Source organism: Pelophylax lessonae (assembly GCF_965119305.1).
Source record: "Pelophylax lessonae genome assembly, chromosome: 1".
In the NCBI taxonomy this organism is placed as follows: Eukaryota; Metazoa; Chordata; class Amphibia; order Anura; family Ranidae; genus Pelophylax; species Pelophylax lessonae.
In genome coordinates, this window is record NC_138768.1 from 235,790,260 (window position 1) to 236,366,975 (window position 576,716).

At 42.8% G+C, this 576,716-nt stretch overlaps 2 protein-coding genes across 5 annotated transcripts; one reads left to right on the forward strand and one right to left on the reverse strand.

The window, feature by feature from the left end:
* Positions 1–20,094: 20,094 nt before the first annotated feature.
* On the forward strand, positions 20,095–256,371 carry DNAH10 (dynein axonemal heavy chain 10; the record flags this gene model as incomplete). The annotated part of the gene is made up of 79 exons (XM_082256636.1): positions 20,095–20,320; positions 24,856–24,975; positions 25,095–25,225; positions 30,446–30,554; positions 39,511–39,626; positions 42,360–42,585; positions 43,914–44,071; positions 47,323–47,547; positions 47,642–47,832; positions 50,617–50,815; positions 57,875–58,069; positions 58,181–58,351; positions 64,585–64,761; positions 66,963–67,136; positions 80,480–80,649; positions 86,355–86,506; positions 91,109–91,270; positions 91,689–91,896; positions 93,921–94,077; positions 95,447–95,923; positions 97,562–97,720; positions 103,468–103,584; positions 104,223–104,325; positions 106,211–106,389; positions 106,873–107,084; positions 107,258–107,414; positions 116,763–116,996; positions 117,259–117,381; positions 118,017–118,250; positions 125,158–125,381; positions 127,043–127,312; positions 127,407–127,590; positions 130,801–130,935; positions 137,098–137,250; positions 139,673–139,861; positions 142,238–142,384; positions 145,234–145,425; positions 147,282–147,400; positions 148,342–148,500; positions 148,864–148,999; positions 149,084–149,206; positions 153,962–154,096; positions 155,370–155,586; positions 155,678–155,797; positions 160,498–160,643; positions 161,421–161,573; positions 161,922–162,182; positions 163,289–163,461; positions 164,124–164,217; positions 166,457–166,624; positions 167,312–167,500; positions 167,588–167,759; positions 169,393–169,596; positions 172,642–172,722; positions 174,897–175,094; positions 178,833–178,994; positions 179,366–179,540; positions 197,150–197,331; positions 203,272–203,408; positions 208,677–208,894; positions 222,622–222,843; positions 224,278–224,425; positions 226,298–226,577; positions 227,306–227,535; positions 228,395–228,668; positions 229,548–229,652; positions 229,917–230,071; positions 230,378–230,532; positions 234,593–234,776; positions 238,691–238,891; positions 240,841–241,050; positions 242,385–242,480; positions 243,839–244,010; positions 248,753–248,884; positions 249,227–249,438; positions 249,662–249,829; positions 250,134–250,314; positions 252,723–252,868; positions 256,168–256,371. The coding sequence occupies 79 exons, from the start codon at positions 20,095–20,097 to the stop codon at positions 256,312–256,314; spliced, it is 13,896 nt and encodes a 4,631-aa protein (XP_082112762.1). The 3' UTR covers positions 256,315–256,371.
* Positions 256,372–265,965: 9,594 nt separating this feature from the next.
* CCDC92 (coiled-coil domain containing 92) lies at positions 265,966–366,411 on the reverse strand. 4 transcript variants are annotated; one of them, XM_082245684.1, is made up of 4 exons: positions 366,043–366,411; positions 294,708–294,872; positions 283,878–283,919; positions 265,966–267,325 (listed from the first exon to the last, which is right to left on the reverse strand). In XM_082245684.1, exons 2-4 carry the CDS (start codon positions 294,835–294,837, stop codon positions 266,553–266,555), a joined length of 945 nt encoding a protein of 314 aa, XP_082101810.1. In that variant the 5' UTR covers positions 294,838–294,872; positions 366,043–366,411; the 3' UTR covers positions 265,966–266,552. The 4 variants fall into 4 exon arrangements, with proteins under 4 accessions (XP_082101810.1, XP_082101807.1, XP_082101809.1 ...); XM_082245681.1 differs by having other exon boundaries at positions 294,708–294,875; XM_082245683.1 differs by lacking the exon at positions 366,043–366,411 and adding an exon at positions 312,671–312,930.
* Between the last annotated feature and the right edge of the window lie 210,305 nt (positions 366,412–576,716).

Below are 576,716 nucleotides of genomic sequence, written 5' to 3' on the forward strand. Positions count from 1 at the left end.
AGGAAATGGACACTCCAGAATTGTTGGTTTCCAGGCAGAAGTTGCAGGATGATTTATTTTGAGCGGGGCAGGTTTTAATGGCACAGGCAAGGGGAAAGTTTTTTACATTCTTTTGCTGGTATTTGTTTTGGCCATTTTCATATTCATAAAATGGTTTCTGTAATGTTTTAAGTTATCCCATTGGAGAGTGTCAAAAAAACAAAAAAAAAACTAACACATCCCTTCCTGCTGTATTCCAGTCTGGATTAATGTATTTTTAAGTGTTAACTGCCTAGAAATCCTTTGAAAAAAATCGAAACAAAAGGGTTAACACACTGTATAACTACTGTTAACGTGAGAAAGTAAGCATTATATTATGGTTAGTTTCTCCCACAGTTTCCTACCTCTCAGAAGTATTCTATGCTCACTGACCGATGAATTTAAGTGTGCTTCATACTTACAAACTGTATTATAAAAGCTTTGAAAGGTATCAAAATTTAAACAAAACTCTTAAATTTCTGATATTAAAAATGTCAGTGGTAAAATGTTAAGTATACTAATTCTTTAATAATTTAAGCTGAGAATGAGATATGAATGGTGTGTGTGTTATATATTTGTAAGAATGTTAAAAAGATGTAAAATAATTCAGATGTACAGTATTTTAAAATTTAAATCTTCTTACTAAGGTGGACAAATAATCAGATGTCTGCAAGTATGTATGTTGCTTGTGCAACATTTACATTTTTTGATGTTTGCATTCTTTTATTTGACTGAATTTTCTTCTTTTTTCCTTTTTGGAATTTTGTAAATGATATGTTACAAGGAATAAATACTTAATCAGTTTTGACACTTTAGATGTTTTTCTGTTATTTAAATTTGTGCCATTTGTTCAGAAAGCTAATCTGTAACATATAAGGTGGGGTGGTTAAGTTGTATACTGTAACATATAAGGTGGGGTGGTTAAGTTGTATACTATAATAAATTATATAGTATAAACAAGTATCGTGTTCTCATGATGAAGCAGTGAGATCCATTTTAACAAGTAACGTTTAAAGAAAGGTACTGGGAATAACTGGTAACAGTGGGTAGTGATGTCTTTTCCATACCCTTTTGAGGCCAGATGCACAGTTTTGTACTATCACTATGCCAAAACAGCGGTATGGATGTGATGGAGGAAGTTGTGTTCATCCGGTATCAGGATTTGCATTAACATAAAAACTATTTTGAACTCGAAAGATCACTGGAGTACCGATTCCGCAATCTCCTGAACTGGCTCTCCTGAACCAGAGGATCCCTAAAATCCATAAATCTACCCAAACCTTAATATTCTTTATTCTTTAGGGGGCCAAAATAACCATAGCTCGCCATTGGAAACAACCGTTCATTTCTCTCACCCAGGCCAAACGGAAAATCTCCTGGGTTATGACCCAAGAAAAATCGGCCAGTATTCTCCTTAACACCAAAGATAAATTTGAGGAGATCTGGCAAGCCTGGGCCCAATACATGAAGGTCAACTTATGATTCATGGGCTTCTAACCTCATTGCTTTTTTGCTTTCACACAAGGGTGGTATATTACCTTTTCACAGAATCCTATCTACATTTTTACAGAGTTTTCGGACTCCCCTCTTCTTCACCCCCCCCCCCCCCTGTTCTCGTTCTCTTTTCTTCATTTCATTTCTTTTCGCTCTCTCTAAACCCTTAAGATTGGTTATATCAGTTGTTATTTTGTTGTTTAACCATGGTATGGTAACATTTGAAAGGTCCTCCTCAGTTTCCAGGAGGTCTCCCAAACCATTTTAGTCAATCCTTTTTGGTCCACCGCTGGGTCGTTTTCTGCTTTTATAGTGCTCATGGGCCCATGCATGAACATGCCTTTATATGTGACTGTGCTTGGACACTGTTACACTGTTATACTCTATTACCTTGGCCTATTGCTTATAAGTATTTTGACTTGTTTACTTGTTTGTTTTCCTTTGAAACCAATAAAAAATTATTGAAAGTAAAAACTATTTTGAGATGCTGAGACTCCATAACGGCAACAGGCTGTCCCCGAGTTACAAACATCTCACTTATATACTTGACCCAAAACAACTTGATAAAAATAATGTTCTTTAGCAAGGAACATACATTCCACATGAATAATTATGCTTCCAAAATTAGTGCGTACTGTAAATTGCCTCCAGAATTGCTCCTGTTTTCTTCTTCCTAAAGGCTGCCATTTTGCTGGAAGCCAAGAGCACGTAAAGCGAAAACTAAACCCATCAATTTAACAGTTTAAAAAAAACAGTTAGATTCCTGGAATGCCAGGATTGTTAACTGTCACATTTGCTTCAACCAAACTGTCAAACCATCAAATGGCTGATGTCATAACTGATCACATGTGCAGATCAAACAGAAGCAGCTTGCTTGGCTGAAAAGGAAAGGAGGGTTTATTTCCACTTTAATTCCTGCTGTCAGCAGATCGGCCTCTACAAATTCAGCAGTGCCTAAAAATGCTTAAAAAATGGAGAGCAGCTGTGCATGGGCAGAGCAGGTTTAGACAGTGTACTACTGGATTTTAAGCAGTATAGACACTTGTTTGTAATGTTTTGCATAGCTACAGTTGTGTTCAAAATTATTCAACCCCCCAATGCTGTAAAGGGTTTTAGGGAATTTGGTGTAACCCAGAGAAAACGTTTGTATAGGGCGCTACCTGTTTGAGCAGTTATATAAAATAAATGAGGGGGTGTAAAGCCCCTGCACAGGCAAAGTGTGCACGAAAATGCTTGTGATGGGTGAAGTGCTAAACAAGCACGTGTAAGGAGTGGGTTGACAACCACTCCTTAGAGGGTAAGGTGCTCAGTGCAAGTAAAATATATATATATATATATATATAACCGCTCATAGACGCATAAATAAAAAGTGCACACAAAGTGTCATAAGGAATTTAATGCCTGATGGCAGTGCCAGTGAAAACATAAATAACATATTTAAACTAGTGATCAACAGTGTTAACAAAATGTCACTGACAAGTAAATAAAATCATATGAAACACACCAAGTGTATGGTATGTGTGACCATGAATAAGTGATATTAGGCAGTGAAAGTGAATAAAATAAAAGAAGTGGTAAAAAAATGCCACTTGTAGGTGACACTCTCACCCTATTACCCTCTTCTGGGCAAACAAATGTAGATAAACCACAGAGAGGGGTATTCCTCGATGGTACCAGGGGTCTCTTCAGATTCGAGTATGCTGCTGTAGGAGCTGCCTCCCTTCAAGGAGCGGATCTGTAGTACTCAAGTGGAAAAGAAAAGACCACGATTGCGTAGTATGTAGCAGGAATTGATGTAACAAGTAGCAAAAAACTCACTATTTCGGACCGATCACTTCAGCATAAGGACGCCAGGACGCTTTAGGGAATTTAGTGTACATTTGTAATTGTATTCAGAATGAAATCCTACAAGGACTTCTTAAAGAACCATATGCAACTAAAATGACATCAATTGGTTTTGTAATACAGTAGTAATTGTTTCTTTTGTGAATTCTTCATTGACACAATTATTCAACCCCTTAAAGACTACCACTCTGAAGAACAGAGGTTCATTGAAGTGTTTTCAATCAGGTATTGAAAACACCTGTGGATGTCAGGGAGCAGCAATAAAGCCTAATTAGGCAGCTTTAAAATGACTGTGATACTCGGCTCCTTCTAGACATTTACTGGTGTGGTTACAAACATGGTGAAGTCAAGAGAATGGTCCAGGAAGACAAGAGAAAAGGGTGATTACTCTTCACAGGAAGGGCAATGGCTATAAGAAGATTGCAAAGATGTTAAACATACCAAGAGACACCATAGGAAGCATCATTCGCAAATTCAAGGAAAAGGGCACTGTTGAAACGCTACCTGGTCGTGGCAGAAAGAAGATGCTGACTTCGACTGCTGTGCGCTACCTGAAGCGTCGAGTGGAGAAAAGTCCCCGTGTGACTGCTAAGGAACTGAGAAAAGATTTGTCAGATGTGGGTACTGAAGTTTCTGCTCAGACAATACGGCGCACACTGCGTAATGAAGGCCTCCATGCCAGAACTCCCAGGCGCACCCCCTTGCTGTCTCCAAAGAATAAGAAGAGTCGACTGCAGTTTGCCAAAAGTCATGTGGACAAACCACAGAAGTTTTGGGATAGTGTTCTGTGGACTGATGAAACAAAATTAGAACTGTTTGGGCCCATGGATCAACGCTATGTTTGGAGGAGGAAGAACAAGGCCTATGAAGAAAAGAACACCTTGCCTACTGTGAAGCATGGCGGGGGGTCAATCATGCTTTGGGGCTGTTTTGCTTCTGCAGGTACAGGGAAGCTTCAGCGTGTGCAAGGTACCATGAATTCTCTTCAGTACCAGGAGATATTGGATGACAATGTGATGCAGTCCGTCACAAACCTGAGGCTTGGGAGACGTTAGACCTTTCAACAGGACAATGATCCCAAGCATACCTCCAAGTCCACTAGAGCATGGTTGCAGATTAAAGGCTGGAACATTTTGGAGTGGCAATCACAGTCACCAGACTTAAATCCGATTGAGAACCTCTGGTGGGACTTAAAGAAAGCAGTTGCAGTGCACAAGCCTAAGAATGTGACTGAACTGGAGGCTTTTGCCCATGACGAATGGGCGAAGATACCCGTAGATCGCTGCAAGACACTTGTGTCAAGCTTTGCTTCACGGTTAAAAGCTGTTATAACTGTAAAAGGATGTTGTACTAAGTACTAAGATTGAATGTCACTTGGGGGTTGAATAAAACTGATAATGATGTGAGCACAGAAAAGACATTTGTGGTTATTTCATTATAAATGTTATGTTATATTTGTCTGACCTACACGTGCCTCTTTGATTTAGTTGTAAGCAGGATGACTGATCAAAATCAATGTCAAACTTGCCAAAACAATCAATTTCAGTGGGGGTTGAATAATTTTGAATACAACTGTATATCTGCAAAAGGTGACAGTCTGAAGTCATCTAGTAGGACTTAATTTTCTGACTAAAGTTCCACTTTAAGAATGGAGGCAGCGTGATGCCGCGCTGGTCCTGGAAACCGCCCGGCAGCCATCTTGCTGCGCACAGCATGCGGCCACCTACTGTCCGGCGGACACTGCATGGCCTGTTAACCCTTCCCTATGCAATATAAAACTTAAAAATAATTTTTTGGTTAGAGTTGCAGTTAAAAAATGTACCCATTTTAACTTTCATACAAATTCAACTTAACAACAAACCTACAGAACCTATCTTACTAACCCGAAGACTGCCTGTACGAAGTATGTGAGTATGCAAGATTACCCTCTTGTATGCTAAAACACCAAATAATCTTGATGATACAACACAATTTATATAGCATTGGTTCATTGAGTCAGTGGTGATTACAGTCTAATATCACAATTCTACCACAATTGCATACATTTGGGACATTGTTTCAGACATCTGTCTGCCTTTAAGTTTATGGGTGTTGGGGAGTGGGAAAGAGGATAAACCGTATCTCCCTCACAGAGAAATAATTCTATGTTTAACTAGTCTGTTGTTTTAATTTATATTTCTCATTCGTTCATCGATGGACACAGCGCTCCATAAATCATAACTAGTGGGTTGTATTGCCTCCTCCAGGAGTAGGACTAGGCAGAACAAAAAACACCTGGCTACGCCCATGGGCCATCCTCAGCTGGTATATAACCCCCCTCTCTGCTCTAGGTAATCAGTTTTAATCTGTCAAGTCAGGAGTAAGGACCTAGGCTCCCAGCTGGGATCTCTGGTCCTAGCAATTTTCTCCTTCCTTACATCTTTTGTTTTTTCTCTCGGGAGATCTACAATCAACTTCCAGGCTGGGCAACAGGCTGCATAATCTAGATCCAGTGGTCCACCCCCAGCCCAGCCAGCGAGCGCATGCAGACCGCATCTACGCGCTAGGTCGGCCGTGACATAGCCTCACAGACAGAGGCTGGCCCGCAAGTTAAAAGTCTTGCAGGGTCGCATACGACCGGGCTTGGGTCTAAATCACATCAGTCCCTTGGCCGACAGCTCCGCTACTTCGGTGGCAAGGAGTTCTGTCTGGAGTGTTACCCGCACCATGGAAGGGTAAGTACAGTCCCCCTTCTCCCCTTTTTGGGTTTTTTTCATTGGAGTGGACACGGGTAACCTCCAGGGACGGTCGGACCTGCCTGCAGTTTCCCTCCTCCCATCCTTTAATCCCTCACTGAGCTGGGCTTCGCCCACTCCCACTCCCCCCTGTATGGAACTAGTCTGGTAGGGGCCCCAGGGCAGAGAATGCAGCAGAGACCCCTGGGGTCTCCCCTGCTATCCCCACTCTAAGGGTCCTGGGATAGTGTGTGTCCCGCCCTGGTAGTCTGGAGGGGTCCCAGTGTATTTTTACTCAGGCATTCCTCCTGCCCTTTTGCCACAAGGACTCCACTACAAGACAGTCGACACCTGGGTTTCTGTGTACTCCTTCACGCACACGCTTACCGTATTTGCGCATCCTACTCTGGGAGAACCCTACAGGGGAATACCTTCACAGATAGCAATGTTAGAAACCGGGTGCCAGCAAAAGCTCGGGCAAACATTCTCTCTGCTGAAGGCATGCAAAACACTTATGCCACCCTTGCACCAAAGTAGTACCCTATTTTAACACTGGACTGACCCGACTCAAGCGCCATCTCGGGCACGCAACAAGCAACCTAACTATCTGCTTTAATACAGCCATCACTGTCGAGAACTTAAAAGTGCCATGCTCCTCCACCCCCGTCTCTGAAAGTGGAATGTCTCCTCCAGAGAACAAAGATATTGAGGGGAGAACCCAAATGCGGTATTAGAGGAGACCGCAGATGATTTTTCAATCAAAGCCTCACATACACCTGATGATATGGCTTAATGCAATATGCTTGCCAATGTATATATGCTCACTCTTGCTGTGTGCATAAGCCTTAGCATAGTTGCACTCTATTCTCTATTATTTATTCTCCTCCCTCTCACCATTTAACCCCCCTGAGATTCATTGCCGAACTCTTAATTTAAAAATTCTGTTGACAGAAAATTTGAGATGCTATTAAACGCTTTTTCTAACCTCACAGGTCCTGCTCTGCAACTGGCTATTGGTGCTATTTCTGATGCCAGACTGCAGCTAATTAGACTTGGACAATGAACAGCCAGCAGGATCCTGTATGCAGGACCAACCTTGGCAGAGCATTTGCAGACACTGTCCTCCATCTTTTTCTTTTGTGTAGAAGCCCTAGAAAAGTCCTGACATATCAAGAATGGTTCTCATTTATATCCATACACACAGAATTTTATGGCTAAAAGCCTGGACAGCTGAAGTTGCCTGCAAGCATTGCCTCAAATATTTATGCCCTTTGAAAGAAGATGGCTGTTTAGTGAGGTGCTTGACAAATCAATAAAAGCTGCCACAGGAAGAAAAGTCCTGCTCCCACAATGGAAGGTTCCAAAACCCCCCCTTCCTTGGGTGTTCTACCGCATCAAAAAAAATAAGGCCCCCTCGCTATCCTCAGGCTTCATCTTCAAAGCCAATAACTCATTCCATCCTTTGGGGCAAGCCTTGGAACACAAAACCTACAAAGTCCACTTCAAAACCCTCTAAAATGAAGAGAGTGCCCTCACGTCTAAGAGTGGGACATATGTTTGCCTATCTCTGAGTTACAGATATCCCAGACCTGTGGGTTCAACAGGTGGTTTCAAAGGGGTACAAGCCTGTTCATGGACTTACCCACTCAAAGGTTATTCAGTCATTATGGTCAGGACCCTCTTCAGGCCAACCCCTAGCCCTATGATACCGGTTTTGAGATCCCTAACCCTTGTCGAATTAGGGAGCATTTCTGAGACTTTGTCAATCCTGGGGACTTTCGAGAAAGCTTGGCTTTTAATGAATATTCTGGAACTCTAGGGGATTTGTTGTCCCTTCAACACCAGACTCCTCTAATTTGAAGATACCCATTGAGAATCAAGTCAGAAAGTTCCAGAGTTGTGGCCTACATTAATCATCAGGGAGACATCAGAATTCACAGCTCTCTGGGGGAAGCCTCTCTTGGGCTGAACTTCATGTTTGGGGCCTGATCTGCGATCAACATCTCATGCATGGAAAATGTTCAGATGAACTTTTTCAGTCATCAGTGTCTGGACCCAGGGGAATAAGTGGTCTATCCAGAGATCTTTCAAAACCTTTGCCACAGGTGGGGAATGCCAGATGTGGGCCTCCTGGTATCCATATTAAAGTAAAACTTGACAGGTTTGTCATTAGGTCCAGGTACCCTTGGGCCTTTGCAGTAAACACTCCGGAGATGCTGCAGGATCAACTCAACCCGGTCTTTGCCTTCCTAGCCCTCCAGGTTCTCCTTCACCTACTCTTCAGGATCGAGAAGGAGGGCATTGCAGTACTCCTCATCACACTGAATTGGCCCAGAAGGTTGTTTTACTCTGAAATACTGTATCTAAAATGTTCACCATTGCAGAAAAAGTTGCTGAGTTGTCGGTGCCCATGTAGTCAGTCTAGCGGTCCGAGGATTTGAAATCCCCGCTCTTTGTGCAGCAGTTCTGAGATGGACCAGACTGATCCATTGTACAATTGCTGACTAATGAGAATCACTCTGGTCCGTCCTGAAAGCGCTGCACAGAGAAGAGGTAGAGGCGTTGGCAGGGCCGGTTCTCCCGCTAGGTGAACTAGGCAGCCATCTAGGGCGCATAGCTGCTTAGGGGTTGCAGCCACGGCCGCTGGTTACCCTACTAGCCTGGCCCTACACTTCTGTGAAACCGGCTGTTAGCCGGTGTTATGTACTGGCACACAGAGTCCTGCCTGGCCGGTATGAGGTTTGTGGCCTTTTCCTGCCCTTCTCCTCTCAGCACCTGGTCCAACCACAAGTGATGTGCAGCTCCACGCGCCGCTACTTCTGAGCTTCCGCACATTGAGCTTGGCTCGTGGCAGTGGAGCAGAAGGCGGCGGGGAGGGAGCTGCTGGTGGCTGTGCTGCGGGACCTGGCTGCCCCTGGTGACCAGAGAACAGGTGGGTGAGCTGTGCGAGATGGTGCTGTGGCTGCTGGAAGGCAAGGTGAGGCTGATGCATGAAGAGCTGTGTGTGCGATGCGGAGTGAGCTGGGTATTATACTGCTCCCCCCTCTGACACACTGCTCCCCCACCCTGACACACTGCAAGCGATGAAAGCAGAGGGGGGGGGGGGGGGAGTATGGGGAATGCAGGGAGTGTGCTGTGAATATAGGGAAATTTTGAAGATTTATTTATTGGGGGGTCGCAAGTAGCTGGTCTTGCCTATGGCGCAGAATAGTCTAGTACCGGCAACGGGAGTTTGGGATTTCAAATCCCTGAACCGCTGGACTGGCTGCGTGGGCACACCTTGGGGCAGACCATCACACCTGGAAGGTCTACTTTGGTGCGAAATGGAGAAAGTACTCTGATGCATTTTGTCTTCCAGTCTGGTCTGGAGCAACATTTGACCTTGAGGACCACTGATGGACAAATCTCTGCCTTGGCTGTTCTGTTTGAGAGACCTTTGGCCTCTCATCCTTTAATTCTGCCTTTCTTCAGGGAGCAACTTATTCATTTCCCTTTTCCCTCTGGGATCTCAATCTATAGGGTTATTCCCTTGTCTGATCTTATGCGTAAGGTGACCCTTCTTGTGGCTATCACCTCTACTTGGATAGTCTTTGAGTTAGACTTTAGTGGTGTTGTCTAAGGTCTCCTTTCTTCTGAAGGTAGTCTTTGCCTTCCACGTTAATTAAGATATTGTCCTTTCCTTATGCTTTTCTATAAAGCATCCCAGGAAATTTTCCCTGCAGTGTCTGGGCATAGTGGGTGCTGTGAAAATGTACCTGTCTGTTAATGCTTTTTTTCTTTTTAAATCAGATTATCTGTTTTGGTGATTCCTGGGGGCTCCTGCAAGGGTCTCCCTGCAAATAGCTTCACCTTTGCTTGGTGGAAGTTATCGTCAAAGTCTGCAGTTTAAGATGTAGGGTTCCTCCCAACCTTTTTGGGACACACTCTAACAGATGCTTCATGAACCTTTTAGCATCAGGCATCTGTTTCTCAAATTTGCAAGCTTGCCACCTGGGCTTCTGTGGAAACGTTTAGGAGGGGACTCTACAAATTAAACTGGCATCAAAGGAGGTTTGAAAAGTACTACAAACTGCTCTTTACCTCTTGCACCCTTTTTGACCTGTGTATTATGTGAGCCTGTTGGCATTAGTTGCTGTGCTGCCCTGCCCACCCACTAATTTAACTGCTTTTGGATGTCCCAGTGATGACGTTTTATAGAAGCCTGTGTCCTTTACTCAAGGAAATGGATTTTACTGGTAAGGCAAAAATCCAGATTTTCCTATGGATACTTGAGTCACTGACCTGGATCCTGAAAAATCTGAATTCTGGATCTAATACTTAAGCTATGTTCACACTGCTGCGACATGAATGTAGTACAACTTCCGATCCAACTTTGCCCTGCATCTTCAGTCCAACTTTGATCCAACTTATTGTGACTTTTTACACTCTATGGCATTGAAGTCATATATGTCAATATGCTTTTTCAAAAGGAGAATATGTTTCTATTAAAAAAAAAAAAAGTCTTGTCATCTTTGGGCTCACACAAACATGCAGTGAACCACATTAAAGAGGTTGCAAACAACTAAAAAAAAAAAACCTGCAAGACAAAAGGCAGTGTGCATACTAGCACATTATGAAATATTCACCTTAAAATGAAGCCCTCTCAAGGGCACCCGGTAACCGCTGAGAGGGCTGACCTCTTCTCCCGTCCTTTCTTCTGGGATCCCAGGCTCCTGCGCTGTGAGTGCCCGGAGCTAGAGCTGCACGATTCTGGCCAAAATGACCATCACGATTTTTTAGCTTGGAATAAAGATCACGATTCTCTCACGATTCTCTGTGTAACAAAAAAAATTGGGATAACTTTACTGTTACGTTTTTTTTTTTATTCATTAAAGTCTATTAATTGCGTTTGAAAGACTGCTGCGCAAATACAGTGTGACATAAAATATTACAACAATCGCCATTTTATTCTGTAGGGTCTCTGCTAAAAAAATATATAAAATGTTTGGGGGTTCTAAGTACTTTTCTAGCAAAAAAAAATGATTTTAACTTGCAAACAACAACTGTCAGAAAAAGTTCTAGTCTTTAAGAGGTTAAACTTCCTTTCTCCCTGGCAGAGGGAAGGAAAAGATACAATGTAATCATTTTGTTTATAGTTACTGGTAGACTTAATGCTGATAGGCGTTTGCCGGGAGGCTTTTTTTTTTTTTTTTCACAGCTGTTCTCTCTGCAGCTATGCAAAGAATCGAGCATATGTCAGGTTTAGATCGTCAGGGGGGGTGAATCGAGATCGCGATTTTCATACGAATAATCGTGCAGCTCTACCCAGAGCTAGAAACTCTGAAGTTTCAGCATGCCATCATCATCATCAGCGCTAACATCAGTGGCTGCATACAGGGTGAATATCTCCTAAACCAGGGATATTCAAACTACGGCCCTCCATCTGTTGCGGAACTACACATCCCAGGAGGCATTGTAAAACTCTGACATTCATAGACTTGACTAGGCATGATGGGAATTGTAGTTCCTGAACAACTGGAGGGCCATAGTTTGAGGACCTCTGTCAGCTCACCAATTTTCCCAGAAGTCTGCCTAACATACAAGTCACATTTCTGGCATCCCCCTGCAACAAAAATGTTATTTTTGGTGAGATACTCCCAATAGGAACATGTCTAAAGGGGTGGCAGGCCCAGCAGCTTCCCTCATTAGTGCCCTGCAGCTGCCACAGCTGATAGATACTTATGAAACCCCTCCCATTTGACCCACTCAGCACAGAGGAACAAACAATGATTTCTTCAGAATAACAAAAGGTAGGAATCTGCAACAAAGTTTGTTAAAATCCTTGTAATGTACAGAGATCATCCACAGGGGAATGTTTTTTTTCCCCTCAACAAAAGTGGAGTTACGCTTTAAAGTGGAACTAAAGTTCCACTCTTACTCACTGTGGGCAGGCAAGCTCTTTATTGAAAAAGAGACGAACCGTATGTAGCACTGTTCCCGCAGGGCCTGCTGAATAATGACTTGACGGGCTCCCCTGATTACCAGCACCTTGAGATATAGTTTGTGGATCCCTTCCTTGCTCGTCACACAAACGGTTTAGGAGTGTTGGTTTTTTGGTGTATATTTGGAACTGGGATAGGAGAAGGGAATAGTGGGATACTCCAATTTGGACTATTCACATTAGTTGAGGACTTCTATCTTTAAGCCTTCTAGGTTGATTGGAAACAGCTAGGCTGATTAATCCACACTGCCACAAGTGTAGAAAGGGTTCGGTCTCTTGCGCTTTACTTCCTAGCAAAATGACTTGGTGGATGATAACTTATCTTCAGGACACTCTCACTAGCATCCCCTTTCAACCGACACCCTGTCCACTGACTATCGTAGGAGCATGGGTGGCCCCCCTCAGGTCAGGCTCCTTGACATGATTCTGTACTCACTGTACTGCAGAGACAGATCCTTCAGTGTCTCCCCTCTGTCAGCTCCGCTGGACCTCTGCGTTCAGTTCCTCACTGCTACTCTCCAGGCCCTCAGGATGACCCCCTGAGGCCGCATGGCACCTCTACAGTGGAGGAGGCAGCCCCCCTCTGGGACTCCGCTATCCAGAGAAAGAAAGACCTTGAGCACATGTGCTCCTGGCTTTTATACAGTATCCCATGCACCGAGGCACTTTAGCTCTGCAAAATCACCAGGGCTGTATCAAACACCTATGCACTCAATTGTCAGGTTTCCTCCCAATGTCCAATATGCCTCCCTATTGGACCAGTGTGAAACACTCTGCAGACAGAACAAGTTGCATCCTGAGCACAATGAGCAGACCTCACTAATCGATCCTGCTCTCTGGTAGGAAGAGAACAATATAGATTTACCTGTACCCCTTCTGGTAAGCAGACAGAGCTCAAAACTATACTTTCTCTTTAGCACCTACCTAGGAGAGTGCTTCACGTACAATGTCTGTACTGTAATAAATACACCTACCTGCCTGCTTTTTAGCATTCTTGGGCATGCAAACTGCACATTAGCAGATCAGTTTACAGTGCCTACACGATCCCTGTGTCCCGTTATGACGGGCTCCTTTCCATAGGCAGGAGTGACCTCATCCCATGCTGGACAATGAAGACAGCCGAGGACCGACACACAGAAAATGATGCTGTCGCCAGCGAGACATGGGGGCCATTGTAGGAAAGCTAATTACAGCTCCCTTTAGTTCTGGAAATAAAGTCTTGTTTTTAAAAAACATTGAGCAGGCAGGCTGTTTATTGCAATGTCTCTTCTGCAATAAAATAAACCTACCTACCTGCTGGCGGTCTTTCTTTAACTGTACGTTAAGCATGCTGTGCTTGTGTGCCAGGATGGCTAAACTTCTGCACATGTGTGGGAGTTACAACATTTATGAGCTGGCCAATCAAGATAGCTGAAGACCAGTGCCTGGAAAAAGCTGGGGAGAAGATGCTGGCACTTGTTGGGAACCTCATGGGCATGGACATTGAAGCTACGGTAAGTATCACTGACTTTAGCTCTGCTTAACACCATGTTCACACTGAATGCAGCTTTGAAATCGCTCTACTTCAGCGTAGTTTCCTGTTCGGTTTGCCGACATCTCTGTGACTTCATGCATAGATGTCTATGCAAGTCGCACATGAAATCGCCAAAAATAGTGCAGGAAGCTTTTTAAAAAAGGGGCAAGTCAGAGTCGCACCAATTTGAACAGTTCCATAGGCACAAAATAGGGCGTGACCTGTCATGCAATTTTAAACTGTCAAATCTCATGTCAAGTCATACTGGTGTGAACGGGGGCTTAACCTGGCTATACACTAGTAGATTTTCAAACTAATGTTCATAGGAATATCTATACGAAAACTTTCAGTACATTTGAGGATTTAATTAATGTCATTTGAAATTGCTTCACAATTGTGTTTGCTTTTAACATTCGATTTTGGAATAAATTAACTTTCCCAAATGAAAACAGCCACTGTTAGACTCGGTTCACACTGGGGCGGCACGACTCTGTACTACTTCGGGGGCGACTTGTGCATTCCCATGCACCACGACTTCGGAGCGACTTGCATGGACTTCACATAATGGAGGTCTATGCAAGTCGCTCCGAGGTCGCCCCGAAGTAGTACAGGACCCTTTTTCTAAGTCGGAGCGACTTGTATCGCTCCTATTAGAACGGGTCCTGTAGCACTGCATGGACCGCGAGGGAGCGCGACTTGTCAGGCTGACAAGTCGCGCTAGTGTGAATCGAGTCTTAGAAAGTTGTTATGTTTTTAATAAAAACATTTCCATCCTATTTCTTTGAATTTTCTCATCACTGTGGCCAAAAACAAATGTACAGTTAATCCCACTAACTAATAGAAAATAGACTGTATGTTCCTAAAACCGGGTTTCAAAGTGTATAACTAGCTTGAAGGATAAGTTCACTTAAAAAAATAAATAATAAATGCACATTTTTTTTTTTTGCAGGGTAAAAAAATGTGCATTTATTATTTTTTGTTGCAGGAGCCTGGAAAGCATTGCCCCCATGATCAGCAGACCACTGATGCCATGCAGGTCTCCTGTACACTGTCAGTGTATGGGCTTACCTGTACATCCTGTACGGGTAAGCTGGTACTCCTTGACAGGCAGACTCCATAAACTACCACAGCGCCGGGATAGTTCATTGAGAACTACAAGCCGCTAAGGATGTCTGGGTTTGTAGTTCATTCAGATACACAGAGTTGTGTGTATGAATAACACGGCTGTGTGGGCGGAGCCCCATACGGCTGCGCTGCTTTCAAATAGTGGCAGCTGGTAGAGGGGGGCAATGGGTGGCGGCTGCAGCACTGGGAACATTTTACATGTTCCACCCTGAAAACAGGTGGAACATGTAACATGTTCCCAAAAGTGAACTTCTCCTTAACCACTTCAATACCGGGCACTTTTCCCCCTTCCCGCCCAGGCCAATTTATAGCTTTTAACACTGTTGCATTTTGAATGACAATTGCACGGTCATGCAACACTGTACCTAAACCAAATTTTTGTCATTTTTTCCCCCACAAATAGAGCTTTCTTTTGGTGGTATTTGATCACCGCAAAGTTTTTTCTTTTTTGCTAAACCAATAAAAAAAGACAGAAAAGTTTGAAAAAAAAAAAAGTTTTTTTTGTTTATGTAATACAATTTTGTAAATAGATACGTTTTTCCTGCACTGATGAGGCCATGCTGACAGGCACTGATGAGGAGGCACTGATAGGTAGCACTGATATGCAGCATTGGTGGGCACTGATAGGTGGCACTTGGGGCACTTATAGGCAGCATTGATGGGCACTGATGGGCGCCACTGATAGGCAGCACTGATGGGCACTGATAGGTGGCACTGATAGTCGGCACTGATGGGCTGCACTGGTGGGCACTGATAGGTGGCACTGGTGGGAAATAATGGGCACTGGTGGGCAGCACTGATGGGGAGGGCACTGGCGGGCAGCACTTATGGGGAGGGCACTGGCGGGCTCCCTGAGCCCTGATTGCCATCCCTGGTGGCCATGGTAGGCATCCCTGGGGTCATGGGTGGGCATCCCTGGTGGTTCTAGTGGCACTCCCCCAAGGATCTGCACTGGTAATCAATGCTCTGATTACCAGTGCAGACCCCCCCCCCCCTGTCAGGAGAGCCGCAGATCGGCTCTCCTCTATTCGTGCCTGTCAGGCACGAACTGAAGAAAGCCGATCAACGGCACTTCCTATTTACTATGTGACAGCTGGTCAGTAGGCTCTTTACCGAGATCGGAGATGCGGTGTGTCAGAGTGACACATCTCAGCACCGATCGCGCTCTGCGCGCTCCCCATATGACGTTCGGTCAGGATATTGCAACCACCTTCCCACCGTCATTTGCCTATAGGGCGGGCAGGAAGTGGTTAAAGACTGGAGCTGACAAAATCTGACGCAGCTGTATTTGGCAGCCAATCAGCTTTTACCTTTTATTTTCAATGGGTAACTGAACAAGCTGAAGTTAGAAGCTGATTGGTTACTATGCACAGCTGATGCTCCAATTTTAGTAAATTCTCCTCTATAGTGTACAGAGACAGGGACTCTACCTATCTCTGTACACCATCTTAGAACAGTTTCTCCAGTTTTGTTATCAACTGAAGGTAATTCTTTTTGTAGAGGTACTATTTTTTTTTTGTGCATACAGGCGCCATTCATGCTAGGACGTGCATGTGCGTGCATGGGCTGTCCTGTATATGGGAAACAAGGAAAAAAAAAAGTGCCTGCACCATTTTCAAATTTGAGCTGCACCAAACTGAGTGGTAACATCCGTGTTGCCAACCTACTAGATTGAAGTTTACTGACACGACACCCAAAATTTACTGGCACAGCCAAGTTTTTACTGGCATATCCAAAAGTTACAAAATAACACTTTTAAGTACAAATTTAAGTATTTAGGCTACAAACAAGTACAATATGCAATTAGCAATATGATTTAAGGTAGATAATAAGGCAAAAACATTTCTTATTTTATTTTTCATATAGTAAGTAGGTAGCTCAGGAACAGAGGGCAACAAATTAGAACGGGCAGTCATAGAGACATGAAATTGACTCTCATAGTGACACTGACAGCAGTGTGCAGCAGCACAGATGATGATGACACCTCGCTGACACAACATCTCCCTTCCTAAGTCACAGTGACAGCCTCCCTCCACACCAGGTGCCCCCTTGAGTTCACTCCAGCCCAAACAGAACTGACAGTCCCTCTTGCCTTGCCCCCGTCCCGCAGACCCGCACACACGAGGCTCTGGCAGTCCATTTAGCTCCCTTGCACCATGACGACACACAAAACACTCAAGCACCACCTCTGCCAGCCTGCCTCCCGCCGAACACACTATAATAGCAGGCACTCAGATGCTTTGGACTAGAACTGACCATGCCGTGCGTAACAGCCATATTTTTTTACTGGCAAACCTTTCCTGTCACTGGCATTTACAGGCAGGAGAAAAGCGCCTGTTTTTTACTGGCTGTCAGTAAAAATACTGACGGTTGACAACACTGGGTAGCATAGGTCTTAGCGCATACGTTTGCAAGATGCAGGGTGTGCCATAAGAGTTACAGGTACCACTGCATGTCTGCAAAGGGGCAGCGCGTTTCTGTGTGTTGTAGGAAACTGTGATTATTTGCAGGCGTTTCTGAAATGCACTGGTGTGAATGAAACCTCAAAGTGAATGAGTTGCCTTAAAGCAGAGTTCCAGCCTGTATAAAAAAATAAAATAAATAAAAGTGAACAGCTACAAATCCTGTAGCTTTTGATTTTTAATGTAAGGACACTTACCTGTCCAGGAATCCTGCGATCTCGGCACCTCTAGCGGTTTCGTCCATTGGCTGTGGGTGCAGGTGCCGCTGTTGTGTCGATTAGTGACGCTCTGTAGATATGGGATGCTTACAAAGTGCCCATGCACGTGGGACATACAATCTTCCGCTATGCGTCCCATACCCTTGCTTTGCGACTGTGTTCTGTCGATAATGAAGGCTCTCAAAGGTGCATGTGCAGCTGCAAGCAGCTTTTAAATAAAATGAGTGAAATGTATACCAGAAGATTGTATGTCTCACACGCATGCGCAGTTTGCAAGCTTCCCTTATAGTAACTGGCATCACGCGATGTCAGCACCCACCCCTAGCCGTTTCATCCATCAGCTGTGGGTGCAGGTGCCGTTTTTATGTCGATAAGTGATATAGGACGCTCGCAAAGTGCGCATGCACATGGGACATACAATCTTCCGGTATGCGTCCCATACCCTTGCTTTGCGACGGACTTCTGTCTCACGCATGTGCAGCTACGAGTGGCATTTAAAAATAAAATCTGCTTTTTTTGTCGATTATAGGCTACGCGTAACAGTTATGAGCGGCCTATATTGACTAGGCAGCGGCTTTTCTTTAAATGCACATGTGTTATTCAAGAGCAAGTGTTTCATATCGAAAGAACACCTGTCGCAAACTGAGTGGAATGCATACCGGAAGATTGTATGTCTCACGCGCATGCGCAATTTGCGAACATCTCATACCTACAGAGCGTCCTTTATAGCACCAGCATCTTCACTAATGCCCCGTACACACGTGCAGATTGTCGGCCGCAAAGATTCGGCCGACGACCGATCGGCCGATTGTAGGCTTGTTAGTATGATGCTTCCGACAGCCGACAGCGCACTTTCGGCCGAACAGAATCTGTCGTGCAAGCATTAAAATTTTTGTATGCCGACACCAGAACGGCCGATTGTTCGCCAGTCAGTACAGATTTCGGCCGACAGACAGCAGATTAGCAAGACTGGGCATGCTCAGAAAAGAAAAAACACAGGGAAAGTTAACCATCACATGACATCACTTCTGCAGTCGGCTGTTGTTGTCCGAAAAAATTCGTGTGCAGTCTTTTGCACTTTTCAACAGACACGACAGCCCTCGGACAAAAGACGGCCGATCGTTCGGCCGATGATCGGTACGTGTGTACGAGGCATTAGGGAAACAGAAAGTGAAGCTTTCCAGCTTCACAGCTTGTTTCCTACTGTGAAAGTTGCGCTTTTCAGATTTGCCTCATCTTCTGGGACCTGTGTGTCTCCCAGAAGGCAGTATGGGGGGGCAGAAATTTCCTAGATCGCTGCAATAGTTGTGCAGGGCGATCTTACCCGAAAGTGGGACCAGGTACCTGGTTTTGACAGGTATGCGCCCCCCCAAAAAAAGGTGCCAAATGTGGCAGTGAACGGGGGGAAGGAAGCAAATAAGGACCCTTTCACACTTATGCAACCTAGCAACCTAAAAGCCGCATGATTTTACCTTGATTTTTTTTGCTGCGATTTTTCCCCCGATTTTAAATGGACTTGATGCAATGTCTATGGACCTTAACCACTTGCCAACCGCCGCAAGTACATATACAAGTGCAAGTGCAAGTACATAAGTGCGGTCAGCCCCCCCTTGGCAAAGTGACGTATCACTAACTGCCACGCCCCTTGACAGTTAGAAGCACGCCCCTAGGGACACACAACCCCTGGATCTCTAATAAAGTTAACCCCTTCCCTGCCAGTGTCATTTTTACAGTAACAGTGCATATGTATAGCACTGATTACTGTAGTAATGTCACTGGTACCCCCAAAAGTGTAAAAAATGTCAGTCAAGGGTCCGATCTGTCCGCCGCAATGTCGCAGTCCCGCAAAAAAAATTGCAGATTGCCGCCATTACTAGTTTAAAAAAAAACAATAAAAATGACAAAAATCTTTCCTGTAGTTAGTAAACGCAATAGCTTTTGCGCAAACCAATCAAAATATGCTTATTGCGATTTTTTTCACCAAAAATATGTAGCAAAAAACAAATTGGCCTAAAAATGTTAAAAAATTTTTACATTTTTTTTGGGGAATTTCATGTGAAAAATATTGTTATTTTTTCAAAATTGTCTGTTTGTGGGAAAAAAAGGACGTCAATTTTGTTTGGGTACAGCGTCGCACGACCACGCAATTGTCCGTTAAAGTCACGCAGTGCCAAATCGCAAAATAGGCCCTGGTCTTTGAGCAGCAAGAATCCCCCGGGGCTTAAGTGGTTAAAACGCATTAATCTGCCCAAAGTAGTGCAGGAACTACTTTGACGTTGTTGCGACTTATATGTCGCACAGATATGAACAGAACTCATTGGAAATTATGGAGTATGACTTGCATTGTGACTTTGAAGTCCCAAATGGCAAGACAAGTCGCACAAGTGTGAAAGGGGCAAACACTGAGCTTACACTTTTGGGTAGAGCGCAGCTTTAAGACAATCTGCAAAGAAAGCACACATAGTTGGGAATATAGCCTTATTAATGAAGTATAAACAGATAGTAGAAATAGGTCCCTGTAGATACCCCTTGAACAGGTCAGATTTGGTTTTGGTTTCTCCTTACAGAAGTAATGTAGGAGAGAGCAATGCAGCTCCTTCTGGGCGGAAGGATATGAAGGAATGATCACAACGGATGTGTCCGCCCTTCATGTGTCAGAATGTAGAGCCGGCAGCTTGGCGTTGCCATAACGACCAGACGCTAACAAGCTGGATAGAAGTTAGAGATGTCGCTGGACGATCCGCGCTTGGAATGGATTCGGGATCGGGTGTATTGCGGCTTCGGCCTGACAGACCCGGCGTGTTTCGAGGAACTCCTCAACCGGAACAACGGAGAGCAAGAGGAGAAACTGCTGCGCTTTCTCAATGAGAGTACCGACGAGGAGGGGACCTCTGCGCTGTTCTTCTTTAAAAGAATCCGGGAGGAAGAAGTGGAGGTGGAAATAGCTGTCGGTGAGAAATCTGCATGTTACAGATCATGTGTGTGTGCTGTGATTGCTGAGGTGACAGATCTCAGACAAGGAACAATGGCTTACAATGTTGCCTAGGACCTATTCTAGGTTCTGACACTTTTATGTTAATTAAGGCCCCTTTCACACTTGTGCAATGTCCTGCGACTTGGGACTGTCGCATGATAAGTCGTACTCCATGATTTCTAATGAGTACTGTTCATATCTGTGCGACTTCAAGTCACAACGAATTCAAAGTAGTCACTGCACTACTTTGGTGCGACTTGAGGTTCATAGACCTCAAGATTACAAAGGCATTGCTTCAAGGCACGGCAAAGTCGCGTAATTTCAGGTCGCACAAGTGTGAAAGGGGCCTTAAGGAGACGTTTGGGGTTGCAAAAATAAATAAACATCCAAATTCACCTCAATGCTGCAGCATTACTGTCCCCCACCAGCTGTAAGCCCGAGAACTGAGCGATCGCTTACTGGAGCGCCGGGCAGTGGAGGGGGTGGACGCAGCTGGCTCTCCAGCATACACTGAGAGGTGTAGCCTGCTGTTAATCAGGCACCTGGCTGGATCCCAATCCCAACAAAGTTGTTGGGATCCTTACGGATCCTGGAGCATCAGCTGATTTTGGGTCACAGGAGAGCACAGGTAAGTGCACCCCTTTGACCCAGAAGAGAAGCATGGCCAAAAAAGCTTTGGCCATACTTCTCTTTTAACAAAACTTTTTTAGAGTAAAGCCCCGTACACACGTACCGATTGTCAGCCATAAATATTCGGCCACTGAACGATCGGCCGATTGTCGGCTTGTTAGTATGATGCTTCCGACAACCGACAGCGACTTTTCGGTCGAACAGAATCGGGTGTGCAGGCTATAAAATTTTTGTTGGCCGTCACCAGAACGGCCGATTGTTCACCAGTCAGTACAGATTTCGGCTGACAAACAGCAGATTAGCAAGACTGGGCATGCTCAGAAAAGAAAAAACACACGGAAAGTTAACCATCACATGACATCACTTCTGCAGTCGGCTGTTGTTGGCCGACAAAATTTGTGTGCAGTCTTTTGCACTTTTCAACCGACAGGACAGCACCGGACAAAAGACGGCCGACATTCGGTACGTGTGTACGGGGCTTAAGTGTTGCAAAAAGCAGGCATAAAAGTTGGTACAGCATCATTCAACTCACTTCCTGTGAGCCCAGGGCGTTAACACGCGTTCCACCTCCCAGGGGCACGTCATCTCGCCTGTACATGTGTAACTGTTTGGTAGAGATGGGTTTAGGCGTGTTCGGAATCCTAGTCCCAACCCACCTGCCCAATCCCGTCACGTGACATCAGAAGGGGCGGTGCCACCGGATGACGTAGCCAGTTGGCCCCGCTCCTTGTCTATAAAAGAACTGTCAAAGCCGAAAAGCAGGCATACAGCGGGTAGCCTCTTAGGAGGCAAAGTGTTTACATTTTTCTATTTTTCGGGTCCACTGGGCGTCGTGGTTGACAATGGACTTACATTGAGGGATACTATTTTTTTTTTTTCTTTTTAATAAAGGACCTGTCAAAAACGGTTTCCTGTGGTTTTTACTTTTTTACACCTTTTTGCTGAATGGGTAGGGGGTACGATGTACCCAATGCCCATTCACATAGGGGAGGCCTTGTTAAAGCCCCCCGCCTGCAGACCCCCACAACCACAGCCCAGGGTTGTTGAAAAGAGGCCCTTGTCCCCATCAACATGGGAACAAGGTTCTTTGGGGGGCACCCTAAAGCACCCCCCCCCCGTGTTGAGGGCAAGCGGCCTGGTATGGTTCAGGAGGGGGGTTGTCCGTCCCCCCTCTATACTGGCCTGTCAGGCTCGATGCTCAGATAAGGGTCTGGTATGGATTTGGGGGACTCCATGCCATTTTTTTTTATTTTGGCATGGAGTTCCTCTTAAAATGTACACCACACCCAAAGGGCAGATTTGCTCCGCCGTGTGATCATGTGCAGAGCAGGGTGAGACAGTGGATTGCTGAGTTTAAAACAGAATAGGCAGTTATTTTTAATGTTTAACATAGCTATACCTGCAAAATGGGCCAGTCTGAAGTGATCTAGCGGCACTTAAAAAGAAATTTTACCCATAACCACTTGATACAAAAATGATGTTCTTTAGCGAGAAACACATATTCCACATTAATAATTATGCTACCAAAACTAGTGTGTGCTGTAAATTGCCATCAATGCTCCTGTTTATTCTTACTATAGGCTGCCATTTTTCTGAAGCGCAGAGCCCCTGAACAGCAGTAAATCATAAAGTGGAACAAATGTAAATGTTTCAAAAAACGGTCATATTTGCTTGTGTCCTCAGCCAAACTGACAAGCCATCAAATGGCTGGTATCACAACTGATCACATGTGCAGCACCATGGCAGTTTCAGATCAAACAGACAGAGCTCCCTTGGCCGTAAAGGATAGGAGGGTTTAATTTAGCTTTAAAGCTGTTAGCCGATTGAAATTTCACAGTGCCTAAAAATGCCTACATATGGAGAGCAACTGAGCATGTGCAGAGCAGGGTGAGACAGTATTTTACTGTATAAGCACTTAAATGTTTTCCATAGCTATACCTGCAAAAGGAGCCAGCCTGAAGTGATCTAGCAGGATTTAAAGTGGAGCTCCAGCCCCCCCCCCCCCCCCCACAAAAAATTCAAGGCAGCAGCTACAAATACTGTAATTGCTGACCTTTAATATTAAGACACTTACCTGTCCAAGGATTCCGCGATGTCGGCACCCCAGACGATTTTTTCAATCGACTCTGGGGTGCTGCCGCCACCATTCCTTGCAAGGAAAGTGAAGCCTTGTGACTTCACAGCCTGTACCCTAGTGCGCATGCGCGCTGCACTTTGTGAATGGCCCGGCGGCGGGGGAGGGAGGAGGGGGGGCCGAACTTCCGGGGGGGCCTTGCCGCAGCGATGTTACCTGGAACTGGGGATGGGTACCTGTCAAAAACAGGTACCCATTTCCCCCCCCGAAAGGTGACAAATGTTGCAGTGGAAGGGGGAGGAAGCAAACAAGGGGCGCTTCCCCTTTTGGGTGGAGCTCCACTTTAATTTTCTGACTAAAGTTCCACTTTAATTTTCTGACTAAAGGTCTACTTTAAGATCTGACCATGATGGATATCTAATTAGCTCTGGCTGAAAGAAAACAAGGGGGACATTACAGACAGTGCACAAAGGGCCTGTGCATTCCCTGCCCCTTTCCCCTGAGGCTGTGTTCACACGACTGCAATATAGGAATCAGCGCGATTCTAGTGCGGGTTCCTACATCACATCTCTCCCACAGGCAGTTCATACGGCCCTCTGCGAACCGATTGCGGGTGTCAATACAATGTTAATGACACCCCTAGATCAGTTCGCAGGTCGCAGTGCGAACTGTGAATTCGGACAGGAATCGGATCACATGGGTATGAACACCTATGCGATCCAATTCCAGTGCGGGAAAAAAAAAAGGATCCAGCACCATTTTTATGTGAATGGGATGCGGGTTAAGCCATACAAACTGTATAGCTGAATTCGCATCCCACAGACATTGCATGTGATCTGCACAATGCGGTGCAAATCACATGCAATGTCTGTGTTCGCAGTAGTGTGAACCCAGGCTGAAATTTGGCAATCTGAACATCTGCAGACCCCCCAATCTAATTGTGAAGCCTTCTGCCTTTTTGTGCAATTTTAATTTTTACTGTAAAGAAAGCTAGAGAGCACAGAACCACCCAGCTGCACGCTGCATTATGCTATTTAGGATCTGAGGAGAGAGTATAGCTGTAACTGGGGGCTTGTGTTGGGAATGACCATGCTGGAGCGCAATGCTGTCATTCACAAAAACAAAAGCTTACAACAACACACTACACTTGTCCAAGAGGGACTAGTGTAATAGTTGCAAGTGTGTATTGTTAATCAGTTTGTGTTTCTGTGAATGACAGCAGTGCTCTCCAGTGTGATTATTCACAACACAAGCTGCTGGCAGCTTCGAGGGTGGGTCTGTGATCACTAGCTTCCTTTACAGTAAAAATTAAGATTACAGAGGGGACAGAAGGCTTTACAATTACATAGGAGGGCTGCAGAATGAAGAAAAAAGGTGGCTTCAGTGCTGCCTGTAGTTCTCCCCGAGGAACACCCATAAATTGGGCTTCAGCCTGGTGTAGAGCTATAACCAGCACTGACTCAAAAGTGTAAAATGAATTAAAAACCACCACAGATATAGTAATGAGACCAAGTTCTATGTGCACTGGGTCCTATTGGGAACTCAACATAAGTTTTAAAATTCTAGAGATACTTCCTTCTTATAGAGAACCTGTCACCAACTTTAAAAAATTGCAGGTTAAAGCACAAGGAAATCATGTATTGCAGTCTCTGGGGTTTAGGATGTCTACACAAGGGGACTTTTGCAGTTTAATACACTAAATGCACATATAAACTTATGGGAAGACTGTTGTTGAAATAAATGGTCGGGCAACAGGATCTTTTTAACGCTAACTAAAAACACTGAAAAATGTTTGGTTGCCCTTTTAGAACCTGAAGAACTCCTGAATGTAAATAGTGTTCCACACGAGGAGGAAACTGACCGTGATGATGCAGAGGAGCTCAGTGAGCACTCTGAGAAGACAAGCTCTTCAGAACAACCTAGTGACAGTAAGTTTTCATATGGTTTTAATCTACATCTTCTCATTTGCCTCTGAAGAACTTTGGTAAATGTAACTGTGAAGTCAAATTATTTTTATCCTATCTGAGTTATTGTGTTTACTGAACAGAAAAAGACGTCACATCAACTGAAGATACTGTCACTCCGCATGCAGAAGCAGATGGAAAAATAGACCTGGATGCCGCCTCATTGTTCAATCACGAAGTTCATGAGGAGGAACTCGCCCCTGTTCCACTTACTGTAAGTTTGTACCACCGCTGAGTAATCAGGATTTACAAAGTCAGGAATTATGAATACAAGGCTTCCTCTGAATGGCTAGGGTCATGATCTTTACCTCTGCCAATCAGAGGAAGCTTTGTATTTCTTCATTAAAAAATCGCTTCCTATAAAAGGGATGAGCAGAGTTCAGCCTGACTCGCTTTTGTTCCGGGAACAAGACGGGAAGTCCCTGTACTATTGCTGAAACACAGTGTTTCTTACTGTATGTAGCTGATGCATGTATTAGTGAAGGAAATCTTTTTTTTTTTTTTTTGGACCATCTTAGTCCAAAGGAACCATTTAAAGTTAAATCAAGCCTTGATTTAGGTTTTAACAAAATTGTTTTTGATGCTGCCCCATTGGAGAGATTTTCTTTCTCTTTCTGACCATCTGGACAGACAATGAAGGGAAATCTTCCCACTGGAAACTCACATAGCATACCGGGCATTTGTGGCTTTTCCACCATAGACTTTAAGGAGATACTGTCTACCCACAGGCTAGTAGTAATAAAGTGCTGTCTGCCAGCTTGGTGAACAGGATGGAAGACCCACTTAAGCCAACTTACAAAACAATACATTGACGTGGTTGTCCACTGATCTTAAAGTGGAACAAAACCCACCGGTTTAACTCTTTCTCATTAATGTCAGGGTCTTTTCACATGAGAGTGCTCCATTCAGCAGAGTATCTGTAAGAAGATCCCCTGCTGAATCAGAGCTGAATGGGACAAATGTCAGTGTTGTGACAATCATGCTCATTCAGTTTTTTTGTCCACATTTTGACAGTGGACTGTTACAGGAAAACTAAACGAAGGCCAGTGTGTAACACAGTCAGCTGCATACATGGTCAGCGATTCTTGGTCTTACACAGCAGGTTTGGAGACTCAGCGGGGAGCACGGGATTTATTGTATCCTGTACCAAAATATAACCAGACACCTGGGCCCCAGCAATTTGGGCTCAGATCTGTGTTGAACTCGAGGGGAAATATAACAGACCTGTGCTCAAAGAAAGGAGTCAGAGATTGACTTCAGTGATAGACATGGAGGAACTTATGGCTGTAGAGTCTCATTAGAAGGAGATTAGAACTGCTGGGACATATAATTCAGAACCTGTGTGTGCTGCAGTTGGGGCTGCTAGAACGTATATTTCCTTTTTAGCTGTGAGCTTCTGTCTGGACACCGAGGCATCCCCTCCTCCCTTCTCTGTGGGCCCTTTGCTGCCCATGACCTGTGTGGATCCAAAGCTGCAGCCAGGCATCGATATGTTTGCCTCTGCACACTTTGACCCATGAGTCTACTCCTGGTGCCACTTTGCCCTCCTTACCTTTTGCCCCTGCATGTGCTACTTTCTACTTGGTTTATGTGACGTTGAGGTCAGGTAACATCGGACTGCCACCTCTCGCTGTATCCAGCAATTCACCTCCAGAAGAATTCTTTAAGCCACTCACTCTGCAGATCATCCTTCCTGAATCCAGCCAGTATTTCAGTAATCACAAGAGAAAAAAAAGGTCCTATGTGCTGCACATCACTTGAAGACCCTGTGGAAATGTGAAATGACAGCCCGAGCTCCAGCCAAGCCACACCTCCAACATGTTTCACTCCACCCCCAGAGCTTAATCATAGGGGCCCCCATGATTAAGCTCTGGGGGCGGAGTGAAATGCATTGGGGGCGTGGCTTGGCTGGAGCCCAAGCTGAGGCTGTCATTTGACATAGCAACAGGGTCTTCTAGTGATGTGCAGCACATAGGACCTTTTTGTCTCTTGAACATTGAAGCAGGTGAGCTCTGTCCTTGCCAACACTCCTAGCGGTGTACTACAGGAGAGGACCCGGCTGGAGCCTTGAACCTAATCACATCGGGTCCTGTGTGATTCACCTTCAAAAGGTTCAGAAGCTAGAAGGCATATTGAGAGGAGGTTTAATTAAGAGGGAAGATATGACAGCGACGTTTGTCACTATGCACTGGGGTTTGCTTTTATTTTGCTATGCCTGTTTGATTTAAAACCTCTGATGAAACTAAAGCTTTGTTTAAACATATAAGTTTAAATGTTATTAGTTACAGTATGTTGGTGTAGGCTTTTTTGCACAACAGGACTTTGTGCGCCACAGCTGTTTTAAGTAATGAAGGATAAGGAGAGACAAAAGGAAATTACCAAGATAGGGATTTCTTTTTTTTCCACCCTAAGGTTATGTTTACACTTGCGGCAAGGGGTGGTAAAAACTTCCAACACATTCAACTGAATGGGCCTGCACTGCACGGTTTTTAGGGGTGAAAACAAACAGTAAGGAGGCAACAAAACGTCTCCTCGCTGCCTGTCAAATACCCTTTGAAAAGCGATCCACTGCAGATCCCTCTTCAGAGAGCACTGCTTGCATAAATGAGTCTTAAGAGAACTAAGTAAAGCATTATGAGAAAAGTAGTGAAGTCTAACATCAGAAAGAAAGAGAAAAAAGAAATGGGGACGACCAGTTGAAAAGAAATAGGAAACAAATACAGTAAAAAAAAAAAAAAAAAATTAACCGAGGTGCAGTTTTTGGGAAAAGAGATAATACATGATGGCTCAAATAACTTTTACATAGTTAGTGAAGTTGAAAAAAGTCCATCCGGCTAAACCAAAAAAAAAAAGACAAGAAGAGAAAATAAATTACTTTTTGCAGTCTGTATTTAGAAATACTGACCATACTCTAAATAAAATAAGGTGAACTGAATATCATTTTCCAACAGGACTTTTTCAAGACTATGCATTTTTTAAAAAACAATCAGTCATGGAAGGCATTTTATAATTAAATACAGGTTAAATGAAATCATAATTTGTTTTTATCCAAGTCGTTTTAATGACTGTTTTATGAATTTTATTATTTCAGGTACTGTACTTATATAGCGCTGTCAATGTATGCAGCGCTTTACATGTACATTACACATTCACATCAGTCCCTGCCCTCAAGGAGCTTACAATCTAAGGTCCCTAACTCACATTCATACATACATAGTAGGGCCAATTTTTTATTTTTTTTTTATACAGGATCCAATTAACCTACCAGCATGTCTTTGGAGTGTGGGAGGAAACCGGAGTACCCGGAGGAAACCCACGCAGGCACAGGGAGAACATGCAAACTCCAGGCAGGTAGTGTCGTGGTTGGGATTCGAACCACTGACCCTCTTGCTGCTAGGTGAAAGTGCTAACACTTACACCACTGTGCCGCCCTATACTTCAATTAACAAACAACACCTAGAAAATCACTTACAATCGCGCTGCAGTACGTCCATTCACCCATTGTATAGCAGTACTGGGTTTTCCATCCAAAAACTGCAGCTCTGCATTGAAACCAATCAGCTACCAGTTTTTTTTTTTTTTTTGTCAAAGCTTAATTTAACAAGCTGAAGTTAGAAGCTGATTGGCTACCATGCACAGATGCACCATACTTTGCACTCTTCAGTTTTAGTATATCAACCCCATTATGTTATAAACCCCAGAGACTTTTCTAGCACTGTATTAAAGTTTTCTATTTACTAGTGTAAAAGATGTTAAGTAGGTTAAGATGAAAACAACAGATATAAAATGTTCAAAGTGTTTGTAACCTTTAAAAAAATGTCACTGCGACTATGTGACTTAGGGCTGTACTCACTTTTGTTGCCAGCGGTTTAGACATTAATGGCTGCGTGTTGAGTTATTTTGAGGGGACAGCAAATTTACACTGTTATACAAGCTGTACACTCACTAGTTTACATTGTAGCAATGTGTCATTTGTTCAGTGTTGTCACATAAAAAGATATAATAAAATATTTACAAAAATGTGAGGGGTGTACTCACTTTTGTGAGATACTGTATATTAGGGATGCACCGATCTGACTTTTTTGATCCCGATCCTGATCCCGATCTTTTGCTTTGTGAAATCGCCGATCCCGAGTCCGATCCAGAAGTACTGTTTTGTGAGCTTATAACAAAAAAATACTCCCGGATCGGTATCGGCAGATACCGTATAACAATTTTGCATTCAAAATCTAAAATGTCATGGGTTTAGTCTTTAAGAGGTTAAACTTCCCTCCTCCGGCAGACGGAACGAAAAGATACATTGTAATCATTGTGTTTACTTAACTGGGAGAGTTGAAAGGCATTTGCAGGAGGCTCTTTTTTTTTTCTTTAACAGCTGTTCTCTGCTCCCTCACATGCTATGTAAAGAGCAAAACCGGATCGGCCCGTGGATCTCTTAATTTTACAGATCCCCGATCCAGCTATTTTGCCCATATCGGGGCCGATATCCGATCCAAATATCGGATCGTTGCATCCCTACTGTATATACTCATACATATTGCAGCACCACTGTGATGTGGGTGGTGTTAATTAGTGACCTAGACCACTCTATAAAAATACATTGATGGGTTATGATTGTAAAAGCAAGTAATTGATCAAATGGTAGTAATAGCATAGCATTGAAAAGGGCTCTACGCGTTTCGTGTGTTCTTTCCACTCATCAGGATGCAGGGTACATATGCTTGTGTCTGCAAAAAAGTGCACATATATGTAGTCTGATGTTTAATACAAAGAAAGAGAGGAGAAGGAAGAAAAAAGGGGGGAGAGAATCCCCCCCCCCCCCGGGTTACTCATAGGTCAGCTAAAGGTTCCAAATGGGGTGCTGGAAGCCGAAGACATGGTGGGTGACTCCTCTCCAGTGGGAAGGTGAATGGACTACCATGGGAGTGGGGTCCCCATTGGAAATCAAAAATGGTGCAATGTGTGTCTCAAAGAACACTTTGTGGAGAGTAATAAAAAATATATATATATATATATATCAATGTAAATTGTGCATGTCTAATGATATAGTGAGGACTGAAGCCCAAAAGCATGGTGTCAGTAAGAGTAAACCCAGGTGAGAAGTCGAAGTAGATAATGACATAAAAAATGGAAACATGTAGCTCTCACCAAAGGGATGAATGATGGGAAAAAAACACCAAGAAAGACCAGTGAAAACAAAACAGCCACAATGTACAATGTAACCAAGTGATACCTGGATCCTAGGTAAGAGAGCATGATCCAAACAGGTGTGTGGTATAACAGACAGATAAAGAAACAGGAAGTGAGTGATCAACCGGGACGTGATATTTGTAGTGGGGTCATTTATTGAGATGAATCAGCCCTATAATGTTTTTGACAACATACACTGCTGAATTGTGTTTTCATGCTAGCATCTCAAATTTTGTCATTTCAGAAAATAATCCTGCAGAAGATTAATCACACAATTCTGTATGTTTCATTCAACTGCATTTCTGAAGAGTTTGCTGACTCCAGTACACTGTTTTTTCTTCGAGATACCCAAGGTAAGGCACTTTGTAAATATAAATGGTTTCCAATCTGGCCATTTGCAGGCCAGAAAAAAACATCATCTGCACTGCAGGGATCTGACTGTACCCCTTCAACCTCCACCCCTTGTATTGACATAAACATCATTGGATGGTCCTAGAAAAAGATTATTTTAACTATTTGTATTAATCTTTTCGAAAGTCCGATTGTGGCCAAATGTCCAACTGTCCCCAGTTGCCTGTGTCTATCTTTTGTGTTCTATTATATATTTAGCATTACCTTTCTAGTATTTGATAAGTTGTATAACCTATATTTTGTCTCTATGGGTATCCTAATGCAATATTGTGAATGTAGGGAGGTTTGATAACCACCAAACTTTGTGGAGAGAATGGAGAAGTTGTTTTGAACACAGTGCTACCACCATTCCTCCAAAATTCCCACAACCGTGACAAAAAAGGGTAGCTTTATATCTCATGTCTGTGCCAGGCAGCCATCTAAGTGGACACCTTTGACAACAAACATATTCAGCTTAAGACACCTTAAACAAACACAGGTACAAAAAAACACACTAAAACACATCAGGATAGAAGCAAAGCAGGAAGTCAATGCAGCCTGGTCATAAATACTCAGTCTGTTTTTTTTTTTTTTTGTTTTTTTTTTTTTACCAGAGCAAGCTCTATACATATTATATCTTTTCTTTTTTGATGGAGTTACTTTCATAAAATTTTGTTAAACTATTGTATGAGAAGATGGCAATCAACTAGACACCAAGCCTATGCCTGAAATTTCAGCAGGCTAATCAAACACATTATATCTCCAAAGTGAGGTGTGAGATGCACATGTAGCACCCTCTTAGATAGGGGCTAGTGAGAGAGTATAGTTTTTTGCTCTGTCTGCCTATCTGGAACAGCAGGCAAATCTACAGTGCGAAAGTATTCGGCCTCCTTGAACTTTTCGACCTTTTGCCACATTTCAGGCTTCAAACATAAAGATATAAAACTATAATTTTTTGTGAAGAATCAACAACAAGTGGGACACAATCATGAAGTGGAATGAAATTCATTGGATATTTTAAACTTTTTTAACAAATAAAAAACTGAAAATTTGGGCGTGTGAAATTATTCTGGGGGTTGGGAGGTGTTGGTATGGGGCGCTACCACCTTGTACAACAAATCAATATGTTGTATGTGATCCCAAGTAAAAGTGCACAGTGCTTATTAGCAAATTATGATATTAAAGTGCTGCGTGCTTAACGAAATGAATGTGCAGCTAATGCAAACACACAAGGTGGTACTCTCAACACCGTGGTGCCGAGTAGATTGTACCGCCTATGTGTCAATCATCGGATGGGAACGACCATTAGTCAGTGATAAGTGCAAAAAGTGCAAAGGTGCAAATGAGTGAATAAACAATATATTAAAACTTTTATTGTGACATCCCCTTGCGGAGGAAACTAACATCCGTGATAAGTGTCATAAAATCAATAAAATACAGTAAAATAGAGTGGTGGGTGGATTGCGCCTTTGGGCGCGTGCTAAGAGTGAGGAGTGCTAATACCGGAGGTAAAGCACTTACCAAAAACCTCTCCCTTATTCAACTTTCAACTTGGTTTAACTGTTTCTCCCTTCTCCCGTTGCCTGCAAGATCTTTGCTATTGGTTGTTCCACCTGTATCGTTGCGCTTGCATCTAGGGAGTCAGTGTACAAAAGACCAAGAGAGCTTCCATTGCGTAGTATAGTACAGCATTGAGGGAAATAAAGTAGCGACTCACTCTTAGGAAGTTCACCGTCAGCTTGTTCAAAATTATTCAGCCCCTTTACTTTCAGTGCAGCAAACTCTCTCCAGAAGTTCAGTGAGGATCTCTGAATGATCCAATGTTGACCTAAATGACTAATGATGATAAATAGAATCCACCTGTGTGTAATCAATTCTCCGTATAAATGCACCTGCACTGTGATAGTCTCAGAGATCTATTTAAAGCGCAGAGAGCATCATGAAGAACAAGGAACACACCAGGCAGGTCCAAGATACTGTTGTGGAGAAGTTTAAAGCTGGATTTGGATACAAAAAGATTTCCCAAGCTTTAAACATCCCAAGGAGCGCTGTGCAAGTGATAATATTGTAATGGAATGAGTATCAGACCACTGCAAATCTACAAAGACCTGGCCGTCCCTCTAAACTTTCAGCTCCTACAAGGAGAAGACTGATCAGAGATGCAGCCAAGAGGCCCATGATCACTCTGCATGAACTGCAGAGATCTACAGCTGAGGTGGGAGACTCTGTCCATAGGACAACAATCAGTCGTATACTACACAAATCTGGCCTTTAAGGAAGAGTGGCAAGAAGAAAGCCATTTCTTAAAGATATCCATAAAAAGTGTTGTTTAAAGTTTGCCACAAGCCACCTGGGAGACACACCAAACATGTGGAAGAAGGTGCTCTGGTCAGATGAAACCAAAATGAAACTTTTTGGCAACAATGCAAAACGTTATGTTTGGCGTAAAAGCAACACAGCTCATCACTCTGAACACACCATCCCCACTGTCAAACATGGTGGTGGCAGCATCATGGTTTGGGCCTGCTTTTCTTCAGCAGGGACAGAGAAGATGGTTAAAATTGATGGGAAGATGGATGGAGCCAAATACAGGACCATTCTGGAAGAAAACCTGATTGAGTCTGCAAAAGACCTGAGACTGGGATAGAGATTTGTCTTCCAACAAGACAATGATCCAAAACATAAAGCAAAAATCTACAATGGAATGGTTCACAAATAAACATATCCAGGTGTTAAAATGGCCAAGTCAAAGTCCAGACCTGAATCCAATTGAGAATCTGTGGAAAGAACTGAAAACTGCTGGTCACAAACACTCTCCATCCAACCTCACTGAGCTCGAGGAGTTTTGCAAGGAGGAATGGGCAAAAATTCAGTATCTCAATGTGCAAAACTGATAGAGACATACCCCAAGCGACTTACAGCTGTAATCTCAGCAAAAGGTGGCGCTACAAAGTATTAACTTAAGGGGGCTGAATAATTTTGCACGCCCAATTTTTCAGTTTTATTATTTGTTAAAAAAGTTTGAAATATACAATAAATTTCGTTCCACTTCATGATTGTGTCCCACTTGTTGCTGGTTCTTCACAAAAAATTACAGTTTTATATTTTTATGTTTGAAGCCTGAAATGTGGCAAAAGGTCGCAAAGTTCAAGAGGGCCGAATACTTTCGCAAGGCACTGTATATTGCTTTCTGCCTACCAGAGAGCAGGATCTGTGAGTGAGGTCTGCTCATTGTGCTCAGTATGTGATTCATTGAGTCTAGAGAGTGTTTCACACTGGTCCAATAGGGAGGCATGTTGGACAGTGGGAGGAAACCTGATCAATGGATTCATAGGCTTTGATACAGTCCTGGTGATTGGCAGAGACAGGCGGTCTTGGTGCATTCTGGGATACTGTATAAAAGCCAGGAGCACATGTGCTGCGGGGTCTTTGGCTGGTGAGCAGACTCCCGGAGGGAGGGTGGAGGCTGCCTCCTCCTCTGTAGCAGTGGCACGTGGCATCAGGAGATCGTCCTGAAGGCCAGAGGAATGGAGCTGAACCCAGAGGTCCAGGAGAGCTGACTGAGGGGGAGACACTGGAGACCCTAGAAAAACAGTATCGTGAGTACACGGGATTGTGTCAAAGGGCCTGACCTGAGGAGGGCCACCCCGGAGTAGATAGTCAGTTGACGGGTGTCAGTGGTCAAGAAAGAGGATACTAGGAGAGTGTCCTGAAGGTAACTTTAGTTCATCAAGTCATCTGCAATGAGACTTAACCCTAAATCCATCTAAGTGGCAAGGTGGATCAACAGCCTGGCTGTATCAACAGATCGATGTCCTAAAAACTTTGTGCATTGTTAATCTGGAATATCCCACTATTCCCTTCTCCCATCCCTAATTTATAAAATAAAACACAAAACAACTACATATCCCTGAGCTGATTATTGACTGAGCCAAGAAGTAAAGTGATAGACTGTGAATGTCGGAGTTGTTAATGGTAACCCAGGGGGACCCAAAAGAGTGAAATTCAGCAGCCCTCAAGGAGGCAGTGCTACACACATAATATCCATATCATATTTGCTATCTCACAAATCATACTTGCATTCTGTTCAATAATATGTTGGTTGTAGGATTGTAAAACCTTGTCAGATGGAAAAATAGACGTTTGTAGAAAAATAGTCACTAAGGCTATGTCTGCTGAGCATTAGGCTGCATTCACACTTGAGCGTAGCGTTTTTTTACCGCGATTTTACCGCGATTTTACCGCGATTTTAACGCGATTTTTTCAGGCGTTTTTCATTGACATCTATCAAAAACGCTGGTAATCAGCCCAAAAAGAAGCTCATGTACTTTTTTTAGCTACAGGCGTTTTGCAAAACGCTCAGATGTGAACAGGGGCCATTTAAATGAATGGGGTTTTACTTGTTGGGCGTTTTGGAAGCGTTTCTTTTGAGCGTTTTTGGAGCTGAAAACGCCCAGGTGTGAATGGAGCCTTATAGTTAAATACTCCAGCAAACTTGTCAACACACCCCTCAGACCCTTTGATTGGGTATCAATAGATGTGGGACACCCTCCCAATGGGAAACAACATGCTGTTGCATTTGGAATTTAAACTACTATGGATACTGAGAGAGTCACCTTTCTGGCAGCCAATGACACTTACACATCAGTCTGAACTTACTCTACAAACGATTTGAACTCTGCACTGAACCAAAAACCAGGCAAACTTTCTTTAGACTCGGTTCACATTATTGCGGGCCATGTGTTTTCCGGTTGTGGGTGTGGAAATTTGCATTGATACCCGCTGCCACCCACAGCCGAATCGCACTATTCTTGTGAGATACGCAGGGCTGCCATTCATTCTGAATGGCACCCCCATGCATCTCAGCCCGCAGCACAATCGCGGGTTCGGGAACTGCAGGAAAACCGCATGGTCTTCCCTACAGCTTCATTTTTTAAAAGGTGCATGCATCTTTTTTATGCGGTTCACGCAGCACAGCAGCCCATTCAAATGAATAGGCTGCCATGCCGAGGCAAACGTGGGACTCACGGCCCGCACTAGTGTAAACCGAGCCTTAAAGTAGTTCTCATGTCTAAGCCTTCTTTGCCCTAATGCATTATATGCATTAAGGTTAAAAAAAAACACTACACTATCTGTTTTAGCAGCCCCTGTCCCTAAACACTTACCTTACTCCAATTCAGAAATGTCTGATCTGCCACCCTGCTTTTCTCTTTTCCTCTTCTCACAGGCAGCAGTGGGAGCCATAGGCCCCTGATGCTGTCAGTCAAATCCCAGGAAGATGAAGCAGGGGGGCGTGGCTCAGCCACTCTGTGTATGTCTATGTATGCACACAGCCCTGCTTAGGAGCGTGCCCACAGTGTGGTGCTCCTTCAGCGCAGCTTGCTGAAGGTGCACTTGCAGGAAGAAGTAGAGGAGAGTGCAGGGACTCCTGAAATGGAGGTAAGGGATCACGCTCTGTGCAATACCACTAGACAGAGCAGACATGTATAACAAATTTTTTTATATTTTAAACTAAAAAAATATAGTTTACAATCACTTTAAGAATTTTTCACTTTTAATTCTGTTTATTTAACTTTTTTTTTCTGTAAAGATTTTCTTGCATGATTTTTCTTTTCACAAACTGGTATTAGAAAATGGTAGGCTGACTCTCTGTTTGCTTTTATTAGAAATTAAATATTAGGGGCTGTCATATTATAAATTCCTGTTACTTTCCTTTATAAGCATGGGAGTGAGCATTACAGATTTCTTTTTTCTTTTGAAAAGTCTGAAACTACAAGAGCAGATGCTGTGAATTTGAATGCCATTTGTTTGCATTAAAACATGTGGTGGTGGATACTTAAAGTGTGTCTAAAGGGTTAACTGCAAGGTTAATCTCTCCATAATGATCACTCTCATTCTGCTGGTGCTTTAATTTTTGTCCCAGAACAAGAAAATCTCTACACAGAGGGAGACTTAAGCCCTGTACACACGATCAGATTATCAAACTATCTGTCGTCCGTTTTTTGTGGCATGCTAGTCTGATGTGGAAAGTGAAGAGGTTATTTTCATACGAATTTTCCCATACGACAGAATTCTACTTCAGAAGTGATGTCATGTGTTGGATTGCTTTGTATGTAGTCTTTCTCTCTGAGCATGCCTAGTCTTGCTCTTAAGATTTTTTTCAGTCGAAAGCTGTACTAATGAGACAAAAATCGGGCGTTGTGTGGGCCTTTGACGGGTCGTCCGTCAAAACAACGTCCGATTTTCGTCTCATTAGTACAGCTTTCGACTGAAAAAAATCTTAAGAGCAAGACTAGGCATGCTCAGAGAGAAAGAACACAAACAAAGCAATCCAACTCATGACATCACTTCTGAAGTAGAATTCTGTCGTACGGGAAAATTCGTATGAAAATAACCTCTTCACTTTCCACATCAGACTAGCATGCCACAAAAAGCGAACGACAGAATTCTACTTCAGAAGTGATGTCATGTGTTGGATTGTTTTGTATGTGTTCTTTTGTCTCTGAGCATGCCTAGTCTTGCTCCTAAGATTTTTTTCCGTCGACATCTGTACTAATGAGACGAAAATCTCATTAGCAATCTTTTGTTGGTAGATTTCCTTTAGACTAAAGCCTTGTACACACGCAACGATTGTTGGCCGTGAATTTTCGGCCAACGTCCGATCGGCCGATTGTCGGCTTGTTAGTATGATGATTCCGACAACCGACTGCGACTTTTCGGCCGAACAAAATCTGGTGTGCATGCTATAAAATTTTTGTTGGCCGTCAACAGAACTGCCGATTTTCCATCAGTCAGTACAGATTTCGGCAGACAAAAATCAGATGAGCAAGACTGGGCATGCTCAGAGAAGAAAAAACACACCAAAAGTAAACCAGCACATGACATCACTTCTGAAGTTGGTTGTTGTTGGCCGAGAAAATCCGTGTGCAGTCTAGAGCACATTTCAACCAACACAACAACACTGGACAAAAGACGGCCGATCGGTCGGCCGATAATCGTTGCGTGTGTACGAGGCTTTACCTTCAACAATGTAGTGCAAGGGCCTGCCTGATTGCATACAAATTGTAAGTGTTTAGATTTGACCTCATATTTATATGGTTTTGGTAAATCTGAAGGAAAAAATCTAAAGAAAATTGTATAGTGTATATGGCCCATTAGTGTGTAATCGCCAACAGTGGAGTCTGAGAGTGTAACTGTCCTCAAGATATGATATGGAACCAATACATATTTATATCTTTATGCCTTAGAATTTGAAACCGATAACTAGTTTACTGGCTTTTATGAAAGACAGACAAAATGCACACAAACATTTCTGAAGAATTGTTTACTAAGCACAGAATGATTCTATTCTCTGATTTTCTGTGGTCTTGATAATACTGTATACTGTTTTTCACACCTGTGTGAACTGTGCACCCCCAATAGCAAGCAATTGTGCTGCAAGTTTGAAAATGACTTGCTAAGCTATTGCTAGACCTGCCAAGCTTCACAAGTGTGTTGCACAATTGCAGTAAGTCCACATTGCATGACTCCAGATCAACTTTCTTTGCAAACATTCTGCAAGTCTGCTGCAAGTTCTGGTTCAGTTATGTTGTGCAATGGTCATCCCACCACAGGGGTCACTGTGGCTGAATTTTCACACTGTAGACTTGCAGAGCTCTTGCTGTAGATACACCACTGCAACTTTGTTTTGCTAGAGACTTCCCATCCAAAGTTGCTACAAATTGGAAAAGTGTTAACTAGAACTTGTGCTTCAAGTGTTCTGCAAGTATACAACTTGCCAGTGAAAATGTGCAGCAAGTTAACAGACTTACAATTCAACATTTTTTGGCATATTATCCTTGCTATCTGGGTCATACAACACTGTGCCCAAATTATTTTTTTTTATCATTTTTTAACTCGATAGAGCTTTCTTTTGGTAAAATATATTCGCCACATGTTTTTCTTAGTTCCTGTAAAATTTTGCAAATAAATAATCTTTCTTCATAAATTTAGGCCAAAATGTATTTTGCTACATTTCTTTGCTAAAAATAAAGAAAATTAGTGTATATTATTTACTCTGTGTGAAAGCTATAGAGTCTGCAAACTATGGTGTGCATATATAATATATATGAAAATTGATCAGTCCTAAAAGTACTGACTGCCTGTCTCATTTCCTGAGGTCCTAAAATGCCAGGAAAGTACAAATACCTCCCAAAATCACCCCTTTTTGGAAAGTAGATGCCCCAATGAGTTTTTTAAAGGTTGTAATTTTTTGTCACAATTGTTTTTTTCCCATGTTTTTTTTTTATACATACTGTCACCAGAGCAAATACAGTGTCATCATATCACTGGTGTGGTGGTGATCAGGGACATAAACTGGTGACAGTATGTAAAGAAAAAAATATATTTTTGTAAACCCTTTTTAACATTTTAGTTTTCACTATGATTGCTTATTACAATGATGATCACTGTTAAAAGCAATCAATTTTATGAATGGCATCCATTCATGTGCCATCGTGTACTACTGTGATAGCTATGATTGGCCACATTAATCACATGGTACAGGTCCTCTGTGATTAGCCCTTGTACCATGTGATTCCTGTGATCAATTACAGATATCACAATAGTACACAATGAATGGCTATGAATGAAAGCCATTGTGTACAACTGACATGTGTGTGACATGTGCAATCACATAGTAGTAGGGCCAACCCAGTATGACATTTTGGTGGACACAGTGGGGGACAGCTTGAGCTGCTGCCTGCCCAAGGCGTGTGAGTGGGAGGACATCACATGATGTCCACCCGGGATAATGGTGCTCCCGTCTGGCCCAATTACTATAAATGGCCAGGCGGGAGGTGGTTAAATGTACATAGGTTACATTAGTTCTTGATGTGTATTCCAGTTGATTTATTTTGTATAATGTTCTTTTATGTACAGAAACAATCCCAGAGCCAAATGATATGCAGGAGGCCAATGATGTCATGCCAAGGTTTCTGGAGTATGGAATGTTAAATGGACATCCCCTGGTGATGCTCAAACAAGTCATTTCACAGGTATTTTTTTTTTTTTTTGAATCTAAGGTTTTACTGATTTAGCTAATAGGTAAATATAATTAACTCTTTGTTCCCTGTTACCCGTAGAAATGGAAAGATTTGGTGTTTTTTGCATAGAGCTTTTGCTGTAAAATCTTCGTGTGCGATAGCCAGTGCTGACATAAGATATAAAAGCTTGTTCTTGCTCATTAGAAAACTTTAGTCGAATGGCTAAACACACACATTTAAATGCATATGAGAGCTCTTATACCAGCTAAATGATCTGTTTTTTTCTGTCCATTACACAACCTTGCCATAGAGCACAGTCTTGCCTGGCTGCACACTAATGATCTTTTTGTCAGTCCGCTCTGTTCTCCTATGAGCATGCTGCTTCCCCTGCAGCACACCTGATTAGCTCTTTGTGCTGCTTCTCCCTCCTCTTTTCTGAGATTTACTACAGTTGAGTGGGAGAGGCTGATACCAAGTCAAATTCAGGTATAAAAAATGCTTGAATTAAAAAAATAATACATTGTATTGTGTATTAACAATTCATATGTGCCTTTTTTATAGCTGCTTGAAGTTCAGCTTTAAAGTAAACCTTTTCATCTCCCAACAACCCAGTACTTTCACAATCAGATATTTCCTCCAAATATTCTGCCTAAACAGAATAAGCAGTGCTGTTACTGATACGCAAATTGTTACCTTTTTGTAAAAAACAACAGTTAGGTTGCCACCTGCATTTTAAATCACACTTTCTGACCACCGATCTATGCCTGCTTCCCTGCAGAGACCAGTGACATGTGACCATCACAAAAGTGCAGACGTGTCTCTAACATTATGGGATGTGTTTGGCAGTACACTCATACTCCGTTGCCCAGTTAAATGTGTACAGTAATAGAAAACAATAGGTTTTAAGTAAGGCTCGGTTCACACTACTGCGGCCTGAAAGTCGCACGACTTACAGTGTGACTTTGCCAGTCCACTTCCTGGCGATTTGCTGGTGACTTGAGTAGTACTTTGATGTAACTTTGAAGCAACTTTGTCATGTGCAGATATGCAGAGATAACCGCATACAGGAAAATGCCCCTGCACTGCCTGGGTAATCTTCCTGTAAAGTCAGATCCAAATCACATCAGTATAGATGAGGATCCAACTTGGAGGCGACTTCCATTAAAGTTTATGGGAAAAGGGAGTTTGTTGGGCGCTTAAGGTGGGAGGTAGGTCTCCTATTCAAAAGTCTTGATGGGAGAAGACAATCGGGACATAAACCGGAATTCTGCGATGCACAATGACTCTATGTTGATACCCAGGGCAGCTCTAACAGGTGAAGCAAAATCCCGCTGACAATAGAAGAAGAAATAGGTGACACTGAGTGTGGCAACATGACTTTATTGTACAATGATAGAATAAACTCACATGAAATCACATAAAAGCCGGTGCGTGTCCTTCAAGCACTTCCTGACCAGCAGCCGGGAGATGACGCGGTGGGAAGAAGACCAATGGAAGGAACAGGATGGAACTGAGGCAGTGGTGAACCGCAAGCCTCACGGATGGACCGCATGGACATGATGACGTAACGCGTTTCGGAGCATGTGTACACCGCTCCTTCATCAGACGGATAAAGATCATGAGTTGATATGAATGTTTCCCCCTGGTGCACAGTGAGCTGCTGTTTAAACAGGCAGGGAGCCTGTATATCCCAACCTGGCAAATCTATAGCAAGGAGGCTGAAAATCTTGTGTTGTGTTCTATGTGATAGTGAGAATCTGTATATGTGAAACCTCCTGTACAAGAACTTTTCTTTTAATACTTTATCTTTTTAAAATGGGCAAAAAAGCCCCTAAAATGCAAGTTGTCAAGCCGACTTTGGAAAGCCCTGCACTTGAAGCTAACAAGTTTTCTCTTTGGCCATATCCCATGTCTCTGGCCAAGAGGGTTACAGTGTTTGCAAATCCAATGTCTGACAAGAAGTCATTCTATTTCATTCTACTGCACTGTTGGAACACTGGAATTGTATCAGTTTCAATACTCTGCCTCTAATGACATCACATATTGTGTTAGGCCACAGATTATCAGGATGGAGTCTCAGCAGTGCTAGTATAGCTACTATTACCTATAATTAAGTGAATGTTAATTTGACACTTGCCATTTGACAAACTGGTAAAAACTGCTTCTAAGGGAACTGCACATTCGGATAATACAATGCTTGCTATGCAGTGTATAGTATATGTGTACTAGTTGTATTGTCTTTGGGTGGTAATTTGGTTTCTTAAACTAAGAATGTCTGTGCTTACCCTAAAGTATAATTGCAGACAAAGCTTTGTTTTTGTACTTTTGGTTGGAGCCAAGATGGAGTTAAAACCTTTATTTTTAGTTTTATGTGGGTAACATACAACTGAGATGATCTAGGATTCTCAGATTTTGGCAATCGCAGTTTTTTATTTCTGTGTGTACTCCCATTGGAGTGATGTCTTAGTGAAGAATGCCAGTGGGACAGAAAGTGAGGGGAAATCTGTTACAAGAAGGACACCGGCGGCAAAAATAAAAAACTTGATTGATCTGGCTTCTACTGTATTTCTTGGCACTCTGCTCAAAACTAAAAGTAAGATAGTTCATAAATTCCTTAAAGAAAGGTGTAGTTTAGAAATGTTTTTTTATAGGGAACACCTGATGGCCCATTTGCATTGTTTCCAATATCTCATTAGCAGTGACATACTGCCTGTATTACTAGGTAACAGTTTATTTTGTTTTTAGGTCTATATGCCTCTGTTGGCTTTTAATCAGCATAAAAATAAAGACATCACCCTTCAAGGTGATCACGGGCAATCTGGGCCTTCACAAGACTCAAATGACAAAGATTCCACACAGCATGGAGAGCCCAATGGAGAGTTCATAAGTGTTCAGCTAATTCGGGATGAATTTTTAATGAATATGCAAAAATTCCTTAATCATATTCAGCAAACAATGCAGCAGCTGGAAGGTGAGTGTTTCATTATGTTTTTCAATACAGTTAGGACCCAAACTATCATGGACATTCACAAAATAAATGAATTATTCAAAATGAAAATTATTAAGATAATTTTACAGTCATCATTCATTTCTTGAAAAGGATACACTGTGCTTGTCTCCAATCTAATAGGGTGGGGCAAGTGGTAGAAAAGGTAATAACTCTGAGGGATGAGCTGATGTAAGTATTCAAAGTTCAGTTGTTAGGTGGAGACAGGATGGACTTTCCTGAAGAGATGAGTTTTCAAGGATTGTCTAATTATAGACAGAGTAGGAGATGGCCGGACAGAGTGAGGTAGAGAGTTCCAGGGGATAGGAAAGTCTCTGTAGAAGTCCTATAGACAAGCATGGGAGGAGGAGACAAGGGATCTAGATAGCAGAAGATCTTGGTAGTTGTGGAAAGGATGGTTTGGGTTAAATTTGGAATCAAGATTGGTGTTGTAGCTTGAGGGCAGAGTTGTGGATGGATCACCGGTCAATTGGAAACCAGAGGAGGGATTGGCAGAGAGGGATGGCAGACACTGAGCGGTTGGTAAGGTAGATAAGTCTGGCAGCACCCTGAAAAATTTATCTTTTTGTCTGTAATTTCTCGTTACTGTACATATTACCTGTGCAATTACTAGTATATGTACATGTCTAGGCACTTTCGCAGCCTCAGGCCTCATAGTTGTATATCTGTAGTGTGTCTCTAATTAAAAGTCTCAGGGGATTTGAAGTGTGATTTGATGATGTCACTACTGTGCTTCTCACTTTTTCTTGCTGTTTGCTTACTGGAGACTCTGACATGCAAATGCAAAGCCCTGCCTCTACTAACATGACCTCTTCCACACAGAGACAGTGTGCAGAACAAGGAATTGTAAGTCAGTAATGGGGAAAGGCTGCAGGTAGACCACTGCCAATACTGGCAACCAGTCCTTTGCTTTTTGCTTGCATTTTTAGGCACAACTTCCACAGTTCATTTAAGGAGCAGTCTCTTACAGCTGTGCATGAGAAAAAACCTCTTTAAAGCTGACAGGCTACTATGATTCTGGTACAAGAAAATGTAAAAGGAAACCAAAACTAAGATTTCTATGCCTCTGTTGTGAACTTGAATTTTTCTACCATGCCCATAGCTATGGATGTAAATAAGAGATTTTTTAAAGTGCTTTTGTTGCCTGTTCAGAATATGTACATCGTTTAGTGCATGTAGCCTGGGCACAGGTTCAGTTTAATAGAACCTTTCTTATAAAAGGTATTCCTGCTATTCAATACAAATTAACAAAGTCGGTTACCATTCACCCTCTGTTTCCATCTCACATTTAGGAGAAATAAAACTAGCAATGCCGGATGTAAATATTGATGTTGAAACGAATGCTCTGGCAGCTGATAAAACTGCTGTAGAAAAACTTGAACTGTGTGTTATGAACTGGCAGACACAAATGTCCGCAGCTCTTGCAGAACTACTACAGAAGCAGCCTCAGGTATTTTATTTATGTGTAGATACATGTCTTTTCATTCTATGGGCTACTGGGTAGTAACATAATAAATTAATATTCAGCCACAAAGCGTACTTTTTTTCAGACTTCTATGTAGTAGGGTTGGGGTGGGACAGTTGGAGGTGCCATATAAAAATTTTAGTAGTGTGTAATTATCTAGCGGACACAAATGTCTGCAGTTCTGACTGTTGTAGAAGAAACCTCAGATGTACAGTAAATACAGTTTGTCTTATCATACTGTGAACTAGGGATGAATTAACATGACGAATTACCATGCAATGTGTGTAGTACTGTATACATGTGGCACTGCGTTTTAATAAGTTTGATGAACTTGGTCAACAGTCCCTTCCAGCAACTCTAAAATATCAGACACAGTCTTTGTTTTGCTATACATTTGCTATAATGGCCAAATAGCAGGTATAGCAGTACTGAAATCTGTGTTCCTGTCTTTCCAACAATGCCATATGAAAGAAAAATGTTCTCGTGTATTATTGCTTATACATGTTGATACAATGAAGGTTTTTTAGCTGTTTTTTTGTGATAATGTTTATTAGCATTTTTTGCAATGTTTTATGGAAACCTGTGTTATTTGCATAAAATGCTCACTAAGCAACATAGAAAGCACAACGTACTGTAAGGCATATAGTGGGGAATTCAATAAAGTCCTAATAGCATTTTCCTGGTGGTATGATCCTTTACAATGGCTCACACAAGAATAAAATAAACCTCACAGTAGGTTATGGTAGCTTTACTGACATGTGCAGTAGATTCACAGTGCATGTCTCAGATTCATGTACATGTGTACCACTGCACCAACCAGAGGCACATCAGAATTCTAAAAAGAGTGTTATGGACAGTCTTTATCAATTCCCCTAACAGTGTTCTCATACCGTCACTAGACATATGCCGGTTTTCGGTAATTCGATATATCGCGGTATTGCATAGCCACAGTATTGTTATTGTGGCATTTTTAAAATACCGAGTTTCTCTGCTCCTGGGTCTGACTTGTGAATTGATACATTTCATTGAGCTGGATGACTCATTCACTCACACAGCTAACGCCTTTCAGCATTAAGTCTCCCAGTAACTATAAACAAAAATGATTACATTGTATCTTTTCCTTCCCTCTGCCAGGGAGAAAGGAAGTTTAACCTCTTAAAGACTGGATCTTTTTCTGACACTTGTTGCTTGCAAGTTAAAATCAGTTTTTTTTTGCTAGAAAAGTACTTAGAACCCCCAAAAATTTTATATATTTTTTTAGCAGAGACCCTACAGAAAAAAATGGCGATTGTTGTAATATTTTATGTCACACTGTATTTGCGCAGCAGTCTTTCAAACGCAATTAATACACTTTAATGAATAAAAAAAAAAAAAAAAAAAAAAAACGTAACAGTAAAGTTATCCCAATTTTTTTTTTTTTGTTACACAGAGAATCGTGAGAGAATCGTGATCTTTATTCCAAGCTAAAAAATCGTGATTCTCCTTTTGGCCAGAATCGTGCAGCTCTAATATATATATATATATATATATATATATATATATATATATATATATATATATTATATATATACACACACACACACGCATAGCAGCCCACATTACATTATTATATAGCCATCAAGCAGTGTCTGGCCTACCTGGTGATGACTGGGCTCTGGCAAGCTTTCTGCATTTTTTGTATACGTGGGCACGGCATTTAAAAACAGTTTGCGTGTGCAGCAACGGCAGGTAAGTCGCATGGTGCAAAAGAAGGATGGATTTCATGGCCACTGCATTTTTTTAAATTCTGCATGCACCTTTTTTCAGCTGAAAACGCAGGCATAGCAGCTCATGCCCATTCACATCAATGGGCTGCTATGCCTGTGCAAATGTGGGCCCCCAACCCGCATACATGTGAACCAGGCCTAAAGCAATAGTAAAGTCATTAATAGATAAAAACACCGGTCCTCCTGCAGGTTTAACCAATTAATGACTTTACTATTGCTTTAGGCCTGGTTCACATGTATGCGGGTTGGGGGCCCACATTTGCACAGGCATAGCAGCCCATTGATGTGAATGGGCTTGAGCTGCTATGCCTGCGTTTTCAGCTGAAAAAGGTGCATGCAGAATTTAAAAAAATGCAGTGGCCATGAAATCCATCCTTCTTTTGCACCATGCGACTTACCTGCCGTTGCTGCACACGCAAACTGTTTTTAAATGCCGTGCCCACGTATACAAAATATGCAGAAAGCTTGCCAGAGCAGGAACTGCAGGTTAGTCGCATGGTGCAAAAGCAGGATGGATTTCAAGGCCACTGAATTTAAAAAAAATGCTGCATGCACCTTTTTTCTGCGGAAAATGAGGGCATAGCAGCCCGTTCAAATCAATGGGCTGCTATGCCTGTGCAAATGTGGGCCGCTAACCCACATACATGTGAACCGCCAACCCGCATACATGTGAACCTCCAACCCGCATACATGTGAACCACCAACCCGCATACATGTGAACCACCAACCCGCATACATGTGAACCAGGCCTAAAGCAATAGTAAAGTAATTTATAAACAACACCTCCTTCAGGTTTAACCACTTCTTGACCACAAGGATTTGCCCTCTTAATGACCAGGCCATCGGATCGGAGCCGAGCGCCAGGACCAGTTATCACCAGTTAGGCCAGACACTGCTTGATGACCTATTTTAGGCCTGGTTCACAGAGTCTGTACTGACTGACTATATAATAATGTGCATAAGTGAACCAAAGCCCCTAAATTCAGCAATGAAATTGAAGTGAGGTGGAAATTTAATAATTTAAATTTAATAATAGAATACCGTGATAATACCGTATACCGTGGCAAAACCTTAATCAATTAATCGCAGCATGAAAATCTGATACCGTCACAAGCCTAACCGTCACTGTACCCCCATCACCTCAATTACCTGATCTTCTGCTTGGGACTAGAGAAAAACTTTACATTTCTGAGTGTCTGGCCCAAATATACTCTTTCCCACTTTTCAAAACATACAATACACAAAATCCCATCAATGCTTCGAGGTACAAAGATTTGAATTGTGAGAAAAAGATATTGGCTCTTGTGTAAAAGTGCCCAAAAGGAAGGTGCTTGTTGCTTGGACAAACTCCACAATCTGTTTGTAACTAATTATTTGTTAATAATAGATTATGATCAGAATGCAAATGCTTTCTTTCAGACACTTTTATAAAGAGTAAACTAGTAAATAAATATTGTAAACTACTTTTAGGGTAAAGGTCCATTGGCGGAAATAGATTTCTGGCGTGAGCGCAATGCAACCCTAAGTGCACTCAGCGAACAAATTAAACTTCCTACTGTGAAGAAGGTCCTGGACGTATGCTCCATTGTAAACCCTGGGTTAGTTCAAAATCTGGACCTGGCTGAGCTAATGAAGTACCATGTAGAAGCAGCTGATAACGTTAGATTTCTCACCACTCTGGAACGACATTTGAAGGCAAGTCCATTTTTGTTGAGTAACTTTAGGAGCAAATGACCCATAATCTGCAAACCACATACAAACTACTTATGTTTTGTAACTTCTATCGTAGAACATAACACATGGTACAGGTTTTAATGTGGTTTTGGAAACTATTCCACCTATGATGAAAGCACTGAGAATGGTGTGGATCATTTCCCGGCATTACAACAAGGATGAAAGAATGGTCCCTTTGATGGAAAGAATTGCATGGGAAATTGCAGAAAGAGTATGCCGAGTTCTTAATATTCGCACATTATTTAGGTAAGTTGTTGATCAATATTAGATAGAAACATAATAATAATAATAATATTACTTTATATAATCGCAATCTATATTGTAAAAAAAAAAAAGAAAAAAAAATCCTTCAATGACCCTGTTAAAGTTGACAGAGTTAGTACCATTAAAGTCTCCAGACTGCTTTTCATAGTTTACATGCCTTATCTTAGCATTCTGCAGTGGAAATAAATAACAACATGCATGTTTTCCTAAATCTAATAGTTTGTGCAATATATCCTTCTTAAACTTCCCATCAGCACTGGCTGTGCCAGAGATAGAAGGGTGTGGGGTGGAGGTGTCTGACGCTTCCACCTACTATACAGAAGTGCCGGAGGTGAGTTACAAAGCTACAGCTCCCAGAATAATTTGTGATTTCTTGTTAGAGTGGGGCATCTTTTAGGGAATGGTCATTTCAGCCCTGTGGGCATGATATGTTAATATGCAGCAGAGGAGGCAGTGGGTTTAAGTGTTTGTAATACACATGCTTGGCTGCTGGAAACGGAAAATTCACACATGTATTGCAATATTAATAATAAAGCTAAGTGAGCTACTAAACTCATTTTAGCAATTTTAAACTCAAGTGGATATCCACTGTATATCTATATATTCTTAACTGTTATTTATCCTGTATGTATGTATGTATATATATATATATATATATATATATATATATATATATATATAAAACTAGGGGAATTAAAAAACAGTGCCTATGATACTTTAGAATTCCACTGTGCGGTGTTGGTGTTAAATGTTGGTGTGGGCAACAGTTTCTTGTACCTGATGGAAACAGGCACATTTTTTTGAGGCAAGCAATCACATTGAGTTTCAATTAGGCCACAATTTCCATACAGAAACTCCATCCTCAATGCAGCTAAGTTCATTCCCCGCCACTGCAGCTGTCACATAAGCAGTGCAGTGGCCAAGGGTGTTTGGAGCAGCGTAGGTAGTCTGATGGAGAGTCAGAGACTCTGCTTACCCATCAAGTCCACTTCCCTTACGATTGACAGCAGGTAGTGGATGGATCCATAGCCAATAGACAGCCTGTGTTAGGCTATAGAATCTGCCCATTGCCTGCTGTCAATCACAAGGAGTAAGCAGACCTGAATCAAAACTAGGATCTCAGCTTCCCCATCAGGCGCTGTCCACTGTCCGCTTCACTGGTTGCTAGGAGGCTGGGGGCTGTGAAGCCAACAGTGTTCTTAACCTGTGACTAATGGGGGGGGGGGGTAGTGGCAGCAAACATGCCATCCTGCTACATGCTGTACAGAGACAGTCACTCAAATGGGTTCACAGTAGCGAGTTGCACTGATACGTGCTTGACTGCAGTGAGAAAAAAAAGAAGAGTTTCAGAGTGAAGTTCTACTTTTTTTTTTAGCGCAACAGAATGCCTATAATGCTAAGGGATTAAAGGGTTAAGGGTTGTTCAGGAAGTGCACACAATCACTGTCAGCCTCTCTGCTAGTATAACCTGTAGTAAATACCGCATGCCATATTTTAAAATTCATCTTCTAAATACCTTATTTATTCTCCCTGATCAGCGGTCACGTGACCGTCCATTGCTCTCTCCACCCTATGCCTACACTACAGTGGGAGGGGCTGATATCTCCCTCTGACCTCTGCTGGGTGGTCACGTGACCTCCCTCTATAGTGTATACATCAGGGGAAGAGATCGACGGGCGGTCACGTGACCGCTGATCGGGGAGAATAAATAAGGTATTTAGAAGATGGATTTTAAAAAACAACATGCAGTATACATATACTACAGGTTATACTAGCAGTGGGGCTGGCAGTGATTGTGAGCAGTAATGCTTGCACTTCTCGGAGCGGTGGTACAAGGGGAGGGGAGGGGCGGCTTACACACAGAGCTGACAGACAGGGAGGGAGGGAGGAGAGGACAGAGGAGAGACAAGGGAGCTGCAGATGACGGAGGCATGTAAACTGACCACGGTGTCAGATCTCAGCAGCCATGATTAACCGTGGTCAGTTTACAGAAGGGAGGGCAGAAACTGGAAGGGTCAGCCAGGTTTTTTATATGATACAGGGGGCCAAATTACACAGCACAAGCATTGTGCTGTTATTCATGCTTTAAGGGAAGAGGATCCCTTTTTTTTTTTTTGTAACAAACGCTTTAAGTGTAAATTCATATAAATGTTTGAATATGAGCATATTAACTTTTACTTGAAAGTCTGTGTTGGTTGTAGAGTTTCCAGCTGAGTGTTGGCGCAGTTCCATTTGTTTCAGTGAAATTACATTTATTTTTCTTGCATTTTCCTCAACCTATAGGCTTCAATAAATTAAGCACAACACCCGTGGCATCTATGTAGGAATACACCATTCCTTGCTGGTGTATGGTGTCCTTTTTTCCCTTTTTAAATAGGAAAGCTTTCAGCTTTTAAATGTAGGTTTTGTATCTTTATATTCTTGGCCTTGTGTTTTGCACAGATAAAGTCCCTCTTGCTACCTTTCAATCAACAAAAACGCACATCCAGTGTGGAAAACTATCACTTTGTCTGCTGTCTGTCACTCTGTAGTCAGTCAGTGTACAAATCTGTCTCATTTACACTGCTTAGTCTCTGCTGCTTCTCATATCATGGTCAGCCAATGTACAAATTCATCATATTCTTATTACAATGAGCAGAGTGATAACTAGGGAGGGAATTATTCCTTTTGCAGCAGCAGATCGATGTTATTACTATGTTTAAAAAAAAAAAAAAAGTGAAATAGTACTTTTTTTTTATAATCTAAATATGAGAAAATGTATTATAGAGAAAACAAAGAAGTTGCAAAGGAGAAAACACTAGAGGCTAAACGCACCCTTGAGTTGTGGAAAAGTTGCTACCTTGAAGTTCGTGCCAAGATTGAGGCCTCTGGAAGGGATCAGCGATGGGAGTTTGACAGAAAACGCCTTTTTGAGAAAACTGACTATTTAGCATCTATATGCCAGGATCTCTTCAATATAATGCAGGTACTTCTATTATTTAATTTATTAATATATATTAAGCAACACTGTGTTGTCAGCAGCAGGTAGGTAAACTCCTGTTAAATAAATCTTATCTTATAAAGTGCACAGCTCTCGCCATCTGTTTGTGTCTCTAGTAATAACATTGTTCTCTGCACTTAACTAAACTAACTGTTAACTAAAATCACCTCCTGGATAATAAATTGCTCTCTCACTACAGGCCTACTCAGTAGAATCCTTGATCTGTGCATCCATACTCTGTCAGTGCAACCACAATCTCAGTAGCACACCCTCTCTCAGGCTCTCTCTTTGGTCATGGACTGAAAGTCCCTTAGCAGGAATTCCCTGCAAGTGGTATTAAGCAAACACAGTGCAGACCAGAGTGTATAGAAATGATATGTTTGAATATATTTACATTTAGAATACAACTAAAAGTATCACATCTAAATCCTGGTCCAAAGGCTTCTTCAGAGGACACAGACATACACGTAGTTATCACTTACAGTATTTACTCCTACCATACACTCCTTCCCTAAAGACACTTTATTTCATAGACGTGACACTAATGGTATATTATGCATAGAGTACAATACCAGCTATATATGGTTTCTAACATATAAAATCAACTAACACCTCTAAAGCAAAATTTGTGATTGTAAAACAATTATAAATGATCTCTCAAGGAACAATTTAAGTCTATGTTGATCGTTACCCCTTTTGGGTGTAAAGTGCCTATTTTAAAAATCCATTCAATTTTTTTTGACAATTTTCTTATGCTTTTACCTCTCTCCCTCCAGTCACGGTGGGCTTTCTCTACAGTATTTATTTATAGACCCCCTCAGATTGGGAACTATTGTTAAATATTCAGAAACACTATGGATGGGGTCTAGGTGAAAAAATGCTGTACAAATGTGTCAAACATTCTCAATGAAAGATCACCATATTTTCTCTAATATGTATATTAGGGATCGGCCGATTATCGGAGGTATTCATTAGAAGTAGAAAACTGCACTCCGACTTGAAGATGAATAAAAATATATTTGTTGAAGAGTTCAAAAATCCATAGTTGACAAAAATATCAGAGACACGGGACAAGACATAGTTGACGCGTTTCACGAAATTAAATTCGCTTAATCATAACTATTAGTTATGATTAAGCAAATTTAATTTCGTGAAACATGCAGCAACAATTTTATTCAAATCAGGATTTCTTCTGCAAATAGGCTGACCTGGCACTGGCAGGCAAAGTACTAGACTAGTACTATGCCTGGCTGCCAGTTCCAGGCCAGCCTATTTGCAAAAGAAATCCTGATTTGAATTAAATTGTTGCTGCCAGTGCCATCCTATTTGCAGAAGAAATCCTGATTTCTTTGAATAAAATTGTTGCTGCCAGTGCCAGCCCAGCCTATCTGCAAAATAAATCCCTAAGTAGAAGTCTCTCCTCTCTCCAGTCCTCCACTTACCTTAAGTGTGCTGTGCGGTGTGGCTGCAGAGTGTTCCCGCTGGACATAGTACAGGAGATGGTCAGAGACTGCAAACATGATACAAGAGATGGTCAGAGACTACGAACCCGATACAAGAGACGGTCAAAGACTACAGACATGATACAGAAGATAGTCATAGACTGAGGACATGAAACAGGAGATGGTCAGAGACTGAGGACATGATACAGGAGATGGTCAGAGACTGCGGACATAGTACAGGAGATGGTCAGAGACTGCAAACATGATACAAGAGATGGTCAGAGACTACGGACCTGATACAAGAGATGGTCAGAGACTACAGACATGATACAGAAGATAGTCAGAGACTGAGGACATGATACAGGAGATGGTCAGAGACTGAGGACATGATACAGGAGATGGTCAGAGACTGAGGACATGATACAGGAGATGGTCAGAGACTGAGGACATGATACAGGAGATGGTCAGAGACTGAGGACATGATACAGGAGATGGTCAGAGCCTGCAGACATAGTACAGGAGATGGTCAAGAGACTGCGGATGTGATACAAGAGAAGGTCAGAGACTGCAGATATGATAGAAGATAGAAGGACACTAGGGGGGCCGGAGAGCACAGGGAAAGCAGAGAGCACTGGAGGAGCTGAAGGGCAAGGGGGGGGGGGACTGGAGAGAATTAAGGGGGGTTTGGAAAGCATTGCAGGGGGCTTGGAAGACGCAGGGTGTGGATAGCACTGGGCGGGGGGGGGCAGGGAAAACCAGGGGGATGGAGAGCATGGGTGGAGGGGGGGGACTGGAAATCACTTAGGGGGGAGCCAGGGAGCACAGGGGGGTGGAGAGCACTAGGGGAGCCAGAGAGCATAGGGGGAGATGAAAAGCACTGTGGGGACTTGAAGAGCACGGGGGGGCTAAAGAGCACAGGGGGGGCTAAAGAGCACGGGGGGGGGGGGTTAAGAGCACTGGGGGGGGGGTAAGGGCACTATGGGGGGTTAAGAGCACTGGTGGCTAAGAGCACTGGGGGGGGGGGTTAAGAGCAATAGGGGAGGGTTAAGAGCACGGGGGGGTCTAAGATCACTGGGGGGGGTTAAGAGCAGGGGGGGTTGTTAAGAGCACTGGGGGGTGTTAAGAGAAAGGAGGGTGTTAAGAGCAGGGTGGGTGTTAAGAGCACTGGGGGGTGTTAAGAGCACTGGGGGGGGTGTTAAGAGAAGGGGGGTGTAAAGAGCACTGGGGGTGGGTGTTAAGAGCAGGGGAGGTTTTAAGAGCACTGGGGGGATGTTAAGAGCAGGGGGGGTTCTAAGAGCACTGGGGGTGGTGTTAAGAGCAGGGGGGTGGTGTTAAGAGCAAGGAGGGTGTTAAGAGCACCGAGGGGGTGTTAAGAGCACGGGGGGGGTGTTAAGAGCAGGGAGGGTGTTAAGAGCAGGGGGGTGTTAAGAGCAGGGGGGGTGTTAAGAGCACTGGGGGGTGTTAAGAGCACTGGGGAGGAGGTGTTAAGAGCAGGGGGGTTTTAAGAGCACTGGGGGGGTGTTAAGAGTGGGGGGGTGTTAAGAGCACTGAGGGGGGGTGTTAAGAGCACTGAGGGGTGGGGGCTGGAGAGCACTAGGGGGCCAGCAACTTGTATAGGAGGGGGATGGGACAGCTGCATATAGATGATTTGATCTTTACATATTCCTCCTGCAGCCGCTGAATGACTGCAGGAGGGAGAGGAGAATCAGCTATTCAACGGCTGCAGGAGGAATACGGAAAGATGAATTCCTATATATGCAGCTGTCCCATCTCCTCTCCTATCCAGTCACACACACACACACAGGAGGCTGCTCATCTTCTTCCCGCCGGCCGCCGCCCCCGCGAGCAGCACGGACTGAAGGAGCTGCCGCTGCAGCTGCCTTTACACTGATATGCGGGTACACCCGGGGCGGGCCGCCCCCCCCCCGCTGGTACGCCACTGCTCACACACCCCCCCCTGAGCAGGAGGCTGATTGGCTGCGGTGGCGGCCACAGTGAGCAGTGACTGAGGGAACTTCTTTGTGATGAGCGAGCCGCGGCCCATCAGGAATATGCCCGTTCTGCCCTATGGCTTACACATTTGTACAGCTATAATTTTAAATATGGACCCCTATGTGTGGTAATCAATTTCTAAAGTTGTGAACATGCTTTATAGGAGTCTTTAAACTTTTGTACAGTTCTACTAATATACTGGAGCCCACAAGGACATTCCAGTTCCAGTGTTATAAACTTCACAAACCCTTTTTTCTACATGGAAAGAAACCTTGAAGGTATTTTTATTTTGGTGGATTTTTGAATCATTAGCAATACTGTGAAACAACCTGTCTCTAAAATTGGGTGCCCTTCTAAAGAAGCATTTTGGTTGCTCATGGTGAATTTCACATGATGAATTACTACGGACATGATCAAGTTTTTCATAATCTTTTCTAGTTTTAAAGACTTGGTGCACTGCTCTTTTTTAGGCCTACTACTTTGGTATGGGGTAGAAATAAAATATATGGTGGTTTTGTTGGAAATAACTTTAACAAACCAGGCTGGCCTTATTTAACAGCTAATTTTGCGATAGTATCACTTTTTAATGTTAAAGTGGCATTAAACCTAAAAATAAAAAAACACTGACGGGCAAGGTTTTTTTTTTTTTTTTTTTTTTTTTTTTAGCAGAAGAGACCCTATTGGTCTCCTCTGCCATAAATGCATCTTCCTGCCTGTCAGTCGAAATATATAATGAGCTGAGCAGCAGTATGTTACGGCACCTGCTCTGTGCCATGGTAATGTGACTTCTGTGTGCATGCTTGAGAGTGATGTTATCATGGCCCAGCCATTCAAGCAACCAAATAAAGTGAACCCAGGGGAAAGACAAGGTGAAAATGGAAGCACCCTCACACTAAAAGTGCAGCACTGGAGGACATTCTTTGAGAGGTAAGTCTGTCATAGTTTGCAATTATGTGGTGCATACTAGCACATTATGGCAAAAAGCTGCAGGGCGGCAGCATTAAAAAAATGTAATGAGTTACTATTACAGCTTTAAAGCTTATCTTAACCCAAAAGAACAAATATAGGAGGAATGGAGAGGTTCCCATAGCAGATACTACGGGAGACAGAAATGGTTGTTCGGCTCTTGTGAGTAAAGAGGATTGAGAGAGTATAACTCAGTAAAAGGTTAATGTAGGGGAGGTACATATGTGTGGAGCATATCTCAGCTGATCATTTTCCTTGACGAAAGGGTAGATTAGTTTACTTTTTTATTTTTTATTTTATTTTCCCTTTGTGAACCAGCCGTAAGTCTGTTATTTCTCAACTTTCCTTGATAAACCAAGTTGTCCAGCATAAGTGGCAGTTAGAGGGTTGAGACAAACCCTGTCAAACTCTGACAAGGGTGCTGACAATGGTCAGCTGTTGTTTATTTATATAAAACCTTTATGCAAAAAGAAAAAAAAATGTAACTGCTGTACCTAAAGTTTCTAGGCCATCTAACACTACCTTCTTCCAGGATTGACAATGATTTCTATCAAAAGGTGTGAGTGGAGACACCCTTAAACAGGAAGTGTATTACTGGCCATGTCACCAGGTGAAAATAAATGAAAAAAGGCCAAAAAAAGAAAATAACTGCAGCTCCACTATTAAGGATTAGTGAGCTGCAAAATACAGTAAAACCTTGGATTGCGAGCATAAATTTGTTCCGGAAACATGCTTGTATTCCAAAGCACTCATATTAAAGCAAATTTTCCTATAATAAATAATGGAAACTCAGATGATTCGTTCCACAACTAATTATTCATAAGTCCTTCAGTTTATAGTTCATATAAGAATATTATAGCAATGTGATAGTTTGTGTAACCATAAAATGTTCATCCACAAGAGGATTAGAAGCAATATCCAGCAGGAGCTACAGAAAGAGAAGAGGGGCGCCACTAAGTGTAGCAATATGTTTACATTTAATGAAGGTTTAACATTTAACAACTCAAATGGTTGATGATTAAACAGGGCACACCTAAGAATGCAAGAATCCAGGGTAAAGCTGCCCACATAGACCATTCTCTGCACCGCCATCAGTCTGCAGTCCTGACTGGGAAGACTACCCTGCAGTAAAGCGATCTGAAAGTTAGACTTTAAGTGCTCGTAGAGTGCAGTATTGAAGGGATGACGTCGATGGCGGTGTGGAGGACGGTCTATGTGGACAGCTTTACCCTGCATGCCTGCATACTTAGATGTGCCTGTTTTAATCATCAACCCTGTTAGTTGCTAAATGTTAAACCTTCATATTGCTACACTTTAGAGGCACCTCTCTTCTCTTTTATACTCCATTGTGACGTGACACAACTTGTATATCAAGACATCGCATGTTTATCAAGTCAAAATTTATAAAAAAATATTTAGCTTGTCTTAAAAAGGTTTCAAACCAAGGTACTCTCAATCCAAGGTTTTACTGTATTACATTTTTGTTTTTGGCTTTAGATACGCTTTAAGGGCATACTGCACCTTTCAGGTAAATGAAGGGCTGTCAAACTGGTCAGTGAAATCAATTGTATAAACAGTAAAACAATAAAAAGAAAAGCATAGATATAATCTTAGATGTACCCCTTCCCCAATTCAAGATGTATTGGTCAATTTTGACAACAATAGTTTTTAAAGACAAACAGGGTTTGTGTATTGGAGCAGAACAACCCACGTCTAATATGGGTAAGCATTTTGGTGTGTTTATCTAGTGCCTTGTTGTGCTGCATAATCTTTTTCTACATGGAACATGAAAAGGACTATTGTGTTTTGTTACCTCTGAGAGCTGTTTCCACTTTGGTACTGAGCTGCTTAAATGGGAAAACTATATATTTTAGAAAAGTATAATCTTCTAAAGTGTTTAATGCTTGCACATATAAGTTTCTACAATGCAGCAAGCGGTATCTGGCATTGTGCATACTTTGGAAGAATAAGCACTCATAACGGTGCAAAAGAAACCATAAATTATAACGTTATATTTACAGGACTGAGGATTTTTTATGCCCTACATCCATCAAATAGGTGAAATCAGATTCTAAGAATAAAAAGGATTTATGTGAAATCAGCAACAATATCATGTCTTTGGGAGCACATGTGGGCACCCCTATCTTAGAGATTAAAGTAAAAGCAATTTGATTGATTTATTTACCTGGACAATTTTTAGGGTGGCTTAATTCATATGTATAGTCCAGCTGCCTGAAACATAAGAACCAGGCAGCTCTATGAACTACAGCATTATGCTGAGCAAGAGATGCTTAATTATGCATGTAAAGAAATTACGATTATTGGCAGCTTTTCTCGTGGGAGAACAATGAAAATCGAGGCATATTTTTAACTTGCATGATTGATGGTCCCTACACCAGCAGAAAGGGGGGATCATACACATTAGATTGAAAACAAATAAAATAATATAAAAGTGGCTATAAAATTCTGGAATTGTAATTTTTCTCTAGCAGACTATGTTGTTAGGCTGTTGAAGACTAGCCTCAGAAGAAAACATCAGTTTTCTCTCCAACAAATACTATGGTGTTGAGTTAAATGGGGTTACATGATATGTTAATGATAAAATATGGTTAGATTTTTTTTTTTTTTTTTATCACACGCACAGGTTTTAGAAGAGTTCTACAACATTTTTGGTGCAGAGTTAAAAGCAGTCACTGGAGATCCCAAGCGTATAGATGACGTCTTGAACAGAGTTGATGGTCTTATCAAACCAATGGAAAACATAACATTTGATCCTTTCAGTATCACACATGCCCACCAGTGGAAGCTTGTTATTGATGACTTTAAAAATGAAGTCCAGGTATGTAAAATCTCTTATGTAGAGAACTTTAATTTAATTGGCTTAAAATAGGACTTCGTGAAATTACTGCTTTGTCAAGACCTGATGCTGACATGCCACCTTTATGTACAGGCTATTGAAGGTGAAGCCATCAGCTTCATTGATGAATCATTCAAAACACTTCGTTCAGCTGAAGCCGCTTTTGACATGTTACTAAAATTTAAACACATCCGATCACGAGAAGCCATCAACAAGCAGATGATGATGAAGTTTAACGCGATCCTGGAGCAGTATTGTAAAGAGGTATGATACAATCCATGCCATAACAAATGATTGCTTTAATCGTAAAGGTTTCCATATGTGCTACATGCTGTTTTGAAATTAGCTAATTATATACAGTTGTCACATATACCTGTTAATAAGCTGCTAATTTTTGCACTTGTGCAATGGTATACTGACAACCCTACAAATACATCTTGCGTAGGTATGACTTCTTAAGAGAAGCAGTTGTGACTTCCTTAGGAAATGTTTGAGTGACAATCCTAACAGTCACGTCAGTGTAAAATGAAGAAGCGACTTTTGTTATGCGAAATTAGCAACATTTCTATGGGTATATTGCTCTACCCCATAACTTGTCATAAGTGATAACTTTTTAATAAAAATGTATTTAATAAAAAATAAAATCCAATCCGTATGCTTGTCAGTTGTACAATTTGATGACTATTTGATTGCCCTCAATTAGTTTGTGTGCAGGTGAAACTATGATACAGGTGCGCTGCTCTAAACAAATGAATATGTGTGAGTTGCAGCTCCCACTAGGTGCAAGCACTCATAAACCTTGCCAAAACTGATGAATAAAAATGGTGCGCTACTCAAATGTTATACATGATTAGTAATATATAAATATAAATTAAGTGAATAAAGTGACTATGAATGTAACATATGACAGCTGTGATAAAACCCAAACCAATAATATGATAGGTGACGTGATCAAAATATGTAAAATAAATATATAGGGATAAAAATATGTAGAAATAGGGTGAGATAAAGTCTATAGTCCAAAATTGTGCAATAGGTGAGTTTCTTTCAACCAATGATAGTGCAAAGTTATGCAAACTTAATATATTAATACAGCCGAAATGTGCCATATCCTTTTCACCAGAGGTTCCTCAACCAACCCTGTGTGCAGTGGCCGCTCACCCGCAGCACACATTAAGTGTGCAGTCAGTATGGTCAATCTGAGGGTCTTCCTAAAATTCCTTTGTCCTCCTATGGGCATCTTTTAAGGTGCATCAGTGCATTATGGCTCCATAATACATAGAGGAAAAAGAGTGCCTCATAGTGTAGAAAGTAAGTAAGTTTATTGAATATGCATCTGTTTCAGACTATGGCACTCACATTTAGTAGATGCAGAACAGGCAATTGCTGATTTTCTTGCTTCGTGTGCCGACTCCCGGGCTACACGGCTGACTTGTATTGCGAGCGAAGGGTTATCAGCTGGGGCTGACGTCACTGGCTCCTCCTACGCATTGCGTCACTGGTCATGTGAATTCATCCAGGATGAAGTCACGTGACCAGTGACGCAATGCATTGGAGGAGCAAGTGCACCTTAAAGGAGCCCATAGGAGGACAAAAGAATTTTTGAAAGACCCTCAGATTGACCATACTGACTGCACACTTAATGTGTGCTGCAGGTGAGCGGCCACAGCACACATGGGTTGGTTGCGGAACCTCTGGTGAAAAGGATTTGGCACATTTCCACTGTCTTGATATATTAAGTTTGCCTAACTTTGCACTGTCATCAGTTGAAGGAAATTCACCTAGTGCACAATTTAGGACTATAGACTTTATCTCACCCTATTTCTCCATATTTTTATCCCTATATATTTATTTTTTATATTTTGATCACGTTACCTATCATATTATTGGTTTGGGTTTCAATTTATCACAGCTGTCATATGTCACATTTATAGTAACTTCATTCACTTCATTTATATTTATATATTACTTATGTATAACATTTGAGAAGCGCACCACTTTTATGATAGTTTGTGTACAGATCTAAAGCCTTATTCACCCATTCCCCACGCTGGAAATGTTGGGAAATCTCACCATGTGGGGGCACAGACAAAAACTTATTTTTAGAAGAGCAGGAAAGGGTTAGAACTTTCCACAATGTTTTTTATTGCTTTAGTATAGGGCATATAACATAAAAAATGCTTGCTGTACCACAACAACATAGAAAATTGTATTCACTTTTTTCATTTAGAAAAAGGTAAAATTATCTGAACACACCTAAACCCCCCGAATATTATTCTTCTAAGTGGTTAGACAAAAACCATTATACCCAGTGGTCCCAAACATAATGTTTAAAAAGGCACGAACTTTAACTAACTAAAGTTTTTGGCAGCACCAAGGCACCACATTGAATATAATCCAAAAAAATTTCACATTATGTAACTTGCTGCAGGCATTGCAGCATAATAATCACAACTTTAAAGTGTTGGTAAGTACATTTAAACTGCTACTTAATAAATATATAAATCTTTTGTTGTATGAGACAAGCAAAGCATAATAATGAGACAGACTGTCAGAGTTTATATTCGGCAGATACAGATGTACTGCCTGTGGTCATATTATGTAAAGTCACAAAGGCATCCAATCATGAAAGTAAAGAAGAAATGTTCTATCACTGCTCAGAAAGTGACCACACATCAAGTATAGATAATACCCGATATATGTCAACAACATTTATTTTTTTTATCAAATCCAGTGAAAACAATAGGTACAAATTCAGTTAGTTTGGTAAAAAGTAATATACCAATTTGTCTGAAATTTCGAAAGCAAGAAAGAACTCACACATATATCTATCTATATAAATAAATAAATAAATAAATAAATATATATACATGCACAAACAGGTCAGGACTGCACACACCCAGTATGTACCTCGATTCTACAGGAGCAGGCAGTGGAGATCACCCAGGCTCCAGTATATAGAAAAACAAAATAGATCCAATCTGCAGCACCTTGCATATTTAATAGGAGAGTAAAAAACTCATAAAGGAGGCATCAAAAAAAAATCTCTTTTATGAGTTTTTTTACTCTCTTAATAAATATACAAGGTGCTGCAGATTGGATCTATTTTGTCTGTGTGTGTGTGTGTATGTATATGTATATATATATATATATATATATACAGTAAAACCTTGGTTTGAGAGTAACTTGGTTTAAGAGCGCTTTGCAAGACAAGCAAAATTTTCAAATAAATTTTGACTTGGTTTACAAGCGATGTCTTGATATACAAGTAGCCTCAAGTCACAGCTGAGTATAAAAGAGAAGAGAGGCGCCTCTAAGTGTAGCAATATGGTTACATTTAATGAAGGTACAACATTTAGCAACTCACATGGTTGATGATTGGAACAGGCACATCTAAGTATGCAGGCATCCAGGCTAAAGCTGTCCACATAGACCATCCTCTGCACCGCCATCTACGTCATCCCTTCCATGCTGCCCCTCACTTTTAGATCCCTTTACTGCAGTGGTCTTCCCGGTCAGGATTACAGACTGGCAGCCGGCGGTGCAGAAGATAGTCCATGTGGACAGCTTTACCCCGGATGCCTGCATACTTAGATGTGCCTATTTTATTCATCAACCATGTGAGTTGCTAAATGTTGTACCTTCATTAAATGGAACCATATTGCTACACTTAGAGGCGCCTTTCTTCTCTTTGATACTCTGTAGCTCCTACTGGATTTTGCTTCTTATCCCCTTGTGGAAGTGGCTATTTGTGGATGGACATTTTATGGTTATATAACCTATCGCAATGCTATAATCTTTTTATATGGACTATAAACTGAAGGACTTATGAATAAATGGTTGTGGAACGAATCATCTGAGTTTCCATTATTTCTTATGGGGAAATTTGCTTTGATATAAGAGTGCTTTGGATTACAAGCATGCTTCCGGAACGAATTATGCTCGCAATCCAAGGTTTTACTGTATATATATATATATATATATAATGTGTGTGTGTGTGTGTATGTGTGTATGTATATATATATATATATATATATATATATATATATATATATATATATATATATGTGTGTGTGTGTGTGTATATATCCATTTAGACTGTCACAGTTCTTATTCTTATGTGTGCAGGAAATGGATATATATATGTTTTTGTAAATATCCGTTTAAACTGTCACAGTTCTTATATGTGCAGGAAACTAAAATCAGATGTCACAGACAATGTATGATGATGACTAAGCGCTAGCATCTACCTCTTTGTCCCCTACTTCATCTGTCAACCACTTGTCATATGAAGCTTCAATAAAATGATTTTTGGAAGTGCAACCGTCCAGAATTTTTTCCTCATGATATACAGCATGCAAGCTGTGCTGGCACCTGACTAGTGTGTGTGGGCATTAACTAGAGACTCACTCACCTGGAGCGGCTTTTTTTGTTTCATCGATCACAGACAATGTAGTGTCCAATAAGTTAGTTCAATATTCTGAACTGTAATTTAGCCTTATTGGAACTGACCTTTTGTTCACTACATTGTCTGTGACATCTGTTTTCAGCTTCCATCACATATAAGAACTACTGCAGTTCAGTGAGGATACATATGCAAATTTTAGACTTGCTTGTCAAATCTCAGACAAATTGGTATACACTTTGTTGCCAACCTATCTGGATTTGTACCTAGTGTTTTCACTGGATTTGATAAAAACGTAACAATGTTGTCATAATCCAGATACATCTATTTTTGATGTGTGGTTGCTTTCTCAGTTGGGGACAAATATATACATTTTGAACATTCATGACTTGATGCCTTTGATACTTTTTGCATAATGTGACAGCATGCAGTACATCTATAGCAGGGGTATTGAATTAAATCCACATAGATTCAGTCAGTAAAATTGTATTCCTGCAGAGGTCCAAATGGTATGTTTGATTCCTAATGGCACCTCCGTGCATCGGCAGACACAGCATGTTTTCACGAGCGCCAAACTGCATGGTGCCGCAGCACCATGCGGTTTGTGTGGCGCAATTTAAAATGGGGCCAGGGACTTTTATTTCTGCGTTTCTGCATGTTAGGCAGCCCATTGAAATGAATGATCTGCTTATACACACAACACAGGTTGCAATAATGTAAATGTAACCTCAGATCCTTCATCCTTCACATCACAATCCCATTACTACATCAGTATTCTCCATCCCCCTGCACATCCCCCTGCACATCACCCTTACTTCACATGACCCTCCCCCCTTCACATTCCTGTTCTCAGCCCCCCCTCCCCCTTCACATTCATTTCCTGGCTCCCCTTTATATCACCCACCCATTCCTTTACATTTTAGTCCTCAGCCCCCTTTCATACAGTATCACCCCCTTTACATTTCTGTCCTTAGCCCCCTTCATATCACCCCCACTCCTTTACATTCCTGTCCTCAGCCCCCCCCACCTTTATATCACCCACCTCCTCCGTCAGACTCCTGTCCTGAGCCCCCTCTTTATATCACCTCTGTCTTCCTCCCAATCCTTCACAGCTGTGGCATAGACCTCTCCCCTGTTCTGCCTTACAAAGGGCTGAGGGCAGAAGACACAGTAGGTCTAGAGCTGACATCAGGAGGCAGGACAGTTCTGAATAGAGTACCGGAACTGCACATCTTCTCCTGTTAATCAGCTTGTGATTGGTTGTTAGGACCATCCTGTGCTTAACTCGAAAAGTTAACCTGGCAGCTCCTGCCCTCCTCCAGAACTCTCTTGCCTCCAGATGGCAGCTTGTGGAGATGTCATCAGTGGCAACGGCTGAGGGGGAGAACAGGCTCCTAAAAGGCAGGACCGTGGCGGTCCGGCTGGACAGTGGCTCTATCCATCATTTAGTGATGCCTGACCTACAGTATATCTGCAGAATGAACCCTCCAACAATGTGTTTCATTATTATACTTTATTTTGTTTGTCTAACGTAACAAAAGATTTATATGTTTATTTAGTAGCAGTTTTCATGTAATTACCAACATTTTCAAGTTGTGATGACTATACAGCGTTGCTAAAAGCATTTCTGCCAAAAGCTTCACTTAAAATTAATGCCTTTTGAACAGTTTTAATTACTGTGATTGGCTATCATGTTATAGAGTCACTACATTGGATATAAAATGAAAAAAATGGTCTAATGGTTTTCGTCTGACCACTTAGGGTGTTTTATGTTTGTAGCCTTCTTTTTAAGTGTTTTTATGCAACAACAAACAGGAGCATTGCAGCATGCTAAAATAAATGTATATGTTTGTATTATTTTGACCAGGGGTGATATCACTATTGATACTCTTTATGCCAAGAGTATTCAAATTCAAATAAAGTATTTGACTTTTTTTTATTTTGGTTTTTACACTTTTTAATTCATTTATTTCTGCTGATTGTTATTTCAGGATTTTTTGTTTGCACCATGTGATTAAGGGTGAATGAGCACAAAATGTAACAGTATAGTTTATTTCACAGAGTTAAATTGTCTCTTTATTTTGCTTTGCAGGTGGATATAGTGAACAACCTATTTATGAAAAACCAGGATAATCCTCCTCTGTACAAAAATCATCCTCCAGTGGCTGGGTCTATATACTGGGAGAGATCACTTTTCTACCGAATCAAGCATACAATCATTAGATTCCTGGAAATGGAAGAGATGTTATCTTCAGAGCGTGGAAAGATGGTAAGATTTTGATGTTCACATACACTAATGAAAAGGGTTCTTTTAAATGGTAAGTTCTTATGTACGGTGCCCTAAAGTGGACCTATCATTCAGAATTTCAAAATCTCCCATGAAAATTGGCCGATTGTTGAAATGCAATTTTCTTTGTCATCCATTGAGGCACACAAGAATGTAATAAATTATAAGCATTTATTTTATTCAGCCACTTTCAGAAGTACACTAGCAAGCAAAAAAACATTCAGCCTGACCTTGTGTAACCCTGCTTTCAACCATCATGCTTCATATTTTTGCTAGTATGCTAGGAGGTTGAATGCATATTGCTTTGCATGGCTAAGAAAAGGTCTATCATATTACCTTTTTAAACCCTAGCTTAGGCTACTCTGGTGTATTTTTCTGTGATTTCAATGAAGACTTCAAAAAGTCACCTGAAGCTAGTCACTACACAGCAACTACCTGGATGGGTGTATCTTCAACAACAGGCTTGGAAGCCATACCTTGACTCTGCTGGACTGAAGACTGCTTTCTGCAGGTTTAGCCTGAAATGTGCTTTTCAGGTACTGATCTCTGCATTGTGGCCCTTTCCAGACCTGTATGTACTGTGTTAGCAGCAGTGGCCCTTTCCAGACATTTATATGTTATGTTAGTTAGCCACAAAGGTTCAGAGGACAGTCCCTGGGTGACCTCAGCCCATACTTCTATGATATTGACAGGGGTGATTTCTTTATATCCTTAGATGGACCTGATGTCTGCAACATAGATCCCTATATTACTGTAGGGTTGTCCTCAATAGAGTCTAATACAGCTCTGAATTGTGAAGCTGAGACTTTCCATATGTCCTTAATAGCTTTTATATCCACTATGCATTTGCTTGGAGGGGGTTGTAAGCACATCCGGAACTTTCCACAACAGAATGCAATTCCAGCTATACTGTGCAACCTCCTCTAAGTGTGCCTGATGCCCATTATTAACATTTCTGATTCAGATCCAGACTTCTTGCAAAGCCTGTATTTCAACAAGTTCCATATGAATCAACTTTACACGGAATCCCTGATACTCTAATTGATATAGTCTGTTCTAATTTGCAGTTGGAGGATCAACCTGCTGTTCTAGGCTTGGGATCTTTTAGACCTGTTGCTCCAAAGGCCTTCCCATTGGTCTTTTTTTTTAGGCATACCTTGTCTGTGCAACCTTTCTTTCCCTGCAGTCAGGGGTTAGTTATCCTAGGCTTTGGCCTTCACCCCAGTAAACATCCTTTTTGCTGACCGCCTTAGCTCTTGGTCTAAAATGTTTCTCCTTTTTCAGGTGGCCCATTGTTTCACATGTTTTCTGTATTGTGCATGATTGATTATCTACCACATTGTCTGGTAGCAATGTCATTTTTTCAGGTAGCAAATTTCCCATAGCTGTTTTTGGCTAGAACGCCAGGTTGATCCTCGGTGTATTTTCTCCGTTGTGGCAATTTCAATATTTGCTTTTGTCCATTTTTATCTAGCCTTTGTTCAGGCGTTGATCAGGCTGCTTCAGATACTCCTTGTAGTAATATTTCCACATCCATTGCCCGTCAATATGATACTTATATGATGTGCAATCTTTGTTACCCACTACACTATGCTAATATCCTGGGCCTTGGTCATGCTCTGCCACAGGGTGACATGATATATCACCATATATTCTGTTGCACCTCTAGAGAAGACAAGCAGCATTTCTTGTTGTAACCCTGCTTTCTCTAGTCTCCTAAGATAGTATAATCACTGCTACTCCTTTCCTACCAAACCTGATACATTAGCAGGGCATGAAAGTTCATTTGTAAATAATGTGGCCAAAAACTACCCACTATCTCAACCTCTTCTATAATCACCAGGGTATGACCCCCAATCCTCTTTCTTTTAAAGTCTGAGGTAATTTCCTTTGTTTTATTCACATTTAACTACACATCATTTTCTTTGCACCATCACCAAAAAAAAAAGATCTATTAGTGGGGAAATTTGCACTGGATGATGACATAGGAGAGAATATGAGCAACAATTAATAACAGAATCTGCAGCTAAATATCATATTTTATGCTTGAGACGGAGACAGCTCAATAGTTCATACACAGCTCTGTATTTTTCACTGATGTCGGGCTGATAAGTGGTCAAGTAGACAACATTATATCTTACTGAGTCTTCCACTTTAACATGTTTCCTGCATTTGGTTTTTAGGCAAAGGCAAAATATTTGGAAGTTGCCAGAAAAATGAAGGAGTATGAAGACCAGAAATATGAAGCCTGGAAAGAAAGCACAGATCAGATTCTGCCATCATTGCTGAAAAGAAATTTGCTCGTTAACACTAATACACAGAATGTTATTAACCAGGCAAGCTTTTCTACTGATCTGGTAAATAGAGAATACTTGACATGAAAGTCATTTTTCTTGCACAACTACCTCATCTCATCATCTCATCTGATTTAACATTCTGCTAAAGGATAGTTAGGCTCCGCTCACATACTGGTATCCCAGATCGCGGGCAGAACGCCCATGCGATTCCCGTGACTTGCAATGGCACAACAAATGCAGGGCGATTTTGCCACAATTGTCACCCGACGAATAGCGATAAAATTACACAAACAGAATTGCAGCACGCCTGTCGCCCAAAAGAAGTTCTTGTATTCTTTTTGAGTGACAGGCATCCCGCGATTCTGTTTGTGCGATTTTACCGTGATTCGTCAGGCGACAATCGCTGCAAAATCATACCGCGTTTGGGGTGCCGTTGCAAGTCACGGGAATCGCATGCGCATCCTGCGATTTGCAATTAATCGGGATTGCAAGCAGAATTGCAAATATGTGAAGGGAGCCTAATTAATTTATTTTGCTTTCATTACTGCCATTAATTTACACCTGTGCACAAATATGTGAATGCAATGTTACTATCACTTTTATAATGAATTATGCAGTACTGGAAATAATTGCTTGATTCATTGTATAACGAATAGTTGGAAGCAATCTTATGATATCAATGACAGGTATATGCAGACATGAGTACAGTACAGTAGATATCATTTGATGGCAAGGGTAGATTTAGCTTAGTGTTATAGTGTTTTAATATTTAGTGTTATAATATTTATATTTGGAAAAACAAACTTTGGAGACCTTTGTTTCACTTTTGTATATTTTCTGGCAAGCTAACTCGTATATAGTTTTTTTTTTTTTTTACCTTGGGGATTACTTTGGTTGATATATGCACCAAAATCTGCATTTTTGTTCTTAAAGTATATATATATATATATATATATATATATACACACACACACTATATTACTAAAAGTATTTGGATGCCTGCCTTTACACGCACATGAACTTTAATGGCATCCCAGTCTTAGTCTGTAGGGTTCAATATTTAATTGGCCCACCCTATGCATCTATAACAGCTTCAACTCTTCTGGGAAGGCTGTCCACGAGATTTAGGCTGGATACACACTATACAACTTTTGTTGTTAGATTTAATTTAGATTTACCTTCAACTATGTAGTGCAAGGGCCTGCCTGATTGCATACAAATTAAAAGTGTTTAGGTTTGACTTCATATTATATGATATAAAGTAAATAACCGCGCTAAGCCAAAGAAAAAGCAGCAGCTGTAGTGGGAGTCACTAAGTAGAAGATGTAAAGGGAGAGCTGCGCTAAATTGATGGAAAACCAGAGTCACCCAGTATGCTGGTGACTCTGGTTTCATATTATATGATTTTAGTAAATCTAAAGGAAAAAATCTAAAGAAAATCAGCTTTAGGAGTGCGTCTATGAGAGTGTTTGATTATTCTTCCAATAGCGCATTCATGAGTTCAGACACTGATGTGGATAAGAAGACCTGGCTTGCACTGTCCTCTCTAATTCATCCCAAAGGTGATTTATCAGGTTGAGGTCAGGACTCTGTGCAGGCCAGTCATGTTCCTCCGCCCCAAACTCGCTCATCCATGTCTTTATGGACCTTGCTTTGTGCACTGGTCCAAATTATTTGGTGGAGGGGGGATTATGGTGTGGAGTCGTTTTTCAGAGGTTACGCTTGGCCCCTTAGTTCCAGTGAAGGGAACATTTAAGGCGTCAGCATACCAAGACAGTTTGGACAATTTATTTTACAAATTAATTTCTGAAGAGAAAATCAGTCAGACAGATTAGGTGAACAATAAGATTGTTACATCATATATGGCGTAAACAAAAAAATCCAGACAAAGGGATAAAACAAGAAAATTCCAAGAAAGTCCATAAGTCCTTAGTTGCGAGAATTTGAGGTTCCCAATTGTATCGCGTGATGAGCTGAAATAAAGACACCCAGGCATAATGTTGAAGATCACGAAACATTTAAGCATGTGAACAGTGGATGTCTATATAGGTAAGTATACAATATATCATCAGAAGGATGTGAACACTGTAACTATCCTCACCCAAACCATGCCCGCACAGCCTGGTGGGCATAGAGAATAAATATACATGAAAAGAAAAACTAGGGCGAAAACATGGAAATAGAAAGAAAAGCAGGAGAAGAGCCCGGAGGAAAAGAAGGAGAAGAGGAGTCCTACAGGGTGTGCGTCAAGGAGTTATTAAATTTAAATATGTTTATTGTCAAATCTGGAAAGTTGGGTATATGCGATCCATGATTCCCAGACCCTGAGAAATTTTGTCATGTGTGTCTAAAGCAAAAGTCGTCACATTTTGAACAATTTCATGCTCCCAAATTTGTGAGAACAGTTTGGGAGTAGCCCCTTCCTGTTCCAACATGGCTACGCATCAGTGCACAAAGCAAGATCCATAAAGACAAGGATGAGTGAGTTTGGGATGGAAGAACTTGACTGGCCTGCACAGAGTGCTGACCTCAACCTGACAGAACACCTTTGGAATGAATTAGAGCAGAGACTGCGAGCCAGGGCCTTCTCGTCCAACGTCAGTGCCTGACCTCACAAATGTGCTTCTGTAAGAATGGCCAAACATTCCTATAGACACACTCCTAAACCTTTTTGACAACCTTCTCTGAAGAGTTGAACCCTCCGCACGAAGACTGAGATGCCATTAAAGTTCATGTGCGTATAAAGGCAGGTGTCCCAATACTTTTGGTAATATAGTATATGTGTGTGTGTGTGTGTATGTATGTGTGTGTGTGTGTATTAAAAAAGAAAAGCGCACACATGCAAAAGAAATGACTATCAAATATGAAGACAATCCATAAATAAAAAGGGGGATTTGGTCCCACCATATGACCATATCGTGCTCAAGCCCACCACTACGTCAAAGTACCCCATTATCAGTGGGTCCTACACTATCCATAAAAAAAGGATGAATCCAGCCTCTCTAACCCTTGGAGACAACACTCCTTGCTGGGAGAGATGTGCTAATGCACTACAAGGGACTCCTCCTATATCTACTTGATAGTGGACTCTGATAGAGTACAGGTGTGTGTGTGGGGGGGGGGGGGGGGTGCTCAACCTCAGAAGTCTGGTCAGACCGAATACATAATAAACAAGCAAAAAGTTGGGGGAGCAAACCCTGAACATGTATTTCTAAAGCTGGTGCAGCTATGAACCAAGTGACATGTATATTAAAAAAGAATAGCGCACACATGCAAAAGAAATGACTATCAAATATGAAGACAATCCATAAATAAAAATGGGGATTTATATTAAAAAAGAATAGCGCACACATGCGTGTGTGTGTGTGTGTGTGTGTGTGTATATATATATATATATATATATATATATATATATATATATATATATATATAAGATCTCCTAAAACTGAGTACACCCCTCACATTTTTGTAAATATTTTATTCTATCTTTTCATGTGACAACACTGAAGAAATGACACAATGACACTTTGCTACAATGTAAAGTAGTGAGTGTACAGCTTGTATAACAGTGTAAATTTGCTGTCCCCTAAAAAATAACTCAACACACAGCCATTAATGTCTAAACCTCTGGCAACAAAAGTGAGTACACCCCTAACTGAAAATGTCCAAATTGGGCCCAATTAGCCATTTTCCCTCCCGGTGTCATGTGCCTCGTTTAGTGCCACAAGGTCTCAGGTGTGAAAGGGGAGCAGGTGTGGTCAATTTGGTGTTATCGCTCTCACTCTCTCATACTGGTCACTGGAAGTTCAACATGACACCTCATGGCAATTGTTCAACATGGCACCTCATGTGACTTTTGTTAGTGTTACATATCTGATTAATTGCTAATAACCCTGGCTGGATCAATAGCTGAGCTGATGGAGCACTAGGACAGAGAGTGTACTATGGGCAGCATGTGCCTAGGAGATGAGACAGACACCTACATACATATCATCGCATGCTTTGTAATCAGCAGCTTATAGTGCTGGATCCTCCTGGAAGAAGATCCATGAGAGCAGCAGTGCCATGCAGGTCCCCTGTACACAACACACACAATGGACAGGATCACACACCCACCACTTCCAATAACCATGTCACTGCTAAGTTCTAACAGACCCAGATCTGTGGAAAAAGTGCAAAAAAGAGTGTCGATCATGTCTACATAAAATCCCTTATTGTGAGAAGTGCACAGCAAGTACCATCACTATGCTCAGGCCTGGTAATTGACCGCTCAGGCACACAGTATTTCAACAAGGGAGTGTTTATCCCATACCGGAGTATAGGTTTTTCGGCTTCAGTAAGGGTGCATAATGAAGGTAAGGGCACTCTGGTCTGGACTTACCTCACAAACGGTGATCGGCTGCGTGACGTGGCGTGCTGCTGGCCTGCTGCTCTGAGACTCGAGTAGGCCCGGGGCGGCGGCGGGGGTTGCGGGAGTCGGACACTGTCTGAGTCTGAGACTGTCAAGTTGTCTGGCACTGCAGTGGCTGGCTGTGGACTGGACTGGAGTGCGGAGTTGCGGAAGTTTACTTCTCTTCTCTTCTGGTTCTTCTCCTGAGTCCTGATGCGCGGCTGAGCGGCTCTCCTCTGGCAGGAAGGTGTCGGACGGAGTGACGCCGGGACGCAGTGAATGGCGCACGCACCACCCCCACGTGCCATGTCACAGGTCCCGGGATGTCCTCCAGTGTGATTGGTCCAGGCTGGAGTCTGGACCAATCACAGGCAGAACATCACAAAAGTGGGGAGTGTCGGGGTGCAGTGCTCTGCGCCCGATGACCCCCAGAAGGCCGCCAATCTGCGCCTCTGCCCACCGCACGTGCAGTGGAAAACCCCCCCCCCCCCCCCCCCCCACCCCCATACCCACCACTAGGTCCGGCGCCACTAGTGAGCTAAAATTTTAATTTTTTTTTTTAATCTTTTTTTTTTCTCCTTTTTTTGGGGGGGCTGCGCCCCTGTGCACCCTGTGGACAGGCCGCCACTGTTGCCAAGACCCTGAAACTGAGCTGCAGCCTGGTGGCCAAGACCATACAGTGGTTTAACAGGACAGGTTCCACTCAGAATAGGCCTTGCCATAGTCAAGTAAGGAAGTTGAGTGCATGTGCTCAGTGTCATATCCAGAGGTTGTCTTTGGGAAATAGATGTATGAGTGCTGCCAGCACTGCGGCAGAGGTTGACGAGGTTGAAGGGGTGGGGGTCAGCCTGTCAGTGATCAGACCATACACCGCACACTGCATCAAATTGGTCTTCATGGCTGTCGTCCCAAAAGGAAGCCTCTTCTGAAGATGATGCACAAGAAAGCCTGCAAGCAGTTTGTTGAAGACAAGCAGATAAAGGACATGGATTAGTAGAACCATGTCCTGTGGTCTGATGAGACCAAGACTAACCTATTTGGTTCAGATGGTGTCAATCGTGTTTGGCGGCAACCAGGTGAGGAGTACAAAGACAAGGGTGTCTTGCCTGCAGTCAAGAATGGTCGTGGAATTCTTATGGTCTGGGGCTGCATGAGTGCTGCTGGAACTGTTTAACTACAGTTCATTGATGGAACCATAAATGCCAACATGTACTGCAACATACTAAAGCAGAGCATGATCCCCCCATGTACTGCAACATACTAAAGCAGAGCATGATCCCCCCCCCCCTTCTGAGACTGTGCCGCAGGGCAGTATTCCAACATAATGACCCCAAACACACCTTCAAGGCCACTGCCTTGGTAAAGAAGCTGAGGGTAAAGGGGATGGACTGGCCAAGCATGTCTCCAGACCTAAACCCTATTGAGCATCTGTGGGGCATCCTCAAACGGAAGGTGGAGGAGTGCAAGGTCTCTAACATCCACCAGCTCCGTGATATCATCATGGAGGAGTGGAAAAGGACTCCAGTGGCAACCTGTGAAGCTCTGGTACTCTCCATGCCCAAGAGTATTAAGGCAGTACTGGAAAATATTGGTGGACACACAAAATGACACTTTGGGCCCAATTTGGACATTTTCACTTAGGGGTGTACTCACTTTTGTTGTCAGTGGTTTAGACGTTAATGGCTGTGTGTTGAGTTATTTTTTTAGGGGACAGCAAATTTACATTGTTAAACAAGCTGTGCACTCACTACTCTACATTGTAGCAAAGTGTAATTTCTTCAGTGTTGTCACATGAAAAGATATAATAAAATACTTACAAAAATGTGAGGGGTGCACTCACTTTTTTGAGATACTGTGTGTGTGTGTGTATATATATATATAAAATCTTTTTTCATTTTTTATAAGTGATCACATAACCTCTGTTCTCAGCTGCATAGGCAGGTTAGAGAGCTGGGGGGAGAAGATACAGCAGTACACTGAACTTCTCAGTGAATGGTTGTGCAGGGGGGTTGTCAGCACCAGTCTGATCATTAGAGAAGAGCAGGCTGAGTTCCTAGCACAGCCAGAACACTGACCACACTGTGCCTAATGTGGTCAGTTTTTAATAGGAAAGCAGAGGGACTGGCAGGAATACCAGGTATTTCACACAAAGGAAGCAATACAAAGAACAGGATACTTTTTCATACAAATACTTGGTACAGCAGCCACATATCAGGAATATGAAATGTTGGGTTTACATATTCTAACTGCCGAAGTCAATACAAAGTCAAATGAAGGTGTGAAGCTGGTCTTCTAGGCTGAACAAAAAAAAAAAATGAATAGATTTCTCTATACACCCTAAACAGCACAAGTGGACAAATCTTCTGCTGTGGCTATTGTATTCTGACAGCAAACACCACCAGCTGTCCGATTACTCGAACGTTGACTGCATCTGATTGTATGCAGATACTTTTCATCTGACAATTTTCTCCCTGGTTCCTTCGGATGTCAGGTTGAGTGATACCATCAAGGCCACCCTCTTATATCGTTTTCACCCATTCAATATAACCCAGGTTAAATTTATGACATTTTATGGCCTGCCTAATGCTCCATTAATGGATTCTCCATGCTGTATAGCAAGCATTGTCAACTAGCGTTCCTCTGGCTAGGGTGGCTAGGGGTTCGTGGAGCTTTGGCCTCCTATCTGACGATGCTTGCAAAGCTCCAGGTCCAATGCCACTCAGTAGAAACAGCAGCCTGGCTTCAAGGGTGTCATTCTAGCTATCCTGTAGGGGGAAGGGGGGGGGCATTTTTCCCACTAACTATCACCAATGTAAGGGGGATTTTCCCAAAGACCCCCTGATAGACTGGTCTTACCAAGGGTTTCCCTGAGACCTGAAATTATTTCAAGGATCCCTCTGGGATAAAAAGATTGAGAAAGGCTGCTGTGGAATAAATACCAATTGAGAAGCCTAGCTTTGAGAGGATGACTATCACGGGGAATTCTCTTTACTAGACTGGGCAAAAGAAAAGCTAGATTGTGATTCAACTGCTTGTTGACCAGCAAAGGATGAAATATAAGACTGGATTGCTCTGGCCTGCAATTCTACTGTGTAGGATGAACTGACTGGATCTGGATGGTAGACTTCCCTGTGGCAGCCTGTCAATGATGTGCTAGCAGCTGACAAAATTGATTTTTTAATACAGACTTACCTGTAAAATCCATTTCTTGAAGTACATCACGGGACACAGAGCCATAAATCATAACATATGGGTTATATAGCCACCTTTAGGTGAAGGACACTGGCAACCATTCAGAATTGATTCCCCCTTATATAACTCCTCCCACACAGGAAGTACCTCAGTTTTGTAGCAAGCAATAAAGACCCCATAGAAGAGGGGAGGGACCTCTGTGTCCTGTGATGTACTTCAAGAAATGGATTTTACAGGTAAGTCTGTATTAAAAAAAACATTTTTCTTTTCGTACATCACGGGACACAGAGCCATGAGTCATAACATATGGGATGTCCCAAAGCAATGCATCTGAGGGGAGGGGGACACCAAAAAATACCGCCAACTGTCCCCGAAAAAGGATTATACCGCTGCCTGCAGAACACTGCGGCCAAAGGCAGATTTCTCCTGGATCCCAACATCCACTCGATAGAAACAAGTGAACGTATGCACCGATGACCAGGTCGCGGCCTTGCAAATCTGAGCCATAGAGGCTTGATGGTGATGTCCCCAAGAGGCACCTACTCCTACTCCAGGTAGAATGTGCCTTTACAGGAAAAGGTGGAACCTTTCCTACTAAACCATATGCCTGGATAATAATCTGGCGAATCCAACAAGAAATCGTAGATTTAGATGCCGCCAACCCCTTTCTGGGCCCTTCTGGCAGCACAAACAAGCTTCTCGGTCTTACAAATCCAAGCTGTTTTGTGTAAGTAAAAATTAAGTGCACGCATTAGATCAAGAGAATGTAATAACTTTTCCTCCTCTGAGTGAGGATTTGGAAAAAAGGAAGGTAGTGGAATGTCCTGATTCAAATGAAAGGCGGACACCACCTTGGGCAAAAAACCTGGGTGTGGATGTAGAATCACCCTATCTTGATGAAATTTCAAGAACGGCCCTTTACAAGAAAGAGCTGCTACTGCCGGTACTCTTCTAGCTGAAGTTTTAGCAATCAAAAAGACCAGTTTTCTGGTCAAAAGAACCAGGGCAACTTGCCCTAGGGGCAAAACTGCCAATACCAAATTCAAGTCCCAAGGACACAATGGTGGCTTTACAGGCAGAAGAAAATGTAACATTCCCCAGATGAAGGTCTGAACCAACGAATGGGAAGCGATCGGTTCCTGGAAGAAAACCAATAAGGCTGAAATCTGCCCCTTGATAGTGCTCAAGGCTAACTTCATGTCTACTCCTGCTTGAAGAAAAGCTAGAATTCCCCCGATGATATATTTGCGGGGATGCCATTTCTTGGCTTCACATCAGGCAATGTAGGATTTCCAGACCCTGTAATAAATGTTTCTAGAAACTGGTTTTCTAGCATTTATCAGTGTATGAACTGCAGGGCCAGATACACCCCGCTCCTTCAAAATTAAGGCTTCAATAGCCAAGCCGTCAAATTTAGAGACTGTACAGCTGGGTGGAATATCGGACCTTGAGAGAGTAGGTCCGGACGCAGTGGAAGAGCCCAAGGCTTCGTCACTGCCAACCTCTGGATTTGTGCAAACCAAACCCTCCTCCGCCATGCCGGAGCTACCAGAATTACTGGTTTTCCCTCTAGCTGGATCCTGCACAATAGACGCGGTATCAGCTGCACCGGAGGAAAGGCATACATCAGGGAATACTCCTCCCAAGGAGTCACCAAAGCATCCACTCCGACTGTGAGTGGATCCCTGGTCCTGGACACAAATCTCTTCAACTTGTTGTTGAACCTGGATGTCAAAAACCTTGGGGTGTAAGGACCATTCCCCTGGAAACATTTGTTGATGACTCAAAAAGTCTGCCTGCCAGTTCTCTATTCCCGGAATATAAACTGCTGTCAGGCGTGGCACAAACTTCTCTGCCCAAGACAGGATAAAATCCACCTTTTTCTAGGCTAACCGACTCTTTGTGCCTCCTTGATGATTGATATAAGCCACAGCTGTGGCATTGTCAGATTGTACCCTGACAGGGTGACCCCAAAACCTCCAAGTCACTGGAAGTAAGGATTTCCCTTTCTCCAGATTTCTAGTCAACAACCACCAATTTAGACTCTTGACGTACTCTTGGTACCAGAGACATGGATCGGTCCAGAGACTGAACCTTTCTGGTCCAGGTAGACAGAATGTTGATCTGTAAGGGTCTGACATGGAATTGAGCATAGGGTATTGCCTCGAATGCGGACACCATTTTCCCCAATAACTTCATGCAAAGATGTAAAGAAGGATATCTCAGCCTTACCACAGACCGACCCAGATCCATTAGGTCTGTGACCTTTCTTGCCAGCAAGAATATCTTTGCCTGTGCTGTATTCACAGAAGACCCAGATATTCCAGACGCTGGACTGGCTGTAATGCTGATTTTACCAAGCTCAGTATCCAACCTAGATGTTCTGGGAACTGCACTGTCTGGTGGAAATTTTGGCTTAGAGCCAAAGCCGATTAATCTATTAGTAGTAGATCATCCAGATAACCTGTGATAGATGTCCCTCAGGACCTTAGAACAGTCAATACAGGAGGTAGGATCTTTGTGAACATTCTTGGAGCTGTGGCTAACCCGAAGGGCAGGGCCACAAACTGAAAATTACGGTTCTCTATGTCAAAGCATAGGAACCTTTGATGAGCCTGGAATATAGGCACGTGAAGATATGCATCCTTGATGTCTATGGATGCTAGAAATTCCTCTCTCTGCAGGGAGGCTACGACTGAACAAATTGACTTCATACGGAAAGTAAGAATGTTCAGAAAATGGTTTAAAGCTTTGAGTGCCAAAATAGGTCTCACATCCCCGTTTGGTTTGGGGACTACGTACAGGTTTGAGTAAAACCCCTTGAACTTTTTGTTCTCTGGAACCTCTATTATCACTTTTTGAACCTTCAGCTGGTCTAATGCCAGAAAGAGAGACCTTCTTTTTAGGGGGTCTGTTGGTATACTTGACCTTATAAACCGGGGGTACGGGAACACCTGAAATTCCAGTTTGTATCTCTTTGAAATGATGAAGATAACCCAGTTGTCTTGGATCAATTCCACCCAAACTTTTGAGAACTACCGCAGCCTTCTCCCCACCCACGTGAGTGGGGGCGCCCCTTCACAGAGAGGGCTTAGCGGAAGACTTGACTGGTTTCTGGGCCCAGGGCTTTTTCTGACCCTGCCCTGTAGGCTTGGTTCCGGATCCAGATGCTTGAGGCCATCGCCACGGTCTAGAATTAGAAGCACTGGTAGTATGAGTGCTGGGGATTGTGAAAGAAAGACGCTTGCTCTTCCTTTTTATGTGTAGCAACTTGAGATTTTTTGGATTTACTTATCCAGATCATCACCAAAAAGGCGTTCTCTCTGAAAAGGGAAGCCAGACAGTAACTTTTTACATCGTAATTCCGTAGACCAATTCTTTAACTAAAGGATTCTGCGCATATGCACTGAAATCAGAGCACATCTTGACATTTGCCTTATGAAGTCTGTAAGAGCTTCCACTGCAAAATATAAAGTGCGAGGTAGATCTGACAGATCTTCCATAGACTCTCCTTGAGAAGGAACTGTCTTGGACACTCGTTTTAAATGGTCTTTTAAAGACTGACAAAGTCTTATGGCTGCTACTGCTGGTTGTATCGCAGAACCTGCGACCGCAAAAGAGGCTTTCAATAAAGATTCCAAATTTTTATCTGCTGGATCCTTTAAAACTTGGAAAAAATCCACAGGACAGGTTAAACTTTTGTTAACCACAGAAATAAAAGCATCCAGAGTTGGTATATTCCATTTCATAGTAAACGTTTCCTCTATAGGATACAATAATGAAATCCTTTTGGGAGGATAAAAATCCTATCAGGATGGTCCCAATACATTTCTTGCTCCAGAGCGGAAGTATGGGAAACTTCTGAGGACTATGAGTAGGGTGCAATGAGCCTAGAGAGGAAATAAGAGACTTCAGCTGTCTCTAGGGGAGAGAATTTATATCCAGACTGGACCATTTAGGTAAGAGACTGAATAAACAATCTCTGGGTTTGAGAGGCTGTCAGAGACTCCTCTGACCCTGACTCCCCAGAAGTGAAAACCTTAGCTTGACCTACTATAGGGTTATCATCAGCTACTTCTTCTACATCCTCTGTCCAATCCTGAACCAAATTCAAGGGATGGCTCAGGTGAGGGGGATCTATCACATTTCTTCTTCTTAGTGAGTAGTAATCACAGTGCCCCTTCCAACTGTGCCCCCCCAGCCCTCTTTAGGGCAGACATTGCTTATATAGCAAGACAAACTTGAGGTACTAATTTTAGTGTACCCAAGGTTTGTGCCAAGCTTATACAGCTTATCGCACACAGCACTGATTATCCCAAGATACAAGACCTGTTTGTGCCAGTAAACATACACCCACAGTGACTCACGCAACCCAGCTGCTGCTGCTCTGTGTACCCTTCAGCCTCAGCAGAGGCTAGCGCGTTAAAAACTGTTCTTTCTAAATTGCGCCCATTTATGCTGTACTGTGCATGCGTGGCGTGCTATGTGGCATCCACGTGCATGCCAATTGCAATCAAACACATCCTCCATGCGGCATACGCCTGTACTTAAAGGCGAATAGGCCTCCGCCACAGACACGCTATCAGGGGAGGAGACGAACATGCGGGTGCTTATGTGCCAAAGCAAAAACAACAACCACATGGGATGAGAGCAGCTTAGGCTGAATTTTGTTTGTCACAGCTGACACCTTTCAGGAGATCAGCCCAGGGAAAGAAAACAGTGTGATAACAATAGGCAAAGAAATAATGTTTAAACAAACTTTACATCATACCACAACTGCACAAGCTCATATAATCACAATTCATATAAATGGCACATTTAATCCCGAAGTAAAAGCTAGAGCTTTCAACAAGATGTATTTTGCATAGCTTAACATCCACAGTCTCATGCACACATTGGTTTGTCACAGCTGATACCTCTCAAGTAATCAGCACAGGGTGAAAATAGTGTGTCAGAAAAACAAGCACAGAAACAATGCTTAAAAAGATGTATTTTGCCTAGGCTTAACATCCATAGTCTTATGCAGAGACTCACATGGCACTCGGTCTCTAGTATCTTTTTAAAGGGAACAGTGCATTAAATATTTACAATCTGCAATTATGCCAGCAACTTTTACCTTCAAGGTTTGCTGTATGTGTAAATATTTTAAATTGGACTCATCAGTCCTGCTGCAGGATTCTGTTTTGAAACAGGAATCCAATCTTCACCCATCACGGTGAGCTTTGTCTTAGCGACCTTCAAGGAGTGGGTCCACTTGTTTTAGAAGGGCCACGGCCTTGGACCTGTAGAGCACTCTGCACAGAGCGCCTTTGGGGTTTGGTATTCCAAGGGTCGCGATCCCAGGGTCCAGCACCTAAAAAGGACAGTATTACAGGCAAAACCTTGTATCTGCTTCCCGAGGCTCAAGTACCATCTTTTTAGTCCTTTAACTGTTTAGGATGGATCTGATAGCTAACCCCTTAGATTCAGTGATCTTTGATCGGGGTATGTAGCATAATCTTTTGTCTTTGTTTGAAGAGAAAATGTGGAGAAACTCTCCACAGTGGCCATCACCTTTAGACACTGGCGAAAAAACTGATGTACTTCCTTTGTGGGAGGGTTTTATAGGGGGGGGGGCATCAATTCTGGTTGGTTGCCAGTGTCCTTCACCTAAAGGTGGCTATATAACCCATATTTTATGATTTATGGCTCTGTGTCCCGTGATGTATGAAAATAAATAAACTTTTTGTTATGTACGTTCTCTATATTTGATTTCTGGTAGTTTTAATTTTTTATGTTATGCCTAGAAAGTAATAATTATATGTTTTATATATCTTTTCAGGATGTGGACCAGCTCAAGACTGACACTGATTATAAAAATGTTCGTTATGCTGTGAACTTTGCCCCTGAACTCCTAGAAATAATAACCGAAACAAAACACATGGAACAGCTGGGATTTGTTGTTGGTGAATTACCTAGAAATGTTGCACTACAAGAAGACAAGTTTTTAAGGTTATCTCTATGTACTGTCTTATAACCTCATTTTGGCTTTTATTTACACTAGATAATGGAACATTAAAAGATAGTATAGCCTAAGCAGTCATACTACTTTCTTTGAAAAAAACAAAAACAAAATGCAGTAATCACTTGGCACAAAAACAAGGAGAAAATAGAAAATAACTGATGCCCAAATGAGTGATTCTTCAAATTACCATATACCTGTGTGTGTGTGTATGTGTATATATATATATATATAATATATATATGTATGTGTGTGTGTGTGTATATATATATATATATATATATATATATATATATATAATTAGTGATCGACCAATATCGGTTTTTCATTGCCAATACCGATACCGATATTTTGGCCATTGCATATCGGTATCGGCCGATATGGGCCGATATTTTTGTACATTTAAAAACATTTTTTTTTTAATTTTTATCACTTGACAGGTACTCTTGTGGAGGGACCTGGGGGTCTAAAAGACCCCAAACCGCAAGTTTGGCTGTTTTGAATGCTGTCATTTTTGTTAATCTGGCGCCAGTACCCAGGAAGTGATGTCATGACATCACTTCATTGCTTATATCTTTAATTTGTACATGTGAGTGGCATATCCAATAACATTTGTAAACCGAATTATGCTATGTGACATCATTTTACCCTCAAACGAGTAATATTTGGCCAGTTCCGGGGGCCGATACAGATATAACGGCAAAAGTCAATATCCGCCCTCGATATATCGGCCTTGCCGATAATCGGTCGATCCCTAATATATTTACACACACATATATATTGTAAGTGGGGAACAGTTAGCAGGTACAGAGCTCCCTGGGATACGTAGTCTCTCAATCACAGATACCAAATCCAAAAAGGTAGTGACAAAACACTACAGTGTTTATTTGTGTTATTACTTGTCAGCTTCCACACAACTTCCAGCTTAGTTTTTACCAACCTCTTGCTCTCACAGACAGGAGTTGTCTGATTCCCAGGCCAAGAGCACTGGCTGTCTGTCTCAGGTGAACATAAATTGGCCTGGGGGGGAGGAGCAACATCCAAACTGGATCGGGGATCAGAGATCCCTAAATGTGTATGAGAGAAGCTTGGAAATGTATAAACCCTGAACAGGACTTTTCCGTCTCTCTCTGGGACACTCTGCTACAATATATATGTTATCATTGGAAGAACCATTCAGATTTGCACCTGCAGATGATAAGATCAGTATTTTCAAAGTAGGGTTGACATTGACTCTTCTTACTACTTCCTATGCGCTTCTTTACCAGTATTAGAAAGTATTCAGCACATTTCTCCATGTTACATCATGAGATGTGGTTTTATAGTTAAGAAGAATGTAACTGATAAGAAGGCAGCACAAGCAGAGAACGACAGAAGAAGTTGACATGTTTTCTGTCAGGATCAATAGGTATTTTTTTTGTGCATAACAGAGAGTGGAAGGGTTCTGTAGTCCTCATAGATAACTAAAAACAAATTCAATTATAAGATTTAAGCACAGGGGGTTATTGGCTGATCTGATTTCTTGTAGGATCAGTAGGTTTTTATTTACACTTCTCAAACAGATATAACAAAATGCATTCAATTAGTTATGTAACAGACTAAAAGAAAACCAATAAAATAAGTTAATTTTATAGACCAAAAACCAAATAATATTTACACCAATCGAATGTCTCAATCTGTTATCACTGCCGACTGGCCCTACAATTCTTGTAAATTCTCGATGATTAAGCCCCCTGACTAGGCGAAGCAGGTTAGATGGGGTTCTAACCAAGCAATTTATTGTTAAAGTTTAAATACACTTTAATTCCTGCTAAGTTGATGAGTATTTATTTCCCTCCTTCTGAGGGACATAGGACGTCTTTCCCCTTCAGGTTATACTGCTACCTACAGTAGGATTGGACACTGGCAAACGAAAAAACTGTAGGCCAGTCAAGGATAACCCTTCAAAATTTTTTCCTCATTCAAGACTTTTTGATTGCAGCTATCTGATGCAGCCATCCTAAACCTAGCTTTTGAAGTGCTACGTCCAGACCCCACTAGACTGGATGTTGTCAGGCTACCTTTTAAATTTCCTTTGTGTAAGGTTTTTTCAGAGTCTGTTCAAATAACAAGTTGGCCTCAGAGTGCTTTTCAGGTCCAGAACTGTTGGTATTGTCTCGGTGCTTGCCCTGTCTCACTTTGTGGGTTGGCTGATCTAGCTGAACACTGGTTACCACATTTGCTTGGATTCCTGGATCCTGCTTTCCACCAGTGTCTATTGTGGAAGCGGTTAAAACTGAGGGACTATCTGAGCACTGACATTATCTACTGTGTGACGTACTCTGTGTTGCCTTTTCAGCTAGTCAGCATCAAGAAAGCATCTCAACACTGCTGCTTTTGCAAAAAAAAAGGACCATGTAAAACTCCAATCTATGTTTTGATCCTGCTTCTCGCCTAAGGTGACGACAGGTGACCCTCATCTGCTGTCAGCTGTTTGAGTGTCTTAAGTACTTGAGGTCTTGACTTGTGCGCCCTTAGCCTGCCTGAGTCAAAAAATGTCTTTCTAGAAAAAGGGGGGGGGGGGTTAGGGCAGTCCCACTGTACTGAATGCCCCCAGCTTTCATTCTACAAACAGCTCCAATGTTGCTTGCAGCACACCCATTGATGCAGCCAACATATGTTGTAAATAATAATGTGACCCACTAATCCTAGAGCTTATCCCATCTTTGGAAGCTTACATTGCTCCGATGGGTGTGACTGGCTCTTCTTCCATCTTGTCTGTGGTCTTTACTACAATCATGCAAGATTTATGGCTGAATCGACCCAGTTATTTATTGACTGTGGCCACAGAGACCACAAGCGCACCTTCCTCTGTAGATTCTGTATTTGATCTGCCTGTAGCCTTAGTGGCCCCTGAGCCATCAGACACTGAGTCTTTTCAAGCTTTACCAAAGAAGCTTACCTCCAAGGAGTTGCAGTCTTCTGTTATTACTCTCAAATTAAAAGAAACCATGTTGGCTTTTATTGATGTGGTGCACACTTCTCTGAAACTAGATGATGAGCTTGCTGCTTCTACCAGTGCCAGTCCCAGTTTGGGTGCTTTAGAGCCCTTAACTACTAAGAGATTCTGGCGTACCTGCTGTTCCAAGTCTTCCTCTACAGAGCTTGAAAACACACTGCCAAGATGTTTGCTTCCCCATGCAACTTTTAGCCTTGTATCCATTTCAAAAAGACTTTGTTAAAATGTGGTCAGTCCCCACTGTGTATCCATATCTAGCCAAGCACCATTCTGGTAGAGGGTGAGCCTGTCTTTAAGAACCCAAATGATAAGCAGATAGAAGCCCTCTCTAGAGCTCTGATCTTGCTGACAGACCCTGCCCTTTATCCTGTGTTGGCTCTAAATTTGCTTTGGCAAACTCTGGTTGACTGGTCACAGTCTGTTACAAAGGTTCTATTCACTACTGTGGTTGATTTCTTAATCATAAAATGTCAGGAACTAATGACTATAGCTTTATACTATAATTTTTAAAGGATTGTTGGAGGTTTCTTGTCTTATCTCCTTATTGGTTAGTACACATGTGGAGGACTGCAGAACCTATGTCTAAAAATCACCTGCTTTACATGGCCTTCGAAGGATGACATCTCTGCGGATCTACACTGGAAACTGTTGTCAAGAACACTGTTAGCAAGAGCAGCCATAGAAGCCCAAGGTATAGGCCAGGAAGGCTCATCCCACAATGGAGGTTAAGAAACATATTTTTCTTTATAGCACTCCTACAACCTCCAGGTCAAAACCACAAGCTTGGCTCCCAGTCCAGCCACAGGGATTGGGGATCAAAGTCTGTGAAACTCTCAGAAAAATCTTGATCCACATGAAGGAGCATCCCCTGTTTTCAAAGAGAGGTGACATTTGTTAGCCGGAAACATGGCTAGCTTGCATTTGTTGCAGTAGGTAATTTTCAGGGGCTACAAGCTAGGGTTTCGCTCCCAGACCCCCTTGATTTTATTTCTTAATGCTTCCTTGGGCACCACGCAGATTAGCAGATCTCCATGTAGCTCTCTCAAGGCTTTTGGTTCAAGGTGTCATTTCCCCATTAAGTGTGGCAGACCAGTTTCAGGGGTTTTACTCTAACCTGTTCAAAGTTTGCAAACCCAAAGGGGCATCTGCCCAATCTTGGATCTCAAAGCACTGAGTATCTTCATTTGAGTCCAGAAATACCAAATGGAATCCACCAAGTCTGTCATCAACTCTCTTCAACACAGAGAAACTTCCTGGCCAATGTGCACATCAAGAACGTGTACCTGCATGTCCACATGTTTTTAAGTACACCAACAATTCATATGCTTTGCTGTGAGTTCCTTCAGAAATTGCCACTGGAACTGAGTATCTGGGTTCTCGAAAATGTTCCCCCTCAGGAGAATTGGCAAACTCTCAGATTTCATGTCCAACTCTCTGCTTTTGCATGAAGGTCCTGAGTCCTGTATTATAGGTAGGGGAGGCTGAATGTGGACCTCCTGGTCTCTAGGTTCCACAACAAACAAGACAAGTTTTTCTCCAGGTACAAGGATACTCTAGCTGAAACAGTGGATTCTTTGATGGCTCTGTGGGATCCGTACACTTTGATCTGTGGCTTTCCTCCTTTGAATCTTCTCTCTCATCTGCTTGGCAGGATTGAGATGGAAGGTATTCTCGTGATCCTCATTACTCTAGATTGGTTTAAGTGTATGTGGTACTTTTATATTGTTAGACTCACAGATGCTTCATGTGCTTCAAATTTCTCCAATCTTCTGAACCGAACTGCCATTCTGCTTTATGGTTGTTGGCTTTAACAGCATGGCTATTAAAGCTCAGGTATTGAGTGACAGGGGCATCTTGGAATTGGTGGTCCCCACAATGTTAAATGCTATTCTACTTCTCACAAAGTCTATTTTTAGACTTGGATTCACACTCGGTGTGAGTCTTGGGTCTTTCATCCAAGGAAATTCTCAGTGGGTTTGGATCAGAGTTTTTCTCTCAGTGCTCTCAATGACCGGGTTTCTGCTTTTGCTATTTTGTTTCACAGACTGTCCTCCTCTCATTCCTTGATTAAGAACTTGTTCAGATAGTTTCCCATGTCGCTCCCGTTTGTTCAATGGATGTAAATGTGGTTCTCTTCTCACTTCAAAAAATACCATTTGAACACACTAGAGAGGTACCTCAGATGATGGTGAGGCCTAGGTTTTCCTTCTTACCTAAAGTAAGACTTTGCCTTTCACCTAAACCAACACTCTGTCTACCTGCAGTTCACCCCAAAAATGTTTGTGCTATTGTCACAATATGTTATGTGCTGGAGGAACTTATCTATTAGCCGATACTTCTTTCAGGAAGGTTGATTCCCATTTTTAATTCTGGATAGACCCCTGGAAGGTTCATTGGCGTCTCGTTCTACCATTTCTCGTGACTCATACAGACCTCTGATCCAAAGGATCAGTCCTGTCAGGGTACATTCTATTGTTGATTGGTTCTGGGGCTTTTTGACATCAGGCTAATGTTTTTCTGTTTTTCAAAACTGCCACCTTGTTTTTTGTTAACATGTTCTCTAAGTTCCATCAGGTGGACATTAAGGCCTTATCTAATGAAAACTAAATGTGCTTGTTTATTTAATGTAATACAAGAGACATTTATTCCCGAAGTCTGTTCATAAGATCTGTTATGACTATGTGAACCTGTTTTTAGGTACATTGATGACATGAAACAAATATTGTCTTCTTATGAGAAATTGATGGCATCTCTGAATGAAGCTGAAACACAACTGCTTGACTCTCAAATCAGAGAACTACTAAAAGTGTTCCGATCTGGATACAGAAGGCTAAATTGGAACTCCTTAGGTAAGAATGTTGCATCAATAGAGAAGTTACTTGTTTTTTTGTTCAATACTACAATTTCTTCCAACTTTACAAAGAGTAAATGAAATGGAAGCAGTTTAAAGTGTATCTAAAGCCAAAAAATTGTTTTTGTTTTAAAAAAAGTTGGAAAGGGTTTGAACCTTTGTCAGGATTGTATTAATGTCTGTAACCAGACTATAAATAGGTGAAAGAAATTTCAAAGTTTGAGTTCCCATTGGAAAGGAATAGAATGAAAGCTTGTCCCAAAACAGCTAAGAGAGAATGTCAATTTCCTTGGTGAAATCTCCTCTCCTTTCCTGTTCTATCTCAATTAAGGAGTTGGAGAAAAATCTCCCCAAAGAAACACCATAAAAAATTTCTGACCGGTTATTTTTACAATTTCAAACTCTCTTTAATACTATAAAATTTGTTTTGACTTTGACGCTAGCTATAGGCAGGATGAATATGGTAAAGTTAACATGTTATCAAAATTTTATTGAACAAGAACAACATTGCAACATGCTAGGTAGAAGAACAACAACAAGTGTAAAACAATAAACTGAATTATAGTGGTTTAAAAGATGTTACGTTTTTAGAAAAAATAAAAAAGGAACATTTTTTTGCAGGTAAAAAAATGTGCATTTATTTATTTATTTTTTTAGAGCCACGCTGAGAGGAGGCGAGAATGAACTACCACGCCGCTCCACAGTGCCATGGTGGTTCATTGAAAACTAAAAACTGACAGCCACAAAGGTTGCTGGACCTTGTAGTTTTTCATTCACAGGACATTGAATGAAGGACACGGTCGGTCAGAGCCTTGCTCGGCCAGGGGCGGATCCAGAGTCGAGTCTCAGGAGGAGCACTGCCAGAAAATAAGGTGTTGCTTACAGAACCAATCCCTAGAAATGTAATACTGTCAGATAGTGTCACTATTCTTCCCTCTTATGCGGCTGGGAGGAAGTGACCTATTAAAATGATGCCACTTCCTTTCCGCAAGGAGGAGGTAGGGAAGAATAGTGAGACCTGCCAACCACAGTGATGAAAGTGTTAAGGCCAGCAGTGACAGTGGTGGCTGTCCTAACACTTTTATCAACTTTATGGGAGATCTTTGTAATCTCCCTGCGGGTCTCCAGATGCGCTACAGCAACGGTTCCCTACCTTTTTGGCACCGGGGACTGACTGCGGCTTTTCGTAGGCAATTTGTCGGGGCAATGGCTGGTGTTGGCACTTCAATTATCACGGCACCATGGGTGATATGGTGTCAGGATGACTGAAGCGCTTTATTCCTCTTATTACATTGTAATATACAATGAAATAGTTCAACTCGCCATAGTGCAGAATCAGTGGGAGCCCTGAGCGTCACACATGCCATTGTCACCTGCCACTAGATGCTGCTTGTCTCTTGCCATGTCACCTGTTTTCAAATGCAGCTTGTCACATGCCACGTCACCTGCCACCAAATGCAGCTTGTCACTTGCCACGTCACCTGCCTTCAGATGCAGCTTGCCACTTTCCACGTCACCTGCCACCAGATGCAGCTTGTCACATCCCACATTACTTGCCACCAGATGTTGATTGTCATTTGCCATGTCGTCTGCTACCAGATGTAGCTTGGCACTTGCCACGTCACCTGCCTTCAGATGCAGCTTGTCACTTGCTACATCACCTGCCACCAGATGCAGCTTGTTACTTGCCACATCACTTGCCACCTAGAGGGGATTGTCACTTTTCACGTCGCCTGCCCCAAGATGCGGATTGTCTAATGCCACAAGATGCGAATTGTTACTTGCCAGTGGCTGTGTCCCAGAGTGAGGGTGGGCAGTGAGAGATAATTTAATCTCTCTGCTGCCCACGACTGCACAGTAAGGGTGGTGTTCTGTCAGAAGCTGAACTGCAGTGATGCAAGGTGGGCGGAGAGAGATTATGTCATCACCACCCACCCGCTCACTGGCCTGGCCGCCTGCTCACCCACTGGCATGCTCCCAGGCTTGCCCGACTGCTCACCCACTGGCCGGCTCACTACTTTCTCGGGGAGGTGGGGGGGGGACCCTGGTTCCGCACCTGTGCTCGGCCACTTTTATTTTAAATTGGGACAACTAGCAAGGGGGGGGACGGGAAGAAACGATCAGGGAGGTGCGGGGGCTGGTCTGTTTGTAACATGTTAAACCTGAATATGGGTGTAACATGTTACGGAAGGTGAACTTATCCTTTAAGGATTTTCTAGCTTGGCTATCTGCAGATGATCTTTTTTAGTAAGTCTATCAGTACAAATAATTATAAAGAACACAGAATAATTACATTTACTAAAAGCAAATGGGCTGTTCACTTTGCAGTGTTATTTTCACTTTGCAAGATAGTTTACCCTTAGCTTAGTGAGGTGAAGTTCTGCTGACTTCCTTCATTGAATCATATGCAAGCAAAATGAATGTGTTTTTTATTTCCTTGCATGTAATTGGGTATTCTTATCAATATATATTTTTACCACACTGACTGAGCTAAAAGAAAATACCGTTGCAAAGTGAACAACCTTTTTGTCTTTAATAAATCAACCTCAAAATCTGCTACTACTCTGAGAAAAAAAAGCTCACATAGAACAACCTGTTACCTTAAAATTGTAAAAGTCACAAATGTAAAATATATGTTCCTGTTCACTTTCGATCATCTTAATGAAAAGTGTCAAATATTTAACAAATATATTCTAAAAAAAAAAAAAAAAAGGTGTCTATTTCTAGCCAAGTGGACATTTTAATAACCACATTTTTGTGAAGTAACACATAGCAACTAGATTTTACCATTCATCAGTGAGGAGTAACCATGACACTTAAAGATGATTGGTTGGGTTATTGCACTTTATACATTAGGTTACTTTGACCCGAAGAAACTATCAAAAGTTTCTTCGGGTCTAGTGCTCTTCTTTATTGGTCAATGTAGAAGATTTTTAGCATGAATGAGCTACTAAAGGTAATCTTGACCAGTCTAGTAATCAAACAGCACAGCCAGGTTTTAGACTGACATTTTCTTACAGTCTACATTGCAGTTGAACTATATGGCCTAAACCTAGGCTGGAGTATAGCCTGTTATTGTACAATGAAGGGGCAGCAGTGATATGATTAAGCCTTCAATCTGCTCTCTACTCCAACTTTACTCTGGCTTTCCTTATATGAATATTTGTTCGGAGTCAGTGACTTCGAATATTTCAGCCAGTAGTTTAGCACAGCAGCCAGATGGAAGTTAGCAGTGACATTAGTTCAATGTTTAACAAAGCTTATGGTCTGTGAGGGATATTATAAGCATATTCTAGAAATCCTGATCCAATTGCTGTAGTCACCCAGCCATCATCTTATGCCTCCACCCAGGGCTGCTGTTAGAAATCATGGCGAGCCCTGTACAGCCTACCAGAAGTTTCCTCCCCCAAAATATCAAAAGAATATTTTCATTAAAAATACACTAAAATTATTATTAGTGGACTTGAATCTAGCATAGATTACAAAATTCCTGGTAAATCTAAAAGATAAAACTGTACAGTATTAAGGTTAATAAATAAATTTCTTTGTGTAAATGAGGTCTTGGGGCTTATTTACATTGGTGCTGTGGCCTGTACAGTGTGAATCAGTGTTTTTTTTTTTCAATGCGGCTATTGCTGTGTGGAGGCAGCCTATATTATGCTTTGGAGATACACCAGCTGTACGAACAAAGTACGAGGTCCTAATTTGACAGCTTGTGGGTGCAGTCGTATGGCCCCGAACACAGACAGTGCGCGAGTGTGTGACACTTACCCACACCTGAACACTTATCAATTTAGGACCTGTGGCTGTGTTCATACTGCCGCTGCATCCTCGTAGAGTGACAGGCGGCTCCAGCCATGCAAACTGCTCATTCACACTGTATGGGCCAGAGAACCCATTTTAATGAGCCCTTCATTTTTTTTTTTTTTTCATTTTTTTTACAATTTGACAGCTGTAAAATTATAGTAAACACAATTTACTATGCTTCAGATATGAATGTACACAGTTAGTGATTGATCACTAGTGTTCATTTACTAAAGGAAGGGGCCAGTAAATGACACATTGACCAGCCCCTTCCTCCACTCTCCATTTGAATATCCCCCTGTGTGGCTGCAGCAGCCGGCAGGAAAGGAAAGCTGGCAGCGATGCAGGGGGGAATCAGATGTGGGCAGAACAGGGAGGTGATTGCTAGCGCGAGGGGGAGGGGGGGGACTACAGGAACCAGGCCCTGTGTGTCTCTCCCTCCAGCAGCTGAAAGCCAGCGGCGGGAGGGAGAGCGGGAGAAACCGGCTTTCAGCTGCTGCAAAGAGCCTCACAGGGCATTATTGCTGTAATTGTCTAGGTAACGATCGCCCTCCCTGTCATGCCCACATCTGATTCTCCCTGCTGCCCAGGTCCCCCTTTGTGCCTAGGCCAGGGAACAGGTGGTACCCTCTTATCGGTGGCCCTGCCTTTACCCCAACTTTCCTCGCCTCTTTCTTTTTCTCAGGACATCCTTGGATAAACTTATTATACAAAAACAGTGTTATCTCACAAAAACTTATTTTTTCAATTTGTTTCAAAATGTTTTATTTATTATGAAGCTCTATCTTTCCTTTAGGTATTGCAGAGTATATAACTAGATGCAGCCAGGCTTTGTCAAAGTTTGAATCGCTGGTGCATAAAATTCAGAAGAATGCAAATGACATTGAAGGCAAGCTGTTAGCTATCGAATCAGCAAATCTTTTTAAATTTTTGACAAAAAAGTCTACAGACCTTCCAGGTAATTTAGCATGAAAATTCTGTATTGGGAAAAATAATTTGACTGTACATGCTAGAGTGTCTATACAAAGGGTCAAAATGTTACACAATGCCGGTGGTTCTGCTAAATTTATTCCACAGTTTTACCGTGTCTTGAATGGAAAATACTCACTACAGATATCTAAGCATCAAACAATTGCCTGGAAAATGTTGGCTTTATCACCGTGGTTCTGCGATTAAACAGGGGTCTGTTACAGGAAAGGTCCAACATATGACTTTTCTAACAGTAGTAAGATTTAAATACCACTTCTTTTCACATATGATTTAATGTATAACATTTTTTCGATTCATTTAAGTACCACTTCTTTTCACATATGATTTAATGTATAACATTTTTTAGATTCAGGCTTTATAACTATAATTTTTTATCTGCTTTGTAGGTATAAAGGAATTCTTTGAATACATAGAAATTGAGCGGGCTAAGGATGTTGAAATTATGGTCAGAAAATATGTTGCAATTGCTTCCATTCTTACAAAAATTGAAGGTCTAGTGGTGAATACTAACACTGGCAAAAATCCAAAAATGGCCCCATATTATGCGTACTGGGAAGGCAAAGTTTACAACACATTAACAAAGATGGTTTTAAAGTAAGTGTAATGCTTGTTTAATGGAAAATTGCAACTTTTACTCAATTAGTCTGCACAGATCAAAGGAAGGCGATTTTGTGAGCTGGTAGTAGCATGTAGAATCCGTGCATCAAATTCCTAATCAATATTAGTAGGACTTCCTAATTTAGGCTAGCTAACACATCAAAGATATCACTGATTTCAGAGATGGTTAAGAGAACCAGTCACCAATGGGTGTTTGCAGAGGCGTAACTAGAACCTTCAGGGCCCTGATGCAAGAAACCATGAAGGGCCCCCCAGACCCCTGGCCGGGGCCCTTACCTTCAAGCCCAGGGCTCTTCCCACTAATCCTGGGGCTCTTTACACTCGTTGCATGGCCTTTTATTCAGGTCCCGCAGCAGGATTCTTTCACAAGTTCTGCAGTGGGCCCCCTTCCTGCAATCTTGTGGGCCCACTTCCTGCAATCTTGGGGCTTCCCCACAGTGGTGCAATGCCAGGGTCCGGTCGCAAGTGTGACCTTTGCGATCCTGGAAGTTCACCCACTGGTTTGCTACCGGGCCCCCTGGAGCATGGGGCCCGGTAGCGATTGCAACCCCTACAACCCCTGTAGTTACGCCCCTGGGTGTTTGTAATAATCTCTATTTCTACTTTTAAATTGTTATAATATTGCAGTCTTACCTCTTAGGGACTGCTTGTATTTCTTTTTTTTGTTTTTTAACAAGTTTTCTTGTAGCAGGCTGTAAAGCTCTTAATTCTCCTCTAACAATAGTGATTGGTGATACATGCTAACAAAGCGTATTCGCTATAGTAAATGTGGGTTCACAGTTCCTACGGTTGTCAAACAAGGCTTATTTTGACCCTTATTTGTGCTAGATTTTATATGCAGTCATTCTGCCTCCCCACTTTTGGGTTTATCCCCACTTTTGGGTTTATCTGACCTACATTGATCCAGTCTCTGTGTAAAAGTAAAAACTGCCAATCCTCTCATCCAGTATTTCAGTATCTCAGTTGTTAACCACCAGTAATACACTCACATTTAGCCATTTAATTAAAGGCATCTCACCAATCTTCAGTAGGTTTCTATCATTGGTAGAGGTCCCAGTGGACTGTCTGATGTCACCACATAAAACCTGTGGATGTTGCCTTACACCTAAAACTCCAACACATTTGGAAAAAGGTGTTCTCCTTCATGGGGAGTACATTACTTGGTCAGGTTGTAAATGCCACATTTTAACTGACATTTTTATTTTTTTTTCTCTACCTTTCATTCAAATGGATGAAAGTGCATTTAACTGGAAACTGTACCAAAGATCCTGCAAACAGGATTATTTTCAACGCACTGCTCTAAAACACTAAGGTGTAAATATAGCTTTGCTCTGAGTGAAAGGCGTGTAGGAATGTGTTCTCCAGTTTTATAAGTTGGCACTTATGGACAATAAAATCAAAAAACGTCACGCAACTTTTTTTGATTCTATTTTGTTATTGTGTTATCACACTGTCAAATTGCTGCTTTAATTAATTTCTAGTCGAAACGAGCGCGGTTTATGTGTGCACGTATGGACAGTACCAGGTTAGTTGTTGTTGTTTTGTACTTGTGAATATAAAAATATATACCTTTTTTATGTTAATGATCTTATGTAGCTTTATGAATGAGCCTGGGAGACTATAAATGTTTTGGGAGACTGAACTTAAAATATTGAAATCCAGAGAAAGGTGGTAATATGTGTTGGAGATGAGTATGTGTGATACTGATCTTTCTACTTGTTGGTTATCCCATGGTTTAATACTTTAATATTGCCAGATGTGATACTACTCATTAGAGAGCCTTTGAAAGCCTAAATAGGGGCAGAGAAGCAGACTCTATAGCAAAACCCATCATAATGTTAAATATTTCAGTCTCTGTAAATATATGGAGTATTTTACCTGCATATTTGTGAATGGTATTAGTAGTTCCTTTCCATAAAGTTACTTGTGGTTTCTTTATGCTGTTTTACTGTAGTATACTCTTTTGAATACACTTTAACATTTTATATTGTTTTCTCCAGAAATTTCCAAGCCTTTAATGCTGCTATTATTGGGAAAACTCCACTCTTTCAAGTTGAAACAATTCTCTCTGCACCAGAAATTATATTGCATCCTAATTTCAATGAAATTTTTAAGCTGATTGCTCAGTGCTACAAAGGATGTCTGGAGACCACAAAGGTAGACCAAACCAAAAAAGAGGTTTATTCCCTGTTAACTAATTGTGTATAGGGTCAAATAACCTTTTCTCCTGTGTAGCCTGTAACATTTTCTCTACTCTTGTTTATAAATTCCTCTAGTGAGATAATAGAATATCTTATTATGTCCAGGACTATGATATATAACATTTTTTTTCGTCAGGTATGGTAAATATGATGGATTTAAAATACAAATTTTAAATTAAATTTAATTTAAAAAAAACTAATTAGCATTTTCCAGACAAGGGGTACAGCTTCAGGTTCAATGTCCACTAAGCTATCATTAACTGCCGTGCTGAAAAAAAGAAAAAGATTTACACACAACTCAATGAGTCAGAGGTGTGACTCATTCCCCCTACCTTTCAAACATGTCCCATAGTCTAGTCACATCTTTAACAATCCACAGTCATTTATAACAGTTGGAAATATGCATGTTATATTACAAAAAAGAACAATGGCAGATTATAAGTAGAATTCTCATATAAGGCCAATGGGTACCAGCAGGGGTAATCAAGATTTATCATAAAGCAATATGCAGTTACATAGTATATAACTGTTAATGCTCTATACCCAAGTAGATATAGTAATTCTGGACACTTCGATACAGTAAGACAATAACAAAAGAAAAGGAAAGAAAATAAATATAATAAAGCCCCAATATAGGGTAGGGGAAACAATTTGACTTAGGAGGTTAAGGTTACTCTAGTAGAAAAGAACCTGATGGACTAGTATAGGCTATACATTAAAAGTAGGAAGTGGTGCATGGTCAAACCAAAATGGCGAAGCAAGCAATGGAAGAGTGAAACAGAGATCAGGGGCTGGAGCCGCTTGGGTCCTCAATTTCTAAGGCGTAAAACATCCAGCCGGACCAAATATCCCCATTCCTTTCTGGTCTGTTCATAAGAGGCCATACAGGGACAGCTTCTGTTTTACTCTCTCTTTAAAGAACCGAGGGTTAGCAGTTTAATGGATGCACCCTGTATTAATTGTGTATTTGTAAGTTATAGATTTTATATAGATGGTAAAAAGAACACAGAACACCTGTTTAAAATGGTACCATCTTGAAAGTTTCAATAAAAATTTACCCAAAGCAAGTATATTTTTATCTTTAAAAGTAGATTCTTGTTATAGATTGCTACCCTCTTATGGAAAACACCCGAGAGGCAAGGAAGAAGATCATGTGATTGTTTTTTGGGGTCCATTTTGTAATGCAAGAAAAGCTGATTTTGTTTTAACTTGTTTTGGCTTCATTTTTTTATCATTTTAGTTTTTGCTGGACTTCTGCTTAAAAAAAGTAGATGCACATGAGTAAGTTACAATATTTTCTAACAGCAACATACTCTGCTTTTTAGAATTTTGTACGCTGGATGCATGGAACATGCATTCTCTGCCCTCCCCAAAAAGCAGAAGAGGATGAGCCTATTGTCTACAGTTTCTACAGTGAAATATTTCAGATCCCTCAAATCATAGAACAAGCAGTCATGATCAGTCAGAACATGCACAAGCTGCTCACTTCCCTCACCAAGTACCTGAACAGATGGAAGAGATACCGGCCTTTGTGGAAGTTGGATAAAGCCATTGTCCTGGAGAAATTTGCTGCCAAAAAGCCCTCCTGCGTTATTTATGATGAAAAATTGCAGTTTTACAGCAGGCTAGCTCTAGAGGTTACCCAGCAGCCTTTATTTAAAGATGAACAATGTATTAGACTTTATCTGGGTCCTTTAGCATACACAGTGCAGGAAAATGCAAGGACATGGGTAAATTCCCTAGGTCACCTGCTTAATGAGTCTGCACGGGAGGAACTCTACAGCCTCAGGGATGAGCTGGAGGTATGTTTTGTAGACAATAATGTACTATCTTATACACAGGTACATAGTTGCACCATTCAGGACCTACTTATAAATGCTTTAAGTTAATCTGTACTAAATAAATATGAAAGCTGCCATGCTGAGTTGTCACTATCTTCAATACTTTCTAAACCACTTTCCAAGCTCCAGCATGTGTAAAGTAGATCAGTAATCTCAGAGTAAAGTCAGGGTTCCCTGCATGCTTAAGTCCTGAAGTACTGAAGTTGTTGGATTAACATGACAGCCAGCCAGTAACCTGCACCTGCAGAAGAAGACTAATGGTCACTAATGTTAGCTTGCATAGTTCTGTAGTGGAGCTTTTAAAAGGGTTAATTCACCTTTACCCAAAAACTGCCTATGCAGGTAAGGGGCACGTATAGTTAAAAGTCAACTGTTCATCTCTGACAAAAGTTGAATAATGCTCTTGCTTTAAATGTAGGCCATTTACATACCTCATAAAGCCTGACAGAAATACTTCTAGGACGTTGCTAGAGAGGCCTACTGTTCAGCTCTGACAAAAATTTAATAATGCTCTTGCTATAAGTGTACGCCATTTACGTACCTCATGAAGCCTGACTGAAATACTTCTAGGATGTTGCCTAGCTATTATTGCAATGTCCTGGAAGTCCTGAAAGTATTCCAATCAGGCTTCAGGAGGTATGTAAATTGCCTACAACTATAGTAAGGGCAATATTCATCTTTAGTCAAAGCTGCACAGTTTGTTTCTAACTGCAGACACTCCTTATCTGCATAAGCAGTTTTTTGAAAAAGGTGAACTAACCCTTTGAAGCCTTATGTTTAAAAAAGCATCTTCAGAGTTTTTTTTTATAATTACCAGTATGCTTTTGGGTGTAGATGTTTAGAAAACTGGTCACGCATGGAGCATTGATACTTTGTGTTGAGAAATGTAATTCAATTGATCTGCTGATAGAACAATGATAAGAAAAAAACAACGTTGCTTTTTTTATGTAGCACGTACACAGTGAACATGGAACAGTATTGTTCGTGCTGGGTACAAATGAAACTGTTTGAGGGTTTGCTTGTTTCTATAGGATTCATAAGGGCTCTTTCACACGGTCCGCCTCCGTAGGCGGATGCAGATGGCAGAGGGTGTCAGCGGACATGTCACCGCTGACATCCGCTGCTCCATAGGGCTGAATGGGCATCCGATCAGATCCGCCTAAAAAACTGACAGGCGGATCTGATCGGAACACCCGTGTGAAAGAGCCCTTAGAAGTCTTTGTGTTTGCTACCTCTTTGCTTAGATACTGTTTTAAGTTCTGTAGCCTATAGGCGTTTGGGTCCCTTATCACAGGATCCCATTGTTATCTTAAATCCCAAGTGTCATTTAGCTGATCTTATTCTAAAAGCATGAGGCCTAAAAGACAAGAGGATTAATATGGGCTGTGAAATAAAAAGATGTTAGCTGCTTTTTCTGTTTTATGACCTGTATTGTGTTTTGTTTGGTTCTTTTGAGTACTACAGTAGTTTTGCTTAGTTCCCGAATTATACAATATTAAAAAAAAAAAAACATTATGATTCAGATTGCATTTCCATTAGAAAATAAGGTTTATGTTTCAATTTCCGTTTATTTCCTATGATTTTTTTTTTGTATTGTAGAAACTATCCTTAAATTTAATGCAAACTCCAGAAACGCTTGAAGATCTCAAGTTTGTCCTTGCCACCATTGCAGATATAAGAGATATGTCTTTAGTGGCAGAAATGCGATATCGAGACATCCAAGAGAGGTATAGAACTCTGGCCATGTATAATATTGAGGTGAGTAAAGTCTGCAGTAATATATAAACCTGTCTAGCATGGTGCATTTTAAAACAAATGTGTTTTTCTTTTACTATAAGCACCCACACTTAACACTTAAAGTGGTTGTAAAGGCAGGAAGGTTTTTTTTATCTTATTACATTCTATGATAAGATAAAAAGCCTTCTGTGTGCAGCAGCCCCCCTTAGCCCCCCTAATATTTACCTGAGGTGCCTCTCTGTCCAGCGATGTCCACAAGTCCCTCAACCTTCCGGGACTCTCCCTTCTGATTGGCTGAGGTACAGCCGCAGCGCCATTGGCTCCCGCAACTATCAATTAAAGTTAGTGAGCCAATCAGGAGAGAGAGGGGCCGGGGAACAACAGCAGCTCCGTGTCTGAAGGGACACATGGAGCTGGAACTCGGCTCGGTTGCCCCCATAGCAAGCTGCTTGCTGTGGGGGCACACAATAGGAGGGAGGGGCCAGTAGCAGGAACAAGGGACCCGAGAAGAGGAGGATCCAGGCTGCTCTGTGCAAAACCAACTGCACATAGGAGGTAAGTATAACATGTTTGTTATTTCGAAAAAAAAAAAAAAAAACAAGACTTTACAATCACTTTACAGTATATCTAAACCTAAAAACAAAAATATAATATATTACTGCTTCACAGTCCTCAGACATCATGGACTCAAGAGTTTTCTTCATTTCTCCTTATTTTCACCTGGTAATTCTGCAAATAACATATTTCCTGTCCCTGGGTATCTACTCTCGCTCCTCCACTCTATCTGTGGAGGGAGCAATGGTTACCTCCCAGGCTGGTCTTCAAACATGCTCCTCTAGCTTTTGTTCAACTCAATTACATGGAGTCTGATTGGATTAGTAGTTTATAGACAAGAAAAAGATAAGGCTGCTTTTATTTCATCTCACAGAAAGTGACAAGGACACTGCATTTCTACCAAATGTTCTTAGACTGAAAAATGAAACTTAATACAGCCATCTGATTAGGATTTGTAAGTGGAAAGAAGCTTTTTTTTGAGTTTAGATATTCTTTAAATAGACACACTTTTCTTTTTATTAAATAAAGAGATGCTGTCACTTTGTCCCTTCAGGGCAATGTGACAGTGTCTGTGTAAAAGCCCCTGATACTCACCTCTCCAGTGATCTCCCATTCTCCTTCCTCCATTGCAGCTGGCACAAAACAGCCAGTGATTCCAAGTATGGGGTGAATATGTGCATTCTCCCACAATGTAGTACACAGGCCATAGAACTGTCACATGACAAGAGGATGATGTCACTGATCCTTCTAGGCTCAAACACTGGCTATGTAGTGGCATCTTTGACAGAGAAAGGAGCAGCAGAGGATCAGTGAAGACCAGTTGGTCAGGGAACTGTACTTGGAAACTCTCTTTACCCTGAATAATCAAGGTGACAGTGTCTCTTTTGATGCCCCCCCTTCCTTTCCCTCGTTTTGCTATATATTTTTTTCTGTGATGCGATAATTTTTTTTTCCCACTTGCATTCAAATATACACAAAATTAGATTTTAGATTTGATTTTGTTAAACTTAGATTTTAAGATTTTTTCCTTTGCTTGTGTTACTCCAGTTGTTCTCCATTTGTTAATGGCTTTTCTTTCTTACATAATTTTCCAGCTGATTACCTAGGCCAGGGGTGTCAAACTCCATTTCATTGCGTCACTATTATGGTTGCCCTCAGAGGGCCAGTTCTATCTGTAGCCCACCACTATCAGAAGTCAGAGCCCCCACCCTCCCTTAAATCACAGTGCATCCCCTTTGCCATGTGCTGCTGCTGGGTAGAAGCTGGAGGCAGAGCTGGGAAGCAGCAGGGTCTGGAGAAAGGCTGGAGTCAGCTGCCGGAGTCTGCTGAATGCTGAGACCAGTGGAGGCGGAGAGGAAGTGGTTCTGCGGCAGAGGATCTGTAGGAGGAGTTGTGACCTCCTCTCTGCTGCCAACTGCTGGGTTGGGGGGGGGGTCCTCTCTGCAGCTTCAGGGGGAAGCACAGGATCTGGCAGAGGAATTCTGTCCTCTCTGCTGTCGTCTGCTGAGACTAGGTGGGGGCAGAGATGAGGGAGATGCAGCAGCTGCAGGAGAGGTGCAAGGGCCACATGAAATGGCCTGGAGGGCCAGATTCGGCCCGCGGGCCTTTGTGTTTGACACCTGTGACCTAGGCTAATGTTTTATGGCCTCTTTGTGTTCAAAAATGTTGTAACTTTCTGTTAGCCATTGCTTGCCTGCTACTCATTGCAATATAACATCATTAAAGGGAAAGTACAGCCAAAGCTCATTTTGCTGTACTTCTCCTGTGGATCACAGGAGTGCAGTTAGTTTTGCACGGCTGTGACCTGTTTATGGCTGACAGTGGGCTAAAGCCCACCATCGACTGATGTTACAGAGCCAGTCCAGGCTTTGGAAAGGTCAGGACCATATGGTCTGGATCTGCCCACATGCCTGGACCGGCATCTGGCTCCCCGCCCCTCTACAGCCCAGTGCTCGAATGAGCATGGGGGACAGAACAGAGAGCCAGTGACTGACAGTCACCAGCTCTCTGCTCACGGAGCTCTGAGAATCGAGCGATCGGCAGTTTTTTCTCGCTCGGTTCTCAGTGTTAGAGTCGGTGGGGGACAGATGCAGCATCCACCTAGGTAAGTATGATTACCAAAAAAAAAGAAAAATCCCATACTTCTCTTTTACCATCTATCAATAGATCATCTACTTTGTCAGGTTCTTTTGTAGTATCATGACCGAAGACTGTATATGGCATGTATAGTATATGGATTAGAGCTGGCAGATTGAAATAACCTTCATGTCTATAAAAGGATACATTTTACATTGATACATTTCACATTACATTTAGGTCCCTTTCACACATGCAGACTGTTCGTTTGTTATTTCAAAGAAAAAACGGAGGAAGTTTACATTGATTTGTCATCAGTTTTTCATCCTTTGTTAATCCGTTTTTACATCCACCAGCTAGAGTCCTTAACCACCTGAGTCTCTGAGCCATTTTTCATGCAGAAATGGACCGTTTGTCAATCTACATCCGTTTTTCATCCGATCTGTTTTTTTCAGCAGAAAAATAGGGTTTTGATCTGTTCCAAAAAACAGATGTTGAGAGAAGCGGATGTAAGCAGATGTAAATGAATGACCATTCATTTAAATCTGTTTTTCCATAGCGATGCATTGATGTTCGTTTTTCCTTGTCAAATTTGTTTATTGTTTTGAATAAAAAAAAAAGGAGAACACTCTGAATTTTACATGGATTGTTGTACATATTCAAAGGGTAACAAACAAATTACTTCAATTGGAAAGAGACAAATAAAGATTCAAATGCAAAATCGCACTATATTAGCATCAAATAGACCATCAAATGTAAAAAATGTCATATAACTGAAAAGATAGAGAAAGGTAGATCGTTGACTGTCGGTTTAAAAACAAAGTGATTAATAAATCAGTAAAGCAAAAGTACATTTCAATGGGTCTGAAGAACAACCCTGTGAGTACCATATAAGAACTGATAAAAGGGAAAGAGTCATGAAAAAGGAGTAAGAGAATAGAAGAAGTAAAGAAAATGGAAAAAATACAGTGTGAGTTAAGGGTAAATTTGATAGAGGTAGTGCAGCTTCAACTGAATGAAGGGTGATGAAAGGGTAAATGAAGTATTGTTGCAATGGTAAAGTGTCGTCAAAGTCTGGATATTGTTTAACTCTAGGTAAACAAAGTTTTTTTAAATTTTCAGATCCGATCACTCTCAATTGCTTTCATTTTAGCATGAACAAGGGCTCTATTGGTTCTGTGAATGGTTTCGGCTACAATCAGATTTTGAGTTTTCCATGCCTTAGCTATGGTTTGTTTTGCAACTGTTAGGAGCTGTAAAAGAAGGCGAAATTGATTCCGTGCAATTCCGTCTGGTTTTAGATTCAAAAGAGCTATAGCAGGATTAGGTTGTATGTACGTTTCGAACATTTTAGAAGCTAAATCAAAAGCTTCCTTCCAAAATGTTTGGGCTATTGGACAATCCCACCATATATGGAGTTGGGTGCCAGGATCTGAACAGCCGCGAAAACAAGCTGCAGGGTAATCGGTAGTGTATTTCACTATCCTAGCAGTAACTAAATACCAACGAGAAAGAACCCTATAATTTATTTCCACAGCAAAAACATTAGGAAGTAGATTTAGTGGCTAACCATATACTGGACCATTCAGTATCATCAAATAAGCGGCTTAGATCTTGTTCTCATTTAGAAACATAGGGAGACCTCTGAGAATGACAACGCGACATCTGAGAATGACAGAACAGAGTACCTAATTGTAGGTATGGTTAGAAAAAATGTTTAATCTGTAAATAGCGGAATAGTTCCGATTGTGGAAGTCCATACATTTTACATAGAGTAGGAAAGAAGTGTAAAGAAGATGTTGATACAAATTTATATAATCTAAATAGATTAGCTGCACTCCACGCATTAAAGGAATTAGGGGAAATCCAGGCAGGGTAAAAGGCAGGGTTTGTAATAAATGAAGGTTTTTAATAAAAGAAAGAGGTGGTATATGGGGCAATTGAAGGCCGAGAGTGGTTTTAAATCTTTCTCCTATGGATTGCGGATAGAGGTAAGATCAACTGGATTTAACCATAACACATTAGCTACTGAGATAGGGTCACAGTTGACAGACTCAATTGCTACCCATAGCGGAACTTCCTTTACTGCATGGTATTTAGGTAAATGTGCAAGGGGAGCTGCATGATAATAGGCAGAAATATTAGGGAGACCCAAGCCTCCACGTTGTTCAACAGATGGATGAAAACTGGACAAATGGTCCGCACGTGTGAAAGGGGCCTTATACTAAATATTAAATAATTGCTCTTATTTGAGATTTGCTAATACCATCAGTTTACCTTCACCAAGGCTGATAAACTTTGAAGCCCTTGTTTTTCCTGATATCCTGTAAAGGATATCATGTATTAGTGTGTTTTTGCTGTTGTTTTTTTTTTCTTATTTATGCATTTAGATAACATAGAATAAAATGTTATATATTTATATTTAGAGTGGTTGAAGTAGTAAGTTTGAAGCCCTGTTATCTATTGTTCCCATGCTATAGAATAAAATAAGTAAAAAATGCAGAGGTTCTAATCTTTTCATATTCTAGTAAAATGTATTTATTTTGTTTGTCTCCTCCGGAGAGAATTGCTGCTGTCACTCTGACTCCCTGTCACCAGTAAAGGAAATTAAAGGAAATCTCCCAAACTGAGAACACACATAGGAGATGATTTACTAAAACTGGAGAGTGCAAAATCTGGTGCAGCTCTGCATTGAAACCAATCAGCTTTCAGGTTTTATTGTCAAAGCTTAATTGAACAAGCTGAAATAAGCTGGTTGGCTACCATGCAGAGCTGCACCAGATTTTGTACACTCCAGTATTCGTAAATCAAGCCCATAGCAACAAACCTGACTCTTTTATACTCTATCACAAACAAAAAAAAAAAACTTTTGTTGAAAGAGCTTTTAGTTCAACTCCTGCATCTTTTGATAGATGAATGTTTAGCGCTAAAGTTGTCATCTTCCATTAAAGCACCTGTACTCTCACTTCCCAAAGGATTTGTTAACATATTTAAATTGGCCTTGTTTTCTCCTTTCTGTAAGACCTTTTGTGATATTTATTAAAATATTATGGAATTTCCATTCTGAATTGTTGAAACATCTGAAATACAAAGTACAAAATCTATATAATCATCATTTTGTGTAATGCTTTACTTAGTTTGAGGAAGAAGAGAAAATTTTGGCAGAGAAAATAACGCAAATTTGGGAAGATTTGTTCCAGGAATCAAAGCGGGTGGATCACAGCCTTGGAAGAGTAAAAAAGACATTTACTCAGGTGTGTACTAACCCTGTGCTTCAGTACTGCATATTGTTCTAATTGTTCTATTGCATGTAGTCACATTATGCATACCAGTGTATATTATAAGAACCCATTCACAGCACAATGCCATGTATATCAAAGTATTCCTGTGTGAGAGTACATTGCGTTTGGCAGCTCATTTAGTTTTGAGGTCCTGGTCTTTTTTTTTTTTAAATGCATTTGCTTCTCTGTGTTGTGAACTGTTAACTGGCTGTGGTTTAAATGATACAGTTCATTGCTGTGCATTTACTGTGGATTGTCATGTGATACTATGCTTTTTGTGTGCTGAATGAACCCTTAGTCTTGATGCATTCGCAAAGAAACATAGAAGACTAATGGCAGATAAAGACCTACTGCTCCATTGATTTTTGCCTTTTTTTTAGCTTTTTGTTTTTTAGACCAAACATGTATAAACACACTATTGATTGACTCACAACCACTATGGGAAGTCCGTTCAAAGCACCCAAAACCATTTCAATAAAATAATATTTTTGAACCTTCTCTTAGACTATCTTTTTACTAGCTTGATCTTTTTCCCCCATGTTCTTGAACTCCCCCTCATACTGAAAATTTTGCCTTCTTAAAGATTATTTACACCCTTTTTCATTTAATAGATAACAAAAGATCAGATTGAGGAGTACAAGAAAGAGTTGGCACAGTTTTCAGAACTCTTCCGCACAGAAGGACCTGGAGTAGTGGGAGATGACCTTGAAAAAGGTACAAAAAAAAACATCCAGCAGCTTATTATTTTGTTTTTTTTACAAACAAGGTTGCTCTTTATTGAAAAAAAACAGAAGTAAACAACAGTATACAACAGAAGTGTAGCCAGTGTACAACATCATAAATCAGGGGGAGAGTAGGTGCACTGGGAGCACTAGTACAATCACATTGGGGGAACTCAGCGTGAGCACAAAGTAGAGAACTTCAGTAAAGAAAGTTACAACCCATAGAAATACAAACAGTGCAGGTAAACATCAATATGCAACAGGAGTTAATCTGTGCCATCCACCCATGGCTGCCTTATTTTCTCATACTTTTGGGAGCAATTTCTATTGATATAGGTGATTTGTACATTGGGAGAGCCCCGTTCACCAGGGCCTCCCACGCGGCCAGCGTGGGGGGGGGGGGAGGGGGAGCCCCAGCGAAGGACAATTTCCTTCCTAGCATAATATAGCAACAAAGAAATCAACAAACGAGAATACTTAGAGCGCCTAACCTTATCAGGAATGCCCAAGAGTGCCAGCTCTGGGGTGCGTGTAACAGAGAGGTGAAGTCGAGTGTTCAGGATGTCAAACACCGCCCCCCAGAACTCTGCCACCCGTGGGCATGTCCAAAACATGTGGAAATATGAACCCTCAGCAGTAAGACATTTAGGGCACTCTGCCGACCTCGCAGGGTACATTCTGTGCAGTCTCAGTGGAGTGAAATAAACCCTATGCAGAAACTTGGTCTGAATGAGCTTGTCCCGAGAAGCAATCACCAGTCTGGAGCCATTCCCCAAACAGTCGTCCCATTTCTCCCTATCCAAGTTAGGCATGTCCGAAGACCACCTCTGCCAAAGACGCTCCAATGCCGGGGAGTCTGTAGCTAACAGAGTAGCGTAGAGGGAAAAGAGAGGCTTGGGCAATTCAGTTTGTGCCAACACATCCTCCAGATGGTCAGTCTGCAGGACCGGGTGACCGGGATCTGAGCACAAATCGCATGGCGCAACTGGAGATAACGGAAACCTATCCAACGGGGCAGGGCGAATGACCCTCTCAAGTCCGGGAGCATGCAAAGCGTGCCAAGGGGCATAATGCAGCTTATTATTTTAATAAACTAGATTAGTGGTCAAGGTTGTTATAGTTACTGTGACTCTTTGCAACATTTACTCTCCCGAGTTTTATTAAAATTTGCTATAAAGCTTTGATGTGATGAAGAGTCGTCTCTTGTGCTTGTTACACAACTTTGAATGCATTGCATGAAGTATTTGTTGTAAGAAAAACATTTTATGTATTCAAGAACAAAACTTATTAAAAATGATTTAGCATGACTGCTGACCACTAGAATGCAGACCTTGCATCAAAATGCAAAGTCTGCTTAACTTTTGAACCCCAAAGTCCCCAATCTATGGAAAAAAAATCTGCGTTACCTGTTAAAAAATTATGATACAATGGGAGACAAAGCAAAAAATTTACTAAGCTTACACCGGATATTTCGCTTGGGTTTCCTTGTCACGTTACAGGCCCTCTAGTGGGATCCCGGGGAAGATGAAGATCCAAAGCCTTGCAAGAAGATGCTCCAGCAGTGTGCAGCAGCTTCTCATGAGATTTAAAATCCTCAGCTTCATATCTGGGAGATTTCCCTCTCATGCTTGGTTCTGATAGCTTCATACATTCCTACAGCAAAAAAATATGCCAATGCAGGTCGTTTGGGCTCACAGCAGAGCTTTGGCTGCTGTGGTAACAACAACGCTGTGGGCAGATCTCTCTGCTGGGTTCACCAATGCCTGGGGCTAAGTTCCTATTCATTCTATCCAATACAACAAAATTGTTTTGGAAGATGTTTCTTTTAATACACTTCTAAAAGAAATAATAAATGTATCTTATCTGATCATTTACAGGTCTGCAAGTCCTTATTGCATATGAAAAAGAGCTAGTTAAATATGAAAAGAGCCGCCAGGAGTTGGCTAATGCAGAAAAACTTTTTGATCTTCCGATTACCATGTACCCAGAACTTTTACAAGTGCAAAAAGAAATGAAAGGTTTGCGGCAGATATATGACATTTATAGCGCGCAAAAGGTATGTCAAAACATGTTTCTTATCAATAGTAACTATGGTATACAGTAACAGTGGTATACAGTAATTTATGAGAGCCTAATTTCTTAAAGCTACTATACAGTATGTGTTACAGGAAACTTGCCATAGTCACTTAAATACAATTTGGATGCTGTTAAAGAGTCAATGAACTGTGCATGCATTAGTGCATTGCAGTGCTATTCATTTTCAATAGCACCCTAAAGCACTAAGGTAACACACCTCCGACGCATATATGTTACAGCACACCATCATACATGGTAATGCACTGCTGTCCATTCTCATGTGCTGCATCAGAAAAAAAGAACAGACAAGTCTGAATGAGCCCAATAGTTTATCATTTCCTCCAGTAAAGCTTGTACTAATGGGGAATTTGGCTGTTGTGAACCAACATTTGGCTCCTTATAATTTTTTAATGATATTTGAGATATGAGTTGTTCACTGTCGGATTTGTTACTTCTCTCTTAGCTTGCCAAAGAGGAATGGTCCCAGACATTGTGGGCAAATTTAAATGTTCAGATTCTTCAAGATGGCATTGATGGCTTCCTCAAGACTTTCAGAAAGCTTTCTAAAGAAATCCGCAGTCTGCCTGTGGCCTTTTACCTAGAATCCAAGATGAAGGAGTTCAAAGACTCTATACCCTTGCTTCTTGATCTAAAGAATGAAGCCCTAAGAGACAGGTTTGTGCTTTTAAAAATGCTTCAATTTATCATTTAAAAATGTATTAATGGACATTTTTGTGTACATTACAATTTATTTAGCAGGAGATCAGCAAATGTTTATGTGCATAGTGAATGCCATTCATTAATTCATCAATTCACATAGCTCAAGTTAAAAAAAACATATTTTGTAGACACTGGAAAGAGTTGATGACCAAGACGGGGACAAATTTTGAAATGAACCCTGACACTTTTACCTTGGAAAACATGTTTGCGATGGAGCTGCACAAGTATGCTGATGTCATCAGTGATATTGTAGCATCAGCCGTTAAAGAACTCAGCATTGAGAAGGTAAGGACTCGTTACAAACATATTTCTTATCCATTTAGAATTAATAAAGGTACATTATATTCTTTTATTCAATTCATCAAAGCTCTGTCAGTGGTATATTTGGACACACCACAACCACTCTGAACCATGCAAAATATTGCATTTGATTTTCTTTTTAAGCAGCCACAGAGAGTAGAGTAGAGAAGCCTGCCTTCTGACAACGCTGGCCTACTGTAGAACAGTGGTCTCCAAACTGCGGCCCTTTGCTTGCCTTTATCTGGCCCTTGGAGCACTTTTCCTCCCACTGATACAAGACACTATTCCTTCCAATTCATCAACAACAGGATACTATTTCTCCTATTCACTCACAATGATGGGGCACTATTCCTCAAACTGATACCAATAATTGGCTGGTATTCCTCCAACTAACACCAAGAATGGGTAACTATTTCTCCAGCTGACACCAACAATGGGTTACTATTCCTCCCACTAACACAAACAATGGGGCACTTTAGCTTCCTCTAACACCAACAATGGGTCACTGATCCTCCCACTTACACCATTGATGGGGGCACTATTCCTCCCTCTGACACCAAAGATGCATTGTTTACTCCCACTGCCACCAGGACAATTGTTCTATGTGTGGAAACAGTGATCTGACTAGAACTAAAGCTTGCCGATCTGCATGGAGATTTTCTGATTGCAGAGATATAGGTCTATATAGGCCTTTGCACACACTTTGTTTTGATGCACCTGAATTATATTTAGCTCATTTAAACCAAAATGTTATTTGGGGTTTAAACTGTGCTAGCTGCCATTCCACTGTCCAATGAGACGACTGCCTCAAGTCACCAGTAAGAGCATTCTTGTCGGCGAGGGAGATACCGGTTAGTAAAGCTGATCAATGAAGTAATCAAAAGTAAGATCCAAATAACGACGTGAAACCATTTCAGAGAGGGGCACATGATAGACTCTACTGGTTTATAAAGTGTGACAGACCGCCTGGCACCCAGCCTGGGTGCCTCTGCCAAGATACAGCTTCCTCCACTCTGGAACCGGGAACCAGGTATTATAGCTGAGAAATACACCCAAGAAATAGACTACACTAGCTTAGATGCAAACTGGAACTAACTTTGTTTTTACCTCACTCAGAATATATACCACACAAGAAAAGGTAAAAGCGTAAACACATTATCCTAAACAATGCAAACTGTAAACAGGAATATCATTAGCACATCTAAGGAACAGCCAACATAAACAGTAATTACATTTTTTTTTTTAATCAGAAAAGTTTTATTGAAAGTATACAAGGTACAAAAAAACAAGTATAAAATGCCGAATCCAATATATCAGAAAATGTGGCCACCTACAACTTACAGTCCAAAGATGACAGTTACAAAGTCATGTTGCATCCTTATCCTGTCATGTTTAACATATCCGAACCCCATAAACCACACCATTCTGCACATATGAGAGGATCCGGAAGTTCAAGGGACCTATCGATAAATGTACATCCCACACACGTCTCTCTTATAGTCCCAAGAGTCTCCCAGGGTGCACTCACCCAATGGGACACTGCAAAGTTCCCATCAGGACAAGCTCCCTGGGGGACATCCCAGGGGGGTATCAAGCCATGGATACCACAGTTTTTCAAATGTATTTAACCGGCCCCTATGTTAATAGATTTATCTCTCCTGGAGGAGTGTATTACCCTTATGAGTCACCCATGTTTTAACTGATGAGGGGTTCACAGAATTCCAACCAAGGAGAATAACCTTCCTAGCTTGTAATAAGACCCTAGAAATTCCAAGCAACAGTGAACAGGATTCAAGGGAACAGGAACTTGAAAAATTCTATTGAGTATGGAAAGAACCTCCATATAAATGGTGGAGCATCGCCAGTGGAGATGAATAAGGTCCCCTGACATCCGTTTGCATTTACCACACAGCGGGGTAACCTGCCCATCCAATGAAGTTTCATTGGGGTAAAGTGCACGCTGAGTAGAATGTACAGTTTGGATACCTTCTGAGATACATTGAGTGAGCATGTATTAGCCGATTGAAAGGCTTCTTCCCACTGATCACCTGTTAAAGTGCCCAGTTCCCCATCTCACTGAGAAATTGCCCTAGTAGGGTAGGCCTCCAGATACACCGTCAGGATCATGTGATAACATTGAGAGATAAAACCCTTCATTTCTGACACATTATGGAGTAGGTGAAAGATAGGGGTGGGTGAAAGTACCCATTCTGTCGTCCCACCCTGAGTCTTAACCACGTGGGCTAACTGTAGATAATAATTTAACATATAGGGTGGTAAGGCAAATTTACTTTTGAGATCAGGAAAAAAAAATCAACCTCCCATTCTGAAAGACCTGTGAGAGAAGATTTACCCCCAAGGCCACCTGGGCCCCTGCTGGATTTTAACCAGCTCAGTGTAGGGTTTTTTTTTATCTCAGATCAGACTATATGTAGTATAACTTGTGACTCGTTGCAATTGTTTACATTTATTCCAGATTTTCTGGAGTAATGCATATGTAGGCTTTTTTTTGGGAGTTTATGGAATGATTGTGCCTCTAGGCCCTCTGAAATAGAATTAGCGCCAGTGCCAGTAAGCAAAATGTAAGCAGAGGGGCTTTCAGGGGCAGGGGACATGGAGCCTATTAGATGTTGAAGTTGGGCAGCTATATAATAGATCCAGGGATTTGGGAGTGCCAAGCCCTCAGTGGCGTAGCGTGGGTTGTCAGCACCCGGGGCAAGGCAAGTAATTTGCGCCCCCTACACAAACCTACTAGACCACTACACAGACCTACCCCCCCCCCATACACTGACACCTACACTAACCCCCCTTCACTTACCCCCACTACACTGACACATACACTGACCTCCCATACACTGACCCCTACACTGACTCCCCCTTACATTTCTATACACTGACCCCCCCATACACTAACACCCCCTACACTGACACCTATACAGACCCCCCTACACTGACCCCCCCCATACACTGACAGCTACACTGACACCTATACTGGCCCCCTTACATTCCCACATACACTGACCCCCAATACACTGACCCCTACACTGACTCCCCCCTACATTTTCACATACACTGACCCCCTACACTGACCCCTACACTAATAGCTATACTGACCCCCCCTACACTGACCTCCCCCATACACTGACACCTATACTGACCCCCCTACACTGACCGCCACATACACTGACACCTATACTGACCCCCCTACATTTCCACATACACTGACCCCCCTACACTGATCCCCCCCATACACTGACACCTATGCTGACCCCCCTACACTGACACACCCTCCTCTACACTCCCCCTCTGACCCCCCCCATACACTGACACCCCCCGTACACTGACAGCTACACTGACACCTATACTGACCCCCTTAGATTCCCACATACACTGACCCCTACACTGACTCCCCCCTACATTTCCACATGCACTGACCCCCACTACACTGACCCCTACACTAATAGCTATACTGACCCCCCCATACACTGACACCTATACTGACCCACCTATACTGACCTTCCCCATACACTGACACCTATACTGACCCCCCTACACTGACCGCCACATACACTGACACCCCTACATTTCCACATACATTGACCCCCCCTACACTGATCCCCCCCCATACACTGACACCTACACTGACACCTATGCTGACCCCCCCCACACTTCCCTGGGCCCTGGGGGCAGGCAAGACATCACTTACCTTGTTCTGTGCCAATGCACTGGCGACTCGAGGAGGGGAGAGACAGCATGTCGGTGGCCGGACAGCAGGGGGAGACTCCGGAAGCGGTGCTCCACATGCAGCGAGCCACAGACTGGCATCTTCATCCATGACCAGCCCCGCCCCCTGGCCGCATGACACCTTCAGCGGTCCGCCGCTCGTCTTGCACAAATCGGCCACTGAGCCAAGAGGTGGAGTGCGGGCGGGCGCCGGGCGGGCAACTTCAGAATAAAGGGACACTTTGATCCCGCTGATTGCGGGCGTGGGATGCGCCCCCCTAAATGTTGCGCCCGGTGCCACTGGCCCCCCCTGCACCCCCCACGCTACGCCACTGCAAGCCCTCTCAATCTTTAGGGAACTAAAGCTGCTTCAGTTTTACCTTAGGCGAATGGGCACCTCAGAGCAGCATCCTAAAAAGGGAGTTAACCACCTGGGAACATTTTCAAACGGGCGACCACGGGGGAATTGTGAACGACATATAAAAGCTGGGGCATAACTATAATTTTAATTAAGTTTTTTTTCCCGACCAGAGACATTTTAAGTTTGTTCCAAATAATAATTTTGTCCTGAAACGGGGTCATCAGAGGTTACCAATGGAATAGATCAGGGGAGTGCAACTAAATGTCCAGGTGCGACAACCAACATCATCAACGCGGACTTAGTCCAATTGATACTAAGACCAGAGTACTGCCTAAAATCCGAGATGATGGACATAACCCTGGTTAGGGAAGAGGAAGTGTCCCCCAAGAACAGCAACATGTCAACGGCGTACAGCATTATCTTCTCACGCAGCTCGCCATATTTACATAGTTAGTGAGGTTGAAAAAAGTCACCAGTCCATCCAGTTCAACCTATGATGTGTGTGTATGTGTTTGTATCAATAGTACATTGTATATCCCTCTATGTTGTGGTCGTTAAGGGTCCCATCTAAAAGTTTTTTTAAACTATCGACGCTCCCTGGTAATACCACTGCTTGTGGAAGAGAATTCCACTGCTGTAACAGTTAAGAACCCTTTACGCAGTTTAAGGTTAAACCGCTTTCCTTCCTAACTTCTGCCCAGTCTATATCTGGATAATTAAAATCCCCTAATTATAATGACATTTCCCATCCATGCCGCCAATCCAAGCTGTGATAGGAGGTCCGCCTCCCCCTCCTCCCTCTGGCTGGGGAGCCTATAGCATACACCCAGTATTACTTTCCCCTTAGTTTCCTCCCTTTGAAGCTCTACACATAAAGATTCCACCTCCTCCCTAGCTCCAATAGTGATATCGTCCCTCATATTCACTTGCACATCATTTTTGATATACAGGCATACCCCTCCCCCTATCTCTGTGATAAAGGGAATACCCCTGAATGGTTGCCAGCCAATCATGAGAACTGTCAAACCAAGTCTCTGAAATTCCCACAAAATCAAAACCCTTTTCATACATTAGCAGCTCCATCTTTTTAGCCATACTTCTAGCATTGGTATACAAACCTCGTACTTTTGTCCAGTCGCATACTATATCCTTGTTAGATTCTATGAGGTTGTCTTAAACCCCCTCTAACTTTTCAGCCATCTTCTATCCCAATAGGGCTGCACCCTCCCCATTTAGGTGCAGTCCGTTCCTGCCAAAGAGCCGGTAACCGACTGAGAAGTCGGCCCTGTTCTCCAGGAACCCGAACCCCTCCTTTCTACACCAGCTCCTCATCCATTTTTACCTTCTCTAATATCTCGCTGCCTCTCTGGCGTGGCTCAAGGTACCGGTAGTATTTCTGAGAATACTACCTTGGAGGTCCTACTCCTTATTTTCGCTTCTAAGTCCCTGAAATCGTTTTTTGGACTCTCCATCTTTCTCTAACTTTGTCATTGGTACCCACGTGTTCCATTATAGCTGGGTCCTCCCCAGCCCCACTCAATAATCTGCCCACCAGATCATGATGTGCCAAACCTGAGCGCCTGGTAAACAACATACTGTTCGGTGCTTATGGTCTTTTTGGCAGATTGCCCTCTCTGTCCTTCTAATAATTGAGTCCCCTACCACCAGAATCTGTCTTTCCCACCCTACCCTTCCTACATGTTACTCAACTACTCTTCTCTGGTGCCTGCACCTACAGGGAGTGCAGAATTATTAGGCAAATTTGTATTTTTGAGGATTAATTTTATTATTGAACAACAACCATGTTCTTAATGAACCCAAAAAACTCATTAATATCAAAGCTGACTATTTTTGGAAGTAGTTTTTAGTTTGTTTTTAGTTTTAGCTATTTTAGGGGGATATCTGTGTGTGCAGGTGACTATTACTGTGCATAATTATTAGGCAACTCAACAAAAATCAAAGATACAGTATACCCATTTCAATTATTTATTTTTACCAGTGAAACCAATATAACATCTCAACATTCACAAATATACATTTCTGACATTCAAAAACAAAACAAAATCAAATCAGTGACCAATATAGCCACCTTTCTTTGCAAGGACAGTCAAAAGCCTGCCATCCATGGATTCTGTCAGTGTTTTGATCTGTTCACCATCAACATTGCGTGCAGCAGCAACCACAGCCTCCCAGACACTGTTCAGAGAGGTGTACTGTTTTCCCTCCTTGTAAATCTCACATTTGATGATGGACCACAGGTTCTCAATGGGGTTCAGATCAGGTGAACAAGGAGGCCATGTCATTAGCTTTTCTTCTTTTATACCCTTTCTTGCCAGCCACGCTGTGGAGTACTTGGACGCGTGTGATGGAGCATTGTCCTGCATGAAAATCATGTTTTTCTTGAAGGATGCAGACTTCTTCCTGTACCACTGCTTGAAGAAGGTGTCTTCCAGAAACTGGCAGTAGGACTGGGAGTTGAGCTTGACTCCATCCTCAACCCGAAAAGGCCCCACAAGCTCATCTTTGATGATACCAGCCCAAACCAGTACTCCACCTCCACCTTGCTGGCGTCTGAGTCAGACTGGAGCTCTCTGCCCTTTACCAATCCAGCCACGGGCCCATCCATCTGGCCCATCAAGACTCACTCTCATTACATCAGTCCATAAAACCTTTGAAAAATCAGTCTTGAGATATTTCTTGGCCCAGTCTTGACGTTTCAGCTTGTGTGTCTTGTTCAGTGGTGGTCGTCTTTCAGCCTTTCTTACCTTGGCCATGTCTCTGAGTATTGCACACCTTGTGCTTTTGGGCACTCCAGTGATGTTGCAGCTCTGAAATATGGCCAAACTGATGGCAAGTGGCATCTTGGCAGCTGCACGCTTGACTTTTCTCAGTTCATGGGCTGTTATTTTGCGCCTTGGTTTTTCCACACGCTTGTTGCGACCCTGTTGACTATTTTGAATGAAATGCTTGATTGTTCGATTATCACGCTTCAGAAGCTTTGCAATTTTAAGAGTGCTGCATCCCTCTGCAAGATATCTCACTATTTTTGACTTTTCTGAGCCTGTCAAGTCCTTCTTTTGACCCATTTTGCCCAAGGAAAGGAAGTTGCCTAATAATTATGCACACCTGATATAGGGTGTTGATGTCATTAGACCACACCCCTTCTCATTACAGAGATGCACATCACCTAATATGCTTAATTGGTAGTAGGCTTTCGAGCCTATACAGCTTGGAGTAAGACAACATGCATAAAGAGGATGATGTGGTCAAAATACTCATTTGCCTAATAATTCTGCACTCCCTGTATGTATCTCCACCCGCCTCTGTGCTGGCCCCTGCGGCACCTGCCGGGTACGTTCCCAACTCTCCTTTAGTATGGAGATTATTCTCACTGTTGCTATTTGCTTCAGGACCTGGGCTTCCAGGGAAGCAATGTATTTACATTTTGTGCAGCAGTATTCGCCCTCGATCATATGATCGAGGAACGCTTACCTGCCACAAGATGTGCACCGTGTTGCATCTCCACACCCGCTGGGCATTATACCCACTAAATTAAATGGGGGTACTCCTAGGGGATTAGGAATTTTATTCTGTCTAAATTAACTGTTAACTAGCTTCCTGACTCTAATTTCTCAGCACACAGTAACACGGTTACTCCCAGTCACTCAGCAATACTTGGTTACTCCCAGTTACCCAACAGTACTCAGTCTCTCTGCAGTACTCAGTCACTCTGCAGGACTCAGTCACTCTGCAGGATTCAGTCACTCTGCAGGACTCAGTCACTCTGCAGGACTCAGTCACTCTGCAGGACTCAGTCACTCTGCAGGACTCAGTTACTCCGCAGTACTCAGTTACTCCACAGTACTCAGTTACTCACAGTACTCAGTTACTCACAATACTTAGTTACTCACACTACACCCTCCTCAGCCAGCATCCCCGCTACACTCAGACAGCTTGTCACAGTCAGTCAATGTTTTCTATTAGTTGTTTCTCCCCTGTACTGTCTCCTGTAGGGCTTTTCAGCTTCTTCACTCTCCCTTAGTCAACCTATCTATCCCTGCTCTGCCTGTAGTCTGCCTGTCACACTCCCACACACTCCCCCTCCGGTATGTGTATATGTAGAGACACTCACCAGCCGCCTCTCCCGGTCAGCCTGTCACCTCCCGGTCCAGCTTCGGCTCCTCTGTCAGAGTCTGTCATACTTAGTGGGGATGACACTGTCCACAGTCACTCCCGCTCCTCCCGATGTTCCGCTCCGCCGCCGCTCTTGCTCTCCAGGCTTCTTTCTGTCTCAGTAGGTCTGCAACTCCCATGCTCCCTCACTCCTCACACCCTCTGAGGGGAACGCTGAACTCCACGCCTCTTTTCCTGCAATGTGCAGCACAGCATCACCTGCTGACTAACATTGCTTAAACCCGGTTATTGTTATAGTGCTAAAGCAAAGAGCAGGGGCGACAGGGGGAAACCCTGCCTAGCTCCCCTACCCAGCGCAAAAGCAGGTGAAATCCTATTTGAGACTCTAATGGCTAAACATTAATTTAATTAAACAGTAAGCTAATTAACAACTAGTCACCTAGACAAGCCTAGGTAACTCAGGCCAGTGCCCACCCAGACAGTTCGGCAGAAGTATTCAAGAAGACCCAGGGCTGTCCAAATTTCATTAACTAACTTTCTTTTCACATACATCTTCTCACTGAGTTTTAAGTTGTCAGAGACCATTCCTTGACTGTTAAATGTGGTAATGTCATCTGGTATTATATAACAGGACATCTTCCTGAATGCTTGTAGCTACCTCAAATGCCAGAGCCCATAGTCAGTAGGCAAAAGGCTACTCTGCAGATCCCTCCAAAAGCCCCTATCGCTATTGGGTCTGTCACATAAAGATTATAGCATGCTTCTGCTCATACACAGGACTTTTAAACATTCAAAGTGTACACTTTAAAATGTCTTCATTTTTTTTCAGTTGCCCTTATGTTTGTTAGGAGCAGTTTTAGAAAGAGTCGAGAATCTGTGAGGCTGCCACTGCATGTAAACCATTTCTTTGGTCACTCTTGACACTCATTGCTGTTCAGTGGGATTCCAGTGCTGATCTGAACTTTGCAACAAAGCTCTCATTGGAACATTTTTCTAGTTCTTCCACATACTGTAATTGGTGCAACATATAAAAGTTTTGTAATACTACCTCTTGTGAAAGTATAAGAAAATGGTCAGCAATTCATTTAAATAAATATACTTTTTGTTTATACCAGGGTGTAAAGGAAATTGTAGATACATGGGAAAATATGAAGTTTACCGTACAGAGGTATATTAAGGGCACTCAAGACCGTGGCAGCATTCTAGGATCTGTTGATGACATTCTGCAGATTCTTGATGACAATGCTATGAACTTGCAAAGTATCTCCGGCAGTCGCTTTGTTGGTCCTTTCTTAAACACTGTACAACTGTGGGAAAAAACACTCTCGTTGATTGGAGAAGTCATTGCGGTAAGTAACATTATTGCTTTTATTATGCTTTGTACTCTATTGAGTAGCCTAAAAAAGAGAACAGTGAAGTGCAGAAGACATTATCAACCACTTAGAGCATTTTTTTTTTTTTTTATCAGACTGACTGGACTAAACTTTTAGTCATAATAAAATGCAGCACTTCATTAGTATTTGTATGGTTTCACTGTGATACCTATATAATAGCTCTATGCTGTCAAATGCAACATTAAATCTACACATTGGCTTTGTGTCTCTCCTACAGGTTTGGATGGTTGTACAGCGGAAGTGGATGTATTTAGAGAGTATATTTATTGGAGGAGATATTCGATCACAGTTGCCAGAGGAGGCAAAAAAATTTGACACAATTGACAAAATATTTAAGCGAGTAAGTAGTCATGACTTTAAAGCGGTGGTAAACCGCATCTTAGAAAAAAATAAAAATAATCCCCTGCAAAGCAATGTTATAATGTGCTAATATGCATTGAATACTAGCACATAATGCGAGACTTACCTTAAAACGAAGCACTCCAGCAGCAGGCGCTGACAGGGCTTCCATCTTCATCCAGTCTTCCTTCCGACTTTGCGGCCTCCGGCTACATAAGTGGCCAGGGCCGTGATGATGTCACTCCCATGCATGCGCGGGAGCCCTCGTTTACAGCACGAGCCCTGAAGGTCCGGCATGGTATGCCGGATCTTCAGAGATCATATGCTGATGACGCCACAGGCTGCATGCAGTGTGAATATCTCCTAAGCGGTGTACCTAATATAGGCTTTCCTGTAGGTACAAGTGAAAAAACTGAGTTTACAACTGCTTTAAATAGTCAGTTGATGAAATGGGGAAAGGGTAAAGGCAAATTATAACCCATGTAACAAATAAAGTATTTTTATTTAAGAGCATCCGAATTGCCAGCCTTCCTGATTAAAAAATTATAAACAGAATAAACTTCAGCTTTAATTCACAGAATGCAAGAGTATGTTTATGATTTATTTTTTACTGATTGACTGATTTATCATTTACAGATAATGTCAGAAACTGTAAAAGACCCAGTTATAAAGCGATGCTGCCAGGCAGCAAACCGGCTGTTTGACTTACAGAATCTAAGTGAGGATCTTGAGAAATGTCAGAAGAGCTTGAATGATTACCTAGACTCTAAGAGAAATGCATTCCCTCGATTCTTCTTCATATCGGATGATGAGCTTCTCAGCATTCTTGGCAGCAGTGATCCCACTTGTGTACAGGAGCACATTATCAAGGTGAACAGTTAAGGGTTTTGGACAAGATATAATGTCTGGCAAAGACTGAAAATTAGAATTATACTGTATAGTTGCAATAACCGATACATTTGTGTCCTACTGTACATTAGGCGGGTAATCTGGGGCCAATATAACCCCAGAATTCGCCGACTACAGTCCCCAGTTTCCAGCTTTAAGCATGTTTACTTGATTTAATTCTTAAAAGCATATTAACCCTTTTTTTGACCCAGAGGTCAGTGAAGTGCAGTTGCATTTTAGAGTATTTGCAAACTAATGGTGTGAATGAGCCATTTTTCCAACATGTTGCCTTGTTGTTAGCAGATAAACTCAGCTGTCACTGATAGCGTCAGTCCCCACTAACAATCAGGAACCACGCAGAGAAGTTCCCAACCATGTCATCACTATATCAGCTGCAACACAGTGAAACACATTTATCTATCTTCTAGTGAGGGGCACAGCTTGGCATAAGCAATCCAAGGTTATAATGCTGTCAAAGGGAGAAATGGGTGCTAGGCACACAGAAAACTGAAGGCCCATCTGCTAGAGGCTATAACCCTCCCACCTACTCAGTTTTGCTTAGTGCCCTTTAGAGAAAGGATGTCTCTTTCTTTTCTATTATCAACAACTACTGGTAGATTCAGGCCAGATATTGGAAATCTTAGAAGGCTTTCCAGTTAGTCAACCAGCGCACGTTTTCCTGGTTCATTAAAGCGGTGATAAACCTCAGCATTTAAAAAAAAAAAAATCCCCTACAGCTCATACTAGCACATTATGAAATACTTACCGTAAAACAAAGCCCTCCAGGGGTGCACTGTCACTGCTGACAGGGCTTCCATCTTCCTCCGGTCTTTCTTCCGGGTTCCGGCAATATGAGTGGTCGGGGCTGCGATGACACCCTCGGCTCTGGCATGGAGCTCTGAATGTCCAGCATGGTATGCTGAAACTGTGCATGCGCCTGTGATGTCACCGGCGACTGATGTGATGTCACTGTACTACCTACAGGTAAGTCTTATAGGCTTACCTGTAGGTACAAGTTCAAAAAATGAATTTACTACTGCTTTAAGTATACTGGTGTTCTCTCTGTAAAAAACAAGGTATGGAGAGAACAAGAATCCCCCAGAGAAGGAGTCAACTAAGGACACCGTTATGCAAATTAAACAAAAATAAACTTTATTAGGCAAGGTAGCAAAATCAGTGTAATAAGGTGTGACATAACATAAGTAAAATCAGATTAAAAACACAATATCATCCAAATGAAAAACATCAACCCGGGTTGGATAAATAAGCTTCCAAAGATAATTAGATGGTAGTATTGATGATAATAATCATAATAATGATGATGATGATGAGGGAAATCAGGTTACATAAACCAGGAGGGTGAATAAGATCAAGCAATCCCAGGGTCAAAGAATCGATCACAAAAGTACTGCCCATATACAGTTCAGCCGATGTAGTTCCTCAAGTGAGAGCTCACCACCACGGGTGAATGGATATGAGTAATATAGGGTCCTATATGAAGAACCTGGAATCAACAAGAGCCGAGTAGTTGGTAACTGAATGGCAGGCAGATGCGATTTGCTGATGTACACAAACTCTCAGGTAAACCCAGCGTTGTGTGGATAATGAGTTCTCTCAAACCACATCAAATAAAGAGACTGTTATAGGAGAGATAGTGACTTACCATCCTGGAATGTAAACCATGAAAGTCTTCACGGGAGATGTTGACCCAAATGACCTGTAGACGGTGCACTCCGGCAGAGGCGTTCCCCGTGTCTGGCTCCCCTCTTCACGCTTCCCTATGGCGGGAACAGGAACGTCAATGGCAGCCCGATGTCACTCCGGACATAGGGGGCGGGGGAACGAATAAGATCCAGCCGTACGGTGCCCGATGGTCACGATGGTCAAAATTAAATTGGAGACAAGCTGATGACGTCTACGCTGACATGTTTCACTGGTGCCAAGCCAGTTTCCTCACTGCTCTGTTTTTTACAGTACTGCTCTGTCAACGGCCACCTGTTGTGAATCTGGATTTCACCAATTTTTTGGTGCTCCCGTTCACTGGGGCCTTTGGGTATATGCTCCACTTGTGGTATTCTCTCTGTGACAGCCCTGCATTTGGCAGTGACAACCCGTCTGTGTTTCAGTTAGCACAGGACTTTGCTTTTAAGGTCAATCCAGTGTATCTGCAGCTTCCTTGCTGAGTTATCAGGACCAGAGCTATGGCAGTTTTTATCTGTCCCCCTTTCTAAAGACTCTGTTCTTGTGAGTGACTAGGCAGGTCTCTGTCGTTGTTTGGGATTTTTTTCATTAAATGTACCAGAAGTTTTTTTTCTGTGTGTTTCTGCCACAGAAGCAACTGTAATGGCTGGGCACTATAGAAGAGGACAGAAAACTTTTCTGGACTTGTTTATTGTACTGGGGACTACTCCTCTTATCTCGTTCTAGTCTGATGTGCGTTTTTTCAGAATTCTGGCAGTCAGACACTGTTTATGCCTGAGCAACTTTTTTAAACTCCCCCTTTCATCCTTGGGTGCTTATTCCTCTTCCTGCCTAACAACAGAGATGTTTTATTATGCAAGGATTTATGACTCGAATAGGGAAATTTGTTTCTCCCCCTGAAAGTAAGAGTTTAAAATGAAGGGTTTATCATGAAACATAGAAGACTTATTTTCACTGGTGTAAGTCTCTTTTTTCCCAGTTAGGGGTAGAACAGTATTTGGCCCTTAGTAATATCAACGTTCAGGTGTCTGCACTGTCTGGTCTTTTCCTGATCGAATAGTACTGGACAAATTGTTCTTCAAATCATTGCAACTAGGTTATATGCAGCTACCTTCAGGTGACTGGACACTGGCAAAAAATAGAGTTTTACAGGGATATCCCCATATATAACATCTCTCATTCCCATCTAGCTTTAGTTTTTTTTACTAGTGTCCTTAGATATCTTCTCCTACTGAGAGAAGCACATCTTCTTACTATGTAAGGTTTTTTTTCCCTCTCTCCTGATGATTTTTTCTGAGGTTGATTTCTTACATAATCAATCCTTTATCATTTAGCTGCACTATAGACACTGTTGCTTTTTTGCAGCTCTAGTATTGGTAGACTCTTCAGCAGAACCTTAGGGGATTACATACTCAGATCCCTCATTGTGAAAGATGAGGGGTCTGCCTGTAATGTTGCTATGCACTGAATTCTGGCACATAGTGCAGCTTATAGAGTTAGCCGTAGGGTTCTGTACAGGTCCAATACAGAAGTCTGCCGGACGCCTAGCATGTAAAAGACAATTGATGTGGTGAGTTTAATGCAGAATGCCCTTTAACATTCAGTTTTGGAGTGCCTAGCACGTTTTTTCCGATAGGAGGTGAGTACACTGAATTAGCCCAGAAAAAAGGATATTGTAACATGCTCAAGCTCTGGGCAGATATACCATAGGCTCTTACATATCGTCCATATGTTTTTCCCCTAGGGCCAGTGTTCCTTCCTGCAATTCAGTTTCTGGCTTTAATGGCATAGCTGTTAATGCAGTGGTTCTGAGGGACAGGGGCCTTGCAGATTCTTTCATCCATACCCTCTTGAAGGCTAAGAAGTCAAATCTACCATTGCACCTGGGGGACATAACTGACACTCACAGCTTGGTGTGAGTCAAGGATGTTTCATCTGATTTGCACCAAAAACTGAGTTCCTTTAAAGGACAAATCTCGGCCTTGGCTGAAATATTTTGCCTCTTTTTCTATAGTTAAGGCTTTTGTCCGGGGAGTAGCTAACATCTTTTTCCCTGATTTTTCCCTTGTATCCCCTTAGGTGGTCAATCTGGTCTTCTCGGTTGCCCGTTGAGACTATCAGCAATATTACTTTGTCTGACCTTACAAGTCAGGTGACCTTTATTGTGCCTATCACTTCTGTAAGGAGAGTCTCTGAGTTGGCAGACTTATCCTGTAAGGAAACGTTCTAAAGCTGGCCATACTCTAGTAGAATGAACATTCGTACGAAAATTCTCAGAACATACGATGACTTGACTAATGTCATTTGAAAGTACGTTTGATAAAAAAAACCTTGAAAACCACCATGCACAGCTGCACCAGATGTTGCACTCCACTCTCCAATTTTAGTATACCAACCCCTTTGTGTTGCACAAGGCCTCTTTGCTCCCAAAGGTGATATCTACCTTCCTCCTTCTTTCCTTATGTCCATTTCCTAAGCCCCTAAGGAAATTTCTCTCCACATTCTGAATATGGAGATAGTGTAATATATATATATATATATATATATATATATATATATATATATATATATATATATATATATATATACACACAGTATATACATACAGTATCTCTCAAACATGGGTACACCCCTCACTTTTTTGTATATATTTTATTATACCTTTTCATGTGACAACACTGAAGAAATTACACTTTGCTACAATGTAAAGTAGTGAGTGTACAGCTTGTATAACAGTGTAAATTTGCTGTCCCCTCAAAATAACTCAACACACAACCATTAATGTCTAAACCGCTGGCTACAAAAGTGAGAACAACCCTAAGTGCAAATGTCCAAACTGGGCCCAAAGTGTCAATATTTTGTGTGTCCACAATTATTCTCTAGCACTGCATTAACCCTCTTGGGCATGGAGTTCACCAGAGCTTCATAGGTTGCCACTGGAGTCCTCTTCCACTCCTCCATGACGACCTCACAGAGCTGCTGGATGTTTGAGACCTTGTGCTCCTCCACCTTCCGTTTGAGGATGTCCCATAGATGCTCTATAGGGTTTAGGTCTGAAGACATGCTTTGCCAGTCCATCACCTTTACTCTCAGCTTCTTTAGCAAGGCAGTTATCGTCTTGGAGGTGTGTTTGGATCGTTATCATGTTGGAATACTGCCCTGCAGGGAGGGGTTCATGGTTCCCTCAATGAACTTTAGCTCCCCAGTGCCAGCAGCAATCATGCAGCCCCAGACCATGACACTTCCACCACCATGCTTGACTATAGACAAGACACCCCTTCGTACCCCTCACCTGGTTGCCGCCACACCATCTGAACCAAATAAGTTTATCTTGGTCTCATCAGACCACAGGACATGGTTCCAGTAATACATGTCCTTAGTCTGCTTGTCTTCAGCAAACTGTTTGCGGGCTTTCTTGTGCATCATCTTTAGAAGAGGCTTCCTTCTGGGACGACAGCCACGCAGACCAATTTAATGCAGTGTACGGCGTATGGTCTGAGCACTGACAGGCTGACCCCCCACCCCTTCAACCTTTGCAGCAATGCTGGCAGCACTCATATGTCTATTTCCCAAAGACAACCTCTGGATATGACGCTGAGCATGTGCACTCAACTTTGGTCGACCATGGCGAGGCCTGTTCTGAGTGGAACCTGTCCTGTTAAATCACTGTATGGTCTTGGCCACTGTGCTGCAGCTCAGTTTCAGGGTCTTGGCAATCTTCTTATAGCCTAGGCCAGCTTTATGTAGAGCAACAATTCTTTTTTTCAGATCCGCAGAGAGTTCTTTGCCATGAGGTGCCATGTTGAACTTCCAGTGACTATTATGAGAGAGTGAGAGCGATAACACCAAATTTACGACCCCTGCTCCCCATTCACACCTAAGACCTTGTAACACTAACAAGTCACATGACACACTCACTACTTTACATTGTAGCAAAGTGTCATTTCTTCAGTGTTGTCACTTGAAAAGGTATAATAAAATATTTACAAAAATGTGAGGGGTGTATTCACTTTTGTAAGATACTGTTTATATATATATATATATATATATATATATATATATATATATATATATATATATATATGTGTGTCTGATATATCAGCCACATTTTCTACAAGGCCATCTTTATAGAATAGTGAAGTGATTTTTTAAATAGATTTTGTTGACCATTTTCCCCTTAGATTAAATATGGCAAGATTGAGTGGAGAATTGCAGCAGAACAAAAATGATAAAAACTATTTTTTTGGTGAAAAAATGTGGAAATAGTAATTTAGATGTTTATATTTGGCCCTTTAGAGTCAATGCCATTGACTAATTTGTATGGTCTAACACATTGAAGTGGTATTAAAACACGCTTTGTGATTTTTACCTACAGTTAACCCTATAATAAGGCATAGCTGTAGGTAAAATGAAGATCTCCTAAATGAGCACCATTTAGGAGATATTCACCCTGCATGGAGCCAGTGACATCACCGGCACTTTGAAGGTCCGGCATACCTTGCTGGAACTTTAGAGCTTCTTGCCGGAACTGAGGGCTTCTGCACATGTGTGGGAGTGACGTCATTGCGGCTCCGGCCAATCACACAGCGTGTGAACCCAGAAGGAAGACCAGGGGAAGATGTCAGCCCTCTCAGCATTGACAGCACTGCCCTGGAGAGGTTTGTTCTAAGGTAAGTTTTTCATAATGTGCTAGTATGCGAAGCATACTAGCACATTATGCAGTTGTCTTACAGGAGTTTTTTTTTTTTTTTTAAACCAGCCGCGGTTTACAACCACTTTAAAAGGAGATCTATGGTCACAGCATATATCTGTATTTTATAACATCAACAGCGTAATAGCAATACAAGCAATAATTACTGTATATTTGGAAATCCAATATAAGCTTACTTGAAAAATCTCCTTTCATGCATTCTGTGACACAGCAGTGCCTACTGAGAAGGCATAGTGAATTTGTGTCACAGACTTCAAGGACGTAAATGTGTGGCGATCTACACAAAGTAAGTTTACAAACCGTCTGATTGTTCACAATTCATGGTAATAGGCCAGGAATAATTGAAATACATTTTACATTTTGACAAGAGGTACACTTTAGGTTATAGTGGAATGCACACTTTGGTTTGGGACAGAAAGTGTCTAAATGCTGTGGGAATAAACCGTTATCATTTACCTATTTATTCTTTGTTTGCAGATGTATGATAACATTGCATCTCTGAAATTTCAAGATGGAGACAGTGGCGAAATGATGGCAACAGGCATGATCTCAGCTGAACGAGAAGTGATGGCATTCCGCCAGGCCATAGCAGCTGAAGGTCGTGTGGAGGATTGGATGACTGCTGTATTGCAGGAAATGAGGAGAACCAACAGACTCATTACAAAGGAGGCTATATTTAGATACTGTGAGAATAAGAGCAGGTACTCCACAGTCATATTCATTAATACTTGTCTACATGGATGAGCCTTCCTGTCATCTTTCGTTAGAATCCATAAAAGAATACCATAAAAGATATGCTTTTTTTAAAAAAAAAAAGTATATTCCTTGTTAATTTAAATATATAACAGCATACAAAATAGATGCTATTTTTAATTATTTACCTAATGCTTCTATGTAGTTATGATAAAATTAGGCTTCTCTAGTGTATATTTGACAGATCATGTGTACTGGCTAATCAAAATACAACTAGAGTTGTTGCACATAGCAACAAATAAGATTTCATATTTCATCTCCTGCATCTTTACAAAAACAAGCTAATGTTAAGCTGGTTGCCATAAACCGGTGATGGCGAACCTTGGCACCCCAGATGTTTTGGAACTACATTTCCCATGATTCTCAACTACACTGCAGAGTGCATGAGCATGATGGGAAATGTAGTTCCAAAACCTCTGGGGTGCCAAGGTTCACCATCACTGCCATAAACAGTCCTGCTGATGTAAAGAGAAAGCATGCTTCTCAGACTGTGCCTCGGGACCAGTGTTACTGCTTGTCCCATCACAGAATCATGCTACTGTATTGCCAATGTGGCAACCAGGGGCGTAACTACAGGGGTTGCAGGGGTTGCGATTGCTACCGGGCCCCATGCTCCAGGGGGCCCAGTAGCAAACCAGTGGGTGAACTTCCAGGATTGCAAAAGTCACACTTGCGACCGAGCCCTGGCATTGCACCACTGTGGGGAGGCCCAAAGATTGCAGGAAGGGAGCCCACTGCAGAACTTGTGAAAGGATCCTGCTGCGGGACCGTAATAAAAGGCCATACAACGAGAGTAAAGAGCCCCAGGATTAGTGGGAAGAGCCCTGGGCTTGAAGGGAAGGGCCCCGGCCAGGGATCTGGGGGGGCCCTTCATGGTTTCTTGCATCGGGGCCCTGAAGGCTCTAGTTACGCCTCTGGTGGCAACCCTGCTATTGATTTTATTATGGTGAAAGCAATGCTAAAGTTATATAAACAGCCAACTAAGAAGCACCTTTTCATAAATCCATATCTTCTACACTAAGGCCAAACTGTGCACTAGCATTCCATTGCTCCTGTCCCCAAGGCCCACTGTGCTCCACCTTTCCTGCCCCCATGGTTAGCTGTGTACTGCATTCTGTTGCCATGCTATTGGGCATCAGCATACTACACCTCCTGTCCCCAACCCCTCTTGTGCACGAACATTCCACATCTCCAGATCCTGAAGCTAAATGTGCCCATGGCATTTCATATCTTCTGCCCTCAAGGCCTGCTGTACACTGGCATTCCACATTTTCTGTCTCCAAGGACTTATGTGCATTATGTGCATGTCCATTGTCTGCCCCAAAGGTTCACTGTGTAGCACAAATACAGAACTCATGTCCTCAAGGCTCCCTGTTTATTCCACATCTTCTGTGTAAGTGTGTAAAATAATCCACAAGAAATTAGGGAAATGGGAAACATTTGTCTGCACCACATTCACCTACACAAATGAGCAAGTGTGTTGTTTATGTACCATGTCCCCAATCCCTACCTGTTGGAGGGATTTGGATAGATGGGGGAGCTGTGTGGTGGCAGCCAATGATATTTTTTTTTTATATCTAACTACTCTTACATTGTATTGATTTTTTAGGGTAGACTGGATGCTTTTGTACCAGGGCATGGTTGTTCTGGCTTCTAATCAGGTTTGGTGGACATGGGAAGTGGAGGATGTGTTCCAAAAAGTGAAGAAAGGGGAGAAACAAGCACTAAAAAACTATGCAAAGAAAATGCACCAACAGATTGATGAGCTGGTCACCCGCATCACTACACCGCTCAGTAAAAATGACAGGAAGAAGTACAATACTGTTCTAATCATTGATGTGCATGCCAGAGACATTGTGGATATATTTGTCAGAGACAGGTACGCAAGTGGAAAATGAATTGTAAAATGACTCTGTAAATTTAAAATATTGTTTAGTAATATTAAATAATCAGTTCAAATACTTCTTTACCAGTATCATGGATGCTCGGGAATTTGAATGGGAAAGCCAACTACGTTTTTACTGGGACAGAGAACCCGATGAACTTAATGTCCGACAGTGCACAGGAACCTTTGCCTATGGCTATGAATACATGGGACTTAATGGGAGGCTAGTCATCACCCCACTTACTGACAGGATTTACCTCACCCTTACCCAGGTGCTCTACAGTTTATCTCTGACAGCTTGTGTGCTATATTCGTATGTACTATATGTATCAGATCATATAACATTGTTACATACTATAATTTTGTAAGACATTTGCTATCCACGTACTTTTAGGAACATTTTTCATTTGATCCATATATGAAGGTCAGTAACATGTCTCGATAGTATAGAATTTGATGACTCAAGTGTCTGAAAGAACTGTATTGCCCCTAACAACCATTCAGCTGCCCCTTTAATTTTTCTACTCTAAACTATGAGCAGTTATTTTAAGCAATGCATATGATTCTATCACAAGGGCATAGTGTCTTTGTAGATAACAGCAGATGTTTTGACTAGCAGTTTAATGGTTACATTCACGAATACTGGAAACCAGGCACTTTTTAGCCAAAAAATTTGGAGTGTTGAGTACCAGTGTGAGTATTTTAGTTCTTGATATATTTCCATAGACTTGTATCAGAGAACTGAATTTACTACAATGCTTATATCAGGCTAATATCAGCGGGATAGTATAATTTTATTTAATATAGTATATGTACAATAATTATGTATAATAATTATTTATGGGTGTAAAGTTAGCAGTTAGGTATGTGTATACCTATATATGGGGGGGTGGGGGGTGGAATGAGTTTTGAGGTAAATGGTTAGCTTTAGGGTTTACGCTATGTTGAGATTTAGGGTTTTAGCTGGTTACATGGCTCATATTTTTTAGTCGAAAAATCAAAGGAGCTGGGTGTAAAATTGTAAAACGGGGACTGCATTTATCAGGGGAGATTGCAGAACAGTGTGCAGTGTGGATGGAAGAATCTGTTAGATTTGTCTTGCGAAGCCTGTATTTATGTGTTTATGGTTAGCATTAGGCAATACCTGTCATGAGAAAGTTATATAGGCTGTCATTGTTTAATACCCGTATGAGAATGTTAATTCCCTGAATGTCAAAGTCAATGCTTTGGTTTTAATGCTTTCTAAATTACAGCCCTGGAACAAGTATGGAGATTAGAAATTCCAACACTTATTAAAGCCAGACACAGCCAGAAAACTAGAATTTTCAGAAGGATGCTAACAATGTAACTGCTGTACTTCCCTCATAACAGCCTAAAGGTTGGGCATAGGGGTTGGGCTGAGGTTAAGTAATGTGAAATTTAGGCTGTTAGGGGCTAATTGAGATTAATGCTCGGTTCACACTGGGTCAACTTGTCAGACAACCTAGTCGCCTGAGAAGTCGCAATCCATTCGTGCAATAGAACCGTTCTAATCAGAGCGACTCAAGTCCGACTTAGAAAAAGGTTCCCGCACTACTTGGGGTGACTTCGAAGCGGCTTGCATTGACTTCTATTATAGAAGTCACTTGCAAGCCATGCTGAAGTCGCACTGTAGGGGGTGGTTTCAGAGTCGGGCGACTTTGAAGCCGCCCCAGTGTGAACCAAGCCTAACTGTGCATAACATACAAATATTTATTTAGCAATGAAATACACTATATTACCAAAAGTATTGGGATGCCTGCCTTTACATGCACATGAATTTTAATGGCATCCCAGTCTTAATCCGTAGGGTTGAATATTAAGTTGGCCCACCCTTTGCAGCTATAACAGCTTCAACTCTTCTGCGAAGGCTGTCCACAAGGTGTAGGAGTGTGTCTATGGGAATGTTTCACCATTCTTCCAGAAGCGCATTTGTGAGGTCAGGCACTGATGTTGAATGAGAAGGCCTGGCTCGCAGTCTTTGCTGTAATTCATCCCAAAGGTGTTCTATCTGGTTGACGTCAGGCTCTTTGCAAGTCAAGTTCCTCCACCCCAAACTCACTCAGCCATGTACATCCATGGACCTTGCTTTGTGCCTTAGTGCGCAGTCATGTTGGAACAGGAAGGGGCCATCCCCAAACTGTTCTCACAAAGTTGGGAGCATGAAATTGTCCAAAATGTCTTGGTATGCTGACACCTTAAGAGTTCTCTTTACTGGAACAAAGGGGCCAAGCCCAACCTCTGAAAAACAACTGCACACCATAATCCCCCCTCCATCAAATGATTTGGACCAGTACACAAAGCAAGGACCATAAAGATATGGATGAGCGAGTTTGGAGTGGAGGAACTTGACTGACCTGCACAGGGTCCTAACCTCAACCCTATAGAACACCTCTGAGATGAATTAGAGCTGAGACTGCGAGCCAGGTCTTCTCCTCATCCACATCAGGACCTGACCTCACAAATGCGCTTCTGGAAGAATGGTCAAACATTCCCATAGGCGCACTCCTTAAGCTTATGGACGGCCTTCCCAGAAGAGTTGAAGCTGTTATAGCTGCAAAGGGTGGGCCAACTCAATATTGAACCCTACGGACTAAGACTGGGATGTCATTGTAAAGTTCACGTGCGTGTGAAGGCAGGTGACCCAATACTTTTGGTAATATAGTGTATATTGATTAGACTTGGCAATTCAATGCCTCCCACTCTCATGGTTTACACTTTTGTGAAATATCCTGCTGTTTGGATCAGAGGTTTTCACTATGCATCCCCATAGGAATTAATGATGGCCGTTAGCATTTGAAAAGGAAACACAGATAACCTCCAATAGTACAGTAACCAAATATATTGATATTTATTTAAAAATATGCTCCAAATTCACTCACATTGTACAAAATAAAAACTTGCATTTAGTTAAAATAGTGTGCTGTGACATCAGGTGTTTCGCATTCAAGTGATAGACCGCAAATGTCTCACCTCCGGACACTATGGACTCTGGTGAGTGTGTTATCTGCTGTCTAGAGGAATCACCGGTGCACGTGAGGTAGTGTGTGGCAGATATAACAGGAGAAGATGTGAACACTATTTCTCACTTTTTTTTTTTTTTTCTTTTTCATTTTTTTTTTTGGCATTTGTGCGTTAATTTTGTTTAAACTTTATCACAGCGCTATCATTTGGAATGATAATTGATCTTTACACTTTAAACTTCTAGTATCATATTTGTATTGTTGGCAGCAAAGTGGATTTATATTAAGAATATATACTTCACCTCCATAGCACGGAGGTTTGCTTTGCATAATTTTTCAGCATAGTCTTGCTGTTCTTTACAAAAAGATTCTAAAGAACAGCAGAGATTCTAGCCAAAAAAAAAGATTTCCATTATTCTTCTATAACTGGGTACTTACAAATATATGATGTAAAGTAACTCCAATGGTATTTAGTAGTTACCTAATGTCTTCCTTTTCTAGGCACTGTCCATGTATTTAGGTGGGGCACCTGCTGGACCAGCTGGAACTGGTAAAACAGAAACGACAAAAGATCTGGCTAAAGCTCTAGGATTGCTGTGTGTGGTAACAAACTGTGGGGAAGGCATGGACTACAAGGTATAACTATGACTTTCTAGTCTGCATGTCTTGTGCAATCATACTATATATTATAACAAGCTTAACAGACCAACAGATTCAATGCCTTGAAAAAGTATTCATACCCCTTGAAATTTTCCACTATTTGTCATGTTCTAATCAAAAACTTAAATGTATTTTATTGTGATTTTATGTGATAGACTAACACAAGGTGGCACATAATTGTGAAGTGGGAGGAAAATGAAAAATGGTTTTCAAATTTTTTTACAAATATATGAAAAGTGTGACGTGCATTTGTATTCACGCCCTTTACTCTGATACCCCGACTAAAATCAGTGGAACCAATTGCCTTCAGAAGTCACCTAATTAGTAAAGAGTGCACCTGTGTGTAATTTCATCTAAGTATAAATACAGCTGTTCTGTGAAGCCCTCAGAGTTTTGTTAGCGAACCTTAGTGAACAAACAGCATCATGAAAGCCAAGAACACACCAGACAGGCCAGGGATACAGTTGTGGAGAAGTTTAAAGCAGGGTTAGGTTAAAAAAAAATCTCAAACTTTGAACATCTCACAGAGCACTGTTCAATCCATAATCCGAAAATGGAAAGAGTATGGCACAACTGCAAACAGGGCAGCCTTACACAGTTTTAAGCCTGGGCCCCCCAGGCCCGCCCACTGGCCGTCCCACTGAGTCCATCAACTGGCCATCCCATCATGTTGTCGTCCCCCAGCCCCATGTCCTCCTCCTCCTTCGGTACCATGTCCTCCTCTATCCCATGTCCTCCTCTTCCTCCTTCTCTTCCTCTAGTCCCGTGTCCTCCAGCTCCTCCTCCAGCCCAATGTCCTCCTCCAGTCCCATGTCCTCCTCCAGTCCCATGTTCTCCTCCAGTCCCATGCCCTCCTCTATCCTATGTCCTCATCCATCCCATGTCCTTCTCCATCCCATGTCCTTCTCCATCCCATGCCCTTCTCCATCCCATGCCCTTCTCCATCCCATGTCCTTCTCTATCCCCTGTGCTCCTCCACTCCCATGTCCTCCTTCATCCCATGTCCTCCTCCTCCTCCAGTCCCATGTCGTCCTCCTCCTCCTCCAGGCCCATGTCCTCCTTCTCTTCCTTCTCTAGTCCCATGGCTTAATACATCCGATGCCCTCCTCCTCCTCCAGTCCAATGCCCTCCTCCTCCTCAGGTTCCATGTCTTCCTCCTCTTTCAGTCCCATGTCCTCCACCTCCATCTCCTCCTCCATCCAGGGCCGGAGTGGCCTACCGGGATACCGTGGAATTTCCTGGAAGGCTAGCAAGTCCCCATTCCCTGGGGCTGGCTGAACATCAATTGCACCTGTGGAAAAAAATGGCGGTGGCTGGCCCGGGATGTACACTGCGCATGCGCTTCCGCTGCTCAGGAAAGCCCGTACACGCTCAGCTTCTCGGGCAGACGGCGCATGCGCAGTGACGTGATGGCGCTGGGCAGGGGCCATTTTTAAATGTAAGGCATCTCACCAATGGGTAAGTGAGAGTCCTCCACAGCCCCTGCGGGCATGGTACATCTCCTGTACACAGCCTCTGATATGTCCTCCTGTACCATGTCTGCAGCCTCTGACATCTCCTGTACCATGCCCACACAGCCTATGACCACCTCCTATACCACGTACATACTTTAACCACTTTTAATCGGAATTTGCGCATATATATATATATATACAATCCTAGTGTCACCCCATATATTGATATTAGTCAGTAATGCAGAGAAGAGCAGCACAGTGTCGGGCCTCAAAACCCCTTCTCCCCCCCACCACCACCAACCCGGTACTTGCCATGCATGGCGACCTCCCTCCCGCTGTCCTTCCCGCCATCCACATTGGAACCTCACCAACAGCAGTGCCGTTCCAGAGGCAGGGCCTCACTGCAAGCTGGAGAAAAGGGGAGGGCAGGGCCTACAGCTGTGTGTGAGGGCTAGTGAAGAGCAGGACCGCCCACATAGTGCCAGTCTGCCAGGGAACGGTGTAGCTTACAATTGAATGCGGGGACAGATGGCAACCCTACCCTGGCTGGGGCCCATCCGGATTCCTGGGCCCCCTACATGTGTATGGGCTGTACCCCCCTGATGGCGGCCCTGACTGCAAACCTACAAAGACAGGGCCGCCCACCTAAATTAACAAGCCAGGCAAAGAGAGCATTAATCAGAGAAGCAGCCAGGGGTCCATGGTAACTCTGGAAGATCTGCAGAGATCCACAGCTCAGGTGGAAGAAGCTGTCCACAGGACAACTATTAGTAGTGCACTCCACAAATCTGTCCATTATGGAAGAGTGGCAAGAAGAAAGCCATTGTTCAAAGAAAGCCATAAGAAATCCCATTTGCAGTTTGTGAAAAGCCATATGGGGAACACCGCAAACACGTGGAAGAAGGTGCTCTGGTCAGTGAAGACTTAAAATGAACTTGGATCACTGGAGCCAAATACAGGGCAATCTTAGAAGAAAACCTGTTAGAGTCTTCAAAAGACTTGAGACTGGGGTGGAGGTTCATATTTCAGCAAGATAACGGCCCTAACTATACAGCCAGAGCTACATTGGAATGGTTTAGATCAAAGCATATTCATGTGTCAGAATAGCCCAGTTAAAGTCCAGACCTAAATCCACTGGAGAATCTGGGGCAAGACTGCTGTTCACAGGCGCCCTCCATCCAATCTGACAAGGCTTGAGCTATTTTGCAGAGAAAACTGTTTATCATTTTCCTTCCACTTCACAATTATGTGCCACTTTGTGTTGGTCTATCACATAGAATCCTAATAAAATACATTTACATTTTTGGTTGTAGCATGACAAAATGTGGAACATTTCAAGGGGTATGAATACTTTTTCATGGCTCTGTATATAGCTGAACACCTGATAGACCTTTTCTGTCTGTTGTATAAGGATGTATCTAGGCCAGTGTTTCTCAACCTTTTTCAGTCAAGGCACCCTATAAAATTATGCATGTCTCGAGGCACCCCATTCTAAAATGTAAAAGAAACAAAAAGTTTTACATAATGTAGACGCATCGAAACATGGAGGACACCCAACATTCGAGATGATTTATTTTATACACCTTTGCACACTGGTACTGACTAGTATTCCAGTGTTTCTCCTCTCCCTCAGTTTCACTCCCTCATTCAGCTAATGTGACCCCAGTGCAGACAGAGAAGGGCAAACAAGGACATCCTCAGGTTCTCAATGTCTTGTCAATTTATGAGCTCATCATTTATGAGAATCCTAGCAGCTGGCTTGCACGGTGCCCAAGGTTGCAATGCTGCACAAACTAAAACACATGGCTTTGTGTAACAAAAAAATGCAGGCAAGATTCACCTGCAAGCTTGCTGACAATTTTGGGCAATTTGAGGCAATGTTTTTGCATTTTGCCGAAACACCCCTAATGATCCCTGAAGGCACCTTGGGGGTGCCATGGCACACTGGTTGAAAAAGGCTGATCAACAGTAGCATTTGACAAATGATTACAGTACAGCTAATGTACATACAGTATATTTCTACCTCCGATATACTAGTTTTATGCCTCATGCACACTGGAAGTTATCAAAACGTCAGTAGAATGCTGTAGAAGGAGTTTTTCAGCTTTTTTGCAGTAGCGCTTATTTAGCGTTTTTCAGCATTTTTTAGCTTTTTTTAAGCAAAACTATATTCCCACATAAGCTTATGGCTCAAAAATGTTGATAAACGCCTAATAGCTGCGCTTTTCTGCATTTTTTGGCATTTTTACAGCTGAAAAACGCCTCTTAACCACTTGCCGACCGCCGCACGACTATCTACGTCGGCGGTCAGCCCCTCACAGGCAAACTAACGTAGGGCTACGTTGTTTGCTTGTGAGGGTCTAGGGAGCGAGCGCGCGCCCCCCGGGGCGCGCCCCCGCTCCCGCGTGGTCACGGACCCCCCCGCGCGTGTGACCAGCGGACCCGATGTCCGCCGGTCACTCGGCGATCGGCGGGGGAGAGGGAGAATGTCAGGCAGCTTGTGTAAACAAACTGCCTGTCATTCTCCTCGCTGCAAAGACACTGATAAAACGGATCTGGTATGTAGATCCGTTGATCAGTGTCCTTACAGCTAGAGCCACAGCCAATCACAGTAGAAACCACGCCCCTAGGGACACACACAGCCCCTCCCTTCCAAATAAAGTTAACCCCTTCACTACCAGTGTATTTTTACAGTAACAGTGCATATGTATAGCACTGATTACTGTAGAAATGTCACTGGTAACCCCAAAAGTGTCAAAAATGTCAGTCAAGGGTCCGATCTGTCCGCCGCAATGTCGCAGTACCGCAAAAAAAATCGCAGATCGCCGCCATTACGCGTTAAAAAAAAAAACAACAAAAATGACAAAAATCTTTCCCTTTGTTAGTAAACGCGATAACTTTTGCGCAAACCAATCAAAATACGCTTTTTGCGATTTTTTTTACCAAACATAGGTAGCATAAAATAAATTGGCCGAAAATTTTTAAAAATTTTGATTTTTACATTTTTTTTGGGGGGAATTTCATATAAAAAAATGTGAAAAATATTGCTATTTTTGCAAAATTGACGCTCTTTTTTTGTTTATAGCGCGTGATCAAAAAATCGCACAGGTGATCAAATACCACCAAAAGAAAGCTCTGTTTGTGGGAAAAAAAGGACGTCAAATTCGTTTAGGTACAGCGTCGCACGACCGCGCAATTGTGCGTTAAATTCACGCAGTGCCGAATCGCAAAATACCCCCTGGTCGGAATGGGGGTAAAATCTTCCGGGGCTTAAGTGGTTAAAACCCACTAGTTCTGTTTTGTGTTTTTTTTTACAGCAAAAGAAACGCCCCTGCCAAAAACTGCTGATAACAGCCTTTGTATGCATGGACACATAGGATAACATCCTGGGGAGTTTACTGGCTGTAGAAAAAACATCTGACGCCAAAAACAGCAGCTGCAAAAATGTCCAGTGTGCATGAGGCCTTATAGTTGCAGTTGGTTCAGTGGTGATGGGACATTTACAATGGAATTTAGAAGACAGAGTCTTCCTGTGAGTGAGATGCAGGCCTCACATTTGGCAGCTTTACCAAATCCTGCTCCAAATGCATACGGTTAATGATATATATATGTATACACTCACCGGCCACTTTACTAGGTACACCTGTTCAATTGCTTGGTAACACAAATTGTTAATCAACCAATCACATGGCAGCAGCTCAATGCATATAGGCATCTAGATGTGGTGAAGATGACTTGCTGAAGTTCAAACCAAGCATCAGAATTGTTAAGAAAGGGGATTTAAATGACTTTGAACATGGCATGTTTGTTGATGCCAGATGTGCTGGCCTGAGTATTTCAAAAACTGCTGACCTACTGGTATTTTCATGCACAACCATCTCTAGGGTTTACAGGAAAAAAAAAAAGAGAAAAGATCCAGTGAGTGGCAGTTGTGTGGACGAAAATGGCAGAGGAGAATGGGCTCGAGATGATAGAAAGGCAACAGTAACTCAAATAAGCACTAGTTACAACCTAGGTATGCAGAAGACAATCTCTAAATGCACAACACATCGAACATTGAAGCAAATAGGCTACAGCAGCAGAAGACCACACCAGCTGCCATTTCTGTAAGCTAAGAACAGAAAACTGAGGCTACAATTAGCACAGGCTCACCAAAATTGGATAATAGTAAATTGGAAAAACATTGCCTGGTTTGATGAGTCTCAACTTCAGCTGTGACACTCAGATGGTAGGTGTACCTAAGGTGTACCTAATAAAGTGGCCGGTGAGTCTGTGTATATTTATGTGTGTATATATATATATATATATATATATATATATATATATATATATATATATACTGTATATAAAACCTCAAAAACAATATAACATGCTTGACTTTTTGACATGGAATGTGATGTGTACAGCTTCTGGTTTTTGACTATCTGTGGTTATAATTTTTCATTATTTCTTTAGATCTCAGATTGTAATTCACCCTGATCATTAAGTTATCAACTATATTCAAGGATACTTGCACTACTGAACAGTGTGTACTTCACCAGAGCAGAAAAAAAAAATTTCCCTTATAAATAATTTATAATGCAACAATTTTTATCTACAGACTGTCAGTGTCTGTAGTCACAATGTGTACTGTACGTACTTACATCGATCTGCTTTTACTTGAAACTCGATATTATTTTTATAGGCTGTTGGTAAAATCTTTTCTGGCCTCGCTCAATGCGGTGCTTGGGGATGCTTTGATGAATTCAACCGAATTGATGCTTCAGTATTATCAGTCATTTCTTCTCAGATACAGACTATACGAAATGCCCTAATACACCACTTAAAGAAATTTCAGGTAAGTAAGTGCGCCTAAAAAGTAAAGTCACTTTTATGTGTGTGTCTGAGATCCCACATGGTGCTAAACTAGCAGCATTGCAGCTTCACATTGCTGATTAAATTGTTTTGAACATTTTCACTGACATTGTTGGTAGCATTGCCAATGCTCCCTGACATTTAAAGCATTTGTTAACCTTATTAAATTAAAAAAAAAAAAGTATCCTGCTCCTTTAAAGCATGTTATACACCACAGTGCTTATGCTGTGTAATTTGGCCCCCCATATAACATGAAATACCTGGCTATACCCTCTGCTGTAAACTGACCATGGTTTATCATGGCTGCTGAGCCCTGACACCGTGGTCACGTTACGTGCCTCCGTCATCTGCAGCTCTGCTCTCTATGGGCCCATTCACACAGGCTTTCTGATCAGGTCCGCCTGTCAGTTTTTCAGGCAAGCCTGATCGGATGCTCCATGCACCCCTATGAAGCAACAGATGTCAGCGGTGACATCTCTGCTGACACCCACTGCTATTCGATCCGATCCTGTCCCTGAAATCCAGACGGATGGAAACCCTATTTTCCATCCATCTGTTGGATCGGATCAGATAGGATTGGATGAAAATGGACGTTTTCATCTGATCTTCCATAGAGGAGATCGGGGATCTGACAGGTCCGTCTCTGCAAAGTAAGCGGAGACGAACCTGTCATCCGCCTGCTCAGCGGGGATTGGCGGATCGATCCTCACTGAGCAAAACGGAGTCTGCCGGGCGTAAAGCCAGTGTGGAAGGACCCTATCTCCTGTGTCTTCATCCCTTTTCCCCCTCCCTGCCTGTCAGCTCTTACCAATCCTGCCCCCCCTCCCCCCCGCTTCCTGCTGCCGAAATACCCTTTTAAACTACACACAATCCCCTCTATCATAAAGCCTCCTATGCTGCAGTTTACGTTCTTTTAAAAAAAAGATGCCTATTTCTACCTGAATTCACAGCGCCGATAAGTGGTCACGTGATTCCGCGGGGTTCCCCTCCTCCCCGGCTGACGTCTCGGCTCTCTCCTCCCCTCCTCCCGACTGACATCAGCGGTGAAATCTTGGCCCCTCCCACTCTAGCTGTCAGATTGGGAGAGGGAGCCTCATGAAGTCACGTGACCGCCAATCGGCGCTGTGATTTCAGGTAGAAGTAGGCATCTTTTTTTACAAAGAACTTACACTGCAGCATAGGGGGGCTTTATAACAAAGGGGATTGTGTGTAGTTTATAAAGTGGCTTAACAACCACTTTAAGAAGGTAAATGTGTGTGTTTGGAGGATGGGGTTATATGTGGTTCTTCACCTTGCATTTCCCCCATGTTTTGCAATATACAGCAGCAAAGTGAGTTGCAAACAGGTCAAGTTTAGCTGCATTATAAATCTGTAAAGTTACCCATACAAGTAAGATGATTAACCAGATCTGGTCGTGATCATTAGGTTTGTAGGTAATAGCAGACACTCTAGGTTTTTTGTTCTTTCAGTATAAGGTTGTATAATTTTGTTTGTGGGGTTCTTAGTGATGTCACCAGTATCCGAAGTGTCTGCTTACACTACTATATGTCATTAATATACACACAGTGGAACAAAATGTTATGAGAACTGAAGCTGTCCTACCCTTTTTTGCCAGGATTTTGGATACTGTTTTTGTAAGCATCTATTTAGCTTTCCCAGATTGGTTGTTCTCTCCCTGGTACATACAGCCATACACCCCTGACCTTAAAGCGGAGTTCCGGTCTATGTTGCAACTTTAGTGATTCCTGAAGTACTCGCTATGCTGATTAACAATTGGGCATTTTACATTTTTTTTCGGGGGTCCCTTACCTTATTTTCAGGGCATTTTTAATTGTACTTCCTCCTTCTCCCCCCTCTGTGGCCACAGCCACCGACATCCCTTCCTCCTTTGCATTGCATCCTGGGAGCGGTTTGTCATCACTCCCAGAAGGCTGGAATCAGGAATAACTCCCAGAACACTCCCTGGAATCAGGAAGAAGGACACAGCAGATTACACTGCGGCTTCAGATGCCCACGTCTAAGATGGCCGCACTCAGACAGCATTTTTAAAAGTAAGATTTTGACTAAAATCCAATACTGTACACCTCGTAAGTATGAGAATAGCGGTTCTGTAAAGGGCGATGGATTAGTATTATAGGGGTATTTTTAGTTTGGTATTTAGGTATTTGAGGCCGGAACTCTGCTTTAATTTTGTATTATCTAATCCTTAGCATTCTCTATCCCCTAGATTTCTTCCATGTAAGCCAAGAAGTAGGTGGTTCAAAATTTGATATAAATTAATATGTTTCAGGTTGAGAAGCCCTACATAATGGTATTGCTGTAATGTATCCTATTGTAAATATAGTGCTTGAATTCTATCAATATAAAACAGTTTTTTTTATATTTTATTAATGGTTGCTTTTTAGTTTGAAGGTCAAGAAATTGCCATGGATTCTCGAATGGGGATCTTTATTACAATGAATCCTGGATATGCTGGTCGCACAGAGTTGCCAGAATCAGTTAAGGCTCTTTTCAGGCCTGTGGTGGTTATTGTACCAGATCTTCAGCAAATCTGTGAAATCATGCTCTTTTCAGAGGGCTTTCTAATGGCTAAGGTAAGTGTGCTCTTGGAAGTTACAGAAATGTTAAGATGCATCAATTTGGTAAAAAATTATTGTACGTTTCCTAAAAAATACACAAATCTTGAACATGATTAGAAATCATGTTCCAGTACAACACGGAACTGTCAGTTTGTTCTAGTGTACATGTAGTGTGGGGGATAAAACTTCCTAATAAATTAGTCCTCTTCGGGGCTTGCTGGAATCGTACAAATAAATTGCATATAAATATTGTGTAGTGTCTTCCAGCCAGCATGTGAAGTTCTATATTCCACATGTTGAATAAAGTGAGACAGCTGTCTGAAAGGGGACAATTCCTGCTGGGCTGTCTTTAGCTAACCTACAGTACCTTGGCACCGCTGTGTTGTGAACTAATGTTTATTTGTAAAATGCGGATTTTATATTAAAATACACACGTTAAAACCTATTAATTCCCTAGTCAATAAAAACAAATCTTTGAGGTTATGGAAGATCTAAACCATCTGACAGTTCTTTTAAATCTGGGGGATTTCATTGCGGGATCACTGAAGAAATGACACTTTGCTACAATGTAAAGTAGTGAGTGTGCAGCTTGTATAATAGTGTAAATTTGCTGTCCCCTTAAAATACCTCAACACACAGCCTTCAATGTCTAAACCGCTGGCAACAAAAGTGAGTACACCCCTAAGTAACAATGTTCAAATTGGGCCCAATTAGCCATTTTCCCTCCGCTATGTCATGTGACTCATTAGTGTTACAAGGTCTCAGATGTGAATGGGGAGCAGGTGTGTTAAATTTGGTGGTATCGCTCTCACTCTCTCATACTTGTCACTGGAAGTTCAACATGGCACCTCATGGCAAAGAACTCTCTGAGGATCAGAAAATAAGAATTGTTGCTCTACATAAAGATGGCAGAGGCTATAAGAAGAATGTTAAGACCCTGAAACTGAGCTACAGCACGGTGGCCAAGACCATACAGCGGTTTAACAGGACAGGTTTCACTAAGAACAGGCCTTGCCATGATCGACCAAAGAAGTTGACTGCACGCACTCAGCATCATATCCAGTGGTTGTCTTTGGGAAATAGACATATGAGTGCTGCCAGCATTGCTGCAGATGTTGAAGGGGTGGAGGGTCAGGCTGTCAGTGCTTAGACCATACGCCGCATCCTGCATCAAACTGGTCTGCATGGCTGTCGTCCCAGAAGGAAGCCTCTTCTAAAGATTCTGCACAAGAAAGCCCGCAAGCAGTTTGCTGAAGACAAGCAGACTAAGGACATGGATTACTGGAACCATGTCCTGTGGTCTGATGAGACCAAGATAAACTTGTTTGGTTTAGATGGTGTCAAGCGTGTGTGGCAGCAACCAGGTGAGGAGTACAAAGATAAGTGTATCTTGCCTACAGTTAAGCATAGTGGTGGGAGTGTCATGGTCTGGGGCTGCATTAGTGCTGCTGGCACTGGGGAGCTACAGTTCATTGAGGGAACCATAAATGCCAACCTTTACTGTGACATACTGAAGCAGAGCATGATCCCCTCCCTTCGGAGACTGGGCTGCAGGGCGGTATTCCAACATGATAACGACCCCAAACACACCTCCAAGATGACCACTGCCTTGTTAAAGAAGCTGAGGGTAAATGTGATGGACTGACCAAGCATGTCTCTAGACCTAAACCCTATTGAGCATCTGTGGTGCATCCTCAAATGGAAGGTGGAGGAGCGCAAGGTCTCTAACATCCACCAGCTTCGTGATGTCATCATGGAGGAGTGGAAGAGGACGCCAGTGGCAACCTGTGAAGCTCTGGTGAATTCCATGCCTAAGAGGGTTAAGGCAGTGCTGGAAAATAATGGAGGCCACACAAAATATTGACGCTTTGGGCCCAATTTAGACATTTTCACTTACAGGTGTACTCACTTTTGTTGCCAGCAGTTTAGACATTAATGGCTGTGTGTTGAGTTATTTTAAGGGGACAACACATTTACACTCACTACTTTTCACAGTAGCAAAGTGTCATTTCTTCTGTGTTGTCACATGAAAAGATATAAAAAAATATTTACAAAAATGTGAGGGGTGTACTCACTTTTGTGAGATACTGTATACAGTAAGAAGCCAGGGGCTGATTCAGCCCACCAGTCCCCAACTTCAGTTAAAATATCAGTTTTCGATGAACTGACTCTTTTTAAATGAAATGTGTGGTAGATAGAGATGGAAGAGTAATTGGTGTAGTTATCTTGTTATGGCTTACTGCAAATATATCACGTGTATAATTTGAGTTGACAATCCATTTGCAAGGATCCAGAGATCTACAGCTTTGCAAAACATGTATGAAAAGCTTTACTTTTTTAAAAAGAGGTACATCTGTAACATGTTATTTATTCTCATTTGTAACATTTTAGAATTTGGCAAAAAAGATGACTGTCTTGTATAAACTTGCCCGTGAACAACTGTCCAAGCAACATCATTATGATTTTGGGCTGCGTGCACTGAAGTCTGTCCTGGTGATGGCTGGAGAGCTAAAGAGAGGCTCACCGGACCTGCATGAGGTAAATATTGGGCTTTGTCAGAGTGGGTGTGACCATGTTGAACTGTACATAAAACTCTTTTGAGTTTATGGTCTTTATTGTTTTCTATGGCCCTTTGTGAAGTGTAAATGAGAAAACTGATTTCAGCGGAACTATGCAAAAATGTCCCGATGTAATGGGTACTAATGATCCCATCAGAGGAATTTAGGAGAGTGGTATCAATGTGGCCAGAGATGACACATTAAAAACTTTCAGCCAAGTTTGTGCTATTAAAGTTTTTTGACACCCTTATGCATTTTGCTACAGTGCCTTGAAAAAGTATTCATAACCCTTGAAATTTTCCACATTTTGTCATGTTACAATCAAAAATGTGAATGTATTTTATTGGGATTTTATATGATAGACCAACACAAAGTGGCACATAATTGTAAAGTGGAAGGAAAATGATAAATGGTTTTCAATATTTTTTACAATTAAATATCTGAAAATTGTGGCGTGCATTTGTATTCAGCCCCCTGAGTCAATACTTTGTAGAACCACCTTTCCCTGCAATTACAGCTGCAAGTCTTTTTTGGGGATGTCCCTACCAGCTTTGCACATCTAGAGAGTGAAGTTTTTCCCATTTTTCTTTGCAAAAAAGCTCATTGTTGCATAGGTTCTATGTAAATGTGCATACACCTTAATCATTGTAGTAGTATGTACTGTACATATACACATCTAGATCAATAACTCTCCCTAATTGGTCACTGTACCTAGCAAATGTATATTGGGCACAGCAAGATTGGATGAGTCAAAGAAGGCTGCTGTTTACTACCCATGTAGTGTTCAGGGTAAACAAAAGGCCAACCTTTGAAGTGGAACTAATTACAGTAACACCAACACAACACTCAATACTTTTAATATATTTCCTTCTAACTGAAATCTATTTCTAATTACAATATTATTTATAGCTGTTAACCACTTGCTGTCGCTGCACTGCCTATTTATGTCGGCAGTGTGGCTCTCCCAGGCATAATCACGTTAATAGGCGTCATCTGCCTGGGAGGCCACTAGGGGGCGAGTGTGCGCCGCCGGCGGCGCTTTCCGGCGGCGCCTTCCGGCCCCCGATTGTCAGCGGGGAAGCCAGTGCGGGTGTCAGGCGGCTCCGATTGCCGCCTGACACTGGCGATCTCTCCCCACTGACAGAGAAGGACGAACGCCTGATATAAACACGGGCGTCCATCCGTCCTCCCTGCAATGATGACAGAGATTATGCGATCCTGCTATATATGTCTCTATGATCATTTCAAATGCCCAACCCCCCCCCCCCCCAGTAAAATCACTCCCCTAGGCTTACATTTAACCCCTTGATCACCAATAGTATTAACCCCTTCCAGAATATGTGCAGCAGGTCACCCAGGGCCCGCTTCAAAACTACCAGAACAAGACAGAAATGTCTGGTAATTGGAGATGCAGAATATGTGACATCCTCTACCATTATATCAGAAGCCTAAATCCAGATTCCTGATATTTTTTGGAAAGGAACAACGTATGCATGAAGTACAAGATTCTGTCTATTTGCTCCTGTGACCATTGAAATTGCAAGTCCCGTAACAATTTCAACATAATCCCTTAGTGGAGAATAAATTGTAAATTAGGGAAACTGCCTTAGGGGACCTTGCTGTACACATACAGTTTCCAAAGGCATATCAGATATGGAGAAGTTTTCAGTCAGCAGTAACAAGTGACTAAAATGTGAAAGCTGGGCCTTTCCCCAAAAGCCGACATGAGCCAGGCAAGTATCAACCAGCAGATTGTTTCAAATAGATTGCTATCGGGACATTGTACAGTCCAGGGCTCAAAATAGCCCTGCTTGAAGTACATTTCGGATGGAAGGATCATATACTGCTGAAAAAAAGAAAAGGATGGATTACCTATTACTGAGAAAAAAGGTGAGGAAGAGAGAGAGATATTACTTTGTGGGACATATTTCCTGCAGTCCATGTAACCCCCACCAAGGTAGTGTGTAGAAGGAGATGGCCATGTAGGCTTGTTGAACATCACCCATTGTTTGATGGAGCTGTGACTGCACCAGTCTATCACTCTAGTAAGGTGGCATGTGGCCTCGGAGGGGAAACTCCTGTAAGGGAGTTCCTCCTTGCTGTTTTCAAAGTCAAAGTATAGAGCAGTGGAGGCGCAGCTTTTTATGTGCCCACAAAAAATGGATAAAGGTCTTGTAAGAGGTATAGAAGTCTTGGCAGGATATTAATCTTTAGAATTCTGCACCCTCAAAAGCCATGAGAATTGACTTTTGTGCCAGCAGTCATAGTCTATCTTTATTTGAGGAAGAGGTGGACGAAGAGCCTAGCAAGATCTCTAGGAATGCTAGATATTTATTGATGGTTTCTTTGTATTTCAATGGAAAGCTTTCCCATATCTGATAAACTATTGCCAGGGTAAAGTGCCACTTTCAGTGCCTCCAATATTTGACAGTTTATTTGGAAGTTAGAAAGAGCACTATAAAGCTCTAATTTCACCTGAAGATTGGGAAGAAAAACAGGCTGGTGACGACAAAGAACATATCATCTGCATAAGCCACAACCTTCTGCTGTCCTGCAGAATCTATGGTCAGGTTAGAAATATCTGGGTGCTCCCTGATGAAAAGGGTTCTATGGTAATAATGAACAAAAGGGCTAGATTGTGCAGCCTTACCTGGTACCATTCGTGATGTTGAAAAAGCAAGAAAGGACAACATTTAGGAAAAAAAAAACTCTTAAAGGTACTGATCCCTAAAATCTATTTCATAGTTCAATTTCTTTACTTGAATTACTTGCATTTAATATAATTTTTTTTGTAATTACACTTACCATTTGTGAATTCTTATGTTTTAGGATGTTGTACTAATGAGGGCTTTGAGAGATATGAATCTACCCAAGTTTGTGTTTGAAGATGTCCCCCTTTTCCTTGGTTTGATCTCTGATTTGTTTCCGGGATTGGACTGTCCCCGTGTTCGCTACCCCAACTTTAACGATGCAGTGGAAGAAGCTCTAAAAGACAACGATTATGTTCTGCTCCCTGTTCAAGTAAGCACATCCATCAAAGAATAATTATTCAACCAATTTTATTTTTACATTAGTGAATTAGTACTTGTTTGACTGTTAATATATTTCTAAGTAATACCATGAAAAATGTCAAGGAGGGATTATTAATGAAAGGTCTGACTAGGTAATGGTGTTATCTAAATTTATATTATAGCGTGTTGATATGGCTCAGACACTGCATCTCTTTAAATAAAGGTTTTCCTTTTTTTTTACTTTTTTTTTAACGAAGGACCAGTTCACTGTCCTTCACACTGTTTGGTAGCGGGACTGTGGCCAGTAGGAGTTAAAAAAAAAAATCCTAGCTTTGGAGGTCAGTGGGATTAAAAATACCCTAGTGTTAGTGGTTAGCTGGTGTAATAAAATGCCCCTACATTAGTGATCAATAGGACTAATAAATGCCAAAAGATTAGTGGGTGTTGCTATGGCTTAGTAAAGCTTTGTGTCACTGAAATGGACCAAAGGTTCTCCATGCAAATCCAGTGACTCAGCTAAAACCAACATCACTGCATCCTCCCTGTCACTTAGGGCATTCCTTTATCCTTTATTCCTTTGGGTGTAGAGAGGAGAACAAGAAGTTGTTACTAATTCTTAAAAACTAGAGTTTATTTGTTAAGCACTTTCTGAATCACAGACCCAGAACAATCATAATGCAAGTAAAGTTACAGTGAATTCAAAACGTATTCAAATTTGAATATCTGTTTTAGCCAAAAACGGAGGATCAGCATGGCAACCAGCCAGCAAGAGCAATATGAATGTTTCGTTAAAGCAGTAATAAACCCAAAAGAAAACAATAACTTTACTGTTGGTTATACATTTTTAGATGTGATGGTTGCATTAGTTTTCTTTTTTAAGCTTTCTTTCTTCTATTTTCATCTGGTGATTCAGCCAGTAAGTTTGTTGTTTTTCAAAAGAGCAAGCTCTCCTGTAGATGTATCAGTTACATGGATTAGACAAACCATTTAACACTGGCAGGGGTACTTACAGTGGTCAGCTTTTATTTGTTTATATAAAACCTTTATCCCAAAAGGCATAAAAAATGTGTGCTGTAACTGCTTATAAAGTGTTGGCTGGAGTTTGGCTTTAATTTATTAGTGTATTTAAGTCTGCTAGTACATCTAACACTTTCCCCAGATTAACAATATTGCTGTCCAAATGTGCCCTCTATGCTCATTCATTGGAAGTGGGGGGGGGGGGGTACTCTAATACAGGAGGTGTGTTACTGGTCAAGTAACCAGGTGAAAACAGAGGAAAAAAGCCTAAAAAAAGAAAACTAATGCATTCACTACACATAAGGATTGGTAAGCTGCAATGTATTACTTTTTGGGTTTAATACCACTTTAATGATACATTTCCTTTAGTGCCCATTAGGGTTTAGGCCTGTCTGTTCCAGTGCATTGAATAGGCTGCCAAAGCATTAGAAAGGACCAAAAAAAAAGGGCATGCACCATTTTTTCAACACAAAGTGCGTTACTGTGCCTTGGGCTGTACTGCAGCACATGTACATCGGTTGTGCATTACAAAATCTAGCAAAATAATTGGCACCGCAAGGTACTAACGGACATTACATGCATTAAAGAAAAGCCCATGGTTCTGCAACACACTGCACTGGAAAGGTCCGAATGGGGCCTTATTATGGAAGAGGCTGCAGCTCCTGCTGGATGTCTGTTCTGCCATGTTAAACAGAATAACATTAGTGCCTCTTGTTTACTATTCTGTCATATATTTTTGATTTGGTTTTAATAAAGGTATTTTATACTGTGAGGATTATATATGTGAATATATAATTATAATTTGTATACTAACTAACTGAAATGTTAAATATATGGAATGGTTTATAGGTGGATAAAGTTGTGCAGATGTATGAGACAATGCTTACCCGTCACACTACCATGGTAGTTGGACCCACCGGAGGGGGAAAGTCTGTCGTGATTAACACTTTGTGTCTGGCACAGACTAAGTAAGTACTGTTTAATAGGTACAATTAATATTTTTTTAAATGGACAGCTATGCAAAGTATGCAGTACATTGCTCATGCATTAGGCCAAACTTCAGACCTGGTAATAAGCAAAAATTTACTTTGATGCAAATAAAGCAGAACGTTGGTAAAAAAAAAAAAAAAAAAGGCATTGTTTAATTACAGGCTATTTTTTAACATGTTAAATGATGTGTTATGTACAGACATTCATTTGATACACCTGCTACATGCCATAGCCAGGTAGGTGACACACCTATTTTCTGCTTCCTATGTCACTGCTTAGCCTACAGCTTGCTTGTTGGGCAAATATTCAGCATAATCACCCCTGTCTAATTAGAAGGCTGGTGATAAAGGAAGCAGCACATCTATACAAAGATGTAGCAAAGATAAACCAGGATGTGGCAGTGTTATTTATGACTTTGCAGTGTGATAAAGCTATTGATAATACAAGAGCTTACACAATAAACATATATGTATTTAAATTGTGGATGTCATTGTTTACTCTGATACATGAGGATCAAAAACGGTACCTATGTATACATTATCATTTGCCCTATATCATATCACTGCGCACCATGGCATTCCTCTTGCTATCCTATACCTGGGCATAGAGAAATATTATTTATTGCTCCCTCTTTAATGTCAAAGTTTTCTATCCATCCCTACATAGCAGCTGAGAATACTCTGTGTAAAAATGCATTTTACCTACTTTCACTGTTCATTATTTATAGTTTCTGTTGATCTCAGTAAATGTTGCTTTATATACTATTGGGGCGGGAAATTACCTTACAGAACTTCCATGTACAAACAGTACCCAGACATCATTTCTGCTTTTGGAGATTTTATGTACCAATTTCTAATAGATTTCTAATGTCAGAGAAGAAAGATAGCAGCATTATAAATTACAATGTTGCCCTTTACAGGCTTGGCCTTATGACAAAGCTGTATACACTGAATCCTAAAGCCATGAGTGTCATCGAGCTGTATGGTATCCTGGACCCCACAACAAGAGACTGGACAGATGGTGTGCTTTCTAACATCTTCAGGGAAATCAACAAGCCAACTGATAAAAAAGAGAGAAGGTAAAAGGATGTTATTTCTTCTGATGTATACTAAACACAACATTGTCATAAACTGTTAAAGTTATAAAGGGTTACACACCACACACCATCACATCACACCATCACATTGATCTTTTACTGAATTCCACATAAGTTGCAGATTCACATAAGATCCATACGATTTGTATTCACTAATACTCCTGTTCTGAACTGTTAGCTGGCCAGCCTTATACTGCAAATAGCAGCAAATGTCGCCAATAAAAGTAACAAACACTGGCAATTGCAGGCAGGTGAATGTACCTGAAATAGAACAGTCCTTCTAAATAAATACAAACAACATGTTGTCTATGTGTGTACAGTAAAACCATACTTTGTCATGTACAGGTACATTTTGTTTGATGGAGATGTGGATGCACTATGGGTGGAAAACATGAATTCAGTGATGGATGACAACAAATTGTTGACCTTGGCAAATGGAGAGAGAATTAGACTTCAGCCACACTGTGCTTTATTATTCGAGGTCTGAGCTATTTTTATCTTTTTATTGATTTTTATTATCCACAGTCAAAGACATACTAGTACTGATAACTGTTGGTTTCCATAGGTTGGAGATTTGCAGTATGCATCACCTGCAACTGTATCCCGATGTGGAATGGTCTTTGTTGATCCTAAAAATCTTAAATACAGACCCTTCTGGCAGAAGTGGGTCAGCAACAGACAGAACAAGGTAAAGAAAGGATGTTATTTTAGATGATTTGATGAATTACCATGATCCTAAATACAGGTACAGTTATATTGTAGTGTAGGAACAATCAATCTGCAGTCCAATAACTTACACCCTCTACCATAGGAAAATAAGAAAATATTGCGCTCATGTCCAAATCCGAAAACAAATAGGAAAATACTTAAAACAAAGAGGTACAGTGGTGATCGAAAGTTTGGGCATCCCAGGTAAAAATTTGTATTAATGTGCATAAAGAAGCCATGGAAAGATGGAAAAAGCTCTAAAAGGCATCAAATTACAGACATTCTTATAATATGTCAACAAAAATTTGATTTTATTTCCATCATTTACACTTTCAAAATTACAGAAAACAAAAAAATGGTGTCTGCAAAAGTTTGGGCACCCTGCAGAGTTAATATCTTGTACTGCCAATATTGGCAAGTATCACAGCTTGTAAACACTTTTTTTAGCCAGCCAAGAGTCTTCAATTCTTGTTTGAGGTATCTTTGCCCATTCTTCCTTACAAAAGTCTTCCAGTTCTTTGAGATTTCTGTGCTGTCTGTCACACACTGCTCATTTAAGGTCTATCCATAAATTTTCAATTATGTTGAGGTCAGGAGATTGTGAAGGTGTGTTTAGGATCAATATCCATTTGTAGAAGCCATCCTCTCTTTAACTTCAGCTTTTTCACAGATGACATCAAGTTACCATCCAAAATTTGCTGAAATTTTATTGAATCCATTCTTCCTTCTACTCATGAGATGTTCCCTGTGCCACTGGCTGCAATACAACCCCAAAGCATGATTGATCCACCCCCATGCTTAACAGTTGGACAGAGGTTCTTTTCATTAAGTTCTGTGCCCCTTCTTCTCCAAACGTACCTTTGCTCATTCCGGCCAAAAAGTTTAATTTTAACCTCATCGGTCCACAGAACTTGTTTCCAAAATGCATCAGGCTTGTCTATATGTTCATTTGCAAAGTTCAAACGCTGATTTTTGTGGTGAGGACGTAGAAGAGCTTTTCTTCTGATGACTCTTCCATGAAGACCATATTTGTACAAGTATCTCTTTATAGTGGAATAGTGTACCACAACTCCAGTGTCTGCCAGATCTTTCTGGAGGGATCGTGCAGTCAAACGTGGGTTTTGAATTGTTTTTCTCTCAATCCTGCGAGCTGTTCTGTCTGATATTTTTCTTGGTCTTCCAGATCTTGCTTTAACTTCCACTGTTCCTGATGACTGCCATTTCTTAATTACATTCTGAACAGAGGATATTGACATATGAAAAAGCTTTGCTATCTTCTTATAGCCTTCTCCAGCTTTGTGAGCGTCAACTATTTTCAGTTTCAGTTTTCTAGACAACTGCTTAGAAGATCCCATGGTGCTGATTGTAGGGGCAAGGTCAGATGAGTCTGGGCATTTAAAACCTTGGAGATTGACATCACCTGGTCTTCCCAGACGATGATTGAGAACAATCCATGACACTGGAAGGTCTCAGCCTTGCAAACGGGGCAGTGCATGCTATAAATTCTGCAGGGTGCCCAAACTTTTGCAGACACCATTTTTACGTTTTCTGTAATTTTGAAAGTGTCAATGATGGAAATAAAATCTAACTTTTTTTTAAAATATTATAAGAATGTCTAATCTGTAATTTGATGCCTTTTGGAGATTTTTACATCTTTCCTTGGCTTCTTTATGAACATTAATACAAATTTTTACCTGGGGTGCCCAAACTTTCGATCACCACTGTAGCTGTTGATGGTTTGGGAGAGGCTCAGGCTGAGGATTCCTCTGCAGAGGGTTCAGACTCTGAGGAACCATTTTCAGCATCACACTCTCAGAGGCTACTGATTCAGTCCCTCACCAAAATGGTTGGGACAGGGTTTAAATTACCTCCTCTGGAAATGTCAGAAGCCTCCTTTTCTTCTTTGTGTTCTTTGTTCTCTCAGCAGAATTCCCAGGCTTTTGCTTTACACCCCCTGTTGGAACAGCTGGTGTATGAGGATTGAGATCATCCTGACAGGTTGTTCATGCCTCCAAAGAGATTTTCTTTGCTTTATCCTATGGAGAAGAAAATCAAGAGGAAGTGGTGTATGCCTTCGGTAGACGCTGCTATTTCTTCTGTGAACAATAATTTGACCTGTTGATAATGCCCAGGTTTTTAAGGATCCAGCAGATAAAAAGTTGGAATCCTTACTTAAAGCTTCCTTTGCTTTATTCCCCAATGTTTCTTTACCCAAGGGTAAGACAGGATCTGACCTGGTGGCTGGTCCTCAGCAACCTAAACAAGGGGAAATCTTTTCTGCCTGTGACCTGGAAGGTAATAACCACAGACGCCAGCCTTGTGGGCTGGGGAGCAGTCCTGGAGGAAATCTCTATCCAGGGAAGGTGGTCTCAGGTAGAAAAAGTTTTACCCATCAACATCTTGGAGGTCCGGGCAACCCGTTTGGCGCTGGTTTCTTTGACGACCAGACTGCGGGGGTGTCCTGTCAGGATTCAGTCCGACAATGCAACTCTGGTGGCTTATATCAACCATCAGGGGGGAACCAGAAGCCAATCAGTGCAGAAGGAGGTGAACCACATCCTGTCTTGGGCAAAGAGTCATGTTCCATGTTTGTCAGCGGTTTTCATCCCGGAGGTGGACAACTGGCAGGCAGACTTCCTAAGTCGCCAGCAGTTGTTTCGAGGGGAGTGGTCCCTGCATCCTGAGGACTTTCAACTGATCTGCCAACGTTGGGGTACTCCCGACGTAGATCTATTGGTGTCCAGGTTCAACAACAAGCTCGACAGGTTTGTTTCCAGAACCAGGGATCCAATCGCGATCGGGACGGATGCCTTAGTGATTCCCTAGTTTCGGTTCAACCTGATCTGTGGGTTCCCTCTGGTCCAGCTTTTGCTGTTGAGCAGAATTCAGGTGGAGGGGAAGCCAGTGATCTTAGTGGCTCCGGCTTTGCCCAGGAGACCTTGGTCTGCGGAAATCGTAAAATTAGCAGGAGGAGCCATGGTTGCTTTCATGTCATCCAGAGCTACTCTCCCAAGGTCCCATGTTCCACACTACTTTACGGTCACTGAATTTGACCGTTTGGCTATTGAGATCAGAATCTTAAGAGATCATGGGGTCTCTGGTACAGCTCTGGCTACGTTGATAAATGCCAGAAAACCTGTCTCTAGGAGACTCTATTATAGGGTCTGGAGATCCTACATTTCTTGGTGTGAATCCAAGAGATGGCATCCTCATAAGTATGTCATTGGAAGAATTCTTTCTTTTCTTCAAATAGGAGTGGAGTTGAAGCTGGCATTAGGAACCATTAAGGGGTAGATCTCTGCCCTGTCTATTTTCTTTCAGAAACCATTAGCAACGCACTCTTTGGTGCAGGCTTTTTTCAAGGCATGATTCGCACGGTTCCGCCAGTCAAGCCACCCCTATGTCCTCGGAATTTAAATCTTGTGCTCTCTGTGCTGCAAAAGAAATCTTTTGAGCCTTTCAGGAATATTCCCTTGGTTCTCTTAAAAAGGAAATTGGTCTTTTTGGTTGCCATAACCTCAGCCAGAAGGGTGTCGGAATTGGCGGCTCTTTCCTGCAAAGAGCCATTTTTGATGCTTCATCAGGACGGTGGTCTTACGCCCTTATCCGGCCTTTTTTCCTAAGGTAGTTTCCAGTTTTTATCTAAACCAAGATATTGTTCTACCTTCCTTTTTTCTGAGTCCTCAGACTACGAGGGAGAAATTGTTGCAGTCAAAGTCTGTTTAATAATGTCAGCACTAATTCGTAGTACTGATGCGTTCTTTATTCTGCCAGAAGGGCCTAAGAAAGGCCAAGCGGCAACTAGTTCCACTATTTCCAAGTGGATTCCTCAAGTCATTGCTCAGGCATATGGCTTAAAGGGTAAAGTTCCACCCTTTAGGTTAAAAGCTCACTCTACCAGGAGGGTAAGTGCTTCATGGACAGTGCATCATCCAGGTGTCTATGGCTCAGATTTGCAAAGCTGCTACCTGGTCTTCAATTCATACATTCACAAAGTTTTACCAAGTGGATATAAGAGGCAGAGAAGGGGCTCAATTTGGAAGTAGCATACTTCAGGCAGCAATATAAGCTCTTTCTTTGCCCAGGGGCAATTTTGGGGTTACTGTGTCCCCTCCCCTCATGGGCATTGCTTTAGCACATCCCACATAGTAATTTATTACTGGCTCGGTGTCCCGTGATGTACGATAAAGAAAATAGGATTTTTCCTTCAACTTACCTGTGAAATCCTTTTCTTGGAGTACATCATGGGACACAGAGGTCCCTCCCCTCTTTTCTGGGATCTTCATTGCTTGCTTTGAAAACTGAGGTTCTTCCTGTATGGGAGGGGTTATATGGGAGGAACTTCCTGTCTGTTGTTTGCCAGTGTCCAATCACCTAAAGGAAGCGTATAACCCAGATAGTCATTATTACCCGCTCAGTGTCCCGTGATATACACCAAGAAAAGGATTTTACAGGTAGGTTGAAGGAAAAATCCTATTTTTTGCTAGCACATCATTAATTAAAATGAGAATAGCTTAACCTTTTTAACTAATCTGCGAACTAGTGAATAGTTTGTATTCCTTTAGTATATTAACCCCAGTGTAGTATGGAGCCCTTTAATAACACAATACTTTGTGATTGTAGAAATTAACATGTTTTTTCCTTTGTTTTGAAAATTACAAGTTCTTGATTTATTATTTAGGGACTTACATTTTTTTAATGTGCTTACAAACACTTTCTTCTGATTTATTCATAGCAAGAGCAAGTGGAATTAAACCGTTTGTTTGAGAAATATGTCCCTCATTGTCTGGAAATGATTGTTGAAGGAATCCTTGATGGGAAACAAGGAGAAAAATTAAAAACAATTGTCCCTCAGACAGATCTAAACATGGTAATTATAAATGTTGCTTTTTTGGCACTTGATTCTTGAACCCCTGTTCAAGTTCATGTTCAGTCAGGAATGGTGCACATATCATTGTCTTGTTATAAATAAAATATATCTAGCTTAAAGTGGAAGGAAATTCTTATGCCTAAATACTCCTCTGCAATCATCAATGTACGCTAAAGTCAGTGTTATGACCCAAAAATGTATACCTTTATTTTGTGGTATTCCCGGCCTGTTACATACCTGCAGTCCCTCTCCTTTCTGATCGAAGGATAGCTAGTGAGTGTGTCTAGTAAGGTCTAGTGGTGTCACTTCCAGAGGCGACATGCCCTGCTCCTCTGTAGCCAGTGGGTGCGTACAGGATGATCGCAGACTCACCTGTCAGAGCTCTCTCATGGTTGGGGACACTTTTGTGTCCTTTTTCATGAGAAATTTAGGAAATAATACAAATAAATAAGAATTGCAGAAGGTTGGGTCCACATATGCAGCTTTGCAGGGCTTTAAATCAGAACTGGCTATGGGTTAAGGGAGCTAGATGCGGGGAGAGCTGTCAGTGTAGCCTGAAGTGCTTTGGGGTGTCAGCACAAATCACAATATACACAAATCACAGCCCGCTATGCCCACTCTACCTTATGATAAAGTTGTCCAATCCAGGGGAAGAAAGTAACGATTTGTAATATTTAGGCTTAGTGCAGAGAAAACTGTCACAGACAGGCTGGAGTCTCTGAGGAAGGAGAAAGCCAAGCAGCCAATTAAATCCTGCCTGCAGTGCAGAGTGCTACTGAAAAGGGAGTACAAAGCCACAGGTTGTGTACCTGCATGTACAAGGTCTGGTCCAGGAGTTGGATGACAAGAAGGCATTGAATCCTTACTGGGTGTGCCCTGGAGATTGAATGCAGAGAGAGCTGTCACCGAAGGGCTGGAGGAGTCCTTCTGTGACAGCTCTGTCTACATCCAATCCCCCTGGCCATAGCCTGCAAGAACTCACTGTAAAATGTAAAAAGTAGTACCAAAGTTTGTGTCATACAAAAACACAACATATACTGTATAAAAATACATATTCTGCATAAACCTTACATAAATTAAAAGTCAGAGACAAAAAAAGCTAGAGACAATAAATTGGCTCGGCAGGCTCTACTCCTATAAGTCAGTTGGTACAGTGGAAGTGCAGATCTAAACATAATATACATAATGCAGTTTCATTAACTTATGTAATATAACCTGAGCAAAAAATGAACTCATCAATTCATATGTTACACATTTTTGCTAAATGTTTCAGGTGACACAGCTGGCAATGATGCTGGATGCTTTAATAGAAAAGGAAATCGAGGATGTCAATGTGCTGGAATGCTACTTTATAGAAGCTTTGTATTGTTCATTGGGAGCCACATTACTTGAGGGTGGAAGAATTAAATTTGATGAGTATGTAAAGCGCTTAGCATCAATGACAACAGTTTATGATGAGAAGTCCCTGGCTGAGCCTGGAGAGCTTCCAGGTGAGTTTCAGCATACTGATCATTGCCACAAGTCAACTGTTCTCAATGAGCATAAAAAAAGGACATAAATTATCTAATCTCTTTTGTATAGGTCATCTGCCCACAATCTATGATTTTCATTTTGATGGTGAGAAAAAGAAATGGATACCTTGGAGCAAGCTGGTCCCAAAATATATCCATAAATCAGAGGAGAAATTTATTGATATTCTAGGTAGGTTGTATGCTCAGTAAGTGAATATTTAACACAATGGGTATGTCAGCCTTTTTATACCTGCTTGTAATGCTGCTCAGATACAATGTATTTTTTTTTTTTTTATGCAGTCTAGTTACTGTTGGTAAAAACATGTTTTCTTTTAAACACAACGTATCTTCTAAATGGTCTGGAGTTGTAAGTGGGGAACCCCAATACTCTGTCCTGTGACCCGTTCTGTTTAATTTGTTCATAAATTATATTAAGGTTAGTAAAAAAATAGTTTAATCTCATTGTTTGCTGATGATACCAAGCTTAGCAGAGTAATAACTTCCCAGCAGGATATAGAATCTTTACAGGAAGACCTTGATGAAATGAAGGGATGGGTAACTACATGGCAAACCAGGTTCAATATTGAAAAATGTAAGGTAATGCATTTGGGGACTAAAAAGTTTAATGCAAGTTACTCGCTATGGGGAAAACCTCTTGGGGAATCAAGGGTAAAAAAGGATCTGGGGCCTAGTAGATGACAGACTTAGCAATACAGGCAGTCCCCGGGTTACAAACAAGATAGGGTCTGTAGGTTTGTTCTTAAGTTGAACTTGTTTGTAAGTCGGAAGGGGTACATTTTAAGTGTAGCTCCAGCCAAAACAATAATTTTTAGGTTTTTTGGGTAGCATTGGGAAGGGTTAACACCCCTGTGAGGTTTGTTTTGCTGTCTGTGCCCCTGTTCAGAAGATGTTGCCTTACTTTCTGTCCCTGTGACAATTGGATTTGGAACATTTTTGGGTTGTTGTGGAAAAAGGATTGGTGATAAAGCTTCAGTGGAGACACCTTTTTCCCATGATAACTCTTCCAAGAGTGAATTTCCCTTCCTATGGGGAGATTCCCTCTCACTTCCTATTGTCTCCTTCTGTTTGTAAGTAGGAGTTGTTTGTAAGTCGGATGTTTGTAACCCGGGGACCGCCTGTAGCATGCAATGCCAAGCAGCAGCAAACAAGGCCAGCAGACTATTAGTATGGGTATCTACTCAGGAGATAAGACTATAATTCTACTACTCTACAAAACTCTGGTTCAGTTACATCTCGAGCATGCTGTCCAGTTTGGTCACTAATCCTCAGGATAGATGTGCTGAAACTGGAGGGAGTCCAGAGAAAGGCAGCAAAGCTAATAAGGGGGCTGGAGGAATTTAGTTATGAAGAGTGACTACAATCATTAAATTTATTCTCCCTGGAGAAGAGATGCCTAGGAGGAGATATGATTTCAATATACAAGTATCTAAATGGTGATTGTAGCATAGGGATTAACTATAACAAATATAGGAGCCCAAATGGAACCAAGCAATAGGCTTTTACATCCACCAGGACATCAATCCAGTGCCAAACTTAGTGATTGTAAAGTTTATTTTTTTTTTTTTAAACAATAAACATGTTATACTTACCTGCTCTGTGCAGTTGGTTTTGCACAGGGCAGCCTGAATCCTCCTCTTCTCAGGTCCCTTTTCGCTGCTCCTAGCCTCCCCCTCCTGTCAAGTGCCCCCACAGCAAGCGTCTTGCTATGGGGGCACTTGAGCCGAGCTGCAGCTCCATGTGTCCATTCAGACATGCAGCTGCGATTCAGCCCTGCTCCCTCTCCTGTCTTTGATTGACAGCCACGGGAGCCAATGATGCAGCTGCTGTGTCTCAGCCAATCAGGAGGGAGAGTCCCGAATGGCTGAGGGACTCGTGGACATCGCTTGATAGAAATGGGGCTCAGGTAAGTATTAGGGGGTGCTGGGGCGTCTGCTACACACATAAGGCTTTTTATCTTAATGCATAGAATGCATTAGGATAAAAAACCTTCTGCCTTTACAACTCCTTTAAGTGTCCGGTATCTGCAAGTAAGAAAACCAGGGGGTCCATACTATTTCAAACAGGGATTGTTTATACCGTAGCTAACTAATTTATTTGTGTAACATAATCCAAGTTAGTTTATGCTTCATTAAAGCCAAGTCAATCACTGGGCTTTTCCAAGCAGTAGCGATAGCTATTTTAGCCGCCAAAAACATATACTATACTTTGACACTTTTCATACAAAAGGCTCACTTGGCTTTTGGATTACACTTTTATTACCAGGTATAAAGATTGAGTGTGTAATCCCTATTAACCACTTACCATCTGGGTCAATACTGACATTTCTCACATACATGTAAAAATCTGCATTGTTCGCTAAAAAATTAGAACCCACACAAACATTATATATTTTCTGAAAGCAGAGGCTCTGGTGAATAAAATGCTGGTTTGGTTTGGTATGTCAGCATTTTATCAAATACAAAATTTCAGGAAATAAATACACGGGGAGTTATTAACTGACAGATTAGATAGAAGGATTGAAAATTGACAAACAAAAATAAAGTTGGCTAGCCCAGGATAAGGCTTCCTACTTCTAGCATGACCCAGTTTTTTGTTAGTGTCCTAGGAGGATGGACATCTTTACTTTAGTTTTGCTGAGAAAAGTCCTACCAACGTTTTGCTGAGAAAAGTCCTACCAACGTTTTGCTGAGAAAAGTCCTACTAACGTTTTGGTAGCCTTGTTTTCTGCCCAATCAAGATTTTCATAAACTGCTGCTTGGGTTGGTCTCTACATAGCAAGTATCTGGATCCACCTTTCCTCAGCCCAGGTCTGTACCTGGACCCTCATGAAATGGATGTTGCAGGGCTACCAGGGTAATGGCCTTCGGACACTGAGTTTCGCCTAAAGCACTTTCCACACTCCATTCTGGTAACAAGTTAGCTACGGAGTACTTTCTGGGTCCAAAACCACTGGCACTTCCAGATGACCATGTTTCACAAGCCAACAACTAATGCAGTATTGAATAGAATGAAATTATGATTTGATAAACATCCAAATTGATTGTGATCTTATGCATATTCTCCTTGGGAGATGTAATGTGTCCCACCTGCATTCTGGACATTAAGCCATTTTCAAAACAACAAGCTCTCATCCAGCTGTATCAGTTTACAGGGATGAGACAAACCACTTAACACTGGCAGGGGTGATTACAATGATCAGCTTTTATTTATTCATGTAAAACGTTTATATCTTCAGTGTTGTGTTTGATGTTCAATGTCTTGCTGGAGGTCAAGAAATGTTACTTTTGTTATTTCAGTCAAAACCTAAGCCAAACTCCAAGGTATCCCACAAGTCTTTAGCATGAAGGTGCAGCCTCACTTTCATGCCTTTGCAGACAATTGGACAGCTTGCATCTGAGATGGTTGGGAGGTGCTGTTTTCCAGGGACTGCAGGCTAGACTTTTGCTTCCACCCCCTTCCTTTGTTTTACAGGTCCAATGCAATGAATTGCAGAACTGTTTCTGGAGTTCTACTAACCTGTCCTGTTTTCACCCCATCCTGCATCAAGTTGGCCTAAATGCATTTATTCATTCGACCACGTCCATCACAGCCTACCTCCATCAGGAAGACTTTCGGGCTGCATGTCCCCATGTTCGCTTAAATTCTGGCAGACAAAGAAGTTTTGACTGTCCAGACCTTGCACAGGTACAGAAGGATCTTGAACTTTCTGAATCAGTGCTAGAACCAACTCATCATTCACACATAAAGCAAAAATATTAGCTGGCAACTCCAACATCCATACGATTATCTTTGTTTCTTGCATAGGAGTAGAAAAAATGCTTACATGTTTAAGCGAGTAGCCTTTTGCATAGGGCTGTGAACAAGGCTACTCACCAAAATATGTAAGCATCTTATCTCTTCCTGTGCAAGATATAAAGATATTCATGTGAATGTTAGAGTTGCCGCCTTCTATTTTTGCTTTATGCTAAATTCTGGTGTATTAAGGACACTATAAAGAGCCTGAGCACCTGTTTTTGGATTCCATGTGCAATTTAAGGATCTGTTCCCCGTTGTGAGTGCTGCACTTGTTCCCTATTTCCGTCCTCATTCACACAGCTTAAGCCAGAGTTTTTTGTTCCCTAGGAGAAACTTCAAGCTCTGATGCCGTTCTCATACTCTGCAGTCCAGGAGTTGCCCAACTCTACTTCTGCACGAGAGTCCTGGTGCTCCTTTGAGGCAGTTCTATTTTTTCCCAGTTTCACCCCAGACCCCTACAACACAACATTCTGTCTCTGTGGGACAGGTTAATCCAGTTCCTGGACAGACCGATTCGCCTGACACCGAGGATCAGGTTGTCCCCTTATTTGATTGCTCAGGAGCCTGGCTCTAAAATCAGGGAAATCCTTCCTTCCTTTCCTCTTTCTTGACCTTGGGAACACATAACCAACATATAGTGGGGTCTTCTCAAATTTGACTGCAAAAGTGGGAATAAGCTTTAAACTGCACTTGGTACTTAGTTCCATTGTTTTAAGTGGGCCTGTTAACATTTTGTTGTTTGTTGCCCACCCCTAAGAGTGAGAGGGGTGTATAATTTTTATGTTTGCCAGTGTCCCGTCATCCTGTTTTTGTCAGTAAAACCTAGCAGTCAATGACTTTCTGTGTCCCTTATTGAACTCCACACAAAGGATTTTACAATGAGTACAAAAAATCTGTTTTGTGGAAGCTGAGGTGTTCCTTGGCAGCCATCAAATGGCAAGTTATTTATCATTGTTTTTTCATACAATTATTTTGAAAATGTGATCATATTTATTGTATATATTATATTTATAATAAAAGTCAGCCTGCAAAAAGCTTGCACCAAGCCAGAAACCTTCTTTTAATGTTTTCTAGTTCCCACTGTGGACACAACTCGCACAACATGGCTCTTGGAGCAAATGGTGAAAATCAAACGGCCAGTAGTTCTTGTAGGTGAATCTGGGACATCAAAGACTGCAACTACTATGAATCTCCTAAGAAACCTGAACAGTGATAGCACGGTACATTGTATAGATTATTGAGGTCTCTGTGTTTTGCTATGGAAGATGTATTAACATTACTGCATTAAAATGGCATAGAAGCTCTCCTTCAATTGTGTCAGTCTACCCCATATTGGCATTGTATGACCAATAAAGTATGCTAAAACTAAGTAAACATTTGGACTGACCAGAAAGGGATCACTTTGACACGGTTGGATAGCTAGAACAGGTATTATAATAGATGTAGACCAAGAATGTCTTTTAATCAAAAGTTATCTAGAAGTATCGGAGGACGTGTGCTGTAGGATTATTGAGACTCTTAACTGTTCATACTATGAGTGTGAACAGTTAAGAATCTGGTAGGAATCTTTTCTCAGGTGGCACAAGACTAGATTCTTGTCTTTCTTTTGGATGTTATCTTCTTATCATTATATGGGTAAATGTACATGCACAACTTTCATATACAATATGTACATTTTATGTAACTGTGAACTAGACCAGGAATTGTCCACTGTAATGGAAGAAAGCCTAACATGGAAGGAATTTTATTATCTAAAGTGCCAAAGGTGCTTCTGCTTCCAACTTTTCCTTTTTTTTTTAAAATATTTTTGAGACACCTGATACAAAAACATTGAATCGATATTTACCACAGATACTGAACCTATATATTGGAAAGATTGTATACCTGAAAATACTGTTAAGTCATTTTTTATTACTATTGTTTCTCCGTTGCATATTCTTACTAGTTTACCCATCCATCTACAGACTGGTATACCTGAAACTCTGTTTTCTTGTCAGATGTTGCTGATTATAAATTTCTCCTCTCGTACCACATCAATGGACATCCAAAGGAATCTGGAAGCCAACGTAGAGAAACGTACAAAGGATAACTATGGGCCACCAATGGGAAAGCGCCTTCTAGTGTTCATGGATGACATGAATATGCCCAAGGTTAAATACTTTACCTGCCATATTACCATTTCTTGTAAAACTATTGTTCTAGACCCTAGTCAAAAAAACACCTACGATGGCAAGACTTCCCCTTTTAAATCAGAAAATAATTAGCCATTTTTTTTGTATAAAAATAACAAGATTGTGCATATTTTAGTGATCCCTTGTTGAGACAGAGCTTTTATTTTGCATGTGTTGTTCCTGTAATTGCTGATATTATTATTCCATTGTATCTGCCAGGTACCAATGATTTTATATTTTCCTACAATAAGTGGTGTAGTCAACAAATGCCAATACTTAATATATATTGTTATACTTAAAACTGAAGCTGAATTTACCTACATACAGGTTGACGAATATGGGACCCAGCAGCCAATTGCCCTCTTAAAACTTTTGCTGGAGAAGGGAGGCATGTATGATCGTGGCAAAGAACTTAACTGCAAGTTCCTTCGGGACCTTGGATTTATAGCGGCAATGGGAAAGGCTGGTGGTGGCCGAAATGAAGTGGATACAAGATTCATTTCTCTTTTTAGTGTCTTTAATGTGCTTTTTCCTTCAGAAGATTCACTGCAACACATTTACTACTCCATCTTACATGGGCACACTGCGGTAATTTTTTTTTTTATCACGTAATCAATAACTATTTAACGATCAAAAAATGTTCTTAAAGTGTATCTAAAAGCTCAAAAAATATACTGTATATTCCAGCTTGCCAGCGCTTAGAAGTGCTGAACTCCGTTTTCTTTTTTTTAGGCTTTTTTTCCTCTTTATTTTCTCCTGGTGATTCTGGCAGCCGCACACTTTCTGTCCCAGACTGCGTGCTCCTAATTTTGACCACAGAACAATTCCCTCTTACCTCACCTGCATAACCTAGGGGATGTGTTCTGTAGTTCACAAAGAGAATTGAGCAGGACTGATAACACTGCTTGTGATTTCCATGCAACAGAGGCACTGTGTGGTCAGCTCAATACAGGAGGTTAAGCTAGACAACTGGTAGGATGAATAACTATTTTTTCAGTGGTATGGGTTCCAAATGATAGCATTTTACAAAGTTCCTAGAGCACAGTGTAATTGTTAAAAAATATTGTTCCGTAAAGGTACCTACACACATTAGATATTTTCCCTACCAGACTATTTATGGTGACTGATCTGATTACTGTAGGTAAAGTGGATCTTGCAGTAAAATGCAGGGTCCACATATTAGATCAGGGCCTCCTTCCATTGTAAAAAAAAGGTTTGATACCTTGCTTTTCTCCGTCTTCTGTGTGCGGTGCCTAGGCAACATCACCCTGCTTCCTGGAAGACCCTGAGAATGATAGGGATCCAAAATATTGAAATTTGATGCTCTTGCATTGGACTGAAGCATCTTCTTATGAGTTCTGATTTACTCATCATTCCTCAGGAATCTCCTAAGGAGGATAGTGACATGAGGTCCCACTATAAGGTCCACTTTTCAACCACTATCACAGGGGGCGAGGGAGGGGGCCAAGATCTAATAAGCAAACCTTATATTTTACTGCAAGGTCTGTTTTACAGAACACATTAGACCTCTTCAGCGTGGTGTGTTGCAGAAACGTACATGTTCTGTTCACTACATTGATATGGTGCTATTTATACTCAGTGGCATCCCAAAACATTAACCCAATGCACATTTATGTGTTTATCAGAACAAATAATAATTAAACCATATTTGGTTAACTGTCTGCCCTATACAGCTATTCAATGAAGATGTTCAGGCCATCTGTGACAAGCTGACTTTCTGCACCTTGGAATTATATAAAATGATTGTCCGGGACCTTCCTCCAACCCCTTCAAAGTTCCATTATATATTTAATCTCCGGGACCTTTCTCGAGTATTTCATGGACTGGTTCTTACTACCCCAGAAAGGTATCATTTTTCGTGTCACATTTCATGTGTTAAACTTAAAGGTGGTTGGAAAAAAATGACTAAAATGTATATATTTTTTATTTCTAACCCTAACATCTGTCGACATGCTGGCTTATCCCTGCTTTGCATTGCAAAGAACAGGCAATTACACAGATGCTATGGTACAGTTGTGTTTTGTAGTCATCCTTACGTTATGCAGCTCCCAGTTGTATGTACAGTATATGGGCCCATCTTCCCTCTTGCAGATAAACAAGTTCAGAACTGAATGAAGAAAACCCTAACTACCATCTTCTAATTTTCTTTGATAGGTCAATAGAAGACAGCATCAAAATGTATGTTCATTACTGCAAGTGCTGCTTCCCTCCTGGCAATTTCAATTGTTGTGGAAAATGGTTAATAATTATGCATATAATAGTTATGTAAAAACTTAATATAGAAAAGCTTTGATAAAGGTGGGCTGTGACCCACCAAAACGTCTGTATATAAAAGACTTTTTTGGATGACATATGTATGTGAGTGCCCTATATCCACAAACATGTATTTGACCTTTATTCAGTGTACACCCAGGACCTTTCTGTTTTGTGTGTGGAGATCAACCATTGTTTCTCTCTGGATATATATAGTGCTGAATTGTACTATTTATATTTTGCTTCGGATTGCAGATTTCAGACGGTGAGTCAGACGGTGAGAGTCTGGAGGAATGAAGCTTTACGCGTTTTCCATGACAGACTAATCAATGAAGATGATAAGAGAGTGGTAGGTGAACATGAATCATTGGGGATTCATGTTATAATGAACATTTGTAATAAGAACAGTCCACATACTCCAAATAAAATACACAACACCATGTTTATTATAAACCTTTTCTTACCATCACGGAGCTGAAATCACTTTTAGTGCCGGTTCACATTTGTGTGATGCGGGAACGCTGCGAATATACAGCGTATTCCCGCATCGCTTCCGCACCCCTGGCAGTTCACACTGCCATAAGCGATACGCAGGGGGTGTCAATTAAAAGTTAACGACACCCCCAGTTGAGATCGCATATCGCAGCGCGATCTGCAAGTTCGCACAGAATCGGATCGCACTAGTGTGAACCACCATGCGATCTGATTCTGCTGCGGATTAAAAAAAGGGTCATGTGCGTGTTTTAGTGTGATTGCGGTGCGAATTCAGCCATACAAACTGTATGGCTGAAATTTGCACCGCACAGAGATTGCATGTAATTTTAGGAGCAGTGCGCTCCGAATTACATGCGATCTCTGTGATCGCACAAATGTGAACCGGCACTAAATGGGTTGAGTTTTAGTAAAAAAATGATTGTAGGGCTGGTGTATTTCTCTATTTTGGGACTAGTATTTATACATTGGATGTACAACTGATACCTCAAATATATATTGTGAAATTAGTCTTGTAACCTATCTAACTACACCTATCTGTTTTTGAAATCTTGGTTTTGGCATTTTTGGAAACTTGAACTACCATGTATCCATGATTAGCTTTAACATGAAGATCTTTCAGTTGTTCTTATAGTTTCTATATGACAGCTAATTGACATGCTTGTCAAATGGTTTAGATAAAATCTGTTAAAGCATAAGCCACTTTAATGTGTTCAGTCTAAAGACTGGTACACACGATGAGATTATCAGACGAATGATCGTCCTTTTTCTTTTTTTTTTTTATTGCATGCTAGTCTCCATATCGAAAACGAATAGGTTACTAAAGTTTGAAAATTCTCGTACGACATAATAAAAATTCGAAAGTGATGTAATGTATTTGTATTGTGTTTTTGACTGAAAACTGTACTGGTTAAAGGAAAATCATATGATCTGGTATTGTACGAGAAGAATTTTCGTGTTTGTTCCTTCGGAAAATTTCAGACGAAAGCTGTGAATGATCAGATTATCATACGATCACATCAAAAGCAGTATTTTTTGTACAATATTCTAATCGCGTGTACGGAGCTTTAAGCACATGAGTAATGATATTTAAAGAACTATATCATATTTACCTATATGTCTGAAAGAACTTTAACGACTGTATATTCCTCTTTTATGTCACGAATAGATGCATTTGTTGCTATTCATGTGTACTTAGTCGAGCACTGAAAGCACCTAGAATAGCGCATGCAGCTTAATTACAGGGGGGCTTAGAAATGGGAAGTACTAGACTTTTAGGTTACGCTTGAGCAGAAAATTATTATCTGGGCCTACGTCCAGGGGGTGCTAGAACCTAGGCCGGAGTAAGTCTTGCTGGGCGTAATGTACTTTTGGTGCTGAATGCTAATAATTTTTTCCTGCTAATAATTTGTATCCTAAAATATGGGCAGAGTTAATTGATATTGTCCAGTGTGTATACACATTTGTAGTAATAAACAGTGGGGCATCATTCCTAACGCCAGGAGAACCAAGATCAAATGTAAAATAATGCAAAAATCAGCATGTAAAATAATGCAAAAATTCAGCATGTATGCCGAAAAGCATACTGTGGAACATATAATATTCCAAGTACTGCCACTGTTACGTAGTCTTGCCAAGCCTAAGGTAAGAAACTTGTGTACTGCAGCACACAGTGGTGTAGGAACAGAGGGAGCACAGGTAGCTGATGTAACTGGAAACCAGCTCCTTAGCCACCTACAAATGCTCTTTCCATTGGCATCAGCTTGAAGAAGAGGGAACATATTGTGTCTGTAGAAGAAGTTAAAGAAATTAAAGTTGGGGTAAGTGTGGAGAGAGGTTTAGACTCAGTAATTAAAGGGTTGGGCATGTTGGCTGCAGAGGGATCTTGCTAAACTCAAGGCTCATATATTTTACATGATGCAAATGTATCAAGCTACACTGTTAACAGACCACGTTACATACATTTATAGCCTGTAAAATTATTGCACTTCTGTATTTTGTCTTTTCAGTTAATGCATTTGTTTTTAACAAAAAAAAACTCCATTATAATCTCTCACTACCATACATGAAGTATTCAAATTTATTTTTCCAACAAGGTTCAAGGACACATTCAAAGTTTAATAGATGAACACTTCAAAGTTGATTTAGAATATGCCATGAAGGACCCAATTCTGTTTGGTGACTTCAGAACCGCAATGAATGAAGGTGAACCACGAGTATATGAAGACATTCAGGATTATGATGCAGCGAAAGCTCTCTTTCAGGTAAAATAGCTTGAATGAATAAACGTAGGTAAAATATTAAGTTGGTCATGTGTTATATTCACATGCGATGCAATAAGATGGATCTCGCAGTAATCGCAGAGTGGTGTATAATGGGTTCAGGTAATCTTTTGTAGTCCGTTATCCTTGGGAATTTCTTGCAATCGAAGTCAAATTGTTTCTCTTCCTGCAGAAGTTGAAATCGTGTGCAATGCTTACAGCAGTTTAGCAGTGCAAACTCACGTTTTAAGGATATATTTGTCAACCCAAGATCATATATTGCAGGGGTCTCCAAACTTTCTAAGCAAAGGGCCAGTTTACTGTCCTTCAGGCTTTAGGGGGGCTGGACTGTGGCCAGTAGGAGTAGAAAATGCCCTGGTGTCAGTGGGAGGAATAATGTCCGATCAATAGAGTCAGTGGAAGGAATAGTGCCCCTTCATTGCTTTTATTGGGAGGAATAGAGGAAAAGTGCCCCATTGTTGGTATTAATTGGAAGACTAGTGCCCAATTTTTGGTGTCAGCAAGGGGAAATGGTGCCCCACCATTGGAGCCAAAGGGCCACATCTGGCCCCTGGGCTGCAGTTTGCAGACCACTGATATACTGTATGTTCCTTGATTAATTGCTTGTAAGATCTGTAACTTTACAACGACTTGAGAGTTTTAAATACTTAGTGTTGATGTTGTTTCCAGGAAATCCTTGAGGAGTACAATGAAACTAAGACCAAAATGAATTTGGTTCTCTTTGATGATGCACTAGAACATTTGACTCGAATACACCGAATAATAAGGATGGATCGAGGTCATGCTCTGCTGGTTGGTGTAGGAGGGTCAGGGAAGCAATCTCTTGCTCGACTAGCTGCATTTGCTGCTGGATATGAGGTTTGCTTAAATAACTGTGAGATATATTGGGTAAATGTATCATTCTGTCATGCAACATTGATCCAAAATATTATGCCATCTGATTAGGTGTTTGAAATTGTTCTGAGCCGAGGATATGGAGAAAACAGTTTCCGTGAGGATCTGAAGAATCTTTACATTAAACTCGGTCTAGAAAATAAGAAGATGATTTTTCTGTTTACTGATGCGCATGTGGCTGAAGAAGGATTTCTTGAACTTATCAACAACATGTTAACATCAGGTGTGCCTAACCACTTTTGTAGTGTTTCATATATTCAAAGCAGTGCCCATTACACATCTTATTATCCTGCCACCCTTTACTGCATAAAACACTCATTTTGCATCTGATCATCCATGTCTGAATGATTAGATGTAAAACTCAAGATCTAAACTCAAGGACAAAAAATTAATATATTGCAGCTTAAACAGTTCATAGATATGGTGGCTACATTTTTTCTTCTTTTCAGGCTTTTTCTGTTATCAAACAGATGTAACAAAATTCTTCCAAAAGGGAGCAAATAAGAGAAGTTCATTGTTACAGTTTACATACACCTTAAAAAGCATTTTGTTTTTTTTCTGGTAGTATGTAATATAAGAAGTTTAAACTGCAGCTGCATGTGGCAAATAAAGTCAATAGGTGAATTTCTATAGTTATTCAACAACTGTGTCAAAAACTAACCCATTTTATTAAATGTTGTACAAAAAGGTGCATGATTCCCCCAGAGCTACTGGGCAATGGTAGCCTTCTTCCAAATGCTGCTGTGGAATGTTCCCATGTGTGGTCGAGCCTGCAGTGGCAAAAAGAAAATCGATACTCTGAACTAATAAACACCATGCTGCACATATTTACAATTCAGAGAAATCAGTAAATGGGGATACTAGCAAATCCTAGTGAACAAAATAAACATGGTGAATGCCAGGATCGAAATTAGTGCCATTTAAGGTTTAGACTGTGTCCTGATGTTAAAGGTACACTTCTTTAGATGTTTCATATTTTTCTTTAATGTACCTTTAAAATGTGGCTCCTCTTTGCAGAATAAGGTTATGTGCTTGACAATATAAGTCATATTCTAGATGCCATTGACATTAAGTAAACCCATTTTTTCGGCACATTATTGTGATCCTGCAGGGGACCAGTGAAGGACTCAGTCATTTCAAAGGTGTACAATAACGTTGTTAGAAATATACAACACTTGTACAAAAGACCTGACGATTGAAATGCCTTTTTAAATATTTAAATTAGATGAGGAGTATAAGGTACATTCTAGAATCTTTGGCTTTATATGAAAAATAAACATTATGTTCAATATGAGTTTAATGAAAAATACATTTCAAAATACAAAACAATAATACAAAGTGAAAATTGGACATTAAAACAAGTAAAATATTTACAGTATAATTAATATTGGAACCATGCATTTTCTGTCATATTGCCAAATTAAAATTAGATTTACCAATGCCATCACTTTGATTGTAGCTAGTCATGTATTTTATTAATTTATTCCATAGAAGCATGTTCCACTTATTTTGTATTTTCTCCATCAACTGAAAATCTCTGGTAATTCTGGTATAAACGTTTCTGTCCTTGGGCTACAAAATGCAGATAGCATGGTTTTGGAAGGATATAAGCATAGCAATTTTGTTATATGAATCATTTATAAACATAACTTTGATATATCTCATGCTTTTCTTTTACATTTTCCATTTGCCTTGAACAAAAAAAAAAACCTAAAAAAATATAATTGCAGTCTATAAGCTTCTAGTAACTTTTCAGGTAGAAGATTACTATATTCATACCCGTGGTTTATTAGTTACTGCATTTTCTGCATAGATCTTCATGGAATACATATGTTTATATTGTTTGTCTTTTTTAGGCATGGTTCCTGCACTTTTCCCTGACGAAGAAAAGGAGTCTGTTTTAAGCCAAATCAGGGATGAAGCTAGTAAAAATGGGATGGGCCCAGCAAAAGAAAGCATTTGGCAATACTTTGTTAACAAGAGTGCCAACAACCTCCATATTGTTCTTGGAATGTCCCCGGTTGGTGACACATTAAGAACAAGATGCAGGAATTTTCCAGGTAATAACGACATCCTTCTTTTATAACATTCAAGCCCTTTTACATCACGTGTTTTAAAGTAAAGGCCTAAGAAAGAAATCAAAAAAATGTGAGGATTTTTGTAATAATAAAAGTTAAAGCTGAATTCTAGGCAAATATAATGGACACAAATGAATGCAGTATTTTCTGTAAATGCACAGTGTAGGTACCGGAATTTTACTTGGTGTAAGCCTCTTGCAATCCTCCATACTGCAAAACTCAAAATGGGAGAGGAGCTCAAAAACATGGTGATAGATGGGAAGAGCAGAGTTACAAAGATGAGCTCCTCAGTGTGCTGTTTCTCTTTTTACCATACGGTTGCAGGCTGAGGGAGGGACAGAACCTGGAAGTCTTACATATTTGCAGGGGAGGAAAAATTAGGTCTCCTGCCTGTTAGACAGGGCTTTGCTGTGTAGCAGAGCTGTGTAAATGTTAGAACTGGATTCACAGAAATACATATCCTTTGGTCAGTAAAATGGATTCTTCATTTTTGAATTTCTCTTTTTGCCTAAAGTTTAGCTTTAAAAAGCATATTGGGGTTGATTTACTTAAACTGGAGAGTGCAAAATATGTTGCAGCTCTGCCTAAAACCTAGTCAGCTTCCAGTTTTTTTGTCAAAGCTTAATTGAACAAGCTGAAGTTAGAAGCTGATTGGCTACCATGGACAGCTGCACTAGATTTTGCACTCTCCAGTTTTCGTGAATCAACTCCATTGTCTAATGCTGATTGATGCCAGTATTGTCCCAATTTGTTGCTGAAGGGTGTGCTAGTATGGCACTTTTCAGTTTGAGATACTTAGCACACAGGCTAAAATTCCATACAGGGTACCTCTCAAGGTTATTGAGGTCCTGTTGTTGAATGCATCTTGCTGTCCTGCCCTGTAGAGGGCTGTCCTCGCAATTAACTTTCCTCTAAAATACATATATTTTTCAACCACAGTAAAATCTCTCAGAATAGCAAAAAATGCACATCATAAACATTTTGCTCTTTTAAAGAACATGCATCTTCCCTCCAGATCCAAGCATACCTTAAAAATGTAGAGCAGAATGGGCCAAATCCTCTTGAAGGCAATTACTCCCCAATCTGTTACTGCAAGGCTTCCTGTGAGAATCTTATTTATGCAAATATTGATTTCTCTATTGTTCATTGAGGAACACAGCTTAATTGAAAAAACCTAATGTTATATGCCACCTACAGTAGAAATAGAAACTAGGCATATAGAATGTCCTATTGAGACTATAACCCCTCACTTACCACATCTGCTCAGTGGTAGCAAGCTGTCCAAAGATAGAATGATAGCATGTAAGGGGTTGGCTCTGTGTCCCTCATTGGATTCAGAAAAAAGGACTTTTCCTACAGAGTACAAAAACCCTTGAACAAGATGAAAATTGTAAGAATTCTTATACTCTCATGATATGATACCCTGCCTACAGGAGAAATAGACACTGCCAAAAAAATGTAATTGGTCAACACAGGTTATTAAAAAATTCAGCATGAAATCCTCCATATCTGCCATCTTCTTCCATCATCAAGGAGATTTTCTAACTTCTGTGAACATCAGGGACATAATCCTGCTTGTTCCCTAGTAAAAACCCTCCTGTGTTCTCATAGCATCCCCATTGTGGGCTACTTAGATGGTCTCCTTTTCAGTATAGAGACGGTGTGGGATTTTGTTGGACAATGGTGACTGTCCAGAAATTGCTGCAATTTTGGTGGATACTGAAATTTAAAAAAGTGTCACTGGAATCAACTCCTCTTTTGGAGGATCTTTCTCTAGTCCCAGACACAACCCAGGCCAGAGTGTTTCTTCTGAGGAAAAGGTTCTGATCTTAGATTTGAGCTTTCAAGTCCAGCAATTACTCAGCTTTTGCGTCCTCAGCCTGCTGGTATCCTTCCATTCCATTTAATTTGTCCTGTTTCAGTGAAGACCTCTTCTTCACTACACTCTGTCTTCATAGGGCAAATCAATCTGGTCAATGAAACAATTAATTTGCTTGGCACTAAAGACCAGTTTGTTTCTGGCTTGGTGTCTTAGGAGGCAGACAAAGACAACTGGCATGCAGACTTCCTCAGCTGGTATTGTCTGTTCCACTTTAACTTGTAGCTAACCCAAAACAGCCCTAACTAAACTAGCTATTATTGCTGCAAATTTTTACAAATATTTCTCTTTTTACTATTTATACTTAAACTTTTTATGTTTTGATTAGCTCTGTATTAAAAAAAGCACTAAATTGGAAAAGGCACTTTTTAATCTGCAGTTGCCATGTCTTGTAATAGAAACATCATTTTAGTATCATAGTAAATAGGACAAATGATAAAAGAAAGTGTGCATTTTTTATCTACTGGTTGTTTTAAAACGAATCTTAGTCAAACTAGATAACAGCAAATTTTGATTATGCTACATGTTTGGTCTATAGATTGCATAGGAAACAAAAACAATTTTCACAAGACAATATTTTCAAAAGAAAGCATTCTGTACCAAAAAATATATATTTTGTAATGCTTTAAAAAAAAAAAAGAGTATAGTTTATTAGGTTTCATAGCATTGAAGTACATTACAGGTACCAAATATACCAACAGACCAAAAACGGTGCATCAAAAACCCAGACATTCAAGGAATATGTAACCCAGGACACTACTTAACAACCTCAGACCCAGTGAGATGTTGTAAATAAATATAGTGTCCCTTCAAATTTCAGGGTTAAGGACTTTAATAATCCAAGGGCCCCTACTAATCGATTGCTAGTACCATCACAGCAAAGAATGTTAGTAAGCAGATCAACTTTATTTTATGATAGATCAATGTTACTTAAAGATGCAGCACTATCACAAAATATTGGAAATGAGTTTTAGTCTAAATATTCAGTTGGAATAATCCTTGGAATGAATGCAGCTGTATGGTAATTTAAACTCGAATTTATACTGTACAATTACTACATCTCCTCACTGTATTATGTTTTACTGCACATTATACCTTTCTTTATATTTTGAATGTCCTATAATAAGTCTATGATATTTTATTTCAAGGTTTGGTGAATAATACTGGAATTGATTGGTTCTTGCCTTGGCCTCCTCAAGCCCTGTATGCTGTTGCTAAATCATTTTTAGGTAAGTGTACTAAGAGCTAGAGTACTTCATATTGCCAGGCTTCCTCAATTAGGCAGTGCAAAGAGCAGTGTGGATATGAAAAGTACGGCCTTATTCAGACACTTCTAGCCCATGATTGAGCACCTTGCTTACGCAGCTTTAGTCACCAGGTGCGATGTGCAGGCAGCCCATTCATGTCTCTTGGGATGCAATGGCTGCACAAACACAGCCGCTCATCCCAGTTTGACAGCCATATGGGTAAGTGGCCTCAAAACACACGGTGCCGCTCCCAGCACTTGGCGGCTGAAGCTGCATAAACAAAGCTCCCATTCATGGGTTACGGGTATCTGCACCCATCTGAATGAGGCCTAACCAAAACAAAGCAATCACAAATCCTTTTTCACTGAACTCGTTTTAATAATTTAAAATTAAATTGGCAACAATGGGTCAATACAGCTGCATATTATCTTTGATGTTTGTTCTACTGATTTACTGAACACACACTCAGTGTTTACTAAAGAAAAAGCATTTAAATCAATATTAATGTTGCTTTTTTAAGTGTAGAAGTTTTAGAAACTGTTGTTTTTTTATCTGTTTTTATTGCCACATATTTACACATTTAGATGCTGTGATGCACAAATAAACATTTATTACAAGACAAAATATTCCCAAAGCACTACGAGTTAGCTAAAGATACAGCACAGCAAAGAAAGCTTTGTCTGAATAAAATTTTAGGCTCATCTGTCTCATAAGTGATGATGCATTAAAGTAGTATTAAACCCTCAATTATTTTACTGATATATTCTGATCAACTAGGGAAACCTTCCCCAGTATATGAATTAGTCCATATATGTGCCATTCACTTACATGTTGGAGATTTCACTGGCGACAGCTCCAGATCCCTAAGCACAACTTCCCCAAACTTCCTGTTGAGGGCAGTGCACTCTGTACAAAGTCATTTAAGGGGGGGAGGAAATGGGACCAAAGGAGTGACTTGCCGTTCTAAGGCTTTGGAGTTAAGTGTTCATCTTGACCCACACAGCTCTCAGCAGGAAGCAAGTATGCATCAGCTTCTTGTCAGGAGAGCCCTGTAATTACTGTACACAGTCACTACAGGCAATGACAGTCATACCTGAATGCAAAAAGTATCAAACCAATGTGCTTAGATGGAACAGAAGATTCAATCTGACTGCATTTTAATATAGAATAGACAAATGATTATTTTGCTTTTCTGTAATCATAATACACAGGATAATATCTAGTGGCTCCTGGTGGTCATAAGTTATGGCAACTTTGTAGACACTGCATGGTACTACTATTATACTGAGCCTATGACTACATCTTCTACGCTTCACCAAATTATATTCTTACATATTTAAAACCATGCTTGACAATTCTGTTGCCATTGTAAACCAAAAACTTTCTAAATTTATTTTTTCAGCTCACGTGCTACATTTCTGGCCTATATAATACAGTATACCAGGTCACAATAATAACATTTTAGCACATTAAAAAAGCTATAATTCTACCACTTTACAAGAATCTAGTTTGGCCGCATCTTGAGTATGCTGTCCAGTTCTGGTCACAAGTCCTCAGGAAGGATGTGCTGGAACTGGAGAGAGTCCAGAGAAGGGCAACAAAACTGATAAGAGGATTAGAGGACCTCAGGTATAAGGAATTACTATATACATTAAACTTTTTCTCCCTGGAGAAGAGGAGATATGATTGCACTATACAAATATCTTCCTAAATGGTGATCCTGACATAGAGAAAAGACTATTCGGTCTCAGGTCACTTAAGAAGACACAGGGCCATTCACTGAAGTTGGATGAGAAGTTGTTTAATCACAAACTGCTTAACGGATTCTTTCCTGTTAAAGCAGTAGGGATGTGGAACTCCCTTGCACAATTGGTGTGGTATCGGTGGAGAGTGTTGTTAAGTTCAAAAAGCTCTTAGATGGGCATCATAGCAATCACAATATACAGGGATATGGGAGCTGGTAGAGACATAAATACATACACACTCGTACACCCACACAAGTTTAACTGGATGGACTGATATTCAACCTTACCAACCATGAGACTCGGCAGGTTGTCGTATGCATTTCAGCAAGGCTGCTGAAGGACAAAACACCAGTAAAAGTCTAATTTAATATAGCATGTTTTAATATAAGCTATGCTTTTTGTGTGCTTCAGGAGAAAGCCAAATGATCCCATCTCAAGATTTAGAGCCAGTTATCAGCCATGTTGTAATGGTCCATGATTCTGTGGGAAAGTTCAGCAAAATATTCCAGCAGAAGCTGAGACGCAGCAACTATGTAACTCCGAAGAACTACCTTGACTTCATCAACACATATTCCAAACTGTTGGAAGAGAAGAACCAGTTTAACTTGGGTAATACTGATGTAGACTTGAAATAATAACATGTATACTGATAATGTGATTTCTCAAGGCTTTGGTTGTGCTGCTTGTAGGAAACCCATGACTATAGTAGATATCCTTATGGAGGCAGAGCAAAATGTTATCTCCAAGGATGGAATTTTTCAGCTAGCAGCCCATTATACCCTCATGTTAAGAATGAAGCGGGGGTATCTGAAATGTTCATAGGCTTGCACTTTTCTACGATAGGCAGTGGAATCAATATCTGACAGCCAGCTGTATTATAATGGCCATTGCTTTTTTAGCTATCAGAGAAAACACAACGAGCACACGAGTGTCACACTGACATACAATGCTGTAATACTGTTCAAAACAAAAACTTTTTTTTAGGTCAGCTTTTCACACTAGAGATTTTGTGTCTATATCCCTAGGATGTCGCTGTTGAAAGTAATGGCACAAACCAGCAAAAAAAATCTTTATTGAAATTCAGTGGGATGCATACAGAGCGCTTGAAGCTCAGATGCATTTCACACTGATTAGTGCTTATTCAGAGTGATCTCAAGTAAACTCCTTCATTGATATAAAGGGCCATCTCTGCCATCAGTCATTGATTAGGTCACTATCAATCTCTTAAGGCATGGTAATTTTAAACCTACTTGGTAGATTACTTTTTATATTGATGGAAAAGTTCACTTGAGCGCACTCATTGAATAAGAACTAATTAGCAGTAGACGACGTACCTGCACATTTGGTGGGACTGTGAACAGATCGATCCGTTTTGGTATATGATATTTCAGATATATGCGGATATCTATGATGAGTCTCTCACTCTTTCCCCCACCATAGCCCTATTATCTATTTTACCGGGTTCGGTCGATTTCAGAAATCAAGTCTTTTAAGATTTTTTTTTTCTGCAGCTAGACCGTTTATTTTCAGATTTTGGAAATGCACATCTACTCCTCCTTTGTCCCTCTGGGTGGACATAATCAATTACACTATGCTAATGGAGAAAATGCAAGCTAAATAAGTGGATACTGGGGAAAAATTCACCATCCTATGGTACATCTGGATGCACTACTCCATTTCTGAGAAACTGAGGAATAAACTCAAACAATAAGCTCTGACAATTTTGTGATAAACAGGAGGACTCATATCCACTATATGCTATTCGCTCCCTCTTCGGCCTCTCTTCTCTTTTTCTTCTGTTCTCCCCCTCTCTTTATTTTTTTCCCTTGAATATTATCATTCATTGGGTATTCTGTGTCACTTGAGTGTGCATAGATTCTTTTTATGTGTAACTGACCTGACATAACAGATATCTCCCATGCCTCTGATTTTAGATCTGGGTGACTATGTGAGGACATCCCTATTCCAATATCAGTAATTGATATTGATTAATGTTCCTATATTTGGATGTCTATGTTGACTGTCAACCATTCTTGTATGAGCAATGTCAAGTGGTGTTCATAATTTCTACGTGAATTTGTTTTCCTTTCTGTACAATTTTTTAGTTTTTGAAAACTTGGTAATACAAACATATTCAACCAAATCAGCAGTAGACGGTTCAGATGTTGGAGTTCAGATTTCACTCTCCCGGGTATTGCCAGCGGGTATCGACTTCTCTGCTCTCCTGTTGTTATCCTTAAGCTCAGCTTTACTGCTCCTGGAAGCTCTAATCTCTCAAACAGATAATAGGGAAACGGGGGGCACCATGGTGTAGCATAACTTTATTGTATAAAATAATTTGCTATTACACTCACATGAATCAAAATGAAAAACCGCATGTAAGACCCAGAAGCGCCGCTGCCGCGTGCGCACCACGGTCCGGGAGTTGCGTCACCGGAAGTCCCTCTCAATGTGTTTCACCTAGCCAATTGGTGTCCTGAGGAGCATTTGACTCATATGCTGAAAAGCATAGGGTCAATATTCTCTGCAGAAGTTTTTGTCTGCATGGAGCACAGAGAATGCATATTATTGCACTGGTGAACTGTTTACAAAATGAGCACTTTTATGAGCTCATACGCACTTCAGCTCAAAAACAAAGCTGCTTTTACAGGCATTTGAGCTTTTATTTCTCTGCCTAAAAGCTTGAAGAAGCTTGTGCTTTTTTTGTGCTCTTTTGCACATTTTTATTGAGCTGTTTTGAGCTTTTGCACTTTGTCATGCTTTTTTGCGCTTTTTTGCACATTTTTGGGCACTTAGGCATCTTTTCTGCTTCAAAGCTCCTCTCAAAAAGGTGAGTTTGGTGGGTTTTTTTCTGCCTGTAAGAGCATATGCCTGTAAACTCCTGAAAAAGCCATAGTGTGCATGGACAGATTGGCTAACACGGAGGAGAGTTTCCAGGCAGAAAAAAATGCCCGTAGAAGCAGCTTCTTTGAGCTTCTTTGAGATGCAGTTTCCATGAGCCCAAAAACTGGTTGGATGAGACTTTTATATGTGAAGAAGATTTTAGTTTAGCTGATGGTGAAATTATGATGTAATTTATTTATTTACTTTATTTTATGGATAAGAGGTGATGACAGTGCTGTGGGTTACAACTTTCATATGTATTTGAGAAGGCCTGACATGGGTTATTGAGGAGCAGTGGCTGTCACAAACACATATCGTTTGGTTATTCAATATATACATTTCTTTACATACTACAGGTTCTAGAGTGAGTGGAGTACTTCACATATAACCTAGCGTGGGGGTATTAAATCTGTCCTTAGCTATGAATGATGCAAATAAAATAAAAACTGCCAAGCATGGTTATAGTTTCAAAATTAATAAATCATGCTAGTCAGCATTTTTTCGCAAAGTTTTTATTCATGCACATTTCAAAGTATAAAACAAGTATAGTGCAAAAAACAAACAAACTGAGAATTAAAGCAGGAATATGCTAGATACATACTGTGTAAAATAATATTAGGGTGGGAGCACCAGAACTCTGCTCTGCATTTTTCATATTGGGGTTAGAATATGTATAGATAGAAAGGCCAAGTCATAAGAAAATGCACTGCAGAGTTTGTGTGGCCCTAACAATATTGTGATATTAAGCTCATCCTGCATACAGCAGGAATAAGGGGCCACTGTTTTTTTTGGAGAGGCCTCTCAAAACCTGCAAGATTTTGGAAACTCTTCATGAAGATATAAAACCTATGTTGTTCACGTGAATGAGAGATGTGAGATGTAGAAGACGATTAGCGAGAATTTTGGTGAAGATTTTGAGATGTGTGTTTAACAGCAAGATTGAGTGATAGCTGCTACAGGATGTTGGGTCTTTTCCCTTTTTGCTGACAACTGATTTGTGGGCTTTTACAAATATGTTTTATAATAGGAGGATTTTGACAGTGAGTTAAGTGTTGTCACCATATGGGGGTAAGGTTGGGGAGAGGAGATTATACTATTACCAATAAGTCATCCAGGCCTGGTGAATTTCCTAGTTTGGCCTCTGAGATTTCTATTTAAATTATATCTGAAATTATAGGGAAGTCCAGGATCTCATGACCTGAGGATTTCAGCTTCGGTAGGTTAGAAGAGTTGAGGTACAGTATGTCTTTGGTGAGATTCGTGCTGCTGACTTTCTTCTACTCTGTTACCATTCTGTATTATGATGTACCAAGTGTGTTGTCTTTATCATACATACATTGCAAGCCTGCAGTGCCTCTGCAATGTACAGTATATTATAAATCCTAAAACGTATTTGTTAATAAAAAATGTTGAACGAGAGCTGTGCCAGATTGATAAATGACTTACGCTTTATTTCTTTCTCAGCACAGTGCAAACGTCTTGAAGGAGGTCTAGATAAGCTTAAGGAAGCTGCTGTACAATTGGCTGAGCTGAATTTAAAGCTGGCAGAACAAAAAGTAGTATTGGCTGAGAAATCAGCTGCATGTGAAGCATTATTGGATGAGATATCAGTTAACACAACAGTAGGTGAGTAATACACAAGATCAAAAGACAGCTAAAGTTCTCCAAGACCAAAGCCCCCCCCCCCCCCCCAGCTATTCCCATTTGGTCAGCACATCATTGCCCCTGGTGCCCTACAACCCTAAGTACTGAAGTATCGGATCAAAATGAAGACACGATAGATATCTGTCCCATTGACAATTGTCTAAATGTTAAATTTCCTCTGTGTACGTGAGATAGGAAGTGATGGTAATTCTTCTCAGTTTAACAATGATGCTAAAAAACTGACAGGGTAATAATTATCCCTCATACTATCCAAAACTAAAAAAAAATGCTTTAGATATACTAGAAATTAAATCTCCGCTATGAATGCCATATCCTGTTATTGATTATTACAGCTGAAGAGAAGAGAAAACTTGCTGAAGAGAAGGCTGCAGAAATAGAGGAACAGAACAAAGTGATTGCAGTAGAGAAAAAGGAAGCAGAGAGTGCCTTGGCAGAGGCTTTACCTATATTAGAGGCTGCAAAACTAGAACTGCAGAAATTGGACAAGTCTGATGTCACAGAGATAAGGTAAAATGAAACTCACCTTCAACTTTTATAACTTTCACTTTTGTTTCCTACTTATCAGAACAATCAATGCTAATGTTACAGTGTAATGTGGGGAAGGAAATAAATTACGACTGTTACTTTATTAAGGAATACAGCAAGTTATGTTCTAGGCCCTACCAGAAAAGGCTGTAGTGTATTACTCTATAAAAGTGTAATAGTTCTGGTTGCTTTACTTTTAAGGGTTGTGAATAATATTTTTATATGGTTTTGTGAATCATACTATGGTTTTGGGAATCCTATTCAAGGAATTACAGCAATGAGGAATTACCAGTCTTTTATTTAACAAAGCGGTCATGATCAGATAGGTCTTCCATCCATAATTTTGGTATAGTATTCCAGTTCCAGGGACAACTCCCCACATCCACATCCTAACATATATCAAATTCAAAAAGAAAAGAGGGGGCGAGATGTACCCCTACTAAAGAAACAGGACTTTATAGGAAATGGTGTTGTCCCTGAGATGAGCACATACACATATATATTGTAAAAAATTTATTTTATTGTATAAGCAAAGATTGCTACACATATCTAGTGCTTGCACAAGTACATTAAGGTCCAATGCATTTCGCAGAACACTTTCTCTGCTTCTTCAGGGAACTTTAATGTGTGTCTACATTGTTATGAAATTGGAAGAAGAGAAGCATATTATACATCAAAAATTAATTCAGAATATACATTTATTATTCATAAGTAAGTGAATATCTGTGCTTGCCAATTTTACCATAATATATTGTTAAAACCTCCAGACACAAATGACAAATTCTGGGTCATTCGATGACCAACTGGCCTCTGGTGGAAACCCAGGGGCCAGGTCTGATGGACACTGGACCATATATACAGTCAGGTCCATAAATATTGCAACACAATTCTAATCTTTTTGGCTCTATACACCACCACAATGTATTTGAAATGAAACAAACAAGATGTGCTTTAACTGCAGACTTTCAGCTTTAATTTGAGGGTATTTTAATTTTCAATCATTTTTATTGATTTTTAGAAAAAGTACAACAGAGTGTAACGAGCCAAAATGGCCCAACCATAGACATTGAAAACAACATGGAGCACATGGTGCAGAAAGCATTAAATGTGTACAAGTAAATATTGTGGATAGCAGGAGTCGAGAAAAAAAAAACAAATAATAATAACAATGGCAGTCAAACCAGTGTGAAGCAGGTACTGATCGCTCTCTTCAGTGCTTAAAGGAGCGGGCCGTCCAGGCCCCCCCCCCCCGGGCGCCCCTTACGGGAACACACTGCGCCCCCAGGGGGAAGCGGAACCCGACCCCCACCCGCAGTCTCATGGACCTGACTACAAAATACGACATCCCGCCATCAATACACAACAAAAGAAAAGAGAAAGCAGAGAAAGGGAAAAGGAAAGAAAGGAAGGGAAGTCAAGGAGAGCGGCAGCGGCTGGTTAAGAAGGAAAAAGGTCGACATCCAGGTTCAGCACCCTCCCAGGGAACGAGTCCCCGGAGCGTGCGGTCCGGCAATAGTAAAGAGCTGGAAAAAATCCCCCTAAGAGGGGCCTGCCAAATAGCGGGTCCACGGTTCCCAGGTCTTGTCAAATATTTTCATCTTATCATTCAATATGGCTACCATCCGTTCATTTATCATAATCCAAGACAGCTTGGCTTTGAGCAGCTCGAGCGGCACTACTGAGGTGCGCCAGGATCGTGCGATTGTAATCTTGGCCGCTATAAACACGAAAGCTATAAGGCGTTTGTTATGCTTAGAAATCCCCGCTATCGGTTTGCCCAGGAGAGCTTGCAGGGGATCCTTGGTCAAGTTGACTTGCGTCAATGAGTAAATGAAATTGTAAACACGAATCCAGAATCGGCGCACCTTAGAACAGGTCCACCAAATATGGAGCACCGTGCCTGCCAGACCACATCCCCGAAAACAGTTGGGAGACGCAGTGTGGACCGCTGCAGCCAGCCTGACCGGGACCATGTACCATCTCAAAAGTACCTTGTAATTAGCTTCAATTAGAGAGGTGTTAAGGATGGATTTAGAACTACATTGAGCTAGAGCATTCCAATCAGCCCGGTCCAGGTCCTCACCCAGGTCCTCCTCCCAACGCTGCATATAAGACAGTTTAGTGTCATCGCTCTGCAATATATTATAAATCGTGGATATGTAACTCTTTTGTTTATCTAGCGTTCGGCAGAGGTTCTCCATCTGAGAGGAGGTGGTGATATCACTGGTACGTTTAAGGGAGGCAGCAAAATGGGATATCTGGGCATAGCGATAGCTCTCACCCTCAGGGAGGGAATGGGTTTCTAGTAATTGGGCCCTGGTGAGGAGGCCCCGATGGTCGCATAGATCCACCAGCCTGAGGAACCCCTTGTTTGTCCACCATTCAAACGCTGAAGGGGTCAGGCCCGGTGGGAACAAGGGGTTGCCCAGCAGGGGCGCCAATGGGGCATGGGGGGACCGGAAGGCATGCCTGCCCGACAACCTATCCCAAAGACCCAGGGAGAGAGACAGGGCGGGACAAAGTATGCCCGGTCTGTCTCTGGCCCGCAGCCACATCGCATGATGAATGGGGACCCGCAGATGGGCCGCCTCCATTTGCATCCAGATGGGGAGAGGGTCCCGGGAATGGAAGCGAATCAGATGAGCCAATTGGGCTGCGTAATAGTACTTGCCCAAGTCCGGGACCCCCAGACCCCCTCTCAGCTTTGGGGTGAAGAGAGTGCGCCTATTGACTCTGGGCCTCTTGTCCCCCCAAATAAACCGGAGAACTATCCCCTGAAAGTCCCTAAGATCAGGCATATTAAGCATCACAGGTAAGGTACGAAATAAATACAACAGTCGAGGCAGAATATTCATTTTGACCGAATTCAACCTTCCGAACCATGACGGGGGATTGGCTGTCCAAGCAGCCAAGTCCTCCCTCATTTTTTTGTACAATGGCGGATAATTGTGTGTGTAGAGGGTGGCTATAGACGTAGTGAGGTGTATCCCTAAGTAAGGCAACGATCGTTCTTGCCAAGCAAACGCAAAATTGGCTTTAAGAGTAGCTAAAGTGGCCCCATCTAACGTTAGGTTTAGAGCCTGCGACTTGGAGGGGTTAACCTTAAGTCCCGAGATGGACGCAAACTTCTCCAGGTCTCGGAGCAGGTTGGGGATCGAGACAAGGGGGGACGAGATATACAGTAGGATATCGTCTGCAAATAGAGCACACTTATGTTCAATGCCCCCGCATTGTATACCCCGGACATCCGGGTTGAGGCGTAACTTAATGGCCAACGGTTCCAAGGCTAAAATAAATAACAACGGGGATAGGGGACACCCCTGACGGGTACCCCTACGGACGTCCAAAAAGGGGGACCCATAACCCTTGATCGATAGCCTCGCAATGGGGTCGTCGTATAGCGTGCGAATGAAGGTAAGAAAATTACTCCCGAAACCGAAGCGCTCCAATGTCTGCAGAAGGTAGTCCCAGGACAGGGAGTCGAACGCCTTATGAAGGTCTAGGGACAGTAGCATGCCCCTCCGGCTACCCAAGCCATCCCAGTTGGATTGAAGGGCCGATATGACATCTATCGCGCGTCTCGTTTGGTCCGGTGCCTGCCTACCAGGTACAAAACCAGCTTGGTCCGGATGTATGTAATCCGCCAAAAAGGTGTTGAGTCTGTTTGCCAACACTTTCGCCATGATTTTAAGATCGACGTTTATAAGCGAGATCGGTCTATAATTAAGGCAGTTCCCATGGTCCTTGCCAGGTTTCGGAAGGACATGGATGAAAGCATTGTTCTCGTATTTCGGGATCGGGGTCCCTGCCCGAACGGAGTTGAAAAAAGAACAGAGATGTGATGCCAATACTTCATGAAATTTCTTATAGTAGTGGCCAGAGAACCCGTCAGGGCCGGGCGCTTTGTTAGGATTAATAGTTTTGATAGCTGCCAGTACCTCAGAGTCCGAGAATTCTCGGTCCATGATAGACGCATGCTGGGAGGAGAGTCGAGGAAGGGGAATATCGCGAAAAAATTCCTCGAAAGAGGCCTGTCTAAGCGGTTGCGGCTGGGAGTAAAGCTGCGAATAAAAGTGGTAGAATTCGTTCACTATCAGCTGCGGGTCCTGGGTCCGGAGGCCAGTCCGGAGCCGCAGCTTCGGAAGGGCCGGAGAATGGAGCCTCGGGGCCAACCTGCGGGCCAGAAGGGTGTGGGGTTTATCACCCAAGGTGTAATATCTATTTCTCGACCAACGGATGGATTTCTCAGCTTTGGTGGTCAGGCTGAAGTTGAGGGCTACACGTGCCGCATCAATCTTATGCCTGATGTCCACCCCAGGGGCCCTCCTCTGTTCCCGCAAGAGGTCTCTCAGCTCAGCATCCTGTCGCTGTATCTCCCCGTCGCGTTCCCTCTTTTTCCGAGAAGCGATTTGGATTAGCTTACCTCTTATCGTCGCTTTGTGCGCCGCCCATATTATAGCCGGGGAAGTATCAGTAGCTGGGTTATCAAGAAAGTATTGTTTCATGCTGTCCAACACTTCCTGGAAGATGATCGGGTCCTTTAACACGGAGGCGTTAAGCCCCTAGGAGGAGGGCTTAGGCTTAGTCCATAGGTCCGAGATGGTCATAACCACAGGGGAGTGGTCAGACCATGGGGTAGAAATAATCTGTGCTTTCAGCACAAAGGGGAGGAGGGCCGACAGGGCAAACAGATGGTCTATACGAGCGTAGCTCTTGTGGGCATGGGAATAGTGGGTGAAATCACGCGTCGTGGGGTGGTCGTTCCTCCACACATCCACCAAGTCGGTGGAGTGCAGAAGACGAGCCAACTTAACCCCCAGTCGCGGGGCGTGCTTCAATGAGGCGTGCAGGGAATCAGATTTGTCCATAACCTGGTCCAAGGGGACATTACTGTCACCCCCAAATATCACATGGCCTGTTGCGCGTGGCATCACCACCTTCAGCATTTCCAGGAAGAAGGGGAGCTGTCCCACATTAGGGGCATAATAGGAAACAAAAGTTACATCATGTTCATTTATTCTGCCTTGGACCATAACATATCTCCCCTCCTTGTCTCGGATTACCTCCCTAGGTGTAAACGGGACCTTCTTGGCTATGCAGATCGCCACCCCTTTTTTCTTGTCTACGCTGTTGGACATGTAACAAGTGGGAAATTTAGCGCTAAGGCGTTTAGGAGCCGAAGTGCGAGAGAAGTGCGTCTCCTGTAGGAGAAGGACGTCAATGCCCTGCTTGTGGTAAAAGTGAAATGCTTTCGCCCTTTTTACAGGGGCATTGAGGCCCTGCACGTTGTGTGTGAGAATTTTAAAATCACAGGTAGTAGGACGTGTCATGTTGGTTCGGAAGGTTGTACTCGCCTGTATGTTGTGGAGGTCGGTAGATGTCGTTCACCCCGTACTGTAGGATTCCAAAGACCCAGAGCCAAGCCAAAGGGATCCGGATGTCGAGCAGCCGCCGCCAGGGAAGGGAAGAGGAGAGAGGGGTTAGAGAAAAGTAAGACAACAAAGAGCACAAAGGGGGAAACAGGGAATCCCCCGCCCCCCCCCCAACCCCCGTAGAGGGGGAGGGGGGGGGGCGGTGGACACGCCAGAAAATCAAGCACAGAAAACATAGTAGGCTGGTTGTGGGGTCCAGCACCCCGTAATTTTGTGCGAGGTTGCTCACAGCCCATCGCCGAGAGCAAGGCCGCAGGAAGTGGCATGCGGAAACAACCCGCGTCGCTTCACTATTAGCCTGTAGAGCAGTTTGCATTAACAGGAAAGGGGCACCAGCCCCCAAGCCGAGCCCCCCCCAGGTAGGGGACCCCGGCCAGGAGGGAAGCACCCCCCCCCCGCATACCAAAGGCACAGGTGAACTATCGCAAAGGCACAGTATTAAATAGCATTAGCAACAGCAACAAATCGTAAATAACAGTAAACAACAGTAACCTTTCTGAGAGCCGGAGCTCCCCATAAGGGCCCAGTATAGAATAAAAAGGAAGAACAGCCCGGGCGGGCAAGCCCAACAGGATCCCCCTCTCAAGAGAACCGTCCAGGATTCCAGCGATAAGGGAATCAGTCGAACAATCAGGCCCCTCAGCCACGGCAACCCGGGCCTGCAACCCAGGGGCGTCCCTGAGACAAATATACCAGAAGACGCCCCCAGATCACAGAGCACCAGGACCCCGGGTCCAGCTCCCCACCAAAAAAAAAAAAAAAAAAAGGGGGAGAATGGGGGGCAATAACGGGGCGAGAGAGGGGGACTAAAAATGTATCATAAAGGGAAGGTAGAAGCCCAGTTGGACTAGTAGACAGTCAGACTATCACGGTGGGGTGCGTGGTTTGGCGTTCCCTCTCTTCGCAGGTTGCGACCACAAAGGTGACAAGGGCCTGGGGTCCTCCTCCGGAGAGCCCCGCGGGGATCTGGCTGGGGGAGCTTCCCTGGAGATGATGCCCAAGTCCAGGAGGATATCCTCTCCCTCATGGAAACTGGAAAAGGAGTGGGATTTACCCTTAAAGGAGAAGGACAGCTTGAATGGGTATGACCACCGATATTTGATTTGGCGGTTGATCAGATGGGTCAGCAGCGGCTTCAGGGACCGTCGCTTATGTATGGTCGTCTGGGAAATGTCCGCAAACAGCTGCACCGGGTGGTCGAGCAGAGTGACATCATTGCGAAAGCGGGCAGCCGCCATGATTTTTTCCTTTATTCTGTAAAAGTGCGGTTTTACAATAACGTCTCTGGGCAAGCCATCCGAGCGCGGGGCCGTCAGGGCCCGGTGAAAGTGGTCCAGTTCCAGGTGATGCTGTGAGATGTCAGGGACAAGGTCAGTCATAAGCCTGTGTATGGCCGGCTCCAGGTCAGTTATCGATTCAGGGAGCCCCCTGAGTCTAAAATTATACCTGCGAGACCTATTCTCAAGGTCCTCAATTTTGTCCTTAGCTTGATCCAGCTGATCCTGGAGTGAGACAATTAGCCTGTGGTTTTGGTTGACCTTCTTAACGGTGCCATCAACTTTGGATTCTATGGAATCAAGTCTGCCTCCTATTTCCTGAAAGTCCCCTTTTAAGTCTGACTTGATGGTGGCAGTAATGGTGGCGCAGGCCTTAGAAAGTTCCTGCTGTAATAGGGCCGAAAATCTGGCAATAAGAACCGAATCGCCTGAGTAGGTGGCCTGGAGAGGAGGGGGGGGGGGCCGCGGGGCTGCCCTGGCTCAAGGCCATCTCCGCTATATCAGCCATTTGTCTGTCTAAGGAAGACGCTGGGGATGAGGCCCCCTCCATGTCCCCATGTAGTGAGGCCCGGTAAGGGGAAAAGCTGCAGGACGTGGCCCCCTGGGATTGTGAAGAAAATGGATCCCCTACCTCCTCCATCCGAGGTGTCGCCGGCGAGGGGTGCCCAGCGCTGTGCGAGGGTGATGTAGTCGTCCTCTGTAAGGGTGACGCCGGAGGCTGAGTGGCCGGAGCAGGGCCGCCCCGCGAGGCCGCGCCGCGGGTCGCGGCCATCTTGGGATGCTGTGTAGAGCCTGTGGGGGACTGGCGTGGCTTGTAAGGTGGATGGGCCGCTGTAGCGGATTTTTTCTTGCCTGTGCCCGTTGCCCCCCGGCGCATCCTTGCTCTGCCTGTGTCCTGCGCCTAGTTGGGAGATCGAGTCTCCGGTCTAGCAGCCAATTTTTGCTGTAAAGCCGGCGGGTTGTGCGGAGCGCGGTCAATCCATGTCCTGACCCGGCGCCGCGCGCATGCGCACTAATTTGAGGGTATTTACATCCAAATTAGGTGAACGGTGTAGGAATTACAACAGTTTGTTAATGTGCCTCCCACCTTTTAAGGGACCAAAAGTAATGGGACAGATTAACAATCATAAATCAAACTTTCACTTTTTAATACTTGGTTGCAAATAATTGGGAAGTCAATTACAGCCTGAAGTCTGGAAGGCATAGACATCACCAGACGCTGGGTTTCATCCCTGGTGATGCTCTGCCAGGCCTTTACTGCAACTGTCTTCAGTTCCTGCTTGTTCTTGGGGCATTTTCCCTTCAGTTTTGTGTTCAGTTTAGTGAAATGCATGCTCAATCGGATCCAGGTCAGGTGATTGACTTGGCCATTGCATAAATTTCCACTTCTTTTCCTTAAAAAACTCTTTGGTTGCTTTCGCAGTATGCTTCGGGTCTCTGCACTGTGAAGCACCGTCCAATGAGTTCTGAAGCATTTGTGAATATGAGCAGATCATATTTCCCAAAACACTTCAGAATTCATCCTGCTGCTTTTGTCAGCAGTCAAATCATCAATAAATACAAGAGAACCAGTTCCATTGGCAGCCATACATGCCCACTCCATAACACTACCACCACCATGCTTCACTGATGAGGTGGTATGCTTTGGATCATGAGCAGTTCCTTTCCTTCTCCATACTCTTCTCTTCCCATCACTCTGGTACAAGTTGATCTTGGTCTCATCTGTCCATAGGATGTTGTTACAGAACTGTGAAGGCTTTTTTAGATGTTGTTTGGCAAACTCTATTCTGACCTTCCTGTTTTTGAGGGTCACCAATGGTTTACATCTTGTGGTGAACCCTCTGTATTCACTCTGGTGAAGTCTTCTCTTGATTGTTGACTTTGACACACATACACCTACCTCCTGGAGAGTGTTCTTGATCTGACCAACTGTTGTGAAGGGTGTTTTCTTCACCATAGAAAGAATTATTCGGTCATCCACCACAGTTGTTTTTGCGTGGTCTTCGGGGTCTTTTGGTGTTGCTGAGCTCACCGGTGCGTTCTTTATTTTTAAAGATGTTCCAAACAGTTGATTTGGCCACACCTAATGTTTTTACTATCTCTCTGGTGGGTTTGTTTTGTTTTTTCAGCCTAAGGATGGCTTGCTTCACTAATAGTGACAGCTCTTTGGATCTCATATTGAGAGTTGACAGCAACAAATGCCAAATGCAAATAGCATGAAATTAACTCTGGACCTTTTATCTGCTCCTTGTAAATTGGATAATGAGGGAATAACACACACCTGGCCGTGGAACAGCTGAGCAGCCAATTGTCCCATTACTTTTGGTCCCTTAGAAAGTGGGAGGCACATATACAAACTGTTGTAATTCCTACACCATCCACCTGATTTGGATGTAAATACCCTCACCGTTAACCTGATTTGGATGTAAATGCAAAATCTTGTTTGTTTCATTTCAAATCCATTATAGAGCCAAAAAGATTAGAATTGTGTCGATGTCCCAATATTTATGGACCTGACTGTACAAGACTCAAGCGAAACAAGATGTTGCCCAATAACTAAAGTAGAAAATACTTTTCTCAGTGGGTATATGTCTGTACTAATGGGCCACTAGTTGTAGAGATCTACCTATTGCAGCATTACACATAGATACACACCACTTATATCACTTATATCATACATAACCATAACCCGCATCCAATCACATCCACACCCACAATTCACCCAAGTCTCACAAAACCAAACCCAAATCCATCCATGCAAACCTACAACCACAGCTACAACACTCTACCAACTCCCAATCCATTCACCCACCTCCCAAATCCCCCACAAACATCCCAATGCTACAATCTCATCCCACCTCCGAACACAACTACATCCCACAACACATCACACAGATGTACCCCCCCCGACCACACACCAAAAACCATTAAATGATTCAACAATACCAGCCATCCCCATGACCATCCATTCTCGTTAGTAGTAACTCAATACTGCAGCTCATCCCTCTAAGTAGTTCCAGAAGAGCACCCCCCACATATAGCCCCATGGAACCATAACATGGGTTGCCTAGATAGTAATGTCCTTTTATTTCTCACCTTGTGTATTGCCACTGCATATATGTCAAGGAAGCCGCTGGAGCTACGTCGGGCTTATGGGCCCACCGGCTTGTTTATTTTATATGGTCCCGGACATGGCGTATTGGGCTGCGCCATTGCCCTGTCATGTCCGGCGCGGGCGCCCAGTCTGGTGCGCATGCGCACGGCCAGACACGGCCCCAGGACCGATAATCAGCCAAGAGCCGCATCGTGCCCCGCACAGCGCCACCTCTGGTCTGAGGGATATCTCCCTTGTGTTGTAGACAGATGTTACCCCTGGCATCAGACTGCAGGAATGCACCTACTTTACCTAACAGACATAATATTGTAGCCCAATCTGGCTAAAAATAGCCCAATCAAGCAATTGTAATGCGTTTTGTGATGGACAGCTTTACATTATCATGGGTCCCTGCATGATCGAAGCCAAATCAGTTTTTAGCTACATTTTTTCAATATACTGAGGCATGTGTGATCTGTAACTTTATTTTTTGGCTATTATCATGTCTTTTTCCCTTTTCTATTTGATATATGGTTGAGCTCAGTTTAAAAAAGAAAAAAAAATTTGGACTTGGATTTTTTTCACTTGGAGCAGTGCATGAAAACATGATTTTCTTTCTCATTCATTGAGTGACACAGGAAGTCTTAAACCTTCAGGTTTTACTGCTGCATACAGGAGAATATGACCAAAAAAATATTGTAGGCCTACCCTGGGTGTAACCCCTCCTTTCACCAGCATGCATTCCTAGGAAGATGTGTTTTAAAGACTAGCTTATAATTTTCCGAACAATTATTGCTTCTTCATTTTTTTTTTTCAATCAGGACTCTCCTCTGCACCAATGCTGGAGGCATCACCTCTGATTGGCAGCTGTCCGTTGTGGTAGTCCTCAGCCTGAAGTTTTTCAGACTTCTTATGGTCCTCAATGGACTAAACGGAAAATAGGATTTTTTTTCTTAACTTGTTACTGGTTATATCACTAACTGGGTATACTACAGATGCAGTGGCGGCTGGGGGGGGGGGGGCGCAAAAAGAAAAATGTAATAGGTATTGCTTCGCGGCAAAAAACGCGCTAAAAAATTGCGTGATTTTGAGGTCATGGTACAGGCATGGTACAGGTGATGGTACAGGCATGGCACAGGTGATGGTATAGGCATGGCACAGGTGATGGTATAGGCATGGCACAGGTGATGGTACAGGCATGGCACAGGTCATGGTACAGGCATGTCACAGGTCATGGTACAGGAGATGTTATAGGCATGGCACAGGTCATGGTAAGGGCATGGCACAGGTGATGGTACAGGCATGGCACAGATGATGGTATAGGCATGTCACAGGTCATGGTACAGGAGATGTTATAGGCATGGCACAGGTGATGGTATAGGCATGGCACAGGTGATGGTATAGGCATGGCACAGGTGATGGTATAGGCATGGCACAGATGATGGTATAGGCATGGCACAGGTGATGGTATAGGCATGGCACAGGTGATGGTACAGGCATGGCACAGGTGATGGTACAGGCATGGCACAGGTGATGGTACAGGCATGGCACAGGTCATGGCACAGGTCATGGTACAGGCATGTCACAGGTCATGGTACAGGAGATGTTATAGGCATGGCACAGGTCATGGTAAGGGCATGGCACAGGTGATGGTACAGGCATGGCACAGATGATGGTATAGGCATTGCACAGGTGATGGTACAGGCATGTCACAGGTCATGGTACAGGAGATGGTACAGGCATGGCACAGGTCATGGTAAGGGCATGGCACAGGTCATGGCACAGGTCATGGTACAGGAGATGTTATAGGCATGGCACAAATCATGGTAAGGGCATGGCACAGGTGATGGTACAGGCATGGCACAGATGATGGTACAGGCATTGCACAGATGATGGTACAGGCATTGCACAGGTGATGGTATAGGCATTGCACAGGTGATGGTATAGGCATTGCACAGGTGATGGTATAGGCATGGCACAGGTGATGGTACAGGCATTGCACAGGTGATGGTATAGGCATTGCACAGGTGATGGTACAGGCATGGCACAGGTGATGGTACAGGCATTGCACAGGTGATGGTATAGGCATTGCACAGGTGATGGTACAGGCATGGCACAGGTGATGGTACAGGCATGGCACAGATGATGGTATAGGCATTGCACAGGTGATGGTACAGGCATGTCACAGGTCATGGTACAGGAGATGGTATAGGCATGGCACAGGTCATGGTAAGGGCATGGCACAGGTCATGGTACAGGAGGTGGGCAGAGGGACAGGTGGGGGGCAGCGTCACAGAAGATGGGCAGCATCACAGGAGTTGGGCTGAGAGACAGGACAGTGGAGAACCTCTCCAGCATCAGGTCATTAGGCAGTGGTGGGTAGTGGGGCTCGTGCAGTCCCAGTTAGGAAGGTGAGCATGGGGGGGGTGAGGATAGATAGGCCAGGGGTGCAGTGGTCAGGAGGTGGAGGGTTTCAGGCAGGTGTCTGACTCTGACCGTTGCTGCGCTCCTCCTGCCTGTCTTCTCTCAGTGAGAAAGCTGACCCACATCGTACCGCTTGAAAGAATGAGCCCTGTGTCCTCTGCTCACCGCTGATCCCAGATCCCCCCTCCTCCTCCCGCTGCCTCCAGTCCCGGCGGACTCCCATTCGGTCACTCTGTCCAGGGCTGGGCTCGGCTCCCCGCTGCTCAAACTAGGAGCGCTCCGCTCCTATTGTAGGGCCGGCCCTGCGCACACAGGAGAGAGAGGAGGCACTGAGGCTGCTTCCAATTATCACTTACCTGCTCGTCTTGGGCTGGCTCTCTCACGACCGGGACCGGGCCGACTTCACTGGCGTCTGCTGCTGCTGCAGAGGTGACGGGACTCGGGAGAGACTTCTCCACCGACAACGTGCGCCGCTGCTCCTCCTCTCTGAAGGCGGGCGGGAAGGTGACGGCCGGGACGGTGAGTGATTGACTCACCGCCCCCATGCGACGTCACCCAGGATGTCCTGTATGATTGGTCCAGGCTGAAGACTGGACCAATCACAGCCAGGAATCCACGAAGTGGGGGTGTCCAAGCAATGTGCCCTGCGCCCAGGTTACGCCCCCAAAAGGCAGCCAATCGGCGCCTCTTGTGGGTCGTAACCACCCCACCCCCCCCACCCCCAGCCTCCACATAGGCCGGCGGCGGCGAGGTTTGCGAACGCAATTTTTTTTTTTTTGAAAACTTTATTGCTCATTTTGTCTTTTTTTTTTTTTTTTTTCTTTTTGTAGGGGGGGCGGCGCCCCCTATGCATGGGCCGCCACTGTACAGATGTAAAAATAAAAGAAATAAAAATAATCTCATCTCTTTTATGCATTTCAGTGTTTGAATGATTAAAGGATACCTCCACCTTTGTAAAAAAATAATAAATTCACATCTTTTTGCAGGTAAAAAAATGTGCATCTATTATTTTTTTTACTATGAGCCTGCAAAGCACTGCACCCGCGATCAACAGATCGCCGGTGTCATGCAGGGCTCTAGCAGACATTCTGTGTAAGCTAACTGCTTGTACCTCGTATGAGCAGGCAGTTACACACTGACATGAAGAGTCAATGAACTACCCACAGTGCTCAACAGCGCCCTGGTAATCCACTGAGAACTTCAAGCCGACAACCGCAAAGGCCGTTGGTACATGTCGTTTTCACTTTCACAGAACACTTTTTTTTTTTTTAATTGTGACAGCGCGTGGAGGGAAAATCCCCTTTTCTCTGTCAAAACAGGGGATTGGGGGTGTGTGGATGCTGACGACTCTAACATGTTACATGTTACATGTCTCTAACATGTCTCTAGCCTCTAACATGTTACATGTCTGCAATTGTACATGTCCAATTGCAGTTTTTAAACTACACATGTGAACATAAAAATAAACAAAAATGCATCTGTTTGATGCATAACTTGTGCTTGAAGGAATAACAAAAATTTTAGTATAAGAGAAAGAAATTGATAATCTGCTCTTTTTTTGGATAAACGTTTATGCATGCAGCTTATGCAGCTTTTTCCATGTTGGTATTTATCTTGACGCCATTTTTTTGTTTTCGGTTATTTTGAAAGTGTAAATGATGGAAATAAAATCTAACTTTTGTTGACATATAAAAATGTCTAATCTGTAATTTGATGCCTTTTGGAGATTTTTCCATCTTTCCTTGGCTTCTATATGCACATTAATACAAATTTTTACCTGGGGTGCCCAATCTTTCGATCCCCACTATATATATATATAAAAAAATAATAACCTGTGTAACCACCAATAACATAACACTTAATTGCTTATATATGCCACTGTGGGGTTGATTTACTAAAACTGGAGCACTCAGAATCTGGTGCAGCTCTGCATGGTAGCCAATCAGCTTCTAACTTCAAATTGTTCAATTAAGCTTTGACAATAAACCCTGGAAGCGGATTGGTTTCCATGCAGAGCAGCACCTGATTTTGCCCTCTCCAGTTTTAGTAAATTTTCCTCTGTGTGTCAACTTTAACCTTCTTAGCGGTATTCCCGAGCGTGGCTCGGGGTTACATTTCAGAGCCAAAAGCGGTAACCCCGAGCCACACTCGGGGTACCGCCAGAAGCATCGCTGGATCCTGTAAAAGAGGTTACTTACCTTGTCACCGGGATCCAGCGATGTCTGTTGGCGGATCTTCCTCCCGATCCTCTCCGTGCCCCGGCTTCCGTCTCCTGCGACGTGACGTTCGCAGGGGTGTGGAATCGGCGGCAAATTCAAAACGCGCCAAACACACTGATACCATTCAAAATAAAAAAAATCACATTAGTTTGCTCCCCAGTGCCCTTTCCTGCAGTTTTACTGTACTTTTTATGTAAATATATATATATATATATATATACATATATATATACATATACAGTATATATATATATATATATATATATATATATATATATATATATATTATATATACGTAATTCTTGTGAATGAGCAGCCGAAACCAACTGTATATATATATATATATATAATGTATACAGTTGGTTTGGGCTGCTCATTCACAAGAATTACATGCAAAATAATGGTACCGCTTTCAGCACCTAAAATCCAAAAGAATCATACCGCCAGGGAGGTTAAATAATGGCAACCAAACAACCAAAAAACAAAATAAAAATGTGAATAAAATCACTTCAAAAACAACTGTGATCCTCTTTGAGTCTCCACCAAAAAAGAAACAAACTTTTATATAGACAGTCACTCAAACATGTGAATAAAATGTTTAAACACTGTGAAGTTGACATTTTATCTGAAGGTAGCCTTTCACACATGAGATCAAGCTCCTCTTTTCCACCAAAAGTTGTGAATCTCTCCACCTAGGTTGTAAAACTAAAATGCACTCTCTGGCTTCTTTGCCTCTCTAATTATTAAACACACTTTCTATGGTCCCAATCCTCTAGCTTGCAGACCATTTCTCCCTCCCCCTGTCCCCACTGTTGCGTCACAGTACACACAACTGTTTGTCACTTCTGACACCCCCTTCTCTACACATATCCTCCCGTCATGAAATCAGGGGAAGCACACATAATATAAAATCCTTAATAATTAAAAATAAATAAATAAATATATATATATATATATATATATATATATATACAGTAAAACCTTGGTTTGAGAGTAACTTGGTTTAAGAGCGCTTTGCAAGACAAGCAAAATTTTCAAATAAATTTTGACTTGGTTTACAAGCGATGTCTTGATATACAAGTAGCTTCAAGTCACAGCTGAGTATAAAAGAGAAGAGAGGCGCCTCTAAGTGTAGCAATATGGTTACATTTAATGAAGGTACAACATTTAGCAACTCACATGTTTGATGATTGGAACAGGCACATCTAAGTATGCAGGCATCCAGGCTAAAGCTGTCCACATAGACCATCCTCTGCACCGCCATCTACGTCATCCCTTCCATGCTGCCCCTCGCTTTTAGATCCCTTTACTGCAGGGTGGTCTTCCCGGTCAGGATTACAGACTAGCAGCCGGCGGTGCAGAAGATAGTCCATGTGGACAGCTTTACCCCGGATGCCTGCATACTTAGATGTGCCTGTTTTATTCATCAACCATGTGAGTTGCTAAATGTTGTACCTTCATTAAATGGAACCATATTGCTACACTTAGAGGCGCCTTTCTTCTCTTTGATACTCTGTAGCTCCTACTGGATTTTGCTTCTAATCCCCTTGTGGAAGTGGCTATTTGTGGATGGACATTTTATGGTTATATAACCTATCGCAATGTTATAATCTTTTTATATGGACTATAAACTGAAGGACTTATGAATAAATGGTTGTGGAACGAATCATCTGAGTTTCCATTATTTCTTATGGGGAAATTTGCTTTGATATAAGAGTGCTTTGGATTACAAGCATGCTTCCGGAACGAATTATGCTCGCAATCCAAGGTTTTACTGTATATATATATATATAAACAAATTTCACTCCCAAATTTTTAGTGCCCATCCACACTATATACAACATTTCAAATCAGCAAACGTCTACATGCTGTGTCCTCCTGCCTGCTCCCTGTTGCTTGTCTTTGCACCAATGTCTATCAGTGTGTTGCACTCACACTGCCACCCTGGGCTTGCAAAAGCTCCACCAGCTGTTTGAGTAATGTTACCAGACTCAACGTGTTTTGTCCTAATGGACTTTGTTAAGGGTTTCCAGTAACTTGCATGAAAAAATGCCAGTAAATGTTGGTAAACCTAAATGCGCAATTGTATTAATAAATGTGGCCCAAATTATTGATAAAATAAGTGTATGCTCTTGAAAAAATGATGAGGCAATAGAAACTGATTGATGCCAGCAACTAAGTGGCTGATACTAATGGTTTGTCACTACCCGTTTTCAAATGATTGAAAATAAAAATTTAATTCAGATAAAATAGTATGCATAATAAAAAAAGGTCACAGATCACATAGTAACCCAGGTTAAAAAAAACACATATCTGTGTTCGACTCAGCCTCTGTCACTTGTTCTAGAGAACTTGGTCTGCATACAAATGTGGGAAAATATAAATGAAAGCATGTAAAATAAAAACATGAATATACTAAATACAATCATTACGTGTATTCATGGCATACTGTTATAAGAAGGCAATATTTCCCTTAAAATTCTAAGCCTTTTCTGCTTTGTTGTCAATCTTGTGCAATAAAATTCTGATCACTTCTAGTTCAGCTCAGGTATGGCATTCTTATAGGTTGCTTGTAGTGTGTATTACATGACATGCAATAAGGCCTCTTTCTTACTTAATGCACATCAAAGGAGGATGTAAGTACTCGTCTCACCACCAAGTGAGGTCCTTTCTGATGTGAAGTGTTGTGAGGTGTTAATGTGAGTGGATGTGTTGTGGATTGTAAAAAACAATAGGTACATTCTGCAAGTGCAAGTTTTCCCATAGGCATTGCAGCACATGTTGTATACATTTTTAATGATGTATTTCATTTATAGCATTGGCAAATAGACAAGGCTGAATTATCAGAAGCCTTTTTAAAATGGCCATGTAAAATATACGATATACAGAATGTTTTTCCAAGAACTGTTCTATAGAATCTGTTTTGTTTTTTTTGGGGTTTTTTTTTTTTGCTTTTTTCATGTATAAATGAAAAACATGTATACAGTACTCATTATCTGTAACACAATCTATTCCAATTTATTTGGGTCGTTCATACAGTAAAGTAGCATGATATTTGAGTGTGAGCAGTGTGCAGTGGTCTATGCTATATTCAAATCCTTAGTAGTTTTATCTGAAAAGGCAATTTGTTTCTCATTTTATCAAGGACCTTTGCCAAGCCACCAAGAGCGGTTCAGGTTGTATGTGAGTGCATCCTTGTGATGAGAGGCTACAAAGAGATCTCCTGGAAAAGTGCAAAGGGAATGATGTCTGAACCAAATTTTTTGAGAATACTTATGGATATAGACTTTGATGCCATCACACAAAATCAAGTGAAGACTGTTAGAGGTAATATGACTATAAATATATATAAGTCAAGATTGTTAGAGGTAATATGACTATAAATATATATAAGTCAAAACTGTTAGAGGTAATATGACTATAAATATATGTAAGTCAAGACTGTTAGAGGTAATATGACTATAAATATATATAAGTCAAGACTGTTAGAGGTAATATGACTATAAATATATATAAGTCAAGACTGTTAGAGGTAATATGACTATAAATATATGTAAGTCAAGACTGTTAGAGGTAATATGACTATAAATATATATAAGTCAAGACTGTTAGAGGTAATATGACTATAAATATATATAAGTCAAGACTGTTAGAGGTAATATGACTGTACATATATGTAAGTCAAGACTGTTAGAGGTAATATGACTATAAATATATATAAGTCAAGACTGTTAGAGGTAATATGACTATAAATATATATAAGTCAAGACTGTTAGAGCATGGGTGTCCAACCTTTTGGCTTCTCTGGGCCACATTGAGTGTACAGAAATTTTCTCGGGCCGCATATAAAATATATACTATTAGTTAAGGTATATAAGTAATAAACCGCCGCAGCGCCCTTCCCATGCTGCCGCGCCCCCTCCCCCCCAGCACTAATTTAACACAACTAGTGGATGATCTCCTCCGAGGCTGCCTCTGTGGCCATGCCCCCGACTGGACTTCCTTCCTCCCCAGCAAAAAATAAATAAAAATTGTCAGGGGGCAGTGGGCCGCATTGCCTGCGGTTCTGGGCCGCAGGTTGGACATGCCTGTGTTAGAGGTAATATGACTATAAATATATATAATTCAAGACTATTAGAGGTAATATGACTATATATATATATATATATATAAGTCAAGACTGTTAGAGGTAATATGACTATAAATATATATAAGTCAAGACTGTTAGAGGTAATATGACTATAAATATATATTTCTCTATCGCTCATTGACAGACGTAGTCCTCGGTGATACAGCACCTTCGGGTTATGTTGCCTCCACAGGAGTAGGACTAGACAGGAAATAAAATGCTCTGGCCACACCCTAGGGGCAGTCCCCGAGGGTATATCCTCTCTCTCTCTGCCACAGCAAATCAGTTTTTTTTCTGTCTAGTCAGGAGTAAGGACCTAGATACCTTGCTGGGATCTTCGGTCCTGGCAGGATTTTTTTCTTCAAAAGATTTTTTAGACAGCTTTTTTTCTCCAGTGTTCCTGTGAGATCTTCAAGCAAGAAAGCTGAACTGGGCGACGGGCTGGATGTTGAGATCCGGTGGTCACCCCAGTTCAGCCTACGAGCGCGTGCAGGCCATAGCTCCGCGCTGGGTCGGCCGCGACATAGTCCCACTGGAGGGACTGACCCTGCGAGTTAAACGTCTCGCTGAAACGCCAAGGGCCATGAGTCACGGCGTCCGTATTGGTCGACAGCCCTCCCACCCCGGTGGAGAGGGGTACTGTCAGGAGTTGGTGCCCGCCTGGTTCCGGTATGGTGAGTAGTATGTTTCCCCTTTCCCCTGACGGGTCTTGAGGTGAACGCGGGCCCCTCTCTGTATGGTAAGGATGAGTTCCCCTCTATCCTATAACATGGCACAGATCCCCCTACTTTGAGTGTGATTTTTATGTGCAAAAAGCCAGGAGGCTTGGTTTGGGAGCTGACAATCTAATTGTAAATATGTTAAAAGATTGTAATCAGTGGCAGTATGGGAATCTTACTGTGATAATATAAGTATCCTACCAGTCAGAAGCCACGGACATGTAGACTGCTTTCCAAGTCAAGTCTCCAGCAATAGCAGGCCTTCCGACGGCCATGCGGTCCGCCAGGGTCCGGTACCGCCGACCAGGCTAAATCCCCATGTAGAGAAGGTGTTGTGATGCTCTGCAGTCACGCCGCTATTCGGTACAACCGCCGCCATTGTTTGCTAGATCGCACGAGGCCGCCATTTTGGCGTAGCCTCGTGTCTCCAGCATGGGGGCGGCCATGTTTGAGGTGACCCAAACACCTCGTGGAGCTAGGGGAGGCGCCGGAAGGCGTGCAGAGGGGCGGAGCCGCCTCCTTTTTTCCCGGGCAGCCAGCCAAAAGACTTCCTGTTTGTGAAGACAGCGCTGTAACCTGTTGCAGTGAACTCTGAGCATCAAGTGGTGAGCCTGGGGGTCTATCTCTCTCTCTCTCGATCGATAGGGATCCCTAGCAGGTAACACTGAGGGGCTTTTGTAGCGCTGGGGGTCTGAAAAAAAAAAAAAAAAAAGTTTTTTATTTAAGTTTGGATTGTATTTTCCGGGTAGTTACTGGAATAATCATGGACCCTGCCACACAAGTACCCCCACCTGTTTCCCTCGAGGGGGCCACGGGACCCGCCGGTGCACAGAGTATGGATGCATTTACAGCAGTTTTGGAGTCTATGGTGGCTCGGGTGGAGGCGGCCTGTCAGGGACGGGGGTCAAGAAAGCGACCCCCGCCTACCCCTATATTATCTGACACCTCTGACTCAGATTCAGAGACGGTCACTGCAGCTGCAGGTCCCTCTGCAAGGGCTGTTATCTCAGGTAAAGCTCCCTCAGACAGTGAGGAGGACGTTCATTCTTCCGCCATAATTCAGGAAGAAGCATTGGTGGACGCACTAGTTGTGGCGGTGCGGGAAACCTTAAGGCTTGAGGTTTTACCGGCAGAGGCAATTGAAACAGAGATTCCCTTTGGTACTAACAAGCCCATCAAAACGGTGAAGGTTTTTCCTGTACCCAAGTGTTTTGGTAATAAAATTAAAGGAGAATGGGAGCATTCTAAGCGTACCTTTACTATTTCCAAGCGTATTGCTAGACGCTATCCGTTTGAGGAATCCCTCATTAAGAAATGGACGGTACCACCAGTGGTGGATCCACCTATTTCCAGGCTGAATAAAGCCACGGTTATCCCAGTGGAGGACACTTCGTCCTTTAAGGATCCGGTAGATCGAAAGATGGAAGCGGAGTCCCGCACTATCTTCTCCCTGATAGGGTCAGCATTTAGACCAGTAATTGTTATTGGTCTAGTTTCCCAGACACTAACGGAATGGGCGAGATTGGTACGCCAAGACCTAAGGGGAAAAGATATCCCCCAGGGAACATCTGATTTGATGGAACAGATTATACAAGGGCTACAGTTTGTCTGTGACGCAGCCTTGGATGCTACCCCCCTATTAGGGCATGCATCTATGTCAGCGGTAATCCTCAGACGTGTGCTGTGGTTAAAATGCTGGTCAGCTGACCTAGGTTCCAAAAAGACCTTGACGAATCTCCCCTTCCAGGGGAATCGCCTATTTGGGGCCACCCTAGATGAAATTATTAAGGATGCCACTGGGGGCAAGAGCACTTTCTTGCCACAGGCTGCTAAAGCTAAGGGACCTCGCAACAAGCGAGGACCTTTCTTTACCGCCCATAAAGGGTTCGCACGCCCGGCTGGAACAAGCGGGAAAGGCAAGACTCCTCCAGGAGGGTTCAAGAAAGGCTGGTCGGACAAACAGAGGACCGACTCAGCCAAACCCGAAGCAAAGGATTACACAGCCTGAAGGTGCGCCCCCACCCGGGTTGAGGGTGGGGGGACGTTTTCACCGGTATTCAGGACATTAGATCGAGCATCGACTACTACTACCGGTGCGATTCTTCCCTTCCAGCATTTAAGTACTACAGGGAGCGGTAGTCACCGTTCCCTGAATAGATCTTTTCCTTTACCTTTTCCTAAGATTAGTCTCAATTCCCCACAGGAATCAGATCTGGTTGACCAGACAGACCAAGAAGCCTCTAGCCGGGTGACTTCGGTCCCTGAGATCCAACCAGGAGAGATCACCGTTCCTTATAGGAATCAGGTGTCGGATAAATGTGTGGGAACAGAAAACGACCAGACTTTGTCGGATGGTCGGGGCCAGATAGCTCTAGGGACGCCTGGTTCAAATCCCGTCAGTGCCAGTGGTCCTAGAAATTCTAGGCTGGCCTCGTCAAGCCGGCCTGGCCGACTTGGACTTGCTAGTCGCGGACGTTCCGTGGGAACTGCGTCTCAGGGAGTATCTGCGGTCTCGAGGACCAATCTACCATTGTGCTTTACAGTCGCTGGTTTTAATGGCCTGGCCATTGAGACCCAAGTACTGAAGGGCAGAGGGTTGTCAGCTTCAGTCATTCCTACCCTTATTAAAGCAAGGAAAGCGACTTCCAGCAAGGTCTATTATCACACATGGAAGACTTATATCGCGTGGTGCGAATCTTTAGGATTTCCTCCACGTACCTATTCGGTGACTCGAATATTGGCCTTTTTGCAGAAAGGGGTTGAGCAGAAGCTAGCCTTGAGCACCATCAAGGGTCAAGTTTCAGCATTAGCAATCTTCTTTCAGAAACCTTTAGCTACCAAGTCCTTGGTGCGGAATTTCATCCAGGGGGTGCGGCACCTGGCTCCACCAGTCCGCGCGCCCTTACCGCCCTGGGATCTTAATTTGGTTTTGTCGGTTCTACAGAAACCTCCTTTTGAAAACATCAGGGAGATTCCCTTGCTTACTTTATCCCAGAAGGTGGCCTTCTTGGTGGCTATCACTTCTGCACGCAGGGTGTCAGAACTGGCTGCTTTATCATGCCAGTCCCCATACTTGGTGATTCATAGGGATAAGGTAGTACTCCATCCTAAGCCATCCTTTCTTCCTAAGGTGGTTTCAGATTTTCATCTGAATGAAGATATTGTACTACCTTCCTTGTGTCCTCAGCCCAATCATCATCGGGAACATGCGTTGCATTCCTTGGATGTGGTTCGGGCAATCAGGGTATACCTGAAGGCTACGGAATCGTTCCGTAAGACGGATTCACTTTTTGTGATCACGGATGGCCCCAGAAAGGGGTTGCCTGCATCTGCCGCGACTATTGCCAAATGGATTAGACAGACGGTGGTACAGGCTTATTCTATTAAGGGTCAGAGTCCTCCGTTCCCTGTTAGGGCGCACTCCACTCGAGCGCTCAGTACTTCCTGGGCCTTTCGCCATCAGGCGTCAGTGGTCCAGGTATGTAAGGCGGCCACCTGGTCGTCGGTACATACCTTTACAAAATTTCATAAAATTGATGTGATGGCATCGGCGGATGCCTCATTTGGCCGCAAGGTTTTGCAGGCCGCAATTTGAGGAGACCGGTGGTCTACCTCGAGGGTTTTTTTTTCTGTTTGAAAATTTGTTTTGTTGAGTCTCATCATTAAGGATGAGCATTGTAAACTTCTAGTTGGCACCGGTTGGGCCTTCTAGATTTGGATTTGATTTCCATTTTCCCACCCCTCATTTGTGATACTGCTCTGGGACGTCCCGAAGGTGCTGTATCACCGAGGACTACGTCTGTCAATGAGCGCTAGAGAAAAATGGATTTTTGTAAAATCTTACCGTAAAATCCTTTTCTCTTAGCTCATTGACAGACGTAGTACCCGCCCCTCTGTTTTTGAGTTGGGTTGGGTTAAATTCTCTAAACACTGCTTTTGTGACATAACTGATTTGCTGTGGCAGAGAGAGAGAGGATATACCCTCGGGGGACTGCCCCTAGGGTGTGGCCAGAGCATTTTATTTCCTGTCTAGTCCTACTCCTGTGGAGGCAACATAACCCGAAGGTGCTGTATCACCGAGGACTACGTCTGTCAATGAGCTAAGAGAAAAGGATTTTACGGTAAGATTTTACAAAAATCCATTTATAATTCAAGACTGTTAGAGGTAATATGACTATAAATATATATAATTCAAGACTGTTAGAGGTAATATGACTATAAATATATATAAGTCAAGACTGTTAGCGGTAATATGACTATAAATATATATAAGTCAAGACTGTTAGAGGGAATATGACTGTAAATATATATATACTATATACTATTATATATACTTATGCTATACTACATGTATTATATATAATTTTCCATTAATGAGCTTACTAAACTATTTATCTCTCATATCTGATATTTTTGTAGGTTTCTTGAAAAACCTTAATGCAACATTCGCAGAAATGGAAGCTATCAGTAAGGCAGGCTTAGGAATGCTGAAGTTTGTAGATGCAGTAATGGGTTACTGTGATGTGGCTAAAGAAATTAAGCCAAAGAGAGAAAAGGTAGAGTCTCCTATCTGCAGTATGCATATGATGAATGTTTTTATATAATAATTATAGTCTACAGAATTAATGGCAGTAGATAACATGTTTTGTGTTCTTACACTAAATTATTGAAAAGATGGGAACGCCACGCTGGTTCATGCAGTTCATAAAAGATTTTATAAAAAAGAACATAAAAAAGAAAGAACATAAAAAAGAAAAAAGCAGCGCTGTATAAATAATAGTGATACTCTTCAACAAGTATACAAATGTGCATAAACAAAACAGAGTTTTAAATCAAACAAAATAGATCACAATGATGTGAATAAAAGTCCATAAGAGTAAATTAATTTGTTCCCGTGTTATTACTCCACAATCTTAGTGAATCACCATCTGTGTGCTGCCTCCACCAAATATAAGAAGTGCACACTTACCACAACCAGTTGCTGGCTAAGTTATAGGATAGCAAAAGCGCATTTAGTATTCAATGGTCTTCCTTATGAAGATACATCTGATACTCTATGAATGTGGTAGATCTTCCAACCTCACAGGTGAATTTATCAGGGAAACTGCTCAATCTCATTAAGCCAGAGAGAAGGATCACTGACATCAGAAAAAATTGCTCATAGTATAGTATTTATTAAAATATGTAAAAAAACGAATTAAATACACCACCAAACCACAAACATGTGTGTTCACAGGTATAATTTCTCCAGTGTAGTAGAATAAAATACAATACAGTTCATATGGGAGTATAAGATACAGATCATATAGTACAATCCGGTATTGGCGCTCCCATTTTTTCAATACTTCCTCAAAGTCTTCTGAGGTTCCAACAGGACATTACAGTAAGCAACCTCCAGGACTGCATATTTTGTTCCAACAAAGCACTGTAATGTTCAGCGGTCCCATACCACAAAACAAAATATGCATTTTATACACAGAAAAGTGATATCTCACTAGGCAGCCATCCTTGACTTCACTTCTGGCCCTGGGAAAAAATATATTTTGAACACTAAGTTTTGTTTCCTTCCATCCCAGGCTGTTTTCTGTAAGACTTCGGCATGGCATATGTATGCAGGACGGAACTATACTGCATCTAAGCACCACCAAAAACACTAATTTTTAATGTTCAAAGCAAACTCACCCATCTATTCATGTTTTCATTTTGCTGAGAAATCACTTTGAAAAACACCCCCTAGCATTTCTGGTCATGGCCATCTTGAAGTGGTAGTAAACCCTCTGCTTTTATTTGTACCTACAGGTAAGCTTATAATAAAGCTTACCTGTAGGTAAAATTAATACCTCCTAAATTTGCACAGTGTAGGAGATATTCTAGCGAGTAGCAGCTGGTGACATTACCGGCGCATGCGCTCTGAAGGATTGGCATTCCCGTGCCATTCCTTCAGACCTGTGTGCCGTAGCTGAGACTCCCTTTCTCATGCACAGGAGTGATGTCACCGTGGTTCAGCCAGTCAGATGGGCGAAGTCAGCGAACCCGGAAGGAAAACCAGCCGAAGATGGAACCCTATGCAGCAGTGGCAGCGAGCTGGCTGCTTGAGGGCTTCATTTTGCAGTGCATACTAGCTCATTTTTGCGGTGCATACTAGCACATTATGATATTGCCTTGCAGGGGGAAACTTTTTATTCCCTAGAGTTTACCACCACTTTAAGTAAGGGCAGATGATTCATGTACCATTTACTTTCTGTAGTCTATCTGCTCAGGCACACAGGCAGGAAGGTGTGCTTAGCTGAGAAAACCTCCCCTCCCCTCGCGAAGACTCCTGGGATGTATGATACCATTTGCCTTAGCCTGGAAACCAGGAAGTAACTAAAGAAATGTTAAAAAAAAAAAAAGAAGAAAGAAAACAAACAAGTAAATATGATCTACTTCCTATCTATTTACTAATGTTAACAGCATAGGAATTAAAAATAGTCAATATTGATTGAGAGAGTGAAGTTCCACTGTAAACTGAAACCTTACCTAACTTACCCTAAAGAGCTAATGTGTTTAACCACTTCTGGACGGCCCACCGCATATATACTTGGGCAGGGTGGCTCGGCTGCGCAAAATCACGTACATGTATGTGATTTTGTGCAGGGGTTTTTTGGGGGAATGATACAACGGTGGTCTGCCTATGTAAACAAAGCAGACCGCTGTCACAGAGGAAGAGAGAGATCTTGTGTCAAGCTAAGCTGAAATCACTCCCTAGGAGCACACTTAACCCCTTGATCACCCCTAGTGTTAACCCCTTCCCTGCCAGTGTCATTTATATAGTAACAGTGAAAATTTTTAGCACTGATTACTTTATTGGTGTCACTGGTCCCCAAAAAGTGTCACTTAGGGGTTGATTTACCAAAGCTGGAGAGTGAAAAATCTAGTGCAGTTGTGCATGGTAGCCAATCAGCTTCTAACTTCAGCTTTTTCAATTAAGCTTTGACAATAAAACCTGGAAGCTGATTGGTTTCTATGCAGAGCTGCACTAGACTTTACACTCTCCAGCTTTAGTAAATCAACCCATTAGTGTCAGATTTATCCGTCACAATGTCGCAGTCCCGATATAAATCGCTGATCATTCCCATAGTTTGTAGAAGCTTTTGCGCAAACCAATTAATATATGTTTATTAGAATTTTTTTTACCAAAAATATGTAGCAGAATACATATTTGCCTACTAGTAAATAAAAGGTACTCTCGCGCTATCACTAAGAGGTAGTCAAATGGCCAACTGCCGCAAGCACCGATCAGCAAATCCATAGCTGAAAGAAATCAAAATAATAAAGTATTGGTGCTGCGCTGTCGAATGACAACCAATAAAGGTGATCAATAAACCATATTATCCATGACAAAATGTGCATATGGCAATCAAAATTGTGTGACTAAACATCAGATACTATACATAAAAATACATAAAAGGGCACTAGGTGAGTGCAAAAAAATCGAAGTTAGGGTGGTCGATTACAGTGAAAATAGTAAACCATAACCAAAACTCAGAGGTAAGGTGAAGGAATAGCACACACAGAGTTGTCACCATATTGGATAGTTGAGACACCAGTCACTTTCTTTATTTGCTGTTGGGATTTCACACGGATTTCAATCCAGAGTCTACCATTTCACTGTTTTGTATATGGACATTTTTTTATGTTTCTAGCAATGGACACTCATTGATCACTAGATGGTTTTATATGATTCTGGATAGGCGATTGGAGTTTTGGTTTATGGTTTACTATTTTAACTGTAATCTTTCGCACTAACTTCAAATTTTTTTTTGCACTCACCTAGTGCACTTTTATGTATTTTATCTATATTATCTGATGTTTATTCAAACTTCCTTTTGCACACAATGTTTATTGCCATATGCACATTTTTCCACAAATAATATTGTTTATTGATCATTTTATTAGTTGTCATTCGACAGCGCAGCACCAATACCTTTACTATTACATATTGGCCTCAATTGATGAAAAAATTTGATTTTTTAAATTTTTTTTATTGGGAATGTTTTATAGCAGAAAGTAAAAAATTTTTTATTTTTTTTTTCAAAATTGTGGTTCATTTTTTGTGTATAGCGCAACAAATAAAACTGCAGAGGTGATCAAATACCACTAAAGGAAATTTTGTGGGGAAAAAAAAGACATCAATTGTATTTGGGTACAGCGTCGCACAACCGTGCAACTGTCAGTTAAACCAACACCGTGCCGTATCGCAAAAAATGGCCTGGTCATTAAGGGGGTAAAACCTTCTGGAGCTGAAGTGGTTCAATTGTACAGTTGTCTTTTAAAATGTCCTTAAGAAATTGTTACATTTTGGCATACAACCTGAAAAGGGGGGTTCCTTTTTTATCTGAGATGCCAGAATCTTCTCCAATGCACCCCAAAGTTAGTAAAGAAAAATATTTTCAGATATATGGAATATATGAAATGCTGGCACAGCTAAATCTGAGCTTCAGGGTAGCTCTGCTTGTCTGCACAATCCCCCCCCCCCCCCCCATCCACTGCCACATTTGGCACTTTTTAGGGGGGAGCAGGTACCTGGTTTTGACAGGTACCCGCTCCTACTTCCAGCTCAGGTCACAGCGGTGATCTAGGCAGAAGTTTGACCCCCCTCCTTCCTCTGCAGTCTTCTGAGACACATCACAGGTCCCAGAAAACTATGGACATATAGTTACATAGTAGGTGAGGTTGGATAAAGACAATAGTCCATCCAATTCAACCTGTGTAGGTGTGTGTGGCCGTAATCATCTCTCATTACCCTGAATGTTCTTCTCCTTGAGATGCAAGTCTAAGAGTCTTTTGAAAGCCACCGTACTTCCCGCAGAAATCACCTCTTGTGGTAGAGAATTCCACAATCTTGTAGCCCTAACAGTAAAGAACCCCCCACGTTGCCTGAGGTTAAAACGCTTCTCCTCTAATCGCATTATATGCCCTCAAGTCCTCATGCAATCCTTTCGACTGAAAAGCTTTTTTTCTATGCTGAGATCACCATTGAGGTATTTATAAATTGCTATCATGTCCCCTCTCAGGCGTCTCTTCTCCAGGGAGAATAAATCAAGCAATTGCATGCGCTCTTCATAATTAAGGTCCTCCAATCCCCTAATTAGTTTAGTTGCTCTTCTCTGGACTCTCTCCAGCTCCAACACATCCCTCCTGAGGACTGGTGACCAGAACTGGACAGAATACTCCAGATGTGGTCGGACCAGAGTTTTATAAAGTGGAAGGATTATAGTTTTATCTCGGGAATACATCCCTTTCTTTATGCATGCTAATATTCTGCCGGCTTTGGCAGCTGCCGCTTGACATTGCATGCTATTGCCTAGTCTATCCTCTACCAAGACTCCCAGATCTTTCTCCATTTTTGATTCACCCAAATGTTCCCCCCTATTTTGACGATTGACTCGCGCCTGCACAATAGGAAACAGGCTGTGAAGCCCCAAGGCTTCACTTTCTGTTTCACTTACTAGAGATGCCGGCGCCTGCACCCGAAGCTGATTGAAGAATTGGTCCCAGTGAGGACAGTGCTGGATCCTTGGACGGGTAAGTGCCCTTATATTAAAAGTTAGCAGCTACAGTATTTGTAGCTGCAAACGTTACATTTTTTGGGGGGAGCCTAAGCTCCTCTTTAATTTCCAATAAAGAAAAAAGAAAAAAAAAATTATTTTCCACTAGCATGAATCATACTTTTCCACTACTGACATGTAGGGTACTGAATGTTATACAATAGAGGAAATTTATATATCAAATAGAAATAGATTACCAACAGTGTAATACTGATTACTTACTTTGTATTCTAGGTGGCAAAGCTAGAAAGGAACTATCACATGAGTAAGCGTGAGCTGGAGAAGATTCAAGCTGAACTCGCTGCCATCCAGAGTGAACTAAAAACCCTAGGAGAGCGCTATGAAGCTGCCATAACAGAGAAGCAGAAACTGCAAGAGGAAGCAGAAATAATGGAACGCAGGCTGATCGCAGCTGATAAACTCATCTCTGGCCTGGGATCCGAGAATATAAGGCAAGTAGATCATGGATCTGTAGTGTAAATTGTCTAACAAGCACTAGGATAAGCAAAGCCTGAGTCTATGAAAATGATGTTGCTGTACAAATGCATAAAAATGTACCGCTTTCAGCCCAGAGACCATCTATATATGTCCTTGGCAGGAAGCGATTATACCAGGATCATGGCTGGAGTTGCAGCCTTGTGTAATGAAATAAAATCAGCACAATCACCAAAAACTTTTTATGTGCAAATAACAACTCCCATAAATCATATGCCTAAAAACCCAAGCTGAGATTGCCGCACTCACTTGATAGTGCGTCCTCCAAATTCACCTCACGAAAATACAGTGCATAATATAAGTGTAGAGCAATCAGATATAAATTATACACTCATAAAACAAAATATTCCAACTTGAAATAGTAAAGAAATGTGATAAATAAAATTAGATAAAAAACAGTCCTATACAGAGAACTCCACCGCTGTGTACAAAAATCTAGTGACAGTTCATATAACTTCTTCCAATGTATCCAGTGCCCGCCACCTCCAGATAAAATGCCTGTTCATCTCCAGTATCAGACCCCACTACAGTCATATTAGCCTTAGATCCAGGGTTTTTTCCTCGGAAAATAGGTTCAGGAACTCCCCCCTTCTGAGTCACCCCTTGTCTCCACCCATTACCCACCTCTGAGCACTGTCCCTTGGTGTCACCCCCTAACCAACTCCCACGCACAACAAAACACCTCACCCAGCAACAAAAAATAGACCCCAGCAACATTAGACCCCCTCCAGTAGCAACAATGGCTTTCCCAGCCACCAGTATCAATAGATCAACTAACAATAGACCTCGGCCTCAACAGGAGATCCCTACCAACCACATAAGACCCCCCAGCAACAATAGATCCCCCAGCAGCAACAATAGACCCTCACACAATAACAGATCCCTAACAGGGACAATAGAGTCCCAAGCAGCCAGCATCAAGAGACCCTACAACACACCCCACACCCCTTGCTATTACTTACATTTAGTGCTGGAGGTGCCGGAACTGCGTTCCCCCGTGTTCCTGCTGAAAAAAAGCCCTGCTTAGATCAATTCCAACTCTGGATGGTACAGCAACACTCCTCCTGCTCCCATCACAGAGTAACGCTACTTCACCTCTTTCCTTAATTTACGATCATCAATGTAACATGAAATGAAATAAAACGGAAAGACCATAGTGCTCTCTGTTTCCCAACATTTATTAATACCAAAAGGGGATTTAAAACACTCACAGGGGTATATTAAAAAAAATCATGCATTCAATCAGCTTACCATACTGACACAAATGGCTAATGTGTAACGTTACAGGCTTCGGCTCCTCCCACCCATACACAATACACCCCCCTATTGGGTCTCTGTCAGCAACAGGTGTGACCAGAAATGTGTGGACTGACACAGAGAATATCAGGCATGATTAAAGTGTAAAGAATATAATTTATTTAAAAATAAGTGAATAACACAAATGTAAATGCACGTCCAAAAAACTACAACTGTGTAAATCCAACCAGATAACCAAACAATAGTGACACACAGCAATCAACTGCTCAAACCAAATATATACAGAAAACAGGATAAATGAATAGTAATTGTAACAGACCCGTGGTCATACACGGGAGATCAAGCAGAGGAAGACAGAACAGGGAGAAGGTTACAGGAGATGGAGTAAGCAAGCAGGAAGGAAGGAATCAGGCTGCAGGGTCAGGATCAGAGTCCAGGATCAGGATGCAGGGACACAGGTCAGGAGCACATGGAGACAACACCAAGGCAGTGAGGAGGAGCATGCACAGGGTTTAAATACACTTCCTGCAACCAGCATCAGGTGATGACTGATTGCATTAGAGGTCAGCTTCTGACTGCTGGGAGACACCCGCTGGTGGACACTGGAACTGCAGCCTATGGATCTGGGAGCTACAGTGCCACCAGCAGGTGAGCTCTTTCCTTACAGCTTCTTTGGTAGGTGGGGATCTGACAACATTCCAGCCCTTAAATAGCCATATCTCTTATCATCTTATCTTTATTGTATGGACATCCGGAAGCAGGAAAGGTCGGCAAACAAACACTTCTGATTGATCACAAAGCTCACTGTATCCTCCAACTATCTCCTTCGCCTCATCATGAACCTGGTATCATTTTTTACAGTTGGTAATTGGCTTTATTGTAAACGTAATCTGAGTGGCTTTTACAATGCTTAGAAGCCCTCCCCCTATCCTGCTGCAGTTTCTGGCCTCTTCCAATCTACTGGGAAGCCAGGGACCACTGTAAGCAGTTGGGTTGGCTGCGAACAGAGGAGATGGAGAAACAAATTGTCCCTCCATCTCCTCCATGACTATTGAAGCCGGGATCAACAAGGATTCGTCACCTCTGGTCTCAGCGCTGTGTTTCCTTGGCTAGTACAGCAAGGGAAGCATCTGATCAAATAGATCTCTGCTTTATCGGCTACCTTGGCTACCTGTCACGTCCCAAAGCTGTCAAAAGGTGTGATGTTCACCACATGTGATACCAATAAAATTTAATGAAAAATAAAATAATAATAATTTTAAAAAGTATAAAAAATTTAAATAAAATAAATAAAAATTATAAAAAAGTTTTCATAGCGAACCCCTTATATTCCATCTATTATTGTCGCCTATTTTCTTTATTGTATACTACCTATGTTGACAGTTCTGTTTTGTATTCATTTGTGCTACCCAACAATATCTTATCTTGTTGTTTAAAAATCATAATAAAAAAGATTGACACAGAAAAAAGTTCAAAGCATCCCCATTCCCCTGTGCTCACATGCAAATACAAAAGCACAGATAGGTTTGGCACGCATATGTAAACGGCATTTGCAACACAAGTGAGGTTTCGTCTTAAATGCCAGTGTGACAGCCTTAATTCTAGTGCCATAGCTCACGTTTAACTCTAAGTTGATAACCTGTAAAGGCTTTTAAAGTGTTGCCTATAGACAGTTTTAGGCAATGTAGTTTGTTGCCATTTCACAGGTGTGCACCATTTTCTTATTTTTTTAAAACTTTTTTGAAGAGTCTTCGAAAGTGTAGTACAAAACATAGCCTTGGGGCATACCCAGACTAACGGGTATAAAAACACTTATAAAATAGCAACTTGACTAACATAACAACTAAAAATTGTTAAAAAAGAGGGGGGGGGGTACTGCGCTTCAGGGAGGTGACTATTACATATTCAATTCAAGCATAAATATATATAAAAATCTTCACATATATACCATCAAAAAAGCATCATTTAGTGGATAATCAAATAGTGCTCCAGTGGATGCCTTTAGACAAAGGTGCTTATGTGCGTATAAATTAATACTCCTCATAATTATTAAAGTGCAAAAATAAAAAAAAGTGCTTATAAATATACCAGTAATTAGATAATTAAGATTCTCATAAATTTACTTAAACCTATTATAATAAAGTGCTGCACGTGTAAATCAATTGTGCAAATAATCAATTGTACATAAAAGGTGCAAATAAATATTGTGTAATCAATTAATATATTTACAGTGCACGTTAAAACAAGTTTATGGTGTTTTATAATTTAAATGAAGATGGGATTAAAGTGCTATAGTGTCCAAATATTTGTGATGACTCCCAATTTTTCTTTGAAAAATTCTTAAAGTCCTTTTTCAGTAAAAACTTTCTCCACCTTTGGGGTAGTGATTAGCAGTGCTCTTCTTTGATCACACTTATAGGTGTGCTATCTGCTCACCTCAATACCTTTATAAATACGCCTGTGATAAAATAGCCTGGGTTGTTGCCTTTTCCTCCACTTCTCCTATAGCCTCAACCTTTCAGGGGAGATATGGCTCCTTTCTGTGTATACTCCTCTCGGCGGGGGTACTTCTTCTTCTCCCAGATGACTAGTCTTTACAGCTCTGTAAAGAAGGGTGGGCCATCATAGTGTAGTATTCAAAATGATTTTATTTTTAAAAAATTGTAATCTTACAGTTTAGACTTTTAAAATCAGCAAAGACGCTGGCTGCGGGACTAGGTTGCTGTGTCCCGGTAAGTCACTTCCGGTTTCACTCTGTGACTGCCCTACGCGTTACATCACAGAGTCACGTGACTTCTTCAGGGGTATTCCCATGAATGATTTTCATCCAATGCTCTGTGCAAATTATTTATTTTTTTGGTACTAGTAAAAGTATTTTTTTGTGTATAATCCACAGTTTACACTCTTATACAAACAGAGGTGATTATTGTTTTTGTTACAACATGATTTAGTTGGATTTAGCATGTCAGTGTTTCTGGCCCCGAAAGTGAGTATTATTCAGTAAGAAATATGTGGAGGTTGTTAGCTCGAAGGAAGAAGGCATGCCATATATGCTGATTCCCTTAGCAGATCAATAAAGTTGTCCTGTCCTAGCAGTAGTAAAGAGCTGCACTTCTAATAACCTCTCCACCCTCTAACTACAAATTACAGTGCTGGTGGCGCAGCAGAAGCACACTGTCAGCATTATGAACGTTTACCTGAACAGGCAGCCAAAGTTATTGTGACCCAGGTTTCAGTCTGCACCTTGGGTTATTACCAAGGTGTTTAAGGCATCACTATTCACTATTGTGGGATACCTAAACAACCCATTGTTGAAGAAACTGTTAGTTTGGGCTCTGTTGGAAAAGGTTACATTGATCATCCAGGTGTTACAGCAATTCAGATTAGAAATTGCCACTGGAACCAACTCATAGTTTGGAGGATCTAGGTCTAGTCCTGGACACAGATCAGACCTGGGTGTTCCTTCCACAGAAGGAAATTTAGACACTCCAGTCTAATATTCAAACTCTGCACGCCAGGAGTCATCCTACTCTTCATCTTATTCATTTTCAGTAACATACTTTTGGTATGGGACAATCTATCCGGTCTCTGGACAGAGTGATTTGTGTATCACCAAGGACCAGGTTGTCTGGCTCTGGAGTCTGGGAAATCCTTCCTCCTTGTTAGGCAGGGGAGAAGTCCTGAACATTCTGTTTGTAATTGGAGGAGACTTTTGCCCCAATTACATCCTTAAGCGTCTGGCAGTTTAGCTGTCTCAATAGTGTTGTACCGTCTTGCTGGAGGATAATCAAAACCTTGGACATTTCCAAGGTGGTGGCATACATCAATCATCAGGTTAGACCGGAATTCCCACTGTGACAACAGAGGTAGATCTGATCCTATCTTGGGCGGAATCTCAAGGTTCACCTTTGTCAATCATGTACAACAGCCCTCAAATTTTCCACTTGCCTGCTCGCGTTTTGCAAGTGGAAAATGATTGAAGGTGAGAGAGGAGAGGAAGAGACAGAACACTGTCGGTACGTGCAGGGGTGGGCAGTGTCCATATCTGTGATGAGGGCGGGGGGGGCGCACTAGGAGCTTCTGCCTTCACCTGCCTGACAGGAGTGAATGTCATTCTCCCTCCTGTTATTGCACAATGCATGATTTCTGGACTCCTCCTTTCCAGCCACTTATCTCTCCTGCAGCCGTTAATCACTTCTCTCCTTCCAAGCTCCCCTCCCCCTGTTGGTTTGTTCTCCTTCCCGGCCAGGTCACTTGAGTTGGTCACTTTCACTTCGTCCGTCTCCTCGCACTTGTCTTTATCTTCCCTGCACAATCGTAAGTCAGCAGCGATTCTTGTGCTCCTCTCTCCTGTCCTTCATCTACTACTATCTTTCAGCTGTCCCCTCCATAAATCTGTACTGTATGTCCTGCAGCCTCTGGTCCCAGCTCTGAGCATTCCAAGCAGCCATTTAGCTGACCCTGTCCTGTCCCAAAATACAGCCTTAGCACTTTCTCTACAGTCTTTCACTCTGCTCTTCATTAACATATATTATTACAACCCAGACCCCCCCATTCACTCTCTTATCCCTAATAACTGGTGAACTGTGGTTTGGCCAGTGTGATTGTATGTGCGTTTTACCTGGATTTTAGGTGCATTTCTATTGAATTTCTATTACAAAGTGCGTTTTCATGAAAGCGCTTTAAAGTCCTGCATGCTGCATCTTTGATGCGGCTTCAGAAAATGCACTGTGTAATAGAATTCAATAGAAGTGCACATAAAATCCAGGTAAAACGCACATGCAATCACACTGTTGTTATTAATATTTATTTGTGCAACTTCTGCATTCATGCAAAAACATTTAACAGTGTCATTTTATAAAATAATTTTTTGAGGGCGCATTTAGGGGCGGGGCAGAGTAGGGGTTAGGTGGGGCAACTGGTGGCGAGTAACCCTTAAGGCCTGGCTAGTAGCTCAGGACTTGAAATTTTGAGCCCTGATGTACAACCCCAATTCCAAAAAAGTTGGAACGCTGTGTAAAATCGACATAAAAACAGAATGCAGTTATTTGCAAATCTCACAAAACCCATATTTTATTTACAATAGAAAATGTAAAACAAATGTTTAAACTGAGAAAATTTACCATTTTAAGAAAAAAAAAAAGGTAATTTTGAAATGGATGGCAAAAACACTTCTCCGAAAAGTCGGGGCAGGGCTACAAAAATTTGGCAAAGTAAGTGGTACTAACAAGGAAGAACATTTTGCAACCATTTAGGTTAATTGGCAACAGTTCAGTAATATGTGGTTAAATTTGAAAGTTATTGCGCAGATAAACCCAAATTAGAAAGCCGCTGGCAAAAACAATACGAATAGGATTGTAAATGGCATATACAAACAGAAAATTGCTGTGTTAAAATGACAAAGGAATAAGGTCCCATAAATATTACAGTCCAATTAGAAGTGGTATAGTCTAATCAATCACCCCAAGGAAAATGTAAGGGATTAAGTGTTCAACATATATGAAAAAAACATCTTCATAGTGAATATCGTATAAAAAGGTGCACCTCCACCATATAATATGAGATGGCCGCTCACCAGAGGAAATGGACTCTAAATTCTAAGAGTCATCATGTGCGCAGTATGATGGAATATCCTTAAAGCGGAGTTCTGGCCTAGTTTGCAACTTTAGTGTTTCCTGGAGTGCTCGCTATGCTGATCAACAATTGGGCATTTTAAATTTTTTTTCGGGGGTCACTTACCTTATTTTCAGGGCATTTTTGATTGTACTTCCTCCTTCTCCCCCCTCTGTGGCCGTGGCCACCGACATCACTTCCGCCTTTGCATTGCATCCTGGGAGCTGTTTGTCATCACTCCCAGGAGGCTGCAATCAGAAAGAACTCCCAGAACACTCCCTGGAATCAGGAAGAAGGACACAGCAGATTACACTGCGGCTTTAGATGCCCACATCCAAGATGGCCGCGTTTAGATCGCATTTTTAAAAGTAAGATTTTGACTAAATTGCAATACTATACACCTTGTAAGTATGAGAATAGCGGTTCTGTAAAGGGTGATGGATTAGTATTATAAGGGTATTTTTAGTTAAAAAAAGTATTTGAGGCCGGAACTCCGCTTTAAGACAGGAGTCATCAATCCTCTTTCCTTTGCAGCGAAACAGGAGACCTCTATGGCTTTTCTTTGGTGTCCAATGGGAACACACACATAAGGAATAATCATTGCTTCACTGGCAAATCATGCATGTAAAATGAATCAAAGATACTTCAATAGTGTGAAACCATATAAAATGTATTAAAGATAAAAGATACCAACTACTTACATAGACACAGTTAAAAACAAGCATATATATATATATATATATATAATGTATATCCATCCCGGGATTCAAGCCTTCAGCCTTGTGGGGTCGGCGGGTAATGTCACGAGCATGGACTCTGCCACAATGCGTTTCGTGAAACATCACTTCATCGGGGGTATTAGTGATTACTTCAGTAATATGACTGGGAGTAAAAAGAGCATCTTAGACAATCAGATTGTTTCAGAGGTAAGGATAGTCAAAGGTTCACCAATCTGTGAAAAACTGCTTCTAAAAATTGTTGAACGATTTTAGAATAATTTTCCTCAACAAAAAATTACAAAGACTTTAAATATATCATCATCATCTACAGTACATAAAACAATCTAAAGATTCAAAAAATCTTGAGAAATCTCTGTGTGCAAGGAAAAAGGCTCAAACACAATATTGGATGCTCGTGATTTTTTTGCCCTCAGACGGCCCTGCATTAGAAACAGGCATGATTCTGTGATAGACATCACTGCATGCTTGGAATTCTTCCAGAAATCACTGTCTGTGAACACAGTTCGCTGTGTCATCCAAAAATGGAAGGTAAAGCTCTATCATGCAAAGAAAAAGCCATGTCTGAACATGATCCATAAACACCGCCTCTTCTCTGGGCCAAAGCTCATTTAAAATCGTCTGTTGCAAGGTGGATAACTGTTCTGTGGTCAGACAAATCTAAATTTGACATTCTTTTTGTCAACCATGGGAATTGCATCCTCTGAACTAAAGAGGAGAGGGACCTTTGGGCTTGTTATTAGCGCTCAGTTCAAAAGCCTGCATATCTAATGGTATGGGGGTGCATTAGTGCGTATGGAATGGGCAGCTTGCACATCTTGAAAGGCACCATCAATACTGAATAATTTATCCTGGTTATAGAGCAGCATATGCTCCCTTCCAGGCAATGTCTTTTTCAAGGAAGGCCTTGCTTATTTCGGCAGGACAGTGCTAAAATTCATACTTCATTTATGACAAGAGCATGACTTCGTAGTAGAAAAGTATAAGTGTTTAACCCTTTCGCTGCCAGGCCCCTGTGCTCCACTTTTAAACTTAGCTGGCCAGGCCATTTTTTGCAATTTTGCCATTGCTTTTTTTATTTTTACCTTACAGCTTTCAGAGTTTGTTAAAAACCCCCAAACCATATATTTTCTGAAAGCACATGACCAGTAGAATACAAATAAGGTGCTACTGATTTTTAGGGCACAATGATATTTACGCAAATATTTATGAAAACAATATTTTCACTAAAATCATTATTAGCAGATAAAAATACAGCACATTTTACAAAACTCATACTAAACATAAAAGCTAACCTGCATTGAGTTAATAAATAACTACAACAGAGATAAGTGGAAGCCATGGAGACATTTATTGGGCACTGAGGCATACCTTCAGGATGTGGTGAGATCTGATGCTGCACGGACCTACAGGTTTGGCTCTTTCTCTGCCCCCCCTTGAGAGCGGATGCGTTCTCTGCCAGATCCTGCCCCCCCCCCTTTTTTTTCCCCCTTTCCCTACCTCTCTTCACATGATATAATTGATCATATTTTTAACTTCGTTCGAGACCATTGGTCCGAAATCTCCATGTCGGCCTTGTGCCCTCTAGAAGCTTTTATCACATGCTCTGTAAATCCAAGCAAAGGTTTATCCAGATGATATGGTTGTGTTGTACGCCTTTATCTTACTGTTTGTAATAACGGCTTTAATGTTGTTGTACTTTGACAAACCGATGTATGTTGCATATGTGAAACTTTGCTACAAATAAAGGAATTCGAAAAAAAAATAAATAAATAACCACTATTTGTAAATTTTAAATTTTTGCGAAATGATAAAAATCGAAAAATGAAAATATCCAAATTTTTTAAAAAATCTAGAGGTTTTCATTGTTCCCTTACAGCTTTCAGGGTTTGTTTAAGACCCCTCCCCCCCCCCAAACCATATATTTTCTGAAAGCACATAGGATAAAAAGAAGGTGCTACTGATTTTTTTTCGCTAAAAATACACTAAAATCATTAATAATGGATTCATACATGGCAAAATGTACAAAATTCCTACTAAATATAAAAGTTAAAACTGTATCGAGTTAATAAATAACACATATTTGAACAAATAGTTGTACGTTTTAAATTGCACCTTTTTGTGAAATGGTGAAAACTGTAAACAAAACTGTAAATAAAAACAATTTATTAATTTTTCACTTACAGCTTTCAGAATTTGAAAAGTGTCCTCCTCTGGCTTGGTTCACACTGATATGATGCGGGAAAACCTGCAAATCCAGTGCAGGTTCCCGCATTGTACCTGATTCGCCGGCAGTTCAGACTGCCCTCTGCTAACTGCTGTGGGTGTCAATACAAAGTTAATGACACTCCCAGATATGTTTGCAGATTGCAGTGCAGTTCATGTGCACTATTAATGATTTTAGTCTATCCCATAGGAACACCTGTGCATCCCTGTAAAGGTACGATGTGTATGCTCGGTGTGAACAAGGCCTTAGGCCCCTTTCACACAAGCAGACCGATCGGGTCTGCCTGTTTCTTATTTAAGCGGGCCCAATCGGACCACCCATTGTTTTCTATGGAGAGGCTGATGTAAATGGACATGTATCCGTTTACACCCGTCTGCATTCGATTTGAACTGGTCCACTAAAAACACAGGGATGGGGATCCTATTCCCCATCGATATAGCAGATGGGATCGGATGGAAATGGACAGGCAGTCTGTTTCCATCCAACTGCCCCATAAAGAACAATGGGCTGTGTCCGTGTCCATTCTACATTCTCAGTGGAGTGAACACGGACCTGTCATCTGCCTGCTCAGCGGGGGATCAGCAGAGAGATCCCCCTGCTAAGCAGACAGGTCTGCTTGACAGAGTCCGCTCAATGTTTTTTTCAATTTTTATTTTTTTATTTATTTATTTTTTACTTTTTATTTATTTTTTTACAAATATATATATATATATATATATATATATTTTTTTTTTTGGGGGGGGGGGACGGAGGCCTTTGGTGAGAAATCAAAGGTCTAAACAGACCCACATATCTCTTTTTTTGAGACCGAGAAAGGGACTTAAGAAAGCGACCCCTTATCCATTCATAAACTGACAGTCTGACATAGTAAACTCTTGGTTTACTATAATCAGCTGATCAGCTGTCAGTGCACACAGGAACAATCGGTAGCGATGGCTGCCTGTGTCCACTGTACTACAGGGAGGGGGCTGGAAAACACATGTTTACCAAGCCCAATCTTCACCTACAGCACCCCCCCCTCAGCCTGACAGCTCGCCGGAGTGCAGGTCAGCAGCTGTAGGTGGCAGAAGGGGAGGGGAGGGATGCCGCTCAGGCCAGGGATGGATCAGGGGTGTGGGGGGGATGGTACGGGGGGGGGGGGGGGTGATCGGTGTGGCGGGGGGGGGGACATGCTGAGCAGCCCAGTTACTGACTAGAGACCTCTGCACTAACACATGTATCGTATATCACCGTAACACATATGTTATGTAAGGTATAGGCAGAGATGTATAGTAACGAAGTAGAACTACTTAAGTACTGTACTTAAGTACCGAAATGCGGTATCTGTACTTTCCTAGAGTAGAATTTTTTTCTCCTACTTCTACTTTTACTTCACTACATTTTTTCGATGATTTCGATACTTCTACTCAAGTATTTTTTTTTTGTGCTGCATAGTTACTCGTTACTTTTAAAAAAATTACCACTGCCAGAACAGTAGATGGCAGGTTGCATAAAGCTCAAAAAAATGTGTATAATGTCATGTGTAAATCAGCGCATACGAAAATAAAGGCTGTGTATAATAAAAGCTGCTATACCAAATCTTTCCAATAAAAAGAAAATATGAAACAAACAAATAAATGGTGCTACAGCGCTTAAAGTGCATCAAGAAACTACTAACAAACACAGGTTAATCATTTGAATAAATCATTTGAAATAATAAAAACAATATGATGTTCAAACTTTTGACTTATTTCTTTAATAACTACATAACACAGTACTTGTACTTCTACTTTCAGTACTTGAGTAGAATTTTTTTTTAAAAACTACTGGTACTTTTTACTTTTAGTACTTAAGTAGCAAATTTTTTGAAAAAACTACTTGCAATACTTAAGTAAAAAAAATGTTGAATACTTTAGTACTTCTACTTAAGTAACTTTTTCTGCAAGCACTTCCACTTCTACTCAAGTAATTTTTTGATCGAGCACTTCTACTTTTACTCAAGTAGAAATTTCGAGTACTTTATACAAGTCTGGGTATAGGTGTAAATGACCCCTAAACTTTAAAGTGACATGAACATAAGAGGATTCTACATTTGATATTAAGGGTCTCTGCTTTACAGGGTTATCTTTAAATGAGCTCTTTAATCAAAAAATCTCAAATCAACTAAACAAATATAAACCGCATTTACGAATCATTCGCATCTAAGTGCCCTCTATGCCTCTGCAGCACCTGAAACCGGCGGGAGTGGTAGGGGAAGGATGCAGGCTTCTAGAGGTAGCTGCAGGGATCCGGTTTGCGGGGGGGGGGGGGTTTATCAGGTGTGTGCGGGGGGGGGGGGGGGGATTTGTGCTGAGGGTGAAGAAGGGGGTTGAAGGGGATAGGAAAGGAGGGTGGGGGGAGTAGTTATAGGGGAAAGAGAGCGGACGGGAGGTGGAGAGGCTGGGGACAGGGAAGCTGCAGCATTGGGGAGGGGCAGTCACATTTTAGGTTAATAAATCTGATCAGCAGATTGTATATCAATTCTGTTATAAGTTCATGGTCATTGAAGTGACCATGAGCTTATAGCAAGGGGAGAAATTAGGTCTGTACGGCATACGGATCTGGCCACCTGCAAGCAGTTGGAGGGTTAATTGGCCTCCCTGCAGTCCAGACCTTTCACTAATTGAAAATGTTTGGTGCATCTTGAAACAAAAAATTCAACAAAGAAGACTCAGGACTGTAGAGTAGTTAGAATCCTATATCTGGCTAGAATGGGACAACATTCCTCTCCCAAAACTCCAGCAACTGGTCTCAGTTCCCAGACATTTACAGAGTCTTGTTAAAAGTTAAGTGGACGCTAAACCGTGGTAACACGGCTCTGTCCCAAATTTTTGGGACGTGTTGATGCCATCAATTTCTAATAATACCTTATTTGTTATCTTAAAATGGTACATCATCTTAGTTTAAACATTTGATATGTTTTCTATTGTAAATAAAATATGGGTTTATGAGATTTGCAATTATTGCATTCTGTTTTTATGTAGATTTTACACAGCATCTCAACTTTTTTAGAGTGTGGGTTGTATATACAGGCAGTTCCAATTTTCTTTTCTGTTTTTTTTTTTTCTTGTGCATGTTCGTGATTGTTCAGATGGACTGCTTTTGGATGTTTTGAAGGTTAAAATCTTCCTATCTCCTTCAATGGATGAAAAAAGAAAATAGGATTTTTTTTTGCTCACCGTAAATCCTTTTCTTTGGAGTCCATTGAGCACAGGTCCCACTCCTCTGTGCTCTCTGTACTTTTTTTTGCTACAAACCTGAGGCATGCTGGTTGTAGGAGGTGTTATCCTGGGCTGGCCAACAGATTTTTTTGTTTGCCAGTGTGCAGTCACTTTGTAGATGGCAGTATAACTCAAATTTTAAAGATTTCCTGTGTCCATTAATAGACTAAAGAAAAGTATTTTATAGTGAGAACAAAAAAAAACTGTTTTTGTTTGCAACAAAACTGCTTTACTGCCTATACTGGTCAATGGGAATGGAAATACAGCTTGATGCAGCTTAGAAGGAGGGTAATATTCTGGTTAGAAGTGCTTGGAAATAAGGAGCATCTCAAACTGTCAGACACAGGATAAATGCTTCTGAAATCACCCTGCATCCGCTATTCAATCCAAGCCCTTAAGAGTACTGCAGCACTTAATAAAACCAAAACGAATGCAACAATTATGTTACTACCCACAGCATTTATAGCTCACATGTACAACAAAAACCATGGCCTTTTTCTGGATAAAACTTCACTCCGAATATTATTTGGAAACAAAGTAATGAGCAGTGTAAAAAGAGGGGATTTATGTAACTGAGCAGAGTAATACAGAATTTTATATGTTTTCTTCAGGTGGACCAAGGATCTAGAAGACCTGAAGGAGAGACGAGTGAAGTTACTTGGAGACTGTCTGCTATGCTCTGCATTTCTTAGCTATGAAGGAGCTTTCAACTGGGAGTTCCGTAAAGAAATGGTTTACACAGAATGGCAGCAGGATATACTGGACCGTGATATCCCACTGAGCCAGCCTTTCAGGATAGAGAGCTTACTTACTGATGATGTTGAAATTAGCAGGTAACTAATAATGATTTTCCCTGTTTTGATGTAATTCTTATAATTCTGCTATAAACTGAAACTACTCTTGAAGGCTTTATAATGACCTTTAAATCTCTAATGTAACTGCCATAAAAGTCAATCTAAATAAATAGCTAAATTTTATTTAAAATGCTCAAAAATTCATCTTATTGCCCCTTTTTTGTAAAAAAACAAAACAAAAAAAACTCATAGACTTCAAGTGTATATCTTTTTTTAGGTTTTAGTAGAGCGGGTAAGGATCTCGAAATTAGAATCTTTGTTGTGTTTTACTGGGACTCCGTTATAGAGATTTTCTCTCACTTCCTATCCTGGTGACAATGATTTCACCACAAAAGAAGTGAAGGTAAAACTACAATAGCAAAACAAACAGGTAAAATCTCCTTTTTCTTGCTAGAGTAGGGAAATTTTGATGAAAGCATTGTCACCATAAAAAGTAAGCCCACAGTTAGCAGTAACAAATTCAACATGGGCCAAATCACTCTATCCAAAACTAGAAAAAAAATAAAATAAAATCTCTTTGACTGGACTAACAGTTTATGCCTGTGAGGTTTCTTTTTTTTTGTTGAGGCACTATGAGATCCAGTAGACTTATCACTGATTGGTTGGTGTATTCATAAGGGCTTTCAGCCATTAGATCAGGCTTATACAGACTTCATAAAGGGCATATGGTTTCAACTCCTTCCTAATTACCCACCAAACTCTGGGTATGAAAGGGTGCATGGAGATGAACATTGTATGCAGATGTTTAACTTCAGTATCCTCATCACCTCAATATCTTCTCAACAATACATGTGGATGGAGCCGCCTGCACAACCCAGGCACTATATGCTCTTCTGACGTCTGCCCCTGATTTCACCTTTTCCTTGATTTTGAATGACAGTGTGTCTATTGTTTTACCATTGTGATGCAGCTTTTAAAAAATTAAGTATACTATGAATGTTTTTAAAGTATACGTTCAATTATCAATCACAGTGCCACCCTTCCCTTTTTTCCAATCACAGTGCTTTACAGGCAGCAGATCCAGCCTGTTCTTCTGTATAATCCAGATTCCTATTCCAAAAGCATGCCTGCAAATATGTATTAAGTAATGGAACTAAGTGCACATGCATACTTTGGGGGCTACTATTGCTTCCAGTGTATGCTCATTGTGCAGGCATGCTTTACTGGTTATAGGGCTGGGGTACAGGGGAGAACAGTCCCGTTGCAACATGCAAAATAACTACCTGGCATTGTCAAATGCCATTGTATAGCAAGATTCCTATGTTAAGTGATGAGAAGAGCCAGGGAGGATTATGTTTGATATAACAGAACTTACAATTAGGTCAATATATTTTAGGAATTATGCTGGAATTTTAGGGGAGCAGCAGCTGGAATGTATAAGAACAGCAACTGTAATATTTTCCCTTCCTACAGATGGGGATCAGAAGGATTACCTCCTGATGAGCTCTCTATACAGAATGGAATACTGACCACTAGGGCAAGTCGTTTTCCATTGTGCATAGATCCTCAACAGCAAGCACTGAACTGGATTAAAAGGAAAGAGGAGAGGAATAACCTTAAGGTAGGTTTACTGCTGATCTATTTATTAATATAAAAGCAAAGTCTGAGAGCCCATTTGTGTGATAGGTGTGCAAATGATAGCGTGTGTTCATACACTTGAGACTACTTAAAGGTCTACCATCACAAATAAATAAACCTTTTCCAGAAAAAAATAAAAAAAAAATTCTGCTATCCATTTAAAACAACATTTTCATCTGCGTTAGAAGGTCATTTTAGCTGCTTAGGTCCTTTTCACTAATGTATTTTGGTGCAGCTAAATGAAAAGGGAAACTGCATGCAAATAAATCCCCTGCCAAACCTGTTTTTTTTTTTTTTTTTAGTTTTGAGATAAAATTGCAGTGTGATTTCAGCCAAATGCTGGCCATAGACGGTTCTAATCTCAGCCAGTTCAGCAGGAACTGGCCGAGATTCGAACCATTAATGAGCAGGCGGAATGTACCATGTTGATAAATGCCAGATTCGCTTGTGATTATCGCAAGTGGCTGCTGTAGCCGCTACTGATAATCACTTCTCCCAGCAGTGACAGCTTCTTACACATCACCCCCCCCCCCCCCGCTGTAGGAAGACAATTGCTCTGCAGGAGGGATTTCCCTGTCAGCACTGTCTGTGTTGATGGATGAATCATGTAATTTTCTTTCCTGCAACCCATGGTTGTAGGAAAGAAATTTGCTCCGTGTATGGCTGCCCCTAGAGTGCGCAGAATATTTGGCTAAAAAGTCAATAATGTAAATAGTTCAGCACACTTATCAACTTTGGAATAGGAATGTAATACTTTTTCTGAAAAAAAAGCTATGATTTTGCCTTAGGCTACCTTCCACAAGGCCATTTGTAAAATCTTTGAAAATGGCTGCTGCATTTTTCATTAGAAATGAATCATTCATTCTCCTTTGGAAGAATGTGCATGCTGAAAGTTGTAAGCTTTGCTTCACAATTTCCATCACCTGTATGAATCATGTCACCTCCCACTCCCATCTGATTGTCATGCCCACTCACTAATTCAATAAAACATTTGGGTGCCTATGAATTGATCCTCTCAGCCATCAAAGACCTGCACTGTGAACAGGGGTAAAACTCTGAAAACTCTGCTTGCCAACCCACCCAAAAACTCATAGTTTGAAAGGCTCCTGCCCCTCATTCATCTGCTTGTTCCACTGACCTGCTCCCTGATTGGCTGTAAAGCTGAAGAGTTGTTGCTTCTTTCTGGTCCTCCGCATTGTCACGATCTTCGCTGAGGACTGATGGGGTGGAGCTTCACCCCAGTTCACAGTGGAAGGATTGATGGCTGAGAGAAGTTATCTGTAGTTACTCCATTTTGTATTAAAAAAGTATACCATTATTATTACAAAGTTGATAAGTCTGCTGAGCTATTTCAATATAGATTTTTTTTTTTTTTGCACAAATGCGCAGTTTTCTTTTAGCCTAGGTCCTGAACAGCTGATAATTTGTAGCCTATAGCTCAGGGACATCTGTTCCAAGGAAATATTTCTCTACCATGAACTTTTAGCAAATTGGTTCAAACCCACCAATTTGTTTACCAATGGCGTTCAGTGGGTTTTAGCTTTATAAAGTTAACTTTGTTATGCCATTTGAACCAAGGATTATTATTTACCATAGTTAAACATGCAGTACTCTCTTATAATACTTAGGTAAAATGTTATTTCACTCTCTTTCATGTTATCATATTTGGTCTAACCTTTAAATTATTACAGTTTTCCAAGCTGCTCTTACTGACATCACATACATCTAATAATTGTAGTTCTGTTACTGATCAAACATGCCCTTGACAAATGACAAACATGTATTGAAAAGGTTAAGCACATGTCCGTGGATATATGATAACACTGTCAAACAATGTTACATCTTTTTGTTTTAGATTTCTTCATTTAATGATCCAGATTTCTTGAAACAATTAGAAATGGCCATTAAATATGGCTTCCCATTCCTGTTTCAAGATGTGGATGAGTATATTGATCCAGTTATTGACAATGTTCTCGAGAAAAACATCAAAGGTGCTCAAGGTCGCCAGTTCATCATTTTAGGAGATAAAGAGGTGGATTATGACCCAAACTTCAAATTGTATCTAAACACAAAGTTGGCAAACCCCAAGTACTCCCCATCAGTGTTTGGTAAAGCCATGGTGATCAATTACACTGGTGAGTATAAATATAATTTTATGCAAAAAATCAAATATGTATTATAGTAATACATAACTTATGCTGGAGAATCTCCTAAGCAATTTTGCAGATCCAAAAAAGGAATCAATATAAAGTGACTGAGTGTCTGAGTGTTGGTAGATCAAACTGTTGTATATGCCACCAGAAGAGGACAATATAGTGTTCAACTATATATATAGTATGTGTTTGTGTGTGTGTGTGTGTGTGTGTTGGAGTTATAGCGAATATAAGGTAATACCGAGCGTAACTGCATTGTATTTTTAACATTCACGCTGCTAAAAGCAAATTGAACACATTGCATTAAAGGAACTAAATGTACCTTAGAAAGCCATTGTCACTAGCAAAAAGGACAAATTTTGAATTATATGGCCAAGCACTTGTGGTCAGATCGACAAGCAGTCTAGTTTTCAGTTGAGTGTTTGTAATAACATGTCCATGGGGCCATTGAATAGTATGTGATAGAGCTTTTTTGCATGGCAAGTTGAGACATCATATGTGTTTTTGTGCCTTTGCAGACTACCATTTACTTAGTGGAGCTGTAACTTGAGCCCAACATGACCATAAAGATTATATTTTGTTGAGGTGTTAATTACATGGTGTATAATTAAAGATTGTAGTCTATAAATTGTGGCAAATTAAACTTTAATATAGAAAAGGCTGTAGAGTTGTAATCCTTCCTATACTTCTCCTTTCTATGTCATCCTCAGTTACACTGAAAGGCTTGGAAGATCAGTTACTTAGTGTCATTGTTGGCTTTGAAAGAAGAGAATTAGAGGAGCAAAGAGAACACCTTATACTAGAGACCAGTGAAAATAAAAAGCTGTTAAAGGACTTGGAGGATTCATTGCTAAGAGAGCTTGCCACGTCGTCTGGTAACATGTTGGATAATGTAGAACTGGTTCATACTCTGGAAGAAACAAAATCAAAAGCAACCGAGGTAAGGTGCTGAAAGTGAAGACAACTCATAGTTCCTGCTTGAACTATTGCATTCAGTTAATTGGCCTGGCCAGTAATAAATGAAATGCTGTTAGTTCAAAGAATGGGAAGATGGTGATAGTATCAATGCTGCCACCGTATGGTGGATCTTGAAACAAAAGAAAGTTGCTTCTTCCTAATCAGGTGACAACCTACATGGACAATTGCACAAAATATAAAACAAAGATGGAATATTTTGTTTTAAGTAACACCAGAAATAGAACAGGTGTATTTTAGCCCCAAACAAGATTCATCAGTGTAGCTTTTGGAACTTGCTTTTCTGTATTTATGGCCACATACAGTATATATCTCAGTTATCTATACTGACTCGCAATAGTTTATCTTATTTTTTGATTTTCTGTGTAGCTCACATGGCTTTGAATGTAGGTCAGCTTTCCAGCATTGGTGCCAAATTTACTCCTTATCTTGCTATGATCATTGGGCATTGCTATTTTATGCACTCTATGTACTCTGTGTATGCAGTTGTCTGTAACTTGGGTATCGCCCCCATGATGCCTTATTATTTATCTTGGTCCCCCAGCAATTAGCTGTCATCATACACTGGTAACTACTTACAGTATATTGCATGCCCAAATCTCAGCTCTAACTTGAGATATTTACAATTTCCTCTGTACCTTGATAAATGATTCAAATAAACAGTATAAAAACCTATATAACTATTTATTAGATAAGTATTACTCAGTTAATGGATTGATGTTCTTCTAATATTCTTCTCGGGTAACTTTTATTGCCATTGATGTTCTATTTTTCTATTAGAATTGGCAATGACCAAAAATGAACAATGAGTTTTGTCATTTTAGGTTTCAGAAAAACTTAAACTGGCAGAGCGGACTGCAGTGGACATTGATAAATTACGAGATGGGTACAGACCAGCTGCCAAGCGTGGAGCCATCCTTTTCTTTGTCCTGTCTGAAATGGCAATGGTCAACTCAATGTATCAATATTCTCTGTCTTCATTCTTGGCAGTCTTTGATTTATCACTGCGGAAGTCTTTGCCGGATGGTATTTTGGCTAAAAGGTTGAAAAACATAATGGACACCTTAACATTCAATGTCTACAACTATGGATGTACAGGTTGGCATTTTTTCTAATGCTTATATGCACTGTTTGTCATCAAGACAATTAGCATATCTTCTTATTCAGGCTTGATTGCAGATGAAGTGATGTGTTAATTCTTTACTTACTAAGATACATATCTATATTTGATACTTGAGTTGATGTATAAAACTGTCCTTCACTTTGCACATCCAATGAGAACCTCAGAACATTTTATGTATTATCTCTACTTATAATTATGCAATGAGCTGTATTGTGTCTAATCTAACTTACCATGGCTGTTACATTTCCATATGGAATAAGCTGTACAGTGTTCTTATTGTGATGCAATATGTTAAATAATATTGTTGTACTGGAACCTAATATGTTACATGTATTTCCAGCTAATTTTTTTTTTTTTTAATAGACTGGGGAAGGCAAGGGCTTATATTGTTGTCTGTGTTGAGGAACTTTTCATTTTCCTCTGGTCCATATGACACTCAGAACATTTCACTCCCATCACCCCTCTGCTAGAATCCCTTCTGTTACACTAAACATTTTTTTGTTTTCCTGGTCCTAATCTGGTTTAGAATATTGTGATCCTGTATAAACACCCTTATATCAGAAACCCATTTGTATTGATACTGGAGAACAAAATGTGTGGCCAATCACTATACAGGAAAAAGTCACATCTTTCCCTCAGCCACCTATAGGTGTGTGCCTAATATGCCTAATGGCAAATCTGGCCCTACAGACAACTAAACACCTGATAGATGATCAAATCCTCTCTCTAGCAAAACCAAAACCAAATTGGAGAAGTTCTATTTTAGGAATAAATTGATGCTGCCAAACATCAATTTTAAATATTGACCATGTCATCTATATCATTATATCATTGGTGTTTTCATTCAATTTCAGGCTTATTTGAAAGACATAAGCTGCTATTTTCCTTCAATATGACTATAAAGATAGAACAACCAGATGGCAAGGTGCCACAGGAAGAACTGGATTTTTTCTTAAAAGGTAATAAAACCTGAGAATGATGACTATGAGCAAGCAGAACTGTCGGCACATGAAACATAAAACGAGAGAAGTATCTCTTACCAGAAAGATTTTATAATGTAACAAATGAGCAGAAGCAGGGCCAGTGACAGAATAGGTTGTGTTTGGCTAGATCACTGACATTTATTTTGGATACTTCCTTTTTTTTATAATGTGAATTTGGTCAGATGCCCAGAGTTTTTGATGAGCTCAGTGTATACTGATACAGTCTCCTAAATTTTTAAGGAAATCTATCCCTTGAGAAAAGTAGGAGGAAGAAACCATGTTCCTGGCTCTCAGACCAAGGTTGGGAGGACATCATACGACTGTCTGAGCTGTTCCCATCACTGTTTGGGTCACTTCCTGATGACGTGGAGAGGCATGAGTCAGAGTGGAAGGCTGTAAGTTACTTATCTATGACTGTGAATGATTAACATCACCACCAATAGCAATACAGACTATCTATCTATCTATCTATCTATCTATCTATCTATCTATCTATCTATCTATCTATCTATCTATCTATCTATCTATCTATCTATCTATCTATCTATCTATCTATCTATCTATCTATCTATCTAATCTATCTCTTTTTAAAATGCACACATATATTTGGCGTTTATGATATGTGCTAGTCTAGTCTAAACTGCACTAAAAAAAAGCATTTAAAATAGTTTCCCTGAAAATATTCATGTATCATTTTATAGTGGTATGACCTGGACACTCTGGAACAGTATCCTTTCCCTCTTGGCTACAAGGACAAGCTCTCCAGCTTCCAGAAACTCTTACTCCTGCGCTGCTTCAGAGTAGACCGTGTATATAGAGCTGTTACAGACTACGTTACAGTCACCATGGGGGAGAAGTAAGTATATACAAACCTTGGGCTGAAGATGGTATTGTATATATTGCAGTTAACTTAACTGACATGACAGATTGGAACACTGGTTATTTTTAGTTGTGAGCAAGTGAAATACATAAAAGTGATAGCTCTTTTTTTTTTTTTTTTTGTTGGTTGGGCGGGTTTCCAAACAGGTACAGAATGGGGTTTATTTGGACAGAGCCATTGATGTAGCAACACTGGTGGCAATGGTTGATATTGCGATCAGGCCCACCTCTCCCCCACATCATAACCTCCCCTTCCACCAAATGATTTGGACCAGTGCACAAAGCAAGGTCCATAAAGACATGGATGAGCGAGTTTGGGATGGAGCAACTTAACTAGCCTGCACAGAGTCTTGAACTCAACCTGATAGAACACCTTTGGGATGAATTAGAGCAGAGACTGCGAGCCAGGCCTTCAACATCAGTGTCTGACCTCACATATGCCCTTCTGGAAGAATGGTCAAACATTCCCATAGACACACTTCTAAACCTTGTGGACAGCCTTCCCAGAAGACTTGAAGCTGTTATAGCTGCAAAGGGTGGGCCAACAGCTCAATATTGAACCCTACAAAGACTGGGATGCCACTAAAGTTCATGTGCGTGTAAAGGCAGGCGTCCCATTACTTTTGACAATATAGTGTATATTAAAATTAAATATCATATATATATATATATATATATATATATATATATATATATACACAGTATATATACAGTATCTCACAAAAGTAAATACACCCCCATTTTTGTAAATATTTTATTATATCTTTTCATGTGACAACACTGAAGAAATGTCACTTTGCTACAATGTAAAATAGTGAGTGTACAGCTTGTATAACAGTGTAAATTTGCTGTTCACTCAAAATAACTCAACACACAGCCATTAATGTCTAAACCACTGGCAACAAAAGTGAGTACACCCCTGAGTAAAAATTTCTAAATTGGACCCAAAGTGTCAATATTTTGTGTGGCCTCCATTTTTTTCCAGCACTGCCTTAACCCTCTTGCGCACGGAGTTCACCAGAGCTTCACAAGTTGCCACTGGAGTCCTCCTCCACTCCTCCATGACGACATCACGAAGCTGGTGGATGTTAGAGACTTTCTCCACCTTCCATTTGAGGATGCCCCACAGATGCTCAATAGGGTTTAGGTCTGGAGACATGCTTGGCCAGTCCATCACCTTTACCCTCAGCTTCTTTAGCAAGGCAGTGGTCGTCTTGGAGGTATGTTTAGGGTCATTGTCATGTTGGAATCAGTGCCATCTTAAGAGCATTAAAGGGCACCAGGCAATGTAGTGCCTACCAGGAAGTAGGATGGCCAAAAATGTCAGATGTGTTACTTCTGAGCAGTCGGCACTGCGGGGGCTTCGTTCTAAGGTAAGTATTTCATAATGAGCTAGTATGTGATGCTATGCTCATTATGCCTTTGTCTTACAGGGTTTTTTTTTTTATTTTTTTTTTTTGAGTTTACAACCTCTTTAAAATAGAAACGGAAGGCAACACCATTTGTGTATGGATATAAATTTTTTTTTTAATCCCTTTTTTTACCTTTTCTTATAAGTGATCACATTCCCTCTGTTCTCAGCTAAATAAGAGCTGGGGGAGGAGAAACAGCAGCACACTGAGCTTCATAGTGAAAGGCTGTGCAGGTTCGGCGTGTCAGGACAAGTCTGATCACTAAAGGAGAGCAGGCTGAGTTTCCAGCACAGCTAGAGATTGAACTGACCAGAGTGTGCTCTCCTGCTTAATGTGGTCAATTTTTAATAGCAGAGGGACTGACAGGAACACCAGGGATTTTACACAAACGAATGCAAGTAAGGTAAACGGGAGACTTTCTCATACAAGTACATGGTACAGCAGGCACATATCAGGAGTATAAAATGTTGGGGTAACAAACGCTTTAAGATAGCTGCTGCAGCTATAAAAGGTTATATTGTGGAGATACAAGTTTTATTAGGGAATTTAGAGTAATCTGTTTCAACACAGGAGAGGACTTGCTAGTCTCTGCTTTTTAATGCACATCAGTCTAAACTTCCTATATGTCTTTCCATTAGTCAGGACTGCATACATTACCTGCACGGTATAAATATCCCAGTTGTCTAAAGTCAAAACATTTTTTCATTATGCACTCTAATTGTGACATCATTCCACCGGAACCCGGAAGTGGTGAGATACATTCAGATTGTACGGAACAGCGGCCGAGCTTTCACTGGAAACAGTGGGGCTGGGACTGCTACATGTATAATCATGAGCACCCGAGTCCAGGGCGGAATGCAACTTTTAATGTTAGCGCATAAATTGATGGTTTTGTGGTGTAAAAGGTATTTTAATAAAGAGTTCTTTACTACTGGAGCTTTCTTGTTTCTTCTGATTTCCTCCTGGTTTATACATTCCTGGAGACATTGAAAGGAAGGATTGGAAAAACCTCTGGATGGTTGATCCCTGAAGGGATGAAGTGCATTTTGACATACTCTTAATTATGAAGTTATGGCTTTCTGGCAAGTTCTCCTGAATGAAGTTGGAGGCACGGTGGTGGAGTGATTTACTGAGTCCCGGTTCACACATATGCGATGCGGGATCCCTGCAAATCCACTGTGGGTTCCCACATCGCACTCAACTCGCAGGCAGTTCACACTGCCATATGTGAATTGCTGGGGGTGTCAATACTAAGTTAACGACACCCCCAGATCAGTTCACATATCGCAGTGCAAACTGTCAGTTCAGACATGAATTGGATCGCATAGATGTGAACACCCATGCGATATGATTCTGGTGCGGACCCAAAAAAGGGTCCTGTGTGAGTTTTGGTGTATGGCTGAATTCGCATCGCACAGACATTGCATGTGATTTGCAGAGCAGTGCGTTGTCATCGCATATGTGTGAACCAGCCAGAGGCATAACTAGAACCTTCTGGGCCCCGGTGCAAGAAACCATGAAGGGCCTCCTGGACTCCTGACCGGGGCCTTTCCCTTCAAGCCTGGGGCTCCTTCTACTGATCCTGGGGCCCTTTATTACGGTCCTGCAGCGGGACCCTTTTACAAGTTCTGCAGTGGGCTCCCTTCTTGCCATCTTGGGGCCTCCCAACAGTGGTGGAATGGCAGGGCCCGGTTGCAAGTGTGACCTTTGCGATCCTGGAAGTTCACCCACTGATGTCAGTAGTTTTTATTTTTTGGTATTTTAATTGTATTATATTTTATCATTTTATTTTTACAGTGTCACTGACTATGACTCTGTCCATTCAGAAAAGGAAGGAGCTAGTAAATTAAATATTTACCGACCCCTTCCCAGTTCTCTATTGTGACACATCCCCTGCAGCAGCCGGCAGGAGAGGGGAGGGAGCACAGTGGGGGGGGGGGGGGACCAGGGGAGCGCACAGTTGCCCAGAGACAGCAGAACACAAATGAACTGAATAGGAGGAGTGACGGGGCAGCATACAGAGGAACCAATCTCCTCCATTTTCCTCCTGCAGCTACAGGAGGAAAAAGGAGGACAGTGATTTCTCTACATGCTGCCTCCACCACCCCTCCTTTCCAGGTGTACAGGGGAGTCGCACAGGCCCCCTGGAGCATGGGGCCCGGTTGCAATTGCAACCCCTGCAACCCCTGTAGTTATGCACCTGGAACCAGCTCTAAAGACCGATTCTGTGAATTATGATGAACATTATCTTGCACAAGCACTTTGATACAAAGGACTTTGAATGTTCACTTTAATTATGCACTTGTAAAAAAGGACATTTGCACTGTAATTCATAACACACTTTGATTACAATTGCACTTTAAAAATGATTTGTGATAGAAGCGCTGTGTATTGGATTAATTAATTATTGGAAAACGTATTGTGTTGTTAAAATAATATAATATAATTTATTGTCATTGTATACATACAACAAAATGTATAATTGTATACAACAGCTGATAGAAGTGGTTTTACATAGTGTGGGTGTTATAGGTTTCATTTAAAATTGTGCAACAGAGCTGCTTAAAGTTCTTTTATTGTTTGTTGAAATTGACAGCCAACACTCTTTATTGTTACTTTCACCAGGTATGTTCAGCCACCAGTCATAAGCTTCGAAGCCATATTTGAACAAAGTGTTCCATCTTCACCAATCGTCTTTATCTTAAGTCCAGGGTCTGACCCTGCCAGTGACCTCATGAAGTTGGCAGAGAGATCTGGATTTGGTGGAAACCGACTTAAGTTCCTTGCCATGGGACAGGGGCAGGAGAAAGTATGTGTTTGACGTTGCTTACAGTTTTCTATTTGTTGTACTTTAAATTCCCTGCTTGTGTCATGTCATGGTAATGTACATCATTGATCTTCAACTTACTGATCTATACTGTCACATGCTGCAATGTTATTGAACATGATTCTGTACACTCACTGACCGATACTACAATATTAGCGGCATCCAAGACTGCACTTCTTACCTTATTGCCAGGAAAGCTTTGAATTGTAGAAAACAACAAAACTGTTGTTTGTTGGCATGAAGGTAAAGGCCCACCTCCTATCCAAAAGAACAAACACTACACAAATTAAACAAAATCATCCAAACTTAGATAACAACTGCACCAACAAATGGCTAATAAGTGGCAGAATGGTGTTTTTGTATGCTAAAGGTCATGAAAATTCTGTTTTACGATGTGTAAAATATCTTGTGGAATGTTACGGGTTTTGCTTTCATCTGGAAAATCAATTACATTCTGTTGACAGTTTTGCTGTTCTGCAGTGCTTTGAATTAGTATCTGCCATCATGTTAGGTATATGGCAGTTGGTGAGCCTGGCATATAAGTAAAATTTAGCTTCAGTGACCTTCGTTTATTATACATTGAAGCTTTTTTCCAAGCACAGAGGAGATAATTGTAGGTGACTTCAATATCTGCTTCTCTGTGAATGAACTCGGATGTATTTGAATGTAAATGGATGGATGTCCGTTTTTTACATCCACCTTCTCATTGACTAATATTGAGCTTCTACTTTAGGCTGCATTCACAGCTGAGCATAACGTCTTTGAGCGTTTTTTCGCACGTTTTTATGCACGATATTGGCGTGTTTCTATACAGCATTTTTGAGCTTTGGCGTTTTTTTTATTAGCCAATAGAGAAAACTATCATCTGTTGCATCATTTGTTGCTAGGCATTTTAGCTTTTTTAGCTTTTCCATTAGCTTTTATTTCTTTTTTATTATTATTATTAATTTTCTTTTTTTCAGTTTGGGTAAGGGGTTAGAGTTAAGGTTAGGTTAAGGGTAGGATTAGGGGTTAGGGTTATATATTATTTATTTTTCAGTTAGGGTGTTACTACTACTACTAAAATGATTAATAATAATAATAAAAATAAATAAATGTAAAATAAATACACAAATAAATAAAAATAATCATAAATAATTAATAATAAATACATTCAATAAATGAGTACCAAGTAATATTAAATTAAAAAATAATAATTAACCCCTAACTTAAACCTCTAACCCTCTTAAAAAAAATAATAATAATAAATAGCTAAACACCCTAACACAAAATGTATAAATAAACAAATGAATTAATATTATAGTAATAGCAATTTATTCATTTTTTGTGGGTTTGGGTGTTTATATATCATTATTTTTTATTATTATTAATAATAATAATAATAATAATAATATCAATAATATTTTTTTTAAGGTTAGGGGTTATTTATTATTAATGTATTATTACCTATTATTCATTTTATTTATTTATTATTTATGATGATTTTTGTTATTTCTGTATTTATTTTACATTTATTTATTCATATACTATTACTACTTTATTTTTTTACATTTTTTCAGTTGAGAAGAAAAACGTGCGAAAAAAGGCACAAATGTGCACAAATACGCTCAAATGATGCATTTCCATTTATTTCTATGGGAATCTGCCTGATTTGAGCTACAAAAAAAACTTCAGAACTTTTTTGAGCTTCAGGCGTTTGTCTTCTGGCGACTTGGAGTGGAAATGTGAACCATCTCCATAGAGAATGTAAAAGGGGCCTTACTGTAAGGAATTCTGTGTATTCCCTTAACTGTAGGGCAGAACTTTAGGCATAATACCACTAGGCTGTACTCAGGTTTTTCAATTGTGTTCGAACAGTTATTTGCTCCTCATATGAAAAGTATGTGCTTCCAGCCATGCAGAGCAAACCAACAGGTTCACCCACTCCTGCACATATATTAAATGTTGACATGCGGCTATGTCTGACAGTGCCCATGCAGCAGCTGTGTCTGCATCTAAATATGTAGGCTGCATAGGCATGCGCACAGCTTGTGTCAGGTGTGCCTATGTACAACCTAATCACCCCGTGTGGCACATATTCCCCCTGTTTAGACCCCTGATATTTCACCAAATGAAAAAAATCTCCTTTTTTTTCTCCTAAAAAAATAAATAAAAATAAAATTGTAACAAATAATAAAAATAAAAACTACTGACACCATCCACTGCCCTACTGACACTAATCTCTACCCTTATGACACCATCCACAGCCCTTCTGACACTAATCTCTACCCTTATGACACCATCCACTGCTCTACTGACACCGTCCACTGCTCTACTGACACCGTCCACTGCTCTACTGACACTGTCCACTGCTCTACTGACACCGTCCACTGCTCTACTGAAACCGTCCACTGCTCTACTGACCCCGTCCACTGCTCTACTGACACCGTCCACTGCTCTACTGATACCGTCCACTGCTCTTCTGACACCATCCACTGCTCTTCTGACACCGTCCACTGCTCTACTGACACCGTCCACTGCTCTACTGACTCCATCCACTGCTTTACTGACACCATCCACTGCTCTACTGACACCGTCCACTGCTCTACTGACACCATCCACTGCTCTACTGACACCATCCACTGTTCTACTAATACCGTCCACTGCTCTACTGACACCATCCACTGCTCTACTGACACCGTCCACTGCTCTACTGACACCGTCCACTGCTCTACTGATACCGTCCACTGCTCTACTGACACCGTCCACTGCTATACTGATACTGTCCACTGCTCTACTGACATTGTCCACTGCTCTACGGACACCGTCCACTACTCTACTGATAACGTCCACTGCTCTACTGATACCGTCCACTGCTCTACTGATACCGTCCACTGCTCTACGGATACCTTCTACTGATACCGTCCACTGCTCTACGGATACCGTCCACTGCTCTACGGATACCGTCCACTGCTCTACTGATACCATCCACTGCTCTACGGATACCGTCCACTGCTCTACTGATACCGTCCACTGCTCTACTGATACCGTCCACTGCTCTACGGATACCGTCCACTGCTCTACTGATACCGTCCACTGCTCTACTGATACCGTCCACTGCTCTACGGATACCGTCCACTGCTCTACTGATACCGTCCACTGCTCTACTGATACCGTCCACTGCTCTACGGATACCGTCCACTGCTCTACGGATACCGTCCACTGCTCTACGGATACCGTCCACTGCTCTATTGATACCGTCCACTGCTCTACTGATACCGTCCACTGCTATACTGACACCGTCCACTGCTCTACTGACACCGTCCACTGCTCTACTGACACCGTCCACTGCTCTACTGACACCGTCCACTGCTCTACTGACACCGTCCACTGCTCTACTGACACTGTCAGTATATATACACATGCACACAGACGCATATGTGTTTGAGCTTTGGGGTGCACACCCTAATGCAATTGGCTGCGCACGCCTATGGTAGGCTGCCTGTGCGCATCCAGGGGCGGATGCAGGCACAATAACAAACACAAGCTGCACCCAGAATGGGTGTCACTAGCCATATGAAGCCTTAATATGCATTCATAAAAAACGTTTATGTTTATTTATACATCTTTCTCCAGCTTTGCTCCTTTCCTTTCCCTTGGTTCATTTATCATAGTAGTCCCAAAGTGTAGTTTGTAATATTTTTTTATTTTTTATTCTTGATGTACCCTTTTCATATGTTCCTGCACAATTTTTAATTATTTGTTTTCACAATTATTTTTGAATAAATTATGTTGAGTATTTTTTTTAAGTCCTTGAAGTCAGGGGTTTTTGCAGTGTGTTTGGGAACCGGCTGTATACTTGGATACATTATCTAGCCCTTTGATTTAAATTGCACTCGAATTTTGATGTGTTACAGGTTGCTCTGCAGCTTCTGGATATAGCAGTATCTCGTGGGCAATGGCTAATGCTACAGAATTGCCACCTCTTGGTGAAATGGCTGAAGGATTTGGAGAAAGCCTTGGAGTTGATAAGGAAACCTCATCCAGATTTCCGCCTATGGCTCACCACTGATCCCACCAAAGACTTTCCAATTGGAATACTGCAAAAATCTCTCAAGGTAAATATAATCAATGCAAAGCAGAAGATGAGTACACTAGTAATGATTAACCAGCAGTCAGAATGCACACTAAAAACCTTATGACTAAAGTATTTAAAATATATAGTTTTATAGACTAAAATACTGCATCTTTAATGCTTATCAGCAGATTTATAGGGGGCGTTAGTATGGAGAGACTGCTCACTGTAAAGATCATAATTTCTTCTAATGATCCAGCGTAGATGAGGCAGCCCTGCCAATTTCAGCCTTATAAGAAGAACAAAGAGTTTGTGTATGTGGACTAAATTAAATGCTGTATGGGCCTAATTTAGTAAACATTAAATTAGGTAAAGTGGCCTAAAGTAAACTGGGACTGATGTACGTAGTTTATTGGAATTTAATATCACTTCTAACATTCAGTCATGTGAATAAGGCTACTTCACTGCATTTTACACTAACAACATATGGTTAATGAAACCGAATAGGACAGTTCAGTTTTTGCTTTGCACAATGGTGCCAGCTATAACTGTGAATATGATGACAGGAGAGCACACGGTGATCTCATCAATATGCTGCTTCTCTTACAGTCTCAGGCTGGAGCAGGTCCATTGCCAGACTGTATTGTAGTTGCCAGTGTAGTGTGCAGGCAGGTCCATGATTTGGCTGTGCTGTCTATCTTATAGATCACAAGAGTGGCTGAGCTAAATCAGACATTTTTGGCAATGCAGTCTGAAAAGGTGGAATTAGTTTATCTTCATAGATTTCTTAAGGGATATTGTTGATAAATATTTTTGTCCCAAGTGAAGGAGCCTCTCCAACCCAGTCTGCAGGAGGGGCACCATATTTCTTCTGACTATTATCCTCTACAGGATTATTATTATTACACCTTTCCATCCACTCCAGAAGGGAAGCTTTATTGTCCCTGGGTTTCCCACAAGGGGGACACAGGAGCATGGAGGACTGTTTTATGTGCCACAGCCTATATTAAACCAGATGATAATATGTTTAAAAAACAACATTTACTAATCCAAAGAAAAAGATATGGCTTCGCTATTGCGGCGGTCTGGGCTGTCCATGCAGATTTCTGTGCCTTTGTTGTGGCCATACAACATATTTAATACAGTTTTGGACCCACATTGACTGACCTATGGTACTGCACTTAAGATTTTGACCACGTTTTCTGTTCCATTACTCTGCTCTGGTCTACTGGCCCTTGATGTGGGCCCCTTTTATAGCCAGTCTTACTTATCATCAAAATAACACTCTCTTGATATTACTTCTTTTTTATGACAAACCAGCCTTTGTATCCATTTTTAGCTATATCCGCATCTCTGGGTTATATACTATGAGAACCTCAAGCAGATCCTGAAGAAACCCAATTTGGGCAAAATGCGTGGATCCCACTATCACTCTGGGTTCAGTTGACTGTATGGCAAAACTGACCGCACTGTACACGTTTTTAAAATATCTTTTTCTATGAATTAATAAATGTTGTTTTTAAACATATCTGGTTTATTCTAGGCCGTGACATGTAAAGCAATCCCCCATACCCCTGTATCTCCCCTTGTGGGAAACCCACATCCCTCTTTTGTTTTTTCCTATACTGACCTCTTGGGATTGCGCCTCCCTATTTTATTTGTACAGGTACCCCCTACCCAACCTTTCTGTGTAAGCTTTTTTTCATTATTCAGAGAAGTAATCCAAACCACACTCACACCGTTGATTAAGTGAGTGTCCATCATTATAGAATGCTCTGCTTTCTCCATGGGCCATACTCAGTAGGTAGGAGGCTTGACCCTAGCCCTCTCCAAAACTGCCTGTCCTGGTTGAGTCTGTCACAGGTTTTTTTACAAGTTGATTGTTGACAATCACTTTGCGCTGTGAATTTACCTGTTTCTCTGGAGTTCAGTTTTAACGTGCATGCTTTTTATTATACTTGTAGATAAATAGATGCTTTCTGTACTTTACAGGTGGTTACAGAACCTCCCAATGGGCTGAAGCTGAACATGAGGGCAACATATTTTAAAATCAGCCATGAAGCTCTTGACGCCTGTCAGCATCCCGCATTTAAATCCCTGGTCTATGTCCTGGCATTCTTCCATGCTGTGGTGCAGGAGAGAAGGAAGTTTGGGAAGATTGGATGGAATGTGCCTTATGATTTTAATGAATCAGATTTCCAGGTATGGATCTGTATCTGGGTAGTTATCACCATCAAACTGTAAGGTAAAGTGAGGGAAGCTAGCTTCATGTATTGTTCTTTGTGACAAAACAAACATTTCCTGCTTTATTGGGGTCCAGTAAGAATACTAATTTCATGTGGTTTATTTTATAACTCCAGGCTTAAGGTATAGTATTCTACTTTCTGGTGATACCCTGTCATACACCTCATAGAAAAATAAATCTAGGTGGTGAAATGTTTAAATATGATACTACAAAAAAGGTGGTCAATGTTCATTTGGTACACAGGGCTTGCTCCTGTATTCCATTCCTTTGGATAACACCCCTTCCCCCCTTTGTCCCATTGCAACATTGGTTCAGTAGAATTAATGGCATTAAATTAGCGGAAGATATCACTAGCATACTCAAAGGCTTTAAAGCTAAATTCCACACCACTTGGGTTTACTGGCTTGATTATACTTTGACCAAGGAATACAAGAACCTTTTATCCTGATATATATCTTTACACTCTGGTTGAATGCTGACAGATTCAGGCCTTTGTTTCCTCTCTCACACCCAACAGTATTTCCCTTGCCTATGTGCATGTCCCCCTTTTTTCTTGTATACTTCCCCTTCTTCTCTGATCTCTATCCCTTTCCCACCCACCCACTTCTTCTCTAACTCTCTGGAGGTTGTTTGTCCCATGCTGTCTGGTCTACTTCCTCCTTCTCACAGGACCCCCCTCCCCCCCCATGTCTATACCAGAATTTGTCCTAGATTTAGGCTTTCTACCTGACCTCACACCTACCCTAACCTTTCCTACTACCCTGCACTCTACCCTCCTGCTCACCCCATTACCACCAGTTATCTAATAAAAATAGAAAAAAGGTTTTCCGATTGAATATGGTACAACATGAAACAGTTCTCAAGGTCACTGTAAAATGTTTTGCCATTTATATGCTGCTTTTTTTTATGCATTTTCTGTCTTGTCTGTTCATTTTCTTGCAATTTTTTTTTCATATATTACAACTGTGATTTACTCTCTGCTGCTAAAAATAAAGAATGTATTTGTGATTACATTTTTTTCCCATTGTCTGCTCATTTGCAACTCTGCAAATATTGTCCTATATAATTTTATTTTGTGTTACACCTACTCAGGGGGAAAAAAATAGAATCTGGGTCGCCATGGCGGGACCTCTGGTTTCCTGTCATTTATTTGGATGTACCTTATTAAATAGCAGCTGAATTTTTGTACATATTAGAAATCTTTTCTGTGTTACAATTATTTAGCATAAAAGGCTGATCATGTTTATAGTATAGTTGTATTTACCATCACTTGTTTTTGTTCTCCTTTTAGGTGTGCATGGAAATATTAAATACATATCTAACCAAAGCTTACACTCAAAATGATACCAGGATACCGTGGGGCAGTCTGAAGTACCTTATTGGAGAGGTTGGTTTATTTCCTGGCTTTTACCTGCTAATGTAATTGATTTCCAGCAACAACATAAATAGCAAGGTCAAGCAGCTTCCTGTAAAACGCATGCAATTATTGGCCTCTATGTTTACAGGAAAATGCTAGATGAGTATAAAGGAGATATTTGTTTTCCTGCTACAAATGATACATAGACACTATGCGGGACTTTTCTGCTTCTCTGTGTTTGAGGGGTTTCTGGTAGAAAGATACATAATATAGAGTAAGTTTTATCGACAGAATGGCCATATGTATATATTTTGAGAAGTGAGAACTGCCTTGCTCTCACACTGACTTGGTTAATCCCAGGATTGCTTTGAACTACTGATTGGCTTCCACACATATAATATTCATATAATATCTTGTTCCATTAGCAGAAAATGCTGAGGAAATTGTAGTCTTATGCTTGTAATTATTTGAAGTCCTTTGATAATTCTTCTTGCAGCCCCTTAAATAAGTCTGGGTATTGCAGAGTTGCTGGTTCTTTACTAAAATGGGATAGACTAAAATATGAGTTCATGTCCTCATAGTGTATGAGTTTCAAATGCAATTTTAAATGTAGCTTGAATTCCACTTTTGCATACAAAAAAAGTTTACCTCTCAACACCCTCCCCACTCCTCTTGTCTCCGCTGCACTTTTAAGCTATTGTGGATGGTTAATGCGACCCACACCTAGCAATTTACCAATCTGTACACTTCTCACTTCATACACAGTTCCATAGCATGCGTATCAGAATAATTATGCCAATCACATGACCATGCCGACCAGTGAAAATTGCTTCTTTCATCCAGGATAGATACTCATTGGTCAGCACAATCACCTGACATCATCACTTACCATTGCTCGCACTGTTCCAAAACATAGCCTGTGGGGCTGTGCGCAGAGTGATAACTGTACAGATGGGTAAGTTGTCAGGTATAGATGGCAGGGAGCTAGATAAATAGCAGTTCAGTGCAGTGGGGAAGGTGCTAGGAGGTAACATTTTCATTTTTTGGATGCAAAAGTGTAACTAACCTTTAAAGTCACAGTACTATTCTATTTCAGTATTTTTTCACTAGTGTTCAGCAGTCCTGAAATACATATATGTGATAATATCGTAAATATTTGATTGCACAATGACCAATCCAGTTTGTGTTGCTAAGACAACCTTACCCATCAGCATGAAGAACTCTGGACTAAAACATGACACATCTTTTAGCATCAATGGCTTTTCTGAAAATTTCCTTCATAAACTCTGTTTTGAAAAGGGAAAATTATGTTATGTATCATTAAAAATATACACCATTACAAAACTGGCCTTCAGGAAGCCTAATGACAACTTACTGTGTATCTACAGGTCATGTATGGTGGCCGAGCCATCGATAGCTTTGATAGAAGAATTCTAAGCACGTACATGGATGAATATTTGGGTGACTTCATATTTGACACATTCCAGCTTTTCCACTTTTATAAGAATGATGAAGTTGACTACAAAATCCCAAGTGGTGATAAAAAGGATGACTTTGTTGGTAAGATAATGTCTGTCATTGCAATCAAGCAGAGTTTTATTTTTTTGAGCAGTTTTTCTTTTAAGGAAAACCCTCAGTCTAAACAAAATCTGTGTACCTCCATCTACCCTGTCAGAGTATACCATGGAGACTGAGGTAGCTCTTTTTGCTTAAAGGTATTTTTTTTTTTTTATTTATAATTTAGCCGTATGTCTGGCACTAAATAGAAGGGTGGTCACCCTATAGCTGCAGGCAATAAACCAACTCAGGACCTACTTTGCTGTATGTGCAAGGTTGAGTACATCTTACTGGTCAGGTCACAGGTGAAATCGCCTGTGCCCCCTTCCATTTTTGAATGCTCATTTCTCTTCCTATGTCACAGTATAGATGCTTTCGTCTGGTATGCAAGGTTTTTAGTGTTATTCCCCATGATCACAATGGCTTAAAATGCCAACTGCCAGTTGGGCCAACTTTACTGTTTAGTTTTTTTTAATTCATTGAAATTTATTTTTCCCCAAAAAAACTGCATTTGAATGGCCGCTGCGCAAATACAGTGTGACATAAAATATTGCAACGACCGCCATTTTTTTTCTTTGGGGTTTCTGCTAAAAATATATATATATAAGGTTTGGGGGATCTAAGTAATTTTCTAGCAAAAAATACAGATTTTTAACTTGTAAACAACAAATGTCAGAAAAAGGTCTGGTCTTGAAGTGGTTAGGAGATATTTACTGTACCTATAGGTAAGCCTTATTATAGACTTACCTATAGGTATAAATCATACATGGGAGTATACTCCCACTTTAACTTTTGTTTCTTTCTTGTCAATTGAAGCAAGACACAGGAATTCTTAGATTGTTGGGTTTTTCTGCTGCCTACAGGAGAAATGGCAACAGACAAAGCCCATGGCCAGCACAGGATAACCCTGCCTAAAACCAACATGACTCCGTTTTTGCTAGTGTCCATAAGAGTGAACATGCTATCTTCTGCTATGTTCTTTTTCTGTTTGTTTGGAGAATTTTTCTACTATTAACAGCTGCATTGAAAATGAGAAGACAACCACCGCCTGGTGAGCAATCCTGGTTCTGTTGGTGCTGGCCCCAACTCGCCACCGCTACAACAGTAGAAATGAAGGAGAAAGCGGCCGCACACCACCAGCTGCTAGGAAGATGAATCCTTTATTAACATACCGTACGTCAAAGGTACACGGGATCACACTGTGTACCTTTGACGTATGTTAATAAAGAATTCATCTTACTAGCAGCTGGTGGTTTGCAGCCGATTTCTCCTTCATTTCTACATTAACAGCTGTGGATATATTTATGTTCTATCTGAGTTTATTGAAAGTTTTTCAAATACAAAAGAAACAAAGAAACAGCAAACCTATACCAAGTTTGTCTTGGTACAACAAAGAGAAGGTTCTGCAAACTAGAACATGAAAAGGTCAAGTAGTATATTGCCCACAGTCAAGTAGAGAATATTACTGAGATCACATATGAGTAAGAATAATAAAACAATGGCAAGTACATAGAAATGCCTTTCCAATGCATACGCAAAGTACAGTGGATATCAGAAGTGACTCCTCCAAGAAAAAATATGTTGTGCTGGTATTTTTATGCTGAATATATGAAATCAAGGAAGTCTCTTCAGAAATGTCTCTACACAAATGTAAAAGAAAATCAGGGAACCCAATAGGTTCTAAACCCATGCAAATCAATAACCAAAAAACAAATAAACTACAATAAAGAGCTATATGTTGTAAAGTGTAAAAAACCTATATTGTAAAAAGAAACAAAGAATCTGCGCTATTACATCATAAAATACATATCCCCATAGTGAATAAACAATAGTGAATAAATAAGTAAATAAATAAATACATCTTCATTTAAATGATAGAAAATACATAAAAATTGTGAAGTCCATATATAATCCCACACATGAATAGCGTCCTCTGTGTGTATAGGAAAGGTTCCTCTCCACCAGCATGCAGACGCACTATACACTCACCATACTTAATTGACCCTTATTATAGGGAGTCAAATTGCACATATGGGAAAATCCAAGATGTCATATATGAGGTCACAGGAATGATTTCAAACCACTGCTGTCATTCATTCAGTATGTATATATAAATAGCATATTCAAAGTTTCAGTGTTGCCATATAAAGAGGGAGAGGAAGAAACGCTCTCATGGTGCAGTATGTCAAATCATTTATTTAAAAAAGAAGGTTGTATTGCACTTACATCAAAGAAGACAGGGATCAGCATGTATTGTATAGGAATTGCCGGTTTGCGCTCCACCTGCGTTCCAGCTGACTGGAAATGACTTATCTCAAACATCACCCAATACCGCTTAGTCAGTCTATGTCTGACGTCCTCAGGAGTTAAGCCCCGTACACACGTACCGATTGTCGGCCGTAAAGATTCGGCCGACGACCGATCGGCCGATTGTAGGCTTGTTAGTATGATGCTTCCGACAGCCGACAGCGCATTTTCGGCCGAACAGAATCTGTCGTGCAAGCATTAAAATTTTTGTTGGCCAACACCAGAACGGCCGATTGTTCGCCAGTCAGTACAGATGTCGGCCGACAGACAGCAGATTTGCAAGACTGGGCATGCTCAGAAAAGAAAAAAGACAAGGAAAGTTAACCATCACATGACATCACTTCTGCAGTCGGCTGTTGTTGGCCGACAAAATTCGTGTGCAGTCTTTTGCACTTTTCAACAGACAAGACAGCCCTCGGACAAAAGACGGCCAATCGTTCGGCCGACGATCGCTACGTGTGTACGGGGCTTTACACACACACATGTGTTTGCTGACCCTTTTCAACTCTACGACCAGCAAGTGGGCAATAAGTAAGGTGAACTACCTAGCGGCCTCTAGCACTGCATCTCTGTTATTCTTTAGGTGCTGCAGTTTAACTACTTTGCACCGGGCAGTTTTTTAACATTTTTTACACGTTAAAATAAAAATTTTCTGCCGATTTCAACATGTGTACAAAAAATGTACTTAGAATCCCCAAACAATTATATATTTATTTTATATTTTCTGTGTTTTGCTGTTGGGCCCCTACACCATTAGCTTGGGTCCCAATTTTAACACACTCGTCTGCACCTCGGATATTCTCTAAAGTGTTAGCCCTAGTAATATCAATGTTATGCTTTTGTGTAATCACTGTTGTGGGATACTTAATTAACCTGCTGTTGAGGGACAGTCCTGAATTTGCAATGGTTCTGGTGGTTCTGAACCTTCAGAAATTAATGCTTGAACTAACTCTAAGTTGGAAGTGTCTGAATCAAGTACTGGACGCAGCTCAGACCAGAGTGTTTCTTCCACTGGAGAATCTTCAGATTTTCCAGTCTCTGTTTCAAACTTTCCAGTCCAGGAGTTGCCTGACTCTCTCTGCGCATGATAATATATTCTTTGAGATATTTTGTTTTGCCCAGTTTCACCCCAGATTTCTACAATGGTCTGTCATCATGGGACAAGTCACCCAGGTCCCTGGAATGACTGGTTGGTTAGCACTAAGGGTCAGGTTGCCTCTAACCTGATGGCTCAGGAAGTTGGCTCTGTAATTGGGGAATTCTAGAAAATTCTCATGATGGATGACAAACTGTTTGGTTGGAGGGGTGGAATTGGTAGTCCCCAGTACCCATTTGATGCACCTGGTGATTCTGCTATTATTTAACTTTAACAAATCAAGCTGTCCAGACCAAGTAGCAGTTAGAGAATTGTGTCAAACAATTTACCGCTGACGGGGTGCTTACAATAGTTAGCTGTTATTAATTTGGATAAAACCTTTATCCCTGAAGGAATAATAAATCTTCTTATAAAGTGTTAGCTGGAGTTCAGCTTCAATTTGTTAGTCAAGTCCATCTAAATCTGCTAGCGTAACACTACCTTCCCCCAGACTGACAACGCTGCTGTCAAAAGGTGTCTGTTTTACTACTTCATCCAGAATGCAGACACCCTAGGACAGGAAGTGTTACTGGCAAGGATCACCAGGTTAAATAAAGGGAAAAAAGACAACTAATGCCACCACATCTAAGAACATGTTACATGTTTGCTTTTGGGATAACTGCTTTAAGACTCCTGGCAGACACTCCATGGGCTCAATCAGGATCTTCTGTCCCAATGACAGTTTTGTCATTCTAGGGCTAAGTGTTTCTGCCATTACTGGCATGACTGTTAAAACCATGTTTTTTCTTGAGTCAAGCGCCTCTGTAAATTTATCATTTCTACGATGAACACAATTTAAAAAAAAAACTGTATTCCATTTCTAAATAACTTTGCTCAGCTTTGTAGAAGAAACATGATTTATGTGTCTTCATAAATGGGACAAATATCAGATTTTTTAAAATCTATAGTAATCATTTTAAAACTACTGGTTAAGTTTGAAAAAAGTGTTATTATTTAAGTTTCTTCTACCTATTTTTTTTTATCTTTAGAATATGTAACAAATTGATTAATTTTAGAGGACTGCATGGCCAAAAGACAGCCGTATATGTCCCAAAAAAAATATGTATTATGTAAGGATCATAAATAATGACAAAGATATTGCAAATTAGTAGACCCATATAAACGCTCTGGCCCATAAGGAGTATTGGACTGCAGAGGAAGGTCATTTGCTCTAAGTGTGTATATTAATTTGCAAACTTATTTTGCGTAAAGGGCAATTTGATCTGGTCTCTTTGCTGCAATGTATATCTGTCACACAGTAAAATTACTTGCACATTTATTGTTATTGTCTTTAATTTTACAGAGGAGATAGAGTCCCTTCCACTAGCTAACACCCCTGAAGTATTTGGCCTTCACTCAAATGCTGAAATTGGATATTACACGCAAGCAGCTCGGGATATGTGGTCTCACCTCCTGGAGCTTCAGCCACAAACAGGTAACTCAGCTGGAACTGCTTGTGGATTTTTACATGTGCATTCTTCGCAGCAGCTATGAAAGATCAATAACCTGTATAAATGTTTCAAGGTTAACAACACATGCTGATGTTAAGGTGCTCCTAAAGAAATGCTTATCACACCATATTTAAAACAAAAAAGTGCCTGTGTATAAGACAAAGCCAAAATATACACTATATCGTATATATTGTGCAGATACCATACATAATTTCTTTTGTCAATTACATTCTGACTTTTATGCACTGTCTGTGAGCACTTTAACATGGCCGTAACACATAGATACCAGTATCCCAATGCTAAACACTGACTCATCATTCCTGCAGGTGAATCTGGCTTGGGGATCAGCCGTGATGAGTACATTGGGCAAGTGGCAAAAGACATTGAAAACAAACTGCCCCAAATATTCGATCTGGATCAAATTAGAAAGAATTTTGGCTTGGACATCTCACCCACCACAGTGGTACTGCTACAGGAACTTGAAAGATTTAACAAACTGATAATCCGTATGTCAAGGTCCCTTGTTGAACTTCAGAGGGTGAGTAATGTAGTGGTATTGGAGTCTGCCTTTCTTTACTGTTCCTCATTAATAGACTCTCCTGCTACAGCTTCAGCTATGCTATATTTCTAAGTCATTCTGACAATTTTTAATTTTGTTAATATTATATAGGTAACTATCAAACAGCTAGTTATTTTAAAATAATTGAATTGTGTGTGTGTGTGTGTGTATATATAATTACAATATTTTGTTATATCTGTAGGCTTTAGCTGGGGAAGTTGGAATGAGCAGTGAGTTGGATGAAGTAGCCCGAGCACTTTTTAATGGTCAGATTCCAAACATATGGAGAAGACTGGCTCCTGATACACTGAAGTCTTTGGGAAACTGGATGATTCACTTCAGAAGACGCTACAATCAGTACACATCATGGGTACTATATGCAGTACAGATCTTATGTATTCTAACAGGGTGGCTTCAGTGTGTTCCAGCCTGGATGTCTTTGTAGACCAGCACTAGAGCTACTTTGCAAGACTAAATGCAGGGTGTTTGGTGGTTTATACAAACTTAATACCAGACAATACAATATTTTGACAATCTGTAAAGCTTGCTTGAGATGGTTGTTCTTCCTTGTTCTTTCTCTCTTTTATGCTTTGTTCTGTTTTTTTTTTTTTTTTTTTAATTAAAACTGCTTTTCTTTGTGTGTGTTTCATTGATGGTTACTCTCCTTGTTTCAGGTTACTGAAGGAGAGCCAAATGTCATGTGGCTGTCAGGTCTACATATCCCAGAATCCTACCTGACTGCTCTTGTCCAAGCCACCTGCAGGAAGAATGGCTGGCCACTTGACCGTTCCACACTGTACACTCAGGTTACCAAGTTTCGTACAGCTGAAGAAGTGACTGAAAGACCTGGACAGGGTTAGTCCTTTTAAATGTATTCCAGGGATTGTTTTACACTAGTAGTATACACCGATAAAAAAAGAATGTTTAGGTGTTATGCATTGTATCTAGCAACTACTGACGCCACGTGTGTGTGTGTGTGTGTGTGTTTTTTTTTTTTTTTTACTACAGGGCTTGCCTTACACTTTTTGTAACTTTGCATGCTGGCCACATTGGAGAGTCCACCAATGTGGCCAGCAAAGTTTTTATTTGGGCTATGCTTTTTTTTATTTAAAGTTGACTACTTGAGGAGTCCAGCTCTTTCTTTAAAGTGATTGTAAATCTCTGACATGAAAAATGAACAAAGCATATCTGTCTATAGTGTGTTATTTCCTCAATCCAAAGCACTGGATTTCTATGTTGTCTGCATGAGTCATTTCTGACAGGCTGTACTGACTCCAAGGGATCCAGAGGGATGGGGAGGGGACCGCCAGCAAACAGCCTTTGATTGTTAGGCTGGCAATATACAGTTGGAATCTCTACCGGTTCAGCAGGAACTGACTGGGATTCAAACTATTAATGGACAGGCTGAATCCACCAAGTTGATTGAACAACTTGGGTGCAACCAGCCTGCCGAATTCTCTTTCGAAGATTGCTAGTGGCTGCTATAGCCACTAGAGATAATCACTGTCTTCTCCCGACAGGGACGGCTTCCTTTAGCCCCCCCCCTGCTGGAAGCAGACAATTGCTCAGGGGATTCCCCTGTCAGTGCTGTGTATGTTGATGGAGGAATCGTGTGGATTTGTAATGTCTAAGCTGTTCATATTTCTCAATGAGATTGTGAAGAGAGGGGGTGTGTGTCCCTTCCCTCCACTCAGGTCTCAGATTACACTCAGCTCTCCTCTCTGAGCTGTGCAGTGTGACAGATCCCTTCCCCCTGCCTCTGGAAGCTCAGAAAAGCTGTGTAAATTCTGGATTTTAAATGGATGTAGAGAAGAGATGGCTGCAGATAAACAGGCACAATGTATGTAGTAGTATTTGTTTCTTCTATGTGTATCACTTGAGGCTAGTCATTTCACTATGTATATATAACGCTCAGGCTGTGCTCCAGTGGCTGGCCACTGTGTCGCTCAACTGCCATATTAATTTTCCCACCTCCTTCTTCTCCTTTTGGCTTGATGATGCGGCACTTGCAGGAGGGAGCACATGGAAAGTGCACATAAAAAGCATGGGGCACTTCCTGGGTTGACAGCTTCATTGATACTGAATTGTCATGTGCAGGGGCATCTTCCTATCTTGCATTAAATGTTCCTTTCATTCCTTCAAGTCAGGTTCCAGTTCCTGGATCCACGAGTCTTCCTTCACAGTCTTGGACTTAGGGGCTCTAAATGTCCTTAGCAAACCAAGGGACCAAAACCTGCAGACAAGTTTGCCTCCGCATGAAGGTGTGCCAGCTCCATTGCAGTTAAACAGTTTGAGTCTGTCTTTAAATGCGTGGAGTGTCCTAATCTAATGATCCCTGAGGTGCTCATTTCTGGGGTAGAGAACCAGATATGGGGGAATGCCCTCTTCATTGGGAGGTGTTCCAGGATATATGTCTGCATTGGGGAACACCAGATGTAGACTTACTAGCTTCTTAGTTCAACAACAAACTTGACAGATTTGTCTCCAGGGCTCAGGCTCTGACAGCGTATGCAGCAGGTGCCCAGGTAGCACCATAAGTTGAATATATCTTGATCTAGGTCTTTCCTCCGTATAAGCCTTTACCTTGTCCACTTTGAAGGATCAAGGCTGAAGGCATTTTCATGTTTTATGTAGCCTAGAAGAGTGTGGTACACCAACCTCATCTGTTAGCTGACTCTCTGTGTCTTCTACCAGATCTGTCAGATTTTTTCTCTCAAGAATCAATCTTCTACCCTGCTTCTTGATCCCTGGCTTTGATGGCCTGGCTATTGAAGTCCAGGTTCTGAAATACATTCTATAAATCCAAATTGATTATGTTAAAAGATCATAAAACTTCTTTCTGTAAGATTTATGTTTGAGCATGTAAGATTATTTTCACTGGTGTGAATCTCTCTCTGCTTCAATCGTAAAATCTGTTTTTCGTCCATTGAGGGACCAGTGTTGCCCCCTCATATGCATCTTTTTCTCTTTGCACTCCTTGATACAACTGAGCTGGTATGAGGTGTGAGGAGTAATGGACAACAGGCATTTAGAAAAATAAAGGTCAGCTTCCAGGAGGCTGCTCTCAGTTTTCTATGTACCTAGAGTCCATTTTTCTTGTTGGCGGCATTAGAACCTTTGATTGCATATTATTATAAGACTGTGTTCCTCAATTAACTTTGAGAAAAGGGTTTTATGGTGAGTACAAAAACCCTATTTTTCTATTGTGTGAAAGCAAGCAACATGGAAGATATGTAACTTAAACCTTTCCAATATTTGTGCAGGATGCTTCATATCAGGCTTGTACCTTGAGGGAGCTGACTGGGACACAGAGAATTCATGCCTAGTTAAAAGTAGACCCAAAGTACTTGTCGTGGAGTTGCCTGTATTAAAGGTTATTCCAATTGAAGCTCATCGCCTCAAATTACAGGTAGGTAGTGTTAAAGTCCACAATCTCTTTTTACCACTTTGTACCTTTCCACATTTGCTGTTCATTTTTGTCATGTGTACTTACATTTCTGTGTTCCTCTGAATCTTCCTACAACCCCCAATTCCAAAAAAGCTGGGAAGCTGTATAAAATTGTTCATAAAAACAGAATGCAATGATTTGCAAATCTCATAAACCCATATTTTATTCCCAATAGAAAATATAAATCAAATGTTTAAACTAAGAAAATTAAAAAGAAAAAAAAAAAAAAACTAAGAAAATTAGGTAATTTTGAAATTGATGGCAGCAACATGCCTCAAAAAAGTTGGGACAGGGCAACAAAAAGCAGGGAAAGTAAGTGGTACTAACAAGGAAGAACATTTTGCAACTAATTATGTAAATTGGCAACAGGTCAGTAACATGATTGGGTATAAAAAGAGCATCCTTGAAAGTCAGATTGCCTAGGTAGTAAAGATGGGCAGAGGTTCACCAGTCTACGAAAAGCTGCATCTAAAAATTGTTTAAATATTTCAGAATAATATTCCTCAGCCCAAAAACTAAAATTGTAACAACTTTAAATATATCATCTACAGTACATAATACCAAAGAAATCTGAAAACCTCTGTGCACAAGGGACAAGGCTGAAACACATTATTTGATGCCCGTAATCTTTGAGCCCTCAGACAGCACTTAAAAAAAAAACAGGCACGATTCTGTGATTCTGCGTCTGATGAAGGGGTCCTGCGAGGCTCTAAAACATTGCACTTGTTCTTTTGTGAAGTGATCTTTTTGCAATAAAAGCTTTGGACAACATTTGAAGATCCATGGCGAATAGGTGCATTGATCTGTGATGTGTCAAGTATCCAGCTGGTATTCTCTGCAGCACCTGCTTCGGTTTCAGAAAAGTGTGCAATGGGAATATAGACAAGGCTAATTCTGTTATGGACATCATTGCATGGGCTCAGGAATACTTCCAAAAATGATTGTTTGCCATTCAAAAATGCAAGTTAAAACTCTGTCATTCTAAGAATAAGCCGTATCTGAACATAAGTATAAAATATAAGTGCAGCGCAATCACAAATTTAAATAAACATAAGACATAAACATAATCCCAAATCTAGAATAGCTAATGTAGTACCAACGCAACGGTGTAACAGTCCCAAATATCAGGATTCCATCGTAGTGTAACAATCAAAGTGACAGTCCTTAAAAAAACATCCAATGTGTTTGGTGCCCACCAACACCTCCGGATAAAGTGTGGGTGGGAAGAGCCATTACCCGTGACGTCACTATTCACCTTAGTGTAGTGAGCTGACTACATGCTTGTTTTACACATATTTGAGTGTTTTTATCCCTTGATCCAATTTTTAATAAGTTTGTAGCAGAGAGCACTATGGTTTCTCCATTTCTATTTTTTGGTATGTCATACGTTTGAATGCGATCCAAAAAGTGGAGAAGCGTAACTCAGGACGCCATAAGACGAGTGTTCCATCCATCCTGGGTGGAGTTCACTAAGTCTTTTGTGACTCTGTGGTGGGGTCATATCTGTGAGGTGAGCAGACACTTTATCCAGAGGTGTTGGGCACCGAACACATTGGATGTTTACATAACGGTAGATTCCTGATATTTGGGACTGTTACACTGTTGATACTACATTAGCTATTCTAGCTATGGTATTTTATTTAAATTTGTTATTGCGCTGCGTTTATATTTTATACTTTTGTTTTGGAAGTTGAGTCGACACACATTAAGGGTGTCAGCAGCAGTCTTTGCCTTGGTCATTTGACAATTGATAGTATTACTAATAATTTGCACTTTTATTTTAGTAGTTGTTTGTGCTGATTATATTTCACATACATATCTGAACATGATCCAGAAATGTTGCTGTCTTCTCTGGGCCAAAGCTCATATAAAATGGTCTGTTGCAAAATGGAAAACTGTTCTGTGGTCAGGCGATTGCAAATTTGACATTCTTTTTGGCAACCATTGGATCTGCATCCTTTGGATTAAAGAGGAATGGACCTTCTGGCTTGTTATCAGTGCTCAGTTCAAAAGCCTGCATCTCTGATGGCATGGGGCTGCTTTAGTGCATATGGAATGGGCAGCTTGCACATTATTATTACTGAAAGGTGTATCTGTGTTTTATAGCTCCCATCTAGACAATGTCTTTTTTAGGGAAGGCCATGCATATTATAGGAGAACAATGCTAAACCGCATACTTTGGCAACAGCATGGCCTCATAGTAGAAGAGTCTGGGTTTATAACTGGCCTGCTTGCAGCCCAGACCTTTCACCAATTTAAAATCTTGAAACAAAAATACAACCAAGAAGACCCAGGTCTGTTGATCAAGTAGAATCCTTTATCAGGCAAGAATAGGACAACAACCCTCTCCCAAAACTCCAGCACCTGGTCTCAGTTCCCAGAGGTTTACAGAATGTTGTTAAAAGAAGAGGGGATGTTACACCATGGTAAACACGGCCCTGTCCTAACTTTTTTGAGACCTGGTGCTGCCATCTATTTCAAAATTACCTTATTTTTTTCTTAAAAAAGGTAAATTTTCTCTCAGTTTAAACATTTATTATGTTTTCTATTTTCTTTTATAAATAAGATATAGGCTTATGAGATTTGCAAATCATTGCATTCTGTTGTTATGTAGATTTTACACAGCATCTCAACTTTTTTGGAATTGGGGTTGTACTTTTTACTAATCTTATGGTTGCCATAGATGATCAGTGTATATACATTGTCGCTATTTGGTTTGTCATAGACATAGTGGAACGGTGAGGAACCAATGTTTTGTAATGGCCACTGGGTAAAATTGGGAGATCTGGGGGTCATATTTGCCACAAAAGGGTTTGGGGTCACTTTGGTTCTAGGAGATTCTGAGTGACAGTTGTGCCAACCACATCAACATAATCCTGCAGACTGTCATATTTACCATCAAAGGACATAGAGGACTTAAGTCTTAAATCTGATACTTACAAAATATATTAAAACTACATTAATGGAGCAACCCAGTCTACTTCCCCTAGCCTTCTCTTTCACAGCAGGTCTCTCTGCTAATAAGGGCATTTTTTTTTAAAGCAGAGAATTTAACATTCATCAAATCACTGCAAGTGAATCTTCCTGATGTATGGGTTTTAATTTACAGGGCATGATTAGCCACCTGTGAATATTTGGTAAATATCATATTCACTGCTTTATGCATATGCCCCCATGTGTGCTTTAAAATTCTACCATTTATTGATACAGTGCCATTTAATATTTTATAAATACTGATTTTTCTTATTGCTGTTTTGCAGAACACATTCCGGACACCGGTGTACACCACTTCCATGAGAAGGAACGCAATGGGAGTAGGTTTGGTATTTGAGGCTGATCTGTACACAACAAAACATCTATCACACTGGGTGTTACAAGGCGTTTGCCTCACTCTCAACTCAGATTAGTTTTTCATAAATGTAAATACTGAGATGATAAAGTTTTTATATTTTCATTGCTTACATTTGAAAAAAACTAACACATTTATATTATATATATATATATATGGATAAATGCACTTAAAATAAATAAAAAGCATTTGTAAACCTAATAAATATTTTGTACTTATTTATTTTATGTTTTGGAAGAACTTGATATTAAATAATAAAGGTGCAGGAAACTGGCGTGAATTGTGTGCGTTCCATTAACATAACAGACCTATTTCAGGTCTATCTGTGCCACTCACGTCAGTTTCGGTTTCAGAGTGAAATAGAAGCTGGTGCAAGGGCTGCACCTAATTAACAAATGGATTGTGTTAGTTTTTAATATTAAAATGTTTTGGAAGAACTTGATATTAAATTATAAAGGTGCAGGAAACAGGCGCAAGTTGTGTGCGTTCCATTAACATAACAGACCTATTTCAGGTCTATCTGTGCCACTCACGTCAGTTTCTGTTTCAGAGTGAAATAGAAGCTGGTGCAAGGGTTGCATCTAATTAACAAAGGGATTGTGTTAGTTCTTAATATTAAAAAGGTCTGCAGATTCCTGCCAGATTTTACCTGGCATAAGAGATGTGAACTGTCTGTAGACCATTCACATGCCTCTCTGTCCATGCAGAGTATAGCCTGCTGGATTATCAGCTTTCCTCCTCCCTCCTGCACTCAGCTGAGCAGGGAGGGGGAGGCGACGAGCAAAGGGTTCCAAAGCATGTTGCTCCAGTTGAACAACTCTCTGTGCTGTGTCTGTCACAGACACAGCCATAGAACGTGGAGCAGATCACTCCTGTTTAACAAAAGGGCTTGCATTCTTTTTTTTTAATTAACAGCAGAATCTGCTGTGGTTTCTCGTCTTAGAAGAATGGTGCAGGCATATGGCCTAAATCTTAGCTGATCCATAGTATGGACTAAAGCTTGAATCGTATGGGTGCAAAACTCACTTAAAACCTTCCTTTCCATTTACTGCATCCATATTGAGCCCTTTGTTCTGTCATTTCCATTGTTTATATTATTGAAAAAAATATATCTGCAGTTATCCTTTAATTTATAAAATCTGTACAGGGACAAAGTCATCCGGTGCCTAGAGTGAAAATGGCAAACTGTGCACTACCACCGGCAAGATACAGTTGTGCTTATAAGTTTACATACCCTGGCAGAATTTATGATTTCTTAGCAATTTTTCCGAGACTACGAATGATAACACGAAAAATTTTCTTTCACTCACGATTAGTGTTAGGCTGAAGCCATGTATTATCAATCAACTGTGTTTACGCTTTTTAAATCATAATGACAACAGAAACTACCCAAATAACCCTGCACAAAAGTTTACACACCCTGTGATTTTGGCCTGATAACATGCACACAAGTTGACACAAAGAGGTTTGAATGGCTATTAAAGGTAATGATCCTCACCTGTGATCTGTTTGCTTGTAATTAGTGTGTGTGTGTGTGTGTATAAAAAGACAATGAGTTTCTGGACTCCCGACAGACCCTTGCATCTTTCATCCAGTGCTGCACTGACATTTCTGCATTCTGAGTCATGGGGAAAGCAAAAGAATTGTCAAAGGATCTGCGGGAAAAGGTAGTTGAACTGTATAAAACAGGAAAGGGATATAAAAAGATATCCAAGGAACTGAGAATGCCAATCAGCAGTGTTCAAACTCTAATCAAGAAGTGGAAAATGAGGGGTCCTGTTGAAACCAAACCACGGTCAGGTAGACCGACTAAAGTTTCAGCCACATATGCCAGGAAAATTGTTCAGAATACAAAGAAAAACCCACAAATAACTTAAGGTGAAATACAGGACTCTGAAAACGTGGTGTGGCTGTTTCAAGATGCACAATAAGGAGGCACTTGAAGAAAGATGGGCTTGCATGGTCGAGTCGCCAGAAGAAAGCCATTACTTCAACAGTAACAAGGTGAAAGGTACACCATTCCTACTGTGAAACACAGAGGTGGATCGCTGATATTTTGGGGATGTGTGAGCTACAAAGGCACAGGAAATTTGGTCAGAATTGATGGCAAGATGAATTCAGTATGTTATTAAAAAATACTGAAGGAAAATTTGCATTCATCAGCCCGGTAGCTTGCGCATGGAACCTACTTGGACATTCCAACATGACAATGATCCTAAACACAAGGCCAAGTTGACCTGTCATTGGCTACAGCATAATAAAGTGAAGGTTCTGGAGTGGGCATCTCAGTAGTCTCCTGACCTTATATCATTGAGCCACTCTGGGGAGATCTCAAACATGCAGTTCATGCAAGACAGCCCAAGAATTTTCAGGAACTGGAGGCTTTTTGCCAGGAAAATGGGCAGCTTTACCATCTGAGAAGAAAAAGAGTCTCATCCACGTATACTTGAAAAGACTTCAAGCTGTCATTGATGTTAAAGGGGGCAATACATGGTATTAAGAACTGGGGTATGTAAAATTTTGGTCAGGGTCATTTGGGTAGTTTAAGTTGTCATTATGATTTAAAAAGAGTAAACACGGTTGATTGATAATAAATGGCTTCAGCCAAACACTTACCATGAGTGAAAGAAAAGTTTGTGTTATCATTCATATTTTTGGAAAAATGACCAAGAAATCATAAATTCTGCCAAGGTATGTAAAATTATGAGGACAACTGTAATCCAGTGTCCAGGGCATAGATGCCAAACTGTGTCCCCTGGTTTATTTTGCATGAGTCTGTGTGAGCCTGAACATCTTCTGCTACTGAGATCCTACTTTAAGCTGCCACAGTTATTGTGTCAGCATCATTGTGCTGCTCTGTGTCTGCCAATCGGCTTTTACGTGGACAATGAAATATGCAGTGATGTCAGAGAACCTCTCTGCAGTCATGACTTTGTGGTCAGTGTGCCCACTTTTTTGTGAAACATACAAAACTGCATATATAATGCAGGGGTCCTGTCAATGTAATGTACAAAATAGCAAATAGAGTACAGGGGTCATGGCTATATAGATTGGAGTGCAGAAATCAAGACTATGTACCATACAACATAGCAGTCAGGACTAAGTTAATATACAATATACATCCGTAACAGTCAAACTGCATTGTTTAGGAAAATGTAATTGCACAGCACAACTTGTAGAGTGCAGTGGTCAGGAGTAAGTGTTACATTATGCTGGTGGTCAGTTGGCTACCTTCATTCAGCATGCCCCCGTACACGGCTGCTCAATGTGCCATTGTTATTAGTGCTCAGTGCATCCCCTAATTAGTGGTCCGTATATAATGAACACCCTTTCACTGGCAAACAGTGCTCAGTGTGTCCTCCTACATTGCTGGTCAGTACTTAGCATGCTTCCTTACACTGTTAGTTCTCATCGTGCCTCCTTGCATTGGTGTTTAGCGGTCAGAACATCCCCTTAATTGGTAGTCACTGCATAGTAAACCTCCAACATTGGTAATCAGCACTCAGTGTGTCCCCTTATTTGGTGGTCAGAATGCAGTGTACCCCTGTACATTGGCAGCCAGTGCTCAGTGTGCACCTTTACATGTGGTAGGTCAGTGCTTAGTGTGTTTCCTCACACACAGTATCTCACAAAATTGAGTACACCCCTCACATTTTTGTACATATTTATGTATATCTTTTCATGTGACAACACTGAAGAAATGACACTTTGCTACAATGTAAAGTAGTGAGTGTACAGCTTGTATAACAGTGTAAATTTGCTGTCCCCTCAAAATAACTCAACACACAGCCATTAATGTCCAAACTGCTGGTAACAAATGTGAGTACACCCCTAAGTAAAAATGTCCAAATTGGGCCCAATTAGCCATTTTCCCTCCCCAGTGTCATGTGACTCGTTGGTGTTACAAGGTCTCGGGTGTGAATGGTGTGTTAAATTTGGTGTTATCGCTCTCACTCTCTCATACTGGTCACTGGAAGTTCAACATGGCACCTCATGGCAAAGAACTCTCTGAGGATCGCTCTATCTAATGATGGCCCAGGCTATAAGAAGATTGCCAAGACCCTGAAACTGAGCTGCAGCACGGTGGCCAATACCATACATCGGTTTCACAGGACAGGTTCCACTCAGAACAGGCCTCTCCATGGTCGACCAAAGAAGTTGAGTGCACGTGCTCAGCATCATATCCAAAGGTTGTTTTAGGGAAATAGATGTATGAGTGTTGCAAGCTTTGCTACAGAGGTTCAAGGGGTGGGGGGTCAGCCTGTCAATGCTCAGACCGTAGGCCGCACACTGCATTAAATTGGTCTGCATGGCTGTCCTCACAGAAGGAAGCCTCTTCTAAAGATGATGCACAAGAAAGCCTGCAAACAGTTTGTTGAAGACAAGCAGACTAAGGACATGGATTACTGGAACCATGTCCTGTGGTCTGATGGAACCAAGATAAACGTATTTGGTTCAGATGGTGTCAAGCGTGTGTGGCGGCAACCAGGTAAGGAGTACAAAGACAAGTGTGTCTTGCTTACAGTCAATCAGGGTGGTGGGAAAGTCATGGTCTGGGGCTGCATGAGTGCTACCGGCACTGGGGAGCTACAGTTCATTGAGGGAACCATGAATGCCAACATGTACTGTGACATACCGCAGGGCAGTATTTCAACATAACGACCCCAAACACACCTCCAAGATGGCCACTGCCTTGCTAAAGAAGCTGAGGGTAAAGGTAATGGACTGTCCAAGCATTTCTCCAGACCTAAACCCTATTGAGCATCTGTTGGGCATCCTCAAATGAAAGGTGGAGGAGCGCAAGGTCTCTAACATCCATCAGCTCTGTGATGTCGTCATGGAGGAGGACTCCAGTGGCAACCTGTGAAGCTCTGGTGATCTCCATAGCCAAGAAGGTTAAGGCAGTGCTGGAAAATAATAGTGGCCACAAAATATTAACACATTGGGCTCAATTTGGACATTTTCAGTTAGGGGTGTACTCACATTTGTTGCCAGTGGTTTAGACATTACTGGCTGTGTGTTGAGTTATTTTGAGGGGACAGAAAATGTACACTGTTATATAAGCTGTACACTCACTACTTTACATTGTAGCAAAGTGTAATTTCTTCAGTGTTGTCACATGAAAAGATATGAGGAAATATTTACAAAAATGTGAGAGGTGTACTCACTTTTGTGAGATACTATATATGATTATAATGGAAATATTTTAATATAGTTGCAGCCTATTGTGTAATTAAATTTATGTTAGATTTTTAGATTATTTCATGTGTGCTGGGTTTGGTGATCTATTTACCTTTTTTGCATTATAATATAAGGGTATCTATGTGAGGAAACACTCTAAGCACCGACAAGATCATTAACGCATTGCCAGCGCTCAACAGGTGTGTGGTACACCATATGTATCCAAAATAGTTCAAAATTATTATTACGCCACGTGATCAATGCGACTGATAGCAGTAAGATGGCTCCACTTTAAAATCTTGACAGTGTTAAGGGTGATCGAACATAACAGCCCCTTCACCACACCTCGTGAGTACCTTCCCCTTCAGATGTTACACTCACCAGATCCTTAAAGAATATTCGCCTTTAAATAGTGTCCTAATCGGATAAGATCTCCCTAGACATCAGACCCTTCACTGATCACAATGTTTCTCATATTCAAATAGGCCACATAGCGCAATCCCGTTAGAACATTTTATTCCCCATTAACCCCCTTAAAATTGGCCAAGAGGCTCACAACCTGTCAGGCCAGATGTGCCTTATTCTTGTCCCGTTTTAACTACATGGTCTCCTATTTGCCCGACTCCAAGAATATTAAGGCTGATGCCTTGTCTAGTATTCTGAGTTGTCCAGGGAGGACTCCGTGCCGACACCGGTCATACCTTCAGATTATAGCCTGGCTTCTATCTGCACCAACTTAACCTCTCCTCTTGGGGAGCAGATCTTGGCTGATCAACCTGATGCTCCCACAGAGAGACCTGCTGGCAAATGTTTTGTACCTGAGGGGTTGCACATCAGACTGCTGCGCACGTACCACAATTCCAAGACTGCTGGTCATCCTGGTAAGAACCAGATGTCCTGGGCCATTTCCCGTCAGTTCTGGTGGCCGTCTCTCTGCACTGATGTTGCTGCGTATGTGGCTGCTTGTTCAGTCTGTGCCCAGAACAAATCTCCTTGGCACCTTCCCTTGGGCCTACTGCATTTCATTCCCAAAGGGGAGCGTTCCTGGTTTCAACTGGCCTTGGATTTTATTGTGGAACTTCCCGCGTCTTGTGGTTGCACAGTTATCCTCAGGGTTGTCGACCAGTTCTCCAAAATGTGCCACTGTGTTCCATTAAGGAGGCTGCCTACAGCTCAGGAGCTTGCCTTGGTGTTTGCCAGGGAGGTCTTCTGTTTACACGGGTTGCCTAAGGAGATTGTCTCAGACCGTGGGAGCCAGTTTGTCTCTAGGTTCTGGCGTGTCTTTTGCTCCCTGTTGGGTAATAGACTCTCCTTCTACTCGGCCTGCCTACTATCCGCAGTCCGATGGTGCTGCTGAGCGTTCCAACCAAGCTCTGGAGCAATTTCTCCGCTGCTATATCTGACCATCAGGACCACTGGGTTGATCTGCTACCCTGGGAGGAGTTTGCCAGGAACGTAATGTGGACCTGATGGGGAACTAGTCTCTCAGCTCTCCATTTATGGCCAATTATGGGTTCCAACCTGCTGTATTGCCCGAGTCATTCTCACCACAGGTCACCCCCGCTGTGGAGGATCATCTTCATGCCCTCTGTTCCTCTTGGGTGCAGATTCAAAAATCTTTATGGGTCTCTGCAGTGTCAGAAGCTCCAGGCAGACCGGAGACGTTTATCTGCTCCTTTGTACCAGGTCGGGGAGAGGGTGTGGTTGTCGACCCGTAATCTCAACCTCAGGGTGCCCACTCCAAAACTGACACCCTGTTTTGTTGGGCCTTTTTGCATCCTCCCTAAGGTGAACCTGGTGGCCTATGCCCTTGATCTTCCCTCTGGCATGCTTATCTCAATGTCTTTCACGTGTCACTTTTTAAGCCACTGGTTTGCAATTGCTATACTCCTTCACTTCCTTGCCCTCATCCTCTTCCTGTGGGCAATCATGAGTATGAGGTTAGCAGCATCTTGGATTCGTGTCTGTTCCGAGGTCCGGTTCAATACATGTGCACTGGAAGGGTTATGGTCCTGAGGAGCGCTCCTGGATTCCCTCCACTGATGTTCATGCTCCTGCCCTTCTCTGCGGTTTCCATGCTCGCTTTCCTCAGAAATCATTTTTTGCTCCGAGAAGGAAGGGCCATTGAGGGGAGGGTACATTCAAGGTCTTACCTTGCCCTCCTGTTGGCAGCCATCTTGGACATGTGCAGACTGCTGCTTCTTATAAACTCTAATTGCATCATCACTTGCCTGATCCCTGGGTGTCGCAGTGATGATGCTGCACACCTGACTATATCAATCACCTGATGGGTTGCAGTCCTCGCCCTTGCGTTTGTGCTCCAAGGTGAATTTCTGCTAGCAGTCTTCTGTTCTCTGTGTTCCTCCGTGTATGGCCTGGCTTGGCTGGCAACTCTCCTGGCTCTCGACTCAGCGTCGGCAGACTACCCCCTTCTGGACTCAACCCCAGCTTGGATGACTACCTGCTTCTTGACTTAACCCTGGCTTGTTCTTCATCTCGCTTCCACTCTTGCTGTGTATTTATTGTTGTTTGCTCCAATAAACTGCTTTATTTTACCTGCATCCCCATGTGGTCTGGTTTCCTGGCACCCTGACAGGGCCTCAGGTAAATATTAGGGGGGATGCTGCACATGCATACATGAAGGAAGGTAAAAAACCTTCAGCCTTTACAACTACTTTAGAGGATCAACAAGGGAATGCAAAAAAAGGTAGCCAACCATCTCTCTGCTTATCTAGCATCATTACACAGCCCTGTTTGACAATCTAGTAATGAGAGGTTAAACATATCTGGTGAGTGATTATAAGCCACTGGGAATGCACTTTGAAAGGTGTGAAGCACCAGCACCTGTATTTTCTGCACATTTTTGCCTCTAATGGACACTAATGTTGTTATGGATTTTTTTTTTTTTTTTTTTTGATGTATGGCCAAAGCTTGTAAGCTTGTTTTGTTTACTTCTCTTGTGGGTCAGAGGAGTGCCCTTACTTTTGTTCTCTGTGACCCAGAATTATTCAACACTGGGTTAAATCTAACGTCACAGAGCGGCTCCACTCTCTGGATGTATCTCAACAATAATGCTGGGATCCCCCTAGATGCCTGACTGGCAGTTGACTAGCCTCTCAGCGCAGAACAGAGCTTGAGTCAGGCACTCTCCTGCCCCCTTCACAGCCCGGCACTCCGGGTAGCGCAGGAGTGTCAGAGCAGAGTGGTGATTGACAGTTATGACATCATTCAGTTCTCATGCTTCGAACCGGCAGGGGACAGCTGCAGCCATATAGTTGAGTTTGTGTCTTTTTTCTTTCCCCTCACTTCTTCAGCACTATATGTCACCAAGAGAGATTATAAACATATGATTTTGTACCACTTGTTTGAATAAACACTGAATCAATTTGTGATTTTACCACTTACATATACAGAATTGTATTTTTTATTTGATATCGTTATTTAATTTCCATGTAGTGAGGTGGTTATGCATTTATAATTGATTCTTGCTGTGAGCGCTGTAGATTGTAGATAAGGATGCACAGTACTTTTAATAAGAAACTAGTTCCCCACCAGGTCTGTTTTACTTTTGATTGACTGCTAGTGGCAGTGGGCGGATCCATAGCCGCTACTCAGTCCAACAGTGGCTTTTGATTCTGTCCACTGCTGTGCATAGTGAATCAAAAGTAAAGCGGCCTGATGGGGGAACTAGTCTCTCAGTTCCCCATAAAGCTTCATCCACCCAGTGCCAAGCCATTTCCCAACTATGGACATTGCCATGGTGTGAACGAGGCCTAAAACTCCTCTCCTAACGCTCAACTGACCCTGTCCCTTCCTGCCTCTCTATACTGCCGGAGAGAAACATGCTGTGTTGCATAGCAACAAAGATGTTGTAGGGTTCCTGCAACATAAAGGCTGGATGCAGACTTGTTCACTGTAAATATGTACTCCAATTATGGCTTCATATAAAGTGTTGTGTTGGTAGCAATGTCACACAAATCGTTGTGCTGGCAGCAATGTCACATTTGCTAATATGATGACAGGGAAGTTCTCTGCTCCCCTGTCACCCCCCCATGCAGCTACCCAAAGCACGGCTCAGTCACCTGCCAATCACTTTTCTGCTAACCCCTCTGACTGACTGCTCCTTAAGAAAGGAAGACTTAGAATCCTGTAATGACATCACAGGCTTGAAAATTTGGGGAAAAAAGACAGGCATGTAAATAAAATAAACAAACAAAAAAAATCCTATCATTTAAATTAGAAGAGGGAACCAGATGCAAGGATATGCAAACTGTGTCCCTCTATTTGTTGCAAAACTACAAGTCCAATCATGCCTCTGGCTCTGGGTGTCATGCTTGTCACTGTCAGAGTCTTGCTGAGCATCATGGGACTTGTAGTTCTGCAACAGCTGGAGGGCCACAGTTTGCATATTCTTAAGATTGAGGTTTCTTGGTAGGATTGCTTAGATCTGCTTTAAAAAGAAAATTATTTCCTTTTTTATTCTTTCCATTATAGTAATTTGCTATTTAAAGACCAAGTCTGAAGAGCATTACCAGTGAAGAGACATATTTAATTGGCAATTAGCTTTTAGTTTACTTAAAGAAACCTCTAAACACTCTAAAAGATAGACACTGTATTGGAATCAGTGAGAGTACCGGGTATTATTAAATAAAATCAGACATATACAAGATAACTGCTTTCTTTTCAGTGCTGCCAATAACAGGCATTGTTATACAGTGTACAGACTAGATACTTATGGAGCATTATGTATTAACAGCCTTATAAAGCTTGTCAGACTTATATTGATGTGTTCTGTTACAGTATTGTACAAGTGGAAAATTTGCAGGTGTGTGCTTTTTTTTGTCAACATACTTGGCTAGAAGTTGAAAAGACTGGAGCAAGCTTTATATCGGCTGATATCACAGCACTTATTCAGTGTGCCATTGGAGTCCCAGGACAGCAGCATTTTATCAGCAAATCTGCTTACATTTGGCATGCAGGGGATTGAAGATAATAGCAAAATGTAAAAAAAAATCAAATCTACCTCCTGTATTCATCTTAATCTTATATGGTCACACAGTGCATAAAAAGCCAAATATTTTTTAAGATGTTAATATTATAATTACATCATTGTATTTAAATAGTTCTGTCCGTTCCTGAGTGCTTCCTAACAACTTTGCTCGAATTGACTTGATCCACTGCTAAGGTTTCAACTTCTGGCTGAGGTCCAACCTGACTCTGAACAGAGGTGGCATGGGGAATTCGATGTGCAACTCCAACATGGGCCTTCTGCTTCTTCTCTTTAGCTGGACTACTAGAGTCGGAGCGAATCGGAGGAATGACAAGTGGCCTCTCTTTGATAATCTGTGTGTCTGCTGACTGTCTTGCCAATAAAAAGGGAGTGGGGTCTGGCATGGCATCCACAGGTTCACGTAACATTATCTTTCGACCATCTGCCCCTAGTCTGTAGACCTCTGCAAAGTCAGCATTGAGTGGTGTGGACAGACTCTTCTTCATTCTTCTTCTTGGAGTCTCTGGTTGCTTTTCTTTGGGAGGAGATGGCTTGTAACTAGATGTTACTGGGCTGCCAGGAGGGGCAACCTCAGGTGCCCCACTGGTACTGAGCAGCTTCTTTTTGGTAGCGTGCAGCTGTGATGTGAGATAGGCAATGGTACTGGCCCTCTGCTCCAGTTCACTGGACAGCATATTCAATTTATGGCTTTTAACTTTTAGTTCTTCTAAATATTTTTTCTCTCTTTCTTTAATGGTATTTTCAAGCACCATAATCATAGCATTTTTCTGCTCTAACTCCTTTAACAACTCGTTGTTCTCTGTTTCTTTGTCCTTCAGCTGAGCTTCCAGTTCTTCACATCTTCTCCTGAGCTCATCACTCCTTGAAATACTATCACCTAGAAAAGTAAAATTAAATATTAGACTTATATTTAGCTTCAGGATCTTGTTAGTGCTTTTTATTTTGATTTCAGAATATAAAAGTATATTTTGATGTATAAAGATAAATTCCTGGCTGTAAAACATTCATTCAAGGTCCGAAGATGCAAACCTAAACTGCACGTGAAGCAACTTGTTTACAATTCACAGACAGACCCTCCACAATTGACATATACACCCACAATATCTATAAGAGTGATTTAAAACTAAATTAGTTAAGTCTTTCATATACGCTATCGAATTATACATAACTATACATTTTTACATTCAAACAAGGAGCTTTTTGATTAAAAAGAAAATATATTAAAGGGGTACGGAAATAGGAATGGAGAGGGGAAAATGCAATCAGTAATGACATGGTTTCCTAAAATAGAGGCTTGAATGCAAATGAAGGGATGTCTAAAGGGCCATACACACTATAAGATTTTCTGAAGACTTTTTCCTTCAGATTTACCTTTTCTATGTAGTGCAAGGGCCTGCCAGATTGCATACAAATTGTAAATGTTTAGGTTTGACCTCATATTATATGGTTTTGGTAAATCTAAAGGAAAAAGTCTTCAGAAAATCTTAAAGTGTGTATGGCCCATAAGTCTACGGTTCAACAAACCTTAGCAGCATTAGTGCATTGTCATATCTGTAATGCTAAAAACAAATAATAAGTGAAGTAATAATAATAATAATAATAATAATAAAAACGGTATAAACCTCCAATGGCACTTGTCTTTTGTCTTGTATTCCTAAACAAAGTGGAATGCTCCATATTAGCAATTCTTTTTTTTCTCCCATATATTAGCAATTCTATATTCATTTACAAACTGGGCTGGCAATGGATCTACTTTGCTTTTTGTTTTATATGTCCGATTATCATGCAAGCACCTGAATAAAGAAAGAGTGGGGTTCTGATAGATCTGGGGACATCCATTTATCCACACTGTGCTTTATTATTCACAAGGGAGAACAGTGTACTTTGACTCCCTGGTAAAACAGGAGTCAAAGCTGGAGGTGAGCAGCTAGTGAATACCGGTGGTGGATTTTTTTTTTGGAGCACCTGTTGTTTGATTACTACACACAGAGGTGGCAAGATTATTCATTTTCAACAGAATAATAGTAGCGCTGAAACACTATATAAGAGTTCCTAAAATAGACAGTGGATGTCCACTAAAATAACAGTGTGGTAAAAACTTAGTCCTCACAGTCTTTAATTGACTAATACCATAAGTCTATTAACGGGTGAATTTAAACATCAATCCCCCTTCCAGATCTTCAATAAACATGAAATTCCAATGTTATTAATGGTAGTTGTTGGGTAAGTACTGCAAAACCTCCGTGTAGTCTGGTCGGGTCACCACAAATCCACCACCAAGTGCAGGGGGACAATAAGAAATGGCCACTCACCGGATAGATATGCTCACCTACTCTCATAAGTGAGCACCACTCGCATAATGATCACAAATCCACATGTCACCATAGGATAGGTTAAATCGAGCAAGAGATGGTTCCCAATCCAGTGTAGTGTCCCTTTTCTGCCAATGTCTCCCAAATATGTGGAAAATAAACAGATATCTCCTCTAGTGCAATACGTCTCATAAGGCTTTATTCCAAAGTAAAACAACACATACTGCACTCACTTGTAGTTGGATAAATCACAGCATCTCTCATAAAAGGCAGTATCGGCGCCCCCAGTTGAAGTCAGGAAGTGACGAAACGCGTCGGGGCGTGGCCAGACGACGCACCCAATCGTGGTTTACGGCAGCAAAGGACATCCGGAACTACCCGATCTGGCGTGGAGCCACATCGGATTAGGAGAGGGGGTCCCGATACTTTTATGTATCTTTTATATCTTTTATGAGAGATGCTGTGATTTATCCAACTACAAGTGAGTGCAGTATGTGTTGTTTTACTTTGGAATAAAGCCTTATGAGACGTATTGCACTAGAGGAGATATCTGTTTATTTTCCACATATTTGGGAGACATTGGCAGAAAAGGGACACTACACTGGATTGGGAACCATCTCTTGCTCGATTTAACCTATCCTATGGTGACATGTGGATTTGTGATCATTATGCGAGTGGTGCTCACTTATGAGAGTAGGTGAGCATATCTATCCGGTGAGTGGCCATTTCTTATTGTCCCCCTGCACTTGGTGGTGGATTTGTGGTGACCCGACCAGACTACACGGAGGTTTTGCAGTACTTACCCAACAACTACCGTTAATAACATTGGAATTTCATGTTTATTGAAGATCTGGAAGGGGGATTGATGTTTAAATTCACCCGTTAATAGACTTATGGTATTAGTCAATTAAAGACTGTGAGGACTAAGTTTTTACCACACTGTTATTTTAGTGGACATCCACTGTCTATTTTAGGAACTCTTATATAGTCAGTGCTACTATTATTCTGTTGACATTGTTACCAAATATTCATATTTGTTCAAGTAGCAGCTTCAGGGGTATCATTTCATTACCAGCAGTTGCTGGTGCATCCTAAAGCGTGGAGATAGTCACACAGTTTGGGCGGTAACTGAGGATTATTATTTTATCAAGATTATTCATTTGTTTGGGATTGATCGATTGCTACTGGAGAAGTGTATTGTCTTTTGGACATTTTTGATGCCAGTCTTTGTTCTAATAGACACACTGCATATATGAAAATTAGTTTTTTGATTTCACCTTGGGTGTATTGTGATTTAGCTTTATTTTGACACAGTTAATATATGTTTATACATATACTTCCACATGTGTAGCGAATTTTGTGCACATAGATCACTTTTTTGAAAAATATGATTGAGGTGTGCTAATTTTATATTTATATTGCTGTGAGTGAGGTGAAAACACTTGAGTACTGGTAGATAACAATTCACAAATTTTCAAGTAATTTTATTTTAATGTATTTAATTGCACTGATTTAAATATATTGTTAATGGATATTATACACCTAATATCTAGAATAGGTCTCCTATCTGTAGACATGCAGAGGACCCCTTGGCTCAAATGCGTATGACCATTGATGGCCTCTTCAGCACATCCCTGAAAAATGTAATCAAGGACATCACAGGGGGGAAGAGCACCCTTTGCAAAAGAAGTCTAAGCCTCAGTCTGGAAAACTCTGAGGCTAAGGGGAGTTTATTTTATACAGTAGCTCTCAATCCTCCAAATCCGAAGCCAAGCGTGGTTCCACTAAAAGGCCTGAACTCCTAAATCCTCCAAATCTGGCAAATCAGTCTGGCAAGTAGAGATGGCATCAAGAACATTAGAGGTGTCATATGTGGCCTGGTCTATTGCCTGAGAAGACAGTTTACCATCTTCCAAAGCAGATCCGGCAGTGTCCTGTTAGTGATATTGTTCAAGTTTAGTCACCTAGCCTAAATTTATTTTGGTGGGAAACATCTTAAGGGCTCTTTCACACGGGTGATCTGATCAGATCCGCCTGTCAGTTTTTTAGGCGGATCTGATTGGATGCTCCATGCAGCTCTATGGGGCAGCGGATGTCAGCCGAGACATGTCCGCTGACACCAGCTGCCATCCGTATCCGATCCTGTGCGTGAAATCTGGACGGATGGAAACCCTATTTTTCCATCCGTTCAGTGATCGGATCGGATGAGAGTGGACAGGCGGTCCGCTCTCATCCGATCCCCCATAGAGAGCAGCGGGGGCTGTGACACCTCCCTCTCCGCACTGCAAGCGAAGACGGAGCTGTCATCCGCCGGCTCAGCGGGGATCGGCGGATCGATCCCCGCTGAGCAGCACGGATCTGCCTACGGAGGCGGACCGTGTGAAAGAGCCCTAAATGTCATAAAGTGTATAGGTGTATCAGTGGTACAAAACAGGATGAGATGCAGGAAGCAACTGTAGTATGCATGAAAAGGTATGTGCTAAGTGAAGCACTCACAAAATGCCACTCCAGGCCACACTCCCATACAAGATTACAAATTTTAACAGTCATTTTTTAGGCCCTTTGTTACGCTTTTCCTTAATTGCACACTTTTGTGTGCTGTTCAATTATAGTATTTTTGTGTCCTGTGTCCTCAAGCCAAGCTCGACTTGTCAAAGCTGTATAGAAACTGATAGGCAACCTGGGTTTCTGGCCAGCAATAAAGACACAGGCCTAACACTACCCTACTCCAACCAAAAAGGAAAATTTGGTATGGGTTTATTTGCTCTTTAAATATTTATTACCTCAAAATTTAACAAACATCCATATTTCTCAAATCAAAGGCAACGAATATGCAATATGTTGCCTCAAGAATATAAATGATTTCATAGTATTCATAGAGCTGACCCTTTCCTGTACTCAGCCCTATCTAATCATCAATGAAGTAGTCAATTATTCCCATTATCATTTGCTATTGTAAAGTGAAACAGTTTGGTGAGATTCACCTTCATATGCAGTACCAAGCAGGAGGACACAGACGATTAAAAGCTGCCATATGGACACTAAACGTTTCATGTTCAAAATTATTTTTGATTGCTTAATTTCACTGTAAGTTGACAAAGTAAGGTTAAAAAATGCTAAACACTGCTCAATCCATTTAAATTGTTAATTAAGAATTTCACTGACTTACATTCTCTATATCAGTAACTCCACTGATAAATCCTTATACTGAAGGTATAAATTATAGTAAGAAAAAAGAATAACATTTGAAATCTGAATTAATTTGCAATGACTGTTAGCCATCACTACCTATTTTTGCAGAAAATTCTAACATTTTACTACACTGTAAAGGAAATGCTTCAAAGCTGCTGATAAACTTACTTCCCTTCGTCTAACTGAATGTAAGCAGAGGAAATAACACTCCTGGCTCAATCAGCAGAGGTTAATATAAACCCAACTCTGACTTAATCTACTCCAAGATGCTGTTTTCATAATTTTCTGCAAGTGCATATGCATACATGAATTACAACTTATGTCCTCCATGCAGAAAGTACTCCAAAAAAAAAAAAAAAGTATGTATGATTGTATTCTACACTGCTCAAAAAAATTAAAGGAACACTTTGAAAACACATTAGATCTCATTGGGGAAAAATATCATGCTGGATATCTATACTGATATGAACTGGGTAATAGGAACGAAAGGATGCCACATCATTTGATGGAAATTAAAATTATCAACCTACAGAGGGCTGAATTCAGGGACACACCGAAAATCTAAGTGAAAAAATGATGCAGCAGGCTAGTCCATTTTTCGGAAATTTTATTGCAGCAACTCAAAACGGTACTCAGTTTGTATGGCCCCCAGATGCTTGTACCGCATTTCCCCCGAAAATAAGACCAGGTCTTATATGACTTTTGGCTAAAAAAAAAATGCATTAGGGCTTATTTCCGGGGAAGGTCTTATTTGTCCTGTCTTTTCTCCCCCTCTCCCTCCCTGTCATCTCAGGAGTCAGTATCTCTGTAATCCCCAAAATAAATTCTAGTTAAAGTCCTTGTAAAATCATTTAATCCGCTCTGTAAATGGATTATATAAATGTCCAGTGTGTGTCTTTATGTAACATTGTAGAAAATGCCTGGCTTATATACAGCATCACTGGGCGCTCATATGACCCACCAGAGCTCTTCTTTCTAGCTCAGAGCACTGCCGAGGGAGATGCCGAGATCCCCGATGACATCAGCTCTGCTCTGAGCATTTAGAGGGAGGGGGCGGTGATGTGAGCTAGGAGGAGAGGAGGAGAGCTCCGGCGGGTCACAGGAGCGCTGTAAATAAGGTAATTTCTACAATCATGTTACATAAAGACACACTGGACAGGATATAACTGGATTTTTGACTTACCGTGAAATACTTTTCTCTGAAGTTCATTGACAAATGCAGCTTCATATCTTCTTAAGCCATTGGGTTATGCTCTTCCCATCTGGAATAGGTCACTAGGCAGGAAAAAGCTTTCAACATGCCTATGGGGCAGTCCCTGCAAAGCATAACCCCACACACTCTGCTACAGCCCTTCGTTTCATTGCAAGCAGTGTTTAGAAGACAACAACCCCATTCCACTCATAATTAGAGGGGTGGGTGCTGTGTCTGTCAATGAACTTCAGAGAAAAGGATTTTACGGTAAGTCAAAAAAAAAGAAGTTTTCTCTATCGTTCATTGACAGACGCAGCTTCATATCTTCTTAGCCATTGGGACGTCCCAAAGCAGTATATTCATGAGGGGTGTGAAAAACAACGCAAAGAAGAATGTAATTTCCCAAAGGCTGAACGTAGCCAACAAGGAACCCAACCAGGAAAAACTGGAGCTCACCTAGATAAAACATACACCCTCATAGAGAAAAAAAGATCTCTTTTAAACAGCAGCCTGCAAAACCTTGTGGCCAAAATAGGCATCCGAAGATGCCAACATATCTACCTTGTAGAATTTTGTAAACGTGGCAAAAAGCCCAAGAGGCACTCCGCGCTCTTGTAGAATGCGCCTTCACCGGAAAAGGAGGAACCTGACCCTTCAGTGAATAAGCCTAAACCCCCCTCTGCCTGATCCATCTGGATATGGTCGCAGCAGATGCAGCCAATCCTTTTCGAGGACCTTCGGTAAGGACAATAAGAAAGTCTGATTTCCTGAAAGATTTAGTAGCTACCAGGTAAACTCTAATTGCCCCAACCACATCCAAAGAATGCAAAGCAATTTCCCTGGGATGCTTGGGCTTAGGAAAGAGGGAAGGCAGCACAATGTCTTAATTCAAATGGAAATCAGAAACCACCTTAGGAAGAAACGACTGATTAGGACGAAGTACCACTTTATCTTTGTGGACCACCAGATAAGGTGAACGGCAGAGGACAGCGCCGCCAACTCAGACAACCTGCGGGCAGAAGTGATAGCCACCAAAAAGGCAACCTTCTGAGATAATGGTAAGCAGGGGAATCTCCCTAATGTTCTCAAAAGAAGGTTTTTGAAGAACCAATAACACCAAATTCAGATCCCACGGAGGTAACGGGGATCGCCTCAGAGGCGCCATATGACGCACCCCCTGAAAAAAAGTGTGAATCAGGGCATGCATAGCTAAAGGACGTTGGAAAAAGACAGCCAAAGCCAACACTTGGCCTTTGATAGTGCCCAAAGCCAAATGCTGTTCAACCCCTTTTTGAAGAAAAGTCAAAACCCTAGCAACCGAAAAACAAACGAGGATGCACTTTCAACGATTCACACCATGAAATGTACGCTTTCCACGTACGATGATAGATCTTCCTGGAAGTAGCCTTCTGGCCTTCAACAGTGTAGGAATCACAGAGTCAGAAAGACCTCAATCCTTTAATACCTGGCTTTCAACAGCCACGCTGTTAAAGCCAGCGACTGTAAGGCAGGATGGAAGACCGGCCCTTGAGACAGCAGATCTTCCTTGAGAGGAAACCTCCAAGGACCATCAGCGACCAACCTTACCGGGTATGCGTACCTAGACCGGCGAGGCCTGTCTGGGGCCACTAGAATGACCGGAATCTCTTACAACTCTATTCCACGCAGCAGCTTCGGCAGGCGTTTCAGCGGAGGGAACGCATAGATCAGCCGATACTGACCCCAAGGAGCCACCAGTGCGTTTGTGGCGTTGGCTAGAGGATCCCTTGAACTGGCCAAAAACCTCTGAACCTTCTTTTGTTGAGTCGAGAAGCAAACAGGTCAACATCGGGTGTCTCTCCTGCACACACAGGAGGTGAAACACCTCCGGGTGCAGGGACCACTCCCCATGATCCAACACCTGATGACTCAGGTAATCTGCCTGCCAGTTCTCCACCCCTGGGAGAGCAGAAAGAGCTGGGACAAACCTATCTGTCCAATCCAGAATCTCAGCCACCTCCCGGGCCACCAAGACACTCCTGCTGCCCCCTTGATGATTGAGGTATGCCACGACCGTGGCATTGTCTGATTGAATCCGGACCGGGCAACCTTGCAGGTGACCCATCCAATGCCTCAGGCAAAGCTTCATCACTCTGAGCTCCAAGATATTTATCGGCAGCTTGGACTCTTCCACCGTCTAGGATCCCTGGGCGCAGAGTTTCCCCAACACTCCTCCCCAGCCTGACAGGCTGGCGTCAGTGGTAACCACTGTCCAATACAACAGCAGGAAGGACTTGCCTTGGTGAAGTGCTGACGAGTGAAGCCACCACAGAAAAGCAGCCTTTGTGTTGTGACTCAACCGAATCAAAGCATACAAGGATTTTGGATCCTTGTTCCATTTTACGAGAATCTCCTTTTGTAAGGATCTCGTGTGAAACTGAGCAAACGGAACCGCTTCGAAGGTTGATACCATCAGACCCAAGGCCCGCATGAAAGTCTGCAGAGAGGAGAGATTGTTTGCTAACAGCAACCTGATCGCCCCTTGCAATTTTTTTTCCTTTTTCTTGCGACCCGGAGGTAGGAAAAAGCCGCCTATGAGCAGTAAATTAAGGCCCCCCGTCTAGCACGTGGTGCCTTACCCTTATAGGATTGAGGGAGGAGAGTACTTCCCACCCGTAAGGCCTTTGATCAACTCTTCCAGGGAGGATCCAACCAACCTCTCCCCCGTAACAGGAAGGTCAGACAGAGCTTTTTTGGAAGCCTGGTCTGCAGACCAGGTTTTTAGCCACACCATGCATCTAATAGCAATCCCCACCGTGGACACTCTGGCTACCAGTGGAGCCGCATCCAGTGACGCATCGCATATATACAGAAGGGCTTGAACCATTTGATCGAGCCAAGAGCTCAATCAGCCCCGGGAGAGCTGTCCTGTTTCCAAGACCCGTTTTAGCAACTTCACCCATTCAGTGACGGTCTGCGACATCAGGGTGGTCACAAAAATTGGTTTCAATATGGAGCCCATGCTATCACATGTAAACGGCGGGACAGAGACTCAATCCATCTGTACGTAAAGCCCTGGGATTCTTCCACCGGGACCACAGAAGACTTATTCAGTCTGGAAAGTGGATGATCCACCTTTGGTGTCAAGTTCCACAGAGCGAAGGGATAACGGCGTTTAAAAAAATGCTTGGGCACCACTAACGTGCTTAATGCGCCTCCACTGTTCATTGACAATATTGTCAAAATGTTCTGGACAGGGGAACACTTTGCCCGATTTCTGGAATTTGCGGGTGCCAAAAGATACCTGCGGTCCTGACACTGTAGACTCATCCACCATTTTTAGAGTTTTTCGCACTGAAACTATAAGTGCTTCCACCAAAGCACTTTCCCGCACATCGTCTGACGAGGACAGGTCCTCTTTGCCATCAGAATGCGATGACACAGAGCCAACAGGGTGGGATGCGTCTGTGGCGGCCACATCAGCCTCTGAATCCTAAGATACAACAGAGGGAGGCGAAGGCAAAAGGCGCTTACGGCTAGTGTTACTTTTTAACGCTAAATCCACTTTTGACACTAGGCTTTCCAAAACTGCTGTAAGAGCTGACAGGGGCTGCGGCCCAGAAGGTTCCGTAGTCGCACTGAGAGGGTCTCTAGGTGAAATTTTGTCCTTGGACTCCACGTTCATTAAATTTAAAAAGATGCAGTGTCACTTTAAAAAAGTCGCAAAAACGCGGTACTGCAAGTCCCAGCCTAACACAGTCTGCTATCAGTGTGTGTGAGGAAACCCACAGGAGATACCTTTACCAAACCGATCAGGAGACTTGCAGGAACAATCTGTACAGCAGAGAGAAATGATCTGACACAGGAAGTGAAAGCATCTGGGTCATGCCTAGAGTGTCTGAAGCCTTGCCTATGCTGTCCAGCAACGTGGACCATAAGAAAATGGCCGCCCCATGCATTCCTATGGGGAAGATTTAGAAAATGGCTGCCCATACATTACAATGAGGAATTCTGACATTAATGTAGGGCAAATCTACAGCATTTTCACCGTAAGAGCTGTGAAAATGTGGAATAGACTCCCTCCAGAGGTGGTTCTGGCTAGCTCACTAGATTGCTTTAAAAAAAGGCCTGGATTCTTTCCTAGGTCTACATAATATAGATGGGTACTAAAAAATTTTTTTAGGCAAAGTTGATCCAGGGAATATCCGATTGCCTCTCGGGGGATCAGGAAGGAATTTTTTCAATACTGTTTTTTTTTTTTTTTGGTTGAACCGGATGGACTTGTGTCTTTTTTCAACCTGACATACTATGTAAAATGGCAGCCCCCACGGCGAGCCATGTGGTCTCCAAGACCGCTAGGGGGGTCACTGACAAAAGCATCGGATAGTCCCCAAGAGGGGACCCCACCAGAAAAACCGCCCTCCCCCCGCAGAACTGCCTCAGCGACCACAATATATCCACCCCTCAAAAGGTAGGAACCTGTAGTGGGGGGGGGGGAGGGTGGAACAGCTGAAGGGGGGCCTGTTATGTCCGAGAGGCCAGGGGAACTGAGGGATACCTGAGGGTCCGACTATTCCAAGGAGGAGGCCCATGTCCACTCTGAGACCGCCAGAGAAATGGGGGGACTCTTACTCACCATACCACGGATTAGGTGGGCGCCACTCTGAGCAGACTACCTCCCACCCGAGATTGGGGCGCTACCAGCCAAGGGGTAAGCTGCGACTCAGGGCGTTCCAGGTCCTTCGCATCCTAGGGAGACGGTCCACTCGCCAGCTCGTCCCCAGCCATCAGGGCTCTGTCGTGGCGAGGCCTAGTGCTGGACTCTAACCTGCGCACGCTCGCTGGCCAGGCTGGGAGACCCTAAGGATCTAGAATATCCTGTCTGAAACCCAGCCAGCTGTTGCTTGTATTTCTCCAGGAACTATACTTAAAGAATAAGTACAAAAGAAAAACAGGTTCCCAAAAAATAACAGCTAAGACCAAAGTCCCAGCAGGGAACTAGGTCCTACTCCTGAACTAGGCAGGAACAAAACTAAGGGCTGTAGCAGAGTGTGTGGGGTTATGCCTGCAGGGACAGCCCCATAAGCGTGGTGAAAGCTTTTTCCTGCCTAGTGTCCTATTCCTGATGGGAGGAGCATAACCCGATGGCTAAGAAGATATGAAGCTGCATCTGTCAATGAACAAAAGAGAAAATCAGTTTGCAGCATGGAGTACATGATTTTACAAGGACTTTAACTAGGGCTCATTTTCGGGGTAGGGCTTATATTGCAGCCACCCTAGAAAACAGAGATAGGTCTTATTTTTGGGAGAACACAGTATGCATGCCTGACAACGTCCTGGGGTATTTCCTCCCAGATCTGGACCAGGGCATCACTGAGCTCCTAAACAGACTGAGGTGCAATCTGGTGGTATCGGATGAACTTAAAAGTAATGTCCCAAAGGTGTTCTATTGTATTTAGGTCAGGCAAGTGTGGGGGCCATTCAATGGTATCAATTCATCCTCCAGGAACTGGCTGCATACTCTTGCCATATGAGGCCGGACATTGTCATGCACCAGGAGGAACCCAGGACCCACTGCACCAGCGTAGAGTCTGACAATGGGTCCAAGGATTTTCTCCCGATACATAATGGCAGTCAGGGTAGAGGTCTGTGCATACTTCCATGGAAATGCTTTTCCAGACCATCACTGACCCACCACCAAACTGGTCATGCTGAATGATGTTACAAGCAGCATAATGTTCTCCATGGCTTCTCCAGACCATTTCACGTCTGTCAAATGTGCTCAGGGTGAACCTGCTCTCATCTGCGAAAAGCACTGCGCATCAGTGGCGGACCTACCAATTCTGGTGTTCAATGGCAAATGCTAATTGAGCTCTACGGTGCCAGGCAGTGAGCACAGGGCCCACTAGAAGACATCAGGCCCTCATGAAGTCTGAAGTCATGAAATCTGTTTCTGATTGTTTAGTCAGAGACATTTCACAATAGTGGCCTGCGGGAGGTCATTTTGTAGGGCTCTGGCAGTGCTCATCTTGTTCTTCCTTGCAAAAACAAGCAGATACCGGTACTACTGATGGGTTAAGGACCTTCTACGGCCCTGTCCAGCTCTCCTTGAGCAACTGCCTGTTTTCTGGAATCTCCTCCATGCTCTTAAGACTGTGCTGGGTGACACAGCAAGCCTTCTGGCAATGGCACATATTGATCTGCCATCCTGGAGTTGGACTGCCTGTGCAACCTCTATAAAGGTAAAGGTATCTCCTCGTGCTACCAGTAGTGACCCTGACCCTAGCCAAATGCAAAACTAGTGAAAAACAGTCAGAAAAGATGACTACGGGAAAACAATTTCAGTGGCCTCCACCTTAAAAACCATTCCTGTTTTGGAAGTTGTCTCATTGTTGCCCATCTAATGCACCTGTTAATGTCATTAACACCAAATCAGCTGAAACCAACAACCCCCTCTGCTACTTAACTGACCAGATCAATATCCCAGGAGTTTACTTGACTTGATTCTATACTCTGATTAAAAGTGTATTTTTTTTTTTGAGCTGTGTATATACAGTGGTGATCGAAAGTTTGGGCACCCCAGGTAAAAATTTGTTTTAATGTACATAAAGAAGCCAAGGAAAGATGGAAAAATCTCCAAAAGGCATCAAATTACATATTAGACATTCTTATAATATGTCAACAAAAGTTAGATTTTATTTCCATCATTGACACTTTCAAAATTACAGAAAACAAAAAAATGGCATCTGCAAAAGTTTGGGCACCCTGCAGAATTTAGAACATGCACTGCCCCCCCTTTGCAAGGCTGAGACCTGCCAGTGTCATGGATTGTTCTCAATCATCGTCTGGGAAGACCAGGTGATGTCAATCTCAAAGGTTTTAAATGCCCAGACTCATCTGACCTTGCCCCAACAATCAGCACCATGGGATCTTCTAAGCAGTTCATAGAAAACTGAAACTGAAAATAGTTGACGTTCACAAAGCTGGAGAAGGCTATAAGAAGATAGCAAAGCATTTCAGATGTCAATATCCTCTGTACGGAATAAGAAATGGCAGTCATTTCTGTTAAGAAATGGCAGTCATCAGGAACAGTGGAAGTTAAAGCAAGATCTGGAAGACCAAGAAAAATATCAGACAGAACAGCTCGCAGGATTGTGAGAAAAACAATTCAAAACGCACGTTTGACTGCACGATCCCTCCAGAAAGATCTGGCAGACACTGGAATTGTGGTACACTATTCCACTATAAAGAGATACTTGTAGAAATATGGTCTTCATGGAAGAGTCATCAGAAGAAAACCTCTTCTACGTCCTCACTACAAAAATCAATTTTGAACTTTGCAAATTAACATATAGACAAGCTTGATGCATTTTGGAAAAAAGTTCTGTGGACCGATGAGGTTAAAATTGAACGTTTTGGCCGGCATGAGCAAAGGTACGTTTGGAGAAGAAGGGGCACAGAATTTAATGAAAAGAACCTCTGTCCAACTGTTAAGGATGGGGGTGGATCAATCATGCTTTGGGGTTGTATTGCAGCCAGTGGCACAGGGAACATCTCACGAGTAGAAGGAAAAATGGATTCAATTAAATTTCAGCAACTGGTAACTTGATGCCATCTGTGAAAAAAGCTGAAGTTAAAGAGAGGATGGCTTCTCCAAATGTATATTGATCCTAATCACACCTCGAAATCCACGGGGGATTACATCAAGAGGCGTAAGCTGAAAGTTTTGCCATGGCCTTCACAATCTCCTGACCTCAACATAATTAAAAATCTATGGATAGACCTTAAAAGAGCAGTGGGTGACAGACAGCCCAGAAATCTCAAAGAACTGGAAGACTTTTGTAAGGAAGAATGGGCAAAGATACCTCAAACAAGAATTGAAAGACTCTTGGCTGGCTGCAAAAAGCGTTTACAAGCTGTGATACTTGCCAAAGGGGGCAGGACACGATATTAACTCTGCAGGGTGCCCAAACTTTTGCAGACGCCATTTTTTTGTTTTCTGTTATTTTGAAAGTGTAAATGATGGAAATAAAATCTAACTTTTGTTGACCTATGGGGATGTTTGCAGGTCTACCAGATTGTTTGAAAATTATTGATGCCAATGGGTACCTTAAAATATATACTGACTAGATTTACCATATATACCTTTTTCCTAGAGTAAACATGTAGCATATACAGTATCTCAAAAAAACAAGTACACCCCTAACATTTTTGCAAATATTTTATTATATATTTTCATGTGACAACACTGAAGAAATGTCACTTTGCTACATTGTAAAGTAGTGAGTGTACAGTTTGTATAACAGTGTACATTTGCTGTCCCCTCAAAATAACTCAACACATAGCTATTAATGTCTAAACCACTGGCAACAAAAGTGAGTAGACACCTAAGTGAGCAAGCCCAAATTGGGCCCAATTAACCATTTTCCCTCCCCAGTGTCATGTGATTTATTAGTGTTACAAAGTCTCAAGTGTGAATGGTGAGCAGGTGTGTTAAATGTGGTGTTATCGCTTTCACTCTCTCATAGTGGTCACTGGAAGTTCAACATGGCACCTCATGGCAAAGAACTTTCTGAGGATCTGAAAAAAAAAATAAAAATGTTGCGCTACATAAAGATGGTCTAGGCTATAAGAAGATTGCCAAGATCCTGAAACTGAGCTGCAGCACGGTGGACAAGACCATACATCGGTTTAACAGGATAGGTTTGACTCGGAACAGGCCTCACTATGGTCGACCAAAGAGGTTGAGTGCATGTGCTCAGCGTCATATCCAGAGGTTGCCTTTGGGAAATAGACAAATGAGTGCTGCCAGCATTGCTGCAGAGGTTGAAGCGGTGGGGGGGTGAGGGGGATGGAGGGTAAGCCTGTCAGGGCTCAGACCATACGCCGCCGCACACTGCATCAAATTGGTCTGCATGGCTGTCGTTCCAGAAAGAAGCCTCTTCTAAAGACGATGCACAAGAAAGCCCACAAACAGTTTGTTGAAGACAAGCAGACTAAGGACATGGATTACTGCAACCATGTCCTGTGGTCTGATGAGACCAAAATAAATGTATTTGGTTCAGATGGTGTCAAGCGTGGCGGCAACCAGGTGAGGAGTACAAAGACAAGTGTGTCTTGCCTACAGTCAAGCATGGTGGTGGTAGTGTCATGGTCTGGGGCTGCCGACACTGGGGAGCTACAGTTTATTGAGGGAACTATGAATGCCAATATGTACTGTGACATACTGAAGCAGAGCATGATCCCCTCCCTTCTGAAACTGGGCCGCAGGGCAGTATTCGAAACATGATAACGGCCCCAAACACACCTCAAAGGCGACCACTGCCTTGCTAAAGAAGCTGAGGGTAAAGGTGATGGACTGGCCAAGCATGTCTCCAGACCTAAACCCTATTGAGTATCTGTGGGGCATCCTCAAAACAGAAGGTGGAGGAGCACAAGGTCTCTAACATCCCCCAGCTACGTGATGTTATTATGGAGGAGTGGAAGAGGACTCCAGTGGCAACCTGTGAAGCTCTGGTGAACTCCATGCCCAAGTGGGTTAAGACAGTGCTGGAAAATAATGGTGGGCACACAAAATTTTAACTTTTTTTGGCCCAATTTGGACATTTTCACTTAGGGGTGTACTCACTTTTGTTGCCAGCGGTTAGACATTCATGGCTGTGTATTGAGTTATTTTGAGGGGACAGCAAATTTACACTGTTATACAAGCTGTACACTCACTACTTTACATTGTAGCAAAGTGTCATTTCTTCAGTGTTGTCATATGAAAACATATAATATAATAATTACAAAAACGTGAGGGGTGTACTCACTTTTGTGAGATACTGTATACATACATGCACACACACTTTTGGATATTTATTGGACAATTTCAGAGAATGGCTTAGTCCACATAAAGCAGAAAATAAAATATTTATGAAATTGCCATACTATATTCCTTCACAAGCTCAGATTTCAGGCTGCAAGCAGTGCTGTGTTTTGGAAGTGGCATCACATAAAAGCCTGGTGTGCGTGCTCAAGGACAGTAATGGCCAGAAAATCAATATGAAGGGTCAGTTGTTTTTCCCCGGTCTAGCTTTGTATTGATGTGTCAGCTAAGAATTTATCAATACAACCTGCAACAAGTTTTCATGCAAAATCTATAACTGTCCTGTAAATGCCTCTCTTGAAATTCACAGGGAGTTTTTGGAAATAAGGCACACATGCAGTGAATGGCTGGTGATCCATGCCAAGTGACACTTAAAAAGAGACAGCCAGTTTATACACACGCAAAAGTATTCCATACATTTTTGAAGTCTTAAATATAACCTAATAGATTTATAACTCTATAATGAACTAGGCAAACATTGATACTATTTTATCGTAGAACTATTAAAACAAGTTGCAGCACTGTCTTAGCAAATCCTTAAAATAAAAGTCACGAAGGAAAGCACGAGATGCCCTAAGAAGAGGAATCATTACAAAGAAAGCAGTGTTTGCTGCTTCTAAATGCCAAGTTGGCACAAGCTCTTGTCTTCCTTTATCACCACCATCTCATAGACTGGACTTTTTCTACCATGCTTATGTTTTCTCAGTGCATTTTGGATTGGAGGAAAAATGATCCTTTCTTTTTACAGTGTTTAAATAATTAACATTATGTGTACACAGTGCATGTTTTTATACAAGAGCACAGCAAATCATTTCAAATAAAACATCTGAAGACACTAAATTTTGCAGAATTAAATACCGTAATTCTCACAATAAAAACGTCATACCTGTCTGGTCAGAACTCTTCACTGTCAGTTCATATGTCAGATCTGTGAAAAAATTGAAAGAGCATAAAATATAATTCATCCTTCATATTTTGGTTAAAACATTCTCTATACATTAAAAGTGTGGCACTGCTTAGAGCTTCATAATTCCTCTACTGGTTCCCTAAATTCCACTGCATAAAAAAAGTGACAGTACGAAAATAGAAATAAATAATGCGTTCTGTAAGTTATATGTAGTAATCATTTACAACAATTTTTTTAACATAATCATACAATGTCCATATACATAAAGTTTACTTCTTCCCTGATCACTGTGATATGACATATAGTCCACTACTAAAGTTACAGTCCAAAATTCAGTGCTTCACCTTGAGTACACTCCACAATCCACCATTTGCCGTTCCCTACCAAATGCACTAAACGCTCACCTCCAAATGTTCTCCTATCTATACAATAAGTCAAACACAGCTTTCCTCTAATCTTGGGGTAATAAAACAGGATATCCAGAATTTCTTCCTCTCTGCACCCTGGATCGGGGGAGATCAAGGTAGAAGGAAACTTTATGTATACAAACTTTGTATGATTATGTTATAACATTGCTGTGAATGATTACTGCATATAACTTCCAGCTCAGTTATTTATTTTTATTTTTGCACTTTGTCACTTTTTTATGCAGTGGATTTTAAGGTAACTAGTAGAGGGATTTTTAGGCACTAAGCAGTGCCACACTTTTATTTTATAGAGATTGAGAAGGCTGCGGGAACACAGTGGCTTATCAGAACACGTAGGTTTCTTTTATTATTTTTCACGGGAGTATTCACATAGATCCATTTTTACTAAAACATTACATTCTAAAACAGTATGACAATGTATGAATTGTAAAATACAGATCTTTTTCTAGGCCTACTTACCATAATACTTCTCAACTTTGTGGTTTTGTTTTTCACTTACCCAGATCGCATAAATTGTTCTAAGAAAGCAAGGTCATCAAAGAGCTCCATGGTCTGTTCATTTTTCTTGTCTGGTTAGCAACAGTCTGCCAAATAGACATGGCATCAATTGCTGGCTGCAGGGCTGGACCTGCAAGGTCAAACAAGGCCTTTAAGGGGTCTTACAACCACCCATCAACTAAATTATTAAGAGGGAAATGTTCAAACAGAACTGTAAGAAGTCTATTAATAACTGAAAATGGCAGTATCCACTACTGGAATAGCCCATTTCTTCATCATTTTCCATAGATTAAATTTCAGCAAAAAGTTTCAGAAGAGTGAATATCCTTTCAGGATTAGGCCAGTTCTCATAAAGTGCATAATCAATCTTTGCGTGTAAGGGAAAAGTCTTTCTTGACTTAACCACTTGCCGACTGTATACTGTACATAATACAGCAGCAAGGTGGCTCTCCTGCACTTCCGGGTCTGGGGCGCACACACTCGCCGCCGCCGACTGGCTCCCACTGTGATTGGACACAGCAGGACCGACGGACTCCATGTCTGCCAGCACCCGCTGATCGTTTGGAACAGAAGCAGAACGCCAGTCTACTAATATAAACAAGGCAGAGCTTGTTTTGCTCTTTTTTTGTATGTTTTTCTTATTTTTGTTGTGATGTAAAAAAGTTTTAATAAAAATTATCTGATTAAAAAAAAAAAACAAAAAAAAAGAAAACAAAACTTCGCTGGAGGAGAAGATGTCCATCACCTTAGGACAATAGCAAAATTTGCAATATTAGAGTGGACAGGGTTATATAAATTCACACTAGGGGCAGCTCTAGCAAATTTTTTGTCAGTGTCCAATCACCTGAACGTAGTCTGCATATTGCTCATGGTCTTTAACTCCAAAAAAAGAAAAGAAAAGTGGGCCAGCCCAGAAAACCCCCTTCCTCTCCCAGCAATACTTGGGTTTGTAGCAAAGCATGGTCATGAACAAAGACAAGTGGGACCTGTGTTCCTCAATGGGCTTCAAGAAAAATAATTTTATGGCGAGTACAAAAATGTAATTTTTTTTCTTGTCCACAGGACAATTTCATGGGTCAGATGGTAAACGCACCGACAAGAAACAATGCATTACAAGACCTACTGATTACTAACAGTACAGACCTGATCACGGATGTAGAAACGTGGGGCAACTTAGGAAACAGTGACCATAGGTCAATTAATTTTAGTATAAATCATAGAAATAGGAAACACAAGGGTAATACAAGGACACTGAATTTCAAAAGAGCCAAGTTCCCTAAACTACGCTCTTTGCAGATCGGGCTGCTGAAGGTCGCTGTGAAATGCCGCTGTACAGAGGTGAAAACCAGAGCTTCTCAAAATGCAGCCGTCTCCATCGGCTGCCGGCTCCGCCCCCCCCCTAAACTACGCTCTTTGTTAGACGATATAAAATGGGATAAAATCCTAGGAACAAAGAAACCGGAGGAAAAATGGGAGTGCTTTAAGAACATACTAAATAAAGGTATTGACCAGTGCATTCCAACAGGGAATACCTTTAAATGAAGAAAGAAAGAAATGTAAAAGTGTAATCAGGCGGCTAAAATAGAACACGAAAGGCGCATAGCAGAAGAGAGTAAAAAAACCCCAAAGCAATACTTTTAGTATATAAATAGTAGGAAAGTGAGGCCAGAACACATTGGTCCCATAAAGGATGAATAAGGGAACCTGGCTAATAAGGACAGAGAGAAGGCGAAGGTGCTAAATAAATTATTTTCCTCAGTCTTCACTAAAGAATTGGGGGGGGGATACAGTAACCTAGAGTGTAATGTTAAAGTTAATAACACGTCACAGGAAACACCCTCATGGGAAGACAGACTCAGAACTAGACTTTAAAAACTTAACATAAATAAGTCACCGCGACCAGATGGCTTACACCTGAGGGTCCTTATAGAACTCAGCCAAGTGATAGCCAGACCATTGTTTCTAATGTTTATGGATAGTCTTCTGATGGGAATAGTACCAACTGATTGGAAAAAAGCCAACGTGGTACCAATAATTAAAAAAGCAGGATAAGAGTTGGCGCATCACACATACCTATATAGCATCAAGGGGTATGTAGTTCATGTATAGTCATTAGTCTGGTGTAGATGATGGCTGAAATAGATTACACTCAGGGCCAGCTCAGCTGCAGAGAGAAGTCAGCTCTGAAAGTGAAAATAAAAACAAAAAGCAGAGCGCCTCTAAGTGTTATCAGTTTAATTAAAAGGGTAATGCAGGTATAGGAAAACTGCTCACATTTAAAACAGTATAAAATAGCTCATCTGTTAGGTGGTCTGCAGGAACACAGGGGTCCACGGCTGGATGTTTGTTGCTCCAAGAGGTGGTGCAGGGGATGGTGAAGGAGGGAGATGTCTGGAGAGCCAAGAGACCAGATAGTAGGATGGCCAGCAGCTTCAGGAAGGTGTCCTGTTCCTCAGGGAGACACCTGGTGAGCCGAGAGACCGTTAGGTAGGATGGCTGTCGGCTTCAGAAGGGCACCCTGCTCCTCAGTACATCCAGCGCCAACAGATAGGGGAGCCCAGCGTGACAGATCCAGCAGCCAATCGCACAACGCGTTTCCGAGCGTGCGCAGTAGCCTCACAGGGCGTGCGCGCTCCTTTCTCAAGTGCAGTGGCATGACACAGAAGAGCTGAACAAGTTTATAGGAAGCCAGCACTCAAGCTGGGTGGATACAGATGGACTTAAAGTGGCCATTATAAATGGGCTGGACAGTGGGACCACAATACTTAAAGCGGCAATAAGGAAATAAACACAAGAAAGAAAGAAAAAAATCGCATACAAATAAAATCGCATTAAAAAAAAAAATTATAGAAAATGGTTATTTAACAAGGTAAAAAGACATACATTGGCTCTAATCATAATATGGTGTTAACATCTAGCTCTTAATATGGTGTATGCTAACGAGAGACATTTTGGATCTATACCCTTGATTCACTTTCACCCAAGGGTTTAAACGAAGAGCTAGATATTAACACCATATTATGATTAGAGCCGATGTATGTCTTTTTACCTTGTTAAATAACCATTTTCTATATATTTTTTTTTTATGCGATTTTATTTGTATGCGATTTTTTTTCTTTCTTGTGTTTATTTCCTTATTGCCGCTTTAAGTATTGTGGTCCCACTGTCCAGCCCATTTATAATGGCCACTTTAAGTCCATCTGTATCCACTCAGCTTGAGTGCTGGCTTCCTATAAACTTGTTCAGCTCTTCTGTGTCATGCCACTGCACTTGAGAAAGGAGCGTGCACGCCCTGTGAGGCTACTGCGCACGCTCGGAAACGCGTTGTGCGATTGGCTGCTGGATCTGTCACGCTGGGCTCCCCTATCTGTTGGCGCTGGATGTACTGAGGAGCAGGGCGCCCTTCTGAAGCCGAAAGCCATCCTACCTAACGGTCTCTCGGCTCACCAGGTGTCTCCCTGAGGAACAGAACACCTTCCTGAAGCTGCTGGCCTTCCTACTATCTGGTCTCTTGGCTCTCCAGACATCTCCCTCCTTCACCATCCCCTGCACCACCTCTTGGAGCAACAAACATCCAGCCGTGGACCCCTGTGTTCCTGCAGACCACCTAACAGATGAGCTATTTTATACTGTTTTAAATGTGAGCAGTTTTCCTATACCTGCATTACCCTTTTAATTAAACTGATAACACTTAGAGGCGCTCTGCTTTTTGTTTTTAATAATTAAAAAAGGGCCGAGATATATCCCTGGGAACTACAGGCCGGTTAGCCAAACATCGATAGTCTGTAAGATATTGGGGGGGGGGGGGGGTGATAAGGGACTATATACAAGACTTTAGTAATGAAAACGGTATCATTAGTAGTAATCAGCATGGATTCATGAAAAATCCCTCTTACCAGACCAATCTATTAACCTTCTATGAAGAAATGAGCTGCCATCTAGATAAAATAAGGCTTGTGGATGTGGTATATCTGGATTTTGAAAAGGCATTTGATACAGTTCCCCACAAATGTTTACTGTGCAAAGTAAAGCACGTTGGGATGGACCAAAGAGTGAGTACATGGATTAAAAGCTGGCTTTTGGGGCCAGTCCAAAGGGTGGTGATAAATGGGGAGTACTCGGAATGGTCTGGTGTGGAAAGTAGGGTCCCCCAAAGATTTGTCCTGGGACCAATCCTATTTAATTTATTTATAAACGACCTAGAGGATGGGATAAATAGCTCAGTCTCTGTATTTGCATACTCACACTCTGTATTTGCAGACGATACTAAATTAAGCAGGGCAATAACTTCTACGCAGGATATGGTAACCTTACAAGACCTGAAAAAATAATGGGGTGGGTATCAACATGGCAAATGAGGTTTAACCACTTGCCGTCTGAGTACCGTAGTACTACTGCGGCAAAGTGGCTCGTTATCGTCTGACGACTTAGTACTACGTGGTCAGACACTCCCCTTTCTCAGCGGCGCGCGCGCCGCCGGAGGCTCGCTCCCGCTGTATTCAGTCACAGCGGGAGTCGGGCCAGGGGAGGAGCAGCGGCGATCGCCGCCGCTCTTCCCCGATCGTCGGGGATCTAGTGTGGAGATCTCCCAAGTGACAGGCAGGGTCAGATTGCAGGGTTCAGCATAGCTGAACCCTGGATCTGTCCCTGTGTCACACAGTCACCTCCCCCCACACACGTTCGTAAGCACCAGGCATACATTAACCCCTCCCTCTCCAATAAAATTAACCCCTTCCCTGCCAGTGTCATTTTTACAGTAACAGTGCATATATATAGCACTGATTACTGCAGTAATGTCACTGGTACCCCCAAAAGTGTCAAAAATGTCAGTCAAGGGTCCGATCTGTCCGCCGCAATGTCGCAGTCCCGCAAAAAAAAAAATTGCAGATCGCCGCCATTACGCGTTAAAAAAAAAAACACCAAAATGACAGAAATCTTTCCCTTTGTTAGTAAACGCAATAACTTTTGTGCAAACCAATCAAAACACGCTTATTGTGAATTTTTTTACCATACATAGGTAGCAGAAAACAAATTGGCCAAAAATGTAAAAAAATTTTGATTTTTACATTTTTTTGGGGGGGGGGGGGGGGGAATTTCATATAAAAAAAATGTGAAAAATATTGTTGTTTTTTCAAAATTTACGCTATTTTTTTTGTTTATAGCGCAAAAAGAAAGCTCTGTTTGTGGTAAAAAAAAGGACGTAAATTTTGTTTGGGTATGGCATCGCACGACCGCGTAATTGCCAGTTAAAGTCGCACCGCGCCGAATCGCAAAAAGTGGCCCAGACGTAAGACAGCAAAATCCTCTAGTGGTAAAGTGGTTAATGTTGAAAAATGTAAGGTAATGCATTTGGGTGCCAGAAATACGAACGCAAGTTACTCACTAGGGGGAGAGCCTTTCGGGGAATCTAAGATGGAAAAGGACATGGGGGTCCTAGTAGATGACAAGCTCACAAATGGCATGCAATGTCAAGCTGCTGCAAGCAAAGCCAACAGAATACTGGTATGTATTAAAAAGGGGAATCACTCCAGAGATAAAACGCTAATTCTCCCACTCTACAAGACTCCGGTCCGGGCCGCATCTCGAGTATGCAGTCCAGTTCTGGGCACCAGTCCTCAGGAAGGATGTGCTGGAACTGGAGAGAGTCCAGAGAAAGACGACAAAGCTAATAAAAGTAGGTTAATGGGAAATCTGGGTTAGGCTCCTATAGTTCAAGACCAAGTTCAACACTTGCAAATGCACATAGAATGTATGTGGGAATGAGAACTATATAAGTAATAGGATATAAAAACACAATGGGTGTGTAATATGTGTGTAAAGTTAACACTATGTGCTGATACCAAATCAATAAATAAATAAATGTGTTCAATACCTAAACTGCTGATTGAGACTCAACATAAATATGCAAATATATGTAAATGTAGGTATAAAAATATAAAAGCATATAAAGATAGTATTAATAAATTATGGTGATATAGAGAGTTAGTGTGCAAAGGTGCTAAAAAATATAGTGCACTAATCAAACTAAATAAGGTGCATTCCGAATAGTCATAACCATCTATTCAATAAAGTGCAACTGCATACTCATAAGCAATGAAAATAAATAAGTGGGTGAACTATGTGCATCCCACACTGGTGACAATATAAACACTAGTAAATAAATAAGTGCAGCCGTGCAAATAACTATATAAATTGTGAAAGTGAGAACCATATAAATTCAAAGGCTCAAAAAGCAGGTTCTGTGTATTTTAAAATTGTCCAAAAATAGTGCAATCAGAGCTGGTACAGAAATCATAAAGTTCTATAGTCCATATAAGGATGGAGTAAGGTGCTCTTTTTTTCCTATGAAGCCGGGAGTGCAGTGAGTGGTCGGAAGATAGGGTGCTCCCCCTCTCCTGGGGTCCTGTGCTTACCGGATGTCCGTACCCCTACAGGGGTAAATGGCGGGTCGATAACAGGGATCGCTCCCATACACCGGCAATCTGGTTCCGTCCTATCCTTCCTATTACCACTCGTATCCACTCCTTGCTCCGGTACACATAGGGGTTAAAGCATCAGGGAGAGAGCTCCAGTACAATTCCCGGGTATATGAAAAAGGGGAAAAACAGAAGCCTCCGATAGTGCAGGATTGCCTTTAAAACTTTTATTTAGATTCCAAAAAAGACATGTACTCACATAAAATCAACATGCAGCGCATCCGTATGGCATAGGGTCCGCAACTACCTCGTTCGCGGTGCTCGCCTGGGATCAGCGTGCGTCCCAACCGCCGGATATGCGTTCCTAGCCTCGGGATCGTTCAGACGGAAGTGATGTGGTCACGTTCTCGACGCGTTTTCGTCACACTGACGTCATCTGGAGAAGTCTACAAGCATTGAACTTACTCTCTTTGGTGAAGAGACGCTTGAGAGGGGATATGAAATCAATGTACAAATACTGTACTGGCGACCCTAGCATAGGGAACAAACTATTCAGCAAAAGGGAATATAAAAGGACTTGCGGCCATTCGCTAAAACGAGAAGAAAAGCGGTTTAACCTTAAATTGCGTAAAGGGTTCTATACGATCAGAGTGGTAAGGACATGGAATTCTCTTCCACAAGCAGTGGTGTCAGCGGGGAGCATCGATAGTTTAAAAAAACTATTAGATGGGCACCTTAACGACCACAACATACAGGGGTATACAATGTACTATTGACATAAACACTTATAAAAACAGTCATCATAGGTTGAACTGGATGGACTGGTGTATTTTTCCAACCTCACTAACTATGTATTTATGTACTCACCCCATGGAGCCACCAGAGCATCCACTGCTTCTGCTAAGGGCTCCCTCTACCTGGACAAACCTGTCCAGTTTGTTATTGAACCCGGAAGCCAGGAAGTCCATATTCAGCAACTCTCCACCTGCGACATAGGTCCTAGAACATCTTTGGGTGCAGGGCAACTACCCCGGGTCTAGGCAGAGGCTGAAGCTGACTGTATGCCATTTTTGTCTACTCCCATTATGTACATACACAGCTTACAAGGCCTAGATGTTAAGTTCTGCCCAGGACAGGAACTGATCTATCTCTATTACTGCGGTGAGACTTCTGGTTCCACCGTGATGATTGATGTGGCCACCGCCTTGGTGTTGTCCAACTGAATACAGACCAGGTGATCCCCCAGCAGAATGGTCCAAAGCTGTAGAGAAAGCCAAGTCACCTGCCATACCAGAATACTGATCAGGAGATGAGCTTCGCCCGACGACCAAGTTCCCTGCATTGATAGGGTGCCTATAACAGGATGCCTCAGAGGCACCCTGAATCATGTAGCTGAATGTTAAAACTTATCCCTATGCAGGCTTCCTGGCACCAATGACTGGTTTACATAACTAGAACAGGGTGGTTTACAACCTTCACATCTTCCATGCTGTTGTTGGACAATCAACATCTGCATTGACATATCCCACGGTGCTTCTTCTGTGGTTACAATTGCTGGGGTATGTTCTTGACACTCATTAGACCTGAAGAAAAGGCTTGGAAAAGCTAGGAAATATCTTCAATGTTACAGAACAAGTCCTGTTGGATGTGACTAATTACTAGCTATACAATGACCTGGATAAATGAGAAGCTTTAACTGCTTGCCGACCGCCGCAAGTAGATTTACTGCGGCGGTCAGCCCCTACCAGGCAGAGTGACGTTAATTAACGTCACTAGCCTGGGAGGGTCTGGGGAGCGAGCGCGCGCCCGCGGAGGCGCGCTCCCGCTCCCGCGCGGTCACGCACCCCCCCGCGCGTGTGACCAGCGGACCCGATGTCCGCCGGCCACTCGGCGATCGTCGGGGGAAGAGGGAGAATGTCAGGCAGCTTGTGTAAACAAGCTGCCTGTCATTCTCCTCGCTGTAAAGACACTGATTACACGGATCTAGTATGTAGATCCGTTGATCAGTGTCCTTACAGCTAGAGCCACAGCCAATCACAGTAAGAATCACGCCCCTAGGGACACACACAGCCCCTCCCTCCCAAATAAAGTTAACCCCTTCACTGCCAGTGTATTTTTACAGTAACAGTGCATATGTATGGCACTGATTACTGTAGAAATGTCACTGGTAACCCCAAAAGTGTCAAAAATGTGAGTCAAGGGTCCGATCTGTCCGCCGCAATGTCACAGTACCGCAAAAAAAATCGCAGATCGCCGCCATTACGCGTTAAAAAAAAAAAACAACAAAAATGACAAAAATCTTTCCCTTTGTTAGTAAACGCGATAACTTTTGCGCAAACCAATCAAAATACGCTTTTTGCGATTTTTTTTACCAAACATAGGTAGCATAAAACAAATTGGCCAAAAATGTTAAAAAATTTTGATTTTTACATTTTTTTTGGGGGGAATTTCATATAAAAAAATGTGAAAAATATTGCTATTTTTGCAAAATTGTTGCTCTTTTTTTGTTTATAGCGCGTGATCAAAAAATCGCACAGGTGATCAAATACCACCAAAAGAAAGCTCTGTTTGTGGGAAAAAAAGGACGTCAAATTCGTTTAGGTACAGCGTCGCACGACCGCGCAATTGTCCGTTAAAGTCGAGCAGTGCCGAATCGCAAAATACCCCCTGGTCTTTTAGCAGGAAAATCCTCCGGGGCTTAAGTGGTTAAAGATGGAGATGTAACTTACTTTCTGTACGCTAAAATTACATTTCCCTAAAATATCTTATTTGCAAAGAAAATTCTTATAACCTATTACAATTACTATATAAGCAAAGCAGCAAGCTATGAGTAAGAAACAAGTAACAATTAACCAAATTGGTATTTTAAGCTCTGAACATACAGGTGTCAAAGCAGTGTTGTATCCAGTTAACCAGCTGGCTTCTGCACAATGAATAAGGATGGACAACACAATAGAAGTATATATGCTGTATACTTAAACCATCCTTAGTCATGTATTAAGGGCCTCAATTTTATATGTAACAGTGTAGATAGGGACAAAGATTAGAGATCTCCATAGAAGAAATTTTCTGGACAAACCCGCAGAACATACACTAACTGATATTGTACATTATTTAAAAAAAAAAAAAAAACACACCCATCACCTCTTTTTCTAAAATGTTATTTTATGCGCTGAGTGGATCCTAATTTCGGGTGGCTATGGATCCTGTATCTTTAATCTTCACTACGTATTCCTCCAATGGAATGGTTTTAATGTTGCTCCAGCAACTATGTGAATGACATTTAATTACATTTACTATATTTTCTGCTGTTGTGCAACTCTTTAAAAATAATGTCTTACAATATGTATGAGCCAGTTAGCTGAAATAAATGTTACAAGCTACTGCACTATATCAGCCTACAATGTGACTTCCAGCTTTACTAAACACCAAATCATCATTATGGACTACACCATATCAATCATTACCTGTGCAATGCTGCTGCAGCCGGCGGATTTCAGCGTGCAAGCCTTTCAGTGTGTTAGCATGCTCCTGCTGCAGGAACAGCAGATTCTTCTGAGCACTCTGCAGCTGGTTCTCCAGATTAACAGAGGCCATTCTGATTCCCGTTCACAACAGAGGAAGATTTCAACCTGCTACAAAAAAAAAAATACCTGATTAGATCCTTACTACGTTATTTAAAACACTGAATAAAAAATACATGCACTTTCAACAAAGCAGTGAATAAAAAAAATGACACAAAAGACATATCAATATTACTAAACATTAAATAAATAGTTACTGCTATTTGCATTCAGCACATTCATTGTGTATCACCGTAATACTGCACTTGGGGTGTTGGGGTCCTGGCTTCAACCTTCAATAGGGATAGTGTCTGGATTAAGGTAGTATGTGTTCTGTTGCATGGGTCATTTGATTGCTTTAGTTTTTTTTTCACCTCCTGTAAACAGTCTTATTTTTTTTCTGCCCAGCATTGTCCTAGCTTGCATGTCTGACTACTGTGCTTGGGAAATGAGATTGTAAATTCCTAAATGAGAAGGACTGTTGTGAATTGTGCGTTTTGTTAAATGATATAACATTTCTTGCCACCTCTGATTTAAATAGGCAAAATAAATATATACAACCCACCAGGGCCGCCATCAGGGGGGTACAGCCCATACACATGTAGGGGGCTCGGGCGTCTCGAGGGGCCCCAAACAGGGTAGGATTGCCACCTGTCCATGCAATATTACTCAATTGTAAGCTAAGCCATTCCCTTCACAGACTGGCACTATGTGGGGGGTCCTGCCCTCACTAGCCCTCACACACAGCTGCAGGTCCCCCCCCCTTTCCTGTTTTCCAGCTGTTCATGCCTGGACAGGAGGGGTGGCATTTTCTAGAACCGTTCACCTTTATTTTCCTGGGATGGAGGAGATGGGACTGGAGGAGAACATGGGATGAAGGAGGAAATGGGACTGGAGGAGAATGACGACATGGTAGGCGGGTCCTGGGGAATGTTGGTGGTCAGGCTTAAAACTGTGTAAGGGGCCCCAAAATTTCTGATGGCTGCCCTGCAACCCACTGTCACACAAACTAATGTTTTGGCAGTAAACTATTAAAACTTTAAATGCAGTCATGAATGGCAAAGGTTTCACAGTTTTATGCAGATAGTTTGTAGCTCAGGAAGCAATACAATACAGCTTGTTCTTTAAAAATGAAAACGGAGAAAAGTTCTTTCACAGATTCTACTGCCTGTAACACGACAGTAGTCAGTGAAAGAACTCTCAATAGAGCAGAAGGGAGAAGGGGACGTGTCTCCATCATATAACCTTTAGTGTAGAGTCTGGAGACCTCCACAGCAGTGTTAATTTTGGCAGAAAATTTCAATTTAGTTTTAGTCTTAGTCTTAGGACTAAAATGGCATTTTAGTTTTAGTCCCATTTTAGTCTTCTGCAAGTGTTTTAGTCGTATTTAGTCGACTAAAACTCCAGTACATTTTAGTCGACTAAAACATTTTACATTTTAGTCGACTAAAACTCTTTTTAGTCATCTATAATCAAATGGGTGTAGTTCAATTGTAATTTGTAATGCATTATTTAAGCATTTCTCAACAATTTCCAAACTTTAGTTTGTTTTAGTAATTAAAATTAATTTTAGTTTTAGTCGTATTTTAGTCATCTGAATTGTTTTAGTTTTAGTCGTATTTTAGTCGACTAAAATTGGGTTCATTTAGTCAACGAAAACGTTTTAGTCGGTTTTAGTTGACGAAATTAACACTGCTCCACAGCACTGGAAGTTCAGCATCATGAAGAGTACAGAGCAGCCTGGCTATGATGATGTCTACAGAATTCAGTAGCCTTAACATTGTGGGCCATAATTCATTACAGGCAAGTGTTGGAACTACAGCTGTAGAGAAAAAAAATGTTCAGCTTTAAAAACCACTTAGGTCACTACCCTGAAAATTCAAGTTCATTGGTAATGGGATGTGAGCATTCATAATATCACAACTAGGAGCACTGTTGGATAAGGATAGGTATTAGGTTAATTAAACCAGTGTTTCTCAAGTCAAGGCGCCCTTTACAATTCTGCACAGGACACCCAACATTAGAGGTGATTTATTGTTCCAAAGAAAACAACTTTGCACACTGGTACCACTGGTACTGACTAAGTATGCCAATGTTTCTCTTCTCCCTCAGTTTCTCTCCCTCACTCAGCTAATGTGACTCCAGTGCTGATTGCTTGAACCTACAACACTCACATGAGGTTTAAAGCAGTGGAATGTTACAAAAGCTCAGCAGCCAATATGCCTTAAAACATTACAAATGACATTTACCATTGGTTTGTGTGAATAGAAGGACAACTTCACTGGTTCCTTAAAGTGCTTTCTGGCCCACAGACTGCACCAACAAGCTCATATTTTTTGTGTCCAGTTCTGATTGAAATAGATATATTTTTTACACTCCCCCTTTCTTTGTATGCAATAAAATCCTGTTTTAAGTGATTGTAAAGGTAAATTTAAAAAAACAAACATGTCTTTACTTACCTGCTTTGGAATTGCACAAAATGGCCGCAAACCTCCTCTTTTCAGGTCCCCCGTCGCCGCTCCTGGCCCCTCCCCTCTGTCCGGTGACCCCCCATGGGAAGCCGCTTCCCATAGGGGCACTTGTGCGTGCTTGCACCTGAGCCCTGTTGCTGCATCCATTGACACAGACAGCCTCGCCCCACCCCCGCTTCCTCATCACTGGTTTTGATTGACAGCACTGGGAGCCAATGGCTCCTGGTGCTCCAGCAAAGCCAGCGAGACCTGGAAGTTAGGGGAGAGAAGAGCTGCAGATGTGCATGGCACTGGTATGAATGAGGGCTCAGGTAAGTAAAAGGGGGGGGAGGGGTGAGGGGGGATGCTGACACCTAAACATTTTTTACCTTAATGCAAGAACTTTACAACCACTTTAAAGCAGAACTTTACCCATAGCAACTGTTCTTTAGCAAGGAACATACTGTACATTCCACAGTAAGAATGAAGCTAACACAATTAGCATGTGCTGTAACTTGCCTCCAGCGTTGCTCCTGTTTCTTCTTGCTGGAGGCTGCCATTTTGCTCAAGCCCAGAGCCCCTGAACAGCAGTAAAACATAAAGCGGAACTAAACCCATCGATTTACCAGTTTCAAAACAGTTACATTCCTAGAATGCTGGGATTGCTAACTGTCACTTTTGCTTGTTTCCTCCACCAAACTGTCAAATGGCTGGTGTCATAACTGATCACATGTGCAGCACCATGGCAGTTGCAGATCAAACAGAAGCAGATTCTTTGGCTGTAAAGGATAGGAGGGTTTAATTCCGCTTTGAGGCTGTCAGCAGATTGGCCTCTACAAACTCAGCAAGTGTCTAAAAATAGAGAAAAACTGAGCATGTGGAGAGCAGGGTGAGACAATGTATTACTGGATTTTAAACAGTATAGGCACATTTTTTTTAATGTTTTACATAGCTATACCTGCAAAATGGGCCAGCGGGACTTAATATTCTGACTAAAGTTCCAGAGTTTTGGGCATATAGCAGGAAATAATGCCCTTCCAGACACCATTCTGGCTTCTGGACAACTGTTACCCATTTACAAAATGCAACGCCATCCATCGGTCAGCAGTAAAATCATCCCCACCACACAAATGCTGAAACAGAAAATTGCTCTCAGCTGCTGGGAATACTTGTGTAACATTCTGTGTGCAGTTAATAGAGATGCACCGATCTTATATTAGGATCGGATATATCGGCGCCGATACTGCCACAATAGCTGGATCAGGGGATCGGTAAAATTAACTGATCCACAGGCCGATCCGGTTTTGCTGAGTCCCGGCTCAGCCGTCCCTTACTTGCATTAAGCTGCCAATCCACGGGCCGATCCGGTTTTGCTGAGTGCCGGCTCAGCCTTCCCTTACTTGCATGGAGCCGCCAATCCACGGGCCGATCCGGTTTTGCTGAGTGCCGGCTCAGCCTTCCCTTACTTGCATGGAGCCGCCGATCCACGGGCCGATCCGGTTTTGCTGAGTGCCGGCTCAGCCGTCCCTTACTTGGTGCAGTAGTAGTATGGGATGGGAGCCGCTACTTCCTGTATAGGTCCGGCTTGCAGGCGGAGTGATATAAGATGCACTCCTGCCTGTGATTGGAGGAGCCATACACATGATGCAGCAGCTTTGCTCTGTACTGCAGCCGCATGCATATTGTGTATGTGTGTAGTTCGGATCGGTATCGGCAGATATCAGTATCAGGACAAGAAATGTCGGATCGGTGCACCCCTAGCAGTTACTGCACATAATTAGATACTATGCTATTTTACAGGTAGTTTTTAATCTGCCCAGTCATGTGTGTCTAGTATTTATACTGAACATAGAGGGGTAGTGCAATGGCATCAGAAGAGTGAAAATACTGTACAACACAGAAAAACTATTTACTGACATTTAGGCTACATTCACACCTGAGCGTAGCGTTTTTCGCGCGTTTTTTACCGCGATTTTACCGCGATTTTTGCGGCGTTTTTTACCGCGATTTTTACCGCGATTTTTGTGCAGGCGTTTTTAGATTGAATAGAGATCAATGGAAAACGCCTGTAATCTGCCCAAAAAGAAGCTCATGTACTTTTTTGAGCGTTGGGCGTTTTGTATACAGCGTCAAAACGCTCAGATGTGAACAGGGGCCATTGAAATGAATAGGATTTGTCTTGTTGGGCGTTTTGAGAGCTGATCCTAGAGCAGAAAAACGCCCCAAAAACGCCCCAAAACGCCTAGATGTGAACGGAGCCTTAAGGCACTCTTACTCAAGACAACCACTCAATGCTCAAACAATTTACCGAAATTCAATTTAAGACCCAATGTTGAAACATTACTAGCGGCAGTATTTTGAGATTATGCTCCCTTAGCACAATAAAAAGGTTCTGCTCCTCTTGGCTCCCCCATTTAAAGCAGATCTTCACTGCATCTGAGAGCACCACAAACAGAAAACACTTTTTAATTCCTTTTTAATATTCAAAGCAAACTCACCCATCTATCCATGTCTCTATGCTTTATTTTGTTGATAAATCACTTAGAAAAACACCCCCTAGCATTTCTGGGCGTGGCCATCTTAAATAACGGCAAATGATTCATGTAGTATTTACTTCCTGGGATCAATCTGCCCTTAGTTCAAGCATCCATGCAGGAAAGTGTGCTTCTCTGAGAAAACCCCTCCCTCCCCTCCTGAAGACTCCTGGGATGTATATTGTTTGCCTAGGCAAGAAACCAGGAAGTAACTAAAATGTAAAAAAAAAAAAAGTTTGAAACAAGTACATTTGATATACTTTCCTTTCTGTTTACCAATGTTAGCAGAATGACAATTAAAAATAATCAATGTTGATTGGGAGAGTGAAGTTCCACTTTACATAAAGTACTCGAAACCCATACTTGAGTAAAAGTACAAGTACTCGATCAAAAAGTGACTTGAGTAGAAGTGGAAGTGCTCAATCAAAAAGTGACTTGAGTAGAAGTACTAAAGTATTCAACATTTTTTGTACTTAAGTATTGCAAGTAGTTTTTTTTTAAATTTTGCTACTCAAGTACTGAAAGTAAAAGTACAAGTACTGTGTTATGTAGTTATTAAAGAAAGAAGTCAAAAGTTTGAACATCATATTGTTTTTTATTATTTCAAATGCAGCTTTTATTTATACATACAGTAGCTTTTATTTCCGTATGCGCTGATAATACACGTTTTGAGCTTCATGAAACCTGCCATCTACTGTTCTGGCAGTGGTAATTTTTATAATAGTAACGAGTAACTATGCAGCACAAAACAAAAATATTGGAGTAGAAGTATTGAAATCATCGAAAAAATGTAGTGAAGTAAAAGTGGAAGTAGGAGAAAAAAATTCTACGCTAGGAAAGTACAGATACCGCCTTTCGGTACTTAAGTACAGTAGTGAAGTAGTTCTACTTAGTTACTATACATCTCTGATTATTACTGTGGAAAATGAATGAAGGTACCATCAAGAAAGCTTCACTGATCCCACAGCATAGTATACTTCAAGATTTAACAATCTATTTCAGTTTTTGTGCTGATCAGATCGCTTCTAGGTCTGACTTTGAGTTTATGTGATTTATAGATTAGCAGATGAAGCAGATCATCCAAGGATGAACATTTATTTTTTATTGATCCATTAATTCAGGGTGAAAATAACCTTAGATACTAGGGTATTAAATATAGGAAAAAAAATTTTTTATGGGTACAAATCAAAAAAATAATTTGCGAGGAATTATGGGAAAGTGCTTACAAAGCACATCAGGTTTCATTCGATTCCAAGGTATCAAATAAGGCTACTTTTTTAGCAAAGGCAAACGTGGATTAAGACCAATTTCTGCTGTCTCAGAGTGAATCCGCCATCTCTGTTCTGAGTTCCCCATACTACATTTTTCAAAAATCTATCCCTCATCTCAGACAGTGTTCCTCCTATGATGTAACTGAAATGAGAACATATTCATTTCAATATATTTTTGTGCAGTGCTATTTCTAGTGCCTTTCCTGTCATCACATTTTAATAATGGAAGTATTGCTATGATCTCAGCAGGCCGGAGAAGATGCAGGTTTCTCATAGACTGTGACAGCAGGACTATTTCATTCTGTTCTACAGGGAGGAGTTTTACATTCAACTTGGAGTTATAATAAGAACATCTAACATTTGGACTTTCTGATATCAAATTTATAGCCGCATAGTTCTGTCATCGGCATAATTGAAACTATTCTAAAGACATAATGCAGTGATTGCAAATGTGAGTGGGTCTGCGGCTGAAAGAAACCCAGAATGTTCAAAAAACAGCGACTGGTGTTATTCTGTAAGGGAGCTTATACATATAGCCAAGAGATTTTTTCTTTTTTTACTGCAGAATTTTTATGGGACACTTTTGACCACATAATACAAATAACAGCTGGACTCATTTGTCACAGTGTAATTACAAATATTGACCAGTCAAGTGCCTTCTATTTTTCCATGCTGCATGAAGAGAATCTGACTGGCAACCCACTGTGCCATATACTGTACAATGCTTGAAATGGGACACTTAGGGGAAACACACAAGTTAAAGTGATTGAAAAGTCTCGCTTTATTTTTCTATTAAAATAAGAAACATATTATACTTACCTTCTCTGTGCAGTGTTTTTGCACAGGGCAGCCCAGATCCTCCTCTTCTTGGGTCCCTGGCTGGAGCTCCTGGCCCCTCCCTCCTTTTGAGTGCCCCTACAGCAAGCAGCCTGCTATAGGGGCACCCGAACCGAGCTGCAGCTCCGTGTATGCATTCAGACATGGAGCTGCCATTTGGCCCTTTTCCTGATTGGCTAACAGTTTGATTGACAGCAGCAAGAGCCAAAGGAACTGCTGCTGTGTCTCAGCCAATCAGGAGAGAGAATCCTGGATGGCTGAGGCACTTATGGACATCACTGCACAGATAGGGGGTTCATTCAAGGCTGGGTTCACACAGGCCTGCAGTCTGGTGTCCTGTGCGTTTGTGTTCACCAGGTCAGGTGTGATTCAGGTGCATATTTTTCCCTGAATTCGCACTGGAACCGGACCCAAAAACGCACAAGAACCTTTTCAAATTCGCACTGCAGCCACCCCAGACATGTGTGAACCGGCTCTATTGAAAGCCAGTCAAACTCATATGTTATGCAAATTGGATGTGGTGTAAAACACATACAATTTGCTTATATGTGAACCCAGCCTTAAAGAACACAATCCCCGCCCAACCATCATACTGGGCCAATGGATTGGGGATGATCAGCCCTTAATGGCAGCTCATCTTTTAGGGTTATATGATCGTCTGAGTCATGGTGTAAGAGTTCTGATATCTAATTTTACTGCCTTCTTGTTTAAGTTAAATGACTGGTATTGAAGCCAGGGGATAAGTCTGAAAGCCATGGAGCTTTTCTGGATGACATCTGCAATGGTAGTCCTTAAACAGAAGTTACCTTTACATTTCCAGTGGGAGTAGTAACAGTTTTATGAAGGGAAACACTGACAGGATTTAGTTTGTCAACAACCCAGAACCACACTTCTTGATAATCAGAAAAGTATATCAAATAATAAAACTGATTTCCTAATACAGTACCACTCCAAATAAATCCATAAATCCCTAAATCCACAACTAAGACAAATGGATAATCAAACGTAATTTGGTGCGTGCTGAAATCTATGTATATCATAACACATATTAGTGTATCCAGCATAAAGAGCTGTAGGTTTTCCACAACCTTTTTACCTTTCTAGAAAGCTGAATAAAGTCTTTATATATCAATCCTGCTCAGGTGTGTATTGCCATGTAAAAGGATTAACACATAATCTAAATATAAATAGCTGTTGAGTCATTATTGAATGCCTACCCAGCACAGCCCACTTAACTCCTAACTGCATGGTGGCACTGTCAGTCCGGCTTCAGGCCTTTAATTACTCCAGCACGGATTGTTAACTCATTAAACAAAAAAGTATTTTCCATACACTAGGTTCACCAGGCAAATTACATCTTTTTCTGCCAAAGTAGGGTTCCAAAAAACAAATTGCTTATTCGCTTGCAATATTTGAGGCCAAACAAGATCTATAAATAAGTCACTGCGTAATTATTCCCTGCACATCAAATTGGTCACTTCAACAGGATTTTTGATTGCCCTATGACCTTGTTTAATGGGAAACTAAATGCTCCAATCCATAGTCTATTAGGGAATCCTCATGGACATTCTTTACCTGTACACAAGCTTCCTGTTTTATGGCTGTTATAAGAAAGCCAGGATTGAATGAACACAGAATACAGTTTATACACAAGCAGATAGCACAAGTAAAAGACATTCTAAAGAATTTTAGGTTATGTTGTTATTACATTTCATCTCTATGAAGCAAGATGAAACAGAAATCCTATGTGTCCCATGGCCCTTGTATGAGTATCAGTAATAAATGAAATTAGTAATGTAGTAGTAATGACATAATCGTACATCCTGCCTTCTTAATGGACTATGCAAAGAAAACTTTAGAGTGAAGACAGCCGAGACATTAAGACAAATGACCACTGTTTGGCGGAACATGAATGTTCATATTTATAATCCTATTGATTCCTATTTTATCTAAACTATTACCTTCAAAAACAAGTTGGCACCAGAAGCTACCATAAATGTATTTGAAAAGCTTACTTTTAATATGGCAATCCAGTGCTCCTAATCTCAGCAAGAACCTTGAGTTGAAGTTCTTGAAAGTAGGGGTATTTATTAACAAATGGTAGTCAACCAATAGTTTGCATATTTTATGTTGGGCATACCAAGAAACTGTAAGGGTACATTGGTGCATCTGGCAACCTTTGCCGTTACTCTGGAAAGTGGTTTGTGATGGAAATTTCAGAGGGCATTTGACATATCACCTCCTCGTCCCCTTTTTAAACCCTGAAAATACCAACCTACCACAATGCAAATTGTATGCATTGCATGCAGAGGCAGGGCAGAACCAACATGGTCCCCATACTCTTATATTGGTTGCATTCAGCAACAATTCCTAAAAAATAGGATTTATTGTACTCCATGTATAATCCCTTTCCTTAAGTGCATTAAAAGACCGTTGGGTATACAGACGTCCAAAGGAGAAATAGACACTGGCAACACAAAAGCCATTGCCCAGTACAGGATAACTTTGTCCAAAACCATCACGCCTATGTTTTGGAGCAAAGTAGTACAGAGAGCATTTAAGAAAACCCAGGTGTGAGACCTGTGTTCATACATATAGACTCCAAGAAAAAGATTTTACGGGGAGAACAAAACAAAGCTTGCAAACTGGGAAAATTAGCATAAAGCCAAAAGACCAAAAAACACTCACAAACCTAGCAGAGTGTCCCTAACAGGAAAGGGTTGAACCCAAACCTTAAGACCATAGGTTTGGATGATGCACGGGTCACCTAGAGATGGTGGACAGTTGCTGGTGTACACCCATGGGGTCCCTCCAGAATACAAAAGAAATCAGTCTTTCTGAAGAGCTAGTGGCTGAGACAGTCTTTCACTGCCAAAAGCACACTGAGACAATGGGGGGAAGTTTCCTTTCGGGGCCAGCGAGACAGATGGGAGAACAATTTCTGGCTGAGGTTAAAGGCAAAAAATACCTTAGGAAAGAAGAAGTAAGCCCTGGGCCTCAAGACCCCCTTGTCCCTACACAAAACTAGAAGGTTGCAAGATAAGGCCACCAGGTATAGATCCCACAGAGTCACGGGGGGGGGGGGGTTACACTGGAGACACTCTGTACAAAGGTATAAATCAGTGAGTATAAGACCAACGGTCTCTGAAACAAGACAGACCAGGCACATACCTGATCCTTAACAGTGCTAACCTGGTCCAGATTCAGCTGCAGGAAGGAGAGGCTTTATCCCAAAATGAAACTCCTAGGATGGAAACCCCTAAGATTCATAGCAAGTGAAGCATGCCTTTCAGGTCCTATGATAAACCTTATGGGAAGTAGAGTTTCTAGCTGTTAGTATCTTGGGAAACACAAATCCCCCAAAAAAAAAAAAAAAAAAAAAAAAAACCCACCAAGGCTTCAACATTAATCCCATTAACCACTTCTGCACCCCTTAATGACCAGGCCATTTTTTGTATTGCCTTACTTTAACGGACAATTGTACGGTCATGCGACGTTGTACCAAAAAAAAAATTGATGTCCTTATTTTCCCACAAATAGAGCTTTCTTTTGGTGGTATTTGATCACCTGTGCAATTTTTTTTGCGCTATAAAAAAAAAAAAAAAGACAATTCTGAATAAAAAAACAGCAATATTTTTCATTTTCTGCTATGATTATGTCCGCTTAGAGGAAACGCGTCAGGAACGTCATTCATGTCATATACTTCTGTATTACATGCCTAAGTTCATTGGATGCTTGTAAGTGTTTTTTTGGCTTTCATATTATAATAAAGTCTAGCGGTTTTACACTATGTCGGTCTTATCTGGCTTCCTCCATGTACAACTGTGAGAGATTTACGGCTTCCGTTGTGATACTGTGGCTACCTTCCTGATATCCGGTGTTCCAGCCTTGTCTTGGAAGTATACAGCAATACCAGCCCATATACTATATAGTATCTTGGGTCCATACTCTCCGGTGAGCGCAATTTATTGATCTTTGGTGTGGGGTCCCCTGGCACGGTTGAATATCACCTTTGTATTTGGATGCACACCTATCATCACTACCTGGGACTCACTTTATGAACTTTTTTCAGTGGCTACACTTGATCACTTCATATTTCATTTGATTATATATCATTTATTTGATTTGTGTATTCATGTACTCACTTATGGTCACATGATGTTTGTTATTTTGGTTTAGCGCTGCAATTTTTTTAATTTTTTCACTTTATTTACAACACATGTCAGTTGATTTGCTAGGAGCTTTTCTGGTTTTATCATTCTTTTGTTAGCGCAGTTTATTTACTATATTATTTTCACTGTGGGGGGGAGGCTTGTGAAATCAATACAGAGACCTGTGTTCCTAAATAGGAGGAACACAGGAGCTCTGCATTGACTCCTGAGAGAACAACGGTCTGCTGTCTTTACAACAGCAGACCGTCATTCTCCCTTCACGGTGAGCGATCTTGGGTGCCTGGTGGCAATCGCAGCCGCCGGCCCCGTGAATCGGCTTCCCCACTGGCGAATGGGCAGGGGCAGCCCCAGGATCACCTCCGCGGACTGCCATACAGGTACGGCGATTCGCAGGAACCTGCTGACCTGCCGCCGTATAACGGCGGCTGGTCGGCAAGTGGTTAAAGTCAGCCACCGTGAAGTAAGATGGCAAAATAGTCTTTGGGACAGAAGATAAATGTGGTAGCTCTGCTGATTTCCATCATTCAATCATGTGCAAACAGCAAGAATGTATTTATTTTTTTGTATTTCCCTTGCAACTGATTGGGTATTCTTTACCAAGTGAAGCTTTACTGCATTTATAATTACTAAGGAAAATGAGTGCAACTTCACTTACAAAGTGCACCACCTATTTTTCTTTAGTAAATCAACCCCAGTGTCCCTTGAAGACAATGCAGAATAAATTCTTCTCATAAACAAATCCTGCAGTCCTGCACCAAAACCAGGATGCCCATGCATGAGTACTGACAACAAAACCAAGCTTTTTAGCAGACCAGCACAGCTTAAAATAAAATTACAACTACTGGTCCATACATATTACATTGTTCGACAGGGTACAATAACAAGCAATACCCCAAGCTACTAAGTGAAAGTGTAAAACTGACCACTGCAATATGGAGAAAACAAATTCTAAGGTGTAAGCATATTATCTGCAGAAATCCATTTAAATGATTATTTACAGCTTAGCAATAGCCAGAGGAGGCTCTATGGGCTTATAGGTGTGTGGCTTCCAGCAAGAGGCACTTAGCAGGGATCCCTATAGGCTTAAATGGAATAGGAGCTGCCTGTCATACATCTACAACACCACTAGGCTCAAAAAGCAGTACCAAGCTGACCTACTGTTTACAATACCAGATAGATCCTCCAATCAGACCTCCCACAAAGTAAATGTGTCAAAGCCCAGCTTCTGCATCAATGGTATGGCATAGTGTTTATGACAAGCATACATTTGCTGTATAGAATTTGTGACCTTTATTGTTGTGCTATGACTATTTAAGTAGTTCTAACATCTGAACATTTTTCTGCCTTAATGCATTCCCTGCATTAAGGTAAAAATGTTCCAGTAGCAATATCATCCCACCCCCCCTAATTATACTTACCTCACTCGATCCAGTGCTTTGCCCATCTGTAGCAGGTCTCCCCTCTATCCCCAGTTATCTTGTGATGAGGGAGCTGGGGTTGGAGAAGGCTGCAGGGCCGAGCCACGCTGTATGTGTCTATGGATGCAGGCAGCACGGCTCAGCTTTGAGCCCGCATGTGTGCCCCCATAGGAAGCAGCTTCCTATGGGGGCGTACAGAGAAGAGAAGAAGCCAGAAGCTCTGGCGGATCCATTTTTTTTCCACCAGCTAGCGCTGGCGGGGGGCCCTAGAAGAGGAGAAGGGGGCTGCTTTGTGCAATTCCATTGCACAGAGCAGGTAAGTTACCCCAGAAGTATGCCATGTTTGTAAATTTGTTTTTTAAAACATAAAAATCACCCTAAAGGTTAGGTTCGTCTTTTGGTGTGTGCCACATAATACACCCATATGTGTAACATGCCCCAGCATCCCTTCATTTCCCCCCATAAAAGCAGAGTTACTATATATATATATATATATATATATATATATATATATATATATATATATTTACATTTACATTTTTATTTTCTAAATTAAATTTTTTTTACATTTCTTTAGTGGTTATCTGGTTTCTGGCCTGAGCCAAAATTATGTCTTCAAGGGCATTTTTCCTTTCATCTGGGGTTCTCTCAGCTAAACACACCCTCCTGTCTGCATGCCTGAGCTAAGGGCAGCTGGACTCCGTGAAGTTAAGGTCACATGAATCATCTGCCCTTACTCAAAATAGCCATAGCTAGAAATTCTACGTGGGTGTTTACCAAAGTGATTTCTTAACAAAATAAAGCATGGAAACATGTATGGATGGGTGTGTTTTCTTTGAATATAAATAAATGCTTATTTACTGTACTCCCCCATCCCCATGCCAAAACACCGCAAAGGGAATTAAAAAAATAAAAAAAAATAAAAAAAAAACTATAGGGAAAAAACAATCTCATGAGAACATGTTTCAGTGCTGTGTTTGAGCACCATCGTGTGAGATTTTGCCATATCAGCATTCCCCGGGGTCTTGTGGGAAGGAGAGCGATGTCATACACCTGCAGTATAGAAGATGGGGGAAAGGTAAGTACATTTATTAGCTTTTATATTCAAAGAGATTTATTTTTTGTCTTGGCATGGGTGACTGGGTCACAGTTAATAGGCGGACACTGCTTATAGAGCTTTTACAAACTGTACCTATGCTAAGGCACTGCTCGTGTGACAGAAAAGAAAGTGTAAACAATTGTTATAAATATGTATGAAATATTAATTTTGACTACACCCCTAATTCCAATTCGAGAGCTACGCAGGGTAGGTCTCTTATATCTGTAAGACATCTACCTGTCCTTTAATTACATGCTTGACTAGTAAATTTCATTATTGCAGAATGAATATCTGAGGAGGATGGAGCATGATGTCATTTATGTGTGTAAAATCTAAGTGAGTCTAAGTCAATTCTGGACCAGTCTGCATCTTGATATTGTGCTGCTTTCCAACTTAATTCATATTAAAGTGTTACTAAACCCACAACCATAAAATCTGTCTATAGATGCAGAATAAATAGCATGCTGGTTATACTCAATGTGTAACTTAAGGGATTAATCCTCTGCATTGTGTTAAAGGGTTATGTGATCCTGTATACACAGATCCTCCCTGTCCTGCATGTTCACTCCGGACAAGTCCAGATAAGCACAGTAAGTGTAGTTCAGCTGCACATGCTCAGTTTGGTCTCAATTGCTCAGAGAACATTTCCTGGTTTTAGCTGAGCTATCCAGGTCACATGATATTGACATCACAAATGATAAATGATCCTAAATGATAGCCCAGTCTCTCCCTCCTCCTTCATGCCCAGTAACTAAAAAAGAACACAGTGGGTGGGATGTCACATTTTGATTGATGGATGATTTTTTTTTTTCTTACAAGGGTACATGTGATCAGAACAGGGCCAATCAGCATTGATTGTCTAGACATGTTCAGACAGAGATTTAAGGGTCTTGAAGCCAAATAGGACAATCGTGGGAGAAATGAAAACTCCTCCTACAAATTATCAGCACTCACTGATACAAGTCACAAGATTGCTCTAATTGCTATATACAGCTGATGAGAAAAGATATTTATTAGTTTATATTTTCTAAAATAATTGCATTTCCATGTTTTGTGTACTATTGGAGCCCCCTACAGGCAAAGTGACGTATCGGTACGTCGCTCGCCCACGAGCCTGTAGGGGGCGAGCGCGCGCTGCCAGCGGCGCGCCCCCGCTCGTTCCCTGCCTTCCCCGCGCGTGTGACCGGTGGCTCCGATGTCTGCCGGCCACTCGCAATCTCCCTCAGGAAAGGGAGAAAGACAGACGGCTGATGTAAACACAGCCGTCTGTCATTCTCCCTTAGATCATGACAGAGGCTATGCGATGCTACGTAGGATCGTATTTCTCTGTGATGATCTAACAAGCCACACCCCCTTATAGTTTGAATCATGCCCCTAGGGACACACTTAACCCCTTAATCACCAATATAGTTAACCCCTTCCCTGCCAGTGACATTTTTACAGTAACAGTGCATATGTATAGCACTGATTACTGTAGTAATGTCACTGGTACCCCCAAAAGTGCCAAAAATGTCAGTCAAAGGTCAGATCTGTCTGCCACAATGTCGCAGTCCCGCAAAAAAAAAAAAAAAAAAAAATCGCAGATCACCGCCATTACTAGTTAAAAAAAAACCAAAACAATAAAAATGACATAGATCTTTCTATTATACGCAATAACTTTTGCGCAAACCAATCAAAATACGCTTATTGCAATTTTTTTTTACCAAAAATATGTAGCAGAAAACAAATTGGCCTAAAATGTTAAAAAATTTAGATTTTTACTTTTTTTTTTTTGAGAATTTCACATAAAATAATTTGAAAAATATTTATTTTTTCAAAATTGTCGCTTTTTTGTTTATAGCGCAAAAAGTAAAAATCGCAGAGGTGATCAAATACCACCAAAAGAAAGCTCTGTTTGTGGAAAAAAAAGGACATTAATTTCATTTGGGTACAGTGTCGCACGACCGCACAATTGTCCGTTACAATCATGCAGTGCCGAATCGCAAAATAGGGCCTGGTCTTTGAGCAGCCAAATCCTCCGGGGCTTAAGTGGTTAATGGATATAATAAAGTACAGAAAATGTTCTATAGTTTTTAAACACTATATAAAAGCATACACTACCCAAAAAACAATCACCTGAGGCGTCATATGGGATTCCATTGTTAGTATTATATCTAAAGTAACTGAAAATATCTGTAGTTGCCTGTAGAGCACTCATTCAAAGCTAAAAAAAATTCCAATCTAAAAAGACAATACTGTCAATACTTCTCCTTATCTGTGAAATATTTGATCACTGAAGCAACAGTTTGGAATAACCTATGTTTATCTAATGACACAAGCCCTTGAAATGGTGTTAAAAGCTACAGCTAAGGGGGAAAAAAAAAAAAAGACTAAAAACTGTACTAAAATGACAAAATACACATGCTCACATGAAATTTCATGCAAATGAATTCATATGAGAAGTTAGATTATAATGTGTTCTGCACAAACTGAAAAGAAAGGGAAGCGATTGCCAAATGCCTGTGTCTTATGGGTGTGTCTGAGCAAAATCCTAACTGCAGAACAATGGTACAATGACAGCTGACATAATGCTTCCGGTTCTCTCCCTAGACACCCCCTGCTTAAGTTTCTATATCATGTGATTGTCCCACGTCTGCCTTTTTATCTGGCCAATTAAGTAAAGCTCTCTAGCTGATCAGACGCAGCACTGCAGTGTACACACAAATGGCTGCACCCACACAGAAACAAAAGAAGGACAACTTCTGGAAAAAAAAAAAATAGTTAAAAGGCTGCAGCATATGAATACTGAGTTTATTCAATGATACAGTACAAACAAAAATGCGTATGTACCAAGTGCAGCAACTTATAGCAACTCCTTTTCCTGAATAAGCCTAGAATAGAAGATAGTGGGGTTGGTTTACTAAAACTGGAGAGGGCAAAATCTGGTGCAGCTCTGTATAGAAACCAATCAGCTTCCAGGGTTTTTTTTGTCAAAGCTTAATTGAACATGCTAAAGTTAAAAGCGGATGCTACCAGATTTTGCAATCTCCATTTCTAGTAAATCAACCCCATTGCGTTGTATATTTGTTACAAATTATGACACCGATTTGGGGATTATTCTGCAATTTACACTGCAGCTACAACTGTCTGACATTGTGAACTTCTCAGAAATTTAACATAAATAAAAGAAAGCTTTGATCCTATTTTAGCAAACAAGTTTCAGATATCAAAAAGCAACTTTCTACATGAGCCATACAATGAAAGCCACGTGGAATTAACTGCAGAACACAAAAAGATTTCCCCTTTCAAATAGAAAGAAAATGAGTGTTCTCTTTCAGCTAACCAGTGCTCAGATTTATCCAGCAGATGCCAGACAAGCCAAGCAGCTCCGAATGTTGGTATCCTCTGAGCGGATGGTGGTGCTTTTTAAATCATTGATCAGCAAGTTTTCTCAAAAGAGAGACCCCAATCATCAGCTGTTGAGTAAAGAGGCAAGCTCTTTTAAACAACTGATTTAAACAAAACAATTCACCCATTGAAAATATATCATTTGTTAAACAGAACAGTATGATCTGCATTCCTGTGAAATCAAAGTAGCAGGTGGCTCCCAGGCTGCTCCCCCCTAGGCAGAGTATAGTGTAGGTCATATGGACAAATAGGCTCTGTTCCCTTTGTATCCTTCATGGGTAACTAATTTCAATCTAAATCCTAAAAACATATCAAGTTCCTGAAGCTACAAAAGCTGACCTACTTTCTCCAGCTGAGTTGCCTTTTCTGATGACATGCTATTTAAAACACCTAAACAAAAGGAACCCTGAAGGCAGGGAGCATTGCAAGCTGAATGTCCCCAATAATAAAGACAACGATCTCTGTAGGGCAGAGAGGGTAGAAGTTGGAATAAACCTGGAATTGTAGGGAAGAAATACGCCAACAGGATCCCTCCACATCAAAGTGTACACACTGGCACTGTACCCGTCCGGGAACACAGTTCACATCTGCAATGCGGCTCCTATCATCTCCACTGTCATTCCAAACATACCTAGAGACAGCAGTGGGTTAAATGATGCTGGCCGATCGCTAGAATTGACAGCGCTACGGAGAACTCACCGTGTAGATTTCAGCACCACATGAAGACGGGTCAGCTCATCAGGCAGCGTGCTGGGCTAGTGTTCACACATTGGGAAAGGAGATACAGACAGACAGCTACCACAGCGGGTCCCCGCCCTGCCATCCACTATGACAGGACCCTCGTCCTCTAGTGATCAGTGGAGGAGAACGCCCTTCACATCCCAGGGGGTAAGATTTAGATCGTTTATTCCGAGGCGATGCCCCGCACAATGATGACGAGAAAGGGAGGGCTGGGAAGAAGGCACTGCCCCTCCCTACAGAACCACATCAAAGGTACTGCTAATGAACGGATCCAACAGGGCTAAAAATACACTCAGCTCTAAAAACACAGCACTCCCCCACACTGCATCCCATCACATACACAGTGCATCCTACCTAGGGGACATCTCTGAAAGGTGACAGCACTCCCCCACACTGCATCCCATCACACCTAGGGGACATCTCTGACAGCACTCCCCCACACTGCATCCCATTACATACACAGTGCATCACACCTAGGGGACATCTCTGACAGCACTCCCCCACACTGCATCCTATCACAAACACAGTGCATCACACCTAGGGGACATCTCTGACAGCACTCCCCCACACTGCATCCTATCACATACACAGTGCATCCCACCTAGGGGACATCTCTGACAGCACACCCCCACACTGCATCCTATCACATACACAGTGCATCCCACCTAGGGGACATCTCTGACAACACTCCCTCACACTGCATCCCATCACATACACAGTGCATCACACCTATGGGACATCTCTTACAGCACTCCCCCACACTGCATCCCATCACATACACAGTGCATCACACCTAGGGAACATCTCTGACAGCACTCCCCCACACTGCATCCCATCACATACACAGTGCATTACACCTATGGGACATCTCTTACAGCACTCCCCCACACTGCATCCCATCACATACACAGTGCATCCCACCTAGGGGACATCTCTGACAACACTCCCTCACACTGCATCCCATCACATACACAGTGCATCACACCTATGGGACATCTCTTACAGCACTCCCCCACACTGCATCCCATCACATACACAGTGCATCACACCTAGGGAACATCTCTGACAGCACTCCCCCACACTGCATCCCATCACATACACAGTGCATTACACCTATGGGACATCTCTTACAGCACTCCCCCACACTGCATCCCATCACATACACAGTGCATCCCACCTAGGGGACATCTCTGACAACACTCCCTCACACTGCATCCCATCACATACACAGTGCATCACACCTATGGGACATCTCTTACAGCACTCCCCCACACTGCATCCCATCACATACACAGTGCATCCCACCTAGGGGACATCTCTGACAGCACTCTCCCACACTGCATCCCATCACATACACAGTGCATCCCACCTAGGGGACATCTCTGACAACACTCCCTCACACTGCATCCCATCACATACACAGTGCATCACACCTATGGGACATCTCTTACAGCACTCCCCCACACTGCATCCCATCACATACACAGTGCATCACACCTAGGGAACATCTCTGACAGCACTCCCCCACACTGCATCCCATCACATACACAGTGCATTACACCTATGGGACATCTCTTACAGCACTCCCCCACACTGCATCCCATCGCATACACAGTGCATCCCACCTAGGGGACATCTCTGACAACACTCCCTCACACTGCATCCCATCACATACACAGTGCATCACACCTAGGGGACATCTCTGACAGCACTCCCCCACACTGCATCCCATCACATACACAGTGCATCACACCTAGGGAACATCTCTGACAGCACACCCCCACACTGCATCCCATCACATACACAGTGCATCCCACCTAGGGGACATCTCTGACAACACTCCCTCACACTGCATCCCATCACATACACAGTGCATCACACCTATGGGACATCTCTTACAGCACTCCCCCACACTGCATCCCATCACATACACAGTGCATCCCACCTAGGGGACATCTCTGACAGCACTCCCCCACACTGCATCCCATCACATACACAGTGCATCACACCTAGGGAACATCTCTGACAGCACTCCCCCACACTGCATCCCATCACATACACAGTGCATCACACCTATGGGACATCTCTTACAGCACTCCCCCACACTGCATCCCATCACATACACAGTGCATCCCACCTAGGGGACATCTCTGACAACACTCCCTCACACTGCATCCCATCACATACACAGTGCATCACACCTATGGGACATCTCTTACAGCACTCCCCCACACTGCATCCCATCACATACACAGTGCATCCCACCTAGGGGACATCTCTGACAGCACTCTCCCACACTGCATCCCATCACATACACAGTGCATCCCACCTAGGGGACATCTCTGACAACACTCCCTCACACTGCATCCCATCACATACACAGTGCATCACACCTAGGGAACATCTCTGACAGCACTCCCCCACACTGCATCCCATCACATACACAGTGCATCACACCTAGGGAACATCTCTGACAGCACTCCCCCACACTGCATCCCATCACATACACAGTGCATCACACCTATGGGACATCTCTTACAGCACTCCCCCACACTGCATCCCATCACATCCACAGTGCATCACACCTAGGGAACATCTCTGACAGCACTCCCCCACACTGCATGCCATCACACCTAGGGGACATCTCTGACAGCACTCCCCCACACTGCATCCTATCACATACACAGTGCATCCCACCTAGGGGACATCTCTGACAGCACTCCCCCACACTGCATCCCATCACATACACAGTGCATTACACCTAGGGAACATCTCTGACAGCACTCCCCCACACTGCATCCCATCACATACACAGTGCATCACACCTATGGGACATCTCTTACAGCACTCCCCCACACTGCATCCCATCACATACACAGTGCATCACACCTAGGGAACATCTCTGACAGCACTCCCCCACACTGCATGCCATCACACCTAGGGGACATCTCTGACAGCACTCCCCCACACTGCATCCTATCACATACACAGTGCATCCCACCTAGGGGACATCTCTGACAGCACTCCCCCACACTGCATCCCATCACATACACAGTGCGTCACACCTAGGGAACATCTCTGACAGCACTCCCCCACACTGCATCACATCACATACACAGTGAGTGCATCCCACCTAGGGGACATCTCTGACAGCACTCCCCCACACTGCATCCCATCACATACACAGTGCATCACACCTAGGGAACATCTCTGACAGCACTCCCCCACACTGCATCACATCACATACACAGTGCATCACGCCTAGGGGACATCTCTGACAGCACTCCCCCACACTGCATGCCATCACACCTAGGGGACATCTCTGACAGCACTCCCCCACACTGCATCCCATCACATACACAGTGCATCACACCTAGGGAACATCTCTGACAGCACTCCCCCACACTGCATCCCATCACATACACAGTGCATCACACCTATGGGACATCTCTTACAGCACTCCCCCACACTGCATGCCATCACACCTAGGGGACATCTCTGACAGCACTCCCCCACACTGCATCCTATCACATACACAGTGCATCCCACCTAGGGGACATCTCTGACAGCACTCCCCCACACTGCATCCCATCACATACACAGTGCATCACACCTAGGGAACATCTCTGACAGCACTCCCCCACACTGCATCCCATCACATACACAGTGCATCACACCTATGGGACATCTCTTACAGCACTCCCCCACACTGCATCCCACATACACAGTGCATCACACCTAGGGAACATCTCTGACAGCACTCCCCCACACTGCATGCCATCACACCTAGGGGACATCTCTGACAGCACTCCCCCACACTGCATCCTATCACATACACAGTGCATCCCACCTAGGGGACATCTCTGACAGCACTCCCCCACACTGCATCCCATCACATACACAGTGCGTCACACCTAGGGAACATCTCTGACAGCACTCCCCCACACTGCATCACATCACATACACAGTGAGTGCATCCCACCTAGGGGACATCTCTGACAGCACTCCCCCACACTGCATCCCATCACATACACAGTGCATCACACCTAGGGAACATCTCTGACAGCACTCCCCCACACTGCATCACATCACATACACAGTGCATCACGCCTAGGGGACATCTCTGACAGCACTCCCCCACACTGCATGCCATCACACCTAGGGGACATCTCTGACAGCACTCCCCCACACTGCATCCCATCACATACACAGTGCATCACACCTAGGGAACATCTCTGACAGCACTCCCCCACACTGCATCCTATCACATACACAGTGCATCCCACCTAGGGGACATCTCTGACAGCACTCCCCCATGCATCCCATCACATACACAGTGCATCACACCTAGGGAACATCTCTGACAGCACTCCCCCACACTGCATCACATCACATACACAGTGCATCATGCCTAGGGGACATCTCTGACAGCACTCCCCCACACTGCATGCCATCACACCTAGGGGACATCTCTGACAGCACTCCCCCACACTGCATCCCATCACATACACAGTGCATCCCACCTAGGGGACATCTCTGACAGCACTCCCCCACACTGCATCCCATCACATACACAGTGCATCACACCTAGGGAACATCTCTGACAGCACTCCCCCACACTGCATCCCATCACATACACAGTGCATCACACCTATGGGACATCTCTTACAGCACTCCCCCACACTGCATCCCATCACATACACAGTGCATCACACCTAGCATCTCTGACAGCACTCCCCCACACTGCATGCCATCACACCTAGGGGACATCTCTGACAGCACTCCCCCACACTGCATCCCATCACATACAAAGTGCATCACACCTATGGGACATCTCTTACAGCACTCCCCCACACTGCATCCCATCACAAACACAGTGCATCCCACCTAGGGGACATCTCTGACAGCACTCCCCCACACTGCATCCCATCACATACACAGTGCATCACACCTAGGGAACATCTCTGACAGCACTCCCCCACACTGCATGCCATCACACCTAGGGGACATCTCTGACAGCACTCCCCCACACTGCATCCTATCACATACACAGTGCATCCCACCTAGGGGACATCTCTGACAGCACTCCCCCACACTGCATCACATCACATACACAGTGAGTGCATCCCACCTAGGGGACATCTCTGACAGCACTCCCCCACACTGCATCCTATCACATACACAGTGCATCACACCTAGGGAACATCTCTGACAGCACTCCCCCACACTGCATCCCATCACATACACAGTGCATCACACCTAGGGAACATCTCTGACAGCACTCCCCCACACTGCATCCCATCACATACACAGTGCATCACACCTAGGGAACATCTCTGACAGCACTCCCCCACACTGCATCCCATCACATACACAGTGCATCACACCTAGGGAACATCTCTGACAGCACTCCCCCACACTGCATCCCATCACATACACAGTGCATCACACCTATGGGACATCTCTTACAGCACTCCCCCACACTGCATCCCATCACATCCACAGTGCATCACACCTAGGGAACATCTCTGACAGCACTCCCCCACACTGCATGCCATCACACCTAGGGGACATCTCTGACAGCACTCCCCCACACTGCATCCTATCACATACACAGTGCATCCCACCTAGGGGACATCTCTGACAGCACTCCCCCACACTGCATCCCATCACATACACAGTGCATCACACCTAGGGAACATCTCTGACAGCACTCCCCCACACTGCATCCCATCACATACACAGTGCATCACACCTATGGGACATCTCTTACAGCACTCCCCCACACTGCATCCCATCACATACACAGTGCATCACACCTAGGGAACATCTCTGACAGCACTCCCCCACACTGCATGCCATCACACCTAGGGGACATCTCTGACAGCACTCCCCCACACTGCATCCTATCACATACACAGTGCATCCCACCTAGGGGACATCTCTGACAGCACTCCCCCACACTGCATCCCATCACATACACAGTGCGTCACACCTAGGGAACATCTCTGACAGCACTCCCCCACACTGCATCACATCACATACACAGTGAGTGCATCCCACCTAGGGGACATCTCTGACAGCACTCCCCCACACTGCATCCCATCACATACACAGTGCATCACACCTAGGGAACATCTCTGACAGCACTCCCCCACACTGCATCACATCACATACACAGTGCATCACGCCTAGGGGACATCTCTGACAGCACTCCCCCACACTGCATGCCATCACACCTAGGGGACATCTCTGACAGCACTCCCCCACACTGCATCCCATCACATACACAGTGCATCACACCTAGGGAACATCTCTGACAGCACTCCCCCACACTGCATCCTATCACATACACAGTGCATCCCACCTAGGGGACATCTCTGACAGCACTCCCCCATGCATCCCATCACATACACAGTGCATCACACCTAGGGAACATCTCTGACAGCACTCCCCCACACTGCATCACATCACATACATAGTGCATCATGCCTAGGGGACATCTCTGACAGCACTCCCCCACACTGCATGCCATCACACCTAGGGGACATCTCTGACAGCACTCCCCCACACTGCATCCCATCACATACACAGTGCATCCCACCTAGGGGACATCTCTGACAGCACTCCCCCACACTGCATCCCATCACATACACAGTGCATCACACCTAGGGAACATCTCTGACAGCACTCCCCCACACTGCATCCCATCACATACACAGTGCATCACACCTATGGGACATCTCTTACAGCACTCCCCCACACTGCATCCCATCACATACACAGTGCATCACACCTAGCATCTCTGACAGCACTCCCCCACACTGCATGCCATCACACCTAGGGGACATCTCTGACAGCACTCCCCCACACTGCATCCCATCACATACACAGTGCATCACACCTATGGGACATCTCTTACAGCACTCCCCCACACTGCATCCCATCACAAACACAGTGCATCCCACCTAGGGGACATCTCTGACAGCACTCCCCCACACTGCATCCCATCACATACACAGTGCATCACACCTAGGGAACATCTCTGACAGCACTCCCCCACACTGCATGCCATCACACCTAGGGGACATCTCTGACAGCACTCCCCCACACTGCATCCTATCACATACACAGTGCATCCCACCTAGGGGACATCTCTGACAGCACTCCCCCACACTGCATCACATCACATACACAGTGAGTGCATCCCACCTAGGGGACATCTCTGACAGCACTCCCCCACACTGCATCCTATCACATACACAGTGCATCACACCTAGGGAACATCTCTGACAGCACTCCCCCACACTGCATCACATCACATACACAGTGCATCACGCCTAGGGGACATCTGACACCACTCCCCCACACTGCATCCCATCACACCTAGGGGACATCTCTGACAGCACTCCCCCACACTGCATCCCATCACATACACAGTGCATCACGCCTAGGGGACATCTCTGACAGCACTCCCCCACACTGCATCCCATCACACCTAGGGGACATCTCTGACAGCACTCCCCCACACTGCATCCCATCACATACACAGTGCATCCCACCTAGGGGACATCTCTGACAGCACTCCCCCACACTGCATCCCATCACATACACAGTGCATCACACCTAGGGAACATCTCTGACAGCACTCCCCCACACTGCATCCCATCACATACACAGTGCATCACACCTGTGGGACATCTCTTACAGCACTCCCCCACACTGCATCCTATCACAAACACAGTGCATCCCACCTAGGGGACATCTCTGACAGCACTCCCCCACTCTGCATCCCATCACATACACAGTGCATCACACCTAGGGGACATCTCTGACAGCACTCCCCCACACTGCATCCCATCACACCTAGGGGACATCTCTGACAGCACTCCCCCACACTGCATCCCATCACATACACAGTGCATCACACCTATGGGACATCTCTTACAGCACTCCCCCACACTGCATCCCATCACAAACACAGTGCATCCCACCTAGGGGACATCTCTGACAGCACTCCCCCACTCTGCATCCCATCACATACACAGTGCATCACACCTAGGGAACATCTCTGACAGCACTCCCCCCACACTGCATCCCATCACATACACAGTGCATCACACCTAGGGAACATCTCTGACAGCACTCCCCCACACTGCATCCCATCACATACACAGTGCATCACACCTAGGGGACATCTCTGACAGCACTCCCCCACTCTGCATCCCATCACATACACAGTGCATCACACCTAGGGGACATCTCTGACAGCACTCCCCCCCACACTGCATCCCATCACATACACAGTGCATCACACCTAGGGAACATCTCTGACAGCACTCCCCCACACTGCATGCCATCACACCTAGGGGACATCTCTGACAGCACTCCCCCACACTGCATCCTATCACATACACAGTGCATCCCACCTAGGGGACATCTCTGACAGCACTCCCCCACACTGCATCCCATCACATACACAGTGCATCACACCTATGGGACATCTCTTACAGCACTCCCCCACACTGCATCCCATCACAAACACAGTGCATCCCACCTAGGGGACATCTCTGACAGCACTCCCCCACACTGCATCCCATCACATACACAGTGCATCACACCTAGGGAACATCTCTGACAGCACTCCCCCACACTGCATGCCATCACACCTAGGGGACATCTCTGACAGCACTCCCCCACACTGCATCCTATCACATACACAGTGCATCCCACCTAGGGGACATCTCTGACAGCACTCCCCCACACTGCATCACATCACATACACAGTGAGTGCATCCCACCTAGGGGACATCTCTGACAGCACTCCCCCACACTGCATCCTATCACATACACAGTGCATCACACCTAGGGAACATCTCTGACAGCACTCCCCCACACTGCATCACATCACATACACAGTGCATCACGCCTAGGGGACATCTCTGACACCACTCCCCCACACTGCATCCCATCACACCTAGGGGACATCTCTGACAGCACTCCCCCACACTGCATCCCATTACATACACAGTGCATCCCACCTAGGGGACATCTCTGACAGCACTCCCCCACACTGCATCCCATCACATACACAGTGCATCACACCTAGGGAACATCTCTGACAGCACTCCCCCACACTGCATCCCTGTACATACACAGTGCATCACGCCTAGGGGACATCTCTGACAGCACTCCCCCACACTGCATCCCATCACACCTAGGGGACATCTCTGACAGCACTCCCCCACACTGCATCCCATCACATACACAGTGCATCCCACCTAGGGGACATCTCTGACAGCACTCCCCCACACTGCATCCCATCACATACACAGTGCATCACACCTAGGGAACATCTCTGACAGCACTCCCCCACACTGCATCCCATCACATACACAGTGCATCACACCTATGGAACATCTCTTACAGCACTCCCCCACACTGCATCCTATCACAAACACAGTGCATCCCACCTAGGGGACATCTCTGACAGCACTCCCCCACTCTGCATCCCATCACATACACAGTGCATCACACCTAGGGGACATCTCTGACAGCACTCCCCCACACTGCATCCCATCACACCTAGGGGACATCTCTGACAGCACTCCCCCACACTGCATCCCATCACATACACAGTGCATCACACCTATGGGACATCTCTTACAGCACTCCCCCACACTGCATCCCATCACAAACACAGTGCATCCCACCTAGGGGACATCTCTGACAGCACTCCCCCACTCTGCATCCCATCACATACACAGTGCATCACACCTAGGGAACATCTCTGACAGCACTCCCCCCACACTGCATCCCATCACATACACAGTGCATCACACCTAGGTAACATCTCTGACAGCACTCCCCCACACTGCATCCCATCACATACACAGTGCATCACACCTAGGGGACATCTCTGACAGCACTCCCCCACTCTGCATCCCATCACATACACAGTGCATCACACCTAGGGGACATCTCTGACAGCACTCCCCCCACACTGCATCCCATCACATACACAGTGCATCACACCTAGGGAACATCTCTGACAGCACTCCCCCACACTGCATCACATCACATACACAGTGCATCACACCTAGGGGACATCTCTGACAACACTCCCCCACACTGCATCCAATCACATACACAGTGCATCCCACCTAGGGGACATCTCTGATAGCACTCCCCCACACTGCATCCAATCACATACACAGTGCATCACACCTAGGGAACATCTCTGACAGCACTCCCCCACACTGCATCCCATCACATACACAGTGCATCACACCTAGGGGACATCTCTGACAGCACTCCCCCACTCTGCATCCCATCACATACACAGTGCATCACACCTAGGGGACATCTCTGACAGCACTCCCCCCCACACTGCATCCCATCACATACACAGTGCATCACACCTAGGGAACATCTCTGACAGCACTCCCCCACACTGCATGCCATCACACCTAGGGGACATCTCTGACAGCACTCCCCCACACTGCATCCTATCACATACACAGTGCATCCCACCTAGGGGACATCTCTGACAGCACTCCCCCACACTGCATCCCATCACATACACAGTGCATCACACCTATGGGACATCTCTTACAGCACTCCCCCACACTGCATCCCATCACAAACACAGTGCATCCCACCTAGGGGACATCTCTGACAGCACTCCCCCACACTGCATCCCATCACATACACAGTGCATCACACCTAGGGAACATCTCTGACAGCACTCCCCCACACTGCATGCCATCACACCTAGGGGACATCTCTGACAGCACTCCCCCACACTGCATCCTATCACATACACAGTGCATCCCACCTAGGGGACATCTCTGACAGCACTCCCCCACACTGCATCACATCACATACACAGTGAGTGCATCCCACCTAGGGGACATCTCTGACAGCACTCCCCCACACTGCATCCTATCACATACACAGTGCATCACACCTAGGGAACATCTCTGACAGCACTCCCCCACACTGCATCACATCACATACACAGTGCATCACGCCTAGGGGACATCTCTGACACCACTCCCCCACACTGCATCCCATCACACCTAGGGGACATCTCTGACAGCACTCCCCCACACTGCATCCCATTACATACACAGTGCATCCCACCTAGGGGACATCTCTGACAGCACTCCCCCACACTGCATCCCATCACATACACAGTGCATCACACCTAGGGAACATCTCTGACAGCACTCCCCCACACTGCATCCCTGTACATACACAGTGCATCACGCCTAGGGGACATCTCTGACAGCACTCCCCCACACTGCATCCCATCACACCTAGGGGACATCTCTGACAGCACTCCCCCACACTGCATCCCATCACATACACAGTGCATCCCACCTAGGGGACATCTCTGACAGCACTCCCCCACACTGCATCCCATCACATACACAGTGCATCACACCTAGGGAACATCTCTGACAGCACTCCCCCACACTGCATCCCATCACATACACAGTGCATCACACCTATGGAACATCTCTTACAGCACTCCCCCACACTGCATCCTATCACAAACACAGTGCATCCCACCTAGGGGACATCTCTGACAGCACTCCCCCACTCTGCATCCCATCACATACACAGTGCATCACACCTAGGGGACATCTCTGACAGCACTCCCCCACACTGCATCCCATCACACCTAGGGGACATCTCTGACAGCACTCCCCCACACTGCATCCCATCACATACACAGTGCATCACACCTATGGGACATCTCTTACAGCACTCCCCCACACTGCATCCCATCACAAACACAGTGCATCCCACCTAGGGGACATCTCTGACAGCACTCCCCCACTCTGCATCCCATCACATACACAGTGCATCACACCTAGGGAACATCTCTGACAGCACTCCCCCCACACTGCATCCCATCACATACACAGTGCATCACACCTAGGTAACATCTCTGACAGCACTCCCCCACACTGCATCCCATCACATACACAGTGCATCACACCTAGGGGACATCTCTGACAGCACTCCCCCACTCTGCATCCCATCACATACACAGTGCATCACACCTAGGGGACATCTCTGACAGCACTCCCCCCACACTGCATCCCATCACATACACAGTGCATCACACCTAGGGAACATCTCTGACAGCACTCCCCCACACTGCATCACATCACATACACAGTGCATCACACCTAGGGGACATCTCTGACAACACTCCCCCACACTGCATCCAATCACATACACAGTGCATCCCACCTAGGGGACATCTCTGATAGCACTCCCCCACACTGCATCCAATCACATACACAGTGCATCACACCTAGGGGACATCTCTGACAGCACTCCCCCACAGTGCATCCCATCACATACACAGTGCATCCCACCTAGGGGACATCTCTGACAGCACTCCCCCCACACTGCATCCCATCACATACACAGTGCATCACACCTAGGGGACATCTCTGAAAGCACTCCCCCACAGTGCATCCCATCACATACACAGTGCATGTAGGTACAGGCATCATCCCGGTATAACCACTGAATCCCAAGGACGTACAGGAATGTCCTTGAGTGGAAGGTGGTTAAAGTGGTTGTAAACCTTGGTCATGGAATCTAAAGAAGACACATACACTATATTGTCAAAAGTATTGGGACACCTGCTTTTCCACGCACATGAACGTTAATGGCATCCCAGTCTTAGTCCGTAGGGTTCAATATTGAGTTGGCCCACTCTTTGCAGCTATAACAGCTTCAACTCTTCTGGGACGGCTGTCCACAAGGTTTAGAAGTGTGTCTATGGGAATGTTTGACTATTCTTCCAGAAACGCATTTTTGAGGTCAGGCACTGATGTTGGATGAGAAGGCCTGGCTCACAGTCTCCGGTCTAATTCATCCCAAAGGTGTTCTATTGGGTTGAGGCCAGGACTCTGTGCAGGCCAGTCAAGTTGCTTCACCCCAAACTCACCCATCCATGTCTTTATTGACCTGGCTTTGTGCCGATAGAATATTACATATTACTACTACCTGTACCAACTGTGTGCACAGCTACGGAACTGCATTCGCTGTACTAGATATTGATGTGTAATGTTGACTGGGAGACATCCATAAACCAACATTCTTTACAGTCAGCCTGAGAGTTTCTCATATATTTTCCATTGCTAACCAGACCAGCAAACACACTGTCCTCTACAAAATGGCATACAGACAAAAACACATCCAATCTACCAGTTACAGCCATCATAGTCCTAGTGCATGTCCATTGGTAGCTGCCCCTAAAGTGGGTCTACCCCATTTTCCAACAAGACTGTCCTATCCCTCTGTACTACTTACAGTGAGCAAGATTACCACCACCTTTTTGGGAATCACCACACTATCTGATGAATGTTGGGTAATCTGTCTATAAATGCAGTACTTATATCATTCAAGTATAACTAAAGGCAAACACTTTTTTTTTTCGTTTGGATTGAGTGGAGATAGATTAGAAAACCTATTAGTTTCTTTTTTAGCTACTTTTGCTCCCGTTAGGAAGAGTCATTCTATTTGTCCTGTTTATCGTTATCATCAAAAGTGAAAGTAAAAGAAAATTCCAAATTTTGGGTTGCCCCCATAACAGTAATAGTGGGGAAATCTTCCAATGGGGACACTCGCTCAGGTGACCTGGGGGCCCGTATGGATTTCCTTCATTTGGCGGGATTTACTATCACTTACTGTTTTGTCTATGTGACTAGAGGTGAAGGTAAATTTCCCTGATAGCCTCTCTGGCGGTCTGATTATGTCAGGATTTCTGTGCTAAAAGTGGTACATTCTTTTGCATGGAAATCTGTTGTTTTATATATAAAAACTCACCTTCCCCGCCATCGTCTCGCTGTCCTCCCAGCCAATGCTGGCACCTGTCTTCCTGTTCCCTTCCCTGCGAGCGTTGTGACGCAGGGGGGTGAAACCGGCGGCAATTTTAAAATTGTAAATACATTAAATGACATGATACAAAGTTGTGATCCTAACGGATTACACTGTATCATGCCATTTCACCACAGGATTTCACCTGGTGACTTTCCCAGTTTTGCGCAAAAAGCGTTCTTTTTGCGCAAAAACGCTTTTAGCTGTCGCTGTTTCCCAGTTCGTCTAAACGCGCTTTTGCGCAAAAGGAAAGCTTTTTGGACGCCATGGTCATTCAAAATTTTCCAGGTACAAAGCACTGGAAAAGCACGGGCAGGGCACTAGAAAAGTCACCAGGTGAAATCCTGTGCTGAAATGGCATTAACAGTGTAATCCTTTAGGATCACAGCTTTGTATCATGTCATTTGTGTATTTACACTTTTGAATTTGCCGTCGGTTCCACAGGGAGGGAATTGGAAGGCAAGTGTCGGCAATCGGCCGTGCACAGAGCGGAAAGAGAGTGTGAGGACAACGCCGGGGAGGTCGAGGGGGGAGCGCAGGGAAGGTGAGTAACATTGCGGGGTAACCCCGAGTGGGGCTCGGGGTTATCGCTTTTGGTATTAAAACCTCCAGCCACACTCCGTAATACCGCTAAGGAGGTTAAGACACAAATGGCGGAAAAAAAAAAATCTAACGGGTTATTATAACCCTCCCTTGCTCTATCCAAAATAAAAAGTTTTGCCTACTTTCTGTATTATATATATATAACATGCTATTGTACTTTGTGATAAAAGCAGGAAAATTAGAAACATATCCCTCCCAAGCGTTTCCTATATCATTAAAATTCTTTCTTCCCCAGAATTTCTAAACAGGAGAGTGGAAAACGAGGAAGCCTGTGCTCCGTGTGTGTATGTTCCTGGTTGGTGTTTGGGAACCTCGCATGGGACAGCGGGGAATACACAGATAAACATGCTAAAAGGAGGCTACAGTTCTGTACCTACATTCTCTACAGAATTTAAAGTAGAATTCCAGCCTCAACCTAACTAGTCTTTAAAAGGCCGCACCCCTTCTAACACCAATGCTGACTAACCTGTAAAAAAGATGTACAGTATATACATACCTGAGTTCAGCCCACTCCAGTCACGTGATCCGTGTGTCCGCTAGCTGCTGCTGCAGGGGAGAGGAGGGAGTGCTGACAACGGCTGGGATATGGGAGCCTATGGGTGAAATCACCACTCCCAGGCATTCCTGGCCATTGTCGAGTGCTCTCTCCTCTACTTTCCAGTCGCTACTGGCTGACACAGGGGAATCCCGTGACCAGACCAGAGCTGGATGAGAATAGGTAAGTATATACATCTTTCTTACACTGGTTAGTCAGCAGAGGTGTTAGCGTGGGACGGGGACATTTTTAAGGCTAGTTAGGTTGAGGCTGGGATTGCACTTTAAGCTGAATTTTAGACAATCAGTTTAATGCAGGGCTCGACAATCCCCGGGCGCCAGGTCGCATTTGCGACTAGAATTAGCGACCTGGCGCCTGGGGGTGCCCTGCAGAAGGTGTCCTGTCATTTTTGCCCGGACTTCCGCGCACGGAGTGCACGGACTTCCGGGCCGTCCGAAAATTGAGGCCCCGGCTTTTCGGCCTACTTGAGATGACAGGCTTCCAATGGGGGACTGGCGCCCTCTTGTGGAGGCCGGGAGTAATGACTGTTGTAATGACTGTTTCCACTGCCTTTTTGTTCTCAATTCATTATCATCTCCCTGTCCAGTTAGTTACCTTTGACAGGGAGTGTGGTTATTATTATTTAATTTATTTTTTAAATGTAAAAAAAAAAAAAATAAATAATATTTTTTCTTTTTTTTTTTAATTATTAAAAAAATAAAAAAAAATTATTTTTTTTCCAATTATTAAAAAAAATATATATAGATATAAATATATATATATATATATATATATATATATCCTTTTTTTTTTTCCTCATCGCCATGCCACAGCCGAAGGCCCCTTTCACACGGGCTGTCTGATCAGGTCCGCCTGTCAGTTTTTCAGGCAGACCTGATCGGACCCTTGATTCTCCTCTATGGAGCAGTAATCTGCCGCCATCTGATCCTGTCCACCAAAAGCAGACGGATGGTGGTTCTATTTTCTATCCATCCCGTGGATCGGATCAGATGGCATCGGATGGAAAGAGACAGACAGTCTGTTTTCATCCAATTGTGCTATAGAGGAGAGTGGGGTTCTAGTCGTATTTATGTGTAAATTTAGTATCCGTTTTATTAAATAAAGCTTGGTTGTTAGTTTAAAAAAAAAAAAACTGGCTCCTAACTTTTTTAGCTGGCTCCTAGATTTCAGGAAAATTTGTCAAGCCCTGGTTTAATGCATAGATGAAAAACATATATGGGATCTGTTTTAACTGCCAAAAGATTTGTATTTCTGTCTATTTCTAAAATTTACACAGACACAAGCCTGTCTGGCAGGGCAAGAGACCTAAGGTTTACTACTACTTACTTTCTAGACTACTCTCTCAACATGTCAGCATGCACCTTGCACTGCAGCACAACTAAGTAGTTCCTTGTGCTGTTTCTCCCTCTCCCTACCTAAGCTCTGCTATACAGGGATTTTTAAGGGATGGATACCAGGTCAAATTAATGTACTTACAATGCTTGCATTTAAAGCAGACCCTTTCCCCCTTTCAAAAACATTCACATCAGCATGCAGCTCTGCATGCCTATGTGAAATCAGCTAACATTTGTTTTTCTAAAACCTTTCACATACCCTTAAAGGAGATGTACAACTAAAGTTTGTTTGGCTGTACATTTCCTATGGATCACAGGAGTGCAGTTCTTTCTGCACTTCTGTGACCCATTTTCAGCAGAGAGCAGGATGAAATCCGCTCTCTGCTGACGTCACAGAAGTCAGTCCGGCCCAGCGAGCTGGTGAGAGCCTAAGCTGGCTGCTCCCCGCCCCTCCACAGCCTAGCGCTCCTATGAGCGAGGGAGCAGAGCGGAGAGCTGCTGACTAACAATCAGCAGCTCTCTACTCGGGGAGCTGTCAGAACCGAGCGATTGTCGGTGTTCGATCACTCAGTTCTCAGTGATGAGGCGCCGGGGGACAGATGCAGCATCGGACAGATGCCGCATCCACCTAGGCAACTATAATTGAGGGAAAACATTTATTCCCACACATCTCCTTTAAGGCAATGGTGACAGACCAGCCACACAAATGCCCCCTGAGAAGGCATTGTCATCATTGTCTTCAGGGAGATTTTGTTCCTAACTGTAAGACCTTACAAAATCTAATTTTGGGGGAAAAAAAACACACCCCTCCCCATTCATGGTAATTCAGCATGGCGCATACAGGAGATGGAGCTAGGGTTGTCACCTCATCCCTTTAACCCAGGACACATAATAATTCTGAGGCTAATATAATGCACATCAGGCACTTAGTGAGTTTAATTACCACTTAATTCAGCCACAGAACCTGTGTAATTAATGTGTGTCCTGGTTTAACCTCCTTTGCGGTATTCCCGAGTGTGGCTCGGGGTGGGATTTTAGTGTGATTAGCGGTAACCCCGAGCCACACTCGGGGTACTGCCAGTGAGCATTGCTGGATCCTGGTAGAGGGTACTTACCTTGTCCCCGGGATCCCACGATGTGTCCCTGCAGCATACGGCGGCCGGATCTTCCGCCCGATGCTGTGAGCCCCGGCTTCCATCTCCTGCGACGTGACGCTCGCAGGGGGTGGAACCGGCGGCAAATTTAAAAAGTAAAACACACTGATATATTGTAATCCTATTGGATTACATTACAAAATAAAGTAAATTGACATTAGTTTGCCCCCCCAGTGCCCTTTCCTGCAGTTTTACTGTACTTATAGATATATATATTAGGGATGCACCGAAATGAAAATTTTGGGCCGAAACCAAAACCGAAAATGCAGGATGCCCTTGGCCGAAAACCGAAAATGACTTTTTCCCCAAAAAATGTTTTAAAATGGATAGAACAGGGGCATACACCAAAAACAGGTAGTGATGTACACCTGTTGCTGCCACCCTGTCACAGTATATGTACTGTGATGGGTTGGCAAGAGGTTAATTTAATTACCAATGGTATTTGTATTATGAAGCATGAGGGGTTAATGTATTGTCACTGCTGGTCACTCATCTATTAGTGACCGATCACTGGCAGGTAATTAACCCCTTTGTGCTGCATTAGTGCAACCAGTATCAGTGCAACCAGTGTTAATTAACACGGATACTGGTTGCACTAATGCAGCACAAAGGGGTTAATTACCTGCCACTGGTCGGTCACTAATAGATGAGTGACCAGCAGTGACAATACATTAACCCCTCATGCTTCATAATACAATTACCATTGGTAAGCTGCCTCAGCTCCCCCCCCCCCCCACTGCCTCAGCGTCCCCCTCCTCGGGTGTCCTTCATTCAAAAGTCCCGCCTCTGGCCGGCGGCACCGCCTCTCAATGACGTCCCTACTACGATCTGTGCATTATGAATGGACAAACCAGGCGGGGGGCGGGGCGAGCGGCCGCTATAGAGAGAACTAATGTGATCCATCCCTGTCAGCTCAGCACGACTATGTGTGAATGAGAACAGAACTGACCTGACACCGGGCGGGGGGAGGGCGGAGCGGCCGCTATTAGCTGTAACTATATGAGAGCTTCACTTCCCTGACAGCGGAGATACATGCCTGTCAGGGAAGTGAAGCCCAGATCGTAGTAGGGACGTCATTGAGAGGCGGACGGCCGGCCAGAGGCGGGACTTTTAAAACCTGCCCTGCGCTGCGCCCTCCTCCTTCCCCACGGCGGCCATATTTATTTTTGGCAATGTTAACCCATTTTCGGCCGATAATTTCGGTGGCCGAAATTTCGGTGCATCCCTAATATATATATATATATATATATATATATATATATACTTTAACTTATTTATAGTTATTTATTATATTATAATTTATGAGTTTGTGTTTCAAACTTTATCATACCCGAGATGTTATAAAGAAGAACACGCAGTAAAAAAAATCATATGTAAATAGTTGGTTTGGGCTGCTCGTCCTTAAGAATTACTAGCAAAATAATTGTACCGCTTTCAGCACCTAAAATTGGAAACAATCATACCGCCAGGGAGGTTAAAGGGGTGAGGTGGTAACCCTAGATGGAGCACATGACATCACAAACAACCGGCTTCGGTTTACTTGCGATAGCTAGTTAACCATAATGCCAATGAAACCTAGTAAACTTGTTTAAAACATATAACTTCAACTACATCTTGATTCCAGTGTGATTGTGCAGTTCATTCAATTTTCGCTTGTTGTAGTTAACAATTTTATCTTTCACTAAAGTTAAAAATAAACTATGTTCTACTAGAACATTGTAACAGGGTGTTTTCAGTTCTCGCTGCTGTTCCAGCAACAGTGCAGCTAACAGTATCTTGCAAAATAGAAGCAAGCACAATAATCTGTGAATTCAAAAGCTTTCATTAGATAAAGATGAAGTTGAAGTTAATTGAATGTTACACTTATACTATGTATACTATGTACTGTTTTCAGACATTTAAATGTAAACCTATCACACAGCTGGGCAATTCAATATAGCAAATGATTTAAAAAATCCATTATCAGGAGGTATAGTAAAAACTGCATGTCAAAATGATGAGTAACTACAAAACTTTGTTTGCTTATGCATTTTTTCTAACAGCAAATGCTGTGTGACTTGCCAGATTTGTGATAGATATACTTTAAAATAGCATGTGTGCTTCCTAGACTTTAAGTGATTGTAAAGTCTAATTTTTTTTCCAATAAAAATACCAAAAATGTTTTACTTACCTCCTCTGTGCAGTTGGTTTTGCACAGAGCAGCCAGAATCCTCCTCTTCTCGAGTCCCTCTTCGGCTCTCCTGGCCCCTCCCTCCCTTTGAGTGCCTCCACAGCAAGCAGCTTGCTATGGGGGCATGAGCCGAGGCACAGCCCTGTGTATCTATTCAGACATGGAGCCACGGTTTGGCCCCACCCCTCTCTCTCCTCATTGGCTACCTGACTTTGATTGACAGCAGCAGGAGCCACTGGCGCCGGTGCTGTGTCTTAGCCAATGAGGACGAGAGTCCCGGATGGCTGAGACAGTCGTGGATATGGCTGGATCGAGAGGGGGCTCAGGTAAGCATTAGGGGGGAGGGGGCTGCTGCACACAGAAGGTTTTTTTTTTTAATTTAATGCATAGAATGCATTAAGATAAAAAACCTTTTGACTTTACAACCCCTTTTATATGGTAAGTCATACTTTATCTCACTACCTTAATAAAGGGGCATCACCCCAAAATATGTCACTGGAGGTACATTTGTCACCAACTACCAGTCTCATCCTCCCTTTGGAGTGTTCACCCTAGGTCACTTGTTTTCAACTGTGGTGGGACCAGGGCCCAGTAAATTCTTACAAAACACCCCATCAATAATATAATAAAAGTTAATATTCATACAATAAAATGATCAAAATGTAAAATATGTGTTTAAAATGTATTAATATGGCAGGGCTCGACAAAAGCCAGGCACCAGGTCACGATGACGACAGGAAATTGCATCCTGGGGCCTGGGCTACACCGCAGCAGTGGACTGGATTCCTGCCACGTGGCCCCCTGCGGGTGCACAAACTTAGGTTTGACTGGCCAAAATTGAGGCTGCGGCTTTATGGCATGCTCCTTCCTGCGAACCAGAGCCCTCCTTTGTGAGGAGCGCAGCTTGTTCTCACTGCCCAACCACCTCCCACAACATCTTCCCAGTTTGACAACTGGGGTTGTGGTTCCAGGCTTGATCGCCCGTTCCTTACTGCCACTATGGACGGGGAGTACCACCTCATGAGCGCCACCTGTCAGTGCCCATCAGTGCCACCTCTTGGTGTCCATCAGTGCAGCCCATCAGTGCTACCTCATCAGTGCCCATCAGCGCAGCCTCATCAGTGTCCATCAGCACCACCTCATCAGTGCCACCTCATCAGGGCCCATCAGCAACACCTCATCAGTGCCCATCAGCAACACCTCATCAGTGCAGCCTATCATTGCCCATCAGCGCTACCTCACCAGTGCATCCTATCAGTGCTACCTTATCAGTTCTTATCAGTGCCCCCTCCTCATCGTCCATCAATGCAGCCTCAACAGTGCCTATCAGCGTCGGCTAATCAGTGCCGCCTCATCAGTGCCACCTATTAGTACCACCTCATCAATGCCTATCAGTGCCCATCAGTGCAGTCTCATTAGCAAACATTAGTGAAGGAGAAAAATTACTAATTTGCAAAATCTAATAATAAACAAAAAAAAATTTGGATTTTTGACTTACCGTAAAATCCATTTCTCTGATGTTCATTGACGGACTCATCTCCTGATTCTTTTTAACCATGGGGTTATACTGCCCCCTACAGGAGCAGGACACTAGGCAGGAAAAAGCTTGACTATGCCTATGGGCAGTCCCAGGGGGTGTACACCCACTCTCAGCTATAGGCACTCAGTTTTGTTACAAGCAGTGTCAAAAGAAAGCCAACTCCACAGAGGGGTGGGTGCTGTGTTCGTCAATGAACATAAGAGAAATGGATTTTATGGTAAGTAAAAAATCCCATTTTCTCTTTCGTTCATTTACAGACACAGCTCCTGATTCTTCTTAACCATCGGGATGTCCCAAAGCAGTGTTAAACATGAGGGGTGGGAAAAACAGCAGAAAGAAATTCCCAAAGCTAACCATAGCCAACCAGGTAACCTGGGGCTCAACCAAAGCAACTGGAGCCCACTTGAAAAAAATAATACACCCTCAAAGAGGACCAGGTCCTCTAAATAGCAGCCTGCAAAAACGTCAAAAAGAACTAAAAGAAGCATCCGTAGATGCCAACATATCCAACTTATAAAACTTTGTAAAAGTTTGCACAGACGACCAGATGGCTGCCTTGCAAACCTGCATCACTAATGCCTGATGACAGAAGGTCCAGGAGGCAGTAAGCACCTGAGTAGAGTTTGCCTTAACAGGGAAAGGACCCCAAACCCCAACATTTAATAGGCCTGAATCCCTGTCTGTCTGATCCATTGGAAATGGTCGCAGCAGAAATGGCCACCCCTTTTCGAGGTCCAACCATGAGTACAAATAAGGAGTCTGACTTCCTAAAAGACTCTGTAGCTGCCAGGTACACCCTGATTGCCTGAACCACATCCAGGGAATGCAGATCAATTTTCTTAGGATGTTTAGGCCTGGGACATAGGGAAGGCAACACAATGTCTTCATACAAATGTAAATGAGAGACGACCTTTGGAAGGAACAATGGACAGGGACGGAGAACCACCTTAGCTCTGTAAACCAACAGGTAAGGTAAATGACAAGACAACGCCGCCAGCTCCAACACCCTGCATGCAGAAGTAATCACCAAGAAGACACCTTCTGGGACAACTTAAGCAGGGGAACCTCCCGATATTTTCGAATGGAGTTTCCTCGATTACTTACAACACCAATTTGAGGACCCACGGCGGTAATAGAGACCTCACTGGAGGAACCAAGTGTCATACTCACTGAATAAAGGTACGCACCAAGGAAAGTGTGTCCAATGGACGTTGAAAAAAAAAACACCAAGGTCGAACTCTTGCCCTTGATGGTACTCAAGGCCAGGCGCTGCTTAACCCCCCTGTTGGAGGAAAGCCAAGATCCGAGCCACCGAAAAGGAACGAGGGAGAACCCCAAAAGACTCACACCACGCAACCTACATCTTACAAATATGATGGTAGATCTTCCTAGCGGTAGATTTTCTAACCTTCTAAAACTCTATCCTTCAGCACATGGCTTTCAACAGCCAAGCCATTAAAAACCAGAAACTGTAACGCAGGATGAAAGATTGGACATTAAGACAACAGATCTTCCCTGAGAGGAAGTCTCCCAAGAGCACGACTCCCCACCCAGACAGGCTAGTATCCGTGGTGACAACCGCCCAGAACAGGCTGTGGATTCTTGTCCCATTTCACCAGAATCTCTTTTTGCAGAGATCTTGCAGAGATCTTGTGTGGAACTGTGCAAACGGAACTGCCTCGAAGGTAGACACCATCAGGCCCAGCACCCGCATGCAAGCCCGGAGGGATGACTGTCTGCTGGACAACAGAAGCTGAATTGCCTTCTGTAATTTCTGGAGTTTTTTCTAGAGGAAACAACACTCTGGCTAAAGCCGAATCAACCCAGATAGTCCAGTTTTGCGGATCGAACCAGAGCAGACTTCTGAAAGTTCAGAATTTAACCGAACTCCCTCAGAGATCGAAGAGTAATCTCCAATGTGTCCATCAGAACAGTCGGAGACTCTGCTTGCAGAAGAAGATCATCCAGGTACCCCAGTACCGTGATCCCCCGATGACACAACAATGCAAGTACCAGGGCCAAAACTTTGTGAAGACCCGAGCAGCGGATGCGAGACCAAAGGTAAATGCCACATACTGATAATGCTCCTCACCCACGGCAAAGACGAGGAAGCGCTGGTGACCGGCATATATTGGAATGTAAAGGTAGGCATCCTTGATGTCGATAGAAGCGAGAAAATCCCCCAGATGTAGGGATGCCACTACCGTGCGAATGGACTCCATTCGGAACTTCTGTACACGCACAAAGTAGTTTAGCACCTTGATGTCCAGAATTGGACGTACCTTGCCTTCCTTCCAGGCAACTGTAAACAGGTTTGAGTAAAACACCTGAAAACATTCCAAAGCCGGAACCGGGACAATCACCCCATAAAGTAACAAGTCTTGCACTGCGATCTGGGGACAAGTGCAGGTTAGAAGGGAAGAACCTTTCCGGAGGAAATTACCAAAACTCGATCTTGTAGCCAGACCAAATGAATTTGTGGACCCAGTTGACTTGTACCAGAGAGGTCCACGGATCTGGAAATAAGCAAAGACGTCCCCCCACCCCAGATACGGGGGAGAGCCTCCCCTTTATGCAGAAGAAGCCTTGTGGCTTGCCAGACCAGGTCCTCTTGGAACCTCCGGGGGGACCCTGAAGGACTTTTATCCCTGAGGGACGAAAAAAGCCTTTTATGAGCCGAGAAGAATGGCCCACGTCTACAACGGGGCTCCTTGCCCTCAGTAGCCTGCGGAAGAAGAGTACTCTTCCCCCCTGTGAGACCCTTAATTATGTCATCCAAGGAAGCTCCAAACAGGCGATCCCCCACAAAGGGGAGATCAGATAAGGCCTTCTTAGAAGTCTGGTCCACAGGCCAACATTGTCAGCCAGATAAGATGCCGAAGGACCACTGCTGATACAGACAGCCTAAAATCAAAAAGGAGCCGCATCCAAAGAGGCATCACCGATAAACTGTAGCCCCTGGATCAACTGATCCGCAAGCTCACAAAGGCAGGAGGAAGCAGTTTCCCCTCCAGGTCCCGGCGTAAAAGTTAAGCCCACTCATAAGAGTTTGCGACACCAGGGCAATAGTAAATACCGGCCTAAGATGAACCAGCCATAGTGAAACATATGGCGAGCCAGATCCTCCGCTCTCCTATCAATCAGATATTTAAAGGCCAAGGACTCCTCAACTGGAATTAAGGTAGCTTTATTTAACCTGGAAACCGGCAAGTCCACTACAGGTGGGACCATCCACTTTTTAAGCAGGGAATCCTTATAAGGATATCGCATAGAAAAATGCTTAGGGACCACAAGAGTGAGTTTTGGACAACCCCACTGTTATGTGACAATGTTGTCAAAGTAAGTGGGAAAGGGGAACACCTTCACCACAGTGAAGGACCTGTGGTCCCAAAAGGGACCGGCAACTCCAATGCAGCATCTCCGTCATGTTTAAAATTTCACTCTCTGAACCATCAGTGCATCCACCAGTGCCTTTTCATGCACGGCTAGAGGAGCAGAGGAAACGTCCTCACTGTATGAGCACTCAGGGTGTGTTGTCAAAGACCCAGTAGGGTGACTGGTGTCCGCGGTGGCCGACACAGAATCAGGATCTGATGGAGAGATGAGGCAGGGGAGGGCAGTGGACGCTATATACTAAGGTCACCCGGAAAAACATAACAATCAGGGGAGGACCACCGACTGTGATCCTGCAAGGGGGACGCTGACCCAGGTCCACGAATAGACCACCTACTGGACTCCGCAAAAAACAAGGGGGTTGCCCTCCGAGCCCCTCCATAGAGGCCCACATAATATAAAATAGCCCCCTTAAAAGGGGGTTGCCCGCCATAATGCGGACATGCAGGCAGGGTATCCTGATGGTCCCGCAACGCTAAAGGGGTAGGTGATCTCCACAATAATGGAGGCATGTATGCCATCAAAAATTAAACAGCTGATTTCTCTAGCCTTTCCCAGACTTGGGGCACATGACATAGGTTTTTTATTTGATATGTTTTATAGCAGAAAGTAAAAAATATATATATATATATATTTTTTTTAAATGCCTGTCTTTTTTTATTTATAGCGCAAAAAAATAAAAATCGCAGTGGTGATCAAATACCACCAAAAAAAAGCTCTATTTATGGGAAAAAATTACATTAATTTTATTTGGGTACAGCGTTGCATGAACGCGCAATTGTCAGTTAAAGTAACGAAGTGCCATGCCGCAAAAAGTGTTATGAAGGGGTGTAGCTCTTCCAGAGGTCAAGTGGTTAAATCAGTGGTGTCCAAGGATGTATGCAGAAGTCCAGAGAAACGCCACATCAACATTTATTTTTGTCACAATTTACAGTAGGCCTAGTATTAAAAATGCGCAGGGGAGTAGTGCAAGGGGTATGACCATTGGCAGTAAATGCAGGATCAGGGGGCCTGTGAAGGGGGTAAGGTAGTTACTACATAGGTATGCACTGTGAGCTTGGGTGGGAAGATATGTTGGATATCTATTAATGGTTTGAAGGTACAATTAACTGACACTCCAGTTTGCATGTAGCCACGCCACTAGGGCAAACAGGAGTATCAGTCGGAGGAGCAGAGGACGGCTCCAGGGAGATTCTAAACCAGCATGGAGGTGGTGAGGACTCGGGGAATGCTCTGACCCTCCTGTTTTATATGCTGTAGCGCTGTTAACTTGTATTCCATGTGAGTGTAATGTAAATAGATCTTTTGAATAAACAAATTATATGAGACAGTAATACACTAGTTGTGTTTTCTCTTTTCCTACATGACTTCTTTGGAGCCATTTATAGAGGAAAAAGACAAGGGAGTTTCACCTATCTAGAGGAATCTGTCATTGTTTATTCCTACAGCGCGATTGCCCATACCATGTAAATGGGGGGCAAATATTTTTGTTTAGTGGCCATCTGATGGGAGTGATGTTGGATGTCACACTGGTGGTGGAATTTATGGTGATAGAATCATCCTTTATTCACAGGATCCACGGCATTGGATGATAAACTAAATTTAGCACTTCTTTTACGGAACTGTGCAATATTTATCATTTTTTGAGTTCTATATTTATTAAAATATTTTTTGAGACACTCATTTATTTATGTTTATTCTATTTATTTTCTATTTATTCCATTTGTTTATTTATATAGTATTTGCGCTGCTTGGTGTTCTTCTTTTAAGTGGTTTGCTCGTTATTTTGATTTTACTTTAGTTAGAAGCGGCTGCAGTTTACAATATGGTACTTTCATATATGATTTTTCACATCTATTTTCACATAATATATTCGCGCAAGAGATTTCACTATATTTATACCTTATCCGGTTCCTTTGCCTAGCACCTTGGGATCCCGGAACAATAGTCTCCTCTTCTACTGCCAGCAACCACTAGCATCCTAGTTACTGGCTCTGGCCTACCCCCTCCTACTTCCTGCCCCAAAAATAATAGTTAGTGAGGATCTCTATCAAGTGATGGACCTGCAGTGGCTTGCAGGAAAAAGGGAGCAAAAGCCTGTGACCAGCAAACTGGACGCTCTTTGCAAGGGAAAATCATACTGCTTTTCATGGACATCAAAGAGGTTTATAGTCGAATGGACACGGTGTGCAGTCAACTGGAGCTGCCTGCATCTCAGGGTAATTTTTTTTAGGGTAGAACACCAGCAATGCAATTTTTTTTTGTTTTGGATAAATGGATGAAGGATTACGACCAGTCTGATTTTAGACCCCTTTCGGGGAGGTCGTCCCTCACTTTTTGTCCCTGTGACCAACTGTCACCAGGACAGGATATGATAATATCCCAACAAGACCACAGATGGCAGTGGCAGTAAAGTCTACTAAAGAAATGTCTTTCTGCTGTATGCATCCTTGCAAACCAAAGCATAAATAAAAAAAATGTCTAGAATGTTTTTAACATTAAAGTAGCCAATTTAAACATGCTGGTCCATAGGGCAGAGCGGGCTCTGTCTGTGTCTGCTCTCCAGAGACTGGGCGGACATGGACCTGTCATCCACGTACTCTGTTCTAATCAGTAGGGGATCAGCGGGCAGATCCTCTGCTGATTTAACTGGAGTCGGGTCTGTGTAAAAAGGGCCTTAAAAGAAAAGTATGGCCAAAGCTTTTTTAGCTATACTTTTTCTGTGGGTCACAGGACTGCAGCTAGTACTGCAGTTCTTCACTCCTTTGACCCGTTTTCAGCTATCGGCTGACGTCACAGAGCTGGCCCAGGCTCTAAAAAGATTCTGACCATATGGTCAGAATTAGCCCAGAAGCCTGGATAGGCAGCTGTCTCAGCCTCTTAGCGAGTTACTGGCTCTCTGCAGGCTCAGTTCTCAGTCTTTGAGGTGGCGGAGGACAGCTGCACCTGGGATCAGTGCTGCATCCAGGGACTGCCCAGAAGAAGTCAGGTGACGAAACCGGTAGGGCGTGGCTTATAGGACACTGAGACAGCACTGCTCAAGCATTGGAAAGGAACTGCTTCATACATCCCTGCTCACGGACGGCTTGAGCAGAGGATTAATGTTACACAGCACAGATCCCTAGTGTCTGGCAGACACCATCCTTGTGTGTGTTATGGAATTTATCTTTTACAAATAAAATAGTCTTATTATGCAGTATTACGCTATGTGTGGCATCCCTCTTTACCCCTCTATGTGATTCCACTAATTTAAACCTGAGCTGCGGTGACCAAGGAGAGAGGAAGTCAAGGATTAATGAAAGTGTGAAAAAAGCTTGATTGCTGGTTTATAATTTTACCAGCAATATATCTGGTGAGTTTACTCAGGCACTAATTACTGTGGTGGAAGGATCCCCACTGACACATCACAAGCACCTTGGAATTTATTTATTTTTCAGCACTATTGGCACTTTTCTGCACGGGAGGATTAGAATAATGAACTTTTTTCAATGGACTTTATTTTTAATTGTTTGATATGAGATTATTAAGTTTAGGAAATATTTTTTAGCATTTTACTAATGCTCGCATTTTTTCTTTTTTGCACTTGCCCTTTTTGCACAAAAAATATTTTTGTGATATAATTATTTTTTGCTGATTGGTAATTTTTTGGGTTTATGAATATTATTGTTTATAAGTATACACCATTGCACTGAAGCACCAGCCCCTTAAGTTTGCACCCATACATACCAAGCAATTGGTTTCAGGTGCTTATTAGTATATATGTTTGCACTTAAGTTACATAGTTAGATAGTTAGTGAGGTTGAAAAAAGACATCAGTCCATCCAGTTCAACCTATGATGTGTGTGTGTGTTTGCTTTTAACCGTACATTGTATACCCCTGTATGTTGTGGTCTTTAAGGTGTCCATCTAATAGTTTTATGAAACTATCAATGCTCCCTGCTGATACAACTGTTTGTGGAAGAGAATTCCACATCCTTACCGCTCTTACAGTGAAGAACCCCTTACGCACTTTAAAGTTAAACCGCCTTTCCTCAAGTTTTAGTGAGTGGCCACGTGTCTTATTGTATCTCCTTTCTCTGAATAGTTTGTTCCTTATGCTAGGGTCGCCAGTACAGTATTTGTACATTGATATCATATCCCCCCTCAATCGTCTCTTCTCCAGAGAGAATAGGTTCAGTGCTTGTAGTCTTTCCTCATAGCTGATGTCCTCCATTCCCCTAATTATTTTTGTTGCCCTTCTCTGGACTTTCTCCAGTTCCAGCACATCCTTCCTGAGGACCGGTGCCCAGAACTGGACAGCATACTCCAGATGTGGCCGGACCAGAGTCTTGTAGAGCGGGAGAATAATCTCTTTATTTCTGGAGTGAATCCCCTTTTTTATACAACCCAGTATTCTGTTGGCTTTGCTTGCGGCGGCTTGGCATTGCATGCCACTGCCAAGCTTGTTGTCTACCAGTACCCCCAAGTCCTTTTCCATCCTAGACTCACCCAGAGGTTCCCCCCCTAGTGAGTAGCTTGCTTTCTGGTTTCTGGCCCCCAAGTGCATTACTTTACATTTTTCAACATTAAATCTCATCTGCCATGTAGTTGCCCACCCCGTTATTTTGTTCAGGTCCGCTTGCAAGGTTTCCACATCCTGCATAGAAGATATTGGCATGCCTAATTTAGTATCATCTGCAAATACTGAGATTGTACTAGATATCCCCTCCTCTAGATCATTTATGAATAAATTAAACAGGATTGGTCAGGACAGAACCCTGGGGGACCCCACTTTCCACACCCGCCCAACCCGAGTACTCCCCATTAATCACCACCCTCTGTACTCTCCCCTGGAGCCAGTTCTCTATCCAGGTGCTCACCTTTTGGTCCATACCTACCTTCCTTAGTTTGTACAGTAAGCGTTTGTGGGGAACGGTGTCAAAGGCCTTTGCAAAGTCCAGATACACCACATCCACCGGCTTACCTTTATCTAGGTGGCAGCTCACTTCATCGTAGAAGGTTAATAGATTGGTTTGGCACAAATGATTTTTCATGAATCCATGCTGATTACTACTTATAATACCGTTTTCATTACTAAAGTCTTGTATGTGGTCCCTTAACATCCCCTCCAAAATTTTGCAGACTACTGATGTTAGGCTGACCGGCCTATAGTTACCCGGGATATATCTCGGCCCCTTTTTAAATATTGGTACCACGTTGGCTTTTTTCCAATCAGCTGGCACCATACCCGTCTGTAAACTATCTTTAAAGATCAAGAATAATGGTCTGGCAATCACCTGGCTGAGCTCATTAAGAACCCTCGGGTGCAAGCCATCCGGTCCCGGGGATTTATTTATGTTAAGTTTCTCTAGTTTAGCTCTAGAATATCCTCTGTTAGCCATGGCGGCACTTCCTGAGGTGTATTATTTAGTTCGGCCTTACAAGCAAGGTTCGTGTAGCCCCCCGATTCCTTTGTGAAGACTGAAGAAAAGAAATTATTTAACACTTCCGCCTTTTCTCTGTCCTCAGTAGCCATTTTTCCTTTATCATCTTTTATGGGGCCAATGTGCTCTGGCCTCGCTTTCCTACTGTTTACATACTTAAAGAACTTCTTGGGGTTCTTTTTACTCTCCTCCGCTATATGTCTCTCGTGTTCTATTTTAGCCGCCCTGATTTCGTCTTTACATTTCTTATTACACTCTTTGTAATGCTTAAATGCTGCCAATGACCCCTCAGTCTTGTATTTTTTGAAGGCCTTTTCTTTAGCTCTAATATACATTTTTATGTTGGAGTTTAGCCACCCAGGGTTTAGTTTTGCTCTTTTAAATTTATTTCCCTGTGGAATGCACTGGCCCACCCCCCTGTTAAGTATGCTCTTGAAGCACTCCCATTTTTCCTCGTGTTCTTTGTTCCCAGGGTTCTATCCCATTTGATATTTTCTAGCAGCGAGCGCAGTTTAGGGAAATTGGCTCTTTTGAAATTCAGTGTCCTTATATTACCCTTGTGTTTCCTATTACTGTAATTAATACTGAAACCAATTGACCTATGGTCACTGTTCCCTAAGTTTTCCCGTATTTCTATATCCGTGAGCAGGTCTGTATTGTTGGTAATCAGTAGGTCAAGTACCGCATTGTTTCTTGTCGGTGCATTCACCATCTGACCCATGAAATTGTCCTGCAAAACATTTAGGAACTGCCGAGCCTTGGCTGAGTGTGCGGTTCCTTCTGCCCAGTCTATATCCGGATAATTAAAGTCCCCCATTATAATGACATTTCCCATCCTTGCTGCCAATCCTATCTGTAACATGAGGTCCGCCTCACCCTCCTCCCTCTGGTTGGGGGGCCTATAGCATATGCCCAATATTACCTTCCCCACCGTACCTTCCCTTTGAAGCTCTACCCATAGGGATTCTGCCTCGTCCTTAGCTCCATTATTAATATCATCCCTCATATTTACCTGTATACTGTTCTTAATATACAAACATACCCCTCCCCCTTTTTTACCCTCTCTATCTCTGCGATAAAGGGAATACCCCTGAATGGTCGCCATCCAGTCATGAGAGCTGTCAAACCAAGTCTCAGTTATCCCCACAAAATCTAAGTCCTCCTCAAACATCAGCAGCTCCAGCTCTCCCATCTTGTTGGCCAGGCTTCTGGCATTGGTATACAAACCTCGTAATTTTGACCAGTTACATATATCCTCATTTGATGTTTTTAGGCTGCTCTCTTGATTTTTCCCCGTACCCACCCTGGGTTTAGGAGCTCCGAACACCCTACCGCTAATGCCCCCATTTCTGCCCTCTGAAACTTGCTTTCCACTGGCTAATTCTACATCTGTACCCTCCCCCCCATTCCCTAGTTTAAAAGCCCCTCTAACTTTTTGGCCAGCCTCTCACCCAGTACGGCTGCACCCACCCCATTTAGGTGCAATCCGTCCCTACCAAAGAGCCGGTGACCGACTGAGAAGTTGGCCCAGTTCTCCAGGAACCCGAAACCCTCCTTACTACACCAGCTCCTCAGCCACTCGTTAACTTCCCTAATCTCCCGCTGCCTCTCTGGTGTGGCTCGAGGTACAGGTAGTATTTCGGAAAATACTACCTTGAAGGTCCTAGTCCTCAACTTAGCGCCTAAGTCCCTGAAATCGTTTAGGACTCTCCATCTTCCTCTGCCTAGGTCATTGGTACCCACGTGTACCATGACAGCTGGGTCTTCCCCAGCCCCACCCAGTAATCTGTCCACCCGATCCGCGATGTGCCGAACCCGAGCGCCCGGCAAACAACAGACTGTTCGGCGCACACAGTCTTTGTCACAGATTACACTACCTGTCCTTCTAATAATTGAGTCCCCTACCACCAGCACCTGTCTTTCCTTTCCATTTCTCCCGGCCTCACTGGAGGAGTTCTTCCCCTGGCAGCTAGGGGAGTCCCTCTGCTCCAGCAATGCTGGTCCCTGACTGGTTTCCCCAACATCACACAACGGGGCGTATCTATTGGGGTGCTCCAGCCCAGGATCAGCCTCCTTGCCTTGTCCCTTTCTACCCCTCCTAACTGTCACCCCTCTACTCTGCTCTGATGCCTGCACCTCCAATACTCCGCCCACCTCTGTGCAGACCCCTGCCTGCACCTGACTGGTACGATCCTGGCTCTCCTCCGGTATGGACATTCGTCTCAGTGTTGCCAGCTGCCTCCCTAGATTCAGGACCTGGGCTTCCAGGGAAGCAACGTGCTTACATTTTGCGCATTTGTATTCGCCCTCGATCGCATGACCGAGGAACGCATACATATCACAAGATGTACACCGAGTCGCATCTCCACACCCGCCGGGCATTGTACCTACTAATCTAATCTAATGGGGATTCAGCGATTTAAGTCTATCCTATGTGGCTATTTCCTGGCTTCCTAACGCTACCTTCTCACCATCTGGTATTCCGCTCCACTCACTTGACACTCAGTTGCACAACACTCACAATCTCACAGCCCGGTCAGTCGCACAACACTCACAGCCGCACAGCCCGGTCAGTCGCACAACACTCAGTCGCACAGCCCGGTCAGACGCACAACACTCAGTCGCTCAGCCCGGTCAGACGCACAACACTCAGTCGCACAGCCCGGTCAGACGCACAGCCCGGTCAGACGCACAACACTGAGTCGCACAGCCCGGTCAGATGCACAACACTGAGTCGCACAGCCCGGTCAGACGCACAACACTCAGTCGCACAGCCCAGTCAGACGCACAACACTCAGTCGCACAGCCCGGTCAGACGCACAACACTCAGTCGCACAGCCCGGTCAGACGCACAACACTCAGTCGCACAGCCCGGTCAGACGCACAACACTCAGTCGCACAGCCCGGTCAGACGCACAACGCTCAGTCGCACAGCCCGGTCAGACGCACAACGCTCAGTCGCACAGCCCGGTCAGACGCCCAACGCTCAGTCGCACAGCCCGGTCAGACGCACCACACTGAGTCGCACAGCCCGGTCAGACGCACAACACTGAGTCGCACAGCCCGGTCAGACGCACAACACTGAGTCGCACAGCCCGGTCAGACGCACAACACTCAGTCGCACAGCCCGGTCAGACGCACAACACTCAGTCGCACAGCCCGGTCAGACGCACAACACTCAGTCGCACAGCCCGGTCAGACGCACAACTCTATCGCACAGCCCGGTCAGACGCACAACTCTGTCGCACAGCCGGTCAGACGCACAACACTCTCAGACGCACAACACTCTCAGTCGCACAGCCCGGTCAGACGCACAACACTCTCAGTCGCACAGCCCGGTCAGACGCACAACTCTCAGTTGCACAGCCCGGTCAGACGCACAACTCTGTCGCACAGCCCGGTCAGACGCACAACACTCAGTCGCACAGCCCGGTCAGACGCACAACAGTCACACAGCCCGGTCAGACGCACAACAGTCGCACAGCCCGGTCAGACGCACAACAGTCGCACAGCCCGGTCAGACGCACAACTCTGTCGCACAGCCCGGTCAGACGCACAACTCTCAGTCGCACAGCCCGGTCAGACGCACAACACTGAGTCGCACAGCCCGGTCAGACGCACAACACTCAGTCGCACAGCCCGGTCAGACGCACAACACTCAGTCGCACAGCCCGGTCAGACGCACAACACTCAGTCGCACAGCCCGGTCAGACGCACAACTCTATCGCACAGCCCGGTCAGACGCACAAATCTGTCGCACAGCCGGTCAGACGCACAACACTCTCAGACGCACAACACTCTCAGTCGCACAGCCCGGTCAGACGCACAACACTCTCAGTCGCACAGCCCGGTCAGACGCACAACTCTCAGTTGCACAGCCCGGTCAGACGCACAACTCTGTCGCACAGCCCGGTCAGACGCACAACACTCAGTCGCACAGCCCGGTCAGACGCACAACAGTCACACAGCCCGGTCAGACGCACAACAGTCGCACAGCCCGGTCAGACGCACAACAGTCGCACAGCCCGGTCAGACGCACAACTCTGTCGCACAGCCCGGTCAGACGCACAACTCTCAGTCGCACAGCCCGGTCAGACGCACAACTCTCAGTCGCACAGCCCGGTCAGACGCACAACTCTCAGTCGCACAGCCCGGTCAGACGCACAACTCTCAGTCGCACAGCAGTCGCACAGCCCGGTCAGAGGCACAACAGTCGCACAGCCCGGTCAGAGGCACAACTCTGTCGCACAGCCCGGTCAGACGCAAAACTCTGTCGCACAGCCCGGTCAGACGCACAACTCTGTCACACAGCCCGGTCAGACGCACAACACTGTCAGTCGCACAGCCCGGCCAGTCGCACAACACTCACAGTACACTCAGGTAGCAACAGGTACTCCCAGACACTCAGGTACTACACTACACCCTCAGTCACTGTTCAATCTCAGTCACCAGTCTTACTTACTTAGTGTGTGTCCCTTTTAGGCCTGTCACTAGCAGTTCCTGGCGGTGAGTCGGTCAGTCTCCTCACAGCACCCCGCCTCCCTCGGTCACTACCCGGTCAGCTAGTCTCCTCTGCTCCTCTCTGAGGGGGGGGGGGTTCCCGCACAGCTCGCCGCAAGGGACAGTTTACTGTACGCCGCCCTCAACAAGGGGGGGAGGGGGGGGTTACCGCACCGCTCGCCGCCCGCTCTTACTTCGGTGGGGGGGGGGGGCTCTTAGCACCGGACGCCGCAACAATGGAGGGGGGGGGTTACCGATCCGCTCGCCGCCCGCTTCCTTTCAGGGGGGGAGGGGGGGTTCTAGTCCAGACGCCGCCGCTCTTCTGAGGGGGGGTGGGGGGGACTCACACACCCGGTCTGTCACACACCCGCTCCTCTCACTCGCACGCAGACACTGATCCCGCGCGCTCTGCTCTGCTCCACAGCACCACCTGCCGGTCTCCTCTGCAACAGCACAGGTCTTCTCAGTGAAAGCTCGGCCTTATAAGTGCTTAAGCACTAGCACTTATAATTAAATTAGCAAACATTTTTTGTTTTACATTAATTTCACTACCATCCCATATTTATTCACCACCACCATTTATATAAAAAAAACAATTTTTTCTCGTCATACAATTTTTTCACAGATATTGCGCCTAATTTATTTTCCTTCCTTCCTTCCCAATAGTCTCAACGGAAGAAAAATCTCTCCAAAGTGAATGAAATCTCTTAGACAGTTGTCAGCAGTACAGGTGTCCCCAGTGGAAAATTTCCTTTTGTTACTGTTCTAGTCACAACTCAAATTTACAGATGTACTTATGACAATGATCACCATGACACATAAGGATGAAAATCCCCCCAGTGGGAACACAGACAGCAATAAAAACCTGTTAGAGGTTCTAACCCCCCATCACTCTACATCAAACAAAGAAATAAACTTTCAGCTTAGATATATTTTTTACATGCGGACTAACGAAACCCCAAGATTAGTTCACATATCGCAATGCGAACTGTCAATTCAGGCAGGAATCAGATCGCATAGGTGTGAACACCCATGTGATCCGATTCTGGTACGGACCAAATAAAAGGGTCATTCTGCCTTCTTAGGCCGCCTCCCTCACCTTGGACAGCCTCGTCTGGAGTCGGGACTAGTCTCGAGGGAGTGTATCACCCATCCACAGCAGCCGGTGCCAGCCAGCCACCCACATCCACAGGCCCTGTACCAGCCAGCCACCTACAGGCCCTGTACCAGCCAGCCACCTACAGGCCCTGTACCAGCCAGCCACAGGCACTGTACCAGCCAGCCTTCCACAGGCCCTGTACCAGCCAGCCAGCCACCCACAGCCCCTGTGCCAGCCAGCCACCCAGGACAGGGTGCCAGCCAGCCAGCCACCCACCACGGGGTGCCAGACAGACAGCCGCCCACAGGCCCTGTACCAGCCACCCAACTACCACAGGGTGCCAGCCAGCCACCCACCACAGGGTGCCAGCCAGCCATCCACCCACCACAGGGTGCCAGCCAGCCACCCACCCACCACAGGGTGCCAGCCAGCCACCCACCACAGGGTGCCAGCCAGCCAGCCACCACAGGGTGCCAGCCAGCCAGCCACCACAGGGTGCCAGCCAGCTAGCCACCCACCAGGGGTGCCAGCCAGCTAGCCACCCACCACAGGGTGCCAGCCAGCTAGCCACCCACCACAGGGTGCCAGCAAGCCAGCCATTAAGCATTTAACAAAAATTAACATGTTCAGTACCAGATTTGTGTCAAAAATGGTCTTTATTTTTCAAAACTTTAAATGTACAAAATATTGGCCCATATCAGCCGATACCGATACGTTGTGACCAAAATATCGGTATCGGCCCTGAAAAAACCATAGTGGTCTATCCCTAGTTTTTACAGCTGAAAAACTCCTCCTAAAACCCACTAGTTCTGGGGTTTTTTCCAGCCAGAAAAGGTCCTTGCCAAAAGCTGCTGATAACAGCCTATGTGTGCATGGACACATAGGATAACATGCTGTGGAGTTTATCGGATGCAGAAAAAACAAAACGTCTGACGCACAAAACAGCAGTTGTAAAAATATCCAGTGTGCATCTACGCTGCAACCGTGCGCACTGAACACAGCAGTTGAAGTGCAGCCCCAATCAGCTGAAAAGGTCGCGCTTGAGCGCAAAAGGAAGTATAATTCCTGCCATGCTTTGATTTGTGGCTGGGCATGTGTTTACCCCCAGTACTTTACTCCAAGATAAAGAATTAACAGGCAAGTCACAATTCCTTTCATCATAATTTTACTGTACATGCTTGATATTCATATACCTGTCTTTATAGGCTTTATAGGCTGGTACCTTCAGGTGAATGGACACAGGCAAGGTTTTTAATACCACGCCTTATGGGCATACCCCTACAACCCTACACCATTCTGTGAGTCCTCAGTTTTTTAGCAAGCAATGCAGAGCAACACAGGAACAGAAGGGTGGGTGGTCAGTGTCCTGTCCTGTACTCTCAGATATGGAATTTATAGGTAAGTGAAAAAGAGGAATTTGGACTTTCCATATCTTGCAGTACAGTACAGGACATAGGCGAAGTATTCATAGACCCTGGGATATAGGGCTTGTGCCTTCAGGTGATTGGGACACTTCCAAAGCTTTTAAAGACACCCCCTGGGCACCTCCCCTATAACCCAACCAACTTTATGACCCCTCAGTTTTGTAGTAAACATTGCAGACTAACCAAGAAATGGAAAGGAGAGTGTCCTGTACTGTACGTCACACCGGTACCACTTGTCATGCAATATGACAGATCCAAATTGCATGACAAGTTGCACGCTATTGTTCGCAATGGAACTGTTCAAATTGGTGCGACGATGACTTTGCGATGCCACACCGATTTGAAAAATAATTTTTGCCTATTTCAGATGCAACTTGTATAGAAATTTGTGCATATAATCCCACAGGTGTCAGCCAAGTCGCACCTGAAGTTGCACTGACATGCGGCTTTGAGATCGTGCGATTTCAAATGAGGTCGCACAATTTCAAAGTTGGATTTGGTGTGACCGGGGGCTAAGTCAAAATTGTGAATACAGTAATGTATTCATCTCGACTCTTTACAAGAGAGAGCAGCAACCCTTAGACACATTTTACAGTCCTGATAGCAACCAAAAAGGCTACTTTGCTATCTAGTTAAATGTTTACATGTAAATTGAGAAGCCAGACTTGTACATAACACAGGCTCTGTTTCCTATTTGTAATGCTACACAATGGTTGTGCTCTACTGCTTCTTTCCACATTGTAATCCTGTCAGCCTGATATCTTATCACAACTGTTAAGCAGTCATTGTAGGGCTTTTTACATATGGGCAGCTGGGCCCGTTCAATGAAACTTCCTTTGCTCAGACAGCCCAGGTGGAGCGTATAGACTCCCACTGGCATAAATGGCTGTGCACTGCTATACTTGTATATACAGTAATTCTATCATAAACACAAGTACTCCGTTATGCTGTGCTCATGTATACAATACACTGTAACTGTACGCTGTAACTGGGCAGCCCTGGCAGAGGAAATACATTGGCAATTATGTTGAATAGGCCAAGCCGTTACTGTGCAAAAGCCCTAAAATTGTAGTGGCAAATGTATCTTTCCACGAGCACCTAATCCACAAAACTCTACTTTAAAAAGAAAAAGGCAATGGAACAGTAAGTACGTAAAAATTAAATCTAATAGCTTTTAGGTAAAAACAAGTAATAAAAAAAATAAGTGCCTGCCAATTACAAACAATACTTTTCCTTTTTAACCACTTCCTGCCAGGAGGACGTCCATGGATATCCTCTGGTTTCAGTGGTTATATCGGAATGATGCCTGCATCTACAGGCATCATTCCGGTATGTATCTTTTCAGCCGGCGATTCCCTAACAGGCAAAAGTGATCTGCGTGGCTAATTAGCACTCGATCACTTCTGCGGGTGGCGGAATGTGGTACCACCCCCCTTCCGTGGCTGCTACTGTCCAATCGCAGAGCTTGGGAGCGTTGCAGCCAGCGGCCTGACGTTGTTTCTCTCTCTCTGTAACCCTGGAAACCAGAAGCGACAAGTAGTTGATCGCTTTCGGTTCCCTGCCCGCCATCTTTGCCTGATCGGCTGCATTGGAGGCTAGAGGAGAGATTTGGGATCCAATAGACCCCAGATCTCTCCATAAAAAATTACCTGTCATTGCCCATGTTGTCACAAGGGATGTGGTTTATCCCTTGTGATAGCAATAAAGTTAATCAAAAAAACTTAAAGCGCCCCCGTCCCACCATGCTCACGTGCAAATGCAAAAGCACACGTTACTCTCGCAAGCATATGTAAATGGTGATCGCACCACACATGTGAGGTATTGCTGCGAACGTCAAAGCAAGAGCAATATTTGTAGCTCCAGACCTCCTGTGTAACTCTAAACTGGTAACCTGTAAAGGCGTTTAACCACTTTACCACTAGAGCATTTTGCTGTCTTACGTCTGGGCCACTTTTTGCGATTCGGCGCTGTGCGACTTTAACTGACAATTGCGCGGTCATGCGACGCTGTACCCAAACAAAATTTACGTCCTTTTTTTCCTACAAACAGAGCTTTCTTTTGGTGGTATTTGATCACCTGTGCGATTTTTACTTTTTGCGCTATAAACAAAAAAAGAGCGTTTATTTTGAAAAAATAATATTTTTAACATTTTTTTATATGAAATTCCCCCCAAAAAAGATGTAAAAACCAAATTTTTTTTAAATTTTTGGCCAATTTGTTTTCTGCTACCTATGTTTGGTAAAAAAAAAATCGCAATAAGCGTATTTTGATTGGTTTGCGCAAAAGTTATTGCGTTTACTAACTAAGGGAAAGATTTCTGTCATTTTTGGTGTTTTTTTTTTTACGAGTAATGGCGGCGATCTGTGATTTTTTTTGCGGGACTGCGACATTGCGGCGGACAGATCGGACCCTTGACTGACATTTTTGACACTTTTGGGGGTACCAGTGACATTACTGCAGTAATCAGTGCTATAAATATGCACTGTTACTGTAAAAATGACACTGGCAGGGAAGGGGTTAATTTTATTGGAGAGGGAGGGGTTAATGTATGCCTGGTGCTTACTGACGTGTGGGGGGGGGGAGGTGACTGTGTGAGACAGGGACAGATCGGATGTCCAGCTATGCTGAACACTCAGATCTGTCACTCCCTGTCACTGAGGAGATCCGTCCGCTTTGTTTACACAGGCAGGCGGATCTCCAAACTGGATTCCCAGACGATCGGGGCAGAGCAGCGGCGATCGCCGCCGCTCTTCCCCTGGCCCGACTCTTGCTGTGAATTAAAACAGCGGGAGCGTGCCTCCGGCGGCGCGCGAGCGCCGCCTACAGGGGAGGAGTCTAGCGACGTAGGTCTACGTCACTAGAAGATAACGAGCCACTGTGCCGTAGTAGCAGCACAGTGGCTAGTGTTAAAGTGGTTAAAGTGTCGCCTATGGAGAATTTTAAGCACTGTAGTTTATCGCCATTCCACAGGCATACGCAATTTTAAAGTGTGACATGTTAGGTATCTAGTTACTCAGTGTAACATCATCTTTCACATTATACAAAAAAAAAAAATTGGGCTAACTTTAGTGTTTTGTTTTTTAATTCATAAAATGTTTTTTTTCCCCCCCAAAGAAATTGCGTTTGAAAAAGCGCAGTGCAAATACCGTGTGTCATAAAAAAATTGCAACACCCACCATTTTATTCTTAAAATAATCTATATAATGTTTAGGGGTTCTAAGTAATTTTCTAGCAAAAAAAAAAAAGTAGATTTTTACATGTAGGAGTGAAGTGTCAGAATCGGCCAGGATGGCAAGTAGTTAAGCAAAATGGTCAAACGTTGTTGTTTTTCAAATAATTTGAGAGAAAAGCAAAAGAAGAGGTTCTGTGTACCCCCCCCCCCCCCCCTTTGACCTTCTGGGATAAATTGCACCAACTAGCCATCTCCCTGTTGTATAAGAGTGCCTTAGTGGCTCAGAACGATTTTCTTTTTACTGGTCTGTAGGAATGAAGGATGCATGGGGCTTTGGTTATTTTTTAGACACTGAATAGTTCTGTATATTTCACCTGTGTGTATTGCATTCTCTCTAAACAGTATTCATACCAATATGCAACTTTCTGAACGCAAGCAATATTAACATACCTGTGTATTTAACTAACTTATAGTCATAAAAACTCATTACTTTCTTGTCCTCTCTGGTAGACCAAGGTACTCAAGAAGTCAAGTGGGAGGAAATTTACACAAACCAATTCTATTGTACACGAGCAATCCTGTGGCTATGGGGAACTCATCAGTGACAGGATCACTATACAGCGCTAAAGGGTGAGAACAATACTCACCTGTTTCTATGTGTTGCTCTCTCTCGTTGGCTGAATGAGCAAGATGTCGCTCTCTCCTTGTCATGTTACTGCCTTTGTGTCAGCAAGAGAGCAAAGCCTCATTCATCCAGCCAGCAAGCGATACATGGAAACTGGTAATAATTTTGTTTTTAGTGAGTTGGGATCACTAGTGTGACATGCCCCTAACAGTGTTGTTTGTTTGTAACAACTGTCATCACCATAAGTGGCACACTGATTTTCTCAAAAAATAGAGCATCTGCAATATCATTCATTCTCTACTAAGACTGCTGCTTTGCGAGCCAAGGATATGTGTATGAGCGGCCCAGGCTGTATGGGAATGAAGTCCTGTGCACAATGCTGTGAATGCTGGCTGGGGACGGAGTTCATCTTTACTCCAGGCAATGGCAGTGAATGACTAGGTATCCCGGGAGCCACACATCAAGTCAAGACCTGCTGTATGATAGTGAATGGCCATCTCAGCCTGGACCCCCACCAGGCCGCGCTGCCAACGCATTTCACCCTGGCCAACGAGCATGGAGTCTCCAGGTGGAAGGGGGTGGGGGTCCAGGCTGAGATGACCATTCACTATCATACAGCAGGTCTTGACTTGATGTGCGGCTCCTGGGACACCTAGTCACTCTCTGCTCCTTTGTGAACCAATGCTACACCTCTTCTCATTTCTATCTTCCCAGCATCCACTCTTTGTGTGCTGACATCTGTCACTAGGCGCCTCCACCCTGGTGTGCCTCAGCAAAATGCCCCAAAAATCTCCCAAAAAGTGTACACAAGGCAGCGGGTGGATGAAGCCTGCCTTTTAGTTACACAAAGCCAGGGGTTTTCATTGTGCACCATTACGACCCTCTAGCTGCCGACCTGCACAGGATGAATGACATCATCAGTTGATAAGGAGGATGCCAGTTGCCTGTGTAGCATGCTTGTTTGACCCTCCCCTACATCTCTCCATAAGTTTTGGGGTCACATTAGCTGAGCAATGGAGAAAAACTGAGGAAAAAGAGAAACCTTGGAATACTAGTCAGTACCAACTTGGACCTCTAACATTGGGCGTCCTACGTGTGTGTATGTTGCTGCATTATGTAAAACTATTAGAATAGTTGTTACATTTTAGGATGGAATGCCTCAACACTGTCCATAATTTTAAAGGGTGCCTCGAGACTGCCCATAATTTGTGGGTGTGCCTCAACTGAAAAAAGGTTGAGAAACACTGATCTATACTGACCATCTAAGAGGTTTGTCTGTATCAGGTCACTGAATGAAATAACCAATAGCTATAAATGACACTATTCATAGAAGTGTCTTGCATTTGCTGGCAGTAAGCTATATGCTACTCGTGTGAATCCTGTGTGCTCAAATACATACATATTTTTTATATATAGTCGGGAAGGGTTACACAGATGGTCAGAGGAACAGAAAGTCATGGAAAATCTCTTTAAATGAAAGAGAAATGGCAAGAAAATGCTTGTTGTAGCAAACTGTGGATATATTAGAACTCCTCTATGGATTTTTATCACCGTATTCCTTCAATTCCCATCCCCCCCTCTCCATTTCCTGCATTGACACAGGGATAGTATCCATTCCTTCTCCACTCTTCAAAAGAAAAATGAAAAGGTTTTGGCCGAAGTTCTGATTTTTACACTTCCTGCTTTGCAGCAACTCCCCCATACTATTGTTTCTGCAGCTTCTGTACAAGCCCAGTCTGGTATGCCCTGTGTATGCCCTGTGCCCAGCAGGCTCACTCTTGCTGGTTATATTAGCAGTCACACATTTACTAGTTTCTATATAAATTGGAGATACATTTACAGATTGCTTCTAAGCATGCATATCAAGAAGTGCTAGCTATAATATCAAGTGTACACATAAAATCTATTGGAAGTCACAGCACACTGCCCAGGGATAGCAGCGCAGCTGCACTGCAGCAAAGTTCCATAGAAAGTAGTAGAGGCACTCATGGCTATGCAGCAGGATAGGTCCAAACAAGAAGAGTTTATAGTCAAACCTTCTGATAGATTGCCTACTATTTTTGTCAAAAAGCACAAATACACCTATACATTGGTGGGTGTAATGTACAGTCAAAGATCTGGCATCATTCACACACTCCAAAATTAACTATATGCCCTCTTTTACATTTACAGCATCACCGATGATTTCTTCAGTGATGAGGCTGCCCACCCTTATTCACACTGCATGACAAACATGTATATTTATAGGACATTTCTAAATTCATATAAATGTATGTTATAGTTTTAAAGACCTCGTTTTCATGGGTATACGCAAAGGTAATATTGTCAATATGTGTGCCTATCCTCTAGGAGAGACGCCTAGTGGTTATCCCCATGGAGTATTGCCTAATTTATGTCCCCAAACATGCACACATAACCGAACAGAATGGAAGATCAGCAGTGGAGATAACTGAGAGTAAAGGCTGTTTGTACATATACAAAGAGAGTACATCATCTTTTTCAGGTGAGTGTGAAGGCAAAGGAGGGGAGCACCAAGTGGCGGACTGCACATGAAAAACTGAATGTTTTTGAAGTTTAATGCACAGAGCACTTTTGACGCACAATGGATACACATATGGACTATTTTTGAAATTTAATTGGACACTTTAGCACTTTATGATATATAAATTGATAAATGAATTGGTTATTTATAGCACATTATTATTATGAATTGTTTATAACTGGAACACCAAGTAAGTATTTAAATTTGCAAATTGGGAACAGCGGCTGTATCTGTGCTGCCCTTGCGATCTGCAGCAGGTGTCAGTGCAAAGTTAATGACACCCCAAACGCAGGTCACAAACACAGTGCATTTGCCCTTACTAGATCACATGGTACAAATGTACTATGGGATCCGGTTGCAATGCATTTCCTGAAAGTACTGCATGCACTACTTTTGGTGCAGAGTGATTACAGCTGAAATCGCACTGCACAGAACTGTAAGTGAATCGCACAGAACATGCAGCGCAATCCTATGCAATTCACCTGCAGTTCCTAGTGTGAACGGGCCCTAACATACAGCAGAACATGAAGTTGGAAGCATAAAGTCTGTTTAGGGCTCATTAACACCAGCATTTCGTACTGAACACGCGACTGCTGGTGTGCACTAGGAAATGCAGATTATGTTGCATCAAACTGTTTACTATTTTCACAAAACTTTACTGAAAAGTTAAGTGATCTTTTAATATAGTTCTATTCCTTACAGCAGTGTTGTGATGTAATGGTTCTCATCGCAACTGCTGCGCTGAAGAACAATACTGCATGCAGTGTACATAAGCATACAAGAGCAACACTGTAGTATGAACTGACACCATTGGAAACAAGGCACTTTGCTTTATCTATGCATTAGGGCTGTTGTATGAGAAGGATAGTCTATGTTGTACTTTCTATGAGGAAGATGTCGTATGAGAAGGATAGTCTATGAGGAGATTGGGGGTATGAGGAGGATGTTCTATGAGAAGGATAGTCTATGTTGTACTTTCTATGAGGAAGATGTCGTATGAGAAGGATAGTCTATGAGGAGATTGGGGGTATGAGGAGGATGTTCTATGAGAAGGATAGTCTATGTTGTACTTTCTATGAGGAGGATGTCGTATGAGAAGGATAGTCTATGAGGAGATTGGGGGTATGAGGAGGATGTTCTATGAGAAGGATAGTCTATGTTGTACTTTCTATGAGGAGGATGTCGTATGAGAAGGATAGTCTATGAGGAGATTGGGGGTATGAGGAGGATGTTCTATGAGAAGGATAGTCTATGTTGTACTTTCTATGAGGAAGATGTCGTATGAGAAGGATAGTCTATGAGGAGATTGGGGGTATGAGGAGGATGTTCTATGAGAAGGATAGTCTATGTTGTACTTTCTATGAGGAGGATGTCGTATGAGAAGGATAGTCTATGAGGAGATTGGGGGTATGAGGAGGATGTTCTATGAGAAGGATAGTCTATGTTGTACTTTCTATGAGGAGGATGTCGTATGAGAAGGATAGTCTATGAGGAGATTGGGGGTATGAGGAGGATGTTCTATGAGAAGGATAGTCTATGTTGTACTTTCTATGAGGAGGATTTTCTATGAGAAGGATAGTCTATGAGGAGATTGGGGGTATGAGGAGGGTGTTCTATGAGAAGGATAGTCTATGTTGTACTTTCTATGAGGAGGATGTCGTATGAGAAGGATAGTCTATGAGGAGATTGGGGGTATGAGGAGGATGTTCTATGAGAAGGATAGTCTATGTTGTACTTTCTATGAGGAGGATGTTCTATGAGAAGGATAGTCTATGAGGAGATTGGGGGTATGAGGAGGATGTTCTATGAGAAGGATAGTCTATGTTGTACTTTCTATGAGGAGGATGTCGTATGAGAAGGATAGTCTATGAGGAGATCAGGGGTATGAGGAGGATAGTGTATGAAGAGATCAGGGTACGAAGAGGACCATATATAAGGGGATCGGGGTACAAGGAGGATAGTGTATAAAGAAATCAGGATACAAAGAGGAGGGTGTATGAGGGCATCGGGGTACAAGGAGGACACTATGAGGTGATCAGGGTATGAGAAGGATAATGTATAAGGAGGTCAGGGTACAAGGAGAATAGTGTATGAGGAGGTCAGGGTACGAGGAGGATAATGTATAAAAAGATTGGGGTACAAAGAGGATGGCGCATGAGGGGATTGGGGTACAAGGAGGATGTTGTATGAGAAGGATAATGTATGAGGAGATCAGTGTATGAGGAGGATGTTGTATGAGAAGGATAGTGTATGAGGAGATCAGTGTATGAGGAGGATGTTGTACGAGAAGGATAGTCTAGGAGGGGATTGGGGTACGAGGGGTATAGTATATGAATAGATCGGGTACGAAGAGGACGGTAAATGAGGGGATCGGGATACGAGGGTGATGTTGTATGGGGATAATGTTGTGTGAGAGAGATAGTGTATGAGGAGATTGGGGTACGAGGAGGATAGTGTATGAATAGATCAGGATATGAAGAGGACGTTGTATGAGGGGATCAGGGTAAGAGGAGGACGTTGTATGAGGAGCATGTTGTATGAGAAGATCTGGGTATGAGGAAGAGAGTGTATGAAGAGATCAGGGTATGAAGAGGATGGTGTATGAGGGAATCAGGGTACGAGGAGGAGGACATTGTATGAGGAGGATATTGTATGAGGAGATTTGGGTACGAGGAGGTGGGTGTATGAGGATGATAATGTATGAAAAGATCGGGGTACAAAGAAGACGGTGTAGGAGGGGATCAGGGTACGAGAAGGACAGTTTACAAGGGGATCAGGGTACGAGGAGGATGTTGTATGAGGGGAACGTTGTGTGAGAAGGATAGTGTAGGACATTGATGACCAGATGTTTTGGAACTATATTTCCAATGATGCTCAAATACACTTCAGAGTACATGAGCATCATGGGAACTGTAGTTCCAAAACATCTGGAGTTCCAAAGTTCACCATCACTGGTGTAGGAGATCAGGGTATGAGGAGAACGTTATGAGGAGATCTACTGTATTTTCTGGCGTATAAGACTACTTTTGAACCTCAATAAAATCCCCCAAAAATGGGGGGTCGTCTTATACGCTGAGTATAATATCTCCAAGGTAACCTAAGTATAAGTATTACCGGTAGGTGTAATCTCTCAAGACGCTGGCTGTGCGGGAATCCTGTACCGGTATACCGTATATACCGTAGCTTCGGCTACATACAGTGTACCGCACTGAGCCAATCAGGGAGAGCGATGTATTCTATTATTGAATACAAAGCCTGCTCGGATTGGCAGAGTAACAACAACCCGCCTCTCTGACTCTGCCAATCCGAGCAGGCTTTGCATTCAATAATAGAATACATCGCTCACTGTGATTGGCTCAGCGCGGTATACTGTATGTAGCCGAAGCTACGGTACATACGGTATACCGGTACAGGATTCCCGCACAGCCAGCGTCTTGATTACATCAACTGGTAATACTTATAGTTAGGGTACCTTGGAGATATTATGAGAGATTACATGTATTACAGTATTAGGTACCTTGGAGATCTATGAGAAATCTGATGTATTTCAATGGTGTTGCCTTGCTTCGGAAGGGGGGTAGTCTTATACGGCGAGTATAGCCCAAAACCTATGTTTTAACTTGAAAATTAGGGGGGTCGTCTTATACGCCCAGTCGTCTTATACGGTAGGTACGAGGAGGTTGGTGTATAAGGAGGATAGTGTATGAAGAGATCAGGGTACGAAAAGGATGGTGTATGAGGGAAAGTGAGGAGGACATTCTATGAGGAGGTCGGTTTATGAGGAGAATGTTGTATGAGAAGCAAAGTGTATGAGGACATTGTATCCGGTGATCGGTGTATGAGGAGGACAGGGTATGAGGAGGTCAGGGAATGACGAGGATGTTGTATGAGAAGGACGTTGTATTAGGAGAACGTTGTATGAGGAGGACGTTGTATGAGGAGGACGTTGTATGAGGAGGACGTTGTATGAGGAGGACGCTGTATGAGGAGGACAATGTATTAGGAGATCTGTGTATGAGGAGGACAATATACGAGGAGGATAGTGTATGAGAAGATCTGGGTAGAAGAAAGTCAGTGTATGAGGAGGGTAGTGTATGAGGAGATCGTGGTACGAGAAGGTGAGTGTATGAGGATGACAATGTATGAGGAGATCTGTGTATGAGCAGGAAAATGTATGAGGAGGATAGTGTATTAGAAGATCTGAGTACGTGGAGGTCGGTGTATGAGGACGACAATGTATGAGGAGGTCAGTGTATGAGGAGGTCGGTTTATGGGGAGAATGTTGTAAGAAAAGGAAAGTGTATGAGGAGGATGTTGTATGAGGAGGACATTGTATCAGGAGATCGGCGTACGAGATCGGTGTATAAAGCCCCGTACACACGTAGCGATTGTCGGCCCAACGATCGGCCGTCTTTTGTCCAGGGCTGTCGTGTCTGTTGAAAACTGCAAAAGACTGCACACGAATTTTGTCGGCCAACAACAGCCGACTGCAGAAGTGATGTCATGTGATGGTTAACTTTCCCTGTGTTTTTTCTTTTCTGAGCATGCCCAGTCTTGCTAATCTGCTGTCTGTCGGCCGAATTCTGTACTGACTGGCGAACAATCGGCCGTTCTGGTGACGGCCAACAAATATTTTAAAGTCTGCACAACAGATTCTGTTTGGCCGAAAATGCGCTGTCGGCTGTCGGAAGCATCATACTAACAATATAATATGACAGCTTAAATGCCCAACAAAAACCAAATAAAGGTATAAGCTATCCCAAGCGCTTCAAATGAGGACCACTCACCAATAAATAAATTGGCTATGCAGCTACTTAACTAAAACATATGGAGAAAGATATATAATAGATAGATACTCAGCAATATCCCTATATATATATATAGTAGCGCAAACTTGTCAAGAAGCAAGTGCCAAAAAAATACTGTGCCCACTGCACAAAAGTCCGAAATGCAATAGATGTCACATAGGCAGCAGGAAAAAGTTCAGAAATGACTCAAACAGTCCATAATCCTTCACTCTATCTCCTGGGATGATAATGTACGAAGACGTGTTTCTCAAAAGGATCACCACCACCACCGTGCTCCAAGGGGGGAGGAGAATTGCCCACTCACCAGATGCTGTGGCCCAACCCACTTTCGTGTTTGAGCATTCAGGCTTATAATGATGGTCACTGGTCCAGAGTATCCACAACAGGAATCGCACCAGCGCAGTCAAAAAAAGCTCAGCAGCATATGGGGAGGAGAGAACATAATCCCAATAGCGTGATACCGTTTGAAAGGGTTTTATTAAATAAAATAAAACATAAGGTAACACACTCACATGTCTTGTATGTCATCCAACGCAAAAAAAAACAGTCACGAATAGGGGAGGGATGCCCTTCGGGAGATGATGTCCAGGCTCCACGCCGTGGACGCCGCGCCTTCTGGGAACGTCTCCTCGGACGAAACGCCGTTAGGTCATGGCGTGCTGACGTCATCTCCGGAAGCTTATCGAGGGAACGGATGCGCCTTGCCGTCCGGCCGGCGGCTCTACATCCTTCGCTAATTTTCTTCTATGTTTGTAAGTACACTACCTATGTAAATAAATCTGTTGGAAGTTTTTTACACTATTGGCGCCTTCTCTTTCCTTTATCGGCTGGTCTGGCGTTGCAACCCTGAGAAACACAGTGGCTCAGCTTGTGGCATAGGGGGTCTGAGAGGCCACCTAGGCACATTAAGCGGTACATCGTGGTACTTATCAGTGATTTGCCCGGATTGTCATTGGGACCTTGAAGTTACCTCTCCATTGGAAAATATACCAAGTGTTATCGAGCATTTTTCATTTGGTCTGGTAAGAGGCTTTATGCGCTCTTGGGTGGCTTGCTGATATTGGTGCATGTGGATTCAATGTTCTGCTGGCTTTTCATTTCCATCTGGTAAGAGGCCTTATGTCTGGTGGTGGTTCACCTTTTCTATACTTGGATAGAACACATCTATAAAGATCTATCTGGTAAGAGGCTCTACGTCTGGTGGTGGTCCTTTTCTTTTGATTTGATTACATGCCTTTTCACTAGTCATTTGGTAAGCGGCTGCACAATTGGTGATTGATTCACAGTATTTGTAGTCCTACACAGTTATATTATTGACAATTCTTTACGGTATCACGCTATGGATTATTATTTTTCCTTCACATGAAACACGACCACAATATTGGGAGTTCCTTGCGCTAGAATTCCATTGGATCACCTGGGCTCGTGAACTCATCTCATCACATGAATTCTGCAATTTAAAATTGCCGTTCTGGTAAGCACAATTCCTACGGGATCTTTTGGAAGCAGCACAAGATTTCATACATCACCAGTCACTTTATGTTATTTGGGACTGTAAACAGTTGGACATTCATTTGTTTATTTTTTAATTTAGCGCGACTTATACAATATATAATTTTTAAGGGTGTGGTCACACTTGAAGTCGCAGCTCATTATTTGTTGCCTTTAGCGCGGTTATAACCTTCTTTTTAAATGTATGAGGAGGACAATGTATGAAGAGGTTGGTGTATGAGGACGTTGTATGAGGAGGTCAGTGTATGTGGAGGTCAGTGTATGAGGAGGTCAGCGTATGAGTAGAACAATGTAAGAAGAGGTCGGAGTATGAGGAGGACAATGTATGAGGAGGACAATGTATGAGGAGGACAATGTATGAGGAGGACAGTGTATGAAGAGGACAGTGTATGAAGAGGACAGTGTATGAAGAGGACAGTGTATGAAGAGGACAGTGTATGAAGAGGAAGTTGTATGAGGAGGACAGTGTATGAAGAGGACAGTGTATGAAGAGGACAGTGTATGAAGAGGACAGTGTATGAAGAGGAAGTTGTATGAGGAGGACAATGTATGAGGAGGTTGGCGTATGAGAAGGACAATGTATGAAGAGGTTGGTGTATGAGGAGGACAATGTATGAGGAAGACAATGTATGAAGAAGTCAGTGTATGAGGAGGACATTGTATGTGGAGGTTGGTGTATGAGGACAGTGTATGAGGAGATCTGGGTACAAGACAGACAGTGTATGAGGAGGACAATGTATGTGGAGGTCCGTGTATGAGGAGTTTGTGTATGAGGATGACAATGTATGAGAAGGACAATGTATGAAGAAGAGGTTGGTGTATGAGGAGGATGTTGTATGAGGAGGTCAGTGTATGAGGAGGACGTTGAATGAGGAGGACAATGTATGAAGATGTCGGTGTATGAGGAGGACAATAACAGAGATAATAATATACTGCGCCAACCTCAATATAAACTGATATACAAGACAGCAGCTAACAGAAAGATCTTGAATAATAGATTGATAAAATAATAGAGACAGGTGTAGCGCTAGGCAGATATCATATAAAGTCCATATCCACACAGACAGATAAGTGCAAAGCTAGAGTCCAATAAATCAGGACATCAGTGCTTGATCCAGCCTCTTAGCGGACAGAATTGACCCTCATCACAAAGGTCAATCACACACAGGAGCTCACAATCGCCAGGAGTACTCCCATAGATGTAACCAATCCCCTTGCGGTTCTTGAAAGTATGCCGGAAGGTATGAACATCAGACCTCAGACCAAACAAAAGGGGGGGCTGCTTCTACATGTGAATGCCTGCCGGCTCTATATTTATGTAAGTTGCCTACTATTTTTAATAAATCCTTTGGAGAAACTTCCTACACCATGAGGAGTGCCCTCCCCCCCCCTTTTGTTTGGTCTGAGGTCTGCATCTGCCTAGTGCTACACCTATCTCTATTATGAGGAGGACAGTGTATGAGGAGGACAATGTATGAGGAGGATAATGTATGAAGAGGACAGTGTATGAGGAGGCCGTTGTATGAAGAGGTTGGTGCATGGGGGGGCAATGTATGAGGAGGACGTTGTATGAGGAGGATAATGTATGAAGAGGTCAGTGTATGAGGAGGACGTTGTATGAAGAGGTTGGTGCATGGGGGGGCAATGTATGAGGAGGATAGTGTATGAGCAGGATAGTGTATGAGGAGGACAGTGTATGAGGAGGACAGTGTATGAGGAGGATAGAGTATGAGGAGGATAGAGTATGAGGAGGACAGTGTATGAGGAGGACAGTGTATGAGGAGGACAGTGTATGAGGAGGATAGAGTATGAGGAGGACAGTGTATGAGGAGGACAGTGTATGAGGAGGATAGAGTATGAGGAGGACAGTGTTTGAGGAGGACAGTGTTTGAGGAGGATAGTGTATGAGGAGGACAGTGTAAGAGGAGGACAGTGTAAGAGGAGGACAGTGTAAGAGGAGGACAGTGTATGAGGAGGACAGTGTATGAGGAGGATAGTGTATGAGGAGGATAGTGTATGAGGAGGATAGTGTATGAGGAGGACAATGTATGAGGAGGACAGTGTATGAGGAGGACAGTGTATGAGGAGGACAGTGTATGAGGAGGACAGTGTATGAGGAGGATAATGTATGAGGAGGACAGTGTATGAGGAGGACAGTGTATGAGGAGGATAATGTATGAGGAGGATAGTGTATGAGGAGGATAGTGTATGAGGAGGATAGTGTATGAGGAGGACAGTGTATGAGGAGGACAATGTATGAGGAGGGCAATGTAAGAGGAGGACAGTGTATGAGGAGGACAGTGTATGAGGAGGACAGTGTATGAGGAGGATAGTGTATGAGGAGGACAGTGTATGAGGAGGACAATGTATGAGGAGGACAATGTAAGAGGAGGACAGTGTATGAGGAGGGCAATGTAAGAGGAGGACAGTCTATGAGGAGGACAATGTATGAGGAGGATAGTGTATGAGGAGGACAGTGTATGAGGAGGATGGTGTATGAGGAGGATAGTGTATGAGGAGGGCAATGTAAGAGGAGGACAATGTATGAGGAGGATAGTGTATGAGGAGGATAGTGTATGAGGAGGACAGTGTATGAGGAGGACAATGTATGAGGAGGACAGTGTATGAGGAGGATGGTGTATGAGGAGGATGGTGTATGAGGAGGATAGTGTATGAGGAGGGCAATGTAAGAGGAGGACAATGTATGAGGAGGATAGTGTATGAGGAGGATAGTGTATGAGGAGGACAATGTAAGAGGAGGACAGTCTATGAGGAGGACAATGTATGAGGAGGACAGTGTATGAGGAGGACAATGTATGAGGAGGATAGTGTATGAGGAGGACAGTGTATGAGGAGGACAATGTATGAGGAGGACAATGTATGAGGAGGGCAATGTAAGAGGAGGACAGTGTATGAGGAGGACAGTGTATGAGGAGGACAGTGTATGAGGAGGACAGTGTATGAGGAGGACAGTGTATGAGGAGGATAGTGTATGAGGAGGACAGTGTATGAGGAGGACAATGTATGAGGAGGACAGTGTATGAGGAGGACAATGTAAGAGGAGGACAGTGTATGAGGAGGGCAATGTAAGAGGAGGACAGTCTATGAGGAGGACAATGTATGAGGAGGATAGTGTATGAGGAGGACAGTGTATGAGGAGGATGGTGTATGAGGAGGATAGTGTATGAGGAGGGCAATGTAAGAGGAGGACAATGTATGAGGAGGATAGTGTATGAGGAGGACAGTGTATGAGGAGGAGGGCAATGTAAGAGGAGGACAATGTATGAGGAGGATAGTGTATGAGGAGGATAGTGTATGAGGAGGACAGTGTATGAGGAGGACAATGTAAGAGGAGGACAGTGTATGAGGAGGATAGTGTATGAGGAGGACAGTGTATGAGGAGGACAATGTATGAGGGGGATAGTGTATGAGGGGCATAGTGAATGAGGAGGACAATGTATTAGGACAGTGTATGAGGAGGACAGTGAATGAGGAGGACAGGAACAGTAGTGCCAGGCACAATGCAGTGCTATGATATAACACATGACCGTAGTGCCGTCCGCTTACCCCACAATAGGTGTGGAATACACAGAAGAAGCCTCCTATGCCATGCAGCTCCTGAGAAGTCTCATGTCGGCTGGTCCGGTCGGTCCCTTATCTCCCCGAGCTACCAGTCACAATAAAGCGATGCATGACGGGAGGCCTCCTGCTGACCGCAGCTCTCAGCTCACGTTTGCTGTACAGTAGCACCCGCTGTCAGAGCTCTGACCTCTGGCTGAAGTACGGGTCGGTGCGGTACCCCTGAGGTAGCTCCGGAGCCTTCCGGGCCCTCCCCGGCTCCTAATCCTTTCACGGAGAGCTACACGGACACCGAGCTCAGGTGCAATGCGGTCACCATGGAAACGAGGTCACCCAGGAAGAAGCCTGGAGTTGTAGTATCACGTAGAGCCGCTAGGGGCTTCCAAGAGACACTGCTGATGGTTATCTGCACTAGGACAATAATACACTGCTCACAAAATTAAAGAAACACTTGAAAACACAACAGATCTTATTGGGGAAAATATCATGCTGGATATCTATACTGGTATGGACTGGGTATTGTGATAGGAAGGAAAGGATGCCACATTGCTTGATGAAAATGATCAACCTACAGAGGGCTGAATTCAAAGACACCCTGAAAATCAAAGTGAAAAAATGATGCAGCAGGCTAGCCCATTATGCTGAAATTTTATTGCAGCAACTCAAGATGGTACTCAGTAGTTTGTATGGCCCCCACGTGCTTGTATGCATGCCTGACAACATCTGGGCATGCTCCTAATGAGAGGAAGGATGGTGTCCTGGGGTATTTCCTCCCAGATCTGGACCAGGGCATCACTGAGCTAATAAACAGACTGAGGGGCAACCTGGGGGCGTCGGATTGACCGAAACATAATGTCCCAGAGGTGTTCTATTGGATTTAGGTCAGGCGAGTGTGAGGGCCATTCGATAGTTCAAATTCCTTCATCCTCCAGGAACTGACTGCCTACTCTTACCACATGAGGCCGGGCATTGTCATGTACCAGGAGGAACCCAGGACCCCCTGCACCAGTGTAGGATCTAACAATGGGTCAAAGGATTTCATCCCAATACCTAATAGCAGTCAGGTTACCATTCTCTAGCCTGTAGAGGTCTGTGCATCCCTCCATGGATATGCCTACGCAGACCATCACTGACCCACCAAACCGGTCATGCTGAACGATGTTACAGGCAGCATAAAGTTCTCCATGGGATGGTCAGGGACATTCACACCATTGGCCTGGTGGAGGTGAATTAGTAGGGCTGTGGCAGTGCTCATCCTGTTCCTCCTTGCACAAAAAAGCAGATACCGGTCCTGCTGATGGGTTAAGGACCTTCTACGGCCCTGTCCAGCTCCCCTAGTGTAACTGCCTGTCTCCTGGAATCTCCTCCATTGAGACTGTGCTGGGAGACATTGCAAACTTTCTGGCTATGGCACGTATTGATGTGCCATCCTGGAGGAGTTGGACTGCCTGTGCAACCTCTATAGGGGCCAGGTATCACCTCATGCTACCAGTAGTGACACTGACCCTAGCCAAATGCAAACCTAGGCAAAAACAGTCAGAAAAGATGAGTAGGGGAAAAACATGTCAGTGGCCTCCACCTGTAAAACCATTTGTGTTTTGGGGGGTCATCTCATTGTTGCCCATATAGTGCATCTGTTGTTAATTTCATTAACACCAAAGCAGCTAAAACTGATTACCAACCCCCTCTGCTACTTAATTGACCAGATCAATATCCCAGGAGTTTAACTGACTTGTTGCTATACTCTGATTAAAAAGTGTTGGTTCAGTTTTTTTGAGTAGTACAATGATAGAGTGCTTGGCAATTGTAGCTAGTGTTCCAGCTTATCATTTGTCTTAGCAATGGTACTTGTAATTGGAATGCTAACACGTTTGGAATAAAACCTGGTTTAAAGCGGAGTTCCGGCCACAAAATCGACATAATCGATTTTGGGCCATCCGCTTTCTATAGGTCACCTGAAAAAGAAATGGGTAGTTAGGATTTTTTTTTTTTTTTTTTACTTACCTTGTATTTGCAGAAAAAAAATACTCACCTTCCTTCCACTTCCTCCCTCGGCCGCACGGCCCACGCCATCACTTCCGCTTTGCAATGATTTCTGGGAGCTGAACATCATCGCTCCCAGGAATCAATGCGCCTGCACCGGCCCCGACGTCAGTTCCGGTGCAGGCGCATCATACCTTGCTAAACAGCTCCTGGGCATGCCCAGAAACTGTGCAGGGATGACGCTGCAGACCCGGAAGTGACGGTGGGGCTGGCGCAGTGCATCATGGGACCGAAGAGGACAGAAGAGGACGTGGAAGAGGATCGCGCTGGCTTCAAGCTGCCCACACCTGAGATACCAGCGCTGGAGAAGAAATTTTAAAAGTAAGTATTTCTTCTAAAAGGTAAGTGCGAACCGGGACAGATCAGAGGCTAGCCATTGTGGAATGCACTAGCCCTGACTGTCCCGGAGGTATGTTCATTGAAATTTTGTTTCTGTGGCCGGAACTCCGTTTTAAATGTGTTTTTCATCATTGTTATAGGATACTATGTTTGGGTTAATAAATCAGTAGTAGAGTATTGCACTGTGTTAGCCATCTAGGAGTGCAGAAAGTTTGAAATGAGTGATAACCAATATTGGCTAATGTGAAGTACTTTTAATTAAAAAACAAGTATTACATTGCTGCTTGCCAATTCTTAACCACTTCAATGCCAGGCACTTTTACCCCCTGTCTTCCCAGGACAATTTTCAGCTTTCAGCGCTGTCACAATTTGAATGACAATTGCGCCATCATGCAACATTGCACCCAAACTAAATTTTTATCATTTTGTTCACCCAACTAGAGCTTTCTTTTGGTGGTATTTAATCATCACTGAGCGTTTTATTTTTTGCTTAATAAATGAAAAAAGACTGAAAATATTGAAAAAAAAATGCCCTTTTCTTCATTTCTGTTGTATACCTTTACAAATACAGTAAATAATTGTTCTTCATAAATTTAGCTCAGAACGATTTCTTCCACATTTCTTTGGTGAAAATAACCCAAATCAGGGTATATTACTTAGTCTAATAATTTATAAAGAAAATCTGCGCAACTGGATAAACAAATGTGGAAAGCTGCTATGCTGCACTTAAGGATCAATAAACCAAAAAAGTCCCAATATAAAATGAATAACAAAAAAGTGCAGCGCTAACAAATATAAAGATGATATCAGGGAGAGCAGTCCAAAGGTGCAGATATGGTGAAGCATGCACAAGGTAAGTAATCAGTGCTCTTCAATGTCCTGGTAATCCTTCACCCAGTCTCATTAGCCTCTCACCTCACACTTAGCCCCTGTGTCACCAGACGGGCCAATAAGACTCTCCAATATGCTCTTTCCAAGGATAACACCAATATGGATGAGATCATCAATCCTCTTCCCCAATAGAGCAATAGAGATAGTTCAGCTCACATGTAATAGATCACAGATCCAAGCAGCAGGTCACAGGTCCACATAAAAACAAGGGTCCAGACATAGTGCATTACCATAATAAAACACTTTTATTAAGCATGACATGTATCATAAATTTACCTGGTTAGGCACTCAACAAGTGCATGTACAAAGCAAATAGTGGTGATGTTTACACACAGCAGTCTCGTCTGACCGCAATGGATGGCGGGTGATGTCACCGGTCCCTCCCCCTTTATCACACGTTAAGTCCCACTAGGCGGGACTTCGTCAGCAGGGGCGTGACCTGACGGCGTTAGCAACTATTGCTTGAGGAGTGCTATTACATCCGGATGATCTGTCTTCCACGGCGTGGAGCCTGGAGAGAGTTCCTGAACGGTGAATACCTCCCTTTTGATTACAAGTGTGATTTTAATATATGGTATACAAAGTGAGTGTAATACAAGGTGGATGTGAATAAATGCAATTTAAACGTTATTGCACTAGTGGAGATTGTCCTTTTTTCCCACATGTTCTGGAGTGCTGCGGCTCTGCATATAACTATAGAAGTGCTTCCCAGGGTGATTTGTTTGTGATCTATGCCGTCTAGCTTAGCCACGAGAGTGGGTAAGCAACGCTATTTGGTGAGTGTGCATTTCAGATCTTCCCCGGACACGGTGGTGGTGGAGAGCGGTGACCCATAATTTCATCTCACATCAATTACACACTCCTTGGATGTTTTGCTCATTTATGTTTTTTATGGGTCTTTTTTATGGACTTTTAATGGACTTTTATGAACATTATTTCTGTTTATGGATCATGCTAAGGTGGTGAAGATTTTGCCACCACTCTTTTAGTTCCATTTTTGCATCTAGGTTAAATGGTACTATTGCCTTAGTGACTTCTAAGCTTAAGCGGTGGTGAGAGGGTACCACCATCCCCGCGCTACTGAAATTTTATGTTTATCTTTTATTCCCTATATTTATGAGTGTATAAGTGTTTATGTCAATAGTATATTTTATACCCCTGTATGTTGTGGTTGTTAAGGAGCCCATCTTATAGCTTTTTAACCTCATCCCACCCGGCCACTGTACAGTATCTCACAAAAGTGAGTACACTCCTTACATTTTTGTAAATATTTTATTATATCTTTTCTGACTTTATCAGTCAGAGCTCAGTACGGGGGGATCTGCAAGATCTATGACAGCTCTGTGTGTAAGGATGATTTTACACAGATCCCCTACAAACAGTACACCAAGCATCACTATCACCCCACATTTGTCAGTCCCCATAAAACATCTGTACCAGTGCACAAAACATCTGTTAGTCCCCCATCACATCTGTACTAGTGCGCAAAACATCTGCAATAGTACAGTAGTGTACCTTTGTGACATCAACATCTATCAGTGTCCACCAGTGGACGATCAAGATCTGTCAGTGTAACAGTGTGCCACCAATAAATGAATAAAACATTTAAAGTGCCCCCATGCTCATGTGTAAAAGCGAACGCACACGTTGGTCTTGTATGCATACGTAAACAGCGATAGTACCACACGTGATATATCGCCGCGAACGTCAGAGCGAGAGCAAAAATTCTTGCACCAGACCACCTGTGTAACGCTAAACTGGTAACCAATATAGGCTTATAAAGCGTCGCCTATGGAGATTTTCAAATACCGAAGTTTGGCACCATTTTACATGCATGCGCAAATTTAAAGCGTGATATGTTTGGTATCTATTTACCCAGTGCAATGCCATTTTTTAGATTTTACCGAAAATGGGGGTATTATATTGTCTCTGTGTGCATTGAAATTTATTAAAATGTATTTATGCATTAGTGTGTAAAACTGCGTTCGAAAAACTGCTGCGCAAATACCGTGTGACATAAAAATGTGCAAAACCCACCATTTTATTCTCCTCTGGCCTCTGGTACAAAATTATAAAATGTTTTGGGGTTCTAAGTTATTCTCTAGCAAAAATACAGATTTTTAGGGTCAAAAGAAGGCCTTGTCTTGAAGTAGATTATGACTGAAGGTACTATTTGGATGTTGTGCTGATCTATGTGGCCAGGCTGTGAAAAAGTCTCACAAGTGTGGTATCACCATACTATGGAGAAGTAGGTCATTTGGGGGGTATTTGTACTGTCTTGACATGTTAGGACCTCAAGAAATGAGTACATCAGGTGTGATCAATTATCAATGATTGGTACCATAGCTTCTAGACTCTAGATTCTACCCTGATTTTGGGTTATTTTTACCAAAGAAACATAGCAGTATATATTTTGGTCAAAATGTATGAATAGAAATTACTTATTTGCAAAATGTTATAACAGAAACAAAGAAAAACGCATTTTTTTCAAACTTTGCAATATTTTTCTTATTTGTAGCGCAAAAAATAAAAACCCAGTGGTGATTAAATACCAAAAGAAAGCTCTATTTGTGTAAAAAAAAAGATAAAAATGTAATTTGGGTATAGTGTTGAAAAACCGCGTAATTGTCATTCATATTGTAAGAGCGCTGAAAGCTGAAAATTGGCCTGGGAAGGAAGTGCCCAGTATTGAGGTGGTTAAAACTATCAATGCTCCCTGCTGATACCACTGCTTACAGCTAGCAACACAATTATTTTAACAAAATTTTGAGTGCCCCAGGGAGAGTAGTAATGCTGCATGCATAGCGTACCACGGTGAATAGTGGGTGTGGCCAAATTGTGAGTATTATGCACGGAATGTAGGGTTTAGAAATATTTAATGTTAAAATAGAAAACGCTGTCCATGAAAAGAGACTAGAGCTGGTTCTTTGTACTCGCTACATTGATGACATCCTCCTCCTATGGGATGGCAGCCCTTTGATGGAGGAGAGATCTGGAGCTGCTGGTTGAGCCTGTAAAGCTGTCAGCTGATTACTGATACTGCCGTGTGGGGCATATTCGTGCATTTTGACAATTAATAATTTTATAGTCATTGCCTTCTGGTAAGCGGCTTGTGATTTCATTCCTGAGGTGGACTAACTCAAAATCTCTTCGGGTTTCCAACTTACGATACACGCGATTATCCTTTCCTTATATGGACTACCACTTTTGCACTTTTATGAATTGAAATATATGAACTATTTCCAAATATTGGACTTTATTGATCATATGTGAACTATATACATTTTTTTTACACAATTTGACATAGCGCTTTCTGCGTCCACTTAGTTTGTTCTTTACCTGTTGTGTGTGTTCATTTACTTATTATTATAATTATATTTTTTACACGGTTTTTCTCATTGTCATAGTGCTTTCTATGTCCAATCTCATTTATATTTGTTTATTTTGCACAATTTTTGCACAATTTTTATATATTTCACGTATATTTTTTTAACTGTTGGTACCCATAAGGAATATATTTGTCTTATTATAGGTTGTACTCTGCGCTACCTCAGATTTGCTATTTTACATTGATGTCTTTCTGTTTCCTGAGACAATAGGTCAGCTGCGAGTTACTGTTTATTTTGTAAGGTGGTGAGCGCAGCTTTGTTTGTTTTTTTTTGTTTTCTATCCTAGAAATATTTATTGTACAGAAAGCGGAAGACAGAAGTGAGTAATGCATAATAAGAGTCAGGAGTACAAAACAAAAAGAGTGCAGGAGTCAGGGGGTGTGTAACGCACAGTGTAGGGGCAAGGAGAGTGCATAATTCCCTCTGCGAGCAATAGTCTCCCCCACTTTACCCTTTCATCAGAAATCCCCACTCCCTATCCTGCAAAAAAAAAAAAAAGAATCCAGCACTTATCTTTATGTTCACCCTCCCCCTCCAGCAAAAGTAAATTTCCCCCCTCCCAGAACAACCACCCCCCCCCTCAAGCAAATCATCTTCCTTCTTCCTCAGCACAAATCCTCCTCCGCCATCCCTAAAATCTCCAGTCCTTGCACAATCCCCCATTCTTCCCCATCCTAGCACTTATCCCCCCCTCCTGCCCTCAGCAGTTTGAGAGTGCACAGGTTTCAGCAAAGGCACGATTCTGCATTTTGAAAGAAGAAGGGACTTTTATGTAAAAAGAAGCCAGGTTAATTTTCTGTATAATTTGGTATGGGACAATGAATCTGGTTGCCAGTTTCTATGACTTCACTTTTAGAGAATTATTCATGGTGAGAGCTAGGGATAAACCGATATGTTTTTTTCAGGGCCGATACCGATTTTGGTCACAACATATCACTATCGGCCAATATGGGCCGATATTTTGTACATTTAAAGTTTTGAAAAATAAAGACAATTTTTGACACAAATCTGTTACTGAACATGTTAATTTTTGTTTAATGCTTAATGGCTGGCTTGTTGGCACCCTGTGGTGGGTGGCTGGCTGGCACCCTGTGGTGAGTGGCTGGCTTGCTGACACCCTGTGGTGGATGGCTGGCTGACTGGCACCCTGTGGTGGGTGTCTGGCTGTCCGATACCCTGTGGTGGGTGGCTGGCTGGCTGTCTGGCACCCTGTGGTGGGTGGGTGGCTGGCTGGCTGGCACCTGTGGTAGGTGGGTGGCTGGCACAGGAGCTGTGGCTGGCTGGTACAGGGCCTGTGGGTGGCTGGCTGTCTGGCACCCTGTGGTGGGTGGCTGGCTGGCTGGTACAGTGCCTGTGGCTGGCTGGTACAGCGCCTGTGGGTGGCTGGCTGGCTGGTACAGGGCCTGTGGGTGGCTGGCTGGTACAGGGCCCGTGGATGTGGGTGGCTGGCTGGCATTGGGCTGCTGTGGGTGGGTGTATAGCTGTGATACACTCCCGCGAGACTAGTCCCGACTCCATACGAGGCTGTCCAAGGCGAGGGAGGCGGCCTAAGAAGGCATAATGACATCACAAAAATATCGGCAATATCGGCCAATTGCAGGGCCGATACCGGTATATCGGGGAAAGTGCATATTGGCCCTCGATATATCGACCTTGCCGATAATCGGTCTATCCCTAGTGAGAGCCACAAAGAATCACTGACATTGAATATAGGAGATGGGAGATGATGAGCTTCAGGAAAGGATTTATAGGAGGATGTCATGGATGACAGATTATTGTGAATTGTGTTCCAGACTTGGGCAAAGGACCAAGGTGGCACTAGACTGGAAAAGGAGCCAAGCTTCAGATGATAACTGTAGACACAAAAGAAGGATGACACACAAATGAATACCATGCATCCTAAGTTAGCTGAGGCTAACTTGTGTACAGCTACAATATGTGTCATTTTGCTAAATTTGTCCACAGTAATCCAGATCGTAGTGTAACCAAGCAAACAAAGAAGGTCGACAAAATCCATAAAGAGGTAGATCCATGCATAGGGGGGAAAAGAAAAAGGCGTGAGAAGGCTGGGATGCTTGGTTCTTGAAGACAATTTCAAATGTATAGAGTTACATATTTTCTCAATGAGGGCCACTGTAGGTGATTTGAAATTATGGAAAGGGCCTTGAAGATGCCAGGGTGTCCCGCTGCTTGGGAACTACAGTATAAGCCTCGAAGAGAACATTGGGTCTGCATTGAAGGGGTTCAAACAATTTGCCAGCAGCAAGGTCCTTTAGAGCCTGCTTTTGTGGTCTAGCAATAGAAGAAGAAAGGTAAGAAAAACACTTAGAGGGCCTAAATTTTAGAGTTAGGTCCTGGGTTCGTTGGGTGACTGGTGACTGGTCCAGAAGACAATTGGAAGTTTTTAATGGCAAAGAAGGAGATTGGAGTCCCCACCAGGACAGATGAAAACCCGAAGGAATAGAGACCAGAAGGCAGACAAACAATGCAGTGTGGACTGAAAGAAAATTGAGTTTGAGACAAACAACTTGATTTTTACAGGATTTGCTGGCTTAGAATAGAGGGACAGTTCCCTGTACCCTGTACACCCTGGCCTCGCAGTGTCCCTTGGCTGCTCCTCAGTAAATGAAAAAGGCCTAGAATATGTTGGCTGAGTTCCTTGATGGCATATGAATGGCTCCAATTTGCTTGGATTCAAGAGTCTGGCAGTGTTAATTTTGGCAGCAAATTTCAATTTAGTTTTAGTTATAGTCTTTTGACTAAAATGCCATTTTAGTTTTAGTCGTATTTTAGTCTTTTGACTGAAATGTGATTTTAGTTTTAGTCGTATTTTAGTCATCTGAATTTTTTTTGTTTGTTTTAGTTTTAGTCATATTTTAGTCGACTAAAATCTCCAGTACGTTTTAGTCGAATAAAATCTCATACATTTTAGTCAACTACAAATCGAATAAGTTTAGGTTAATTGTAATGCATTATTTAAACATTCCTTTAGCATTTCCAAATTTTTTTTTCTTTTTTTTTTTCTTTTAAAGCCCGTAGCGTGTGCAACACACTCAAAAGACTCCACCCGGTGCATAAAAAAGTGCACACACACAAGGTGAGAACACAAAAAAGCACAGGGTGTGCGAAATCGAATGGTCTTCCCTCCGAAGAGGTAGGACCCGAAACCTCAATCCCCCGGGGCGCAAGACTCCTGACAGGGACATAAGGTACTCATGGTCTGTCTGGCCGAAACCAGACAGACCCCGTTCTTCAGGGGGACTGCCGAAACAGCCCCCACCGAGTACTAAGTAGGGCTCCCCCGAAGGGAGACCCCATAGGAGAGGGCGAACTAAGCCAAAAGGCCATATCCACCCCCTCCCAAGACTTAAGGCTGGGCCCGAAGACCCACACACTCTCGTCGTGCAAATAAAGAAAAAAGGTGAAAGTGCAGGTGACGGACTCCAAATAAAAAGACAGACAAACAAAAAGGTGGGGAAGGGGAGTGGGGAAAGTGCTTTGGTGCCATGTGAAGAACCAAGGCAGGCCTTCCAGCCGGAATAAAAAATTCCTCTGGTGCAAGCCAAAAGGCCTGTCCCAAGAGGCAGGTGTGAAAAAGGTGTGCATAGTGCAGTGACCAAGGTGCCGAAAAAACTCACAGCGAGCTGCCCCTCACCAGTGAGAAATTAAGGCACCCCTGGGCTGCCACCCCAGGGGCACTTACACTACGGGCTTTTTCAATCTCAGCCCCCGGCCAGACCGAGTGTAGCCTATCCCCACCAGCAGACATCAGAACCTGGACAGCTTAGAGAGAGCTCACCTCCCCTGGGGACAGGCCCGTTAGCCAGCCAGATCAAAACCCAGGAGTGGGAACCCTCCCCTCGCCATCCTGTTCCTCAGCCCATTACATCCAGGAGCAGTTCCACCGGGCTCACCCTCCAGACCGGCTTTCCTGCTCCCTTCAAACTGGTTAGGACAGTTCAACCCATTCAAATCAGAAGGCGGCGGGCCCCACATGCTTTCCCAGATGACCTACTCCCCATACCTCAATACTCAGAGCGCTCCGGGTTTCGGTCATACTGGTACTAGCTAAGGCCCATACCAACTGATAAGAACAGATACTACACTTGATCTTAGCCAAAAGGCCGAGAAGCGGCACATCTTTACAAATAAAACCAAGATTAATAAACAAACAGAAATATTGCTTTTTGACAAACCAAAGTGCAACTTTAAAATACAAAAAACCCAAAAAACTGTAAACTCTATTGGCTGTAATGCCATTGCACATATTACCTGAATGTATTACCAACATTAATACATTTGGTAATTCACTTCCTGACCGGCCGCCGGTGCGGTACGCTACTGCGCATGTGCGGCGCCTCGGGAACGAGGCTTGGCTCTCGCGCGTGCGCAGTAAGAGCTCGGCGCATGCGCAGTGAGTCGGCGTCGGTGGCGATCGCTGGGCCCTGTGGAGGATGAGACCCTTTCAGAAGGGATTCCTACAGCAATGGGATACGTGGCATCTGGATCAACGCATCTTCTTAACCCCTTCCATGAGAGCGAGTCTCCCCTGGTGGTTGTGCAGAGACCACCTGCTGAACTGCCACTCTCTGAAGCCAGCTCCGTGGGTAGTGATCACCTCGGACGCCAGCAACATAGGCTGGGGTGCCCACTGTTTGTCGGAGGTGGCACAGGGCAGGTGGGAGTTTTCCACTCGGGGAATAGTATCCAACATACTGGAACTCCGAGCAGCATTCCAAGCTCTACGAGCATTTTCTCACCTAACAAAAGACCAACCTGTCATGCTACGTCTGGACAACACCTCAGCAGTGGCATATGTCAGGAAGCAAGGGGGAACACGCAGCTGGTCCCTATTGAGGGAAGTGGAACCGATTATGTCCTGGGCACAGAGAAATCTCTCGAATCTTTCAGCGGTTTATGTTCCAGGAGTCCAGAATGTCAAAGCAGACTTCCTGTCCAGAGTGGACCTGGACAACAACGAGTGGTCCCTTCACAAGGAAGCGTTCGACTGGATCCTAACATTGGGGTTCTCTCCAGAGGTAGACCTCTTCGCCTCCCCCTGCAATTACAAACTGCCGAAGTACTATACAAGATTCAGAGATCCACAAGCATCAGGGATGGATGCACTCTCGGATCAGTGGAGATTCCACAGGGCATACGCCTTCCCACCAATTCCGATTGTGTTACAGTTTCTTCGGAGACTCAGGTCGGAGCCAGTGGAGGTAGTGGCGGTGATTCCCTTCTGGCCGAACAGGCCATGGTTTCCCCTTCTGACGCTACTCAGTGTCCGAGACCCAATCCCGCTACCCTTCAGATCGAATCTGTTGTCCCAGGGGTCTGTACTCCATCCATGCCCAGCCCGTCTACATCTGAGGGTCTGGATGTTGAAAGGAGGAAGTTACAGGCCTAAGGCTGTCCAGAAATGGCGATTTCTACATTGCTTAGTGCTAGAAGAAACTCAACGAACAGAGTTTATCAGAGAATCTGGGAAAAATTTTCTGCACAGTTGGCTGCAAGGCCTGATCCTCATTCTTCCATTAAGATACAGGACGTATTGAGCTTTCTGCAATCAGGATTAGATTTGCCGCTATCGGTGAGTTCGCTGAGAGTCCAGGTCTCGGCTATTTCCGCTTTTACGGGGATTTCCTGGGCCAGTCATGCCTTAATTTGTCAATTCTTTAAAGGAGCAGTAAGAATCAGACCTCAAAGAAAACCTAGGTTTCCCAAGTGGGATTTGCCTCTAGTTCTGGATTTCCTGTCGGATCAGATTCAAGACATGTCCGAATCCATGACCATAAGGGAACTTACTCTGATAACAGCATTTCTGGTAGCTGTAACCTCAGCGAAAAGAGTGTCAGAAATTGGGTCCTTCGGGGCACAAGAGCCTTTCTTAACGTTTTTTCCTGACAGAGTGGTGCTCATTCCCATGCTGGATGCGAGACCAAAAAGGACTTCTGTTTTCCATGAAAACATTGAAACTGTGTTACCGACCTTTAGACAAGAAGAAGAATCCTCGGTTCATCCGCTGGATGTTGGAAAGTGTATTAAGAAATATTTGGAAGTCACTTCTTCTTTTAGAAAATCGGAACATCTTTTCGTGACCTTCTATGGTAAAAACAAGGGTTCAAGGGCCTCGAAGAGATCTATTTCATCTTGGATCATTCAGACCATCCAGTGGGCTTATAGGGCTAAGGGCTTGACCCCTCCAGCAGTAGTTACAGCTCATTCGACACGAAGCATCTCTACCTCCTGGGCAGTATCCAGACACGTGGCTCCTGAAGTCATCTGTAGAGCAGCGTCGTGGTCCTCTATTAACACGTTTTTGTCCCATTACTGTGTTGAGCCAGTGGCTCTTTCATCTGTGAATTTTGGTTTGCAAGTCCTGTCGGTTTGACAAAATGCATTAAATTTTTTCTGTTCAGCACCTGCCCACCCTGTGTGTACGGCGAGTTATTTCCCGATACGTATGCTGCCATGGAGTCTGTCAGGAAAACGGAAAATTTATATCAAATACTTACCGTAATTTTCCTTTCCTGATGGACTCCATGGCAGCAGGAGTTCCCTCCCGGATTTCTGTGGAGGATAGTTACAGAACACGTGTGCTGAACAGGAGCAAAGATTTATGGGAGTGAGGTCCTATGGGTAGGTTTGGAGGTGGGGCCAAACCCGATACGTATGCTGCCATGGAGTCCACCAGGAAAGGAAAATTACGGTAAGTATTTGATATAAATTTTCTGTTTTTTCTTAATTTTTTAGTTTTCAGCAGCTTAGTAGATTCCCTTTACTTATGCGTATGCGGTGGTGCAATACATGTTTTAACTTTAATGTGCTATTATTACAGGCTCTGGATGGAATTGTGTTGCCGATATAGAAATGGCCAGCAGACAGTGGCGTAGCGTGGGGGGTGCTGGGGGGGCAAGCCGCACCGGGCGCAATATCTGGGGGGGGGGCGCATCCTGCGGTGGCCGCTGCCATTTAGCAGCCTGCTTGCTCAGCCATCTGCTCAGCCATCCTGAACGGCGGGCGGCAGGAGGCTGATATCAGAGCCAGTACAGCTCCGGATGGAGGGCGGGACTTCAAGTTAACCCGCAGGTGATTGGTTGCTAGCAACCAATCACAAGCTGGTTACCTAGAAAAGTTGTGCAGATCCCGCCCTCCTTCCAGAGCTGCCCTGCTTCTGATGTAAACTTCATGCTTAGTGCCGTCCATGCGGAGCTGTCCAGCTGCTTCCTGCTCTGTGAGTATCATGGAGGAAGCTGATGGTGCTGTGAAGGGGGAGCTGAGGACAGGAATTTAAAGATGGGGGGGAGAGGGCTGAGGACAGGAATCTGGAGATGGGGGGGATCTGCGGATAGTAATCTAAAGATGGGGGGGGGCTGAGGACAGGAATCTGAAGATGGGGTAAAGCTGAGGACAGGAATGTAGGGGTAGTGTGGGACAGGAATGTAAAGGGGTACTGGGGATGAGGACAGGAATGTAAAGGGGTACTGGGGATGAGGACAGGAATGTAAAGGGGTACTGGGGATGAGGACAGGAATGTAAAGGGGTACTGGGGATGAGGAGAGGAAGGTACAGGGATTGTGGGGGACAGGAATGTAAAGGGGTAGTGAAGGGGTTGTGGGGGACAGGAATGTAAAGGGGTGGGGGGACAGGAATGTAAAGGGGTACTGTGGGACAGGAATGTAAAGGGGTGGGGGGACAGGAATGTAAAGGGGTAGTGTGGGACAGTAATGTAAAGGGGTGGGGGGACAGGAATGTAAAGGGGTACTGTGGGACAGGAATGTAAAGGGGTGGGGGGACAGGAATGTAAAGGGGTGGGGGGACAGGAATGTAAAGGGGTACTGTAGGACAGGAATGTAAAGGGGTGGGGGGACAGGAATGTAAAGGGGTACTGTGGGACAGGAATGTAAAGGGGTGGGGGGACAGGAATGTAAGGGGGTAGTGGGGATGAGGACAGGAATGTAAAGGGGTGTGGGGGGGGGGTGAGGACAGGAATCTGAAGATAGGGTAAAGCTGAGGACAGGAATGTAAAGGGGTAGTGGGGGACGGGAATGTAAAGGGGTAGTGGGGGACAGGAATGTAACAGGGTAGAGAAGGGGTAGGGGGGGACAGGAATGTAAAGGGGTAGTGGGGGACAGGAATGTAAAGAGGTACTGGGGATGAGGACATGAATGTAAAGGGGTAGTGGGGGACAGGAATGTAAAGGGGTACTAGGGGGCAGGAATGTAAAGGGGTAGTGGGGGACAGGAATGTAAAGGGGTACTAGGGGGCAGGAATGTAAAGGGGTAGTGGGGGACAGGAATGTAAAGAGGTACTGGGGATGAAGACATGAATGTAAAGGGGTATGGGGGACAGGAATGTAAAGGGGTACTAGGGGGCAGGAATGTAAAGGGGTAGTGGGGGACAGGAATGTAAAGAGGTACTGGGGATGAGGACATGAATGTAAAGGGGTAGTGGGGGACAGGAATGTAAAGGGGTACTAGGGGGCAGGAATGTAAAGGGGCAGTGAGGGACAGGAATGTAAAGGGGTACTTGGGGGCAGGAATGTAAAGGAGTAGTGGGGGACAGGAATGTAACAGGGTAGAGAAGGGGTAGGGGGGGACAGGAATGTAAAGGGGTAGTGGGGGACAGGAATGTAAAGAGGTACTGGGGATGAGGACATGAATGTAAAGGGGTAGTGGGGGACAGGAATGTAAAGGGGTACTAGGGGGCAGGAATGTAAAGGGGTAGTGGGGGACAGGAATGTAAAGAGGTACTTGGGATGAGGACATGAATGTAAAGGGGTATGGGGGACAGGAATGTAAAGGGGTACTAGGGGGCAGGAATGTAAAGGGGTAGTGGGGGACAGGAATGTAAAGAGGTACTGGGGATGAGGACATGAATGTAAAGGGGTAGTGGGGGACAGAAATGTAAAGGGGTACTAGGGGGCAGGAATGTAAAGGGGCAGTGAGGGACAGGAATGTAAAGGGGTACTTGGGGGCAGGAATGTAAAGGAGTAGTGGGGGACAGGAATGTAAAGGGGTAGTGGGGGACAGGAATGTAACAGGGTAGAGAAGGGGTAGGGGGGGACAGGAATGTAAAGGGGTAGTGGGGGACAGGAATGTAAAGGGGTAGTGGGGGAAAGGAATGTAATGGGGTAGTGAAGGGGTAGTGGGGGACAGGAATGTAAAGGGGTAGTGGGGATGAGAACAGGAATGTAAAGGGGTAGGGGATGAGGAGAGGAATGTAAAGGGGTAGGGGATGAGGAGAGGAATGTAAAGGGGTAGTGGATGAGGACAGGAATGTAAAGGGGTACTGGGGATGAGGACAGGAATGCAAAGGGGTACTGGGGATGAGGACAGGAATGTAAAGGGGTATTGGGGGACAGGAATGTAACAGGGTAGAGAAGGGGTAGGGGGTAGTGGATTAGGACAGGAATGTAAAGGGGTACTGGGGATGAGGACAGGAATGTAAAGGGGTAGTGGGGATGAGGACAGGAATGTAAAGGGGTACTGGGGGAAAGGAATGTAAAGGGGTACTGGGGATGAGGACAGGAATGTACTGTAAAGGGGTACTGGGGATGAGGATAGGAATGTAAAGGGGTACTGGGGATGAGGACAGGAATGTAAAGGCGTAAGGGAGGTGATATAAAGGGGGCTAAGGACAGGAATGCAGAGGGGGGCTGAGGACAGAAATATGAAGGAGGAGGGGCATGATATAAAGGGGCATAAGGATAGGAATGTAAAGGGGGGGTGATGACAACAATGTGAGGGGAGGAGGGGAGATATGAAGGTGGGCTGAGGACAGGCATGTGATGTGCAGGGGGGACTGAGAACCCTATTGTAATGACAGGATTGTAATGTGAAGGATATCAGGCTAGCTTTATAACATTGTTACCTGTGTTCTGCATGTAGGCAGCCCATTGATTTAATTTTGTGTAATTGTCAGTATAGTAATTAGGTTGGCCAGTGTAGTGGTCAGCTAGGTCTCTGTTGGTGTCAGTATAGTGATCAGGTAGGTTAGTGCAGTAAACAGGTAGATCTGTGTAGTGGTCAGTGTAATTGTCAGGTAGGTCTGTGTAGTGGTCAGGAAGGTCAGTATAGGTGTCAGTATAGAAATTAGGTAGGTCAGTGTAGTGATCAGGTTGGTTAGTGCAGGAATAAGATAGGTCTGTGTAGGTGTCAGTGTAGTGGTCTAGTAGATTTGTGTAGGGGGCGCAAATTACTTACCTTGCCCTGGGTGCTGACAACCCACGCTACGCCACTGCCAGCAGAGGAGTGTTAATTTTGATGATGTCAATTTTTAATTTAATTTTAGTTATAGTCTTATGACTAAAATGCCATTTTAGTTTTAGTCGTATTTTAGTCTTAAGACTAAAATGCCATTTTAGTTGTATTTTAGTCATCTGAATTGTTTTAGTTTTAGTCGTATTTTAGTCGACTAAAATTGTGTTAATTTAGTCAACGAAAACGTTTTAGTTGACAAAATTAACACTGTAGTCTGGGAGGTTTGGGGCAGTTTGGCATCTTATCTCTGGGCACTCGATGACCTTGTCCTGGCACTGAGTTCAACTACTTTCTGCTAGAGCATTCTTGAAGAGCTATATATATTTTTGTACATACACAATCCCTCACTAAATACTGCCAACCAAATGGAAAAGCTACCCACTACATTTACAATGTAAATGTATAATACAAGCAATTGAATACCACTAAAATCAAATAACAGAACTTCTTCACCATAAGGAAATTATTACCTTATTCAATTGCAACTTGCAATACATTTCACAATAACACATGGCAATGCTATTACCTGTGAACCAAAATATCTTTGTGCTGGCCTGATTGCAATTTGTCTTCTTTCTCTTTGCTGAATACGGCCTAATTTCTTTTCTGTGTTTTATGTTCATCTTCTATTTTTCTGGTCAAGATTACTATGCTTCATCTTTCATCAGGGTGAGGATTGTGTAAATCTCACGTGCTCCTGCAACATAATTGCTATGGCCTTGATAAAGATGACATATCTCCCAGCCATTGGAGTTCAGGGTCAGAAGAAACTAGTTGCAACTTGCAGAACCATGTGATCTCACAAACCAAACTAGTCTAATGTGCTATGTATTTGTGAGACAGCATATATTGGTAATAGACATATATAGTACATGTAAATACACCATGGCCAAAGCAAAAGGGGTGGGGCCCAATTTTCCAACCCAAATTAATGTGCTGTACAAGTAAGTTTTGAAAATGACATACTCGTAAATTCAAATCCTCAGATTATCATCATGCTTTATGTTTTACAAGTACATAGGTGTTTTAATGTTTTTAATTCTGTGCAGAAAAGAGTGTTGCCTTCCCATGCTGATCTCCTGATTTGCACTACAAACACCTCCCCCTCTCCTCATCGCCATTACATTGAGGGTAGTTGTTTTGTAGTTCACAGAAAATATTTAAAAGGCAGATAATATTGTTTAAGATTTTAGTTCAGTGCACGGGAAGTTGCAAGGACAGAAGATTTCTCACAAGTTCCACAGGATATTTTCTGATATATTTTGTCCATCTTGCATGAATATGTGTGATATTTGTCCAATAAATGTTTTATTTTAACCACCTGCTGACCGCGCTATCGTAGTTTTACTACTACATGGCAGCAGCTCTGCGCTGGATCACGTATATATACGTGATCCTGCACTTCCGCCAGCAGGGGGCGTGCATGTGCTGCTTCTGCCTTTTATTATTCAAAGCAGCAGGCGATCTGCAGGGTGTCGGGCACTCAATGTTCTCTGGCACACGCCGATCATCGGGCAGAGACTGAGAATGGAGCTCTGCCTATGTAAACAAGGAAGATCTCCGTTCTGACAGGGAGAAAGGGATGGATTTTGTATTTCTGCAAAGTAGGGACTAAAATCCATCTCTTCCCCTAATAAAAGCAGCACATACAGTACCCCAAAAAACTGGTTAGGCACACTGTTAACCCTTTGATTGCCCTAGATGTTTAACCCCTTACCAGCCTGTGTCATTAGTACAGTGACAGTGCATATTTTTAGCACTGATTACTGTATTAGTGCTATTGGTTCTCGGGGTGTCAAAAGTATCAGTAAGTGCCAGTTCACATTTGTGCGATGCGGGAATGCTGCAAAAATGCAGCGTGTTCCCACATCGCATCCGCACCTCTGGCAGTTCACACTGCCATATGCGATATGCAGGGGGTGTCAATTAAATGTTAACGACACCCCCAGTTGCGATCGCATATCGCAGTGTGATCTGCAAGTTCTCACAGAATCGGATTGCACTAGTGTGAAATGCGATCCGATTCTGCTGCGGATAAAAAAAAGCCTCATGTGCGAGTTTAGTGCGGATGCGGTGCGAATTAAGCCATACAAAGTGTATGGCTGAAATTTGCACCGCACATGAGATCGCATGTCATTTAGGAGCAGTGCGCTCCGAACTACATGCGATCTCCGCACTAATGTGAATCGGGGCTTAGTGTCCGAATGTCTGCTGCAGTATCGCAGTCCCACTATACGTCGTTGATCATCGCCAAAACTAGTATAAATAAAAATAAAAATAAATAAAAATCCCATATTAGTTTGTAAACCAATCAATATACGCTTATTGGATTTTTTATTTTTTTTTACCATTCTACCATGTAGAAGAACACTGTACATATTGGCCTGAATTTATACAGAAATTTGATTTTTAATTTTTTTTTAATTGGATATGCTTTATAGCAGAAAATCATAAATATTGTTTTTTTTTTCCACAAATGTCGATCTTTTTTTGTTTTTAGCGCAAAAAATAAAAAAAGCAGTGGTGATCAAATACCACCAAACGAAAGCCCTATTTGTCGGAAAAATGACATAAATGTTATTAGGGTACAGCATTGAACGTGCAATTGTCAGGTAACGTAACGCAGTGCCCTATCGCAAAAAGTGGCCTGGTCGTAAAGGGGGGTAAATCTTCTGGAGGTCAAGCGGTTAATTTCATGTGGCTGTGCTTGAAATTGAATGCAGCATCAAGGCTTTTAGATGCTATAAAACATGTTACTGTGCACATCTGTGCTTTTTTAAAAGAGGATGATTCAGTGGATTTTAAAATGCAGTATAACCTGCTAGAACAAAGGTGCATCTATACCTGAAAATCAAGCTGACTGTATACATTACCGATGTAAGTAGAAAAAGACTCTGAATCCGGCTAACATTTTAAAACATATATAACTGATCATCATTTAATATGCCCTAAGCAGACTTGTATAAAGTACTCGAAATTTCTACTTGAGTAAAAGTACAAGTGCTCGATCAAAAAATTACTTGAGTAGAAGTGGAAGTGCTCGCAGAAAAAGTTACTTAAGTAGAAGTACTAAAGTATTCAACATTTTTTTTACTTAAGTATTGCAAGTAATTTTTTCAAAAAATTTGCTACTTAAGTACTAAAAGTAAAAAGTACCAGTAGTTTTGAAAAAAAATTTCTACTCAAGTACTGAAAGTAGAAGTACAAGTACTGTGTTATGTAGTTATTAAAGAAATAAGTCAAAAGTTTGAACATCATATTGTTTTTATTATTTCAAATGATTTATTCAAATGATTAACCTGTGTTTGTTAGTAGTTTCTTGATGCACTTTAAGCGCTGTAGCACCATTTATTTGTTTGTTTCATATTTTCTTTTTATTGGAAAGATTTGGTATAGCAGCTTTTATTATACACAGCCTTTATTTTCGTATGCGCTGATTTACAAATGACATTATACACATTTTTTTGAACTTTATGCAACCTGCCATCTACTGTTCTGGCAGTGGTAATTTTTTTAAAAGTAACGAGTAACTATGCAGCACAAAAAAAAAATACTTGAGTAGAAGTATCGAAATCATCGAAAAAATGTAGTGAAGTAAAAGTAGAAGTAGGAGAAAAAAATTCTACTCTAGGAAAGTACAGATACCGCATTTCGGTACTTAAGTACAGTACTTAAGTAGTTCTACTTCGTTACTATACATCTCTGGCCCTAAGCAACAAGAGACAATCATTTTGCTAATTATGGGGAGGTCATTGAAGTGTTCTGTGCCACTTTCCTATCTGTCACGAACAGTCAATTAACTAAACTGAGTTTAGAGAATCACTAGGCAACAGACAACACTTGTGACTACATAACACAGAAAATGAAAAAGAACAATAAACAATAGTGGTATACTGCACCTTCCCCATACAGATTTCAGTTAAAGGAAACCTGTACAGAGAAAATATGGAGGCTGTCTTTACTACGTCTCCTGAAAATTCTAGTTGCCTGGCTGTCATTGGGATCCACTGTCTTCATTACATTTAGGTACTGATCTTTAAAAGTATGTAGATCACAACGTCTTCTTCAATCTAACTTTATAATTTAAATGCTCATTTGGGTTCAGTGATGGCATTAATCAAATTGATAATATTAGAGGCTCCCTTTCAGCTCTATACAGCACAACCATGCCCAGGATGATACAGTATCTGCATTAAGTTTGTATGATTACCTGTGCTTGCATGGATTTCCCCTGGGTACTGCAGTTTCCTCCCACACTCCAAAAGCATGCTTGAGTTTAGATTGTAATGTCTTTAAGGGTAGGGACTAATGTGAATGTACAATGAATAACTGTAATAAGTAAGATAAACCTTTATTGCAGAAGAGACATAATATGTCTCTATTGCAGTAAGGCCCCTTTCACACTAGTGCGACTTGTCCCGCGATTTTGGACTGCAAAATCGCATGGCAAGTAGTTTTCCATTATTTTCAATAAGCCCCATTCATATCTGTGCATTTTGAAGCCGCACCGACTTTAAAGTAGTTCCTGCACTACTTTGGCACAATTTTAATGCGTTTTGAGGTATATAGCCATAGCCATTGCTTTCAAAATCGTGTCACAAAATCGCGGTAAAATCGTGTTGCATAAGTGTGAAAGGGGCCTAAAGAAAACAAAACCTCCGGATCATAATTTTTTAGAAAATGGCTATAGTTTCACTTTAAAAAAAGGATTAAACATTGTGCCCCCCCATAGTTCTTTCAGCACAGATTTCCACAAAATGTTGTCTTCTTTGCAGGCCAAATAAAGTGAATACTATGATGGAACTGACTTCATGACAGCTTTCTCTTAAAGGCGTAAAAAGATGACAAAGGAAGATCCTTCAAAGCAACATTTTCTATTTATAGTATTTATATAAACTGCTGTCAAATATGAACTGCTCGGTTTTTTACAGTGAGGGAAAAAGTATGTGATCCCCTGCTGATTTTGTATGTTTGCCCACTGACAAAGAAATGACCCTCAGCCAGGGCATTGAAAATGGGTCATGGACGGGTATTCCAGCATGACAATGACCCAAAAAACACGACCAGGGCAACAAAGGAGTGGCTCAAGAAGAAGCACATTAAAGTAATTGTAAAGGTTTTTTTTTTTTTTAAATAACAAACATGTTATACTTACCTGCTCTGGAGCAAGGGTTTTGCACAGAGCAGCGCCAATTTTCTCTTTTCTGGGGTGCCCCAGCATCGCTTCCAGCTCCTCCTCCTCATCAGGTGCCCCCAAGGAGAGCCAATTTCCATGGGGGCACCCATGCAGGCACGCTCACGAGTCCCGCTGCGTCCATTGGCACAGACAACAGGACTTTGTCCCGCCCCTCGCTCTCGTTTTACTGGATTTGATTCACAGCAGCGCGAGCCAATGGCTCCTACTGCTATCAGTCTATCCCATGAGGACCAGAGACAGCAGCTGGAGCTGCCTGGCTTGTATTTGTCGCTGGAACGTTCGGGTTCAGGTAAGAATAACGGAGGGCCTGGGGGCAGCTGCAACCAAGAAGGTTTTTCACTTTAATGCATAGAATGAGATTTGGAGTGGCCTAGCCAGTCTCTAGACCTTATTCCCTTAGAAAATATGTGGAGGGAGCTAAAGGTTCAAGTTACCAAACGTCAGTCTCGAAAACCCTATTGACTTGGAGAGGATCTACAAAGAGGAGTGGGACAAAATCCCTCCTGAGATGTGTGCAAACCTGGTGGCCAACTACAAGAAACATCATGTTTTGCGAAAGGGTCAAATACTTATTCCACTCATTAAAATGCAAATCAATTTATAACTTTTTTAAAATGCGTTTTTCTGGATATTTTTGTTGTTATTCTGTCTCTCGCTGTTAAAATAAACCTACCATTCAAATTATAGATTGATCATTTGTTTGTCAGTGGGCAAATGTACATCAGCAGGGGATCAAATACTTTTTTCCGTCACTGTAGGTAGCTCACTGGTGTGTAATTAGTAATCAAAAGCTAAGCTCGATTCCTGATTTGGGCCAAATTTAGGATATGTTCCATCTTGCATATCATAAAGAATGGAGAATTATTACCTTTTTCTCTTTTCAAATCTAAGCACAATGTCCCATCCCATTATTTGTTTAGACATCTGCAGCTTGCGCACATCTTTGGCAGCCAATTTCTACACAAACCCATATAACTAGAGTGTTCAGGCCTAGAGCTTCTCCTTCGTTCATTCTCTCTTTATAAGCTGGCTTCGATGTTATACTTCCATTTATTGATGGTGGCATTGCCTGATCCAACATCTCTTAGGGACAAGTGGGTGAGTGACATCCCGGAGCTGGATAATGAGGATTGGACAGATATCTGGGATGCTCTATTTAAACAACTGGTCTCCCTTACAGACAGGCAAAGTTAACCGCTTTACCCCCGATCACATCGCTGCTACTGCGGCAATGTGGCTCGTTATCATCCAGCGACGTAGACCTATGTCGCTGGACTCCTCCCCTTGTGGGCGGCGCGCGGAGGCTCGCTCCTGTTGTTTTCAGTCACAGCGGGAGTCGGGCCAGGGGAGGAGCGGCGGTGATCACTGCCACTCTTCCCTGATCGTCAGGGAATCGAGTGTGGAGATCCGCCCGCTTCTGTAAACAAAGCGGGCGGATCTCCTAAGTGACAGACAGTGACAGATTGCAGGGTTCAGCATAGCTGAACCTGCGATATGTCCCTGTGTCACTCAGTCACCTCCCCTTACACATGTCAGTAAGCACCAGGCATACATTAACCCCTCCCTCTCCAATAAAATTAACCCCCTCCCTGCCAGTGTCATTTTTACAGTAACAGTGCATATTTATAGCACTGATTACTGTAGTAATGTCACTGGTAACCCCAAAAGTGTCAAAAATGTCAATCAAGGGTCCGATCTGTCCGCCACAATGTCGCAGTCCCGCAAAAAAAAAATCGCAGATCACCGCCATTACTCGTTAAAAAAAAAACGCAATAACTTTTGCGCAAACCAATCAAAATACGCTTATTGCATTTTTTTTTTACCAAAAATATGTAGCAGAAAACAAATTGGCCAAAAATGATTAAACATTTTGATTTTTCACATTTTTTGGGGGGGAATTTCATATAAAAAAATGTGAAAAATATTGTTATTTTTTCAAAATTTTCGCTCTTTTTTTGTTTATAGCGCAAAAAGTAAAAATCGCACAGGTGATCAAATACCACCAAAAGAAAGCTCTGTTTGTGAGAAAAAAAGGACGTCAATTTCATTTTGGTATGGCGTTGCATGACCGCGCAATTGTTAGTTAAATTCGCACAGTGCCGAATCGCAAAAAGTGGCCTGGACATAAGACAGCAAAATCCTCCGGTGGTAAAGTGGTTAATTTATAATCCTCCAAAGAGCCTACTTCACACCAGCTAGGATGCACCGTCTCAACTCTAGCCTCCCCTCATGCTGGCGCTGTGACCAAACTGAAGAGCACTTTTTTCATATTTTCTGGTCATGCCCTGAGATCCCATCTTTCTGGGGAGAAGTGGTTGATGTTATCAATGCAGTTGCACAAATCTCCTTCGCTCCTTCTCCTAAAATCTGCCTGCTGGGACTGGTAGAGGATCCCACAAACAGTAAAGCCTACAGGACACCTATCAGACTTCTGCTTTTTTACACTAGAAAAGCGCTCACCCTCCACTGGAAAAAGCCGTTTGCTTCAACAGTTACCTTTTGGAGACAACTAGTAAATTCTTAGCTTCCACTCTATAAAACTACTTATGCCAATTGAGGTTGTTTCAGAAAATTTGATAAGATATGGTCGAAATGGCTAGAAGATGATACCACAGAATAGTCTATGTCTTTCTGTAAAGTTGCATTGCGGGTCAGGGAGGATTTGATTCAAGTATAGTCCCCCTTGTATACATCCTTAGATGAAGGCAACCTGGGTCCTCTGTCCTGTTTAGGCATGAATCACACTGGTGCGAATTGGATGCGGGTTTCATATTAAAGCCGGTTCGCACAGCACCGGGAGGGCTGCAGAGCGGTTTTCAGAAGGGTCCTGTGTGGTCCATTTCAGGTGCCAATTCAACCAAAACTTCAGACAAAAATTCGGACATGAAACGGTGAACAGGGATGCACAGGACCCTCTGCTGCGAGGCGCTCCGCACACAGTAGTATGAGCCAACACACTTTTCTGTGTACTGTCAAGCATATTTAGTTTTTTTATTTTATTTTTATTTTGTATACCTATACCTGTGTGAGTTAAGCCCCATACACACTATGAGAAAATTGGGCGAAGGATCGGCCGGTTTTCCTCGATGTTTTACAGCAAGTTGGAACCAAGGTAGAAATGTTGTACGAAAATTCTCGTAGACAAAGGCTCTTTTTTTTTGTTATTTGTTGTTTCTGATTAGGCTCAGTCTTTCTTATCTGATATTTCTCGTACAAAAATTGTAGAAAAATGGTACACATTAATCGAAAATCGTTCGTTGTGTTCCCATACAAGAAAAATTTTGGAGTTTGTCCTTTGAATATTTTGTTCAAAAGGTCAGAATCGGCTGTCGAAAGTTGTGTACACATTATCAAAAAATCGTACGATTGTTCCTCAGACGAAAATGTTTGCCCCATTTTCCTTTAGCGTGTATGGGGAATTAGACCCCTGGCTTGGTTTTTAAACAGATTGTTAAAAAAAGCTAAGCTTGAATTTGTCTCCAGAAACCTAGTTATTCCCTTGTTGCACACCAACATCTTGTCTTTAACAAACCAGAGAAATTGAAGCCCAGCTGTCAATCACAGCCTGCACATCAAAGACATCCATACCCTTCCTGTGACAGCCCTGTGTCATTGCTGATATGACCAAAAGTGAAAAATCTCAATTTCACTTATTAAGCCCTTGCCAACACTGATGTTGGACGAGAGGGTCTGGCTCGCATTTTCTGCACTAATCCATCCCAAAGGTGTTCTATCGGGTTGAGATCAGGACTCTATGCAGGCCAGTCAAGTTCCTCCACCCCAAACTCACTCATCCATGTCTTTATGGACCTTGCTTTGTGCACTGGCGTGCAGTCATGTTGGAACAGGAAGGGGCCATCCCCAAACTCTTCCTACAGAGTTGGACGCATGAAATTGTCTAAAATGTCTTGATATGCTGAAGAGTCCTTTAAGAGTTCCCTTCACTGGAAGTAAGGGGTAAAGCCCAACCCCTGAAAAACAACCCCACACCCTAATCCCCTCTCCACCAAATGATTTGGACCAGTGCACAAAGCAAGGTTCATGAAGACATGAATGAGTGAGTTTAGGGTGGAAGAAATTGACTTGTCTGCACAGAGTCCTGCCCTCAACCCAATAGAACACCTTTGGGATGAATTAGAGCAGAGACTGCGAGCCAGGCCTTCTCTCCAACATTAGTGCCTGACCTCACAAATGGGCTTTTGGAAGAACAAACAGACATTCCCATAGAAGCTCCTAAACCTTGTGGACAGCCTTTCCAGAAGAGTTGAAGCTATTATAGCTTCAAAGGATGGGCCAACTCAAAATTGAACCCTACGGATTAAGACTGGGAGGCCATTAAAGTTCATGTGCATGTAAAGGCAGGCGTCCCAATACTTTTGGTAAAAGAGAGTGTATATATGTATATACAGTGCTTTGCGAAAGTATTCGGCCCCCTTGAACTTTGCGACCTTTTGCCACATTTCAGGCTTCAAACATAAAGATATAAAACTGTAATTTTCTGTGAAGAATCAACAACAAGTGGGACACAATCATGAAGTGGAACGACATTTATTGGATATTTCAAACTTTGTTAACAAATAAAAAACAGAAAAATTGGGCGTGCAAAATTATTCAGCCCCTTTACTTTCAGTGCAGCAAACTCTCTCCAGAAGTTCAGTGAGGATCTCTGAATGATCCAATGTTGACCTAAATGACTAATGATGATAAATAGAATCCACCTGTGTGTAATCAAGTCTCCGTATAAATGCACCTGCACTGTGATAGTCTCAGAGGTCCGTTTAAAGCACAGAGAGCATCATGAAGAACAAGGAACACACCAGGCAGGTCCGAGATACTGTTGTGGAGAAGTTTAAAGCCGGATTTGGATACAAAAAGATTTCCCAAGCTTTAAACATCCCAAGGAGCACTGTGCAAGCGATAATATTGAAATGGAAGGAGTATCAGACCACTGCAAATCTAAGAAGACCTGGCCGTCCCTCTAAACTTTCAGCTTTTACAAGGAGAAGACTGAACAGAGATGCAGCCAAGAGGCCCATGATCACTCTGGATGAACTGCAGAGATCTACAGCTGAGGTGGGAGCCTCTGTCCATAGGACAACAATCAGTCGTATACTGCACAAATCTGGCCTTTATGGAAGAGTGGCAAGAAGAAAGCCATTTCTTAAAGATATCCATAAAAGTGTCGTTTAAAGTTTGCCACAAGCCACCTGGGAGACACGCCAAACATGTGGAAGAAGGTGCTCTGGTCAGATGAAACCAAAATAAAACTTTTTGGCAACAATGCAAAATGTTATGTTTGGCGTAAAAGCAACACAGCTCATCACCCTGAACACACCATCCCCACTGTCAAACATGGTGGCGGCAGCATCATGGTTTGGGCCTGCTTTTCTTCAGCAGGGACAGGGAAGATGGTTAAAATTGATGGGAAGATGGATGGAGCCAAATACAGGACCATTCTGGAAGAAAACCTGATGGAGTCTGCAAAAGACCTGAGACTGGGACAGAGATTTGTCTTCCAACAAGATAATGATCCAAAACATAAAGCAAAATCTACAATAGATTGGTTCACAAATAAACATATCCAGGTGTTAGAATGGCCAAGTCAAAGTCCAGACCTGAATCCAATCGAGAATCTGTGGAAAGAACTGAAAACTGCTGTTCACAAACGCTCTCCATCCAACCTCACTGAGCTCGAGCTGTTTTGCAAGGAGGAATGGGCAAAATTTCAGTCTCTGAATGTGCAAAACTGATAGAGACATACCCCAAGCGACTTACAGCTGTAATCGCAGCAAAAGATGGCGCTACGAAGTATTAACTTAAGGGGGCTGAATAATTTTGCATGCCCAATTTTCCAGTTTTTTATTTGTTAAAAAAGTTTGAAATATGCAATAAATGTCACTTCATGATTGTGTCCCACTTGTTGTTGATTCTTCACAAAAAATTACAGTTTTATATCTTTATGTTTGAAGCCTGAAATGTGGCAAAAGGTCTAAAAGTTCAAGGGGGCCGAATACTTTCACAAGGCACTGTGTATATATATATATATATATATATATATATATATATATCCCCTAGGTAGGGTTGTCCACTACAGGGTTCAGGAGGGGTTTGTGTTTTATAACAATTATTATTTCTGCAGCATATTACTCCTACTGTTTCACCATTGCAGTATAATTATCTTACTGTTTCATTATTACAGTATATTTTTTCTCTGTTTACTCTGTTAGAATATACCTCTTGCTATTACCTAATCAGTTGCTATGTTATTCCTGGTGTGTATACATCTTGAGCCTTTGAAGTTTATATACAGGTAGCTGCAAATAAATATTCCCCACCCGGCCAGGTGTCAGAGTATGTGACGCTGTTCAAAGAGTCATGGGTACAGGAACAGGTTGCCCGACACATCAATCCGCTCCTTTAGGGGTAAGCACTACATATATAAAATCTGTAGGTAAAAAATGCATTAAATATATATTTTCCTTGTTTTGCCTTACAACAAGACTCCAGGGAATACTAAGTAGCTTAAATAAGTATTTCTATTTACTTTCTAGTAACTTTTTTTCCTTTTTCTTTTTTTTATTTCAGTATTTGACATATTGAAATATAAATGTCCAGCTCTTTTCAGGCTAAAAAAAATCTATGGACATAAACATATGCAGAGGGTGGCCAGACCATACCTCCTTCGACAAACTTGACCCTGGCTGTTATAAGGACTATAGGCTTTTCTGCCTGGGGTTCAGTTTGGTTCCGTGATGGTTTATCTTGTCTCTAATGCAAAAGACTGTTCAGTGTCCCTTTTATATTTCCAATGAACATATAATAGCTTAACACCATGGTTTCATATTATTGCTTCAGGTGTGTGTCCAGAAATTTTTTTTTTTTCATTTTGGATAAAGCGGGTAAGGGTTAAGATGGGTGAACAGGTTCGTTTTTTTTTCCGTTCAACTGGCGGGTTTAACGAAAAAAAAAAAAAAGAGAACTGATGAATCTCTGCATCAATACAACAATAAATGATGTGTCATCTCTCCTGCTGTACTATTGTATTATGAAAAGGGGACTTCTCCCCTGCCAGAATACACTGATCACAACTTGCAGCCATTGGCTGCAAGTGCTGATTGAGTGTGGGTTTTCCAAAGAGACCGTTCAACAAATGCTGTTCTCAGAACTGGCCAACTTTTGGTACTTGTGGAATGAGGAAATATTGAAACCCCTGTTGGATTCTTCCTTTACTTACTGTACCAGGGACAATGGTTCCACCAGACAGAAGTCAGACAAAATCTGTAAGAAGGAAACAGACAGTAATAAAAAAACTGATGGGAATACTAGCCTTCCCCAACTCTGGTGAAACTGTCAACACTGGGACAGTAAGTGAAAGAAAATATCTATCAAACCCCTGATACCAGTAAAAAACTTACAAGGTTTTTAATACTTCCCCCAGTCTATCAAACCGTGGCCGGACTGTCAGCCCACAATGTACCGTGGATGGGCAGCCTGTGCAGGCAAAGTGACGTAGTGGTAGGTCACTGCCTGCTCCTCCCGCTGACACCTGATGTAATTCTACACGTCGGGAGTGTGTCAACAAATCCTGGCCAAATATTTATTGCCAGGGCCTGCTGGTCGGCTGTGTCCAATCACAGCCCAGGGACCTGTGTTGAGAATCAACACAGGGCTCTGTACAAAGGGAATAATCTCTCTGTTTTTTTTTTATCCCTGCAAAGCAGGGATGAGAAACAGAGATATTTATTAAAAAAAAAGCAGCATATAATACAGACATTACACATTGTTAGGCACACATTTACCTCCTTGATCACCCTAGATGTTAACCCCTTTCTAGCCAGTGTCATTGGTACAGTGACCATACATAGTATTATCATGTATAGTAATATATTTCATTAAACTTTTAATTGTACTTAAACTCAAATAAAATATTACTATTAGTTGTGCAACCCTTAGTAGGAATAGCAGCAACACGCACCCGTTTATAAAACCATGAATAGCCCACTTTATACCCTGCACCTTTATCATCCTGTGACTGCTGTCTTAGTTTGACAACTTTGTTACAAGGCTACAAATGGTGTTGTTATGCCTAAAGGCTGTCAGGTATCCTTTTGTGTTATGACATGCCCTGAGTGTTATTGTATGTAGACTTAACCTAGGGATAGTGCTGGGAACAAGGGGCGGGGGTGAACTTTCACAACTATAATTTATATGCTAAAATACCTTGTCCTGTGAATGCCTGCAAGTAGGCATAAAGATGCTCAGACTGCCAGTCAATGAGACTGAGATGTTAAACACCCTTGGGGGTTTTTCACTCTTGACTAAATTTGTAATGCTTGACAAACGCTCCTATAGCATTAGTATGGGCGTTAGACTCGCGTTACTGAGCACTATTTTGGGCATTAGACTGGTGTTTACAAGTATTAATGACAAATTAAAAATGCTCCCCAAATGCCCTATGCGCAGTTTTGAAGCCTTTGATGAGCGTTAAGGCGCGTTTAAACCATTCCACAAATGCCTATTGCATTACAGAAAATAAACGAATCTTAATGCCCCGCAACCGCCTGCCAAAGCGTTTGCGAAGCATTACTATAGACTTGAAAGGGAGGCTTTGAAAGGCTTCAAACTCCTTCTGACTCGACGTGAGGCTTTAATAATGAAACGACATGACGCTAAGGCTTCATGTTTTGATAATGTGAACAGCACTGTGTATTGTATCATTTGCATAAGAGTTTGAGGGGTGTTTTTAATGCCTCTAAGATGCCTACTTTTAATGCCAGTGTGAACTTAGCCTTACGGTCTTTGTGAGCAGTGATTTAAGGATGTATAGATGGGCTTTAATTCATATAAGACTTTTAAGGTTTTTGGATTCTCATAAAAGTTTACAGGATTGCAAAACTTACTTCAAGCAGGTCAAATGCACATCAAGAGTCAAATGTACCTGTCAATGAATTATGAATGATCTCAGAAGTGCCTCAAACTGGTGTCAGACTGATGTCATTGACACAAGCCAAAGCCCAACACAGGCCCTAAGGAAAATTGTGGTATACTGAGATTTTACCTGCTGCTGTAGCATTTTTGATGACTTTATCTCACACATTTCTTATCGTAGTGCCCTGTCCTAGTCCATCTAAATTGAGTTTTTGCCTCTGCTGTACTCAGTGGAGTAGAAAACTATTTTCTAGGTCTGGCTAGATTTCTCTAAGCTTGGTGGTTGATTGCTCCCGTCTGCCTCTGGAAGAAGCTTCCAGGGATGGCGAAAGGGCCAATTCACACTATGTGTGATGACAAAGCTTTAGAGCTTGTACGTGTGTGAATTGGCCCTAAGAGGGTCAGGCACTGAAGTTATAAATATTTATCAGACCTCAGCCAATCCCTGAGAGGGGGTGCCCAGAAGGTGGCTGGGGAGAAGATACATTTTTGGGAGTCCTGTTCAGCAGTGTCATTCTCCTGTGGCTGCTGCCCCCTGGAAGGGAGCTAGTGTATTGAAGAGCTGTTGCTAGGCTTCAGCATGTGCTTGACTGACGTCCTGGAAGAACTTGGATTTAAAGATATTTTCTAGAGGACATCACCCGTGGAAGCTTGGCTGGAGAAAAACATCCTCTCTCACTAAAGAGTGTGACATGGAATTGGAGTGGATGACAGCTGTCTTTGGACATTGTAAGTAGGACCTTTTCCCAGGTTTCCAGGTGTGCATCTTCTTTAGGGGTTAATGACAGAGGTTTCTGTAAGGTTGGGTCTGCTCATATAGAGTCTCAGATTAGCTTAAAACACCTCAGCGCTGGCTCCGCTCCAAATCCGATGGTGCCTGAACAGATGCTGCCCTTCTCAAATGGGCAAACTTGAGAAGCCCAGGGGGCTTTCCCCCAAAACGCATCAGATTTCCAACCGCGGCTACTCTGGCTACTTTGACATTGTTGAAGCTGGAGTTATGCTTGTGAATATGTTTTTGTAGCTTTTTAGTCAATAAAATGTGGTGACGGTAATGCACAAGGCGTTTGTGCTCTCCTATGTCTTTTCTCAGATGAGCTGCCTATCCCCCTCTACCTCCAGCAAAGGCTGTTAAAGGATTTGTGCTTGGGAATCTGTACTCCTTTACCTGTTTTGCGTTTTGGAGTATAATACACCTTTTACCCCTTTCTCCTGTTTAAGCACAGCAAAAAATCTACAAAATGACATCCCCTAGACTGAGCCTGTGTTTTTTGGTTTGCTTGAAACTGGTGCCTGGGCCTGGCAGCCTATTAACATGTAAATGGATAGCTGGTTCATTCTCAGCAGCCCCTTCGAGGGTGGGCACTACATGCGGACACTTGTCCAGGATTTCCTAGCCTAGTTCTTGCTGCCATTGCCCTTAGCAGCTTACAGAAAATGTGTATTTTCTTTGTGCTTTGTGGTGGACTGTCTGGTTGAGAGAACAGGATAAGTTGCTTTAGTGTACATCTTTGATTTTTTTTCTGTGCAGAGACTGTCATTTTTAATGATAATTACCAGTGAATGTGCATGTTTGGCTGGCAAGCAGAGGGTTAATCAACACAGCAGGAGGAGCTAAACATTTGGCTGCGGCCCCTGAACAGGCAAGGGACAAGGGAGACCTAGGTCTTTCTCTGTGGCCCCTTTGGGGGTGAGCACTTCATTATGCTGACCAGAGGAATAACTGGCACTAACCAGCAAGGCTGGGTCAAGGCTGTGGTGGCAACATATCAAGGTGGATGGAAGTAAGTGTTTTAACTTATAGCCCAAGCAGGACACAAGCAAAATCTCAGGGAATGTATCAACAGTTTTGGCGAAAAAAGCTAAAACACTGTGCTTCTAGATTTCTTTGATCTGCCTATCCAAATTTAATTTCTTCCCATGTAATAGAAGCAACACATGGGTAGAATGGGATGCCACTTGATGGCCTAACAATGGAAATCAGCTCAGTTCCTGGATTCAATTATTTTAGGTATAAGCACAATAATAAATCTACATAATGACATCCCCTAGTTTGAGCCTGTGTTTGTTTGTTTGCTTGGAACTGGTGTCTGGGCCTGGCAGCCTCTTAACAGGTAAAGGGATAGCTGATTCATTCTCAGCAGCCCCTTCGAAGGTGGGCACAAAATGCGGAGGGGCTTGTACGGGATTTCCTAGCCTAGTTCTTGCTGCCATTGCTCTTAGCAACTTAAGATTGTGTATTTCTTTGTGCATTTGATAATTTTTAATGATAATTGCCAGTGAATGTGCATATTTGGCTGGCAAGCAAAGGGTTAATCAACACAGCGGGAGGAGCTCAACATTTGGCTGCGGCCTCTGAACTGGTAAAGGGAGACCTGGATCTTTCTCAGTGGCCCCTTTGGGGGTGAGCCCTTCATTATGCTGACCAGAGGAATCACTGGCACTAATGAGCAAGGCTGGGTAAAAGCCATGGTGGCAACATATCAAGGATCTGTCTATCCAAATTTTACTTCTTCCCAAGTAATAGAAGCAACACATGGGTAGAGTGGGATGCCAATTGATGGCATACCAACTAAATTAGCTCAGTCCTTGAATTCTATTTCTCCTGGGTTTGACGCTTCCTTGCCTGGCCATTAACCTGATAAATTACATTTTTAACTAAATTACTTATTAATTGTGTTGTACAGAGACAATTGTAAGACTGTCAGGTGCTGCATAGCTGCCAATTTACATATTTACCATTATCTTTGAATCAAGGTAAACATGTTAGTTGTTTTATAGCTAACTTAAAAGCTACTTGTTTGAAAACAGACAAATCAACCCTTTATTAAGGGCTCTTTCACACGGGCGTTCTGATCAGATCCGCCAGTCAGTTTTTTAGGCGGATCTGATCGGATGCCCCATTCAGCCCTATGGAGCAGCGGATGTCAGCGGTGACATGTCCGCTGACACCCGCTGCCATCCGCATCCGATCCTGTCCGTGAAATCCGGACAGACGGAAACCCTATTTTCCATCCGTCCTGGGGATGGGATCGGAGGAGAGAGGATAGGCGGTCAGCTCTCATCCGATTCCGCATAGAGAGCAGCGGGGTTCTGACACCTCCCTCTCCGCACACAGTGCGGAGATGGAGCTGTCATCCGCCGGCTCAGCGGGGATCGGCGGATGGATCCCCGCTGAGCAGAGCACGGTCCGCAGCGGAATGCGGACCGTGTGAAAGGGGCCTTATAGGCTGTTTTAACTTTATTGCAAAAGTTTGCCATATATTTGAAGCAACTTGTCATAAAATTAAAAGTCAGCACAGAAGGTTATCCTTAAAAGAAGAGACATTATACTTATCTGTCCTGCTGCCCACGCTGTCATTCTTCACTGTACTCTTAATCTGTCGTCCTTCCAGGATTATTGGATTCCTGGTCATCTGCAGAGCTCTGTGGATTTTTCTGTCGGCCCCTAAGGGAGAGAAAGAGAATAACATAACATTCTCATTAACATTCTACTGACCCTATGAGGTTCTCTATGTGTGCTGTGGATGCAGTCAATCACACCGAACTTAAAGCTGAAGTTTTTATATAAAAAAAAAAATTCTCTATAGCTGTAGTTACATTACTTACCTGTAATGAAATATATCCCGAGATGTGCAGGCACTGAGTTCTGTAAAAATCCTCACTGCAGGGCTACCCTTTACTCTTCCTGCTGCTGAACTTTTGGTTCTGTGGGGGTTAACAGCTTTAGGTCTTTATGTTCATCTGCACAAAAGATGTTCTGACAGGGACACGCCCCCTTCTCCACTAAAGTTCTTTCATTGATTACACTGCTTGTGTAGCCCCTCCTAGTTAGGTAGGTGCTAGGTAAATGCATCTATGCTCCTTCTTCTTATCAGGGGAGCCTGATCTATTAGGTTGCCTGTCACATGTTTCCAGGTGTGATTCACTTGGTCTGAGGGAGTGCCCCCACTGTATTAAATGAGGGAGCTTGTTGGACAGTGGAGGAAACCCAGCCAGTGGCACATTAGCTTTCATGGGAGTCCCAGCGGGAGGGCATTCTTGCAATGCATCCTGGGATTGCTCATAAAAGTGGAAGGGGCATGTGACAGGGCGTCTTTGGCGGGAAGTAGAGTCCCAGGAGGAGGTGGATGGCTGTCTTTCCTCCTGCAATGTGTGAGGAAGGTGGTCTTAGGCGGTCGGCATAGTGGACCAGGTGTGCAGCTGAGCTGCAGAGAGTGCTGACAGTGGAGTTGCTGGCAGAGTCTCTCAGGAAAAACAGTGTTCATGAGTACTCAGGGACTTGCCAAAGGGTCTGGCCCAGGAAGGGAGACCACTCCAGTGAAGTCAGGGGATCAAGGAGCAAGCTCACACGGAGAGTATAGTAAAGGGGGTGCCGTGTAGTAAAAGCCCTTAAGAGTAGGAACAAAAGGGGGTGCCAGGAAGGGCCCTGAAGATTGCTCTGCAGTACAGTACAGCTTATCTCTATGGTTCATTAACTACCTCTTCACCGGTGCTGACAAGGTGAAGCAGCAGCCTTGCCGCATTCAGCAATATTCAGTCATCCCAGCAGATTGTGCATAGGTATATAAGTTGGAGTATCCCACTCATTCCCTTCTCCTACCCAAGTTCTCAATAAAACACAAAAACCAAAGCTACTGGACTGTTTCCGGACTGAGCTAAAACACTTGGGAAAATGTTGAACTGTCATGTTGTTGCTAATGGTAACCCAGGGGAACCCGTAACCAGCAGCTCCCAAGGGAGTAGTGCTACACTTGTAATACAAACTGTATATGGGCTGGAGTCTGATCAGTCACAGGATTCAGTCACAACACTGACTGAATCCTGTGACTGACTGACTTACTATGATGGACCACTGGTGTGTGATAGAATGCACTTCCTGTTGCCTGCAGGACTGTTTCATTTTCTTACTGAGAGCCCCAGGAACCTGAATTCCAGGGTTATCTCTTGTGCAAATTTTCACCAGCCCCACTAGTAGAGAATCAAAACCCTCCTTCTTGACTTATAGTTGGCCAACAGCAAGTTTTTGGGAACAGGATGTGGTGGTTTTTTTTCTCTCTTTTCAATTGTGGTTGGTTTCATGTTCCACAGGTTTCACTGTTGGGTTTATTTCCCCTCTGTGACACACGGATACTTCGCGGGTTTATCTGCTCATGGATTACCATCATTTTTAAATCATATCCACATCCAGGGTGAGAATTTTAATCAGATGACTTGTTTAAATTCATGATGTTATGAATTTGTTTGTTTGTATAAATATTATGTTTCTCATTGTTCTCATTAAGATATTCACGATGAATTTGAATTAGTAGACTATTTATGTCTTTATTTGTATTCATTATAAACTTACAATGTTTTTATTCACTTTTAGTGATATTGTGTACAAGGCTTTTTGCGTCTCCTGAGGAAGCCGAAAATCTGGTGAAACATGTTGAGCGGAAACCTTTATACCTTTGTACATTTATGACGACCGTATGAATTTTTCATGTTAATCCTTTTTTTTTATGTGATTTTAAGCTTGAATATGTGAAATAAAAATATTTGATTTTAGATACAGTGTTATACTTTGATTTCAGCACCGTTAAAATCCTGTTATGTACCTTTTTCAAAAATTCTTACAAAAATGTAGGATTTGGTGCATTTAGAAAAACTTGCATCTCTAGCAAACCTATTTAAACATATATTGGATGATATTATCATGCCAGTACACCCCAAAGGCACTCCAAGTGATCAACAATACAATTAAATTTGCCTTCTGAAATAGACAATAAGTATTTGCATCACCACAGAGTAGTGCTGTGGATGCCAAAAATGATAGCAATGCGCAATACACTGCCATGGTGTTTGCTGTGTGGGGTTGTAATGAGCTGCTACAGGACAATGAACTGGAACACCTAATACCCTCTAATACCCTATGGACATATCCTGGAGACACCATCCCACCGTAGATTCTGGGTTATATACATTTATAGAAATTTCCTAAAGGGGACTGGACACTTTCCACATTCTCATAATTATCTTTATATTAATCTTAAGAAGTCCCTAACCCATATTAAGGATGAGTTAACCACCTGCCACCATTTAATACCTTCAATTCCTTTAGTATATTCACCTTTAGACAGCTGGATTGGTGTTCTTGTGCTATGCACCCTTGCTGGCTTTTAACTAGAGATGGGTTCAGGGGTGTTCAGGATCCTAGTCCCAACCAACTTGCCTGATCCCGCCAGGAAGCCGACACTGCACACCACTAATCACAGGCAGTGAGACATTTCCTGGTCTGTGCAGCTGCGAACCGGGATATGTCTCAATGCCTGTCATTAGTGGTGTGCAGTGTTGGCTTCCTGGTGGGATCAGGCAGGTGCGTTGGGACTAGGATTCAGCATGTGCCTGATCCCATTTCTACTTTTAACCAACCAACATAAGTCTCCAACCTGCTAAGAATACCTGCTTAACCCTCCTCTTATGTTAGGGTCAGAACCCGTTTTCAGGTTTTGAATGTCTATAAGTATCACATAAATTTGTTTATTGCATTAAGATTTTTTTACTTTGTCAGGAACCTCTATTTAAACAATGTAATAGAAAAATAATCCTTTTCACTAAATTATAAAATACTGTGGTGAAAATTAAGACGTTTATGGTGTTAGGGTCAATTCTGACCCAGTTATAATATAGGATTTTAGGACACTAATAAGTGCCAAAACTGAAATCATAAACACTCTGTCTGCTTAGTAACACTGACAGCCAATCACCTCTCAACCCTGTGAGCTGTAGTTAGGGAGGGGCCTATCTCTTTTCCTGCTTGTCTGCTTCTCTAAATAAAGTGAAGAAACATAGGACAAATACATTTCAGAGTTGCTGACTTTATTTTACCATTTTTTAAATTTGAAAATGAGAGGTATGCTATCAAAAGAAAGGTCTAAGGGGTCACACCAAAAATATTAAAACCGATCTTTTCAAGGATAAAGAAGCCTAACAAGGTAACCAAGAGGTAAGAAACAAATTTGATGATAAATAATTATTCAGAGGGTATTTTATGGCTGATTTAAAACACGGGTCAAAACCGACCCTAAACATCATGGATAGTAACGGAATTCTAACATAAGAGGAGGGTTAAAGTAGAAATATAGCCAAACTCTTTTTTTTCATTTTGGATAGAGCAAGGGAGGGCTATAACCCCTGTCAGATTTTTTTTGGCTATCTGTTTTCCATTGCAGAGACTTTGCTTCACTTCCTATCCCATAACCAAACAGGAAGTGAGAGGAACTTTCTTAAAATGAAGGGAATTTATTGGGGACCCCCAGGTCACCAGAACTAGTGTACCCATTGGAAGATTTCCCCTTTTCTGGGGACAACCCAAAATTTGGGATTATCTTTTACTTTCACTATCAATGATAATGGTAAACAGGATAAATAGAGATGGTGAATCTCCTTAATGGGGGCACAGACAGCAATAAAAACTGACAGGTGTTCTAATCCCTCAATATATACAAAACTTAAAAAAAAGTTTTGCCTTTAGTTATAGCTCCTGAGGAAGTGCATCAGCGTGAAACATGTAGAGCTACATCAACTCACACTAAGCCTGCCTGGTTCACGATAGTCACCAAATGGCCCCCCTAGCATATTTATAGTCAAGGTTTCTTGGTGCTGTAGTTGATGTGACTAGTATGCAATCCTGTTAGCAGGTCATCATGTGATTTTATATTTAAATTTTTGTCTTTTTCTTATTTGTTATAAAATGTATAATTCTTTAAAGAAATCGTTGTCCCTCTGTGCCTAAAAAGTCCATTGTTTTGCCAAATCCACATGCCTTCTGAAATAACTGGAACAAGTAAACATCCAGGGAAGTGATCTGCATACCTGTTCTGGGCACAACCCCACCAATGCCTATGCAGCACTACTCCCATGGGAGCTGCTGAGTGTGGGTTCCCCTGGGTTACCATTAGCAACAATAGCACCTTCAGGCATGTTTCCAGTGTTTTTACCTCAGACAAAGACCAGTCCAGTTTCTTTGGTTTTTAGGTTTTATTGAGAACTTGGATAGGAGAAGGGATGAATGGGATACTCCAACAATTGAACTATGCACAAAAGGGCAGGGACTGCACAGAAAATGCTGGTTAACGCTGGTCAACGCTGACTGACGCTGGTTAACGCCATGTAGAGCTAGTCAGCGGCTAGGTCACTTACTGTAGTTCACCTTTAACTGTGAAAGAGTCCTTTTAGCTTCCTAAGGTACCCCTTTCCTGAGGTAGATGATTGGTAATGTAGACTGTATTGCTGAGCAACTTCAGGGCCTTTCCTGGCACCCCCTTCTATCCCCTAATCCTCAGGGCTTTACTATCTGGCACCCTCTTTACAATATCACTCTGAGTTAGCTGGCACCTTAATTCCCTTGATCTCTCTGGAGTGGTCCCTTCTCTCTTAGGCAGACCCCTGGGCAGATGCTTGAGTACTCACAATACTGTTTTTCCAAAAAGAACTCTGCCCAGCAGCTCCTCTCGGTCAGCACACTGGATCCTCTCAGCACAGCTCAACCCCTGGCCCCTAGGCCAACTGCCTGGACCACATTCCTCACTTCAGCAGGAGGAGAGATAGCCATCGCCTCCTTCTGGGACTTTGCTCCCTCCAAAAGACCCTCTGCCTCAGGTGCAATCCGCTTTTATTTCCAATCTCATGATGCACCTCTCCAGGTGTCAACCCACTGGGATGGTTACAAAAGCCTGTGTATCGTTGGCCAGGTTTCCTCCACTAACCAACAGGCCTCCCTATTGGATGCAGTGGGGACACTCCCTCAGACCAGATGAATACACACTGAGAACACTGAGCAGGCCTAACTAAAGATCAAGCTCCTCTGATAAGCAGATAAACCAATTATGTTTTTTCCTGCTGCTTTCCTGTTAAGCAGAAAATGCCAAACTATATCTCCTATCTAGCACCTGACTAGGAGGGTGCTACACCTATTTAAAAACATTGCTCTCTCTGGCAGTTGTAGCCCAGAATGCTACCCCAACACCATAAATGAATCTAACCTAAATGTCAGGAAATACTATATTACATTTGGGAAAATCATGTACAAATTAAAAGAAATGACACATAGTGTAATCACAAAAATTATCAGTAGATGGCGCTAATTCCACATGACATACTTGTAAATCCTTTATTGCTGCCTGTGAAAACTGAAGATGTTTGCTGAAAGTATAACTAAAGGCAAAACTTTTTTTTATTTTTGGATAGAGTGGAGAGGCTTAGAACACCTGTCATTTAATGTTGCTGTGTGGGCCCCCCTTTAGGAGATACAACCACCCTATTTGTCCTGCTTACCGTTATTGAAAATGAAAGTAAAAGAAAATCCCGGGGTTTCAGGGTTGTCCCTTGAAAAGTAATGGAGGGGAAATCTTCCAATGGGGGTCCCCAAGGAATTCCCTTAATTTACATTTTCTCTCACTTCCTGTTTGGCTAGGGGATGGGAAATGAAGGGGAATTTCTGCAGCAAAGAAAGTGAAAAAAAAAATCTTGAAGGGGTTATAACCCTTCCTTACTTTATCCAAAATGAAAAAAATCCACCGCAGATTGCTTTTCAGAGACCAATGCAAATCTAAATTAGCCCTAATAGTTAAAGGAAATACGTAGTCATTAGTTAGTAATATAACAGCTAATAGTTAATACCATTGTACTGATTGTACTGATTTTAAAAATGTAAATAGAATGAAAGATGGAAGACATATAGCATAGAGGTAAATGTGTACATTTTTATATTTTTTTGTATGTTGATGGCATTGTTTTTGCATAAACTTGTTCTATCAATAAACTTTATTTTATAATTTGTTGAGAGCAAACGCACCAGAAGCATGCATCTAAAGAATGTTCCTTTTTGGGTAAAAATGACAAATCTAGCAGACATGGAAAAAAAGTATATTTTAAATTCAGCTTCACATCTACTATCTCCCATTCCAGTGATCTCAGCCTTTACACATTTACCATTCTGACATTGGTTATACAGTAAGGCTAGTCATACACATACACTATACAATTTTCTTATTCAATTTTCTTTAGATTTACCTTCAACTATGTAGTGCACGGGCCTGCCTGACTGCATACACATTGAAAGTGTTTAGGTTTGACATCATATTATATTGTTTTGGTAAATTTAAAGGAAAATTGAATAAGAAAATTGTATAATGTATGGCCAGCCTTATCCTTTATGCAGTCAATGGCCCCTCTTATATGTTGTACTTTATCTGAAGCCTTTTCTGTATCTAATGGGAGCAAAAGTTCCACCAAAACTATTGTATGTATTTGGTAAAAAATATAGGAAAGGAAAAGTATAATTGTTTCATATAATAATTATTATATGGCAGCTATATTTTTATGATTAACATACCTAAAATATGTGTTCTTCTGTTTCCATAATGAATTATGACCACATGATTTTAAAAATGTTCTAATTGAAATTCAGTAAAAATGATCTCTCTTATTGACAACACATTGATAGGATCCCTAAGTTGTTCTTTCGGTGAAGCTAAACTGTTTGAACCAAATAAAAATTGCAAACAACCAAAGACCCTTCTCATAAAAAATGTGTTATTGATTGATTTTAACTCTGCCAAGTTAACAACTGTGATGCAATTTTGTGGATCACTTCTGATTGATCAAAAAAGCATATGTGTATTGGAGAACTGATTGTAATATAGATTCTGTTTTCAGATTCATCGATGTTGAATCCCTTGTTTGCAATCACTACTGCCTTGATCAGTCCCAAACTACTATGGAGATCTGTTTAAAAAAAAAAAAAAACATTCGCTCAGCTGTAAGGAAAAATCCTATATTTTGCCAAATATGATTATATTATATGATCTTAAGCTTGATCATTGATCAAGTGACCATAATTTCCTAAGTGAGGTATCTCAGAAACATACTGCATTATGGCCACTAGATGGAGCCAATGACCATAGATATTAAATGTTTTGGGAAAAATATGGAATTATTTGCGGATAGCAGTGTGAATGATTGAGACATTCACCCAGCATTTTTTTTTTTTAAATATAAATAGACCCTATGTGTATGCCTACAAAAACTCTTTCCAAACCTGTAAACCTAAGTATTTTTCATTTCTTTCACAGTTTTCCTATGCCTCTTTTGGTAAATTAATCCTGTATTTTGATTTTAGCATAAAATAATTACCATAGGTGTGCACTCCAAAGCTTAAACACAAGGGTGTATTAGGGTGTGCACCCCAAATTTTAAACCCACATACAAACTTAAATACTACAACTTGGAAGGAAGAATGGGGGTAATGGATCTGGGTTTCACATCCCATCATCATTTTCTTACCTCTCTTTGCAGAATTCCAGTCATGCTGGCTTTCCAACCAATCAGAGTGAAAAAGAAGTGCTTCCACGCTTCTCTTATTAGCAGAGCTGGTAAGAGGGAGATCTTTCCCATCTCTCCACAAGCACACAAGGCAATAATGCTAATGCACATGGGGTGATTAGAGTGTGCCCAGACACACCCGACACACCCTTGGCATACGTCTATGAGAATTACAATATGTAACACATGCAATCATTTAGAGATTGGATGAATTGTTCAGTGAATTACACTTTTGGTTGTTATATTGTACATCTTTTATATAGGTAGACCGGCTATTCACAACCAGGAGCCTTAGGCTTCATTCAGAGGTTCAAATGTTAGGCTTCATTCAGAGGGGGGTTATTGACCTCTCCTCTGATAGGGCCTGTATAATTCTAGGTCCATCACCACTTGGCAGAACCAGCAACATGACGCCAATGATCTTCCTTAACCACTTCCCGACCACCCGCCGCCTTTATACTGTGGCAGGGTGGCTCTCCTGCGCAAACTGACATAGACCTACGTCGGTCGTGCGCAGGAAGCTAGGGGGCAAACCCCCCCCACCGGCGGCGCGCTCCCGCACCCACATTTGGCAGCGGGGAAGCTGATACACGGGTCAGGTGGCTCATATTGCCGCTTGACACCCCCCGATTGCTCCCTGCTGAGAGAGAGAAGGACGGGCAGCTGTTGTAAACAGAGCTGACCGTACTTCTCCTTGAAATTATCATAGAGCCCATGTGATCCTTTTATATAGGATCATATGTCTCTATGGTCATTTCAGAAGCCACGCGCCCCCACAGTTAGAATCACTCCCCTAGGCTCGCATTTAACCCCTTGATTACCCACAGGGTTAACCCCTTCCCTGCCAGTGTCATTATTACAGTAACAGTGCATATTTTTAGCACTGATTAATGTAGTAATGTCACTGGTACCCACAAAAGTGTCAAAAATGTCAGTTAGGGGTCTGATCTGTCCGCCGCAATGTCGCAGTCCCGCAAAAAATCGCAGATTGCCGCCATTACTAGTAAAAAAAAAAAAAAACAATAAAAATGACATAAATCTTTCCTGTAGTTAGTAGACGCAATAACTTTTGCGCAAACCAATCAAAATACGCTTATTTCGATTTTTTTTACCAAAAATATGTAGCAGAAAACAAATTGGCCTAAAATGTTAAAAAATTTTGATTTTTAATTTTTTTTTTTGAGAATGTCATATAGCAGTATGTGAAAAATATTGTTTTTATTTTTCAAAACTGTCGCTCTTTTTTTGTTTATAGCGCAAAAAATTAAAATCGCACAAGTAATCAAATACCATCAAAAGAAAGCTCTATTTGTGGGAAAAAAAATGACATCAATTTTATTTGGGCACAACATTGCACGACCGCACAATTGTCTGTTAAAATAACACAGTGCCGAATCGCAAAATAGGGCCTGGTCAGCAAGGGGGCAAATCCTTCCGGTCTTAAAGTGGTTAACTGTCGGTAAGGGTGAAATTCTCCCCATGACACTAGGGTGTGGGGGGGGGGGGGTGCACACATTCTTCCCACTGACCTCCAAAGTATCAATTTTATTTGGGTACAGCATCGCACGACAGCGCAATTGCCCGGTAAAATAACACAGTGCCGAATCGCAAAATAGGGCCTGGTCAGGAAGGGGGCAAATCCTTCCGGTCTTAAAGTGGTTAACTGTCGGTAAGGGTGAAATTCTCACCATGACACTAGGGTGGGGTGCACACATTCTTCCCACTGACCTCCAAAGTAAGGGGCATCCTGACCTCTGATTAATTCATTTTAGCAAGGGTTCCTTAAGATCTGAAAGATATTTTAAGGGTTTCCTCTGGGGTAAAAAGGTTGAGAAAGGCTGCTTTAGACCAACAAGAGGGACACATATGAAAGAAAGAAGGATTTCATTCTAATAGAGGGACTGTTAGGATCTATGATCTATTTATCTACAATCCAGCCCATTCTGTATAATGTGCTGATGCTCCATAAAACATACGTTCACATATGTAGAGTTGCATATGTTTTGAACACTATACATCAGAACTGTGCTACGTGTTGCATGGTTTTTAAGTGTACAACACTGCACCAAATTCACTTGGGAGCCTTGGATACCATTCTCCTTTTTCTGATTTTTTTTTTAATAAAGTGAACTATAACAAATTGTACTGTAAGGGAAGCTTTGCATAAAATGACCATACTAAAGAAAAGGAAGACAAGTATACAAGTGACTAACATATACTGTAGCTGATTGTGAATACAGGGTCCCACTATGACTTTCCAATTTAGGAATAAATCTACTGAGACTTTCAATAGGACACCTTCCTCTACAGATATTAACTTACTGTGTCTATGCGTAGATTTAATGTGCTGCTTTGTGATGTGACAGCACATTGCAATCCAAATGCTACTTAGCTGCATAGATTGATCGCTGTGATCAAAGATTCCATTGCACTACCAGTGCCAGAAAGCACACTGAATCTTCAGAAATATAGAAAAAGGAATAAATGGTTTGTTCCATATTTTATCTTCCAGTTGGTCATGATTAACTGATTCTTTTGGCAGAAAAATGTTCATTCACACCTCATGCTGAACAGCTCATCCCGAGTAGATAAAATAAATTCTTTGCATAGTATTTTCCCTGCAGAAGCTAGGCCGGGCCTGTCCCTGCATGCTAGGAATCTCTGAGAAATATTCCGCCTCAGCCAGAGTTTTTGCAAATCTCTCTTTTTTCCATAATTATTCACCTCAAAGGTGGGTTCACTGCTGGAGTTTTAATGTGGAGACAGATATTTATCATCTTCATAGCCAGACGTCGCAGGTTTATTTATTTACTTACTTGAGGAGATATGGCAGGAAGAATTCAGTTCGATGATTAAGGGAAAATGGTCATGAGAGAACATGGAGCTTGTCATGTCTAACTTTTGAAATTCCTAGTTGCCTGGCTGTCATGCAGATCCTCTTGGTTCAAGATAATCAAACACAAAGGGCTGATTTGCCCTTTTACCTGAACTTCAGAACATCTAAAAATTCTCCCTGGCAGTGGAGCTGTACCTGCACTGCTAGGGCTAACTGTTTCTGTCCAGAAGGTTTGGAAAATCAGATTTACTTACCCAATCATCTGCTTCTACAGGCTGCTCTCTGCTGCTAGACCGGTCCCTGAAGCCCCTTTTTTTCCTTGCTCTGGCGGTCTCTACGGTGCTGTGATGTCACCAAGACTGGTGTAGGGTCCATAGCCCTGCACTAGAGACAAGTGATACCATAGGTTTCGACCCCCAGAGGGTTTTTAGGCAGCAACAATAAAGAGTATTATAAATAAATATATATTCGAACGAATATATTCCTCGTGCCTAGGAGTGCTTAATTAAACGGGTGGGGTACACTAAATGTTATTGACAAATTAATGAATAAATAGAACGCATGTAAAAGCAGCTGCTATAGATAAAAAATGGTTGAGTAAAAAAACCCCAAATAGGATGGGATAATATAGCGCTTGCTAGTATGAACAGGAGCAGTGGGAATAAAAATACAATAAAAAGACTATTATCGTAAATATCTAAAATCTATACCCTTATAAATGATGCACGGTGGGAAAATAAATATGGATAAATAACAATATAAATAGTAAAATTGTGAAATTGTGCCACGTGAATACCCTTATAAATTATGCACAGTGAGAAAATAAATATGGATAAATAACAATATAAATAGTAAAATTGTGAAATTGTGCCACGTGAATACCCTTATAAATTATGCACAGTGAGAAAATAAATATGGATAAATAACAATATAAATAGTAAAATTGTGAAATTGTGCCACGTGAATACCCTTATAAATTATGCACAGTGAGAAAATAAATATGGATAAATAGCAATATAGATAGTAAAAATGTGAAATAGTGCCAAATAAAGTCCAAAATAATTCATAGGTGACTCAGTGATAAATAGTCCAAAAAGTGCCAGGAAAAGGTGCAAGTGCTTGGTGCTGGATCCTCTAATGGTCCAGGAAATCCAAATATAAAGGTGACTTCAAGGAAAGATAGGGTGTGAACTCACCAGATATGATGGGTCTCAACTGCCTTATGACAAAGAGACCAATAGCGCTTTGTGACCCTCCAGGTCAGGATAATGGTGACTGCTGAGCTCTGATCCCCCCTAGACCGGAATCCCCCACGCTATACGGATAGGGTCCTCAAGGTCCTCCAAATTGGATTAGGGAAGAAGAAAAGAAGGCTCCGGATGGTGCAGTACCGTTAAAAATGCTTTATTTCAGTTAAAAGGCAAACAAGGATAGGACACGCTATCTCCCGCCCGCTTGTAAAGTGTCTGTAGCGTGGAGAGCGGTTTGCGTTCCAGGCTGACTTCCGGGCTGACGGCGTGCGTTCCACCTCCAAGGTGGAACGCACGCCGTCAGCCCGGAAGTCAGCCTGGAACGCCCAGAAGTCAGCCTGGAACGCAAACCGCTTAAGATGAAAAAAACATTCTGACTTTACAACTCCTTCAAGCCTTTTGTTGGGGTTCATTAAAGCGCATTATGACATGTGTCAACATGTATTGTGGTAAGTCAATCAAATCATTATAAATGGACTGCCAAATCACCACAACACATTAAATTGCACATGACCTTTTTCAGCAACACAGCACACCACAATGCATGTTATACATTGCGCATTGGGCTCCACTGTACAATGTGTGCTGTGCACATGGGCCCTGACGGGGGTGGGGCCCACTGTGTCCTTACAGACTGCACACATGGAGGAGCTGCTGCTGCTCCTCCTGTCTTCTAAAATGGCTTCTATGTGCCCCCTACCCCCCTAACATCGATCCCATGTGTTTACTATGCTTCATTCATTGTACTGCACCTGAGGCTGCAAAGAAAGTGAATGAGAACTCTATGATCTCAGCCACTTTCTCTGTCTCAAAACAGAGGCATGAGGCCCACCCCCACCAAATAAAGATAAACAAAAGGTAAGAGATATTAAAAAATAACATTGTAACAAAAATCAAGAATTAAACACGTGGAAGGCTGTGTTTACTTGTGTGTTTCATGCATCCCCATGCAGGCAGTCCTCATATAGGTGTTCACTTTAGTAGACCCATTTGAACAAGGCATTAGTAGGAATTTAACAGGAATTGTGTAAGCTATGTTGTGCTGATGTGTGCTTATAATGATTTTAGTGTATTTTTGTTGAAAACAGTGATTTGATAAACATTTGCGCAACTACTTTGAGGCCTAAAAAATTAACTAACACAGCGATTGCACTGGGGGTCAGTCTGTGCCCCTGTACAATTAATGCAAGTTGGCCACACCCACTGTTCCCCTCAGCGCACTACATGCACTGCATTACTCTTCTGCTGCTGTAACCAAAGATGCCCCAGGTCTTTTAAATTCCTAGCAACAATCCTGGCTTAATGAAATCATACCCACACTTCACTGTAGCAGAGTAAGCACACCACATTTTTTTTAAATTTTTTAAAAGTGTGAAAGACTTGTTGCATCTTTCCCAAAAAGACTCCTGGCTGTATTAGATCAAAAGGGGGCTTCTACTAAATACTGAGCAAAGGGTCTGAATACTTAGGACCATGTGATATTTCAGTTTTTCTTTTTTAATAAATCTGCAACAATGTCAACAATTCTGTGTTTTTCTGTCAGTATGGGGTGCTATGTGTACATTCATGAGGAAGAAGAATGAACTTAAATGATTTTAGCAAATGGCTGCAATATAACAAAGAGTGAAAAATTTAAGGGGGTCTGAATACTTTCCTTACCCACTGTATATCTTTGATCTGATCAGAACTATACTAACGTCTCCAATAGTTTAGTGTCCCTAAAAATGCAGCGTTAGCAAGATCAGCCATGACACCTGCCAGCACCTGCGTTTAGCCCCCTTTGCCAAGCCACTAAGAAGTGCAGTATCAATAGATCACTGTCACTTCCGAAACACAGCACAGAAAACAGCAGCATTAGCAGAGTCAGGCCTGATCTCTGCTGACACTAGCAGTTTTTTTTTTTCGTAACTGTTCAAACAGTCATCGTCAACCAGGTGCTTTTTTACCTGTGAGTCACACTAGGTACCTGTAAATTTATTGGTCAAAATGTCAAACGAAAGGTACACTAGTGAAGATGCCTACAGGATACTGAGCATGACAAATGAGAGCGATGAGGAGTCCTCGCTGTCAGAATCAGGCTCAATATACAAACCCGTAGAGAGCAGTGGCACCCTGACAGATAGCTCTGACAAAGAAGTAGAAGTCCCTGCTAAGGTCAGGCATACCCGACCCCATTCTTCTGTTGCTGAGGTACAACAACTGCAGCAGAGTGTCGGTACTAGTACCACTCAACCTTCTGGGGAACTGTCGAGCACCAGCGGCCCAGTACACACTGGTCATTGAAAAACCAGCACTACAGTATCACTTGGTGATGTGGCGAGTCCCATAAGTGCAGTTCAAGCTGGTGCAGTGGCTAGCACAAGTAGTGGCCCACAGCCACCAAGAATTTGAACGCAGGCCCGTAAAGACCATAGTACCCTTTCTGTTGTGCTTGCAAATCCTGATTGACAGCCCACAGATTCTGCAGTGCCCGTACAGCCAATTTTACTCCCCTTTAGTTTTTTGAGCTGTTTTTCACAGAAGATCTGTACAGATCTATTGTGGACCAAAGCAATTTGTATGCAAATCAACTTATCACCGCAAATCTAGATTTGACCCTTGCCAGACAACTTGGTTGGAAACCTATATTGGTTCCCGAATTTAAATCCCTCAACATAGGCATTACTAAAAAGAGTGAGTTACGGTCATGTTGGTCCACTGACCCAATTCATTATATGCCCGTGTTCTCTGCTGCCATGGCCAGGGCTTGATATCAGCAAATATTGGGGTTCATGCACTTTAGTGACAATGAACTCTGTTATCCTCGGGGTGACCCTGGATATGACCGCCTCCACAAAATTTGTCCCCTCGTAAATCACTTCAATCAAAGATTTGCAGCCTTGTTTATCCCCCAACAAGATGTCTGCGTTGACGAGTACCTGATTAAGTTTTCTGTTTTATGAGGGAAAAGACTGCAGTGTGGAGCCCCCCAACTGCCCAGACTACATAGGGAGCAGCGGCAATATTTTGTGGGACTTGGTGTCACCCTTATTCCGAAAGGGGTAACATTTATATGTGGACAAATTTCTATACAAGCGTGACACTTTTTAGACACTTCTTTCAATTATGAATTGGCACTACGGCTTGTAAATGCCCTACTTAGTCAGGGGGGAGAGAGCCTGCTTGAGGTGCAATGAATTGCTTGCAGTGAAATAGAGGGACAATCGGAACGTTTTTGTTCTGTCTTCCATTCACGCAGACACGGCAGTCCAAATTACAACGGCAACTGGTGTTTTTGAGAAGCCCCTCTGTGTCCACGATTACAACCATAAAATTAGAGGGGTGGACTTCAATGACCAGATGATGGGGCCGTATTTTATTAAGTAAGGCCGTAAGGCCAGACACTGGTAAAAGAAAGTGTCTGTATACTTATTCCAATTGGCTCTTTTCAACGCTTATGTACTATACAAAGCGTCTGGAAGAATTGGATCCTTCTAAAATTTGTTTATTTTGACAGCAACAGGGTTTGCTCTCACGATACATAAATCCGTGAATCCAGCACTGTAGGAGATGATTAAACCACTGCAGTTAAAAAAAAAAGAATATAAATGCCGAAGCATAGGGGATGGGGTGGAAACAGGGGGCGGATCTCCCCTATACTTCAGCATAAATTTTTATTCACTTTTCTTGGCAGAGATTTCTTCATCCCCATCGATCGATGTGAATAGAGGAATCTGTTAGGTTTCAGCAAATAGCTTTGAGTGTCTACTTTCCGTAAAAGTATCATTTGGGGGAGGGTTTGTGTTATCTTGGCATTTCATGGCCTCCTAAACTGTGATAGCTAGTGTGGAGTGAAATCAACAATTTACGTCCTTAGAAAGCCTGATGGCAGTGATTCGTTTTCGGGGTCCTGTACGCAGCTAGACTGCCAAGAAGTCTCACACATGGGGTATTCCCATACTCAGGAGAAGCAGCAGAATGTATTTTTGAGTGTAATTCTACATATACCCATGGTATGTGTGAGCAATATATCATTTAAATGACAACTTTCTGTAAAAAAAATACATTTTTTTTGTCATTTTTTCACAAACTTGCGGGAAACTTTAAAATATTCCATAGACTCGGCATGCCTTTCAGCACATAGTTTGGGGTGTCTACTTTCCAAAATAAGGGTCATTTGGGGGGTTTTGTACTATCTTGACATTTCATGGCCTCCAAAACCGTGATAGGTAGTGAGGAAGTGAAAAGAGCTATTTACGCCCTTTGAAATTCTGAAGGCGGTGATTGGTTTTCAGGGTCCTGTATATGGCTAGGCTCCCAAAATGTCTCACACATGTGGTATCTCTATACTTAGGAGAAACAGCAGAATGTATTTTGGGGTGTAGTTCAACATATACCCATGGCATGTGTGAGCAATATATCATTTCAGTGATAACTTTGTGTAAAATTATTATTTTTTGGTCATTTTTAGATCAGTTGTGACAAAAAAGTGAAATACTCAATGGGCTCAACATGCCTCTCAGCAAATTCCTTGGGGTGTCTACTTTCCAAAAAGGGGTAATTTGGGGGGGGGGGGGGGGGTTGTACTGCCCTGCCATTATAGCACATCAAAAAATGAGATAGGCAGTCATAAACTAAAAGCTGCGTAAATTCAAGTAAATGTACCATAGTTTGTAGACGCTATATCTTTTGCGTAAACCAATAAATATATGCTTTTTGAATTTTTTATTTTTAACCTGAGACATGTGGCTGAATACATTTTGGCCTAAATGTATCACAAAAATTTTATTCATTTGATTTTTTTTATAACAAAAATTAGAAAATATCATTTTTTTAAAAAGGTTTTGGTCTTTTTTCATTTTTATTGCAGAAAATAAAAATCCCAGTGGTGATCAAATACCATCAAAAGAAAGCTCTATTTGTGGGAAAAAAAAAGGACGCAAATACCAGTTTAAGCGGTGCAGAATTGCAAAAAGTGCTCTGGTTAGGAAACCTTCCAGAGCTGAAGTGGTTAATGGCACGGAACACACAGCACATAAAGCAGGTTGGTTGCAGAAATGTCTGCCAGTTTGTGCTTTTAAAAGCATATTGCTGCAACACACAAGGATAAATGATTTCGTACCTGGAACCAATCTGCATACTACTTTCAATAATGGCCTTCTTTTTTCTTAGGGTTTTGATGATAAATAAGATCTATTGCTTGGAAGTTTTAAGCTGTCCTCCTACAGCAGCCATATTTATTCCATTGTACTATAAGTTTTATAATACAATAAATACAGCATTATGCAATAATTGGACTGTGATAATAATGTCTCTGGTCTGGACATGATAACTTTGTATTAGGTATAACATTTTCTGCATTATGGTTCCATTTGGTCTCCTTAATACTTCCTCAGGTTGCACAGGGAGACTGAAAGTGAATCTGTTCTTAAAGTGGTTGTAAACACTTCTTACCCTATTAGGTTAGGGTATACCACCAGAAATGTATTTACAGAGCATATACCATGTAACCTGACTACTTAACTTCTCTTTGCTCTGTACATCTTAGGTCAATCCTGGTGATTAGACATGTGCATTTCATTTCAGTCCAAGTACAAATTCGGATGCATTTTTGGTTATTCAGAGATTTGGATGTATCCGAATCTCCAAATAAAATAGTAACGAATAGTTGCCCCCCCCCCCACTTAATACCAGGCTCTTTGTGTCTGGTATGGATTCTAACGGAAACCCCACGCCAAAAAAAAAACGGCCTGGTGCCCCCACCAAAATCCATTCCAGACTCTTATCCGAACATGCAGCCCGGCAGGTCAGGAGGGGGGGGGGGTGAGCGAGCACCCCCCATCCTGAACCATTCCAGGCTACATGCCCTTAAAATGGGGGGGGTGGGTGCTTTGGGGCACCCACCCCCCAAAGCACCTTGTCCCCATGTTGATGGGGACAAGGGCCTCATCCCCACAACCCTGGCTGGTGGTTGTGGGGTCTGTGAACAAGGGGCTTATTGGAATCTGCCCCCCCCCATGTGAATGGCTATGGGTACCCCTACCCAATCACCAAAAATGTGTAAAAAGTGCATAAAGACAGTAAAAAAGTTGTTGAACGCTCTCCACAGACTGCCTGCTCCTCCGTCTGACATTTCTTATATAGCTAAGGAATTCGGCCACCTGGTGACATCACCTGATGACCCCACCCCCCTTGTGACATCATTGACCCAGCATGCCCCGGTTGGAGGTTTTTTGCTTTTCTCTTTTTCGGGTTTGGCAGTGCAGCGGTTAGTGTGAGATGGATCTACATTGGGGGCCATTGTTTTTTATTTTTTAATAAAGGAATTATTAAAAACTCGTTTACTGTCTTTATTCACTTTTTACACATTTTTGGGGAATGGGTATGGGGGGCAGGATATGGGGGCCCCCTTGTTAAAGGGGGCTTCCAGATTATGATAAGCCCCCTGGCAGCAGACCCCCACAATCTTCGGCCAGGGTTGTGGGGATGAGTGCTGCCTGCCTCAAAGCTCCCTCCATGTTGAGGAAATGTGGCCCGGTATGGCTCAGGAGGGGGGTTGGCACTGATTCGTCTCCTCCTTTCCTGACCTACTGGGCTACATGCTCGGATAAGGTTCTGGTATGGCTCTTGGGGGGAACCCCAAGTCATTTGGGGTCCCCCTAAACAGACCATGAAGTGGCGGCAAGTCCATAAGGGGCACAGGGGCGCCGCCCCCCTAATCTCCATGCAGGGTGCTGGACGCATAGATTTCTCCAACCTTTTTTTTTTTTTTTTTTTTTTTTGTTAAAGCACATGATTAGAGCCTGAGGCTCTATTTGGCTTCAAAAAGGTTGGGCTCCCACTTGTGATATTAGCGAATTAACATTCGCTATTGTTTTCCTGCTTCTCCTCCCGGGCCAATCAGGACAGGAAGTGGGTCTTAGGACCAGTTTGGCTGGGAGAAGAAGCCGGGGAAGCTGCCCATGATCTGGATGGGTTTAATGCGGACCTGGCGGGGGGTGGGGGTTGTTTGCTGCCCCCCCAAAAAAAATGGAGCATCAGCTGCCATGAGGGTGAAAAAAAGAAATTGTAGGTACAGAAAAATATCTGCTGATCTGTCATAAATGCACTATTCTCCTAAGTCTTGTGGGCTGACAAAACACAACAATTTCATGGACTGTGTATCATCAGCGCTGCCAAGTTTTTTTGCTAAACTACTCAGACCCACCTACTGTACTCTCCCATCGCCACAACACAAAGGCAAATAATTTTGTAGTTCAAAGATAAAAACTGTGAGGGCTTATTTCTCTTTTTTGAGATAACACAGGAAATGTACATAAGACACGGGACAGTTTTGAGTGTCTACCATGATCAGCAGGTTTATGTTTGCAGTTATTTAACAGATACAACAAAATGCTTGCAATGGTATATTTAGCAGACCACATGAGGAACAAATAAAAGACTTTCATTGTTAGGGTTTACATACACTCTAATAACATTTATTATTAAACATCTCCAATGTAAGCTTTCTTTTGGCAAACAGGTAAAATTGGTGGGTTTAGTTCCTCTTTAAGCATTGCTATTTACTTGTGTATTTAGGTGAGGTATAATAGAGGAATCAGATAGGAATCAAAGGAATTCCCATCTGAATTATGTATGCATGAGCTTCAAATTCAAAGCTTATATATTTAAATATGATTCAACAGTTGCTAAGGTTATTTAATTAGTTTACTTAAAAAAGAAAAAGACCAGTACCTTATTATGCAGTTTATTTTCTGCTCTTTAGATCAAAGAGTCACATTTATTCTCACCTGTGTTATAATTGTCCTCAATTCCTGCTATGTTTGTTCATTTTTCAAAACAGGAACAGAAAAAGAACCAGATGCCGCTTTTGCATATGAATTGTAAGCTGGCTTTGTTTTATATGGTTCATTTAAAATACGCATACATAAAATCCCTTGCTAAAGAGACAAACATGCTAGTATTAGGATTATAAAACTCCTCTATTTATATTCACTTGGGTTCATTTAGTGAATATTTAAGTCATAATTGCATGGGCAAAATGTGGATCGTGATGTGATCTGCCCCTATTCTTTGCCTTGTCCAATCGGAGAGTGGCTTTGTATGCATTGAAAAAATACAAGACATTGTCTGAATGGCAGAGATTGCTCAACCAACACCTGAAAGAGGTCAATGCTCACTATAGCACAAGTTACCACAATTAATTTCTGCATCCTTTGTGGTCCTCCAGATGTGAGATATGAAGAATTAGATGCAATTAGGCTGGACCAAAATAATAAAAAAAAAGATAATCTGACATTTCTTATTAAGACTGAACTCCAGGAATTATTTGTGTCATCAAATAGGAATGTATGCCACATACCCAAACTGTATACTTGTGTGGGCAGATAATACAGCCAGGGGTTAGGGACCATCAGCCCCCCTTCCTCCCAGGGTAGGTGTTCTGTCCCACTTATATTATTTTTTTCTGTGTTGTGTTGGGGAGATTTTAATTAGATTTCTTTATTTTTGTGGCTGCTAAACTTTTCTTTTACCTGTTATGGTAGGGGTTATTATGGGGGGCAAATCCTGTTCCTGTTTGGCTCCTCCTGTACCCCCTTTGCCAGATAGGTGGGGCTGAAAATGTTGGTAGCACTTTTTAGTAGGTATAGAAGTGACTAGCACCAGAAGTGACATGTTCCCCATGTACCAAGCACGTGCAGCTTCCAAGGCAAACATGGCAAAGTGTAGCTTAAAGTGGTTGTAAATATCATTTATGGAATATGAGCAAAGCACATATGTCTGTAGTGTCTATTTATCTCTCTCTAAAGCTCTAAGTGTTGTTTCTCTCTGGTGCTTCATCCCTCTGTTATCAGCATGAGTCACTTCTGAGAAGTTTTCCAGGCTCATGAGATAAATTTGTTTGGGGGGGGGGGGGTCTGAGGTCTGAGAGGGGTGTGTTCCTTTCCTCCAATCAGCCCTAACACACTATTACTGAAGCCTCTTCGCCCCCTCCTCTGTGCTCCTAACACAATCTGCAGCTAAACAAGTAAAACCTATGTAGGAGGATTTGTTTCATTTCTGTGTATCACCTGAGGCGTTCACTTCACTGGGTATGGGTGAGGGTTTAAAATGACTTTAAGTAATTCACCACAGTGGGGGATATTGGAGATGGGAAGTCACTTCCTCGTTGTTTACAGTGTTTGATGGTCATTTCTTGCCTTCAAGGTATCTGGCCAACACTTTGTGACAAAAAATATAGCTCTTTTTGCTGTGCACTTTGCAACAAATTTTGACATAAGTATCCTGTATGATGTTATATCTGCACTTTTTTTTTTTTTTATGGGTCCTACCTTTGATTTTAGGTCCTTGCATTGATAGCTGTCTTGGTGCATAGTATAACTATATGTGGCATTATTCACATTCATTATTATTATTATTATTATTATCATTACTCACATTCATTATTCATTATTTATATTTATGTGTACTGGGACACAAAATCTGGCACAGAAGGCATTAACAAAGCTACCTTTCCACACTCACAAGGTAATGTTAACATATTATATTGTGCCAGTTCTATGAGAAATCCTAAATATTGAGCCTTGCATGAGGTATCATTACTTTGTAGGATTTTTGCTGTCCCAATTTCAGTTTTGGATTAGCCATTTGGATTTTTGCTTTCCCTATTTGACATTTATCTCTATTACATCAGTGAAATCACTAGGTTGAACAGGTAAATGTTAACATTAATATACAGTACCATATACACAGTACATACAGTATTTACTTTAGATTCTTTATAATATGGTGCACAATTAATAGTTAACATTGATGTACCATATTGTATTTATGTAACCACCTCCAGTCCAGGCCTTTTCTGGCACTTTTTATTTACATGTAACAATCAGTATATAATGACATTATATAATTTAAAAAGTATATACATTATTAAGAACCCCCAAACATTATATACATATTTTAAAGCAGAGGCCCTAGAGAATAAATTGTGGGTTTTGAAATGTTTTATGTCACACTGTATTTGCGCAGCAGTTTTTCAAATGCATATTTTTGGGAAAAATATACTATTTTAATTTATAATGTAGGAAAACACAATACATATCCCAATTTTTGTAAAATATAAAACATGATGCTACGCTAATTAAATAGATACCAAACATGTCACACTTTAAAATTGGGCACGCTTGTGCAACGGTGACAAACGACGTGAATTTTAATATCCATAGGCGACTCTTTAAAAGCCTTTACAGGTTACCACTTAAGAAGAGGTCTGGTGCTACAACTACTGCCCATGATCTGACATTTGTGGTGATACCTCACATGTGTGGGCTGATGGCTGTTTTCCTGCATGCGGGACCGAGGTGTGCACGTTTGTCTTTGCATGTGAGCACGGGAGGACAGGGCCAGTTTAAATTTTTATATATTGAAAAAAAAATGAGGTTGAAGGATTATAAGAGGTGCATGGAAGTCAGCCGGCCCCAGTCTTATGTACTCACCCTCCAGTCTGTCACCAACCAAGTAGACCTGTCTCATGATACAAAGAACAGGGGTTTAGTTTACTGCATCCAGCAAGGGGATGGAGGTGTAATGCTTCTCAGCTGGTCCTTTCCAGTTTGTACCATCGTTACAACTTAGTTATTTGAGTTTTGAGACAACAGACCAGTCATGGATGGGGGTGGGTTGGGGGAGGTTTGGGCTGTCTCCCTCACACCTGTTCCCCCATCCATCCATTAGCAACCATGTGCTCCCAATGTGGAGACACTAAATTAGAAAGTGTTAGGAACTGCAGATAAAACAGGGTGCTGTGAAGTGGCTCTGCAGCTTACACATGTGTTTGCAAATGTGTGTCAACTAAACCCCTGTTCTTTGTATCATGAGACAGGTCTACTTTTTTGGTGACAGACTGGAGGGTGAGTACATCAGACTGGGGGCTGGCTGACTTCCATGCACCTCTTATAATCCTTCAACCTCATTTTTTTCTTGATATAGGGATGGAGACGCTGGGCACTACCTGCTTGGGTCTCACTTTAAGTCCCACCTAGCCTATTGTGTCTAAGTAACCAGTGATGGAGACGCCTTGCTTACAGCTTGGTGCCTCATTTTAAGTCCCACCGTGCGATTTTCATGCGTTTTTGGTGGATGCAGTCTGATTTGACCTTATTTTTTCCATATACAGGGATGGAGACCAATAGCATGACCTGCTTGTCTCACACAAAGTCCCAAATAGGAAATTAGGGAATTAAACGCATTGTGCTTTACAGGCCATGCCCCATATATATAATCCCAATCCGTCTTTATACTGCATCCACCAAGGGGATGGAGGTGTAATGCTTCTCAGCTGGTCCTTTCCAGTTTGTACCATCGTTACAACTTAGTTATTTGAGTTTTGAGACAACAGACCAGTCATGGATGGGGGTGGGTTGGGGGAGGTTTGAGCTGTCTCCCTCCCACCTGTTCCCCCATCCATCCATTAGCAACCATGTTCTTCCAATGTGGAGACACTAAATTAGAAAGTGTTAGGAACTGCAGATAAAAGAGGGTGCCGTGAAGTGGCTCTGCAGCTTACACATGCGTTTGCAAATGTGTGTCAACTAAACTCCTGTTCTTTGTATCATGAGACAGGTCTACTTGGTTGGTGACAGACTGGAGGGTGAGTACATCAGACTGGGGGCTGGCTGACTTCCATGCACCTCTTATAATCCTTCAACCTCATTTTTTTCTTGATATAGGGATGGAGAAGCTGGGCACTACCTGCTTGGGTCTCACTTAAAGTCCCACTTAGCCTATTGTGTCTAAATTTTTATATATTTTGTACATTTTTTTATTGTGCACATCCTAAAAACACTTAATCTGCAACATCAGCATCAGGGGCTTGATAGCTGTTTCTAATCCAGGAATGATTAATTTTGATAAATATCAGCCAGTGAACTGAGTCTGTGGACAGACGCACTCTTTTATCTGTCACAAAACCTCAGACAGCACTGAATGCCCATTAGTAAAGCACACTGGATGCAGGACAGCCCAATTGCATACTGGGCAAGTTCTGGCTAGTGGTCTATTCTCATGATCCAGTAACCTAGTGGATCATCAACTGGAAAGCTCTTCATGTCTGTTTTTCTCCTAGATATTCTCCCATTATATGATGCAGATGCTGCCGATGGTATGTGGAAGCTGACAGCCCTGGGTGCAAAGGACTAAAAAAAATTTGAAAAGTATCACTGAGGCAGCCCCCTTCTCCACCACTCCTCTCTTGACCAACAGAAGCCTCAAAACTAACTTTTGCATGAGACTGTAACCTAGCAGAGTCTGATAAGGCGTTACATAAACTCCTCTTTGAGGTGTCCTCAAGATATTTCATCTTCTGCTCCTTTTGCGGGGACAAGATGATTTCTGAGATTTTCCCCTTATAACGGTGGTCAAGGAGGGTTGCCAACCAATAATGATCCTTCGCCTCAAAGATGCCACAAATTCTCTGGTCCTTTCGCAGGCTTTGAAGAATGACGGAGGCCATGCACTGCAAGTTTGCAGAGGCATGAGAGTCCTCGGGGTCATTGAGGATTACAGTATCTGGAACTGCATCCTCCCAGCCACGTACTACTCTCAAGGGTTCTGGGGATGGAAAACCATCTATTAAGGGTTTGACGTATGTCTTCCTCTGCTTCAATGCCTTCAAAACTGCTAAAATCCCTCTCTTGTGTGTTCTGTGCTGTTGCAGGAATAGTGTCTGCATTAAGTGGGCCTTGAGAGGAAAGGAAGTCCTCCTCCTCCTGCTGCTCTGCCTCAAGTGCCCTGTCCATAATGCCATGCAGAGTCTGCTCCAGCAGGAGCACAAGAGGGATTGTGTCACTGATGCATGCATTGTCACAGCTCACCATCCTTGTTGCCTCCCCAAATGGTGACAGTACAGTGCATGCATCCATTATCAGCAGCCATTGGTGTGGGGAAAAAAAGCCTCACTGAGCCTGTCGTTGTGCCATACTCACACAGAGGTACTCATTGACAGCCCACTGCTGCATGTGCAGCTGCTGCAGCATTGCCAAATTTGAGTTCCACCTGGTAGGCATGTCACAAATCAGGCGGTTTACGAACAGGTGGCATTCTCACAAAATTGCAGCCAACTGAGCACTGGCTGTATATGACCGTCTGAAATGGCCACAGACTCTTCTGGCCTGCTTTAGCAGATCTTCCAACCCTAGGTACCTGTTTAAAAAATGCTGCACCACCAAATTGAGGACATGTGCCTGGCATGGCACATGTGTCAACTTTCCCAGTCGAAGGGTGGACAGAAGATTAGTGCCATTTACCGCATACCACCATTCCTGGCTCAACATGGCATTACATGAACCACCTCTGGGCCTGCCCCTGCAGAGCTGAAAGAATCTCTGCTACAGTGTTGCTCCTGTCCCTGATTGAATAGCCTCTTGAACACTTAGGGGGTACTGGTGGTTCATAGGATAGTTCAGCAGAGGAGGGCATGGAGGAGGAGGAGGAAGAGGAGGAGGGGGGTGGAGCTGCCAAATCTCACATCATCACTGCCAGCTGTATGAAGACGGCGGCAAATCAAGCTGCAGCACTGAGCCCTGTCCTGCATCCTTCTTTGCAAGCAGAGATACCCAGTGTGCTGTGAACAAAATATATTGTTCCTGACCATGCTTGCTGGACCATGTGTCAGCAGTAACATGGACCTTGCCGCTGGCTGGAAAGGCCTTACGGGAAAAGAAAAAGTGACTGGGGACCTGCTATTGTGGTGCAGCATATTCTGCAAATTCAAAGAAGGAGGCAGAATCCACCAGATGGAAAGGCAGAAGTTTTAAACCAGCAGCTGGAATTCAGACGCTGGGCATGTGGGTGGTAGTGACTGTATATTTTTTGTTTTTGCCATACTTGATTGAGGCAAAGTTTGCAAATTGCAACAGTGCGATTGGCTGCACACGTGTTAAAAAAGGCTCAGACAGCTAAGCTGTGGGAAGTGGGCCAGGAGATAACAGTTCCACAATGTGATTGAATAGGATGACTGCTCTCTACTCTTCCATGATGGCTGCCTTACAGTGCCATGGGAATGTCTGCCTCTCCTCGTTGGCCTCCCAGACATGATGGGGGGGCATATTACAGAAATGTAATAGAGATGGGGAAATGTGTACTTGGATGCACTTTAATCAATGAAAAGTGGTGTTTGGTGCACTTTAACTTGAGAGCTCACTACACAGACACACTCTACTGTCACACTACAATATACACACTGCAGTAAAACTGCACTGATGCACTTCAATATACTGCAGGAAAAGTGCACTAACGCACTTCAATATATTGCAGTAAAAGTACTCTGACGCACTTCAATATACTCCAGTAAAAGTGCACTAGCGCACTTCAATATACTGCAGTAAAAGTAAACTGATGGACTTCAATATAATGCAGTGAAAGTGCACTAGCGCACTTCAATATACTGCAGTAAAAGTACCCTGATGTACTTCAATATACTGCAGTAAAAGTGCACTAACGCACTTCAATATACTGCAGTAAAAGTAAACTGATGCACTTCAATATAATGCAGTGAAAGTGCACTAGCGCACTTCAATATACTGCAGTAAAAGTACCCTGATGCACTTCAATATACTGCAGTAAAAGTGCACTAACGCACTTCAATATACTGCAGTAAAATTGCCCTGACGCACTTCTATACACTGCATTAAAAGTGCACTAATGCACTTCAATATACTGCAGTAAAAGTAAACTGATGCACTTCAATATAATGCAGTGAAAGTACACTAATGCACTTCAATATATTGCAGTAAAGGTACCCTGATGCACTTCAATATACTGCAGTAAAAGTGCACTAACGCACTCCAATATACTGCAGTAAAATTGCCCTGACGCACTTCTATACACTGCAGTAAAAGTGCACTAATGAGCTTCAATATACTGCAGTAAAAGTACATTGACGCACTTTTAATATATTGCCGTAAAAAATGCACTAATGCACTTCAATATATTGAAGTAAAAGTGCACTAACGCACTTCAATATCCTGCAATAAAATTGCCCTGACGCACTTCTATACACTGCAGTAGAAGTGCACTAATGAGCTTCAATATACTGCAGTAAAAGTACATTGACGCACTTTTAATATATTGCCGTAAAATTGCTGTATATTGAAGTAAAAGTGCACTAACGCAATTCAATATACTGCCGTAAAAGTGCCCTGACACTCTACACTGACACACTTCAATATACTGCAGTAAACCTGCCCTGACACACTAAACTGATACACTTCAATATACTGCAGTAAACCTGCCCTGACACATTAACCACTCTACTACCGCTCACAGTAATACTACTGCGGCAGAGTGGCTCGTTCCCGTCCAGTCACGTAGTATTAACGTGACTGGACTCCTCCCCTTCTGGGCGGCGCTTGCGCGCCGCCGGAGGCTCGCTCCCGCTGTTTTCATTCACAGCGGGAGTCGGGCCAGGGGAGGAGCAGCGGCGATCGCCGCTGCTCTTACCCGATCGTCGGGGATCGAGTCTGGAGATCCGCCCGCTGTGTGTAAACACAGCGGGCGGATCTCCATAGTGACAGGGAGTGACAGATCGGACTGTTCAGCATAGCTGGACATCCGATCTGTCCATGAATCACACAGTCACCTCCCCCCCTACACGTCAGTAAGCACCAGGCATACATTAACCCCTCCCTCTCCAATAAAATTAACCCCTTCCCTGCCAGTGTCATTTTTACAGTAACAGTGCATATTTATAGCACTGATTACTGCAGTAATGTCACTGGTACCCCCAAAAGTGTCAAAAATGTCAGTCAGGGGTCCGGTCTGTCCGCCGCAATGTCGCAGTCCCGCAAAAAAAATCGCAGATCGCCGCCATTACGCGTTAAAAAAAAAACACCAAAAATGACAGAAATCTTTCCCTTTGTTAGTAAACGCAATAACTTTTGCGCAAACCAATCAAAATACGCTTATTGCGATTTTTTTTACCAAACATATGTAGCATAAAACAAATTGGCCAAAAACTTTTAAAAAAATTGGTTTTTACATCTTTTTTGGGGGGAATTTCATATAAAAAAATGTGAAAAATATTGTTATTTTTTCAAAATAAACGCTCTTTTTTTGTTTATAGCGCAAAAAGTAAAAATCGCACAGGTGATCAAATACCACCAAAAGAAAGCTCTGTTTGTGGGAAAAAAAGGACGTAAATTTCGTTTGGGTACGGCATCGCACGACCGCGCAATTGTCAGTTGAAGTCGCACAGCGCCGAATCGCAAAAAGTGGCCTGGACGGAAGACAGCAAAATCCTCCGGTTGTAAAGTGGTTAACTGATACACTTCAATATACTGCATTAAACCTGCCCTGACACTAAACTGATACCCTTAATTATAATGCAGTAAACTTGCCCTGAAACACTAAACAGACAACAAAGTAAAAAAGGTAGGTCGCACTAAACTCACACCGAGCTATCACTATATTCACACTACACTGACACTCTAAACTCACAATATGATCACAATAGCACACTATAGCACACAAACTGGCTAGTAGCAATGAACAGAGCCCTGATCGATCTATCTCCACTCCAATATCACACTGCAAATAGCTGACCTGGGAAAAAAACATTTATAGTGTGGGGTGGGTCTATAAGCAATGAGCCATAATTGAGCACAGTCATCTTTACTTTCTTCGGTCACGGCTCTGACAGTGTTCTGTGCCCTGACTGTGCAAAGCCTTCATTGCTTTAGTCAATCAGGGCTTCGAATGCGCTGTGCAGCATGCAATGCATTGTGGAGCGTTCGGTGGACAATTCGGGTGTTCTCCAAATGGGTGAACAGCTAATATTTGGGCTGAACTTATGCTCGGCCTGAACCGTTCACGCAACAATACTCTCCAGTTTTAGTAAATCAACCACACAATGTCTTAGTAGAGAGGACTCCTCTGTCCACCTCGCTTGTGTGAATGGAGAAATCTTTTTTTTTTTTCCGCTCAGCCCATTGGCTGAATACAAAAAAAAGATCCATCTATGACCAGCTTAACTTCTTTAAGTTCCATTGCTTTGTTCAAAAATGAAATACATATATAGTAAATGTAAACTAGAAAGCTGTGGTAAGGTAAATACAGAGATGTACAGATAAAAAACATATTTAATTAAACTTTGTAAAAACTTTATTTTCTTTCCAAGAATGCTTTCATTCTGCAGGGTAAAATATGTAGAAAGTTGGAAAAAAGCTGCAGTCTGCACAATTCAAAGCACATTGTCCTCTAGTCACAGGGAATGAAAATAAATATTAAAGGTTTTGTTGTGTCTAAGCTAAATTTGAGCAACTGGAAAAGATATGCACCAATCTATTAGTCACACCACCAGAAAGAGCATAAATGACCAACTTCTGAATTAATTGTTTCCATGCCATTGGCTCATTCTCAAAGGAAGAGTGGTTACTTCAAAGCATCCAATTTTTTCTCTATTATTAGCTTATAAAAGGCAGACATAGAAGCATCCATTCTATGGAAACATCTAGTTAATTTGAGTATTTACCTCAATGAACATTTTTGTTTTTACTTAAGACAGTGGTTTATAAGGATGGAATGTTAATGAGTGAAATTCAAAGTTAACCAATGGGTCTGTTTGCTAAAGCTGGTAAACTATTCTGGGTCAGCAAAATCCTCTTTGAAAGCTCTCTGAACATCTTGTGTGTTCTGATTCTTGCTTCCATCTTTGCCTGAGCAGAAAAAAAAAAAAAACACGGATACATGTATTGTTTAAGAGCCTACTAGAGAAATGCTTGTTCCTAACAAGTGCTTATTGAACCTGGTACACAGCAAAAGACTTAGTGTTTCTGTAATATAATTAAGTATTACAGTATCATACCTAATTTTAGGTTCCCCACATGCCTCACTTCTGTTTAGAAGAAGTTTATATACAGTATGTATTTATTTTATTACAAGCATTTATACGATGCCAACAATTTAGGCTGGGCTTCAATTTTTGTACTTTCTCATCAGTCCCTGCCCTCAAGGAGCTTACAATCTAAGATGTCTATCTTACATGCATACATACACACTGGGTTCAATTCAGACAGGATTCAATTAACCTTCCAGCATGTCCTTGGAGTTGGCAAATACATTTTTTTATAAGAATTTGAATGTATTTCCTAATGTTATTACAAAGATTAACATTTTCAGATGCGCTTTTTGTTGACAAGTGAAGCAGTTTTGTTATTATTATTGTAAACCTTGACTATAGTTAACACAGAGATAAGAGATAACAGTTGTCTGATCTGCCAATTTGTAGTCAAATCAATTAATATAATTGAACTTTTATACGTTTCTGTGAATACCACTGGTCAATGCCTTGCCTTGTCAAAGATCAAAGAGCATGTGCATTTCAGGAGTTCTGATACCAGCATACATGACAACCCACATAATGTACATACTTAATCTTACTCTTTTGAGAGGTTTATTCTGCGGCCTGCTCTGCGGCACACAACCTCTCTAAATTAAAGTAATTGTAAAGTTAATTTTTTCCCCCTAAAACAGAAAACATGTTATACTTACCTGCTCTGTGCAATAGTACTGTAGAACACAACCCTAAACCTCCTCTTCTGGGGTCTTCCACTGGTGCTCTAGGTTCCTCCTCTTCTGCGTGGGCCATTGATATGGTGGCACACATGCATGCTCACTCCTAGGTCCGGCTGTGTGCGTCCATTGACACACAGCACAGCTTGTCCCCATCCCCCACCCCCTCCTCACTTGATTTGACTTACAGCAGCAAGACCCAATGACTTCCCCTGCTCTCAGCCAGGCCTGTGAAAGAGAAGAAAGAAGACCTGCAAATGAGCACAGAGCTGGATCGATACAGGATTTATGTAAGAATATAGAAGGAAAAAACAGGCACTGAAAGTTTTTTTTTTTTCTTACATTCTGTTCATACACACCCAGTCACTATATAATTTGTTTTCTGTATTCTGCAAAAAATCCTGACTGATCCTGCTATTCACTGTTCTTCCCTCCTGGTCGTGGTCCCCGCTGCTGCCTGAGATTGTGTAGATTAGCCATTGTCACATCTACTGAGCATGCTCCAGTTTCCCTTCCTTTCTAAGCTGTTAATTTCCTCCTTTTTTTTTTATCTGAGCAGCCCATGTGACTATAGAGTCATACATGTGGGCAAAACTGGTAAATGACAGCCCACTTCATCCCTCCGCCTACATACCCAGGGCCACCTTTAATATAGAATTTACCTTGGGCAAACATGTACTTGTGCACCCCCCCCCTTTGCAGTTTTGCTCTCCACCCCAACATCCAGAAAAACAACAAACACACACATCTATATACATCTATATTGTTCTCTGCCTACCAGAAAGCAGGATCTGTTAGTGAGGTCTGCTCAATGTTCTCAGGTGCAACTCATTCTGTCTGCAGAATGCAGAGTGTTTCACATTGGTTCAATAGGGGGACATGTTGGACAGTGGGAGGAAACCTGACAGATAAGTGCACAGGTGTTTGATACAGCCATGGTGATTTGGCAGAGGAAAGTGCCTCATTGCATTCTGGGATACTGTATAAATGCCAGAAGCATATGTGCTCGGGATTTTTTTTATCTGGATAGCGAGGTCCCGGAAGGAGGGGGCGGCTGCCTCCACCTCCGTAGAAGTGCCATGCGGCCTCAGGTAGTTGATCTGAGGGCCTAAGGAGTGCTAGAGAGAAACTGAACCCAGAGGTCCTGTGAAGCTGACTATAAGGGGAGACACTGGAGGATCTAATTCTGCAGTACAGGGAGTACAGATCTGTGTCAAGTGGCCTGACCTGAGGGGGGCCACCCCTGCAGCTAGAAGAGAAAGTGGACAGATGTCTGACTATTCCTGCTGACCCCAGTTAAGGGGGAGGAGCCCTATTATCTCCTTCCTCCTTTTTTACAGATATAAGGAGCCTGTTGTACCTGGGTCATGGCTGTCTCTGTGGTCAGCTGTGCCCTGCAGTCTTGCTTCTTTTTAAAGTCCTTGGTATTATTCTGCTTAATTTTAAAGGGTATATCTTTTTTGGGGGAAAACAAGAAGCTGGGAAAATATTTTAGAAAGGTATTTCCTTTTTGGTTTTTGGCTCGTTAAGTTATTTCTACACTTTTTGCTCTGTCCTACCATGAGCCATTCATCTCGTAACCAAGATCCTCACACCTCGATTAGGTATGGGACCATCTGAACATGAGTATTTAAAAAATAAATAAATAAAAAAAAGAGTGCACACTTGGAGTGACACGTACCCTTTTTTTGTAGCCCTGCTCACTCCAAGAGATCCAGAAAATATTCAAGGTGTAGCAATTACAGCCAAGATCCCATTCAACCCGCCACAGATCCTCGGAAAGGTCAAGCTCACAACAGTATAATTCCCCTTCTCCTCTGTCCCACTCTTCAAGGAAGAAATGTTGGGCATTTGGCGCTGTTCCCGGATAAGTTGGTCTCCAACTGGGAGATGGAGAGTCAACAGGTGGTGTATCTGCTCAAACAGACTATAAAAGACTCTTTCTCAGACCTGGCAGCCCTGGTTTCTTTTCAATCAGCCCCTTCCTAGGGCTCAAGCTCAGGATATACATAGATCCCAAGGCTCCGGGCCCTTCAGGGGTTAGGGCCGCTTTGCCTCCTGCGGACTGCCGAGCTAGAGAAACCTCATCAGAACACCGCTCGGAGGAATCCTCAGAAGAGTCGGACCCCTTTGGGTTTAGCTATGCTCGGGTACAGCCCTTCATTGAGGCAGTCAAGGCTGCAATTTCCTGTGAGGATCCAGAAGAACCGCCTCAGAAACCTAAAACATACTTCCCTTTCCTTAAAAGGAAACAAATTGTTTTCCCTCTGATGGGAGAGATAAGAGAAATAATCCAAGATTAAGGGAAAAAGACGGACAAAAAGTTCACCTTAGGCCACCTTAATAAACTCTACCCTTTAGTGGAATCTGAGTCGCAGTCGCTGAATTCCATGCCAGTAGTGGATGCAGCGGTGGTCCGTCTAGCCAAAAACATTACTCTTCCTACGGAAGACTCCTTCAAAGACTCTTTGGATAGACAGATCGATTTGGATCTGAAAAGCAGCCAGCTATTATTCTCACCTCTGTGTCAAATGTCATCAGAACCTGGACAAATAATATCAAAACAGCTGTATGCCAGGAAATCCCCAGAGTTTACATAAGTAAAGCTCTAGAAGAGCTAAAAATGTCAGCAGACTTTGTTGGAGAAGCAGCGATTGATTCTATTCGCTGTTCTGCAAGATCCATGCTCCACTCAGTCATGATGAAAGAAGCCCTATGGCTAAAGCCCTGGACGGCTGACCTGGCATCAAAACAAAATTGGTGCAAGATCCCCTTCGATGGTAAGGCTTTGTTCGGAGACAAGCTAGAAAAAAGTCATTGCCACAGGTGGCAAGTCTGGTCTGCTGCCACAGGATAGGAGGGCAAGAAAATCTAGAGTCTTTATCTCAAAGTTTTGATTGTCAAACTCTAGAGCAGCCGTCACTAAATGGCGGCCCGCGGTCCAGGAGCGGCCCGCACGATGCTTCCGCCCGGACCCGTCAGGCCGCCACTGTAAGTAGTTATTAGTTTGCTGGGACCGCGGGTGTCCCAGCAACCAGTGACATTACGTGTGTGCGCCCCGCCCCCTGCTTCTTTCTTCGGCTCCCTCCCAGCCAGCCGCGAGTTGGGGCGAGACGTCACGAGCGGGCCCCGCCCCCTGCTTCTTTCTTCGGCTCCCTCCCAGCCAGCCGCGAGTTGGGGGCGAGACGTCACGAGCGGGCCCCGCCCCCTGCTTCTTTCTTCGGCTCCCTCCCAGCCAGCCGCGAGTTGGGGCGTGACGTCATGAGCGGGCCCCGCCCCCCTGCTCCTAACTGCGGCTCCTGACTCTCACACTCAGCCTAGCCGCGAGCACGTCCTGCCCCTCTGATGTTCGCTGCTCCTGGCTCCCGCATTTTCTGCTCCCAAAGGTATGTGGGGCACATTTTTATAAAATGCAGACTGATGGGCATATTTTGTTAAGGGGCACACATTTGTGTCCATTAGAGTGCCCCATAAAATATGCCTATTAGAGTCCCCCCTAGCATAAAATGTGCCCATCAGCGTGCGCCTTATTTTATGTTAAGGGTCACGCTGATGGGCAAATTTTATGTTAAGGGGCACTCTAATGGGCATATTTTATGTTAAGGGGAACTCTAATGGGCATATTTTATGTTAAGGGGAACTCTAATGGGCATATTTTATGTTAAGAGCAACGCTGATGGACACGTTTTGTTTTGCCCATCAGCGTGCCCCTTAACATAAAATGTTCCCATTAGAGTGCCCCATATGTTAAGGGGCACTCTAATGGGAACATTTTGTGTTAAGGGGCACTCTAATGGGAACATTTTATGTTAAGGGGCACGCTGATGGGCAAAACAAAACGTGTCCATCAGCGTTGCTCTTAACATAAAATATGCCCATTAGAGTTCCCCTTAACATAAAATATGCCCATTAGAGTTCCCCTTAACATAAAATATGCCCATTAGAGTTCCCCTTAACATAAAATATGCCCATTAGAGTTCCCCTTAACATAAAATATGCCCATCAGAATGCCGCCTAACATAAAATGTGCCCATCAAAGTGCCCCTAACATAAAATGTGCCCATCAGAATGCCCCCTAACATAAAATGTGCCCATCAAAGTGCCCCCTAACATAAAATGTGCCCATCAGCGTTCCCCTTATTTTATGTTAGGGTCACACTGATGGGCATATTTTATGTTAAGGGGCATGCTGATGGGCAAATTTTATGCTAAGGGTCACGCCGATGGGCACATTTTATGCTAGGAGGCACGCTGATGAGCAAATTTTATGCTAAGGGTCACGCCGATGGGCAAATTTTATGCTAGGGGGCACGCTGATGGGCAAATTTTATGCTAAGGGTCACGCTGATGGGCACATTTTATGTTAGGGGGCACTCTGATGGGCACATTTTATGTTAAGAGCAACACTGATGGACACGTTTTGTTTTGCCCATCAGAGTGCCCCCTAACATAAAATGTGCCCATCAGCGTGCCCCCTAACATAAAATGTGCCCATCAGAGTGCCCCCTAACATAAAATGTGCCCATCAGCGTGCTCCTTATTTTATGTTAAGGGGCATGCTGATGGACACATTTTATGTTAGGGGGCACTCAAATGGGCATATTTTATGTTAAGAGCAACGCTGATGGACACGTTTTTGTTTTGCCCATCTTTCTGAGTCATAGCTCAGACTTCAGATTCGGACCTCGGCCCAAACAAAATTTTAGCAACCGGACCTCCTTGAATTTTAATTCATTACCCCTGCTCTAGAGACTTCAGACAATCCAGACACCAGAGGGATGACAGAAGATCTTGGAGAGGCACCCAGGCCTCCTTCCTGAACTTGCATAAAAACAAGGCTCTTACCACCCCCCAGGAGATGACGAAGTCTTTTTGACGCCAGGAGAGCTCAGTCTCTTCCTGTAGGGGCCAGACTGAAGCACTTTTTCCCAATTTGGGCCTCTCATTGCCAGGATCCTTGGGTCCTATCAACAATTTTTTCAGGACACTGGTAGGAGTTCTCTCATCCTCCCCCCAGGTATCTTTCCAAAGGACAGAAATCCCAGTCGTTCCAATAAAAGCTCTGGCCTTGTCTCACTTCATAACATCACTCTAACTCCAGGGATCAGCCGTGCCAGTTCCCTTGGCGGAGCACTTCACAGGTTTTTATTCCATTCTCTTTCTGGTCCAAAAAGGACAGACAATTATTCAGATGGTCCAGCCAGGAGATTGGGTAATCTCGATCGACCTTCAAGACGCCTACCTGCATGTCTCAATCCTATATTCTTACCAAAGATTCCTGAGGTTCGCAGTGGGTTGGGTCCATCTACAGTTCAAAGCTTTACCCTTTGGCCTCTGCACCTCTTGCCAAGATCCTGATATCAGTTCTGGCTCCCCTTTGGGAGAGGGGTCTAAGAGTATACCACTCCTGGACGATATCCTTCTCCTAGCGAGCAATCCAGATCAACTCATATCCACAGAGAATTGCTTTAGCAGATGCGAAGGAGATGGGTGGCTCATACATCTAGACAAAAGACAACTATCTCCTATGCAACAGATGGTCTACCTAGGCACCATGTCTAACACACATCTGGGGATAGTGTCATTACCTCCACAGAAAGCGACCATTATTATTCAAAAGATGATCAAGGTTATCCAAAGGTCCCATCTAATGGTTTCCCAGTGCCTGAGTCTGGTAGGCACTTGTCTGTATATTTTCCCCTGGTGCCTTGGTCACACTCGCACTTGAGATTTTTCCAGACAGGGTTCTTGGCACAATGGAAGAGACAGTGTCTTTCCAAGCAAATTCAACTAACAGAGAGGATGCACAGAAGCCTACACTGGTGGATGAAACTGAAGAACCTTTCCAATCCCCGTCACCTAAGCTCATTTTCTTGGACCATTGCTACATCTGATGCAAGCGGGCAGGGCTGGGGAGCCTATTGCAGAGAAACCAGACTGCAAGGAAGGTGGTCTTGCCTCAACAAGGGGATTATATCCAACATCCTGGAAATGAGAGAAGTTTTTCTATCACTAGCCTCTCTGGCACCCCAAGTTCAGGGACATAGGGTTATACTCCGTCTGGACAACAAGGCAGCAGTCACAAACCTGCAAAGGCAGGGTGGAACTCGCAGTAGGTCCCTCCTCATGGAGGTGCAACCTATAATGCTCTGGGCAGAAAAAACCTTCTAGACCTCAGGGCAGTGTACCTCCCGGATAGGTTGAACACAGAGGCAGACGCATTGTCAAGGAAGTTTTTAGACAATGAGTGGGCCCTACGCCAGCCGTCACTAAATGGCGGCCCGCGGTCCAGGAGCGGCCCGCACGATGCTTCCGCCCGGACCCGTCAGGCCGCCACTGTAAGTAGTTATTAGTTTGCTGGGACCGCGGGTGTCCCAGCAACCAGTGACATTACGTGTGTGCGCCCCGCCCCCTGCTTCTTTCTTCGGCTCCCTCCCAGCCAGCCGCGAGTTGGGGCGAGACGTCACGAGCGGGCCCCGCCCCCTGCTTCTTTCTTCGGCTCCCTCCCAGCCAGCCGCGAGTTGGGGGCGAGACGTCACGAGCGGGCCCCGCCCCCTGCTTCTTTCTTCGGCTCCCTCCCAGCCAGCCGCGAGTTGGGGCGTGACGTCATGAGCGGGCCCCGCCCCCCTGCTCCTAACTGCGGCTCCTGACTCTCACACTCAGCCTAGCCGCGAGCACGTCCTGCCCCTCTGATGTTCGCTGCTCCTGGCTCCCGCATTTTCTGCTCCCAAAGGTATGTGGGGCACATTTTTATAAAATGCAGACTGATGGGCATATTTTGTTAAGGGGCACACATTTGTGTCCATTAGAGTGCCCCATAAAATATGCCTATTAGAGTCCCCCCTAGCATAAAATGTGCCCATCAGCGTGCGCCTTATTTTATGTTAAGGGTCACGCTGATGGGCAAATTTTATGTTAAGGGGCACTCTAATGGGCATATTTTATGTTAAGGGGAACTCTAATGGGCATATTTTATGTTAAGGGGAACTCTAATGGGCATATTTTATGTTAAGAGCAACGCTGATGGACACGTTTTGTTTTGCCCATCAGCGTGCCCCTTAACATAAAATGTTCCCATTAGAGTGCCCCATATGTTAAGGGGCACTCTAATGGGAACATTTTGTGTTAAGGGGCACTCTAATGGGAACATTTTATGTTAAGGGGCACGCTGATGGGCAAAACAAAACGTGTCCATCAGCGTTGCTCTTAACATAAAATATGCCCATTAGAGTTCCCCTTAACATAAAATATGCCCATTAGAGTTCCCCTTAACATAAAATATGCCCATTAGAGTTCCCCTTAACATAAAATATGCCCATTAGAGTTCCCCTTAACATAAAATATGCCCATCAGAATGCCGCCTAACATAAAATGTGCCCATCAAAGTGCCCCTAACATAAAATGTGCCCATCAGAATGCCCCCTAACATAAAATGTGCCCATCAAAGTGCCCCCTAACATAAAATGTGCCCATCAGCGTTCCCCTTATTTTATGTTAGGGTCACACTGATGGGCATATTTTATGTTAAGGGGCATGCTGATGGGCAAATTTTATGCTAAGGGTCACGCCGATGGGCACATTTTATGCTAGGAGGCACGCTGATGAGCAAATTTTATGCTAAGGGTCACGCCGATGGGCAAATTTTATGCTAGGGGGCACGCTGATGGGCAAATTTTATGCTAAGGGTCACGCTGATGGGCACATTTTATGTTAGGGGGCACTCTGATGGGCACATTTTATGTTAAGAGCAACACTGATGGACACGTTTTGTTTTGCCCATCAGAGTGCCCCCTAACATAAAATGTGCCCATCAGCGTGCCCCCTAACATAAAATGTGCCCATCAGAATGCCCCCTAACATAAAATGTGCCCATCAGCGTGCTCCTTATTTTATGTTAAGGGGCATGCTGATGGACACATTTTATGTTAGGGGGCACTCAAATGGGCATATTTTATGTTAAGAGCAACGCTGATGGACACGTTTTTGTTTTGCCCATCTTTCTGAGTCATAGCTCAGACTTCAGATTCGGACCTCGGCCCAAACAAAATTTTAGCAACCGGACCTCCTTGAATTTTAATTCATTACCCCTGCCCTACGCCCTCACATCTTCCACCAGATTTCCAGCCTCTGGGATCACCCTCAAGTGGATATGTTCACCACTCCAGAGAATAAGAGGCTAGCCAGGTCTTCTCTCGTCTTCCCTACCCTCTAGCGGAGGCAGTGGATGCCATGTCATGCCCCTGGAATTTCTCCATAGCGTATGCCTTCTCTCCTCATCTGCTGATTTTGAAATTCCTCTGGAGACTCCTCAGGGAGTCAGTGCAAGTGCTGACAATCCTCCCATTCTGGCCGAAAAGGCCTTGGTTCCCCCTGGCCATATGCCTCAGTGTGGGTCCTCCAATCAGAATCCCTCTTTTTTCTAAACTACTGTCTCAGCAAGGTCTATCCCACCCGAATCTTCAGAGATTGAATCTTCAAGTTTGGAGATTGAAAGGCGAAGGTTTGAGTCCTTGGGCTGCTCCCCAGGCGTCTTTTCTACCCTCTTGAAAGCCAGGAAACCTACAATGAATGCAGTGTACTCAAAGATCTGGAACAAGTTCCTGTGTTTCGCTGCTGAACATAATTTTGACTCTTACTATCCCTCCACTACTAATATTTTGGGGTTTCTTTAGACAGGTCTTAACTTAGGCCTTGGCCTAAGCTCTTAAAGTACAAGTACAAGCTATATCTATATACCAACAAAAGATGGGCAGAGGATCCCTTGGTGGTCACTTTTCTTAGAGGGGTGTTGAAGATCTGTCCACCCGTCAGGCGCCCTTTTCCTCAATGGGATCTATCCATAGCTCTTAGATGTTTTATCCAATCAACCATTTTCTCCTATAGAACAGGCATCATTCTGGAACTTAACGCTGGAAAACACCTTTCTCTTGGCTATCACGTCCGACAGGAGGATCTCGGAGCTACACACCCTAGGGATAGGGGACGACCATATATCCTTCGTCCTCTTCGTGGTTTCACTCCTAAAGTCGCAACTCCAAGTCACCTTCTGGAACCTTGGGCGTTACCAGTTTTCACGGACTCAGAGTCAGAAACCTGTCACAACCTTGATATCTCTAGGGTCCTCATATCTTACCTAGAGGCCACAAAATCTTTCAGAAACTCTGAAAGATTGTTCGTCATTCCCTTTGATAGGAACAGAGGCAAGGAAGCTACAAGCTGGACTCTGGCATCTTGGATTGTAAAGCTAGTCCGGAAGGCCTACAAAGCTAGGAACATGGATCCTCCGTCCCGGCTGAACGCTCATTCAACCAGGGCAGTCTTGGCCTCTTAGGTGGCAGGGGCTAATGTTTCGCTGGAGATGGTTTGCCGGGCCGCCACCTGGTCTTCACACCATATGTTTCTTAAACACTATCATATTGATCCAGGGGCTCTCAGAACTGTGGAATTCGGAAAAAGGACGATTCAAGCGGCTGTGTCCTTGTCTGATTAGAATTTGTTATTTTCAGCATTACCCTCCTGTTTGAGCTAGTTATTTATCACTGGTATGATGCCATGGAGGCACACTAGAAAATTGTATCATACCATTATTTTCCTTTCCTGGTGCCTATCTATGGCAGCATACGCTCCCACCATTGGTATTCTATATTACGGCGGATGATGGTATAGGGTGCTAGGTCTTTCTTTTATGCTATGCACTTGTCTTGAGGGAGGAGTCGAGGCAGAGCTCTATCACTAGTATGCTGCCATGGATAGACACTGGGAAAGGAAAATTACGGTAAGTATGATACAATTTTCCACTTTCTATGCATTTTGGATGCTAAAAAAAAAGCACTGGAACACATGTGAGCTCCAAAACATTTGTTTAAATTAATTATTTAGGCTCATGGTTCAAGAAAGAAACAGGCCACATTTTTCCTTTCAAATTAACATTTTATAAATAAACACAAACACTGTTAAGCTATTATTATTTAGAAAAATAGAAAAATAAAATTAAAAGAAATTGGAGTAGAATATTTGAATTCAGTCATTACAGAGAGACAAATATTGGAATCCAACCCTGTCTGAATATAAAGGTCTGGGAAACACTGTCACACATTCAATTCATATTATTCCGTTTGTTATTTTCATGAAAATGAAGAGTGCTCTAAAAAGACAAACAAAATACATACAAGTATATTGATTCGAATCATCAGGTTGTTGCGTCCATAAATGAACTGTAGGAAATAGTAGAGCCTAAATTGGGAAGTGAACAAAAAAAAACTGATAGCCACATTTGCTTTAATAAATTAGCCTCACGGTGAGTATTGCACTCAGAAGTGCTTTTTATAATTTAACCAAGTTGATAGCTAAAACTTACAAAGTTAATGGTCTCCAGAAATACGTTTTTATTGCTGTGTTTGTCTGGGAAAATTCACCATCTTTATTGTCCTGGCGACCCTTGGTGCAAAAGGACTTGGACAGGGCATGGGGCTTCCACATATATTTTCAGGAATAAACTGTATAACTAAGATATGTCTTCATTAGAATGTTAGAAATTAGTTTCCAATGCGGTAGTAAGGCCTACATAAAAAACATTTGAGGTTCACCTGCAAGTTAATGTCATGATGTGCTGGTATTCATCGCATAACAGCACATTATGAAAGACTTACCTCTAAAACGAAGCCCTCCAGCGGTGTGCTGTGACTGCTGACAGGGGTTCCATGTTCATCCGGTCTTAATCAGGGCTCCAGGTGGTTGAATGGTTGAGCCACAACAATGTCATCCCTGTGCGTGCGCACAGGGATCATGGCCTCGGCACAGAGCTCTGGATTGTTGGCACATTCACTGTATCCTCAATTTAGAGTGCAATGTGCATGCGCAGGTGAGGTCACTGGCTGAAGAAATTTGTGAATATCTCCTAAACAGTGCATGTTTAGGAGATAATAATTTTACCCACAGATAAGTTTTATTATAAGCTAACCTGTAGGTAAAGGTAACAAAACAGAGTTTACTACCACTTTAAGAATGCCCATTTTCTTGGGTAGCAAGAATAGTTCTACTGAATTTTACACTGCATGTCAAAAATTTGTGGGCATAGGAGAGTCTCCATAAAAGAGGAGAAAGGGGTGTACAGTTCATTTTTGGCTCTGGATGGGGGAATTAAAACCCTAGGTAAACAAGGCTTATAAAATCTGTTTCTATAAAAATCATCATGAAAAACAACTAATAATAGTGCCTGGAAAGTTGTTAGTTCTTATTAATGCTGGCATAAGTTAAAAAAAAACATAAATTACATTACCATTACTGTAACTAAAAAGTATCTGCTAATCATATTTAAAGTTGTGCCATTAAATTTCAAGGTGCTGAATGTGCTGAGTGTAGCATGTAACAAGGGTATCTATTGATAGAAAAATAGCCCATGCTCAAACCTCAATGTAAATGAAAATAGACAGGTTTATAGTAGACAAACAGCTGTGCTCCTAATGATAGTGATGTATAGAGCTTACAAAGAGCTCATTTGTACAAGGCAGGTGTCTGGTTGGCTGTCTCTGCCTTTAATGAAAATAAAACACAGCACACTCAGCATACTGCCATAGGCTTGCAACTCACATATATTATAGAAAAATTATCATAACTGTAATAAAACATTGCTAGTTCTTTATATTTAACAACACAAAATACTAATTTCAAATAAAACATATCATTCATGGACAATTATAAAAAAAAAATGAAGGCCTGGTTCACACTAGTGCGATCATTTTTGTATGTCATTTTTATAGCGATTATACAGTGTGAGTACTTTTCCATTTTCAGTGCAAGTGGTTTGTGATTTTAATGTGATTTGAGGGCTGTGCGTTTCTGGATGTGATACTACTGCTGTCCTGGACAGTAGGAGATTGCTTCAGTAAAAAATACATCTAAAACGGATGTACGTGCATTTTTCATCTGTTTCTATCCAAGTCTATGGGCAACAAAATCACAATGCATTGCACCAAAGTAGCGCAGGACCCTTCCCCGGAGTGGTACTGCAATGATGTAAACAACCACATTCAAAACAATGCTATTTCCTTTGTTGCGATTCTATGGGACTCAAGACGCATCAGAAACTGGCATATCCCCTACGGTTACTATTTTGTGAGAAAGGCTAAAGCCTCGTACACACGCCACAAATTTCCGCCGACCGGTCGTCCATCTTTTGTCCAGAGTGCGTGTCTGTTGGTTGGAATGTGCTCTAGACTGCACACGAATTTTCCCGTATGACAGAATTCTACTTCAGAAGTGATGTCATGTGTTGGATTGCTTTGTATGTGTTCTTTCTCTCTGAGCATGCCTAGTCTTGCTCATAAGATTTTTCCCTATCGAAATCTGTACTGTTTAAAGCCTCGTACACACGAGAAGAAATTCGGCCAGGAAATTTCGTCCGATGACCGATCTGCCGATTTTTGGCTTGTTAGTATGGTGCTTTTGACAGCCGACTTCGACTTTTCGGCTGACAAAATCCTGATGTGCAGGCATTAAAATTTTTGTCCTCCGTCAAAACACTTCCGATTTTTGTCTCATTACTACAGATTTCGATGGGGAAAAATCTTATGAGCAAGACTAGGCATGCTCAGAAATGAAAGAACACATAGAAAGCAATCCAACACATGACATCACTTCTGAAGTAAAATTCTGTCATACGGGAAAATTCGTGTGCAGTCTAGAGCACATTCCAACCAACAGACACCACTCTGGACAAAAGACGGACGACCGGTCGGCGGAAATTCGTTGCGTGTGTACGAGGCTTAAGTCTTTTTCCAATGTGGGCAATTCAGATTTGGATTACACAGCAGCAGCACAATCACCACCAGGCAGTCTGGTGGTGGTCTGGTGGATTTGTAGAGAAACTGCTTGTATTCTTGATGACCTTACAGGACACAAGCCAGCAGCAACAACCTACAATGCTGGATAAAAACATTCCTTTGGGGGACACAATTTACATTAACCACCCCACTGGCTTATGGGTCAATGGAATGGACCACTGCCCAGTGCTCACTCAGTATGCAATATCTAAGTTGTGATTTGTCTAAATTCCAGTTGCTCTTTGACTGTGGTTTCCGCCTGGCTGATGGTGGTCACTGGGAAACAGATCTGGCTGCTTTGGCATAAAACAGGTTGAAGGCAGTAAAAAGGTTAATTTCCCAACCCTCAAAGGGCATTTAAAATCCATGACACACTAAGTCTGGGGTCACATCTATGCGCTTGCAGTGAATGCGCTTTTCAGGCGCATTTTACGATGCGTTTTGCGTTTTTAGACCCGAGTTTTTGATGCGCTTTTGCATGCAGTTTTCATGCATTTTGTGTTTTTGAGTTTTTTTCACCTTAAACACAATGTGTTTAGCTGGTTGCTAAGGAGCAGGCCGGGAAGCTGGCCGCTGCATTCTTAACAAACTATGAGTCATCAGCTCTCAGCAGGGTTCCTCACTTACAGCTGCATATGAAGAAAGAATTGCCGGCAACAAAAAAAATCTGAAAAAAAAATTAAATTTGGGTCCCCCCCCCAAATCCATACCAGGCCCTTCAGGTATGGATTTGGAGGAAAACCCCATGCCAAAAATGTATTAAAAAATGACATAGGGTCCCCCCTAAAATCCATACCAGACCCCCCCCTTCTGAACCATACAAGGCCACGTGCCCTCAACATGGGGATTGCTTTGGGGTAGGGGGGCTATGCCGTGTGACATTTCTTAAACAGCAAAGGGGCAGAGCCAACCGGCAGCATAACCTGGTGCACCACCCCTTGTGATGGTGTTACAGGGGGTGGGCAGACCGCAGAAGCGTTCACACTCCCTGCCTCAAAGCACCCCCCCATGTTGAGGGCATGTGGCCTGGTATGGTTCAGAAGGGGGGGCACTTACTCGTCCCCTCCCTTTCCTGACCTGTCTAAATGCATGCTTGGATAAGGGCCTGGTAGGGATTGGGGAGGGGGACCCCACGCTGTTTTTTTGCAGATTTTTTAATTTATTTACGGAATTCTTATTTTTACATTTAGCTGTCAGCGAGAAAGCCCACTGACAGCTGATGACCAATCTGTTGTTAAGGACGCGACAGCCGGCTTCCCGGCCAACTTGTTATCAACCAGCTATATACACTGTTTGTGAAGGAGAAATAAAAAGGCAAAACGCAACTTGCAAAACACATGTAAAAATGCATCAAAAACGCAACACTTGCTCTTTTGGCGTGGGTCCATTGAAGTCTATTCTTCACAAAACGCAATCTGCTGAAAGAAAAAAGTCCTTGACTTTTTCCAAAAATGCACTGGCTGAAAAACGCATAGATTATTATTATTATTATACAGGATTTATATAGCGCCAATAGTTTACACAGTGCTTTACAACTAGACAGTACAAATACAATACACTTTAATACAGTAGAAATAAGAGGGCCTTGCTCGTTAGAGCTTACAGTCTAAGAGGGAGGGTCAAGAGTTACAAGAGGTAATAACTGTGGGAATGTGCTGATGGAGAAAATAAATGTACAGTTGTTAAGTGGGGGCCAGAAAGGGTTCTCTGAAGAGATGAGTTTTCAGGGATTGTCTGAAAGTAGACAAAGTAGGCAATAGTCAGGCAGATTGGAGTAGAGCAGTTTTTCTCAACCTTTTTTCATTCAGTCAAGGCACTCTTTAAAATTATAGACAGTCTCGAGGCACCCTTTAAATTTATGGACAACTTTGAGGCACCCCATTCTAAAATGTAAAAAACTATTCTAACAGTTTTACATAATACATCAACATCCACGCGTGTAGGAGCAACCAAATCAATTACACTTTTGCACACTAGTACTGACTAGTATTCCAATGTTTTTCTTCCTCCTCAGTTTTCTTCCATCACTAATGATGACACCAGAGCTGACGGAGAGGGACAGGGGAGGGTCAAACAAGGAAGCTGTGCAGATGACTGACATCCTCCTTATCAACTGATGATGTCATTGGCTGTTAGGATGCTGGCAGTTAAAAGGTCGTAATGGTGCACAATGAAAACCTGTGGCTTTGTGTAACTAGAAGGCAGGCTTGATCCACCTGCTGGCTTGCATTTGATTTTTGGGCAATTTTAGGCACTTTGCCAAGGCATCCCTGAAGACACCTTAGGGCACCCTGATTGAAAAAGGTTGGGGGTAGAGCATTCCAGAGGATGGGAGAGGCTTGGAAGAAGTCCTGGAGGTGAGCATTGGATGAGGTGACAAGGGAGCTAGAGAGCACAAGGACTTGGGAGGAGTGAAGAGGATGATTTGGTTAGTATTTTGAGACCAGGTTAGTGATAGAGATGGGGCCAGGTTGTGGATGGTTTTGTAAGTTACTGTTAGCATCTTGAATTTAATTTGTTGTTTGAGTGGCAGCCAATGCAGTGATTGGCAGAGAGGGGTAGCAGATGCCCAGCGGTTTGTAAGGTGGATGAGCCTGGCAGCAGTGTTCATGATGGACTGAAGGGGGATAGCCTATTTAGAGGTAAGCCAATGAGGAGGGAGTTGCAGTAGTCGAAGCGAGAGATGACCAGGGAGCAGGGCCGGATTAAGAGCATCATGGGCTTGGTGCTGAGGATTTTGAAGGGCCTTAAGGGCCGTGCCTTGGCATGCACCCAGAGGAGGAAGGGTGCAGCCATGCATGCCTAATTCAACATGGAATGCTGTCTCTGAAGCCCATAAACACATCCATGCATCGGCAACTGTCCCTCCTTGTCCGGCCTTCGTGCTGTGTGGGGAGGTTCTGAGGGAGCTGCCTGGGGAAGCGTGCATAGAAGCCAGACTTCTGTGTTTACAAGTGACAGAAGAGCGGTAACAGTGAATATGGCCAACCCGGGGCCTATATTAAGGTAGGGGCCTGGAGCTGCAGCTCCAATAGCCCCTATGTTAATCTGGCCCTGCCAGGGAGTGGATTAGAAGCTTTGTGGTGACATTGGTTAGAAAGGGGGTATCTTGGAGATGTTACAGAAGCTGAGGCAGCAAGATTTGGACAGTGATTGGATGTGGGGTTGAAAAGATAGTTCAGAGTCCAGGATTATACCTAGGACCTTGGCATGGGGGGGACGGGTTGATAGATGATTAGTTCATTTTGACAGAGCAATCAGAGGAAGTGACACGTGGGGGAGGATAGGTTGAGTTTGAGGAAGTGGTGTGACATCCAGGCTGATTTGTCTGTTAGTAAGTTGGTGATGCGTGAGGATACAGATGGAGCGAGTTGGGGGGGGGGGCAGAGGTAAATTTCAGTTTTGTCAGCGTAGAGATGATATTGAAAGCCATGGGGGGCTATAAACTGACTAAGGGAGGAGGTGTAGATTGAGAAAAAGAGAGGTCCAAGGACAGAACCTTGGGGGATCCCAATGGAAAAAGGAAGAGGAGAGGAGGAAGTAGAGTTGTAAATTACATTGAAGAAGGGGTGGAATAGGTTTGATGAGAACCAGCAAAGAGTACAGTCACGGAGACCAAAGTAGTGGAGTTTTTGAGGAGGAGGGGGTGGTCCACTGTATCAAAGGCAGCAGAAATGTCCAGGAGAAGTAGTACAGAATAGTGTTCCTTGTTTTTTCCGTTAGTAGGTCAATTGTGAGTTTAAGGAGAGAAGTTTCCGTGGAGTATTGAGGGTGAAATCCGGACTGAAGAGGATCAAGAAGTTTGTTCATAGTCTGATGTTCGCTCAATCGGTTGTAGACCAGTCATTCAAGGAGTTTGGAGGGGAAGGAGAGCAAGGAGATGGGCGTAGGTTGTTAGGATTGGTGGGGTCCAGTGAGGGCTTTTTAAGGATAGGGGAGACTAGCGCATTGTTTAGAGAGTTGGGGAAGATACCAGAAATGTGATAGAGTCAGAGAGTGAGCGTAGCATTTGTGAGGGAGCAGGATCCAAAAGACAGGTGGTTAGATGGGTGTTAGAAACAAGTTTAGCTACCTTGTTAAAACTAGCAGGGTTGAATGAGGGAAGCAATGATTGTACCTGTGGACATGGGGTGTTGAGTGGGGGAGGTTTCTGCGCATTGGAGATCTCCTTCACGAATTGTATAAATCTTATTTTTGAAGTTGAAAGATTGTATTAACATGCCTTATTACATTTCATATATATTTCAACTTATGCCCATTCTATGATGAAACATGGGCCCTTGCATTTACATAGTAACGAGCTAGACTGACACCCATTCATCCACCTTGGACAGCAGCCAGCTGTATTTTGCATTTAGACGACATGTTAAACCACCTCTCCATTCATTTGAACACTTGACAGTTGGATCTTTAGCATTTAGATTACAAGACATTTTGCATAGAGACTGACACCACCCATAAACAATTGACAATTGCTTACATTAACACAGACAAGCTGAACACAGACGGACCGACGCTACAACAAAACACCTCATATTGACACAAATGCATAGGGAAACAAAAGCCTTTCATGTACTGTTCTGTCTGATGAATGAATTGTAAACCAGTTTGGATCAGTTTTTCCCGCTCAAAACATGCCTTAAATATGAGCTACACTTGCAATAAAATCAGTTGTGACTGCACTAAGTTTGAGTGCTATGTGTCGTCATAACTCCTGGCCGGACGAGAGGGAATTCACTATCTATTGGGGGGTTAGCAACTGAAAGGCTGTATATCATCGTGATTGCCTCCTGACGAGATCTGAGCTAACAGAAGTAATTCAAGATCTACTGGGCTGTGAGTAGAGATGGCCTTGCGGTTCGCGGCGAACTTTGCTCGTTCGCTGTTCGCCGAACATGCTAACATATGGCGATATTCGCGACCGCCATATTCTTTTACATTGTGAAGAACTTTGACCCATAACACATCCATCAGGTGGTACAGGACAGCCAATGGAGACATTTCAGCACATGGACATACCCCCTACCTTATAAATAGACCTGATCTGGCTGCCATTTTACATTCTGCCTTTTGTCAGTGTAGGGAGAGGTTGCTGTGTGGAGCAGGGACAGACTGTTAGTGACACGAATAGCTAGCTAATATGTCCACAAAAGTCCTTTTAAGGACTGGTATAGGTGTACTATTGTTTGGTGTGCAGTATATAGGGGTGTAATACACTTATAATATACTTTGTAATATAGAAAGCATATTATAGTGGATTTGTATTGTGCAGCATTGTGACTGGTGAGCGGTTCTGCAGCGATACTACAACTACAAAGAGTGACAAACACAATTAGAAAAAAGTATTATAACTGGTGTGATATACCAGTGGCCCCCCAAAATGGCAGATTGAAGCGGGGTGTTATATAACAATATACTTTCATAATAGTGTATTTGGGTACTGCAGAAATTTTGCCTCTTTCGCTATGTTACCTCAGCTACACACAGTGACAAAAGTTACTGGAAATTTTTTTTATAACTGGTGTGATAGACCAGTGGCCCCCCAAAATGACAGATTGAAGCAGGGTGTTATATAACAATATACTTTCATAATAGTGTATTTGGGTACTGCAGAAGTTTTGCCTCTTTCGCTGCGTTACCTCTGCTACACACAGTGACAAAAGTTACTGGAAATGTTTTTTTATAACTGGTGTGATAGACCAGTGGCCCCCCAAAACGACGGATTGAAGCAGGGTGTTATATAACAATATACTTTCATAATAGTGTATTTGGGTACTGCAGAAATGTTGCCTCTTCCACTGCGTTACATCTGCTACACAAAGTGACAAAAGTTACTAGAATTTTTTTTTTATAACTGGTGTGATAGAAAAGTGGCCCCCCAAAACGACAGATTGAAGAGGGGTGTTATATACCTTCTTCCACATATACTGTGCTTCTCTAGAAATTTTGTCACAGGGTCATTTAAAAAATGACAGGCAGAGGAAGAGGCAGCCCTTCTGCAGGGGTGGTAGGGGTAGGGCAGGAGCACCAGACCAGAACCAAAGTGGGAAGTTGCAGAAGGTGCGTTTGATTACGTCAAAGGATGCACCAGACTTGGTTGAGTGGCTCACTCAGCCTCCCTCTTCTGCACCCTCCTTATCCTCTCTATCTGCACCCTCTTCACTCTCTGCTGTGTGCACCCCCAAAGACACCACCACCACCACCATATACCCTCCGCTTGAGTCACAGGAATTATTTTCTGATCCATGACAAGACATTTGCGATGCGCAGCCATTCTTGGCATCGGATCAGGAAGAGGAGGTAGCAACAGCCACCACTCAGCAGTCTGACAACAGTACCCAGATCAGCCCAAGGAGGTTGTTGCTGCCTACTCCGAGATCTCTAATGTTAGTGGTGGGGAAGGTGATGTTGATGATGACGTGTCTATGGATGTCACGTGGGTGCCCAGTAGAGAGGAAGAGGAGCGGAGTTCAGAGGGAGAGATGGACCAGCAGATAGGGAGGAGAAGCAGGCCGAACTTCCATTGCACAGGAGGGACAAACCAGACTGCTATTGTATCAGGAGCGAACCATCAACCATGTACGGTCACATCTGGCGCTCCTAGGATGCCGGCACATGGCTCCGCAGTGTGGGCTTTTTTAAACGTGTCCACTGCTGACAATAGTGTAGCCATCTGCAGCCTTTGCAGTCAATGCATAAGTCGCGGTAAGCCCAACACTCACCTAGGGATTCTGATTCTGCGTGTAGTGAGGGGGGTGAGCTTGTCTAGGGAGGATAACAATGAGCTGTTGTAGACGAAAGTGGCTAGGTTGGGGCAAGACAAGGGCGAGATTTTGACATAGAGGTAGTCAGTAGCAGAGTAGAGAAGAGAAGGTTTGAGGTGGTGAGGGATTCTAAGGGTAACTGTTAGGCAGTTGGAGGGAGAGGGGGTGGAAGACTGGGAGAGAGTGAAACTAATAAAGTGGTGATCAGAGAGTGGGAGAGGATTGTTGGAGAGGTTCCACGGAGTGCACAGAAAGGAGAATATAAGGTCAAGGGTGTTTCCGTTGGAGTGAGTATGAGCCTGTCTCCATTGCTTCAGGTCAAGAGATGAGGTTAGACTGAGAAGTTTAGAAGTAGTGGTGGTATTAGCATAAACAGGGATGTTGAAGTCGCCGAGAATGATTGTGGGGATTTCAGAAGAGAGAAAGTAGGGTAGCCATCCAGGAAGGGAAGTAACCCAGGAAGGTTAAAACCTGCTCGGGGGGCAGGTAGATAAAAAGAAATTCTTAGAGAAACAGGAGAAAGTAGACAAATACAATGTGCCTCAAAAGAGGAGAGTTTTAGAGAGGGAGATCGGTGAAGTACTTTAGTGGTGTTGCATGGGGCTAGAAGAATTCCCATTTCACCTCCCTTCTGTCCACTTGGTTTGGGGGAGTGAGTCCAGAGAAGGCCACCATGGGAGAGGGAAGCAGCAGAAGTAGTGTCAGATTTATGAAGCCAGGTTTTCAGTAATAGCAAGTGGGTTAAGGGAATTTGTGATAAAGAGGTCCTGGAGGGCAAAGATGTGAACGTGTACTAGAGGAAACCATGTTAAATGGACTGTAGTGTGTTTCTACAAACTGCAAAATGCACTAGAAAATGTATAGGTGTGAACATAGTTTAAAACACTACCAAAAACAACCTTCATTTTACCTTTCACATTGACTTCAATGCATTTAGCTGAAATGGCAGTATTTCACTGAAATCTCCTGACTTTTCACCAGTGGTTTGGCAAAGCAAAAACCGTGTTTCTTAACCCTAAATATAACATGGCAGTTTTTTTTTAAAAACTATTTATATCATATGTTCCCAAATAAACATTTTTTTCTTGAAAACAAATTGTGAAATTATTTTATTTAGTTGAGGAAAAAATGTTCCCAACACACCATAACAGCAAGAATTTGGTCTTATTTTCATTAATCCAGAGGCTTTAAAATGAAGCCAGTTTGTATTTAGGCAGTGAGTGCTGTCAGCCTATGTTAGTGAGTTGCACTCTGTGTGTTCTTTAAGTTTTGCATGAACCTGCTATATATGAGTTTTTAAATGTAGTATACTAAAGAGTGGCATTTTAATTAACAAAATCGGACCTAGAAGGGGTTGATCTTATAATATTCTATAGTTATATTTATGCTGGGAACATATAAGACTGGGCCGTTGGGTGACATTCATTATCATAATTGAAACATTAAATAGCTGCTTATGTACAGCGTCCTTACACTTGTAGCAGTGTGTTGATGACGAACAGGCGTGAAATTTCATGGTCTGCTTGTAAATTATAATCTCCACTCAGACATGTTTCATGTGTTCAGGTTAGGAAGACTTTGAAGAACTTGGCAGCAGAGGCTGGTGGCGAAGCTATACATTTTAGGATCCATCAACAGAACACATGCTGGCGTTTGACATAAACGAAAATAATACCTTGAGCATATTGAATTTGATATTTTTAATACCACATGCCATGTTGCTACAATCTATTCCTAGTTTCTGTAGGTTTGCTGTGTTTTTGCTCTGATCAACAGAAATGTTAGGTAGCAAAAAAGCAAGTGTAAAGTTTTAAATTCAAACTCCAATATACAGTTTAACTGTGGCTTATGCGTAGTTGTATTTCAATAAATAAAATATAGTATTTTCATTACAGTTGTTCTAACTAGGCGTTTTTACCTTAATGCATTCTATCCATTAAAGTAGAACTATGCTCACCTTGAATCCAGTGATGCGCCATCAAAGGAACCCTCAGCAGGCCGCTCACATCTTTGGGTGGCTAGTTTCCGGGTCTCAAGCACTGGCTGCTATCATTGGCCAGGTGGAAATAATTTCACTCCTGCAAATGCGCAGGAGTTTTGTCAGGGTCAGCACTACCGAATTTTTGCAGTGAGGTATGCTTGTGCAACTTGCTGTACAGGGGCAGACAGGCAGGTAAGTAGCTTTAATGCAGAAGAGACAAAGCATGTCTCTTCTGCATTAAAATTCCTGCCTTTCGACAATTTTTATTTCTAGCCTAAAGTTCCACTTGAAGTTAAAAATGCTACACTAGGCATTCAATCGAGTTGACTGGACACTTATGTTGGCTGTGTATGAATACCTAGGCATGGGAGAGCATTTCCAACAGGGGTTTCAGGCCATTTATAGTTTTCCAATGGCAGCAGTAAGAATAAATGTTTCACTGTCTATAACCTTTACACTTCATAACAGAACGAGACTGTGATATGCCCTATCTCCTCTCCTCTTTATATGAACTTTGGAGCCTTTTAATTGTCGAATATGCAACAACCCCAACATCACAGAAATAGCTACGAAATTAGGGGAGTGTAAAGTAGTGGGGTACACAGACGATTTACTCTTCTTTGTGATCCAATCCCTTAAAACAAAAATTAAAAATTAAAATAATTCACGAAAATTAGAGGCACTGAACCTCAACGTGTACAACCTGCAACGCCACTTTCTGTTTCAGTGGTAATTGGCAGTAAAGCATTTAGACCTTAGGGGCCCCTCAACATAGAAATTAAATGATATGACAAATAAAAGTTAAATGGATGATCAACTGTATTTATTAAAAAAAAAAAAAATATGTTAGTTTCTGAAGAAGACATTTGTCTTTTTTCCTGGACCTAAAGCGTTTGTTACTACAAAAAGCCTTACCACTTTAAGACCGGAGAATTTTCCTGCATAACGTCCAGGCCACTTTTTTCAACTTGGCACTGCGTGACTTTAACTGACAATTGCGCGGTCATGCAATGCTGTACCCAAACAAAATTTACGTCCTTTTTTTCCCACAAACAGAGCTTTTTTTTGTGGTATTTGATCACCTCTGCGCTTTTTATTTTTTGCGATATTAATAAAAAACTGAGAAAAGTTTGAAAAAAATTGACATTTTCTACTTTGACAGTTAAAAAATATCCAATATATTACATTTTTGTCATATATTTAGGCCAAAATGTATTTAGCTACATGTCTTTGACAAAAAAATTCTCAATGAGCATATTTTTATTGGTTTTCGCAGTTATAGCGTCTACAAACTATGGTGTAAATACTGGAATTTACACAGCTTTAATTTCTGACTGCCTATCTCAATACTTGAAGTGCTAAAATGGCAGGGCAGTACAACCCCCCCCCCCCCCAAATTACCACTTTTTGGAAAGAAGACATCCTAAGGAACGTTGTGAGAGGCATGTTGAGCTCATTGAATATTTAATTTTTTTGTCACAGATGTTTGAAAAATGACTAAAAAAAAAAAATTTTTTTTTACAAAAAGTTGTCATTGAAATGATATATTGCTCACGCATGTGTAACTACACCCCAAAATATATTCTGCTGCTTCTCCTGTCTACAGGGATACCACATGTGTGAGACTTTTTGGGAGCCTAGCTGTGTACGGGACCCCGAAACCCAATCCCCACCTTCAGAATTTCAAAGGGCGTAAATTTCTCATTGCACTTTCTCACTGCCTATCACGGTTTCGGAGGCCCTGAAATGTCAAGATAGCACAAACCCCCCCCCCAAATGACCCCATTTTGGAAAGTAGACACTCCAAGCTATTTTCTGAGAGGCATGTGAGTCCATGGAATATTTTATATTTTGCCACAAGTTCCGGGAAACATATTATTATTATTTTTTTTTTTTACACAAAGTTGTCACTAAATGATATATTGCTCACACATGCCATGGGTATATGTAAAATGACACCCCAAAACACATTCTGATGCTTCTCCTGAGTATGGGGATACCCCATGTGTGAGACTTTTTTGCAGTCTAGCCACGTTCAGGACACCAAAAATCAATTACCACCTTTAGGCTTTCCAAGAGCGTAAATTGTTGATTTCACTCCTTACTACCTATCACAGTTTTGAAGGCCATGAAATGCCAAGATAGCAAAAACCCCCCCCAAATGACCCCATTTTGCAAAGTAGACACTCCAAGCTATTTGCTGAGAGGCATGTTGAGTGTTTTGCAAAATGGGGTAATTTGGGGGGGTTTTGTGCTATCTTGAAATTTCAGGGTCTCCTGAAGTAAAATTTCAGGGTCTCCTGAAGAGGAAGTAAAATAAGCAATAAAATCAGTGTGGCAGCCGATGAGTACCTGCAAGGCAAAGTGAACAGTAAACATAAAACATTACATTGGTACCTGAAAAGTACCAATGAAAAACAGTAAAAGTACGAAGAGTATAAGTAGAAGAGCAGAGTAAGAAAAGAAAAATAACTCAGACGACAACTATTTTTGGCTTTTTTATTTTATGTTTTTTTGTAATTTTTATTTTACGTTTTTAGGTGTTTTTTTTTTTTTGTATTTTTTTTTACACTTTTTTTTCTTCAACGTTAAAGTTCCAGGTTAGGGTCTCTCAAAATGACGATAGCCATCGAACATCTTTTGAGACCCTGTGTAAGTGTTCCCTAAACTGTGCCGTGCTGTACCCTATGCTAATAATCCACTAGTGTGTGGTAGCGACGGAAACAGTCAACGTGGCAAAGACCAGGTTGGTTAGGACAGTCGGGACAATAATTACGGGTGTCACGCCTAAATCCGCGCTTGCTGCAGACACTGCATCTTTTTTGGGGGTATCTTTGGGTAGGGGTACTCGGGAGGAATTCCGGAAAAAGCCTCTCATGCAGCTGGCTCACTGCATCTGGTTGGGAAAGTTGGGCAGGAGCACCTGCTGGAAACAGAAGGGCTCTGATTATCTCTTCTTAGTAGTGTAAGAAGGATAATGTTCCGGCAGACGCTTTGAATAAGACAAAAGCGTTGTAAATAGCCAATTGAAATAAGTATACAGACACTTTTTTGTACCAGCGTCTGGCCTTATGGGCAATTAAGTATGGTCCCATCATCTGGTCGTTGAAGTCCACCCCTCCCATTTTACGGTTATAGTCGTGGACACAGGATGGCTTCTCAACAACAACACTGGTGGCCGTAGTAATTTCGACTGCCGTGTCTGGGTGAATGGAGGACAGAACGAAAACATTCCGTTTGTCCCTCCACTTCACTGCAAGCAATTAATCGCATCTCAAGCAGGCTCTCTCCCCCGATCTCAGTGGGGCATTTACTAGCCATTGGGGGAAGCCCCGGCGATTAGATCGCACGGTGCCACAAGCGCAAATTTGTAATTGAAAGAGGTGTCTAAAAAGTGGCAAGCTCGAATAAAATTTGTCCACGTACAAGTGGTACCCCTTTCCGAATAAGGGTGACACCAAGTCCCAAACTACCTTACCGCTGCTCCCTATGTAGTCTGGGCAGTTGGGGGGCTCAACAGTGCTATCTTTTCCCTCATAGACACGGAAACTAACTGTATAGCCTGTGGCCCTGTCACAGAGCTTATACAGCTTGACCCTGTATCTGGCACGCTTGCTGGGGAGATACTGTTTCATAGCAAGTCGGCCAGTAAACTTAATCAGGGACTCGTCAACGCAGACATCTTGTTTGGGGGTAAACAAGGCTGCAAACCGCTGATTGAAGTGGTCTACGAGGGGCCGAAGTTTGTGGAGCCGGTCATGTTCAGGGTCTCCCTGAGGACGACAGAGTTCATTGTCGTTGAAATGCACGAACCAAAATATTTGTTCGTATCGAACCCTGGACATAGCAGCAGAGAACATGCGCATTTGGTGAATTGGGTCAGTGGACCAATATAACCGCAATTCACTCTTTTTTGTAATGCCCATGTTGAAGGATAGGCCCAAAAAGTTCTTAAATTCGGAAACCGTTATTGGTTTATAGCCAAATTCTCTGGCAAGGGGCGAATTTGGATTGGCGGTAATAAATTGACTAGCATACAAATTACTTTGATCCACAATAGATCTGTAAAGATCTTCAGTGAAAAACAGCTCAAAAAAATTAAGGGGTGTCAGGGATTCACTACCATGCCCAGGCGCACTGGTGCTTCTAACCGGCGAACGCCTATGCGCATGTGTGTGCGCTGAGGCTACCACTGATTAGTTTGTGGCTATTCCTCATTCGCGTGAACGCGCATGCGCACGCAATCCTCTTTGGTGCCAAGCGTCCTATTTAAAGCCAGTGATCACACCGAATCTTTACTGTGTGATCTTCAGCTCTCCTGTTCCCTGTATCCAATATTATCTGCTGTTCCTGTTTATCTGACCCGGCTTGCCTTTGGACTCTGATTACCTGCTGCCCGCCCTGACCTCGGGTTGTCTTGACTATTCTCCTGCTTCATCCTGATCTGCTTACCTGTTACAGGCTATTGGTCCTGGACCTGCTCCTGGCTCAACCAGGGAATCTGGAGGACCGCGACCTGGTGTTAGCATGCAGCCAAGTCCATCCCCACCATCTGGGGCCCTGGTGAAAACCGGTTAACACTTAGACTCCATGCCTCTGGTGAACCTGTGTCACGCCAGACATCCGGTGAGACATTCCTCTTATGTCAGGCTCTGACACGACACCCCTGACAAGGGGATTAAAACCAGCTGTTTCCACTCGAATTCCGGGTTGGGCAGTGAATGGGGGAAGTATGGGTGCTGTAGAATCTGTGGGCTGCCAATTAGGATAGGCCAGCACTTCAGGGATGGCACTATGGGCTCTACGGGCCTGTCTTCTAATACACGGTGGCTGCGTGCTTGCCACCGCACCAGCTTCAACTGCACTTATGGGACTCGCCACGTCACCAAGTCTTACTGCAGTTCTGGTATGTCTAGGTCCAGGGTGTGCTAGGACGCTCGTGCTTGCCAGATCACGAGAAGTGTGAGTGGCACTAGTACTGTCACTCTGCTGCATATGAGAAACATCCGGTTCTTGCATCTCATCAACTCCAGAATGGGGTCGGGTATGCCTGACTTTAGCAGGGACCCATCCGTCGTCGGAGCTATCTGTCAGGGAGCCGCTGTTCTCTAAAGGTTCGTATAATGACCCTGATTCTGCCAGTGAGGCCTCCCCATCGCTCTCATCTGACATGGTCAGTATACTATAGGCCTCTGCACTACTGTACCAATGTTTGAACATTTTAGCATCTAAATTTTAAGGTACAGTAGTGTGACTGACAGGTAAAAAAGCACCTGGTTGTCAAGGACTATTTGGTCGCTACAAAAAACTGCTAGTGCTAGCATAGATCAGGCCTGACTCTGCTAACACAGCAGTTTTGTGTGATTTATGTTTTTTGGAAGTGACAGTAATCTATTGATTACTGCACTTGCCTGGGTAGGGTGGGCTGGGAGGAGGGGCTAATCGCAGGTGCTGGCAGGAATCAGTGCTGATTGTGCAAACACCGCGTTTTGAGAACACTAAACTATGGGGACCCTAGTATAGTTCTGATCAGATAAGATATTGATCTTTTCAAACACTATACTAGTAATGGAGGTGTATGTGTGTGTGTGTGTGTGTGTTAGTGTGTTAGTGTGTTAGTGTGTTAGTGTAATTGACTTTAACTGATGCTAAATAACGGTGGTGTGGTGGGACCCTGACGCTAACTAGCGTCACCCGTGACACTAATACAGTGATTGGTAATCACTGTATATAGTGAACACTGTGACAGGGCAGTGAAGGGGTTAACTGGAGGAGATCAAGGGGTTAAACCATTTTAGGGGATGTATGGCGGGTGGCCTAAACCTATTTGGGCCTAGCGCAAGCGCAAACTGGGGTCACAAGTGACACTAATACAGTGATCAGTAGTTAGCTGATATACTGTATATATTAGTGCACTGTGTGATAGGGAGGGAAGGGGTTAACTGCGGGAGATCAATAGGTTAAAAGTTTATTAGGGGGATAGATGGCGGGTGCCCTAACCCTATTTGGGCCTAGCGCAAGCGCAAATTAGGGTCACAAGTTACACTAAATACAGTGATCAGTAGTTACCTGTATACTGTATTTAGTGCACAGTGTGATAGGGAGTGAAGGGGTTAACTGGGGTTGATGAGGGGTTAAAACTTTATTAGGGGATAGATGACGGGTGCCCTAAACCTATTTGGGCCTAGCGCAATCGTGATTTAGGGTCACAAGTGACACTAAATACAGTGATCAGTAAAAGATCTGTATACCAATGTATATAGTGTACACTGTGAGGGGGTTGGGGGGTTATCAGGGGTGATCAAGGAGTCAAAATGTGCCTATGTGAGGTGGTGTTAGTGTGCTGTTGGTGGAACGCACATTTTAGATGTCTCTCTTTCTTCTTCTGGAACCAAAAGGGCTCCAGGAGGGAAAATGACATCACTTCCCCTGCCTGTGTTTACATTACACAGGCAGGGGAGATGATGCCATTGGGTAGAACAGATCACCAGATCCAGACCAAAAATCGTTGGTTCTGAGCCCAATCACACCAGAATCATCTCGCAGGGCACCCTGCGAGCCGCGAATGCGCGCCACGTAGGTCTACGTCGCCAGACCCAGCCGAGCCGCTCTGCTGCAGTAGCAGCAACGTGAGCGGTCAGGAAGTGGTTAAAGCATGATATACAGCACAGTGCTTGTGCTGTGTAATTTGGCCCCCCGTATCACCTAAAATACCTGGCTGATCCTGCCAGTTTCTACCCTCCTTCCTCTACACTGACCATGGTGGATCATGGCTGCAGAGCCCTGACACCATGGTAAGTATGCGTGTCTCGGGCATCTGCAGCTATCTGCAGCTCTCCTCTGTCTCCCTCTGTCCTCCTCCCCTCCCTGCCTATCAGCTCACTAGCGCCGCTCTGCTCCCTTCCCAGCTGCTAAAAATTATGTGATCTTTATATCATCCCCTCTGTTAGATTACAAACTATATCCTAGTGCCTGTGCTTTATTTAAAAAAAAAAGCCAATTTCTACCTGTTTTCACAGCGCCGCTCAGCTGTCTCGTGACTCCTGGATTTCTCCTCCTTTCCTCCCCGCCTCCCAGCTGATGTCAGAGGAAGTTCTTCTTCCTGCTCCCTGGAGATGTCAGACCAGTAGAAAAGAGAAAATGGAGTCAAATGATCGCCAAAATGAGCTGTGAAAACAGGTAGAAATCTGATTTTTTAATAAAGCACAGGCACTAGGATACAGTTTGTAATCTAACAGAGAGGATGATGTAAAGATCACATAGTGGCTTAACAACCACTTTACCATCTGCAAAATCTTTCACTTACTCATCAAATTGTATCATCTTGGGTACACTGCTCTTGATCGCCAATAAGAGCTGTGAAAACAGGTCAAAATCTATTTTTTTAATAAAGCACAGGCACTAGGATACATTCTGTAATCTAACAGAAAGGATGATGTAAATATCACAACAACCACTTTACCATCTGCAAAATCTTTCACTAACTCATCAAATTGTATCATCTTGAGGACACTGCTCTTGACAGCCAGTAGGCAGAGAGCACCTAGGCCGACCATACAAGGAGAATATTTCTTTCCTGCAACCCATGGTTGCAGAAAAGAAATTTGCTTGATTCCCCCATCAACACAGACAGTGTTGATGCGTGATTCCCCCATGCCACTAGAAATAATCTCAAGAGAATCTGGCAGGCTGGTTGTACCCAAGTTGATTGTTCGATCAACTTGGTACATTTAGCCTGCCCATTAACAGTTTGACAGGTTCCTGCTGAATTGGCCAAGATTCAAACTGTCTATGGCCAGCCTTAGTCCTTAGTTTTTTTTTACCGTAAAGGGGTTGTAAAGTTGGAGAGTAGGATTACTGCCAGCACCTCTGTTCTAATAAGGTATACTACACACTGTAAATGTTTTTTTTAAAATTATGCCACTAAATATTTTATTTCAGATCACCTCTGTGCGGTCACGTGACCTCCTGCCGCTTTCCTCCCCCTATCTAAGGGCTACAACGGTAGGGGTAGGGGATTCTCTCTGACTTCAGCTGAGCGGTCACATAACTGCTTTGCTGTCCACTCAGCCCCTCCCACTGTAGTCCTTAGATCAGGGGGGAGGAGAGCGGCGGGAAGTCACCTGGCCGCACAGATGTGATCTGAAAAAAGATATTTAGTACCATTATTTAAAAAATATATATTTACACTGTGTAGTATACCTTATTAGGACAGTGGGGCTGGCATTAATCCTACTCTCTTACTTTACTGCCAGCTACTAATAGCGGCAGGAGAGAGTGGCGGAGATCACTGAGACACAAGAGGCTGACAGGCAGGGAGGGAAGGAGAGAGGGGGGAGAGAGGAGAGACTTTAACACACCAGGAAGATGGAGGCACGTAAACTGACCACGATGTCATGGATCAGCAGCCATGATAACCGTGGTCAGTTAACCTAGGGCGACACAGGGACAGGCAGGATCAACCAGGTTTTTAACAGCATAAAAAAATGACAGATTAGACAGCACAAGCACCATGTTATTTGACCTGCTTTAAAGGAACAGGATCTTTATTTTTTTTTTTTCTTTGTTTAGGGTTACAACCTCCTTAATGGATTCTCTGCATTAGGGTAAAAAAAAAACCTTTTAAAAGTTGTTCCCCCCAGCCCCCACCCCCTCCTGCCTAAACACTTACCTGGTTCAGATCTGGATCCAGCACTCTGCCCATCTGCAGCAGCTCTTTTTCCTTCTCTCTCTTCTCACAGGAGACTTGGCAGCATTGGGAGCCATTGGCTCTTGCGACTGTCAGTCAAATCCTGTAAGGAAGGAGCAGGGGGTGGGGCACACAGCATGGCTGGAGGATTGAGATGGCATGACTGCCCCTGTTCTATCAGAATACCACTACCTATCAGATTCCGCAACTGGAAGTTACGTTGGTACGAAAAATCTTACTGCTCATGCGCCATGTTGATCTAACATGACCGTTATGCTTTCCAATAGCTTTCCTAATGTGACAGAACACGAAGCAGACATGTTCTTACATCCAAGCAACTCTTGAATTTCTGACTGATTTTAGCATTAAACTCACCTTATAAACTGAAATAGACTATTTCACCACGACCGAGTGAAAAAGTCTATTTCACTATATACACAGTTTGTTGCTGAGCAATGCGGAGTGTAGCAAGATGGCCATTGCCACCTTCTACCTGCAGGTTTCTCCCTATATTTACTATATTACAATAAAAATAGAAATGTAATACTGTTCAGTCTATAAGGTCAGTTTACTGTTACAGAATCTGATAGGTAGCAGTATTCTGATAGAACACCCCCATAGCAAGCGGTTTGCAGTGGGGGAACTCAGAGAAGGGGAGGAGCCAAGATTGCCACCGAGGGACCCCAGAAGAAGAGGTTCAGGGCTGCTTTGTGCAAAAACAAGTAAAAAATGCTTGTTATTTAAAGAAAAAAAAATTACAATCACTTCAAATGCCAGGAATATTTATTGCTATTTACAAAGCAGTGAATGTGACATTCTCTGCTAGTAAATCAATCACTGCTTTTTTTTTAAACACATACAGAGGAATTCATTAAAAATGTTATAGACACCCTTTAAAATTCCATCAGATAGCAGCACTGAACGTGTCAGTGCTTGTGCACGATTCCAGTACCTGTTGCAAAAAGGTATATGACTCTGTGCATGTCTGTACTGAAGGACTGTCCACATTGAACATTGACAGGTGCATGGCAAAACAGTTTTGTACTGGGGTGGATGGAGCCTGATGAGGAACTGAGAGCTGCTATTCAGTCCAATAGTGGCTTTCAAATCTGTCCACTGCTTTGCGCTGTCCTTCAAAAGTATAGTGGCCCTGATGGGGCCCCATCAGGCTTTGCCCACCCAGTAACAAGTAATTCTCCAAATATGGGCATTGCCATATCTGGGTAATAATATCCCCCATTTTGTTTTTTGGCTGAGGAATCCCCCAGTCGATAGCTAAATGGTATCAGAGATACAGCTTAGTGCAGGACAGCTTCCCAGCACAGGCCCTGTCCCCTCTAAATACTGGAGTACTTCTGTATGCCAGCTCAAAGATGGTCCTAATAATCACCAGTTTTCTAATCTGAGAACTGGTAGTAATTCTTCAAGAATTTGTCACTGCCATAGTGACAGGTTCCTAAAGGGGTGATAGTAAGTACTATATGAAATTGCCACACATGCCAGGTAATGTTACAGACACTGGTGCAAATGCTTGCCTGAATTAGGTGCAGGTAGTTCTTATGTAATTACTGCCAGAAAAGAGCCGCTAGGGCTGTTTTGAATTCCCCTGATTGTTTTGGAAGATTAACCTGCCAATACTGTTTGCTGAATGTCAGATTTGCTACTTATAAGAGAAGTATGGCTTTGTTTTTGTTTTTTTCCCAATATTAAACTTACCTAGGTGGATGCAACATCGATCCCCCGCCACCTCTGCACTGAGAACTGAGCGATCTAACAACGTAATCGCTCGGTTCTGGCAGCTACCCTAGCAGAGAGCTGCTGTCAGGCAACGGTTCTCCTGCTCTGCCCCCTCCTCGCTCACTGGAGCACTGAGCTGTGGAGGGGCAGGTGGCGGCCGGCTCAGGCTCTCAGCGACTCGAGGAGAGGCTTAGCCAGGTGTCGGTGCCGGCACCTGGCGGATCCCCGCTTCCATTGCTGCAATGATGCAGTGCCTGGACTGACTTCTGTGATTTCAGCAGAGAGCGGACTTCAGCCCGCTTTCTGCTGAAAACGAGTTACAGGAATTCAAACTGAATTGCACTCCTGTGATCCATAGGAGAAGTACAGCCAAACTAGCTTGGGTTATACTTCTCCTTTAACAAACATGCCCGTAATAGAGCAGCTATAGGTTTTTGTGACTTTTTTTTAATGCCAAGGGTATGTGTCAAAAATCAGCACAGCCAATGCACTATTCCCAATGCACACGTTCCTGTAGAAATGGCTGTGCATATAAGTGGGTGCTGCTGCAACCACTGACTGGAACCGTGTCAAGTCAGGGCAAGAGAATGTTACCAGCACAGCAAGGATCTCCAGAGTGGGTCCAAAGCTTTAATCAGCGATCACATCATTACAGCAGATTGCAATGTTTCGGAGTCACACAGGACCCTTTTATCAGGCATGTGACCTGATTTTTAGGTAACATGCCTGAGTCACTCCGAAACTTTGCACTCTGCTGTAATGATGTAATCGTTGATTAAAGATTTGTACCCACTCTGGAGATGGTGTGCTGGTGACATTCTCTTGCAGAAAAATCAGCACAGGACTCCTAGCTCCAGAAGAAATGTATTGTGAAACTTAAATATCTTTTTTTTTTCTTTTAAACCCAGGTTTAACCCCTTCCCAATTTCCCCAAGTTCTGAAGTATGTGCTGTACATTTTTTGTTCTTCTGTTTCCTTCTTCCCATTATTATTAATACTATTATAATACAGGATTTTTGTATTGTCAACCTCAACTACTATGTAACTATGTAACTATGTACTATGTAACTATGTAGTGTCAACAGTTTGCGCAGCACTTTACATGGTGGGGGCAGACAGTATAATTAGAGAACAATTCAACACAGGAGGAATCAGGGCCCTGCTCGTTAAAAACCTATTACAAGACTATTTTATGGTACAGTTTATTGAGGCCCTCACTAGAAATGATGCTCTGTTGGACCTGGTAGTCTCAAACCATGCAGAGCCTATTAATATTGTTTATATAAAAGAACATCTGGGTAGCAGTGACCATAATCTGATTTCATTTAATGTTAGCTGTAAGCAAAAAATGTATACAGGAAATACAAAAACATTTAACTTTAAGAGAGCACATTTTCCAAGGATGAGGGCTGCTCTCCAGGATTTAGACTGGGAGGGAATATTGGCATTGATGAGCACAGAACAGAAATTGGAAATCTTTTAAAAGACTTTTTGCAAACTCACTGCAAAATATATTCCCATGGGCAATACGTTTAAAAGGCTAAAAATAAAACCTATGCGGCTTACAGCCAAAGTTAAAAAAGCTATAAATAATAGGAAAAGAGCTTTTAAAAAATATAAAAATGAAGGAACACTATCATCATTTAATTGTTACAAAGAATATAATAGAATATGTAAAAAGGAAATCAAGGATGCAAACATTCAAAATGCAAATAAAAGAAAAATGTCAGCGCCTAATAATCAACAGAAAAGCAGCTTGCAAACAGTGTGAATATACAAACACCAGTGAATACAATTAATAAAGTTTGCAGCGCTAGGTAAGTGATAAAATATGGTGTAATATATGTAAAATTCAGTCCATCAATAACTAAAAAGTCCAAAGGCAGCAAAACCATACGGATAGAAATATTCTGTGTCCATGTAAATCAAATCGACACCATTAAAGATCCTCCACCAAAGTAAAAAGTGAAAACTCACCAGACCCATATGCTGTCATGCCAAGACTGCTACTACGTCAGGTGGGGAATGATCTTCTTATCCCTCCAAAGGATAGAGTTTCCTCAGATGTTGAATCCTGAAAAAACGGTATATTGAATTACCAAGCAAAAAAGAGAGAGGAAATCTCCTCAAAGTGTAGTATTTGTTAAAAAATAGAGCTAAAACAATATCTGATATAAAACAAATAATGATCCATACAGTGCAATGGCATATAAAGCACTTACATAGAAAGCCACCAGACTTGGATTAAGAATGGTGGCTTATGGACCTCTGGCATATATCCCTGCTCTACGGGCGTTTCGCGCCACACGCTTCTTCAGGAGCATCCTTCATCGTGGAGCGCAACGGCCATAGAGCAGGGTTATATGCCAGAGGTCCATAAGCCACCATTTTTAATTCAAGTCTGGTGGCTTTCTATGTAAGCGCTCACCCCCTAGCTCCTCCCAGGCGAGTGCCATACATGTACGGGACTTTGCCTGGGAGAGCCAACGGCGGCTGGTCGGCAAGTGGTTAAGGTCAACACAGAGAACAAGGGGGCACTCTTTATGCCTAGAAGAAAACAGATTTCGTCTCCAAATATAGAAAGGTTTCTTCACCGTAAGAGCTGTGAAAATGTGGAATAGACTCCCTTCAGGGGTGGTTCTGGCTAGCTCACTAGATTGCTTTAAAAAAGGCCTGGATTCTTTCCTGGGTGTGCATAATATAATAATATAAATTGGCACTAATATTTATAGGTAAAGTTGATCCAGGCAATATCCGACTGCCTCTCGGGGATCAGGAAGGAATTTTTTTCCCCTGCGGTAGCAAATTGGATCATGCTTTGCTGGGGTTTTTTCGCCTTTCTCTGCATCAACTGTGGGTATAGGATTGTGTATATGGGATTGTATGGTTGGGTTTTCTTTACTGTTTGTTTTTTTTTTTTTTTATTGGCTGAGCAAAATGGATTTGTGTTTTTTTTTTTTCAACCTAACTATGTAACTATGTAACTATGTTAGAGCTTAGAATCTAAGAGGGATGGCCAGGTGATACAAAAGGTAATAACTGTGTGGGATAAGCTGATGGAGAAAATCAAAGTACAGTTGTTAGTCAGGAGTGGGATAGGCTTCTCTGAAGAGAAGAGTTTTCGGGGATTGTCTAAAGTAGTCAAAGTAGGAGATATGACCAATAGTTAGATGTGTCCCAGTGTCCTGGAGGTTTTTTTTAGCATGTGGGTTTAGAATTAGCAGGAGTTGTTGAGTGCAGTAATATGAGAGAACAGAAGTTGAGGGTGCTATATGAAAACTCCCATGATTATTTACTTTGCCAGATCTTGACACTGGTAGCGCTGCTAAAATATACCAATAATTAATTAATTTAAAATAAACAGTGCTTATACAAATATTACCATGACATATAATATATAAAATTATTAAAAAAATAAATAGTTGTGCAATCCAAAATTAGCACCTCCTAAAGTGCAAAAAAAATATATAGTGCAAAAACAACATCTTTAGTTGTAAAAGGTGCAGGTGAAACAATAAATCCTGAAGTGCTAGAATAAAAAGGAGGAAGACACTCCTTTATGCAAACATGCAATTAATAGTCCAAAACAGTCTCTAAAGAAAGTGCAATGTGTGAATCATTCCATGAGTGTCCACTCCTTAAATCTTGTGCTGCAATCCCCAGGTGAAGTGCCTACTCACTACCATAATTATGGCAATATTAGGACAAATAATCACTGCCGATCACTAGGTGCCTCCACAGTCCTTGCCAATGCTCCAAATTAGCATGTGTAGAAACAAGAACAATCTCCAATGGTGCAGTACCCAAATATTCAGGATACAATAAGACAAATCCCAGCTTCAAATGTTAAACTCACATTTATTAAAATTAAATACAGCTTAAAATCACAATTCCAACAGTGATCACATGAAGCGTCAAAGCTGCCCACCACTTGGTACCTCTACCCGTTACGCCACATCCATCATGGCTTCAACTGGAGGAGATAACCGAGCGGTGTAGGTGGGGGCTTTTTATACCATCTATATCTTCAGTAATACCAAATAGTTGTCCTTCGCGCATGCGCGGTGACCCCTGTCTGTCATGGAGGTCTTTGCATTGCGCATTATGACCTAAAAGGTCTCTTTCAATCAGACAATATATATATATATATATATATATATATATATATATATATATATATATAAGGATGGCCGAGGGGAGAACATAACGTATTATACATGTAGCACTGCCCCCTAGGGGACTGCTGAGAATTCCACTTTCTGGATTCCCCTGCGTTACCCTTAGCAACTGATAGCAGATAAACAGCAATGAAAGTCCTTGGCTCAGTCAATAATCAATCCAGGGGATGTTGTTTTTGTGTTTTTATTTGGAAATTGGATAGGAGAAGGGATGAGTGGGATACTCCAACTATTAACTATCCACAGTCTTGAGGACAGCAAACTATAGAATGAGGCAAGGCTGCTGCTTCACCTTGCCACTGTAGTGAAGTTACTTTAAAGGTTCCTGCTTGGTTATTCCCTCCAGGGTTCTAACTTGTCACCCCCTTTACTCTCACTGCCTGTGTGCCGACACCCGTCCACTGACTCTAGCCTCCAGGGTGGTCCCCTTCCTGGCAGACCCCTGTTCAAGTTGTTCTGTACTCTAACTTGTTACCCCCTTTACTCTCACTGCCTGTGTGCTGACACCCGTCCACTGACTCTAGCCTCCAGGGTGGTCCCCTTCCTGGCAGACCCCTGTTCAAGTTGTTCTGTACTCACAGATGCTGTTTTTCCAGAACCACCATTGCCTCCAACTCCACTAGTCAGCCTCCACTGGACCTCTGGGTTCAGCCACACTTTTTGGTTCCCTAGGGCGACTGCCTGTGACCACTTTCCACAGCTTCGGAAGAGGAGACAGCTGTCACCCTCCTTCTGGGACTTGGTTTCCCACCCAAAGACACCCTGCCACATGTGTCCTTGGCTTTTATAGTCTATCCTAGGATACACCACTTGTCTGTGCCAACCCACTGAGACAGCTACAAAAGCCTGTGTGTTACTGGCTGGGTTTCCCCCACTGTCCAACAGGCCTCCCTATTGGACACAGTGGGGACACTCCTTCAGCCCAGATGAATCACACATCAGACACACTGAACAGGTCTAAATAGTGATCATGCTCCCCTGATAAGCAGAGTGCAGCTATATTTTGCCTGCTGCTCTCCTGATAGGCAGGTAGAGCCAAAACTACTCTCCCTACCTAGCCCCTATCTAGGAGGGTGCTACATCTACCCCCCACCAAACCGAGCCATGTCCCTATTGGCTCTAGGGCAGCCGCCCCCTAGAAAAATCCTGTCAAAATTGAAAAGGATTATCCCACAAACCTGGAAAGGAGGAAAAGGGAAAGAACAAATGGTACATTTAATAAATTATGTAGAAAACATAGACATATATCTTTGCTGTACATTATATACATACTAGGTGCATTAATGGAATGCACCCCCCACCAAACAAAACTTTGTTCGGGTGGATAACAGAACACCCTAACATAGGCGGCGCTCTAATTAGGCAAATTAGGCGGTCGCCTAAGGCCTCGCACCTACAGGGGCCTCGCGGCCAGTGGCAGAGCGACAACATTTAGAAGGGCGCAGTCAGTGAAATCTCCCAAGTAAAAGATTGCTTTAAATCCTCGGATATAAAAGTTGCAGCAGTGTGCTGCAGTCCCTTTACTGCAGCTGCCAGGTGTCTGTTGTCCACTGACACTTACCCCGCCTTCTCTGCCTGGGGATTGGCCGTCTGATCATGTAATCCTAAGATGTGGAGGAATTGCTGGGCGTGTACATGCATTAGTAGGAAGTGGCTGGCCGGTCAGCTCACTCTGCTATAATCGGTTGTTGCTTTGGGAGGAGAGCTCTGCCCTGGCCCGGGAACATAGAGGTAACCAGGCCCTGACTTGTCACTCTGAAGGCTGGTCATAGATTTGTGGTGTCTACTACGCAAAGGGGGTGAGTAGCCCCAGGGAAGTTGGAAGAGCCTTAGAATGGTTGGTGGAGGAGGAGGAGAAGAAGAAGGCCCTAGGTGGCTGGGGGAGGAGAGGGTGGCTGGAAGAGGAGAGGGCCCCTGGGTGGCTAAGGGAAAAGGAGAGGGGCCCTGGGTGGCTAGGGGAAGAGGAGAGGGCCCCTGAGTGGCTGAAGGAAAGGGAGAGGGTATCTGGGTGGCTAAGGGAGGAGAGGGCCCCTGGGTGGTTGAAGGAGAAGGAGAGGGCCCCTGGGTGGCTGAGGGAGGAGGAGAGGGCCCCTGGGTGGCCGGGGGAGAAGGAGATGGCCCCTGGGTGGATGGGGGAGAAGCAGATGGCCCCTGGGTGGCTGGGGAGAAGGAGAGGGACCCTGGGTGGCTGGGGGAGAAGGAGAGGTCCCCTGGGTGGCTGGGGTAGAAGGAGAGGGCCCCTGGGTGGCTTGGGTAGAAGGAGAGGGCCCCTGGGTGGCTGGGGTAAATGGAGAGGGCCCTTGGGTCGCTGGGGTAAATGGAGAGGGCCCCTGGGTGGCTGGGGGAGAAGGAGAGGGCCCCTGGGTGGCTGGAGGAGGAAAAGGAGAGGGACCCTGGGTGGCTGGAGGAGGAAAAGGAGAGGGACCCTGGGTGGCTGGAGGAGGAGAAGGAGAGGGACCCTGGGTGGCTGGAGGAGGAGAAGGAGTCAGTTGCCAGGGAAGAGAGTGGAGCTGTGCCAGTCCTGCCAGGGCTGTGACATTATATAGCATATGGACTCTGTACATTATTGGTAGCTTTTGGTTGGAGTGGTCCTTTAGATGTTTAACTCTGTGTTGTTTTTCCCTCCAGCTGTGAGGGACTGAGGAATGACAGCCCACTATGCTGGGACTTATAGTGCCCTAGAATGTGGAGGACTGAGGAATCCTCAGTCCCTCACAGAGGGCACTACACATTCCAGAATAGCAGGCTGCCATGCCTTAGTCCCCAGAGAGGGCACTACAAGTCTTAGCATAGCAGTCCCCTACAGAGAGCAGTACAAGTCCAAGCATAGCAGACTTCCATTCCTCAGGGAGGAATGGCAGTGCACTATACTGGAATTTACAGTGCCCTCTGTGGGGACTCAGGTATGGCAGCCTTCTGCAGTGGGACTTGTCGTGCCCGAGACTGTGGCAGACTGAGGAAGGGAAGTGTAAGGGGGACTCTGGAAACTCTGATGCAAGGGGGAGCTTTGGTGACCACAGAGTTCCCTTTTACACGAGAGTCCCCAGCTTTCCCCCTCAAATCAGGGTTCCCAGAACTCTCCTTAAATCAGAGTCTCCAGCATTCCCCCCTTAAATCGGGATTCCCAGAACTCCCCTTACTTCAGAGTCCCCAACATTCCCCCTAAATCAGGGTTCCCATAATTCCTCTTACATCAGAGTCTTCAGAGTTCCCTTTTACAGTGTAAGGGGGAAACTCTGGAGACTCTGATTTAAATTTGATTTAAGAGGGGGACTCTAATGTAAAGAGGAATTCTTTTGGCTCTGATGTAAGGAGGAGATGCTGGGGAGAATCTGATTTAAAGGAGAACTCTTATGTAAGGGGGGACACTGAACTCTGATGTAAGGAGGGACTCAGGGAATCATGACCTATGGGGAAATGCTGGGGACTGTGATGTAAGAGCAGATATATATATATATATATCTATATATATATATATATATATACATATACATACATACCCGATGTTTAATGATCTTTGATTAAAGATGAATTGGTTAGAGAAAATTCTAGAAACTGTGAATTCATAGTACAAAGGTTAAGGCCCTTAATATATGCAATTTATACAGATAATTTTTATCGCTTGAATTATTTTTCCCATTATGGGCGTGAGTGGGGCCTCATGTCCAAGTTTTGCCTTAGGCCTCACAGAGCCTAGAGCCGCCCCTGCACCCTAACTCACCATCGCTATGTCAGCCCTAAACAACCTGTGAAAATTAGTTAATCACGTCATTAATCCATACATTCAAATAATCACATCAATAGCTGAAAAAAATTAGGAAGACCCTCTCCGTAGAGGCAACCTTCTCACCTAACATCCCTAACTAAGGGATCCAGTGAATGTTGCATCTGCCAGTCCTGACACGACGTATAGTATCGCTCCTCCAAGGCAACACTCACCCTGTCACTGGCTATCTATCACTAGTCGCACTCCTCTGAGGTCAGGAAGACGTGAAGTGTCACTTTAGTGTCGGCAGCGCCCTTTCCATCTGCCACTGGGACACAAGTCTTCTTCTTGACAGGATTTTTTCTCGCTGGAGCCTCAGTAACCTGTCTGACCTACAGGAAGTGACAGTCTCTTTCAGGGGCCCCTGGCACCAGGAAACCCCCACCAAACATCTTCAGACTGCTACCTGCCTCTTCATGGCAGCAACCCAACACAAATGCATCTGTTGTCCCTTGGCCCAAATTAGTCAAAGTGTTCTCATGGCATGTAAGAACGTTGCATCCTGGCCCGATGGCCCAAGGGATCTCCTTAATAATGTGAGTCTCTCTCCATTGATTAGTCGGAGGGTCGACCCTCTCAGGTGAATCCACTCAACGGTGGTATATTTGCAAAGTCCTCAACCCTTCTTGCAAGGATAGAAAGGGAAGAGGAAGTGGACATAGGGCTTGAGCCCTAACAGTAACACAGTTCAGACTGTGCTGCTTATTCCACATCCGATAACTTAGGCTAGCCAGCCTTAACGGGATTCAACAGTCTGTTTTTCAACAATAGTAATCCAGATGGGGAATCCGCACAACTTTCCCCTCTTCATCTTTGACTTTAATTGTCCAAACCTGGCCAGATCTGTCTGGGCGGCGGACTTCCACAAGGTCTATATGGATAGCCCGCCCATGATTCCAGTTTGCCTTCACCGACTGGAAGGTCTTCCATAACTCTAACTTGGACTGGTTGCTGTGGAGTTTTGGAACGAAGAGAAAATCCCACATAGCCTCATCACACCATGCTTCTCTTCTGGACTCTATCTCCAGCATGACCTCCAATGGAGCATAGGGATAGTCATACCCAAACTCCAGAGCCACCTTCTTTTGAATCATGCATTGCATTCTGAAAAGTCTGGGGAGGGTCTGTCGGTTTCCTCGCCCAGGTGGGGAGTATAGGGTCTCCACTCTCTGGATGAGGGAGGCATAGGCCTCATTTTGATCCCGAGACCGGGCATAGCTTCTTGGTGGGGATAAGTCTGGGACCCGATTAGAATAGGCTTCACAGAACCCCAGATCCTTGGCACACTGACAACGCACCACGGAATCCCTAGTCTCCTCATCAGGTGGGCCTAGACTGGCTGGACTGCTCCAATCTTTGGACCCCCAGTCCCATTCCGTCTCTTCTTCTGACTTCCAGACATCCAATCCCTCCTAAGGATCCAAAACGATGCTGGAAACCCCACATCAATGACCCCAGCCTCTTCCTCGCTGCTCACACTTGCAGCCCCGGTCACTGCTGGCCATCTACTCCCCTCTGCCTGTTTTGGAACAGACTGGATTTCTGCCGCTGCAGTCTTCAATGCACCAGGTGGTCACTCCTTGGCCCGCACTACCTGCATGCATCTTTTCTCGGACATTCGGGGCTCTCAACTTGCATACTGAATCACTGGCAGATTGAATAGAGCCCAGCTGCATAAGGACTCTAAACATTCCTCTCCCTCTGCCCATGAAGAGTCCCAACTCTGCAGCCGTCAGGGCGTGAGTGATGACGGTCTCCAATGACACATTCAATCTTCTGGCCCGACCTAAACTCCCTTCTGCCCGCAGCAGCAGATTGCCGCAATGCCCACACTGGCCCCCCACCTGCATCCGCATGGTCACATTTAGACACTGAGTACATACCAGGCCTAAGTGCTCCATTCCTCCTTCTGTGCACAATCCCAGTCTTCCATCGGGCTCCATCCACATCCCTGTATCCCACAGGGTTGATGTTGGCTTTCCGGTCTGCTCCGCAGGTTCTCCGCCAGCACGTGGGATAGCCTCTGCACTCTAGCTCACTCTGGTACTCGCCATTTTGCTCCTCCACACACGTCTCCCTCTCAGCCCCACCTGAAAGCAGAAGTCATTTATAGATTCTCTTCCCCTCTTTGGATTGGCTGTGCCTGAGCGGCATCTCCGCCCAAGACTTCAGATTGGCGGTGGCTCCTCCTGCTAGGCAGATCTCTCCAGTGCGTGCTTTCCAGCGTGGTACAGTAACCCCTCCGATGCCGCTCCATCTCAGCTCAGCCTGCATGGAAGTTACTGTAAAGTGGACCGTACCTTTCAATCTGCACGCAGCTGCCATCCTTGTCTGTACTAGGGCCCCAGCTGTGCCTCCATCACTCTGAGCCAGCTGACCCTCTTTGCTATTTAGTAGAATTGTCCGCTGTCAGGCATTGTACAGTCGACACTTCTCTTCACAGCACTTGTACACTTGTACTTGCAAGACTCGCCATACTGTCTAGGAAAAATGTCCCACTTTTTTTAGGTGCAAGGTCAACAATTTTCTTTACAGCATCCTCTTTACCATTACTTTGGAAGAATGTCCCGCTGTCATTGGATGTACGGTCAACATTTTCCTGCATAGCTCTGGCACACACATGGCCCCCGACACACTGATCCACCTGCCCTGGGCCGCCATTTTCTCTGTCCATACTTGCACCATCTACTGTTAAGCAGACACAGTCAATTTTTACAGCAAGATGCCACTCTCCTTCTCTCCAGCACATTACTTGAGCAGACAATTCACAATTCGGATAAAGGTTCTTCCATTGCCGTTGGCAACCATCACTGTGAATTTGATTCTTCATCCCACTCTCCCTATCTCCTGCAGAGCATGCCTCACACTCCACTTGAGCATTAGAACACATTTCTTGAGAGAAAAATTACATTTTCAGAATTTTTTTTCGGTCCTTGCCGTTAGCAACCATTCTGGTAACCCAGGGTGATATCCCGGATGAGCCCCCAAATGTAGCACTGCCCCCTAGAGGACTGCTGAGAATTACACTTTCAGGATTCCTCTGGGTTACCCTTAGCAACTGAACAGCAATGAAAGTCCTTGGCTCAGTCAATAATCAATCCAGGGGATGTTGTTTTTGTGTTTTTTTTTTTTTGGAACTTGGATAGGAGAAGGGATGAGTGGGATACTCCAACTATTAACTATTCACAGTCTTGAGGACAGCTAACTCTAGAATGCGGCAAGGCCGCTGCTTCACCTTGTCACTGAAGTGAAGATACTTTAAAGGTTTGTCCTTGGTTATTCTCTTCAGGGATCTAACTTGTCACCCCCTTTACTCTCACTGCCTGTGTGCTTACACCTGTTCACTGACTCTAGCCTCCGGAGTGGTCCCCTTCCCGGCCGAGCCCTGTGCAAGTTGTTCTGTACTCAAGGACACTGTTTTTCCAGAACCACCGTTGCCTCCAACTCCACTAATCAGCTTCCACTGGACCTCTGGGTTCAGCCACACTTTCTGGTTCACTAGGCCGACTGCCTGTGACCACCTTCCACAGCTTCAGAAGAGGAGACAGCCGTCACGCTCCTTCTGGGACTTGGTTTACCACCCAAAGACACCCTGCCACATGTGTCCTTGGTTTTTATAGTCAATCCCAGGATGCACCACTTGTCTATGCCAGCCCACTGAGACAGCTACAAAAGCCTGTGTGTTACTGGATGGGTTTCCCCCACTGTCCAACAGGCCTGCCTATTGGACACAGTGGGGACACTCCCTCAGCCCAGATGAATCACACATCAGACACACTGAACAGGCCTAACTAGTGATCATGCTCCCCTGATAAACAGAGTGCATCTATATTTTGCCTGCTGCTCTCCTGATAGGCAGGCAGAGCCAAAATGACTCTCCCTAACTAGCACCAATTTAGGAGGGTGCTACATACATATCGCCAATACCTATTTCTAAATTGATTGGCTGGATGTCGTACCTGCAACTGAAAACTCCCAGTGCCGCAGGTTGACATTTTCTATGCATGCGTGGTAACCCCAAAATGAAACCGTGGCTGCTCTAGCGGCAAAATGGCTCGTAGCTACAACCAAATTGTTAATATGAAAGACATTGATAATAGTATATATTAACCTTATGACGATCCATATAAGATAAGAAGCATTGAGAGCCAAAAAAATATATACATGATGATAATAGGAGTTGAAAACAAATGATTACATCTGTGGATGGTCCCATATAAATAAAATTAATATCACTACATATACACAAAAATCAGCGGGGTTAACATATAAAGGCCAGATCAAATAAATAAACTAGATGTCATAATATTGGGGTAAAGCATATATGGTATTGACCCCGATATTAACAGACTATACAACCCCTCATAAAAAAAAAAAAATACCAAATTGTTAAAATGATATATATATATATAACATATAAAGTTATATATATATATATATATATATATATATATATGTATAACTTTATATGTTAACCCCGCTGATTTTTGTGTATATGTATTGATATTAATTTCATTTATATGGGACCATCCACAGATGTAATCATTTGTTTTCAACTCCTATTATCATCATGTATATATTTTTTTATATATATCTATATATATATATAAAAATAAAAATTCAATTTACATAAATTAACATAGGGATCTGACACAAATAAATGATGGGCAGAAAAAACTGCTAGTCATGGGTTATCTGTCTGTTTTTAAAACTTGTGCAGGCCAAAAATTAGATGAATTCTGCTTTTTTTCCTGATATTGAAATTAGTAAAATGTAAACCATTGTGTGTCATGGGCAATACCCAATTTGTAGAAATATATGCAAAGTACAGGATTATCCATTTTATATCCGACAAACTTCATTCTGTTTCTCCTCTAAAAGTTCCATTTGATGAGAAATAGCATGCCTACTCAAGGCAGTCTAAAGAATTTTTTTTTTTTTTTTTTAGCTACATAGCTCCAGAATTAGAGAAACATAGACACAGAATCATATTAAAGAGGTTGTAAACCGATAATTTTTTTTTTTTTTTTTCTTTACATCCTGAAAGATAAAGACATAATGAGCTAGTATGCATCGCATACTAGCTCATTATCAAATACTTACCTTAGAACGAGCCCTCGCCGCGCCGCTCTCTTACCTCTATGACGGGCGACATGTACAGTCGCCCGTCTTCCGGGATCGCTGCATCCGGCCATCTGATTGGCCGGAGCCGCGGTGACGTCACTCCCGCGCACGCGCGCGGGAGCCGACGGTCACGGCACAGGGCTCTGAAGGAACGGCACGATCTGCCGTTCCTTCAGAGCGCATGCGCCAGTGACGTCACTGGCTGCATCAAATGTAAATATCTCCTAAACGGTACATGTTTAGGAGATATTTACAGTACCTATAGGTAAGCCTTAACATAGGCTTACCTATAGGTACAACTTCCTGAGGAGGGTTTACTTCCTCTTTAAGAATTAAAATGATAAACATATGTAGCATTTCAAAATTAAAACATATGTCTGAATAAAAAAAATTACAAGAGTACATTTCTGGGGTAAAAAATATATAATGCGACTAATAAATTGATTGCACCATCACAAATCTCATGCTAAACTAGATGCAGCCAGATGCAGCCAGATTGATGCTGGATTGGCTCATCATTCACTCTGTTCCTTGCTTAAAATATAACTAAAGGCAAAACTTTTTTAGTTTTGGACAGAGTGAAGATGGGTTGGATTTTATTGCTACCTCTGTGTCCCCCTAAGGCTCCTTCCACACAGGCGGTGCGCCCGACGTAGTCCATTTTGCTCAGCGGGGGATCGATCCGCCGATCCCCGCTGAGCAGGCGGATGACAGCTCCGTCTCCACTCTGTGTGCAGAGAAGGAGCTGTCAGATCCCCGATCTCCTCTATGGGGAGATTGGATGAGAACAGATGGCCTGTCAATTTTCATCCAATCCCATCCGATCTAATTCTCCAGACGGATTGGAAAATAGGGTTTCATTGTGGGTTCCATTCCATTCCATCCACAGGCAGGATCAGATCGGATAGCAGCGGGTGTCAGCGGAGATGTCTCTGCTGACATCCGCCGCTCCATAGGGCTGCATGGAGCATCCGATCCGGTCCTCCTGAAAAACTGACAGGCGGATCAGATCGGAAAAGGGCCTTAGGGAGACTCACCTTCTCTATTTGTCCTGTTTACTGTTATCATCAAAAATGAAAGTACATTTTTGGTTGTCCCCAGAACAGTACTATAGGGAAAATTTTCCAATGGTGACATAAGTTCTGTTGACCTGGGGGGGGCAGGGGAACAATGGATTCCCTTAATGTGCAGGAATTCCTCTCCTCGCTATAGGACAGGAAGTGAAGGAAAAGCTCCCAAAAGGGACACAGATGGCAAAAAAAAGTTGGTAGGGGTTAGAATCTTCCCTTACTCTATCCAAAATGAAAACAAAAAGTTTTGCCTATAGTTCTACTTTAATAAATTCATCCAATACCTTTTAAGGAATTTTCAGACTTGACCAAAAAAAGTGAACTTGCTTCAACAATAAAATTCTTCTTCTACAAACCAATAATTAAGTTCTAATTCCTTAAGCAACTAAACTCTTGATTATAAACCACAATGAATTAAATAGGCAGAAAGAATGATTCTCATACTGTACAATGTACTCTTCATGTGTCAAACTATAGTAAAAACAGGCTCGACTAGAGCACACAGAGAGGCTCACATACACCATTTCTAAGACTCAAATAACATCTTGGAGGATTGTCAGCCAAAAACAACTTCACAAAACTGAAAAGATTAGTTCTACAAAAATGTAAATCTCAGCAGTGCATTAGTGTGAAGAAAGGAAATAGATTGTAAGAAAAAAAAAGCAAAGGAATCCAAGTGTACTGTCTTAAAGCAATGACATGCCAACAATTAAAAAAAAAAAGGATCAAAAAATAACTCTCCGATATTTACTAATATAAAAGGCTAGGTGTACACAGCCAATACCTGACTCTGGCTGGCTAATTATACAGGGCCAAGTTCTAGGGCCCCCATGGCACTGCAACAAGATTTATATTTCAGGCAAATACCTGAAGTTTTTGGGTCCAATTAGTTAGCTTTAGGTTCTAGTGTATGAATATGTGTATTTAACTAAACCTCAGAGCAGTGCTCCGAAGTTCCCACTTACAGTTATGCAGAACACAGTTGAATACCTCTGACCTAGAACCCAAGACACAGGATTATCTGGTAGGATGCCACTTGTAGGGTTAAAAACATAACAAGGTCCTATTCACATCTTTGTATTTTAGGAATATCAAGAGTGTTGTGTGAGTTTTTTTTTGTGTATCTCTAAGCAGCATGCATTTTCCTGGAAATGGTATAAAAGATACAATAGGCGGCATTTTCTTTTCTGCCAATACACCTAAAACCTGTCACTATGAAAAGTGAGTGAGAGCTTCTCTGTCTTCTCATTTGCGGAGAACATTACATAAAACCCTGAGTACTCCAAGCAGTAGAATGCTTTACTTATGTAGCCAAAAAAGAGAGAGGGTTGGGACTTTATATGAGAGACATGGCGGTGACAAGGCTTGCACAGTTGAAAGATCATATTTAATGGTATTGCAAAAATTACAAACATGATATACATAGTAAGACATAATATATGGTATCCAAAAACTGAATTGACAAAAGGGAGGTAGATTCCCAAGACAGCTTCAAAACAAAACCAGCATAGCAAAATGAAAAATCTTGATAAGTAATAAGGTGTAATCATGACATCCATAGACTGACGCGTTTCGTGGACTAAATATGCCACTTCTTCAAGAGTCGATGTATGATCCATATCTATAATAAAAAATGCGTATAAGAACATTGCATGAACTGGTGGTTGATGGAAGCTGAAAAAGGAAGGAAAAGGGAGGATTGACCCCACAGTTCCAAAAACTTACATGGTGATCCTGGCGCAAACTGGTAATGGAGGTACAGGCATGAACCCAGGTGCCTCCCATGGGAGCTGAGGGTGCATAAGGTCAGCGGCGTAGGCAAGAAACGCCACACACAAGGGCAATTGGGTAGAAGAAGTTGTCTGGATATTGGTAGTAAAATATCTGTATCAAATGAGTAGTAGTAAATATTAAGAATTATATGTGAGTATGTACTATATCAATAGAGTAACAATAAATGATAAGTATGTAGGTATATGTACTATTGTATAACTGATATACTGTAAAGGAAAAAGAGAGATAGGATAAGAAAAATGGTAGTAGATAGTAGGTACAGAGTATCTGTGTTATATGAATAAAAATATATGTGTAGTCATGAAGAAATGTAAAATACCTTGCATGATATAAATAAATGTAATTTGGTTGTATGTGAAAATAACTGTGAAATGATAGAGAAAAAGAAATGACATTGAGGTGAAGGAAAGGAGCACTGACACCGAAATGTGGGGAATATATGAATGGAGTGAAGGCACGAGAAACCAGTGGAAATAGGGTAGCCAGGTGAAAACAATAAAGAAAAAAGGAGGGAGTGGAATAATAAACTCCCATTGAAGACTGTGCCCAAGGAGAAGAGGGAGTGAATGAGGTGAAAAGGGAGTATGTGGTGGCCCACAAGAGTGATGAGGTGAAAGGGGAGTGAAAAAAGAAAAGTACCGCCTGAGATATAGTAGGAGGTGTGCAGGGTGTCCGCCAAATGCCGTCAGTCCTACAGCGTCCAGCGTCACGCAGTGCATCTAAGGGGGAACCACTGGAACGGCCGGTGTTCCGTGAGAATTACCTACCCGTGAGAAAAACCTACCCTCGTCACTTCCGGTGCACGGCAGTCTGTGTAACGCGAGCAGTTACATTAAAACAGCTGTGCTGCACTATGAGTCATCTCCGCTCCTGTCCCGGTCACTACCCTGCTCTCGGCTAGTAAATATAAAAGCGGCGGCGGCTGTATGAAAAGATAAATCACGGAGCCGCCAGCCGCTTTTATATTTACTAGCCAAGATCAGGGAAGTGACCGGGACAGGCGCGGAGATGAGTGATAGTGCAGCACAGCTGTTTTATGTCACCGCCGCGTCGGTAGGTTTTTTTCACGGACACCGAGATCGTTTCAGAGTAGTGCGCATGCGCACTAGTCTGATCCTCAGCTCTTCCATTAGGTATCCGGGGCTGTGAGCATGCGCAGTGCTGCGCTGCTCAGCAGTTCCTGGCAGGAACTGACGTGGGTAGGTTTTTCTCACGGGGTAGGTAATTCTCACGTTACACCGGAGAAGCCAACCCGTCCGGCAGGCTCCCTTTTGAGCACTGGAGATGGAAATCAGCTGTCGGCGTGTGGGTGTCACATGACACCACACGTCGGTGCGGGACGTGACGCCGATGTGCGGTGGCCCCGCCCACCCGATCTCCCGCTCGAAGAGGGGGAGAAAGGGATAGGACATACAGCACACATCGCAGCTCCCGGGAGGAACAATAGGGGACATCCCAACCAGCCAGCCAGCAACGCCAGGATATCCATGTCAGATGATCAAAGCACAATTGCTGATGAACAAAATTAGATGGACAAACAAACAAATGATGTATCAAACATGTATCCGATTGTTACTAAAATATTAAAAATACTTATGTAGCCAGATGCTGGCTAACATTTCCTGTGTCATCCTGGGACGTTCTGTAACACCAGCTGCGGTGAGCCTATTTCCCTCTAGTGTTCAGCCTGGACACTGTGTCATCATCTCCTGAATGCAGAGCAAGCAGAGACTACAGATAAAAGCAGGGAATCATGGCATATGTAGTCCGAGGAGCCAGGATTTACATTGGAGCCAGACTGCTGCATACTACAAGTTCCAGCCGGCTGGGAGAGAGAAAGGAATGCTGGGTGAGAACATAAATAGCCAGGTCCGGGGAGGAGTCTTTCTCTTGGGACCACGGCCTTCAACTAAGGCCGCTCCGGGGGATGTGAGCAGGGGCCACGGCCTAGACGGCGTGGAGAGTTTACAGTGAGTGAGCGAGCAGATCCATCATTTCCAGCTCCCTGTTGGGCGAGTGACTAGTGGAGGTAACTCTCATCACCACCGGTACAGACCCAGCTGAATCCCAGCATCGCTAGGTGTTTGGCCAGGCACTCTTCACTGGATGCAGATTCTTCAACAGCCTGTTCTGAGACAACATATTCCCTTGAGCCTTGGTTTTATCAGGATTGGTGAGCGGGTAGAAGCCTACTTTGTGTACACCCTACAAAGGCACTGCATGAAGACACCTTTTATTCCATCCCTTTTTAAATTAAAGCTTCTTAAGGGAAACACTTTGTACATACTATTTTCAGTTGCTGGTCGCCATTGCACAGCAATCCTTCTGGGCCCTTGTTGAACTAGCTGAAGACACAGAAAATCTACATCACAAGGACTCCCCCACTCTCCTCTTCTCCCCTCACTTAAAGGACTCCGTGCACAATATCTACACGCATTAAGGAGAACTCTACTCAAAGGTTAATTATTGCTTTACTTGTAACTTGTTATTTATTAATTGTTCAATAAACTTGTTGGGCCCATGGCATCAGGATTTGAAGGGAGCAGTCTGACATAAAGGGTTTTTTTTTACTAGAGGGCAAAATTAGTCACAATTCTGCAGAGAAACCAATCAGCTTCCATGTTTTATTGCTTAACCAATTCCATACAGTGCAGTTATACCCCCTTCCTGCCCAGACCAATTTTCAGCTTTCAGCGCTCTCACACTTTGAATTATAATTACACTCAATTTTTCACATTCAATCACCACTGGGTTTTTTATTTTTTTGGGATATAAGTGAAAAAAGGGAACATTTTGAAACAAAAACATTTTTGTTTTAGTTTCTATTATAATTATTATAATTTTTTTCAAAAAATTTGGGCTAAAATTTATACTACTACATATCTTTGGTAAAAATAACCCAAATTAGTGGTTAATATTTAGTCTGTGTGACAGTTATAGAGTCTACAAGCTATGGTGCCAATCATTGAAAATTGATCACACCTAATCACACCTGATGTACCGACGGCCTATCTCATTTCTTGAGGCCCTGAAATGTCAGGACAGTACAAATACCCCCAAATGACCCCTTTTTGGAAATTAGACAGTCCAAGGTATTTAGTAAGAGGCATGGTGAGTTTTAATTTTTTTCCCACAATTCTTTCTCACATACTTTATTGGCATACTTGCAATTACACCCCAAAATACATTCTGCTACTCCTCCTGAGTATGGTGGTACCACATGTGTGAGACTTTTACACAGGCTGGCCACAAACAGAGCACACTACTGAACTCTGCACTTTGTACTTAGTGCACTCCTGAACCCTGCAATCTTTATGTAGCGCACTACTAAACTCTGCACTCTGTACATAGCGCACCCCTAAACTCTGCACTCTGTATGTAGCGCATTCCTGAACCCTGCACTCTGTACATAGTGCACTCCTAAAACCTGCACTCTGTACAAAGCCCATTCCTGAACTTTGCACACTGTACATAGTGCACTCCTAAAACCTGCACTCTGTACAAAGCCCATTACTGAACCCTGCACTCTGTACATAGCAGACCACTGAACTCTGCACTTTGTACATAGTGCACTCCTGAACCCTTCACTCTGTATGTAGTGCACTTCTGAACCCATGCACTATGTACATAGCACTCCTGAACCCTGCAATCTTTATGTATCGCACTACTAAACTCTGCACTCTGTACGTAGCGCACCCCTAAACTCTGCATTCTGTACAAAGCCCATTCCTGAACTCTGCACACTGTACATAGTGCACTTCCAAAACCTGCACTCTGTACAAAGCCCATTCCTGAACCCTGCACTCTGTACATAGCACACCACTGAACCCTGCACTGTGTACATAGTGCACTCCTGAACCCTTCACTCTGTATGTAGTGCACTTCTGAACCCATGCACTATGTACATAGCACACTCCTGAACCCTGCACTCTGTATGCAGCGCATTCCTAAACCATGTACTCTGTAAGCAGTGCACTCCTGATTTCTGCATTCTGTATGTAGTACACTCCTGGTATTTAATGGCCCTTTAGGACCATCCTACTCTTAGTGCAATTTGGACACACCCACCATTTGCTGCGGCGCGCTCTCCCACCTGATCTATCTATCTATCTATCTATCTATCTATCTATCTATCTATCTATCTATCTATCTATCTATCTATCTATCTATCTATCTATCTATCTATCTATCTATCTATCTATCTATCTATCTGTCTGTCTGTCTATCTGTCTATCTGTCTGTCTATCTGTCTGTCTGTCTGTCTGTCTGTCTGTCTGTCTGTCTCTCTGTCTCTCTGTCTCTCTGTCTGTCTGTCTGTCTGTCTGTCTGTCTGTCTATCTATTCACACACACACACACACACACACACACACACACACACACACACACACACACACACACACACATGTGTTTGAGCTTTGAGGTGCACACCCTAATGGAATTGGCTGTGCACACCTATGATACAGATTGTTCATACATCAGAATAAAGGAACCTAAAAGAAAACGAGCATTTAACCTAACAAACATTACAGTGTCTGTTGCGATTCAGGCAATATGACAGTAATGCACTGCATTTTATTAGCAACATATGGTTCTTATGTTTGAAGGAAAATAGTAAAGTATTCCAAAAGTATTATTTAATTAACATATGGATTTAGTAAACAGGTAGATAAATGTAACCAGTATGTTTTAAACAGTACTTCAATCCAAGGGGATAGTTTGATGTGTTCCTACCCAAGGCGACCACAGCTTGTGAAAGTTTTTTGGGCAGCCTCTTGCTTCACAGGTCAGTTTATATAACGGTAATGCTTGATTAAGAAGTTCCTGCCAACTAGCAATGGTGGGAGGGTCAAAGGATTTCCATCTCAAAACAATATTTTTCTTAGCATAGAAGTATAATAAGCAGAGGAGGAGTTTGATCTATTTAGATATATCTGTATCACCCAAATAACCCAAAAGACATCTAGTGGGGTTACAGATGTTAGGTAATAATAGGATGGCAGTGAAGCCTGATACAGCAGACCAAAAATAATTTATTTTAGGACATTCCTAGTCCATGTTTAAATAGGGCCTATCTCGAAGTAGCATCCGTGTGAATTGGGAGATGAGAGTTTGTCCATCCTAAACAGTTTAGAAGATGTGTAATAAACCCGGTTTAAGTACTTCAGTTGAATTAGCCTATCCCAGAGCAGGGAACTGAAGTGATATGTGGGCCTATAATATCTGGCCATGCATCCTTTTAGTGGTCTACCAAATCAGTATACCAGAGATTTTTGGTTACAGTCATTTAATTTTAGAGTGTAAAAAGGAAGAGTAATATGTAGAAATCGGTTTTTGATGTCTTGATCAGTGAGTAGTTGCTTCAATTTAGAAGAGAGATAGAGTTACTGCTATCAACCCCAGCTGAGCCTCTGCTGCATGTCTATTCTGCAGATATCGATATCGTATACACCAAATTCAGTTTTGAAGTTTTCAAATGATATAAAAACTCTGCATTCACATAATTGATATACACTCACCAGCCACTTTATTAGGTACACCTTGTTAGTACTGGGTTGGACCCACTTTTGCCTTCAGAACAGCCCTAATTCTTCATGGCATAGACTTAATAAGGTGCTGGAAACATTCCTCAGAGATTTTGGTCCATATTGATATGATAGCATAACGCATTTGCTGCAGAATGGTTGGCTGCACATCCATGATGCGAATCTCCCCTTCCACCATATCCTAAAGGTGCTCTATTGGATTGAGATCTGGTGACTGTGGAGGCCATTGGTGTACAGTGACCTCTTTGGGGTTTATTTACTAAAGCTGAAGAGTGCAAAATCTCACTTCTGCAGAGAAACCAATCAGCTTCTAACCTCAGCTTGCTCATTTAAGCTTTGGCAATACAACTATGGAAGCTGATTTGTGTCTACAATAAAAAGAGATGACACCGCTCAGGCAAATCAAAATCCACAATCCAGGGTAGGTGCTGAACCTTGGCTCACCACCAGGAGAAGCATCTGAGAAGAAAATGGTCACACACCACCACAGAATCCAATGAAGAGAAGTTCCTTTATTCACGTAAGTCTTAACGGGTACAAGGTACAGCAGGGTAGGACAGTAGACGTGTTTCACACAAGGGAAGACAGCGCAGCGCCTTCTAAGTGCAGCAAGACATTTATTTGCAGTATGTGCAGCAGTGATACACTCACATTTAGTCGGTTAATAAGATGCAGTAAGTCAAGTAATGTGGATCATCAGGGCATCACTGGAGCGGTTCCTGGTGGTGGAGGCAGTGGATCCCAGTGAGAGCGGCAGGGGGGGTTCCTCCATGTGTGCAGGGACGGCCTCGGTGGTGTCCGCGGGCTCCCCGTCAGCTGGTGGAAAGCTGGCACTCGTGGGTCCTGGGATCCTGACGTCACTCCTGGCGGTGATGCGGGACGCTACGGCGACGCGTTATCGGAGCATGCGCTCCTTCTTCAGGCTGTACCCCTACCCCTGGTGTTTCCCTTCCCCCCTCCCCCCTCCCCTGGGTCCCCAGGACCAGACTTTACTGAGACCTCTTCTTGCACCAATCCACCACTAAAACATTGTCTCTCTAAAAGACGTGTTTCACACAACTGCTACGTGCTTGTTCAACAAGCATGTAGCAGTCGCGTGAAACGCGTCTACTGTCCTACCCTGCTGTACCCTGTACCTGTACGACTTATGTGATACAGGAATTTCTCTTCATTGGATTCTGTGGTGGTGTGTGACCATTTTCTTCTCAGATGATTAGTTTCTATGCAGAAGTGAGACCAATTGTGCCCTCTCCAGCCTTTGTAAAAAAAAAACGCATTGTCATGTTCAAGAAATCAGTTTGAGTATATTTAAATTTTGTGACATGGTGCATTGTCCTGCTGGAAGTAGCCATCAGAAGATGGGCACACTGTAGTCATAAAGGGATGGACATGGTCAGCAACAATACTCAGGCAGGTCGTGGCCTTTAAACGATGCTCAATTAGCACTAAGGGGCCCAAAGTGTACCAAGAAAATATTCCCCACACCATTACACCACTAGCCTGAACCGTTGATACAAGGCAGGTTGATCCATGCTTTCATGTTGTTTATGCCAAATTCTGATCCTACTTAATCATGGGGCCCCTATGATCAAGCTCTAAAGGGCGGAGAAAAAGGCATTGGGGGCATGGCCTGGCTGGGCTGAGGCTGCCATTCGTCTCACTTCATGCACATGGGTCTGCTTCATGATGTGTGGTTTATGAATCTTTTCCTTTGACATTGCTGCAGCTTGGAGCTGGGATGAGCTCCCTGTCCCTGCCTGCACTCACAGCGGTCTATTTGGACATTACCTCGCTACCTCAGCGGTAGAGAGGTAATTCAGATTGGGCCTACCATCTGAATGTCGCAGCTAAAATCAAGACTTATCAGACCAGGCAACATTTTTCCAATCTCCTATTGTCCAATTTGGATAAGCCTGTATAAATTGTAGCCTCAGTTTCTGGTTCTCAGCTGACAGGCGTGGCACCCGGTGTGGTCTTCTGCTGCTGCAGCCCATCTGCTTCAAGGTCCGATGTGTTGTGTAATTAGAGATGGTATTCTGCATACATTGGTTGTAACAAGTGTTTTTTTGAGTTACTGTTGCCATTCTATCATCTCAAACAAGGCTGCCTATTCTCCTTTGACCTCTGATATCAACAAGGCTATTTCACCAACACAACTGCCGCTCACTACCATTCTCTGTAAACCCCAGAGATTGTTGTGAATGAAAATCCCAGTAGATCAGCAGTTTTTTAAATACTCAGACCTGCCATGTTCAAAGTCACTTAAATCCCTTTTCTCCCCCATTCTGATGCTTGTTTTGAACTTCAGGGCGTCGTCTTCACCACGCCTAGATGCCTAAATGGATTCATTTACGGCCATATGATTGGCTGATTAGCAATTTGTGTTACCAATCAATTGAACAGGTGTACCTAATAAAGTGGCCATATCTAGCCCAATAGAGTCCATCACTATAGTTGAATAACTCCTTGAGTTGAGGTAAAGGTAAGAATGGGGTTTTACCCTCAGATAGAAGCTAAGAAAACAATATGTAATGATATACATCTCCATGAATACTTTTAGAGTTCGTTGTTTTCTATGTATAAAATTGCAGAGTCTCAAATGAGATGAGAATAGCTGCTTCAACCTCCGTTGCAGTGTTAGCCTTAGGGAAAAACCAGTAGTGGACAAGTTGGGAGGCTGTATATAGTAGTATACCTATAGGATTGGGAGGGTTAAGCCTCCTTCCAATAATGATAGTTGTAATCTTACAGTTAAAGCAGAGTTCTGCCCCCCCCCATCCAAAAATTAAAAGTCAGCAGCTACACATACTGTAGCTGCTGACTTTTAATATTAGGACACTTACCTGTCCTGAAGTCCAGCGATGTCGGCACCGCAGCCGATATTTCCATCGGCTGTTGGATGCTGCCGCCACCATTGCTGGTAAGGAACCCAGCAGTGAAGCCTTGAGGCCATTTCCAGGTTTTGTCTGACTTCAGGAGCTGCGATGCGCACCGTCTGCTTCCCAAAACTCAATGTGCTAATTTTGAAACATCTTGGTTGAGCCTTATACTCATTGGCCTACCATTACTACTCTTGATGCTCCAGCCAGTATGTCCTATGGGCAGTGAGGGAAGGATGTTGTTTTGCGGCCATTTCCGGGTTTTGTCTGACTTCAGGAGCTGCAATGCGCTCTGTCTGCTTCCCAGACCCACCCTCTGATGGTGCGCCATTTCACACATCCTGTGACTCTGATTGGAATCCACACTGTGAGTTTGAACTTTATAAGGGTTGGACATACATAGTTGTTTACTAGCTACATATAAGATTTTTTTTACACATACATGTGTATGTATACTATTTTTTCTAGATATATGAATTGCACCTGCTCCTGATGAAGTGTTTACCCACGAAACACGTTGAGATTTTTAGGAAGCAATTCTACTGTACCACCTCTGTCTTACCATGTACTCAATTGCATTGTTACAATCATGTTTATGTATTGTGTATATCCGTGTTGTTATCCAACATGCATGCACATGTGGAATTATCCAATTATCAATGTTGATGTTTTTACTACAGTATCCATGTGCAATCCATGCCCTTTATTTTTATTCTTTATGTGCATTGCTATCACTTTTCTTACCATCATTTTATGAGCCTATTAAAATGTGATCCATACTTGATCTGGCTTGTTCATTTTTTTGATGTGTTTATTTTTATTAGACACATAGGGCCACACACCTCATGTAAAGTCCCAAACTTTTATTATTTTCATGTTACGATAGGTATGGAGGCACATGTCTTTGTGAGCCTCATGTAAAGTCCCAACCTTGCTTTTTTTGACTTTTAATATTAGGACACTTACCTTTCCTGGAGTCCAGCGATGTCGGCACCGCAGCCGATATTTCCATCGGCTGTTGGATGCTGCCACCACCATTGCTGGTAAGGGAACCCTGCAGTGAAGCCTTGTGGCTTCACGGCCGGGTCCCTTCTGCGCATGCGCACTCTTACTGGCCTAGAAGCAGAGGAAAAGTAGGGAGGAGCAGGGGGCAAACTTCTGACGTACCTCGCCGCTGCAAGGTCCGACGGAAGTGGGGACAGGGTACCTGTCCAAAACAGATACTCGCTCCCCCCGAAAGGTGCCAAATGTGGCATCGGAGGTGGGGAGGAGACAGATAAGCAGAAGTTCCTCTTTTGAGTGGAACTTTGCTTTAAATTTACAGGCAGTAAGGATAATACAGAGGATTAAAATGTTTGTATAGCTCAAACCTCTTTTTTGATCAAATCATGAACCATTCACCAAAAAGTAATTTAGGAACCAACCAAAATAAACTGCTTAGTCTTTGCCCTTTGTTAGCTGAGTAACAAAAAACAATAAATTGACAGAACGAAAAACCCAGCTCCATAATTATAAAAGGGTAAGCTTACAGCTCCCATAATGTTAGTGTGTGTTGCAGATATTAGGGAGAGCTGCCATTTCTATGTAGGGATCACATAGGAAAATGTACATGCATGCATATATATGCAACATCATACCCCCCCCTCCCCCCGGCCCCCACTTTGTTCAGATTTCTACAGACCTAACAGTCCTTATCAGGACTACTTTTTCTGTATCAGCAACAAGTGTTCTTGCTTGTCAGCTGCTGGTACCCCATTTGCCGCCCTTTTGTTTTTTTTTTTGTGATTTATTATCTTTTTTTCTTTTGTTTTTCTTTAAGGCTCCATTCAGACCTAGGCGATTTGAATCATGGGTGGAATCGCTGTGATTCTGCCTGTGAATCCAGAATCGTGGCAAAACATGGGTTGTGCATTTGGCATGCCATTACCTGTTAACCACTTAAGCCCCAGGCCTATTTCGGACACTTTTTGTTTACTTATCAGTTAAAATCAGTATTTTTTCCTAGAAAACTACTTAGAACCCCCCCATATTTTTTTAGCAAAGACTCTGGAGAATAAAATGGCTGTCATTGCAATATTTTTTGTCGCGCGGTATTTGCGCAGCGGTCTTTAAAACGCCATTTTTTTGGAAAAATTACGAAAAATCACATTTCACTGCATTTAAAAAAAACTAAACAGTAAAGTTAGCCCATTTTTTTCTATATTGTGAAAGATGATGTCACGCCGAGTAAATAGATACCCAACATGTTACGGTTTAAAATTGCGCACACCCGTGGGATGGCGACAAACTACGGTCAATAGAAATCTCAATAGGCGACGCTTTCAAATTTTTTAACGGTTACTAGTTTAGAGTTAGAGTGTAGCTCTTTTTTTTTTAATTATTGCTCACTCTCTGGCAATTGTGGTGATACCTTTCATGTGTGGTTTGAACAGCGTTTTCATTCGCGGCTTGACTTCCATATACGTTTTCTTTTGTGCGCGAGCTAACGGCGACGGGGGCGGCTAAAGTTTTTTTTTTTTTCCTATTTATTTTTTTTAACTTTATCACAGGTTTTTTTAAAAAAAAAAATCTGATCACTTTTATTGCTGTCACAAGCAATGTAAACATCCCTTGTGACAGCAATATGCAGTGACAGGTACTCTTTATGGAGGGGTCGAGGGTCTAAAAGACCCTCGACCCCTCCACTACACTTCCATGTATTCAAAACGTTGCAAATGGCATTTTTGAATACACTTGTTTTTTTGAATTTGCCTCCTTTAGCAGCAGAGTAACCCGGACGTGACGTCATGGACGCCGCCTCCGAGTTACGTCATCGGAGACTCGATCGAAGCCACTTCCGGCTTTGATCGGGACTCCATCCAGCCGGCGGATGTGCCGGCTTGGTGCTCGGGTCTCCCGGTGGGATGGGAGACCTGGGTAAAGCCGCGGAAGTCGGCAAGGGGGGGGGGGACGAGCCGCATCGGTCATTACCACCGGAAAGCCGACCGCCGGCTCTAAACAACAGTACTGGGGTGATGCCCCTAGCTAGAGGCATCACCCCGGTATAACACCGAAAAGTCAGCCGACGTACCCCTACGTCACTTTGCGGTAAGTGGTTAATGGCACCCCAATTGCTGTGCAATTTTGTTGTGGTTTTTGCGTGATAAATCAAATTGCAATAGTGGAAAAATCACATTGCACGATGCTGTCGTTCAAAAGAAGCTTCTGCTCATTTTTGAGTAACAAGCTTTGCGCGTTGGGATTTTGCCGAGATTGCAGCCTTAAAGTTTTTTCTCTTTTATTTTACATTTTATTTGCAATAAAAAAAAGATACAAACATTTTCAAATCCATGTGGATCAACAACATTGCTCAACTGCTCAGCCGAAAGATAAAAAGAAACATTGTTTCTTTTTGTATCTTACTGTTTTTCGTCATCTAGAGATCAAAGGGATGAACTACGATCTGCAGATGAAGTCAGTTTAAAGAAACCTGTCAAATAAAAATACAAAAAATATTATTTTGCGTTTTTTAATAAATGTTCCTCTGTTTAACCCATTATTAACCCTTAATTTACTCAAAACATGCTTAATTTGCTCCATATTCTCCTCCATTTAATTATTATTTTCCTGCTGATTCTTTTTTGTTTACTTGCATTTTATAAACTTTTAATAATTAAAATTTTATTTTTGTTTCTTACACCTTTAACTTACTTTTCACATTGAAAAAAAGCAAATTTTTTTAAAAATACAGGTATTTCATTTGTAAATAACTTTATAATGCTTGGTACCATTACTGACAGCTGAACTATAAACAAAACAGTGGCGGTAGGTATCGGTAATTGGTATTGGCGAGTACTAAAAAAAAAGTATTGGTACTCGTAAAAAAAATTGTATTGACGCATCCCCAGTTGGGGGTATATCAGCCTGTGTGCTTGCTTTGCCAGATTGATATTCTTTTTTAAATTTGTTACAAAAACATAAAGGAAGATAACCCACTTGTATTAAATGCTAACAGATATTCTTATGCACATTGGTCTAATCAATTGATTCACTCATTACCTTCTATAACCGTATCCATTAAAACATCTTAGTAGAACAAAATAAATACTTTACCTGCAGTCATTTCTCCATTTGCCTTGGGTAGCATCAACCCAAAATACAACCTTGGACAGAAATCAAGTTGGTCCTATTGATGTGTTGATAGTTGGCCTGCTGGCATCTGTCCCTACAGTTTTCAATAAGTTAGAACACTGTGTTTTTGGCCTGAATCCAAATGGCATAAAACCCAGAGGCTTTGACTGAAGCTAGAGAAAAAGTTAACTATGTATGTGTTGAGTGAGTGACCATTATTATTTGTGCTTTGGCATGTGTTCACTTTCTCCAGTTTCCAAAATCCAGCTTCAATATCAAAAAGACCACAAAGAAAGAATTTAAAGGGACATTAAACATAATGCAAAAATGACATTATGTACTATGCATTTTAATTTGGGACCTTTTTTTGATTTACTGTATACAAAACTGCAGCCTATTGGTCACTTTTGCTTTTTTTTACAAACTCCTAACTGCACCTTCAAAGTAACTTTATGGATGTACTCTTATTTTTTTACTTTTCATTGCCATGGGCATCTTTAGCACTGGGCACCCAGGACCCTCCCTTGCGGGTGCCTTGAGTTTAATGCTATGGCTGCCTAATTATTTTTTTAAATTGTACCCCTTCAGTGTGATGTTTGGTGGAGGACTATCATCTTACCTGCAATCTATTTCCATTTGCACACCTAGGTGCTCCTTGGGAACTGTGGACTTCTTTAACCACTTGCCGACCACCCGCTGCAGTTTTACTGCAGCAGGCTGGCTCGGCTTTGTGAAACAATGAAGGAGTACGTTGGTTCGCGGGAGCGTTCCTGGGGGCAAGGGCGAGCCTCCGGCAGCATGCTCTCACCCCCACTAGGCAGCAGAGATGCCGATGCACAGGACCGGCAGCACCGATTGCCGCTGGTCATCTGAGATCCCTCCCCACTGAGAGAGAAGGACGGTTCGCTGTTGTAAACACATAGGACCTTTGTTCTCTCTGAAATTATCACAAAGCGCCTGGGATCCTTCTATATAGGATCACAGGTCTCTATGATCATTTCACAAGTCCCTCCCCCCCACAGTTAGAAAACAATCCCCTAGGCTCACAATTAACCCTTTGATAACCCCTAGGTTAACCCCCACCTGCCAGTGTCATTAATACAGTAACAGTGCATATTTTTAGCACTGATTACTGTAACAATGTCACTGGTCCCCCCAAAAGTGTCAAAAATGTCAGTTACTGTTCCGATCTGTCTGCCGCAATGTCGCAGTCCCGCTAAAAATTTCACATCCCCACCATTACTAGTAAAAAATAAATAAATAAAAATGACATACATCTTTAGTTTGTAGACGCGATAACTTTTGCGCAAACCAATCAAAATACGCTTATTGCAATTTTTATTTACTAAAAATATGTAGCAAAAAGCAAATTGGCCTAAAAGGATGAAAGATTTTGATTTTTAATTTTTTTTTTTTGGCAATGTTACAGTGCATTGGCGAAAGTATTCAGCCCCCTGGAACTTTTCGACCTTTTGCCACATTTCAGGCTTCAAACATAAAGATATAAAACTGTAATTACTGTAATTTTTTTGAAGAATCAGCAACAAGTGGGACACAATCATGAAGTGGAATGACATTTATTGGATATTTCAAAGTTTTTTAACAAATAAAAAACTGAAAAATTGGGCGTGCAAAATTATTCAGTCCCCTTAAGTTAATACTTTGTAGCGCCACCTTTTGCTGCGATTACAGCTGTAAGTCGCTTAGGGTATGTCTCTATCAGTTTTGCACATCGAGAGACTGACATTTTTGCCCATTCCTCCTTGTAAAACAGCTCGAGCTCAGTGAGCTTGGATGGAGGGCGTTTGTGAACAGCAGTTTTCAGTTCTTTCCACAGATTCTGGATTGGATTCTGGTCTGGACTTTGACTTGGCCATTCTAACACCTGGATATGTTTATTTGTGAACCATTCCATTGTAGATTTTGCTTTATGTTTTGGATCATTGTCTTGTTGGAAGACAAATCTCCGTCCCAGTCTCAGGTCTTTTGCAGACTCCATCAGGTTTTCTTCCAGAATGGTCCTGTATTTGGCTCCATCCCTCTTCCCATAAATTTTAACCATCTTCCCTGTCCCTGCTGAAGAAAATCAGGCCCAAACCATGATGCTGCCACCACCATGTTTGACAGTGGGGATGGTGTGTTCAGGGTGATAAGCTGTGTTGCTTTTATGCCAAACATAAAGTTTTGCATTGTTGCCAAAAAGTTGGTTGGTTTCATCTGACCAGAGCACCTTCTTCCACATGTTTGGTGTGTCTCCCAGGTGGCTTGTGGCAAACTTTAAACAACACTTTTTAAGGATATCTTTAAGGCTAGGTTTCCACTAGTGCGGCTACGAAGTCGTGCTACTTCTAGCACGACTTCGTAGCGAAAGTAAACTGCGGCTTCAGCGAGACTTGTCCCTCATATATAGAGGGAAGTCGGCTCAAAAGTAGTGCACGAACTACTTTTGAAGTCGCCGCAACTGAAGCCGCGACAGTGGAAATGGGCCCCATTGAAAACAATGGCTTTTGACTTGCTGTGCGACTTGACATGTGTCAAGTCGCACCGCAAGTCGCACTTAGTGGAAACCGAGCCTTAGAATTGGCTTTCTTCTTGCCACTCTTCCATAAAGGCCAGATTTGTGCAGTATACGACTGATTGTTGTCCTATGGACAGAGTCTCCCACCTCAGCTGTAGATCTCTGCAGTTCATCCAGAGTGATCATAGGCCTCTTGGCTGCATCTCTGATCAGTCTTCTCCTTGTATGAGCTGAAAGTTTAGAGGGACGGCCAAGTCTTTGCAGAGTTGCAGTGGTCTGATACTCCTTCCATTTCAATATTATTGCTTGCACAGTGCTCCTTGGGATGTGTAAAGCTTGGGAAATCTTTTTGTATCCAAATCCGGCTTTAAACTTCTCCAAAACAGTATCTCGGACCTGCCTGGTGTGTTCCTTGTTCTTCATGATGCTCTCTGCGCTTAAAACGGACCTCTGAGACTATCACAGTGCAGGTGCATTTATACGGAGACTTGATTACACACAGGTGGATTCTATTTATCATCATTAGTCATTTAGGTCAACATTGGATCATTCAGAGATCCTCACTGAACTTCTGGAGAGAGTTTGCTGCACTGAAAGTAAAGGGGCTGAATAATTTTGCACGCCCAATTTTTAAATTTTTTATTTGTTAAATAAGTTTGAAATATCCAATAAATTTCGTTCCACTTCATTATTGTGTCCCACTTGTTGTTGATTCTTCAAAAAAATTACAGTTTTATATCTTTATGTTTGAAGCCTGAAATGTGCCAAAAGGTCGAAAAGTTCAAGGGGGCCGAATACTTTCGCAATGCCCTGTATATAGCAGAATGTGAAAATTATTGTTTTTTTTTCCAGAATTGTCACTCTTTTTTTGTTTATAGCGCAAAAAATAAAAATTGCAGAGGTGATCAAATACCACCAAAAGAAAGCGCTGTTTGTGGCAAAAAAAAGAACATCAATTTTATTTTGGTACAGTGTTGCACAACCGTGCAATTTTCCGTTAACGCAGTACTGAATCGCAAAAAATGGCCTGGTCGCTAAGGGGGCAAATCCTTCTGGTCCAGAACTGGTTAAAGAGGTTGTAAACCCTCTCTTATAACTTGTACCTACAGGTAAGCCTTTAATAAGGCTTACCTATAGGTACTGTAAACATCCCCTAAACTTGCACGTTTAACGCAGCCGATGACATCATCGGGGCATGAGCTCTGAAGGAGCGGCCACCCGTGCCGTTCCTTCAGAGCCCTGTGCCGTGAATGGCGGCTCCTGCGTGCATGCAATATTGGCAATATCCTTTGATGATGTCTAAGTGGACATAACGCGTTAGTAGCTTGCAGTAGATTTTAATCTTTTCTTTATTGCCTGTTACCATGCGAACATTGTAAGTGCAAGTCTTTATTTCATTAAAAGTTTTGTTGTAGCAATATTCCGCTATGTGCACTTCTTTTCTTGGCTTTCATGTCATCTGGCTATGAAAGATATTCATGCCTCTCCCCACCATCACATGAGCCTGGAACCCCATCCATGGTCACATCCTTAGGAGGAGTCTGGATCATTCTTTAAAAGCTTGGTTGGTTTGTTTGTCATATGGCAATACAGACCCACTGGATCCGGCTGAGCGCCCAATTCATTTGTTTCCTGGTGATGGGACGTTTTTCTCACTAAATGGTCACTATTGTATTCATCTTGTAGTCAAGATTCATCACAATTTGGGACTTTATATTTTTACTTTTCACATGGACTTTATTTGATTAATTTAATTGGTCCTATTATCATGTTATCTTGTGTTACTATTATGGTCACACACATTTATTTTTTTAGCGCTGCACTTATTTTTTCCTTTTACTTTCATGACTTGTATATCAGTTATTTTGTGCCAGCAGCTTTACACTTGGGTATTAGCGCTTAATAGATCCCCTCTTTCCATATGCTCCCCCATACCTGTCATTTCACTTCCTAGGTGGATGAAATGGACCAGCATACTAGTAATGTTAAGTTCCTTCCTATCCTCCCTAGTGTAAGCATCTTCACACTGTTAGACTGAGAACTTTGTGCAAAAAATAAACAAGCCATTTGGCTCCTTCCAGGTTCACTGCCCTCTGCCTATCCATTATAATGCATGTGCTTCCACTATGGAGGCTTTCAAAACTTAGAGTGAGGACTGTAGAAATTTCAGGGTGCCGTGAAGTGGCACTGTAGCTTATGTATGTATTTGCAAATATGTGAAAACGAAACCCCTGTTTTTAACGCATACTGTTAGCCAGGATAATTTTGTTGTTTGCAGGCTGGTCGATAAGAGCTGGGAATTTTCTTTTGTTTTGTTTGCATGTGTCACCCTTCTATGTGCTCCTTACTGCAAAGGCCAGTTATAGGTGGGGGCAGTGGCCATTTGTTTGTACTATATACAGGCAGTTCCCCGACTTACATAGGACTCATACTTACAAATGGAGGGAGACATCAGGAAGTGTGAGGAAATCTACCCCTAGGAAGGGAAATTCACTCCTGTAAGGCCTCATGCACACTGGAAGTTGCTGTTTTTGGCTTCAGACGTTTTTTTTCTGCAGCCAGTAAACTCCCCTGCATGTTATCCTATGTGTCCATGCACACACAGGCTGTTATCAGCAATTTTTGGCAGTGGCGTTTTTTGGCTGGAAAAAAACCTGGGTTTGTAGAGGCGTTTTTCTGCTGTAAAAATGTTTTAACTTTGATAAAAGCTTAAAAATGCCGAAAAACTCACAACAAACACTAAAAAACAGGGCTATTCTGTGCTTATCAGCGTTTTTGAGCCATAAGTTTTTGTGGGAATATAGTTTTGCTAAAAAAAAAGCTAAAAAATGGTACAGCTCAAAAACGCTACTGCAAAAAAAGCCAAAAAACTCCTTCTACAGCTACAGCTTTCTACTGGCCTTTTGATAACGTCCCTGGGAAAAAGGTGTTTCCACTGAAGTTTATCACCAATTCTTGTTTCCACAATAACCCAAAATTTTCAAAATGCAATTGTCTCAGGGACAAAAATTGAGGTGAAATCTTCTGAATAGGGGTGCAGACAGCAAAACAGACGTTACAGGGGTGTTATCCCTTCCCTATGTTTGCCTATGCTATTAAAAGTAATGTTTTTGGCTGGAGTTACACTTAAAAAAATGATCTGTTCAAACTTACATACAAATACATACAAATTCATGTTAAAGCGGAGTTCCACCCAAAAGTTGAAGTTTCGCTTATATCTGCTTCCTCCCCCCGGTACTCATTGGAAATCATTAAAAATCATGGAGTATGGCTTGTCATGCAACTTTGCAGTCCCAAGTCGCAGGACAAGTCGCACAAGTATGAAAGGGGCCTAAATGAAATGATGGATGTTTTTCTATCATCCATGCTAGTCTAGAAGAATTTTTGTTTGTTTGAACTTTTGCCATTTCAGAATCAAATAGTTAACTCACACAGGTTAGGTTTTGATTTCCATTGCATACTAAATACACCTTTAAGTATTCACTTCAGCGGACTGCATTTTACAAGTTTGTTTTTGAAGTAAAAGCTCAGGGTTTTACAACTTTGATGCTGGGAAATCTGTCTCCGAGATGGAGATCAGGTAAAACTTGGAGATAAATAGGACCTTCAAAGCTAAGGCTACAAAACTAGCAAACCGTGTCAGGTAATGGTATTTTTATTTGGTTGCTTTAGACATTAAAACAACATTCCGTGTTACTTGATTTTAAATACACATGTTCTGCTGTTTCAGCACGTAAAAAAACCCTGGTATTTTAAAATACCAATTTTTGCTTACTTAAATATTTTTTTTTTTGTTGGAATACTGGGAAATTAGAGAGGTATTTGGAAACACAAATAAAACTGGATGGTGGCATTTTACCTATCAGTCTGACTAAAGTGTTTATTCCTGCAATCAGTGTTAAAATGTGCATTTTTGTAAAAATATAGTTTTCAGGCTTAAACTGTAGGCAGCTTTTAAGTTTTTTTTTTACATCTGTCTTGGTGACATTTCTGCGGCTGTCATTAGGCACTGTTTGCTGGTGGTGTAATAGCAAAATAGACACCTTTCTTTCATATACTTTATTACTAAAAGTATTGGGACGCCTGCCTTTACATGCATATAAACTTTAATGGCATCCCAGTCTTAGTCTGTAGGGTTCAATATTGAGTTGGCCCACCCTTTGCAGCTATAACAGCTTCAACTCTTCTGGAAAGGCTGTCCACAAGGTTTAGGAGTGTCTATGGGAATGTTTGACCATTCTTCCAGAAGTGCATTTGTAAAGTCAGGCACTGATGTTGGAGAGAAGACTTGGCTTGCAGTCTGCGCTCTAATTCATCCCAAAGGGGTTCTATTGGGTTGAAGTCAGGACTCTGTACAGGCCAGTCAAGTTCCTCCACCCCAAACTTGCTCATCCATGTCTTTAAAGACCTTGCTTTGTGCACTGGTTTACAGTCATGTTGGAACAAGAAGGCGCCAACTCCAAACTGTTCCCAAAAAGTTGGGAGCATAAAATTGTCCAAAATGGCCTGGTATGCAGACATCTGAAGATTTCCTTTCACTGGAACTAAGGGGCCAAGCCCAACGCCTCAAAAACAACCCCACACCATAATCCCCCCTCCACCAATAGATTTGGACCCGTGCAGAAAGCAAGGTCCATAAAGACATGGATGAACAAGTTTGGGGTGGAGAAACTTGACTGGCCTGCACAGAGTCCTGATCTCAGCTCAATAGAACACCCTTGGGAGGAATTGGAGCGGAGACTGTGAGCCAGGACTTATCTCCAACATCAGTGCCTGACCTAACAAATGTGCTTCTGGAAGAATGGTCAAACATTCCTATAGACACACTCCTAAACCTTTTGGACAGCCACTTGCTTTCTGCACAGGTCCAAATCTATTAGTGGAGGGGGGATTATGGTGTGCAGGGCCAGATTAATGTAGGGGCTATTGGAGCTGCAGCTCCAGGCCCCTACCTTTTATATAGGCCCCGGGTTGGCCATATTCACTGTTACCGCTCTTCTGTCACTTGTAAACACAGAAGTCTGGCTTCTATGCTCGCTTCCCCAGGCAGCTCCCTCAGACCCTCCCCACACAGCACGAAGGACGGACAAGGAGGGACAGTTGCCGATGCATGGATGTGTTTATGGGCTTCAGAGACAGCATCCCATGTTGAATTAGGCATGCGTGGCTGCACCCTTCCTCCTCTGGGTGCATGCCAAGGCACGGCCCTTAAGGCCCTTCAAAATCCTCAGCACCAAGCCCATGATGCTCTTAATCCGGCCCTGATGGTGTGGGGTTGTTTTTGAGGGGTTGGGCTTTGCCCCTTAGTTCCAGTGAAAGGAAATCTTCAGATGTCAGCATACCAAGACATTTTGGACAATTTTATGCTCCCAACTTTGTGGGAACAGTTTGGAGATGGCCCCTTCTTGTTCCAACATGACTGCACACCAGTGCACAAAACAAGGTCTTTAAAGACATGGATGAGCAAGTTTGGGTTGGAGGAACTTGACTGGCCTGTACAGAGTCCTGACCTCAACTCAATAGAACCCCTTTGGGATGAATTAGTGCGCAGACTGCAAGCCAAGTCTTCTCTCCAACATCAGTGCCTGACTTTACACATGTGCTTCTGGAAGAATGGTCAAACATTCCAATAGACACACTCCTAATCCTTGTGGACAGTCATCCAAGAAGAGTTGAAGCTGTTATAGCTGCAAAGGGTGGGCCAACTCAATATTGAAACCTACGCATGTATTAAACCCCCTGCATGTAAAGGCAGGCATCCCAATACTTTTGGTAATATAGTGTATATTTCCATGAAGGTTTGTGTATAGTTAGAACTTGTATTTTAGTTTTGGGTAGAGAATGGAATGGTTGGGATCCATGTTAGGATTTCTTTTTGACTGTCTGTGTTTCATCAGGGAGATTTCCCTTCTCTAGCTGTCCCAGAGACCCAACAGAAAGTAAAAGGAAAAGGCTACACACATTCCTGTGATGTTCCTGCTCTGGTGTATTGGAATGTGTGGTGTATTGGAATGCAATTTATTGATACCACCTCAACTCACTGTACAGAAGAGTGGACAGCACAGTGCAGCACACCACAATTTACATACTGCACATTGTGGCCCACTGCTATAAAAGGGTGCATTTTTTGATTGGTTGTGGTGTGTTGGTTCATAATGAATGGGCTGCCTTAACAAAATGCATGTCAATGTGCAAAGTAATCCACGTTAACACATAGCAACAGGTGTCTCCATTGAAAGATTTTCCATCTCCTGCCGTACCAATGACCATTCTATTTTATCTTACCCATCATCTCCTGTACCTGATACAATGGACACCAGACAAACAGAGAGTGCTGAGCTTCCCAGTGAGGACAAATACAGTAAAAAAAAGAGAAAACCTGGAGTTTAATATCTATCCTAATCTATCTACAGCAGAGAGAAATGATACTCAGAGCTTTGGAGAGAGGCAAGTACACAGCATGGATTAATGTTTTTTTTTTTCATATTGCATGTTTGAGGTTCACAACCAGTTTAAAGTCCTTCTTCCCTTATTCTCCTATTTAGGCTGGAGGTGTGAAACGCGTAAAGATAGGAGATATCTGTGAAAATTCAATGAATTTTATCTGTGCACTAAGTGTTATACATTATGTATTGAGTAAAGGGAGATGATCTCTGTAAGTAGAGGGACTGTCTATGACAATATTTGAATGTGTAATATGTAATTTCTATATTGAAGGATGATGGATTTGCAATTGTTTTTAAAAAGTGTACAAATAAATACAGAAAGTTTTTATATGCATATATTTTTCTTTTTGGAAATTCTGTGTTTTTAAGCCCATTTAAAACCCCAATTATCTTCCTTTTGGGCATTGGTAGAGTTGGTCAAAGCACGTTTAACCGTCAACGTTGCCCATTGGGATCAATGTAAAATTGCTGTTTGGCAATTAAAAAAAGTAAAAAAAAGAATATACAAAAAAAAAAGGGATTAGAAGGTGGTGGTAGATTAGGCAAGTCAAGGCAAATTTGGAAGGCCTTATTTGAATACATGCGCTAGATTACATACTATAAGTATTGAAACCAGTCATGCAAATGAAAAATGAGCAATGGCAGCTACCATACGCAGCTATCCTACCGTGAGTTAAAAATGGGTGCTGCCATTGTTGAGCTGTTTCTGGAAATGCTAGTTGCCTGGCTTTTATGCCGACCCACTAACATGGAGCAAGAATGCAGGCCAGAAAATTTAAAGAAAAGACAGAACCCTTGATTTGCATATTCCAGGTCAGTGACTCAAAGAGTGCAAGGTAGACAAGTAGCATTTACAGAAAGAAAAACCCAGCAATCGCTTTGTGTTTCTCATGTATACCTAAAAAATGTATAGAACAAAAATTAATATTATTTAGGGTTGCAATTAAAAAAATAAAAGTATTGTCAAGTTGCACCCATCTGACATACATTTAATGGAATGTTACATATAAATACATAGATACAATGACATATGGCTCCTCTGAAAATAATATGATCAAAGCTATGAAATTTTAAATAATAAATGATTATTATCCTTCACAGTATGTGGGTGGGTGCAGCATGGTATGGCAGCAGTAACAAACACACAGTCCAGATGGAAAAGAAAGAACTTGTATTGTATTCATAGTATAACAGTTCATAACAAGCCTGGCGGGAAGGCAGCCCGACCAAGAACACTCACGGATTAACAAACAGATTGTAGCAGAGCAGATTGCAGCTGAACTGACAGCGTCTGTCCTAAGGGGCAGAATGTAGCCTAGCCATCCTTGGCAAAGTGGGGAGGCTTCCAGGAAGAGTGTGGATCCCTAGGCTTTCCCTATTCATCTAGAACCCTTTCCTTCCGCTATTGATGTCCCTGACAGACAGGTGATCTGTCCCTACACTACCCACATGCTAAATGAGCGCCAAAGCCAGGACCAAGGGTCCTAAATAGATTCAGCCTGGCCTAAAATAGCCAGCAGAGTCACATAGGCTGTCAACATCCAACCAGATCACTGCCCCAGTGACCCACGACACCATAGAGGTTTGACTTCTTCACTCTCTGCACTGCTGTGGTTGATCGCCACCTGCAGTTGAGAAAATAGACTGCACCTGTCTACAAGTATGTAATCTGTAATTTCATAATTACGAGCACTATACCATCTGACAAAGTACCCTACATGCATTTCTATCTGTCATGGTAATATGAATAGGCTGACTGAAAGGGTACCTGAACTGAGACGGAATTTTTGGTTTCTCATTAAAATTTACGTCATGAGGTCATGCAAGGTGGTAATGTGCTCCTTGTAGTGAACAGAAACTCCTTAGGTGACTGGAAAGGAACAAGTCTGCACTTTGTCTTGAGATAACACAAAGCTTTATTTAACCACTTGCCGACTGCGCACAGTATATTTACTGCGGCAGTCGGCCCCGGGCCAGGCAGAGTGACGTAGATCTACGTCACTCGCCTGTCACTCCTTCTAGAGCCAATAGCGGGCGAGCGCGCGCCCGCCGAGGCGCGCGCCCGCCGAGGCTCGTTCACGGAGAAGTGCGGGAGTGTGACTGGCGGACCCGATGTCCGGCGGTCACACTACGATCGCCGGTACAGCGGGAGAAAGACAGAGCGGCTTATGTAAACAAGCCGCCTGTCTGTTCTCCCTGTGTAAAAATGAAGATCAGACGGTTCTACTATGTAGAACCGTTGATCTTTGTTTTTACACCAATAGCCATGTCCCACTACAGTTAGAAGCACGCCCCTAGGACACACTTAACCCCTCCCTGTCCAATACTGTTAACCCCTTCCCTGCCAGTGTCATTTTTGCAGTAACAGTGCATATATATAGCACTGATTACTGCAGTAATGTCACTGGTACCCCCAAAAGTGTAAAAAATGTCAGTCAAGGGTCCGATCTGTCCGCCGCAATGTCGCAGTACCGCAAAAAAAATCGCAGATCGCCGCCATTACTCGTTAAAAAAAAAAACCCCAAAAATGACAAAAATCTTTCCCTTTGTTAGTAAACGCAATAACTTTTGCGCAAACCAATCAAAATACGCTTTTTGCGATTTTTTTTACCAAACATAGGTAGCGTAAAACAAATTGGCCAAAAATGTTAAAAAATTTTGATTTTTACATTTTTTTTGGGGGAATTTCATATAAAAAAAAAGTGAAAAATATTGTTATTTTTGCAAAAATTACGCTCTTTTTTTGTTTATAGCGTGTGATCAAAAAATCGCACAAGTGATCAAATACCACCAAAAGAAAGCTCTGTTTGTGGGAAAAAAAGGACGTGAAATTAGTTTAGGTACAGCATCGTACGACCGCGCATTTGTCCGTTAAAGTCACGCAGTAAAAAATCGCAAAAAAAACCCTGGTCTTTTAGCAGGAAAATCCTCCAGTGGTAAAGTGGTTAATAAGACTTTACCCACCTTACACTCACCAGATAACAGAGGAAACAATTAAACAAACCCTATAGAACATACAGTACAATCTTTGCATATTGTGTGCATATACAATAAAAACTTTATCAAGTAAATAAATAGTGTGCTAGTTATTTACTAGTTAAAGTGAACTAGTTACACTTGCAGAGCACCAAAGTAAACATTAGCAGCTTTGTCTTACGCGGTTGTAGTATCCCTAAGGGTGGCAAGTCCAGGTGCACTCAGTACAACTGGTTACACACGATACAGTTTTTGTACAATTTTCTCGTACAACTTTCCTTTAGATCTACCGTATAATTTGAGGTCAAACCTAAACACTTACAATTTGTATGCAATCAGGCAGGCCATTGCACTACATAGTTGAAGGTTAATCTAAAAGAAATTGAGCAAGAAAAAATATACAATGTGTATCCAGCTTAACAGGTGCAGTAATACTGATCAACAGACTCAGTAAATTTCAGTGACAGGTTCAGTAACTTCAAGTAACAGGTTGAAAAACTTTCACAAACCAGTAGAGCAGTATAGGTGGCTGGCTGCTACTTTGAGGTTGCAAACGAGTGCAGTTGTGCAGCGGAGTTTCCTTAGGCACAGTGGACACAGTACCAACTAAATGGGTCTTACTGGAGCGGCATTTGCTGGAGGGGGTGGTAGAGGAGATACTGGAGATTGATGCTGACTGCAGCACACAGTGGTGTCCTACTACTATGGTCCTACTTGTAATGGAACCTGTCAGGATAGGGCTCACCTACTGGTGGCACTGTGGCTCCCAGATCCATAGGCTGCAGTTCCAGCATCCACCAGCAGGTGTCTCTCAGCACCCAGAAGCTCATATCATTAGTCATCACCTGATGCTTATTGCAGGAAGTATATTTAAGTCCTGTCTGTTCCTCTCTTGTTGCCTTGGTGTTGTCTCCCTGTGCCCCTGACCTGTGTGCCATTGGTCCTGTATCTTGCATCATGCTTACCGTTGCTTGACCCAGAGAATGTCCCTATGACCCTGCTCTCCGTCTCCTGTTACCAGGGCTAGACTGGGAATAAAATTCAGCCCTGGAAATAATTTCATACCAGCCCCATAGCATTACTATACCTGCCCAACAGCATAACATCATTATTTTCTTGTTCATAAAAGGGAAAAACCTTGCATTTTAACCACTTGCCGACTGCCGCACGACTATTTACAGCGGCAGTCAGCCCCTCACAGGCAAAGTGACGTAGGGGTACGTCACTAGCCTGTGAGGCTCTAGGGGGCGAGTGCGCGCCGCCAGAGGCGCGCTCCCGCCCCCGCTCGCTCCCTAACTTCCCCGCGCGTGTGACCGGCGGACCCGGTGTCTGCCGGTCACTAGAGATGTCCCGAACTGTTCGCTGGCGAACTTTGCATGTTTGCGTTCGCCTCGGCGGGCGAACATATGCGATGTTCGGTCCGCCTCCTATATATCATCATTGAGCAAACTTTGACCCTGTACCGCCTCCTATACATCATCATTGAGCAAACTTTGACCCTGTACCTCACAGTCAGCAGACACATTCCAGCCAATCAGCATACCCTCCCTCCCAGACCCTCCCACCTCCTATAAAAAAGCAAGGGCAGCATCCATCTTAGATTCATTCTGAAGCTGCAGAGTTAGTTAGAGCAGGGAGAGGGCTGTTTTTGCTGCTGAATTGATAGGGAAATCATTAGCTAGGCCAGTGTTCTGTGTCCACTCCTGCTGTAAGGACAGCATCCTGACAGCACCCCAAAAAGCCCTTTTTAGGGCTGGTATTTCAGTCTGCTTTTATTTATTTTTTCTATATATTTATCAGGCATTTTTGGAGGCAGGCATTACTTTTTTGGGATTAGTGTCTGGGGGGGGGGGGGGGGGGTCTAAAAAGTGTACCTGTGAAGTTTCAGCTCTGTAGCATGCCCAGAACCAGAAGAAAAAAGATCATATAGGTGTAAAAGGAGGGTCCCACCATCCCTGCTCTACTGAAAAATTATCTTTTTTTCTGGTTCTGGACATGCTACAGAGCTGAAACTTCACAGGTACACCTTTTAGACCCCCCAGACACGAAATCACACAAAAAAAGTTCTTAAAAATTTCTCATTTTTGATAGAGAGCCAATTATTGGAAAAATTAAAAAAAAAAAAAACTCTAACCCTAAGTATCTCACCGTAACCCTAACCTTATCCCCTAACACTAAACCTAACCCTAACCCTCTAACCATAACCATAACCCTAACCCTCTAACCTTAACCCTAACCCTCTAAGCCTAGCCATAAAAATAACCCTAACCCTAAACCTAACCCTAGCCCTAACCCTAATCCTAACCCTAACCCTCTAACCTTAAACTTAACCCCCTAACCCTAACACTAAACCTAACCCTAACCCTAACCCTTAAAGCCCAGTTCCTGTCCCATTTTGGTCGGTTCTGGTCTGTTTGCGGATGTTTGCGGTGCGTTAAACGGGGAGTTTGGTCTGTCAGAGTTTGGTCTGTCACTGTCAAGCGGGAGTAACCCTTACACTACCTGATCGATACAACATCATACCTGATCGTATACACACACTGGATGTTTTAAAGCACGTTATTCCAAACAATTTAGGAATGTTAGGTGATTTATGCCCTTTATGGATTAAAACCCGACTCTGCGTCAACTACGTAATTTTCCATGGGAGTTTTGCCATGGATCCCCCTCCGGCATGCCACAGTCCAGGCGTTAGTCCCCTTGAAACAACTTTTCCATCACTATTGTGGCCAGAAAGAGTCCCTGTGGGTTTTAAAATTCGCCTGCCTATTGAAGTCTATGGCGGTTCGCAATGTTCGCCGATTCGCGAACATTTGCGGAACTTCGCATTTGCTGTTCGCGAACATTACATTTTTTGTTCCCGAAATCACTACCGGTCACTCGCGATCGTTCGTTACAGAGGGAAAAAGGCAGGCGGCTTATGTAAACAAAGCCGCCTGTCATTCTCCCCTGTGTAAGTGCAGAGATCAAACGGTCCTGCTATGTAGAATCGTATATCTCTGTAGTTACACAAACAGCTACATCCCTTCACAGTGAGAAGCACGCCCCTAGGGACACACTTAACCCCTCCTTCTCCAATAAAGTTAACCCCTTCCCTGCCAGTGTCATTTTTACAGTAGCAGTGCATATGTATAGCACTGATTACTGTAGTAATGTCACTGGTACCCCCAAAAGTGTCAAAAATGTCAGTCAGGGGTCTGATCTGTCCGCTGCAATGTCGCAGTCCCGCAAAAAAAATAGCAGATCGCCGCCATTACTCGTTAAAAAATAAAAACAATAAAAATGACAAAAATATTTCCCTTAGTTAGTAAACGCAATAACTTTTGCGCAAACCAATCAAAATACGCTTATTGCAATTTTTTTTACCAAACATATGTAGCAGAAAACAAATTGGCCTAAAATGTTAAAAAATTTCGATTTTTACATTTTTTTGGGGGGAATTTCATATAAAAAAATGTGAAAAATATTGTTATTTTTGCAAAATTGTCGCTCTTTTTTTTGTTTATAGCGCATGATCAAAAAATCGCACAGGTGATCAAATACCACCAAAAGAAAGCTCTGTTTGTGGGAAAAAAAGTACATCAATTTAATTTGGGTACAGAGTCGCACGCCCGTGCAATTGTCCGTTAAAGTCACGCAGTGCCGAATCGCAAAATAGGGCCTGGTCAGGAAGGGGCGAAAATCTTCCGGGGCTTAAGTGGTTAAAGCACATTTGAAGAGTGTTTCATGGATAAGACAGATATCAAAGCATATAGGGCTTATATATATATATATATATATACGGTATATATATATATATATGAGCAAATTCTGGTTAAAAGTGGTAAAAGTGCCAACATGGTACAGGAGGTGGTCATAGGCTGTGTGGGCATCGTACAGGAGATGTCAGAGGCTGTGGCCATAGTACAGGAGATGCAGCGGCTGCAGGCATGATACAGGAGATGCAGCGGCTGCTGGCATGGTACAGGAGATGCAGGGGCTGCAGGCATGGTTCAGGAGATGCAGGGGCTGCAGACACGGTACAGGAGGACATGTCAGAGGCTGTGGACATAGTACAGGAAATGCAGGGGCTGCAGGTATGGTACAGGAGATGCAGGGGTTGTGGGCATGGTACAGGAGATGCAGGGGCTGCGGACATGGTACAGGAGATGCAGGGGCTGCAGACATGGTACAGGAGATGCCGGGGCAGCGGACATGGTAAGAGAGATGCAGAGGCTGCAGGCATGGTACAGAAGATGCAGAGGCTGCGGACATGATACAGGAGATGCAGGGGCTGTGACATGGTACAGGAGATGCAGGGGCTGAGGACATGGTGCAGGAGATGCAGAGGCTGCAGGAATGGTACAGGAGAGAAAGAAGCTGCGGGCATGGTGCCAGAGATGCAGAGGCTGCGGACATGGTGAAGGAGAGGCAGGGGCTGCAGGCATGGTGCAGGAGTTTCTGGGCTGCGGGCATGGTGCAGAAAATGCAGGGCTGAGGGCATGGTGCAGGAGATGCAGGGCTGAGGGCATGGTACAGGAGATGCAGGGCTAAGGGCATGGGGCAGGAGATGCATGTCTGAGGGCATGGGGCAGGAGATGCAGGGACTGCAGACATGGTACAGGAGATGCAGGGGCTGCAGACATGGTACAGGAGATGCAGGGGCTGCAGGCACGGTACAGGAGATGCAGAGGCTGCAGACACATTACAGGAGATGCAGGGACTGCGGACTTGGTACAAGAGATGCAAAGGCTGTGGACACAGTACAGGAGATGCAGGGGCTGCGGGCATGATGCAGGGGCTGCGGGCATGGTGCAGGAGATGCAGGGGCTGCGGACATGGTGCAGGAGATGCAGAGGCTGCGGGCATGGTGCAGGAGATGCAGGGCTGTGGGCATAGTGCAGAAGATGCAGGGCTGAGGGCATAGTACTGGAGATGCAGGAGCTGCGGGCATAGTGCAGGAGATGCAGGGGCTGTGGGCATGGTGCAGGAGAGGCAGGGGCTGCAGGCATGGTGCAGGAGATGCAGGGCTGAGGGCATGGTGCAGGAGATGCAGGGGCTGTGGGCATGGGGCAGGAGATGCAGGGGCTGCGGGCATGGTGCAGGAGAGGCAGGGGCTGCGGGCATGGTGCAGGAGAGGCAGGGGCTGCGGGCATGGTGCAGGAGATGCAGGGGCTGAGGGCATGGTGCAGGAGATGCAGGGGCTGAGGGCATGGTGCAGGAGATGCAGAGGATGCGGGCATGGGGCAGGAGATGCAGGGGCTGCGGGCATGGTGCAGGAGATGCAGGGGCTGCGGACATGGTGCAGGAGATGCAGAGGCTGCGGGCATGGTGCAGGAGATGCAGGGCTGTGGGCATAGTGCAGAAGATGCAGGGCTGAGGGCATAGTACAGGAGATGCAGGAGCTGCGGGCATAGTACAGGAGATGCAGGAGCTGCGGGCATAGTGCAGGAGATGCAGGGGCTGTGGGCATGGTGCAGGAGAGGCAGGGGCTGCAGGCATGGTGCAGGAGATGCAGGGCTGAGGGCATGGTGCAGGAGATGCAGGGGCTGTGGGCATGGGGCAGGAGATGCAGGGGCTGCGGGCATTGTGCAGGAGAGGCAGGGGCTGCGGGCATGGTGCAGGAGAGGCAGGGGCTGTGGGCATGGTGCAGGAGATGCAGGGGCTGAGGGCATGGTGCAGGAGATGCAGGGGCTGCGGGCATGGGGCAGGAGATGCAGGAGCTGCGGGCATGGTGCAGGAGATGCAGGGGCTGCAGGCATGGTGCAGGAGAGGCAGGGGCTGCGGGCATGGTGCAGGAGATGCAGGGGCTGAGGGCATGGTGCCGGAGATGCAGGGGCAGCAGGCATGGGGCAGGAAATGCAGGAGATGCAGAAGCTGCAGGCATGGTGCAGGAGAAGCAGGGCTGAGGTCAAGCTGCAGGAGATGCAGGGCTGAGGGCATGATGCAGGGCTGAGGGCATGGTGCAGGATATGCAGAGGCTGTGCAGGGGTCTTACTTACCCATCCCCAAGGAGCCTTACATTTAAAAATGGTGCCACCCGGTGCCGCACGTCATTGTGCATGTGCCCTCTGCCTGAGAATGGCAAAATGGCATGCGCAGTGTACATGTTGGGCTGGCCGCCGCTGGCGTTCGGTCAGCCCCTTGGCAGGGGGATTTGCCGGCATTCCGGGAAATTTCCCGGTATGCCAGTAGGCCAGTCTGGCCCTGCCTGTTTCCCTCTCCCTGTCCTATTTTGCTCCCAGTTTCCTCTGCTTGAACTCCTGTGTATGACCCTGGCTCTTTTACGATTACGCTTGCATTCCCTATTTGCTATATATATATATTTGGTTTAGGGAGTTGTGCATTGTGTGTCACTATGTGTTTGGTTCCCTTGTTTGAGGTGCGTTTACATTTATGTTGTTCACTTATTTTTAAATAAATTATATTCTTTTACACTGAATTTGTGCCTGACATTCTCTGTGGCAGTCCACGCATTTCTGGTCACACCAGCAGCTGACATAACACCAAGGCCAGTCCTGACCAGAAGTGGCTGCACAGGGAAGCCATCTTGGCTTTGTGTGTGTGTGTGGCAAGATGCATCCTGAGGAGGTTGTATAATTGTCTTTGCTAGTGACAGAGGAAAAGGAATACTGCTGCCAGAAATTAAAGGAGTGGGCCAGTGACCAGCTGTTAGAATGTATTAGTCTTGCTCAGGCTCAGACTGGTCATAGCGCACACTGGGTATATGGCCGGGGTCCCGGGACCGCCAGGCCACTTGTCTTGAGGGGCCCAAAGCTGAGCTGCCCCTTAAGATCGTGCGAGCATGGCCGCCCATCAAGTCCGTGACCGCCCATTAATTTCACGGACACCTAGCAATTCTGCAGCTGGCCATCGGGCCCGGGGAGGCAGAAATTAGACCTTAGCTGACCTGTGATGGGGGAGGAGCTGGAGGAGGCCTTTCTTGTTTGGACTGTGACTCACAGCCTGTTAGGAGGCCCCATCTTCTGATCTTGGGACAGGTGTCACAGTGACACAGAATGGCGCAGCTGCTGACACGTGGAGGGATCTGGAGTGAAAATGCCACTGATTATATTACATATCCCCAAGGTAAGATCTTATCAAGTGGGGAGGAGGGGGTGGGGTGGGGGCGCTGGGGATGGGGGCACCGGGGATATTAGGGGAATGAAGGCTTCCATAGGAGGACCAGACTTTATTACTGATGTGTAACCAGTCCACCTGGCTGCAACCCCCCTCTCCCCTGTCACCCTGGCTGAATCCCCCCTCTTCCCTGTCAACTTGGCTGAATCCCCCCTAGCCCCTGTCCACCTGGCTCCAACATGCTCTCCACCTAGCTGCATCCCCCCTCGCCCCTGTCCACTCAGCTCCAACATCCCCTCCACCTGGCTGTATCCCCCATGTCCACCTGACTGCATCCCCCCTCTCCCTTGTCCACCTGGCTGCATCCCCCCCTTTCCCCTGTCCGCCTGGCTGCATCCTCCCTCTCCCCTGTCTACCTGGCTGCATCCCCCCTCTCCCCTGTTTGCCTGGCTCAGACATCCCCTCCACCTGGCTACATCCCCCCTCTCCCTTGTCAACCGTGCTGCATCCCCCCTCTCCCTTGTCAATCTGGCTGAATCCCCCTTTGCCCTTGTCCACCTGGCTCCAACATCCCTTCCACCTCGCTGCATCCCCCCTATCCCCTGTCCACCTGGCTGCATCCCCCCTCCCTTGTCCGTCTGGCTGCATCCTCCCTCTCCCCTGTCCACCTGGCTCCATCATCCCCTTCACCTGGCTGCATCCCCCTTGCCCCTGTCCACCTGGCTGCATTCTCCCTTTCCCCTTTCCACCTGGCTCCAAAATCCCCTCCACCTGGCTGCATCCTCTGTCCACCTGGCTCCGGCCACCTGGCTGCATCCCCCTCTCCTCTGTCCAACTGGCTCCATCTTCCTGGTTACCTGGCTGCATTCCCCCTCTATTCTGTCTACCTGGCTCCATCCTCCAATCCACCTGGCTGCATTCCCCCTCTCCCCTGTCCACCTGGCTCAGTCCTCCCATTCACCTGGCTGCATCCCCTCCTCTCTTCTGTCCACCTGGCTCCGTCCTCCTCTTCCACCTGGCTGCATCCCCTCCTCTCCTCTGTCCACCTAGCTCAGTTTTTAAGGTTTCCTGGCTGCATTCCCCTCTCCTCTGTCCACCTGGCTCCATCCTCCTATTCACCTGGCTGCATCCCATCCTCTCCTCTGTCCACCTAGCTCCGTTTTTCTGGCTACCTGGTTTCATTCCCCTTCTCCTCTGTCCACCTGCCTCTGTTCTCCTATGAACCTGGCTGCATCCCCTCCTCTCCTCTTTCCAGCTGTCTCTGTCCTTCTGGCTACCTGGCTGCATCCCCTCTCTCCTCTGTCCACCTGGCTCCTTTACCCTTCCTGTCCCCTCTTCTCCTCCGTCCACCTAGATGCAGCACAATCACCCCGGGTGGCCAATAGGCAAATTTGTGGAGCCAAGTTGCTTTTGTTTTATTTAACCATGTCCTTTAAAAGCCCCACCCACTGTTAACACAATTTAGCCAAGCCCACTCTTCGCTGTGCGCGCCGCATTGCTGCTCTCCTTGGGGCACCGAAAAAATGGCAGCTAAATCTAAAATGCCCGGGCCTATTTATTGTCGCAGTCCAGACCTGGTCTTGCTTATTCCCTAGTTGATCAGGGCAGGATGTTGTTTGGTGATGTTCAGCCAATAATTTTCTGCCTGCTGCCCAGCCTGATTTTCCTCTGCCTGCTGCCCAGCCTGATGTTCCTCTGCCTGCTGCCCAGCCTGATGAGCCTCTGCCTGCTGCCCAGCCTGATGTGCCAGTGTCTGCTACCCAGCCTGATGTGCTGGTGCCTGCTGCCCAGCCTGATGTGCCAGTGCCTGCTGCCCAGCCTGATGTGCCTCTGCCTGCTGCCCAACCTGATGTCCTGGTGCCTGCTGCTCAGCTTGATGTTCATGTGCCTGCTGCCCAGCTTGATGTTCCAGGGCCTGCTGCCCAGCATGATGTTCTGGTGCCTGCTGCCCAGCTTGATGTTCCAGTGCCTGCTACCCAGCCTGATGTTTCAGTGCCTGCTTCCCAGCATGATGTTCCGTGCCTGCTGACCAGCCTGAGGTTCCGATGCCTTTTGCCCAGCTTGATGGTCCGATGCCTGCTTCCCAGCTTGATGGTCAGGTGCCTGCTTCCCAGCTTGATGGTCCAGTGCCTGCTGCCCAGCCTGATTTTCTGGTACCTGCTGCCCAGCTAGATGTTTCGGTGTCTGCTGCCCAGTTTGATGTTCCGGTGCCTGCTGCCCAGCCTGATGACCTGGTGCCTGCTGCCCAGCCTGATGACCTGGTGCCTGCTGCCCAGCCTGATGACCTTGTGCCTGCTGCCTAGCATGTTGACCCAGTGCCTGCTGCCCAGCCTGATGACCTGGTGTCTGCTGCCCAGCCAAAGGGGCTGGTGCCCAATGCCTAGCCTGCCTCTGGGCATCCTGTCCCCAACAACCTGCCTGCCTCTGATGGTCTGCTGCTCAATGACAAGTCTACTCATGATGATCTGCTGTCTGACGACCCGCCTTCCTGCCTCTGATCTGGTGCCAGATGTCTAGCCTGATGGTCCCATGCTCGATGTCCAGACTGCCTCTGATGATCCTCTTACCATTGACCAGCCTGATCTTAGTTATCTTCTACCTACCACCCAGCCAGGTACCACTGACTCAATACCAGCTGCTCAGTTTGATTGTCATGAAAAGGCTATGTGTCCACCTGCTAATGGGTCTGAAAGCTCTGAGTCCTCACATGCCTTATTTGGGTTACCTGCTACCTGGGTCTGAGATTCGTTTGACGGTTGCCTTGGTTGAGTCCCTCTGGCAGTGTGTTGTTTCTATGGGGCATCTTGCTTGGAACCCAGCACTTCTTTAGGCTACGAGGAACTTTTGCTCTGAACTTGTGTAACAGATGACTGTCTTTTATGGACTGGTTTAGCTATGGCTGTTTGGAGCGTCCAGGGGGCTGCTCCCTGGGGGGGGGGGGGGGGGTAATGTCAGGATTGGGCTCACCTGCTGGTGGCACTGTGACTCCCAGATCCATAGGCTTCAGTTCCAGCGTCCACCAGCGAGTGTCTCTCAGCAGCCAGAAGCTCATATCATTAGTCATCACCTGATGGTCGTTGCAGAAAGTATATTTAAGTCCTGTCTGTCCTTCTCTTGTTGCCTTGGTGTTGTCTCTATGTGCCCCTGATCTGTGTCCCAGTGTTCCTGTATCTTGCATCTTGTTTCCTGTACCTGAAACCCTGATCCCAACCTTGCAGCCTGATCCCTTCCCTCCTTCTCTCTCCGTCTCCTGTTACCCTCTCCCTGTCCTGTCTTAGGATTGTTACCCTCTGTTATGATTCTCTATTTGCTGTATATATTTGGTTTAGGCAGTTGTGCATTGTGTGTCACTTTTTGTTTGGTTCCCTGGTTTGTTTCATACAGTTTGGTTTTTTGGAGGTGCGTTTACATTTATTTTGTTCATTTATTTTAAAAGAAATATATTCTTTTACACTGAATTTGTACCTGACATTCTCTGTGGCAGTCCACACATTTCTGATCACACCAGCAGGTGACAGAACCTTTTCCCTGACTCTAGTATTCTGTTCCTGCCAGATGGGGTTCCGCCCCACTTGCGCAATGAGCGCCAAATCTGTAGGGCACTACTATTAGCACTGCCCTCAACCAAGATGGCAGCAGAAGGTCACTGGAAGTGCATCATCCAATTGGACAGCTATCTCTCCTTTGAGACCAAAGGAGGTTGCAGAGGAACAACTTCCTCTTTGGTCTCCACTCCATCCCTAGGCGGCAAGGCGCCATCTGCTGGGTGGAGAAGATCCCCACCTGCCAACAATCTAACATTACTCAATATTGGAGAGATAGAGATTATAAAGGAGATTTTTTCTGTTCCCTTATGAGCACAGAAAGTGTAGTTCCCAAATTTGAAGAAAGCTAAGTCAAAAACAAGAAAGAGGGAAAGTAGAAATGACATGAATGTCTGTGTCAGGAACTTTCTATCTTTTTTCACATATGTGTAGCACCCTCCTAGGTAGGTGCGAGAGAGAGAGAGTATAGTTTTGAATCTTTTCTGCTTATCAGAAATATTGCCAGGTAAATCTATATTGTTCTCTGCCTACCAGAGAGCAGGATCTGCTAATGGGGTCTGCTCATGGTGCTCAGGTGCAGCTCAGTTTGTCTGAAGTGTTTCACACTGGTCCAATAGGGAGGCATATTGGACAGTGGGAGGAAACCTGACAAATGAGTGCACAGGCATTTAGTACAGCCCTGGTGATTGGCAGAAGAAAGTGTGATGGTGCATGCTGGGATACTGTATAAATGCCAAGGGCACATGTGCTCCGGGTCTTTCAGCTGGAGAGTGGACCCCCGAAGGGAGTGGTGGCTGCCTCCTCCTTCTCTGTAACTGAACTGAACTGAACTGAACTGAACCCTGAGGTCCTGCAGAGCTGACTGGAAGGAAGACACTCGAAAGGATCTGATTCTACATACAGGGAGTACAGATCTGTGTCAAGGGGTCTGTCCTGAGGGGGGGGGGGCATTCCTTTCAGCTAGAAGAGTCAGTGGATGGGTGTCAGTAAAGGTGATGCTAGAGAGTGTCCTGTAGATAAAGTAGTTCACCAAGTCTGTTGCTGGAGAGAGAGAGAGCAAGAAGACTTAACCCTTTCCATACACCTGGCAGTATGGTTAAAACAGTGTGACTGCTTCCAAAAGTAACCTGGTAAGGCCAATTGAGAGTTGTCCTTATCAACTGTAAATAGTTTAAGTTGAAGTATCCCACTATTCCCTTCTTCCATCCAAGTTCCACAATAAATACAAAAAACAAAAGCAAAATCCCTGGACTGTTTATTGATTAATGAGCCATTGGGAGTAAGGATGAATGCGTGAACTACTCTTAAATGACTCTCTGCAGGTAATCAGAGGAAGCCCAAGAAGTCGTCACACAGCAAGCCCTACGGGGACAGTGCTACATATGATTGATGAGAGCTAATGATATAAGGAAGGTGGAGAGGTGATTTGGAAATTCCTAAGTGGAGTCGAACAACTGTTAAAGCGCTATTGCCTACTCAAGAGAATGGGGGGCAATTTGGTTTGGTGAGTGTTCCTCTTAAGGAAGAAGGGTACATTTTATCACTTTTGTGGTGGATTCAAAGTGCTTCTTTTTCTGCAAGATTATACACCAGTGTGTCACACTTATTTGGAGGATTCATTTATTTGTAGGAATTTTTATGCTCAGATATTTTTTGACATTTTATTTTTTAGAATTTTGAAAGATATGTATGCGCTTCTATGGCTCATTTTTAGTGTGATACTGATGATTTTTCTGCATGTAGAAAAATAGTTAAAGCTAATGCTGGCCATAGACAGTTTGTTGGGCTTTAGGGCTGATCAAAAAGAAAATGGTAGAATTCTCCCTGCTGTCAGAATAATATGGCACAATGCAAGCCCACTGAACAACAAATGTTTTCCAACAGTCCTGTTCGACAGAGGTTAATCGGGAAGACTAAAGATGGACCGGCAGAATTTCGATCAAGGATGACTGCCAGTTTTTTCACTAATGTGCTGCGTATTCTTTTTTCTTTTTTTTTTAACTGTCTCTTATATGGGGGTTATGTCCTTCTTTTGAAACCAAATCTAATGTATAAAACTATAAAATGTATTGTTCAACGATAAAAAAAAAAAAAAAAAAAATTATGCACTAAACCTTATATCTAACATCTAAATTATGGCACTTGTTAGTTTAAAAAACTAGCATAAAGTAAAAGTAGTAATGAAAAAAGCACCTGTCAGTATAACCAATCATTGTTTGCTTACAGGTTCTTCATGGTATGCCTAAAGGGGAAGTGAAAGGGGTGTTTTCTCTGCCTAAATAATTTGCACCATAATGCATCCCTCATTCTTGTAAGGTGGGGGGCATGCTTTTGTCTGTTTTGTTGCATTGACGAAGTTCATGATAAGCAATATTTGTGTTTGAATAGAGTGGAAGTAAAGATAGTAAATATCAATGAGAGTATCTTTGTTTTATTTTTGGAGATCATGGAATACAGATTTAGGAAGCTTTGACCCTCCATTTTAACCCAGGATAGGGTTTATCCCAGGAGGAGTACCTTGTTAATAGTAACACTTGGGTGTGGGACCCGACTGAGTGAACAGACACATGGTCACAGTCACTTAAACATTTTCTGTGCCTTTACGGGCTGGGCCTTTTGGCTAAGTCAGGGGCATTTTTTGTCTTCCAGGCCTCAGGGCCCTGCAAGTGCACTATTGAACAGCCACTTAGTTATTTTAATTTATTTTCTCCCACTGTTTGTCACTTTCACTTTTGTGTGTGTTTTTTTTCCCACTAAGATGAAGGGTGTGAGTCTTGGATATCTAGGGGGGGGGGGTGTGGGGGGGGGTGTGCCCTTCTGTTTCTTTCCTCCCCTGCCCAGTATTTGATGGTCAGCTTTGGCTGACCTAGAAGAACAAGGTCTGCCAGGCCTTCTGCCTAGGCAGACCATTGGTACCCTATGTCCCTGTCAGGAGCCTTGTGCCCCTTAAGTACACTTTTTTTGTGTGTGTGTGTTTCACCACAGGTTAAAAAAAAGAAAAAATCTGAGGTAGGAAAAAAACAGTTTGGCTAGCAATGCTATCACATGTCAAGCTACGCAGATTGGCTGGCTTAATCTCTACTACTTTTGATGATTTCTTATGTAACATCTCCAAAAGCTTTATGAATCTGGTAGGTGATAGAATGGGTTGGGTTACTCAGAACTACTTCTGGGCTTTCTTATGTTTTTTATATGAACACTTAGAGAGCATGGATAACTGTATAAATAAAGTGAGGGAAAAAAGTATTTGATCCCCCGCTAAATTTGTACATTTGCCCATTGACCAAGAAATGAACAGCCTATAATTTAATGGTAGGTTTATTTTAACAACGAGAGACAGAATAACCACAAAAAATATCCAGAAAAACACATTTCAAAAAAGTTATAAATTGATTTGCATTTTCACGAGTGAAAAAAGTATTTGATCCCCTATCAATCAGCAAGATTTATGGCTCCCAGATATCTTCTATACAGGTAATGACTGAGCTGAAATTAAGAGCACTCTCTTAAAGGGAGTGCTCCTTATCTCAGTTTGTTACCTGTATAAAAGACCCCTGTCCACAGAAGCAATCAATCAATCAATCAGATTCCAATCTCTACACCGTGGCCAAGACCAAAGACCTGTCTTAGGATGTCAGGGACAAGATTGTAGACTTACACAAAGTTGGAATGGGCTACAAGACTATCACCAAGCAGCTTGGTGAGAGGGTGACAACAGTTGGTGTGATTATTCAAAAATGGAAGAAACACAAAAGAACTGTCGATCTCCCTCGGTATGGGGCTCCATGCAAAATCTCACCTCGTGGAGCTTCAATGATCATGAGAACGGTGAGGAATCAGCCCAGAGCTACACAGGAGAATCTTGTCAATGATCTCAAGGCAGCTGGGAACATAATCACTAAGAAAACAATTGGTAACAAACTACGCTATAAAGGACTGAAATCCTGCAGTGCCCACAAGGTCCCCCTGCTCAAGAAAGCACATGCACAGGCCTGTCTGAAGTTTGCTAATGAACATCTGAATGATTCAGAGGAGAACTGGGTGAAAGTGTTGTGGGCAGATGAGACCACAATTAAGCTCTTTGGCATCAACTCAACTCACCGTGTTTGGAGGAGCAGGAATGCTGCCTATGACCCCAAGAACACAATTCCCAACCTCAAACATGGAGGTGGAAACAATATGCTTTGGGGGTGTTTTTCTCCTAAGGGGACAGGGCAACTTCACTGCACCAAAGGGACGATGGACGGGGCCATGTACCGTCAAATCTTAGGTAAGAACCTCCTTCCCTCAGCCAGTACATTGAAAATGGGTGGTGGATGGGTATTCCAGTATGATAATGACTCAAAACACATGGCCAAGGCAACAAAGGAGTCTCTAGACCTTAATCCCATAGAAAATATGTGGAGGGAACTGAAGGTTCGAGTTACCAAACGTCAGCCTCGAAACCTTAATGACTTGGAGAGGGTCTGCAAAGAGAAGTGGGACAAAATCCCTCCTGAGCTGTGTGCAAACCTAGAGGTCAACTACAAGAAACGTCTGACCTCTGTGATTACCAACAAGGGTTTTGCCACCAAGTACTAAGTCATGCTTTGCAAAGAGGTCAAATACTTATTCCACTCATTAAAATGCAAATTCATTTATAACTTTTTTAAAATGCGTTTTTTCTGGATATTTTTGTTGTTCTGTCTCTCACTGTTAAAATAAACCTACCATTAAAATTATAGACTGATAATTTCTTTGTCAGTGGGCAAAGGTACATAATCAGCAGGGGATCAAATACTTTTTTCAGTCACTGTATGTATAAATGTACTAAACTCTATGACAATTTTTCAACTTGCTAAGGCAGGCAGTCTTGTATTTCCATGCTTCGAGGCCTTATGTAACTAAGAAAGGCTGCTATGGATGTAGCATCTCCCTTGGTACTACTATTATATTATAATAGGATATTTCCTCATTTCCTTTTAATGGTGTTCTATGTGTTTGACCTCTCAAAGTCTTTTCTTCATAGCTGCTATGATTCACATTATATTACATACAACTGTGAGCCAACTCCATTCCAACAACAGGAAAATTGAAGAGATCTTCTAGTAAACCTAGCGCTTGTGTCAGAACACAGAGTATAATGCAAAAAACAGTGTGACTAATCATTACATATTAAATCTGTCCTTCATTATGCATGAAGTCTCCCAGGGAGCAAAAGCAATGGTTTAGAGTTCTTTTACATCCTTCAATAAAAATGACTTTTTATATTTAGCTACAGAGAAAATACCAGTGGCCAGCAGGATATTTTCAGGAAACGTCTGTAGCAAACGCTGTCTGTCTATACAGGAAATAACTTTGTGTGAGAAAAATGCTTAACAGACCAATATATGCCCAAGAAAAGACACCACATCTTTCTCCGAGCAGTCATATATTTTATTACACCACCTTGTGCTTACAGAATATCACATTTTACTGGTCAGTGCCAAATGGTTTGACAATGCTGATATACATAACTGAAAAAGAAAAACTATGCAGCCACTTGTTTTGTGCCAGTAATTTTTCATTTTAAGCCAAGTCTCGTCTATATTTGTTGTCAGGGGCTGAGTGGTAATTTTAAATGTAAAAAAATATACAACACTACCAATATGCTTATAGTCCCATAGAGGTTAATACCTCTAAAACTAAATTTTTACATTTCAGAAGTATTTAAGAAGAGAACCACTCATAACAGTTTTTTGAGTTTTGGTGTATGCCTGCAGATTTAATCACCCACTGGGTTTATATATTTCTCCGTAAAGTAAAATTTCAGGTTTAACTGGATTTTAAATGGTTTCTTTAGTCCAAGGTGTCCAAAACAAACTATTTCTATTACAAAACGATGTGGCCATAGCGTGTATTGTAATGGGTTGTAGTAACATTAGCTACATACAGTAAATAGCAGTGTGCTGCTGGAATTAAAGAGAGTCAGGCTGAGTGCTTCTCCACTGTTCAGGATAAGCCTTGTATTTTTTATATGAAAAGAGATTGGGGGTCTGCAGGTCATTCAGCACCATGCCCCTTTATTAAACATAAACAATGCAGTTAAAGAGTTGTGGCTTTTAAATGGTGCAAAAACACAGAATGAAAAAGGAAAAAATGTATATATAAAAATCTATTCTTTTTATTCATACAAAATATAAAAACATCAATTATAAAAAAGACATTTCACCTATTGTTGTACAGTAGATCCAATAACTCAACATGTTTTGCTATCAAGTATTAGCTTCTTTAGGAGATGAATGGAAACTACAAATGTAAACTATAAGAAATACAAGTGTTTAGTTACATATCAAAGCAATACTAATTCATGAACAACAAAAAATAAAAAAAAATAAAAAAAATGCTTACATATCGCAGATCAACCAGGGAGAATCGTATGACAAAGATTAGTGCTTATACACAGGTTAAAGTGTTTTGAGAAGAACACCTAGGCTTTCTAATCATAATTCTGCCTGTGGAGGGACATCAGCAGTCATAGGGGAAGGTATTAGACCGCCAAACAAACCAAGGAGATGGTATATCACAATACAGTATGGTCATTCAGCCACTTAACAGTAAGGGCATGTATTGGACATAAAGCCTTATATTTACCTTCACTTTTGATACAGGGTGGAGTGGGGCCACAAGGTGGAACCCAAACCAATCAATATTTGATAAGTACAGAAAGTAATAAATCTTCCTCCTGGTGTTGGGACTGACCACTGGAATTCCCATTAAGTCACTACCATGAAGGCAATAGGTAATTTACTGACAATGATTAACCTTCCAAACATTACTACATGTTCACTCGTGGTCCACGGTTACCTTGGTGTCTTTCATTACACTAATCCTCATTCCATAGTCGTAGTCACGTGGTCCTATTTGTACCTCCCCCACCCCCTAGCGTCCAATGATGCTGTTGGAGGTGTGGACGTGTAATTGGGCCAATGTGCATGCGCAAGATGGAGCCCGCTCTGATGCAATACGCGTCATCGCGCATGCGTCATGAAGCCGTTGGCGCCATCTTAGAAGTTCTGAAGCCCTAAATAGGGTCAGATGGAAATGCCAGGGCTCCTGGCCAAGACAGAATTGAAAAGAGGCACTGAGCATTGGGACTCACCCAAGGACACCTAAAGCAATGAGACCAAGGCCAGGCATAATGGCCATCTAAATCCCATTGCAATGATGTCCCACGCGTCCGTATGAATGCCTATCACCCAGAAAGGCAGATAACTAAAAATATTGCCATCTAGTGGCCAAAGAGTAACAATTGTAAATACTTAACTAATTCTCCAAAAGAACCTTGATCTACTGCAATACATATGCATGCAAACAATTAATAAAGTACATTGGAACATAGCATCAACCTACCATTAAATGACAATTTTTATTAGGTGCCAATATTTTTCCACAATTCGTTGCATCTGTTTGTGATGGCTAGAATATCTGGTAATTAGTCTGACATCATTGGACTCTTTGGATTTGGGTCTCTTCTCATGTAGTATTTTATCTCTGTCTTGGTTGTTAGCTCTATGATAGGCCTTTTTAAGGCAAGATCGACTATAACCCTAGAGAGTAAACGACTCTGTAGGGCCTTTGCTTCTTTTTGAAAATCTTGTTGGCGGCTACAATTCCTTTTGAGTCTTAAATATTGGCTAAAGGGAATACTTTGAACCAATGAGGAAGGGTGTGAACTGGCGGCATGAAGAATTGTGTTCCCTGAGGACGGTTTCCTATTTAAAGAGGAACCCAATCTTCCATCCGAATCTACAAAAATTTGTATATCCAAGAAGTTTAACCACTTTACCACTGCCCACAGTAATATTACTGCGGCAAGGTGGCTCGTTATTGTCTGACGACGTAGTACTACGTCGTCAGACACTCCCCCTTCTGGGCGGCGCTTGCGCGCCCCCGGAGGCACGCTCCCGCTGTTTTCGGTCACAGCGGGAGTTGGGCCAGGGGTGGAGCAGCGGCGATCGCCGCCGCTCTTCCCCGATCGTCGGGGATCTAGTGTGGAGATCCGCCCACCTGTGTAAACACAAGCGGGCGGATCTCCCAAGTGACAGGGAGTGACAGATTGGAGTGTTCAGCATAGCTGGACATCCGATCTGTCCCTGGCTCACTCAGTCACCTCCCCCCCCCACACGTCAGTAAGCACCAGGCATACATTAACCCCTCCCTCTCCAATAAAATTAACCCCTTCCCTGCCAGTGTCATTTTTACAGTAACAGTGCATATTTATAGCACTGATTACTGCAGTAATGTCACTGGTAACCCCAAAAGTGTCAAAAATGTCAGTTAAGGGTCCGATCTGTCCGCCGCAATGTCGCAGTACCGCAAAAAAATCGCAGATCGCCGCCATTACGCGTTAAATAAAAAACACCAAAAATGACAGAAATCTTTCCCTTTGTTAGTAAACGCAATAACTTTTGCGCAAACCAATCAAAATACGTTTATTGTGATTTTTTTTACCAAACATGGGTAGCAGAAAACAAATTGGCCAAAAATTTAAAAAAATATTGTTTTTTACATCTTTTTTGGGGGGAATTTCATATAAAAAAAATGTTAAAAATATTGTTATTTTTTCAAAATAAACGCATTTTTTTGTTTATAGCGCAAAAAGTAAAAATTGCACAGGTGATCAAATACCACCAAAAGAAAGCTCTGTTTGTGGGAAAAAAAGGACGTAAATTTCGTTTGGGTACGGCGTCGCACGACCGCGCAATTGTCAGTTAAAGTCGCACAGCGCCGAATCGCAAAAAGTGGCCTGGACGTAAGACAGCAAAATCCTCCGGTGGTAAAGTGGTTAAAGATTACTGATGACATGTCATGGTAAACTTCAAATTGAGGTCATTTAGTTTAAAAATTTCCATAAATACCATGAGCTCTTCTTTTGAACCATTCCAGATAATAAATATGTCATCAATGAAGCGTCGCCAGATTAGTACCTTATTGGTATACTCAACAATATCTTCACAAGAAAATAAGTCATGCTCCCATCCCCCCAGGTACATATTTGCATAGAAGGGGGCACACCAGGTCCCCATAGCAACCCCCTGCACTTGGAGGAAATGGGAGCGACCAAACAGGAAGACATTGTCTGTTAAAATAAATTCCAACAATTCAAGTACAAAGCAATTGTAGTGAACTGACTGTCCACCTCTTTTGGAAATGAAGCCCTCCACAACCCGCACCCCCAAATGGTGGGGGACTGAGTCTTAGAGGGCCTCAACTTCTATGGCCACCAACCGTGCCTCCTCAGGAATGATAATTCCATCAAGGGCCCGTAATAAGTCCATAGTATCCTGAATATAGGAGCTTAGAGAGCTAAGGTGGGGATGTAGATATTCATCCACCAATTGGCTAGCAGGCTCTGTCAGGCACCAGTTTTCAGAGATTATTGGAGTCAAATGTTTATGAATTTTAGGGAGTGTATACATGGTGGGTGTCTTAGGGCTTTTAACATTTGAAAATTCATATGTTTTTTTGCTCAATCAGATTATCAGTGAATGCCCTACCAATATGATTTTTAGGTTTATCTGTCACTCGATCTATATAGTCTCCAGGAATACTCCTATACCATTGTTTGCTACTCAAAATATCCATAACCATTATTCTGCATTTATTTCTATCCATTACTATCAAATTTCTGCCTTTATCCGCTGGTTTAATAATTATATCCTCATTGTTTAAGGTAAGTAGGGCCTGTTTTTGAGCTGGCGTAAAATTTGTATTAGATTGAAATTTCCATTTAGTTTTAGCAATCTCATTTGTAACCTGTTGAGTGAAAGCCCATATGTTAGAATTGGCTTGTAAAAGAGGAAAAGCCCTAGATTTGGGGCGATATAGATGGGGAGGAGGAAAACATTCCACCCCAGAGGGGGGGGGGGGATCAGATGTGTCACCGCCCAGAGAACCAGTTGGGGGCCCATCCAAGCCATGACCCTCCTCCCATAACTCCATTAGGGCATTTAGGGCCCTGACATCGTCAATAGTCATGTCTCTCCAATTATCATGATTGGATAAACATGATCTATTGTACTGATAGTCTTTATCATCGATCACTTTGTACATCAATCGACTGTGTTGGGCAAAAGGTCAGACCCAGGCTTAGTACCTCGATCCGATCTTCCGACAAAGGACAAGAAGACAAATTAAATATTTGGCACTTATTTTGTTCGGATTCTTTGGGAGCGCTCCCTCTGACCCAAACATCTTTTTGGGATCTAGTATGGGCTGTGTTTGAAAAATAGGTGCTGTGCATAAGTCCCCCAACTGAGTTGAGTGGACTTACCGAGGATGGCAATGGTGAAAATGAAATTAAAAGGGAGGAATCCACCACTTCATCCCCCCCAAGGGAGGAGGCAGTCGACCTTCCTGCTACATGATTTATAGCACAAGAAATGTGCTGTGTGCGATCCAAATGTGACGTGCGTTTGGATGCTAAAGGATGTGGTCCTGAACTATCAATCTTACGTTTAAGAGGACCAGTTTTTTTGGAAAGTGATGAATCATTAGTAATCCACCTCAGCCAATCAGAGGAAGCTTTATATTCATTAATAAAAATACAAGGATTCTCCTGAATGGGTGGGAAAGCACTCTGTCTGACTCTCTTTAATTCTGGCAGCAGACGAGAAGTCACCCTTACTGCTACTACCATAGTTCATTACAACTTAGACAGCAGCTGCATCGTTCTGTAATGGAAATCCCTTGTTTGAGCCAACTTGTCCCAACAAACTATTTAAAGTGAAAATTAAACCTGGAATTCTTTTTTTAGTAAACCTTTGCTGAAGAGTCAATTTATAATGGAACATGGTTTCCTGTTCTCCACCTGTTTTAGGTCATATGACTGTTTTTTCCTGCTCCTAGCAGAGTTTTCCCCACCTTTAAAGCACACAACTGTGCCTATACACTATGTTGTCAAAAGTATTGTGACACCTGCCTTTACAAGCTCATGAACTTTAGTGGAATGCTAGTCTTAGTCCGTGGGGTTCAATATTGGGTTGGCCCACCCTTTGCAGCTATAACAGCTTCAACTCTTCTGGGAAGGCTGTCCACAGCCTCTGAAATTGATATAGGAGTATAGAAATGATGGCCTTCATATTAAAAATAAGGCCTAAGAGGAAAGTAATAGTGCACAATACAGGTATTCAGGGGCATAGACAGCCAGCTGATTTTAACTACTAATTAAATTAATAATGGATTTACACAACCTGGTAATGTATATAACCATCACTCCCGGAGGTCAGCTTATGCTGCATGGAGCTGATGGTCTTGCTGATAATTGGTGTTTTCATATGAGACAGGTACGATTCTGAGACACACACTAGACTCTTTTTGCACTCTTTTGTACTCTATTGATATCGTTGTGGGGATTTTATCACTCTGTCTGAGTGTATCCCCCCTCAGTTACAAATACTGTCCTCTGTAACAGCAATATACAGCAAATATTTTCCATAATAGGTACCTTTGAAGTTGATTTTATTTTTATTTTTATCCTGTAGTCTCTTTATGATTCATATCATTATAGATAACTTGACTGACCGGTGGGCTTATGGGCGGTTGCCCTTTTTGGGGTCCTTTTGATTGCAGCTCTGTTCCCCAACTGATGGCCTTACTGGCACACACCATAGGGGGTCCATGACTGTGCAGGTCCATTCAGCAGAAGCCATTATATTCCATCTAACTATGATGTGCAATATATTTGTTGCCCTTTGTAAATATAACTGTGGCTTATGTAATGTTTAGATAGTGATATTACCACTTTTGTATACTATTTACATTTTTGTAATGTTTATATGTCCTTTTTAAATAAAAATACATTTTTACTATATTGATCTGTCGTTAAACGTCCATGAGGGGTTTATTGTGCAGTTTTGCACAGATAGTTTTTTTTTCTTAGTTCTAGTAAAGAGAACCCTTAAGGCGTCAGCATACCAAGACATTTTGAACAATTTTATGCTCCCAACTTTGTGGGAACAGTTTAGGGATGGTCCCTTCCTGTTCCATAATGACTGCACAAAGCAAGTTCAATAAAGACTTGGATGAGCAAGTTTGGGGTGGAGAAACTTGCCCGGCCTGCACAGAGTCCTGACCTCAACCCGATAGAACACCTTTGGAATGAATTAGAGTGGAGATTGTGAGTCAGGCCTTCTCTCCAACATCAGTGCCTGACCTCACAAATGCGCTTCTGGTCAAACATTCCAATAGACACACTCCTAAACCTTGTGGACAGCCTTCCCAGATGAGTTGAAGCTGTTTTAGCTGCAAAGGGTGGGCAAATTCAATATTGAACCCTACGGACTAAGACTGGGATGCCATTAAAGTTCATGTGCTTGTAAAGGCAGGCTTCCCAATACTTTTGACAATATAGTGTAAATGTACAGGAGGTTATTTTGTTCAGAAAAGTAGTGGTATGACTGCAGTTAGGCCACACTAAGGGTGCATTCACACCTGCGAATGCACTCTGCATGTGATATATGTGAGAACCCCAGTGAGTATTCCTGCAATTAACAGTGAGAGGCAACCCCACTGAAAGCAATTGGAGGCTGCTGGCTCCTGCAGCTAGTCCCAAACCCTCCCATGTAATTGCTCATGTAGTGATCACACATGAGTGATCGGCTCTGGATGTAGACTGCCCTTCACATATGCCTCACTCACATGTGATTGCTGCATAAGAGATTAAATACGAGCAGTCATGATTAGCTGTAGGAGCCAGCAGCCTCCCATTGCTTTCAATGAGGATGCCTCTTGTAGCTAATCGCAGGAACACCCACTGGGATTCACGCATATAATCACATTTGCAAGTGTGAATGATCCATAATGCTTTATAAATGGGTCCCTAGGAGAAGCAGTAAGGCTTCTATTTTACACCTCCTAGTAAAAATAGCCAATTCCTGGCTATATTTGTCTTACATACACTGAATCAGAACTTCTGATATTCAGTTTTTTCCTGGAGCAGTGAAATTATTGAATGTTTTGAATAGGCATAACAGCCAGACTACCAACATTTCTAGAGAGGCATTGGATGCCTATTTAACTCCCTCGGGTCAGTACAATTTTCCTTTTAAAAGCTACAATCATATGTATGATTTAATCCACCGTGGTAATATTGATGCCAGAAGCAACAACCTATGGTGGTGGAGTTTCCACAGAGTTGTCAGTACTAGGCCTTAGACATGTAGGCAGGTGCAGTTTAATTTTCCCAATGCAGGTGGCGCTCAACCACACCAGCATTGCAGGGGAGAGGAAGTCAAGAGGAATATGGTTCCTCTATGGTTTCCTGGGGAAGCTATCCGATGCCACCCATGCCACTCTGGCAGCCATCTTGGGTCAGGCAGAGCCTATTTAAGACCGGTCACTCATCTGACAGGGACAGTGATTAGTGGCAGGGAGAGGATCCTGACAATTCGGGAAAGTATAGGGGCACACCATTCCACCTGGAGCCCTTTCCATTTGAGTCCAGACTGGCCAGACTACATTCAAACCCTCAAGACATATTCTTTTGCCATATCTGAAATCTGATCTGCTACATATTGCTGTTCATGCTATAAGTGTTCCTGGCCAGGTGCCTTCCCTCTGGGTCTGTTGGGAATTCTGGATTCTTCTTTAATACAAATTCTGTTTTCTGCAAATGGAGTCTTTGTAATTATTGCCACCACACCACCATGTTGCATCTCCCCACAGAAGGATCCAATAATGAGAAAGAAATCCATCATTCTATGTTAATCATTGTAAACAAAATTTGTTGTTAATCCCTTCCTGCCATCGTCTCCTGACCCTTTAAGAGCTTCTAGATGCCGGGAGGCAGAGGCAGGCATTTGGATCATGTGATCGCTGTGATTGGCTGTCACAGCGGTCACATGATTGGAAAGCTCCCGATCGCAAGTATGCATCAGGAGCTTTCCAATACTGGCCCGCAACTGTGCTGGGAGCACAGAAATGTTTATATTTAGCCCGAATATATGTGTTCTCTCCTCAAGCAGACAAATATGTGCGTTTGGCCAACAGGAAGAGGTTAACACTGGGATCTTAAGCAATTTCTAGCTCATTTAAAATGCTAATTTTATTCTATGATGTGTTTCCATTAAAATATAATCTTGTTTTATTTCCCCCCAGCTTCACAAAATGTATTGGATTCAAAGGAAAAGGTGTCATTAAGGTGACCTTTGCTGTTTTTTAAAGATGCAATGGATCTAAATGGCTCCTGAGGGTAATGGAAGCTGATATCAACTATCCTGGAATTAATAATGTGCACAAAATGACTCCTGGTCAGCCTTACCATTTTAGTCTTTGTCACAGAAAATAATAAGAAAAAATGCAATAAAAAAATTAAAGTATCAGTACACAAAAACGTAAAAAAACAACAACGGTGTGCTTTATAATGTCCATTGTGTTTAACAAGTGTGTAGCACAATAAAAATTAATAGGAGGGGGCCCAACTGAAAACTGGAGGGGATCTCAAAATCTCAACTTACCCCCATTACCCACATCTTCATTGTCACAAAAACAAGCCATAATAAAGGCTTGATTGTAGAAACATATTTCTCTATCTAAGGAAAAATACAGAGTCCATAAGACCATACTTAATGAGGAATTGACATCTCAGCTTCAGTGCAGCATGCTCAAATTCCGCCATGTCTGGGATCCTTGGATCTCTACCTACCTTTTACAAGACTTTTATCGCTGTCCCTTGATGCTGTGACGGCTCCTGCTCCTGCGCTTTTGGACACATGGACTTTGAAGCCTCCACTGACTGACTCCCCCCACCATCTTTCTTTTCCTTTCTCTTCCTTCGCTAGATACTCCTTCTCTACCCTTTTATTCTATTGTCTCCTGTTCAAATCGTTAGGACATCCTTTAGCATTGTTGACAATCTTTATGTGCTTCTCACCAGCTGTCCATTCTGCTAAAATATGTATTGTATAATATAGTGACAGATGCCTTGTCATATTTGCTAACAACAAAGTAACACAACTATTTTGTGCCTAACTACTTTTTGTGATACACATTGTGTGTCAACTTTTCACTGAATAAAAATATATTAAACATGACAAAATGTAATAGGCGGAGGAAAAAAGAGCACAAAGTCACATGACTTCCTCTCCTCTTATCACAGAGTTCTTTCTGCTGTATTAAGCTGAGAGAATTCCAAAAATGAATCGGTCATAAATTGTGGGCCACAGTGTGCATAGGATTTCCGGAGAAGGTTAAAGTGGTTCTAAAGTCAAAATGTTTTTTTTTACTTTAATGCATTCTCTGCATTAGGGTAAAAACCTCCCCACTACCTATCCTACCCACTCCCATCCCTAAACACCTACCTGACTCCTCTCACCTCTCCAATGCTGTTCCTCTCACTTCCTCACAGAAAATACTAAGAGCAGTGGAACCCATAGGCTCCTGCTGCTGTCAGTCAAACTCCTATGATTAGGGAACGAAGGAGTGGCTTACTGGCACTCAGTGGTGGCTGAAGCTCAACATTTTGGGGGGGGGGGGGGAGGGAAGAAAAATGTAATAGGCATTGCTTTGCGTCAAAAAACGCTATAAAAAATTGCGTGACTTTGAGGTCACAAAAGTGTGAAAGGGGCCTTCAGTAATTAAAGCATAGCGTGCCCCCTTTCAATGCAGTGACCAGCATGCCCCTTTCAATGCACAGATGCCAGCGTGCCCCCTTTCAATGCACAGATGCCAGCGTTCCCCCTTCAATGCAGAGATGCCAGCGTGCCCCCTTTCAATGCAGAGATACCAGCGTGCCCCCTTTCAATGCAGAGATGCCAGCGTGCCCCCTTTCAATGCAGAGTGAACAGCGTGCCAAGCCCCCCCCGAGACCAGTGCACTTACCTGTAGCGGCGGCTTCTCTTCAGTCCCCCGGCGTCTCCTCCAGTCCTCAGTCCTCCCACCTCCTCCTCGGCCAATGGCATGGGGTTTACCTTTCGGCCAATCAGGAAGCGCGTATCGGACCCGCTTCCTGATTGGCCAGGAGGAGGATCCGTGTGACAATAGCGAATTTTCATTCGCTATTGTCACACAATAGGTGGGCTCGGGGCGCACTGCTCTGCGCCCCGGGTCCACCCTTTGCTGAAGCCAATTAGAGCCTCTAATCAGGTGACTAAAAAAAAAATCCCCATTGAACTCCATGCGTCCGGCGCCCCGCATGCAGATTAGGGGGCCGGACGCATGGATAGGGGGGCGGCGCCCTTGCATCCCCAACACACCGGCCGCCACTGCTGGCACTATGATCATCTATGGCTTGGTAAGGAGGCACCTGGAAGAAGGAGGAGTGGACAGCACTGATGGTAGACCACAATATCATTACACAGAGCAGATAAGTATAACCTATTTTTAATTTTAATTAAAAAAAAAAATTTTAGTATTAGTTTAATATACGGTTTATGTTACTAGAGGTTTTTTCAGGCTAACTATACAAAGAGCACATGTGAACATGATAAGAGCGAATGTAACTGCAGCTTGATTTTTTTTTTTAAACGTAATTTATTCTCAATTCAAGCGGAATTAGCAGAAAGAGCTAAGAAGTCATGTAAGTCCATAATGTCCAAGGCTTATGCTCTGCACCTGAGAAAATAAGACTTTCAATAGAATAACATGCGGTGCACACATCAAACATTTCATTTTATATTCTCTTCTTATTTGCATTGAATAGAAAAATACATTATAACTGCTGTCCTTGATACTTAAATAATCGTGAAATCTAGCTGCTATTCTGAATTCAATTTCAAGTACATTTTTTTAGCAGAGAGAAAGAAAAATTAATAATAAAAGTGGGTTCTAATGCTGGGTTAAATAGCAATGTCACTTTTTAAAGTGTGACTGAATGATATCCTTAACCACTTTAATACCGGGCACTTTCCTCCCTTCCTGCCCAGGCCAATTTTCCCCTTTTAGCGCTGTTGCACTTTGAATGACAATTGCGTGGTCATGCAACACTGTACCTACACCAAATTTATGTCATTTTCCCCCCACCAATAGAGCTTTCTTTTGGTGGTATTTGATAACCTGTGGGTTTTTTCCTTTTTGCTAAACAAATAAAAAAAGACCGAAAAGTTTGAAAAAAAAAAAGTTTTTTTGTTTATGTTATACAATTTTGTAAATAAATACGTTTTTTCCTGCACTGATGAGCACTGATGAGACTGCACTGACAGGCACTGATGAGGAGGCACTGATGGGGTGGCACTGATGGGGTGGCACTGATAGGCGGCACTGATAGGCGGCACTGATAGGCACTGATATGTGGCACTGATAGGTAGCACAGATATGCAGCATTGGTGGGCACTGATAGGCGGCACTGCTGGGCACTGATAGGCGGCATTGATGGGCACTGATAGGTGGCACTGACGGGCACTAATGGGCACTGATAGGCGGCACTGGTGGGCACTGATGGGCGGCACTGATCGGCACTGATGGGCGGCACTGATGGGCACTAATGGGCACTGATAGGCGGCACTGGTGGGCAATAATGGGCACTGGTGGGCGACACTAAAAGATGGCAATGATGGGCACTTGTGGGCAGCACTGATAGGGAGGGCACTGGCGGGCAGCACTGATGGTGAGGGCAATGGGGGGCTCCCTGAGCCCTGATTGCCATCCCTGGTGGCCATAGTGAGCATCCCTGGGGTCATAGTGGGCATCCCTGGGGTCATAGTGGACATCCCTGGTTGTTCTAGTGGCATCCCCCCCCCGAGGGTCTGCACTGGTAATCAATGATCTGATTACCAGTGCCGACCCCCCCCTGTCAGGCACGAACTAAGGAAAGCCGATCAACGGTTGTTGATGTTTACTATGTGACCAGCCGTGATTGGACACGGCTGATCACATGGTAAAGAGCTACGTCAGTAGTCTCTTTACCGAGATCGGAGATGCAGGGTGTCAGGCTGACACCTCCCATCACCGATCGCCGCTCTGCGCGCCCCCGGGGGCGCTCAGAGCTATATTATCCTGCCGCCGTCATATGACGTCCGGTCAGGATAATACAACCACATTCCCGCCATCAATTGCCTATAGGGCGGGCGGGAAGTGGTTAATCTCCAAAAATAATCCATACACATCCACTACGTAATGGCCAAGTAATCTGTTTTTCATGAAATTGTTTCTTACTGTGTTGGTCTGCCTCCTTGTAACGCTCTCTGTGAGCTCCAAACCTCTCCTTCTCACTCTCACTTCTGTTTGTTTGGAATGAGCAGTAACTACTACTCTATGTACACTACACACCCCATGGTCCATAGTCCATCTCGGCAGTGAGCGAGAGAGGGTGGCTACAATCTTTCATACAGTGGGATCTTGGAGAACAAATGTAGACACCCTCTAACAGAAAGTCAGGACACAGCAGCAAAAAAAAAAGGAATTTGGAGTTTAGAGGAGGCTTAAAGCAATGGAGAAGTAGGAGTTAGGAAAACATACTGGAATATATTTTTTTTTTAAAACCAAAGTTTAAGCCCATTTTAAGTGCTGACCACGCCCAGCATTAATTTGGAACTCTTGCATTTTTTCCCACATTGTTCTGCTTTGCATTAAAGCAGCTCATTCAATGAATGGAATGCCAATGTGTGCAAAAGTCCCACAAATTGCACATACACCGTTTTTGCATTGCAGTGCAACATAATGCATTGTAGTGCATTATAATGAATTGCGATGTCCTGTAGCACACATGAATTTCCTTGTGTGTCTGCGTAATGCACCTGCTTGGTGTGTTCATTGTGGTGCCTTTTAATGTGAATGATACGCAACTTCTTTTTAAATTAGAGTGCAACATCAACACATCATATCATGCACTGTGGTGCCCTGTGTCTCTGTACGTTTTTCATCTTTTGCCGTGTGTTACCAACCAGCCAATCAGAATGAATAGCCTGCCTTAATCAAAGCACGCTATGGAACGCTTATGTGTAAATCAGCCCTTAAAGCCATTAAACAGAGGTTTATTAGGTGAGCAACATCTTTCATCATTACTTGGATATTTTGGCTGGTGGGTTTTCATTTATGCCTGCATATACCTTTATGGACCTTACTTTGTGTACTGGTGTGCAGTCATGTTGGAACAGGAAGGGGCCAACCCCAAACTGTTCCTATAAAGTTGGGAGCATGAAATTGTCCAAAATGTCTTGGTATGCTGACGCCTTGAGAGTTCTCTTCACTGGAACTAAGGGGCCAAGCCCAACCCCTGAAAAACAACCCCACACCATAATCCCCTCTACACCAAATAATTTGGACCAGTGTACAAAGCAAGGTCCATAAATACAGGGATGAGCAAGTTTGGAGTGGAGGAACTTAACTGGCCTGCACAGAGTCCTGACCTCAACCTGATAGAATACCTTTGGGATGAATGCGTGTGGAGACTGCGAGCTAGGCCTTCTCGTCCTACAACGGTGTCTGACCTCACAAATGCGCTTCTGGAAGTACGGTCAAACATTCCCATAGACACACTCCTAAACCTTGTGGACAGTCTTCCCAGAAGAGTTGAAGCTGTTATAGCTGCAAAGGGTGGGCCAACTCAATATTGAACCCTACAGACTAAGAATGGGATGCCATTAAAGTTTATGTGCGTGTAAAGGTACATAGTATAGTGTATGTTGTCCTTTGACCCTGAAGAGAAGTACAGCCAAAAAAAACTTTTGGCCATACTACGCTTTTAACTTTTTAAGCTATTAACAGTGTGGGTAAGACCCTTCAGTACAGTTCCCCGATCTGTGTGCTGACCACTCTATCTGAGGATGAAATCCTGCGTGTCACTCCTACAATTTTTTTAATTAATTGCAAGTCTTATATGTAAACTGATGCTACTTCACTGGAAGGTTTAGGTCTGTCTTTTATAAGAAGTCATTAGAGTGCAGTATTTTCTGCTATGCTGTCTGTGCTGTGTTTGGTCAGGATGGAGCTCAAGGCCAGAAAAATAGTGTGTGCTAATCCTCCACTGACTAACAGGTCCTCCAAACACATGGCAGGCACAGAAATAAATGTCAGGTCCATGTACAGCCCAGAAGTGCAAGTTGTGTTTTGCAGATGCTGTATGGTATATATCACGGCTTTCTACTTTTAAGCTCAATATCACACCTCAGCAAGACTGATTTCTTTGGTTCAGGATCACACATGTGCCTTTCACCTTCTTCAGAAAACAAAGAGGAAAAGGTGCAGCCGTTTTCACCAAGCTTAATAAAAAACAGGCGAGAGACATGGCGGAGAGCATAGATTTTGGTAGCTGTTTCATGTCTCTTAGTTTGTACAGACAGAAGAAATGTCTATGTGTTTGTCATATGGCATATGAAAGAGATATATCTACTAAGGAAGGGCATAAATGGACTGATTTTTTCGGTAGAAATGATGAAAAATTCAAATAGGTCATGGGCAGTGTTAATTGTGGCAGCAAATTTGGATTTAGCTTTAGTCACAGTCTTTTGACTAAAATGCCATTTTAGTTTTAGTCATATTTTAGTCTTTTGACTAAAATGCTATTTTAGTTTAAGTCGTATTTTAGTCCTCTGAATTGTTTTAGTCATGTTTTAGTCGACTAAAATCTCTAGTACATTTTAGTCGGCTAAAATCTCATACATTACAACACGCACAGGACCCTTTTTTGGGTCCGCAGCAGAATCGGATCACATTGTGGTTCAATGCGGGCATGCCCAGAAGCTGTGCAGGGATGACGCGCCTGCCCCGAAAGTGATGAGCAGGGTATTCTGGGACTCCGACGTCACGGAAGAGGACACGCAGAAGGACGCTCCGGCTTCAGCTGCCCACGCCTTAGATGGCAGCGCTGGACAAGACATTTTCAAGGTAAGTATTTCTTCTTACAGGTAAGTGAAACAGGGAACAGTTCAGAGGCTATCGTTGCTTAAATGCACTAGCCCTGACTGTCCCGGGGGTATTTTTAGGTAAATTTTTTTTTTTTTTTGCCTGGAACTCCGCTTTAAGCACTGTTACCTGCGTAAAATGCGTTTTTAGCAAGCATAAAGCATTTGTTACCCCAAAACGTCATATTCTTGATGTGGGCCTGATATGCCATGAACTTGTATGAGAAAGTATCTTGTTCTTTTTGTATTGCTTCCGTTATGTGAAATTACTGGTATTTCTTCTAGTCCCTTTTTTTCATTTTAAAAACTGACCACACTAAGCAGAATAACACATTGTGGTCAGTTCTCTATCTATGCTGGGAACTCCAATGATCAGACTTGTCCTGACTCTACCCCGCTGCACAGCCATTCACTGGCAAGCTCAGCATGCTGCTGCTTCTCCTCCCCCAGCTCTTATGCAGCTAAGAACAGAGAGAATAAGATCACTTATAGGGGAAAAAAAACTTATTTGAAATGTATTTTTATACCTATAAAAAAATGGTATGCCTTTCGTTTCTATTTTAAAGTGAATAGGTTGTTTTACAAGGTAATTTTTTACAATCGCTTTAAGTGTACCACGGTGGGTGCTAATGCTGGGTTAAATAGCAAGTTAAAGTGTTTTGTAAAGTCAGAAGGTTTTATCTTAATGCATTCCATGCATTACGATGAAAAGCCCTCTGTGTGCAGCAGCCTCCCATAAGCCCCCCTAATATTTACCTGAGCCCATCTCTATCCAGCGATGTTGAGGGAGTGTCTCGGCTGCCTGAGACTCCCCCTCCTCATTGGCTCCCGCTGCTGTCAATCAAATTCAGTGAGCCAATCGGGAGAGAGAGGGGGGCCTGGTCACGGCTCAGTGTCTGAATGGACACAGGGAGCTGTGGCTTGGCTTGGGTGCCCCCATAGCAAGCTGCTTGCTGTGAGGGCACTCAATAGGGGGGAGGGGTCAGGAGAGCCAAAGCGGGACCAGAGAAGAGGAGGATCAGAACTGCTCTGCGCAAAACCAGAACAGGTAAATATAACATGTTTGTTATTTTTAACCAAGAAAAAAAGAGACTTTACAATCACTTTAACTTCTTAAAGTGGCACAGAATGATATCCTTATTGTCCAAAAATAAATTCACACACATCCACTACTGAATGGCTATCTAATCTTTTTTCATGAAATTGTTTTTTTACTGTGCTTTCCTGCCTTCTCGCAATATTCTCTGTGAGTTCCAAACCTCTCCTTTTCACTCTCATTTGATGGACTGAGTCGGCGGTAGCTTGATCTAAATAGAGTCCATATATACCTGGCTGCCCATAGAGCACAGAAGGGTGTGTCTGTGTCTGCTCAGCAGAAACTGACTGGGTATGGATGTAACATCTGTCCCTCTCTGCTCTGATCAGCAGGGGATCAGCGCACAGATCCTCTGCTGATCAAAGCGGATTCTGCCCTATGTGAAAGGACCCTTTTGGGTCACAGAAGCTTTTATATTTTGTATAGGGTAATTCATTAACCATATGTACGTTACATTATAGAGGTTTTGGCACTAGTTTATTGTTTGAACCTGGCACTTTATTAGATGGACTATCCCTTTTAAACTTAGATTTAAATTCCAGGTAGAAAGGCATAAATGAAAGCAGATCTCAATTAATACATAATTAAATATATTTCTAAATTAAAGCAAGCAATTAACTGAATTTGACCTGGTAACAGCCTCTTGCAGTCCATATATTAGCTGTACAAAGAGCCACTCATGTGTGCTGCAGTGCATAGATTATTCTCATAGCGGGACATAACAGAGGCAGGCAGGCCATTGATGGTGCAATTTTCTTTCTGGCAAACACGACATCCTAAAAATCAGACATGCGGGCTGTACTCAAGATGATCGATGGATTGACTTGGATACAATCAGCCTTCCCATACATGATTCGAATCTTGGCCAATTCCTGCTGAATTGGTTGAGATTTAAACCATCTACCGGCTTTAGAGAGATGAGCTCATCGGGTGGGGTGGGGACCGGGAAGTGGAAGTAAAATTGCATCAGAGAAAGATCAAGTTGCCACTCCATCATAACAGAGCTATTCTGTGTGTCAGGACTGTGTAAATCCCAGGACTGACTGGACATACGTACAAATCTTTTGGCAGGTTCTCATATATGTATTTCTTCTGTGTATTCTACCAAAATGTAGGTAAGTTTGGATACCCTTGGACAGCCATAGTCCCCTTACCCTGGTCATGTCTCCTCTCTGGTATCTTTCCCCCCTTTTTGTCTTTCTCCCTCTCCCGTTCCCACCTCTTTCCTTTCCTTCCCTGTCCCCCCCCCTTTTTTTTTGTTTTTATTGCATAACCTATATGTGGTAAAAAAAAAAATTCCTTTTTGTGTATATTGTATTGTTTTTTATGATATATTCTGATTTTAAGCATCTTTCATATATTTCAGCTGGTCATCATCAGGCGTGAACCCTTAAGAACAATCTTTTGCGAAAATCGTCAGCTCAATACTTGCTTACCCACTCAATTTAACCAATATATCCTGTTAATTTGTTTTTAAAAACAATGCATTTCATAATAAAAATAGTTTTTTTATGAAGCTTAGTCTCTCCCTATTGTTTGTCCCATTGTGCCCATTGTTTTGACACATTTAAATTCCTTTTTTTTTTTGGCAGAGGAAGGGGTTCTGCTACCCCGTCTTTCAAATATTTCAGCTGGTCATCATCAGGCGTGAACCCTGAAGAATCAATCTTTTGCGAAACTCGTCAGCTCGATACCCGCTTACCCACTCAATTTAACCAATATATCCTGTTAATTTGTTTTTAAAAACAATGCATTTCATAATAAAAATTGTGTTTTTATGAAGCTTAGTCTCTCCTTGTTGTCTGTCCCATTGTACTCATTGTTTTGACACATTTTACACTTTTTCTTTTGGCAGAGGAAGGGGTTCTGCTGCCCCTGTTTTTGGGGTCACATCGCTTTCCCTTTCTCTTCCTCTCCCTGCTTCCCTATTTCATTTGTGTATTTAGGTATTTGCCTAAATTGGGCAAGAAAAAACAAATTTATAATGTTTCCTTCTCCTCCAGCAGATGAAGGATAACACAGACTTTTCTGTAACCTAATCCAATGTTCCACTGTCTACCTTCCCTCAGATTTTGGTTGTGAGAACTGGTTCCCCCAAATTCACTCTTCTTGCAGTTTTTTTTTCTCGTTACAGCCCCTTCTACCAACATCATCAGGTACAATCCATACAGGACCAATGACCATGTCATTTACATGCGATGTGGCCACTGGTATGAGTCCGTGCCCACATTTCGGCACTATAGAGTAGAGTAAATATTGCTTTGAGTTCCCATCCCCCATTAAAAAAAGAGCACTGGGTCTCTCATATGCGGGGAGAGGAGTAGGAAAGGGGATCATTTTAATTATTTTTAATGCTCAGAGTTAGGCTTTTGAGTAATTCTGTCACAAAAAAGTAAGGAGGCTGTGATTGCTGACCTTTCCTTTGAAAATGTTCCTAACTGTCATGAAGCTTTGGTTTAAGTACTTTCTAAGACTCTGCTCAGGAACAATCATAGAGATGAGGAAACAGCTATAGTACTGTGGGGAGCGAAATTCTGTCAAAAACCTAAGCAGTTTCCAGGGACACAACACCATCACCTACCACAAGGAAACCACAGCAAACATAGAGCTGTCAAGCTAATCAATCAGAGCCATGCATATCTCCATGGAGTACACTGTAAGAAAAGAAGACTGTAGAAATTGTGCTGCATCAGCTAGCATTTTGGGACCCAGAGAAATGTTTTATTACATTTTAAAGTAATATACCATATGTTCTACAGGCATAGATTATTTTTTACAAACTAGACTGCATGCAAAATCAATTCGTGAAACCAGCCTGAGACATTTTTTTTTTTACTTTTTCCCTTCTTTGCATAAGTTGAAGAAACAGTAATCCCAACACCTAGTACCCAGTGCTAGTGGCGATCATCCCTGATCAATATATATAGAAAAAAATGGGTTGGGTCTCTTTTCCGGTTCAAGGCTACCGTGTGCACCTGAGCCTCTTCAATGTGGTCTGGTACATGGTCTGTCAATTGCATGCGATTTTTATATGCCCTGTCTTTTATGTGATGTTTATATTTTTCATTTGTTTGTATAATTGTTTGTATTTGATTTATAATAAAATTAAATTTTTTAACTGTGACATGGGCAGTGTCTAGTGGCATTCATAGTCCCACACCATTGGGGATTTTTTCTTTGCATAAGTAGAAGCATCACTATTATTTTGTTAAATACTTGCAGAAACGTTGCATGAAAATGTAGCTAACTTTGGCTACGTCCCCCATTTCAGACATGTTATTAATGCTTTCATGACAGTAGCAAAAATCTGTTATGACAATTTTGTCAAAACAAGAATGAGCAATAATATAAGCCAAAGAGCACCATAAGTTATCTGCAGTTGTTGCAAATAAAAAAATGGTTTATATTTATGTTTGAGTTATCCATGAGCGGTAACGCTTTTGACAGAGATCTCATTAAACAGATCCTGCATGCAAAGTGGTGATTAGACTCCACAATTTCATTAGGAGATAATTCAAAGGGCTGCATCTGTTGGCAGTTTTATAAAAGAAACAAACAACTGAGATCTAGGCTATAATCAAGCACAGTGTTCTGATGACTTAATTATAGAGAGAAAAAGAGTACAATGTCTTCTGATCTGTTGAATAAGTCAGCAAAACGCATATAGTAAAATTCAGTGCCAAGACAGAAAGAAACAAATTAAATGAGAGATAGAATTAATATGGGCAAGACAGTTTATGTTGGAACCAATGCTGAATTTTTAACTTGGGCGATCCTTCATCTTACCACCTCTATCCCAGTGGGTTTGGCGTAAAGTGATGACTGGCTTAATCTAGTAATACAGTAAACTGGACAAAAGTAGGGCTAATTTAATGTGTTACAAAATAATTTGTTCATAATCAGCACTAAAGAAAATTTTAAAGCTGAATTCTAGCTTTATAAAAAAACAAAAACAAATAAACAACAAACAAACAAAAAAATGCAATAGTCCAGTAATACTAAAAAGAACAAAGCAGCTTTTGTGGTAATACTCACCTTCAATCCAGAGTTGTCCCCCACAATATTTTTTCCATTACTAGATGTCCTTAGTCATCTGGATTGAATGCCTGCCAGCATCAACCAACCCACTTCCTCTCAGCCAAGGCCATCAATGACCCACCCCTGTCATCAAACTGGCTAGAATACCTGTAGGCATTAGGTATGTTCAAAATATATACTATAACTACTGCACTTGATAAAAAAAATATGAATATAGGGTAACAAATTATACTGAAAAGCAGCTGGCAGAATATTGTAGAACAAACAATAATAGAAAATGTCAAAAAGGTGCAGCGTTGAGTATAAATAAAATCAAATCCTGAAGATAAAGACACAGTGGAAAAAAAATATGGAGGGTCTCCCGTTTTAATGTGATAGCCACCACCAGCACCCAAATACACAGCCTCTTACCAGATAGTATAGACCCTCATTACAAATGTCTATACAGGCAATGTTTTACACGTCAGTCTCAGATGGTACAAATTATCTCCCCTTGTCCACTAACGATCATCTCCAAAATGATATCAGATCGTATAGACTCTCATTACAAAGGCCAATACAAGCGGTGTACAGAGTATCAGGCACAAATGGTAGAAAGTTCCTTCCCATAATCCACTATCAATCCTCTCCTCAGATGTATCAATTCATATAAAAGAAGAGAACACTCCTCATTGTGTAGACGTATGAAACAATTTATTTAGTTAAAAATATCCACTCGCATGTAGGTATTGAAGCTCCAATGCGTATACAACTAACGATTTGTGTGTTTCAAAAAGGCAGAATGTCCACCACATCCCAGTGTGCATCGGCGTCGCACGTCATCGGCTCCTAGGTATGTACAGTATCTCACAAAAGTGAGTACACCCCTCACATTTTTGTAAATATTTTATTATATATTTTCATGTAACAACACTGAAGAAATGACATTTGTATAGCAGTGTAAATTTGCTGTCTGTCAAAATAACTCAACACACAGCCAATAATGTCTAAACCGCTGGCAACAAAAGTGAGTACACCCCTAAGTGAAGATGTACAAATTGGGCCCAAAGTATCAATATTTTGTGTGGCCACCATTATTTTCCAGCACTCCCTTAACCCTCTTGGGCATGGAGTTCACCAGAGATTCACAGGTTGCCACTAGAGTCCTCTTCCACTCGACATCACCGAGCTGGTGAATGTTAGAGACCTTGTGCTCCTCCACCTTCTGTTTGAGGATGCCCTACAGATGCTCAATAGGGTTTAGGTCTGGGGACATGCTTGGCCAGTCTTTCACCTTTACCCTCAGATTTTTTTAGCAAGGCAGCGGTCGTCTTGGAGGTGTGTTTGGGGTCATCATATCATATCATATCATATCATGTTGGAATACTGCCCTGTGCCCCAGTTTCTGAAGGTAGGGGAATCATGCTCTGCTTCAGTAGGTCACAGTGCATGTTGGCATTTATGGTTCCCTCAATGAACTGTAGCTCCCCTGTGCTGGCAGCACTTATGCAGCCCCAGACCATGACACTCCCACCACAATGCTTGAGTGTAGGCAAGAAACACTTGTCTTTGTACTCCTCACCTGGTTGCCACCACACACGCTTGAAACCATCTGAACCAAATACATTTATTTTGGTCTCATCAGACCATCAGTTTCAGTAATCCATGTCCTTAGTCTGCTTGTCTTCAGCAAACTGTTTGTGGGCTTTATTGTGCATCATCTTTAGAAGAGGTTTCCATCTGGGATGACAGCCATGCAGACCAATTTGATGCAGTGTGCTGCGCATGGTCTGAACACTGACAGGCTGACCCCCACCCCTTTAACCTCTGCAGCAATGTTGGCAGCACTCATACGCCTATTTCCCAAAGAAAACCTCTGGATATGACGCTGAGCGAGTACACTTAACTGCTTTGATCGACCATGGCGAGGCCTGTTCTGAGTGGAACCTGTCATGTTAAACCACTGTATGGTCTTAGCCACCGTGCTGCAGCTCAGTTTCAGGGTCTTGGCAATCTTCTTATAGCCTAGGCCATCTTTATGTAGAGCAACAATTCTTTTTTTCAGATCCTCAGAAAGTTAGTTGTCATTTAGTGCCATGTTGATCTTCCAGTGACCAGTATGAGAGAGTGAGAGCGATAACACCAAATTTGACACACCTGCTCCCCATTCACACCTGAGACCTTGTAATACAAATGAGTCGCAAGACACCAGGGAGGGAAAATGGCTTATTGGCTCCAATCTGGCCATTTTCACTTAGGGATGCACCCACTTTTGTTGCCAGTGGTTTAGACATTAATGGCTGTGTGTTGAGTTATTTTGAGGGGACAGCAAATGTACACTGTTATACAAGCTGTGCACTAACTACTTTACATTGTAGCAAAGTGTCATTTCTTCAGTGTTGTCACATGAAAAGATATAATAATATGTTTACAAAAATGTGAGGGGTGTACTCACTTTTGTGAGATACTGTATGTATGTGTGTATGCATTGGGGGAGTTAGTTTGCTAGACTTTCGCTTTAACAAGTGGTGAAGTAATAGAATCACTGTCATATTCTCTCTCTTATTTTATACCTGGAATTTACAGTTGCCACTAGAACAGAGATAGAAGAATTCCAATAGGAACAACTATTCTGGTGACAATTGTCTAAAAAGGTAATTACCCTTAGTTTGTAGAGATTTCCCCTCACTTTCTGTAACATCTCTGGGAAAGGATTTGAAGGGAAAGTGTGGCTGTTCCCTGCATGCATTTGTCTTTAACAGCTGGGGTCATGCTGCACTGTATCAGTGGCAGTGAAGAAATTATAGCTGTCATTGTGGGTGTATACAGGCTCTTGAAAGAGAGGAACCTGGTGATAGGTGCATAGTAGAAGTAAGACAAGAACTGGTATCAGGATACCAAAGAGATCAGTAAAGACCAACATAACAAGTCAGTAAAGACAAACATAAACAATCATACTAAATTACAATGCAACAGGTCAAATTCAAATGTGTAATACACTCTGTGCAAAGTTTTCTTATCCTATGACAGCCAAGATAGCTAAAATGTGAACTTCCAAACTGAGGGATAATAAGTAATACAGTAAACCCCCCTCCATTGCGGGGGTTACGTTCCGGACCCAGCCGCGAAAAGTGAAATTCCGCGAAATAGAAAAACCCTATTAAAAAGCATTGTAGGCATGATTTTTTTACTGTCACTGTACGTGTAAAAGCATTTTAAGGTCTTTAAACACACTTTTAAAACCATAGAAACTCATTTAAACACATAAAAGATACTAAGAGACATAGCAAGAGCTATGGAAAACACAAAAATATTTCATTTTTAATGATTTATATAATAAAATAACATTACAAAAAAAAACGCGAATTACCGGGACCGCAAAAACTGAACCGCGATGGAGCGGGGGATTACTGTATTAAGTAATGATACAATTAGCCAATTATCCCTGTGCTCCAAACTGCATAAACAATTTTCTTTATGACTGCTTCCATCTTAAAAAAAATAAGCAATATCAATCCTTCAGTGGAGTAGTAGCCCCCAACAGGTAGCACACTATTGAATAAATAAAACTTAAAAACAAAGAATAAATGAATGAATAAAATGAAACATAAACATAAATTCACCCAGTGAATAGATACAGTAAAATGTCCACCATAGAACAATTCATATGATTAATGTCCCATATGACAGAATGTCCATTTGTATCTTCCAACTAGTGTAATAGTGCTGAATGCACAATATTCTTCAAACTTCCACACCATTGTGCAGTTAAGGTGAATCCTCTCCCCTTCAGATAATACACTCACCAAACAAATTTGAGAATCATGAGAAAATCATTCTCATGATTGTCAAAAAGCGCTTTCCTTAATATCATCTTATAATGGCAACTCTGATTTGCACCTCCTTTATTCACTCTCACCCTTCATACTGACACAAAAAAAGCTTCTGTAGCATAATACAATAGATAATATTTATTAAAATCCAGCTAATTAAAATAACACTCACAATCATCAGTAAAATTGTACCCATCAATTTTGTACATTAAGTGGTTCACAGCCGTCAGAACTGGCCAGGCCAGTGGATAGAGCATCTCACTCAATCACCAGATTGCATCAGTTCCAGTTCACGTCAGTTTCAGTCTGATGGCTGACGCCACTGCTGCCTGATGTGTTTTGTCCTTATGACTTTGTGAAAAAGGAAAGGCTGCACAGCACGGCAACCCAATTTTTAAAGGCCATTCATCGATCGGCTTAACCCTTTAAAAATCAGCAGAACCTAGCCGCCACACATCGCATTTTCAGCTAAACTTTTGAAGGGCTTGTCTTTTCCGAAGAAGTTAAAACCAATTCATATATACACATAATCCATAACAGCAAATTATTAAAATCACCAACACAGAATATACTCAACCCATCTATATGACATTCTAATACAGCACCTGATTAGCTTCCACAAAAAAATATTTATTAAAAAAAAACAAAATAAAAAACAAAACGAAAAAACAATAAAATACACTTCTTCTTAACCCCTAACATAATCTGTCATCTTTTTATTCATTTATAAAATCTGAGCTAAACAAATATTATCAAAAACCTCCATCCTCTACCACAAGAGTTAGTAATCACTAATAAAACAATTAATGTCAATCTCAGCATTCAAACCTTTTTCAGATAAACTTTTAAAGGGCTTGGCTTTTCCAAAGAAGTTAAAACCAATGCATATATACACATAATCCATGACAGCAAATTATTAAAATCACAAAAAAAGAATATACTCAACCCATCTATATGACATTCTAATACAGCACATGATTATCTTCCACAAAAAAACACCTTTTTATTAACCCCCCCCCCCCAAAAAACAAACAAACAATAAAATACACTTTTCCTTAACCCCTAACATAATCGGTCATCTTTTTATTCATTTATAAAATCTGAGCTTAAAAAATATTATCAAAAACCTCCATCCTCTACTACAAGAGTTAGTAATCACTAATAAAACAACTAATGTCAATCTCAGCCTTCAAACCTTTTGTAACTAGTGTAGCCAGCATATAAATCCATTTGGTCTCCCTCCTGGAAATATCCCTAACCCTTTTTGACCCCCTCTAGGAGGGATACACTCTATCGACCCCTCAAAAAATTTAAACCTGTGGGATCCCCCCATAAACCTATCTAAAGTGCAATGACACAATATGTTGTCTGTATCCACTCCAAATATTTTGTACATGTTCTGCATTTTTCTTCTTCAGGGGGCGTTTTCTGTGGCCTACATATTGTAGGCAGCATGGGCACTGGAGAACATAAGCGACATAAGTTGTGCTGCAGGTAATGAATTCAGATATTTCATACTCCGTAATTGTCATTATTAGACAAAAACTGTCTCTTATCGTTGTCGTTTGCGTATCTACAAACTTTACACTTGCAACAGGCAATAAACCTTTTCTGCCCAAAAACAAAGATTGTCTATGATTCTCTCTAATACTTTGTCTCCTTCTAAATGTAAATGGAGGATTTAATGGCAATAATACCTTATCCAAACAAAGTACATACAAAGGACATGTCTTTTAAATGTGGTTTCTACCGCTCTATATTGGGAGTGGAAGTCAGAAATGAATCCCTACTGTTGGTTTACATTTTCATAATTTCAAACTTTATTTTGTAAACAGTCCTCTCAATGGATAGCCAATACTTCCTGTATAGTTCTATTCAGCTGTTCAGGAGCATACCTCTTTTGCAAAATCTCTCTTTCATTTTCGAGATTGCATCAGAAAATCTGAATCACGGCCACAGTTTTTTCTAACTCTCATTATTTGGCCCGTTGGTATATTTGTTAACCAAACAGGGTTATGTCCAATGTTTACAGAAAAGTAACTAAAGTAACTCTTGCGTTCTGTTGGCTTGAAGAGTACATTTGTTAATAAACTATCAACATGTCTAAAAATACTTACATCCAAAAAATAATCTGTTCACTACTTAGTTGACATTCTAATTTAATATTATTTCTATTGGCATTTATTCTGGCCTTAAAAGTATGTAAAGAATCCTCCAATCCCGGGGGGGGGGGGGGGACTGGTATGCAAGAAAGGGAGATGGGGAGGGGACTGGAATACAAGGGGGGGGAATGTGGAGGGGACTGGGATGCGGGGGGGGGGCAAGGAGGGAGACTGTGGAGGGGACAGGGATGCAAGGAAGGGGACTATGGAGGGAATTGGGATACAAGGAGGGGGGCTGTGGAGGGGACTGGGATTCAAGGAAGGGGACTATGGAGGGAACTGGGATACAAGGAGGGGGGCTGTGGAGGGGACCAGGATACAAGGATGGGGGCTGTGGAGGAGACTGGGATACATGGAAAGAGGGCCTAAGATGCGGGGGGGGGGGCTGTGAAGGGGACTAGGATAGAAGGAGGGAGGATGTGGAGGGGACTGGAATACAAGAGGGGGGGCTGTAAACGGGACTGGGATGCTAGGAGTGGGGCTGTGGAGGGAACTGAGATACATGGAAGGAGGGACTGGGATGCAAGGAGGGGGGGCTGTGGAGGGGACTTGGGGTGGAAGGAAGGGGGCTGTAATCGAGACTGGGATACAAGGAGTGGGGCTTTGCAGGGTTCTGTGTTGAGGACATTGCAGGGTTCTGTGAAAGTCATGAGGACATCTGTGAAGGGGACTGGGGTGCAAGTTGGGGGGGCTGTAAAAGGTACTGAGGTACAAGTAAAGAGGGGTTATAAAGGGAACTGAGGAACAGGGAGGCTGTGAAGGGGACTAACATGCAAAGAAAGGGGGGTGTGAAGGGGACTTGGATGCAAGGAAGGGGAGCAAAGGACACTGATGTAATTGGAGAAGGTCTGTGATGTAATGGGGGAAAGAGGGCATTGATGTAAAGGGGCTGAGATGTAAATTGGGGGACTTCAACGCAAAGATGTTTGTGATGTAAAGCAGGCACTTTATTGTAAAGTTGGCTGTATTTCCACTATTTGTCTTCAGGATGGGTCCAGAGGCACAGGTGCGTGCCTGCGGACCATGGCTGAAGAAATAGATGGAGAAGCACCTGCAAAAATCTCCATACCTCCATCGTAAACATGGGCAGGGTAGAGGGGGTGGAGTCAGGGGCGGGGTCAGGGGGACGGCAAAATGAGGTTTCGTCTAGGGTGTCAAAAATTCTTGCACCAGCCCTGGCCTAATTTCTGAGCATGTGAAATTGCTTTGCAGGAGACTAGCAGAAGCAGTTTTCTTACATGTAAAAAAATAAAGCCTAAAGCTTTTTGATATATTGATCACAGCTCATTGATGGTACTTTTGTGTACCTCCATTGAGATAATCAAAGAAGACAATCTTGCACATAACATGACATTCTTGGCTACACGGTACATTATAGACATACTGGTTTATAGGAGTTAATGTAGAAGTTCAGGCTATTTGACAGTCCACCTTTTATGATACAGTATAGGCAAGTGGTGGAAGGGAACTCTCACCCCCTTTAACAACACCTAGAGCACTGGACATTGGTGGATGATGTCACTGCTCTATGGAATTCAGCCCCATGCATGTAGGCGGTCCCAGCCCCCTCTACAGCCCCCCTCTTTGAAACCCAGTCCCCTCAACAGTCCTTTCCTTGTATACCAGTCCCCTCCACAGTCCCCCTAGCATCCCAGTCCCCTCCACAGTCCCCCTCCTTGTATCCCAGTCCCCTCCACAGTCCTCCCCCGCATCCCAGTCCCCTCTACATCCCCCCTCCTTGTATCTCAGTCCCCTCCACAGCCCCGCTCCTTGTATCCCAGTCCCCTCCACAGTCCTCCCTCCTGCATCCCAGGTTTCCCCTTCCAAGTATCCCAGTCCCCTCCACAGCCCCTTCCTTGTTTCCCAGTCCCTTTCACACACTCCCCCTTGTATCCCACTCCCCTCCACAGTCCACCCCTGCATCTCAATACCCTCCACAGCCCCCACCCCTGCATCCCAGTCCCCTCCACATCCCCCTCCTTGTAACCCAGTTCCCTCCAAAGTCCCCCTCCTGGTATCCCAGACTCCTCCACAGTCCCCCCTGCACCCTAGGCTGTTCTTCCATGCATCCAAGTCCCCTTCACAGTTCCTCTCCTTGTATTCCAGTCTTTTCTACAGCTGCCCCCCCCCCCTTACTTGCATGGCATTTTTGGCTATATGGTACATTATAGACATACTGGAGTTCATGTAGAAGTTCAGGCTATTTAACAGCCCACCTTTTATGCTCTATTCAGGTGGCGGGAGGGAACTCTCTCCCCTTTTAACAACATCTAGAGCACTGGACACTGGTGGATGATGTCACTGCTCTATGGAATTCAGCCCCATGCATGTAGGAGGTCCCAGTCCCCTACACAGCCCCCATCCTTGTATCCCAGTCTCCTCAACAGCTCCCCTCCTTGTATCCCAGTCCCCTCACCAGTCCCTGTCCTTGTATCCTAGTCCCCTCCATAGTCCCCCTCCTTGTATACCAGTCCCCTTCACAGTCTCCCCCCTGCATCCCAGTCCCCTCCACAGTCCCCCTCCTTGTATCCCAGTCCCCTCCACAATCCCCCTCCCCCTTGCATTCCAGGTCCTCCTTTCATGTATCCCAGTCCCCTCCACAGCCCCCTTCCTTGTTTCCAAGTCTTTTCCACGCCCCTTTCTTGTATCTCAGTCCCCTCCACAACCCCCCTCTTTGCATTCCAGGCCCTCCTTCCATGTATCCCAGTCCCTTCCACAGCCCCCCTCCTTGTTTCCCAGTTCCTTTTACACCCCCCTTCTTGTATCCCAGTCCCCTCCACAGTCCCCCTCCTTGTATCGCAGTCCCCTCCACAGTCACCCCTGTATCCCAGTCCCATCCACAGCCCCCCCCCCTGCATTCCAGTCCCCTCCACATCCCCCATCCTTGTATCCCAGTCCCCTCCACAGTCCTCCCCCCTGCATCCCAGTCCCCTCCACAGTCCCCCCTCCCCTGCATCCCAGGCCCTCCTTCTGTGTATACCAGTCCCCACCACAGCCCCTCTTCTTGTATTCTAGTCTCTTCTACAGCTGCCCCTCCCCTCCCCCCTTACTTGCACCTCACTCTCTGGGGGTGGAGGTAGGGGAGGGGGAGGAAGTTTTCTGTGTATTCTTAGGCAGTCCGTCCAGCAGCACGGCTGAAGTGCTCACCATCACATACAGCCAGCAGTATGCCAGCACAGTGCTCCTGACTGATGTGTGCTCTAGGCTGGCGCCTACCTTGCCTATAGATAGCTCCGGCCCTGGCTCTAGAGCTTAGTAAATGAGGTAAAGCTTCACTTTTGAAACGATACCCAATCACATGCAAGGTAAAAAAAAAAACAGCATTTTTGCTTGCACATGATTGGAGGATGAAAGTTTGCAGAGCTTCCCCTCATTTACTAAGCTCTAGAGTAACTGCACTTGCAAAGTGCACAGTCTATTTGACGTTATTAATCAATCACAAAGACTTTAACTCAGACGTTTCTGAAGATAAAAGTGGTATTTAGGCCTGTTTACTACCTCTATCATATTTTTCTTTTCAAACGATTTTATTAAAGCCAAATGAAGTGCGGTACAAGATAATGCCAGTATAAAGGATAAATACATATTGTGATGGAACAAATCACAGTAAAAATACAAAGGAAGAATATGACAATCAAGTAACAGTGAGATTTGTAAAAGAGGGTGGTCTTGGTGCCTCGGCCAACGTACATAGAGGCCAACCAGAAGGTATAGGAGTGGCCTAGGTCACAACATGCGAATGGAGTCATAAACATAACTGAGGAAGGAGACCCAGCCATAATAAAGAAGTAAAATGCCGGAATGCCAGTGTAAGATTCTGGTACCTTTGGTACCCTTATTGCCCATTTTCCTTTTTATATTGCGTCCCACCTTTTTAGTTAGGTGGAACGCATATACCTTTAAGCCGGATGACATCATCGCTGAGCGCCGCTCTGAGCGGCTATTTCAATCGCTGGCTTTCTCTCTCACATTGTTCGTTCAATGTTACCGCATGCTCACAAGCCTTGTCTTATGCTGCCGGAGCCTCCAGCTATTCTCTTTACCTGGAACAGACCGGAACCTCGCTACTGATCCCGTATCTCGCTACCGGATCACTCCCTCACTACCGGACCCCTCTACTTACTAACCTTACTAGTGATAAGTACCCCACAGGGGATTCCTCCATAACTAACTTACACTATCTACCTCTGCACATTAAGGACTGTTACTACCTATGCATACTAATTCTATCATCTGCACTGTTACATAGATTGCTAGCTCTTGAGTCTACTACCATCTATCCTTGCACTGGGTTAGTCTATCCTGTATATATCATCTGCTGTCCTCACCACCTGTTACCATACATGATCACTAACCTATCTGCATTCTACCTATTACCATCTACTACTCTCCTGAACATTACTATCAAGTGCTTATCATTGCTGTCACTGCTCACACCTGTCCCTTCAGCACACCACTGTCATATACATCCCATCACTTCAGGAACATCTTATTGAGTGTGTGTATATCTGTATGCTGAAGCAGACAGGCCCACAGTGATGAGTCTGGAGAGTTGGATCTGGTATTTCAACACATCTCTACATGACTACTGAGTGGAGATTCTGCAGCTGCAAATCCAGCTTACTATAAAAACGCAGGAGCGTTACAGCCAGAGGCAACATGGAGGGGGGGGGGGTAGGGAGGCCAGGGGGAGTGGGAGGGGCCGAAGGGGGGAGGTTATAGTAGATGCCCGTAGAGAGTCCCGAACCGCCATTGGGGGCCCCAGACGGGTATGCAGGCCAAGATAGTGAGGACTTTAGGTCAGGCGAGTACAAGGGTATCATCAAGGCAGGATGGCAGGCAATTGTCAATCCAGGGCCTCCAAAGCTTTTCATAGGGGGTCAGTTTGTCTAACAAAATCGCTTCTGTTTTAGCATGTATCATTGCCTGGGTGACTCTGTTCTTCATTGCCAGGAGACAAAGTGGGGTGGTTTTCCAAGCTTTCGTCTGCTTGGCTGCAGTTGTCAAGAAAAAGAAGAGTTTAAAGTGACGATGTGTGAGATCAGGTGGCTTGCGATTCAGGAGTGCAGTCGCCGGATCAGGGGCGAGAGAAGTGCGAAAAATAGTAGACAAGGTCCTGTAGACAGCGGACCAGAAGTCACAAACTATGGGACATTCCCACCAGATATGTGCATGGGTACCTGGAGATTCGCAACCACGAAAACAACGAGGTGAGTACTGAGGCACGTATTTAGAGTTTCTGGCTGGGACTAAGTACCATCTGGTAAAGACTTGATAATTAGTCTCCAGAGCGACAATATTTGGAGATGCAGATTTAGTAGCCTGCCAAATTTGTATCCAATCAGCATTGTCTAGCATGAGGTTTAGGTCCCTTTCCCATTTAGTTGTGTATGTGGGTGGCATCCTGATTAGACAAGAGTTGAGCATAGATATCAGATATGAGCCCACGCCTGTGAGGGTCCGCTTTGCATGCACGTTCAAAAGTCGAAAAAGTAGAGTGGCCATCCCGAACTGGTGTAGCACGTGTAAAGAAATGTTTAAGTTGTAGGTAGCGAAACACTTCACCGGAGGGGAGATTGTAGGTTTCACGTAGGGCCAGGAATGATTTGAAGGTACGCGGCTTAAAGAATTGATAGGCACGTATCAGGCCAGTACTAGTCCAGGCGGAGAAAGAGGTCAGAGAGGACCAGGCCGGGTAGAACGAGGGGTTGCGGAGAAAAGAAAGTAGGGGATGTGGGGAGATTGAAGGCCGAAATGTCATTTGAGTCTGTCCCAAATGGGTAAACTGTGTTTAGTGATGGGGTTGGTAACACGTCTCCGTTGTGAGGGTGGCAGCCAAAAGATGTTAGCCACTGACAGTGGATCACATTCCACCGCTTCCAGGGAAACCCACAAAGGAATTTCCTTTGTTGCGTGATATTTAGGGAGCTGAGCCAGCTGTGCTACGTAATAATACTTAGCGAAATGGGGCACTCCAAGCCCGCCACGGATACGTGGTCATTACAAGGTCGGTCTGGGCAGGCGGGGTTTGGAGTTGCCCCAAATATAATTCAGGGCTCGCTTTTGCAGGATGCGTAAAAAGTAGGCCGGTACCTGTATCGGGAGTACTCGAAAAAGGTACAGGATCTTAGGTAGAATGGACATCTTAAGTACTGTAATTTTCCCCATCCATGATAGGCGTAAAGAAGACCATTTGGCCATGAGGCTCGTAAGCGTGGACAGCATGGGGGGATAATTAGCAGATAAAAGTTTGGCAGGGTCTGCCGTGAGCTGGACACCCGGATAGGGGATATATGAGTTTGCCCAGGGGAACGGGAGAGAAGATTTGAGGTGGTCAAGGACATCGGAGGATAGAGATACATTCAGGGCTAGTGACTTTCGTGGGTTAACTACAAGATCTGAGACAGATCCAAATTTGGTTAAGGTATCAAGACGGCTTGGAGCTGATAATAGGGTGGCTGTGAGAAAAATCAGAACATCGTCTGCAAAGAGGCAGAGTTTATGGTGGTGCCCACCTAGTTCAATGCCCCGAATATTAGGGTCAGCGTGTATAAGTATTGCAAGGGGCTCGAAGGCCAGGGCAAAGAGAAGAGGGGAGAGGGGGCAACCTTGTCGCGTGCTTCTCTCGATGGGGAAGGAGTCCCATCGAAAGCCTGAATAGTAGACATATGCTCTGGGGTTCTGGTAGAGGGCATTTACCCATTGCAAAAAATGTGTGCCGAATTCCCAACTATCATATTTTTCTATGTAGCTAGTCTATAGTGTCCATGATGCTATAGAAATGAGTTATCCTATAAAGGAGAGACTCCTAATTTTTTAAGCCAACAATAATAGTTACATAGTTAAATAGTTAGTAAGGTTGAAAAAAGACATCAGTCCATCCAGTTCCATCCAGTTCAATCTATGATGTATGTATGTGTGTTTGATATTAACCATACATTGTATACCCCTGTATGCTGTGGTCTTTAAGGTGACTGTCTTATCATTTTTTAAAACTATCGATACTCTCTGCAGATACCACTGCTTGTGGAAGAGAGTTCCACATCCCCACTGCTTTGACAGTAAAGAACCCCCCTACGTATTTTAAGGTTAAACCGTCTTTACTCTAGTTTTAGTGAGTGGCCACGTGTCTTATTCTAGTCCCTTTCTCTGAAAAGTTTGTTCCTTATGCTCGGGTCACCAGTACAGTATTTGTACACAGATACCATATCCCCTCTCAAACGTCTCTTCTCCAGAGAGAATAAGTTCAATGCTTGCAGTCTTTCCAGTACCACCACTAGGACCCCCAGGTCTTTTTCCATCTTAGATTCACCTAGAGGTCCCCACCTTAGTGAATAGCTTGTGTTCGTGTTTCTGACACCCAAGTGCCTTACTTTACATTTTTCAACATTAAACCTCATCTGCCATGTAGTTGCCCACCTCATTATTTTGTTCAGGTCTGCTTGTAAGGTTTCCACATCCCGTATAGAAGTTATTGCCTTGCTTATTTTAATATCATCCGCAGATATCGAGATTGTGCTAGATATCCCCTAATCTAGATCATTTATAAATAAATTAAACAGGATTGGTCCCAGGATAGATCCTTGTGGGACCCCACTTTCCACACCTGCCCAATCCGAGTACTCCCCATTTATCACCACCCTCTGGACTCTCCCCTGCAGCAAGTTCTCTAACCAGGTACTCACCCTATGGTCCATACCTACACACCTTAGTTTGTACAGTAAGCGTTTGTTGGGAACTGTGTCAAATGCCTTTGCAAAGTCCAGATACACCACATCCACAGGCCTTCCTTTATCTAGATGGCAACTCACTTCATCGTAGAAGGTTAATAGATTGGTCTGGCAAGACCGATTTTTTATGAATCCATGCTGATTACTACTGATAATACCGTTTTCATTACTAAAGTCTTGTATATAGTCCCTGAACATCACCTCCAAAATCTTGCAGACTACAGATGTTAGGCTGACAGGTCTATAGTTACCCAGGATATATCTCGGCCCTTTTTTAAATATTGGTACCACGTTGGTTTTTTTCCAATCAGCTGGCACCATTCCCATCTGTAGATTATCTGTAAAGATCAAGAATAAAGGTCTGGCTATCACCTGGCTGAGTTCCCTTTAGGAAGTCACAAGTCTGCTTCCAAAAACATGCCAGAACTTTGCCTGACCTCTATGTGTTATCTGCACACCATCTATCACCTACTTAATACATAAAACACTCTTTCAGTTGCAGATATAGAAGTACTATGATCATTTTGAGGGGTAATAATAATAATAATAAATACCTTCAAGTATTACACTTACATATTACTTATCATACATTGACATAATATAAAATGATAGTTTCCTCTTAAGGCTAGTTTCTAATTTGTATCTCAAATATGTATTATTTATAAACGTTCCTTTCTGTTTCTTAATCATACAGTATTTGAAATACGCAGACAATGAAATATGCAGAGCTACTAAAATCATTTTCTCAGAACTTGGCAAATCATCTAATTTCACAACATGCATGTTATGAATGTTATATCCTGTATTCAATATATGTTCAATTCATTTCCGTGCCAGACAACTTCGTGCCAACCATAATTGGGGATTAATCTAGGTTTCAGACATCACCTGGCATGCAATCCATCTTTGGATGCTGGCACATGTTGTCATTGTTAAAGTGAGAAGTCTACTGTGGGTGGTATAATCTGATTAATGCCACTGCTCTATAAAACTAATGTGCTAGGCTTTCATACACTCACTTACCAATACACTTACAAAACAAGGCAGTTATTCAGTAATTATGTGTTAATATGTGATGAATCAGTTCCCTTCGGAGCTTAATCTCCAATCTATTTCCAAGACAAGCATCAATTAAGGTGGAACAAGCAGCATTGATAAGACCAGAAGGTGTTAATTTTGTTTTTCTTCTCCCTAAATGATATAGTTGGCAAGTTTTTCTTTTTTACCCAAATCAAAGCTATTGACAGATGTGCGTGTGTGAAAGCTGGAAAACTAAAAATAGTCATTAATGGGGAATTTTTTCAGATAGTCATCAGGCATTGATTTTGCTTCGTCATGGAACATACAATAAGTGTGAGATACTTATTCTTACCAGTCCTCATGCCAGTTGTGCTTGGCATTGCAACAATTGTATAAAAAGGGTTACAACAGCATTGTAAACATTTGTCTTCACTAGCGTAGACTGTATTCTGCCACACGACTCTTTAGGCAACAAGAAGCCGTTTTTGTGGCTCAAAGTAAAACAATACAGATTCCAAATGTTTGCTTTTTTTATTACCTGAATTTGTATATTTTAGATTCATAATGTCTAGATGTCTCTAATAATCTGTCTATTAAAAATGGTAGTACACCTAGTGTATATTCTACCTGGGGACGGTAAAATTACTTGCAGTAAAAGTTTACTTAGTGTTTTTAGATTTTTTGGATCAGTTCATTCAAAATGTATATTTCAGTGTAGCATCATCCTAGGTAGGTGGTATTGGGAGTGTATAGTTTTGGCTCTGTCTGCCTATCAGAGGAGCAGCAGACAAATCTATATTGCATTCTGCCTACCAGAGAGCAGGATCTGTGAGTTAGGTCTGCTCAGTGTGCTCAGTGTGTGATTCATTGGGTCTAGATAGGGTTTCACACTGGTCCAATAGGGAGGAATGTTGGACAGTGGTAGGAAACCTGACCAATGGGTGCACAGGCTTTGATACAGTCCCAGTGATTGGTAGAGACCAGCTGCCTCTGTGCATTATGGGATACTGTATTAAAGCCAGGAGCACATGTGCTGTGGGGTCTTTGGCTGGAGAGCAGAGTCCTGGAGGGAGGGTGGCAGCTGCCTCCTCCTCTGGAGCAGTGGCACGTGGCCTCAGGAGGTCGTCCTGAGGGCAAGTAGAAACAGAGCTGAACTCAGAGGTCCAGGAGCTGACTGAGTGGGGAGACACTGGAGGCCCCAGAAAAACAAGTATCATGAGTACAGGGGATGGTGTTAAGAGGCCTGACCTGAGGGGGGGCACCCCAAAGTAGGATAGTCAGTGGACGGGTGTCAGCAGTCCAGAAAGGGGATACTAAGGAGAGTATCCCTAAGAGAAATGTAGTTCACCAAGTCTTCTGGCAAGAGACTTAAACCCAAATGTAAATAAGTGGCAAGGTGGATCAGCAGCCTGGCTGCATCATCAGATAGGAGTCCTTGCAACTTGTGAATAGTTCATTTGGAGTATCCCACTATTCCCTTCTCCCATCCCTATTTAAAATAGAACACCAAAAACAACTACATACCCCTGGACTGATCCTTGAGTGAGCCAAGAAGTAATGTGTTAAATTGTGAATGCCAGTGTTGCTAACAGTAACCCAGGGGGACCGAAAGTGTTATCCAGCAGTCCTCAAGGGGGCAGTGCTACATCAGTTACATATGCAATTGGGTTGGCTGAATCACCTGATAACTTCATATATACCTTTGGACTTCCAGAGGCATCAAGGGGTGGTTTACCATATTCTGAAAATGTAATATTTGTTTCTGTGGACTCACTTTTTAGTTTTAGATATTGATCAATCTCATTTCTTGAATTATGAAGACAAAGTACTACAGCCTGGCTACAAGTGTTATCTGTCAACTGTCATCCAATGAGTATTTTCCCAACCTTATAAAAGCCATCTCCTCAACCTTGAATCATGTACCATGTCTAACGAAGATGGGCTTCAGCTCAAACTAAGTTTTTTTGGGAAGAGTGGGGGAAGAGTTAAAGTATATCACAGTACATATTAGCATTCATGGTTCCCTCAATGAACTGTAGCTCCCCAGTGTCGGCAGCACTCATGCAGCCCCAGACCATGACACTCCCACCATCATGCTTGACTGTAGGCAAGACACCTTGTAAAACAACCAATTCAGTGTAACATAGAGATACAAGACAAAACATTTATGTATATATATATAGTATCTCACAAAAGTGAGTACACCCTTCACATTTTTGTAAATATTTTTTATAACTTTTCATGTGACACCACTGAAGAAATTATACTTTGCTACAATGTAAAGTAGTGAGTGTACAGCTTGTATAACAGTGTACATTTTCTGCCCCCTCAAAATTATTATTGTCTAAGCCCTTTGCAACAAAAGTGAGTACACCCCTAAGTGAAAATGTCAAAATTGAGCCCAAAGAGTCAATATTTTGTGTGGCCACTATTATTTTCTAGCACTGCCTTAACCCTCTTGGGCATGGAGTTCACCAGAGCTTCACAGGTTGCCACTGGAGTCCTCTTCCACTCCTCCTTAACAGCATCACGGAACTGGTGGATGTTAGAGAGCCTGCACTCCACCTTCCATTTGAGGATGCCCCACAGATGCTCAATAGGGTTTAGGCCTGAAGAAATGTTTGGCCAGTCCATCACCTTTACCCTCAGCTTCTTTAGCAAGGCAGTGGTCATCTTGGAGGTGTGTTTGGGGTTATTATCATGTTGGAATGCTGCCCTGCGGTCCAGTCTCCAAAGGGAGGGGATCATGCTCTGCTTCAGTATGTCACAGTACATGTTAGCATTCATGGTTTCCTCAATGAACTGTAGCTCCCCAGTGCCGGCAGCACTCATGCAGCCCCAGACCATGACACTCTCACCACCATGCTTGACTGTAGGCAAGACACACTTGGCATGGTACTCCTAATCTGGTTGCTGCCACACATGCTTGACACCATATTAACCAAAGTTTATCTTGGTCTCATTAGACTATAGGACATGGTTCCAGTAATCTATGTCCTTAGTCTGCTTGTCTTCAGCAAACTGTTTGAGCGCTTTCTTGTGCATCATCTTTAGAAGAGGCTTTCTCCCGGGACGACAGCCATGCAGACCCAATTTGATTCAGTGTGCGGCGTACGGTCTGAGCACTGACAGGCTGACCCCCCCATTCCTTCAACCTCTGCTGCAATGCTGGCAGCACTCATACGTCTATTTCCCAAAGACAACCACTAGATATGACGCTGTGCATGTTTACTCTTTGGTCGACCTTAGCGAGGCCTGTTCTGAGTGGAACCTGTCCTGTTAAACCGATGTATGGTCTTGGCCCTCGTGTTGCAGGTTAATTTCAGGGTCTTGGCAATCTTCTTATAGCCTTCTTATAGCAACAATTATTTTTTTCTGATTCTCAGAGAATTCTTTGCCATGAGGTGCCATGTTGAACTTCCAGTGACCAGTATGAGAGAGTGAGGGTGATAACACCAAATTTAACACCTGCTTCCCATTCACACCTGAGACCTTGTAACTCAATTGGGCCCATTTTAGATATTTTCACTTAGGGGTGTACTCACTTTTGTTGCCAGCGGTTAAGACATTATTGGCTGAGTGTTGAGTTATTTTGAGGGGACAGCAAATTTACACTGTTATACAAGCTGTACACTCACTGCTTTACATTGTAGCAAAGTGTCATTTCTTCAGTGTTGTCACATGAAAAGATATAATAAAATTATTTACAAAAATGTGAGGGGTGCACTCACTTTTGTGAGATACTGTATATATTGATCATTTATGCTCTCACCAGAAAAACAGGCCCACATAAAGTCTGTGGTGAACCATCGTCCAAATGTGTTGTGTGTGTGTTTTTTTTTTTTCTTCTCCAAATCCACTTCCTCCTCAGGACATGCATTGTATCCAAGGATCAAGTAAAAAAAATAAAATAAAAATAATAATGTAATAATCAATAACCTACCTCAGAGGCTCACCCCTAATCTAAGAGATATAATGTAGTATGACCCAAAAAGGTTCTAAATTCAAAAATAATTTATGTTATTTATTATATTATTTTAATAATGCCATTTGCTTGGTAAAACACCCAGTGTTATCCGTGCAGTGAACTCCCCCTTGAACTCCTACCTTTCCAGGTATTACTTTCTCTTTTGTATATATTACAATTCTCAGAAAGGCTTCCCTCTTTTCCAACATCCAGATGATTTCCACTCCACAATGATTTGGTACCAAAAAGGAAAATAGCTAACAATATTGTGATACTGTTTTGAACTGGGTCACATCAATAAAAAACGAACATCATATGTGCTCACATTATAAAGTGCTCAAAAAGATGCTAAACCAGTTATGTCTTCCATGAAAACATGCATCCACTCCCTAAAAGCACAACATACTTTACCAGACCCGCAGCCCACTGGATAGAAGCTGTATCAGCACTCATACAATCCTCTGCAACCCTACATTTCAACTCCCAGTTCCCAAATATTAGACGGCAGCATGTAGGAAGGATTAAAATATGCATATTGTGCAATAATTTTATAAATTATATCACATTTACTAAACCACAAAATTCTTACATTTAAAAATTAGGTAACCAGCCTATAGAAAGCCCACTAACAAAATGGCCAACAAGGTACTTCTGGTCTGACGGCAATTTCTGACGTGTTTCGTCCAATAGGATTTCTTCAAAGGATGTAGTTTAACATTAGACAACTAGACAGGGCTGAAACATTTCCTTGCAAATTAAATTCAGAAAGACATGTGGTGTTAGTCCACAACAGGTAGCGACTAAATGCATTTCTGGAAGACCAATATGTATTTTTTTGTACTTGCAAAGTCTTTTAAGAAAAAGGGAGAATATGCAAACACTACAGATATGTATTGCAAATTTTTACAGTAAACCCCCCTCCATTGCGGGGGTTACGTTCCGGACCCAGCCGCGAAAAGTGAAATTCTGCGAAATAGAAAAACCCTATTAAAATGCATTGTAGGCATGTTTTTTTTACTGTCACTGTACATGTAAAAGCATTTTAAGGTCTTTAAACACATTTTTAAAACAATAGAAACTCATTTAAACACATAAAAGATACTAAGAGACATAGCAAGGGCTATGGAAAACACAAAAATATTTCATTTTTAATGATTTATATAGTAAAATAACATTACAAAAAAAAACGCGAATTACCGGGACCGCAAAAACTGAACCGCGATGGAGCGGGGGATTACTGTATTTCTATTTTGCCCTGACATACACTTCATATACTTTAACCCTTCCCCCATTCCAAATAAAACAAGAAATACCTTTTTGACCTGAAATCCCTAGCTTGCTAAATTACCTGTGTGACAGCAGACAGATAAAATCACCTGGTTGCATCCAGGATGGCAGGTATGTGTTTCCTAGATTCAGGCTCTATGGAAACTTGTTCAATTAGTGGGAAGTGCTGGGAGTCCTTCAGTGGTAGAGGTAATGAGTCCAGTTGAAGTAAGTTGGCTCATTGGAGCCTCTACAAAAACTCCCAGCCTGCTTAGAGAGTTGCTCCATCTTGGAACCAGTTTTTTGCCTTTGAAGACTGGGGAGCGGGATACCTGCCTGTGCGGTGAGACATAGCCTGTGTGGCAATCCTCTTAGACACGGAGATAGGTGTGCTGGGTGGCAGCACAAGGTGGAACCTAGTTGATAGGCAGGGAACCTATGTGTGTAGTAAGTTGGCAAGGGTTTTATTTTCATAGACTTCAGCGGAGAGAGGAGATGTGCCCAGTGTGCGGAGGAAGGTGCCGCCACAACTTACCAGGATACAGACTTTGGGAGGGCTGAGCCTCCAGCACTTGTACCTTTGCATCCATTTGGAGAAGCGAGCCAATCAGTTTGAGATCTGTGGGAACTCAACCAGGATATCTTTTCTGGGGAGTCTGCCTATGGAGTGTAAACCTTAAAGCGGAGTTCCGGGCACAGAAAGCATTTTTCAATAAACATACCCCCGGGACAGTCAGGGCTAGCACATTCCACAATGGCTAGCCTCTGATCTGTCCCGGTTCACACTTACCTGCAAGAAGAAATACTTACTTATAAAATTTCTTCCACAGCGTTTCCATCTCTCTTGTGGGCAGCTGAAGCCGGCGCGATCCTCTTCCGCGTCTTCCAGAGTCCAGAGGACACTGCTGATCACAGATGTAAAGAGCCAATCAGCAGTTCTTTACCACCTGATCAGCTGTGTCCAATCACAGCTGATCACGGATGTAAATAGAAGAGAGCCTAAGAGAAGACAGACGATAACTGGCTTCTCTAAAAGAGACATGTACACTAATAATCAGGGCACTAATTATCAGTGTCCTGATTATCAGTGCTTCCAATCTGTGCCCATCAGTGCTGCAAATCAGTGCCTCCTCATCAATTTCACCTATGAATGCCACCTATCAGTGCCGCCAATCAGTGCCCATCAGTGTCACCTATAAGTTCCCCCTATCAGTGCTGCCTCATCAGTGTCCACCAGTGCCGCCTCAGTGCCCATTATTGCAGTCTATCAGTGCCTTTCAGTGCTACCTCATTAGTGCAGCATATCAGTGCCCATCAGTGAGAGAAAAAATTACTTGTTTGTAAAGTTTTATAACAAACAATGAAAACTTTTTTTTTTCAAAACTTTCGTCCTTTATTCGTATATTTCGCAAAAAAAAATAAAAAACCCAGTAGTGATTAAATACCACCAAAAGAAAACTCTATTTGTGTGAAAAAAAATTGGAAATTTGAATTGAAATTGAAAATTGGCCTGGTCAGGAAAGGGGTAAAAGTGCAAGTGGTTAAGTTGTAAACAATAAGCAAATACTGGAAAGATAAAACATCTTTTTTGGAGAGCAAATTTTTCAATGCAGAGGATTGTTTTCTAAGACATATACTGGAAGGAAGTAGTGTAATCAAAGAACACAGGACAGAAATGGAAATGTTTCAAATCAACTGTATGCAATCACATTGCAAAATATATTCACAAGGGAAATCAGTTTCAAAGGCTAAAATGCTTAAAAAGTTACATTTAATAAGAAAGGGGTATTTAAAAAAATATATATAAAAACAAAGGAACACTTTCAACATTTGAAAGTCACAAAGAATATAACAAAATACATAAAAAGGAAATCAAGATCTAAAAAAATAAAAACTATTGCCAGGATGAGAAATGAGTAGGACAACCCCCCCCCCCCCCCCAAATTCTTTAAATATAGTAAAAAGATAGCCCTTTGCAAGATAATTTAGAATTGGTGACAAGGGAAGGGGGCGGGAGGGAGTGCACTATTCAATTTTTTTTTCTTTGTTAGTTTTTTGCATGGGGTCCCCTTTAAAATTCATATCAGACCCTTACCCAAGCATGCAGCCTGGGTGGCCAAAAAAAGTTAGCAGTGGCTTACCAGAAGTATAAACAAAATAAACTGTAAGGTCCTCCTAAGATCAATACCAAACAGTTATCCTTGCTAGGGGTCTGATATGGATTTTTGAGAAGGACCTCACAAAAACAAAAAAATTGTGGTCAAACTCCATATTCGACTTCTATGCAGGCATGCATTCTGGTTGACCAGGAAAGAAAAGGGCGGCTTGCATGATGAGGACAAGGGCCTCATCCCCACATCCCTGGCTATTGGATGTAGGGATCCGCAGGGGGATTTATTGGAATCTGTAAGTCCCCCACGTGAACGAGTACTCATTCACACAACCTTTTAATTTGCCCATTGGGCAAACTGCAAACAGCTCAGGTTCAGGTTAAACTTTTGGTCAACCTAAACCTGAAGCTTCCCCACTTTAAATTCTTTATTTTCATAGTTATGATAGTTGGGAATTACTTACTTTAGAATAAATGCAGTTAGAAAGGTCAGAGAAGACTTGTTTTACGATTATTTTATTTGTTTGTTACTTTAGTGTCCATAATCTGAGCACAGGTGCACTTTAGGTTACATGGTGGAAAACCAGTCTGATTGCAAAACGGACTCTGTTTTAACATGTTGATTATGACTAAATTACACTGGCTTAAACATGCCACAACATCCCCCACCCGGTTCTCTCAATAGGTAGGACTGTTCTGTATTTCTGCTCCTTGTGCTAGGACACTATAAATACGGATGTACAAGCACCACTACTCTTAGCGGGTACTCTTACCTTGGGTATCAGAGAACCTTTCACTGGTCCCTGATGGTGCCTGTACTCCCACCTCTCCCTGAACAGCACAATTCTACCTCTGCCTGGCTTTGGCTGCTCGTTACGTAATCTGGACTAATGCACTTTGCACATCATGCGTCACACCACATACCAACCGTTAAACACTGTAGATTTGTATGTTTTATAGAGCTGACCACAGTGTTAAAAAATTTGCTTCTGCACAATGTGGAAGAAGAGTGACACTAATGCTAGATTTTATGTGGGCGTGGAGGTTGAGTTACAGTAGCTGAAGACACCTGTAAGAGCTCAGATGATAGCGGAAGACATAGAAACATGTGACGTGGGAATTGGAGTGAATGACCTTATCTTATATGTAAAATACCAAATGTGGGTACAACAGAGTTAACAGGTGTTGTTGGCAAGGGATCTGAAACAGCTACTGTTATGTACTGTCAGGACCTGCAATCCTGCACTGCAGATTGGCCTCAAAGTTGTGCCAGTTGTGTGTGCTGGCCAGGTTTTGTTGGGGTGGCAGTGTGCAGAGCAGGGTTATGCATGGAATGTGCACTGTATGGTAAGTTAAGTTCAGAGTGGGGTGAGAGATTGATCTCACAATTCATGGCTTGGTGATCTGTTAAAGGCTTCCAGGTTGGAAAAAAAAATAGGTAAATTATTGTGTTTGCTTACAGCAGCAGAAGCTGCTGTCAGTAAAGTGGATACCACTGTGCAACCCAGGAACACTGCCCAAACTATTTGTCCTGCACAGCAGCTGCTGTCAGTAAAGTGGTTACCACTGTGCATCTGGGAGCACTGCCCAAACTACTTGTCCTTCACAGAAGCTGCTGTCAGTAAAGTGGTCACCACTGTGCATCTGGAAGCACTGCCCAAACTACATGTCCTGCACAGAAGCCGCTGTCAGTAAAGTGGTCACCACTGTGCATCTGGAAGCACTGCCCAAACTACATGTCCTGCACAGAAGCCGCTGTCAGTAAAGTGGTTACCACTGTGCACCTGGGAGCACTGCCCAGCACACATCCCCCCCAACAGCACAGGACATGCTTTAGGCCCCTTTCATACAATTGGACCAATCAGGTCCACCTGTCTAGATCCAGCCACCCATTCTCCTCTATGGAGAGGCGGATGTCAGTGGAGATCTGATTAAAACCGACGGATAGCGATACTGTCCCTTTTCACCCAATCTTCCGATAGAGGAGAGCAGGACTCTAACAGTCCATCTCTACACAGTGTGCAGAGATGGACCTGTCATCCGCCTGCTCAGCGGGGATCAACGGAGTTATCCCCGCTGAGCTAGCAGAGTCCCCCGAGCGGATCCACCCCATGTGAAAGGGGTCTTAGAGTCTAGTACTGTGCAGTCAGGGATATCCAAACAGCCTTATTGCTTGCCAAGCCACCACTATGATGCTGAGTTTTAACCTCTTCATGCCGAAGGGTAAAACAAATGTTAATACAGAAGCATAATTTTGCAACTCTGACATTTGTTAGTAAAACTACTTTGTGCATCCAGGTGGAATACACCTTGTTTTTTTCAGGATAAATTGGACTTTTGTTTGTTGGTAAATGGAAATGGATATCTCCTGATTGTCTTTTATTATTAAAGAAAAACTGACCTAGATCAAACCTTGATGTAAGTATTTATTCTTTATTTTTTTTTTTGTTTTTTTATTATTATTATTATTATTATTTTTTTTAAACACAGTTGTTTGTTTCTCTCTACAAGGAGAGAGAGAGAGAGAGAGTGAGAGAGAGAGAGATACAATGTACCTTTAATTTTTTTATTCAAAGAGAGAGAGAAACGCTGGGGTGGGATTCACAGTGACTGACCACTGTGATAACCAGTCAGAGGTTATCACAGCAATCAGGTGACCCAGAACCCGGGATTTCCGATCGTTAGTATGGGGTCCGGGGCTCCCGCTGAGACCCTGGTCTCTGTGATGGGTGTGCGGCGTAAGGCGTGCTCCCAGCACAAAGACAAATATACATATATGCGGCCCCATGGAAAAAAGCCCAGTCCAGTGAGGCTGCATATACAGTATCTCACAAAACTGGGTACACCCCTCACATTTATGTAAATATTTTATTATATATTTTCATGTGACAAGAGATGACACTGTGCTACAATGTAAAGTAGTGGGTGTACAATTTGTATAACAGTTTAAATTTGCTATGCCCCACAAATGCTCAAAAGGATTTAGGTCTGGAAACATGCTTGGCCAGTCCATCACCTTTACCCTCAGCTTCTAAGGAAGGCAGTGGTCATCTTGGAGGTGTGTTTGGGGTTGTTATCTTGTTGGAATACTGCCCTATGGCACAGTCTCTGAAGGGAGGGGATCATGCTCTGCTTTATGATGTCAAAGTACATGTTGGCATTTATAAATCCCTTCGTGAACTGTGCTGGCAGCACTTATGCAGCCCCAGACCATGACTCTCCTACCACCATGCTTGACTGTAGGCAAGACACACTTGTCTTTTTACTCCTCACCTGAATGCTGCCACACACGCCTGACACCATCTGATCCAAATAAATGTATCTTGGTCTCATCAGACCACATGATATGGTTCCAGTAATCCATGTGCTTAATCTTCATGTCTTCAGCAAACTGTTTGTGGGCTTTCTTGTGCATCATCTTTAGAAGAGGCTTCCTTCTGGGACGACAGCTATGCAGACCAATTTGATGCAGTGTGTGGTGTATGGTCTGAGCACTGACAGGCTGACCCCCCACCCCTTCAACCTCTGTAGCAACGCTGGCAGTACTCATACTTCTATTTCCCAAAGACAACCTCTGGATGTGACGCTGAGCACATGCAGTGAACTTCTTTGGTCGACCATGGCGAGGCCTGTTCTGAGTGGAACCTGTCCTTTTAAACCACTGTATGGTCTTGGCAACCGTGTTGCAGCTCAGTTTCAGGGTCTTTGCAATCTTCTTATAGCCTAGGCCATCTTTATGTAGAGCAGCAATTCTTTTTTTCAGATCCTGAGAGAGTTCTTTGCCATGAGGTGCCATGTGGAACTTCTAGTGACCAGTATGAGAGAGTGAGAGTGATAACACCAAATTTAACACACCTACTTCCCATTCACATCTGAGACACTAATGAGTCACATGACACCGGGGAAGGAAAATGGCTAATTGGACCCAATTTGGACATTTCACTTAGGAGTGTACTCACTTTTGTTGCCAGCGGTTTAGACTTTAATGGCTGTGTGTTGATTTAATTTGAAGGGACAGCAAATTTACACTGTTATATAAGCTGTACACTCACTACTTTACATTGTAGCAAAGTGTAATTTCTTCAGTGTTGTCACATGAAAAGATATAATAAAATATTTACAAAAATGTGAGAGGTGTACTCCCTTTTGTGAGATACTGTATGCGTACTGTCAGCATGAAGGGGTTAATCAACACAATAAGTCTGGGCAATAGATTGGCAGAGGATTAAGCTCTGTCAGCCTAAAGCAGCAGTATGGGCAACACAAGTGATACAAGTGGGTACGTGCCACCCCAGGGTGCTGCGGCACCCTAGACTTCTTGGCCTAATGACAAATTTGTCCCTGATAATTGTAAAACTAGAGTGATAATGACTTCATCTGCTTTTCTATCCAAAAATATGAAGCCATCTCTGCTCAGCAATTTATTCAGGATCAGCATCTTTTTCCTGGTGCATACTGGTGGCTCAAAAATGACACAATCATGGAAATCATGGTGCCTGTGGAGTGTTTTGGTATTAACAAATGTCAGATCAGATCAGCCACCCAATGAAGACTCTCAATCTGAAGTTAAAATATATGATATATTTGTGGGCAAGGAAATCTCATCTCATACTAGGCAAAGTTATTGAGAAAACAAAGCTTTATACTGCTATTGTATTAGGTGACATACCAGGAAGGCTGTACACATGTAAACATTTAAAGTTACTATAAGATCCACTTTAAGTGAAGAGGCTTAAATGCACATGGACTATGTTATGTCATAAAAACACAATTACTTACAACAAACAACTGATAGATCTGCACAGCTTGTCCCTTCAGTGCTTCTTTTATTTTGGCTCAGTCTTCTTGGTAAGAATCCAATGTTATGAAATCTGTCCACCATTAAAGACAGGTGAATTTACAGAGGATAATATTCTTCCAGAATTCCAGTGTTTAGATACTAAATGTATACAATATTTCTCTGATAGCCAAATCTAAGACACATGATAGTTTTACTTTTTAACCTGCGCAGGAAGTAAAGTATCCTGTCTGACTAGTGGTATGTGCAGTCTTACTTCAAAGAATATGAAACAGTCAGCTCTTATAAAGAAGGAATGCTCTACAGTCTGGACAGAGATGAATAAAATAAGCACCACCACTCTTATAATAACTGCAAAGTCACTGCTATATTTATCTAGCTGCTGGTTCCCTTAGTAGTCTGATCAAAAGTAGGTTTTAAGCTTTTATCATACTACAGTATTTGCAAGCAATACAAAAGCATCCGTACAGCCACTGTGTGATATATGGCATATGTTTGTTGTTAAAGAAAATCTGTCATTAAAGAAATCTGGGGGTGCCATTGCCAACCTCCTGGAAATGCTAGTTCCTTAGCACCCAACTCTACCTGATTTGAAGGGACTGTTTCTCTTTTGGAACAAAGTGCCTCTCTCAATTTTTCCTCCTCATCTGTCCCTCGTTTTGGTGTAGCACCCCCCTAGGCAAGCTGCTACTTAAATGTAGTGATTAGCTTACTCTGTAATTAGAGAAGCTAGAGTAGATTGTTTGGGTCTGCTTGTGGTTTACCAGGCAGAGATATTGATTATTTCCTTGTCTCTGTTTAGAAACTTTCAGAGTTTAGGGAGTAAAATGCAAATCTCTCACCTGAGTATTTATTGCCTTCTGGCCAATCCCTGGTGAGGTGTGTCCAGTAGGTGGTCAGACAGGGGGTAAATAGGCTGGAACCTGTTCAGACTTGTTCTTCCCCTGGAGGAAGGAGGACTTTATGTTTCAAGGGGCTGCTAATTACTAAAGCCCTCCTGACTAGCTGCTGCACTACTCCCTCCCGAGAATTGAGCCCATGGCCTTGCATCTCCTGGGATTTGTGAGTAGAGTCCAATCTCCTGAGCAGCAGTTTATCTATGGTCCTCAGCTGTGGATGTTACAAACTGCTACACTATGCCTAGTTTGCTATTCAGTTTGCTATCCACCTTGTGGTCTTCAGCTGCAAGAACTCCGATTGTTCCAGTCTACTAATGCTCTAAAATTCTCCACATCTGGGAGTGAAACAATAGGGTTGATTTGCTAAAACAACAGATTGCAAAATCTGATGCAGCTGTGCATGGTAGCCAATCAGCTTCTAACTTCAGCTTGTTCAATTAGGCTTTGAGAAAAAAAAAACCAGTTTAACCCCTTTCACACCAATACATTTTTCCTGTGTTTTTAGGGCCTTTTCACACACTCCGTCCATCGGACGGACTCAGTTTTTCTCAGCGGGGGATCGATCCGCCAATCCCCCGCTGAGCAGGAGGATGACAGCTGTTCTCCGTGCTGTGTGCGGAGACACAGCTGTCAGTTCCCCATATCTCTGTGGGGGAATCAGATGGGAATGGAGCGACGGTCCGTTCCGATCCGCTGCACGGATGGAAAATAGGGTTTCCCTCCGTCCAGATTTGACGGATCGGATGTCAGCGGACATGTCTCCACTGACATCCGATGCCCCATAGGGATGCATGGGGGGACCGTTCAGATCCGCCAAAAAAACGGACAGGCAGATCTGAACGGTCTGCCTGTGTGAAAGAACCCTCATTCTGCAAAAAAATGCAAGAAAAATGTTTCACTATGGGACTTTTCACACCACTGCGCTGTGGGTGCGGTGCAAAGAAAATGCAGTTTCTCATTAAAATGAATAGAAATCACAGCAAAATAGCAGTAAAATTATATTAAAATCGTGGTAAAAACTCACAGCTTTTTTGCGTTTTTGGTGCATATTTGAGTGGCATGTCCATTTTTGCACATGTGCAGGCATCCCAAAAATGCACCAGAAACGCACAGAAAACCAACAACACAAAAGCTAGAGATTGCGCTGGTCAGAATCCCCCCCACAACATGCTGGTACTAGTAGTCTAATTTATAGAAAAAGGATACCATAAAGACCACATTCAGAAAGCTATTGATTTCTATAAAGATTGCCAGTAGATAAGTAGGCCAGTGTCATCGGGAGAGGAGCCCAAAGATATATTATTATTATAACTAGATTCAATGAGCAACATTGGGCCATAAAAAGGGCCATCCAAAAACATTTGCCCATACTAGGGCAGGATCCCGTCCTTAGTAGGGTGCTCCCCAAAGTAGTCTTCAGGCGGGCCAATAACATAGCAAGTAAAACAAGTAACAAGTATAATTGCCCCTAGCCAGATTAAGGAGAACAGAGAAGGAATAAAGATATCCCTGTTTCTGAATATGACAGGATTCTATAAATGTAAATTGATGTCTTGTCAAGCATGTGGTGCCCAAGCGGCTGGTGGTCTGGTCATGCTTGATCCGCTTCAGACAGAGATTTCAAACAGCAACCCTACGGTCTGCTGCACATGTGTTGAAAAAAGGCACACTCCAATGAACTTTTGCAAGTCAGCAGGGAGTTAGCAGGGCCCTGCACCTGTGGAGCTCTGTGGTGTGATGCTGCCCTTAAGCCAGCCCCTGGAGGACATCCTGCCTCATTGGAGTTGTGCCTTCTTCTCCTCCCCACTTTCTTCCTCTATTCTCTCAGTACAGTCAGCGACCTTATCATCCCCTCCTTCCTCGTCACTGGAGCAAACTTGGCAGTATGCTGCAGCTGGGGGAACATGACTGCTAGTTTCTTGTCCGTCATTGTCACCCCCTCTCTCTAGGCTCACATTATTCACTTCCTCAACCTTGGAACCAACATCGGAGCATTCAAATTGCTGCGTATCCTCCAGCATCATGTAACTGACACTATGATCAAATAATTCGGGTGACTCCTCCGTGCATGATGGTGGGGCTACGGAAGGAGTAGCTGTGGACAAGAAGTCTGTGGAATAGGCTGCTTTGGCAGATGCGGTGGAAGGCAAACTAGTATGAGCCTGGTTGACAGAGGATGAATAGGATGAGGACAGCTTAGTTATCCACTCCACCAACTCTTCTGCATGTTGTGGCTCACTAACACGGCCAGCACTGGAAAAAAAGGACAAGGCTGCCCTGCCTGCAGAGGATGCACCATGTCCGCAACCACCACTTTTCACTGTGGACACGAAGGCTGCTTGCCCTCTTTTAATGGCCTGTGAGCGTCTGCCTCTGCTTGTTGGCCTTTCGGACATAATGGGTTTTTTGGGGGATTTTTTTAACTTTTTATCATAGAATGTGGGATGGAAATATGGTGCTTGGGTTAAAAACTTTTGTGCTTGGAGCACTATAAACCGTTTTATTATTGTTTTGTTTTTTTGGGGGGCTTTTTATATCTTTTATTATAGAGTGTGGGAAAGGAATATGGTGCTTTTGTGCACTATAAACCATTTTTTTAATAAAGAAAAACTTAATAAAGTAAAAAAAAAAAAAAGAAAACCCCTGCTGATACAGAAGGAATAGCACCTGCGACGCAGAAGGGGGGACAGCAATTATACCCTAAATAATATAAGTGCTGCTGCGCCACAAAAAAGAAAAACCCTGCTGATGCAGAAGGAATAGCACCTGCGACACAGAAGGGGGGACAGCAATTATGCCCTAAATATTATTAGTGCTGCTGTGCTATAAAAATATGAAATTAAAAAAAAAACACTGCTGACGCAGAAGGAATAGCACCTGCGATGCAGAAGGGGGGCAGAAATTATGACCTACATATTATGTGCCACGAAAAAAAAACACACTGCTGACGCAGAAGGAATAGCACCTGCGATGCAAAAGGGGGACAGCAATTATGCCCAAAATACTATTAGTGGTGCTACGCCACAAAAAAAACCCTGCTGACACAAAAGGAATAGCACCTGCCATGCAGAAGGGGGGACAGCAATTATGCCCTAAATATTATTAGTGCTTATGTGCCATTAAAAAAAAAATGGGATCAGTGGGGTGACACAGACATGGTGTATACACCAAAACTTCAGTGGCATCACTACACCGTGTTACACAAGAATCAGCACAGCACTACACTGACAGCACTACACTGACTGCGCTACACTGACTACACTACACTGTGTTACACAAGAATCAGCACAGCACTACACTGTACTGACTGCATTAAACTTACTGAAAGCACAAACCACTAACTACCTTCCTAATCTCCACTCCTAACACTCTACATAGGGCTGCCGTGTAAGCAGCCTTATACAGTGTGTGGGGCTTGGACTTAGCCCCTGAGCCATGATTGGCTAAAGGCACCCTGCCTTTGACCAATCATGGCTCTGACAGGACATTGTGCTTGATTGGCCAAAGCATACAGCTCAGGTGCATGCTGTGGCCAATCACAAGCAGTTAATGCACTGCAATCGCGCAGTGCATTATGGGGCGCTTGTCAGCGGGCGAACTTCCCGCTGAGCGCTCCGGGTGTTCAATATTTGCCTACATAAATTTTGTTAATAGGTGTGCCTCTTTCCCATCTCAGAAGATTGGGAGGTGTGCTAGTCACCTTATTATCTCTTAATCCAAAATTATCTGAATCACTGACCTGGATCTAAATAAAGTGCATGCATCTCATCTCAGATATGACTTCATTTGGAGGTTTTTTATTGCAATGCTAGCAAGTCCCTAGCACATACATTGTACATTCTTTGAATAATGATTTTACTTGTCCATGCCATGTATTGAGGTTGATTTCTTAAAGGTAAACAGGCTGTTATATGCCCCAGAGCTTAGTAAATGTGGTAAAATGTCACTTTGCAAAGAATACCTCACATGCAAGGAAAATAGAAAAAAAAAATGCATTCTTACTTGCACATGATTGGATGATGGACATCAGCTAAACTTCACCTTATTCACAATGCTCTGCAGAAATTTCCCTTGCACAGTGCAACTTCCTTGTGACATAAACAGTATTTTTGCATTAAATCATATTAAAGCATAGTAATAAATCATATTAAATAATAATATGTTTGCAGCAAAATCAATTCAAGAGAGTCAACAACAATAAACACTCCATGCAGAGTTGTGTTGTACCTCTTTCCCCAGTGTCAGCCCTAGTATTGGTTGCAGTTCCCACGCTGTCTCCTCCACCTTCACACTATGTTCTATGAAAGCTATCCTCCAACTGTCCATACTACAGTATATCCCTGACAGCTCTCTCTCTCCATTGTTTTCAATGAAGCATCTGGCAGTTCAACTTCTCCAACAGCCCTAGTCACAGATTAACCATTTGCTGAACATGCATCACCACGTGTTACAATGCTGATGCAAAAACAAAGGATGATGAAAAGAATTTGGCTATAAAGGACAGAGAGAAGGCAAAGGCCTTAACATAACATGTCACAGGAAGCACCCTTATGGTGACAGAAGACAGACTCAGAATTAGACTTGAAAAACTTAACATAAATAAGTCAGAGGGACCCGATGGCTTAAACCCGAGGATCCTTAAGGAACTCAACCAGGTGATAGCCAGACCATTGTTCCTAATTTTTATGGACAGTCTACTGATGGGAATGGGACCAGCTGATTGGAGAAAAGTCAACGTGGCACCAATATTGGTTGAGATATACCAAAAAATGGTTGAGATATATCCCTGGGTACTACAGACTGGTTAGCCTGGTTTCATCAATAGTCTGCAAGCTATTGGAAGGGATGATAAGGGAATATATACAAGATTTTAGTAATACAAACGGTATCATTAGTAGTAATCAGCATAGATTCATGAAGAACCGTTCTTGCCAGACCAATTTATTAACCTTCTATCAAGACGTGAGCTGCCATCTAAATAAAGGAAGGCCTGTGGATGTGATGTATCTGGACTTTGCAAAGGCATTTGATACATTCTCCCCACAAACGTTTACTGTACAAACTAAGGTACATAGGTATGGACTATAGGGTGAGTACCTGGATTTAAAACTGGCTTCAGGGGCGAGTCCAGAGGGTGGTAATAAATGGCGAGTCCTCGGAATGGCCTGGTGTGGAAAGTGGCATCCCCCAAGGATCTGTCTTGTTTAATTTATTCATAAACAATCTAGAGGATGGGATAAACAGCTCAATTTCAGTAGTTGTGGATTATACAAAGCTAAGCAGGGCAATAACTTCTACACAGGATGTGGAAACCTTACACAAAGACCTAAACAAAATAATTGGGTGGGCATCTACATGACAAATGAGGTTTAATGTTGGAAAATGTAAGGTTATGCATTTGGGTGCAAAAAATATGAATGCAAGTTAGTCACTGGGGGGAGAACCTTTGGGGGAATCTAAGATGGGAAAGGACATGGGGGTCCTAGTAGATGACAAGCTCAGCAATGGCATGCAATGTCAAGCTGCTGCAGCAAAGCCAACAGGATACTGGCGTGTATAAAAAAGGGGATTCACTCCAGAGATAAAAGGATAATTCTCCCACTCTACAAGAAGCTGGTCCTGCCGCATCTTGAGTCCAGTTCTGGGCACCAATCCTCATGAACAGGGCTGCTGTTAGAAATCACAGGGCCCCATACAGCCTACCTGGCAGGGCCCCCTGAATATATCAAGATATTATTTTCACTAAAAATACGCTAAAATCATTATTAGCAGACACAAACATAACAGAGAACCTGTGTGAATTAGCCCTTTTTATTTGTTTTTTACATAAAAAAAAAAAAAGAATTATAATTTTTTTTTAAAAAATGTTAAAAATGTTTACAATTATTTTATTTTATTTATTTTTTAAAAATGATTAATTACAATGTTTAAAGATTATTATTTTTTTTTTACAATTTGTTATTTTTTTACAGAACAGGGAAGACCTCAGTGCTGCGGGAGGGGGATTGGCACAGTGAAAGGAGGGCACACGGGAGGGGGAATCAGAAGCAGGCAGAACAGGGAGGGGGATCGGTGTCTGAGAAGTAATTACAGGAACGATGCCCTGTGTCTGTATCTCTCTCTGCAGCAGCTAAAAGCTGGCAGGAGGGGGAGAAAATGTCTTTCAGCTGCTGAATAGAGCCAGACAGGGCTTCCTTCTGCCCCTCTGCCCAACTGCACTGATTCCCTGTGTTGCCAGGCCCCCGACAAGAGGACTGGTGGTCTCCCCCTATCAGCTGCCCTGCTCAGGAAGGATGTGCTGGAAATGGAGAAAGTCCAGAGAAGGGGAACAAAACTAATAAAGGGAATGGAGGACTTCAGCTACGAGGAAAGACTACAAGCATTGAACTTATTCTCTCTGGAGAAGAGACGCTTGAGAGTGGATATGATATCAATGTACAAATACTGTACTGGCGACCCTAGCATAGGGAACAAACCTTTAGGGAATTAACAAAATACACGTGGCCATTCACTAAAATTATAAGAGAAGCTGTTTAACCTTAAACTGTGTAAAGGGTTCTTTACTGTTAGAGCAGTAAGGATGTGGAATTTTCTTTCACAAGCAGTAGTATCAGCAGGGAGCATTGATAGTTTCAAAAACTATTAGATGGGCACCTTAAGGACCACAACATACAGGGGTTTACAATGTACTATTAACAGCACACACACACACACACACACACACACACTCATCATAGGTTGAACTGGATGGACTGGTGTCTTTTTTCAACCTCACAAACTATGTAACAATAACAGGTGGCTTGTGATAAGGCATGTTAGATGCTGTGGTGCTGGGTGTGTGAACAGGGCCTCTTTTAACAGCTTAGAAACATCTTCTGTGTATAAAGACTATAGGGTTGGCAGGTTGCTAAGGAAAGGAGCTGAAATTTCAGTGCTGCTGTTCTAAAGTTTGAGGATTCATTTTTCCACAATGCCGGCACCTACAGAGGTGAATAAGGACTTTTTTTTAAAATGATCTGTTTTGTTTTCAGAATATATAAATTCTTTAGTGTGGCTAGTTTCAGCACAGGCTCTCTTTACAGCCCAACTTCTGCCAAATCTTTTTTTGTTATTGATAGACTTGGAAATGCCTAAATCCTTTGTCATTACTGTCTGTGCCCCCCTTTGGCAGATTTTTTTTTTAACTTACCCCGTGTTCACAGGGTGCCTGAGAAAACAGATAGTGGGAATATATTTCACAAGTAGGGGCATATATATCAATAAATACTCTTTTAACCAATTCAGCTCTGAAGGTTTACATGACCAGGCCATTTGTTGCAATACGGCACTGCGTTAATTTAACTGACAAGTGCGTCACTGTACCCAAATAAAATTGATGTCCTTTTTTTCCCCACAAATAGAGCTTTCTTTTGGTAGTAATTGATCATCTCTACTGCTTTTATTTTTTGCTCTATAAACAAAAAAAGACTGACAATTTAAAAAAAAAAAAACAATATTTTTTACTTTTTGCTATAAACATATCCAATAAAAAAATGTAAAAAAAAATCAAATTTTTTCATCAATTTAGGCCAATATGTATTCTGCTACATGTTTTTGGTAAAAAAAAAAAAAATCCCAATAAGCTTATATTGATTGGTTTCCGCAAAAGTTATAGCGTCTACAAACTATGGGATATTTTTATGGAATTTTATTTATTTATTTATTTTACTAGTAATCAGCGACTTATAGCAATATTGTGGCAGACAAATCGGACACTAAGGGGTTTTAGTTTCTATAGCTAGAGAGGGCAAAATCTGTCACAATTCTGCAGATAAACCAATCAGCTTCTAAAGCCCCGTACACACGTAGCGATCGTTGGCCGAACGATCGGCCGTCTTTTGTCCAGGGCTGTCGTGTCTGTTGAAAACTGCAAAAGACTGCACACGAATTTTGTCAGCCAACAACAGCCGACTGCAGAAGTGATGTCATGTGATGGTTAACTTTCCTGGTCTTTTTTCTTTTCTGTGCATGCCCAGTCTTGCAAATCTGCTGTCTGTCGGCCGAATTCTGTACTGACTGGCAAATTTTTGTTGGCCGTTCTGGTGTTGGCCAACAAAAATTTTAATGCTTGCACGACAGATTCTTTTCGGCTGAAAGTGCGCTGACGGCTGTCGGAAGCATCATACTAACAAGCCTACAATCGGCCGACAATCGGTACTTGTGTACGGGCCTTACGTTCAGCTTGTTTCTCTAGCTTTAGTAACTAAACCCCTAAGTGACACTTTTGACACTTCTTCACATTTATTGAGAAAATGTAAAGCATTCTTTGAATGGTACCCATGCCGAGTGGCTGAACTTCTGTATTCACATTGCATCTGGGCTTCCGCTCAGCATGGGACCCCGAAACAAGTGGAGATCACTGGAGTAGCAGTGTCTACTTCAGTGATTTCCAACTTCCTGGGGCATCAGCCAGGTATGGGATTTACATAGTGTGAGGGATTAGCTCGGTGGTAGGCGTGGATGACCCCTTTGGGGGTGCGTTTTCACAGAGAGATAGCCGACAAGTGCTTGCAAACAAACAGTGTGGTTTATTAAATGGTGTTTTCTTCACCAGGCTGTATGCAGCAAAACATCCAAAATAAAATAAAACACAAAATAAATCCTTGCCTCTGTGGGCGGCTACCTTCTCACAGCTGGAACCTACCTAAGAAGTCTTTCCAACCTACTGTTGGGCCGACACTGCTGATCCTACAGCAGACACTCAAATGTCCATTTGTTTGCTTTTCACACAGCACAAACATTGTCCATTGAACATGTCCCTTTGTTTTCTTTCACACAGCACATGTTCATTTATAACAGGTCCCTTTACTCTTCAGACTCTTCACATTGAACACTTTGTCTTCTCACCTTTGAGACGTCTTCACTCGTGGTTAC

Coding starts and splice junctions, on each gene's coding strand:
- CCDC92 (XM_082245684.1), bottom strand. CDS start 294,837: ATGGCCTCTGTTAATCTGGAGAACCAGCTGCAGAGTGCTCAGAAGAAT. Junction 283,920..294,707: donor GCTGCAGCAGCATTGCACAG/GTAATGATTGAT, acceptor ATTTTTTCACAG/ATCTGACATATGAACTGACA. Junction 267,326..283,877: donor GAAGAGTTCTGACCAGACAG/GTATGACGTTTT, acceptor TTACTTTTCTAG/GTGATAGTATTTCAAGGAGT.